Below are 502,316 nucleotides of genomic sequence, written 5' to 3' on the forward strand. Positions count from 1 at the left end.
AAGGTTATGCCCAGACGTGGGTCCTGTGCTCACTACACCACTGGATTCAAGTTAGCCTGGCTGATGAAGGATGATGCCCTGAAACTGGTCCCAGGATGCTTGTTCCTGGTCCAGGAGGACCTGGCTTTGCAGTTCGGGCTGGACTGTTCCCATAAGGAACAGGGTCAAGAATGATTTGCATATGGCTGGGTCTAAACTGGGGCGGTGTGGTGAGCAAAAGAATGATGGATTCATTCCAGATCCTTGTGACTGGGGTGAATGTTTGCATTGTCCAGCATTCTGTCCATCACTTGTTTCTTTTGCACCTTTAGAAATATGGCATTTGTTGCCTTAGCCATTTAGTGCCTAGAGCCTGTGTCTGGTCACATGATTGGGTGTCCCGTGCTCACTACACCACTGGATTCAAGCTAGCCTCGCTGATGAAGTGTGATGCCCTGAAACCGGTCCCAGGATGCTTGTTTCCGGTCCAGGGAGGACCTGGCTTGGCAGTTCGGGCTGGACTGTTCCCATAAGGAACAGGATCACAACTGATTTGCATATGGGTGGGTCCAAACTGGGGTGGTGTGGTGAGCAAAAGAATGATGGCTTAAACCCAGATCCTTGTGACTGGGGTGAATGTTGGCATTGTCCAGCATTCCGTCCATCAATTGTTTCTTTTGCACCTTTATAATTATGGCATTTTTTGTCTTGGCCATTTAGTGCCTAGAGCTTGTGTCTGGTCACATGATTGGGTATAGCTGGCAGCTGAGCTTTGTGTATACCTCCTAGATAGCCACACACAATTGGGACCTTAGGTGTGTCTGGATGGCCCATCACTTGCAGGATGGTAGGGAGGAGCTGGACACAGCCCCATTGACCCCTGAATAAGCTGCACAGAAAGGGCTGCATACCCCATGTAATTAGTCTCAAGCCAGAGTAGGGAAGGCAGGATGCCCGGAGACTTCAAAAAGAAACCTCCAGGAGCTTCTTCCCCACTTCTAAGGCACATCTGGGCATAAATACTGGACCTCAGACATCAACTCTCCAGTATACTTCGGGAACTGTGTTTATTCTGCAGTCCAAAAGAAATATTCTGCTGCTGAAGGACTACCACTCTACTGGACTCCTGGTTTTCTGTACTGATCTGCTGCCCCCTTGCCTGAATGAGAAGGACTGGACCTGCATCTTTTACCTAGAGTGATTCCAAGGGCTAGCTGGTTGGCCTCCTGATCTGAAACTTCAGGGGCACAACAGGCTTCCAACAAGCTTGCATCGTACCTGGACACTGCCATCTGTGACTGTATCCTGCCAAGTGGTGATACTCCAGTCCTCTGTGGATCCAGTGGAATCGATGCATCTCCTCTGCTATGCGGGGCAACCCCGAGCAGAGGAATGCACCTCCGCTGCTGCGTAGATTGGACCTGTCACACAGATTCGCATCATAACCGGCGCTCGTATCACATTCGGAAACACCATATGCGATGCATCCTCAGCGCAGGCTCTCACATCTCTCATGGATGGCATCCTCAACGATGATGCTGGACTCTGCGTTGCAGCTTCACAGCTCCTTCGAACTAATGCATTTGCCAGACTGCACGATGCATCCCAGACTCCAGACTTCACATTGCAAGCCCCGTCAATGGAATACTTGACATTGACACCACAGAACCTCGCACGCAGCCTCATCGCATCTTGGAACCGACTCATTGCTTTGGCTGCGGGACACTCTTTGACACGAATTTTCGCAACGCTCTGCAAACCAAGATTGAAGGTACTGTGCACAATTACGTAAACGTCATGTCAGCTCTTCTTCAGGATAAGCAGACAGCGGAATAGAAAGACACACCTTGAACGTTGTAATCTTGGATGATTAATTCAAAAACCGGAGACCCAGAACCTTGGGTTTGGGGCTTTTCCTTTAATGTCGCCCTTCGCAAGTATCAAGAGATGTGAAGTCTTTGTGAGATTTCTTTTGATTTCAGTGTGCGGCGGTCTTCTATCTTTCCCAAAATTGTTTCAGGAAAGATAGGAACCCGTCGCACACTGAAATAAAAAGAAATCTCATGAATACTTCACATCTCTTGATACTAGCGAAGGGCGACATTACATGAAAAGCATTACAACCTTCAAGGTGTTTTCTCTCTTGACTGTGAGCATGACTAGTCCATGCGCCACATTTTCCATGCCTCTGGCCAATTCAATCCGCTACTAGAGGCACCTTCGAAAATACTGAAGGTTTGGAATCAATCAACCTCCCCAAATTAGGATTCTCGTTTGAAAGTGGCTGTCTCTTCTGCTGTTCGCTTGTCCTGAAGAAGACCCACCATGACGATTACCTAATTGGGCACAAGTCTGGGTCGAAACGTCGACCCACCTACTAGTTCATGTCCACTACATCTTCAGGTCCCAAGACTTATTAAGCTTTCCTTGCTTGTACCTGAAACACTTGAGGCATAACAGAACTGGATAGACCCCATTATTACCATTTGAATATTTTTGTACATATTTGTGTTTTTTTGTTGCATCACTTGTGTATAAATGACACTCATCAACTTATGTCACTTTGTCAATTTATTCACTCCATTTTATGTCACTCATGTCATTCGATGATTTTTTTAAACTCTGACAGCCATATAAGAATATATGATTCATGGAGAAAGAGTAAAAAATTGACTTTGCTGTCAAAATCTTTTGTTGTCTGTGTTCCAATTCTAAATTTGCAAAGAAATGTATGTTATTTATTCAGATTGTTTTTACATGATTAAGATGTCATGACCTTAACAGCAATTGCCCTTCCAGATAGAACCATTTGTAGCTTGTTTTACAAATACCCAGGTTCCGAGGGACACAGGGTCATCCCATTGATTTTTTCAAATCATATCACAAGCAGAAATGGAAACATGCATATAAGGGGATGTTACTGTTCCTGCTACTGTGTAGCTGCAAGATGTGAGCTGAAGAGAGATCCAGTTGCTGCCCCTGCGCTGTGCCATGGCTCAAAGGATTGTGAACAATATGGTTGAAGGAGCCGAGTTTCAGTGTCACTATCTTCTAGCTCGGTTATTTCCACCCCCAATTTTTTATATATGTTAAGGCAAAAAACACCTAGGAAAATAAAAATGCCATTGAAAAATAAAAATGTGCAGTTGACTTGGAACTACGAAAAATTTTGGTCTGACCATGATGGAGGAAGTCAGGTACACCAAGTAGGTCATCCAGGTCAAAGATATTTTCTTTGGACTTTGGGCCTTATTTAGAGTTTGGAAGAGAGGCGACTCCATCACAAACTTGATGGATATCCCTTCTATCGTATTACAAGTGCATTATATCTTATAGCACTTGTTGAGGCAGACGGGATATCCGTCATGTTTGTCATAAAGTAACCACCCCCAAACTCTAAATATGCCCCCTAGTCTCCTATTGCTGGAAATGTTCCTTCTTGTCAGTCCTGCAAGACCTAGCTCATCAGGGCAAACTTCTCGTCATCAGGTCATCTGTATTGTTATGTCCTCTGTGATCAGTTGTGCCCTCTTGGATTCGGAAGTCCTTCTGCTTTTTTGTACCCATGAAGCAGGCAAACAGGAGTCACTTGATTTTTGTAGAGCAGTTCCAGTCTTGGGTGCCATCAGTGGTCAGGATTCCATGAGTCAATGAGTGAGTTCTCTTCGTCCAGCAGGAATAAGGAGTCCAGCCTTTTTCATGCAGGGATTTGTTCTTCAGGTGAAATCTTCCCAGGTACACAAATATTCTCCAGAGGTTGTGGTTGTAGAGGTTTTTGTGCATTTGTAAAATTGTGTATTATTACTAATGTGTAGAATATGGATTTGCATTTGATTCACATGTATGCACTTATCCAAAGTTATTTGAAACAATTTTAAAATGACCTGATAAAGTGGCTTTTATTGGTAATGTGCCAAGGAGGCTCAGCAAGGCCTCAATACCATCTTGTTCGAAATGGATGCGTCGCCCTCCACATTCAGGGCCCGATTCACAGAATGAACTGAAGACTAAATCCTAAACTTACTACTTTGTGGTATTCACAGAATGCACTTACTACTTTTGGTATTCACAGACTGCACTTACTACTTTTGGTATTCACAGAATGGATTTACGACTACTAACTTTACGTCCGCACTCGGGCCGGAAATTCCGGCCCGGAGGCGGAGCTTCCGGGCCGGAGGCGGGGCTTCCGGGCCAGAGGCGGGGCTTCCGGGCCGGAGGCGGGGCTTCCGGGCCGGAGGCGGAGCTTCCAGCCCAGAGGTGGGGATTCCGGCCGGTGGCGGAGATTTAGCCATGCCCGAAATCTCCACCTCCGGGCCGGAAGCTCCGCCTCCGCACATCCCAGGACTGATAGGAATGTACAGGTGCTGGACCAGCCACCAAGATGTTGTCTCTCATGGAAGGAATAGGGTGGAGTCCCCACTGATACAATGCCCACAATTGTGAGTCCGGTGCCCAAATACCCTGCAGAACAAGTACCATATGTGTGCTGGGCTGGGATTACACACATGCATAGTGCTGAAAAGGGCGAATTTCTCCATGAAGGCATTTCAACATACTCAATACACAAGTACAGTGACTAGCAAGGATGGCACAGACGATGCAGCCGGAGACATTGCTGAGCAGGCATGGCCATAGTTGAAGGGATCTGTCACCAACAAAGGAAATGTAGACACAGGTCAGCACAACAACTGTGCAACCCTTTGCAGGGAAGATGTCAGGTGCCACAGAGGAAGGAACACTCCTTGGGACAATGTCTCTAAACCATAATAACACACACTACCAATGATTCTTGGCAGAGAACTTGTGATGGCACGCAGATACCATGGTCAACCTCATCACCATCAGACTCGAACATTTCTCAGAACAATAACACATTACCACAACACCAACTCCTGGAGCCTCAGCATCAACATCAATACCTGAAATGCAATAGTGTTCAAATGAAAAATAAAATGCTTTATTCAGCATTAAACAAAAATAATAAAGAACACTATATACAAAGGCCAATGGCCAGTACAGTATCAAAGTCCTTGGGGGGACACATGGGCACATGTCCCCCCTAGCTTGCCTGCACACTGGAACCCTCAGGTTCGTCAACCGGGGGGGGGCATCATGTGGGGAAGGACCAGGTGTCGCAGGGACAGGAGGGGGAAGGGTAGGTGGGGTGGGTGCAGGGGTGGACGTGTCCACCACAGGGGGTGGGGCAGCGCCAAAGGTGGTGATGAGCTTGGCGCTGCACACTTCTGCAAGGGCGTCCAGAGGAACCCCTCCACCAGAAGGAAACCCAGGGACAATGGAGGGGGGGCGGAAGGATGGGGTGCAGGGCTCCTGGGGGAGGGGGTGGACATCGGGGTGGACTCAACTCCCCTGCCCGGGGACTTCCATGACCGCTTGTGGGGCAGTGTCACAGTGGGGGCAGGGGAACCAAGGGGAGTGCTGGTGGAGGGACTGGATTGTGAGGCATGCGGACTCAGACTGTGGCTGCGTGTATGGCCTTTAGCCCCAGACCCAGTGGGTGTGCCTATATCCCCCTGAGTGTGCGTGCCAGGATGTGTGCGCTTGCCCTTTCTTGGTGGTGTGCTGGCTGTGTCTGGTGTGGTGCGTGCTTGGGAAGGTCTGTGTGTGCATGGGACAGGTATGGGAGAGGGAAGTGTGGATGGGGCTGGGGTAGGGGGGGGACAAAGCGGTGCAGGAGAGACACTGCTGCCGTCAGTGAAGAGTCCATGGACTGCAGATACCGGCGTTGGTCAGACATCGTTGCTGACATTCCCTCCGTGAACGACACCATCTGGGTCAGCAGTGTGGTGTGGCCATGGAGGACATGCAGCATCGATGCCTGCCCAACCTGCAACTGCCGCTGTATGTCCACAGACTCAACACTGAGGGCAGCAGGGGTGACAGGGGCAGGGGGTGCGGTGCCTGGCACGAAGGAGACATGGTGGTGGTCTGCACGGACAGAAGGGACCGGAGCAACTGGGAGGGCGGTGATGGGAATGGAGGAGGCGGGGCCAGATGTTGGGCTGCTGCAAGGTGTTGTAGCAGGCTCCGCCCCCTCGATGAGGTCAGCCTCAGACCCGTCTGCGTCGTAGTTGGTGTCACCACCAGACAGGTCCTCTGACTGACTACCCTCGCCCTGCCTGCCACTGCCTCCCGCAGATTCGCCAGCACTGGTGACACTGGTGCTGGGTCCCTCCTCCAGGTCCGTGCAGGTGTCTCCCTCGGTTTCCAATGATGATGCTGTGGGCAAGGTGAAGATACAGAAAAACATCAGTCGCCTGTATACATCTTACACATGAGTACAAAAACAACAGGTCACAGTGCATATCAGGCAATGCTTCATGAGCAACAGCTAGATTACTCCGCACATATGTAAGCCCTGTACTCCCCAGTTGATAGACCCACCATGCCACTTGGACACAAGGAAAAATAGGACACACCAGCCCAAAAATTGACTTAGAAATATGCAGAGAAGCTAGTGATTGGTAAGAGCACAGCAATACAATGAAGTCATGCCACCTCTTGTTTACCCTGAAAGAAACAGGAGTGGTGCACCCAAGGCAAACTAACAGACCTCAATACTAAAGGTGTCCCCACACTCAGAGCCCTGTAAGTACCTTGGAACACTAACCCAAAAAACTCTAGTCCCTTGGGAATAACAATACTTCACACAATCGACATGTTTAGAATGTGGGAATGTGCCATTTTGTGAACAGAACACACATGTGCCTGTATAAAAGATGTCTCCCAAGGAGGTGGTGCACACCAAACTACATTTACCCAGTCATTGAAGAAGCTGGCAGCCTTATCTACAGGAGCCACTGTCCAAAAGAAATGGTGTTGCAGAAAGTACATATACATGGGCCCACCGAGGTCTTGATGACTTGACACTCGTAAGTTGGTATCACCAACAATCAAGGACTTACCCAAATTCAACAACACTCTGGGAACATGTATATGTATAATCTGCAAAACAGTCTTATAAGAACAGTGGCTTCTTCTAAAAAGTGCCAGCGTGTTCCCTGAAAGTGTAAAGGTGGTTTGTTGTGCACTTCCTTGTGAGACATCTGTCATGCAGGCACATCATTGTTATTCACACCAAAACATCAAACTAAAGCTTTTAAAAAAGGAAGACAAGTTGACAAGTGTAGTGAGTGCCAAGGTACAAGACTTTTTGACTAACAACTTTAATAATGCAAGTTGCCACATGGCCACCTGTTCCCTGATGACACAGTTGGCAACACATCTGACCCACTGCCTGTCATGTGGAGTGGCACACATGTCCAAACACAGGACACTGCATAAGCTGATGGGCATGCAATTGTGTCGTAAAAAGGCATAGCTGCACTGAGGAGACACCCTCATGGCAAGCCAGAATGTCCACACAGATGTCAGCACACAAAGACAAAACTACGTAGCATCTGGACCACACTCTGGTGCCAAAAATGTATGAGCAGGAATCATGTATTTAAACTATTGACACATGCTGCAACGCACAAACATTAAACCCTGCACAACATGACTGGGTCACTGCACGTTGAGTCTCTGTCAAGCCAATTATTGCACACAGGTCAGAACTGGCAAGGAGACATAAGGTTTGGCCATGTAGGCCTCGCATGCACAAACACTCCATACCTGAGAAAATTTGATTGAGACAGATCAAGAAGTAACACCTCTTAATCCGGGTTTACAAAAATGTGCTGCAAGAATTCCCCAATGTACTCCACATCACCTCGTTAGGCTGGCAACACATATTTGTGACAAACAACCATCAACAGATAGTTGTGAATAGACACACAGGCACTGCCCAGTGTGAGTATGCACAAGCCAAATTGGGTCTCCCTGTCCAGTGGACACATGTAGCACACTTTGGATAAATACTAATGAGGCCAGGGAACAATGCCACAGAGGCAAACCAATGCTGAACACACAGAGAATGGGCACAGTGTTGGATGACACACATGATAGCGAGGCAAGGGTGTCTCAGGGGACTGTGGTGGGCACACTGCTCCTTGTTCCTGGAATGATCTGACTGTAGCATGAGCAACCGTCCTGGCACCATGCATATCTCCCACTCATGCACATCATGTCTGAGGCCACAACATTGGTCATGCATGCTGCAAGTGTGTTCACTTGAAACCTCACACTCCTATGGTGAGACTCATCATCAGTGCCAACAAATATGGACATCCAACTGAGTGAAGAGGACAGGGCACAGGCAAGATACCAACACATGTCACAGACCACCCTCACACATGATGCAGAAAGCAATGTGCACTTGGATTAACTGGCAGCCTAGATGAACATGTGCAATAGTGATTACACACAGACCAGGGGACACATGTCAAGGAGTGGAAGGGATGATAAGAGCACCGTTTGACTTTGGGGAACAGAATATGCACTGCACATATAAACCCTGGCAGTGTATCCAGGCGTCAGAGCACTTCGAGAAGCTGGTGACACACAACACAACAAACACATATGTACCTACCCCCTCCTTGCTGCTGTCTCTCCTGTAACTGCCTATCCAGGTCAGGGAAGACCACCGCTAGGACATGCGTCATCTGGGGGGTCAGGCGTCGGCGCCCGCCGTGGGTGCGTGGTGGTGAGAGGCCCAGCTGGGCCCTCCGAGCGTGTGTATGGTCCGTCTGACTATAGTAGTGGTGCTGTAGGAGTACGCGTGTGTGTACGGTTCGTACACACACGCGTACTCCAACGGCACCCCTATTATAGTGATACGGACCGCACACACGACGTGTGTACGGTCCGTACACACACGCGTACTCCTACGGAACCACTACTATAGTGATACGGACCGTACACACGACGTGTGTATGGTCCGTACACACATGCGTACTCCTACGGCACCACTACTATAGTGATACGGACCGTACACATGACGTGTGTACGTCCTTACCACGCGTACTCCTACAGCACCACTACTATAGTGATACGGACTGTACACACGTCGTGTGTACGGTCCATATCACTATAGTAGTGGTTCCGTAGGAGTACGCGTGTGTGTACGGACCATACACACGTCGTGTGTATGGTCGGTCTGACTATAGTAGTGTTGCCGTAGGAGTACGCGTGTGTGTACGGATCGTACATACGTCGTGTGTACGGTCCGTCTGACTATAGGAGTGTTGCCGTAGGAGTACGCATGTGTGTACGGACCGTACACACACGCGTACTCCTACGGCACCGCTACTATAGTCAGACAGACCGTACATACGACGTGTGTACGGTCCGTACACACACGCGTACTCCTACGGCAACACTACTATAGTCAGACGGACCATACACATGACGTGTGTATGGTCCGTACACACACGCGTACTCCTACAGAACCACTGCTATAGTGAACAATGCCACAGAGGCAAACCAATGCTGAACACACAGAGAATGGGCACAGTGTTGGATGACACACATGATAGCGAGGCAAGGCTGCCTCAGGGGACTGTGGTGGGCACACTGCTCCTTGTTCCTGGAATGATCTGACTGTAGCATGAGCAACCGTCCTGGCACCATGCATATCTCCCACTCATGCACATCATGTCTGAGGCCACAACATTGGTCATGCATGCTGCAAGTGTGTTCACTTGAAACCTCACACTCCTATGGTGAGACTCATCATCAGTGCCAACAAATATGGACCCCCAACTGAGTGAAGAGGACAAGGCACAGGCAAGATACCAACACATGTCACAGACCACCCTCACACATGATGCAGAAAGCAATGTGCACTTGGATTAACTGGCAGCCTAGATGACCATGTGCAATAGTGATTACACACAGACCAGGGGACACATGTCAAGGAGTGCAAGGGATGATAAGAGCACCGTTAGACTTTGGGGAACAGAATATGCACTGCACATATAAACCCTGGCAGTGTATCCAGGCGACAGAGCACTTCGAAAAGCTGGTGACACACAACACAACAAACACACATGTACCTACCCCCTCCATGCTGCTGTCTCTCCTGTAACTGCCTATCCAGGTCAGGGAAGACCACCGCTATGACACGCGTCATGTGGGGGGTCAGGCATCGGCGCCCGCTGTGGGTGTGTGGTGGTGAGAGGCCCAGCTGGGCCCTCCGAGCGTGTGTACGGTGCGTCTGACTATAGTAGTGGTGCCGTAGGAGTACGCGTACGCGTACTCCAACGGCACCACTACTATAGTGATACGGACCGCACACACGACGTGTGTACGGTCCGTACACACACGCGTACTCCTACGGAACCACTACTATAGTTATACGGACCGTACACACGACGTGTGTATGGTCCGTACACACACGCGTACTCCTACGGCACCACTACTATAGTGATACAGACCGTACACATGACGTGTGTACGGTCCATACCACGCGTACTCCTACGGCACCACTACTATAGTGATACAGACATAACACACGACGTGTGTATGGTCCGTACACACACGCGTACTCCTACGGCACCACTACTATAGTGATACGGACCGTACACACGTCGTGTGTACGGTCCGTATCACTATAGTAGTGGTTCCGTAGGAGTACGCGTGTGTGTACGGACCATACACACGTCGTGTGTATGGTCCGTCTGACTATAGTAGTGTTGCCGTAGGAGTACGCGTGTGTGTACGGACCGTACACACGTCGTGTGTACGGTCCGTCTGACTATAGGAGTGTTGCCGTAGGAGTACGCATGTGTGTACGGACCGTACACACACGCGTACTCCTACAGCACAGCTACTATAATCAGACGGACGTACACATGCTCGGAGGGCGTGTGTACGGTCCGTATCACTATAGTAGTGGTTCCGTAGGAGTACGTGTGTGTGAACAGACCGTACACACATGCGTACTCCTACGGCACCACTACTATAGTCAGACGGACCGTACACACGATCTCAGTGCGTGTGTACGGTGTATTTCACAAGCTTTCACTGGTGATAGGAGGTGCAGACAAAAGGAATGGAGGTCTCCGGTTCGCACAAAGCTGTACATCAAGTCATTGTCATTGCAGACTTTCATGTGCAGGGCTTAGGTGTGTCAGGCAGTGAAATAGCACATGTCTCCTCATGTAGTTGACCAATTGATGTGTGATGACCTGTGTACACATGTCATGTGTGATGGGGCACTATGTGGCACACTTCCCCTTCACACTTTGCACATGTGTGCCTGTAGTACAAACGTGTCAAGCACAGCATCACTACCATGGCACAGTCACCACCACCCGCAACTGTCCCCTGATGCCAGGGACAGGGACACTACCAACTGTCATTTGCTGATCAGTGTGCCCCGATGTGACTATGTCATGTGTGTGTCATGTGTTCCCATGATCTTGCTGTTAGTGTTCCTTCAACTACATCTGCTTTTGCTGCATCTGACATGTGTCTGTGTGGGGATGGGCATGGCACACATCTGCGCACGCCATGCCACATGTGGATTCAAACGTAAGCAGGGTCAGTATGCATCGGACATGACATTTTCACATGAGGACATATCTGCGTTGTCTCAATGTCTGTCTTTTCTGTTTTCACGTGTACCCCTTTATTGCAATGTGTGTGATCTCTACATTTGACATTCCATGTGACCTGTGTGTCTAGCTTTCCGTCAGCTGTCTGTATGAGATGATATCCTTTAAATGCAGCTATGTGGATGTATGTCACTCCTGTGATGTCTCTGGCTGTTCACTCAGACTGGCCCCCAGGTCGTTTCAGGGCATGTCATGTAGACTTGACAATCAACGGGTGTATCTTGCTTTTTGTAGGAGTATCACCAAGCTGGCATACGTGTCCTGGATGTATTGCACAGACCAGATTCTCTATTTATCTTATGTGTAGTAGCAGTTTAGCATGTGCTCTGTTAATTGACATTGATGATGTCATGCTCTAAATCTTCGTTATTCAATACCATTTCCTGCAGGGCACCGCCTGTCCCCGACCAATGCCAGACTTGGGTGCCATGAGGGAACGTGCCTGCATCCGACGTTACAGATTCACTCCACTGTTGATTGAGGACTTGACGGCCAAGCTGGCACCACACCTCCAACCGTGACACAGGTATCCTACTGTGCTGACCCCCAAGATGAAGGTGATGGCAGCCTTACATTTTTTTGCCACTGGTACGTTTCAATTCACCATAGCTGAATTTGGTGGCATGTCCCAGACAATGTTCAGCCGTGTCCTGCATGATGTTTTGGCAGCCATGTTGGAGCACCTTGATGAATTCATTCATTTCCCTACTCGTGAGGAGAAGAGAGGTGTCAAGGGTGAATTCTATGCCCTGGGAGGGAGGCCCCATGTCATTGGGTCCATTGATGGGACACATGTAGCTTTGGTACTACCACAGGCACAGGAGGTAGCCTATCGCAACTGTAAACATTACCACCCTATAAATGCCCTTGTGGTGTGTCTTGCTAACATGCTGATTTCACATGTCTGTGCACATTTTCCAGGGTCAGCACATGATGCCTACATCATGAGGCATAGCAGGCTGCCACAAATGATACTGCGGCTGCACAACGAATGAGCATGTCTTGTTGGTGGGTATACTCTGTTTGTTTCCATGTAGGGGACTCTGGCTATCCCAACATGCCATGGCTGATGACACCTCTCCGCAACCCAAGATCAGCTGCAGATCACCGGTACAACAATGCATACGGGCAGGCGAGTGATTGAGAGGACGTTTGGCCTCCTGAAGAGGCGATTCTGGTGCCTTCACAAGACAGGTGGGTCCCTCCCATATGCACCGGTGAAGGTCTGCAAAATCTTCCTCGTGTGCTGCATGCTGCACAACATGGCAGTGGAGAAGGCAGTGCCACTCATCCTGGATCCGGATGAGCAGGAACATTCACCCGTGGAGGATGAAGGGCTTGGTCACGAGGCAAGTGAGGAGGAGGAGGATATCCGGAGTCAGCTCATACGCAACTTCTTCTCATAATGGTGAGTCACTGGGTCTGAGGGTGCACGCTTGTATCCTTGGGTGGCATGTGTTGCAATGTGTGTGTCCAGCTGACTGTATGCTAAGTGACTTAGATGTGTGTTCTGATGTGTCACTTGAGGGAGGATGTAATTCCACACATTTTCGCAGAGATACTTTCTTTTCAATTAGGATGGGGACAACATTGGTCATGCTTAGGAAATGACCATGTATGCATAGGAAAATCTCTGCACTGACTTCTTGTGTGTCCGTCATTTCCAGGTTGTTGTGCATGTTGTCTGCTCATGTCATCGTTGTCCTCCTGCTATTCCTCACGAGTATTGCAACGTGTGGTGAATCAGCGTTCCGTGCACGGACATGGGGAAATGTCATTTTGGGTAAGGATTGCAGCAAGGATTTTTGTGGGTGGTACGTGTTTGGAATTTGTGGGGACTGCTCCTGTGCATGTCGACTCACCATGGGGCACATGACATGTTGCATGACTCACATGAATTGATATGATAGTCACCCTTCGTGACAATCATCTGTAATGGGTTTTGGATTCAGGTGAAGGCATCAATGTGTGTAAAACTTCCCTCTGAAACATACGGGATGCTACGGGTGGACATAGTGTGGAACATCCCCATGACAGGCTCAATGGGGAATTGCAGCCGCTCCGTGTGCAGCAGGAGGGGTTTGGCTCATGTGTGCCAGTTCATTTGGATTTACAACATCCGTGTTGTGAAGGGGGTGTCCAGCGTAGGTCCCACATGTTCATTCAATTGACCTGTGAGTCTGTTCACATTGATGCATTTCCCTTAGTGTAAGTTGGAGTAATAAAGGTGTTCCTCACCCTCCAAAGTGCCTCATCTCTGTCAATGCAGGTCTCTTGCCACTTTGCATGCGTCAGCTTTGGCATAGTTGTCAAAGATTGTATATAGGAGTGTATGTGTAGTTCATAAACATGCATGCAGTTCTTCATGGATAATGATCTCTATTGTGCCTGAAGTCCATGGGTGTGTATGTTTTTGGACAGGTTGCTCCCCCCAACGGGCCGTCCACACCTGCTGAGGGTGTGTCTCCGGTGCGCTGCTCGGCCTTTTGTTTCCTGATCCTGTGTCAGTCATCTTTGGTGATTGTACATCCATTTTCTCTGGGTGAGCCATGACTAACCTGAGACTCCTTCCTTTACGTACGCCTGTTGCAGTTGTCCTTTCTGAGCTCCTTGTCTTTGTGTGCTACTTTTGGCCTAGTTTCCAGTACATGCTGCCTGCTGCTGCGGCCCCTGCGGCAAGGGCCCACCAAGTTCCCGGATTCTGCAACCCACACGCCTCCAAGATGCTCCTCCCTTCCTCCCTCCACCCATTCATAAGGCTGTCATCAGCTTGTCTGTGCCACTGTTGCGGCCACGCGGTGGCAAAGGCAGGACCGTCAGCGCATGCAACGTGCACATAGCACGACCCTCATGTCCTTGCATGACCCACATCACACAACAGTCTCCTGTTGCAGCCATCCTCCAAGCAATGTTCAACCGAAAATCAACCGCATGCTCTCAGGCATACCCTAAGCGCACACACAACACCTTCGCATGCTGAGTGTGCAACTCCAACTGCCTACACAGCGCTGCCCTACCTTCCAGGCCCTGTCACACCAACCAGGTCATGTCCCTCCTACTCCACACCGGCTCCGTCCAATAGCACGCCATTGGACTCTGTTACCTCATTGTTGGACTTGGCCCTTCTGGCAGGTTCACCCCTGAACTTTTTGCTTTTATTGGTGACCTGCTGGTAGTGATTTTTGGTTTCTGCGCACTTTACCGCTGTGTCCCAGGGTAAAGTGCGTGCGTGTAGTGAGATAGGCCTGCCCTCCCATAGGAATGCATGGGGAATGTATGTGTCCCTGGTAGTTCCTGATGCGTGGGGTGTGCAGGCTCGAGTTTGGTATGTGCGGACTCGTATGATTGAATGCTGCGCAATGATGTGTGCGGCGTGCATGTACCTAGTGTGGAAGTGCCACTTCTAGAAGTGGGCACTTCTGTGTGCAGTGTGAAATGTGTGCCTTGTCTGACGATTGGCTGGTTGAGATCATGTGACGGGTAAGGGAATCCCCAGAGTCAGGATGAGTCACCCAGTGGTGAATGGGGAGATCAGCAGCTAGATGGGTGGGAGGAGTACACCTGGGTCCTGAATAGGGCTGGGTTTCCCCACACAATGCTGGCTCCGCCCCCTGTGGTGCGACTGATGACCCTGGCTTGCACTCTGAATAGGGAGAGGGGCTGAGCAAAACAAAGTGCTCTGGAACCAGTTGTAACTGGTTCGACCCTTCCCTGCACCCTGAGACAAAGGGTTTTACTGTATAAAAATGGGGCTGTGTCCCCACAGAATCTGTTCTCTTCCAGGAACCTGAGGGGGGCTGCTGCTGCTGGAGGCCAGGAGGAACCGCCACTTGGGACTGCCTTCCTGCCTGGAGGGCCCAGTGAGCTGGCACCTGGCCCAGCCTTGCCCCCTGCCTACCTTCCTCAAGACTTTGGTTCTGGACCTTGTTGTACTCCCTGAGCGCCTGGGAGCGCTTTTTGGCTTTATAGCGCTAGGAGCGCTTTGATTCTGACAGCGGGTGCCCACCCCGCGATTCTGCCGGTTTATGCCAAGTTCGGCGGGTGCCCACCCCGCCGTTGTGCTCGTTCCCGAGGGAGCTCACCCCTCTCATTGCCGAGAAAATCACCGCAGCAGCCGGGCTTCAGCCGGAAGTCAGGCAGGCCGAGGGCGGGCCTCCAGGACAACCGGAACTTAGAATAGGAGGGCGGCAGCCTACCCCGCCTCCTACCGAAGCGTCGCGGCTGCTCAGAGCCACGGAGCAGGCAGGAGCCTACCCTGTGCCCCGGGGCACTCTGCCCGAGAGAGAAGCGGACGGGAGCCCACCCCGTGCTTCGCTGCAGCCAAGAGAGGGGAGCCCCGCAGCCACAGAGGAGGTGGGAGCGCTGCGTGTTCCTTGAAGCTGTCCCCATCACCTGACCGGAGCAGTCCGTGGAAGTCCGGGTGAGTGGGGGCTGAAGGGGGAACCGGGTTAGCCCTCCCCCATTCACGGTACGAGCCTGCGAGGCTCAAGAGTCCCCCGAGCGGGACTCCAACGTCAGGCCTCAGTGATCTTGCTGAGTCCAGAGGGACTCAAACTGCGGGGGCAGTCTGTGAACAATCAGAGCGGCCCCGGAAGGCAGTGGGCCGCTCCAACGTTGAGCGCATTGTTCGTTTGGAGCCCACGAGGCTCCACCATTGCCCCAGGGCACAGTTGTTCGTCCCGAGCCCACGAGGTTCCCACGCCGTTTTGGGGGCATGGTTCTGTTAGGACCCACAGAGGCTCCCACGGGTGACACGTTGGGTGTTGGAGGCACGCCGGTGCCAAGTTCCTTTCTACAGCTGCCCAGCACTTAGTGGGCAGCTGCACCGTTTAGGTTGTGCCCCTCCACGCTTGGGCTGCGCAGCCTGCGCCACCTTGCCCTGACATTGAGACACAGGGCGTCCTAGCCCCGACAAGGCCAGTTGGCCTAGGGACTGCCACAGAGGGTGGCTAATGTGAGTTTTGTGCTATGGTTCCTTTCCTGCACCTCTGAATGTGTGTTTATGCATCATGTGCCTTGTTCTACACCGCTGAATGTGTTTTTATGCATCATGTGTTTTCCTTCCCTACACCTCTGAATGTGATGCATCATGTGTAACGTGCTATTACCCCTACAGGTATTGTGATACTTAGGTGGTTGTTTGTTTTCTCCTAGTGCAGGTGGTGCTAGTGAGGTCCTAGTTCCCTGCGTGACATTCTCCTAAGGTGGTTAGGGTTGCGTAGGTGCTACTTACCTGATACCAGTAGTTACTTGTTGTGTGCTATATATGTTATTTTGTGCTACAGTAATTTTATTCCTATGTTCTAAGTGCTATTTCTAAAAAGTGCTAATTCCTGACAGTGGTCCATGTGGCCCTGTCCCCTGTACATATAATCCCTTGTAAATTCTGCCCGTGCCTGTTGGCACATTGTAAAGTGTGTGTTTTATCTAATGTGTTTTGGTAATACAAAGGTTATTTTTATACAATACCTTGTGTGGAGTTTCTTTTGTGGTGGGCCTTGGGTGTTGTTGCTGGGTGCGCGCGCAAACGCTTTACACATCGCCTCAGAGACAAGCCTGACTGCTCGTACCAAGCTACCAAGGGGGTGAGCAGGGGTTATCTTTGGCGTGTAACTCCCCAGCCCTGACTAGAGTGGTGGTTTCTGCCTGGCTTTGGCGCAAGCCCTAGCCAACCAGGAATCGCCATTTCTAACACTCATCAACACAACAGGCCCACACATCACCTTCATGACAGTGACGTGGATAAAAGCATCCGCAGCACACAACTTCTTCACTGCCATCTCAGACGGATACAAGAGCCCCCGCAGGGACCGCACTAACAATCCCGGAGGTTGAATTAATATCTATTCCCAAGTACGCACTCAGGGTCACAAATCCGGGTTGGCACAAACCCCCTGCAAACCCTCAGAGCAACACTCATCTACAGATCTCCAGGCCTACATCCACAATTCTGCAAAGCCATCAACACGTCCATCTTCACGCACGCCCTCACATCCACAGGGTACATGTGGCTGTGTGCCAGGAAATTCTGGCTGGATGAGAACCACACCAGCATCCATCATTGGTCCATCCACATTAGCATCCACGTCTCCGACAAGCAACACACTGCCACACACCCCGCTACCAATCCCCCAAAGATGCTTGATGTAAGTCAACACAGACATGCTGTGTGGGACACTGGAACCAACCCCACACCCTGCAACCTCACACAATGGATCAGCAACTGATCCAACAATCTAGCCACGTTGACGGACTTTCCTGTGACGCACATCAACAATTAAGCCACCTTGGACAAGGCAGACCTACTGGACTCATACACGTCTAGCAGGACTCTTGTGCACAGCTTGCAACACAAATAACCATCAGTGGCCTTACAAGCCTTGAAAACGGCACAAACAGCCATCACCATGTCATCATCCAGGACAATTGGAGATCCTTCAAAGGTGCAGAGGCCAAAAAAGCACACGACATCAAGGAGCTCATCAGCCTTGTGAGTGCACTGACATCAGCTGTCCATCCAAAAGACAGCCAACCCTTGCAAGGCTGAGCCAATCCATTGCAAATTTCTACCACTGCAAGCTCATGGACATACACGCAAGCCTTGGCACACAGAGGCAGAACGCACTATTATACGCGGGACCAAGCCCACTCAGGTTTAGTACTTCCATCATCAGGAGATACAACACCCGGCATGCCGGTAGATGGAGGCATGCAGTGACCCAGGCCCTTCTTAGGCAACGGACAGCAGGAACGCAGGCTCTCAAGGAACATCACCGTGCTTCCCTAGCCAGCAAATGTCATCAGGTAGACAGGCAGCGAGCAACTGACACACTTCCTCCACGCAAAGAGCTCCAGGCAAGCTGCACAAGAGCATCTTCCACAGTAATTACCCCACTGCAACCGTCATCATTGCCACCAACACCGACAACTTTGGCCTGCTCAACAATGGTGAGGCCACCCCCCTTGACCTCTCCCCAGCATTATACATGATGTGCTCACACACTGTCAGCTCACACATCTCCAACACTGGCATCCAGGGGATGGACCAGGATGAAATTACCTACTAGCTCACCAGCAAGGCCATGGGAGTGGGACTCAAGCCTTAAGCATGTAGTACAGTGGCGTCATCTGGCACATGGCCCAGGGCTCATCTCTCAGCGTGTCACTCTTCAATGTGTACGTGACCCCCCTCTCCACCATCACATGCGCACACAACCTCATCATCATCTCGTATGCCATTGACAGCCAGCTGCTCCTCACCCTCAGCAAAGACACGGCCATTACCAGTTCCAACCTTCAAGAAGGCATGAGGTTCGTTGATGTAAGGCTGGACATCAGCCACCTGAGGCTGGACTTGGCCAGGACTGATGTAATCATCTGAGTATTGTCCCCTTGCAGCTGGGTCAACTCCTTGTGTCCCACCCGCCAGGGCACTGCACCAGCACCCAGTGGCCACGCACACATGATGGTGTGCATCCTGGACTCGTCGCTCACAATTGCCATGCAACTCACCAGCATCTGTACCTCATGCTGCAACACCCTCCGCATGATGCACATGATCCACAGATAGATCCACTCCAAGGCACGACAGACCGTCCCCCAGGTCCACGACACCAGCCGTGTCAACTACAGCCACGCCCCCTACAGAGCAAGTACAGCCAAACTCCCGGCAAACTTGTCCACATCCAGGGTGCATCTGCACACCTCAGCTTCAACATCCCGTGCCCCAGCCATATCAAAGTCCACCTGAGATAGCTGCAATGGATCACTGTCTGCTGCAGGATGACCTTCACACTCCTCACCCACACTCAGGAGACAGTCCACAAGCCCAGACCCCAAACCAACCTTGGACGTCTGTCATCCAAGACCCTGTTGGCCCAACTCCGTGCATCCAACCTTGCCCTGGCCACCATTCTTCACATCCACCGGACTCCAGCATGCAGGAGACTTTTCTCCCACCTGGCCAAACATACCTGGGACTCCCTCCCCAGGAACCTCCACATGAGCCATGTCCTGTATGCCTTAATGATCCTCTTCAAAATTGGTCTGTCTGCACAGTATTGCAAGCCCCCCCTCAGCAGCTTGAGGCCATCACGGGTGAGTATTGTGCTCCATGTCTGTATTGGATGATACATTGTGACCCATGTGTGTCCTGTACCGGACTCAGATCTCAGGGTATGGATGGCTGGAGTTAGTTCAACACTCAGGCATAGTTTGACATTTCCCTACGCGTATGTTGTGGACTCATGCAAAATGAGTGCAACATCTATTTAAAGAAATTTAGTTTTATTCTCGGTGGGGGGCGTGTTTTGTGGGAACAAATAGGTGCTACACAGTGTCCCTGGAATCCAAAGTTCACAGGGGGAGATGGGATCCTTGTCATTTGAAGTCATCAGAGTCCAGAACACAGTGTTTGTCGTCATTGGTCAGACCGTGACCAGCAAGTCCATGTGGCAGAGAATGTCAGTGAATGAGGTGATGCTGTTGCGCATGAAGGCCAGGTGCCAGGCCAGGTGACCTGGGAGATGTGGATGGTCCGCGGCCTCTCACGATCTTTTCCGTGGACAACCCACCTTCCTCGGGGGACCCTCAGATGCAGGCCTTGACGATGCTTGGGACGCTCCGTCGGACGAATCCTCCTCCTCTTCCCTCCCTGTGACTGGTCTTCGCCTGGTGGCACAGGGAGGGTTGCCCATGTTGTCGGCGATCCGACGGAGTGAACGGCTTATGTCCGTTTGCACTGCCAGGAGCTCAGCCAGTCTTGCCTCCATCCGTCCTTGGTGTTCTTGTTGACTGGCGTGTTGCTCGGCCTGCTGGTTCTTAATCTCTGTGAGGGTCTCCACTACCTGGCTGATGGCCCTGGTGTCACGCCGGTATGCGTCCATGATGTTGCGTATGTGTGACAGCCCTTCAGCTGGCTGGTCAGGTTCTCGCCTCCACCTGCCTCCACTCCCACCACCCCTGCCCACACGAGCCTGGCCTGCCGTTGTGGGCACATCGGGTCTACGGGACCCCTGAGGGATGGCATTTGCGGTGTTTTCTGCCTCCTCCTGGGTGCCCGGTGAACCTTGTCCCTCCAGGTCAGACTTGCTCAGTTGTTCAGTGCGGGCAGGGCTCCTGGGTGTCTCCTGGGATGTGGCAGGAATGGGGGTGGTGGTTGTCACAGATGTTCCTGAAGCAGGTGCTGCAGGGGATTGGACACCAGAGGGTCCAGGTGGGTTGGGGTCATCCGCGGAGTGTTGAGAGGCGTCGCTGCCGGTGGGCTCAGGTTCCTCCCGATCCTGGGACTGTGATTCTTCCCCCCCATTGTTGGGGGGAGATCCATGAGGTTGCCCTGTGTGTGAGAGAGAGACAATGTTAATGCTGTTTCATGCGACATCCATGTTTCATACACATTCAAGTTGGCACAGTTCCTCTAGGTAGTTGTATGTGCCTAGCATTCCCCTCAATGTTCACTTGTGGATGGGTATGTTGCAGGGGACAGATTGATATGTTCTCCAGAGTCTTTGACATGTTGAATTTTGTCTTGGATGCTTGTTTGGCTATGGATTGATCTTGTTGTGTCACATGTCCATTGTGAGAGTGGGTGAATCCATTGGCTGCCCCGGGGGTGTGTGCTTGTGTAAGAGGTGTGTGTGACAGGGCCTGCTGGTGGGTGTAGTGTGATTTGGCAGTGGGTCTCCCAGGTGATGTATCTGTCCCCATGGAGCATGCTGCCATGACAGTGAGTGTGCGTTCCTGTCCTAGATATCTGAGCTTGTGGTGTTGGTGTTTGAGTTTGCAGTGGTCCCAGGAGGGCCTTGTGCTGCCTACAGCAGGGCCAAGTGTCAGCTACCTTGTCAGTACTTAGCCAGTCCCTGTGCATTGGGCATGGTGCATGGGTATGTACCTGGGCCATATGGGCTGAGGGCAATGGTGTCTGATTCAATGTGTTTTGTGAGCCCAACCCTCCCAGAAGCCTGGGACATGACATGGCCTTGCTTTGTGAATGGGGTATACACATGTTAGTGGCATGAGCGTTGTTTTTGAGTGTGGTTGTGTCTGGTGAGTGCTTGGGGGTAGTTGCGTGCATTTGGTGTAGTTGGGGTGTGGATGCCATTCCCCCCATGTTACGTAAGTTGTTTGTGTACTCACCAGGCTCTGGAAGTCCTTCGACTCCATGTACTCCCACCGGCGGAAGCAGGGCCATCACCTTCTCCTCCCAGGGATGGTAATGTACCGGTCTGCGGGGCAGCCCACCTCCAGTGATGTTGCTCTGGGCGTAGTCCTCGTTCATTTTGCGCTTGACTGCCCTCCACAGATCGTACCACCTGGCTTGGCATTCATTCCTGGTCCTTCTGATGGGCGCAACAGCATTAACCCTATCGACGATCCTCTGCCACAGGCGTGTTTTTTCGGCTATGCTGGTCTGTCTGACCAATGTTCCAAAGAGCTGTGGCTCGACTCTGATGACTTCGTTGACAAGGATGTCCAGCTCCTCCCTTGTGAACTTTGGATTCTTGTCTGTGGGCATGGTGTGGGGTGAGGGTGTGGATGGTTGTGGGTGTGTGGGTGTGAATGTGAATGTTCGTGTTGGAAGGTGAAGAGGGGGTATGTGTGAAGGAGTGTGTGTGAAGGTGTATATGTTAAGGTGTATGGGTGCAGTAGTTGGTGTGTGGTCTGTAGCTGCAGTGAGTCTGTTGCAAAGGCTCATGGTTTGTGTGTGAGGGCAATGTTGGTGGGTGTGTTATAAGAGGTGGTTGTGAGTTTGGGCCTCTGTTTGCCTGTTTGGATGTGCCAGGTCAGTCATTTTGATGTTTTTTCTACTGTAGACGTGTTGTGTGGTGTTATGCGATTCAAATTGACCCTCCTTGTACTGTTTTACAGTGTCCTGGTTCTGTACGAGTTGTTTTCGCATATGTAAGGTGCGTACATACGCGATGTCGTTGTACCGTGCTCGCATACGCAATGTTGTTGTAAGGTCCGTACATACGCGATGCTGGGGGACGGGGACGGGGCTGGGGTACGGTGCGTACAAGTAGAGGGATAGGGTATGGTGCTGGGGTACGGTGCCTACAAGTATGGTGCTGGGGTACGATGCGTACAAGTACGGGGCTGGGGTACAGTGCTGGGGTATGGTGCGTACAAGTACGGTGCTGGGGATGGGGCTGGGGTACGGTGCGTACAAGTATGGGGATGGGGTACGGTGCTGGGGTACGGTGCGTCCAAGTACGGGGCTGGGGTACGGTGCTGGGGTACAGTGCGTACAAGTACGGGGCTGGGGTACAGTGCGTACAATTACGGGGCTGGGGTACGGTGCGTCCAAGTACGGGGCAGGTGTACGGTGCTGGGGTACGGTGCGTCCAAGTATGGGGCTGGTGTACGGTGCTGGGGTACAGTGCATACACGTACGGGGCTGGGGTACGGTGCGTCCAAGTACGGGGCTGGTGTACGGTGCTGGGGTGCGGTGCGTCCAAGTACTGGGCTGGTGTACGGTGCTGGGGTACAGTGCGTCCAAGTACGAAGCTGGGGTACGGGGGGGTACGGTGCTGACATACGGGCGGTATGGAGCTGACATACAGGGGTACGTGCGGACATACGCGGGGTGGAGGGGGAGCTGCACGACTCGTATCCCGGGCACAGGTTTACCCGGGACATAAGTGGTACAGAGTTCGCTCCGTACGGGACGTTTTACATACGCTTGTGTTTTCGGTAGGGCGGTACGGATCGTACTTGTTCGCTCGGACTTCAGTTTTACGATTTGTACGTAAAACTGTGCAGGTACGTCTCGTAGACCTTTTCCCGATACGATTCGTATGTATTTTTCACGTACGAATCGTACTTCATCGGTGGGACGGGACTTGTACGATTCGTAGGTAAAAATATACGGATACGAGTCGTACGGGAATTTTTTTTACCTGATCGGAATCGACACCATAATGTTCAAATAAATTAAACCTATACATATTAAAAAAATGATATCTACTTACTACACAGAGTGCAACAGTAGGGAAAGTGTTGCATAGCGTAGACCTTAAAATTACTATTCCCACTTCAGAGAGTGCAACAGTAGGGAAAGTGTTGGATAGCGTAGGGGTTAAAATTACTATTCCCACTCCAGTTAGTGAAACAGTAGGGAAAGTGTTGGAAAGCGTAGGGGTAAAAATTACTATTCCCACTCCAGTGAGTGCAACAGTAGGGAAAGTGTTGGATAGCATAGAGGTAAAAATTACTATTCCCACTCCAGAGAGTGCAACAGTAGGGAAAGTGTTGGATAGGGTAGGGGTTATGATTGCTATTACAATTCCAGAAAGTGCAACAGTAGGGAAAGTGTTGGATAGAGTAGGGGTAAAAATTACTATTCCAACTCCAGATAGTGCAACAGTAGGGAAAGAGTTGGATAGCGTAGGGGTGAAAATTACTATTCCCACTCCAGTGAGTGCAACAGTAGGGAAAGTGTTGGATAGCGTAGAGGTAAACATTACTATTCCCACTCCAGAGAGTGTAACAGTAGGGAAAGTCTTGGATAGCGTAGGGGTAAAAATTACCATTCCCACTCCAGTGAGTGCAACAGTAGGGAAGGTGATGGATTGCGTAGGGGTAAAAATTACTATTCCCACTGCAAAGAGTGCAACACTAGGGAAAGTGTTGGATAGCGTAGAGGTAAAAATTACTATTCCCACTCCAGAGAGTGCAACAGTAGGGAAAGTGTTGGATAGGGTAGGGGTTATAATTGCCATTGCATCCAGAAAGTGCAACAGTAGGGGAAGTGTTGGATAGAGTAGGGGTAAAAATTACTATTCCAACTCCAGAGAGTGCAACAGTAGGGAAAGTGTTGGATAGGGTAGGGGTTATAATTGCTCTTACAATTCCAGAAAGTGCAACAGTAGGGAAAGTGTTGGATAGAGTAGGGGTAAAAATTACTATTCCAACTCCAGATAGTGCAACAGTAGGGAAAGAGCTGGATAGCGTAGGGGTAAAAATTATTATTCCCACTCCAGTGAGTGCAACAGTGGAGAAAGTGTTGGATAGCGTAGAGGGAAAAATTACTATTCCCACTCCAGAGAGTGCAACAGTAGGGAAAATGTTGGATAGCGTAGGGGTGAAAATTACTATTCCCACTCCAGTGAGTGCATCAGTAGGGAAAGTGTGGGATAGCATAGAGGTAAACATTACTATTCCCACTCCAGAGAGTGAAACAGTAGGGAAAGTCTTGGATAGCGTAGGGGTAAAAATTACCATTCCCACTCCAGTGAGTGCAACAGTAGGGAAGGTGATGGATTGCGTAGGGGTAAAAATTACTATTCCCACTGCAAAGAGTGCAACAGTAGGGAAAGTGTTGGATAGCGTAGAGGTAAAAATTACTATTCCCACTCCAGAGAGAGCAACAGTAGGGAAAGTGTTGGATAGGGTAGGGGTTATAATTGCCATTGCATCCAGAAAGTGCAACTGTAGGGAAAGTGTTGGATAGAGTAGGGGTAAAAATTACTATTCCAACTCCAGAGAGTGCAACAGTAGGGAAAGTGTTGGATAGGGTAGGGGTTATAATTGCTATTACAATTCCAGAAAGTGCAACAGTAGGGAAAGTGTTGGATAGAGTAGGGGTAAAAATTACTATTCCAACTCCAGATAGTGCAACAGTAGGGAAACAGTTGGATAGCGTAGGGGTAAAAATTATTATTCCCACTCCAGTGAGTGCAACAGTGGAGAAAGTGTTGGATAGCGTAGAGGTAAAAATTACTATTCCCACTCCAGAGAGTGCAACAGTAGCGAAAATGTTGGATAGCGTAGGGGTGAAAATTTCTATTCCCACTCCAGTGAGTGCAACAGTAGGGAAAGTGTTGGATAGCGTGGAGGTAAACATTACTATTCCCAGTCCAGAGAGTGAAACAGTAGGGATAGTCTTGGATAGCGTAGGGGTAAAAATTACCATTCCCACTCCAGTGAGTGCAACAGTAGGGAAGGTGATGGATTGCGTAGGGGTAAAAATTACTATTCCCACTGCAAAGAGTGCAACAGTAGGGAAAGAGTTGGATAGCGTAAGGGTAAAAATTATTATTCCCACTCCAGTGAGTGCAACAGTGGAGAAAGTGTTGGATAGCGTAGAGGTAAAAATTACTATTCCCACTCCAGAGAGTGCAACAGTAGGGAAAATGTTGGATAGTGTAGGGGTGAAAATTACTATTCCCACTCCAGAGAGTGCAACAGTAGGGAAAATGTTGGATAGCGTAGGGGTGAAAATTACTATTCCCACTCCAGAGAGTGCAACAGTAGGGAAAGTGTTGGATAGGGTAGGGGTTATTATTGCCATTGCATCCAGAAAGTGCAACAGTAGGGAAAGTGTTGGATAGAGTAGGGGTAAAAATTACTATTCCAACTCCAGAGAGTGAAACAGTAGGGAAAGTCTTGGGTAGCGTAGGGGTAAAAATTACTATTCCCACTGCAAAGAGTGCAACAGTAGGGAAAGTGTTGGATAGCATAGGGGTAAAAATTACCATTCCTACTCCAGTGAGTGCAACAGTAGGGAAAGTCTTGGATAGCGTAGGGGTAAAAATTACTATTCCCACTGCAAAGAGTACAACAGTAGGGAAAGTGTTGGATAGCGTAGGTGTAAAAATTAATATTCCCAGTCCAGAGAGTGCAACAGTAGGGAAAGTGTTGGATAGCGTAGGGGTAAAAATTACTATTCCCACTCCAGTGAGTGCAACAGTAGGGAAAGTGTTGGATAGAATAGGGGTAAAAATTACTATTCCTACTCCAGTGAGTGCAACAGTAGGGAAAGTGTTGGATTGCGTAGGGGTAAAAATTACTTTTACCACTCCAAAGAGTGTGAAGTAGGGAAAGCGTTGGATAGCGTAGGGGTTGAAAATAACATACTTATAAATTAAATCATTTTTGTAAAGTGGTGGATAGAGTAGGGGTAAAAATTACTATTCCAACTCCAGAGAGTGCAACAGTAGGTAAATTGTTGGATAGCGTAGCGGTACAAATTACTATTCCAACTCCAGAGAGCGAAACAGTAGGGAAAGTCTTGGATAGCATAGGGGTAAAAATTACATTCCCACTCCAGTGAGTGCAACAGTAGGGAAGGTGTTGGATTGCGTAGGGGTAAAAAATATTATTCCCACTGCAAAGAGTGCAACAGTAGGGAAAGTGTTGGATAGCATAGGGGTAAAAATTACCATTCCTACTCCAGTGAGTGCAACAGTAGGGAAAGTATTGGATTGCGTAGTGGTAAAAAATTACTATTCCCACTGCAAAGAGTGCAACAGTAGGGAAAGTGTTGGATAGCGTAGGGGTAAAAATTACTATTCCCAGTCCAGACAGTGCAACAGTAGGGAAAGTGTTGGATAGCGTAGGGGTAAAAATTACTATTTCCATTCCAGAGAGTCCAACAGTAGGGAAAGTGCTGGATAGGGTAGGGGTTATAATTACTATTACAACTCCAGAAAGTGCAACAGTAGGGAAAGTGGTGGATAGAGATGGGGTAAAAATTACTATTCCAACTCCAGAGAGTGCAAAAGTAGGGAAAGTGTTGGATAGCGTAGGGGTACAAATTATTATTCCCACTCCAGTGAGTGCAACAGTGGAGAAAGTGTTGGATAGCGTAGAGGTAAAAATTACTATTCCTACTCCAGAGAGTGCAACAGTAGGGAAAATGTTGGATAGCGTAGGGGTGAAAATTACTATTCCCACTCCAGTGAGTGCAACAGTAGGGAAAGTGTTGGATAGCGTAGAGGTAAACATCCACAGAATGCAACAGTAGGGAAAGTCTTGGATAGCGTATGGGTAAAAATAACTATTCCAACTCCAGTGAGTGCAACAGTAGGGAAAGTGTTGGATAGCGTAGGGATAAAAATTACTATTCCCATTGGAAAGAGTGCAACAGTAGGGAAAGTTTTGGATAGCATAGGGGTAAAAATTACTTTTCCCACTACAAAGAGTGCAACAGTAGGGAAAGTGTTGGATAGCGTAGGGGTAAAGATTACTATTCCCACTCCAGAGAGTGCAACAGTAGGAAAAGTCTTGGTTAGCGTAGGGGTAAAAATTGCTATTCCCACTCCAGTGAGTGCAACAGTAGAGAAAGTGTTGGATAGCGTAGGGGTAAAAATTACTTTTACCACTCCAAAGAGTGTGAAGTAGGGAAAGCGTTGGATAGCGTAGGGGTTGAAAATAACATACTTATAAATTAAATCATTTTTGTAATTAAATAATGATTTAATAATAAATTAAGAATAAACTAATTATAAATAATAAATACATTAATAAATATAAATCATCAATAAATAAATATTATAAGAATCAATTATCAATTAATAATTAATCAACAAAAAAAATGATCAATACCAATACATACTAATTAATACACAATTAATCACTAATTAATAATTAATTAACAATAAATTAATTACCAATACCCAAATATTAAAATTAATAAGTACTTAATTGCAATTAAATTAATTCCCACACTATTCCCCTATAAACCCACAACCCGCTCTAATTATACATTAATACAATTAATATAATTATCAATTATTCAATTAATAAAAATTAATTACCAATTAATAATTAATTAGCAATAAATTAATTATCAATACCAACAAATAAAAATAATAATTGCTTATTTACAAATAAATTATTTCCCACCCTATTCCCCTATAAACCTACAACCCGCTACAGAACTAAAACGCAAAAATTAATTAAAAATAATTAATAATTTCTAAAAATTATTATTTAATTCACTATAATTAAATTACTTCCCACCCTATTCCCCTATAAACCTACAACCCGCTACGGCACTAAAACCCATAATTTACTTTAAAAAATATTCATAACTTCTAAAAAAATGTATACATATATTTAAAATAACAGTACAATACTTAAAAAAAATATAGAACACATACATATAAAATACATTCTACAATACATAACACTAATATATACATCGATATTATTAACATCAATATTTTTGTTATCGATATTAATAACTTCGATATTAACACAATCGATATTTCTTACCTTCAGTCGATATTCTTGTTGTCGATACTCTTGATGTTGATATTCTGTCCCTACGATATTTAAAACTCAATATTAATGTAGGTCGATATTAAAAACTCAATATAATGTCTGTGCACCGTCCCCTCTGCTTGCAGGTACCCTTCAGCTTGAATCCATCTTTGGATTCTACTGGACATTTTCTCCTTCTCCAGCAGTGGCATTTTCCTGAAGTCCTCCATTGGGCTTGACGGCGGTTTCCGAAACTACTTCACACCTATGCACCCTGGTGTAGGTAATGTGGGTACTAGGGTATCCACTGATGGGGTGGCTCTCCAACCTTCTGTCTTCCAGAGGGTTTCTCTAAAGTCCACTGGGAAGGGTCCTTAATCTTTCAATTTGCAACTGCCACTCACACGTTGATTTGTACGGAGAACGCAGTTGTGTTCTCACACTGCACACGATCTCTGTGGGGTTCCTAGTCATTCACCTTGTGTGGTTCCTTGGGTCAGTGGCACTTCTGCGTCTTGTGGACCTTGTATTTACTCGAGTTGTGGTTCTTATGCCACTTTCTGTGTGCATTGTACATATCTCCAGGTAGGAGATGTCTGTATGTGTTAGTGAGTAATATATATTTTTCATAAATACATTGTGTGGTTCTTTTTCACTTAATCCGGTCTAGGTGTCATGCGTTGGTTGGTGGTCTGATCTATGGTTAGCGCTGGGATGCTCAAGGGTAACCGTGCACGATATAAAACTTCAAATAATAATAATAATAATATTAATCTATACCTATAAGATTGCGTTCTGGTAAAACAAGCTGCTTTAAACTCCTTCTGGACTAAGCCTGAAGGCTGCTTTCCACAGCTATCACTTAGAGAGCTTTCTAAGGTTTTCTAAGACCTCCTAAATCACCATAAGGGTTGTCTGGACTGGTGCAGGGTGTCCACTTACAAAAGTGTACATCAGATACCAGGCCAGCCTCTCACAGAAACCTAGACAAGGAGGTTACAAGCAAAGCTCATTTGATTTTAACCAATGGGGAGTCTTGCTCAAAAACGAAAGTCACCTAGAGACCAAAAAAATCTTTCAGCCCAGCTGGCTTGAAATGTCTCTTGGACACTAACGTCACAAAGAGGTTTGAGGGCCTGCTGATAGCATTCATGTACTGCAAGAGAGACCCAGAATGTCTTTTACTTCACCCTTGATTTGAGGAAAGTATATGGTTGGTTGAGGTTAATCACTCCGATTCTGAAATGTTTTTTATCATCCTTCAAGCCTGTATATACCTTAAAATATTTTAATTTGAAGCAGTAGTTGGAACCTACCTCTAAAAGCCAGTCTCTCAATCCTTATGGCCATCTGAGGGTTCCAGTGATTGTATCAAGTCCAGTCCTCATGCCAATTAAAAATCCTAGGGCCCAATTCACAAAAGTAGTCTGAGACAAAATCCTAACTTTACGACTTTTGGTATTCACAAAAGGCATTTAGGAGTAGTAAAGTTAGGATTATATAGCTGTGCACTATCTTTAAAGCACAATATAAACATTTCACACACCTACACACTGTTCTCAGGAAAGCTATCCAATCAGAATAAAACAAGATGATACAATTGCATAGTCGACAGATGCTCAAGACGTTCTCCACAGCAAACGTGTTAGGCAGCACTGGAACTTCAGCTTGCCTAGAAATAAACATGTACGTGTCATTAAGCAAGATGGCAGCCAACATTAGCCTTTTTAAAGTTCAGGCCAACATTGACTATAATGCCAGTGTAGCACGAATAAACAGGATTAAATTCTTCATATAACATTTGCGTGTTTATGTGTTAATATTATGTAAATTCAAAACATTTATTATATAAAAATACATATCAAACTCACCAGAACTTAGAGCCCCATTACGAAAGTCCACCCGCCACCGTATCTGAAAACGGGACTGACCGGCAGAGGTGCGGCGGTCCCGCGAGGCCAATTAGGAAGCGACCGCCACAATGGAGGTCGCATCTAGCAACTTTATCATTGCGGCGGGTGGTGCTATAAGCAGCACCCGCCACAATGATAAAGTGGCATGTTGTGCATAGGTACCCCCCAAGTGCAGCCACCCACCCCTCCACCCCCCCCGGGGGCTTGCAACGGGCCCCCAAAGTGATTTACCGTATGCCTTTCCATGGTGGAGTCTCTGACATGGAAAGGCATACCCATTGCCAGCATCGTAATATGGATGGCGGTGCCTGCAAGGCACCGCCACCATATTGTGGGCCTTTTCCACCCAGCCGGCAATCGTGCGGATTGCCGACCGGTGGAAAAGCGGCAGGCGGACTTTCCATCTGCCGTAGTACCCTGCCATGGTTATGTGGCGGGGGTGAATGTAGTTGTGATGGCGGTGGATCGCGACTGCCGGCCAGGCTGTGGCAATCCACCTGCCATCATAATAGGCCCCTGAGTGTTTTTCCTAAGTCATTCAAGGTGAAGAAGAAATGAATCCAGAAAACTTGAAGACTCTTCCATCATTTCTTCAGTTCATTATGGATAAATGCCTCTGAAGAATCTTAACAGCATCCTTGTTATAAAAGGTCAGAGGCGAAAGCCTTTAAACTTTTACAATGGATGAAACTTTCAGTACTTTTGAGTGGGAATAATTTGGACATGTTTCATATTATTAGCCAACCTTTTTTTCCTCACCCATTGGAAATGTTCTAAAAATTTAATTTGGTTAGGTGTTTAATTCTTTGATCAAATAGGTTAATTTAAATCCTATTGCCTTGTCAAATCTCTAGTTGCCTGTTATTATGTTAGTCATGTCCAAGTTATTTAGGGAAGTAATGTAGTCCAACTTGTTAACTTGACTTATGTTCTCCGTTCTTCAGCACGTTGTTGTCAGATTTTTGATGTTCCGTGACACAATGTGTGTGTGCTGTTATAGGACCAAGTAGTCTGGAGTGATTGTCAACTAACAGCTTTATGGCTTCTTGACTAGTCTGCAGTTCTTGGCAACCTTGACACAATCGACTAGAATGTCTGATTGTTGGTGTGGGCCACGAATTATGCATCTGAATGTTTACGGTGCATCTGAAATTAATATAAAATGGGGTTAATAGAGAGGAGTTTTCTTCATGGTGGAATCATTCAGTGAGAAGGCCCTCAAAGGTTTACTTTTTTAACAGGCTCGAGTGTCATTGTATGTTAACTCAGCTAATCACATCAACTGTAAGATGTGCATTTGTATGTGAACAACACAACAACCAGAGACATACACAATTGTTAGAGATGTTCGCTATATTTCACAACTTAAAGTCCTGTTTAATATTGTGGTCTTCTGAACAGCATCCAATAGTTAAGATGAACATCAGATCAGCAGGTCTTAGTGTCTTCTTGGTTTCATGCTGCCGTTCACACCTACTTTATTGTACCCTCATAATTTATAAGACAAAAATAAAAGTGTTTACAAAATTCTATTACTTGATGATAATACTTTCATGTTCCCTCCCTCCACCTCAACCACCTTCACCAAAGAGCATGGTAGAACAACTGTGTCCTCTGCTGTTGTCATCTGAAGTCTGACTTGCCCTCACATAATTTCTTTAAAGATGCAAGACAAAATGACAAATACATTTAAAAAAATCTGAATTGTCTTTTTAGCCCCTGATCTGAATTGAAAACCTTGAAAATTGAACAAAACAGTGACTTCCATCCTTTTATCCAGCCATTCACCTGTTTGTTAACCAATTAATCCATCCATGTATCCACTCACATTTTTTTTTCTAGCCTCGTAAAGACTGTAATTTGACAAAAAATGATCTCCTCAGAAATCCACTTCACTTATATGTGCCATAATCTACTCATTCAACAACATGTAGTAGAGATGGTGCTCTCTAGTCCATAAAGGAAAAGTTCCTATTCTCGATAAGTTCAAATGTCCTCTACTACCACTTCCTCTGTAAGAGTCTCATCTTCTTCGATGTTCTTCTTGGCTGTTTTACCCTCTAGTTGGGAAATCTGCTCTGGATGCAATCCATGTGGTTCAGCCACTTTCACTGTCAACATGTCAAGAGTCATCACAGTGCCCGCAGGGATGCGAACCTTCGCCACCACTGACTTGCCCAGCTGTAGAAAACCAAAACAGAAACAACTTACATTCAAAAAGAGGCATGCATTTTTGACAAAATGGTGAAAATGTTACTATTGTCAGTTTACTGCATAGTAAGGAACGGATTTTTTTTTATCGGAATCTGCATATGATGCACAAGGGTTGTTCCCTTCACTCTATGACAATCTAACATAGTACGTGGGAACTTGTTTGGATGAGTGGATGTATGGGGGAGTGAGTGAGTGGAGAAATGGAAAGATGAGTTGGTGAACGGATCAATGAGTGGGTGGGTAAATGGATAAATGGCAAAGTGGGTGAATGCATAGCAATGTTAAATTCACGTTCATAATTAACGAAGGTGGTGAAAAAGTGTGTGGAAGAGTAGGGAAATGCATGGATGGATAAGTGAGTGAATGGGCAAGCGTCTGGATGAGTGAGTAGGGGCATGACTGAATGGAATGATTATGAATGTGGAGATGCATTGATTACTTGCTGAGTAAATTGTTGAAAAGAAGAATATCTACTAGTGAACCATGCTACTGTTTTGTTCCCCACATTGACAGTCTTAAGGTTGGATGGTGGTAATTTTGAACATGATGTGCTCTGGCTTAATTCTTTTGTGGGTTACTCCATCGGTTGACTGACCCTACCTGCATAATATGGGTAAGATGAAGTAAAAATACGATCTCTATTAGGGGCACTGGGATATTGGAAAAATTCTTATCAGGAGCCATGGGGACTATGAATAAAGAGATCAGTAATGCCGATGCCAAAATTGAGGCAAGCATCAAAACAGCTTAATCGTTGGTTGAGCTCCAGAGTGAATTCCCCTTTACTTAGGTTTTATGAGTAAAAATTGCAGACTCTCTCAATGTTCTTGGAGGGGAAAATACAACTGGCTGAGTAAAGGCCTGCATGGATTCTATGATTCCCAGTTCCCCACAGTAGGTCCTTGTCCCACCTCCTAAAATGAGATTGAAACCACGGGTGGTACGAGCCCAATTTACGAAGCTGCCTATCACATCTGACACTGCTAGCTTGGAGACTTTGCCTAACCCGGACCTTTAGTCCCTCCAAAATACTGTGGTTAATCAATGTAGGGCCCTCATTGCAGCAGTGGAGCAGCGCATTACATCTCATTTGACCTCCATATTTGCAAGACTGTCCTCAGTGGAATCTCTTTTAGATAGTAACCCACAGTTGCTGGGACTTTCTGGTAAGGGGCAGCCCCTTCATTTCAGCCAATGCTTGGTTTCAACTTGATTTGACCTGTGCAGGGGTCATTAATCAAGTTCAGAAGATAAATCAACAGGAACCTTCACAACTTAGAGCACAGAATGGTACTGGACGGTCTAAAGATCAGACAACCTGCAATATAGGGCAAGTACCTCCTCTGACCCTCCCTGACAAACCTATCAAGCTGTCACTAACTATTTTGGATCTGCCTCCTGAGTCAGCACCTTATGTACTGGTGATGGTAGGGGGTTCCTCTACCTCCTGAGAACTCACAAGAAACGAGGAGGAAACTTAGAAACAAATGCATACAATGGATAAGATGTAGGGTGGGTCTAACAAATGATATGCTTCAAAATATGATTATGATTAGAAGGGCCCATTGGGTAAGCAGTGGAGTGAAGGCAAACACAAGAAATTGTATTGCAATAGATTTTCGTCAGCCTGCCTTGGCCAAGAAGATCCTTCACGTCTGCTTTGATACCCACATATTGTCTAAGACCATCATGGTCGTACCTTTAGGATATTTTTTAAGACCTTGTACAATGGCTACATCTATGGAGATCCAAAACTCCTCACAGTTTAATGATATATCTTGCCCACAATATGATAATGACTGGAGGAGGGGGTAATAGTTTTGATTGTCTGAGCGATCTTAAAGGCAAGATTGACTCCCTTCAAATAAGTTGCAGCGTAAATATGAATCCCTCGGGACTTATCTTGTAAAGTGTGACCTGTCTTCGCTACCCCTACTTAATGTGCCCATCATAACCAATGAGATCTTATCCCCTAGTCTAATCAAATTCAAATTCAAATAATCTTTATTCGAATATTAAAAATAACCATAAAAGATACATATTATATTTGGACCTTCTTCCATTAAAAAAATTCAACCCAGTTTACATATTTCACATAAAAACAATAAAGATAAAAACCAGCAATATGAGCATTAAAAACCGGGACAAATCTGTTCAGTGCTCTATTCATTAGGCCATATAGTCTAATCAACACTGAGACATTCCATAGTATTATGTTTGATGCAAATGGCATGGGACTTTCATCATGGAGCATAGCAGCGTTAAAAAAAAGCTGAATATGGCTGATTGGAGAGAACACATTTAAACATATCTTTTGTTTCCAAGAATCATGAGTGCTGCAGGGAAGGTACATTGAAAGTTACGTGCTGTATTTCAGACCAGCCCAGCCTTCTCATTCTGGAAGCGCCAAGGGAGGTCTCGCAAAATATATATCTAAAATACTTTCCCTGTGAAGCTCATAAAGTTTTGAAACAATTCCACATTTTTTCATTTACTTGTTTTTGAGCTGAGGAGAGTGGTATTTGATTATGGTAAAATTTTTAACCCCTTCGCCGCGGCACGAATTTTGCCGCGGCGCTGGGGGGGTTTGGGGGCAGCACGGCGCCCCCATGCTTGTAACAGAACCACTCCGTCATGAGTCACGGGCGCGCTGTGCTCATGACAGAGTGGTTCCGTCACGACTCCGCCCACTGAGATAATCGCCCGCACAGGCGGGGAATTAGCACCACGTGGGCGGAGCGGCCGCCAACGGCCGTAGCATGACGGAACCACTCCGTCATGAGCACACGGCGCCCGTGGCTCATGGCGGAGTGGTTCCGTCATGAGCAGGGAAGGGGTTAAATAACTTTTCATTGTCAAAGGAGTCAGGTGGTTTTCAGTTTGGATGAGTCTCTTCAAGGGATTATCAGTGCACAACCTAAGCCTCTTTGAGTATTCTGTGTAGGTGATTTTAATGTCCACCACTGTGTGGCTTCCTTGATTCAAATGATGAGGACTTGATGCATTACATTTATAACTCCTATGGAAACAACTGAATAACCTTTTAGTTAAGTATAATCTGACCAATGAAATGGGCAGAGTTTCCCCAAATGTAGCACCTATCTTTTCAAGCAAGCAGTGAACATCTATTATTGATTTTATCATGGTCTCTAAAACCTTGAGTTACAGTGTCAGTGACTTTCAATCAGTGTTCATGCGGCTCAAAGTTTAAGGGTGGGGCTTGGGGTTTTGTATAAAACACAGCCGTAAACGTTAGTTATTATCCCATCTTCACATATAAAAATGGTTTTACCTTAAAGTGGGCCATGGTTAGCACAAATAATTTCCTAACCTCCATTATCCAAAAGAACTGTGTAGAGGTAGATACCTGCCTTGATACAGAAGTGGAGGCCAATCTGGTTAGGTCTGCATTTATTGAAATTTCGGCAAATATAAGGCAGTCCTCAATATGCTCTAGAAAACCTCTTCCACACAAGCCTTATGGGTGGTTTGATAATGTATGCGCCAAAGCCCACACAGCCCTTCACACTGCTCTACACATTAGACCCGAGATGTGGAGATAATTAGGAATGCACGAGCCCTTTACAAATCAGCTTTGGCAGCTAAGAAAAAGCAGATAAAGTAGGATGCCTGGAATGCCCTGCATTTAACTAGTATGCATAAAGATAGTGCCACTTTTTGGCAGGTGGCTAATGCCTCTACTTTTTCTGACCCATGGGTCCCTCTACTGAAGTCCATATTCCCCAACAACAGTGGGCAGTTTGTTTTTCTAACATCTATACCACCAAGGACTCCATGGAGGGTCAAGTAGAGGACAGGCTAAGAAACTCTATAGAATCCATATACCCTCCCCCGTTATTGAGTTGACTGAGTTCCGTAGGGCATTGGATGAAAGTAAGAAGGGAAAGGCCCATGGCCTGGATGAGGACCCACTAGATGTCTTTTCTGATAGGTTGGATCAGTGTGGCCCGCTATGCAGACCAACTTGTTTAACGTAATAGTTAAGGTAGGCCCCCCTGTGTCATGGAATAGCTCAGTAATCATATCCATTAATAAAAAAGGGGGTAAAGCTCAGTCAAAGTATTACAAGCCCATATCTTTACTAGATCCTACTGTAAAAAGTATGGGCAGTATTTTACTACAGAGGCTCGAGGACTGGGTAGCCGAGTATGACATTTTGACTGACACCCAATGTGGTTTCAAAAAAGACCTGGGCATTGCAGATCAATGCCCAGAACCTGAGCTTAGTCACAGGCAAGTATGCATCAGTTAAGAAGGTATCTATATATTTGGCCTTCATGTACCTAACAGCAGCTTTGGACTGCCTTTCTCACTCCAAATTATAGGCCATTATGACTGAGTTAGGTGTGTAGCAAGGCATAATTACTTCTTCGATGGCATGCGTGGCAGTAAACACACATGCTCTGCATACTCCTGACATCTAGTGTTGGGTCCGGAGTTGTGCAAGTTGTCTTTCTTTGAAGAAGTCTTTCGAGTCACGAGGTTGAGCACTTGATGGTAATGCGCATGGGCATCGACTCTATTGTTAGATTTTCTTTTCTCTGCCATAGGGTTCGGGCGTGTGTGCCTCCGCTCGTGTTTTGACTCCATTTTGGTTAAATTCTCCAGTTCTTTTTCTCTGCCTTCGACGGTATTGTTGTCACTTGTGCTTTTCCTTCTGCAACTTCCATTAAAAACTCTGCTGGTTCGACTCTGTTTGACCAAAACCCCTTTGGGACGGTGCCCTTTGGGGCCTACCTTCTCCAATGTTACCAATCTTCCCAAAAATGCTAAACTGGTAAATGGAGCGCACGACCTTTCAGTTCTCTCCGCATTGCCATGCGAAGTACCCTCACACAGACCTCTTCGGGATTGGACAGCTAGTCGCCTCTAGATGTCCTACAGAGCCACCAGTGACATTCCCAACATCTTTGGTGAGGAGCATGCTCAGGAGCAGTCATTGGTCGACAAGGATTAAACACTCTCTGTAGATGAAACTTTGGGCTCTGTACTTAAAGAGGACTTTGAGGTAGAGGACATTACTCCAGCTCTGCTTGCCCCAGCTCCTATCCACCAGCATAATCCTACCAAAAACATTTGGCACTTCTGGTCTCACAATCTCCGGTTCCCGGGCCACCACTGTTATCTAGCCATGGCTAGCACCGAAAACACGCTTCAGATGCCCCGCCTTTGAGCTTGGTACCGAAAGCACATAAGAAGTCAAAGTTATCTACTGCAGCATCCTCGGACTGAGACCACCAACCGCCGTTGAGTTGATGTTCGGTACAAAGTTGACAGCCATTATCTTTCTCTTCGGCACCGAGTGCACAGTCTACCTCTAAGCCGAAAGCTTAGGAGCCAAAGCAGTTCCAGCCGACCTACAAGCTCGTTCCGAAACACAGGTGGAACCAATCCTGCACAAGTTACAGGAGAAATTGGACATGCACTAGAAGAAGATTCATATCCAGGTGCATACTGGACGTATACTGGCTACATCTTCCTCTCCTCCACCACCTAAAAGGAAGCTTACTTTTGGAGAAGCTTTAGACATACCAGTTCCTCCTGAAAGAACGAACCATGGACAAAGCTACCAGCCCTCCACCTCTTCCACCTCCCATGCCAACTCCACCTCCACCATCTCCCCCCCAAATCTTCCACACTCTCCTGCATTACCTTCTCCTCCAGGAGAGCCACTGGATGACTCACCACAATAGTCTTCACAGTGACAGTGGGTATGGTGGGCCACAGGGAAATGACCCTATGACACGGACCCTGAAATTTATCCTGCACGCCCTTCTCCTTCTGAAGATGCTACCTCTTACCAGGAGGTTATAGCGAGGGCTGCTGCTTTTCACAATGTAGAGCTTCATAAAGAGCCTTTAGAGAATAACTTCCTCTTTGGCACACTTTCCACCACACATAGGGCTACCCAATACTTGCCCATGTTAAAAGGTATGTTTAGGCATACTGAGGACATATTTAAAGGTCCTATTAGGGCTAGGGTTGTCACGGCTAGGGTGGATAAGAAATACAACCCCACGCCATCTGACCCTATTCGCATTAGAAGACAGTTACCACCAGACTCCCTAGCTACTACTGCAGCACACAAGCGCGCCAACTCTCAGGCCATTGGAGACACGCAGCCTCCTGAAAAAGAGAGCAAAAGGATAAAGGTTCCGAGGAAAAGAGCTGCAGCTCAGGCTGCCAAGCATTGGCATATTGCCAACTCGCAAGCTCTCCTAGCACGCTATGACCGTGTCCCCTGGAACTAAATGGAAAATCTACTTCAATATCGCCCAGAGGAACACAAAAAATGAGGTCAATAGTTAGTTTCTGAAGGTAAAATTATCACTAACACTTCCATGTGGTGTGCATTAGATGCTGCAGACACTGCAGCCAGAGGAGTAAATACTAGTATTTTACTTTGGTGACACGCTTGGCTTGGTTTAAGCCTGAGGTTCAACAAGCTTTCTTAAACATGCCTTTTGATAAGGAATATCTGTTTGGTCCTCAGGTCGATTTCAAATTAGAAAAAATAAAAAAGATACCGAGATGGCCAAAGCTATGGTGTACTTCAAGCACCTGCTACTTGTGTTTTTTTTTATCGCACAGGATACCGTGGAGCCTCAAGATCCACCTCTTCTGAAACTTACACCTCCCAAAATAAGCAGCAAGGTCAAGGCTTATACTCTAAGGGCTACTACTGTGGCTCCTAAGAGGAAACCATACTAGAAATAGAGGTTTGGTTGCCTCCCCCACGTTGAGCAACACCCTCTACAAAACAGTGACTATCCTATCTTCTCCCGATCACATAACACCTGTCTGGGACAGAGTACAGAGTTGTCTGGAGTTCATTACCACTCCTCCCAACATTCCACCTCGTGTTCACAGGATGACACAAGCATTAAAACATTAGGCAAACAGGAAGATCAAGCTCTTCTCCTCAAAGATGCTATAGTGCCCGTTCTTCAAAATCAGGGCTCAGTGGCATACTCTCTGTACTTCCTAATCACCAAAAAGGACAGGTCTTTAAGGCCAATTTTAGATCTCAGGCCCTCAAACAAATACATCATAACAGAACACTTCTACATGGTTATCTTACAGGGTGTCATTCCACTTCTTCAACAAGGCAACATTCTGGTAACATTAGACTTAAAAGACGCCTACTTCACATACCAATACACGCAGCTCTTCGAAAATATTTAAGATTTGTCATATTAGGAAAACATTACCAGTTCCAGGTTTTGCCATTCGGGGTAACCACTGCAACTCGAGTGTTCACCAAAGGTCTAGCAGTGGTCGCAGTATATCTGAGAAAACAAACTGTCCACGTATTCCTTTCCCTGGATGACTGGCTTATTAAAGACAACAGGACACTAAGATGACAATAGATCTTCTCCATATTTTGGAGTTTACTCTCAACATACCCTAATCTCACTTAGAACCATTACAGATTCAACCATACTTAGGAGCAATCCTCAACACACAATCAAGATTAGTTTACCCAAATCCCATAAGAATTCAAAACTATCAGACAATACTTTCCCTGTTTCAAACCAACCAACAGCTCACATTAAGGGTGGTCATGCGTATCCCAGGGATGTTGGCTTCTTGCGTTGCCATAGTTCCCCACGCAAGATTACATATGCGTCCATTACAACAATGTCTAGCTCGTCAGTGGTCACAGTCACTGGGTAGGTTGACAGATCTAGTGTTGTTAGACTGCCACACTCACCGTTCTCTGCAATAGTGGAACACCACCAACCATCGTCTCTGTCTGAGCCAAGGCGATTGCCCTCCATGGAATCTATCCAACCCTACCCAATCAACCTCTCCTCGTCCACCTCCTATCCGCCACTCACCTGTCCCTCCACCCTCCCTCCATCCCTGGCTCCCCTCTCCAGGCAAACAGGATCTACAAAAGTCATCACTGACTCATTCGCGCCCCTGGACTATTTAATTGGCGCCTCTGACCATCCAGTTATCCCTCAAGGCCCCGGCTCTCCACTGGAACTCTCCACACAACTCTTATCCTATAACCAACACTTAGACCTGGCTGCGGGTCTCGACGAGATCTCTCTCCACCTGAGCCATCTCTCCGATGAGCTTCATGAACTGAAAGCCTTCTCAATCGAGCATCTACCTCTGCTCATAGTTCTCAATACCCTAGGGAACCTGCCCTTAGTCCCTACTCACGCAGTTCCTGTCCTTGACACACACTCCCCTCACCTTACTTTAAAACCCTTACCCCTCCAACATGCCCCCTCTGCTCCAGAAGAATGAAGGCTGATCTAGCAAACAGTGATGTATATGATCTACTTCTCTCCTATTCCCACCCACTAGACACCGGCAAGACTTCCCTGGGTAAAATTTAAGCCCGTTACGCCAACCCAGATAGGGAACCCTCACACAACCTCAGAGTTTTAAATAGTGACAACCTCAAGAGTGTGAACATCATTCAGACTCCTACCCCCAAGGTGCCTGTACAATTGAAATACGTACTACTCAATTGCCGATCAGCTAGTAAACACGGCTCTGATATCTTAGACCTCATCCTACACAATGATCTCGATATCATCATCCTCAGGGAAACCTGGCTAAATGGCTCTTCCACTCCTTTCCTTGACCTCCTAGTTCCGCCTAGCCATGACATAATTCATCTTGACAAATCTTTGAAACAGGTTGGAGGATTAGTGTGTACACATCGTAATACACTCTCAGTTTCCTGATCAGATACCATCACTCCGACCTCCAGTGAATACCTATGCATCAACATCTCAAGCAACCACTCTCTGTATGCAAACTACACACTTTCTATCACCCCCTGGAGACAATCTTTCCTCCAGTGAACAAATAATGGAAATCATCTCGTCCAATGATGACTCCTCAGTGTCCCAAATCTTGCTGGGAGGTTTCAACTTTCACTGGTCTAGCCCTAATGATCAAGCAGTAAACTGCTGAAAATACATCCTATTGGATCATGAGCTGACTCAATTTTGTGACAGGCCAACCCATAACAATGGAGAAATTCTGGACCTCATCGTATCAAAAGGAAACACCATCACATTGGATTCCAGTAGCCCATGTGATTGGTCTGACCATTACAGCAGCTTCTTCTTTATCAATAGGGAGGTGTCCCAGAGGAGGGATCAACAAGAAAATGAAGCAATGAAAAAGGGACCTCAGGAATATTAACACTGAAGATCTAGCAACCTGCTTTAAAAATGCCTTATCTTCTCAAGCAGACAGTACAGATGTTCATGTCCTCGCAGATTTTTATAATTCCATTATATCTAGTATCCTAGACTCCTTAGCTCCTCTACAACAAAAAAATACTTCTGCCAAAATGCCGCAGCCAGATTGATTACTGGTACAAAAAGGAACGCTCACATGGACACTCTTACCAAGACCCTTAACTCCATATTTACTATTCCATCACACCATTGTAGTTTAACCATAATGTTTGCTTCACATGTCGTGGTGCCCTAGGGCATCTCAACCATACGATGATGGCATGATGTTCATAGTCTGTCAGCCACTCTTCTTATTTGATGCTATTTATTTTTAATCTGCATTTGCACAAGGCAATGCCTCTAGGTGCTATCATTGGCCAACCAATTCAGCAACAGCCTTTGACATCCAATCAGCTTTTCCGGTTCCTCAATCACCACAGGAATTTCAAAGACCTGTTGTTTGAAGTGTAAAGGACCAGCCGCCTCACCCTTTTTGCTGTTACTTGTATGTAAGTATCAATAGTAAGCAGGCCAAATCTGTCAACACATTGTGCATCGCCTGCTAGTTAGCCAGACTATCACTCACCACAGAAGACAGCAAACTACAGATGGCCCCTGTGAGTCATAAGGGAGTCGGGAGGTTGATTGGAAGGGGAGGAGATTGTGGCTGGCACTGATGCCATCACTTTAGCTCCTGAATCTCTGTACTCATTTTGATAAAGCCCCAGTTTTTGTTTGTTATTTATGTGAGACAATGCTCCAAGCAGTATCTCCCGTGGTATGAACTTTTGACTGCTTGCTTTGTTCCAGCCTACCAAAGGAATATGTTAGTGCTAGACCTCTGACATGAGCTTTTTTTAACTCCTGTCTAGTTGGGCCTTGTTTTCCAACAGCACAGACCACCTCCTCTTTCTCCAAACACAATTGTCCCACTTCACCATGCTGGATCATAAGTGACTACAACATCAACTACTCAAGTTGACAGAGTTTTTTATCTCCCTGAAGAACGAATGCCAAATCAAACTTCCTGGAAACGTCTTCTGCATTAACATTGATTCTCCGAGCAACAGGGAGCAAGTTAATGGGGGCAATAGTGACTAATCATAGTTGCATCTGCTAAGTCCAAAAATTTGATAGACCCTGGGATTTCAAATCTACTGCAGACAAAGTATTTATGATATAGGAAAGCCTAAATGGATGTTATTAGTGTCATCTCTGTATCATACCATTACAAGCAAGGCAGCAGTAGATATTATATTGTAGGGAGAAGTCAATGGCAAAAAGGTTCTACTAATTTGGCATGGTGAAAGCATATGTCAATTCAATCAAACTCTACGGTTCTGGAGAGCGTTATGAGTTAATAAGAGTATGGGCATAGGGAAATTCTGGGAATTTCAGGCCAGATTAAAGAAGACCACTGCATGGCACATTCTTCCATCACTATATTTACAGTCTGGTCTGTATCTATTTCTAGACTATTGAAGACATTCATTTACAAACAGCCATGGCAATTGTGAAAATGTAACTGAGAAGTTTGAGTGAGATAGGCTCAACTTAACTAAGTCCTGTACATTGTTGGAGTAGCAGTAAAATTGTATGACCTACAAATGAATGCAGGCAATCAGTGACACTGCATGTAGAGTAACCTCACTGATAACATTGAAGGTGCCTGCGTATAATGGAAAACACATATTCAATGTTGATTGTGAGTTTTTGAATGTATGAGTGTGTGTGGGAGGGTGGTATTGTAGAGGGGCAAATGGGTGAATCCAATAGTGTATTAATGGATGGATAAATGAAAGCTTCGATCCATGCACTGAACCACTCCTCATTCAGGCACTCTGTCACTCATTTCTACACTCCAATGGTCATTCTATGGGGCATTCTTCAATTCACCCACTTTCCCATTTACAATACCACAGACAAACTCACCAATCAATGAAAATACATTTTCACTTCCCCAGATCTACTGTTACTCACTGCACCCAATACACAAAACACACACCACACTAAATACATCAAAATGGGGTTATAGCCTAGGTAACCTTGTACAGCAATTGCCAAATTCGGGTCAGCCCCACCAGGCATTGACTCGATGGTTGTTCATTACAGTTTGGATCACTCAAGAGCACTTTGCAGATATATATATCTCCTTCTTCGACTCTGCGTGATGGCAACGTGCAGCCCAAACGCCGGGGGTGCTTGCAAGACACCCGTTCCCAAGCATATTCAAAATTAATTCTCTCTTCCATCATGAATAACAACCGGAACAACACTCCTCGTTCAATCAATCAATCAATCAATCAGTGAATTTGTAAAGCACGCTACTTACCCGTGAGGGTCTCAAGGCGCTGAGGGGGGGGGATGCTGCTACTGCTCGAAGAGGCAGGTCTTGAGGAGCCTTCTGAAGGTGAGCTGTGTCTGCTGTAGATGGGTGGGGAGGGTGTTCCAGGTTTTTGCAGCAAGGAAGGAGAAGGATCTTCCAGCGGAGGTTGTTCGTTGGATGCAAGGGACGGCGGCAAGGGCGAGGTTGGCAGAGCGGAGCTGGCGGGCGGGGGTGTAGAAGTTGAGTCTGTCGTTCAGGTATGCTGATCCGGTGTTGTGGAGTGCTTTGTGTGCGTGGGTGAGGAGTTTGAAGGTGATCCTCTTGTTGATGGGGAGCCAGTGCAGGTCTCTGAGGCGGGGGGAGATGTGGCTGCGGCTGGGGACGTTGAGGATCAGTCGGGCTGAGGCGTTCTGAAGGCGTTGTAGTCGTCGCAGGTGTTTGGCCGGGATTCCTGCATAGAGTGCGTTGCCGTAGTCTAGCCTGCTGCTGACGAGGGCTTGGGTCACTGTTCTTCTTGTTTCGGTCGGGATCCACTTGTAGATCCTGTGAAGCATGCGGAGGGTGTTGTAGCAGGAGGAGGAGATGGCGTTGACCTGCTTCGACATGGAGAGGGAGGAGTCGAGGATGAATCCTAGGTTGCGTGCGTGGTTCGTGGGTGTTGGAGCTGCTCCCAGTGCGGTAGGCAACCAGGAGTCATCCCATGCAGAGGGGGTGGAACCTAGGATGAGGACCTAGGCTGTTCCTCATCCACTCGGCGACAGCCTTCATTCCCTTGTGGAGGTTAGTCTTGGCGGTGTGCGGGTCCTTGGTAAGGGAGAGGATGAGCTGGGTGTCGTCGGCGTAGGAGATGATGTCAATTTGTGCTGGTGGGCCACTTGTGCGAGGGGGGCCATGTAGACATTGAACAGGGTCGGGCTGAGGGATGAGCCCTGGGGTACACCGCAGATGATGTCGGTGGCTTCGGATCGGAAGGGCGGGAGGCGGACTCTCTGGGTTCTGCCGGAGAGGAAGGACGTGGTCCAGTCCAGGGCCTTCTTCTGGATTCCGGCTTTTTGGAGGCGTGTTCTTAGTGTGTGGTGGCAGACCGTGTCGAAAGCGGCAGACAGGTCCAGGAGGATGAGGGCTGAGGTTTCGCCGTTATCTAGCTGGCGCCTGATGTCGTCAGTGGTGGCGATAAGGGCAGTCTCGGTGCTGTGGTTGTCAATGTCAATGTCAATGTCAAATATTTTTATAACGCGCACAAATCACCAAAAGGTCTCAGGGCGCTAGCAGCCAAGACAAAAAAGATGGACAGTGACTAAAATGCTCACATACCTAAATTTATTGAGAATAAAGCCAAGTCTTCAGTTTTCTTCAAAAGTGTAAATGGTCTGTTATGGATGACAACTCCAATGGAAGTTTATTCCAAAGCAAAGGGGCTAAATATGAAAAGGATCGGCCACCATTGCGGACCCTCCGAATGCGTGGTTGAACAAGAAGAAATCTGGAGCTGGACCGCAAAGAACGTCCATGAACATACCATTGGAGTTTTTTTGCCAAATATAGTGGACCAGTTCCATGCATTATCTTATGAGTAAGGTTTAAGTTTTTGAAACACCCTCTTTGGTGGACCGAGAGCCAGTGCAGAGTTTTAAGAGTAGGAGCAGAAGGAGTACGGGAAGGGAGATTGAGAACAAGTCTGGCGCTCGTGTTCTGGAGGATTTGGAGCTTGGAAAGTAAATCTTGATTAAGTGCAGTGAACAGGGCATTACCATAGTCCAGGCGACTAATAATAAGTCCCTGGACCAATGGTTTCCTTGCTTCAATGGGTAACTATTTAAAGATCTTTCGCAGCTTGCGCATAATCCCAAAACAAGTTCCAAGCACTTGATTGATATGAGCATTCAAGGACAAAGAATTGTCAATTGTAATACCCAAATTGCGGACTGCTAGCTTGGGCGAGGGACAAGTACCCAGCTCTGACGGCCACCAGTCACAGGTCCAGAGCTGTTCCGCTTTTCCAAATAGAATAATCTCCGTCTTACCGCCATTCAACTGGAGCATATTTAAGTTCATCCAGTCATTGATCCGAATCATACAGCTCTTAAAACGGGTTTGAACGTCGTCTTGGTCAGAATCACAAGTAACAAGCAGCTGTGTATCATCGGCATAAGACAATGTTTCAAAGCCATAGGACCTGATGATATCCGCTAGAGGTGTTAAATATACGTTGAACAGCATGGGGCTAAGAATAGAACCCTGCGGAACCACGAATGTTACTGGATACGTACAGGAGACAATCTCATCCACCGAAACAGTAGTGAAACGATCTGCCAGGTAACTCTCGAACCAGTCCAGGGCCTTCCCTCTGATGCCCACCTCCCACAGACGGTGTTTGAGAATTCTGTGGGAGATGGTGTTGAATGCTGCAGACAGATCCAAAAGGACCAAGATTGCAGATTCTTGATGGTCCAATGCTAGCCTGATATTGTCCACTACTTCAATAACTGCGGTCTCCGTGCTGTGAGCAGCACGGAAGCCTGATTGAGAGGGATCAAGGAGCCTATGGGTCTCAAGATGGGCAGTGAGACGTTTGTTGACTAGGTGCTCCAGTACCTTCCCAAAATAGGGAAACAATGAGATAGGGCGGTAATTTACAGGCGCACTAGGGTCGGCTAAGGGTTTTTTAAGAATGGGCTTAACCTGCGCGAGTTTCCATCTCTGTGGGACCGTGGCTTGGTTCAGTGACAGGTTAAAAATAGTGGTTAGAACATCAGCAAGCAGTGGTAAAATTTTAGCACAGGAGCGAGGGGGGAAGGGGTCGGCTGGAGAACCAGATTTAATCCTTCTTAAACTTTCAATAACTTCAATTTTTGTTATAGGTTCAAACTCTGTTAATAGGAGGGCCTTATCAAATTCTGGCGGAGAGAGGAATTCATTCACATTAGTGATATGACAACCATGATCATCAACCTTAGAGGGGAACGAGGCGTATATTGTTTTGATTTTGTTATAAAAAAAACAGAGAAACAGAGTCAACCCACTATTGTGTAGGCGCAAAGGAAGATTGTTCGACCTGGGAGGCGGTAAATTCCTTCAATATTTTATACAATTCTTTACTCGAATGTGCAGCATTATTAATGCGCTGAGTAAGATAAACCTTTTTTGCTAATTTGATGTTATTTATGTAGGTTGAATGGAGGTTCTTATAATTCCTACGATGTTCATCAGTTTTAGATTTCCTCCACTGACGTTCGGCGGCCCGGCTTTGTTGTGTATCGGTTTTTAATGCAGCAGTAAACCAAGGTGATGCATTATTTTTTACTTGGACCCTCATAAGAGGAACGACTTTATCCAAAGCCTTTGAAATGGAAGATTCCAAATTACTGACAGAGGAATCTACCGTATCGACCTTCATTCCTAATAATAAAGGCTCAAAGTGTGATAGAAAGATATCCGTAGAGAGTTTACGCCATGGCCGGATCCAGATGCTTTTCTTTAAGCTAATTTTCCTATGTATAATTATGGGCATATTAAATTTAAGAATGGAATGGTCCGTCCATAATACCGAGCAGGAAGATTCAATATTTAGTTTAGGGGAATTCGTGAAAATTAAATCTAAAGTGTGACCCGCTAAATGAGTGGGCCCGATCACCTTTTGTGTTAATCCTAATGTGAGCATTGCCCCAATTAGGTAGGCCGAGTCAGAGTCTAGCAGCAGTTCGGCATGATAATTAAAATCTCCAAGTAGGATAAAATAATCTGCGGCTAGTAAATGTGGCGCGATAATTTCTAGCAGCTGGTTGACAAATTGCGTCTTAGAACCCGGAGGTCTATATATCAAGGTTGCGTCTGAATCCAGACTGGGATGGGTCTAGGATGCTGTTGTCCTTGAGGTGGTGGGTCAGCTGCATGTTGGCGATTTTCTCGATGACCTTCGCCGGGAAGGGGAACAGGGAGATGGGCCGGAAATTCTTGAGGTCTTAGGGGTCCGCCTTGGGTTTCTTGAGGAGGGCGTTGATCTCGGCGTGCTTCCAGCTTTCCGCTTTCCAGCTTTCCGGGAAGGTCGCTGTGTCGAAGGAGATGTTGATGATCTTTCGCTGATGAGGTGCGATGGTTGCGTCAGCTTTGTTGAAAACGTGGTGTGGGCAGTGGTCTGATGGAGATCCTGAGTGGAAGGAGTTCATGATCTTGTGTGTCTCTTCATCGTTGATGTGGGACCAGGAGGTCAGCTGGTTGGTGCAGGTGGTGGTCGGGGCGGATGAGGAGTTGAGGCTGTCGTGGATGTCGTCGATCTTGCGATGGAAGAAGGTGGCCAGTGAGTCACACAGATCCTGTGATGGCGGGATGTTGTTGGTGTTGGCGCTGTGGTTGGAGAGTTCCTTCACTATGTTGAAAAGTTCTTTGCTGTTGTCTGCGTTGTTATCCAGTCGGACTTTGAAGGATGATCTCTTGGCTGTTCTGATGAGGTGGTGATGTCTGCAGGGGGCGTCCTTGTGGGCTGCGTGCCTGTCTGGTGCTCGGTCGTGGAGCCATTTCTTCTCCAGCTTCCGGCATGTTCGTTTGGAGATCTGGAGTTCTTCGGTGAACCAGGCGGCTTTCTTGCTGGGGTGGTTTATGGAGGGTTCCTTCATCGGGGCGAGGGTGTTGGCGCAGTCATTGATCCACTGTCTGAAGTTTCGGGCGGCGGAGTCTGTGTAAGTGGGGTCGGAGGGTGGGTTCTGGGTAAGGGTGGAGGTCAGCTGGTCTTCGGTAAGTTTGCTCCAGCAGCGGCGAGGCAGCTGTTGGGTGCGGTGGTGCGTGGTTGGTTTCTTGAAGGTGAAGTGAATGCATCGGTGGTCAGTCCAGTGGAGTTCGGTGGTGTGGTTGAAGGTGACGTGGGTGCTTGTGGAGAAGACGGGGTTGAGCATGTGGCCGACAGCATGGGTGGGTTCGGTGACAAGTTGTCGGAGGCCGAGGTTGGCGAGGTTGTCGATCAGGGCGGTGGAGTTGGCGTCGTCGTTGCTCTCGAGGGGGAAGTTCAGGTCCCCGAGGAGGATGTAGTCCGTGGAGGCAAGTGCGTGGGTGCTGGCGAGGTCGGCGGTGGGCTCGCTGTACTGAGCCCGAAGTCCGGGGGTCTGTATATGAGTGTTCCTCTGAGGGTGGTGTTGGGGTCGGTGTGGATCCGAAAGTGAAGGTGTTCGGTGGAGTTGAGGGAGTCATCTGTGAGGGTGTGGACCTGGAGGGTGGACTTGTGAACGATGGCTATTCTTCCTCCCAGCCCGTTGGTGCGGTCTCGGCGGGAGATCTTGTAGCCGTCCGGGATGGCTATGCCGATGTCGGGTGCCGAGGAGTTGTTCCACCAGGTCTCTGTCAGGAAGGCAACGTCTGGGGCGGTGGTGTTGAGCAGGTCCCAGAGCTCGACGGCATGCTTTCACGTTGAGCGGGTTTTGAGGAGTATGCAACGAAGGTGGTTGGGTCCATTCCTTGGGGTTTTGGTGGTTCTGTCGCAAGTGAAGTTGCAGGGGTGGCAGGAGAGGGTCCGTGGGTGCGTTTCGGGGCGGTCTGGAAGCAGCGGTGGTCTCAGCCGGTGTTGAGAGCATGGAGAGTGTTGGCGTTGTATCGGATTCTGGCATTGTGGCGTGTGTGGGGTCCAGGGGTTCTGGTGCTGGGCGCGGTCCCTGGGCGCAGACAGGCTTGCCTTTGGCACGCCAGCGATGCACCAGCGGCATGCCCGCTGCGTGCCTCCACTGCGCGTCCGGGCAGCAGCCGCCATATAAGGCGTGGAGGGAGGGAGGAGTAGCTGGGAGGCGGGAGCGGGGCGGCGAGGGGGCGTGGCCGTGGGGGACAGCGGCGGGAATCAACGGGTCACAGAGAGCAAAAAGGGGAGGGTGGGGTGGGCAGGTGGACTACAATCGGTAAAATACAGGAGCAGACTGAAAACAAAATGCAAACAGGCAGGAGGGAGAAAAACAGAAAATCAAACCACAGTCAGAACGGTAATCCTGGGCACAGGAGGATCGAACCCACACTAAGAGCGGCAGCAGCGGGGTGGCCGCGCACAGGTGGTGCTGTTCAGCGGCAGGGGAGCGACGCAGCCCTTAAGCAGGGTCAGAGGTCACCTCTACCGTCGGGCAGCGGCCGCCTTATGAGGCGTGGAGGGAGGGAGGAGCAGGTGGGAGCGGGGCAGCGAGGGGGTGTGGCCATGGGGGACAGCGGCGGGAAACAACGGGTCACAGAGAGCAAAAAGGGGGGTGGGGGTGGGCAGGTGTGCTACAATCGGTAAAATACAGGAGCAGACTGAAAACAAAATACAAACAGGCAGGAGGGAGAAAAACAGAAAATCAAACCACAGTCAGAACGGTGATCCTGGGCACAGGAGGATCGAACCCACACTAAGAGCGGCAGCAGCGGGGTGGCCGCGCACAGGTGGTGCTGTTCAGCGGCAGGGGAGCGACCCGGCCCTTAAGCAGGGTCAGAGGTCACCTCTACCGTCGGGCAGCGGCCGCCTTATGAGGAGTGGAGGGCGGGTGGAGCAGGTGGGAGCGGGGCAGCGAGGGGGCGTGGCCGCGGGGGACAGTGGCGGGAAACAACGGGTCTCAGAGAGCAAAAAGGGGGGGTGGGGTGGGGTGGGCAGGTGGGCTACAATCGGTAAAATATAGGAGCAGACTGAAAACAAAATACAAACAGGCAGGAGGGAGAAAAACAGAAAATCAAACCACAGTCAGAACGGTGATCCCGGGCACAGGAGGATCGAACCCACACTAAGAGCGGCAGCAGCGGGGTGGCCGCACACAGGTGGTGCTGTTTGGCGGCAGGGAAGCGACCCAGCCCTTAAGCAGGGTCAGAGGTCACAAGTTCCTCAAAATTCAAGTTTATTTCCTTGGTGGAAACACTCTAAAAGCATCCCACATGTTTCAGCAAAGTTAGCCTGTCTCACAACGCCTGCGCACAGTAAGCATTCTGATTATATCGCAATATGTTAAAACTGAAAAGGGACAATACTTGTTTTTTCTTAGCGGCCATCTTTTTAAATGGAACTGTCAGACTGTCAAAAAGTCAGTGGAAACCATTGCCCGCAGTAACCTGTCTGCAGCTGATATTGATTTAATGAGGGAGCTCACTGAATTAGAACTAGAAAATATCGAGAGGCAAGACATTATCTTTGAGCCTGAACTCATATCTGAACAGGGTTATCATGTGAAGGGACGGTGATAATCCCATTTAAACCAAAGTCACATTTTAATCCTACTATGCTGCATGACAATATAGATGCTTTTAGCGACAGGATCATCCAAGAGTTGAAGAAATTGAAAAAACATCAGCTATAAGAACAAATACAATACCCTGTGGAACTTAAATACAATTGAGTAATGAGAAAATGGTCTGACAGTGATTAATATATTAATCGCAGGTCTGATAAGGGTGGAAACATTGTGATTTGGCCTATAGTAATGTATTTACAAGAGGAATATACTCAACTGAATGATCAGAGATGCTACCGCCGAATTCTGAAAAATGACTATGAGAATCTTAAAGAGAACTATTACACAGATCTGAAAGGGTGGCAAGAAGCTAATCTACTCAGTCTTGAGGAATTCATTTTTTTCTGACTTCTACATCCTAAACTACCTATATTATATCTATTGCTGAAAATTCACAAAATTAAGAAATGTCCTCCACGCATACCGATTATTTCGGCCATTGGCAGTTTATTAGAAAATGTTTCAAAATTTGTAGATCATTTTTTACAACCTTTTGTACTGGACTTGCGTTCCTATATTAGGGATAGCACTGATTTTTTCAGCAGATTTTGATTATTTGATGGCATGCTTAAATCACAGCTCCCTCTACACGAGTATTAAGCACACTGATGGTCTAAATGCAGTACGCCATTTTTTGAAAACTAAACCGATCTATTTCTACAGACACAAGGAAATGTTATTGAGCATGAGTGAGTAGTGTCTGAAAAGTAATGTATTCCTTTTAAACAATGAACTGTTTCAGCAACTACAAGCGACTGTGATGGGCACCTGCTTCAGACTCAGTTATGCAAATTTGCATATGGGCTGGTAGGAGAAGCAAGTGCTCCACAATATTGGATCACCATCCAACATCATAATGTGGCTTAGATATATTGATGACCTTTTTAGGTCTCGCCTGGCGTTGGAGCGCGCATGCACTCATCACCTGCAAAAGCTATGGTAAATAAGTCAGTTTCCAGAAGATGACTCGAACCCTGCCCCTCATTTCCATTGGGTAGCATCAGCGTTTATGGTAAATGCTGGCTTCCCATTGGAAAGGAGGGTTTTTCGTTGCCTCCCTTTGGATTTTTGGTGGACTGCCTCGCCTGATTCACGGCTGTTGTGATGACTTTTCTTATCTGCTTGTTTATTTAACAAGGAGATAAGAAAAGTCTTCACAACAGCTGTGAAGCAGGCACAGAGCTCAGAGGCACACAGGGTCACGGGGAGGACAAGGCAATGGTGAGCGCTTGGTAAAATGGGTCTTTCATCAAGCAAAGCATTTCCCGCCACCTTGGAATTGTGTAAGTCTAACCGTGTGCTTGCTTAATGATTATAATGTCTAAATTAAAGCATGGGTTCCTATTATAACTCAGATATTTTTCAACATATTATACTAAACGTTATTTTGAAAAACATGTACTCGTTTTTACCTGAACAGTGTTTTATTATTTGTATCTGTAAATTAGGCATGGACGTACTCGTTTCATCTCTATTTTTTGAGTCAAACGTATAATTTGGAGGTTTTGAGACCTTTTAGTTCTAACAAAATGCAACTTTTCTAGCTAACTTTTATTATATCCAAATTATTTGAAGATGTCCGCTTTGTTTGCTTACAGTTGACGAAAGAGCGCTCGCTCCCACGCTCATCCTTCTTTTGTTTCTGTGCTCTGAATGGCCAGGCACCTTAGGCTGGTACACAGCCTAGTAACATCTCATCCAATCAAAGGTGAATCCCCAAAACATGGGCCAATAAAGTATTGTTAAAGCTTAGGGCTGTGTACACGGTGGGGGTAACCACCTGTCAGCAACCCTGAGCTGCAAACATGTTTACGAGAGCGAACTTATAAACAAATAGTGGGGTGGGCTTTCTGTTCAAATGAGGTGACGAAGTAAACTAGGTTAAGTGAGAACTTTTTATGGCGTGAGCTGTTTCTCGTTTAATGGAGAAAGAGGCAATTATTCATTTTATTTCATGCAATGTATTAAACAACGTGATTTGTATTGAGAGTTACAAAATAAACGATGAACACTTCCAAGGTTACGTCTTTGAAATCTGGTCTGTTGACATTTATGAACTTTAAAGTGATTATTCAGCAGAGCCTTTCATTAGACAATTACCCCTTTTAGGACGGCGATAGAAGAATGCGACCTAGAACAAGCATACGTGTCAAAATTGGCTATAAGTGAGTTCAGATGGAAAAATGGAAGACCATATTTGCTATATTTAGAAAGTTTTAAGGCGGCTAAAGCAAAAATAAAATTCATAGGGAAGGAAATTGGGAGCCCCCTACCTAAACTGGAAGTGTTATTCTTAGGACCAGCTGGACTCTTAACTTTATTTAGCTGGACTCTTAACTTTATTTTTGTCATCCTATTTATTCTGTATATTTGTATCGTAGCCCTCTGAAATTACCACAGCTACTTGAGGAGCCAAATGAAAACCGCTAGATAAATAATTTAACTGGTCGTACAATTCAGATATTGTGTCTAAGGCTGCAGAACCCAGTGGCTCTTTTGGCACTTCACAGTTAAACTGTAACTGAAGTAATGTGCATACATGGACATTCACAGTTGCTTTAAAAAAAATCTTTTGATCCAAACTCGTAAGCATCACCACTGTGGACGTTTGTATCTTGGATCTCTGCCAATTTCTAATTTAATTATAAGCCATATCATTTTAGGTAGTAACAAGTCTCTTTATTTTTAGTCCGAGCCCGGGCAGCGCATGCGCTGCAATATGTTGTATTTGAGTATGGAATAGAAGCCCCTCACACTCTCTAGCCATATTTGTCATTGGTTTGTGTCATTGTCCTTGTAAATGCTGGCTTCTGATTCGTTAATAGACTTGTTAGTCCCTCTTTGGTACCCCATCGTCTTCATTTGTAACCTTCCATGAGGAATGGCAAATTTTTTACATCGGTTGTTACACAGTATGGCTTTTTAAGTCTGTAAGCACTATTTTCTTTATTGAGTTTCTCCTACTGCAGACACAACATGCTTTCCTGCAGCATTCAGCGCGCCATGTGCACCTTCACTTTCCGTGCAGCCCCGGACAATGGCGACTGCTTGTTTGAATATGTCTCGCATTTACAAGAGTTTGAGGTATTGACATTGTCAATGACAATGCCTTTTATTTATGTGTTAATTAGCAAAACAGAGAAATTAAAGGCGTTGTCATTTACAATGTCAATAGCTCAAACTCTTGCAAATGCGAGACCTATTGCATTGCAAATGCTTGTTGTATTATGGAAAGGTGATCAGAAATCTGTAAAAGAATTTGTCACACAGATAAACAACAATGACATGAACCTATCTTTTACCAGTCGTATAAGTGACAGCAGTATTACATTTTTGGATGCCAGACTTAAGGTAATAGATTCCACTATCACATCTAAAGTATTTAGGAAAGAAACCTCAGGTAATGCTACACTACATGGCACAAGCTCACATCCATCTGCTAATAAGAAGAGCATACCATATGGGTAGCTAATAAGGGCTAAGAGGATATGCAGTACACATACTTCTTTTAGACAGACAGAAAAAGAGATGACCAACAAACTGCGTGAAAGAGGGTACAATGAACTAGATCTCAGACAAGCCAGAGTAAAGGCGTCCACAAAAACTAGAGCGGATCTGCTTTAAAAAAAAAACTGAATTAGGAACTGAAAAACAAAAGAGTACAGATTTATCACGACATACAATAAATTGCACAATAAAGTGAGACAAGCTTTTCAGAAACATTGGTATCTGATTCAACATGATCCTGTTGTTGGGAAAGAAATCGATGAAAAATCACCAATTAAATATAGGAAATCAATATCGATCAGAGATACTTTGGCCAAGAAACAGATCTATCCAAAGCAGCTGGATGAAACTCAAGTATGGGTTCAGAAAATGCAGTAAGTGCAAAGCTTGTCAACATCACAGAAACATACACAGGTCTGGGAGAAAAAAATAGTAATCAAAAAATCACTTAATTGCAAATCTAATTTTGCAGTATACATGTTAACATGCCAATGTAACAAAAAATATATTGGCAGCACCATATTACTGGTGCATAGGCGCATTTTACAACACATACAGACCATAAAGAACATGGATGAAACGTATCCCGTAGCAAGACATTTTAAAGAACACCATGGTTGCAATTTGAAACTTCTGACTTACAGTGTGATTGATCAGGTAGAGAAATCTCTTCGGGGAGGGGACAGAGAGAAAACATTAAGAAAGTTGTAATGTAGATACATCTTATGATTAAATACACAGGAACCAACATGATTTAATGTGGATGAAGAGGTCTACACATACCTATAGTAAAAGTTAAACAGACCAGTCTTGGACCTTATATCAATTGAAATTGTTGTTTAACTTTGCACAATAGTGGCACTAATTAGGTTATGTGATGAATGTAACAGAGTTTACTTTTTCAGTTATGCATATGTAATCTGAATGTTTGTTTCTTTACAGGGACACTGTTTTCGACATCGACGTTTTGGAATGCTGAATACTTGGAGTGCAAAAGAGCAGTGTCACAGGAATGCAAAAGATTATTTTGTTTATTTTTGATAACATACGTTTGCTTTTATCTGTTTGTTGGATTTAATAGACTAATCCCAATGGGGTGTGGTACAGTGGACAATACATTGCCAACTATTCAGTGTTTGATATCCAATAGCCTTTGATCCAGAATGAATTTGGGATAATATTTTTAGAAGATTTGTTTGCAGGTTATTTGTACACAATAGTGGTCTAATAGAAATCATATGTATATGAAACAATCAGACAGACACCAATAGGTGTATAATGTAGATGCAAATTAACATGTGAGATATTTTGATTCTAATTTGTTTTGTTTTATTTTCTTTCATTCTTTCATGACTAAATACATATATTTTCAGAAAATTGTGTCAGTATAATTCGACACTGTCTCTATCTGGACAACCATATGTGAATATGAATTTGTCTTGAATATGCAATTCATGGTATGTGCCCAATGGGACAGAATTGGAGTTTGCGTATTAATGTCCCAATACAAAAACATGTTTAAAGATGGCCGCTGTGAAAAAACAACATATATTGTCCCTTTTCAGTTTTGACACATGACGATATAATCAGAATGCTGACTGTCCACTGGCCTTGTGAGAAAGGCTAAGTTTGCCAAAATGCATCTTACTTTTTTTTAGAGTGTTTCTTCCAAGGAAATAAACTAGAATTCTGAGCTACGAAGAGTTATTCACGAAGGAAGAGTGAATTCATATCTATATATAACTTTTGCTATCTATCTATCTATCTATCTATCTATCTATCTATCTATCTATCTATCTATCTATCTATCTATCTATCTATCTATCTATCTATCTATCTATCTATCTATCTATCTATCTATCTATCTATCTATCTATCTATCTATCTATCTATCTATCTATCTATCTATCTATCTATCTATCTATCTATCTATCTATCTATCTATCTATCTATCTATCTATCTATCTATCTATCTATCTCTATCTCTATCTCTATCTCTCTCTCTCTCTCTCTCTCTATATATATATATATATATATATATATATATATACATGCCCAAATCTTCGAATAAAAGTCGTTGAAGCCCCGCTGTGTCCCTTTTCTGCTTGATGGGAGGAGAATTATTTGGATATTTTGTGTGTTGCCAGTGACATGCTTCAAGGGACCCTTTCCACAAGAGGTCACGACAGACATTTTCAAAAAGGTGAAGGATTTTCTGTGGTAGCGGATTGCCGTGACCCACCATATGACCCCTTGAACCGAGGATGTGCTGGCATTTGCAGGTCCATGACTTCATGGAATGGCGCAGTCACTGTACAGGTGCCATCTATCTTTCGTGCCCAGCGGGGTAAGCGAGCTGGAAAGTAGGGGACAAATTACTTTCATTCCAATTCTTACCTAGTCCTCTCCCTGAACCGTGGCTGAAAATTCTTACCTGCCAGGACACTCTGTTAACAACATGCGGCATTGTGGGACCGGTAGTTTATCAACTTGAACTACCGTTGGCAGCCAGCAGGTAAACGCGGTTCAGCTGCGCGCTTCTCCATTGGGGAAGGAGGCGCCTACAAAAGACACTACTCTGAGAGGCAGCGCAAAGATGGAGGCATTGGAGGAAGGCAGTTCGTCGAAACGCGTCATTCCTAAATCTTCGAATAAAAGTCTTTGAAGCCCCGCTGTGTCCCTTTTGTGCTTGATGGGAGGAGAATTGTTTTGGATGCTTTACCTGTTGCCAGTGACATTCTTCAACGGACCCTTTCCACAAGAGGTCATGACAGACATTGGCAAAAAGGTGAAGGATTTTCTGTGGTAGCGGATTGCCGTGACCCACCATTTGACCCCTGGAACCGAGGATGTGCCAGCATTTGCAGGTCCATGACTTCATGGAATGGCGCAGTCACTGTACAGGCGCCATCTATCTTTTGAGCCCAGCGGGATGAGTGAGCAGGAAAGTAGGGGACAAATGACTTTCATTCCAACTCTTGCCTAGTCCTCTCCCTGAACCGTGGATGAAAATTCTTACCTGCCAGGAAACTCTGTTAACAACATGCGGCATTGTGGGTCCAGTAGTTTTTCAACTCGAACTACCGTTGTCAGCCGGCAGGTAAACGCGGTTCAAGTGCGCGCTTCACCATTGGGGACGGAGGCGCCTACAAAAGAAACTACTCTGAGAGGCTGCGCAAAGATGGAGGCATCTGAGGAAGGCAGTTCGCCGAAACGCGTCATGCCCAAATCTTCGAATAAAAGTCTTTGAAGCCCCGTTGTGTCCCTTTTCCGCTTAATGGGAGGAGAATTATTTTGGATATTTTGCTTGTTGCCAGTGACATGCTTCAAGGGACCCTTTCCACAAGAGGTCACGACAGACATTGGCAGAAAGGTGAAGGATTTTCCGTGGTAGCGGATTGCCGTGACGCGCCATTTGACCCCTGGAACCGAGGATGGGCCGGCATTTGCAGGTCCATGACTTCATGGAATGGCGCAGTCACTGCACAGGTGCCATCTATCTTTCGAGCCCAGCGGGATAAGTGAGCTGGAAAGTAGGGGACAAATGACTTTCATTCCAATTCTTGCCTAGTCCTCTCCCTGAACCGTGGATGAAAATTCTTACCTGCCAGGACACTCTGTTAACAACATGTGGCATTGTGGGACCGGTAGTTTTTCAACTCGAACTACCATTGTCAGCCGGCAGGTAAACGCGGTTCAGGTGCACGCTTCACCATTGGGGAAGGAGGCGCCCACAAAAGACACTACTCTGAGAGGCTGCGCAAAGATGGAGGCATCTGAGGAAGGCAGTTCGCCGAAACGCGACATGCCAAAATCATCGAATAAAAGTCTTTGAAGCCCCTTTTCTGCTTGATGGGATATAGGTATATAAAGACATTGGATCAACCACATGGGTTAATTAAAAATTCAGAGACTGCCTCCCGTGATCAAGGCTCTTGCGCCCACAAACGTTGGGACAAGGAAGCCTATGGAAACACATATCACGCGGCAGTCCGGCCGCGGAGCAATGGAACCGCCTCGTGCACTATGAGAGGTCCGCGGGAGTTTGGAATCAGACCAAGTTCCTAAATGCGGGGTAGCAGGTATAAATTGCCAACCAACGTGCATCTCTGCAACCCACTGGAGGGCACGAACATCATACTACTCTTGAAGAGACATTTCTTTATCGAAGGAACAGTATGCTGAACTGCAAGACCCAACATGCAGCAGTATCTTTTGCTGGCGAGAAAGCCCATTGGAGGGCAGTAAACCAATGAAAACCCTGGCAATACTTTGTCCTTTGATGAACAGCCTATGAATAAGGGGCAGGCGCCCTGAAACGCGTAAGGCAATGATTTTAAACGGAATGCAAATTGGTTCGCATTAAAGACTTTGGAAGAAGTTACCTCTCTACCGAGTGCCGGCTCAAGCTCAGGACAAAATTTGGAAACACATATCACGCGGCAGTCCGGCCGCGGAGCAATGGAACCGCCTCGTGCACTATGAGAGGTCCGCGGGAGTTTGGAATCAGACCAAGTTCCTAAATGCGGGGTAGCAGGTATAAATTGCCAACCAACGTGCATCTCTGCAACCCACTGGAGGGCACGAACATCATACTACTCTTGAAGAGACATTTCTTTATCGAAGGAACAGTATGCTGAACTGCAAGACCCAACATGCAGCAGTATCTTTTGCTTGCGAGAAAGCCCATTGGAGGGCAGTAAACCAATGAAAACCCTGGCAATACTTTGTCCTTTGATGAACAGCCTATGAATAAGGGGCAGGCGCCCTGAAACACGTAAGGCAATGATTTTAAACGGAATGCAAATTGGTTCGCATTAAAGACTTTGGAAGAAGTTACCTTTCTACCGAGTGCCGGCTCAAGCTCAGGACAAAATTTGGAAACATATATCACGCGGCAGTCCGGCCGCGGAGCAATGGAACCGCCTCGTGCACTATGAGAGGTCCGCGGGAGTTTGGAATCAGACCAAGTTCCTAAATGCGGGGTAGCAGGTAAAAATTGCCAACCAACGTGCATCTCTGCAACCCACTGGAGGGCACGAACATCATACTACTCTTGAAGAGACATTTCTTTATCGAAGGAACAGTATGCTGAACTGCAAGACCCAACATGCAGCAGTATCTTTTGCTTGCGAGAAAGCCCATTGGAGGGCAGTAAACCAATGAAAACCCTGGCAATACTTTGTCCTTTGATGAACAGCCTATGAATAAGGGGCAGGCGCCCTGAAACACGTAAGGCAATGATTTTAAACGGAATGCAAATTGGTTCGCATTAAAGACTTTGGAAGAAGTTACCTTTCTACCGAGTGCCGGCTCAAGCTCAGGACAAAATTTGGAAACATATATATATATATATATATATATATACATATATCAGCAAACACTCTCCTCATTCGAATAGTACCACACCACCCGAGTAAAGGTAGCACGGACCACGGGATTTTTGTCGAATATCTACTTTATTCACCGATTTCAGACAGACAAGACGGCCATTACGCGTTTCATCCCTCCTGGGGGACTTGATCATGTATATAGCAAAAGTCACAGATGTGGCCATGTTATCTACATGTAAGGACCACCTACTACAATCTGAAGCACTCTTGGGCGACTGCCCCACACCCTGAGAATGACTAGGGCAGCACCATTTGCTCAGGAGTGCTTACAACCAACCATTCTGAATTTTCATGGTGGCCTTCATTGGATGGTGCACTTCCCCACTGGAAGATTACAATGAGTTAGTTGGAAGAATAATCATGGGTGTCCACTAATGTAAACTTTACACATCCCACAGTCTGCACAGCAGAGCTTTAAGATTCCACACACGTACTGGGACAGCACACTTTAAGACTGGTAACAGCAACAATCTCAGTTTGTTGTATATCATTTTCTTTTGCATTTGAATATGCCTATATTGATGGAATGTGAACATGCCTTAACTTCAATTATGAATTGCTTTAATTGCTAACTGCCATGGCTGGTTAAGCAATGGTGCCCACAATTGATATACTACTGACACTCACATACTGTATGTAATTGATTATATATTATGGTTGATAGAAAATGGGTCACTAGTTGGCAGAGGTATGCACCCTGTCCAAGTAGGGACCACAATCCTAGTCAGGGTAAGTCAGATACCCACCCTAAATTAACCTGTGCTCACCTTCTTGTAGCTTGGAACAGATCAGTCAGTCTTAATTTAAGAGGCAATGTGTAGAGTATTTGTGCAACAGTAAAACAGCGAAAACACCCCACAAAAAGATACCACACTTAGATAGAAAAAGAGGACCCGATTCGTAATAATAATATGGGACAAAACCTTCACTTTACGAGACAAAATCCTAACTTTATGACTTTCGGTATTCACAAAGGGCATTTAGGAGTAGTAAAGTTAGGATTCCTAACTTTACTACTCCCTAAATGCCCTTTGTGAATACCGAAAGTTGTAAAGTTAGGATTTTGTCTCAGATTACTTTTTTGAATCCGGCCCCCTGAGTCTAATTTATTGAGAAAAACATGACCAAAATGACAAACAACCTTAAGTAGAAATGAAGGTATGAATTTTTAAAGAATATCTGCAAATATAGTGCTTAAAAGCAACTGGGGACATCCGGTCAAGTTTGCCCGGGGTAAATCCATAAAGTTCAGGGTGATCACGATGGAGGACGGGTCAGGTACAGGGACCAACCTTGTCTCACTGAAAAAATTGATCTTTGCATGGAGGATGCATCGTCGTCGAAGACCCGATGCGATAAGCAGAGAAGGCGATGCATCATTGTCGATCCAGCTGGGTGTAGGAGATGCATTGGTTTTTATCTGCATAGTCGGAGATGCATCCTCGGAGAACCTTTCACGATGAAGTTGATGCATCTTCATCAAGCCACACAGCCGGCGATACAATATCTTTGTCCTCAGTGGCGATCCGTCATCTTCGAGGGGAGATGTGTCGGTTCTGACTTGCGCAGTGACTATGATGCATGGTTTTTGCAGCAAAGAGCCAGAAAACCGACTTCCAAGGGCACCTTTTGGCAGGACGGGACTCACAGTAGACCAGAGGCTGTAGAGGGGTTGTTGGAAGTATTTGATGTCCCTGAGACTTCAGAACAAGAGGCAGGCAAGGGAGCCCTTGCAGTCACTTTGATTCTGGGGATGTAGAGGTGCAGGTCCAGGCAAGGAGGGCAGCAGGCAGCAGGGTGGGCACAGTAAAGCAGGAGTCCAGCAAAGCCCAGCAGCATCCAGCAGAGTGTCAGTCCTTTCCACAGCACAGCAGTACTTCTTCCTGGCTAAATGTCTCCAGGCCCAGAAGTGTACTGAGTTGGTGGTGTCAGGGGTTCAGTACTTTTACACCCAGTCGTGCCTTTGAAGTTTGAGGAGACTTCAAAAAGAGGCCTGCCCTGGCTCCAGACTCAATACAGGTGGGTATGCATCTCTTTGTGTAGGGACAGGCATAGCCCTATTCAGGTGCAAGTCTCAGCTCATTCCTTCCATCCTGCCCAGGATGTCCCATCATGCTGGTGATGGCCCGTCAGGATGTAAATAGCTCATAAATCACACCTAAGCTCTCTTCAAGTGTAGTTGTCCAGAGGGAGGGCACAAAGCCCAGCTGACACCTACCCCACACATGTATTGAGAAACAGGCAGGGGCACAGAATGGTTGAAGTAAGAAAATGATAACTTTTTAAAAGTGGCATTTTCATACATGCACCTTAAAATCCAACTTTACCACAAGTTGTGATTTTCATTGTGAGTCCAGAGACACCAAACTCAAACTGACTTTCTTTTCCCAATTGGGAATTTCACTTATAAAATATATTAAGGTAATCCCAATGTTAACCAATGGGATGGATTGGCCTTGCAGTAGTGAAAAACTAATTTGAGAGTTTTTCATTACCTGTGCATGTAAAATGTAAAAATACATGTCCACATTTTTTAAATACACTGCATCCCGCTCATGGTATTCCAGGGCCTACCTTAGGGGTGACTTATATGTATGAAGAAGAATGGCTTGGGCATGGCAAGAAGGTTAACGTGTCAGGTCCAAATGGCAGTTTAAAACTGCATACACATGCTCTGCAATGGCAGGTCTGAGACATGTTGAAAGGGCTTGAGTGGGAGGCACAATCAGTGCTGCTGGCCCACTAGTAGCATTTAATGTACAGGCCCTGGTACATGCACTTAAGCACTGGTTATCAGTGTTATAGTGCCTAGCCTCCTAAAGCCAACAAAAACTAATTCAGCAAAAAGGTAAGGAGGTAGTCAAAAGTTGTGGGGGTGACCCTGAAGAAAGGGGCAGGTACAAAAGTGATCCGACTTTAAAAAAAAGCAAGATCTGTTGGCATTGTCAATGCTTGTTTATACCAGGTATGTGAAAGACTGCATATCTTTCAGAATAAAAGCCATCTTAACTTCATTGCAGCGGTTTGGCTTTAGGGCATACCAATTCCATAACAAAAGTAAACAAGCAGCAGTGGTGGCCGCTAGCAGGGGAAATCGGTCGAGCAGTGCAGGGGAAAAAAATAAAGAATAACAGAACTTACCTGCAGCCTGACGTCTGTTGCCTTGTCACCTCTTCAGCTCTTATGATGTTCACACCGGCTCCCAGAGTTCCCTGTGCCAATCCAGATGCTACTCATGCTTATATAAACCAGCATGAGAGAAGCATGTGGATTGGACAGACCCAGCTGGTTCCATGCTTCTGCAGGGACTGGGAGCCTGGGCTCCTGAGGCCTGCTGATATCTCCAAGAAACATGCTGGAGATATTCAAGAGTGCATGTCGGTTTGTCCGTCCCTAAACAGCCGGCCAAACCAACATGTGCACTGGCAGTGCCCTGAGCCCATCACTCCTCCTGCTGGCCGCACCTTCAAGACTCCGCTGTGGCTCAGCTCCGGAGTAAAGGAAAATAATAATAGAGCAGTTATATTAACTGCTTTATTATAATTGTATTTTACATGCGTCTGCTGGTACAAGCAGTGGGGCGACGCTCCTCCGCCATAACAGAGGAGCCACCCCTGACTAGCAGGTACGCACCCTGTTCCATAATGTACATTCAGTATAAGCAGCGTTCTTACATATCCATGCTTTAGCCAGTGCTTTTTAACGTACAGTATGATTAGTAAGCATTTGTTTATTGTTGTAATTTTGCTTATCTATAGCTCCTTCAAATGATATATTTATCCACTTTTGGATTTTTTACTCTTTCAAATTGATAACAGCTCTTTACACTCCGTTGAGTGCATCCTTCAAACTTTTTAAAGGCTCCCCTTGTAAAGTGGTCCCATGTGCCACTTTGTAGCGGTGCACAGAGCACTAACCAGCCCATTATATCTTACCGGAAATGCTCAACCTGGTGTGCATCTGTAGCAGGGAAAGCACTTTCCTTGTTCTCTATATTGCTTGCATAACAATGGAAGCTTTGCAAGAAGAACAAGTGCACTCTATACTGACATTCATCACTGCCAAATCTAGGACTATACAGTCATCTCTGCTATCATGCTTTGTTTTCCCTGCTCTATTTAGATTGATTCACATTCAATTCATTGTGTATATTGCCAAAACCAAAGTCATCACTATGGTCAAGTCAAACCCTACTCATCTTGAGAGTAGTCAGGGGCGGCTCCTCTGTTGGAGCATCGCCCCTCTTATAGTCACCCCCAAATCCCTAGAGATGAAAAATAAAATGGTAGGTCCACCGTTTTATTTTCCATCCCCCATCCTAAGCCAAGTATCAGGACGGGGGCGGCGCCGCTGCTGACTGAGAGCAGCAGTGAGGAGGGTGGCCGGTATAATGCACTGTTTAAAGTGCACATGTCTTTTTGGCCGTCCATCTTGTAATGGCCAGCCACACATGTTATGTTATGTTATCACTGATTTGTAGCACACACAGCTACTCAGAAGAGTGTCTCGGCACGAGCACAAGAGAAAACGGAACAAGGAAAAGAGACGGTGGCACCAGAGAAAAAACAACTCAGTTGAATAGGAAGGTTTTGAGTTTTTTTCTTAAACTGAGTGGGATTCTGAAGGCTACGCAGATCAAGTGGAAGAGAATTCCAGGACTTTGCAGCCAAATAGGCCAAGGAGCTTTTCAGACGAATTCTGGGGATGGCAGCCAGGTGCGTGTTCGAGGAGTGCAAGAGTCTTCCAGGGATATAAAACGAGAAGCGTTTCCTAAGATAGACGGGGCCATACTCATAGAGCGCGGCATGGGCCGTAACCAAAGCCTTGAAGATGACCCTAGCTTTTACCGGCAGCCAGTGCAAGTTGCGCAGTTGCTGCTTAACACTAGTATGCTTAAGTAGGTACAACAGCAGCTGAGCAGCGGCATTCTGGACTACCTGCAGCTTATCGATAAGGTAGCCAGGAAGTCCAACATACAATGCAGTTGCGTAATCAATGCGGGAGGTGACCAAAGCCCGAACGATCGTTTCTTTGGCAGAGAGTTTCAACAGAGGCAAGAATTTCCTGAGAAGTTTCAGGATGCCAAAGCAGGTGCCAGTCAGTTTGCTAATCTGGTTGCCAAAGCTAAGTTTTTCGTCAAACCAGATTCCAAGATTTTTTACTGGGAGGCTCGATGGAGAGGGCTGAGGGGAATCATTAGGCCAGAAATTGTGCCAAAACAGAGGAGGGAACTCCCTGAAAAAAAGGATATCGGTTTTGTCTTCATTATATTTCAGCTGTGTAGACATGAGCCAATTGAACACGGCAGACAAGCAGGTTTTGACATGGGTGGTAGCGGTCTCATGCTTCTTCCAGGTAAACAAGAGCTGAGTATCGTTAGCGTAAGCGACCACTTTTGCACCCAGGTCCTCTGCCAGCTGAACTAGAGGGGTCATATAAATATTGAACAACATGGGGCTCAAAATAGACCCCTGCAGGACCCCTGTCTGGAGGGCTTGGGTGTTTGACACGAAAGGGGGAATCCATACTTGTTGGGTTCTACCTTCAAGAAAGGATTTTAACCACTCCCAAGCAGCACCAATGATACCCAACCTCTGCAAACGGGCCAGAAGGAATGCATGGGGGATAGTATCGAAAGTGGCAGATAGGTCCAACAGGACCAAAACTACCATGCCCCCAGCATCTAAGGTCTCCCGGATGGCCTCCGTGATTTCCACCAGGGCTGACTGTGCTGTATGAAGCTCTAAACCCTGATTGAGCCGGATGCAGCAGACCCTGCTGTTCGATGAAAGAGGTCAGCTGCTTGTTAACCAATTTCTCACATACATTGGCAATAGCCGGAAGAAGAGAGAGAATGATAGCTGGACGGAAGGTGGGGATCCAGAGTCGGCTTTTTGATAAGAGGGACCAACAGAGCCTGCTTCCAGGCAGAAGGAACAGAGGCATGAGCCAGCGAAGCGTTGATTAAGTGGTTCAAAAGTGGATTGATAGCAACAGCTGCGCTAGTCATGAGTTTGGCAGGACATGGATCGTGAGGGGAGCCAGATTTGAGAGAGGACAAAGCAGCCAGGGAGTCCGTTAGCAATATGATTTCAAACGAGGAGTAAGTGACTTTGGTGGAGGAAGCAGTATGTTGGTCAGAAAGCACCAGCATGGGCTGGGCTTCCAGGTTATTAGAAAGTAATTGTAGCGCCCTAACCTTATTCATAAAAAAGTTAGAAAGCTCTTCGCACCAGGAGAGAGAAGGGGTGTGGGCATTGCTCATTGCTTTGGGGGTCACATAACTTTTAACAATGTTAAACAATTCTTTGACATTATTGCCTGATAGGGCGATATGATCCGCATAATAGGAGCGTTTAGCTGATACAATAGCCACATAATAGGATTTTGGGGCTTTTTTCAATCCTGTCTTGGCCTCTACGCTATAGTTCTGTCTCTATTTTCTTTCCAGCCTTTTACAATGCTGTTTCTGTGATTTAAGCTGGGGAGAGAAATTAGAACCATGGTTTAGACAGAGGTGCATTGTGGCGTCTAAGTTTAACTTGCGGAGTGAGGTCGACGACCACCTTCTCAATCCATCTATTAAAATGTAAAAGAGCCATGCCAAGATCCGCCGGGAGCTAAGGCCAAAGCTAGGCAAAATGATCCGGATCAATTTTCTGAGGAGAACTGCGCATGACAGCACAACGAGGCCTAAAAGAGGAAAGACCCTTGGTAATACTCCAAGAAAAATAGATCAAATAGTGGTCAGACCTGGTGACTGGCTGGGGAGGGTCACCACCAGTGGCAAACTGGAACAGATGACATCTAACGTGTGACCTCCACTATGTGTCGAGGAGGATAAATATTGCTGGAGTTGGGTCGCCTGCGACATGGATAAAAAATCACTCATATCACTCCCATCCATATTATCAACATGTAGATTACAATCCCTGAGAAGCAGAAAGTGCATATAACACAAAGCTCCGGGCACGATCCAAGTATCAAGCAACTTGGGGAAGGGGCCTGAAGGGCCAGGGGGATGGTAAAGCACGGTTCCCCCCAGACAGTAGTGAAGAGAAATTTTAATGCAGGAATCGAGGGCCTCAACGCCGGGAGAATCCGTTAGTTCATTGAATTGACACTCACATTCTTCCTTCACCACCACAGCCACGCCCCCGTCACCCAGCTTTACGATCGGCTTGAAATATTTTAAAACCGTTGGGTATGGCCATTTCGATAACTGGACTAGAGGATGGAGTGAGCCATGTTTCAGTTAAAAATAAGTAAATCAAGGGACGCATCAGAGAGTAGCTCAAAGATACCTTGACAATGTTTAGCAACTGAACAGGCGTTAATAAGTGCAGCCATAATAGTGAGCGGCACCTTCCCACCCCTGAGCTTTTCAACACAGGAAAGAGGGGACTGGGAAAGTTCTTACTTACACTTGTCACACGTGTACGCACTTTAAACCGCACAACTTAGCTGTCTTAAGATATCTGGGTTGAGAGTAAGTGCATGCCTCTAAGGCGCTGAGTAGTACTGGGTGAGGCCCACTCCCTTCAATCAGGGCACTGCTCACATGCCAGAGCCAGCACCAGGATTGGACAAGGGAGTTCCAGCATCTGGTTCCAGTTCCTGGATGAAGAAGAGGTCCGGAGCAAGGACATCATGTTAGGGAAGTTTTTTATTTTTTTTAGAATATTTTGCGCACACGTGCCCCCGCATCCTCCTCCCCGTAGATGCCAGCTGCCACTAAGAGCAATCTTTTTATGAGCCAGTGGCAAATGGTGGCAATGTTGTATGTAGTTACATAGCAGGTTGCAGACATAACACATTTTCTGAAGTGAAGCATGTGAAGTATGGATGTGACAGAGTAGATCATCCAAAAGATCTCTTCTGGCACGCCACAATTTCTGTTTGCAGCATGCATCATGAAAGCTGTCTCGTGATTTGTGCGATAGGGTGGCAGATGTCACACTACTCACTGCCCCTTGCCAGAAAGAGAGTGCATTAAGTGTTTGCAATATGAAAGCATCGGGCATTTCTCTAAGCCTTAAATATTTTTGCTCTTTTGTTCCTAAAGTTATATGAGGCTCTGAAATCTCTGTATTACCCATGCACCCATTACGGCAACCATTAGTCAGATACAGAGGTATATCGATCATATTGGCCCTAATTACTAGTGGCTGGGAAACTGGGCTGGGGGTTTACCATCCCAGAGTCACTGATACCTTTGGTACTGGTAAGCATGGGGAAAATCAATGGCATCATAAGTTGAACTATAACCGTCTACAAGTAGATGGGGGGTAACCAGAGGTATAAGTGAATCTAGGCTACATTCCCCAAATAATTCCTAATGTTTCTACAGACTTTAAGTTAGCAATTTCGGGTGCTGAAAGGAATGCCTTCAGAATGAGTCTGCCCTGTTTACACCCCAAACTCTCTGCTACTTGCAACTGAAATACTTTATTTATCATGTTAAGGTGCGTTGCTTGAGTTGAACTCCAACTATTGCCTTGTTGGTTGTGAGGAATCCGCCGCAACAGAAAATTATCTATGCAGACAAGATAAGTGGCTGTGATGGTGTCTACTTAATCTCATGTGATTTATTAACTTCAGTTCATGTTGTAAATACACCAGTATGTCTTTGTATATTGACATGGTGGATGGATATTCTGTTGCCATGTACACCATTCGGCCTCCCCTTGGGACTACAGTCCAGATGTATGAAACGTTTTTGGTCGAGCATCAGCGAGTATGCGCAGTCTGCAGGACCTGTTGTATTTACTAAAAGGACGGTGATCCTGCCTCCTACTTACCATAGGTTGACTGCAGCGTCGCTCCTCTTTGCTGCTTCCTAATTGGTTCGGGCACCCAATATGTAATTTCCGTTTCTAGCAACACCGCTCAAGTTCAGATTAATTTAACTTGATTAGTGCCCCTCCGCTGATGCAGGTACTATTTATTGCACCCCCGATTGCCTTTTACCCATCTGCCCATTCTGCCCCATCGCCTGTTTCCTCCCATCAGTTTCAGCTATTGCTTTTTCCGTGCATTTTTACATTTTTTTATTATATTTGTTTGCGTGTGCATCCTCACTTCAATATAATTAATGGCACACACTACACAAAGGCACAGTTCGCACAATGTTGTTTTAATGATTATTTTCATTGAGTGCCTGCTCCTTTAAATCATGGCTTCCATGTAGCTGCTGAACTTTCACCCCTCCCACTTTCCCATGCTAGATTTGTCCAGGCCCCCTGAAGCACCAGCTCCTTGTCCTCCCTGCACCCGATGAACATTGGGGACTCTTGTGACCCTCAGCACCCTTTAGAGCAAGTATTTGTACCTAACCCTCCACAGTTTAAAAAACAGAACACGCTGTGTTCCTGGCAATCCTTACTATGTGTGCGTGTGTGTTTTTGTAGGATGGGGTATCATGCAGCATAATCGTGAGACACCGCGTCCCACAAAATGTGTTTAAGGCGCACTTTGAACTAAGAAAACAAACCTTTGGATGTTCAACTTACCATAGTGAACATTCTATTGCTTATTCGGATTGGATGACTAGTAAACATAATCTGTGAATTAACTTCATCCATTTTAATTATCACAGACTTCTTCACCATCCACGTACTTTCGGGAATATACTACCAAGTACAGAACAGTTTATTATTGCCCTGAGGAAGCCCTATTCAGGGTGAAACGCGTTGGCTGCATCTGCACTGCACTGCACTTTGCTTTTTGAGATTCAAGCAACTATTAAAAAACTTGTCAATTGTCATTGAAGAGTCCGGATAGATCTTTTTGTGCTTAGCATTTGTGCTTTCTCACTTTTGTGTTGCCTCTCTGTGCTTTCCTTTTGCATTATAGTGGTGAGGTTCATTGGCAGTGGACCTTGGAGGCGGGCAACTGCGACTTCGTGTTCTTATACATAGTGTACAGTTGGTTAGTGCAGCTTTAATTATCCCTTGCTGCCATTTTTCCCTTTTGTCTACTATATTTGCCTTACAAAGGATTTATTCTGTACCAATTGAAAATGTATACCATTTTGCAATTCCTTGTCATCACATTTGGAGTACTATTTATTTGCCCTTGCAATAAGTAACATTGCAGTGTTATTTTTTATGTCTGGTATTGAAAAATGTCAAAACTAGAGTGCCTTCTTTTAGGTCTGGGCTTAGCTAAGACATTTTGCTTTTACTAAAACTATATATAAAATTCTTACTTACAGAGGTTTTTAGCAAGTCATCTTCATTCTCTAGTCTCTTATTGTGCCATTCACATTTGTTTTCTGCCCACTACAGCAAATAGCAAGGGGTAGTGGGTCGGGCCACTTCAGCCATTGACATTCTGCTCCCCATCAATTAGTGCTCATTAGTACCACGGACTGCTATGGCAAAGAGTATTTTGTGAGATTAAACTTTTTTTTCATTTTAACCATTGCAAGAGCTCAGCAGCTCTTCAAAAATAAGTTTTTACCAAAACCATGACAAAACAAAACAACCTTTGACAAAGCCAGAAGGCTGGTAGTCAACGCTAGACCTTTTGGCTTTGTCAGTGCTTGTTACATTTTGGGATCGCGTGTATTTACGAAGCACAGATGCCTTTGAACAAGGTGTTATTTACATGCAGTGTTGAAAGAAAAGACTCCTGGAAACACACATTATTCTCCTATATCTCACTTTTAAAAAAAGCTTTGCCTGCTGATGTTCGTGTATTAGCAGTCACACTGATCTTTTATGTAGATTTACAAACTTAGGGGCAGATTTACAAGAAACAGACGCATCTGTATAGATGAGTCAGTTTCCCTGACCCTACGTGGAAAACCCTCGCGCCACCATAGATGTGCCGTAAAATTCTGATGCATCTGTTTGAGGAAAAGTCACGCATTGCTGGACTCGTGTTACAAGCATGACGCAACTCCAGCAATGTGTGTTGCGGTCTATTCTCAATACACAGCGTCGCTCCTTATGCATTCTTCAAGCAGGCGTAATGTTTTGACACAGTGGGGCCCTAAAAGCCACTCAGTGAAATTGTGTAAATTTTATTGCGTCACTTTTACGAGGCTTTCATGCGTGGGAACGCCTACTCAGCATACATTATACCAGATGCAGGTATAATGTCACGCAGGGCTTTACAACATGACGCATCTCCCTAGATGCGTCACGTTGTAAATTTGCCGCGTTTATTACGCCACCGTTGAGTCACAAAAGTGATGCAACTGCACCGCAAAAGGGTCACAAGAGGCTTGTAAATCTGCCCCTTAAAGTAAAATGAATTGCAGAACATATGTGCAAAGCATTGGGCTAACTGCTCAACAGATTTCTCACAGGGCACTTACTTGGAAATAAGATACAGTTACGAGAAAAATGCTCAACAAAGATTTTGTAGCAATTAAAAAATACTTTCTACGCATTTCATATTTACGTGTATATGCCAAATTAATACTCTATTTTTGAATTTTTTAGGACTGAGGTAAAAGTTAAAATTTTGAAGTGCTAAGGATGAAGGTGAAAAATACCTTGTCGTGACATCCTTTCTCACATGGCAAAAACTGTTTAATTGGAGATCCCATGGCCATTTCCACAGTGCGGATTGATCGTACAAGCTCAGCCAACTCGCTTGGCTCTAGAGATGCCAAGTGGTCACTTCCTCTCCAAGTTTTGTCCAAAGTTACATGGCGTTCCACCACCTTGGCCCCCAATGCTACAGCTGCAATGGAAATGGCGATGCCACCTTCATGGCCAGAGTATCCAATTGGGATGTCGGGAAACTCCTGTTGAAGCGCCTTGAAATACAAATGTGAGAGAGTGGGTTATTAGTTAGGGTGAATGGTAGTCTGCCACAGGTAATAATTTCACTATTCTTGTGAGGCCCAGTAAAAGCTTGAGTAATTTAGACTTAAGTTCAAACCCTGGTCGTTATGCACAGAACAAACAGGCTTAATTTAGGAAAATGTGTAAAGCATTTAAAGATACTAAAACAGTTAAAAAGTTGAAAACCACAACAAAATAAAAATGTATAAAAATATTGAATATTTTAATGAACCAAATGACACTGAAACAACAGAAATCCAATATGGGAAACAAAGATATGAATTTTTAAAATTTGAAACAAAAATCACAACAAAAGTGCGACACACCAACCACTGGCAACTGGATGTGTTAGGCTCGTACAAGGGTAAGGTTTAAGACTGACTGTGATGGACGGCAGGGTAGATACACTGCATGGATTCACCTCAATTGGAAAGTTTCCTTCACACATAGAACATTTTCAAGATGGTAGAGTTCTCAGATGGGCAAGGCTGCAAGCTGGATCAAAAAATGGGCTTATCAACAACACTTTGATGAATGATGAGGTCTCCGTGAGGCTGTAGATGAAGGCCTGAAAATCTCTGTGATAGAAAAGTCCAGAGTTCGCGCTCAGGAGGTCATCAACACCAATTGGATGGTGCTCGGTGTAGGGCCCAGTGAACATTTTCGGTAAGTGAGATTTCCTTAGTAAGACAAGGCTGCAGACTTTGCATCGTCCTCACCAGGCTTGCTTTACACAGCCTGGTGAGGAACATGCACAGCCTTCCAGTCCCTGTCTGAGCACAATGGTTCGGCGCTCAGACCAATCACAATGTTGCATTGCAGCGTTGTGATTGGCTATGGTGAGCCTGGGAGCTTCCTGCTCCTTCCTGCAGCTGGCGGAGACAGAAAGAAGAGGACGCAGAAGAGGCGGCGGCCGGCCCACCCAGTTAAGTGTTTTTTTTAAATTTTATTTTGTTCCGTCCCTCTCCCCGTCCACCTACCCCCACTACACCACTCCTGATCCGTAGCAGCCACTACTGGACACTAATCAAAAAGAATCAATCAGTTCTTGGCCGAAGCTCCACGAAAAGGAGAAACGAACAAAGAGAAAGTGAAACCAGCACATGATGGCCAATAAGGAGTCGGCAAATGAGATTTACAACGAAACCAATGAAGGATAAGCAATGGACAAGTTCCAAGTCCTTTTTAGGCAAAAAAAACCCATTACAAGTGGTAGCTCATGCGCTGTCTCAAGCAAAACCTAAAAATTGGGGGTGAACATGCACAACGGGGCAATCCCTGACAAAAAAAATAAACATATTTAAAGTGCTTTAACTGAATGAATTGCCTCAATTAATTGACGTTTTGCACAGACACAGATGGGCCCACATAGCTGAGCCACACTAATGTTGGCATTTACAGATGACTATGAGATGCCGAGACATGTTTTAGTTAATTGACTTCCCCTTTTGTGCTGAACACATAGGATAAAACAACTTGCTTCTTTTGGAAGACATTTTTAGGGGAAAAAAGCTTGAAAAGCTGGCATTTATTCATAAAAACATATTTAAGGGATCCCTAATTCAAGAGGCTTACAATGGTTATCTGGATATTTTCACGGGGTAAATTTGCAGATCAATCAAGATCTGTTTCTCTAGCTTCAAACACTCACAACTGCGGCCCAACAACTAGCCAACATTATGAGACACAACCCTAGGTACAATTCTTCTTATGCCTGCTAAATAAACCTTGCTTTCTTGAGTCTCCATATCTCAAAGTCCTCAAAGTCATGGTAATCAGTCCTCATCCAGACTCCTTGCCTTCTGATCTTGTTTTGTTTTTTGTCAGCAAAATCTTAAGGAAAGAAAGATTGAGTGCAATTGTAGTGCTGCTGAAATATGGAAGGGGAAGGGGTAGCGGGGAGTCTGATGTAAAGTACCAGTGGGTTGCCATTGGCTAGTTATAGTTAGGACAATGTTTCCATAGAATACAGATTTTTTGTTTGTTAATAACTTTGGCGCCTTTTTTTCAATCTTCACAAAACTTTTTTTTAATTGTCTCATCCACATCAGCTCCTTACTTGAAAGGTTAGTGATAATCGGTGAAGCAGTGGGTGAGAATAAAGGGGGTCCCAAAACATGTGTTCCTGATGCAATTTTTCATAGGAAAATTAGACACAGCTACCGCCAAAACAGCTGAACGGAATGACACTATTAGGACTACAGTCCGCCCACCACCCTAGCGGTGCTGGGACCAACCGCCGGTGGTGCGGCGGTCCTGTACCGGCAATTAGGGTGCGACCGACACCGTGGCATACATTGTTATAGAGTACAATGGCACAAAGTGGCATAGAATGGAGAAGTGGGGCACAGTGGAGTACTGTGTCATAGAGTAGAGTAGAGTAAGGTGGGGTGCAGTGGCAAACTAAGAGTTGCACACAGTGTCGAATAGTGCACTAGAGTGGAGTAGAGTGTTGTACAGTGGCCTACAGTGATTGGAGGGGTATAGAATGGGCTAAAGTTTTGGAGAGTGGCATGCAGCGTCATAGAGTGTTGTAGAGTAGAATTGCACAGAGTACAGTAGTGTATCAAAGAGTGGAACTGAGTAGAGTGGATTTTTGTACAGTAACATAGAGTGAGGTGAATGTCTACTACAGTGCAGTAGAGTTGAGTGGAGTGCATAATGTAGTGTGGAGTACAGTATAATAGCGTGTATTGGTGTGTCGTAGAATAGAGTGGCATGGAGGGGATTGTAGTTAGGCCTGGGCGGTAAATTCCGTTCCGTTCGCGGAATTTGCGGAATTTGGGTAATTTCGCGTTCCGCGGAGAACGCGAAATTACCCAAAAATCTGCGCTCCGCGACTTCGCGAAATTTTTTGCTTGTTCGCGTTCTCAATATGCGTGTTCGCAAGATATTTCACCCCGAGCACGCAAACAGGGATCGCGAACAGGAAAAAAGTATCGCGAACAAGCAATTCCGCGTGTTCGCGGAATTTCTGCGTGTTCGCGGAGATTTTTTACCGTTTCGCGAAGATTTGCGTAACGCGATTACGCAAATTCCGCCCACCCCTAATTGTAGTGGTGTAGTGTAGGTAGTAAACTGTTATTTATGTGAGTGCGGTCTTATACAGTAGAGTGGAGTGATGTGTCATAGAGTATGGAAAAGTGTTGTATAGTTCAATGGAGTATTTTACAATGAAGTGTATCGGCACAGGTTGGAGTATAGAGTTGGACAGTGGAGTGTATGGGGATAGAGTAGAGTAGAGCTTTGTCCAGTGACATAAAGTGTCATGAAGTGTATCGGCACAGATTGGAGTATAGAGATGGACAGTGGAGTGTATGGGGATAGAGTAGAGTAGAGCTTTGCCCAGTGACATAAAGTGTTGTAGACATTTATAGAGTGGAGATATATGGAATGAAGGTGAGTTTTGTACATTGGAACCACGTTGACTGTAGTGGCATACACTGTAGTGGCTTAGAGTGGATTAGTGTACAGTGGAGTAGCATACAGTGGACTAGCTTACAGTGAAATAGAGTACAGTGGTGTGTAGAAGAGTAGAGTGGCATATAGTAGATTAGAGTAGAGTGGAGTGGTGTACATTGAAGTGGAATAGCATAGAGTCAAGCAAACTTTTATAAATTAGAGTGGCCTCTTATACAGTAGAGTGGAATGCTGTGTTGCACAGTGATGAAAACTATTGCAGAGTTTACAATAGAGTGTATGGGCATAGAGTTGAGTACAAATGTGAACAGTGGAGTGTAGGAGGATAGAGTGCAGTAGAGTCTAGAAGAGTGGCATACAGTGTAGTAGAGATTTGTAGAGTAGAGTTATATGGAGTGGAGGACAGTACACTACATTGATGTAGAGTGGAGTAGCATACCGTGAAGAGGCATACAGTGAGATAACATACAGTTCGTGTTGTAGAATGGAGTGGCATATAGTGGAATAGGTAGAGTGGAGTGGCGTAAAGTGAAATAGCGTGTAGTGCAGTAGTGTAATGCAGTAGAGTGATGTAGAGTGGAGTAGAGTAGTGTGGAGTATTGTACAGTGGAGTGACATACGGTAGGGTGGGGTAGAGTGTGATAGTGTGCAGTCAAGTGGCATACAGTGGAATAACATAGAGTGGAATAGCATATGGTGAAGTGAAGTACAGTGGAGTGTTGTAGACTGAAGCGCGTACCGTAGAGTAAAGTGGCTTAGAGTGGAGTGGCATAGAGTGGAGTGCCGTCCAATGGACTGGCGCAGAGCGAAGTAGGGTGGAGTTGAAGTAGCATATAGCACAGTGGCATACAGTGGAATAGTGTAGAGTGGAGTGATGTACAGTGGAGTGGCATAAAGTGAAATAGCGTATTGTGGAGTAGCATGCAGTGCGGTGCCGTACAGTGAAGTGGTGTCAACTGGAGTGGGGTAGAGTGTAATAGCATACAGTGGAGTGGCTACCACTGGAATAGTGTAGGATAGAGAATCTAGCATAGAGTGGAGTGTTCTATATTGTCTTGGTATACAGTGTAATAGCATACAGTGGAGTGGTGTAGAGTGGAATGGCTTATAGTTGAGTAGCGTACAGTGGAGTGGCATATAGTGGAGTGGTGTAATTTGTAGTGGAATACTATGGAGTGGATCGCAGTGGACTGGTGTCCAATGGAGTAGCATACTTGTAGAATGGAGAATGGAGTGACTCAGAGTGGAGTAGCATACACTGTAGTGGCATACAGTGGAATAGCCTACTGTGGATTGTTGTGCAGTGGAGTGACCTAGAGTGGAATAGCATATAATGGAGTAGCGTATAGTGGGGTGGCATTCAGTGGAATGGCATATACTAAAATAGCATAGAATGGAGTTGCATACCATGTAATAGCATAGAGTGGACTAACATAGAGTGGAGTTGTGTACAGTGTAATAGCGTAGTGTGGAGTGGCGTACAGTGAAGTGTTATCCAGTGGAGTGGTGTATAGCGGAGTAGTGTACATTGGAGTGGAGTACAGTGGAGTTGTGTAGACTGAAGTGGCATATAGTGGAGTGGGGTAGAGTGTAATAGCATTCTGTGGAGTGGAGTACATTGGAGTGGTCACAGACTAATTCCAAATTCCTTGTGACTTAAAAAATACCTACCCTGCAGTACCCAAATAGGATTATCTGCACACCATAATATATAATGCTGCCAAATGTCATGTAAATCTTTTCAGCCGTTTTCGTGCTACATTGATTACAATAGTCTATGGAAAATGCTTTGGTGGAAAAATGCATTTTGGGATGCCCTTTTATCTTTGCACCCCCTTAACGAATCACCACAAAAAATTACATCCCAAAAAGTAGAAAATGCTATAGGTGTGGAAAGCTTTGTGGTGATTCGTCACATTGGTGGAAAGTTATTAGGGAGCAGAAATCTGAAAAATTCCTATCCCTGGGAATTCTAGCTGTAACTAGAGTGGCAATCAGGTTTAATGTGACTTCTTTCTTTTTATCTACTGTATTTGTAATCATGAGAACATAAATATGTCTTTTAGTTGTTCATGTAGTAATTTTGAAAATCTACATATTCAGTCTAGTTATTTTTTGGGTTTCCTTGCTACTTAAAGTAGTATAATGCTACATATGAATTCCAAAATTAATGAAAGCCGATAGTTGGTATAAAAATTGAGTATATTCATTTTTTCCCTAGTGGTCAATTATCATGTCCTCCATACAATAGTTGTGTAGCTCATGGCTAGGTCACTTTTATTATTTTGTTGCACATGAGTGCATAAGGAACATGGTTTCTGATTGGCTTGTTGAGCACAGTTTTACTTAGTGAACCAGAGATCATGCAAAGAAAAACTATGTAGATTATGATGTATTCTATTTGTTATGTCTTTGGTTATTGGCTTCCATTAGCATGTAACCTTAAATGGGTCTTTCAGTTGTCAAAGTAGTAAATCCGAAACTTTACATATGCAGTTTAGTAATTTGGGCTTCCTTGCTACTTTTAGTAGTATTGTGCTACAGCTATCACTAAGCTTTGGCCCCTATTACTTCATAACCATTCATAACATCACTTGCAATAGCAAAAAGCAGTCTAATGTACATTGCTGTGAAATGTCATTACAATCTGTTCCACTGTTTTGTCCCTACGTCCAAAACAAATAGTCTATATAAAATGCATTGGGGTCAAAACCTGTTTTGGGACCCCCTTTTTCTTTGCTCCCCCTCGACCAATCACGGTGAAACCTTTTATCATCCATCTATGTAAAAGGAAAAAAAGGTCTGGAAAGCTTTGTGGAGAATTGTGAAATGGGCGCAAAATTATTAAGGGTCAATCATCCGAGGAATTTCTATCTCTGGTAACCCTAACTATAACTATAGAGTGGCTACTGCCACTCCGTAATATACATACATATTACCTACCGGTGGTCACCTTTAGGTAGTTGTAGTTAGGATGTAGTTTCCATAGGAAGAGTGTTTTTTCATTTGCCAATAACTTTGGCATCGTTTGACGAATCCTAGCAAAGTTTTCAAAACTAGTTTGCTGCTCACTTCAGCTGCTGTCTTGAAAGTTTCAGGGTGATCCGTCAAACAGGGTTCGAGAAAAAGGGGTGGTCCCAAACTGCGTATTCTCCATGTCAATTCCTATAGGAACTTTAGGCACCACTATAACCCGAACTGATCAATGGAATTACACCAAATTGAGCTGAAAAGTAAATGTTGGTTAAGGGAAGTGCCTTTTTGTGATTAGGTGTAAATTAGTTCAGCAGTTGTGGAGGTATTTAAAGAAATTTCCAATTGTATATATAGGTACGTGGAGGATCCACAACCCCCCCCCCCCCGATATTATGCTGAGATCTAATTGGGAGCCAACATTAAAAACCAGGACGTGTTGGCAGCCATCTTGGGACTCAGCTTGAGCTGAGACCCAGAAAAAAAGTTTAAAAAAAGAAAGGAAAGGGGGTAGGGTAGAAATACCATGACTCCTGTCTATTGTGGAGGGTCCCACATGGACCATGCAGGGCATAAAATGCTTTTTAAAAAAGAATTCAGCAGGAAATGTGATGAGTCTGCAGCCCCCACTGAAAATTAAGAAAAAAAATAAGGTGCGGGCTCCCACTCTTCATTAGTAATCGGCACCCATGTGTACCAGGTTCTAGGGCCATTTTCATAATAAAGGAGGGGGCGCATGTGCCCTTACTCCTGGGGCTTATTAATCCCAGGGATCACCATTTCCTCAGGTCTTATTTATTTTAAAATGGGGGCCTCTTGGAACCCCAGGCCCACTTCTCTGGGGCTACATGCAAAACAAATCGTGGGGGCCTCTTTGACCCTTCCATGTGCCGTGGACCACCCCCTTCACTGGCTAATGCATTGTTTTGAGGGGATGTCTTGGGCACCCCCTGGCCCCGGGAACCACCACCTCCTCGGGGCCATGATCGAATTTTAGTCGGGGGCCTCAGAGGCTTCCCCGGGCCCTGGGCACTACCACCTCCCAGGATCATCTTGTTTTGAAAAAATTGGGAGGGTGCTGCACGGCCCACCCTCCCAGTACGTTCTCTGCCCTGGGGATACCACCTCCCTGGGGCAGGCCCTACAAATAACAAAGGAGGGGGGCACAATGCCCCCCTCCTGGAACCATAGATGGCCCTGGGGACCACCACCCTCAAGGCCAGCTCTTGTTATGTCCCAGGGTGTCCACCCCCGGGACATAGCTGTTTGCAGTAGCTTGAAGGGAGATTAACCACTCCCACCAAGCCTCATCAAACACTCCTCCTCCAGAAAATGACAGCATTATAAATGCTCTCCTTTGCTGGAAGCTGAGCAGAATTGCTTTCACACCCAAGTAGCTGCATTTCCAGCAGTTGCCTGAGTGTGAAAGCAATGTCGGCTCCTGCAACAGGAGGGGAGCCGTCTGCGACCGCGGGGGCCTTTGTTGAAATGGAAATAACAAGTACTATGACACTCCTGCATGGTTCCCGAGTTCGGGTTAATTATGTGTATAAACGATCAAATGTTTCATTTAAACAAGTACTGTATTTGCTTTTGAAGTATTGCATCTGCAATATGGCGGTTACTTTGGACTGAGTATTCATACCAGAATGAAAGTCCTTTGACTCTTTTCCACAGAATGATTCCACCAATGAGTATAATTTTTACTTTTTTAAATTATTTTCATGTGGGGCTGCTTTTTATATATATGAGCATTGAGGAAGGCATTAGCCGAAACTCGTCTGCTCTATTGATTTTATTGATTAAAAAGGTAGATGTAGTTACGCAGATTGTGCTTTTTTTATTTGTTGCAAATCCGTTCAGTAATTTTTGTGAAATCAAATCCAAACAGTATAGTGATATCTCTGTCCATGGATATTTCGCTATGATTTCGCAGTGAAATCGCAATGTTTTCGTGGGAACTTGAGAATGCGCGTGCCAGTGGTAATGCACTGATTGGCTAGCCACAACCTGAACAGAAAGTTGCAGCTGCCATTTTATGTATCGGGGACGATTCCTGGTGCTGAAATGTATTTTTCATAGTGACATAAGGGGTCAGGGTAGAGGTACTCTGACCCCATGTTTGACAAATAGAGGTAGTAGTGACAAAAATCATATATATCTCAATCAAATCAAAATATTTTTATTCGGTCAATATTGACTATAAAAGCACATGTAAAAACAATACGTGGATATTCATATATATAAATTTAAGATATAAAGTGCAAAAGGTAGCTATATATGGACAAATAGGTACTCTCAGCATATCCCTGACAACAAAAGCCTCAAAATGTTTGCTATGTTAACCGGAATGAAGCGGAGTTACCATAAACATCTTAAAACTGTCAATCCGCCTGGGCCAATATTTGGTCATACCATAATTATCAAATCTTCGTTCAGATGATTAATTAACCATAAAAACAGTATACATATACTCTGTTTAAAAACTTCACATAAATACCTTATGAAAAGTAATACATTAAGCAGGATAATCTACCCAATTATACAATCATAGTCTTGATCTGATTTACATCCTGTAGTAATCTAAACATAAATATATAATCTAAAATCCTAAAATACCATTAAAGTCCATTTCATAGATATTATTCAAAAAGTTCAGTCAAATATGTCCTCCACGAACCAAAGTAGCATAAGGTCTATTTTTCATAATTCAAATCATTCAGTTCTGTTAGTAGATTTTTGCTAACAATAACGTATGTGATATACATTGAGGGGTATATTCTCAAGAACGTGTGTTAACTACTGCAAGAGTAGCGTTAAGCAACTTTCAATATTGCAGCCTATCACGGGAAAATAACCCTGTGTCAACGTGGAATTCACAACAAGGTGGTAGCATGCTATAGTCGTCAAAAGTCTGCGTGAAAATCAACGCCACGCCACATAAATGCGATACGCGAATGCAAAAAAAATGCGATGAGGCCAACCACGGTACAAAAACTAGCAAAAACGATCCACAGGCCTGCAAATCCCATGCGTCTCGCGGAACAGTGCACCATAAAAACCACAGAAAAAATACACCAAACACTATCTAAAGTGCGTAGCAACATGGATGCACCCTGACACAGCACAGGGGCCAACTCGTACCCCACAATCCCCACAGACTACCAGCAAGGAACAACAGGGTCGAGGAAGGCCAAGGAAAAGAGGGAGGGTAAGACGGGGTGCAGAACGCAGGAAAACAAGACCAGCGTCACGGAGGTGACAGAACACTACCAACAACTGACCCACTAGCAGACCACCTGGATTGCAGTCGGAGTGCAGAGGAGGCCAATCCAGGAGGCCAAGAGGCGCCGGCATGACATGACTACCTAAACCAGGCACAAACCCGCTGCCAACAGGAAGGCGGCAACGGCGACAGGAGGTGGCAGTCCAGCACCACCGGAGGAGCTGAAGGAAACCCAGGCCACAGTCATCAGTGTGGAGACGGTGCAAGGAATAGGGAGTACGGACACAGCTCGAGAGGACCTGACACAACATCAACAGGGAGTGCAATGAACAGGGACTGGTGGGACGGGGGAAGTGGGCACAATGGCATACATGCACAATGAGGTGTAGCACACTGCACACCCACAATCACCCAGGTCCATGGCCCCGATCCCCTTGGCACACTGCAGCACACACACATAGCATGAACAGCACACCCACATTAACGACAACGAGGAACAACACGCATAGCAGACACTGCAGAACAGAGGACACAATTGGCTCCGCACATGAACAGAAACATGCCTACTACATCTGACAGAGCCGGAAACTGTGAAATGGAAATGTACGCGTACGACCTCACATCCGTCATGTAGACCATATGTACCCTGTCCCGCAGAGGAATCCAGCACCCCCAAACAGTCACAATGTACATTGACATACAGTCTGCATGCAAACCTGCACAATGCGCCAACATATATGTCAACACAAAGTCAATACGCACCTCCCCTTTACATCGCAGAGGGGCACACAACATCTTCAGCAGAGCACCGAATACAACACATCAGTGATGCCGGAGAGGACCACCACACCTTCGACACCGATGCCCTACAACAGCACATGGATATCCCATGCAACTCCCCACCAGGACCCGGACAGCCAAGCTACTCAGAGGAGAACCCCGAGCCTGCTACAGACCACACAGCAGGAAGCACCCGCAAGCACAGCTGGCTCACGACACTTCACCCACCCACACATCGCACCCCAATGCGATGTTCCTGCACACCAAAAGGAGGTGGCCCAACAGGTGTGGGTGGCAGCCAAACCCATGGAATGCGAACCAGGACACATACGTAGGTGTCTATCACCCTTCAGGGGCCACCAACACCCCACTAAGGAGACCGACACTGCCATAGAGAAACATGCACATGCAGATGCACATTCACAATACAAAACCACAGGCTCAAATAGCAGTCACACACACATGTTGGCTCTGCGTATGACGGCCCTGGCCACTCCCCTTACAAATTGAGTGGGTGAAGACAAAGCTACATGTCCAAGCTCCAACCCGCTGCTTGCGGTGACATGTCTGCATCCAATGTACACAGCACAATGTAATGGCATAGGGCCCAGGGCCCTCATGCATACAATAAGACCACAGGGACACATGCAGATATCATGTTGGACTGGCTACATGAACATGTGCCCAGCCCCTTTATTGGCAGGGCCACATGTACAGTGACGTCTGTGCTGGATGTATGTGGGGTGAGTGTAAGCCTTTCCGCATGGAATGTCTGGTGCTGGCAACCACTTGAACATTAGGCACCAGTGCAACAGAAACAGAAAACACATGCATAAAAGAGTCAACTGCTGAGCAACATGGAGGGAGCCAGAGAAAGTCCAGAGGACAGCCAACATGCAAACAGAAGTGTCCGTGAGTTGCAGTGCACTGGAGATGGGACACTAGAGATGAGCGCGCCTATGTGAAGAAAAAGTCTTGGATTGTGTCCCTTCGATAGATACCTGATGCAGATGCAGTTGGGTGTGTCATACCTGCATCATCTTCCCCATAAACGTCTGAGGGCCCCCACACTGTTTGAGGTGACATAGCTGCTCAACCTCTCTGCAGCTCAAAACTCAATCACTAACGGACAATGGCTTGAGGTGCACTGAGTCACTGGCACCTGGAGTGCTGGGCAGGATATCAGGCCGATGATGGCATCCACGACAGGTCTGAGCAACGCCGTAAGTCTGTCAGGACCACCGTGTCGACTGTGGCAGATGGCTGTTGGAGGCGGTCCTTGCGGTGGTGGCATGTGCCTCCTGCGGTGATGCCACGTCCAGGCCGGTCAGGACTTGATTTTGTGTGTGAGCCCTGGTGGGACGCTGTTGGGCCTGGAGGCCACAGAGAAATGGCGTTGATGACCCCAAGGCCAACGCTTCAGGGGCCATCCAATATCTCTGAAGAAGGATTCCCGAACCTGACAAGTACAGAGTTAGTGGCCCCGGATGCACAGTGGCCAGCACTGGCACCCAGCCACGGGACGGTGACTTGCGGTGCAGTCAGATGGGCCATGCGACCTGAGGGGGTCACCATCAATGTCCGAGGTGTATGTTGTGGAGGGTTTCGGGGGACAGTGGAAGGTGTCCTCCAGGGCATGACGCCGAAAGGGTTGATTTTGTCCGGAAGCAGCAAATGGAGGAGTGGAATGCGACAGCCTCATTGCCACCAGCAATTCGGTATCAGCTACATGAGGATGAAAACTGCCCCCTTGTCCATAGACTCAGACGCCACCTAATTCTGACCAGAGAGTGTCCATGATTGTCAGAGAACAGACTTAGTGGCACCGAGGCTGAGGGGATGCTGTCTGCGATGATGCCGGTACGTTGATATGAACTCAGCCATTGCATAATAAAGAGTCTGTGATCTACTGAACCACAGTGTAGGCCGGAGGCAGCGGAGAGCAGTGACCCACAGCCACGTGTAATTGGCTGACGAGGCACAGAGTTAGTGACGCAAGGGCAGTTGCCGGTAGTGTTCGATCACATCTGTAACGATGATCTTGTTCCCTCCAGACTGCAACGCGTCATCCTCTTACACCTCTCCATGCATGCGATGACATGTATTCTGCCTTTTAAATAACCGATGTTCAGTTCCAAATCTGTGACCCACTCGTGCGCAGCGTAGGCCGAGGGCAGTAGTCTGCGTAGGCCCACAGACACGTGTGGTTGTGATGCCATGCACAGACTTGTTGGCACCACATCGAAATGAGTATATTGACTTGTCCTATGCCTTAAATGGTGTTCACTGCCATGGTGTTATCAAGACTCAGTTCTAAATGTGTGTCCTATCTGACCGTGGTGTAGGCCTGAGGCAGCGGTTAGCACGGGCCATTCACCGAGTATCGTCGGCATAGGTTGGATGGCCCCACCAGCCTGCGTAGTTCAGGATCAGTGGCACCACGTGTTTTGACACCTATGTGTATGTGACACAGGTTTTGTCCGGATTGAGCCACATCCTCCTCTTACTCCTCTCCATGCGACCACTGGTGTTGACTGTGCCATTCGTGATTTGCGCCTAGGTGCTGGATGTGGGACCTACTGTTCCACAGGGTAGTCCTGGTCCCTCGTATCGCCAGCTGGCGCTGAACAGGGTTAGTGGCACCACGTGTCGCAGGCTGGCGTTGAACAGGGTTAGTGGCACCACGTGTCACAAGTAGCCCATATGGAACTATGCCTCACTGATTGGGTGGGGCCTGGTGCTGTTGCCGCTGTCCCGGATTTGGGGTCACTGCCTTTCATGACTCAGCACACAGTTTTACATATGGGACCTACTGGGCCAAAGAGTAGGCCTGAGGTGCAGTAGAGTGTGTCAACGAAAAAGTAGTAAAGCGGGCCTGTGTCATGGAGGCCGTGATGGTCTGAGGAGGCTGCCAAGGTCACGGGACTGGGCCTGGAGCTTGCCCTGGCATGTGGTGGGCCCTCCTTGACACATGCCGGTGTTGGCAGGTGATCAGTGAGGCCTGGCTGTGCAGGGGCGGCCCTGACGGGTTTGTGGTTTAATGTGCTGGGGTCCGGCAGGCGCACAGCGTCGCAGGCAACTCCGCTCAAGAGGACGGCGTCAGCCTCGTGGCGGGGTGGGAGGCGCTGCCCTGGCAGAGACATTGGGCTGTCCGGAAGAGGACCACACACAGAGCTGAGGTGAGTGGGGTGTTCTTTTGAACTTGCCCTGGGGCTATGCATTTCCCTTGTTGCCATCCTGGGTGCGCTGGTTGATGATGGACGGTCGCAGGATGAAGGAATCATGCACACTGGCTGTGTACTTGAAGGCGACATTGTTGGAGGTTCCACGGTGTTCTGTTGTTGCCTGCACATTGGGGTGGGACATGTGCTTTCTGTTGTGGTGATTGTGTGCTGTGTCACCAGGGGGCACAGGTAGGACATGGGTGCTGTGGTTTGCCCACAACACGTGCGTGCATCCTGCTAGGGTGTATGGCCCTTGCTTGGTCTCTATTGTGACCTGCACATTGTGTTGGACTTATGGGGACTGGGGTACCAGGGTGATGGTGATGTCCAGGACAGGTGTGGGGGACTTGGATGTGGCTGGCTGTGACACTCTTCCGACTCTGGCGGGTGTTGGTTGGGGGTTGCCAGGGGCCAACAGGTGCAGCCAAGCCAGCAGCTTGGTGCGGGGTGGGATGTTGGTTGTCCGCTGTGTTGGTGCCATAGGACTGTTAGGCGATGATGGTCGGGATGCATAGGATGGTTGTCCCTTTCAGCCTGTGGTGGATCGTGACATTGTCAGATGTTGGGTCTGTGTGGCTGGCACGTTTCCTGGGGTCCACTGTCTTTGTCTGCGCTGCATCTGTGGTGGTCCGGGGGGGAGAGTGTTCCGGGTGTGGGTTGGGGTCCTGGAGTGGTGTCGGTGGGTGTTGTGGCCCTCTTGGGTGTCCGGGCCGCATGATGAGTGGCTCCATGGCATCTGTTGCCCTTCCGATGTGGCCCTGGGCTGGTCTCCCTTTTGTGGTGCAGGCTGCCGTCCGACTTTTCACTAAGTCAGAGCAGGTGTAGATTTCCTGGTGCTAACGCGCCTTATCGCATGTTTTGTGTTTTTATCGCCGATGTGGCTGGTCATTGAGAATGTTGTGTTGTGATTTTTTCGCGGCTTTTGGCACGGTAATTCCCACTCTATATCTTATTAGTGGGCTGTTTACACCAGCTTGTGAATGGGGAGGTAAATTTATCACAACTTTGGCTGCGATAATGTGCCGTTAATTCAGTGATAGCTCCTTGTGAATATGGCCCTGAGACTTTATAACAGACAAATTTATTCTCTAGTTTGCATAGCCATTTCAAAGCATCCTGGTGCAAGAAGATTTTTATGGCAAGCCTTTAATTGATGTAATACACCCAATAGAAAGTGTGTCAGGTAAAATCTCTGCTGAGTGTTTTTCACTAAAGATAGGTACTTAGGTAAACCTGGCTGAGACTAAGTATACATATATCTTGTCACAGAAGATTTGCCATTCTCACTATTCTCCCTCAAGCTCCTCCTATGATTTATGAGAACCAGTTATATCTCCCTCTAAGAAGCCGCAAAATGCTTTCATTGGCAATAGTTACTGCCTCGAATAACTCAGTAGGCAATCTATTTACATAGCTTAAACAAGGGATCTTATGGTGATTATCAAGATTTAGACATTTGAGTATAACATCTTTTGTAAATTTCGAGTCTGCCTTGCTCCATATGTAGTACCAACATATAACAGAGCTCTGATTGATCGAATCTTTTGTGAATGGCATATCATACTCTTTATGTACTATGTACAATGAAGTGGTGCAGGGTACAGCAAGTGTATAAGAATATATATATATTCACTGAAAAAACCATAGGTTTCAGGCTGATATAGTTAGGAATTAGCATTTAAAAAACCTTAGAAATTCACTGAAAAAACCATAGGTTTTAGGGGTGTTATAGTTAGCAGGATATTTCGCTCGAAAAAAACAATTGAAATTCCTCCAATATAGTTAGCTGTACTAACTACATCTCGCGCGCCCGCAATCCACTGCTGATGATGTCACATATTACATCATTCATGACATGGTCAGTGACATCACTGATGACATCTCAAATGACATCACTGATGACATCACTGATGACATCATCCAGTGAATGTGGTTTGGTTCGTTATTGAAATATGTATTATATATATATAGAAATTTGCATTGAAGAATGAGTGGATATATAAATATAACTATCTGGATGGGGGATTTAGTAGCAGTGTGATTGACTGTTTACTTGACTAATTTATAGTGTCTCACTAAATATATTGGATAGTGACTAAACTGTGTGAATATCTGTATCACTTTGTCAGTTGTTGTGTAAACTGCTGCACCAGTTGGTTACTAGCTACGTGAAAGTCTTTATTAGTTATTGATAAGTTAACTGAGTATTTGTATGGGAGAGTGAATGTGTGTGTGGTTTAGTGGGGGGTGTGTGACAGCCCAAAGATGTGTGAATAGATGATTCAGCAGGTATATGAAGTTAAAACTACATGTTATAACAGTTGTTTGGGTGAGTGAATATCTTTATGGGTGTGGTGATGAGCAAATATACGTCTCAATGGTACATATCCAACAAACTAGAAAAATGAAAGACAGTGTATGTTTTAGTTGTATATAAATAAGTATACATAAGACTCAGTGATTGTAAGAGTGACTGTATGGATAACTGTATACTTGTAATAGTGATTTTATAACACACTAAGTATCAGTTACTATCTATATGAATAGATGAAGTGGTGTTTGTATAAGTGTGTAGCTAAGTAAAAGTAAGTATGATCCATTGTTTGCATAAGTGAGTAGGATGACTTCATAAGTGATTAGGATGTGTGCTGGTGTGTAATGTCGATATAGGTGTATAAGTATATTTGATAGTGTTCTATTGATCATTGACAGCATGTATGAGTGAATCTATAGGTAACTGATTAGATGTGTGTATAGATCTAGGAATCACTGAGTGGGTGTTTAGAAACTTGTATTGGTGTGTCAATGGTTTTAAATCTGGCACTCTGTATTTTACAGTGAGTGATGAAAGGTTATACTAGTGTATGATGAGGTGTATCTGATTGTCACGTGGATGATGTCATCCGTGATGTCATTTGAGATGTCATCAGTGATGTCACTGACCATGTCATGAATGATGTAATATGTGACATCATCAGCAGTGGATTGCGGGCGCGCGAGATTTAGTTAGTACAATTAACTATATCGGAGGAATTTCAATGGTTTTGCTCGAGTGAAATGTCCAGCTAACTATAACACACCTAAAACCTATGATTTTTTCAGTGAATTTCTAAGGTTTTTTAAATGCTAATTCCTAACTATATCAGGCCTGAAACCTATGGTTTTTTCAGTGGATTTAAAAGGTTTTTTAAATGCTAATTCCTAACTATATCAGGCCTGAAACCTATGTTTTTTTCAGTGAATTTCAAAGGTTTTGTAAATGACAATTTTTAATGTATTAATTGTTATACTGATTTTTTTGATACTGATTTACTACATTTGTTAAACTATTTATCTTTAGATATTTTATTTTTTTAATTACATTATACATTACATTATACATTACAATACAAAATATACTTTCTCAGAATGAATTACTTTAGTATAAATACTTTGCAAATAGGCAATAGACGTTTAAGTACAGTAGTTACAGTTGTTGCAATGGGCAACACAATTTCAAACACAATGCAACATTGAGCTCAATGTGAATTTCTAGTCAAATGCAATTAGTTACTTTATGGATTACTTTTCTAACCACAGGACTGGATCCTAGATTTAGTCCATGGACATCTCCTGTAAACAGTTAAGTAAAAGCATTTTGGTTACAGTAGTGATTTTTAAGGAATATTATTGTATTTTAAAAGTTGACACTTGGAAATGTTTTCACATAGAATCACCAATGTTATCCTATGGCAGAAAATTCACTTAGCAGGTAAGTAGTGTTATTGTTACTTTTTCTTACTCAGTGTTGGATCCTGGATCCAGCACTGGTGAATCTCCTGTAAACAGTTGAAAGAATGTGTTTAAGTCATACAGACAATTTTTTTGGAATATTTTTAGTTTGTGAAACTAGACAGAAACTTTTCTGCTGAAAATCACACAATGGATTCCTATGGAAGGAAATACAAGTTACTGGTAAGTACGCTTAGAATTACTTTTCAGGGTCAGTGCTGGGCTGAAAGATGCAGCACTGGGTTCTCTCCTGATAATAAATGAGTAAATCGGAATTCGTAGTTCGGCTGATTTTAGGGGAATATTTGTACGTTTCAAAAATTGACACTTAGAAACTTTTCTGCTGAAAACCACACAATGGATTCCTATGGAAGGAAATACAAGTTACTGGTAAGTACGCTTAGAATCACTTTCAGGGTCAGTGCTGGGCTAAAAGATGCAGCACTGGGTTCTCTCCAGATAACAGGTGAGTAAATCGGAATTCGTAGTTCGGCTGATTTTACAGGAATATTTGTACGTTTCAAAAATGGACACTTAGAAACTTTTCTGGTGAAAACCACACAATGGATTCCTATGGAAGGAAATACAAGTTACTGGTAAGTACGCTTAGAATTACTTTTCAGGGTCAGTGCTGAGCTGAAAGATGCAGCACTGGGTTCTCTCCTGATAACAGGTGAGTAAATTGGAATTTGTAGTTCTGCTGATTTTAGAGGAATATTTGCACAATGGTGAAGGAAGGGGGCGGGTCCTGAGGTGACATGTGTGCAAACACGCCCTGTGGCACGTTTTAAGTTGGGGAATTAATTCCTCTTCAATCCTGAGGTCCCCTGGGGGCCAACTAGTCCACCAGGTACCTCCAGTATGCGCCAGGGAGCTGCATTGCAGAGAGGTGTTCAGAGGCCACGCCCCTTTTTACAACACTCTGCAACGCAGCTCTGTGGCATTTACTGGAGGTACCTGGTGAGCTAGTTGGCCCCCAGGGGACCTCAGGATTGAAGAGGAATTAATTCCCCAACTTAAAACGCGCCACAGGGCGTGTTTGCAGAATGTGCTTGTGAGGGGGCGGTGCTTTGGGACGATCGCGTCTTTTTTATTTTTTTTATTTTTTGAAAGGTGTGCTGTGTGGTCCCCCTTCCTTTTACTTTTTTGTGGCCCTGGGGACCCCATCCCCCAGGGCCTCACCCCCAAATTTAAATTTAAAAAAAAAATTACGGGAAGGGGGCCGCGTGGCACCCCTCCCATGGCCAATTCCGGGCCCGGGGACCACATCCCCCGGGCCATGGCCAACTTTTAAAATCATTTTATGGAGGGGGGGTTGCGTAGCCCCCCTCCTCTGGCCACTTAAGACCCCGGGGACCCCATCCCTTAGTCCTTAGTTCAGACTCAGTCCTTAGTTCAGACTCATGCCTTTTGCTTAAATGGTGTAAATCTGTTCAGTAGTTCCTGAGAAAATGACATTTAAAAGTACATATATATCTATGGCCTCGGAAGATCCGCGCACCCTATGCGCACCCAACGCGCACCCTGCCGTGCATGAGCTGTATTCTAATTGGCTGTCAACACTCAACCGAGGCACAAGAAACCTAAGAAACAAATGCGCAAAACGCGAAAATGGGGCAGGGTAGAAAGACCCTGACCTCAGGATCTCCAGGGCCAAACAAAGCATTTAAAAAAAAAACAAATCGGCAAGATTCGCACACCCAGCGCAAATTTCGGGCGAAAATTAAAACAAAATGAAGCGCAGGCTTCCACGCATCTTTTGTAATTGGCCCCCGGGGGGGCCAAATTTCGGCGGCATTTTAAAAAAATAGTGTGGGGGTCCCAATCCCCCCACACTGCCCTAGGGACCACCACCCCCGGGGCTTATTATTATTGGGTGGGTGGGCTCTCAAGGCCCCCCAGCCCCGGGGACCGCCCCCCCTGGGGCTTATTATTATTGGGTGAGGGGCTCTTAGGCCCTCCCAGCCCCGGGGACCGCCACCCCCGGGGCTTATTAAAATTGGGTGGGGGGCTCTCAGGCCCCCCCAGCCCGGGGACCGCCACCCGCCGGGGCTTCTTCAAAATGTGGGACGTGGGCCGCGTTGCCCCCCTCCAGTAGCCTTGTCTAGGCCCTGGGGACCACCACCCCCCAGGGCCGGCTCCTGCAGTGTCCCGGGGTGCCCACCCCTGGGACACTGTAGTTTGCAATGACAGGGCGGGAGCCTCGCGGCTCCCACCCTGCAATTGCAAACTGCTTTGCTTCATTGAAGCGAGAGCAGTGAAACCTGCTCTCGCTTCAATGAAGCAAAGCAGATTGCTTTTCCATATGGGGAGCAGCATGTTAGCTGCTCCACATGTGGAAAAGCAATGCCGGCTTCCACAGGAGGCGAGGAGCCGGCTGGGTCCTTGGGGGGATTGGGGACCCCCCACGGTCCCCAGCGAGAGCCAGGCCCTGGGGGATGGGGTCCCCGGGGTCTTAAGTGGCCAGAGGAGGGGGGGCTACGCAACCCCCCTCCATAAAATGATTTTAAAAGTTGGCCATGCCCCGGGGGATGTGGTCCCCAGGGCCGGAATTGGCCATGGTAAGGGTGCCACGCGGCCCCCTTCCCGTAATTATTTTTTATTTATTTAAATTTGAGGGTGAGGCCCTGGGGGATGGGGTCCCCAGGGCCACAAAAAAACGTAAAAGGAAGGGGGACCACACAGCACCCCTTTAAAAAAATAAAAAAAATAAAAAAGACGCGACCGTCCCAAGGCACCGCCCCCTCACAAGCACATTCTGCAAACACACCCTGTGGCAGTTGCCAGTAGGTAGTTATAGTTAGGACCTATTTTCCAAAGGAAATCCGCAACATTCTATTTGGAATAACGTTGGCGTCGATTGATGAATCTTCGCTAAATTTTCCAAACTTTTGGCCAGCTCCGGTCCGCTCCTATCCTAAAAATTTCACGGTGATTCGTCAAGCGGGGGCCGAGAAAAAAGGGGGTCCCAAAATACGTTTTCCCCATGCATTTTCCCATAGGACCTGTTGACGCAGCTACAGCCCGAAGTGCTGAACGGAATTACACCAAATTTGGCAAAGAGGTAGTCCTCAGTTCAGACTCGTGCCTTTTGCTTAAATGGTGTAAATCCGTTCAGTAGTTCCTGAGAAAATCAAAAGTAAAATCACATATATATCTGGGCGGAGCCTAACCACACATCTCATCGTGAGATCTGATTGTCTGTCAGCACTTCATCCAAGAAGTGTTGGCAGCCATCTTGGGACCAATATACATGATAGCACCTTATTAAAAAGCATTGCAGTTAATAGAAGGTTTTAAGACTTTAGTTACATTATAAATCATTTGTTGATGGTACCATACTCATTTTAGGAATTGTGATGTGTTCTAAGGTGATTTTACCATGTGAAAAAGCCTTCTGCTGTGATATCATGAATCATGTTTGAGAGAAAACTATTTTCTCATGCTTTTCCCACAGAGGTTTGGAAGGTGATCTATAAGCTATACTGAGAGCATATTTTCTGTAAATTCACATTATCTTTCTCAGTCATGTGAGAATGAAGTCTGACATTCTCAGTAAAACATGTACATCCAACAAGGGCAGAGACTGTCAGTTGATTCCTTTGTGTTCTACTGCAGCTTCCCAGAGTGTTCTAAAGAACAACTAGAGCGCTAACAGTCCTACTTATGACAAACGTATGGCACACCTGAAGCCATCTTGGTTGGAATAAAGTGGTATCTCTTAAAACATTTAATTTAAAAAGGAACAAGATGAGGGGGTTCATTTTGCCATGGAAAGCATGGTTAGTGCTGCAGAAAGAAAAAGTAGGGCACATTTTGAGTGACTTCTCAAATTCTCTTCTATTTAATTAAAAAAATCTGACATGCAGACTGAAACATGCACTTTCAATACCAGCAGCAGACTTCCCTGGTGAGCAGTAGCTTTACTACAGTGATCTAATAAGCAACTAGAGTGCTAACATTCTGAATTTATGGCAAAAGTGTGACACATCTGAATGCCTTCTTGATGGAATCAAAGTAAAAAACTGAAAGTATTCTCTACTGAGGAGACTGTAGTAAATGAGGATATTAGGAAACATCATAACAAATAAGTCTCCCACAATGGCCACCAGAGACAAAAGAGCCCAAATGTAACCCAAATATCACCCAGATGTAGCCCAAGTATAGCCCAATGACAGAATGTCCCAGAGTGTTCTAACGAACAACTAGAGCGCTAACAGTCTTACTTATGACAAAAGTATGGCACACCTGAAGCCATCTTGATTGGAATAAAGTGGTAACACTTAAAACATTTAATTTATGAAGGAACGAAATTAGGGGTTTCATTTTGCCATAGAAATTATGATTAGTTCTGCAGAATGAAAAATTAGGGCACATTTTGACTTCTCAAATCCTCTTCTATTTCATAAAAAAATTCTGACATGCAGACTGAAACATGCACTTTGAATACCAGCAGCAGACTTTCCTGGTGAGCAGTAGCTTTACTAGAGTGATCTAATGAGCAACTAGAGTGCTAACATTCAGAATTTATGGCAAATGTGTGACACATCTGAATGCCTTCTTGATGGAACCAAAATAAAAAACTGAAAGTATTCCCACTGAGGAGACTGCAGTAAATGAGGAAATTAGGAAACTTCATAACAAATAAATCGCCCAAGATGGCCACCAGAGACAAAAGAGCCCAAATGTAGCCCAAATATCACCAGATGTAGCCCAAATATAGCCCAATGACAGAATGTCCCAGAGTGTTCTTAAGAACAACTAGAGCGCTTACTGTCTTACTTATGACAAAAGTATGGCACACCTGAAGCCATCTTGATTGGAATAAACTGGTAACACTTAAAACATTTAATTTAAAAAGGAACACAATGAGGGGGTTCATTTTGCCCTAGAAATTATGATTAGTGCTGAAGAAAGAAAAATTAGGGCACATTTTGAGTGACTTCTCAAATCCTCTTTTATTTCATTAAACAATTCTGATATGCAGACTGAAACATGCACTTTTAATACCAGCAGCAGACTTCCGTGGTGAGCAGTAGCTTTACTACAGTGATCTAATGAGCAACTAGAGTGCTAACATTCAGAATTTATGGCAAATGTGTGACATATCTGAATGCCTTCTTGATGGAATCAAAGTAAAAAACTGAAAGCATTTCATACTGAGGAGACTGCAGTAAATGAGGAAATTAGGAAACTTCATAACAAATAAATCTCCCAAGATGGCCACCAGAGACAAAAGAGCCCAAATGCAGCACAAATATCACCCAGATGTAGCCCAATGACAGAAGTGTGCAAAACACTTATGTTTTGTGAATTTGCAGTTTTATATAGTGCAGACTTGTCAGGTATTGGAGTGCTTTACATGAGCATTGGTTACATCACACAAGATCAAATTCATTTTGGTTGTAGACATGGGGAGATTAAGTGATTTGACCAGAATCACAGAATGTTGAGCTGAAGCAGAAACTCCAACCTGGTTCCCCAGTTGCAAAGTCTGCAGCTCTGGAAGTAACACCACATCCTCTCCCCTAGGTGCAACATTTAATCAAGTGGTCAACTGGATAAAAAAACATAAAGATTACGAATAATTTATAAGTTCTTTGTCACTGTTTGAAAACTCAGAAAATATGTCCTCATTTTAGTTTTTTAGAGCACTAACCATAATTTTGATGCAAATAAGACCCTCTCATATATGTAATTTCTAAAGAAAATACTCTAGGAATTACAGTTTTGATTACATCAAGATGACGTTAGGCGTTCCACACTTTTGCAATAAATATAGGATGTTAGCAATCTAGTTGTTCATTGGGATACTGTTGAGAGGCAGAGGCCAGGGGCACGGACTCTGAAAATTGAAGGCAGGTAGGAGAGTGCAGATGCAACAATTTGACCACACTGGGCAGGCAGGAAGGGCAGTGGCAGCACAACAGACTATGGAGGGCAGTGGAAAGGGGGGCAGGGGCAACAAACCAACAATACAGGACTGGCAAGAGAGGCTGTGGCAATATAATAGACCATTGTGGGCAGAAGGAAGAGGCAGTGGTAGTACAACCATACATGCCAACAGGCCTGTTTCAGCCAGGAAACGTCCAATGTTTTTAAGCTCAAATGGGCTTTATTTGATCTGTCTCCCATCTACAATCTCCTCTTTATCAATGTAACTCAAAGGGGAAAATCAATACCCCAGTTTTTTTTCAAAATATCCCTCTTACCAAGTTCAAAATGTTCGCAAGTATGGTATATTGGATCATGGTAGGCAGGAGGAATTGGGGTAGGAACATGGACTCGGATAACAGAAGACAGGAGGGACATGGAGAGGTGCAGCAAACTGACCCTACAGGGCAGGCATCAGGGATTGCAGCAGCACAATACACTACACAGCACATGCGGGACGGGAGTGCAGCACAACAATCCATAGAAAGCAATAGGGAGGGGACAGGGCTATGCACATGGACAACAGAGAACAGAGGGGAAAGAGGCAACGGTAGCTATCTGACCACAATGGACAGACAGGAGAGAAAGCTGCAGCATAACAGACCATAAAGGGCACGAGGGGCGGATCAGGGGCATTACAATGGAACAGACAAGCCAGGAGGGAGGGAGTAGGGGTCTGCACATGTAAACAGAGGGCTGGGGGCAAGGGGGCAGGGCAGGAGCAGCAAGATAGCCATAGAGGTCAGGCAGGATGGGCACTAGAAGCAAGACACACCATGAAGAGCAACAGTGAGACTGTGATGGCATACACACAGACCATGGAGGGCAGGTGGGAGGGGGTCAGGGGCAGCTAGCTGACCACACAAGGAAGGTGGGAGGGGCCATGGCAGCACAGAAGACCATGCATGGAAAGAGGGAGGGTTAGTGGCAGCACAATGGTTATGATGGGCAAGAAGGAGGGTGCAGGGGCATGCACAAAGGACCATGGAGGATAGAGGGGAGGGTCAGGACCTGGGCACAGATAAGAGAGTTCAGGGGAAGGGGCCTCACAACAGACCGCGCGGGGCAGGCAGGAGGAGCAGTTGTAGCACAACAGACCAGGGAGGGCAGAAGGGTGTGGCAGTAAAATTGACCATGGAGGACAGGAGGAAGGGGATAGGGGCATGGCAGGTGGACAGGCAGGGTGGATGTGGCAGGGACAGGTTACAGTCATCTGACAATGCTATGCAGGTGGGAGGGGAGTGGCAGCTCAACAGAACACTCAGAGTAGATAGGAGTGGCAGGTCCATGGAACATGGTGGGCAAAAAGGATGGAGCAGGGGCATGCACAAAGACATCGGAGGGCAGGGGGAAGGAGAATAGGGGCAGCAAGCTAAGCACAGAGGCTAAGCAGGAGGTCAATGATGGGCCATACAATTGGTCAATGGAGGGCAGGAGGAGTGGACTGGTACATCATGCTAAATGGAGGGCAGTGGCAGCACATCAGACCATGCATGGCAGGAGGGAGGTGGCTAGTCCTTGGATTCAGACAACAGAGGATAGGGAGGAGGTGCATGGGGCAGCAAGCTAACTGTTCAGAGAAGGTGGGTATTAGGAACTTTATTGTTTTTAAAATGTGTGTCTGTGCGAACTACTTAAAATATGAACAAGTAAGCAGCATAATCTCACTTTTATTCAGGAAGAAGAGAACGTTTGTGACTGTGACTCCGGGCTCACTTGGCAGAAACACCCCCTGACCCTCCACCCCCATCGCAAAATGTAATGCCCGTGAAAAGGATAGGTGGACACAGTGTTATATAGAACATAGTCCTGAGAGCACGATTTAAAATGAAAACTAGATATAGTATATGGTATAAACTATGCACCAAAAAGTGTGATATAAGATGAACCGTGGCGTGAAATATAATATGCAATACATTGTGCGCAAAGACAGATTCATTGGAGAGCGTGAGACAGCACAGGCACTAGCGCGTACTATACGATATGCGCCTTGCAGTGTAATGTGCACAGGGCAGTGTTGTGTAACCTAACTAGTCTCTAAAGTTGTAATATAAAATATGTGCTGGGAGTGAAACGTTGCATATGCACTGTGACAAAGATATGGATCCCAGATTGTAATATGTATGGCATAGTGCTGTGCGTTATAACATAGGCATCGAGGAAGGCACGTTAGATGGGGCAATATAGCTCGTGCGAAGGCAAATGTGGCATGACATATTCACGGGGTGGTGTTACAGTGCACATGGGCTAGAGAGTGTCATAGCATACGCACTAGCTGGTGGAATACAACACAGAGATGTGAGGCACTCGGCGGGCACTGGTGGGTGTAACACAGCATTGGGCTCAGCCAGGAGCACGCTGTGACTCTTAAGTGAGGTTCGTCTCCTTTCCAGAGAGTAAAATAAAAAGTGTTAGACATCCGGCAGTGGATGTGTGTTTTATTAACCGTGAGGGGGGTTTCTTGCATAGTTTGGTCGAATTTTTGTTGAATCCCCTTTGAATGGCTTGCTGTGCGTGCATATTAAATGTGCCCATCAATAGCTACCCATGTTTGTATAAATAAACGACAAGGGTGTCTACTTGGAGAGTACCTACCGGCGGGGGTGCCGGGATTAGGCACGGAAGGGCGTCAGTCATGTCAGAGCTTCACTAGCGGTGTAAATACATTTCATGTGGATTCATTCTATGCAAAGTCGCCTTTTAATGAATAGCACGCAAATTGTCATGGTGATAGGTACATACGGTTTGTGCAGCATGTCCTAGGTTTTTCTATCAATATATTTTTTTTAAATACTAAAAAACAAAGGCCGGCCCCGGGGGATGGGGTCCCCGGGGCCATAAGTGACCTGAGGTGGCGGACAACGCAGCCCCCTCCTACAGAATAAAAAAAAAAAAAGGCCATGACCCGGGGGCTGGGGTCCCCGGGGCCGATTAAGGCCTTGGGAGGGCCAAATTAATTTTTTTCAACAAAACAAATTAGGGTGCAGGCCCTGGAGGATGGGGTCTCCAGGGCCAGTAAATTAGAAAAAGAAGGGTGGCCACACAGCTCTCCTTCTTAAAAAAATAAAATAAATAAAAGACCGGCATCGTGCCGGAGGTCATGCACCCTCCTTGCAGCACTCTGCAAACGCGCCCCCTGGCCAGTTGTAAGTTGGGGAATTAATTCCCCTTCAATACTGAGGGTCCCTGAGGGCCAACTAGCCCAACAGGTATTTCCAGTATGCGCCAGGGAGATGCGTTGCAGACAGGTGTTCTGAGGCCACGACCCTTTTTACACCTTTATGCAACGCAGCTCTGTGGCGCTTACTGGAGGTACCTAGTGGGCTAGTTTGACCCTGGGGATCCTTAGGATTCAAGGGGACTTAATCTCCCAACTTAGAACGGCCACAGGGTGCGTGTACACAGTGGTGAAGGGAGGGAACGGGGCCTGAGGTGACGTGTGCAAACACGCCCTGTGGCGCGTTTTAAGCTGGGGAAATAATTTCCTTTCAATCCTGAGGGACCGTGGGGGCCAACTAGCCCACCAGGTGATTCCAGTAAACGCCACTGCTCTGCTTTGCAGAGAGGTGGTGCAGGCCGTGCCCCTTTTTACACCTCTCTGCAATGGCGCTTACTGGACGTACCTAGTGGGCTATTTTGCCCCTAGGGATCCTCAGGATTCAAGGGGACTTAATCTCCCAACTTAAAAAACGGCCACAGGGCGTGTTTACACAGTGGGGAAGGGAGGGGACGGGGACTGAGGTGACGTGTGCAAACATGCCCTATGGTGCGTTTTAAGTTGGGGAAATAATTCCCCTACAATCCTGAGGGCCCCTGGGGGCTAACTAGCCCACCAGGTGCTTCCAGTAAGCGCCACTGAGCTGCGTTGCAGAGAGGTGGTCCAGGCCGTCCCACTTTTTACACCTCTCTGCAACGCAGCTCTGTGGCACTTACTGGAGGTACCTAGTGGGCTAGTTGGACCCTAGGGACCCTCAGGATTCAAATGAACTTAATCTCCCAACTAAAAACGGCCACAGGGCGTGTTTACACAGTGGTGAAGGGAGGGGACGGGGCCTGAGTTAACGTGTGCAAACAAGCCCTGTGGCGCATTTTAAGTTGGGGAAATAATTCCCCTTCAATCCTGAGGGACCCTGGGGGCCAACTAGCCCACCAGGTGCTTCCAGTAAGCGCCACTGCGCTGCGTTGCAGAGAGATGGTGTAGGCCGTGCCCCTTTTTACATCTCTCTGCAACGCAGCTCTGTGGCGCTTACTGGAGGTACCTAGTGGTCTAGTTGGACCCTAGGGACCCTCAGGATTCAAGGGGACTTAATCTCCCAACTTAAAACGGCCACAGGGCATGTTTACACAGTGGGGAAGTGAGGGGACGGGGCCTGAGTTGACGTGTGCAAACACGCCCTGTGGTGCGTTTTAAGAGGTAGTTTTAATCCCCTGCCCTATTATATACTAGGGGCTTACAGAGGAAGTCATGCTGATCACAGGGGGACCCCAACGCATTGTTGTTTCCTAGTGTATGTAGGTGTTTTCACTGTATTTTGAGTGTCTTTTAACATAGCACTGGCTCTAGGACTGGTTAGTCAGACTCAGTTACCACCAGTATCCGTCTGAAAAAGTTGAGGGTACAGGATGATTTTGCAACAAGGCTTCTTTCTGCTCTTCTGTTTGTTCTTTCTGCACGTTATCCTTCTTCCTGCACTTTTCTTCGTCTTTGAGGACTTCTGTTGCTTCTTTCTGCATTTCTTTTTTTTCTTTCTGTGCGTTTTTTCTTCTTTCTTCACATGTCCTATCTCTGTAGGCATAGTTAGAAATTAGCATTTAAAAAACCTTTGAAATTCACTGAAAAAACCATAGATTTCAGGCACGTTATAGTTAGGAATTAGCATTTAAAAAACCTTAGAAATTCACTGAAAAAAACATAGGTTTTAGGGGCGTTATAGTTAGCTGGACTTTTCACTCGTACAAAACCATTGAAATTCCCCTGTTATAGTCAGTTCAGCTAACTATAACTTGCGCGCCCGCAATGCACTGCTGATGACGTCACATATTACATCACTCATGACATGGTCAGTGACATCACTCATGACATCACTCATGACATCTCAAATGACATCACTCATGACATCATCCTTATGATAGAGTGGCAGACCTCCTCTCCCCCTAATATAACCTTTGATACACACATTCAAAAATAGAAACTAAAATTTTCAAAACAATGGACATACCAATATCAGTTACAACAACCTATTCAGTAATTCAAAGATCCACATACACATCCACTCATTCACTAACAGTCCTATACAGTCACTCATACATGTACTCACTCATCATATGTACTCAGACACCTATACATCCTGTTACACAACACCACTCATCCATAGAGTTACTCACACACATAGTCACTCATGCTAATAAAGAATCAAACATCCATTTACTTGCATATACAGTTATACACACACCACCAGACTTACTTCTACAGAAACTTACACATACTTAGTCTTTTAAACAATCACTTATAGAAACACATACTTATTCATACAGGAACTCTTTCAATCTCTCACTCTCACATATACTCACTTATCTACACCAATAGTCACATATACTAGTTTAAAACATATGTAGTTACTCATAAAGATACTATTGAGACAGTCATTCACTCACTAACACACCCATGAACACACTCATCCACCCATACAGTCCTGCACACATGCTGTCTTCAACACATACAAACAGTGAGTCACTCATTCATGCACCTATGCACTACGTAATACCCCCCACCGAACCATACAGACACTCAGACACTCATACTGATACTCAAAAACCAACTAATAACCTATATAGACACTCATGTAGCTACTCACCAACCCATGCAGCCACTTATACACAAAGTGAGAGCCTGATACAGATATTTTCATATTTAAACATTACTCACTAAGCCATGTATTCACTAAGATACACTTAATCAGTCAGTTATACAATCAATTTTTCAAAAACAAATCATCCATTTAGACACTTATATACCCATTTATTCTTCCATCGACCTTGAGATATACATATATAAAACATATGTAATTTTCAGAAAAACACACATTCACTGGATGATGTCATCAGTGATGTCATCAGTGATGTCATTTGAGATGTCATCGGTGATGTCATGAGTGATGTCACTGACCATGTCATTGCGGGCACGCGAGTTATAGTTAGCTGAACTAACTATAACGGGGGAATTTCAATGGTTTTGTACGAGTGAAAAGTCCAGCTAACTATAACGCCCCTGAAACCTATGGTTTTTTCAGTCGATATATATATATTCTTTTTTTTTTTAAACCATGTGCCCTGAAGCTTAAGAAAGCACTCGACAGTGTTCCGTGAGGTGCAGCTTGTCTTCCTGTTCCAACTTGAATTATTTGTGCCAATGCGTTTCAAGGCTCCAAGCCTCTTCTTCTTGGGCTACTGGACCATACTAATAGCGGCTCACTTTATACAATTGCCGGCATTGCTCATTTCCTATCTGGCCCCAAGTGGGCGTGTCGTTCAGTACGATCTTATTTGGTGCATGATGGGACATAAAGTCCATAATGTGAGCTTGCTGTTCACTTTGGTAAGTCTAATGTACGTTCCTAATTAAAAAGCAATTTTTTGCCCTGATATATATATATATATATATATATATATATATATATATATATATATATATATAAATATATATATATTATATCTTACTTACTATCGTTCACCAGTAAGTAGTTATGGTTAGGATGTAGTTTCCATAGGAAATGCATTTTTTGCCTTACCCATATCTGTGGCGCCATTTGACAACAAAAAAGTGTGCCGGTTATTCTAGTTGTGCATTTAACGTTTCGGGGTGATCTGCCAAGAGGAGGCCGAGAAAAAGGGGGTCAAATAAAGTGCATTTCCCATGTTAATACCCATAGAGATTTTAGACATGCCTACAGTCCGAACTGCTGTATGGAATTACACCAAATTTGGCCTTGCGACCCTCCTCCTGGGCCATATACTGCCCCAGGGAACACCACCTAAGGTCTAAGGAGGTGGTGGTACACGGGCCACCTGCTAGTTATACAATTTAGGCCCAGGGAGGAGGTGGTCCCCAGGGCCTGGGAAAGCCCCCCTCCATTGATAAAATAAAGCCCCATGGAGGTGGTGGCCCCACAAGCTCAATAAGCCAATGGAGGGGGTCAGGCCGCCCCAGCAATATCTCATAAAACGGCCCTGGGAGGTGGTGGTTCCTGGGGCTAAAATACCCAAGGAAGGGGGCACCTTTGCCCCCTATTAATCTTTTTTTTTATGCCCACATGCCCCCAGGACCTGGCCCACCCAGTGGCTGTAGCATAAAAAAGCACGGGAGACTGCGGTTGGTTTTATTTTTCCAATTTTGCTGTGAATTTGCAGATCCGCCTACGATTTTTGGGCAACAGTGAAATAATGTTTTTTTTCCTGTGGGACCCTACCACCAGACCTATGGGGGTAGGGTATTCCTACCCTGCCCTTTTATGGGTTTTAAAAAAAAAAAATTGAGGAGCTCTAGGAGGCAGGCTTCCTGTGCACCCTCCTTTAGCATGCAACCTCTCATACACTCATGCATCCACTCCTAGACCCACTCATGTACCCACTGACAGATCCCACTCAGAGACTCTTGCACCCACTGACAGACCTACTCAGACACTCATGCACCCACTCACACATCCATTCAGATGCTCATGCACCCACTCACAGAACCACTCAGAGACTCACACACCCTCTCAAAGACCCACTCAGAGACTCACGTACCCACTCACAGACCCACTCACAGACTCACCCACACTCTCACAGACCCACTCAGACACTCATGCATTAACTCACAGACCCTTTCAGAGACTTGTGCCCTAACATTACTTTGTGACACGAGTTATATTTTTTTCAAATAAGTATACCTATAGGTGCTCAGATAAGTACAACTGCTGAATTTCTATGGCTTTGTGTGTGTGAAATGTGAACCTAACTATAACGTCCCTGTAACTGTTAATATCTATCTATCTATCTATCTATCTATCTATCTATCTATCTATCTATCTATCTATCTATCTATCTATCTATCTATCTATCTATCTATCTATCTATCTATCTATCTATCTATCTATCTATCTATCTATCTATCTATCTATCTATCTATCTATCTATCTCTCTATCTATCCATCCATCTATCTATCTATAGATTGATTGATCTATCTATATATATAACCTACTGGCGGTCACAGGGCCGGCTCTTGGGTGGTGCGACTGGTGCCACCGCACCGGGTGCTGGCTTCCAGGAGGCGCCGTATTTTCAAGTTTATTGTTATTTTAAAGCCCCTGCTGCTGCCGCGCTTGTTTCCTCCAGCAATTTCCGGGCAACAAAACTATGTCAGGATAAATCCTGTGATTAATGTTCTTCCTGAAGAGAGATCCGAGTTTTGTTTAATTGGGGTTTTAACCCACTATAAAGTAGTGCAGAGGGTTAATATGCCTGTTGCAGAAAACAAGCACCGAGCAGATTACAAAAGTGCATAGAATGTAAATAGGGCAGTGGGTTACTCGTTTTAAAAGAGACATCATTTTGTTACTTCCAATTTATAGGTTAAAAACCTAATATAGGAAATGAATTTATAAATTGCAAGAAACAAAATGATGTCTCTTTTAAAATCAGTAACCCATTGACCTATTTACATTCTATGCACTTTTTAATTGTACTGAACTATTAACTTTTATCAAAGAACTGCATGCATCCTGCAAAGTATAGATTTGAGCAACGATTAGTGTTGCAAAAAGGATTCATTTAGGCAGAAATCTATTCTCCTTATTAAAGAGAACCCCCAACTATGGTGTTCCTTTTTAAATTCTGAGTTTGTGCTTCTCCAGACCAAGTGCTATTAAACTATTCTGCCTACCAGTATGGATGACATGTGGTTCCTACACCTTGTAGTACTCTGTCTTATGTAACATTTCCTATTTGCTGGGTTACACATGTATGATTGATTGTCTTTGTGTAATGTGTGTGTGATGCAAAGTGCTTTGACACCCTATACTGGTATGAGTGGCGCTATATATGTATCTGAGTGAGTGTGCTATATACACATCTGAGAGAGAGTGGTTTTAGAGACTTTAGCACTGTTAAAGGGTGGTGCTGAGGGAATCAGTGGTGGAGGTGGTCATTGGGGGGCACCAACAAACATTGTCGTATTGGGCGCCACCAGCTCTAAAGCCTGCCCTGGGCGTTCACCAGTAGGTAGTTATAGCTAAGACCTAGTTTCTGTAGGAAAAGCATTTTTTGATTTGCCTTTAACTTTGGCGCCGTTTGAAGAATCTTTGCAAAATTTTCAAAACTGAAGAGGCGGTTCCACGAGCTGCTTTCTTGAAACTTTCAGAGTGATCTGTCAAGTGGGGCTGAGAAGAAGTGGGGTCGCAAAACGCCTTTTCTCCACGTTAATTTCTTTTGGAATCTGATGACGCAGCTACAGCCCAAACTGCTGAACGAATATACACCAAATTTGGCAGAAAGGTAGCTCTTGGCCTAGAGAACACTCTTTTTGTTAAATGATGTAATTCCATTCAGTAGTTTTTGAGAAATTGAAAGATTTCTCAGATATACAACTGTGGCTGCTGTGGATCCACGAACCCTCCCGATCTCATGCCTGAGATCGGATAGGCTGCCAAGACTTTAAACCAGGAAGTGTTGGCAGCCATCTTGTGACTCGGTTGAATCGAGTCACAAAACAAATCATGAAAAAATAAGAAAAGGGGTCATGGTAGAAACATCCTGACACCCTAGGCCCAGGCCCGAAAAAAGCATTTTTGTTTACATTTTCGGTGGGATTTGCTGTGGATTTGCATCTGTATTCCTCTAGACACTGACATCATTTGGCACGACCCTTCACAAACTACACAGACACCTTTGATCTCATACAGGTTCTGATTACCTTTTCTACCATCTCAAGAATGGATAACTCATATCTTAATTGCTTGCCACATTACTGTAGATCAACAGGCAAACAGTGATTTGAAATGATTCCTCCAGGATACACAATCATTTGCCACAACTGTGAGGGGAAACCAGGTGGTGGAGTTGCTTTTATCCACAATTCTTCATTATCTTCTAAAATCATAAGTATAGCTCAACCTTCCTCCTTTGAATTTCTTTCAGTTTAAATTAACACATTAGATTTGAAGACCACCAATGTTCACATCATTTACTGCATGACTGGAGGTAATTTTATCTTTGTTGAAGAGCTCATGGAACTAATATCAGGAGGATCTAACTCTAATAACATCTTCCTGGGAATCTTCAATAGTCACTGAAGAGACATGAGCAACACAGTTGCATCACAGATGTTTTTTCTGATCATTAATATTGTAAGGCATTCTATTCTTCACCCACACACAAGAAGGGCTATATCCTTGGCTCTCTAGTCCCACAAAATTGCCTTTTAGCGAACCAGTCCCCCATACCTTTGAATTGGTCTGCCCATATCCTCATACCTTTTTCTCTATTCTCACTGAAACTTACACTTGGAGACTAATAAAAAAGACAAGTTTTGGGAAATGGACTACAGAGACATTGATCATTTGCTAATAAAAGCTAAAATCAATACAAAACTAACACTTTGTTTGGCAGATTCTAATCTAAACTTCTTAGCAGAAAAATACAACTTACTCTCTGACAGAGGTGACAAATTACCTTGCCCCATTAAAACTAAAAACGCACAATACCAATTAGTCCACACAATGAAAAACTCTCAGAACGAAAGAATGCACATAGTGCCAAAACCCATCAAAGCAGAGTTTTAAAAGTTACAAACCAAATCCAGAGAGTACAACACAGCTACATGGCCAAAGCAATTTTTTCCATAAAGAATTAAAGGGCTACAAATCAACCCAGAAAGCTTTTAACCACATCAGGAAATCCTCCAACCCTGCAAGATCTCTGGATATCCTAAACACAGGAGAACACTGGAAATTGTCCCACATTTTTCGAATAGGAAATATAAATGATTACACAGCCTTCTTTGCCTAGCTAAAGTTCTTGAAAACTGTGACGCTAACAACTAAAAAAAACACATGAATAAAAAATAACCTTTCCGATGACCACCAGTCAGGCTTTAGGGCCGACTGCAGTACAAAAAAAAATGGTCACCTGTAGTGGATGATACAATCCATATCCTGGACAATGACAAATCCTTCTTTGTCATTCTTCTTGACTTATCCTCTACATTTGAAACATAGTCAATCACTCTCCCTTTCAAAAATGCTTGAAGAACAGATGGGCTTCAATAGATTGGTTTGAGTCCTATCTCATAAATCACTCACAGCAAGTAAAAATTCCAGACTCTCTCTCCTTTGCTTTCCCTCTTCACCATAGAGTACCCCAAGTTTCCATTTTCTCTCCAACAGTTTTAAATCTGTACATGGAACCTCTCAGCTCTCTCATGAGAAACTCAAACATCTCTTTTTATCTTCATACAGACGAGATACAATTATACCCCAAAGTCTCAGCAACAAATGAACTCAAATTGAACTCCCCGAAAAAAATGGAATTTCTTCCGTTCTCTTCACTGCACTGCCCCATCAAAGAACAAGCCTGGCTGCATATGTATATCTTGCATGAGTGGAACCGTACATTACTGAATTTGCTAAATCGTTAGGATATACTCTTGATAAAAGACAAGTGTAATGCCTGCATTAATGCAGAAGAACAAGGTTGTTCAATACCAAATCAGACTCCTCAGAGGGCTAAAGTCTCTTACCCCAGCAGATAACTTCAAAACAATGCTTGAATCACTAGTTCTCTCAATATTTGATAATGCCAACTACATATTGATTGGAATTTCCAGTGATGACCTGACTCCATTGAATGCCACCCTACACTCTACAGCCTGACTCGTCTCCAGATCCAGAAGATCAGAGCATAGCACCTCAATCCTGATTTCAGTACAATGGCTATCTATTAAGGCAAGCATTGTCATTAAGTTTGCCTGCCCATTCACAAGGCAATCCTTGTTAGTCCTGCTAACTATGTGACACACAAACTAGTCATTCAGTTCCAGTGAAGGGCAGACTGTGTATGACATGAAATCCCCTCAATCGAAAAAGCAAAAACGCTGAAGCAAGCCTTCTACGGTAATGCTCCCAGAATCTGGAACACCATCCCTCTTGTCATTTGGATGAATATCCCATATAAGACCTTCAAGCGAGAACTTAAAGCCCTACTTTTTCAGCAAATTCTCCCACTGTGATTGGGATTACCCCTCCTTAAAATTTCTCTTGATCCAGTAAAACAGGAAGAGACTTTTAAACTAGGACTAATACTGTTGAAGTCATAGATATTTCACTTTAGTTCACCTTATATATTTTTGTGTTGCCGCTATACTGTGATTAGATTGTCCCTCTTAGTCCTGTGTAAACAGTTTTGACGCTGTGATTGTCTAGTTCATGCTATATAAAATTGCAAATATATAAGTAAATAAATATCTGGAAATGAGTGAACATTTGAACATTACCATTCTTGTTGTAATATGTGTGCCATTTGCTTTACCATAAGGAAGGGCACATACTCAGAAATGGTGGATTTCTAAGTTGATTCAACCAGTGCCCCTATCCACTGCACAAAATGTTCATGATATCAGCAAGGGGCATGCAAATATGTAATTCTGAAAGACAAGATGGGCAAAGTACATAACATTTGCATTTGTCCAAGTTGCAAAGTTTGTGTATACTTCCCACATTTGCTGGAGACAACATTTTAACAATAAAAAAAATTCGAACACAATTTTTTGGGGCAAAAGCATTTTTTTGGGGGGGGGGGTTGGGGCAGAGTGGGGTTCCATCAAAAATACTCTCAACAAAATGATATTTTACCGCCTTTTTCACACACAATTACTTTCTTACATTCAACAGTTAGTTTTTTGACTGCCTTGGTAACGTCATATATTCACAATTTTTACAATAATGAAACAAAAGTTCAAAATATTTGACGTACCCCTATTGCTTAGACTGAGATGAAGAATATTGGCTAAAACCATTCATACCTATAGTACCTCTGCATATGCATCTATTATTGCTTTATTATGCAGCATCGTCAGTGCACTGACCTTTATCACTCGGAGGTTGACATGCGCGGGATCTAATGGGTATGCGCTGGTGCACTGAAGGATGCAAAAGTTTGGATTGATCGGTTTCACAATCTGGTAAACTCGACGCATGGTGTCCATCGACTGCATGCCACTGGAAATAACCATTGGACGTCCTGAGCAAAAAAAAGATGCATGCCCTGAGTAATAATGATTCCATATGCACAAACAAATTACAACAGTATTTTTAACACTCAATTGAAAAAAATGCCTATTATATGTTGCACATATTAACCTTGCATTAAAAGCCCGTAGCTATAGGCCAATACTTACTCCAAAAAAGGTATGTTTTCAGCTTTCCCGGAGTAAAACAAATTATGATGTTTTACTTTGCTATTTTTTAGACATTCTAAAATGTTTATCCTGGGGCGTAACACAGGCCCTCCGCATCCCCCGTGGTGCGGGGGAGCCCCCAAGCTCCAGGGGGCCCCCTCAGAACAATGCTCCGGCCCGGGAGCTTCTGATTGAGCCCCGAGGGGGCCCCTCCACATACCTTGCCGGGGGGGCCCCCTCTAGTTTCGTTACGCCACTGTGTTGATCGGATTTTAAAGCTGAAAGAGGTGTGAAAAAGAGGATGCACTTGAGGCATTTCTGCACTTGTTTTCTTCACTTTAAAACATGTACGCTGATTCGTAGAGTGTAGAAATCTATTGCATATGCAAATTAGAGGTAGGAAACAGTTGCTTTCTGATTTCTCTGTTTAGTCTGAGTAACAAACTGGAAAGGAGGATTGCTATGTTATGCTACTGAGAAAAAGATGAACATAGGGTAAGTTTAACTTCTGAAATTCTTAAAATAATTCTCCTTCTTTCCATAAAATAGTAGCTACTTGTTAAATTCACCAGAACTATAAAGAGGATTCCTTCTTTGAATGGCTAAGCAAACGGTTACGTTTGAACGTGCGTGGTGTGTTTTGGTCGCACCCAAACCTAACCAGAAAGCGTTGCCGCCCATTTATGCTTTGGCTGTTGCCTACGCTCTGTTGTGTTTTTAACAGAGCGCAATTATGCTTTGTGGGTGTGCCTACGTTGCCATAGTGAAATGAGTGCCGCTTTAAATAACGAGAGGCTCACTCAAAGAATATAAAATGCTATTTCTAGCTACTCACTTCCTTAACTGTCCATTGAACGGTTGAAACCTAATTATTAGAGCTGAATTGACTCAGACCTCTCAAATTCGAAAGCTTTTTGGCATTTGGCCAGACATGCAAGCTACATTGTAAACTCTTACTGTCATTACACTGCAGTTTATCGGTTTAATGCACATTTGTGCTGTATTTTCATGTTTCTAGCAGCTCTGACCACAGTACCTGGTATTCGTCAGTAACTGGGACAAATATTGCAGCATTTGGGGGCATGTCAGCAACACCCGGCGATAATTATCGCTCAGCGCTCTTAGCGTGAGGATAATTAACGCCGGGTAATGTGGATTTTTATCGCTGAGATAGCGTGCTATTAGCAACGCTTATCTCCTCAGCGATAAAAATCCTCACGCTAACTGCCTAACGTGAGATTATCGATGGAAACCCAGCGATAATTTCACGCAGTGTGGCGTTAGCTTGATGATAGGGACTCACAAACTTAGCCATGATATCCACCTTCCATAGGATATCATGGCTAAGTCAGTCCTGAAGCAGGCGTAAGGAAAGTAGCGATAACAGGGGTTATCGCTACCTTTCCTGATGCTATGCTTCATAGCGTGGGGCTTGATGATAGGAGAAATGTCGCTTAGCGACATTTTTCCTGTCATGTTAGGTCAGGAACGCCCCCTTTGCATCTCATTAGAGATGCAAAGCTGGGCGTTAGGAATCCTGACGCTAAAGCAAGGTTTCACGCGTAAGCGTGGCCTTGCTAATTAGGCGATAAAACTATCGCCGCTTTTCGGCCAGATAAGTTTTTTATCGCCTGCTTGTAAATATGCCCCTTGGAGTGGTTGCTTTGACACGTCAGAAGTATTTTCTCTTGTCCCAACTACCACCAAGGCCAGACTGGCCCTGCCGGGCCTCGGGCGATTCCCCGGGAGGTTGGAAGAGTGAGGGCGGTTTTGGAGTAGTGCAGCAGTTTCAAAAACACTGCATAAGTTCCTTGTATATTGAGCAGTTTTCGGAGAAACAATAACGTGTCAGTTTAACTCTGGTGATTAATGTACCGGCTGGAGAGAGATGGGAGTTTTTTGTTGTGGCAGTTTTGACTCCTTAAAGGTAGCGCAGAGGGTTAATATACCTGCTGCAAAGAACGTGTACCATGCACATCAAAGAACAATATTTTTTATGTGCATAGATCAGTGGGTTACTGATTTTGTCACAGAGATTCTTTTGTAACTGTGCAATTCATAAGTTACAATCATAATCTAGCACAGTGAGCTATGAGCTGCCACCATAGAGCTGCATGGTGCAGGTTAGAAAGTTATGTTTTTCCCAGTCTTTCATTGTCCTTATGTTGCTAAAAAAGGTTTGGGTATAAATACATTCTCATTATTAAAGTCAACCCTAACCATTGTGTCATGTTCTGAATCCTGAGTTTGTGCTTCTCCAGACCAAGCACTATTAAAGAGGGCCCACCTATATGGATGGCATGTGAATCCTACACCTTGTAGTCCCCTGTTCCTTTGTATATACTGATTTATTTGAGGCCATGATCTAAAGCCCATAGAATCAGTTATGAAAGCCAAATTGTTGCCAACCCTTGCATATGGATCAGAGATCATGCTGGGGTCGATGCTCTTCAGTTAGATAAATTGATTATAAGAGCTTATAAACATACATTTAGGCTCCCTAGGTCAGCCTCTCATGCACAGATCCAGCTAGAATTACTGCTTACAAAACAGACACCTGCTAGTCCGGCGGTGTTCGTAAAGCTTTGTCATACCCTGTGAGCAGCAGCTGAAAACACTCTGGCCAGTCTAGACTGGATCGAAATTAATCTACAATGGGGCAATGGTGCTCACAAGAAATATCTAGAAAACAGCATTAGGACACTTGAACTGGGTGACCATTGGACCTCTAATACTTCTGGGCAAACCTTTAAGAAACTAGTAAATAAATTAACTAAACTACAAAGTTGGGTGACAGACAAAGAAAGCTTGTCTAGACGTCGCCATGGGTAGCTGGTATTGAAATTATATTCCATTCTAAGAGAATCAGCCCTGTTGGCCGCACCTTTCCGCCGGAAGATTAAACAGTCCTTTCTGGTCTTGAGGTTCGGAGGAATACCCACACTGGACCTCATGCCAAAATGGAGAATGACCGGTCTAAGTGAAGATCGGTCATGCTGTCTATGACACCAGGGGAATGAAATATTGCTTCACATTGTATGCATTTGTCCTGTATTGATGGTTCAACGAAGATCTCTATTAAGACTGAAGTTCCTTGAACCAGGAATTAGGTCATGCAGGCCTTCTCTGGTGGAGTCCATGGACACATGCAACACAATGCTGAACATTAGACTGACTCAGTTATTGAATATTTTTAAAAGGATGATCAGCGAACAGGTTATGCGATGAGTAATCTGGAGGGGGCTCCTGAATCCAATTTTAGAACGTGATAAACCAGAAATATCTTAGGCAAATTTAACATGCACAGATAATCGGCAAGGACGGGCTGCTAGGCACTTCAGTTTTTAGCTGCTCCTTATCCCTCTCGCTCAGATACCTACTTCATCTATTCTGGTGTTTTTAATTATGTAAAGTTTCCCACATTTGCACTTTTACAATGGGACTCATGAGACGTCAGTATGGGAACTTTGCATTTTAGCTCTTAGGAAAATGGTCAGCCCCTGTCTAGCCACTTTTATCCAATGTAGCTGTGTATTTGGCATCTCGGCAAAAATATCTAGGATGGAATGTTGAAGAAAGTGAAGGGCTGGTGGCGCGATGCCAGTGTCCGTATTAGCTGTATTATAAATCTCCTTTTAATTCATTTTTTAATGTATTTTTAAACCTTATGAAGTGTATGATCTTGTTGATGGTTTTAATTGACTAATAAACTAAATGTGATAATGAAAATACACTGATTTACACATGTGTGATTCATTCTCTCGGAATGTGTGTGTGTGTGTAAAATTCTCCGACACCCTACACTGGTATGAGAGGTGCTATAAAACAAATAAAATACATGTTAGAGAAGAGCAATGGAGAGATGAGATGCACTGTTAGAGGGTGATAGTGAAGGGATCATTGAAGAGTCCCAGCAAAGATTGTTGTAACCTGGTGCACAGTAAGGTCATCATTTACTATGCTTTAAATTTAATACAATTGAATATATCATGACAAACGTGTTGTAGAATACACCATTTTTTCCAAACTTTTGTTGGGTGCAGAACCCTCCCAAAACTCCCCTTTGTAGTAGCTAGGCTCGCTTGCTGCACTAGCTATGCATCGTACAGGGGCTGGTTTGACAAATTTGGCAAGGGCTGTTTGGGTTCCCAGGCCGGCCCTGCAGACCTGCCAACTTCTAAATGTTTTTCATGATGTGAGACGAGGGGATGGGGACTCCTTGGAAGGTCAGCACTTTGTGCCTAGCTCTGCTTGTGAGTCTTTTCACCCCTACCCCACAAAAAAGGCTTCTTCTCAATCTGCCACCAATGTCCTCGGGTCTTTCCACATCTATTCCTACATCAGCTCTGCAGAAGGTACTGGAACACTGCATGCTATGGCATTGAGCTGCTCTCTCTCACATGACTAAGTGTGGGTTCTAGTTTGTTCAGACATTGTGCATTTAGTCTCCCGCACAAAGACAGGATGGCAGTCATTTTGGTTGCATCAAAAATGAGAAAACTGAAATAGAAAAATGGTTGTGCAAGATGTCTGTAAGCCATATTGGAGTGTCGCTTCTCCACATACAGGTGCACTGTGCAGGCACTTTGCAGGAACACTAAATCTATGAGATGGTGTTTAGGTGGTGGGGCAGGGATATGCGTGTCCAGCCTTGTGAGGAGTTAAAGTTGAGACTAAAAAAGAGTAAATAATTTCTTTTGTTGTCCACTTTCAAATATTCTTCTCCAACTTGTCCAACGGTATGCAATACAATTTTAGCATAATTATGAATTTGGCAGTATATATGGTTCATCTGGTACCACAAAGCACAACTTGTCAATGGATTTAGATTGCATATTGCTTTTAGCTTAAATGAAGTTGCCTCTCAAGTATTGTAGTCAAATTTCAGGGCACCAGGAAGCTGTTGAATCATGAGATGGTCCAGATTGTGAGAGATTCTGTGGGCCCCTGGACAATATTAAGAATTACATTAGCATACAATGCAGGCAGTGCTAATTAAAAGTAGGATTGAGAGAATGCTCCATGCACAGAAGAGTTGGGCACCCATTAAAATAGGTTTTGCAGAGATGTATTTGGGTTCTGAGGAGCAAATGATAGTGGGGTGGAGGAACAGTATAAGGTAGAGGAGTAAACTGTCCATACTTACAAGGAATGAAAAGTTCTGAAACTTGCTGATGACATACTACTTGATGATGCAATGGAAACATTGGTCCCGGTTCACAAAGGAAAACTTATTTTTTTGTGCAAGTTTACAATTTCTTTTTATAATCACAAACTACAAGTTTCATTTTACTGAAACACCACAGTCAGTGCGGAGAGCCCCAAACACAAAAAGATAGGCCTGTAGTTTGTAAATATAAAACAAATAGTAAACTTACACAAAAGTGCAAGTATACCTTTGTGAATCCGGCCCTCTGTCTATAAAATCTCTCTACTTAAGCGATAATGACCAAGATTTCAGTAAAAAAATAAAGACAGGCAGTACAAACAGTTTTGAATGTTATATTATGTTATGTGGATTTGTAAAGCACAGCTAACCACATGTGAGGGTATTTAGGCAGCGAATAATAAAGAGAGGATGAATGTGGAGAATTAAGATGGTCAAAAATAAAATATCACATTGCTAGAAAGATTTCCAGAAACTGTCAAGACAAACAATATTTAGCTGTTGAGATCAACAGAAAGTGCTGAAAAGGGGCACATTTCCACCTTTCATAGATCTTCATATCTCCTCTCTTGCCTAATCTTAAATTACTTAAACACACAATGTTCAATAGGACATATTGAACTCATTATGAGATGGTAAGCATAAGCATCCTCCATCCATAGGGCAATAAATATTTAAATGATTTGCTGTCTGAACAAGATCAAGATCTTCCCTGTTGTGGTAAACCAGAGAACTATAATGTAAGTGAACTAAAACCACGGTTCTATCTAGATTATATGGTTGATACACACAAAAAGAGACATTTCACTGTGTGGAGCACAAAACCATTGACAGTGGCCTACTGGAAGTCTTCTTCTATGTCTTCTGGGTAGATGTCCTTATGAAGATACTGCTATTACTCGAACCCTGAGCCTACAAAGTAGAGTTCATGACTGAAAAGCCTTATTAATGCTGTGAGCTAGAGTTAATAGTGGTAAATATATTTATGTTGTATAAGCAGTGCAGCCCTTTTATTTCCTGTAATCACGTGTGCTTGCCACTAGTTGCGTTGTTGGCAACATAATTTGCACTAAGAAGTAAAAATATGGGGGCATATCATCAAGGCCATGCGATAATTATCGCTCAGCGCTCTTAGCGCGAGGATAATTATCGCCGGCCAACTCTGAATTTTATCGCGGAGATAGGGTGCTATCAGCAACGCTTATCTCCAAAGCGATAAAATTCAGAGCGCAAGCTGCCAATTGTGCGATTATTGCTGGAAATACAGCGATAATTGCACAAGCTTTGGCGAAAGCTTGCTGATAGGGCAAGGCATACTTAGCCATGATATCCACCTTACATAGGATATCATGGCTAAGTCAGTCTTGAAGCAGGCGTAAGGAAAGTAGCGAAAACAGAGGTCATCGCTACTTTGCTTGTCGCTCTACATTGATAATTGGAGAAATGTCGCTTAAATGTCGCTTAGCGACATTTCTCCAGTTATGTCAGGGCAGGAACGCCCACTTTGCATCTCATTAGAGATGCAAAGATGGGCGTTGGGGGAAAGGGCAATAATGCAAGGATTCATGCAATAGCGTGACCTTGCTGATTAGGTGATAAAAGAATCGCCGCTTTCCGTCCGAAAAGGGACGCTAAAGCGGTGATAATTTTATCTCCGGGGCTTGATGATATGCCCGTGGCTTTTTTGCCTAGCTCTAGATAAGTTGTTACTAGCTGTAAACCACTGCCTCTTTGGGTACTGTGGTGCAGATGGGCTACCATTGCCCTGGATGGTATCTGGTCATTTACTCTATCACTGCTTAACCGATATACATCCTCCTGCCTTCAAAAATACTCATGCCCAGCAGCAATCTTTCTCAAGCCCTGCCTCACTTCAGTGGATCTCACTCCCATCGGACTTAAGAGTAAGAGTTACTCTGACGTCTTTTACCAAACATCTGAAAAAACATCTTTTCAGACTGTATCTGCCAGGCTGAATCAACCTATCTGTGCAGGCATATCTGACCGCCCCCACAAAAATCTGCTATGATCACTCCTCAATAAATAGCAATTGCTGTGTTACTATCGTATTCTATTCTTGTTATAGTGATGCTCTCTACAGACCTTACATCTTGTTCTTCTTATAAGTGATGTTCTTTGTAGACTTCTCACTCTGTTGTTATATGCAAATTGCTTTCATACCTGTCAGTGGTGCATGCTATCTACAACTGTTAAATAATTTAACAAATATTGCTATACCCTAGTGGGTGTGATTTACAGCCGGCTGATTCTAAGGTACAGAAATGATTTGGCATTTATGGAATTTTAAAGATACTGATTTATTAGTTTCACCTATCACTGTGATCATGTTGGCTTGAATTATACTCAAGGGATGAATAATGTATGGAGCGGCAACTTAACTGCGTTCTAAAATCCTGAAAGACAGCCCTGGAACAAACGTTAGACAGATGGGCATATGTTTTTTTAGAATTACTCATCCCACATTGGGGGGTTAGGTCAAGTTGTGGATGGCAATACAAATTCATATTTTTCTAGCATGAATGGTCGAGATACTTTTGTAACTATTGTGTATTAGATTATCGAGAGGGGATCAAATAATATTGCTCAACTGACAGACATGGTTGCATTTCAAACAATGGTATCTCATACACTAAAAACCATTGTCATAGTTAGGACAAAGGTTTATTGGACACATTTGTGATAGAGGGGCCTAGAATAGCATATACCCAACAGAGTATATAGAGTCAGTGAAAGCATGTGAGGGAGGTAAAGTAAAGGAAAAATGAATGTGCATGTGTGAATACCCTCACCAGGCATAAAGGAAGGTTCAGTAGTATTCCAGTCCAGGAATTAGAATGTACGATGGGCAAAAGGTGAGTTTCAGGATTCACTTGACAAACTGAAGCTCAACCTTTTAATGATGAAGAAATGAGGCATTAGTTTATAGTGTATTATAGCATAATGTATGACCCAGAGGAGGAGATTCTAAAGAAATTATATGGAAGGGGTGAGCTTTGCTGTTCTCTGGAGTCATCAGAAATATATGACTTGGTGCCAAATGTGGTTAAACACTGTCAGTTGGGCCATAACTATATTTGACTGTCTCACAAGCTGCATTGCTCTACATGGCTGTCAACCATTTCTCATAAGGGTTATGTTCTAAATTAGATATCTTACACAGCAACAACAAAAATCTCATAGGATTGTAGATTCAGAGCTATCCCTCTCTGATTATTCCAGACCAAAGGATATAATAAGTTTATAGCCACTGGGGCCAATGGTCCTGAAGTAGAGAATGTTGACTTCTGTGCACCAGGGTTTGCCATTTACTGTTCATTTTACTTAGACTAGAATGAAAATCTGTGACACAGACAAGTCCATGAGCAGCACATGTGAAAGATTTATCATGCGGGTTATGGAATATTGTATGTCAACTACTTGGGACGTCAGGAAATCATTGGTAAACAAATAACAAATAACAATAAAGGCGTCGTGTAGTTCCTAGGAGTCCCCCAGGACCTGCGCGTTTTGGATGACCTAAACTGAGGGCTTGGTGTACAAACCGACTCTGGACACCCCCACAGGATATGTCAGCCATTAGACCAGCTAGCTCTACAGTGCCACTACCACCCCCTGTATTCTACAGTGGTGAGGTTAGTTTCTGGCAACCACTGAACATGACCTCCCTGATTCCTCAGGGATCGTGGAAAACAGTACAGTACTTTTCGCTCAGACACTCATGCTTGTTTTCTCTCAGAGAATACACAGGATGGCAATTGGGACGTTTCAATAAGTATTTATTGTTACAGCGACAGCCTTGTGTGAAACATATGTGCGACAATCAGGAGACTGAAGCATACGAAAGAGATGCTACTACCAATATACTAAATAGTTGATACATTTCTACCATAGTGCTAATAAGATGAACATAAGCAGTTCAGATAAAAACAGTAGCACTCAGTATTTTTAGAATGCGCGCCCTAAGTACTTTGCCTAAATGTACCTAGCCTAGATCTGTAGGTATATCATGGATATGTGCATATGTTTTGGTAGCCAAGAAACCCCAAGGGTAGCTCCAGCCCCTTCACCTGATGGTTGAGAATGAAGGACCCCATCTCTGCTTCGAGGATGACACCCGCAAGGGATGTCAGACCACTGTGTGTCAAAAATTCCGCATGCAGGACCCCGTTTCAGCTTGGAAGGAATTCTCCTCTTCTTTGTAGGTGGGAGTGAGGGTCTTTTATACTAAAGTAGTCACTCCAGGGTTTTTTCTAGAAGAGATGACAACATGGCTTTCAGTCTGCTCAGTGAATCAAACCTTATACTGGAAACATTCAATGAAGGCCACAGTGGTGCCTCCGTAACTGTGCGAGCTGGGAGAAACAATACTTGCTTACAGCAAACAAACCTTAGGTTTACTGTGACTAGTTATGCGATGCCTGGCACCATTCCACAACAGCCTTGATCATTCAGCACTAAATAACTTCCATTCAAAAGCAATTAAAAAAAACGGATGAATCACGGCAGCAGGGGAGCCTTTCATTTAACAGGATAAGTTTGCTTTTGATGCATTACACTTTCCATGAAGCGACATTTCTCTGCACACTAAAGACCCACTTAAAGCCTTCCCGCAGCCAGTACCACTTAAGAAAACGTCAGTTTCCTTTTTTCTGCACCTATATCTCTACGGTAACTCCCAAGTTTCCTGTATGTACCCTTCACCTAACGCTTCATACCTGCATGCTTGGATGTATCTAAGGCAGTATTAAAACTGAAATGTTGTGATTGGCAGTGTGATATAGCCATGAATTACCAATTCAGTAGACTGTGACTCAGCCACTGTGAAAGGTCACTTCTCTAATTTTTCAAAGAGCAACATGATGTACTTTGCATCGCTGCGTGCCATAGTCAACTGGTTGTCGGTCAGATTGTAAGCCGAGAGCAGACTTGTGCTGTTAATGTATCGCCATGGCATATGGCCAGCACGCAATGATTGTAGCATCTAGCTTAAAAGCATAATGGAGCACAATTGAGATTGCCCATGTTGTGGTATGGACAAATCTTGTACCACTCTGTCAATTACCAAGGACACAATGTTGCCCAGTGAATAATAAATAAATGAAGAAAGTGTGGTCATACCATTGTCTACTATAGCCAGGGTTTTTTCTAGGTTAATCCTATTAATTTCTCATAATCTGTCAGCAGCATCCTGTTGGAAGTCTTTCCATAGTTCATTGTAGATGGCATATAAAGCATTTCTTACGTGGTTTCTTGGGACCTAGCAAGAATTCCCATGTTGTCAGCTAGAAGGGACAAGTGTTGTTTCACCTGTTGTAGTGTTGAGGTTTTTAGCCATTATAGGCACAACTTCTCAACACTATAAGAAGTCACTACCCCTGGGTCGTCTGTGTGTACATAGCATGGGTCGGGCCTATGGATACTAAACCCTTTGGTGGTACCCTTGAATCTTGATTGACACCTATTTGTGTCGATGACCGGGCGGAAGACTGCCTCCGTTCCAAATACGAGTTGAACGGGACACAACATGCTTATTGCCATAGGTTCTTAACCCCTTGCGTGCGCATGACGGAACCACGCCGTCATGAGCCACGGGCGGCGTGTGTTCATGATGGCGTGGTTCCGTCATGCTGCGGCCGCTCTGCCCACGCGTCGCTGATTCCCCGCCTGTGCGGGCAAAATAAAGAGTGGGCGGAGTCGTGACAAACCACGCCGTCATGAGCACAGCTTGCCCGTGACTCATGATGGCGTGGTTCCGTCACGAGCATGGCGGCGCCGCGCTCACCCCGCAACCCCCCAGCGACGCGGCGGAATTTGCGCCACGGCGAAGGGGTTAATGGAACCCTTTGGCCCCATGTCTCTTTAGGTCTATGGTTATCAAGCCAACCTTACTTTTTGGGCATAACTGTGCGGAGATAGATGGTGATTCGACGTCTGCCTACTCTATTCCGTTTGGATGTGAAAAAGATTTTGAAAAACTTATTTAGAAACCTTTGTTAATAATAAATTGACGTAGAAAGCAGGTCCGGTTATATGGATAATAACATACAGTGATTCAACTGTGGCTGGTGTGCTGCAACTTTGCCCTGAAGAAGTCCTAAGTCAACAGGACGAAAAGCATCGGCAGATGGAGAATCTGATTAAAAGAGATAATAAAAGAGAAGAACGAAACGAGAAGACTTTGTATTAGCAGTGATTTGCTCTTACTGCCACTGGTCCTGTATAATTACGTATCTATTTACTCTTTGCATTGACGGACTCTGGTGCTGAACCATACTTGTGGTGGTTTTTCCTATTTGTGTCAATAGGCCAAGCCAACCATTCCCTTCCAATTGGGAACTGAGGTATTGTACGTACCATTCGGTATCAATGAACCCAGCATTGGTGTTTACTTCCAATGGAAGGTTGAACAGAACCATCAGTGTAAATGATGTATTTATATTTTTTTAGAAGCAAGATTTCATTCGGTAGAGGGTATTCGTGTTCGTACTGCAGGAATGCTTGTGTTTTCAGTGTAGGATCAAATTTATAATCTACATTTGTTGAAGAAAGAGAAGTAGCCCATTGTATCCCTCGTGGAGGCAGTGCCTTCGCATCGGGGTTACAACGATAATGCTTTCCCCCTGTTCTAGTGCTCTTTCTGTCACTACAGCAGTCTGTACTGCTGTCAGTACTTTTTCTGTTGCTGCAAATCGCATTTCAGCATTTGTGTACATATGTGATTTGTATGCAATTGGGACTGTCTCACCTTCATTGAGAGTGCTGAGGGTATATCCTGCTAAACCCGGGACCACCAGCATCACCAAGCTGGTAGTATTCACATGTGTGTGCAAATGTTTTGATGCTATTATGTCAGCCTGAACTGAACAGAGAGTATCTGTGTGCTGCTGTGTCCACTGATGTGAGTTGATATCAGGTCTGATTATGTCATAAAAAAGTTTTACTCTTTTTCCGTAAAATAGAATGTATGTTCTGCCAAAATTTAGAAATCCTAATATGGATTGCACACTTTTGAGAGTCTTTGGAGGTTGGAGCAGCGCACGCTTTTCTTCAAAGTTGGCTGCCAGGCTCTTGCCTTCACTTGACAGCTCACATCCCAAGAATAGGACATTGAGATGGTCAATTTTAGATTTCTGAAAATTAAATTTGTAGTCCAAATTGGCGAAACCCACAATTATGTTGTTCATCCTGCACAAGTGCTCAATGAAATCAATGTCTGCCAGATAGATGTCATCTACATAGGATACGGCCTCCTCATCATATGTTTGTAATAATTCTGACACTCTTGCCGATAGTAGCCCCGGGATATTCCTATACCCTGTAGGCAAATTACAAAAAATTTGCTGAGTGCAAAGCACAGAAAATGCTGTCAAATATTTCCTTTCTGGAGCTTTATTCTGGGAGAAGAATCCATTCGAGATATGTAATGTCCTTGTAAATTTCTTCCGCACAATGTTATTCAATAATGTGGCACAGTGTGCGTTTTGAGCTGCAAATGTTCGCCTGCATGTGCTCAAATGTCAATAATACAAAATTAGACAATATGAATTGTCAGGTTTCATTACGGGAAACAAAGGATTGTTCATGGGGGAGGTCTAAGTCTCAATCACACCTTGGCATTCCAAATGGTCTAGGATTTCTTTGACCTGTCTTTTTGCATTGTTTTTTATAGGGTACTGTTTCTATAGATTTGGAGATTTTTTAATCGGATGTTGTTGTGCGTAGACTCCATGTCCCAGCCTACATGGTTACGGTATAATGCCGGAGCTAGTGCTCGTGCCCACTCCTGCGCATATGAGTGTTTTAAAGATACTGGAACGAGGTCGGAGAAAGCAGGCAAAATTATGTTTTCCCCTTTTGGGCAATCCATCACAAACTCAGGCGGCCAATCTTTTTCTGCCAGCAGTATGTCATATCCAAATGTCAAATTCTCCCAAAAGAGACCTTTAACCTTTCTTGAGATGACCCTCTTTATTAGTAGTGTAATTTCCTACAGTCTATGTGGAAAAATAACTCTGGTATCAGGTGTTTCCACCGTGATATGTTCATTCAATACTGCTGTCACCAGAAAATCCTTCAGGTTCTGGCGAGCTATTGTTACTTCTGCTGCGCTGTCTAACATTGTCAGAGCCCATTTCCCATTCAGAAGCTGAGTCATCAGTAACCTGGGCATGTCTTATTTTTAATGCAGCTTCTTTCTTCTTTTGAATTGAGGTTTCACTTTAGGTTGATCTTCCTGTTTGATAATGTAATCTGAATTACGATGTGTTTCCCTTTTCTCTCTTTGTTGATCTTCTGTTTTTTGATTGGATCGCCCGTCCCCTTTTTGATGAACACTGAAAGGAACGAAAGGAATGTGTATCAGTGTCCTGAATTGAGACCTATCAGGTTTCCTAATCTGTTCATGATTCAAAGGTTATACTTCTTCTCAGAGGACTCCTTTTGGGTATACACATCCTTTGATCGTGAATTATTTTCTGTATTATTATTTTTAGGTTGTTTGTTATCCCATTTCTTTTGAGAAGAAAATGGTGCTTGCTTCGAGTGGTCCTTGTCAGGACTACCCGCTATTAGTGGCCTCCGTGGTTTGGCTCCCAAACTATCTCTACCTAATGTAGCATAGGTTTCTTCGATAATTTTCGTTAACTCTCACTTCCTATTTATAGAAGCTACTTTCCTCAGGTCGTGCTGTATGGTCACTGCTGCTGCTCCCCATTTATGTTGCGCAGTATAATTGCAGAGACTTGGTCAAAATTTCCCATTAGTTTCATTCCTAAGTCTGTATCAAAAATTCAGCATGCAGGACCACGTCTCAGCTTGGAAGGAATTCTCCTCTTCTTTGTAGGGGGAGTGAGGGTCTTTTATACTGAAGTGGTTCTTCCAGGGTTTTGTTCTAGAAGCAATATGTTTTCAAAACACACATAAATGTTTTGAAAACATTCAACGATGCTTTTCCAAACAAATGTGATCATGCACAGCTGGCTGTTGGCCAAGGATGAAAAATGTGGGGACCCTTATACAGAATAATTCTGCTGTGCCTGGGGACATGTTTCTGTACGTCAGGTACAGGGATTATGATAGAATACTAAAAGCCTGGTGTCGAATAGACAGGGGAAAGCTGCTAAGTAAGAGGTCACTTGTTTAGAATCGTTATTGTCGTGTGGATGGGACAATGTATTTAAAGGGGTATACATGACGGGACTATGCTAAGAGATATGACAAAGGAGCTAAAAAGTAGAGAAATAGGGCTTCTGAGAAGGATTCATATTAGAAAGGAAGTCACATTTGGATAGCATTGAGGGGGGCCTCTTAATAGGTTAGAAATCTTTAATAACAAAAAATCTGTGCAATAGCTACACTGTGAAGGTAGTAATTGAGGCAGAATCATACAAAGTGACTTAATTGGGATATGAACTGAAAGTGAACACTGTTTGAGTATGTAAGGTTTTCTTCCTGGCAGAGAAAAGAGATCTTACCCCAGTCCGTCAGTGGGTAGCACCAACTGTAGAATTCTCTTGCCTTACACTTTTGAACACTGCACTAATCATTTGCGAAGAAATTCAAGACCTGCCTATTCCTCATGTAGTCATTTGGTGGTTTATCAGACTAAGACTTACTGCATCATTTAGAGTTTGGCAGGGTGCGGTTACTGCTCTAAATTGGAGGTGCTCCTTCCCCACCACATTAGCGGTTCCTCCTCCACATTTAGATATGGGGGAACTGATCATATAATTTCTTCTGTTTCAGCCTTTCGAAACCCCTGACCTGATGGCATCTGCCGCTGGGACCTCAGGTGATATTGATGATCTACCCACTGTGACTGAACGACTTTCACTAGATTTTCCACTTCCAGAGTTGGCTTTCTGAAAGCATCACCCGCACACTAAAGTTCAGGGCCTTCAAGGGAGTCACAATACCAGTGGTTCCTCTGAAGGTCCACAGATTTCTGCCTTCCTGGAGGGAATTGCTCTTAAAATCTGAATGGTACCACAGGGAGCGAAGGCTGTGGACTCCGCTGACCTGACAGGCTGTCAGGTAACCCACCAGAGTCTAAATGACCCCACAATTAATGGCACAAAGCCTTTGAATATGTGTTCGCTTATCAAATTACATAAATAAATAGCAGCTGCTACACATAAGTCTCTCCTCTTGTCTTAATACGGGAATCAACAGTCAATAGGTGACTAGTTAAATTTCCAGCAGTGGATAGCGTGATATTTCAAGCGATGTGCAGCATTTTTATTTAATTTTGATCTGTTGGAGCAACTATCAACACTTATTTGTTAATATCTTCAAATTATGTGACAAATGGTGAATTACATGACAAATCCATATTGATGAGGGAAATCCAGTGCTTGCAGAATCACATAATTCTAGCAGCCCTTCTCACTTGGTTACCCAAACACATATTGCAAGAGGTGCTGCGGAAAGTAAAAACCACAGAGACAAACCAATGCACAACAGGTAATAAATAAATAAGTTAGCAGTCTCGACAAATAAAAGTATAGGAAATATAACATTGTATCAGTAAGAAGCCACTGAGATCTTAAGGGAGCAAAAGGAATACACATAGAACTAGAAGGATAATAGGCTTACCCAGGAAATAGGCTATTACGCAGAAGGTTGAAATTTTAAAAGTCTGCTAAAAGACTTGGGAGTGAAGAAATTGAGATCTAGCAATTTCAATATATGCCATTATGTGGTCATTTAGTGGGACAGTAAAGGATCAAACCATAGAGGAGTGTTTTGGCTTTCTGAATATAGGTACCTGTTTACTTAGAAATATCCATGGCACTCAGTTAACTTGGAAGCCATTTGCAAGTTGTACCTGAAAATTCATCATGTGGTTGCATCATTTTAATGGACACTCATGTAACAAGTATTAAAACAAGACAATTGCTTTGGTCGAAACTGGAAGGGGGCCTTAGATTTTCACTGTAGTTTTTCTTGGTCCTTTTCTCTCAAGATGGGGGCATGATGTAAAGGACACTTAAAAGGAAGCGGTATACAGTTGACGTCCAATTAAGTATTGACACCATTATTTTCAATTTATTAAGGTTTCCTTTAAAGCTTCTTTAGGGTTATGAAATCTCTATTATCAGAACCTGGTGACTCTGAAGAGTTGCTGTATTTGTGCTGGTAGAGAGCACACTGACAAAGGTGCAATGCTTCTTGATGATCTTTATGAGCTGCCCTGGGTTAGCCCATGCAACACAATTGATCTACAGACTTTATTTTTGAGGGCTATGGACAAAAATCCCAAATGTAATATTCATGAGCATGAGTTTTGCTGTTTTTCTCAAAGATCGGTGCCATCTTGCAACTAGCCTAATGTCTTCATTGAAATTTGGTATAGTGTTTTTGACAACTGATCCATCCTGTGGGCTTGAGGGATCTTCACACACTGATCATACAGGAATTAGATACTGGAGAAAATAAACTCATATAAAGCAAGACATCAATCACAATTAGGCCTCCCGGTTTTGTGGTATTTATTCTTAGGACATTTCCGTCTGTATTTATCCATATTTATTTTTTGTCAACTTTATCTGTATTTATACATATTTATTATGGGTTTTGTGAAAAAATAAATCTGAAACTGGTATATTTCCACATTTATTTAACAAAAAAAGGTGCAGTCATACTTAAATGCCTGCCAGGTTTCAGTGATATGAACACCCGCAGGAGATAAATCAATTCACTTATATGACGATGTGTACATTTCGGTATCTGCCTTGTGAATATCTACTGCTGTTTAAGCCTCTTTACTAAAATTTCTTTTTTTTTTACTCCCTTACCTATAAATCCACACAGTTATTGGCCTGTCATTCATGGCAAGGTGTATTTAGAATCACTCAAAAACAAAAAGTACCTAATTTCCATTTTAATCCACATTTAAAAATAAATACAGACAAGAAAATAAATGGCTTTCTGTCTGTATCTATCTGTAAAAATCTGTAACAATGGAAAACAGGGAGCCTTAATCACAATATAAGAATCAAGCATGCAATGAAGCTGAAGCTTTTAAAGAATTTCGATCTTTATTTACAACAGAACATTATTGAAGAGTTTAAATTAAGCTTGACACGTACACAGTATTTCAGAAGGCCTTACAACCTTCTATAACCAAGATATGATTGTGAACATCATTCTACATTTTACGCAATCACGTATAAGAAAGTGAATTATTAATTGGAGTAGATGGTGGTCCACCACAAAGAAGAAGAAAGAAGAAAGACATTCTTTATTGTATGGTTACTTAAAACCCACACAATATTCCAGTACATAAGATATATTGCAGCAACATGATACGCTTGCGAGTATCTCAGTTTAAAAAAATAAGAGTTAGTTTAAAAATCAAAAATACCACAGTTTTTGTTCAATACATTAAAATCTAATTCATTATTACTATTTACAGTGTTTTGTTAAAAGACAGGGAGAGACCATTAAACAGCATTGTGACCGGAATCACTGTGTCGTTAATTTCATATAACAAATTAAAAATGTTTTCAGTTGGCCGATTAATTGTGGGTCCTTTGAGTCCAGACTTTTTAGTATGGCAGATCTGCAAGTGCGGATGCCTTTTTCATTAAAATGTCTCCTCAACAAATGACGGCGATAGTGTCCTAAGGCTGGGCAAATACATATTAAATGTATAAAGTCCTGTGTTGGTGCCCCACATAGGCTACATGCTTTTGAGCCTTGGAACTTCCAGCTAGGAAGGTCGGCGTTGGAGGGCAACTTACCCATACGCAGTTCTAGGAACTTGTTTTTAAGATGAGGGGAAAGGGCAAGGCTCAGGTAAGCTGCTGGCTCTGGCTTAGTGTAAGAATGTAATACCATCCATGCGTAAGCTCGTCGGCTTGGCGTTACTTTGTCGTCTTGTAGCGAATGCATTTTTGCCGCCTTTTTCATGATTAGTTGGAATGATGCCAAGGGTAATTTTCGATGCCAGAGGTCAGCCGTCCTGATTATCTGTAGTGAGGTGTCTAGATACTTAGCGTGGTGAGACTTAGCGTCATCTTGAAGGGCGTCCCAGAGCGCTTTATTAATTATGGTCCACCACAAGTAATAAAGTCGCTAACCTTTTAAGTCCAGTCAAAGGCTTCAATAATTTACCCTGATCTCAACCCTTAGAAGTTATGCTGCAGAGCAAATAGGCTTAGTTAGAGACAATGTGGAAAGCAATGTATTAAAACAGGTAAAAAGTCAAAAACAAAACATAATAAAAATTGCACGCCAATTTATAAAAATAGGGAAATTTAACAAGCCAAACAACAACAATCCCCATAAGGGGATCCAGTGATATGAATTCTTTAAGATTTCGGTGGAAATAGTACCGAAACGCACTAAGCCAATGATGCTCTCTGGAACTGGAACCTAGGCACAATTTAAGGCCACCACGATGGAGCCATGGTCGGGTACACCAAATGGATTGGTCGCATTGAATATTATGGAAGTCAAAAAGTTCAAAAAGTTTCTAAGGTCCACTACAGGAAATAACTTTGTCACTTTTTGAAGAAAAGCATTTAAATTTCTTCCAAGTACCAATTCAGAAATTAACTTTGTCACTTATTTAGAAGAAAAGTTCTCCCTGCTTAAATTGTGGCCACCACCATTGACCCTAAGGCCAATACTTGAAGCAGCTTGGTTCCGCTGTGACTCTGGAGCTTTGGAGATTTCTAATTGAAAATTAGCTACTTTCCAAACCAGAATGGGGCATAGTCGTTTTTCATAGATGCTGGGAACCTTCAGTGGGAGACCACTGAAATTTAATCCAATGCCGTGGAACAGCTAGTCAGGTGCTTTTTCCCATGGATTCAGTTGGAAATCTGGAGGATAAGACCAAACAACCACAGGACCCTTGTAGCCCACTTTTTTTACATCGATACAGAACAGAGCAGGTCATAAACAGCAAGTCCGTTCCTCTTCTGGAACATGTTCTGAGGAGGTGCCTTGGAGTTTGACGTTTGTTTTTGCCAGGCACCAGCTAATGGTTAGGAATGACTTATGGAGAAGTGCCTAACCAATGGACAAAAGGTTGACAGGGCATCCCTCTCTACTTTTTCAGCAGTTCCTGTTTGCCCCACTGCAAAAAATCTCACAATGTCCCTCACACTCGAAATTCAAAATGGGGAGGCTCTTCTCTCCTTGTACAGAGCCTCTGTGTCCCCCCAGATGTGTGGCAAGGGCAATGAGCATCAGTCCTGTGCTGTGGTCCCTGAAAGTCGTTTCTGAGACTGGCTTTCCTCCCAGTAGGTTTAGTGCCAGCCCGATTAGGGGGACCATGGCTGGCACTTTCAAATGTCACCTAGCATTTGCTTGTGACGGGGCCCTTTGAAGTTAATTAAGTTCCTGTGCCCACCCCAACTGGTCTTCCTGCCAGAGGAAGAAACCACCTTCGCACATTCAGACCAATATCTCCACTCTAGACACAGTTTTCACACATCTTTCACACTTAATTCAGGCTTAGTACCGGCTGTCCAGTTGCTGGGGAGCTAATGCAAATTAGCCCCCAGCAGCTTCAGACAGAGTAAAGGTAATGTTCCACGAGTTACATATCCAATATATTTAATAAAAATCCAACTTTAATTTAGGCTGTATTTTTATTAAATATAAATACAAGTCTTTGAATGGAGTCTGTAACTGGTAAACGTCAAAAGTTATAGATTTAAATATAAAATCTATTTTTTTACTATTTAAGAGTTACAGCCTGACTAGTGATAATGTTCTTTTGGGTCTAGATATTTCTAATGGTATACATGTTCCACTCTTAAATATTATGTACACTACCTAAAAGAAGAAGATAGTGTGCTTACAGGTGATATTTAATATTTAAAATCAGGGTTTTCTCCCTATCAAAAAAGTGATTTTGACATGTTTAAGCTGCTGCTGTTAGGCTACATACGGTAGGCCTGCAGTCATGTTTTCACACTTAATGTAGAGGATGGCGCAATAGGTGCTGCAGTCCACAAGTGGCATTTAACTTTCCATGTCATTGGTGTAATTCTGCACCATATAGTTTAGCCTTATAGGAAAGTCAAATGTGCCAATCAGGTTTTTAGCCAATTTCCACATGTTAGTGGCCCGATAAAGGTCCGATGTATGGCCCAAGCACACTGGGCTTTGGAAAGCAGTGAATCAATGTTAAAGTTCAAGATTCCAGCAGGTCAGTCCCATAAAAAATATGAAAACTGGGGGTAACCACCCAAACTTTGCAACAAGTCACCATCCCACAGAATAAAAGTGAGGAGCAACCAGCTGACCCCCTGGTAATTATCATCCACTATGAAGTTCATACCGTAGAAATGGACCTGCTCACAAACATTGGGCCTATCCTCTGCAGGCCTATCCTTCTAGACCCCACTTGGTACAGAGCTAACCCTAGCCTACGTTCGGTGTCCCCCCTGCAAGTAAATAGTAGGGGAGGGCTACACTCATGGAGTTTCACTCTGTGGAATACTGCAGAGTTACCTAAAAATACTGCGAGAATCCATGGAGCTCAGCAAACGGTGGAATTTCAGCATGTCACACTGCTCACACTGATTTTTAGCACCAGGAGCTTGTTTTGCCCTAATTATAGCACGAACGGCACCACGCTGCGCACTGGAGGGCACTGCTTTTTCTGCGTCCTGAGTAGATTTTCTACTTGAGCAGCAGCTTTCTTAACATGAATGGTAGCGACCGGCTGCAACTGCCCGCTTTGAAAAATCTCGCTGGAAGTTGTTCTAGTGTTTGAAAATCACGCTAAGGGTCACAAATTCTTGCCCGCCAACTTAAAGTTGGCAAGCCGTGCACAAGAAAAAAAACTCAGCCTCTCTGCATTGGAGTGCGGAGTGGGCAAAACTCTGTCAACTCCGTCGGCGGAGCAGCATTTTTAGCCCACCCCTAGTGAATAGGACTAGCATGGCCAACAAGGTGGTTTGGCTGGATCTCTGACATATTATCGACAGACACATTATCGAACTACACAAATATCGCATCAAATATATCGACATCAAAAATATCGACATTGTATACTTATTTAAAAAACAACACTAATATCGACACTACAATATCGAAATACAATTATATCGATCACACAAAAGTCGCACACATAAATATCGCAATACTAAATATCGACATGAGTAAATAAATATGACACGTCACAAATATCGATAACCAAAATATAGACATCAATAATATCGTTTTTTTAAATATATCGACAATTCTAACACTAATAAAACCAATATTTTAAACAACATAAAGACAATATTTTCCCAAAACATACTTTTTTCAAATGAGATTCTACTTAAACATAAACATAACATTTATAGCGATCTCAATATTTAACAACATAATAAAAAAACACTGAAATAATTATCACATTGGCATTTCGAACACATTTAAAAAACATTCACTACACATTATAAACAATCTTTTTATATATAATGATTTAAAAATCTCCTCCTTTAAAACTAAATATACTCTTACTTAGCATTTTCCATAAAAGGAAACCAATTAACTAAAAAAAATTCAAACCATCCAATAGAAAGGCCACATACAGAAAACAACCAATAACATTCAAGAAACAATTTAAAACCACTATATAAACCAATTAAAACAAGTCTTCTACTGTGCCTTAAACCAAAGCATTGAACGAAGAAGAAACTCTGCTAAACAGAAGAAACCTACATCCTACTACTATTCTAAAAACGTAAGTAAATATTCTTTTCTAACTAAACTGCCAAATTAAACTAAAACACTAATTTATCTTTACTCAAATAAATAACTAACGTATATATTCCATCTCTTTATGTTTCCACTACAGATTTTACTCCAAACACCGAAAGAAAATATTGTACCTAATGTATTTCATGTTTCTATGGGTGATGTGGTTAAGCAAAACATACGTTCTAATGATTGGGATGTTCACGCCATTGAAGCACTATTTTCAGATTTGAAATATTATGCCGCTTTTGATGCTGAAGATTTATATGAAAATGCGGCTAATTATGCGGAACAATATTGTTTTCAACATTATGGCAATCACTTTCTGCATAAAGCAAACACTTTTCGTAATTTTGTAAATTTTACCCAATGGGAACACTGTCCCACTCCCTCTTTCGGCAGTTCACCTACATTAGTTGATAAGTATACTTATTTTACTGATTTCATTGTTTCCAACCCGGCTTCCTTTTATTTTAAGGTTATGCCTGAGTCTGCCACAAAGGTTAGACTCACACACACCAAAGTACTTTATTCTAAGTCCTTTATGGACGAGTTGTCAATCAAAGGTTATGATCTATGGAAGGCTACTATTGATCTTAAATCGGTTTGGGGTTCCAAACCATGGCAGGTTCAGGGAACTGAAGCTTTGCATCGTGCCTATCTTGTACCAAATCATATGTGGTTTTTAAATTCAACCATCTTCCGAACCACCTGTTTCGGATTGGACACTTCTAAACAACTAAAGTCACCTTCTGTGCCGGATCTGGGTGCTTACCCCAATTGGGATAACCACACAGATCTGTCCCTTCCTGCTTTGCAGTCATTGATTTCTAATACATCTTTCAATATTTCGAAATTTAGTAGTGATGGATGGTTAGTTTGGCAAAGCAGTTCAGATACATGTCAACGTCGTTTTCTAGGTCTGAAACCGGGGTATACTCAGCAACGAGTGGACCCTCGGTTTGAGTCGTCACATACCATAACTACATACTCTGTAGGAAAGTTATGTCAATCCTGGCTGCGACATTCCACCTTGGCATCTGTCAAAGTTCATTTATCAAGATTACATGACAAAATAGATTTGAATGATTTTGTTAAAAGTCCTGTGGGTGGCAGATCCAAAAGGTGGGCATATGCTATTTACAACGAAGTATGGAAACTGTCACAAATAGAGGCAGCGTCACGATTGAGAGCTATTGATCAGGCTAATATGGAAAAGGTATTAGCAGTTATTGATAACAGCATTAGCATTCTTTCTTCCCGTATTTATACATTGGACAATATTGTTTCTTCAATTGTTGATATTGTGCATGATGATGTGTCTGTATTGTATCATGGTCAAAACCAGTTGCGTTCTGTTATGCAGTTTGCATGGACATTACAAACGTTAAAGGCAGGGAAGGTCCCCTGGGACTATTTGAATACAACATCTTTATTTCTTCCCTTTAACCTTACTGAAAAACAGCAGTTCATGTCCATGAAAGATGCTACATATTCATTGTTACATATTGAAAAATTAGAACCTTTACCTTTCTCTGTAGCGGAATTGGATACAGGCGTGTGGTTATTACATGGGTTGATCACTCTACCGTTCGCGCTTTTCAAATTTACGTCCTGTATGAAACACTATGCTCTGGGTAGATATGAACAGCTGGGCACCGCTTTCATACATGAGGTTTGGTCCCTCCCTTTTATGTATAGATGTACAAGGGACGGTACTGAGGTTTATCTGACGGGTGAGGAATGTACAACGACACCTGATCACTCTGTAGTATGTAGGCACATTCAGTTACACGGTGCATGCAATGTACAATCTCCAAATTTGGCCTGCGTCCTGAAAGGTATCCCAGTGCCAGTGATTACGCCATCTTTCACGCTGCTTGCAAACGGTAGTTATTTAATTTTGAACAATGAAGCTTGCTGCGGGATGTTAGTGGGAATCCCTTACATAGTGACTGTATCGCAGAGAGTTGTCTGCTGCAATAATGTTCAATTTCCACCCCCGCATGGACGGCTGGATGTTTCCATCTGGCCTTCGATTCCGACCTTGAAGGCAGAGTTCAACAAGATGAGCAGAATAAGGGCGCTATTGTCCCAAAAGGAGGTGCCATTGACTTCCTCCCGCGAAACATTTGTCCTTCACGTTGCAAATACGCGTACTGAGGTACAGACACTTTAGAATACTGACCTCCCCCTACATTTCGGTGCTTTGATCCAAACAATTTTCAATGCCTCATCCACGACCGGCCTGGCTAATTTTTTTAAGCTTGTGGGCTCGGGCCTCGTGACCTCTTTCCAAACTATTTTTGGTGTGATTCCGGCATTTTTTCATTCTATTTTCTCGAGCATCTTTGGAGGTGTCCCGCTGATTCTGGCGCTTGTGGCAGGAGTGCTGCTTTTACTTTTCATACTGCGAAATGGCTGCTCTTTCTGTGCCACACGACAACCTGTCCCGTCTGCATCTTCTCCGTGACAGGATGCTTGAATATTATGGTACGCTGCCATTGTCGACTTTGAGCCTGGCGTATGGATTATCCTTCCGGTATTCCTACTTCACCTGCGTACAGCCAGTCTTTCACTGCCTAGATTGTCCCTTTGAATGGCCTTTGGATTTCTGCTTAACCAACACGGTGCCTCCGGTGCCGGATTATGATCGACTGATGAGGCCCTTAGTGTCTCCCGAGTTTGCCTGTTCTGGTGTTCGGATTATGGCCTGTGGTGCGGCGCATGGTATCCTGGGTAATTGGGACATCGCAAGAGCAGCCTATGATTTCTTGAATATGAGCTATCTGGAGGAACAATTCGGTTGCCCTCTGATTGTGCTAGAGGCTCTGCTCATTGAAGAACATGTATGTTCCTTTTCTTTGATTAATTGGATGGCTGAAACTTTTCGTGACTCTGCAAACGATTTCTTGTTGGAAGCAGTGGCCACGTATGCTGCATATACGTTCATGGATTGAGTGAACTGTGGTCCTCTAGGTTTTTTCTCCCGTGCCTTTAGACTGCTGTCCACAGCAACATTTTTTAATTTTTCCCATCACACGTTTGTGGTTTTTTGTTTTTTTCTCCCCTTTTCGGTTTTCATGTTTTCGGCTTTTGCCTGAACTATAAATTGTTTATTAATTGAATACGCCTTGTTCTGCTGTGTCGAAACTGAACTTTGCATTCTCTTTTTTCTTGCCTACTGTATAGTGCTTCGATCAAGGGGGCATGTAGTGAGGACTCCCTTAATACGTACATACATTGTTAAGTTAGCATAACCACGTTAGATGTTAGAAAGCCATCTTGCCGCTTTTGCGCACGACACTGCGTTTACATGTTATTGCTTAAACAAACAGCTGACTCGAGCTTTGCCTCACACGGAAGCAATCTGTTGTTACCATCCCGAGCTCTGCGCAGCGACCTTGGCCTGTACATGGTGTGATAAAACAGTCTGGTTTGTTAGACAATGCATGTTTTCTACTCTAGGTTGATCGACCCACTATTTAGACATAACACACAGGCAGCTGTGAATACCTGAAAGTTGGTGCTTTTAATAACACAGACATCATGTTTATTATTCAGACCGAAGACGAGCCTTCCTGCGAGAAGACTCCTGATGCTCCTGTGATGTGATTTCACTAAGCTGATCTTTGAGGTATGGAGTCCCCTATTCAAGCCTAAGAGACCTTCTATTAGCATAATAATAATATTAGCCTCTTAGTAAAGGGAAGGTGGTATTATCCACTGTCATTATAATATGATCACCCCTTTTATATTCTATGGTATTGTAACGATGCTGATGGTTTTGATTTTAATCATTTGTCTGCTTGTATTAGCCGAAGTACTGCATCTTAGGACACGTGGTCTATAAAAATAAACTATTTTTATTTTCACCGTGTCTCTGTGATTCTTGTTGTGGACTGATGTGAGAATAATATACGAACAGGTATTTCCGATTCCCACCATTCCTGAGAGTATACTGAGTCGCTTGTTCTGGGTTGTCTTTTCATTGGGATCTCTGAGCCTAATCTCGGATAACGAATGGGACACTAATACTAGCCGGATACTGGGTTCTGGGTTCTGAGGTGAGTTTCTGGTACACCACAATTCACTGAGTTGGTAGTATGTGCTGGACACAGAACTTAATTAATTTACTATTCCCACTCCAATCTATATTTAATTAAGATAAATGCTGGACACTGAACTTAATTAATTTACTATTCTCACTCCAACCTATATTTTCTTAGAGTATGTGCTGGACACAGAACTTAATTAATTTACTATTCCCACTCCAATCTATATTTAATTAAGATAAGTGCTGGACACTGAACTTAATTAATTTACTATTCTCACTCCAATCTATATTTAATTAGGGTAGATGCTGGACACTGAACTTAATTAATTTACTATTCCCACTCTACTCTATATTTAATTAAGATAAGTGCTGGACACTGAACATAATTAATTTACTATTCTCACTCCAACCTATATTAAATTAGAGTAGGTGCTGGACACTGAACTTAATTAATTTACTATTCCCACTCCAGTCTATATTAAATGAAGATAAGTGCTGGACACTGAACTTAATAAATTTACTATTCTCACTCCAACCTATATTTAAGTACAGTATGTGCTGGACACTGAACTGAATTAATTTACTATTCCCACTCCAATCTATATTTAATTAAGATAAATGCTGTACACAGAACTTAATTTATTTACTATTCCCACTCCAATCTGTATTAAATGAAGATAAGTGCTGGACACTGAACTTAATAAATTTACTATTCTCACTCCAACCTATATTTAATTAGAGTATGTGCTGGACAATGAACTGAATTAATTTACTATTCCCACTCCAGTCTATATTTAATTAAGATAAGTGCTGGACACTCAACTTAATTAATTTACTATTCTCACTCCAACCTATATTACATTAGAGTAGGTGCTGGACACTGAACGTAATTAATTAACTATTCCCACTCCAGTCTATATTACATTAGAGTAGGTGCTGGACACTGAACTTAATTAATTAACTATTCCCACTCCAGTCTATATTTAATTAAGATAAGTGCTGGACACTGAACTTAATTAATTTACTATTCTCACTCCAACCTATATTTTCTTAGAGTATGTGCTGGACACAGAACTTAATTAATTTACTATTCCCACTCCAATCTATATTTAATTAAGATAAGTGCTGGACACTGAACTTAATTAATTTACTATTCTCACTCCAATCTATATTTAATTAGGGTAGATGCTGGACACTGAACTTAATTAATTTACTATTCCCACTCTAGTCTATATTTAATTAAGATAAGTGCTGGACACTGAACATAATTAATTTACTATTCTCACTCCAACCTATATTAAATTAGAGTAGGTGCTGGACACTGAACTTAATTAATTTACTATTCCCACTCCAGTCTATATTTAATTAAGATAAGTGCTGGACACTGAACTTAATTAATTTACTATTCTCACTCCAACCTATATTTTCTTAGAGTATGTGCTGGACACATAACTTAATTAATTTACTATTCCCACTCCAATCTATATTTAATTAAGCTAAGTGCTGGACACTGAAATTAATTAATTTACTATTCTACCTCCAATCTATATTTAATTAGGGTAGATGCTGGACACTGAACTTAATTAATTTACTATTCCCACTCTAGTCTATATTTAATTAAGATAAGTGCTGGACACTGAACATAATTAATTTACTATTCTCACTCCAACCTATATTAAATTAGAGTAGGTGCTGGACACTGAACTTAATTAATTTACTATTCCCACTCCAGTCTATATTAAATGAAGATAAGTGCTGGACACTGAACTTAATAAATGTACTATTCTCACTCCAACCTATATTTAATTACATTATGTGCTGGACACTGAACTGAATTAATTCACTATTCTCACTCCAGTCTATATTTAATTAAGATAAGTGCTGGACACTGAACTTAATTAATTTACTATTCTCACTCCAACCTATATTACATTAGAGTAGGTGCTGGACACTGAACTTAATTAATTAACTATTCCCACTCCAGTCTATATTTAATTAAGATAAGTGCTGGACACTGAACTTAATTAATTTACTATTCTCACTGCAACCTATATTTTATTAGAGTATGTGCTGGACACAGAACTTAATTAATTTACTATTCCCACTCCAATCTATATTTAATTAAGATAAGTGCTGGACACTGAACTTAATTAATTTACTATTCTCACTCCAATCTATATTTAATTAGGGTAGATGCTGGACACTGAAGTTAATTAATTTACCATTCTCACTCCAACCTATATTAAATTAGAGTAGGTGCTGGACACTGAACTTAATGAATTTACTATTCCCACTCCACTCTATATTTAATTAAGATAAGTGCTGGACACTGAACTTAATTAATTTACTAGTCGGACTGAAATCTATATTTAATTATGGGATTAGTAAAATTCTAAATTATATTTAAATTTTCTAAATAATGTTTTTTTTAAATTTAAAAATATATAAACATTTTAAATTAACTTCCCAACCTTATCCCCTATAACCCAACATTCCGCTCCTAAAATAATTTGTAAAATTCTAAATGTAATTTACAATTTCAAAATAATTTTTATTAAAAATTAACAAATATATAAAAAAAATTTAAACACTTCCCACCCTTATCCCCTATCAACCAACATCCAGCTCCTAAAATTATTTGTAATTTTCGAAATATAATTTACAATTTCTAAATAAATTTATAAAAAAATTAAACAATATATAAACATTTTTAAAACACTTCCCACCCTTATCCCCTATAAACCAACATCCCGCTCCTAAAAATATTTGTAAAATTCGCAATTTAATTTTCAATTTCTAAATTATTTTAATACAAAATTAACAAATATATAAACATTTTTAAAACACTTCCCACCCTTATCCCCTCTAAACCAACATACCGCTCCTAAAATTATTTGTAAAATTCGAAATTTAATTTACAATTTATAAATAAATTTAATAAATAATTAAACAATATATAAACATTTTTAAAACACTTCCCACCCTTATCCCCTATAAACCAACATCCCGCTCCTAAAAATATTTGTAAAATTCGAAATGTAATTTACAATTTCTAAATATTTTTAAAACAAAATTAACAAATATATAAACATTTTTTAAACACTTCCCACCCTTATCCCCTATAAACCAACATCCCGCTCCTAAAATTATTTCTAAAATTCTAAATTTCATTTCCAATTTCTAAAAATGTTTTTAAAATTTTTAAAAATATATAAACATTTTTAAAACACTTCCCACCCTTATCCCCTATGAACCAACATCCCGCTGCTAAAAAATTTTTTACAATTCTAAATTGAATTTACAATTTCTAAATTTTTTTTTTTTAAATTAACAAATATATAAAAAAAATTAAAACACTTCCCACCCTTATCCCCTATAAACCAACATCCCGCTCCTAAAATTATTTTTAAAATTCTAAATTTAATTTACAATTTCTAAATTATTTTTATTTTAAATTAAACAATATATAAACATTTTTAAAACACTTCCCACCCTTATCCCCTATAAACCAACATCCCGCTCCTAAAATTAAATATACATTTCACATTTTAAATAAAATTTTCGAATTAAATTTTACAATATTTTAAAAAAATTAATTAACTTTTTTAAAACACTCCCCACCCTCATCCCCTATAACCCAACATCCCGCCCCTAAAACAATATAAATATTTCTCATATTATATACATTTTAACTATTTCTACAAACAACTTCAAAATATTTACTAAACATACAATGACGATATTTTCACATGTCGATATTATTACTAACGATATTACTTACATCGACATATAAGTAAAAAAAAAAAACAATATTTTTCACATCGATATTATCTATTACGATATTTTGTACATTCGATATTTTTGACTCGATATTTCTGTCCCTCGATATTAAAAAGTCGATATATAGACTGCTCACCGGTTTGGCTCATACTGCCACCTATGTTAGGCTTGTGTCCCCAAGTGAGAGTCAACTCTTCCAAAAAACAAGCTGAGGGATAAAAAAGTAGATTTCCCGTATATAAGGAGTATCGGACCTATATTATGTTAGCATGATGCATCTATACGTACACTCCCTTTTTGATATATATGCCTTTGCTTGGAGGAAACTTGTTTATTTCCTCCCTGTATATCTATTGCTAAAAGAGTAGGCCAAGAACCATACAGACGCCATCTTCTGAACATATGCTCGAGCACGGGCCGTGATCACGCGTTGATCACGTGCAGTTGTCAGGCCCCAGTTCATCTGAGTTACTGGTAGCAGCTGAAGGTAGGCTGTTTACTTGACTGTTCTAAGACTCAAGGTCGCATCTGGCTTTGGGGGCGATAAGCGCATTCCTGGAGGAACCGTGTCTACACTCCCAGGCACCAAGACGAAAGGGAGTCACCCCTCCTAACCGCATCAGTAATAGATAGTCAAGCCTTTGTACTGGTCTGATGTGTGCCATATATGGTCCTTTCCTGGAGCTCGAGGGCCAACTGGTGTTTTTCCTTTTACAGTGATTGTATGTGTTGAACCGAAAAGTATATAACCTCATGTTTGAATACGAGCCAACAGTCTTCTCGGCGCACCTGATGGATGAGGTTCGGAGAGGCTCCTCTATAGAGTATTTTGTTTAATAAACAATTGAACCTTCTTCACTGTCAACTGACTGATTATTTGGTAATGGTATTGGGACTATTGGGAGGTATAGTCCTTTAGTTTATTTTTATGGTACATCAAAGCAACAAACACAGACCACTGACAGTGGCAGTGGTAGGAAAAAAGGTCCCTAGTAATCCACTGTTAGGTGGATTCTCTAATTTGGTGCTTGAAGAAGGCCTTACTTGCAGCCACTGGGCTGGCAAGGAGTCACCCACTTGGTCCTGAGGTTCTTTGACCTCTTAGGTTTTTCATAGTGGGGGGCTACAACCTTAAGTAGAAGACACCCTCCTTCCACTCTCATGTCTGCAATCTTAGGGTCTGTACTCTGAGATTGACTATGTATCTCTCAGTCCAGGACTACTAGGTTGGACACACAGTCTCCTTTAAGAATGACACACTGTATTTTGTAGGAGTTTGTCTGGAGCAGGTCCCCGGTCTCCTGTCTCTGCGAGTGTGCAGGTACTACCTTTAAAACAGAAGTGGCCTGGCCAGTGCCAGTCTTGAGGCCCTCTCCTGTTAAAGAATGTATCAATTGGCCATCAGGTCTCACCACTCTGGATGGCAGCCACCTTGTGCCCCTTACTATTCTCCTGGGCCTCTCTACCTTATGCTTAGGGAGAGCGCCCCTAGAAATCTTCGATTTTGGGGTTGCTGGGGGTCCGCCCCTCCTGGCTCTTTCCTTGCTTAGGATGCAGTCTTTGGTTGTATGGGGACTGACAATTACCCTTCTCTAGGCCTGTACCCCCTCCCATTCTAAGGATAATATGGCCATGGGGCAGACAGATTACATAGAAGTACCAAAACAGTTAAAAAATCAACAACAAAAAACACAATAAAACCCACTCCAATTTCTAAAATAGATAAACATATAGGTGCCAATTCCGATCCGGTAAAAAAATTCCCCGTCCGACTCGTATCCGGATTTTTTTCCGTCCGAATCGTCAAAGTAGCGTACAAACTGCCAAGTACGATTCGAACGGAAAAAAGTCCATACGAATCGCATTGGGAAAATTTCCCCACACGTCCTCGGGTCGGGAAAAGTCACCGACACGTCCCCGGTCGAAAAACCCACCGTGCGGAAAAATAAAGTCCGACTGCGCAAGTACGATCCCTCCCGTCCTCCCCATTTCACAACCGTACGCAAAAAACACCGTCCGAACCGAACTCCCATAGCAACCATGGAGACATGTGCCCGCATACGCGCCGAACACCCCACCACCCCCCCCCGCCCGTGTATGTACGCACCGAACCCCCACCCGTGTATTTACGCCCCCGAACCCCCACCCGTGTATGTACGCACCGAACCCCCACCTGTGTATGTACGCCCCCGAACCCCCCCCAGCCGTGTATGTACGCACCGAACCACCACCCGTGTATGTACGCACCAAACCCCCCCCAGCCGTGTATGTACGCACCGAACCCCCACCCGTGTATGTACGCCCCCGAACCCCCCCCAGCCGTGTATGTACGCACCGAACCACCACCCGTGTATGTACGCACCAAACCCCCCCCAGCCGTGTATGTACGCACCGAACCCCCACCCGTGTATGTACGCCCCCGAACCCCCACCCGTGTATGTACGCACCAAACCCCCCCCCAGCCGTGTATGTACGCACCAAACCCCCCCCCAGCCGTGTATGTACGCACCAAACCCCCACCCGTGCATGTATGCCCCCGAACCCCCACCCGTGTATGTACGCCCCCGAACCCCCACCCGTGTATGTACGCACCAAACCCCCACCCGTGTATGAACGGACCGAACCCCCCCCAGCCGTGTATGTACGCACCGAACCACCACCCGTGTATGTACGCCCCCGAACGGCCCCAAACCCCCCCCCAGCCGTGTATGTACGCACCGAACCACCACCCGTGTATGTACGCCCCCGAACCCCCACCCGTGTATGTACGCACCAAACCCCCCCCAGCCGTGTATGTACGCACCAAACCCCCCCAGCCGTGTATGTACGCACCGAACCACCACCCGTGCATGTACGCACCAAACCCCCCCCAGCCGTGTATGTACGCACCGAACCCCCACCCGTGTATGTACGCCCCCGAACCCCCCCCAGCCGTGTATGTACGCACCGAACCACCACCCGTGTATGTACGCACCAAACCCCCCCCAGCCGTGTATGTACGCACCGAACCCCCACCCGTGTATGTACGCCCCCGAACCCCCACCCGTGTATGTACGCACCAAACCCTCCCCCAGCCGTGTATGTACGCACCAAACCCCCCCCCAGCCGTGTATGTACGCACCAAACCCCCACCCGTGCATGTACGCCCCCGAACCCCCACCCGTGTATGTACGCACCAAACCCCCACCCGTGTATGAACGGACCGAACCCCCCCCAGCCGTGTATGTACGCACCGAACCACCACCCGTGTATGTACGCCCCCGAACCCCCCCCCAGCCGTGTATGTACGCACCGAACCACCACCCGTGTATGTACGCCCCCGAACCCCCACCCGTGTATGTACGCACCAAACCCCCCCCAGCCGTGTATGTACGCACCAAACCCCCACCCCAGCCGTGTATGTACGCACCGAACCCCCCCCAGCCGTGTATGTACGCACCGAACCCCCACCCATGTATGTACGCCCCCGAACCCCCCCCAGCCGTGTATGTACGCACCGAACCACCACCCGTGTATGTACGCCCCCGAACGCCCACGAACCCCCCCCCCAGCCGTGTATGTACGCACCGAACCACCACCCATGTATGTACGCCCCCGAACCCCCACCCCAGCCGTGTATGTACGCACCGCACCCCCACCAGTGCATGTACGGACCGTACTGACGCCAAAAAAACACGTACTGAACCAGGACAAACCATACTTACACAGGGAGAGTCAAGTAGAGTTTCCCCACACCACCAAACATGCCCAACAACCCCACAAACATCACATACACTCACCTGCAACTGCCAAACTGCCAAACAGAGGCCCAAAACTCAATCACTCCTCATAACACACCCACACAAATTTCAAACACAGCCACACCCACAAATGGACCAATAAAAATGGACCACACACACAAACCATGAGCCTTTGCAACAGACCCACTGCTGCCAGAGCCCACAGACGACCCACACCACCATACTTGAACCTCACACTTGCATACCTTCACACAACCACCTACACAAACACCCCCTCATCACATTCACACACACACCTCCACTACCACACCCACACACCCACAACCATCCACACCCACACCCCCACAACCATCCACACCCACACCCCCACAACCATCCACACCCACACCCCACGCCATGTCCACCACCAAGAATCCAAAGTTCACAAAGGAGGAGCTGGAGATCCTTGTCGACGAAATCCTCAGAGTCGAGCCACAGCTCTTTGGGACATTGGTCAGACAGACCAGCATATCCGAAAAAACGGCCATGTGGCAGAGGATCGTCGATTCTGTGAATGCTGTTGGGACCACCAGAAGGACCAGGCACGAGTGCCAATCCAGGTGGTACGATCTGCGGAGGACGGTCAAGAGGAAGATGACTGACAATCACAACCAGGGGAACATCACTGGAGGAGGGCCGCCCCCCAGACCGGTACAATACCATCCCTGGGAGGAGAAGGTGATGTCCACGCTGGCGGTGGAGGGACTACACGGACTGCCAGGACTCCCAGACCCTGGTGAGTACACAAACAACTCACCGCACATGGGGGGGATGCCATACACAATCAATCATGCATGCCACCCCCCCCAAGCCACCACCGGACACAACAACACTCCACAAACACACACATGCCACTAGCGCCTCCATGCCCCATGCATCAATCAGGGCCATGCCAAGTCACAGGCCACACAAAACACCAACACAACACAGGATGTGGTCGATGCTGGGAGTGGGGGCATCAAAACTAACATTGAGCAACTCACAAGCACACAACAATGCCCTCAGCCCATATGGCCCAGGGCACAGCCATACAAACTGTGTGTACCCACACAGTACTGTCTTGCCTGCAAATGGTGGCTGCCATGCAGGATGACATGGGTCTGAAGGCACAATTTGCACATAACAGCAGACAATGAAGATGCATCGCTCTGATAGAGTCTCAGCACACACCGCCACAGCAGCAGCCTACACTCAGACACACTGCCCAATGGGTGCCCGGAGAACAGGGACTAACTCACATGAACAAGCCAATGGCCATTCAAAGACCGGCTAACTGTGTGTGCCCAGGAAGCTGGCCTGAGGTGACAGAGAGTGACAAAGAGAGGGAGGGAGAGGGGAAATGAGAGGGAAGGAGACAGAGGGGGAGACAGGGAGACAGACAGAGGGAGGGAGTAGGGTGACAGAGGGAGACCGACAGAGGGAGGGAGGAGGGTGACAGAGGGAGGGAGGAAGGGAGACACAGGGAGACTAAATCACCCTTGGGTGGTGTGGCCATGTCCACTCGTCAGCCGGTGGACTGTGTGCATGCAGACCAGGTCTGGCAGTGCCTCAACCCCCCCTTCCGTAGATGAAGACCGGTCCATGTGTCAATCTGTGCACGAGTCCATCCGTGCTTCAGGCACAGACCTAACCACACACCCAGTATACCCACCCACTGTGTCGGTAAGAACCCTGTCACAAATGCTTCAGTCCCCTACCTGCAACATCAAATTGCCTTGGCAAAACACCATTTGGCCACGTACAGTGCAACACGTAAGGCACCTCTGCATGGCTCGCTACGCCCGCACACCACACTGCTGACTGTGTACCCAAATAGATGCATCAACTAAGATTGTGTCTCACACATGCGTAAAGCCCTGACAGCTGTGGCCAAGGGACATAGCCATGCACAAGTGCACTGTGAGAGGAATGCAGGACAGATCCAACTACCCAGAGGAAGAGTGCCAAATCAGAAATGCATGCAACATGGATGCCACATCTGACACTGTTAACATTGTCTCTCTCACACACAGGTCAACGTCGACGAACACCCCCCAACACTGGGGGGGAAGTCTCACAGGACCAGGCTCCGCGGGATGAGGACCCCACCGCCAGTGATGACTCTCACCACTCCGTGGATGACCCAGACCAACCTGGCCCCTCTGGTGTCCAACCACCTGCAGCACCTGCGTCAGGTACAACTGTGCCAACCACCACCCCCATTCCTGCCACATCCCAGGAGACGTCCAGGAGCCCTGCCCGCACACGACCACCCAGCCAGTCTGCCCAGGAGGGACACGGTCCTCCGGGCACCCAGGAGGAGGCAGGCGGCAACGCAGATGCCATCCCTCAGGGGTCCCGGAGACCCGATGCACCCACAACGGCAGGCCAGGTGCACGTGGGCAGGGGTGGCGGGAGTGGAGGACGGCGGAGGCGCGAACCTGACCAGGCAGCTCAGGACCCGGTAGTGTCCCAGGTCAGCAACATCCTGGATACATACCGGCGTGACACCAGGGGCATGGACCAGATTGCGTCCACCCTCAATGACATCAAGGGGACCCTCCAGGAGATGAAGACCCTGCAGTCCCAGCAACATGCCTGTCAACTGCAACACCAAGGAAGGATGGAGGATAGACAGGCTGAGCTCGTGGCGGTGCAAACCCAAATGACCGGTGTACTCCGTCGGATTGCCGACAACATGGGCAACCCTCCCTGTGGCACCAGGCGAAGGCCATTACCAGACACAGGGAGGGATCAGGAGGAGGAGGATTCATCCGACGGAGCGTCACAGACATCGTCACGGACTGCTTCCGAGGGTCCCCGCAGGAAGGTGGGTCGTCCACGAAAAAGACTGTGAGAGTCAGCAGAACATCACCATCTCCCAGGTCACCTGGCCTGGCACCTGGCCCTCTGGCCCAATAGCAGCACATGACATTCTCTGCCACATGGACTTGCTGGTCACTGTCTGACCTATGTTGACGAAGACTGTGGCATGGACTCTGACATTTTGCTACGGCAAACATACCAACTCCCCCAGTGAACTTTGGATTCTACACTCCCGCTGTGCACCTCTTGTCATCCCCACAAACCCGTACCCCACCACAAATAAATTAATCACACTTACAAGATGATGCCGTGATTCTGCATTATTACAATACATGTGTGTGTCGTGAAGTCAAAGCATGCCTGATCTCAGAATTAACTCCAACCATCCAAACCGTGGGGTCGCAGTCTTGCCCAGGACACACATGGGTCCCAATGTATCATCTGATACAGACATGGAGTACCATACTCACCTGTGCTGGGCCCAACCAGCTGAGTGGTTCCCGCACAACTGTGGCTACAGACACATTCAGGGGAGCAACAGTCATGCGCAGAGGTCAGGGATCATGTGGAGTGACCTGGCTTGCCGCTCCCAGGTATGTCTAGACATGTGTCCCTACAATGTGCAGCATGCTTGCGTCAGGCGGATGTTGAGAATGGTGGCTAGGCCAAGGTTGGATGCATGGAGATGCCAGAATGCAGTTTAGGATCACAGTGCCACATGGTTGTGTTGGGGTTGTGGGCTGCATCATGAGTGTGGGCGTGGATCGAGAAGGTCATCCTGCAGCTGGCTGTGAAACATTCCCCCCATCCCGTTTGGACGTTGATGTGGCCTGGTTGCCCGACGCAGTAGCAGAGCTGTGCAGATGCACTCCGGATATGGACAAGTACCATGGGAGTCGTAAGGCACATGTCCGTAGACTGCAGGGTAGGATTCGACACGGATGTTGTAGTTGCCCTGGGGGATGGTCTCTCTTGCCTTGAGGTGGATGGAACTGTGCATCTTGTGCATAATACAGTTCCCACTCCCTGACAAACCCCTAGCATCTTGTCACTCTACACATAGACACATATGCACCACCTATGAAAACTATGCCAGACATGCCGCACGCACAGTGGCAACAGGCCACCATTGACAGGGAAGAGGCACCTTGGAGACAGAGGGACAAATTTATTAGTCATGTGTGTTGGAATGACAATGATACTCTGTCAACACATACACAGGTCATGTGGATGAACATGTGGGAGCAACACTGGCACCCCCCATTGCAACACAGATGCTGGTATCCCATTGACCTGGCACACAAGTGACGGATAACAGCTGAACACCCCCTGCTGCCACGGAGAGGCCGCTATACACCATTGAGGCCCTGATGGGGCAATCACACACCATGTCAACCCGGTGCAACCTGTATGTTTCCGAGGCCAGTGTTACACACAATGATGGCCTCATCACAATCCCCAATCCCCTGCCACATGACAGTCACCAAGTCTGACCATGGCTCCAGGTGAAGCCTGCCCCATGTCATGTTCCCCATGTAGGATCACCATGTATGCAAATGGAACACACATGAACCGGAGAAGTGCACACAGACTACAAACAATTCACACACCAAAAACGACGTGAGGCATCCCTTACCCTAAGGAGATTTCAACACTTGCCCGTGCATGTGACGCTGAATCAGCACATGTTGCTGTGTTCATGAGGAGTAGCAGGAGCACAACAATGCCACCAGCAGACAGCATGCACATGGACCTGTGGAAGAGAGACACACAAGGAGTCAGCACAAAGGAGCACATCCGCAAGCATGTACTCAACACGTATCATGTTGTCAACATGACAGGTGACAATGATGACCCTCAGACAACACCTTCCATTGCGCCATCACTTGAGTGACACTTCAATACACACCACTGACTCACTTGGCAGACATGCAGATGGACACACACATTGCAACACATGCCACACACGGCCCAATGCGTGCACACTCAGACACTGGAACTCACCACTAAGCAAAGAAGTTGCGTATGAGCCGACTCCGCATGTCCTCCACAGCCTCCTCCTCCTCCACATCACTTGCCCCGTCACCAAGGCCTTCATCCTCCACGGGTGGATGGTCCTGGTCATCTTGATCCAGTATGAGTGGAACAGCTTCCTCCACTGCCATGTTGTGCAGCATGCAGCAGACGATGATGATCTTGCACACCTTCACCGGGGCATATGGGAGTGCTCCGCCGGTCTTGTGGAGGCACCGGAATCGGCTCTTCAGAAGGCCAAACGTCCTCTCAATGACTCTCCTGGTCCGCCCATGTGCGTTGTTGTAGCGGTGCTCGGCAGCCGTGCTGGGGTTGCGGACAGGCGTCATCAGCCATGGCATGTTGGGATAGCCAGCGTCCCCTACAAGGAAACATCATGGACAGAAGTGTGTCAGCACAGGCAGTGAGATTGGAAGATGACGCCAAACACTGAACTGCCAGAGTCTACCCACCAACAATACATGCTCGCTCGTTCCGCAGCTGCAGCATCATTTCAGGCAGCCTGCTACGCCTCATGATGAAGGCATCGTGTGCTGATCCTGGAAAGCGAACACAGACATGTGAAATCACCATGTTGGACAGACACACCACAAGGGCATTAATGGAGTGATAATGTTTGCGATTCCTATACACCGCCTCCTGTGCCTGTGGTGGTACCAACGCAACATGTGTCCCATCTATGAACCCAATGACATGGGGCATCCCTCCCAGGGCATAGAACTCACGCTTGACATCTGTCAACTGCTCACGAATTGGGAATTTTATGTACTCATCCAGGTGAACCAACATGGCCTCTAAGAAATCATGCAGAACATGGCTGAACATCGTCTGGGACATGCCCCCGACATCAGCAATGGTATGTTGGAACGTACCCGTGGCAAGGAAATGTAGGGCTGCCATCACCTTCAACTTGGGTGTCAGTGCACTGGGATACCTGTGGCGCGGGAGGAGTTGTGCTTCCAGCCGGCCAGTCAACTCATCAATCAACCGTTGGCTGAATCTGTAGCGGCGTATACAGTCCCGTTCATGCAGGGCAGCCATGTCTGGCATACGTCGAGGGAGAGGCGGAGCCCTGCAGTGAAATGGAAGGAACACCGAAGAGTGAGCACTGTACAACGACATCGTCAATGCACTGAGCACATGTTACACAGCCAATACACATATGCCACGTTGTGAGTCAGGTCTGTGCCACATTTCCTGGACACGTACGCCAGTCAGGTGACACTCCTACCAAGGGACAGCCACTAACGGAGGGGGGCAAGATCACGATGACATGGCATGAGACTAGCTGTGGGCCAGTGTGAGTGAACATGCACACGCATCACAGGATTCACAGACATCCACACATGTGCAGAAGTAGTATGCGTATGGTACAGACAGGTAGTTGGATGCGATATGCACTGGTCACATGTCATAGGAATAGGACAGGCCACACACATTGCCTTTGAGGAGTACATGTCGAGACAGAACATACATAGGGAGCATGTGGATATGTACTTGTGTTGATACTCCGTGTAGTTGCATACATACACACCTCATGGCAAATCACATATGTGGGCTGGTGTGCGGAACAGTGTGCCATGCCCATCGACACACAGACACATGTTGGCAGCAGCAACTGCTGATGCATTGAACCACACACCTACAGCAAAATCATGGAAAGACATGCCACACACATGACATGGTTGCAGCGTGCAACGCAGCCATACACATGTCATGTGTAATATTCCGTGTACCTGGCATCAGGGGACAGGTGCGGGTGTCCGTGACTGGGACATGCAAGTGACTCATGGCTCCACTAGTGTGTACGACATGCACACATGTCAAAGGAGTGCAGGGGATGTGTTGTACAATGCGCACCATCACACCCGACATGTGTACACAGCTCATCGTACATGTGCTTTGCCCACACCTCAGGGGTAAAGTGCCACATCACATCCTGACACACCTGTGTCACACACATGTGGTATTGCACAGACAATGCATTGGTGTCCACCCTTGGCAATACCTGTCCGCTCCATTCCTGTCTGTGTGCCGCCTGTCACCACTGACAGTTGTGAAACGCACCGTACATACGCTCGGAGTGCGTGTATAGGGTCCCTGGGCCAACATTGCCGCTGGCGTATGCGTACGCCACAGTAGTACGGCCCGTACAAGCGCTTGTGCGGTCCGGATCACAATATGGGCGCTGGCGTATGCGTACGCCACAGTAGTACGGACTGTACAAGCGCTTGTACGGTCCGGATCACAATATGGGCGCTGGCGTATGCGTACGCCACAGTAGTACGGACCGTACAAGCGCTTGTACGGTCCGGATCACAATATGGGCGCTGGCGTATGCGTACGCCACAGTAGTACGGACTGTACACGCGCTTGTACGGTCCGGATCACAATATGGGCGCTGGCATATGCGTACGCCACAGTAGTACGGACTGTACAAGCGCTTGTACGGTCCGGATCACAATATGGGCGCTGGCGTATGCGTACGCCACAGTAGTACGGACCGTACAAGCGCTTGTACGGTCCGGATCACAATATGGGCGCTGGCGTATGCGTACGCCACAGTAGTACGGACTGTACACGCGCTTGTACGGTCCGTACTACTGTGGCGTACGCATACGCCAGCGCCCATATTGTGATCCGGACCGTACAAGCGCTTGTACAGTCCGTACTACTGTGGCGTACGCATACGCCAGCGCCCATATTGTGATCCGGACCGTACAAGCGCTTGTACGGTCGGTATCACTGCTTGTGGGGTGCCCTAGGGCGTGGAACGCACCGTACCTGTGTGTAAATGTATGAAAACACATAGGGGACACATGAGGGACAAGTATAAGGGCCTAAATGCATGATGGTTGCCATGGAGTTAAATTTTTGAATTTGAGCACCAGGTGCACAGCAGAAGTCAGTTTGAAAGAATCTACATTGTTGCAATGTGGATGTTGACTTGACATCATTATCAAAACTGAAACCATGCAAAGCCACACACTGGGGTAGGTTTGAAGGGATTGGATGAAACGTAGGATGCTAATGTGACTGACCAATCAATCTGTACTCCTATACATGAACAGGCCAGCCAGGCATATATAAGGCAGCCAGGTCCCATGAGAGAGCACTTGCCTGCACATCCATTCATCCATGACCACTGCTGCTGATAGTGATTCCTCTGGCACCATGTCCAGGACTGTGGAGAGGTCACAGCCATTCACCCAGGAGGAGAACCTTGCCCTGATAGATGTGATCCTCCCACAGTTCCAGAGCCTGTATGGTCGACCAGGGGTTCAGGTGAGTGCAGACTCCACTAGCTTAGACTGTGCCCCTTTTGTGTGACAGTGACTTCTGGCATTGTGTCCATGTGTGACAGACATGCACTGTTGTTTGGAGTGGGTCCCAGGGTGTGGAAGGCCTCATGTCACCCATGCAGAGCATGCTGTGTTTCCTGTGTGCACTCCTCACTTGCATAGTGCCTACTGTGACAATGAATGCAAGGTGCATGCCACATTCTGCCTGCATACTCCTCCTGGGGATGTTGTTTCCACAGTCCTGATGTGATCCTGTGTTCCCCCCAGTGTGACAGGTGTCAGTACCCATGGATGTGTGTTTGTTCAGTGTACCTGTGCTGTGAGTGTCCAAAGGCCGTGTTCGTCCCCTGCACATTGGTGTGTGTTAGTCCCCTGTCATGTGGGTGAGTGCATATGGGGAGTGTTGCACACAAGCAGCATGAGGGATGGATATGGCCTGGCCATCCGATGTGAGCAGGGAGCAGTGCTGTGTGCATGCCGTGCTGAGCCAGCCCCACACCTGTGACACCCCCGTCTACTGGCACATGGGCAGAGTGAGGTGTGTACCCGCAGTTGGCAATGCCATGTGATTGTCCTGTACCTGTGTGTGTCTGTGTACTCTGCTGAGGTAGCATCAGTGTGCTGGGGCAGGTGACTGCTGTGAGGTGCTGTACATAATCCTGGTGTAGCCTGTGAGGCACAGTGTGATCCCTGGTCATTGAGTGTGTGGTACCCCTCATGCCACCCGTGTGCTTTCACTGGCACGTAGTGCATTTGGCCTTCCACAGTGGATAATGTCCCTATGACAAAGGTGCAATTAGTTGCATGCATACCATGGCCTGTTCATAATGAGGATTGTTCTATATGTGTGTCTCTGTGTCTTTGCTCATGTGGATTAATGTATTCTCTCTTTTGCATCCTCACAGGTAGGCGCCATTGCCAAGGGGGAGATCTGGAGGGAAGCCGTCAGTGCCGTGAGGGGTACAGAGGGTCGGAGGCGGAGCCTGTCTCAGGTGAGGAAACGCTGGCAGGACATCCGGTGCTGGACGAGGAGGATTGCACGGCTCCTGCTGGGGGACTCACCTGTGAGCCGTAAGAACCGTGGGCGCCGTCGTCTGACCCACATCCAGAAGCGTGTGCTGGCGGTGGTCTTCCCCGATATGGACAGGCGCCTACAGGAGAGGCAGCAGCAGGAAGGGGGTAGGTACATGTGTGTCAGTTGTGTGTCCCCAGCCAATGTAAGTGTGCAGTTGCATGGATACACTGCCAGGGTTTGATTGTGCAGTGCGTCAACTTCTCCACAAAGTAGCACAGTGCTGTTCTCACTCCCTCCCTTCCCCTCCTTGCAATGTGTTCCCTGGTCTGTCTGTAGCCACTCTTGCACAAGGTTATTTAGGCAGGCAGTTCATGCAGGTGCCCTATGCTATCAGCATCATATGTGGGGGTGATGTGCCACAGGTATGGGGACCTTGCGTGTGCCATGGCCAATTTCAGTCATTGTGGTGTCCATGTCACTTGGCACTGATTGTGAATCACGACATAGGGGTGTGTCTCCAAAATGTACAGCCTTCCAGCATGCATGTCCAATTGTGTGCCCTCTGACATGATGTGCCTGAGTGGGAGGCCTGCTAAGTGCAGGGACGGTTGCTTAATTTGCAGTCATGTCCATCCTGGACCATGGAGGAGTGTGGGCACTACTGTGCCCTGGGGCACCTCTTCCTAGGTATCATGTGCGTCATCCAACAATATGGCCATTCACTGTGTCTTCACCATGGGTTGGGTAGGGTGGCATTGTACCCTGGGCTCAACTGTTAGGACCTACAGGTTGCTACATGTGTCCACTGTACAGGGGGACCCATTTTGCTTGTGCATACTCACAGTGGGCATTACCTGTGTGTGTTGTTGAGACAATCTGATGATGTTTGCCTGTCAATGATGTGTGGACATGGCCACCAGGGGCTGTGTGTGTACAGTCATGAATTAGTGGAGGCCATGTGTTTCCATCCCAGAGTAAGAGGTGTACATACTTTCTCCGTCTCAATGAGATTGTCTCAGGTGTGGGTGGTTTGTGCGTACAAGGCCTACATGTCAGAAGCTTCATCCTCCTTGCTGGGTTTAGCCTGTGTGTGATGTTTGACTGGACATACGCTCAAGGTGCAGTGACCCTGTCATGTGTGGCCTGGTTTCATGTATTGCCTTTGCAGCATGCGGCAAGAGTAAATGGATATGATTCATGCTCATCCCTTTTTGACGACGCAGTGTGGTGCAGGTGCTGTGCACATTTGTCCCCAGAGGCTGGCTCCTCTCTAAAATTTCAGGTGCAGTGATTTGCTGTTGTGTCATGATCTCCATTGTGTCTCAGTGGCATGGTGGGTCGAAAAACTGTGTGTTCCATGGCCTACATGTGTACATTGTTTTGTAGGTGTTACTCCTGTTGCTTTTCAGGCTATGCAATGTGACCTATGTATATTTGACTCATGTGACATATGTGTACAGGTGTCTGATTTTCTCCTGTCTCTTCACCTTGCCCACAGCATCGCCGGGGGACACGGAAGGAGACACTAGCACGGACCGGGAGGAGGGATTGAGCACCAGTGCCAGCAGTGCTGTCCTGTCTGGCACATGGAGTGGCACGGAGGCCGAAGGGAGTGAGGCAGAGGACCTGTTGACTGCCAACACAGACTATGACGCAGACGGGTCCGAGGCTGAGCTCCCAGAGGTGGCGGAGTCTGCCCCCCCAGCTGATGGCAGCCCTCCACATCCCCCCGCCACCTCAGTTTCCATCACCGGCCTCCCACATGCTCGTGGCCCTTCCCTCCGTGCTCGGTCCCCACATGTCTCCTTCCTGCCAGGCACCGCACCCCCTGCCCCTGTCACCACTGCTGCGGTGAGTGCGGAGTCTGTGGACATCCTGAGGCAGTTGCAGGTTGGTCAGACTGCGATGCTAAATGTCCTCCATGCCCACACCCAGGTGCTGACCCAGATGGAGGCATACATGGAGGGCATGTCGGCTGCGCAGTCTGACCAACGGCAGTTGCTGAGGTCCATAGACTCCACACTGACTGCAGCACTGGATCTCCTGCAGCGCTGCGTAACACCCCCTACCCCTGCCCCATCCACAATTCCCACTCCCGTGCCTGTCCCACGCACATCCAGACGTCAGCGTGCACGCACCCCAACAGACACAGGCACCACACCACCAGGGAAGTCGAAGCGCACACCTCCTGTCACGCACACACAGGGTGAGGAAGGCACACCCACTGGGTCGGGGGGGAAACGTAGAACACGCAGCCACAGTGGGAGTCCGCATTCCACACAACCCACTCCCTCCAAATCCACTCCCCTTAGCTCTCCTGGCCAACAGTCAGTGACAGCATCATCCACTGCGAGTGTGCCCCCCAGCCCCAGGATGACACCACCCCGCAAGCGGTGGAGGCGGGACCCGGCCAGGGGAGTTGAGTCCCCCACCCTGTCCACACCCTCCCCCAGTGGCGCTGTGACCCATCCCTTTGCCCCCCCCCTCCTTGGGGCCTGTGGTTGGATTGGGTGCGGGGGAGTCGCTGGGGGAACTTGCCGACGTGTGCAGCGCCATTCTGTCCTCCACCTTTGGCGCTGGCACCCCCCCTGTGGCAGAATCATCCCTCCCTGCACCCACAACACCTACCCTTTCCCCTCCTGTCCCTGCGGTGCCTGTTTCCACCCTCCCCCCTGATGCCCCCTCTTCTGTGGATGAAATGGACTTGTGAACTGTGCAGGCAAGCTAGGGGACACACGTCCCGATGTGTACCCCCCCCCCCGGACTTTGCTGCTGGGCTGGCCCATGGCCCTTGTACATAGTGGACATTTTCTCAGATATATTTTCCTGCTGAATAAAGCCTTTTATTTTGGTTTTGCACACTGATGCTTTCCTGGACTTGCTGTTGGTGCTGGTGCTCCCTGCGTTGGGGTGGTGATAATGTGTTAGGGGTCTGTGAAATGTTGGAGTGTGCTGCTCATGGGGTGTACCCTGCCATCTGCGTGCCATCACAAAGGTCTCTGACAATGGTATTTGGTCATGTTTGCTCTCACTGTATGGTGACATTGTCCCAAGGTGTGTTCCATCCTCTGTGGAGCAGGCCATTTTCCCTGCAGGGTGTCTCCCAAATGCTGTGCTGTGCTGTGTCTACATTTCCTGGATGTGTGAGGGTTGCCGTTCAATATAGCCATGCTGGCTCAGCGATGGCTCCGCCTGCATCTGGGGTATCACCCTTGTAGGTCACTGAACTTGTTGATGGGGTATATTGTCCTATGTCTGGGCACTGCTGGGAGGACTCTGCACACACCCCTCCTGTGTCTGGGCACTGCTGGGAGGACCCTGCACCCACCCCTCCTGTGTCTGGGCACTGCTGGGGGACTCTGCACCCACCCCTCCTGTGTCTGGGCACTGCTGGGAGGACTCTGCACCCACCCCTCCTGTGTCTGGGCACTGCTGGGAGGACCCTGCACCCACCCCTCCTGTGTCTGGGCACTGCTGGGGGTGTTTGGCACACCCCATTCTTATTGCAGGTTCGGTGCGTACATACACGGGTGGGGGTTTGGTGCGTACATACACGGGTGGGGGTTCGGTGCGTACATACACGGGTGAGGTTTCGTTGCGTACATACACGGGTGGCCGGGTGGCGCTTGGGTGCGTACATACACGGGTGAGGTTTCGTTGCGTACATACACGGGTGGCCGGGTGGCGCTTGGGTGCGTACATACACGGGTGAAGTTTCGGTGCGTACATACACGGGTGGCGCTTGGGTGCGTACATACACGGGTGGGGGTTCGGTGCGTACATACACGGGTGGGGGTTCGATGCGTACATACACGGGTGGGGGTTCGGGGCGTACATACACGGGTGGGGGTTCGGTGCGTACATACACGGGTGAGGTTTTGGTGCGTACATACACGGGTGGGGGTTCGGGGCGTACATACACGGGTGGGGGTTCGGGGCGTACATACACGGGTGAGGTTTCGGTGCGTACATACACGGGTGGGGGTTCGGGGCGTACATACACGGGTGAGGTTTCGGTGCGTACATACACGGGTGAGGTTTCGGTGCGTACATACACGGGTGGCGCTTGGGTGCGTACATACACGGGTGAGGTTTCGGTGCGTACATACACGGGTGGGGGTTCGGGGCGTACATACACGGCTGGGGGTTCGGTGCGTACATACACGGCTGGGGGTTCGGGGCGTACATACACGGGTGGGGGTTCGGTGCGTACATACACGGGTGAGGTTTTGGTGCGTACATACACGGGTGAGGTTTCGGGGCGTACATACACGGGTGGGGGTTCGGGGCGTACATACACGGGTGAGGTTTCGGTGCGTACATACACGGGTGAGGTTTCGGTGCGTACATACACGGGTGGCGCTTGGGTGCGTACATACACGGGTGGGGGTTCGGTGCGTACATACACGGGTGAGGTTTCGGTGCGTACATACACGGGTGGGGGTTCGGGGCGTACATACACGGCTGGGGGTTCGGTGCGTACATACACGGCTGGGGGTTTGGTGCGTACATACACGGGTGAGGTTTCGGTGCGTACATACACGGGTGGGGGTTCGGGGCGTACATACACGGCTGGGGGTTCGGTGCGTACATACACGGCTGGGGGTTTGGTGCGTACATACACGGGTGGGAGTTCGGTGCGTACATACACGGGTGGGGGTTCGGGGCGTACATACACGGGTGGGGGTTCGGTGCGTACATACACGGGTGAGGTTTTGGTGCGTACATACACGGGTGGGGGTTCGGGGCGTACATACACGGGTGGGGGTTCGGGGCGTATATACACGGGTGGTGCTTGGGTGCGTACATACACGGGTGGGGGTTTGGGGCGTACATGCATGGGTGGGGGTACGGGCCGTACTTCTACGGGTGGGGGTACGGTCCGTACATACCCCTGCCCACGCTCTGCGTGCCTGGGTACGGGCCGTACCCATGCCTTTGGTGGGTGGGTACGGTGCGTCCCCCCATTGTTGCGGTGCCGTGGGGTCCGCACCGTACACAGGCCTTGGGGGCGTGGCTACGGGTCATACCACGCGTACCCCTACATGACCCCAGCAATGCTGGTACGAGCTGTACCAAGGCCTTTCTGACGTGGGTACGGGCCGTACCGCCATTGTTGGAGTGACGTAGGGGGACGCGTGGTACGTTCCGTACCCACGCTCTTGCGGCCTGGGTAGGGTACGTACCGGTTCGCGTGACCATCCACTTCCGTTGTGGCGGACGCTTGCGTTGCTGGCCTCGCCCCCACACCCTGGCAGTGTCCAGGCCCTGATGGTCAGGTATGTCCAGGCCATGTGTGATTTGGTACCATGTGTTGGTGTTGTGTGTCCTGCCCCTGCCCCCCCCTTTGCCCCTGGTTGTTGTGCTGACCTTCTGCGGCGTCTGCGTCGGTTCCTGTACGCCAGGTGGACTGCTAGGAGGGCAGGGATGGCACGTAGGTTCGGGTCCATGTCTGTTCGTCGCGTCCAGCTGCTCCTTGCGTGTCTCGTCCTGATTTCCCGGCAGTTTTTGGCAGCCGGTAAATATTTACCGTGCGGGATGACGTCGGTTCGATTCGTACTTCCTGGTTCGTGAAACGTAGGCTGGATGCGTACCGACGTCACGTCGGCGCCTTTCAGGATCGGAATTGTGTTTAGTTTCTGTTCGGTCGGTGTTTTGTTCGATTCGTACGGAAATGGTGTTTCCGTATGAATCGTACTTGCATTTTCGGATGGATTTCGCACCGGGTACGAGTCGGACGGAGAAAAGGCTCCGTCCGACGGTTCGTACCCGGTTTTTACCGGATCGGAATTGGCACCATAATAAGCAAAATGATATAAAAAGCACCAAAACACACTAGGCGCACTGATAGCAATTGAAAGTGGTATATTGGGACTTAGACACGATTTGAGGCCAACCGTGATAAAGCTCTCGTCAGATAAACACTAGTGGTTAGCGGTAAACTCCATTCCGCAGGTGGAGTTTTCCCATTCGGCGTTCCACTTGGCGCAAGGAGTTAGGCAAAAACTCTGCTTCTTACAGGCGCCCACCTATTTACGAAGTCTATTATTCTATTGAAACAAATTGGTTTGCAGGTCTCAATACTTCCGAGCAACGCATGACTCTTGATTTTTTAATAGAGTTTTGTTTCTCATAGCATTGTGTGCTCTGCTAATGGATTTCGGTTTAGAAGCTGGGCATTTATTCACATCCCTAGTAACAAGCTGGAGAATGTGTTGCCAGCAATCGAGGCCTGTGTGGGGTGGGGGAGCAACTGCCTGACACCTGTCAGTGGTTCTGAGTTTTATATACCCACTGCCCCAGGAAAATCAACGGGGAAGCCTCGAATGACCCATCTGTTCCGAAGATTGGGAAAGTGGTGGCACTGGGTGGATTCATATACCCCTGGTAATTCCCCTCTTAAACAAATTATGAGATGTTAAGAATATATCAAGGTCTTTAGCATTCCTATCTAGGCAAACCTCTGTACTAGAAACACTATTGTGTCCCTGCTGGGAACTGCTGGTTCTCTTATTTGGTACCGGACAGTACTAGCCCATGTAAAGCACTTGTTATGTGTGACTGACGATGTGTTTCCTTTTCACACATATCTGCCTGTAGTGCTGTATGTCTGTGCTTGCACTACAGGAAATCTAGACCGGTTTGCTAATAGTTGTTTTCCGTGTCACTTTGAGGGTACGGACCTGTATGCGTCACTTGTGAAACCTTTCACACAAGCTGTTAGAAATGGGGGTCTCTAGTTGGCAGAGTTTGACACCTTTTTCCAAATAGTGATCCTTGCTTCTAGTCAGGGTAAGGGGGTTACACACTTTAGATAACCCCTGCTCACCCCCTTGGTAGCTTGGCATGAGCAGACAGGATTATCCCAAAGGCAATGTGTAAAGTATTTGTACCTACACTCACAATAATACAGTGATAACACCACAAATGAACACCACACCGGTTTAGAAAATAAAGTATCTTTATCTAAACTTAACAAGACCAAAATGACAACAATCCAACATACAAGTATTAAGAAAAATGACTTTCAAAAGGTTTTAGCTACTGAGTCCATAGAAAACTATGGATGCGTGATTTGTTGCAAAGTACCTATTGTTGCCACAAAATTCACCAAGCCAAACAGCAGCAGCGATGGGAAGCATTGAAAAACAAAGAGAATCGTAGGTTTCTGAGACCCTTGTGGATGCGATGCGACTGTTCGGCTGTACACAGGGGAGCGATGCGTTGGGTCCGGACTGTAGGGGGCAGCGATGCGTCGATACTGAGACGACTCCGATCCTTGGGTGCTGCGTCGGGGAAAAGTTGCCGCACAGGGATGATGCGTGGAACTCCAGGATGCGTCAGCGAACGATGCGGTGATGGCGAGCAGCGCTGCGTTGACCTGTTCAACTGCGATCCCTCGATGCATCGATTTTTGCAGCAGCGACAGGCGCTGCATCGGTTTCAGCAGCAGCGCAGCGGTGTGGGAAGATTCTTCTTGCATCACGGCGTTGCATCGGAAAACTGTTGCAAGAAGAGCAATGCATCGATTTCCTTGGTGTTGCGTTGCTTTCCAGCTCCCAGCAGCAAAACCAACCTTCAGAGGCCCCACACAGTCACAGGCACTCCTGGCATGTCAGAACTCCCAGCAAGGAACTTCAGGGAAGCTGGGGGTGAAGTATTTGTGTTCCTGAGGCTTTAAAACAGGAGGCAAGCTGTTCTCAAGCCCTTGGAGACTTTCCTCAAGCAGGGGACACAGCACACAGCAAAGTCCTTCGCCTTTTTTGGCCGAAACAACAACTGCAGGCTGACCCCAGATACACAGCAAGGGCGGTACTTCTCCTTAGTTTCTCTAGCTCTTCTCCTCAGCAAAGGTTCCTCTTGATTCCAGAAGTAGTCTAAAGTTCAGGGGTTTTAGGTCTAATACTTCTACCCCAAAATGTCTATGTTCTCCTTGTGCAAGGGTCTCTGAGCCCAGTCCAAACCAGTTCTGTCCTCTCTTGTTCAGCTGCCCGGCAGGAGATGGAGACAGCATTTTATAAGGCAGACAGGCCCTATTCAGGTGCTAGGTAAATCTCCTCCCACCATCCTACATGCAGACCGGGCCTATTCAGGTGCTAGTGAGAACTCCTCTCCCTACTCTGAAAGCAGCCCAGGTCTATTCTGCCCAGTCAAGACACATATCAACCCCCCCACCCCCCCAGTGGCTGTCTGAGAGAATGCACCTCCCCAGCCCCTGTCACTCCACAACCAGACAGTCAATACACAAACAGGCAGAGGCACACAGAATGGTAAAACAAGAACATGCCTACTTTCAAAAAGTGGCATTTTCAAACACACAATTTCAAAACCATCTTTAGTAAGAGATGTGTTATTAAATTCTGAGTTCAGAGAGTCTAAACTTTATTTTTCCATCTTATCCCTAGGGGAAGATATGCTTGTAAAATGTTAGAAAGCATTCCCCATTCTGTCCTCTAGGGTAAGATAGCCTTTCAATAGTGAAAAACTAAATTGGCAATATTTCACTATCAGGACATGTTACACACAACAGTACGTGTCCTACCTTTCACATACACTATACCCTGCCAAGGGGGGGGGGGTACCTTGGGCCTACCATAGGGGTGTCCTATATGTAAGAAAAGGGAAGGTTGGGGCCTGGCAAGTGGGTGCACTTGTCAAGTCGACATGGCAGTTAGCAAACTGCACACAGCACTGCAGTGGCAGGCCTGAGGCTTCTTTTCAGGGATACTCATGTGGGTGGCACAATCAGTGCTGCAGGCCCACTAGTAGTATTTGATTAACCAGCCCCGTGCACACCCATTGCACTTTACTAGGTGCTCACCAGTAAATCAAAATATGCCAATCAGGGAGAACCAATCATAATCACAATTTACACAGAGAGCATATGCACTTTAGCACTGGTAAGCAGTGGTAAAGTGCCCAGAGTCCTAAAACCAACGAACACAGGTCAGGAAAATTAGAAGGAAGAAGCAAAAAGTTTGGGGATAACCCTGCAAAAAGACCAAGTGCAACAAGAGCACATTGTGGTGGTTTCACACCCAATGTAACCAAGAAATATTGCATTGCATGGCAGTTCTGTCCTTTTTTGAGATGTGCTCCAATTTCTATGAAACATTCGTAGTATCTGAACTGTAACCGGGAGCCAGGGCTGCTGTCGTATGCTAATATGACCATAGTTTTTTTTATTCATGGAATCTAAATATTAAGGAGGGGAGTGTCACTGTCAACTCAACAACACAGAGACGCAATGGAACAATGCGCTGATGATTAATTAAATATACCCATTGCATCTGTTTTTATAATTTACCACGAGAAATACCAATAGTGAAACAGCCTTTTCCCCTGCTTTACAATAACATTTTGTTATGCCATCTTTTACACAAATAGGAAACGGATTGCTCTTCAAGAACAATGAAGCTGCGGCCAGTATATCTGTAGAAGCATGTTAAAGGATATAACACGCAAGTCCTCTGACGTAGCATCATGAAAGCTGATATGCTAAAGTTGCATTGTGCCTACCTTAAGTTACAATTAGCCCTATGCCAAGTGTGAATGGCAGTCTGTGGCAAATAAAGGAGTTAAAAAGTAAATAGACACGATTTGCCAAGGATCACACCATTTATTCAAAGGGGGAGTCCGAGATTAGACTATAGGTTTTTAACCTGTTTTTAATGTCCGTCGGTTCAGATCTAATGTAAATATACTGTACACTGTATATTGTATTTTTATTATGTACTTTTTATGTTGATTTTTAATCAGCGAAATAAAGATTTACTGACTGACTATAGGTCTTATAATTCCATGTTGGCACATCTCTTTATATCAGACACAAGTCAATTCCACTGTCTACTGTAGCGAGAAAAAGAAGCGAAAGAAAAGGTTGGATGAAACCAATTGCAGAGGCCGCGCTTGTGGAAAAAAAGCAGTGAAAGAGGGACTAATTAGTAATTTGTTACCCCCTCACTCCTCGTCACCCTACTAGAGAGAAAGAGCCTGCACCCATTCACAAAATGAAAGTAGATAGATTAGCCTTGGTTGACGAAGGCACTATCCAAATAGGTGATCTTCTTGTTGAAGACAGGTTGGGACAGCAGGCGCTGAACCCAAACAGATTCCATTCTTTTTTTAAGGAGGCCAGGAAATGGTTGCATTCATCACAGCACATCATGACTCCAGTCACCCGACACACCTTCCTATTTCAGACTGTGCCCTGCAGTTTGCTTCACAATTTTCCAGACGCAGAAAGATGGTAAAAACTAACAAGCATTGGTAAATGCATTAGGTTTCGCATATGTGATTAATAATAAGTTGTTTTTGTTTTAAGTTGTAGCTTACTGAATAGTTGTACAATATAAGTTACTGAAAGTCTATTAAAGTCTAATGACTTGTTTATGTACCAAAAGGCAATATGTTGTTCTGTTGCTAGTGGTACAGTGTGGGTAAGTAATAGCAAAGTTTTGAAAAATAAAATGAAACAGGGAAATAATAAAATTAAATGATGTAATAGCAATGTTATGTGTTTAGAGGCGTTCTGACAACTTTTGGGCCCAGTGCCACTGCACCTGCTGCACCATTACAATCGTGCCCCTAGTGCCTGCAAGATAACCGCATTCGTGACTGCCTGTTTAGCAGTAAAATACAGTAATATTTAGGGGAAGATTTACAAGCCCCTTGTGCCACTTTTGCGTCACTTTTCCCATGTTAAAAGTGACGCAAAAGTGGCGTAAGGGGCTTGTAAATATGCCCCATTGTGTTTAGAGGAGTTATGACAACTTTTGGCCCCGGTGCCGCTGCAACTGCTGCTTCATTCAAATTATGACCCTATTGCCTGTAGTAAAATATTGCAATATTTGGTGTTTATAGGGGTTCCTAGAGCTGTGGACCCTGGTGTCGCTGCACCTGCTTCACCATTCAAATATAGCCCCTTTTAACTGCAAGAAAACTGCAATTGTGTCTGCCTGTATGGTACTAAAATATAGCAATATTTGGTGTTTAGAGGAGGTCTGGCAACTTTCGACCTCCGTGCCACTGCACCTGCAGCACCATGGAAACCATGGCCCTAGTGCCTGCTAGGCAACTGCACTTGTGACTACCTGTTTAGTGGTAACATTTAGCAATATTCTGCATTTATTGGGGTCCCTAAAGTGTTTGCCCCGGTGCCACTACAACTGCAATTGTGTCTGTCTGCATAGAACTAAAATATAGCAATAGTTGATGTTTACAGGAGTTTTGACAACTTTTGGGCCCGATGCCATTGCACTTGCTACACCATTCAAATCATGACCCTGGTGTCTGCCAGGTAACTCCACTTGTGACTACCTGTTTAGCAATAAGATATAGCAATATTAGGTACTTAGGGGAGTGCCTAGAGCTTTTGGTCATGGTGTTACTGCACCTGCTTCAACATTGAAATCATGACCCCATTGCCTGCTAGATAAATGCACTTGTGACTGTCCAGTAAAATTTATCAATAATTGGGGATTAGGGGGTCAAATATAGCAATATTATGTGTTTATATGAGTTTTGACAACTTTTGGGCCCTGTCCTACTGCACCTGCTGCACCATTCAAATCATGACCCTGTTGTCTGCAAGGAAACTGCACTTGTGGTTGTCTGTTTAGGAATAAACACTAGCAATATTAAGTGTTTTGTGGAGTGCCTTGAGCTTTTGGTCATGGTGCAACTGCACCTGCAGCACTATTGAAATCAAGACCCTAGTGCTTGCTAGATAACTGCACTTATAACTGCCTGTTTAGTTGTAAAATATAGCAATATTGGGTGTTAAGAGGAATTCTGACAACGTTTGGACCCGGTGCCACTTCACCTGCTGCACTATTTACATAATGACCCTGTTGCCTACAAGATAACTGCACATGTGACTGCCTGTTTAGTAGTTAAATATAGCGATATATGGAGTTTAATGAAGTTATGACACCTTTTGGCCCAGGTGCCAGTGCACCTGCTACATCATTTAAATCAAGCCCCCTTTAACTGCAAGGTAACCACAATTGTGACTGCCTGTTTACCAGTAAAATATAGTAATATTAGGTCTTTAGAGGCGTTATGACAACTTTTTGACCCGGTGCCACTGCACTTGCTGCACCAGACAAATCATGACCCTAGTGCCTGAAAGATAACTGCACTTGTGATTGCTTGTTTAGTTGTAAAATATAGCAATTACTGGTGTTTTGTGGGGTGCCTGGAGCTTTTGGTCCCGGTGCCACGGTACCTGTTGCACTATTCAAATCATGACCCTAGTGCTTGCTAGATGACTGCACTGCCTGTTTAGTTGTAAAATATATCAATATTAGGTATTTAGAGAAGCTTTTATAACGTTTGGGCCTGATGCCACTGCACCTTCTGCACCATTCAAATAATGAACCTGATGCCTGCAAGATAACTGCACTTGTTTCTTGGTAGAACATAGCAATATTTAATGTTTAGTTGAGTTCTGACAACTTTTGGCCCCAATACCACTGCACCTATGGTGCAATTTAAATCAAGCCCCTTTTAACTGCAAGGTAATTGCAATTATGACTGCCTGCTTTGATGTAAAATGTAGCAATATTAGGTGTTTAGAGGAGTTCTGACAACTTTTGGGCCTGATACCACTGTACCTGCTGCACCATTCAAACCATGACCCTGTTGTCTGCACAGTAACTGCACTTGTGACTGCCTGTTTAGTAGTAAAATACAGCAATTTTAGGACTTTAACGGGGGGCCTAGAGCTTTTGGTTTTGGTGGCACTTGCTGCACCATTGAAATCATGGCCCTGTTGTCTGCAAGGATAACTATACTTGTGACAGCCTGTTTAGTTGTATAATATAACAATATTAGGTGTTTAGAGGAATTCTGACAACTTTTAGATCCGATGCCACTGCTCCTGCTGCACCATTCAAATAATGACCTTGTTGCCTGCAAGATAACTGCACCTATGACTGCTTTTTAGTTGTAAAATATAGCAATGTTTGATGTTTAGAAGAGTTATGAAAACCTTTTGGCCTGGTGCCACTGCACCTGCTGCACTCCTCAAATCATGACCCTGGTAGTGCCTGAAAGATAACTGCACTTGTGACTGTCTGTTCAGTTGTAAAATATAGCAATAATTCGAGTTTTGTTGGGTGCATGGAGCTTTTGGTCCCGGTGCCAATGCACCTGCTGTACTATTCAAATGATGACCCTGTTGACTGCAAGATAACTGCGCTTGTGACTGCCTGTTAAGTTTAGTGTAGCATAGTATAGTATATTTGGTGTTTAGTGGGGTTATGACAACTATTTGCGCCACTGCACCTGCTGCACCATTCAAATAATTACCTTGTTGCCTGCAAGGTAACTGCACTTGTGACTGCCTTTTTATTACTAAAATATAGCAATGCTAGATGTTTAGATGAGTTATTACAACTTTAAGGCCCATTGCCCCTGCACCTGCTGCACCACTCATATCATGACCCTGGTGATTGTTAGATAACTACACTTGTGACTGCCTGTTTAGATGAAAAATCTTACAATATTATGTGTTTAGAGGAGTTCTGAGTTCTGATAAATGTTAGGCCTGGTGTCACTGCACCTGCTGAAGAATTCAAATAATGAACCTGTTGACTGCAAGATAACTGCACTTGTGAATGCCTGTTTAGTAATACAATATAGCAATATTTGGTGTTTAGTGGAGTTATGACAACTTTTGGCCCAGGTGCCACTGCACCTATTGCACAATTTAAATCAAGCCCCTTTGTACTGCAAGGTAACTGCATTTGTGACTGCATGTATAGTAGTAATATATTGCAATATTAGGTGTTTAGAGGAGTTCTGACAACTTTTGGGCCTGATAACACTGTACCTGCTGCACCATTCAAATCATGACCCTGTTGTCTGCAAGGTAACTGCACTTGTGACTGCCTGTTTAGTAGTAAAATATAGCAATTTTAGGACTTTACTGGGGGGCCTAGAGCTTTTGGTTTTGGTGGCACTTGCTGCACCATTGAAATCATAGCCCTGTTGTCTGCAAGGAGAACTATACTTGTGACAGCCTGTTTAGTTGTAAAATATAACAATATTAGGTGTTTAGAGGAATTCTGACAACTTTTAGATCCGGTGCCACTGCTCCTGCTGCACCATTCAAATAATGACCCTGTTGCCTGCAAGATAACTGCACCTATGACTGCTTTTTAGTTGTAAAATATAGCAATATTTGATGTTTAGAAGAGTTATGAAAACCTTTTGGCCTGGTGCCACTGCACCTGCCGCACTCCTCAAATCATGACCCTGGTAGTGCCTGAAAGATAACTGCACTTGTGACTGTCTGTTCAGTTGTAAAATATAGCAATAATTCGAGTTTTGTTGGGTGCATGGAGCTTTTGGTCCCAGTGCCACTGCACCTGCTGCACTATTCAAATGATGACCCTGTTGACTGCAAGATAACTGCGCTTGTGACTGCCTGTTAAGTTTAGTGTAGTATCGTATAGTATATTTGGTGTTTAGTGGGGTTATGACAACTTATTGCGCCACTGCACCTGCTGCACCATTCAAATAATTACCTTGTTGCCTGCAAGGTAACTGCACTTGTGACTGCCTTTTTATTACTAAAATATAGCAATGCTAGATGTTTAGATGAGTTATTACAACTTTAAGGCCCATTGCCCCTGCACCTGCTGCACCACTCATATCATGACCCTGGTGATTGTTAGATAACTACACTTGTGACTGCCTGTTTAGATGTAAAATCTTACAATATTATGTGTTTAGAGGAGTTCTGAGTTCTGATAAATGTTAGGCCTGGTGTCACTGCACCTGCTGAAGAATTCAAATAATGAACCTGTTAACTGCAAGATAACTGCACTTGTGAATGCCTGTTTAGTAATACAATATAGCAATATTTGGTGTTTAGTGGAGTTATGACAACTTTTGGCCCAGGTGCCACTGCACCTAATGCACAATTTAAATCAAACCCCTTTGAACTGCAAGGTAACTGCATTTGTGACTGCATGTATAGTAGTAATATATTGCAATAGTAGGTGTTTAGAGGAGTTCTGACAACTTTTGGGCCTGATAACACTGTACCTGCTGCACCATTCAAATCATGACCCTGTTGTCTGCAAGGTAACTGCACTTGTGACTGCCTGTTTAGTAGTAAAAAATTGCAATTTTAGGTGTTTAGTGGGTTGCCTAAAGCTTTTGCTCCTGATGTCACTGCACCTGCTGCACCATTGAAATCACAACCCTGTTGTCTTCCAGGTAACTGCTTTTGTGACTGTCTGTTTAGTTTACAATTTTAGCAATAATCTGGGTTTAGTGAGGTCCCAAGAGCTTTTAGCCCCAGTGCCACTGCACCTGCTACACCATTTAAATCAAGTCCCTCTAAACTGAAAGGTAACTGCAATTGTGACTGCCTTTTTACTAGTCAAATATAGCAATATTATGTGTTTAGAGGAGTTCTGACAACTTTTGAGCCCAGTGCCACTGCACCTGCTGCACTATTTAAATAATGACCCTATTACTACAAGATAACTACCCTTGTGACTGCCAGTTAAGTAGTACAATATAGCAATATTTGGTGTTTAGAGGAGCTATGACAACTTTTTGGCCCAGTGCCCCTGCATCTGCTGCACCACTCATATCATGACTCTAGTGTTTGATAGATAACTGCACTTGTGACTGCCTGTTTAGTTCTGACAACTTTTGTGCCAAGTCCCACTGCATCTGCTGCACCATTCAAATCATGACCCTGTTGTCTGCAAGTAACTGCACTTGTGACTGCCTGTTTAGTAGTAAAATATAGCAATTTTAGGACTTTAATGGGGGGCCTAGAGCTTTTGGTTTTGGTGGCACTTGCTGCACCATTGAAATCACGGCCCTGTTGTCTGCAAGGATAACTATACTTGTGACAGCCTGTTTAGTTGTAAAATATAACAATATTAGGTGTTTAGAGGAATTCTGACAACTTTTAGATCCGGTGCCAGTGCTCCTGCTGCAGTGTAAAATATAGCAATTTTTGATGTTTAGAAGAGTTATGAAAACCTTTTGGCCTGGTGCCACTGCACCTGCTGCACTATTCAAATGATGACCCTGTTGACTGCAAGATAACTGCGCTTGTGAATGCCTGATAAGTTTAGTTTAGTATAGTATAGTATATTTGGTGTTTAGTGGGGTTATGACAACTTATTGCGCCACTGCACCTGCTGCACCATTCAAATAATTACCTTGTTGCCTGCAAGGTAACTGCACTTGTGACTGCCTTTTTATTTCTAAAATATAGCAATGCTAGATGTTTAGATGAGTTATTACAACTTTAAGGCCCATTGCCCCTGCACCTGCTGCACCACTCATATCATGACCCTGGTGATTGTTAGATAACTACACTTGTGACTGCCTGTTTAGATGAAAAATCTTACAATATTATGTGTTTAGTGGAGTTCTGAGTTCTGATAAATGTTAGGCCTGGTGTCACTGCACCTGCTGAAGAATTCAAATAATGAACCTGTTGACTGCAAGATAACTGCACTTGTGAATGCCTGTTTAGTAATAAAATATAGCAATATTTGGTGTTTAGTGGAGTTATGACAACTTTTGGCCCAGGTGCCACTGCACCTATTGCACAATTTAAATCAAGCCCCTTTGTACTGCAAGGTAACTGCATTTGTGACTGCATGTATAGTAGTAATATATTGCAATAGTAGGTGTTTAGAGGCGTTCTGACAACTTTTGTGCTTGGTGCTACCACGCCTGCTGCACCATTCAAATCATGACCCTGTTGTCTGCAAGGTAACTGCATTTGTGACTGCCTGTTTAGTAGTAAAAAATTGCAATTTTAGGTGTTTAGTGGGTTGCCGAAAGCTTTTGCTCCTGATGTCACTGCACCTGCTGCACCATTGAAATCATAACCTTGTTGTCTTCCAGGTAACTGCATTTGTGACTGTCTGTTTAGTCTACAATTTTAGCAATAATCTGGGTTTAGTGAGGTTCCAAGAGCTTTTAGCCCCGGTGCCACTGCACCTGCTACACCATTCAAATCAAGTCCCTCTAAACTGAAAGGTAACTGCAATTGTGACTGCCTTTTTACTAGTCAAATATAGCAATATTATGTGTTTAGAGGAGTTCTGACAACTTTTGAGCCCAGTGCCACTGCACCTGCTGCACTATTTAAATAATGACCCTATTACTACAAGATAACTACCCTTGTGACTGCCAGTTAAGTAGTACAATATAGCAATATTTGGTGTTTAGAGGAGCTATGACAACTTTTTGGCCCAGTGCCCCTGCATCTGCTGCACCACTCATATCATGACTCTAGTGTTTGATAGATAACTGCACTTGTGACTGCCTGTTTAGTTCTGACAACTTTTGTGCCAAGTCCCACTGCATCTGCTGCACCATTCAAATCATGACCCTGTTGTCTGCAAGTAACTGCACTTGTGACTGCCTGTTTAGTAGTAAACAATAGCAATTTTAAGTGTTTAGTGTGTTGGCTCGAGCTTTTGGTCCTGGTGTCACTGCACCTGCTGCACCATTGAAATCATGACCCTTTTGTCTTTAAGGTAACTGCATTTGTGACTGTGTTTAGTTTTAAATCTTATAAATAATCTTGGTTTAGTGAGGTCCCTAGAGCTTTTGGCACCAGTGCCACTGCACCTGCTGCACCACTCAAATCAAGTCCATTTGAACTGCAAGTTAACTGCAATTGTGACTGCCTTTTTAGTAGTCAAACATAGCAATATTATGTGTTTAGAGGAGTTCTGACAATTTTCAGCCCAGTTCTGCTGCACCTGCTGCACCATTCAAATCATGACCCTGTTGTCTGTAAGGTAACTGCACTTGTGGCTACCTGTTTAGCAGTACAATATAGCATAGCTATGTATATTACCTTTATTTTTAATGCCCAATGATTATTACAACCCTTAGAATTTGATCATAATGACCAAATAGATCACCTTGACAAAATCAATCCGATAATACCTACAAAGTGCAAAGAAAGGTTCTAAGCCATGAATAGGGAATGTCACAAACTTTCCAAGGCTAAAGCATCCACTTTACACAAGTAAGCATTCCAGCATAGTGTTTGAAGCTGTCTACCTTTTCCGTGGGAAGAGATTTTACCTTGACAGTGAATGGGGCTTAAACAGTGTGAACAGTTTAAGTTTAAGTATCATAAATGCATGTAGTCAAGGGAAGTTAACAAAGAAAAGTTCCACACAAAAGCGAATGAACATAGTAATTCGGCTAATGGAACTGATAAGAAACCCCTTTTAAGATATATTAAATAGAAGAGACTTCACGCAGGCATAACCTAAAAAGAACAATAAGTTTTGAGAACATTTTGGCCACATTTCCAGTCCATATGTCTGAAAATCCCAGGCCAGCTGCATTTTGGCACAAGAGTTGTTTTGTTCTCTAAAGATTCAGGGCCCCTGACATGGGAAGAGGTTAGCCCAACTGGCAAGACTGGTCCTTTTGAAGAGCAGAAACACATTCCTCTCCTGCCGTGTGTACACCCTGAGTGGTGTTTGTCAGCAAAGACCCGCATCCTGGTGTCATTGTCAGATAAAGGGAGACCTCCGCAGGTTCCTTGAATTGAAACTTGACGCCAGTGGCGTCACTACGGGGGCGCGGGGGGTGCGGACCGCACCGGGTGACACCATCACATGGGGTGACACCGTGACATCAAAATGCAAAATATTACTGTCTGTCTATGATTCTATGTCACTCTATGAAATTATTCTTATGCATTGTTTCAGACCAGCGACAGAAATTTATAAAAATATCTCTGTTCTGTTAGTTATAAACACAAAAACGTGTTATAGTTTGTTTTGGGTCAACCCTAGTGATGCCACTGCTGAGCCTCTGCTTTAAATCGCTACATAAATCGGGAGGAACCCGTTACCCGGCCGCCGGCCAAGATTATTGTCCAATTAGCTATACGACGTCGGCATCACGTGGCTACCGGACCCGCCGTTTTCATCAGCCCATGGCCCACGTAGGGTCCCGTTATTTGGCACTGGCGGACTCGGAGTAGGTCCATCATGGGGTAGGTTGTGAGGGGGTGACACCATGAGTTACCGCACTGGGTGACGGTTCAGTGACTAAATATCGAGGGACATAATATAGAATGCCCAAAATATCGACGCCAAAATATAGAATGACAGAATATCGACTCCCTATCTACAAACAGGTTAGTACTAAAATATTGATTCCAAAATATAGAATGTTAAAATATAGTTAACTAAAATATCGAATTTTTTAAATGTATTAAAAATAATATAAAAGTAATTAAATATTAAAAACAATTAAATAAAACATACATAATATAATATAAAAAAGCTTAAAATGTAAACATAATGAAAGTAATGTAAAAAAAAGTAGAGCTTTTGTTGGATAGTGAGAGCATAAAAATTACTATTCCCACTCCAGTGAGTGCAACAGTAGGGAAAACGTTGGATAGCATAGGGGTAAAAATTACTATTCCCTCTCCAGTGAGTGCAACAGTAGGGAAAGCGTTGGATAGCGTAGGGGTAAAAAGTACTATTCCCACTCCAGAGAGTGCAACAGTAGGGAAAGCGTTGGATAGCGGGAGGGTAAACATTACTATTCCCACTCCAGAGAGTGCAACAGTAGGGAAAGCGTTGGATAGCGGGAATGGAAAAATTGCTATTCCCACTCCAGTGAGTGCAACAGTAGGGAAAGCGTTGGATAGCGTAGGGGTAAAAATTACTATTCCCACTCAAGTGAGTGCAACAGTAGGGAAAACGTTGGATAGCGTAGGGGTAAAAATTGCTATTCCCACTCCAAAGAGTGCAACAGTAGGGAAAGAGTTGGATAGCGGAGGGTAAAAAATACTATTCCTACTCCTGAGAGTGCAAAAGTAGGGAAAGTAATGATTTAAATTTATAATAAGATTACATTAATTATCAATACCAATAAAAAGTTAAATAAAAATAATTACCAATTAATAACAATTAATTACCGTTGAAAAATGTTAATTATCAATTAATAAAACTTAATTACCAATTAATACAAATTAATTACCAATTAATAATTAATTATCAATTATCAATACACATAAATAAAAAAAATTATATTTACTTTATTACAATTAATTTACTTCCCACCCAATTCCCCTATAAACCCACAACCCACTACCAATAATAACAAATTCCATCAACATTATTATCAATTAATCAATTAATAAAAATAATTTTGCAATTAAGAAAAATTTATTAGCAATTCATACAAATTATTTACCCATTAATACAAATTAATTACCAATCAATAATTATCAATTATTTATCAATACACATAAATAAAAAAATAATTATTTACTTTATTACAATTAAATTTCTTCCCACCCAATTCCACTACAAACCCACAACCGGCTCCTAATAATGAAAAATACAATTAGCATGATTATCAATTAATCAATTAATATAAATTAATTACGAATTAATAAAAATTAATTACCAATTAATAATTAATTATCAATCAATTAATTATTAAAACATATAAATATAATTAATATTTAATTAACCATAATTAAATTACTTCCCACCCTATTCCCCTATAAACCCACAACCCGCTACGTAATTAAATTACGCAAAAATTAAATTACATAACATTCATTACTTTAAATAAATTAAACATACATTACAAACATAATACATAATTTTAACACATATACTACCATACATAACACTAAAATAAAATTCGATATTATGGTAATCTATATTTTTAAATTCGATATTATGGAATTCTATATTTTTAAATTCTATATTATGGAAATCGATATTTTGTACCCCAGTTTCGATATTCTGACCTATCTATATTTTGATAATTCGATATTCTGTCCACTCTATATTTTAACTTCGATATTCTGGGCAGTCGATATTTTGGAATCGATATTTAGGGTGTTCACCCTGGGGGACACCAACACTAGTGACGCCGCTGCTTGACACTCAGTCAGGAAGTACTGCTAAGAAATGAGAGACAACACAAAGACTTAAGTAGACCACTTCATCTCCCTCGGGGCCCTGACAACATGTAAAACTTTCGGGGCCTCATCCGTGGTGTTTCCATTTCCTGTGGTCCAGATGGAAATGTGCTCTCTGGCGGGTCCAGGGGCACTGGCGGGCAGGGCCTGGCACAGGGGATAGCAATGCCCTCGCTGGGGTGATGAATGCCCATCCGGGCCGAGGTGCGGCGCCATGAGGGGCTCAAGGCGCACCTCAACAAGCTATCCAGACTGGTGGAGAGGGTGGGGACGCTGCAGCTCAAGGTGTCCACGAAGAACTCACAGCTCAGAGTATGAGGTGAGTACAGCTGCTGCTGGTCTGGCAGTGGCAGGTTTCACAGTGAGAGCTGCTTAGTTGCATCATATGGTACACTGTGCTTGTAATCCTGTCCTAGTTCCCACACAGCTGTGGATGAACAGTACACCAATCAGAATGGATGGCAAAGTAGCAAAGTGAGTTAAAGTGCAGCTTAGACTCATCATCCCACACCCCTCACTTGTACCTACACCCACCACTTGCTAGGGGCAGCAGAATGGCATTACATTTTGCTGGTTTTTTATGTAACTCTGCGGAAATCTAAGTGAGTTCCGCCCAACCCTAAAAAACACCGAGTCAATAGGTCCTGGTGAAAATTCTTGAAGTCAACAAGTTAAAAAAAGTTCTAAATTCCACTACAGAAAGGAACTGTTTCACTTTGTTCAATACAAGTAGTAAAATATCTTCTAATCCCAACAATGAAAGTGATTTGTCAGTTTTTGAGAAGAACAATCCGCCCATAATGGGCTGCTATTAAAATTGTAGTTCCTACCATGGAACCCAACGCTGGATACTCCTTCAGAGCTCCTCTCAGGTCACAGACAGCAGGTCCAGGACTCTTTTGATCTTCCAGTTTGCTTTGTGGAGGTGGGGTCTTGAGATTCAGGGGTTCTGTCCTAATTATTTGGAATGGTAGAAATGGGTGTGCATGGCCAACCCCTTGGAGGAATGCCACCCTCCCCACTATTAACAATGGAATGTTATGGACATGAAAGGAAATGCTTGCACTATAGGAGTTAGATGTGGGAATAAAGCCTGTTTAACTGTAGTAACAGTAACATTAAACATTGTATACAATAGAAAAGAATAGCAATAGTACTGCAGATTTGTTGATTGAGTTATTTTAATCTTGTTCTTTTCGTATCAAAAGGTCACAGACAAAAATGTTTCAAATTTTTGGTGCGCAGGCCTGGAGCTTTTTATAGACTACAGAATAACTATGGAACTTATAAGTAATTATGAAACTTAGCAATGTTCTATGAACAATGCACACACATTTTTATAAAATAAGTGGAAGGCCATGCTCCTCTTAAAGGCACATGCTGTAATGTGATTCTAGTTGGACTGCTAGGACTGGTCAGAGGCACAGCAAACTGTGAGATACTGCAATTGTGAAATGTAGGTCTCGTACAAAAAGTGAAGGCACATGTGAGAGCAAACCAGTTGATGAAGGGAAGGGTAGGCGGAAATGCACACTTGATCTCACATTAGATAGAGTACAAGTAGTGTCCCTATGGTCAAATTGAGACAATATTAACTCAAATGCAAGATGTTCAATAATAACCTTTCAAGTAAAAGTAGAAAGATAATGGTTAAGGAAATTCAGTCTGGTCATTATCAAGTCAATCTGTGAGAGAGTTAAAGGAAATGTTTGGTCTTTAGTAAGACTATATTACCAATGTATTTATTGGAGGAATGGTCAAGCATGGGTAAAATGACAGAGTGGTGGGGTATTGGAAGAAAACGTTAGGACCCCGTGGTAGTGGTTGGAATTTTCAGGATCTATTTTGTAGGAATTCTATTGTGGCCTGTGATACATGGGAACTATTGGGTAGGAATATACTAGTCAAGGCAAAGAATTCATAAAAAGTGCCCAATCATTTGGTTGGTGGTGTTCTATAGTTCTAGGGTAAGCTACTTTTCAGAGGAGAGTGGATAGTCTAATTGGTAAATATCTATTAGTGGACAGTAGGGTAGCCAAATTCATTTGTAAGGGATCATAAAGTATTAGTTGAGGTTTTCTGTGTTTGATGAAATTCTAGGAGTCAGAGAAAGTAAACAGTGTAAGCTGGTAGGTACTAGATAAGTGGGTGGCAGGTTGAAAAAAAGATTTTTCGGCCCTACTAGGTGCAATTGTGAAGAAAGTCCTAACATGGAAGAATGTACATGCAAAATATTTGCATGCAATACGTGGTACCTTTCAGAAATGTAGCATTAAGGCTACGAGGACATGGATAAAATTAGGGATAACTATAGGGAATGCCAAGGTCATAGTGAGTATAACCACCAATCAAGTGCCAAAGCCCGAAAAGGTAAGGGAGACCATACTGCAAAAAATAAGCTAGTGATGTCCTTTTTCTGTCAGTGATTGTGGTGATGACCGAAAACTTCCTATTTGGCCTGTAAAGTTGGTCTGGGGGATGTCAGGTAATGTAGCTTTTACGTTTCCGGTCCAGTCAGTGACCCCGAAGTGAAGTTTCAATGGGCTGTCCAGATGGTAGATAGTAGACAGCCATTTTGTAGTGTAGTTGTCTCAAGGGAAGTCAATTAAAGATTAGTAAGTTAGAGAGTGAGTTGATTTCCATATGAATATGTCCCTTGCGGGTGAGTTGGGGCATATGGTTCAATAATGTGCTTGAAGGTCGACTGAGGGATAGTATTACCTGTGGCCATGTTGAAGTGGGATAGAGCTATAGGCAAACTATCAAGACAATCCTCCTTTTTTTAACAATCTTGCTTATTCCTGGTTGAGACCTATTACCCACCCTCCTACCCATATGAGTATAGTCTTTGCTTGACTTCCATTGAGACAGCACACTACCTACAAATGGCCACTGACCATCTACTGTCTGGACGGCCCATTGCAAGTTCACTTCTGGGTTACTGACTGGACCGGGAACTTAAAAACAGCAATAACCACCATTCCCCACACTGACCAGACCAACTTTACAGACCACATAGAAACGTTTGGATCTTCACCAAGACTGCGGTCAAAAATTAGACAGCACTAGCCTAATCTTTAGGGTACAGTCTCCCTGGCTTCACCACTTAATTATTGGCTAGGCTCAGTACGAACTTTGTATTCCCCATATTTATTTATAATTATTTTCCTTTCCTCGTAACCTTAATTCTATATTACAGAGAGGTAACACCTATTGCATGCAAACGTTTTGTATTTCTATTCTTCCACATTAGGACTTTCTTCCCAAGTTGCTCTTAGTAGGGCAGACAATACGTTCTTCCAATCTGCCACCCACTTACCTAGGAAAACAATCATTACAATACAGTTATTACAACGCACTACCTTTACAACGCAGTCATTACAACACAACATCCTTTACATCGCATGGCATTACAGTGCAGACATTGCAATGCATGTCACTACAACGCATGGCATTACAACGCATGCCACTACAACGCATGCCATTACATCGCATTATAAGGTAAGTAATGGGAAACAGTAATTTTTACCCCTACACTATCCAACACTTACCCTACTATTGCACTCACTGGAGTGGGAATAGTAATTTTTACCCCTACACTATCCATCGCCTACCCTGCTGTTGCACTCGCTGGAGTGGGAATAGTGATTTGTACCCCTACACTATCCAACACTTACACTACTGTTGCCCTAAAAGTATTATGCTTTGTAATGGTATGCATTGTAATGGAATGCGTTGTAATGGTATGCATTGTAATGGAATGCGTTGTAAGGGTAGTTTCTAAAAATGCGTTGTGATGCATGCGTTGAAAAATCATGCATTGTGATGGATGCTGCGATGTAAAAACAGTGTTGTAAAGGCATGCATTTTAAATGTTTGCGGTGTAACGTGTCCTATTCACTTACATAGTAACCACTGGCTTACATTATTTACTTCCTCTGACTCTTAGAATTTTGTGCAACACAGGAAACCTCAAAAAATACTTTGTGATCCCTCACAATGTATCAGGCTACGCAGCTCTCTACAAATTGATAATTACTAATTAGACTAGGCGCTCTCCTATGAAAAGATGATCACTCTAGCTCTGAAATCACAGAACACCTCCAGCCATAAGCTTAAGGCTCTGTTTCTGAATTCCTCACCTTAACTGTAACTGCCTACCCAATAGATCCCATGAATCTCAGGCTGCAATATAATTCCTACAAAATAGATCATAGATACATTTCAAGCCACTGCCATGGAGTCCCTAATATTCCTTCCCACCACTCTTTCCACTCCATCATTGTGCCCATGTTTGACCACGCTCCTCTAAGAATTAGCTTGCTAATAAATACCTCTCACAGACTGACTTGTTAATGACCAGACCAGATATCCTTAACCATTGTTAATCTACCTTTACATGAAAGGTTGTTATTACACAGCTTGTATTTGAGTTAATATTGGCTCCATATGACCACAGGGCCCTAGAATACAAGGTGTTACCCTATCTAGGGTTTACTTACATGTGCATCTTCATCTTCACTTCCCTTCCTCATCTGGTTTACCCTCACAATGTGCCTTCACTTTTTGCTCTCAACTTATCTTCCACGTTTTTGATGTCGCACAGTTTGCTGTGCCTCGGACCAGTCCTACCAGTCAAACGGGAACCACATCATTGCACATACCCTCATGAACAGTATGATGCTTCACTTAGTTGGTAGCAATGTGTGAGTATTGTCCAAAGAATGTTGCTATGTTTCATAATTACTTAAATAATGTTGCTATGCTTCATAATTACTCATACGTTTAATGCTCATTTTGCAGCCTTGAGAAAGCCCCAGGCCTGCACGCCATGAGGGAATGAAACAGGTGTTGTCTGTGACCTTTAGTTATGGAAAGAACAAGATTAAAAGAACTCAATCACCAAATCTGCAGTAAAATTGTTATTCTTTTCTATCGTATACATTGTTTAATGTTACTAGCTTTAACTGGGCTTTATTTCAACATGTAACTTCTATAGTGCCAGCATCCCCTTTCTCTTCTGATCTTCCATAGGTCTAGAAAGGATTCTGTAGAGGTGCAATAGGGTGCAACATCAATGCCTGGCACCAGCTAGTAGGTGGGGGTTACTTGTGGCAACTTAAGCCACCTTTTCAGCAGTTTCTTTTTGCCCTGCTGCAACCAATCCCACAGTGATCATCACTCTTAAAATCCAAGGTGGGGAAACCCTTCACCCCTAGTGCAGAACCTGTGTGCCCCCCAAAGGTGTGGCCAGGATAATGAGAAGTTCCTTACTCTGGGGTCACTCAAAACCAGTTCCGGGGATAGCTTTCCTCCCACTGGGTTGTCGCCAGGCTCATTATGGAGAATAAGGCTGGCATTTCCAAGTGTCTCCTAACATTTACTTGTGACATGGCAGCCTCTTTAAATTAATTAAGTTCCTTGGCCCACCCCAACTGGTATTCCTGCCTGGGAACATCGTGTCTGCATTGGGGGCAGTTTTCACACCATTTTCATACTTAAATCAGGCCAAGTACAGACTGGGTCATTGCTGGAGAGCCAATGTAAACTAGCCTCTAGCAGCTTGAGATATGGTAAAAGTAACTTTCTACAAGTTACATTTCCAATATATTTGATAAAAATCCAATTTTTATTTAATATACAAATAATTCTGTGAATAGAGTCTGTAGCTGGTGTAGGTCAAAATCTTTAGTTTTAAGTATATAGACTATACTTTGACTTTTCCTATGTACCAGTTATTGCCCAACCAGGGACAGTGCCATTTTGGGATAAGTCACTGGGGTAACATGCCATTTCTAATGTTATATATGTTCCACTCTTAAATATTAGTCGCTCTACCTCGTGATCAGAAATGTGCTCTTAGGTGTGACTTATTTAATATTCAAAATCAGGTTTTCCTACTTGTCAAAAGGTTATGTTGACAGGTTTTTATGATAGGGTTCAAGCTGCTGCTGTTAGGCTACACAGGGTAAGCCTGAAGCCAGGTGTTCACTGCCTTTGTATTAGATGGCACAATAGGGGATGCCGTCCAAAGTGGATTTTGCCTTTTTAATGCCATGAGTGCATTTCAGTGGCCTTAAAGGAAAGATGAATATGTCAATCGGGTTTTAAGACCATTTTGACATATTTTAGGGGTCAGAGCATGTATACTATGCACAGGATAGCAGTGTCCCAGTGTTAGAGATGAGTCCTAAACAAATGGCAATTTTGTGGTGACCACCCAAAAGGGGTCACCCTGCAACACTAAGGGCCCGATTCCGATGTCGCTAAGAATGCCTTCCCAATGCTATTCGTAGGCTTACCTTACGACCGGCTCGTATCCAGAGCTTTTTCTACAAACGAGCAAGTATGATGCGTATTACAGGCAAATTTCCGACCGAATCATCTGCTCCGATTCGTGCTCTATTTCACGACCGAACAGGCTCAGGAAACACGGAAATCGAGTCGTACAGAGGCTTTTCCCAACCAGTTTCCAGACATGCAAGTACGATGCGTTTTTACTATGGTTCATACAGGGCACCGCTTCCAGCACATCACAGCATTCGGACGAGGCGTAGTTAAGCTCCGATTCGTGCCAGAACACGATCAACGGGGACGAGAAGGAGCAGCCATTTATCCAATCGCGCATGTCTTCCCTATACTGGAACGCCTACCATTACCGATGCACACGACACAGAAGGTAATTCAGACACCTACCACACACCAAAATATCACGAAAGCAAACCCCACCATAGGGGGGTGGATGTCTATCACTCCCAGCATGGTCCACCCCATAGGGGGGTGGATGCCTATCATTACTAGCATATCCTAACTATAGGGGGGTGGATGGCTATCACTACTAGCATATCCTAACTATAGGGGGGTGGATGGCTATCACTACTAGCATATCCTAACTATAAGGGGGTGGATGCCTATCACTGCTGGCATATCCTAACCATAGGGGGGTGAATGCCTATCACTACAAGCATTCTCTGACCATAGGGTGTGGAGTCAGAACACTCCCCCACTGCTGTAATGTCAAAATTGTGTATTTGTGTGTAAACAGGCTGAAAATTGACACATAAAGAAAAATATTTGTCAAAGCACCATCACTGTAATGACAAAGATGTGAGTGTGTGGTTCAATCCCCAGCATTGTCAAGCACATAGGTGTTATGGGATATAACCCCCATCACAGTAGTGACAAAAAGTTGAGTGTGGGGTTCAATACTCCAGCATTGTCAAGCACATAGGCGTTATAGGGCATAAGACCCCCCTCACTATATTGAAAAACATGGGAATGTGTGTTACACCCCCCAGCATGTTCAACAAATATGTATGTTTCTGGGCCTAAACACACAAGCTATGTATTGATAAAGTAGTAATTGTGTGCCAAACAAACACAGAACTGTTGAGGCAAAGATTGTTGTGTGTGCAAAAATACCCTCCGCTATGTGCAGCCAATCAGTGCTTTTGGGGGCCAATACTGCCACACATTTTCAATTGGACAATGTAAGATGTGACCATCAAAATGCCTAGGCACACATATTGTTCCACAAACATATGCAAATACAAAGGATTCCGTCTGAAACTACAGCTGTGCTGAGATCCAGTTACACACTGTGGCACCAATGGCAATTTCGAAACAGAAGGAAGGTTCAGACTGAAGATGTAGGAGTCCCAGGGCCAGTAGAGAAAACAACTCAACAAAACGTCCACTACATGCCCTCCAAAGAAAGTTGAAATACATGGGTGAAAATGCACAAAGACAAACAACCAGCCACACACTGCAGAACAAACACAACATGTGTGTGTGTAAGTATCTCTAGGCTGGGCCAACACACACGATGGGGGGCAGAACTCCACTGAGACATATGCGTGTTGAGTACATGGAGTCGTTCGCGTACATGTCTGTTGCGTCGTGTATGTGCTTGGCTGTGTAGAATCATTCGCGTACGTGTCTATTGGGTTGTGTTGATGCTGGACTATGTGGCATCGTTCGCGTCCGAGTCTGTCGTGTCGTGTTAATGCTTGGCAACATGGAATCGTTCGAGTACGTGTCTGCCGCGTCGTGTATGTGCTTGGCTGTGTAGAATTGTTCGCGTACGTGTCAATTGGGTTGTGTTGATGCTGGACTATGTGGCATCGTTCGTGTCCGAGTCTGTTGTGTCCTGTTAATGCTTGGCTACATGGAGTCATTCGCGTACGTGTCTGTTGCATCGGGTTGATGCTTGGCTATCTCAAATCTTGCGCGTACGAGTCTTTCGCATCAGGCTTCTTTCCTGCCGACTCGACCGTAAATATTTTTTTCCGGCCGAGTCGGTTGTAAATTTCAAGCATCGCATCGTACTCAGCCATTTGGAAGGTGTGTGTACGGTTCGGTCGGAAAATATGACAGGTCTGTGTCGGGAAAAACCTTTTCCAGCCGAAATCGGAATCAACCCCTTACTATTATATTACTTATGTTAACATGCAAAGGCAATGCTAATTCATGGAAAGGGCCTACAAACAATTGGTAACCCTCAGATTTCTATAGGTGTAATTGGTTTAGCATACCTAGACTCACATTCTCACTTGGATCTATGTTACAGACATAATCTAGCAAAGTATAAATATTAGTCTTCTGGGGGCATATGTATCAACATCTCCATTTGCGATTCTCAAATAGCGATTTTTTGAGAATCGCTATTTGAGAATTGCAAAACGGGATGTATTGAAAAAATCGCACACATTTTGCGATTTCTTAAAATTCCTTTATTGCGATTAGCAAATTGGAAATCGCAATTAAGGAATACCTTCCCCTTCATTCCTATGGGCCAGGAGGCCCATAGCAATGAATGGGAAGTCCTTCTCAATTTGCGAATCGCTATTTGCTAATTGCAAATTGAGAATATTTTCTAAGGTGCAAGGGTGTCATGATGACACCCTGATGCACCCCTGAAATCAGCATGTGTGCACATATGTCGCACATACATGCCCTCAGGGCATGTATGTGCACCACATGGCACTGTGAAATATGCAAAAAAGTGCATATTTCAAAGAATTCGCAATTTACCACCAACTTGAAGTTGGTGGTAATTTGCGATTTCTTAAGGAGAAATCGCACAACTTGTGTGCGTGTTACATTGCATTTAAGAAATCGCAATTTGCGATTTCTTAAATGCTTACGCAAACTTAAGAAATCGCAAATTTAGCGATTCCTTAAGATTGCGAGGCTGAAATGCCTCATACATCTCCTTTTGCGATTTTGTATTCGCAAACGCTGTTTTTTTGCGATTCGCAGCGTTTGCGAATACAAAATCGTTTGATACATATGCCCCTTAGTCACATCTCTACATAACTCTGAGTTCAAGCAAGATAGCTCAGTGGGAATGTGCCAATGCTTCCGTGATCAACCAACACCAAAGATTTCATCAGCCAAAGGTGAACAAGGTTTGACCAAAAAGACAAGAATGGGTTCTAGTTTAATTGCAGGAAACTGGGCAGTCTACCTAGTAAACATTGTGGAAAAGGCGTCCTATGTTAGTTTAGGGTACTGCTGGACATTGAAACAGTGAAGATGTGAGAGTGGTGAATTTTATAAGGATAATACTAATTCCTAGTGAAAAAATTATAACCCAGAGGTCTTGTGTTGGAAACGTGAAAGACTTACATTTTATCCCAGGCTCAAGCATGGGCGATACAGGTTGACACCAAGACAAAAGGAAGCTCCTGTGACCTTTGTGCTTTACTTGCTGTGACTCATTGTGTGATATGCCCAGGTGTTCATGTACATGGGAACCAATATGGTAAGTCAAAGGGGCAGTGAAATCTTGGCAGCAGGCACAGTCCTTGTCTCTACATTACATTTTAAACACTCTTATGAATCCTGAGAAAGGAACCAGACAAGGGTAAATATATAATATAACACACAGGACCCAATCTGACCGCACAGTACTTCATTAATATTACTTTGTGAGCAGGAATGAGAGATACTACTTTCTTCTTCGCCAATCTCCCTTAGTTAAACATGGGAGAATAGTCCCAACTCACAATGACCGTGTACTTAAAACCACACCATACCTAAAGTCAACAGTCACTGGGTTCCCAAACAAGATTTTCAAAATACCCCATGAAATCACAGGTGTATAGACCTATAACCCTGTGTCACAAAGTGAAAAAAAGTGAAAAAAGTGCAGAAATGTGTTTTCTGCACTTTTTTCACTTTTTTTTCACTTTGTGACACAGGGTCATAGGTCTATACACCTGTAATTTCATGGGGTATTTTGAAAATCTTGTTTGGGAACCCAGTGACTGTTGACTTTGGGTATGGTTCTGGTTTTAAGTACACGGTCATTGTGAGTTGGGACTATTCTCCCATGTTTAACTAAGGGAGATTGGCAAAGAAGAAAGTAGTATCTTTCATTCCTGCTCACAAAGTAAGATTAATGAAGTACCGTGCGGTCAGATTGAGTCCTGTGTGTTATATTATGATTTGAGTGGGGGGCGCCCCAATCTGTTTCCTTTCCCCCTGGAGCTCCTTGTTGTTTGACAAGGGTAGATATATATATCAATATATCAGAGTTGCAGGCCTTAATGGTAGCTCGAAGGACTGTGAATCTAAATTGCCTTATTATTGATGCTTGGAATAACCATCTTGTACACCATGCACTGTATCCTTGTAGAGGACACTGCTCATACTACCTATTGTTGAATGGAAAATACACGTAGGCACAATGACACCACAAAGACTTTGGGGGAGCATGTGAGAAAGTGCCCTTTCTCTGCATGGTTGCCCCCACTTTTTGCTGAACTGCTGATGTACTTTGACTGAGCGTGCCCTGGGCACCTGCTAATCAGGTACCCAGGGCCTATCTTCTTTCCCTAAAACTGCATTGAAGCCTAATCCCAATTGGCACTCTCAGGCCACATGTCAGTCCCTGGTAAATGGTACCACAGGTACCCAGGGTTCTGTGACTAGGAAAGGCTTCTAAGGGCTGCAGCACTTATTGTGCCACCATATGAGGTCCTGTACCTTTACACTCACACACCGCCTGCGTGTTTTGGTGCAGAACAAAGTGAAGAGTCGACATGCCACACATTCCTGTGTGCCATTCCTACAACCCACTGCCTTGGCATAGATGGGTGCACTATACCAGTGGTGAGGGTACAGGTGCAAGAGCCCTGTACCCCTATAGTGTCTGAGTCCATTCTTAGACATTGTAAGTGCAGTACAAACTCCACAGCACCATAATAGCTACACTGAAAACTGAGAAGTTTGGTATCAAACGTCTCAGCACATTAAACCCGCACTGATGCCAGTATGGGATTTAATCAAAAATGCACACAGAGGGCATCTTAGAGATGCCCACTGAAAAATAACCAACACTAGTGTCTGCACTGAGGGGCTGCTCCCCAGCTGCCACCACCAGACATGTTTCTAGACCCCAGGGTTGAGAGCCTGTCTCTCTCGGTGCCTGAAACAATGAACATCCTGGGACAAGGTGCCAAGCCTCCTCCCCCAGGATGGGCAGGGTCTACGAAGGGCTTGCCACCTTTGTGAGCTTTCCCAAGCCACTTACTGCTTTCAGCAACTGGTCCCCACTGGTTCTGCCCCCCACTTTGGGCAGGAGCACTGGAGCAAAAAACAAGCGAGGAAGAGAGGTGTGCCCACCTCTGCCAACTCCACCCCTCAGGTGGGGGAGGCGAGGTGAAGCACTATTCTCAGTCCCCGCCATCTCGCAGATGGGGGACCCTGCCAACCAGGGAGAGGCATATGCCCTCCTCCCACTGGAGGGTGGCATAATAAGGGGGGTGCCCACCCCAGGGAAGGGACCTATTGGTCCCAACCTTTTTACCTACCAGTAACGCCCCTAAATCTAGTTTTTAGGGGCACCCCTGAACCTTGTTTCCTCAGACCAGAAGAAACTACAAGAAAAGAAGAAGGACCAAACAGCCATGCCAAAGCTCAAAAGAGGAGGACACCCACTGACTTGGCCCCAGCCCTACTGGCCTGTCTCCACATCGAGCCTGCCCCTGCAAAATCCCAGTGTGTCCTGCAGCCAGCAACCTCCAAAACCCTGGAGGACCTGCCTGCCTTCAACCACAAAGACTGTGTCTCCTGTGAACACCGGATTTGTTCATCTCCAACCTCTGTCTCCTGCCGTACACAGCAAATCTGCACCACTCTGCACCCAGGGTCACCGGCCCGAGTTCGAGGGGGCAAAAACCACGAGAAGGGTTCGCTGGCGATCCTTACCAGAGATCTGGCAACCCCTGACCTGCCTCAAGCCTCCAGCCGACGCCTGCAGCTTAAATCCGGAAGGTCCCCCAAACTGCGACCAGGAGCTGGTAAGAAGATCCGACTGTGAAAGGCACCCATGCACCCGATGCCCCACGGCCTTGGGTGGCCCAACCGACAGTGCCTAACCAACTCCCAGCATCCCAACTTACCTCTTGAAGTGGTAGTCGCACCCAGAAGAACTTCGTACCTGAGACTGCAGTGCCTTTGCAAACCGGAGGTTCCCCTTTCCAAACAACAGGGTGCCCAACGTCGAAACAGAACCTTGCACCCGGCCACCCTAGTGGCGCTGAGTGTGCACCTCTGGTGCTACTTTGTTTCCCCATTTGCCCTAAGCTAAATTCCAGGAGCTTTGCTCCCACAACCAAGTGCCCTGCTTGTCAGGAGCAACCAACCGGAGGCCCCCTTTCCCCTATTGGATAACATTGGGCCTGAGCCCTCTGCACCCGGATGCCCTAGTGCCGCTGAGGGTGTAACAAGAATGCATCCTTGACCCACCCTGGGGGACCCCTGAGTCTACCCCCAGAACCTCAACTTCCACTACCAAACACTTACCCTAAAATCGATAACACTATTTTCCTCCATAGGATAACATTGACTGTTTTTCTTAGAAAAGGTTTCTGTGTGGAGTTTGAAAAACCAAAGAAATTCTTTAAAATTGCACTAACTAACAAAAACACGTTTACTTACCTATTTACAGAAAATGTCCCAGTGCAGTATGCAGGCATACTGCACTGTGTAAGAAAAGTAATCTCAAAAGTAACTTACCTGTAATGTTACTAAAAATCCTATACAAAGTATATGTACTGTATTTACAAAGCATTGCATATTCTCAGTAACAATACTGTAAGTCAAAATAAAGTGCATATACAATTACAATCCAAACTGCATTACAAAGGTATATTTACTGCAAAGTATTTGTCATTTACCTGTGCCAGGCTTGCTTGGTTCTAGAAAATAAAATAACTAGAAGCGTATTTTTATACAAAAACAATTGGTCTGAAGTTCAGTCTTTGAGTGTGTGAATTCATTTGCTGACTGAGGGTGTAAAACAAATGCTTAAACGTGCTCGTCCACACTACCACAAATAGAGAGTAAGGTGCTTTCTAACATTACCTCTGCCTACCTTTGGTGTTCGCCTGGGCTCTGTGCACACTATACCTCAATTTGGTATGGTATATACAGAGCCAGCTTCCTACAGAGCACAATGTTCACATTAACCCCTTCAGTGCCCATGACGAGCTGGACTCGTCATGGGCCGCGGTGGCGCTGTGCCCATGACGAGTCCAGCTCGTCATAGACCCCGCCCGCTAATGCAACGGCCGGCACAGGGCGGGGAAAGGGGCGGGCACTGAAGGGGTTAATGGAAGACTGCACATACAATTCCATGAGTGTTGATAAATAACAAAAAGCTTGAAATATACATCTTCGGGAAAAACGTGAAAAGAAGCCCTCCGCTGTAAATCGCCTATATCCAAATTATAATCTCTTCATATCCAGGAAATGAGACACTAGTCAACCTCCACCATGGGTGGGTATGTGTGTTTATTGAACCTGTGATTTAGTAGCTTCAATCTCTCTGTTGTGGAAGCGACTACATCTAATGTGAAGCATTTCCCAGTGGCTTTGAGATGTTTGGCCTCTAGAAAAAAAGAAACACTCGCTAGTCCTGAGTGCAAATAATAGAGGGAAAAGTGACCCCATCAATAACATTCATCAAACAACCAATCTATGAAGTTGTATCAGTTAAGCGGCACCAGTTTTGCACTGTGAAATTTCAAGAATAAAACCAACAGTGGACACAAATCTTCCTGAGTGCCTTGTCTTCCAGGAAAGCCTGAATCTAATAAATACAACAACTTGGATCTGCTGGCATTTTATTTGGTGCAGCCATCCTCAAATTGATTCTATGCTAATGGTCTGCTGTCAAGTCTAAAAAATCTGAATGAGGACAGTGGAGTGTTTTTTGATTTTAGGAAAGACAGACTCCCTTTCTTGTGAACTCAATCATAGTGCTAGGCAACTCTGTGGGGAGATACCAAGACTGGAATTAATATTTCCTGGAGGTACCTCACTTTGAGTTTATGCCAATCGCAAGTTTCATTCCCTGAATTTGGCATTAACTGGATGCAACATGCATGTTTTCCTGATGCCAAGTGACTTCTGAGTCCATATTTACCATCTGCTCTGAGAAGGTAGTGAATAAAAGTGGGTGGGGGGTGGGCGAGGGTAACAGTGGGTCACTCTAACAGTGTCATAGAGTAGGGAGAGTCTGAAGGGGTAAGCTCTAGGGATACTGGAGGGAAACTTCCATGCTCTTCTCATTGTGTTGATACGCGCTGGACTGTTTCTCGGCTCTCTTGGTCTACCTCGATGTCCCTGTGACTTTACCAGATGTATTTCCACACCCAGTAAATCTGGGCCTGGTATTCTTGCATCTGATAATTTTGAGAGATTAAACATGGGGCCACTATAGTTGGTGGAACGGTGTCTCTAGGATGGGATATTGTTCCATCTGTCTCATGATCAGACCATCAATGATTTAGCATACATTAAATTATCCATATGCTGAATGAGGTAGTGGGGTCAGTGTATATTTTATCATCATATACTCCTTGGTATTTATATCCTTTCCCATTTTATTGCTCAAATGTTTAAGAAACCACCACAAGTCTCCCTTGTTTAATGTAATCAGGCTTTCATAGATGCCATCTGGGCAATACAATTATGTTGGCCTGGTGCTTCTTCCCCAAGAACAGAGTATAATTTGTGTGAAATATGATCGTAGTAACAACCCATTTTTACTAGTGCCTCCCTATTCACAATATTAAAAGCTTACAAACGCCAAATTACAGGGCCCCTTAGTGTTTCTGTTTGACATGTATTGACATGTTTCAGCACACAATGATTGCTCAGCTGAAGGCTGCATCCATGAAGGAGCTAGACCTTCTGGCTTTCTTTGTAAATAATTTTTCTATGTCTAGTACTTTCCTTATGTATATTACAATATTTTTCTTTCATAAAATAAATTAGTCGCTGAATTGGCAAAGTTATTGATTGAGATTATTGTGTTATCTGTGTTCTGAATGTCTAACCAACATCCCTTCTATGAGTTAGCCTTACACTATGCTGCCTCACTATTCTGTGTTGCAGGGTTGTACTTGAGTATCCTGTTGCTGGTCCATGATTACAGTGACCTCAGGACACCAGTGGTAAACAGTTTCAATGTTCAGAATTGACAGATTGATTAAAAAACAAGATTGGGAGACCAGGTTGTAGGTGTATGCGATGTCAGTGACCAATTGTAATGTGCTGGTAGTGAGCTTCTTGACTCACCATCTCTGAGGATTTCAGACCGAAGTTAGAGGAGTTTTAAAATCTGTAGGCTTTATAGAACTGTTTTGGTAAAATAGAGCGTGAAGTTAAACTGTATGTCTAACACATCACAGGCACAAATGCGTGCATCTACAAATGTTTTAGAAAATTTAAGAATGCTGAATTTCAACGCCGATACAGGTTATTGATACCTAAATCACTAAATGAAATTAAGCTTTCTCTCACATTTGCAGGTATCACACTGCTGCTCTAAAGGGTATGATGAGGAGAAAAATGTTACAACCAGTGGAGAAGCGTAGATAGGTTAGATACCATTCTTTTCCTTCCAGCATCCGTACATCTGTTGGCTGGATGCTATGGTGCTGATAACAGATTCAATGGACTATTAACATAAGACTGGGCTCACTAAAATTCTTAATCTAGCTAAGTGACATTAAACTGTTACTCTCAAATATACTCATCCTCCAATCACAGAGGCCAGGGCTTAAGTTATTAGGAGGCTCCTTGACTTGCAATCACTTTAATACTTTGCAAATTATCAGAAATTATTTTGTTTTTCTCTGGATGATCAGGGGACCCTATTTACAAAACACTTTAACTATTAAACAACTGTTACACAAATCAACACTGAGAAAGCAGAATACATTGGAAACATTCCTCTCAGAAGATCATATCTTCGAATTCGCTCAACAACCAAGCTTTGGGAGAGACCTGGTTAGCTGTGGATGTTGACATCCCAGAAATCTAATTTATTCCAATTCCACATGAGGACAGCAAAACATCACAAAAGGGGATGGAGTCAATGTTTGCAAGAAGTCTAACCAGTAGCAATGTCTCTGGGTAGCATTTCACCCAAATGCTTTTTCACCCACCTTCCCACCCCAGATTACACCCAGACATATGCAAATAATTTTGGATCCTGCTCCAATAGGTACAGTCCAGCTCGAACTCCATTGGTCTTGTGTTGCTTGTGCTCCGGTTCAGAGAGGACATGGCTTTGCAGTTTGGCGGGACTGTTCCTATTGGGGGTGGATCAAGCCTGATTTGCATATGGCTGGGTCTATTCTGAATTTGCATGGTGGGCAAAAAACAATGAGTTGGAATGCTATCCTGAGCAATTGCTAGTTGTTAAAAATGTTGCAAGCATTCCTTCCATCACCGACCTGCTTGGCGACCCGTGCTGGTTCTGATACCCCCCGCTGGACTTTGGCACTAGCGAGAAAGTGGGGCGATTCTCCCTGCAGCCTGAGATGCTTCGCTGTGTGGGTGGCTGACCCCCCCCCCCCCCGTGCCTCAAGGATACTTCGGACTACGCCGGACCACCCTGCGGCGAGAGGTACCGGGTCAGGGGAAGTGCCTCTGTGTGGGTGGTCGGTCCGGGTGAACTCCTACTGACTCCCCAGTGCTGGGTCTGCCATTTTGTCCTCTCCGGCGGCCTAGGCCTTCCCGGCCGCTGCGTTAGTGCTCCTACCTCACCCCTGCAGCCCCGGCTTCAAGAGACGCTTCAGGCGGGGGCATTCATTGAAGGATTCCTCCCATGATCGCCTGGCTCCTCCTGCTCTATGGGCCCTGCTCTACCACGATCTTGATTCGTGTAGCCCCTGGGGCCCCCCCTCCTGGTCTATTCTGACTGCCCTTGGGCCGGGAGCCTCATTGCTGCTGCAAGGCTGAAGTACCGACCTGTGGGGGTCCTCTGCTGCACTGGTTCTGTTTGGCAGCTGACTGACCACCCCTCCTACGCCTGCAGAAGTGCTCCTGCCTGTGCCTCCCTAAATCTCGCTGGCCCTACGCACTTGGGAGCTGCTGATCTCTGTCTTTGTTCTGGATGGTCAGAGACAACCCATTCTTGCGCTGTGTGGTCTTCTGCTGACTTGCTGACTTGCCTCCATCCCTCCCGGGCCCTGCCTTTGCCTGGTGTGCTCCTGACTTTCTTGCACTTGGTCCCCGACGTCTCTGCTCCTCGCAGGCATGCCTCCTAAGCATAGAGGCGCTAAGGAGCCTGAAGCTGCAGCCTCCTGTGAGAATCCAGTGACCTCCTTGTGGTCCAAAACGCTCCCTCACATGCAGAAGGACCCTACTGCCTCGTTAGCGGCCTCCGGGATGCCTGCCTCTGGAGTGCCCATCACCCAGGCCTATATGTCGTTCTTCCTGCAGGAAATCAAGACTGAAATTGGCTCCCTTCGACAGGACTTCAAGGCTGGATTACAAGACATCCGCAGGGAGGTCAATTGAAATAGGCGATAGGGTTGATGGTCTTAAACGGACAATGGACGCCAGGATGGAAGATATCGACGGACTCTGGAAAAAGGTGGCCGAACTGCAAGATCAACATATCACCCTGCAGTTGAAACAGGAAGACCTGGAGAACCGCAGTAGGTGGAACAACCTCCGCATCCGAGGTGTCCCATTAGAAACAGAGGGGAAAGACATCCTGGCGTACACGGCGGACCTTCTTCATGCCATCCGTGAAGGTGAAGGCACCTCTCCGCCCATACTCGATAGAGCACACTGGAAACCTGGCCCCCGCAACCGCCCTAACTTTGTCCTGGAAATTATAACGAGGGTCCACTTTTTTGTGGACAAAGAAGCTATCCTCTGCAAGGTACAGGGATTTCCAGCGGTTTCCTACAACGGACTCTCTATCCAAATCTTTCAAGACCTTGCGCCTTCTATGTTCCGATGGAGGAGAGCTTTTAGACCAGTGACAGACAAACTGATAGACCTTGAGGTCAAATATCAATGGGGCCACCCTTTTGCTTTGATGTTTACCTGGGAAGGTAGACTGCGGGTTGTCCGGTCACTGCAGGAGGCGCAGCGTCTCCTACATCTTCCTGTTGAGTCTATCAATGATGACCTTCCCTAATCTCGCACACATCCTATGGGCCCACTTCGGCCGAAATGGTCCAGTGTTCTTCCTCCTCGTTCCAGATGCCTCTCCAGGGATCCTGAATCATCTCTCGGGCTAAGCAAGACGACATCAACTAAGTTCGCTCCTTGAGTGCCTCCCCGTCTCTTACAAACTAGTTTCCTTCTACACTGCGATGTGCCTAGCTGTGTTTCCACTTTGTTTCCAGTCCTGGGGGTCTCCCAGCCCAGACCTGGTGGCTGGATCTAGTTATGCTCCTTCTACATCTATGCAAGGGACACTGCCGATGGGGGCTCTTCGGCTAGTGTGTGCCCACCGCCCCCCCTTCCCGGATCCTTTAGGAGAGTGACTTCTCCGCAATGGTCCGCCTTCTGGAGCCCGGACTTTTCAGATTAGACTCTACATTGACCTGGCCCAGTTGGCCTGTTTTTTCTTTACTCTTTCTCTTCTCTTCCTTCTGCTCCCCCTTCTATAGGTTCTTTTCGGATGCGCCTTTCTCAGAAGCTGGGTTGTGGTGTTATTTTTGGAATATATGGAGGGACTATTGGTCACTGTATGGGATTGGCTGGCCCTTTACCCCTGTGCTCTCCTCATTCTCTTTGCTGCTGTCCTCGTTGACTGGTCTCTACTCCTTTCCTGCGCAATTCGGGAGGGTTGTTGGCTTTCCAATCCTGGGGTCTGTCTCCTTTAGCTTCCTTGGTATCTATCTGGTTGGGTCTGGGATCTGCTATGCTCTGCGATTTGCTGTTGTGAGGGTGTGCTGCCCCCCTTCCCCCACACCATGACACACAATGTCACACTCCTCTCCCTTAATGTAAAGGGACTCAACTCTCCTAATAAGCGTCAACAGGTTTGGTGCTATCTACAGGCTTGCTTGGTTCTAGAAAATAAAATAACTAGAAGCGTATTTTTATACAAAAACAATTGGTCTGAAGTTCAGTCTTTGAGTGTGTGAATTCATTTGCTGACCGAGGGTGTAAAACAAATGCTTAAACGTGCTCGTCCACACTACCACAAATAGAGAGTAAGGTGCTTTCTGACTTTACCTCTGCCTACCTTTGGTGTTCGCCTGGGCTCTGTGCACACTATACCTCAATTTGGTATGGTATATACAGAGCCAGCTTCCTACAGAGCACAATGTTCACATTAATGGAAGACTGCACATACAATTCCATGAGTGTAGATAAATACCAAAAAGCTTGAAAAATACATCTTTGGGAAAAACGTGAAAAGAAGCCCTCCGCTGTAAATCTCCTATATCCAAATAATAATCTCTTCATATCCAGGAAATGAGACACTAGTCAACCTCCACCATGGGTGGGTATGTGTGTTTATTGAACCTGTGATTTAGTAGCTTCAATATCTCTTTTGTGGAAGCGACTACATCTAATGTGAAGCATTTCCCAGGGGCTTTGAGATGTCTGGCCTCTAGAAAAAAAGAAACACTCGCTAGTCCTGAGTGCAAATAATAGAGGGAAAAGTGACCCCATCAATAACATTCATCACACAACCAATCTATGAAGTTGTATCAGTTAAGCGGCACCAGTTTTGCACTGTGAAATTTCAAGAATCAAACCAACAGTGGACACAAATCTTCCTGAGTGCCTTGTCTTGCAGGAAAGCCTGAATCTAATAAATACAACAACTTGGATCTGCTGGCATTTTATTTGGTGCAGCCATCCTCAAATTGATTCTATGCTAATGGTCTGCAGTCAAGTCTAAAAAATCTGAATGAGGACAGTGGAGTGTTTTTTTGATTTTAGGAAAGACAGACTCCCTTTCTTGTGAACTCAATCATAGTGCTAGGCAACTCTGTGGGGAGATACCAAGACTGGAATTAATATTTCCTGGAGGTACCTCACTTTGAGTTTATGCCAATCGCAAGTTTCATTCCCTGAATTTGGCATTAACTGGATGTAACATGCATGTTTTCCTGATGCCAAGTGACTTCTGAGTCCATATTTACCATCTGCTCTGAGAAGGTAGTGAATAAAAGCGGGTGGGGGGTGGGCGAGGGTAACAGTGGGTCACTCTAACAGTGTCATAGAGTAGGGAGAGTCTGAAGGGGTAAGCTCTAGGGATACTGGAGGGAAACTTCCATGCTCTTCTCATTGTGTTGATACGCGCTGGACTGTTTCTCGGCTCTCTTGGTCTACCTCGATGTCCCTGTGACTTTACCAGATGTATTTCCACACCCAGTAAATCTGGGCCTGGTATTCTTGCATCTGATAATTTTGAGAGATTAAACATGGGGCCACTATAGTTGGTGGAACGGTGTCTCTAGGATGGGATATTGTTCCATCTGTCTCATGATCAGACCATCAATGATTTAGCATACATTAAATTATCCATATGCTGAATGAGGTAGTGGGGTCAGTGTATATTTTATCATCATATACTCCTTGGTATTTATATCCTTTCCCATTTTATTGCTCAAATGTTTAAGAAACCACCACAAGTCTCCCTTGTTTAATGCAATCAGGCTTTCATAGATGCCATCTTGGCAATACAATTATGTTGGCCTGGTGCTTCTTCCCCAAGAACAGAGTATAATTTGTGTGAAATATGATCGTAGTAACAACCCATTTTTACTAGTGCCTCCCTATTCACAATATTAAAAGCTTACAAACGCCAAATTACAGGGCCCCTTAGTGTTTCTGTTTGACATGTATTGACATGTTTCAGCACACAATGATTGCTCAGCTGAAGGCTGCATCCATGAAGGAGCTAGACCTTCTGGCTTTCTTTGTAAATAATGCTTCTATGTCTAGTACTTTCCTTATGTATATTACAATATTCTTCTTTCATAAAATAAATTAGTCGCTGAATTGGCAAAGTTATTGATTGAGATTATTGTGTTATCTGTGTTCTGAATGTCTAACCAACATCCCTTCTATGAGTTAGCCTTACACTATGCTGCCTCACTATTCTGTGTTGCAGGGTTGTACTTGAGTATCCTGTTGCTGGTCCATGATTACAGTGACCTCAGGACACCAGTGGTAAACAGTTTCAATGTTCAGAATTGACAGATTGATTAAAAAATCAAGATTGGGAGACCAGGTTGTAGGTGTATGCGATATCATTGACCAATTGTAATGTTATGGTAGTGAGCTTCTTGACTCACCATCTCTGAGGATTTCAGACCGAAGTTAGTGGAGTTTTAAAATCTGTAGGCTTTATAGAACTGTTTTGGTAAAATAGAGCGTGAAGTTAAACTGTATGTCTAACACATCACAGGCACAAATGCGTGCATCTACAAATGTTTTAGAAAATTTAAGAATGCTGAATTTCAACACCGATACAGGTTATTGATACCTAAATCACTAAATGAAATTAAGCTTTCTCTCACATTTGCAGGTATCACACTGCTGCTCTAAAGGGTATGATGAGGAGAAAAATGTTACAACCAGTGGAGAAGCGTAGATAGGTTAGATACCATTCTTTTCCTTCCAGCATCCGTACATCTGTTGGCTGGATGCTATGGTGCTGATAACAGATTCAATGGACTATTAACATAAGACTGGGCTCACTAAAATTCTTAATCTAGCTAAGTGACATTAAACTGTTACTCTCAAATATACTCATCCTCCAATCACAGAGGCCAGGGCTTAAGTTATTAGGAGGCTCCTTGACTTGCAATCACTTTAATACTTTGCAAATTATCAGAAATTATTTTGTTTTTCTCTGGATGATCAGGGGACCCTATTTACAAAACACTTTAACTATTAAACAACTGTTACACAAATCAACACTGAGAAAGCAGAATACATTGGAAACATTCCTCTCAGAAGATCATATCTTCTAATTCGCTCAACAACCAAGCTTTGGGAGAGACCTGGTTAGCTGTGGATGTTGACATCCCAGAAATCTAATTTATTCCAATTCCACATGAGGACAGCAAAACATCACAAAAGGGGATGGAGTCAATGTTTGCAAGAAGTCTAACCAGTAGCAATGTCTCTGGGTAGCATTTCACCCAAATGCTTTTTCACCCACCTTCCCACCCCAGATTACACCCAGCCATATGCAAATAATTTTGGATCCTGCTCCAATAGGTACAGTCCAGCTCGAACCGCATTGGTCTTGTGTTGCTTGTGCTCCGGTTCAGAGAGGACATGGCTTTGCAGTTTGGCGGGACTGTTCCTATTGGGGGTGGATCAAGCCTGATTTGCATATGGCTGGGTCTATTCTGAATTTGCATGGTGGGCAAAAAACAATGAGTTGGAATGCTATCCTGAGCAATTGCTAGTTGTTAAAAATGTTGCAAGCATTCCTTCCATCACCGACCTGCTTGGCGACCCGTGCTGGTTCTGATACCCCCGCTGGACTTTGGCACTAGCGAGAAAGTGGGGCGATTCTCCCTGCGGCCTGAGATGCTTCGCTGTGTGGGTGGCTGACCCCCCCCCCGTGCCTCAAGGATACTTCGGACTACGCCGGACCACCCTGCGGCGAGAGGTACCGGGTCAGGGGAAGTGCCTCTGTGTGGGTGGTCGGTCCGGGTGAACTCCTACTGACTCCCCAGTGCTGGGTCTGCCATTTTGTCCTCTCCGGCGGCCTAGGCCTTCCCGGCCGCTGCGTTAGTGCTCCTACCTCACCCCTGCAGCCCCGGCTTCAAGAGACGCTTCAGGCGGGGGCATGCATTGAAGGATTCCTCCCATGATCGCCTGGCTCCTCCTGCTCTATGGGCCCTGCTCTACCACGATCTTGATTCGTGTAGCCCCTGGGGCCCCCCCTCCTGGCCTATTCTGACTGTCCTTGGGCCGGGAGCCTCATTGCTGCTGCAAGGCTGAAGTACCGACCTGTGGGGGTCCTCTGCTGCACTGGTTCTGTTTGGCAGCTGACTGACCACCCCTCCTACGCCTGCAGAAGTGCTCCTGCCTGTGCCTCCCTAAATCTCGCTGGCCCTACGCACTTGGGAGCTGCTGATCTCTGTCTTTGTTCTGGATGGTCAGAGACAACCCATTCTTGTGCTGTGTGGTCTTCTGCTGACTTGCTGACTTGCCTCCATCCCTCCCGGGCCCTGCCTTTGCCTGGTGTGCTCCTGACTTTCTTGCACTTGGTCCCCGACGTCTCTGCTCCTCGCATGCATGCCTCCTAAGCATAGAGGCGCTAAGGAGCCCGAAGCTGCAGCCTCCTGTGAGAATCCAGTGACCTCCTTGTGGTCCAAAACGCTCCCTCACATGCAGAAGGACCCTACTGCCTCGTTAGCGGCCTCCGGGATGCCTGCCTCTGGAGTGCCCATCACCCAGGCCTATATGTCGTTCTTCCTGCAGGAAATCAAGACTGAAATTGGCTCCCTTCGACAGGACTTCAAGGCTGGATTACAAGACATCCGCAGGGAGGTCAATTGAAATAGGCGATAGGGTTGATGGTCTTAAACGGACAATGGACGCCAGGATGGAAGATATCGACGGACTCTGGAAAAAGGTGGCCGAACTGCAAGATCAACATATCACCGTGCAGTTGAAACAGGAAGACCTGGAGAACCGCAGTAGGTGGAACAACCTCCGCATCCGAGGTGTCCCATTAGAAACAGAGGGGAAAGACATCCTGGCGTACACGGCGGACCTTCTTCATGCCATCCGTGAAGGTGAAGGCACCTCTCCGCCCATACTCGATAGAGCACACTGGAAACCTGGCCCCCGCAACCGCCCTAACTTTGTGCTGGAAATTATAACGAGGGTCCACTTTTTTGTGGACAAAGAAGCTATCCTCTGCAAGGTACAGGGATTTCCAGCGGTTTCCTACAACGGACTCTCTATCCAAATCTTTCAAGACCTTGCGCCTTCTATGTTCCGATGGAGGAGAGCTTTTAGACCAGTGACAGACAAACTGATAGACCTTGAGGTCAAATATCAATGGGGCCACCCTTTTGCTTTGATGTTTACCTGGGAAGGTAGACTGCGGGTTGTCCGGTCACTGCAGGAGGCGCAGCGTCTCCTACATCTTCCTGTTGAGTCTATCAATGATGACCTTCCCTAATCTCGCACACATCCTATGGGCCCACTTCGGCCGAAATGGTCCAGTGTTCTTTCTCCTCGTTCCAGATGCCTCTCCAGGGATCCTGAATCATCTCTCGGGCTAAGCAAGACGCCATCAACTAAGTTCGCTCCTTGAGTGCCTCCCCGTCTCTTACAAACTAGTTTCCTTCTACACTGCGATGTGCCTAGCTGTGTTTCCACTTTGTTTCCAGTCCTGGGGGTCTCCCAGCCCAGACATGGTGGCTGGATCTAGTTATGCTCCTTCTACATCTATGCAAGGGACACTGCCGATGGGGGCTCTTCGGCTAGTGTGTGCCCACCGCCCCCCCTTCCCGGATCCTTTAGGAGAGTGACTTCTCCGCAATGGTCTGCCTTCTGGAGCCCGGACTATTCAGATTAGACTCTACATTGACCTGGCCCAGTTGGCCTGTTTTTTCTTTACTCTTTCTCTTCTCTTCCTTCTGCTCCCCCTTCTATAGGTTCTTTTCGGATGCGCCTTTATCAGAAGCTGGGTTGTGGTGTTATTTTTGGAATATATGGAGGGACTATTGGTCACTGTATGGGATTGGCTGGCCCTTTACCCCTGTGCTCTCCTCATTCTCTTTGCTGCTGTCCTCGTTGACTGGTCTCTACTCCTTTCCTGCGCAATTCGGGAGGGTTGTTGGCTTTCCAATCCTGGGGTCTGTCTCCTTTAGCTTCCTTGGTATCTATCTGGTTGGGTCTGGGATCTGCTATGTTCTGCGATTTGCTGTTGTGAGGGTGTGCTGCCCCCCTTCCCCCACACCATGACACACAATGTCACACTCCTCTCCCTTAATGTAAAGGGACTCAACTCTCCTAATAAGCGTCAACAGGTTTGGCGCTATCTACAGGCTTGCTTGGTTCTAGAAAATAAAATAACTAGAAGCGTATTTTTATACAAAAACAATTGGTCTGAAGTTCAGTCTTTGAGTGTGTGAATTCATTTGCTGACCGAGGGTGTAAAACAAATGCTTAAACGTGCTCATCCACACTACCACAAATAGAGAGTAAGGTGCTTTCTGACTTTACCTCTGCCTACCTTTGGTGTTCGCCTGGGCTCTGTGCACACTATACCTCAATTTGGTATGGTATATACAGAGCCAGCTTCCTACAGAGCACAATGTTCACATTAATGGAAGACTGCACATACAATTCCATGAGTGTTGATAAATACCAAAAAGCTTGAAAAATACATCTTTGGGAAAAACGTGAAAAGAAGCCCTCCGCTGTAAATCTCCTATATCCAAATAATAATCTCTTCATATCCAGGAAATGAGACACTAGTCAACCTCCACCATGGGTGGGTATGTGTGTTTATTGAACCTGTGATTTAGTAGCTTCAATATCTCTTTTGTGGAAGCGACTACATCTAATGTGAAGCATTTCCCAGGGGCTTTGAGATGTCTGGCCTCTAGAAAAAAAGAAACACTCGCTAGTCCTGAGTGCAAATAATAGAGGGAAAAGTGACCCCATCAATAACATTCATCACACAACCAATCTATGAAGTTGTATCAGTTAAGCGGCACCAGTTTTGCACTGTGAAATTTCAAGAATCAAACCAACAGTGGACACAAATCTTCCTGAGTGCCTTGTCTTGCAGGAAAGCCTGAATCTAATAAATAAAACAACTTGGATCTGCTGGCATTTTATTTGGTGCAGCCATCCTCAAATTGATTCTATGCTAATGGTCTGCAGTCAAGTCTAAAAGATCCGAATGAGGACAGTGGAGTGTTTTTTTGATTTTAGGAAAGACAGACTCCCTTTCTTGTGAACTCAATCATAGTGCTAGGCAACTCTGTGGGGAGATACCAAGACTGGAATTAATATTTCCTGGAGGTACCTCACTTTGAGTTTATGCCAATCGCAAGTTTCATTCCCTGAATTTGGCATTAACTGGATGTAACATGCATGTTTTCCTGATGCCAAGTGACTTCTGAGTCCATATTTACCATCTGCTCTGAGAAGGTAGTGAATAAAAGCGGGTGGGGGGTGGGCGAGGGTAACAGTGGGTCACTCTAACAGTGTCATAGAGTAGGGAGAGTCTGAAGGGGTAAGCTCTAGGGATACTGGAGGGAAACTTCCATGCTCTTCTCATTGTGTTGATACGCGCTGGACTGTTTCTCGGCTCTCTTGGTCTACCTCGATGTCCCTGTGACTTTACCAGATGTATTTCCACACCCAGTAAATCTGGGCCTGGTATTCTTGCATCTGATAATTTTGAGAGATTAAACATGGGGCCACTATAGTTGGTTGAACGGTGTCTCTAGGATGGGATATTGTTCCATCTGTCTCATGATCAGACCATCAATGATTTAGCATACATTAAATTATCCATATGCTGAATGAGGTGGTGGGGTCAGTGTATATTTTATCATCATATACTCCTTGGTATTTATATCCTTTCCCATTTTATTGCTCAAATGTTTAAGAAACCACCACAAGTCTATCTTGTTTAATGTAATCAGGCTTTCATAGATGCCATCTTGGCAATACAATTATGTTGGCCTGGTGCTTCTTCCCCAAGAACAGAGTATAATTTGTGTGAAATAGGATCGTATTAACAACCCATTTTTACTAGTGCCTCCCTATTCACAATATTAAAAGCTTACAAACGCCAAATTACAGGGCCCCTTAGTGTTTCTATTTGACATGTATTGACATGTTTCAGCACACAATGATTGCTCAGCTGAAGGCTGCATCCATGAAGGAGCTAGACCTTCTGGCTTCCTTTGTAAATCATTTTTCTATGTCTAGTACTTTCCTTATGTATATTACAATATTTTTCTTTCATAAAATAAATTAGTCGCTGAATTGGCAAAGTTATTGATTGTGATTATTGTGTTATCTGTGTTCTGAATGTCTAACCAACATCCCTTCTATGAGTTAGCCTTACACTATGCTGCCTCACTATTCTGTGTTGCAGGGTTGTACTTGAGTATCCTGTGGCTGGTCCATGATTACAGTGACCTCAGGACACCAGTGGTAAACAGTTTCAATGTTCATAATTGACAGATTGATTAAAAAACAAGATTAGGAGACCAGGTTGTAGGTGTATGCGATGTCAGTGACCAATTGTAATGTGCTGGTAGTGAGCTTCTTGACTCACCATCTCTGAGGATTTCAGACCGAAGTTAGAGGAGTTTTAAAATCTGTAGGCTTTATAGAACTGTTTTGGTAAAATAGAGCGTGAAGTTAAACTGTATGTCTAACACATCACAGGCACAAATGCGTGCATCTACAAATTTTTTAGAAAATTTAAGAATGCTGAATTTCAACGCCGATATAGTTTATTGATACCTAAATCACTAAATGAAATTAAGCTTTCTCTCACATTTGCAGGTATCACACTGTTGCTCTAAAGGGTATGATGAGGAGAAAAATGTTACAACCAGTGGAGAAGCGTAGAGAGGTTAGATACCATTCTTTTCCTTCCAGCATCCGTACATCTGTTGGCTGGATGCTATGGTGCTGATAACAGATTCAATGGACTATTAACATAAGACTGGGCTCACTAACATTCTTAATCTAGCTAAGTGACATTAAACTGTTACTCTCAAATATACTCATCCGCCAATCACAGAGGCCAGGGCTTAAGTTATTAGGAGGCTCCTTGACTTGCAATCACTTTAATACTTTGCAAATTATCAGAAATGATTTTGTTTTTCTCTGGATGATCAGAGGACCCTATTTACAAAACACTTTAACTATTAAACAACTGTTACACAAATCAACACTGAGAAAGCAGAATACATTGGAAACATTCCTCTTAGAAGATCATATCTTCTAATTCGCTCAACAACCAAGCTTTGGGAGAGACCTGGTTAGCTGTGGATGTTGACATCCCAGAAATCTAATTTTGAGACTTTAGTTGATGGTTCATCCAAGATGAAGAACAGGAATAGCTGATATATGATTGTAAATGCTTATACTACATTAATTCCAATTCCACATGAGGACAGCAAAACATCACAAAAGGGGATGGAGTCAATCAAAAGGGGATGGAGTCAATGTTTGTAAGAAGTCTAACCAGTAGCAATGTCTCTGGGTAGCATTTCACCCAAATGCTTTTTCACCCACCTTCCCACCCCAGATTACACCCAGCCATATGCAAATAATTTTGGATCCTGCTCCAATAGGTACAGTCCAGCTCGAACTCCATTGGTCTTGTGTTGCTTGTGCTCCGGTTCAGAGAGGACATGGCTTTGCAGTTTGGCGGGACTGTTCCTATTGGGGGTGGATCAAGCCTGATTTGCATATGGCTGGGTCTATTCTGAATTTGCATGGTGGGCAAAAAACAATGAGTTGGAATGCTATCCTGAGCAATTGCTAGTTGTTAAAAATGTTGCAAGCATTCCTTCCATCACCGACCTGCTTGGCGACCCGTGCTGGTTCTGATACCCCCCGCTGGACCTTGGCACTAGCGAGAAAGTGGGGCGAATCTCCCTGCGGCCTGAGATGCTTTGCTGTGTGGGTGGCTGACCCCCCCCCCGCGCCTCAAGGATACTTCGGACTACGCCGGACCACCCTGCGGCGAGAGGTACCGGGTCAGGGGAAGTGCCTCTGTGTGGGTGGTCGGTCCGGGTGAACTCCTACTGACTCCCCAGTGCTGGGTCTGCCATTTTGTCCTCTCCGGCGGCCTAGGCCTTCCCGGCCGCTGCGTTAGTGCTCCTACCTCACCCCTGCAGCCCCGTCTTCAAGAGACGCTTCAGGCGGGGGCATGCATTGAAGGATTCCTCCCATGATCGCCTGGCTCCTCCTGCTCTATGGGCCCTGCTCTACCATGATCTTGATTCATGTAGCCCCTGAGGCCCCCCCTCCTGGCCTATTCTGACTGCCCTTGGGCCGGGAGCCTCATTGCTGCTGCAAGGCTGAAGTACCGACCTGTGGGGGTCCTCTGCTGCACTGGTTCTGTTTGGCAGCTGACTGACCACCCCTCCTACGCCTGCAGAAGTGCTCCTGCCTGTGCCTCCCTAAATCTCGCTGGCCCTACGCACTTGGGAGCTGCTGATCTCTGTCTTTGTTCTGGATGGTCAGAGAAAACCCTTTCTTGCGCTGTGTGGTCTTCTGCTGACTTGCTGACTTGCCTCCATCCCTCCCGGGCCCTGCCTTTGCCTGGTGTGCTCCTGACTTTCTTGCACTTGGTCCCCGACGTCTCTGCTCCTCGCAGGCATGCCTCCTAAGCATAGAGGCGCTAAGGAGCCCGAAGCTGCAGCCTCCTGTGAGAATCCAGTGACCTCCTTGTGGTCCAAAACGCTCCCTCACATGCAGAAGGACCCTACTGCCTCGTTAGCGGCCTCCGGGATGCCTGCCTCTGGAGTGCCCATCCCCCAGGCCTATATGTCGTTCTTCCTGCAGGAAATCAAGACTGAAATTGGCTCCCTTCGACAGGACTTCAAGGCTGGATTACAAGACATCCGCAGGGAGGTCAATTAAAATAGGCGATAGGGTTGATGGTCTTAAACGGACAATGGACGCCAGGATGGAAGATATCGACGGACTCTGGAAAAAGGTGGCCGAACTGCAAGATCAACATATCACCCTGCAGTTGAAACAGGAAGACCTGGAGAACCGCAGTAGGTGGAACAACCTCCGCATCCGAGGTGTCCCATTAGAAACAGAGGGGAAAGACATCCTGGCGTACACGGCGGACCTTCTTCATGCCATCCGTGAAGGTGAAGGCACCTCTCCGCCCATACTCGATGGAGCACACTGGAATCCTGGCCCCCGCAACCGCCCTAACATTGTCCTGTAATTTAAAACGAGGGTCCACTTTTTTGTGGACAAAGAAGCTATTCTCTGCAAGGTACAGGGAGTTCCAGCGGTTTCCTACAACGGACTCTCTATCCAAATCTTTCAAGACGTTGCGCCTTCTATGTTCCGATGGAGGAGAGCTTTTAGACCAGTGACAGACAAACTGATAGACCTTGAGGTCAAATATCAATGGGGCCACCCTTTTGCTTTGATGTTTACCTGGGAAGGTAGACTGCGGGTTGTCCGGTCACTGCAGGAGGCGCAGCGTCTCCTACATCTTCCTGTTGAGTCTATCAATGATGACCTTCCCTAATCTCGCACACATCCTATAGGCCCACTTCGGCCGGAATGGTCCAGTGTTCTTCCTCCTCGTTCCAGATGCCTCTCCAGGGATCCTGAATCATCTCTCGGGCTAAGCAAGACGCCATCAACTAAGTTCGCTCCTTGAGTGCCTCCCCGTCTCTTACAAACTAGTTTCCTTCTACACTGCGATGTGCCTAGCTGTGTTTCCACTTTGTTTCCAGTCCTGGGGGTCTCCCAGCCCAGACCTGGTGGCTGGATCTAGTTATGCTCCTTCTACATCTATGCAAGGGACACTGCCGATGGGGGCTCTTCGGCTAGTGTGTGCCCACCGCCCCCCCTACCCGGATCCTATAGGAGAGTGACTTCTCCGCAATGGTCCGCCTTCTGGAGCCCGGACTATTCAGATTAGACTCTACATTGACCTGGCCCAGTTGGCCTGTTTTTTCTTTACTCTTTCTCTTCTCTTCCTTCTGCTCCCCCTTCTATAGGTTCTTTTCGGATGCGCCTTTCTCAGAAGCTGGGTTGTGGTGTTATTTTTGGAATATATGGAGGGACTATTGGTCACTGTGTGGGATTGGCTGGCCCTTTACCCCTGTGCTCTACTCATTCTCTTTGCTGCTGTCCTCGTTGACTGGTCTCTACTCCTTTCCTGCGCAATTCGGGAGGGTTGTTGGCTTTCCAATCCTGGGGTCTGTCTCCTTTAGCTTCCTTGGTATCTATCTGGTTGGGTCTGGGATCTGCTATGTTCTGCGATTTGCTGTTGTGAGGGTGTGCTGCCCCCCTTCCCCCACACCATGACACACAATGTCACACTCCTCTCCCTTAATGTAAAGGGACTCAACTCTCCTAATAAGCGTCAACAGGTTTGGCGCTATCTACTCCAACATGACCAAGACGTGGTTTTCCTACAGGAGACCCGTTTGCTTTCCTCTGACACTCACCTTATGTCTCACCGCAAATGCCCCACCCAATTTTGGGCAAGCTCCTCGTCTAAGTGTGGTGGTGTGGCAATCCTCTTCATGCCTGGCTGGCGCGCGGCGTCCTGCCAATGCATTGCTGACGAAGGCAGGAGGTTTCTTAAGATTGATATGGTTTGGGGCCCGGGGCTCCTGCACTTTCGTTAATATATACGCCCCCAACCAGAAACAGGACATGTTCTTACGCCAGCACCTTGGGACACTACTGCTCTCTCTCTCTACTCCTATTGTCCTTGGAGGCGATTTTAATTTGGTTTGGGATCCCGAGGGGGACCGCACTGCACAGGCGCACCAAGTGGCTGGGGCGATGTCGGCACAGTTGAAGAATGCCATTACTGACCTTGATTTGGTCGATGCCTGGAGATACCTACACCCGGACTCTCGGGACTACTCCTTCTACTCTCATGTTCACCGCTCTTATTCGTGAACTGATTATTTCTTCCTTTCGCTCTCTCTGGCCCATGTCTCCTGCACGGCGGACATTTTGGACATTTCTATTTCTGACCATGGACTTATTTGGCTTAAACTTCAACCCCCCATTCCTCGAGGTGCTCTATTCCAAGGTGGCGACAGCCCCCTCAAGCCCTCCGAGACCCGGTAAATGTGGCGGACATCCGTAGGGAGATTGAGTCCTTCTTTACTGCTAACTCACTTACTGACACGCCCGAGGATGTCCATTGGGACGCCTTCAAGGCTACTGTACAGGGGTTTATTATCAACTCCATCTCTTTTGCCCAGACCCGCGAGGCCCGTTTGGTGGAATCTGCCCTCTCCCGTGACATTAAAAATCTGGAGCACAAAGATCACGCTTGTCCTTCTCTTGCTAACAAGCGTCGTCTCGCTATCCTGCGTGGTCAACTACGCGTACATCGCACTAATAGGGCTGAACCGTTGCTTGTTAACCTTAAGCAAAAATTCTACGTTGGTAAAGACAATGCTGGTGAATGTTTTAGTGCGCCACCTGCGGGCCCAAGTTGCCAGATCTCACATTGCGAAGCTCAAGTGGTCCGATGGCTCTTGGGTTATCTTGGAAATGGACAAGAGTCGTACCTTGATGGCCTTTTATATGGACCTCTATGCCGACGACCCTTGCCCCTTGGAGGCAGTCGAGACATTCCTCGATGCATGTCCTTGGGACCCTATCGATTGGTACTTCAAGGAATTGCCTGACGAGCCTATTACCCATGGGGAAATTGCTAAGACGCTGAAGCAGCAAAACACCGGGTCCTGACGGTCTACTGATTGCTTTTTATCGGGTCTTCTACCCGCAATTGCAAGATCATCTACTCCATCTCTTTAATAGCTTTACTGACCATATTGGCCTCTCTCCTATGATGAATGAAGTGGAAATTGTGCGTGTCCCCAAACCTGGCAAGGATACGACCCTGGCGGCTTCCTTTCGCCCCATTGCCTTGCTAAATACTGACGCCAAGATATTCACCAAAATCCTAGCGAACTGGTTGGAACCCCATCTTCCGGGCCTTATCGACCCTGATCAGGAGGGTTTCGTCCATCACCGGCAGGACGCTGACAATATTCGGCGCATTGCTCACTTGGTGGAAAAGTCACGTATCAGAGATATCCCTGCCTGTCTGGTTTCTCTTGATGCCGAGAAGGCATTTGATCACGTGGACTGGGGTTTCCGTCAGGCAGTCCTTCGGAAGATTGGCCTGGGACCTGGATTTATCACTAAATTGATGGCCCCCTATGCGAAACCCACCACTCGTATTCATTTTAACGGCTCTACCACCTCCCCTATCTCTATCCACCGCAGCACTCGTCAGGGCTACTCTACACTTTGCACTTGTCGTCCAGCCCTTAGCTATTGCTATACGCCACAATCTGGATATTCAGGGTATCCGTATGGGGGCACGGACCATAAGGCTTCTCTCTTCGCCGATGATCTGCTGCTGTCCCTGTCCTCTCCATCGACTTCTCTCCCCGCAGTGGCTGAACTCTTGGGCCACCTCGGGCAATCGAATTAATCTGGCAAAGGCTCATGCTCTCAATCTCACGCTTTCAGCGTTGGAGGTCCAGAGCTTGCGGGACCTGCTCCCGGTACAATGGACTGACGAGTCAATTCGCTACTTGGGCTTAGACTTAACTCCGACACTCTCTTCTTGGTCCTCATCTAATTGGCCTCGCTTCCGAAACACTGTCCGTGCAGAAATTCGTAGATGGGAAGGTCTTTCCCTGGCATGGTTGGGACGCCTTCACGCTGTTAAGATGTCCCTCCTCCCTAAAATCCTTAATTTGTTTTAGTCTCTTCCTACTCCTATTCCGCATGTGGACATCCAGGCCCTGCAACAAGACTTTACCGAGTTCATATGGGGGAAGTCGCATCCCCGCTTCTCTCATAAAATACTTATGCTTCCTAGATCTCGGGCGGCCTGGCCTGTCTCAATTTGTTGGAATACAATTGGGCTTGCCACCTCCGTTTTATATCAGAATGGATCGTCCCTGAAAGTGAGAAACACTGGTTCCACATGGTCCGGGCGGTGGCTTGAAGACCACTGGGGGACCTCGCTTGGCTCCTTCGTGGCACACATCCTCGTAGTGCCTACTTAGCGACTCCAACGAGAACAGTCTTGGAGATATGAGAAAGACTGGCATTTTTCCACAGCCTTATGACCTTCCCTTCCCCCAACACCCCGCTCACACGCAACTCTGCGTTCCCCCTTCTTTTCAGCCTCAGGCCTTTGAGGCATGGACCATAGAGGGTCGATGCATTCTCCAGGACTTCTTTCAGGGTTCTAACCTCCGCTCCTTTGATCAGTGCAAGCAATTCTTCTATCTTACTGACAGTGCGCGCCTGCAGTATTACCAATTGCGTCACTAGCTGTCTTCTGCCGCATACTCCCAGGAAATGACTCGGCAACTCACCCCCTTTGAGTCCCTGGTCCGTAAGTTCAAAGAGTCTAGGGGCCTTATTTCCAAAACCTATTCTGTCCTTCAACACTCTGGGCATCTCCCGCTCCATGGCTATCAAGTGCGTAGGGCATCTAATCTGGCTGCTGACATCTCCCCAGAGGAATGTGACCATCTGTGGAAAGACATCCCTACGGTGTACCGTAGAATTCCTCAGTGTGAATCTGCTTACAAATTGATGGCACAGTGGTATTATACACCTACTCGTCTCCACCAGATATTCCCGAATACTCCTTCGATCTGCTGGAGATGCCGGACTGATAGAGGGGACTTCTTGCACATTTGGAGGTCTTGTTCTGAACTCACTGTGTTCTGGAAGGAGGTCCTCAGCCACATTAAAGAGATGGTAGATTTCCCGATCCCTGCTACCCCGTCCATGGTGCTTCTGGGCATTCGGCCCGACACGCTAAAGGCCATGATCTTGGCACATTGGCATCTCATCCTTCACTTGCTAGGAGCAGCGCAGCAGTCTATTGCCTCTTGCTGGAGGTGGCCAAACCCCCTGCCTATTGCTGCGTGGTTTCTCCGGCTGTGGGATGTTGTTTCCCTGGAACTGCTTACTGCCCGTCTCACTCATACTGACACATGCTTTGATCGCATCCGACATCCACTTATACACCATCTTACTAAAACCGAACATTCTCGCTTGATGCCCCCAAGATTGCGGGCTCTGCAGCTGTTTGACGATCCCTTAGAACCTTCCTTTACAGGCAAGAGACCCTACCCCTGGGAGTAGCATGCTTTGCCTGTTGGATGGACTCTCCGAGCCTCATGGCTGCCGGCCTCCACTCAGGGTCTTGGCCTTTTCCCCTCCTCCTCACTTCCTTGGCGCATCCGCTTCTCTCTTCCTTTTCTTTTCTGTCCTCACCTTCTTTTGATCCCCCCCCCCTCTTTCTCTTCTTCTTTTTTCTCTGCTTCCTTTTTTCTCTTTCGTTATATGATGGTTCTTATGTTATTTGCGGCAAAGTGTATTAATGCAGTACGACATGTGACTTCCACTTGGGCGGGGGGTCTTGCTTGGACTAGACTTTGTTAGCTTTGACCCACTGTTTGATTCCCAGGTTGCAGCTGTGTTCTTTCATTATCAGACAATTACACCTTAGCGGGGCCTTTGCATCTTGGGCCCCTATGTGGCCTCTCCCTGAGGGATGGTGAGGGCTTTCTTTCTGGTGTTGCCTTCTAAGTCTTGGACAGTTGCTATGCCCCCATCACATATGTGTTGGGACAATTCAAACGCTGTGTCTACTCCCTCTTTGCTGGGTCTTAAGACTGCTGACTTATTCTGCTGCTGCTTTTTTGTTACCCCCCCACCCTTGCCCTTCAACCTTTGCGGCATGTTTAATTCTTTATTTGTTTGTACTCAATAAACAGATATCAAAATAAAAAAGAGCAAGAAAATCAATTTATTGTTTCTGTTAGAGTAACCTCAGCAAAAATAGATCACTTACCTTTCCTTGCAGTCTTTTCTAAATATGCAAAGTTGCTTGCATCCGCTGATGCTACTTTAATAAATGGGACTCCCAATTCATGCAGAAACTCAACTGCCATCTTCAAAGAAAGGAGGAGAAACGTGTTATAATAACATAACATAACATAACATTAAAGGCAATTTTAAAATGATCCTCATTTCAACCTTGCAGTAATTGGTGCTTGGAAAGAAATTAGTTATTTTGTACAACAATGTTTGGGTGGCCTGCATCTGTGTGAAGTAGTGAAGAAGGTTCCTTTGGTCAGGGCAGAGAGTCATCCTCATTGAGTGACATCAGATTGGGTATTAATGAAACCTGTTATATGTAGCATTTAGAAATAACAAACTTGTAGTATTAAGCACTATAAAAAAAAGGGTATGATAAATTGAACATTAGAAGTCACCTTTACTCAATTCATAAAGAGCTCTGTGGATGAAGAATAAGAGTAATACAAAAGTACCCATTGCTTCACTATGCAATGGATGCCTTTGTATTACTGTTATTCCTCACTACAGAGTCCCTTTATGCCCAGGGTACTGGAGAAATGATAGTTATCAATTCATCATTTCTTGTTATACTGCAGTGCTAAAGGCATATCTAAATAAAGGTTTTTTATATGTAAAACAGAATTCACTTATACTCTGCACACCATTTCTTCATATCACAGTACAGATTAAATTTGCTTCATTTAGCATGTGGTATTCACTAAATACTTAATCTCTTTTTTCAATTTCCCCTTAAAGGATAGTGACTTCTCATGAGAACTGACCCAAGTCTTAGCCAAATCAGCCAGCATCCTACTCCAAGGAAAACTGCATTCCCCTGTATTGATTACCCTAGGACATTTGGAATCCATTAGGCATTGTAAAACAGAATGCCATTCAAAATCAATCTCAGAATGCCTGCACTTTGGATAAGGTCAGGCTATATCTATGCTGCTTGCTGTTTTCCAGAAATCCTCAATCGCTGATAAGAAAAAGGAAAGCACCATTGAAAATCAACAGTTCATGGTTGACCAAGCCCTAAGTGTGAATTCAGGCCCACTATTGTATTGTATTCTCATTGCATTTGTATAGCGCTTACTAACCCTGACGAGGCGTCAAAGCGCTTTTTTTTTTTAGAGTAGCACGCTACTCTGGGACCCATAGAGGATTAGTGTTGAATTAGTATAGTGAAACATGCAAGTACATTTTAAGTGGTGGATAGGTTAGTCAGTTATTTGGACTCAGAAGGATAGAAGAGGAAAAAAGGTTTGTATTTATATAGCGCTTGTTACCCCTGATGGGGTGATTGATGCACGCTACTCCGGAAACCCATAAAGGATTAGTCGTGAATTAGTATGGTGAAATATGAAACTAATTTGAGTGGTGGATATTAGTCAGTTATTTGGAGTGAGAAGGATAGGGGAGGGATAGAAGGGGAAGAAAGGTTTGCATTCATATAGCACCTGTTACCCCGAAGGGTGTTGAAGCGCTTTTCTGGTGAGGAGCACGCCACTCTGGAATCCATAAAAGATTAGTGTTGAAAATTAGTATAGTGAAATATGAAGTAATTTCAGTGGTGGATATGTCATTAAGTTATTTGGATAGAGAAGGGTAGGTGGCGGGATAGAAGAGGGAAAGAGGTTTGTATTTATAAAGCACTTGATACCCCTGATGGGGTTTTGAAGCACTTTTCTGGCAAGTAGCACGCTACTCCGGAACCCATAAGGATTAGTGTTGAATTAGTACGGTGAAACATGAAATTAATTTGAGTGGTGGATAAGTCAGTTATTTGGATTGGGAAGGGTTGGGGAGGGGTAGAAAAGGGCAAAAAGGTTTGCATTTATATAGCACTTGTAACCCTGGTGGGGTGTTGAAACGCTTTATTGGCAAGTAGCACGCTACTCTGGAACCCATAAAGGATTAGTGGTGAGTTAGTATTGTGGAATATCGAATTTGAGAAGTGAACATGTGTTAGAAATGGGATCTCTGGTTGTTTAAGGCTTGAGCCAAAGCCAGGCAGAGACCACCACACTAGTCATGGCGAGGGAGTTACACGCCAAAGATAACCCCTGCTCACCCCCTTGGAAGCTTGGCATGAGCAGTCAGGCTTATCCCGGAGGCAATGTGTAAAGCGTTTGCGCAACACACACACAGCAACAACACACTAGGCACACCACAAAAGGAACTCCACGCGAGGTTATATAAAAAAATAGCCTTTGTATTATCAGAAAACACATTAGAATAGTAATCACACAATATACACTGTGCCATCTGGCACTAGGCAATATTTACAAGGGATTATATATACATGACAGGGCCAATTGGGCCACTGTCAGAACCATCACTTAGTAAAGATGTAATAAACATAGTACACAACCAGTAATTACTGGCAACACTGTACTCAGGATTATCTCCTGCAACATAAACCATATTATCCACAGTATCACATTAGGCGCAAAATACATTATACACCAACCTCATAAGCCTAAACATATTAGAACATGACCTCCTAGGCAACACTCACATTAGGGGCATAAACCACAGTGGAGACTAACCTCACAAGCATAACACAGTACGCAAATAATCTCATAGATTTAAACCACATTAGAGGCATAAATCAGGGTGCATAAATCTCAGTACATGAATCACATTTCCTAGCACCACATAAATTACATTAGGGCCTGTCGCCCTATCCATCCAACAGTCCCCCTGGCCAACTGGCCTTCTCAGAGGGCTCAAATGCCCTATGTCCAAAAGTGTCAGGGCGGCTGCCAAAGCAGCAGAATCCACAAGTGCACAATTGCGCTGGGGCACAGAAGTGTATCTCACTCCTATCTCATTAAAAAATGCCCCCAAAGAACTGATGGCCTAAACGATGCAGCTGATGCTAATTGCCGTGCAGCTGGGAAGGTAAAAATGTGGGCATGGGCACTTATGGTGCCCTCCGGGTGGGTCCCCACTGGGACTCTGTAAACCAATGTTGCAGCTTCCTGCGCTCTCGCAGTGCAGCTGGAATCTGCCGTGAAAAACACGGGCACCGCTCTGCCTCCGGACCCCCACTGGGGCCCTAAGATTAATTTATGGCCAATAGATGTGCCCATCATTGCAGCTGCCCTCCCTAAGGTGGGGCAGCTGTGAAAAATAAATCAAGAGGTGCTGGCACGCTGGGGCCCCGTTCTGGGGCTCTCTAAATCGATACTGTCCTCTTCGGTGCAGTTGCCCACTGTCACGCGGGGCAACTGTGGACATAGCCAATTTGGTGGAAAACACAGGCCCCTCTGAGCCCTTAGACAACAACCAGGCCCCCTTGTTGGAGCGGCCCGGTCTGAATAACCCCAAACACCGGTAATGTGCCTTGAAAGGCACCGTCAGCAGTTAGGAGGCAGCCCCCACTTACCGGGTATACAGGCTCTTCATCGGCCTGCTCCTGGGACTCGGTGATGACCGCAGCAGCATACGGGGCCGGCACCACTTCTCCCGGTCTCCTCTCTGGCTGGGGAGGCCTCGTCTGCTTCGCCTCGCCCGCTCCTCTCCTCACTTCACCTGGGCACCCTCCTGGGACCAGGGACTTCTCCCTTCGGACGTGCGTGGCTCTCCCAGGCTTACGAGAGCCCCGCACAGATTTCCGGCCACCCGTAGGAGGCCCCCCCACAACCAGGCAAGATCGCCTGGCTTCCGGGTCGTACTCATCATCGGCCCGGAGAGGATTTCTTCTGCGGCTTGGGACCCGGCGGTGATCTCCCCAAAAATGTGGGGTGGGCACCCGCAAATAAAAAAAAAGCAAAAGCGGGGTGGGCACCTGCTATTTTAAGAAAACATAAAGTGGGGTGGGCTCCCGCTCAGAAACACGCAATTGCGGGGTCGGCACCCACTCGGGACAGCATTACAGGGGGAATCCCTACGCCGGGGATTCCCTCCACCACAGGCATCTTTGTACTGCAAAACCCACGCATTCCTCTTCTGGGGAAAATCAAGATAAAGTGCTCACAGGGCACAAAATGCAGCAAGAAGGTCCTGAAGGTCCTGGACTATCAATGAAAGTAACAGGGTCCAAGCAACAAGTTCTTTCAGGTCCAAAGGGCATAGCTGGACCCAGGGAGGTAGCCCCTAGTGCGGTTTCTCCTGGGCCCCAGCAGCAGCCAGCCTCCAAGTCAGGAACAGCACGCCAAAATAACAACAATTTCATGGGGTCATAGCCCCTATACTTATACTACTTCCCTCCTTTGTCTGCAGTGTAGGGCTTTGGGAACCAGCTGCATCTGGTTCAGGGGAGATTTGGAGCACTTTGTTTTCCAAGCTCCTCTTCCCCTTTGTCAGATGGGGGCTAGGTGATCAGACACACCACAGGGGGCGGAGCCAGCATTGTACAGGCTGGGCACAGTCCTATTCAGGGTCAGGGGATTACTCCTCCCACTACTCCCAGCACAGATGTCCCATTCAGCCAAGTGCTGACTCACCCTGCCCCTCTTGGACCTGCACACACCTCCCAGCCCCTGTCACTCACAAGCCAGATATGCAATTCACATCAGGCAGGCAGACACATAGCACACAGAAATGCCAGCTTCTAAAAGTGGCCTTTCTCCCATAGTCATGATAAATCCACGCACACCATTGCGCAGTATTTATTCTCAAGATTTCATACATACTAAACTCGACCACGCTGCTCCTCCTACTCCAGGGATTACCACTGACACACTTAATCAGGGAATCCTCAATGCATTCCTATGTGAGGGCAGGCCAACCTTACTAATGTAACACAGTGCTAAAGTGCCCAGAGGCCTAAAACCACCAACACCATGTCAGAGAAAAGGCAAAAGGTTTAGGGGTGAACCTGCCAAAAAGAGCCAAGTCCAACAACATGTTAGTCTGTTATTTTGATTGAAAAGGATAGTGGAGGGATAGAAGAGTGAAGGACTTTTTTATTATTTCTTTTTTTAGGTCATAGCAGTAGGAGGAGGCTTTTGGATGAGCAAAAAGGGTTTTTTGAGGGGAAGAGTCAGAGGCAAGAGTTTAGAGAGGTTTGTTTTGGGGGATTGGTATAGTAAAAGAGGTGTCAGATGATGCAAGGAGGGGTAGAGTAGGAGAGAGTCTAGAAAGCATTATTTTGGGGATCATAGTAGTGGTATGGGGATTGGGATAAATGAGAGAGTGGATGTAGAGGACATATTGATAGATGTATAGGGTGAGAGATAGGGTAGTGCTTTGGAAAGAGTAGTAGAAAGAAGTTTGAGATGAGTCAGAAAGTTGGGTTAGAAGATATATTGAGAGAAGCATAGGGGGAGAAATAGGGTAGTGCATTGGAAATGCCAAATTAGAAGAAAGTGATAAATATATAGATCCATAAGTACATTGAAAGTATATAGATGCATAAAGGAGGTAAGTATATGTACATTAAAGATATTGATAGAGATACAGGATGTGAAATAGGGTAGTGCATTGGATATGCTTTTTCAGGAGAAAAGTAACAGACACACAGATCCAAGTACATGGAGGTACATAGATGCACAATGGAAGCAAGTACATGTAGACCAAAGATGATGTTGTTTTTTAAACAACATAATTATTCTACATGTTTATACAAAGCAATACACAAAGATGGATACATATCTATAGTGAGAATAAATTGTTGGTGTGTATTACTGAATTGGAACATTGGCAGCATTTCTGGCCTTAGTCCCGACCAGTCTCGAACAGGCTCAAATAGGCAACTGCCCTTGTCCTCTCTGCCCTTTGCCTCGATGCCCGGGCTGAGATGCCCTAACCCCGGCCTTTTATTGTCCTAGTAATCAGGTAACCCCTCCAGCCAATGGCAACCCTAGCCGTAACACTAGCCAATCACAACACTACCCCAAAAATCTGGAACCAGTATGAGACCAGGACCTTACAGCCAATCTTAGCCATAGTCCAAGCAACCAATCAGTTAAAAAATACCCTGATCTCTACGTCCAATAGTGGCCCTAGCCCTACCAGGAGTCCCAACCCTAGTCCAAGCAACCAATGGCACAGGAAGCCCTAGTCCCCACTTCCAATAGAAAGCCTAAACCTACTCTTAGTCCCACACCTAGTCCAGCAACTAATCACACCAGAAGCCCTAATCGCTACTTACAATTACAGGCCTAGCCCTAGTCCCACCCTAGTCCCAACAACCAATAACACAGGAAGCCCTAGTCCCTACTTCCAATAGAAACCCTCAAATACCCAACCAATGAGGACACTAACCCTAATCCTATAGAAACACCAGATTCAACCACCAATCAGTGTACACATTTATTAAACAATAGGAGACTATATAAGGTCCCAGCTACCTCAGACAAGGTTTTCTGGCCAGGGAGTTGGAAGCTGTTGTTCTTATCAGAAATCTCCAAGGAGACAGACAGGCTCAATCCACACTTTGGATTTCTGCAGGTAAGGGCCTAACAAACTTGTGCTTTAACAATTACAGTTTGAATAAAACATTACACCCTCTCCTGGCAAAAAAATCGAAGTCAACGGTCCCTCTTAAATACAGTTTAAACAGCACACAGCAGATTACTGCTGTCTCAGAGCACCCTCTGATGTAGAATATCCCAGTTGCTAGGGGGGAAGGGGGGCTGGTTTCACTGACTTGTTAACACAAAATGGTGGCTGGGGGTGCACTGCTTAACATACAGGTCTTAGCACAGAGCAAAGGAGAAATTTGAAGGCAAAACTGTTAGTCACGGGAAATGAGTTGGAAAAACTACAGAGTTTTGACTGCAAATCGCACAATTCAACAGGTTAAATGTCTAGTTTCAGTACTGCAAGCTGCTCCTAGAGGTCCCTAGTGAGCAAGGCACCAGCACTGCTCGTCTAATTGCAGTACCGCAAGCTGCTCCTAGAGGTCCCCAATGAGCAAGGCACCAGCACTGCATGCCTAGTTACAGTACCGCAAGCTTCTCCTAGAGGCCCCTTGTGAGCAATGCACCAGCACTGCTCATCTACTTGCAGTACTGCAAGCTGTTCCTAGCGGTCCCTAGTGAGCAAGGCATCAGCACTGCATGTCTAGGTGCAGTACCACAAGCTGCTCCTAGAGGTCCCTAGTGAGCATCATAAACGTTTGGTCCCATATGGTACTGCACCCTGCAGAAGATATGGTAAATCCACCCTACTCATAGTGCATTGCATCCAAGACAGTACTACAAGTACATTCAAATAGCTATGTCCATATATACAATTAGTAGCTTTGAAATGTGACAAAGAATTATTATATTAATTCCGGAATAGGTTGTACTCTATGTGGAGCTGATGAAGGGAAATTTCTAGAAAGTATAATATGAAAGTGAGATGTGCTAGAAAGTGAAGTAACCACTGCCAACCCAGTTTAGGACTAGGATAATGGCAGCCACAACATTTTTTCTCATGTTGCAGCCAGTCAAACAGAATTACAGAAGATTTCTGGAACCAGATATGGATGGCACGAAAATAATTCCCTCATCCACCAGGATTAAGTTATTCTTTTAAACTGTGCGTCTGCGGAAGTCCACCAACACAGATTTGCAAATCTCAGTGTGTTAAAAGTTTAAATAATTCAATTTGTTAACCATTTCAAACCCAACATAAATGTTTTTAAAACACATTTCTCGAAAGCTACTGAATCGATTTAAACCAATCCAAGAAAAGACAGTTCCTTGAGTAAAGTTCTACATTCATGCCATGTGTTGTGTAAATCCTTCGGAGGTTTGTGTCTGTATAGAGCAAAGGTTCCTGTGGGAATTGAAATAGGAAAGACCACTTGTGTCCCCCACTTGGATGGTCCTCACAAAACTTGCAATGCAGAACTCAAATTGGATGAACTTTTCTAGGAAAGTTTTGAGCATATCCGTTGAAGGAATTACTCTACACTTGGGGTTCTACACTGGCATCCATTAGGAAGATGTATGTGATTTGGAGCATTTCAAATGGAACCTTTCGTGGGATAGACCAATGTTCTTACGATCTAAACTCAACCTTTGCACTCAAAGGAGAACCCTCATTTCAAGAACGGCTGCGCTCCAGGTAATTCCCTCTTTTCAAAAACTTTACATTGGTGGGAGGTCTTTCCCAGTACAAACACAAATCATGGAGCAAAAGTCCAAAAAGAATACAGACCATCAATATTGATCTAGAATTCAGAAAAGCAATAAAGACCTGACTGTTCCAAAAATCATGGCAAGAAACCACAAATCTCTCTCAGGAGTGCATCTTCATGTGGGGTGTGTGGGGTGTCCCGGCCCCATATAACATTATCCTGTGGATAATAGTGGGGATTGTGAGTCCTAGTCGGGTATGTCAATGTCTTTGTAACGTTTCAGCAACATCACACCACACAGCAGGCCTCATGGGAAACAAGCATGGCATTTTTTATTTTTTTTAAAGTAGGCTTTAAATGGGTATTAGATTTTTATTAGAAGTGTGCTCCTGCAGCTCAGAAAGGCCTAAAATGTTGGTTAAATTGTTATTACAGTTTTACAATAAGGCCTGCTACCTTAAAGAGTACAGGGTGCAGAGCAAACTATTCTAGCAGTACTGGGACAGTTAATTCAGATTCTTTCTGAAGTCACGCATCTCAACTGGCCCTTGACCGTGTACTGTGTTTGAATGGTTTATGAATCTAAGCTATATTCACAGTGGGTCTAGGCGCTATGGAAAGTAGAGCGACACCCAAGGAGGGCTGGTGTAGGTGATATCTTAAGCACTGTGGGTCTTGGCGCTATCTCTTACAGAGCGACAAAGGGAATATCCAGAGCACAGCAAGTTACTACCCCGTGCAGAGCAGGCGAGGGTCCTATGCAGAGCAAAGTGGATCTAGGCGCTATCTATCGCAGAGAGAGAACAGGATTATTAAGGGAACAATAAGGTAGGACCCAGAGCAGGTGTACATGCTATCCAGAGCAGTAGCTCTAGGCGCTAATCTATAGCACAGCAAGTGGATGATGGAGTAGATGTTGGATACACCAAGTGGGTTGTCCCAGTTAAAGTTTTTACTTTGGAACTTTGTTTCTGAAATGAAAGTCGAAATCGTTCAGTGGGACAAGTTTCAAGGATGTAGGAGATGAGGGTCCTTCGAGATCTGATATTTCTTTATCATTGAACTCCTGGAACTGTTGGTTTGGTGCCAAAAGTTCGGAACGGGACAAAGCTGAATTTTGTGGCTCCCGATGGTGTTTTTCTGGTCAGATAGATTTGCTGCCTCTCCCCAGCACAAGACTTCGGCCAGAATTTTTCCAGCTCCTAAAATGGAAGTCAGAACCAATACTGATTCCGTATCTGGAAGGCGAATGTTGTAGATGTCTCTTCTATATACTAAATCTTTGGTGTCAATGTTTTGTGACCAAAATCAAGTTGCAGACCGATGAAAATTTTCTTACACCTCAAAGCAATTAATAAACCTTTCACAAAAGGTTATGAATGTAAAATGAAACCCTTTGTAAATGTTAAATAAAGTGTGTTGAAGAGTAGACAGTGGCCCAGAGAACCACAGCCAATTAAAAAACCTAAAAAAAGCTAAATGTTTTTTAATACATGCCCATTTCCTTTAAGGAAAATGATCTGCATTTTAAAAAAGTTTACTTTATTGAAAATCAATCATAGATTTGATGGCCTGCTGACCCTTACAGGTCACCATTCCTGTGACTGTGGTCAATCAGAATGAGTCACAATTTGAGACCTACCTTTTAAATATTAGTTAAGAGGATCAAATTGTGACTCTGTTTTTATGAACCGATCTAATGGTACGTAGGTAGGTTTGTAAAAATGTTTATTGGTTAGAATTTTTTTATTGCAATTAGTATTTTGCAAGCTGTAATAGTGCACCTGTCCCATAGTCACTTGTATGGAAGTCAAAATCCTCCAGCAGGGCAAGGATGGAAACTCTAGCCAGGCAGGGCTGCACAAGGCAGGATGCCTTTACTACGAGGTCCCACTGTACCTGTCTTCAGTGCAACAAAAAGCTTACAGTGGGAAACCTTGGTTTTCTTGTCTGCCTAGGGTGTCACCTTTCTGGCAAGCCTCAGCACCATGTTCCGGTTCCCCAAAGATGGAAAACAATTACTATGTCCAGCTTTTCTCCAACTGCTGGAAAAGTTCTTTCTGATCAGTCATGTAGCCCCTATCTCTTTGGGGCAGCATTCTAGGCACCTCGCCTCTTTTCAGCAAGGTCTCATGCAGGGCACAGTCCTCTTTACTCAGACTGAAACTTTAAGAATCAGGAGTCTTTCTGCTTTTTGTGTCCCTGAAGCAGGAAAATAGGAGGGTAGTTCTAGTCACTGGGTGCCAGTAGGAGTCAAATGTCCTTGAGTCTTGACTGACTTCTCTTCTTCCAACAAAAGTCATCAGTATTCTTTCTTCGTGTAGGGCTTTTTTTTAAGGTAGAGCCTTCCCGGCTTCAGGAATGTTCTGAGGAGGTGGTGAATCGGACTTCAGTGCACTAGTTTGTGACTAGAGAAATTCCTCGACCCAATCCTAGCTATTTTCTCAAAGTCACCGCCTCCACTTTACCTTACTGTAAAAATACCCAGACCTCTTTTTCAGGGTGGCTGAACCCTTCTGCCACCAGGTAGGCCTGACTTCAACTCCTTAGCCACTCCCATGTTTAGATGAGAGTTCCTCTCACCTCACAGGGTCCATACTGGTTCTTTCCCCTTTGGGGAATGAAGGCAAACTATCTAGGAGGGTGCTAAAATGAATAGGAGGTCTTTTTTCAAAATGCCAGAACCCTTCTGCCATCAGGGAGGCATTTCTTCAGCTCCTTAGCCACTTCCCTATTTATATGGGTTCTCTTACCATCTCAAAGGGCTCACACTGGTTCTCTCCCCTTTGGTGAATTGAGCCTAGCTATCTAGGATGTCTAGGATGTCCTAAGAATGAATAAGAGAAGCCCTTGCTGGCAACCCCAATGAAAAGAGATAGTGCTACAGGTGTCCTTTTTTACTGCCACCTCTTCTAGTCCACTCTCATATAGCTTATAGTGGGCAGCGGTTAACATTATCCTGTCCTTACTAGGCTGAGAGACAGCTATTGCCTGCCATGCCTGCAGGCAGGCCATTTTTGAGCAAGGGCTCTTAACTCTCCTAGTCAAAGATTTGTATTCCAGTTCTGGAAAATGTGATGCAAAGTTTAACTGGTTGTGAGCCTGTTCTGGCCCGGGCACCCTAAAATACATTTTTCTAAAGTTATTCTGCCACCCAAGATATCAAAATCTGCCTTCACTAATAAATCTGATTTTCAAAATTAATTAGGAAATATCTTTTAAATGATTTCACTAGCACTTTCATCACTCCTCCTTGTGGAGGAGATGTAAAATGAAATATTTTAATCAAACCTAGGCCTGTCTTATGGAAAATGTAGCAGAACCTATCCGGTAAAATAGCTTTGAGTCATTCGGTCATAAGCACACACTTTATAAATATATAGTTAACCACTGTGTTCAATACAATAGTCACCCAGTGTTGTGGGTTTACCAGGCAGACTTTAGGTGCAACTTATAAATATATAAACCTAAGGCCTGATTATGAGTTTGGCCAGTTGCACCAGCTCCAAACCCGCGCAAGACTGTCCGTTGTATTATAATTTGAACTTGTGTACAGTAGACGGTCCTTCGCCTTTCCTATGGCGGTACTTGTAAAACAGGCACCACAATGGGAATGGAAAAAAGGTTCCAGCACGGCATGGACGGTGACGTCCGTGCCGTGCTGGAACTTTGGGGGTATACAGACAGGAAGCACACATTGTGCCCCCTTGAATGTATCCCCATTGCGGGGGGGGGCCTTTGTTCCTCCACCGCCAGCCTTTTCATGGCGGGGCTCCCTCCATTAAATTGCTGGCGCACCTCTGCCATAGCCAGGGAATGACTGTTCCCTGGAGCTGCCGGCGGTCCTCCGCCGCAGCGACTCTGCAAGTCATAATGTGGCAGACAGACCACCATCATTGCGAGTCTGGTGGTTGCAAGGCCATACACATAGATCTTTCTACTTGCTATGTATTACTGCAGTGTCTGTAAACTGCTGTAAAACAGTGCAAAGTTAGTGCTCTCTGACAGTCTTTTATAGGAGTACCTGCAAAAAGCACAGCACCCATCCTTGTTGTAATCACCTAAGCCCAAAATCGAGAGAAACCCTGCAAGCATTTTTTGAGCCTCTGAAAATAGAGACTCTTTCCTATGTAGATAAGATACAGGAATACCTAATGCAAATAGCAACTTGGACAACATGTACCTGTGGCAAACATCAGCTCTCTACTATATCAATGAGGTATATATAGCATACACTGCAACTAGATTTCCTTCATTTTTCCAAAGACAATAACCGTCAACAGGCTATAGAGCATCACAATTGGGCACAGGTGTATCAATGCGTGGCTCTCCTTCAACAAAAGTAGGCAACAATGAAGCTGGATTCAACACAGAGCATTTGACCGAACTAATATGAGAAGCAGAAAGCAACAATATGGACATTGAAAGGTGTTGTGTTTAGGCCTGGGCGAAAATTTCGTTCCGTTCGCGGAAATTGCGATAATTTGACATTTTCGCGTTCCGCGGAGAGCGTGAAAATGTCAAAATTTCCGCTTTCCGCAGCTTGGCGATAATTTGTTTCTTGCTCGCGCTGTAAAATAATACATTCTCGCGCGCGCGATCGCCTTACCTGAATCCCTGCGTTCGCCACAAGTTTTCCATGAGATGTTGGATTGTTTTTAGCCATTTGCGCTGTCTCGCGACAGTTCGCGCCCGCTGTGACGTCATGCGTCGCGCGATCACGTCTTTCTTCTCGCGATCATGCACCGCGAGACAACTCAAAACAAGAAGGCCGCGCCCGCGAGCAACCACATGGGTAAGTTGGCGACCCGCAACCATGGAGAAAATCTCGCGAACATGCGGGAAAAAAAATTCCGCATCTTCGCGATATTTCCGCTTGTTTGCGATAATTTTAAACATTTTCGCGATAATTTGCGAAAGTGGATTTCGCAAATTCCACCCGCCCCTAGTTGTGTTAACACCTTTCATTAAGAGTGCAACCACAGCATAGGGAACAGCAATAATGAGAGGCAATTGCAGGCCACTTTAAGGAGTTGTGGGAATGTGACTTGTGTGTATAGAAAGACAGGTTTACTTACATGGCATCAGCACTTATCCCCTCATGTGTTATTACAGTGCTTCGCAACGGCAGGTCAGCCGGAGTACCGTGGAGCTTCTGGCAGTTACATACTTTTGTTAAATATGCGGATTGTGTAAATACATGTTGTAGCCCACAGAGGCTAAATGACTCCCATGCATTGGTACATTTTCTGTTCCATCTGCCACAGTTTCACAGGAAAGATAATAGACCAATTGGGTGAAACCAATTTTACCAATACCATTTCAGGACTGGAGCATATGCACTGTGACACTGACTAGCACTGCCAGGGTACAAACAGCCCAAATACCAGCAAAAATATGTTCCAGACAAAGGAATAAAGTCTGGGGGACACCTTCTACAGATACCAGGCTGTGTCTTTATCTTAGGTATCCACACATTGTGTGGGAGGGTAATATGGATAAAGCTATTCGATATCTGCGCTCACAGATAGCATTCTCAACCACCCTGCCAATATTCTTGTCGGACTGCTTAGTGGTCGCTAAGATAATGATCCTACCACAGCTCCTTTATCACTTCCTCGCCATTCCTCTCCTTCTTCCTTCTAAGATATTTCATGAGTTGGATGCCCTCCTTACCATTTTACACCAGGGATAGGAGGCACAGACACGCTGCACTCTCCAAGGTTATACTAACGACTGGAGAGTGGGGACTAAGGGCCATTTTATCAAGGAACGGCGATAATGGGCTTGATAGTATGCCCTTGTGAATTCCCATAGAAGCCCAGGTTCACACCAGAACCTTGGCTTCTATGGGTATTCACAATTGCGTATTATCAAGCCCATTATCGCCGCTTTAGCGGCAGTTTCCTGCCGCTAAAGCGGCGATAATGTTATCGCCGTTCCATGATAATATGGCCCTAAGCACTCTTCATTTTCTAGCTTACAGTGTATCCAGACAGTTCCAGTGGCTTCCTAGTTTGCTAGATGGGTACCATCTATATGAGACCGTCCTCTCGAGAGCTCAAAGTTCGGTAGGGGGCTCTCCACAGATTGATTTTTCCTGCACCCTGGACTCTGAAACAGCTTCCTTCTGCTCCTTACTACTGCCTTGAGCTGCTTCAAATTCAGTATCACCCAGGTGAAGGCATCACATCCTTTTGCTCCTGCCATACCACTTAGAGGTTTGCCAACTCGAAGAGGTGTGCTCACATCCCTTAACTTGATGGTATGGGGGTTGGTGAGTCTGAAGAGGGTCAGAGAAACCTTTCACGAGCTGATGACCCAATATTCTCTACAATGAGATACCTTCCGATTATATGGCAATGTGCTGTGGACACTCAAAACACATTAGAATTTCCAATACACTTAGTCAGAAATAAACACATTACTTCAAACCTATACACTATTGAACACAGCAGGAGGCTAATCACCTGGCTCTACAGAGCCCTTCACCTGTACACCGGAGTGAGTCTCCTCCTATTGACAGAGAAAAGGGAACAAGATTTAGACAGCCCTCTCAGACAGAGACTGGCAGAGAATTCTGGAACCCACTCATAACACTTCCCAGAATGCCAAGTTCAAGTGTATACAATTTCACATCCTACACAGGGCTTACCTTACACCACCCAGGCTTCAACTCATATACCCCACAATAATTGATGCCTGCCTGAGAGCTTGCGACACACCAGCTGACATAATGCACATGTTCCGGGCTTGTCATTTGGTGAACTCTTTCTGAGCAGAGGTGCTGAGGGATAGCCCTCAAATTACTGACCACACAGATATTAATGGTCTACAGGCCATCCTCTTCAGACTTTTCCACGGGCCTAAAATGAGAATGGTCACTACGAGATTTGTCAATCTGACCCTGGTGATTACTAAGAGTGCCATTGAAATGGAACTAAGTCATAAGAAACTAGGGGCCTCATTGATGAAAAGTGACGCATCGCCGAGTGAAAACAGCGAGGCATCACTTTTCATTGCCCCCTCCTTGCGACATGCTGGATGCGTCATATTTACAGTATGACGCATCATGTCGCAAGGAGTTATGGATTCGTCAGTATTTCTGACATATCTGTAAGTGCAAAAATTACGCATTGCAGGAGTGTGTCACGAAAGTGGCACAGCTCCATCAATGGGTCATTTCACATTGGCAAGTCCCATTTCAAATGCGCCTGCGTCAGTCTTACGCCTGCTGTGAGGCAGGCGTAAGTTATTGACACATTTGCGTCCTTGAAGTGACACAGTGAAATTTCATAGATTTCATTGCGTCGCTTTCTGAAACACTGTGGGGCAGATCTACAAGGAAGTGCCGCAGCGTGACAACGCAAGCCCTTTGGCTGTGCCACGCTGGGGCACTTCCGAAGCACAGGAATGCAACATATTTACAATAATATGTCGCATTCCTGTGCTCTCCCCTATGCTGGCGCACAAACTGCAGCCATGCGCCGGAGCAAGCACCCTTGCACCATGGTGCAAGGATGCCTTCGTCATGGGAAGATTGTTTGTGTGCCGGAAGGGGCACCTTCCTGCAAAAAACAACCACTACAGGCATTTTCCTCTTTCAATGGGTGCTGTAGAATGCAGCACGCTTTGAAAGATGAAAAAACGAGGAGAAATGAAAACATTTCTCCTCGTTGCACCTCGCTACGCCTCCCCGGGGAGGCGTAGCATTGACACGCATTTCCAGATTTAAGATTACTTGCCATATTTGCAAGGAGAGGAAAATTCATGCAGGGTGGCTTTTCCTTTCCTTGGAAATATGGAGAAGTGAAATGCACCTCCAGTACTGGTGGCGCAGGGGGCTCGCAAATCTACCCCTCTATCTTTTGGGTAGGCGCATTGCCGTCAGACCAGTCATTAAGCTATATTTTTCCGAAGTGGCCAACTTTATTGATTTTAGACGCAGCAAATTTGATTCTTTTCTCCTCCCGTTGATCACCTCAGCACGGCTTATCATCTTGTATCCATTGTTTGCTACAAGGAATTGTTTACACGGCACTGCTTTCCGTGTGGGGCGTTTCCAAACCAGCATACTTGCCCGCCAAACGTTTTAATAGATGTCACATTGTTGTTTTATGACACAGCACGTTTACGCACTTTGGGGCATATTAACAAGCCAGGCGATAAAATTATCGCCGCTTTAGTGGCAGAAAACTGCCGCTAAAACGGCGATAATGGGCTTGATAATACGCTCTATGGAATTCCAATTGAAGCCCATGTTAAATGTGAACGACATCTAACCTGAGCTTCAATTGGAATTTCATAGAGTATATTATCAAGCCCATTATCGCCGTTTTAGCGGCAGTTTTCTGCCGCTAAAGCAGCGATAATTTTATCGCCTGGCTTGTTAATATGCCCCCACGATACTTTTGTATCTCTCAGCTCCTTTGAGGGCTTTCAAATGAAGTCCTGCTCCTGGATTTTTCCAGTCCAGCACATCAGACAAAATTACTATGTATCCTCATTGGTTACAGAGAACGTTTCCTCAACTATACCGCTAATCTCTGTGCGGCCATTGGCCATTTTAAGATAAACTCGTAGATGGGCTTGGCATGCATACTCACACATCGGCCGCCAGTTCATTCCTGCCTTTATTAATCAGTTTGTCTCTTCTGCATTCGCTTTCAGAAACACGGAGGGAAGACAACACTGGAGCTAGCCATCCTGGAGGTGAGCTACTTGGGTTGCTTGGACTTTTGGCATTTTTGCTTTGCCCTACAAAATACTTTTTCTAAAACAAACATATATATTTTTTTCATTCCTTAGTGAATCCGTTGGAGATCGTGATGAACTTTTCACTCACCGCAGGCTTCATTTCTAAACAAGGCACATTGGCAGAGGCATGTCAAGGAGAGCAAAATGTCTGATTTCCTTGTATGTGACTTGTATTCCACATCTGGATCACAGAATGTGTACATTTTTTAGTTATCTAATCTCTTAACAGGTAATTCCTTTGGGTTTCATTTTGGAACTTTGCACTCTTGGCAATCTCCATGCATCTATTTTCTTATGACTTACATTCAAGCAGTCCTGGATAGGTAAGAGCACTTTCCAATAGAACTTTTTATTTTCCTCATCAAGTCCTACATGCCTCACACTAAACTGTTTGCATAGGATTTCCTATGCAGGATTGTCGATACATTTGATCCATTTTCCCGACTCCATCCAGTCCAGTTTTGCTCTCCTTTGATTCTCACATATAGTGAACACTACACACAGTCTGACTGACTATTCTCTATTACACAGGCTGTTCACATACTTATAGTCCTGAGGAAGACTCTGTGTGATGATTTTACAGAAACACATACCTACAGGGTCAAAACGTTAAGGATATTAACATTAAGGATCCATACTCTTGGCCAACAAGCCCGAAGAAAGTGCTGTTATTTAAATAGGCTCTATCTTGTTGAGCTGATTAGTTTGAAAAACAGACATTTTTCCAGAACATCTTTATTATTTTTACACTATGTTTATGTCATCTGTTGATTTTTGTTGCTAGATTTATTTGTTCACGTTGTGTCACCTTGTCACAAAGTCACTTCTTTAGTTATGTGTGCATAATAGCCACATATGACACTACAATTCTCTATCTTGTGTGTAACTTGGTTATATGATTAAGAATATACTGAGTAATCGCAGACTTTTGTGTGTTTTGTCAAATCATTAACTGCTCTCTTTCAAAGTGAATTGGCACAATCCCTGACACGTACATCTTGTATTGATAATTTGTTGGTCTATAAGTAGGTGAATGACATGATCACCATAATTACGCAAATACATTGGGTTTCCCAACTTAACACACTCTATGAAATTGTATACCCAGGTTCTGCGGAACACAGGACAAATCCATTATTGTTAATAGCGGAGAAGAAAATATCAGTGAAAGCCGCAAAGTCAATCTGACTGGCGATGAACTTCAGGCAGATAGGCAAGCAGGTTTGTCCCAGTCTCTTCATAGTTGTCAAAGCACTTTCTGGCCAAATGTTAAGTCCCAAGTTTTGGAAATTTACCATCTGGGCACCTTTAGCACCAGACCCAAGGTTTCAAGACTGGTGGGACACCTCTTGAGGGTTTAAGACTCACTCAGGCTGGGTCCAGGTGTGGGTTTAAGATGGTTGGAGCCTTTTACGTCCTGTAGCCCTGAACAGGAGGCCAGCAAACTAGCCCTTGGAGGTACTTCTGATAGTCCTGGATGAGGGTTTTAATGCAGGGCTCAACAGCAGGGCTGGCCTCTGAGGGTTCAAGGCAGAATCCAGGCAGCAAAGCAGTCCTTCCAGGTTCCTCTGCAGTATGGCTAGAGCACACAGCAAGTCACAGCAGCAAGCGTTCCTCTGAGAGTCCTTCTACTGGTCCAGTAGTGAACTGAAGAGGGAGTCTGAAGGTCGTATTTTTAATACCCAGGTTTCCTTCTTCTGGAAGGTAGGAGAAGCTGCTGGAAAGGTTCTTCGAAGTGCAAGGAATTTCGTTACTCCCCTGCCCTAGCTTCAAGCTAGCTGTACTGACAAAACAGGGTTGTTAGGCCCTCTGTGTGAAGGCAAACACAGGCTATTCAGCTGTAAGCTGGGCTGTGCTGACCTCCACTCCCTAATATTATCCTATTGGAAGGGTAGGCCTCACAATAGTGAAAAACTAATTTGGAAGTTTTTAATACCAGGACATGTAAAACCTAAAAGTACATGTCCAACCTTTTAATTACATAGAACCCTGCCCTTTGGGCTACCTACAGCCTACCTCAGGAGTGACTTATATGTAATAAAAGCGGAGTTTAAGGTTTGGCAAGGGGGTTTAAGTGCCAAGTCGATATGGCAGTGTAACACTGCATTCAGGCTGCAATGGTAGGCCTGGGACATATTTTAAAGTGCTACTTAAGTGGGTGGCACAATAGGTGTTGCAGGCTCACTTGTAGCATTTAATCTAGAGGCCCTGGGTATATGGTATACCATTCTACAAGGGACTTATAAGTAAATTAAATATGCCAATTAGTTATATGCAAATAAAACCATGTTTGACGGAGTGAGCACAAGCACTTGAGTACTGGTTACCAGTGGTAAAGTGCACAGAGTCCTAAGGCCAACAAAAACGAAACCCAGCAAAAATTGGAGGTAAGTAGGCTAAAGGTTTGGGGGAAGACCACCCAAAGGCTGACAGGTCTAACAAGCTTACTGGAACTTCAGTCAGGGAAAGGTCACCTTTCCTGTATTTTTCACAAAAATCTAACTTCACCGTAAGGAATACTTTGAAAGGTCTGACTGCAGATGATTTAAAAGTTGCAGCAGCCTGAAGCCATGTTTTTCTTGTTAGCCCAGTAGATGACACAACATGGGATGCAATCCACAGGCCAATTGCCAGCCTATTCTTTTTCATAAGTTCATTTTGCTATGGCTTGATTCTGATTTTTATGAGGAGACTGGGTCACACTGTGGTTTCATGGGGATGTTGCTTGGTTGATACCATGATACGAAGTCCTATGCCTTGTAGTGTGTGCGCCCTTTTACAGGCTTGCCTAAGTAGTTCAGTTGTAAGGCCTTTTCAAGAGAACAGAGTGTGTTCTGCCCCAAAAGTTGATTTGTGTGCATTGTAGAGCCTAGGGCCTTGTACTTGAGGCATATGTCCGTATGATGTTGCTGCTTAAGATGTTTGGAACTTTGTATGGAAGTTGTCAAGTGGAGGTCCTTAGTGAGTGCAGAGAATGCAGCCAGATTCTATCCACAGGCAGGACCCTTAATCCAGTAAGCCTTTTCAGAAAGATTGTCAAGCAGAATTCCATAATAGCATGTAAAAAAAATCTAAATAACTCACCTCATCCATTCCAGAAGCTGTGAAGTAGATCCCAATCTCATTCGCATATTTCTGCAACTCCCTGTATTGATCATGGCTGAACTCTAGGTGGCGCTTGTGGTCTCCATATGTCTTTCCCCAAGAGTGTTTGGATGTGTATGGTCTCTCCAAGGCCTTTTTTATGAACCTGTGTTCAAGCTCACTCTTCTGGAACTTGGCACAGTCTGCACCACAATCCTGGAAAAAATGCAATACTCCAATTACATAAGGTTTCATTCAAAATAATTAATACACATCTGCAAAGGTTCTCTGGGTAGAGGTTCCTGTCACTGACATTACCACATATATGTTCCTTCACGTCTCTAACCTTTGGATTTAAAGAGCTGCTGGCATACTCCTATGAAAGAAGCTGAATTATTTTCTGTGCGCCAGTAGACAGGAAAGTCATAATTATATTAAAGACACAGAGGCAAATTTGCTTTCCAACCGTACTACTTTTTCATGCCAGCCATGGTTAGATACACCACTACAGAGTCCAGCAGTCCTTAGGTTAGGACTGCAAGACAAGGGAAGTGGATGAACCAGCACCCTTAAACATTGTCTTTCCTTGCCCGTTCAGCAACGTGTGGAATTCAATGCCTGGTTCATAAAGCATTTTACAGGGGAGGAGCCAAGGACATCCAAAAAATGTTCATCCCTATACCCCCGCTCGCGCTTTGAGATCCAGTAATTGGACCTTCTTCAGATTGACAGGATTAGGAGAGTGAGATGGGGTGGAAGAGCTTTCTCAAACTGTGCAGCAAAGTTGTGGAATAAAATGCCAACAGCCATGAGATTTCTGTCAAATCAACAAGCTTTTAGGAAAGATCTGAAAACCTGGCTGTTTGCCTCAATCTAGCTCCTGTAATGTAAGCGGCACCACTTCCATATACACCAGCGTCAAGACGCCACGGCATTCTAGCACTTTACAAACACATATCCTATCCTATCCTTGCTGATCTAGATAAAATTAGAAGTTGTTTAGAATGCAAAATAAAATCATCAACCAGAAGAAAACAGTGGAGATGATTGGAGATGAAAATAGAAAACATACACACATGTAGTAATAGGGCAACAATGCATCTTTTATAAGAGAGTCTGTGGTGGAATAACATTCGCCTCTGTGTCTTTAATAACATAAATTGTTACCCTCAATGATCTAATTAACAAAATCTGAGTTTATGAATAAATCTGAGGTACATATTATGCCTTTTTAAAGAAGGCTGACAACTACCAAAGATGCTTGTGACACCAGTTTGTAATAAAATGTGTTGAACGCTGAAAGTCTTTACAAATCAACCAATGTCCTCCATTCAAGCACCAGCCAAAAAGTCTCCACAGGCCATGGTGCATCTGACTAAATGGGCCACAAATTATTGCATGGTTGATACCAGGAGAAGCCATGATTCATTTAATCCTAAGGGACAAAGTCAGGAAGGGCAACCCTCATGCGATTATTTCAAAGCTATGAGCAAATGTAGAAAAGATGTTATTAAAACAGTAGGTTGCAATTCACAATACTTTATACATCATACGACTCAAAGCTTATTATCTTCAGTGAAATACTGATATTCAACACTGATTGAAGCATTTTTAAATTGAGCCTAGGCGGCGCGCATGCGTTATCTGCAAGACCTGCTGTAATCCCGATATCACGTATAATTCCTCCTGCTGCTTGCCTTTGGTAAACTCCAGCATTGCTCTGCTTTCCTGGCTCATTATTGGTGGGCGATACCGCAACGTCACTTCCGTTTTATGGGAAGGGGCACCAGCCAACTACAATATACTTAAGCTGTAGGTCTGCATCTGTTTCGTTTAGGGATTACTTCGTTTTTTTTTTTTATCCCCATGGCGCCCGCTTCATGGACTGCCATGCACATAGGTTTAATATGCACGGGCGCCATGCTTCATGTTGTAGCATGGCGCCCGCTCTCATCATTAATTATTATCATGGGGGCCAATTCACGGGCCACCATGTGCCTGAAGTTTATGTGCATGGGCCCCGCGATTTGTTTAAGCACGGCACCCGCTTTCATATTTTTCCTTTGCTGTTTCTCTCCTTGTGACTGACCTGCCTGTTCCTCTCCACACTTTGATGGCCCCTGATGTGATCGGGAAGAAACCTCGTTAACCAGGCACTGCGCATTAAAAGTGAAATAAAATATTTAGGGCCTCATTTATGAAAAGTGACGCATCACTGCGTGAAAACAGTGATGCGTCACTTTTCACTGCGCCCTCCCTGCGACTCCAATGATGCGTCATATTTACAGTATGACGCATCATGTCGCAAGGAGTCACAGATACGTCAGTATTTCTGACATATCGGTAGGCGCAAAAGTGACGCATTGCTGGAGTGTGTCACAAAAGTGACGCAACTCCAGCAATGTGTCCTTTCACATGGGGCAAGCCCCATGTGAAATGGCCTGCGTCAGTCTTACGCCTTCTGTGAGGCAGGCGTAAGATATTGACGCATTTGCACCCTAGAAGTGGCACAGTGAAATCTCGTAGATTTCACTGCGTCACTTCTACGATGCTTACTTACGTTGGAACGCCCACCCTGCATACATTATACCTGACGCAGGTATAATGTAGCGCAGGGGTTTACAAAGTGACGCATCTACCTAGATGCGTCACTTTGTAAATATGGTGCAACAAGGTACAGTTTTTACGCCGCTTATGCGTCACAAAAAGTGACGCACCGGCGGCGCAAAAGTGACACAAGGACTCATAAATGAGCCCCTAAGTTGTTTCAGCATCTCTTGCTTATCGTGCTCCTGACTATTCCAGGTACGATGCTCCATAACTCTGTGCTTCAAGAAAGTCCACGCAGTCTTGTCATTTAAGCTTTCTTTACAACTTATTTCAAGGAAAATTACCTCCCCGTTGTATGTTCTAAAAATTTGACCCACCTGGTGAAATCACTATTTTGGATGTATGACGTTACAACGCATGCTGTTACAACGCATGCTGTTACAACGAAAGTTTTACAACGCGAGTGCATTGACAACGCAGGACATTACAACGCAAGTCTTTACATCGACTTGCACTAGATGGCGTGCTAACATTAAAAAAGTGTAATTTACTATTCCAACTCCAGTCCACGTAACAGTAGGGAAGGTGTTGGGATAGTAAACTACACTATTTTTAATGTTAGCACGCCATCTAGTGCAAGTCGATGTAAAGACTTGCGTTGTAATGTCTTGCGTTGTCAATGCACTCGCATTGTAACAGTTTCGTTGTAATGGTAGTGCGTTGTAAAAGTTGCGTTGTAAAGGTTGTTCCCCCACTATTTTGGTTAAATGAGGAACTAACACGTGCCATCCTATAAAGCAATGATTTAGGGTGCTTTTAGTGGTGTTTGGGCGTAATTTAGTTTGTCTCACAAGTAAACATGGCATTGAAATGTTAATTCTGTTGTTGGTCTTTCCCCTAGTATTAGGCAGTCTTCTGAACATTGGTCAAATTGTAGTGTATCTGAAACTGAGTTTCACTTAACCGTTTGTTTTTGTTAAAAAAATAAATAATTTGTACCCATTAGTCATCGAATCTCCCTACCATAGATTCTCCTGCTGACATAAGTAATGCTTTGCTCACAGGGCTCTTCGAAGTGCGACTGTGGCATGGGGAGAAACTTTCTAACTCAGTTCATCTTTTTTCTACCACTGACTGTCTCTGCTGTTTTCTAGTTGGCCCCTATTTCGTCTTTGGGCCCCCTCAGTCCCTAACAGTACTTTGTTGTGGAACTGCCTCTGGGGCTTGATTATAAAGTCATCAAGTGGTGGTGGATGAAGTGCCCCATCTGGGCTGCCTTTCATTGACCTAGTCACTGTTAAAAACATGAAGCCAGTAGGCTGTGGTTTATTCATTCAACCAGTGTGTTTGTTGGTTTAGGTTACAGCATAAGGTTTAGTAAGTTATCTTTACTTTAAAGATCTTATATTTAGCACCCCACCAGCATTTATGTTTGTTTAAAAATTAACATGGCGCCAAGCGCATAAAGTTTATGTACATGGGCGCCGTACTTTGTTTCAGAACAGCGTCCGCTTTCATGTTTCTGCACACGCTTGTGTTCTCAGCCGATCCTCATTAGATGGCAAGCGCTTGTGTTTTCAGCTGATCCTCGTTTAGTTTTGCAATCGTACTTGAACTAAGTATCATTGCCCCCCATTATTCCATGGTATTTGGAACACGGTCCTCAGACACTTGTTACTGCAGGCATGTGCTATGTGTTGTGACAGAGGAAATGTAGGTTGTGCGTATACTCTGTGTCATGCTTTCCGTCTGGGCATTTTTAGCCCATATGCCGGGTCAGGTTTGTACTTGTGCTGGATCCTGAGTTTGTATGTGTGCCTGATAAGTACCCAGTGTTGCAAATAAATAATATGCTACTTTCTGCTTGCTGCCCTATGTATACTGTGAGTTGGGCAAGAATTTGTTGGGAACCCTGAACTCAATGCTGGGCAGTCAGCCTGCAGCAGGTCTCCACTTTGTGCCATGAATGCACATGGTTGTCCAGATCTGTACTCACCACGGAATATACATTCAGGGATACACATGTATTCAGTGCTGCTCTTCGTTTCAGTGCTGTATGCCCCTGTCACAGTGCCACTCTTCGCTGCATCCGTCCCAGTCCCTTTTTCACTGTTTTCTCATAGGGGCCCCTCCCCCACCTTCACAGTTTTGCTCTGACTTTTGCTACTCATTCTATCACCCTCATCTCTCAGGGTCTCTCTCGCCACCTCCTGCACCACTCATTCTTCCACCCACCCCAGCTTTACGATCCACTCTCTCACCACTAACTCTACCCCTCTCTTCCTTACCTTGCTCTCCCCTATCGTTCCTTCTCATTCACATTCATCAGTGACATACTCCGCGCACAGACAACAGGGACGATAAATCGCCCATAAAAACTAAACAGGTGACCTCCACTGCTTGCTCTCACTTCCGCTCTGGCTATTACCCCTCTTTCCCAGTTTCCCTCTGCTCCACATTTATTCCCTGATTCTCTCCCACCTCCACTCTTCTTCTGTTGCCTCATATTTTCCAGATTTCCTCATGCTCCCACTTGGGTCTCTGCCTTCTACATCTCCACATTTCTTAGCTGTTTCTCTGTCTCCCAGTTCTATGGTCCTTTCTTCCTCCTCTGGTCGCTCTCCCACATCCACGTCCTGCAGGGTCTCTCCCGCATTTCCCAACTTTCTCTCTTACCTTAGTCTCTCCCATTCCCTCCCCATTAGCTCCACCAGTCTGCTTACAGTTTCAGTCTTTCTTCTATTTTTGTTGCCCCTCTTCCGCAATCTGCATCATTTCTACTTCTCACCTCGCCACGATCAGCCTTTCATTTTCCCTTTCATCTCCAGCACTTATTCCCTCACCTCTACATGCTCCATCCCCCTTCTCTTCCCCATACTGTCAACATAATTTCACTCAATGCGACACACTTCCACACCACACAATTCAACTCTTCACATTTCAATTCCACACCACTTAATTCGACAACAAACCACATAATTCAAATCAACAACACAATTACACAACACACCACATATATCCAACACATGCCATAGAATTCCACATCAGGCAACAAAATTCAACGGCACATCACATAATTAAACTCCACTACATACCACTCCATAACACAAAATACCATTCCACGTAATTACACTCCATAACACACAATCCCACACCACATAATTCCAGTACACTCGACACAACATCATTACTATCTACCAAAATCCACTGCACACCATGCCACGTAAACCCACTACACATATCCACTCCATACCACACAATTCCACCACACACAATTGCACAACTAACAATACCAATTCAACCCACATAATTCCACTCCATACAACATACATCCACTACTCTCCAAACCAAAACACATGGGTAAAAGACATTGGGTCACATGTATCAAGCTTTTTTACGGTCGCCAACAGCCGTTTGTGACCAGAAAAAGTCCTTTTCTGATGCATGAACCCATTTCCATTCCCAAATTAGGTAATTGCAATTGTTTGCGATTACCTAAATTGCAAATGCATTTAGGGAATCGCAAATTGTGATTCCCTAAAGGCGAGGCATCAAGCCTTTCCTAAATGCAAACTGTGCATTTAAGAAACGCTAATTACCATCAACTGCAAGTTTATGGTAATTTGCTATTTCTTTAAAAAATGCACAAAAGTGCATAATTCAAAGTGACACGTGGCACACACACAGGCCTTGGATTAGCATTGGCAATTTGCCATTACCAATTTGGTGATCACAATTTGCGAATGCATTCCCATTCATTCCTATTGGCCTATAGGACCATAGGAATGAATTGAGTGACATTACCTAATTGTGATTCACAATTTGCGAATCACTATTAGGAAATGTTTAGGAATCGCAATTTAATTTGTGATTTCTACATGCATAAGGAATTATGACTCTTAAATAACGATTCCTTAAAAATCGCTATTTAGGAATCTTACAGGCACATGCATCAAAGCTATTTGCGATCGCAAACGGCGCGAATCGCAAAAATCGGCCGTTTGCGATCGCAAAAATAGCTTTTGCGATGCATGAAACAACTTGCCACTCGCAATTTAAGAAATCGCTAATTATTGTGATTTCTTAAATAGCGATTGCATTTAAGGAATCCCTAATTGAGATTCCTTAAATGCAATGCATTACAGTTTAAAAAATAGCGATTACGCTATTAGCGTGCGCAAATTACCATGAGGCTGGACCTCATGGTAATTTGCGAAAACTTAGAAAAATGCACTTATTTGCATTTTTCTAAGTTTCATGTTGCCCACACACATGCCCTTAGAGCATGTGTGTATGCAACATTGGTGCAGAGTGAACATACATGGGTGCAATAGGGTGTCCTTTGGACACCCTTGCACCATCGAAATTGCGGGAGCAATTTGCGAGTGCCTACTGGTACTCGCAAATTGCTCCCGCAATCTCTAATTCATTCCTATGGGCCTGGAGGACATTCCTTAATTGCGACTCGCAATTTGCTAGTCGCAATTAAGGAATTTGTGGGAATCGCTATTTCTTTAGCGATTCCTACATGCATAGGGTTTTGCTATTCCTCTTTGCGATTCCTTAATAATCGCTATTAAGGAATCGCAAAACCCTATGATGATGCATGTGCCTATTAATTCTTTATGTTGATGCATGTGGCCCATTGTCTTTTACAAGACCAATAGCTCTAACTCTTACAAATGAGAGACCTATTGCATTGAAAATTCTTGTTTACTCAGCCTTTCCTGAAGTGCAAAGGTTTTGCAAATCGCAAAGATATTTCAAAATGGTCTGCAACCTTTAAAATTACCTAATGATGTGCCTTGTGTGTTCTGAAAAACTGCCCACATACTGAGTATCTACCAATTTCTTCATTTGCAATTTGCTTTTGTTTCCGAAATAGAAATTTACAATTAACGGTTTGCAATTTGTGTATTTTAAACAATTGTAAATTCCTGTAAAACAGCACATAGCACATGCAATTTAGCATCAGATTGAAGCAGTCGGTAAACAGGTGCAAAGTATAAAACATCAGTCAAAATGCAAATTCCTGCAAATATTCACAGGGGCACCACACTATGCTAAGGTGAGAAAATGCTCCTTTTAGGAGCACGTTAAACAACAATGGGGTGACCCTGTGTCTACGTTTAATTCCAAAAGCAATTACATCAAAAAGATAGTGAAAATGTACTGGAACTTGGTTGCCACTGACCTGAACACTACAGAAGATCCTGTTTTTGCTTTTAAAAGAGGCAAGAATATCAAGGACAATGTTGTTAAAGCTTACCTGGAGCCACCCAAGCCAACTGACCTCAGAGGACATTGGGGCCTACCACCCATAACTGGCCACCTCAAATGTGGCCAGTGTAAGGCTTGTCCCCTAACTATTGAAGGATCCACGTTCACCCACAACAACAGGACGCATCAGCTGCCATTATTCACTAATTGCAACAGTACCGATGTGGTGTACGCCATTTGCTGCCCGTGTAATATGCTATATGTGGGGCAGACCACCCAGAAAGTAAAAGCTAGAATATTGCAACATATGAGCAGAGTTAGGTGCAAGGTACATGGAGCCCCTATGGTTGAACATTTCATGACACATAACCACCTCCCGGATAGCATTTGCTGGTGGGTACTAGAGAAAATCAGCCCCCACCCCAGTGGGGGCTCTCTAACTAATTCCCTGAACTTCAAAGAATGTAGGTGGATCCACTCTTTAAACACAGTGGTAGATGGTCTCAGCGAACAGGAGGAAACATCTAGGCAGATGGGGAAGTTATAGTATACATTTGCTCATAGATGCATAGCCAACTAATTTTGTTCCTGTACTTTTACATGACATGATAAGACTAGTGCTACTTGGCCCAGCACAGGTAACAGTATTTTTCCATCATACTGTCTGTACGCTTAGTATGTATCCTATGTATATAACACAGAGATGAAACTGTATGATTAGTATATAACTGTATGCCTGGTACGTATCCTTTGTGTTACTCATATACTGTCTACAATGTTTCGATATTTTCTGTAACTCTGAATATAACACAGACAGGAGACTACATGATTTGTATATAACTTTATTGTAATTGCTCTGTGAGAAGTTGGCCTGGCATATGCTGGTCACTAGTTATAGTGGCCACCTTGCATCAGTCCAAATCGACTCTTATGGTAGATAGGTTTAAGACAACCTTTTAAAGAAAACTACCCTAGTGGTAGCTGTGGAGAGCAGCCTTCAGGCTAAGTCTCTGAGGAATGTAAAGCAGCTTGTTTTACCTTATAATCTCTTGAATTACAAAATGAAAGGACACCACACAGGTATATATATCAAATATATATGTATTTATTTCTAGACACACTCTACTAATCTCTTTATGAGATTAGAAGCCAGGAACACATTCAAATATCAACGTTTCACAATAAGTTAAACACAAATATGGCTGGGGCCCTAGGGGCGTACCAGACCATATACTAAAAAAGAGGTTTAGGAAAGTCGACTTGCAGAATGACAAGTCCTAGGGCCTGTAGAATTGCTGGGGCTTCACTACTGCAGTGAAAGCAGGTAAGTAACAGACCCACGGGAGACACATGCAGTGTGTGAACACAGCCGCGGTTCCCTATTGATTACAATGGAGCAAGTCGCGGTTTGATTTTTAAAGTTTTAGGGTACTTTGAGGAAGTCTACAAGCAAGCCACTTACAAGGTAAGTAATTTGAGGGCCAACACACACTAGGGCACCGGAGTGCACGAGTTACCTCACCCAGGGAAGCCGTGTGCATAGGTGTCTTTTGGTGTCGGGTCGCTGTTTTCTATGGAGACCAAAGAAGATTTGCTGCTTGCGAAGACTGAAGAAGTATCCGGTGGAATCCAAGGCTGGATTCATGATGTAGAAGACCTGAAAATTGAAGGGACAGTGTTCACAGTCACTTGTCAGTGACCCGGGGCCAGGAAGATGCCCACGGATGTCGGTTGATTTCAGGTGATCAAAGGTGTTCTTCGCTCATGAGGTCCAGGAGAGATCGACGATGACCAGCAGCTGGATTCAGAGTGTCCCACAACGTCTGCAGCTGATGGAGGTGTTGGCAACCGGATTGGAGCCAACAAGCCTTGGCAACAGCAAGTCTTGTGTAGAGTGAAGAAAGTCGATGATGCAGACCAGCAAAGTCTGAGGGACTCACCCAGCAAAGGTGAGTGAGGGCAGGCCTGGAGCAACCAGGGGAGCCCTTTTAGTTGATAAGAAAGCCTTCGGGGGACCCACAAGCCATGGGCAAGGGATCGCAAAGACGCCTCTTGAGGAAATGCTTCACAGGAGCCCACGGTAACTCGGGATGGGGTAGGCCTCTGATTTTCGCTGCAAAACCTGATGGAGGCTTGGGCCAAAAGTGGTCCAAAGCACAAGTTCGTAGAATGTCGTGAAGGGGTTGCTCTCGACAATAGTGCACGGTTCACAGGTATTGCGGTTCCTTGTCACTCGTGGGGTCCACTCGCCTCAGCTCTGCTGGGGAGACGCACAATGGCCGTCGAGAAGTCATGAAATCTACTTCCAGGGTTGCAGGGACTTTGGACTCTGCCAGGAGCGGGAAAGTTTGCGACTGTTGATTCAAGTTTTGTTGCCTGCCAAGCAGGGGAGTCACTCCTTGACTCCAAGGGAGATTCTTCTGTCTTCCAAAGATAGTGGAACGTCGAAGGGCCAGGATTATTCTTTGTAGAGCATCGCCCAGGGTTATCTACTTTGCAATGGCAAGGTTTCCTATCTTATACTAAAGATAGGGGTGGGACTAGGTCTATGACCACTCCTCTGGGAGGGTGAGGGTAGGGGGTGGTTACACCCACTTCCCTTTGTCCAGTTTCGCGCCAGAGCAGGGACAGGTAGCCCATGAACCAGTTTGAGCTGGCATATGCACAGAGGAGCCTACTGCTCCCCCAGTGCAGGACTTCAAAGCACTCTAGGAGTGCACCCACCCAGCCCCAATACACTAAATCCTGTCTGGAAGGTGGTGACACCTCCCTGTGAGAGGATGCCTATTGTTGGGCCTCCTCCACTGCGAGTTTCAGTCAGCAGCAGGAGGGCAGCCCAGTGTCTGTGCTGCTGGCATCCATTTGTGATGCCAGGGCTCTTTCAGATTTCTACCGTTTCACCACAGTAGGTACATGTCGTCCCCTCTAGAAGGGTGATATCATACTCCCACACCAGTTACTGGTGTGGGGGTATGATTCCAAGTTGTTTGACACAAAACACGACATGTTTTGATGCAGTCATTCCAAAGTTAGCATTAACCGGGAGGTTATAATGCGCTTAAGAGTATATGGTTTAACCGCATCCACAAACAGCAGCAGAGAATAGACACTGCCAGCTGCAGAGGGGCCCTGCTCAGGCAGAGGCACCCCTCACATTGTAAACCAAGCACTCTGCCCACAGGATTGATAGGGCCTGCCTTAGGGGTGACTGATAGGTTTAAATGTGTGTGTATGGTGAGATATAGGAACCTATACCTCCGTGAGGAGTGCTAACACTACCTCACCTAGGCTGCAGTAGCAGGCCTGTTGTGTCAGATTTAGTCTGCTTCCCAGGGGTGGCATAATACATGCTTCAGCCCCTGGTAGGCCTGTGAAGGGCCTATGCCCTTGGTACCTAGGGTACCATATACTAGGGGCTCATAAGGTACCACAGTATCCAATCACTAGTTCATCTAGTATGCACTCAAAGTTGTTTAGAGAGAACAGAGAGACTGGGGCCCTGATTAGCAGGGACCCAGCCAGACTATAGCCAGAAACCAGTGTATACATCAGAAAAAAAGTGGGGGCAACATAAGTGCAGATCCTACTCTCCTACATGCTCTATTCATATTATCCACAGATGTATCTGCTTTGTTTGATTCTTGTGCAAGGTGACGAATGTCATGTCTATAAGTGTATCTATCTGGACAAACACGCAATAGATCCCTGCAATTGTATTTGAATATCCTTTGACACTTGATGCGGGCCACTTTCGCTGGTTACACCACATACGATCCACATACCGGCACATGAATTCCCTTCGTCCTAAAATGACGCCTGGCATATTGCCTGTTCATGCCGTATACTATTCACATATCGGTATTCAGCGGGTGTTAGCATGACGAGGGACGCATTCCACGTTACCTAGCTACGCTGCTGAATCACGGCATACGCGCTGACACGCATGCGCAACATTTCCTTTATCCGTAGAATGACTTTCATGCCGGCGCTTGTTATTAGTTAGCGCTCGCCTCCAGGACGCTTGCCTGGCTCTGCAGTCCGCACCGTCACAACTGAGATTTTTGAAGATATCACCACATCTCTTGAGGTAAGCCCTTAAGTGGGTATCAGCGGGAGCCCTAAGTGGTTCTTAGCGGAAGACTCTACACGACAATTCGCTATTCTTGCCCGCATGGAGCGTGACTTCTTTATCCGCTTCTTTTAGATCACACCAACAACAGGATATCGGCTGATGAGCCTATACAGGACAATCAATGATTGTTGCCCATAAATAGCGTGATCTCATCATCCGCCCTTTTTAAGATCGTACACACAAGCAACAAGATATCAGCTGGTGAGTTGGCCTTTCTTGCTTGTTCATTTGAGTTGTCCTGATATGTACATGAATAGCTATAGGTGGGATTAGGGAGGGCACTGCACTATAATCCCTATGTTCATCCCACAGAATGCAGTTAATTGAATGGATTCCGATGACCGACTTTTTGCCCGTCTGACTTAATTATTTCTCTGGGTGAGTTTCTACACCTTCACCTGGTTTCACAGATATTAGAACTGTGGTCCAGCCACTAGAAGCAGGACTAGGGGGTACAATTAATTTAAACCTCTATGTTCACCCCACTGATTGTTCCTACTGGTTGGTTGCTCCTTGACTTCCTTCCAACAACGATTGATTTGCTTAGAGTGAGTGATTTCACCTCTGCCTTAGCATTGACTTATGTGCCTTGACTGACTTGCACACGGAACACATACTGATTTACACTTTCCTTATCCGTAGGCTGTCATCCCCCTTCCCCCTCCTCTTTTGTTCTGATGAAGACCCGACTTGACTTCTTAACTAAGCCTTGTTTGGGTTGAAACGTCGACGCTCTCTTATGGACCAGATATATCAAGTCTCTGGGTGTAAATGAGTGATCAATTTAATTGATACAAGCTCCAGAGTCATTGTATCTGTGATATTAGTCTGGCCGCTAACATCGCCTTTCCTTGTATATACTGTATTTGTAATCACCTTGTACATATTACATGCACTATCTCTAACCACTGAGCACAAATGTCACTTTTAGTACACATCACCTTATAATTCACCTTCTGTTGACAGCCTTGTTCAAAGACCAGCGAGTATATATAAATGCATTAATTTATATAAAAGGCCATAATACGCCATAATCAGTGTCTTTGTTGCTTATTATGTGTTCCATTGTTTCTTTGCAAATAGTAATTATGAAGTATGCATAACAATATTTAAAGTTATAGTTCCTCCTATAAGAAATGTTTCTAACACCCGACAGAACCATTGTTTTTGTTTATATATCCTTCCAGGAGCACAGCAGATGAAGAGTAGGCAGAGGGTGACCTTGTTTAACTAAGCAGAAGAGGACATTTATCATCACAAGGTGATTTTTAACTTGACTGCAGAGTTGCAGCATGTTTTAACAGAGGTACACTCAGTGTAGTTTAGATGTCCCTACATGCACTGAAATTCTGTGTAGTCCTCATAAATTTGCATCTGCTGCTTACCAGCGCACAATAGCAGTTGCTGGGGGGATCTCTTGGAGTGCTCTGTCTAGAAATTACAGCAATTTTTGTAAATGTTGTGTTGGAAAGCTAAAATGCACATATTTTTTATAGCACCCCTGATGGTTTGAATTCTTTAAATGTAGATTTTTATACTATTTATCATTATCCAAATGTTACTGGATGCGTGGATGGAGCAAACATCCTAATTTGCCAATCCTCAAACATATATAGACATTATAAAAGTCACCACTCACTACACATACAGGCAGCATGTAATGCCTCATACTTCTTCACTGACATAGCAGCACATTTTAAGCACACGTTACATTTTTCGTCACTGTGCATTATATAACCAGAGAGTTAGAAAGGGTAGATGTTTAATTGTAGTATGTAGGTATTTGATTTATATTATGTAATTACAGATTTGTAAATATATAATTACTACTAAAGTGCATATTCCTTATGTCCGTGGATGGTGACATCATTATTTAATCCAGGAACATCAAGCAAGAGGAGATACAATCATGTTCACAAGCAAGCATGCTCTTTGATAGAATGAACATTTGGTTTGTACAAAGGGAAGTATTGGAAATTGATCTTTCTGCAGGGTCACTCCCAATCTATTTGCCTTCTTCCTTCTCTTTTTCTGATCTAGTTTTTGTTGGCTTAAAGACTCCGGGGACTTTACCACTGCTAACCAGTGCCAAAGTGCTTGTGCTCTCTCCCTCAAACATGGTTTGATTGACTCATCCACAATTGGCATATTTAATTTACACATACATCCCTAATAAAGTGCACTCCATGTGACCAAGGCTTGTTAATTAAATGCTACTAGTGGGCCTGCAGCACTGATTGTGCCACCCACTTTAGTAGCGCTTAAAACATATCTCAGGCTTGCCACTGCGTAGCCTGTGTGTGCAGTTTAGCCTGCCATGTCGACTTGGCATTTAAAACCTCTTGCCAAGCCTTAAACTACCCTTTTCTTACATATACTTCCCCCCCTAAGGTAGGCCCTAGGTAGCCCATAGGGCAGGGTGCTAAGTAATTACAAAGTAGGACATGTACTTTTAAGTTTTACATGTCCTGATAGCGAAAATCTCCCAAATTAGTTTTTCACTACTATGAGGCCTAGCCCTCCCATAGGTTAGCATTGTGGATTCTTTGTTAAATCTAATACGTTGCAATTCCCAAATGGAAGAAGGTAGAGCTGTCATGTTTAGTACCTATGGAATTGTAATGATAAATCCTTTTTAATGGTAAAGTTGAATTTATCACTACAATTTAAAAAATGCCACTTTAAGAAAGATGCAAAAAGAACAAAGATGGCATTTTTCTGCTCTTAGCCCTGTGTGCCTGCAGCCTGTTTCCAATACACGTCTGGTGTGGGAGAGAGCTGGAGTTTGAGCATTTCCTCTAGACAGCCACACACAATTGGAGCTTCAGTGTGACTTGATGGGCCATCCACATCCTGATGGGCCATCCTGGGCAAGATAGAAGGGAGGAGCTGGGTGCAGTAATACACTTACATCTAAATAGGCCATGTCCTGTCCCCACACAAAGGACTGCTTAACCCTTGTAAAGATTCTGGAGCCAGGGCAGGAAGAGAAGAATCAGGCTAACCGGCCTGTAATTGGAGGGACATTGCCCCTTCCTTTCCTATAGATGGGCACTAAATTGTTGCCACGCCAGAATGGTGGAATACCTGCCCCTCTTCCTCTCGGGATAGCATTACTCAAAGTGTTTAAATAGGGAACCTAGATTTGCTGGTTGGGATATGAGCAGGTCTTCTGGGATGCCATTGGTGCTGGGTGCTTCCTCACTACTCTTTTGCTGCAGAGCCTGTTTTGTTTCTGCCATCTCAAATTCCACAAAGGTACCAACAGCCTCATCCTTCAATGGTGGTGTAGCACTTTGAGGACACCAATGTGGGAGGAGGAATCATTGGACCACTTACTGTATAATTCAGAGAATTGGTCAACCCATGCGTCTTGCTATAACACCACTTCTAGATCGTTATCAATGGTGCGATTCCCATTAGCTATGAGTTTCTAGAAGGCCTTCATTTTTCTATTGGCAAGGGATTGTGTGAGGTCATCCCTCTGGGCTGCCTTCCAACTCTTTTTGCATTTGAACAAGGTTGCCTTTTACCGTTTTTTTGTCATGATGATTTCACTCCACCCACCTTTTTTAACAGCATCAAGTATTGCTGCCTTTGCGGAATACATTCGCTCATATACCATCCAGAGTAACAACCCTGCGGATTTTTCCTCTTTCCCTCCCGTGTGAAATGATGTTTCAACTGGTCCATCAGTTCACAGTGGAGGGTTACAAAGTCTATCAGACTTTTATCGGTGAATTCGCAAGACCCAGTGTTTTCACGAATAGATGCCAAATTTGAGATGGAGTTTTAATGTTTCCTAAAATTGATGCCCATTTAATGTTTCTTCTGTTATTAGTTGTAACAACTGCACAAAGGAGAATGTCACACCATCGGCATACATTTTTTAGGGGTCAAGCCTGGAGTTGGCCATAGAGTGCATCGTGGTCACTATCCATTCTAGGGCTCACCTTCATGTCAATCAAGTGGGCCAGAGCTATTATCTAGGAAGATATAGTCTATATGACTTCTACACAGGCCTCTTCTAAAGGTCGAGCGGGGTGGGGGGAGTCAGCTGGCATGTTGCCATTGAATGGTCTCTGCCCATGTTTGACCATTAGGTCTGTAATCTGTTCCGCAACCTTGGTTTGCCTATGACCTGCTGTGTCTACAACAGAATCAGACATCACCCGAGATTTGTGAGCTTCTCTTATCATTCCCGTGTCCATGATCTCTACCTGCATTGGGGTATGATAGTCCTCTGCAATTATCTTAGACCAATCGTGGTGCAATTGATCAACTGAATGTGAAAGTTGATCAACCAGTGGCTGATTGTGATTGGTTGGGGAGTGAGCATATGTATAAAATAAGAATGTCAAGGGAACCGGTAGTGATGACTCTACCCAATAGGTCCCTACCATCAATTGGGATTCTTTTGATTTTATTAAACAACTCCATCTTTATCCATATAACCAACACGCCAGAGGTCCTGCCACTGCTGGAGGTTTAGCATTTAAGGAAAAAAAGATAAACCCTGACCTGAATGCCGGCTCTGTCGCCCACATCTCCTGAAATACTACACTATGGTATAGGTCTATGAAAGAACTACATTCAGGGTCACTTAGCTTTGCCATCAACCCTGCTATGTTCCAGAATAGTAGTTTTATGATGTTAGCTGAACCAGATCTCGCCTGCGTTCTTTACTCTGACCAGAAAGGCATTCAATGGGTGGAGAGTGGGTGTTCCTGTTGCATCCACCCATGGGTTTTCACACATTCACAGATTTACCAATACTGGTAGACCTGAAAATGCTTAAAAATGCTACACATCACCAGGGGAGGTGTAATGAGGAGAAATAGCTATATTTCTAACAATTTTTTCCCTCTTTGTATGTTTGCTGCATTTTGCAGCTAACATAGAAAAAGGAAAATACCTCAGAGGATTGTTTTTGTGTAGAAGTTGGCCCTTCCTGCACAAAAACAATCCTGTCTTCAACGGAGGGCACCCTTGCACCACGATGCAAGGGTGCCTGCATTGGAGCTAAGCGATAACAAAGGGGATGATGGACGGAGAGCTTGAGCAAATCAAACACTGACCCCCAGTCAACTGATCTGGGTTTAATTCATCATCATACTTTAGCTCACTCCACCACCCCAGTTCAGACATAGCCATATGCAAATCAGTCTGACCCTGTGCCTCATGGGAACAGTCCAGCCCGAACTGCCAAGCCATGTTTTCCCTGGACCGGAAACAAGCATCCTGGGACCGGTTTGAGGTTCAGAACCCTCATCAGCCAGGCTATCTTGAATCCAGTGACAAAGTGAGCAAGGGACCCACGTCTGGGCATACCCTGCCAACTTAGGGCGGACAAAGCGATACCAAAGTTCAGTTCAGTTCGGTACAAATCAAAACATTCACCCCCAGTCAAGAGATCTGGGTTAAATCCATCATTCTTTTGCTCACCATGCCACCCCAGTTCAGACATGGCCATATGCACATCAGTCCGACTCTGTGCCTCATTAGCTCACTTCACCACCCCAGCTCAGACATGGCCATATGAAAATCAGTCTGACCAAAGGTGAAACCACGAAACCGGTCCTAGGATGCTTGTTTCTGGCCAGGGAGGAACTGGCTTGGCAGTTTGGGCTGGACTACTCCCATGAGGCACAGGGTCAAGACTGATTTGCATATGGCCAGGTCTAAACTGGGGTGGCATGGTGAGCAAAAATATGATGGATTTAACCCAGATCTCTTGACTGGGGGTGAATGTTTTGATTTGTTCTGCATTCTGTCCATCAATTGTGTGTCTTTTGCTTTCTCGCCCTAAGTGCGGCAGGTATGCCCAGACGTGGGTCCTGGGCTCACTGTGCAACTGGAGTCAAGCTATCTTGGCTGAAGAGGGATGAAACCCTGAAACCTGTCCTAGGATGCTTGTTTCCAGTCCAGGGAGGACCTGGCTTGGCAGTTTGGGCTGGACTGTTCCCACGAGGCACAGGGTTAAGACTGATTTGCACATGGCCAGGTCTAAACTGGGGTAGCATGGTGAACAAAAGAATGATGGATTTAACCCAGATCTCTTGACTGGGGGTGAATGTTTTGATTTGTTCTGCATTCCGTCCATCAATTGTGTGTCTTTTACTTTCTCGCCCTAAGTGCGGCAGGTATGCCCAGACGTGGGTCCTGGGCTCACTGTGCAACTGGAGTCAAGCTATCTTGGCTGAAGAGGGATGAAACCCTGAAACCTGTCCTAGGATGCTTGTTTCCGGTCCAGGGAGGACCTGGCTTGGCAGTTCGGGCTGGTCTGTTCCCATGAGGCACAGGGTCAAGACTGATTTGCATATGGCCAGGTCTAAGCTGGGGTGGCATGGTGAGCAAAAGAATGATGGATTTAACCCAGATCTCTTGACTGGGGTGAATGTTTTGATTTGTTCTGCATTCCGTCCATCAAATTTGTGTCTTTTGCATTGGAGCTAGGCAGCAATTTGTGCGCCAGTGCAAGGAAATGGCAAGAAAGTTCAGTATAATGTTAAATTTTGCTTTCATGCAGCACAGCGAGGTGGCTTGCTGAGCTGTGCAAAAGTTTGATAAATTTGCCACTCAGCTCTTTAGAGAACTAAGGGCCAGATGAACGTAGGTAATAATTTGTAATTACCAAATAGTGAATGTTTGTGATTCGCTATTTGGTAATCCCAAACACCAATGTACGAAAGTGTACTTTACACTTACTGCAATTCCCGTTCGGTTGCAAATAGACCTACCGCATGAATATTAATCAGGTTGGTCTCTGTTTGCCACCCATTTAGAATCGCAAAAAACAAAGTGTTGGTCCCTGCTGGGGCAGCAGACCACCATGTCAGTGATTGGTTTTAAATAAAGTAATCATTTTTTTTTTTTTTTAAATGCAGGCCATTTTTCTTAAAGAAAAACAGGATGCGTTTCAAAAAGAAAATGAAAAGTTTCACTTTTTTGAGAGCAGGCAGTGGTCTGGTGGATCACTGCCTGCCCTCAAAAATGTTTTTACAAACATTCTCAAAGGGGAAGTGGTCCCTTGCGGACCCTATCCCATTTGCAAATGGTTTACCGCCTACTTGATGTAGGCGGTGCAATGCAAATATTTTGCGACCGCATTTTGGTCACAAAACATTCACACACGCTACTACGATTCGGGATTAGGAAGGGAGGCCCGAAACACTTCCCTTCCTAATACCGAATCGCAAATTGGGTTTGCGATTCGGTAATAGGTTACTGAATCGCAATTAAGGCTTTGTACATTAAAGGATGTTTTTTGGGGGGTTGCAAAAGGCCTGATTTGCGACCTCAAAAAAGCTTTGTCCATCTGGCCCTACATGCCCTATTGCTATCATTAGTCTGGCAAGGCAACAGACACAGGGCTGGATTCACAAAGGTAAGGTTAGACCTGAAGTCTAAGTTTATACCTGAAGGATAACTTTAGACCTGGGACCAAATTCACAAACGTAAAGTTGGATCTGAAGTCTAAGTTTATACCTGAAGTCTCAGTTTAGACCTGAAGTCCAAGTTTATTCTTAAGGTCTAAGTTTAAACCTGAATGCCCCATCAAATCTCCTGGAATTGAGTTGTCCCTGAGGTGAAGTATCATTCTCATTTTCAAGTGGTATAGAGAATAAATACACTGAAAAAGTTTATCATAGGTCAGTTTATTTTGCTTTACCTTTCGGCTGTAAATATCATACTGGCATTAAAAACCATGGATGAAGAAAAGATTCCTCTGTGGCACAGTTTAATAGGAAATCAGCTAGAGCTCCTCTGAAGAAAATTGAATTAATTTGGGTATATACTCAAAGAAATTCTGATCAAATATTTATTTGAAACCCTTGAAATGTTGGGAGAATCCAAAAACCTACAGCAATCAGTTGCCAATTTAGTAGAAGGAGAGGTATTCTGTCCCCTTTTTTTGGAGATAAAGGAATTGGAGTTCCCAACTTGTGGTCATCTGCGCCTCTTTTCTTGATAAAGCGACCACCCCGTTGCCTCTGCGGAAACATGGGGATCTGGGAGTCCTTGTAAAAGGTACCTCAGTTGAGGTGTTTATACCATCCACTTGTAGTTGTCAGCAGAATGGTCCCTAAATATGCTTACCCCTTCAAAAGCACATCTACCAAAGACTCTCCTAAAATACTGTAGTCCATAGAAAAGAAAGCAGCTACCTTCCTGTCTGTATCTTTTATCCAGTGATTCCCAAACTGAAGACCCCGAACATCTAGACCATCCCCTTTACGTTGTGCCAATGAAATTGCCATGTTGGTGAGCTCAGTTAGAAATCACGTTCAATTACGCAGCTTGTGCAAGTAGGCCTAAAATCCTAGTGAGAGGTCCCACTACATCAAACAATTTATCTTAGCAGGATATCCAGGGTGCTTGTCTGCCTTTCTTTAGATCTCCCAAACACTTTGATTAGCATGAACGAGAAAAAGAAAATATTTTTATCTCTTTAAAATTTTACACTTATACTGACCAACAACGAAACATTTTAAAATAACATAACATAATGTGTATTTGTAAAGTGTATGTTCACCCGCAGTTATCTTGGCGCTGAACAACCTATGTTTATTGTTACCCAACTCAATGGTACTCCATTTATCGACCTCAGATGGATGAAAGGATGAGTGGACCTGCCAAGATTTGAACCTGTCACTTTGAGGGCGAATTTAGGCCCCTGCATTGGATGCATTAGTCCACTGAGCCACCCGATACGGCTGCTCATTTTACTGTGCAGAAACTGTCCATTGGGTACAGATGCAGCAGATCGGACCTACCCTGACCTCTCTGATCCGTTTTGACTTATCTAGCCAAACCTTTAGACCCGCCTCGCATCAGTGTACCTCCTCCCAAAGGACTCCCCCGACTATTATACAGCGACCCCTGCCAATGCCTGACACATCGGGATGCCTCTGCTCACAAGGATCGAGCCAGAAGGTCAAGATGCTCCGCCTTCCCCAACAGTCGCATCGCTTGAGTGATGTTATCGTCAGCAGAGATTCTGCACAATTAGGCAATGCTACGTGCAACTAGACAGCAACGAGCACTAAGCAACTCTATCTATGATGCACACCAAAAAGCAATTCGGGACCTAATACCAGCCACTATGTCACCACTATAAAATGGTGGCTGGTGTCTCAAAATGTCGACTTTTATACGCCTGGGTGACATTATAGCCCAACAAGAGCCCAAGCCAGAGCAGTCACTGTATTGCTCCATTCCCCAAATTCTTCCTACGGGCAGACTTCCATTTGGTTGGTGTTGTATCTTGACTCCAATGTTATTCTTGCTCTCTCTGTGGAACCTTGCTATGATGTCATCCTACAGAATGTTAGGAGTCAAATCTTCACAGTTGACTGGGCTGAACAGCATGCTGGCTGCTCCTGGTGGGGTCTATTGTACCATCTTGAATAAAGCTACCTCTAACTTCATAAAGAGGTTAGTTGAGAGTGTTTACAAATAAATACATATATTGTATATATATACCTTGTGTGGTTCTCCTTTCATTTAGTTATTCAAGAGGTTATAATCTGGTAAACCACGCTACTTTACACTCCTTCAAGACTTAGCCTGAAGGCTGCTCTCCATAGCTACCACTAGGATGGCTTTCAATAAAGGTTGTCTTAAACCTAATCATCAATAAGGGTTGTGTGGACTGGTACAAGGTGACACTATAACTAGTGGACAGCATATACCAGGCCAAGTTCTCACACTGCTTAACAGTCAGTTAATGATACATACAACAGAAAAAAACATACAGGAGAATGCATGGGAGACTTTACCATTGATTTATTTTTGACAACAGCCAAAGCCACTGAAAGTCAGAGACTGGTTTAGATTTGACAAGACAACCCACCGGGCCACTGGTTCAGCTTGCCAATGCCAGAGGCCCACCCACACTACTTGGGTGCTCCACCAGTGCAGCAAAGCATTTTGCCCAAAAGCGCTCCTGCCAACAAAGCGGGATCACTTTTGGTGAAAGGTCATTGCTTAGCCGGCGGCCCACTTAGCAACTATGTTTCCCTACAAAAACCTTATAGCTGGGGTTTATTTCTGAGACAGAAATGGCTGTTATACGGAGGGGATTTTCTCCCTTTATCTTGTTGACATTTCTGCTGTTTCCTGCTTGAGCCCGCCATGCCTTGCACACCGGTCCCGCAATGGTAAAAAAAAACATTAGTAGGCAAAAATTAAGTAGGGTAGGGCTGACACAAACTACCAGCCATGTGGCTGATGGCCATTGGTAGTGTTTCTGTTTGACAAACACAAAATGACCTTTCAGTGTCTTGGGTAACAAGTCAATGAACAGAAAGTGAGAAATGTGTAAACAAGGGTGGCCTGGTGAATACATTTAATATGCATGCACGGCTGAAAGAATAAAAGAATAGCAAACAATTGATATGTTGCAAGCATGTACATAGCAGTCTTTTTGCCTGGTTCTGGGAAAGGTTGCAAATCTTGTAGCCATTTGGGGCATTTTGCTAAAGTTTGTCAGGAAGAGAAGAAGAATGTAAAATGTTGTGGAAGAGGTCAGTGAGTGTGCTGATAAAAGTATGGGACAAAATGTAGAGAAAGAGCAGATGTGCTTGGAGATGTCCCCTTTAAGTTGTTTAACTAAAACTCTGCATTAAAATGTGGTTTCTTTGTTTTTGCCATACAATTTTATTTTACAATCCTACAGAACTGTTGCTTGAGTATAGCACTATGTTCCCCACTATGACACCACCTTGTAGAGAACTGGCTATAATGGTTTTTGAAGAACTCCCTAAAAACTTGCCATTATGACATTTATCTATTGTCAATGAGAAATTTGATAGATCTCTGTTTATGTTTTTATGTATCAGCCCGGCTCCTTAAAAACCTCTCTAGTGAGACGAGGCACCCAACTACAGGGGTAAGGTATTTAGGGCCCAGTTTATAGCTTGACGGTGTGTATACTCCATTGTAATGGCAACAGAGTATAATTACCGCCAAGATAAAGGTCCGCCCACCAAATTTAAAAGCAGACGGGCCTTCGATTTAATCAAGGTGGAGAAACATCCTTCAACGGTGGATAAACCCCTCCAACAGCCCTATGGAGTAGGGGCCATCAGAAGCAGCCCTTAAAATTCCACTCCCCTGGATATGATGGGCAGAATCAGAGATCAGTTTTCACTGCAAGTTACCGCCAGTAAAAACTGCTAAATGTTCCCCTCGCCATGGGAGTGGACTTCACTGGCGAGGGGAGCATCTTATTTTTTATTTTAAAAAATAAAAGGAAACAGTTAGATAGTGGGCTCTGTTATGTTGATGGAGTCCTCCACTAAACTGTAAACAGAATTGACAGGAACCGCCATGGCAGTGGTTCCTGCCAATGCTTTATAAATTACCGCCAGCTTGGTGGCCATTTCTAAATTAGGTGGGCGGTAGCTCCGTCAGGGCGACAGAGTAATACATTACATCTCCCTGACGGAGAAACTGGCCGCCGGTCTATATACATTTTAAGTCCTTTATCTCAACATACATCTGGTTTACAGTGATTGTTACTCTCACAAGATAATTTTTGATGCACTCTGAATGTGAAACTGCTTCACAACTAGGCTTTAAGCACGCAATCTGTTTCATCGCAAGCTAAACAGCGCTTGCCATAACCACGCATATGCCTGAACCACTCACGTGCGTGGTTAAGGCAGTTGGAGTTCTAGCTTACTAAGCGGGCGGGTAGAAGAACCGGAATGAAGGACTTGCATGAAGGACAGGGACGTGGCGAGGTAAGTTGGGCTGGGTCTGGCGGGGTAGGTTTTAAGGGAGGAGCGGAGTTTTAGGACTCAGGGCAGGGGTGGTAGGGACAGTATTCAGGGCAGGGGGCAGTTTTTAGGGTTCAGGGCAGGGGGTCAGGGTAGGGTTCAAGGTAGGGGCAGAGTTGTAGGGCCAGGACGGGGGAAGGGGCAGTTTTCATGGCAGTGAGAAAGTTTCTAGGTCTCAGGGCAGGGGGAGCTGGGATAATTTAAGGTTTTATGGGTGGGCCATTTTTAGAGCTCGGGTCAGGTTATAGGACAGAGGCAAGGATTTTAGGACCCAGGCCAGAGCGGCTGGGGTGTGAACTTTACCACACATCCCTTTACCAAACATGCCTTTACCACGAAATTGCGGTGTAAAGGAATGCGTTGTTTAGATGCATTCATTGTTGGGGTTGTGTGGTAGAGGCACACGTGGTTCAGCCATACGTACCTCTGTCATACACCCACTCTGAATGCACTTTAGTTCTGCACTTTGCTCTCTAAGAACCCTGTAAAGCTACTCAATAATATGATACGCTAACCATGATGTTCTCTGTTTTATAGAATCTGAGCTGATTTACCAACTGAAGGAAGCAGTAGACGGATTGACACATTGACAGGTTGTTTATTGTTAATTTTCTTTTGGGATTTTTGACAGTAGAGAGGGTCACTGATTCTGATGAAAGGGTCAACACCTTATTAGAGAGTGGTCTAAGGACAGAAACATGTTGACCTCTCAACATGGGTTGAATTAACCCCAATTACTTTTAATACTTCTTTTTGGGGACAAAATAAAAACTGTCTATGTCAACCAAGAGATAGTTTTGCATTACCTTCCTTTATCTCCTCTGCTTATCTAGCTCCACACCACCACACTTGGCTTCTCTCATTTGTCTAAGGGCACCCACCTAGACCCTCGCATCACAAAAAACACCTTTGGAGCTCCCTAATATAGGTTGTAGCTTGCACCTGGATCCACAAGATCGGTGTCAGGTAGGGCCCATTGATGAAACATGCGACCTCCTAGGTGAGTGAGGTCTTTCTGTCCTGCTGACAGGAAATCCTATGGAGAACATACCTGATTTGAATATAGGGATGCTAACGCTCTAGGACAGGGATATTAGGTGTGTGTTTTATTGGTAATTTTGTACAGAATTAGGACAGCTTTCTTATTGTTTTCTGCTTTTACATTTTGTCCTTTGCACTAGTATTTTGTTTGCTTCCCAATAAACGGCTATAACTGGGGCACAAGATGTGACCCATTCTCAGCTAGAGGCAAATGATCAATGCAAGAGCTATCCCTGCATATATATTGTTTGGAGATATTTGCTGGTTCCTTTCTTATCTAGAATTTCACAAAAGACAATGTGAGTTGTGTGGTGTTACATTGAATGGAGAACCTGACAGCCATAAAATTGATCATTCTGGAGATAGAAAATTCAAACCCCTTGCAGAATTGGCAAATACCAGCCATCGATGCCCAACACCACCCACGGCCATTTCTCCTGCCAACACGGTCACCGCACCTTTACCCACCTCCAGACCCCCTTGGCCATCGCCCACCTACCGGACGCCCGCAAACCCAAACCCCTGAGCTGCACCCTCCTCAATGTACGCTCCCTGCACAGACACGCAGTCAAAATCTGGGACCTCCTCCACACCCTGTCGCCAGATGTCACCTTCCTCACTAAAACCTGGACCAACGCCACCTCCGCCACCAACATCGCTACGCCATCCCAGAAGGATACAAGATCCAGAGGAAGAATCTCCCCAACCACCCAAGAGGAGGACTCGCCATTGCGCACAAGAACTCCCTCCTACTTACCACTTCCAGCATGAACAACTCCTCGTACCTCACGGAGCAACTCCATTTCCAGATCCAAACCAACCCCAGAACCACCCTACGCGGCACCCTCACCTAAAGACCTCCAGGACCACAAACTGCATTCGCCATACCCATTACAGGCCTCATTGCGTCCCACGCCATTGCCTCCATGGACTACATACTGCTCGGAGCACTTAACTTCCACCTCAACAACCTCAGCGACCCGAACTCCACCGCCCTCCTGGACAACCTCACCAACATCAGACTGAAACTGCTCATCACCACCCCCACCCACAAGGGAGGACTCACACTCGACCCCATCTTCGCAGGAGGAAACAACATCCACTTCAGTCACACCATGCAACCCCTCTGGACAGAGCAGCACTGCGTACACTTCTCCTTCGATAAAACCACCGCTTACAAACCTACACCATGCCCTCCGCAAAGGAATTGGAACAAGGTCACTGAGGAGCACCTCAACTCCACCCTCAACCACGATCCCCCTCCCCCCACGACCAACGTTAACTCTGCAACCAACAAACTACACAGATGGATCACCAACTGCTCAGACAAGCTTGCCCCCCCTTCTTAACTCTGACAGACAGCGCCCCAGTAAAGCCACCTGGTTCACCACAGAACTCCAAGAATCCAGACGCACCAGCAGAAGTCTCGAGAAAGTATGGAGAAACAGCAAAACCCCTGAAGCTCGGACCACCTACAGGAGCGCCATGACAGAATACCACTACTGTATCAGATCCACCAAAAGGACCTTCATACAGGACAAAATCCTCCCCAACTCCAACAACTCAAAGGAACTCTTCAGCATCATACTGGAATTCACCAAATCCCCCAGCAAAGCCTCAGATGTCACACCTTCCCAGGACCTCTGCAACAAACTTGGCTCCTACTTCCATCTCAAGATCAAGTCCCTCTAAGATCACTTCAATGAACAGACTCCAGACACCGAAACCTCACCAACCTCCAACAACGCCAACCAGCCTACCATCTCCGCCTGGACCCCGGCAGAAGTCAAGCCCCTCCTCAAGAAGCCCTCTTTAGACTTGATGGACCTCAAAAACTACAGACCCATATCTCTCCTCCCCTTCGCAGCCAAAGTCACCAAGAAGATTGTCAACATCCAGCTTACTAACTTCATAGAAGACAACTCCATCCTCGACGCTTTTCAATCTGGATTCCGCAGCAACCAGAGCACCCAGACACCCTTCCTCGCCGCCACAGACGACATCCGCACCCTCCTCGACAAGGGCCACACTGTGGCCCTCATCTTGCTAGACCTCTCTGCAGCCTTCAACACTTCTCCCACCGCACTCTCACTGCCAGACTCCATGATGCCAGCATACAGGGAACCACCCTCGACTGGATCTGTGTCTTCCTCACCGGCTGAACCCAAAGAATTAGACTCTCGCCTTTCCTCTCCGAACCCACCGAGATCTGCTGCGGAGAACCCCAAGGATCATAGCTCATCCACACGCTTTTCAACATCTACATGGCCTCCCTCGCCACCATCATCAGACAGCATGGACTCAGCATAGTATCCTATGACGAAGACACCCAGCTCATCCTCTCCCTCACGAAGGAACCCGACACCACCAGAATCAGCTTCCAGGAAGGAATGAAACATGTTGCATCCTGGATGAGCAGCAGCTGTCTGAAGTCATCGGACCCACATCCTCCGCATGGGACAACACCTGGTGGCCCACTGCCCTCAGCAACCCCCCCATATCCATGGACCTCCCCCGCAACCCCAGCATCATACTCAACTCCTCCCTCAGCATTTCCTGACAGATCAATGCTGTCTCCTCCACATGCTTCATTACCCTCTGCATCCTCCGCAAGACCTTCAAATAGATCCCCCCAAAGCCAGAAAGACCGTCACCCATGCACTCATAACCAGCAAACTGGACTACGGAAATGCCCTCTATGCCAGAATCAACAAATCCCTGCTCCCAAAACTCCAGACCATCCAGAATACCGCTGCCAGACTCATCCTCGGCATCCCTCGACACAACCACATCACCCAGCACCTACGAGACCCCCACTGGCTCCCTGTCGAGAAGAGAGTAACCTTCAAGTTACTCACTCACGCCTACAAATCCCTCCACAACACCGGAACCCAATACCTCAACAAGAGAGTCTCCTTCCACGTACCCAAGAGAAACCTCCGCTCTGCCGACCTCGCCCTCGCTGAAACCCCACACATCCGCAGAGCCAGACCAGGTGGAAGAGCTTACTCCTACATCATGGCAAAGACCTGGAAAGAGCTCCCGCTCCACATCAGGTGTTCCCTTACTCTGCACACCTTCAGGAAGAGCCTCAAGACCTGGCTCTTTGGCTGAATCAGAGTTGCACGACCCTCCTCCCAGCACCTTGAAACCCTCATGGGTGTGTAGTACGCTTCACAAATCCCTGATTGATTGAAAGCGATTTTTGGAGTTTTGTCACCTGCACATAATTTCATTCCAAGTAGAATATTTCCCCGGTGCTCTCAATATTGCTGCAGATTGGGCTTCCAGACACCTTTGGGATTTCAGTGATCGGGGTCTTCTTACTTCCATTTTGAAAATACTTTCTTTCAAGTGGGGTCTCTTTTCTGTAAATCTCTTAGCCTCTCAACTGAATTCCTAACTCCAATCTTTTCTCATTTGGCTCTGTATCCTCTGACTTCTTCAACATATGCCTTTTTTAATGATTGGTCTTTCTTTCCTTCATAATGTCAGCCAGAGTTTTGTCCCAGATGTCAAATGTCAGTTTTGGTTTTGATAATACCTGCCCGGCTAACCCAGGTTTGGCTCACACCATCTGCTCCAGAATTTTCAATACAACCTCTACAATCTCCTCCTCAACCATTCCTTGACTTTCACAGCTTGAAACATTTTGGAGCAACCTGGAAAACCCCAGGCGTTTCATCACATGCTGCTCAATTTATTCAAAATCCTGAGTTCCTTGTACTTCAAAAATCTTTTGATCAGCGTGACAATTCTGAGTTTCCGGTATGTGGGAATATCTGCCAATTCCTATTCAACAGATGCAACTCTAATTAGGAACGTTCTACCTTGTTTAGCTAGTCAGGGGAAAAACCTATAGAACAGTCAATACATATCATACTGTATCATACTCTAATTTTACCAGAGCATACTTGAGTGGATGGAAAACCTGTTGGAAAACATCCTTCTATTTCTTGACTTTTAAATGAAGTACGTTTTTGTAATTGTGCTGTAGCTAAAGATAATTGTTCGTGGGGAGTAAATGGAGTTTTTATTGTGTTTATTTCATATGACAACCCTCTCTTTATCACTGAAGATGTCATCTGGGAAATGTTTTATGTTTTATATCTTGGTTTCTATTCACCCTCTTTCAAATATTAAAGCTTTTGATATTTTTTCTGGCACAACGGGGAATGTTGAAGGCTTAAAAGCCTGCTGTTACAGGCAATTAAGGCCAAGATGTAGTCCAAATTCTTATTTGCAGGAAAACTTTCACAAGCTATCTGGGTATTTCTAAAAGGTCTTCGGATGAACAGAGGTAGCAGGACCTCAAAGATGCCTCCTCAACAAAAGATTCCAATACATTTTGGGCACTTGTATTGAAGTGCGGCAATCCTTCCGCCCTGGAACCAAATAAACATGTTTTCCACTCGAGTGGTTTGACCACTTCAAGAACCTTTATTAATATGGCACCTTGAGAACTGTCAAGGACACAGCTATGGCTCCCCTTTTATCTAGTAGTGCTGAACCTTTGTTCAAAACCTCAGACTAGGGTGACCAACTGACATGGGTGCAAATTCAGGACAGTGAGTGTAAAAATTCAGGACAAAGGGTCAAAATTCAGGACAAAAATTCAGGACAGGAGCTCAAAATTCAGGACAAAAGGTACGTTTTACAGACACATCAGAGAAGGTTGCGCAATAGTATATAAGTAAGTAAATAGACAACTACTAAAGTACAAGAGAAAGTAAGTTTATATTAGGTTGAGACAATTGTGCACTTAATGGTTTGTCAGTGTGCGCGCAGCTGTAAGCAAATGTGCAGGTCTTTTTGTGATAACGAAACCGCCCCCACCTTTCCAGCTCCCAGAGAAAACGCCCAATGCCCGGTTCGGCCAGTCCGGCCTTGATACCACCCTCCAATGGCGCCCCTCATCTTCACATAGACCCTCTCTCACGTGTATTTAATTTCTTCTATAGTGCTACTCATCCCAAGTATGTGGGGCAGAGTGTTGGAGTGCGTTACAACACACACATATTTTATAGAGACAATCACTCATATAAATGTGAGTGTCAATGTATAGGAAATGTTGCTTAAGATAATGGGGCTTACAATGTGTAATCATACTTTCATCCATCATTCAGTCTTTCACCATTCATTCTGTCCTTCCATCTATGTGCCCATCCATGTCCATATTCATCCATTTACAAGCCTATCCATCACGTATCCTTCCATCCATCATTTCACTCATCCATCCCTCAATCCACCCTTTTACTCATCCATTCATCCACCCTTTCACCCTATCCATCCGTACACTCATCCATCCACTCTCCCACCCATCCATCCATCCATTCACTCATCCATCCAGCCATTTACCTATCCAGCCATCCTTTCACTTACTTATTCATCCATCCAGTCACTCAACCTTCTACCCATTCACCCATTCAGTCATTCATTTATCCATCCCCCTTTCTCTTTCAAATCCCCTTTCACTTAGCCATCAATCCTTCCATCCACCCACCCATCCATCTACTCATCCACTCATGAATCCATCCATTGAACCTATCATTCATCCATCCTTTCACTCATCCATCCATCCTTTCTCATCCATCCACCATTTCACTCCTTCACTCATCTATCCATCCTTTTGTCCATCTACCCGCCCTTTCACTCACTCATCCAGCCTTACATCCACCCTTTCACTCATCCGTCCAGCCATTCACCCTTTCACTTGTCAATTCATCAATCCATCCACCATTTCACTCATCCATCCACCCATTCTCTCACCCGTCATCCATCCTTTCACTCATCCATCAATCCATCATTTCACTCATCTATCCACCCATCCCTCCACCCATCCCTTCATTTAGTTATTCACTCACCTTTTCACATTAATTATGAGACCCATCAAGAACTCCACCCTCGCTGTAGTTCCTAAAGCAAGGGGTGGGGTGGGGCAGGGTTCACTATGCCCCTGCACTTAGGCAATCTGAAAAAGTGGAAGGCATGAGTCATGCATGATGCACAGTGCCTGGACGTGGGGCGACTTTGACATGGTGTTGTTTCCAGAGCTTTAAGTGGGATGTAAAAACTATGGGGGTCTCTCCAAAAGGGTGTTTAATGTGTGTTTGAGTTTGAGTTTGAGTTTAAAAGCACTTTTAAAGCGCACGTATACCGGCGGTTTCTTGGCGCTGTAGCTAGTGGGGACTGAGGTTTAAAAAACAGGGGGAAAGGACTGGGCATTCATTCGAAGGATTTTGTGAAAAGGTAGGTTTTAAGATTTTTACGGAATTGGGGATAGAGGGTGCTGGCACGAAGGTGAAGGGGGAGGGAGTTCCAAAGGGTTGGTGCTAGAAAGGCAAATTTGGAGCCGCCCCACTTTTTTCTCCGGAAGCGAGGGATGGTGAGGAGGGACTGAGAGGAAGAACGTAGGTCCCTGGAGGGGACATAGGGGACAATCTCAGAGGAGATGAAGGCAGGTGCCAGGTCCGATCGGGCCAGAAAAGTGATAGATGCGAGTTTAAATTGAATTCTGGCCCATACTGGGAGCCAGTGAAGAGATTTTAGAAGTGGGGTGGAGTGATGGAATTTGGGAAGGTTGAAGGCTAGGCGGGCCGCCTGGTTTTGAATCTGTTGTAGGCGGCGCAAACTGTATGCAGGGATGCCGGCATACAGGGCGTTCCCGTAGTCCAGGCGGGACACCACCATGGCCAGGATAATAAGTTTAAGAGCGGAAAAAGTAAAGAAACGGGACACCTTGCGGATAGTACGTAGTGAAAGAAAAGAGGAAGATACCACAGAGCTAACCTGGGAGTGAAGGGTAAGTTGAGAATTGAGCTTAATGCCTAGAGTTTTGACAGAGGAGGAGGGGACAGGAGGGGGACCAAGAGAGGGAGGCCAGCAAAGGGGGGACCAGGGGCTGGAAGAACCGCCCGTCAATACCAGCTCGGTTTTGTCCGGGTTAAGTTTGAGGTGATTATGGCTCATCCAGTCCCTGATGTGAAACATGACAGTGTGGAAGTTGAGGACAGAAGAAGGAGAGGAAAGATCAAAGACCAGCTGGAGGTCATCCGCGTAATTAAATACGGCGACCTCCATCTGTTGGAGAGAAAAAATAAGTGGGGCGATATATAGATTGAACAAAAGAGGGGAAAGAGATGAGCCTTGAGGAACCCCGCACTGGACTTTCTGGAAGTCCGCTGTGAAGTCACCCAGGCGAACAGCCTGGGTGCGGTCGCTCAGGAAGGAGGACAACCAGACCAGGGCAGTCCCATCGATCCCCGCCGCCCTGATACGGGAGAGTAAGATGTTGTGGTCCACCGTGTCAAAGGCGGCTGAGAGGTCGAGGAGCACAAGGGCCTGGTGATGATTAGTGTCCATGCCCTCCCTGAGGGTGTCGAGGACCGACATGACCACAGACTCCGTGGAGTGTGCGGGGCGGAAACCAGCTTGGCGGGGGGCAAGGGCTCCATGTTTCTCCACAAAGGAGCTCAGAGCGCAGGTGACGTGGCGCTCGAGCACCTTAGCTAGAAATGGCAGAAGGGAGATGGGGCGGAAATTGGCAGGGACAGAGGGGTCTGCCCCAGGTTTTTTCAGGATGGGCACAATTACCGCAGACTTCATGGAACTAGGAACTATGCCTTGCGCGAGGGAGCTGTTGAGGAGGTGAATGGGGGGATCTGGACAGGAGACAAAGATGTGGCGGAGGATATGGGCAGGACAAGGATCTAGAGGGGAGCCAGATTTGATCAGAGGCACCAGTGAAGTCAAGTTTTCCCGAGTGATAGGGGGAAAGGTGGTTAGTTTGCCTTTGGGAGGGGGACATTGGGGATCAACAAAAGAGGGGGGGGGTGGGGGGATGTTGGCCTTGATGGTGATAATTTTCTGGGTGAAATAATTATTAAGAGAGAGACAGAGGTCATCTGACGGGGCAGGTTTAAGCGTAGTTCTGTCCGAGAATGCCAGATTGTGAACGATGGAAAAGATCTCCTTGGACTGGTTCTCCGCTGCTAAGATTTTGGAGGAAAAATAAGCTGTTTTGGCCTCCAGGATGTTTTGTTTGTACTGGTTAAGAATGTTGATATATTCCAGTTTCAAAGTGGGGCAGTAATTTCTTCTCCACGCCCGCTCTGCGCGGCGAACAATAAGTTTGGTGGCTTTAAGTTCTTGGGTAAACCACCGGTTGGCGTCTTTGTCGCGTTTAGAGGTAATGCGTTTGAGCGGGGCAACGGAGTCGCAGCTGCGGGAGAGCCACTGGTCTATAGCATCAGCCTGGGAGACGGTGGTGAGGCCCTGAAGAGGCGGGAGAGAGCCAGCAAGGAGAGAGGAGAGATTCTCAAGGTTGACTCGGCCCCATGATCGGACCCAGATGTTTTTGGGTCGGGGGGGCATAGCAGGGGGGAGGATAGGAAGGAGAAATGAAATCAAATGATGGTCGGACCAAGTGCAAGGGGAGATAGATAAGGATTCCACAGGACAGTTTAGGGACCAGATTTGGTCAAGCTGGTGACCCTTGATGTGAGTGGGGGTGTGAACGTGGGGAGTGAAATTGAGGGAGTGGAGGGTTTCAGAGAAATCCTTAGATGACAGACATTCGGCAGGATCGGAAGGCCAAAAATTAAAGTCGCCAAGGAGCAGGATGGAGGAGTTGTTGATTGCAATGGTAGTCAGGACCTCCAAAAAATCTGGGAGAAACTGCACGGGGGACTGGGGAGGACGATAGGTAAGGAAACAGGTAAGAGGAGGGGAGGTGGACACCGTGCGGATCACCAAGAAATCGGTGGTGGCAATGTTAGGTAGAGGGAGAATTTGGAAAGGGAAGTCGGTGCGTGCGATGACTGCCACGCCGCCCCCGGCTCTGCCCGAAGGGCGGTCAGCCCTGAGGGCGTAGTAGGAGGCAGGAAGAGTGGATAGGAGTGCGGGGAGGGAGTCATCGCAGAACCAGGTCTCAGTTAGGAAAAGGAGATCAGGGGCCTGTAAGTCCAATAGGACCGAGAGTTCGTGCGAGTGGGCAACAGCAGAACGGGTGTTGAGGTAGAGGGCTGTGATGGTTTTAGGGTTTGGCAAAGGAGCAGCCCTACAGGTCGTAGGCGGGGTGTCCAGAATAGGAGGGGGGTGAGAGGAAGAGAGGGAGGCAATACCGAGAGCAGAAATGCGAGAGCTGGTACTGGTCGTGATAGGCCAGGGGCCCTGGTAGCTGCGAAGTAGGTCCGGGCTATAGGTGATGGGTGGGGCAGAGTGTAAGGCCCCTAGTCCCGGCCGGTCGCGGACGGGCGCAGACGGGCTTGCCTTAGGCGCGCCTTCGGCGCGCAATCGTCGCGCCCGCTGCGCTCGTCCGCTGCGCTTCCTACCAAGACATATATTTATGGTCGTGAGGCGGGGAGTAGAAAGGGGCGTGGCCAACAGAGTGGGCGTGTCTGTGGCGCGCCTCGCGCTCGAGAATGGCGTCTGGAGGTGAGGGGTCGTTGCAGCGAAGAGCGCTGTGAACGAGAAGCCAAGAAGTGCAGGTAGGGGGGGTGGGGGTGATAGGAACACGAAATTTACAGTATTTTAAAAGTTTTTGTTGAATTAAAAAACAGGGTTATGCATTCTCCCGGCTTCCGCCTCAGGAGTCCAAAAGCTAGTGAAGCGGCTGGTTCAGCGCTCGCTTATATATACCAGGGGTCGAGGGGGCGTGGCCAACAGAGTGGGCGTGTCTGTGGCGCGCCTCGCGCTCGAGAATGGGGTCTGGAGGTGAGGGGTCGTTGCAGCGAGGAGCGCTGTGAACGAGAAGCCAAGAAGTGCAGGTAGGGGGGGTGGGGGTGATAGGAACACGAAATTTACAGTATTTTAAAAGTTTTTGTTGAATTAAAAAACAGGGTTATGCATTCTCCCGGCTTCCGCCTCAGGAGTCCAATAGCTAGTGAAGCGGCTGGTTCAGCGCTCGCTTATATATACCAGGGGTCGAGGGGGCGTGGCCAACAGAGTGGGCGTGTCTGTGGCGCGCCTCGCGCTCGAGAATGGCGTCTGGAGGTGAGGGGTCGTTGCAGCGAGGAGCGCTGTGAACGAGAAGCCAAGAAGTGCAGGTAGGGGGGGTGGGGGTGATAGGAACACGAAATTTACAGTATTTTAAAAGTTTTTGTTGAATTAAAAAACAGGGTTATGCATTCTCCCGGCTTCCGCCTCAGGAGTCCAAAAGCAGCAACCATGGCTGCTATACTATAACTATAATCCTTTCCTTTGATCTTCTTTCACTGCCTTCCTTCATTAACTGGATTCTCAGGTAGCAGCAGCATGGGCGTTTTTGCACTTCCAGGTGACAGAATGCCCTGCCCTGGACCGAGGCTGGAGGAGGCCACCACATGCTGTGCCAGCCCAGACTGCCCCATTGTCATTCTGTATGTGGCAATCAGCCCCACACAGAATGACAATGGGCGGTGTGGGGCTGCTCTTGTACTCGGAGGAGTGCGAGGCGGCCCCATCAGGGGGCTGAGGCCTCGCAGGGGAACAGATCTGTTTCCTGGAATGCCTAAAATTACGGACAAAAGGCGTCCGTAAAAAGGATCCTCACGGACAACGGACGTGAGGTCCTATTTACGGACTGTCCGTGAAATTTACGGACGGTTGGTCACCCTACCTCAGACGTACTAAGGGGCATATTATCAAGGTGCGGCGTTAAAATTATCACCGCTTTATCGGCAGAAAACTGCCGGTAAAGCGGCGATAATGGGCTTGATAATATGCTGATATGAATTCCCATAGAAGCCCATGTTGACACCAGAACCTGGGCTTCTATGGGAATTCTCAAGGGCATATTATCAAGCCCATTATCGCCGCTTTAGCGGCAGTTTTCTGCCGATAAAGCGGCGATAATTTTAACGCCGGACCTTGATAATATGCCCTTAAATTCCTTTAAAGCAATCACACGAGGCAGGGCTGCTGGCCCAGATAGCATCCCAGCTGATATCTTCCTTCACGAAATTGAAGCATGATCTAAATATATCTTCTTTTTAGCCAATGGTATTGCAAGGAGAGCACAGATACCAGACTCCTGCAAGCGGGCTATAATGTTATGAATTTTCAAAAAGAGTGATAAATCTCAGCTTGGAAACTACAGGCCGATCAGCCTAATAGATTACATCCAAATGGTTTTTAGCTGTTAAGTATTAGCTAAGATTCAATAATGGGTAGACACAAATAACATTCTAAGGGGCATATTATCAAGAAACATCGTTAAAATTATCGCCGCTTTAGCGGCAGAAAACTGCCGCTAATGCGGCGATAATGGGCTTGATAATATGCCCTTGAGAATTCCAATAGAAGCCCATGTTCTGGTGTCAACCTGGGCTTCTATTGGAATTCTCTGCGGCATATTTTCAAGCCCATTATCGCCGCTTTAGCGGCAGTTTTCTGGCGCTAAAGCGGCGATAATTTTAACGCCATGCTTGATAATATGCCCCCACGTGCCTTAAAGCTGGGTTACAGAAAAGGGTGTCCACTATTGACCAAGTTTTTTATTTCTTGTTAATCTACTGGAAAATGGTAGTAAGTGGCAAGGGAAATCTCTATGTCAGCCTTATCGACTTGAAATCGGGTCACTACTTAGACATATGGGTGTGCTCCCTGAAGTTTTGTCTATCATAGTCCGCTTGCATGATACAAACTATGCTAGAATTCGCTGGGACACGCAGAGCAAGGTGACAGAAAGAATATCCAGTATCTAGAGGCATTCGTCAGGGCTGTGTGCTGGCCCTTACCCTGTTTTCTTTGCTTTTAAATGATTTAGTACACTGCTTAACTCTGCCCCACAGTAATGCTCTTTCACTGGCCAACATGTAAGCCTCTATTTTATTGTTTGCAGAAGATACTGAGCTTCAAAAGCTCTTGAACCACTTTGGTGAGTTCTGTCACTCCCGGGGATTGGAAATGAGCACTGCAAAGACATAACTAATGTTTTTTAACCCATACAAAGGAAGATTGGTATTTCATGGTGAACCCCTGGAGAGGGTAGGCACCTTTGCTTTCTTGGGGGTTACTCTGGCTGATACTATGTGTCGGACGTCTTTTGTTAGTAAGGAGGTTATTTAGCATAAACAAATAGTGGGGGCTTTTTTAAAAGCCCATTGGGCCTCCCTTAGTAAAGTGACAGCACTGGCCCTTCAGATTTATGAGGCGAAAGCACTGGACTCTGCCCTACATGGGGCAGAATTGTGGAGCTTTGTAAAAATTGATGAGCTTATTAGATCCAAGAAGAAATTGCTGAGAAATATTGCTCATTTACCTACTAGAACCCCCTTACATTGGATATGGGTGTAAAAAGGGTCGAGGATACATGTAGATTGCGCCTGTTGTTGTTCTGGAGTCGCTTCTGGTCTACCCTGAGTTAGTCCACTACACTACTGCCCTTCAGGAAGTTATTAAATCTGACCGCTTTCATAAAATAAACTAGCTTCACAATATCCAGCGGCTACTTAGTTCCATAGAGTTGGGCGACCTGTGGGAAAATACTTCTGTAGATCCCATCCCTTCCAAGGAACACTTGAAAAAGCTTTACTGGGCAAAAACAATGTGTGACGAAGTCCACAAAGCTGCAAGAGCTTCTTTGACAAGTGACTTTCTTGATTTTAAATCACTCTGTGCATACAAACAGTTCTGGGGCACCATTACATTGCCACTGGTGGAACCCCCATGGAAAGGCTGGCAGGGATTGGGTTTAGAGGCCTGTTGCGGGCCCCCCTTGTGTTGGGGGAGGCAAGAGTGCACTTGGGGGGGTACCTTGTACCCACCTACATTTCACAGCACTATGTGGCAGGCACTGTGTGGTGCCTGCCATGTAGTGCTGTGAAATGCAAAACATGGCATTTTAGCATCGCGGCGGTTTCTGCTGTCACCAGCAACCGCTACAGTGTTAAAATGCAGGATCCGACCGCCACGGTGGCGGTCTCATCCTGATCCGGTGTGCGAGACCACCGCATGCATGGCGGATAGTCCCGGTTTACACCAGGATGGCGGACGGACTCCAGTCTGTCCGCCATCCTAATGAGCCCCTTAGAACGGATTGCCGGCTACGCTACGCTTGTGCCGTAGCCAGATTTTTCGGTCCTATATAGTTGGTCCAGAGGCAGGCTCTTTCTTTGCACATGTGACTACTTGCCTCATATTTGTTTATGTAACATGTATTTTATGTGCTGCTTGTTTTCATGTGCGTTTAGCACTTTTATGGCAATTTTATAGATTGTTGAATTTGAGTTTTTAACTATCATTCATACCTATTATTTATATTTGTACTATATTGTATTTTGTATACACTTTCATGGCATTGACAGCTGAAATAAAGTTTTTGACGATGATGAAGATTTTTTTTCAAGATATTATACTCCAATAGTTGTTTTAACTTTAGCAGAAGAACTGAGAAACATTTGATGAAGATATTTTACTCATATTTTCCGAATCAGTTTTTTTCTTCTTTTTTTTTATTAGCCATACGTATAATACAGTACATTACAGGCAAGCACTTAAGTAAGTACCATTTAACCAAATCCATAAAAGAACACCAAATACCAGAGGAGAGAGCTTGCATTGTACAATTGAAAATAGATATTAGAATACCTTGGTAAGTATAATTAAATGGCAATAATGCCTGGTAGTGGTCCCCCTTGTGAGAAGGGTTCTCGCCGGAGGCTGTTCCTTTTGGAATAGAGCTACCATCCTCTGAAACTCTTTGCCAGCCCATATCCGGAAGACTTACCAACTACCTCCAATTCATAAAAGCCATTAAAACTTTTCTCTTCCCTCTTCTGTAGGCCTTCCTGTTTCCCTTCTGTGCGTGGTCATTTCTCTGCTATTCAGCGCCAGAACGCCTCTCTGCTGGGGCAGCTGTCGCGCTTTACAAACCCATAACATAACATAATAACTAATACAAACAAAATTCATGCATAACACAAGTTCTAGTCCCACTGAACCCTAGACCACACCCGTTTAAATTTTAGCCAGGAGCGTGGGCCTCTAACTTTAGAAAGTACCAACTCCATTTCATAAATTTCTCTAAAGAGGACCCAAATTTCTTTAATACTTAGACTTGTCTTTTGGATCCAAGCTCGAGCAATGCAAAGATGGACACACACAATTGCAGTAGAGACAAATAATCTCGTAAGACAACCCTGTTCTGGTATTGCCCCCAAGACTATATCCTTCTCCGTCATTCGAATATCATATCTAGCCAGTACTGAGAGGGCAAAATTTACATCAGACCAAAATAAGCTCAGCCTTGGACACAAATTAAGCATGTGTCTTAAATGGGCAGCGTGATCTTGACATTTTGGACAGTATGATCTAGATGAGGGTGGTTGATTCACAGCCCATTTAGAAATGAGCTCAGGAGTATAGTACAGCATAAATATGACCCTGTGCTGCTGCAGTTTCAAGTTCACAGATGCTACCGCTGAATCTATAGTTTCCAAGGATCCCTGTAATTCTTCTTTAGTTATAACTGTATTAAAAGTTCGGCTTGATTTTACTGCCATCTGTACGCCATCGTCACTAGCAGTAGCTAAGAGCTGCTGATATACTTTACCTATTAACCCTCGACATGAACTCTGGAAAAATACAGATAGCACCACTGATGGACTAGGCATCTGTAGTAAACTCAAACCACAAGTAAAATAGTCCCTAATTTACAAATATTTAAAGAATGAGTTCTGCAACAACTGATATTCTTCTTTTAAAGCTGCAAATGGCCGGAACCCTTGTCCATCATACAGCTGGCCAAGCTGTACTATCCCCTTACCTAGCCACCCTCTCCCTACAGAGTCATGAAATATGTCAGGTAATGTGGGGTTTTCCGCATAACGTAGTATATACATGTACTTTTGGCAGAACATATGCCTTACAAATACTGTGCCATATCCTTACAATGTCTCTAACTAAATTAAATCGAACCCTCTTGTAGTAATTCGGATCAGCAGTTTTGTATAACAAAAACCCTGTTTCGGGGCCACAGGCTAGTTGGCATGAAAACCAGACTGTTTCAGTATCGGGTCCTTTAAGCAGGCTTTGAATTCAACCAGCAAATGCAGCCCAGAAGTATAATTTTAAATCTGGAAGCTAAAAGCCACCTTGATTATATGGCAACTTAATACCGAAGGGCTCTCCTGGCACGCTGATAACTCCATATAAAGCTACCTATAGCACTGTCTAGGTGCTGAAAAAACTCCAGCAGTACCCTTAGTGGATTTGTACAATATAGGTACAAAAACTTTGGGAGGACATTCATTTTTACAATATTACACCTCCCAACTATACTATGAGGGAGCAGGTGCCAGCTCCGAAAGTTTGCCACTACCCTCTTAAGCAAAGGTTCATAGTTTAATGTAATCACCTCCTCTATTTGACTACTAATACAGACTCCTAAGTGCGTTGCGGTTCGTGTAATCCCCAATACAGCCGGAGCCGTGTCAGATCGATAATATAATATTGTCTGCGTCTTGTCTAAATTGAGTTTATACCCGGAAAAAGACCCAAAGCGCTGAGCTTCAATTGTGATTTCAGTTATAGCATCTGGTGGAAAAGACTGCTATATCGTCTGCGTATGCAGTTAATTTAAATTCTAGGCCATTGAGACATACCGGTAGGATCCTAACATTATGCAACAAATGTTTTATGTAGGGCTCAATGTATAGCGCGAACAGTAGCGGGGACAAAGGTCGTCCCTGTCGCGTACCCCTTTGAACAGGAAAATAAGGTCAGGAGAGGCCGTTAAGCTTAACAGACGCTATCGGATTTATTGTACAGTTTCTGGACTGCCGATAGAAACCTACGACTGAACCCAAGTGCAGTCATTGTTGACCATAAAGATCCCCAAACCACCCGATCGAAGGCCTTCTCGGCGTCCAGCATCAGCATCCCAATGCGTTGATTTAGTTGGCCGGAAACATCAAATGCGGCAATTGCTGTATTTATGTGTGCAACTGTGTCTCTCCCTCAGGGACAAAACCATGCTGTTGCTCAGAAACTAAAACATGAATAACTGAAGCCAAGCGGGAGGTGAGGATTTTAGAGAAACTTTAAGCATCGGCATTAATCAGTGATATTGGCTGATATGAACCAATTTCCTCTATCAACTTTCCCTTTTTTGGAAACACTACAATACTGGTAATATTCCAGGAGGGCAGGGCATTATCCCCCTACATATATTTTGCTACAAAGTACGTGAAAGACCGTCGCTAGTAATTCTTTAATGATCTTGTAAAATTCCAATGGGATTGTATCTTCTCCAACAGCTTTGCCTATAGGCAAAGCATTAATCGCCTCCTCAATTTCCCTGATATCAACGTCTCTTTGAAGAGGCTCCGAAAGACGTGTATTCAGAACAGGCATTGAACTCTCCTGAATGTAATCCATAGAAGCTTGCTGATTAAAAGAAGTTATATTGCCATACAGATTGGCATAAAATAACTTAAATTAATCCACTATATCTTCAGATCTGGTATACGCTAAACCACCTGCCCCTTTAATTAATTTAACACTAGATCTAGCCCGTAGATCAGCAATCTGGTTAGCCAACAGTCGCCCAACCCCTTCCCCACACTCATACTGTTTTGATTTAAACTTGTGATAATTATTGGCTACCTTGTCCCTTAGCCTTCTCTTAAGTTTGGCTCTTACTTCAATGACCTTCTGATAAACCTGATGTTCACAGGGGTCCTTTGTAACAATGGCTCTAGCGGGCTTTTGCTCCAAATCTAGATAAAGATTATGTTCATGTTCCATCAAATGTACGCCCTGCCGGTTCTGTTTAACGATATATTGTAGTGTGGCCCCTCTTACAAAAGCCTTCAAACAATCCTAAACAATTGCAGCAGAGTCCGTGCCCCTACTTTTCTCAATATACTTTCCCAAAGTTCCTTGCATAGATTTCACATAATCTGGGTTGCTAAGCAGGTGTCTAGGAAAAGAAAATTGCCTCCCTGACCGCATGTCCCCTGGCTGAGGCCGTACTGTCAGCATCACAGGATTGTGATCGGAGGTAATTTTAGGACATACCTCAATAAATGCATTCTCTAAAATTGCATTATGAGTAAAAATCATATCTATTCTAGAGTATGTTTTATGCAGATGCGAAAAGAAAGTGTATCCAGGCATCGTAGGATTTTGTCTATTCCAAACATCCTCCAATTGATGTATGTGGAGAAATTCTGAAATAGCTGCCCTGGCCCTGCCCATTCTGGCACGAGCTGAGGTATTAGTAGTATCTATCTTGCTATCTAGAATACAATTAAAATCTCCCATGACAATCAGCTCCCCTGCCCATTCCAATAGTTCAGAGCATAGAAATAAAAAAAACATCTGGACAATCAGTATTAGGACCATATACCGTACAAACCGTAACCTTGTGCCCGTGAATCAATAACTGAACAATTGTCCACCTCCTTTTAGAATCGGCCAGTGTACGAAGCACGGTACCCTGGCAATTCCTAGATTTCAAAATAGCCACCCCTCGAACAGAAATTGATTGCATGTGTTCACAAGCGTATTGTATCCAAGCTGCTTTAAGTATGCTCTATCTTTAAAAGCCAAATGTGTTTCAGAGAGCCCAAGTATGTGAGGTTTGAATGCCCGTCGACATTCCAACACATATTCTTAAGGTCCTACATTTAATCCACATTTGTACAGCCAATCCAGTAACTCCCCCCTCATTACATGTCTCTTTCCCTTGTGCTTTACCAGTGCTGCTTCAACTAAACTATGGCTACTTAAACCCTCCCTCCCTGACCCCCCCCAACTGCCGCTCAGTGCGTTTGACCAATGATGGCCAGCTCCTGTTGTTTTTTCCTCCCCCGCCCCCGTGCATATGGAAAGGAATCCCCCCTTCTCTGCTGTCCCAGAAGGACAGCATAAAGAAAACGCTCCATCCACTCCCTCCACAGACCCCGGGCCTCCGCCCTGGCCCACCTGCTCCTCCCAAAGTGCCCATACAATATCAACCAAAAAATCAAAAAGCCGTGAAAGAACTGTGAAGCAAATTACATAAGCCATAACAAATTATTCCTCGCTGTCAGCCCAGGAAACAAAAAAAAATTATTGAAAAAAAAGGTTACTGCCTTCAAGTGTTTGGTCCTTTCTTGGCGGCAGATTGCCATTCTGATAGAGCTTGTTGAGCATCATGTTCGTTAGAAAAGAAGTGTAGCCGGCCATCCTTCATAACCTTTAAACGCGCAGGCTCTTTCAAAAATACTTGTGAGCACATATCTTTAAGCGGATCCATCAGTTAACACATCCTCCATCGTTTATTCATTGTCTGTTTGCACAGATCAGAAGGCACAAATATAGACATAGCATCCACCTTCACAGGGGCCGATGGAAGCGCCTTCAGATAGATTGCCTTTCGCAGCAGAAAGTTACCCAAAAACACCAGAATTGGCAGTGCAAAGTTAGACCTGCCTTGATTGGCCTGCGATATAAACAAAGATAGCCTATGCGCACACTGGACCTGAGTGTTCATATCCCAGTATGCCAGGTCAGGAAAGGCTTTCTGAAAGAGACTCACAATAAAGGCCCGAGGATCTGAGCCTTCCCTCCCTTTCGGGATATCAAAAACCCTTAGATTCTGACGGCGTTGCCGGTTCTCAAGGTGCTCGATCTTTGCTTGTATAACCCCAATTAGAGAATCTTGTGATTTTGCCAGGTTAACTGTATAAGGCTTAGCCTCCTTCACGGCTGCAACTCGCTCCTGTAGATCCAAGACCTCAGAGGAGAGCTGAGTGACCTTAGACGTAACATCAAGCAGAGCTTGCTTTATCTCCTTACTATCAGCTCTGGCCTGCTGATAGTACTCTTGGGCCTTTGCTCTCTGAATTGCTCATGCTTCCATTATTCTGAACAGTGATGGCTCCTCACCCATTGACAGCTGCTGGCCCTTTTGGAGAAGTTTCTTTCTCCAGTGCTGCCGTTGATGAAGATGCTAAACCAGGGGAATGTCGAAAGACCGGGAAGCACAAGGAGCACAGTTTCCATCCTCTGTACTACTGGTTCAATTAGAAATGCTGGAGAGTCTAAAAGGTTATGATTTAGTCCATTGGGTACCACGCCCTGGTTGTCAGAGCCATCCAGGATAGTTTCTTTAGTCCCCGGCATTGCTGCTAGTGTTGATCGCTCAATACCAGCATCAACTCCTGCTCCAACACCTGTCCCTGAAACGACCGCTACCATGTTGCCAGAGTTGGATAGCCTTGAAACAATGGCCTTAACTTCCCTCCCTGTGGCAACCCATTTATGTATAGGGCTGTCCCCAGGGCCTGCCTTTACTGTACAAACCGCTGCCTCCTTAAGCCGTCCCACTGTTGTAGCTACTTGAGGCTTTATACCACCACCCCGACCTTTGCCTCCTTTACAAACCCTAGTAACTTTAGGGCCTTTTGCTTTAGCATTTTTTGCCCCCTCTAAGATATTAGCTTATGGGTTGCAAGCAGCCCCTACATCATGAGTATGACTTCTCAAGGTATAGTTCAGAGTATCCTGCTGTTTCAGAGGTTCTATCGGGGGGCTGAACTGCCCTTGCCCCAAGTCTTGAATGAGGTTAGGTGGCACAACATCTACAGCCCGGTGGCCACTTATTGCTTCAGCAGTCTCAGTACCTGAGAAGGAACTACAGGTGGAATGCTCAAGCAGATCTGCTATTCCATTACCGGCACTGCTCCCGTTCTCTTTCTCTGTGACTTCATTGGGCAATTTTTCAAGTGTCTGACTCAACTGACTGTTTAAGGCTACAGCATCTTCTTCAAGTAATAGACTGCTCAAATCTAGAACAGCCTCTGCCTTAATTGTTGAGTTTGAAATTAGATCTGTCTCCACACAATCAAGCAGTATGGCACTGGCTGACCCATCTTTCACGCTGATTTCATTGCTGTCACCATCCAGTAGTGTTTGAAACTGACCTGGTCTCTCTGCTGAAGCATCCTCACAGCCAAACCCCTCCTGAACTGCTGTATTCAGTAAATCAGCCATGGCAAAACCAGAACTGGAGGGCTCTCTTCCACAGGATAGGAGCAGTTCCGTAGCCTTTCCTGACTGCAAAAGCCTCAATATCAGTTTCTCCAGCCTCGAACCAGTGCCATTGTCAAAGCCGACGGTAGGGGTGCCATCCAGCACAACTTTCCCTACCGTCAAGACACCCCCTGTGGCGGCATCGTTGCAGCGCATATTGTTGCCCTGGCCCCCCACAGCTACTCCTGCCGCTGCATCGCCATTCTTGTAGCTGAAGTCGCCTTTAAGGGTGCCGCCAACCTCCGCCTGCTGTCACGAATCCCTGAAATGCCTCAAATGAGGGTGTCCGCGGTAACTGCTGTGTTAGCCACCGCACCACCCGACCAGCTAACACAGCACTCTGCAGCTGAGTATTCCAGCACATCACAAAAGAAAAACAAGAGAGAAAGGAAATGTAACTGGTACTTGTCCCTTTCCCTGAGTAATATACAAAAACAACGTGGACAAGTCCTTAACAGGTGGAGGTCATGGTTGTCGACCTGCACCTTGGTAGAGCAACGCAGACAATAAGTGGTTGTCTTAGGAAACCCCTCACCCATCTACCTAGTAGGTGGCATGCTTCATCATCAGGGTCCAGCTGGATTGCTGAGTGCAATCCAGCTGTGCTTCAACGCCTGATTTACAGCGGAGCAGGATATTTTGTAGAAAGTGAAGTGCTATGTGAAGTGAAAGTAAATGATAAAAATGTCTCTAGGAAATGCCCTTATAAAAGTTTTAATTGAAGGGTTCTAGGACATGATTAAAAACATAGTCGGGATATGTATGAGGTAGGAATGTGCCTCAATATCCCTTAAAAGGTGTAGGTCTACTAGTTTCAGCCTTCTGCGATATTCGTGAGGCTTTCTTCTGGACCAGTGGAGTGAGTGAGGCCAAAAGGTTTTTAGTGGCCACTGTGGTGTGTATATCAGTGCACACCCTAAAGTGCGCTGTGATTGTGGTGGGATCTTGTTACTTACAGATCCTGCGCGATGAGTAACTGAAAAGAAAAAGTACATTGCGACATGTATATATATATACAGCCATTCCGCAGCATGCATGTCTTACGTATCTGCGCTCCTCGATGCGTAGGGTAGTGGAGACATGGCTATAAGATTGGAATGAAGGCACCATGCATGTGACATCGTGATTGTATGCATGATTGCTATCTGAAAAATAACCATGCGTGGCTACAATGTGCCGTGGGAGCACATAATTATATGCGTGTCGTGGTTTTGCACAAACTACTTCTTGTATATTTATGTGTGTTTATCAATACATTCCGACTATTTTACGTCAAACCTATCGCGTTAAGGCACATTAAGTGATGTTTAAAACTTTTTATCCAGTGATTTAGGTTGCGCGTGGTTTAAAAAGAGAACACATTGAACATGAATGAGTACACAGACAGGACAAACTGACAAACAACACATATGCAGGCTCACATTAACTCAGCGTGTGTATGGATTCATGGATCCTGTCACACAGTGGAACTTCCTGTTATGGGGTCCCTGCGGGGATGGAAATATCTCTGATAAAGGATGCGGTAAAGAATATTACATGCACCGCCACTCTGGCGCTGTGGCAAAGGGCGTATTTACTCACATGTGTCTCAGGATAGTAACCGCTGGAACCTACGGTGTGGACCGGATCCCGCCGATGTGGCGTGTATCACGGCTCTCCATGCTTGTAGTTGCAGTGGGGGGGTGTGGTCACGCCCTAGAGCGGTAGGTGATGTGGCCCCCTTATCGTGCATGAAAGACTAGAGCGCTGACTTCGGAGCGTCGTGTCCCTGAAGAGCACAGTGTGGGGATGCGCACATCACAAATGCTCAACACATCACGATGTGCTGCAAATTTGTTTTCAAATAACAAATCTGCAGACAGACATCAAATTCGGAAATGAAATGGGTCGCGAGGCTTACCCATCTAGCAAACATGGTTGAGCAGCCAAAATAGCCAAACAAGTAAGCAGGATATTAAGTCTGGTTCAACAGCCAAAGGCTAAGGTCACAATTAAGATCCTAAAGGGATGGATGATCAAGGCAGTAAAAGAGTCCCCTATATGTTATGCCACAGCTACCAAGTATGGTATTAAAGTAGTAGATTATGACGGTCGTGCTAGGCTAATCATTGTGTGTCATAGGGATTTGGTCAGTATACTCGGAGTGGCCAGTGGGCCAATTTGGTGATCTAATAGTAGGCAAATGTACTGAGAATGTCTAGTGGGAACCTGATATGTCTGTCATAAATAAGTTTGTGTGTGAGTGGAACTGTCTATGCTCTCTGTATTGTATTCCATGGAACATTGTCATTGAGACCTGTGATATGGGTTGAGAGTCTGTAAACCTAACGTTGCTCTTTTTCTAGGAGTAGGTTCTGCAGATTATTGGTATGCATGTCTAATTGTTCAATGACCACCCAGGCCATATCATTGGTCGTGTGTCCAGCAGTAAGAAAGTGATCGGTCATTTGAGTGGTATTATGTTTGCACCGGATGTTGCTCCTGTGTTCACATATCCTGGTCTTTATTTTTCGGCTGGTCATACCCACATATCTGAGGTTACATGGGCACGTGATGAGATAAACCACATTGGGTGAATTGCAGTTAGTGTGTCTTTTGATGTGCCATATTTTTCCTTGTTCAAGGTTTAAGGTTTTTGTAGTTTTAGTAAGATGGCACATGCTGCAATTGCCACAGGGAAAGTGGCCAGTGATATTTGGTAGACCCCATGCGTTTAAAACCGTGTTGTTTGTAGGGATTTGTTTCTTGGGGCGTGTAGATACCAAACTGTCTCGTAGATTTTGTGATCTTTTGTAAGAGAATAGTGGCTTTTCCCATAGCAGTTTGTCTGATGCCACTATTCGCCAGTTACTTTGGTAACTTTGTTTGAGATAGAGTTATACGTAGTCACACAGGTAAGTGGGATGGTAGATTTATTCTTTCCTGCATTCTCCAGTAGGCTCTCCCGGTTCTGGTTTCTGGCTCTTTTTTGGGCTTTATTGATGACTCTGTCAGGATAGCCCCCGCTCTTCAGTTTTTTGGTGAATGAATCTCACTGGGATTTGAAATCCTTGACTTCACTGAAATTGCGTCTTAATCTGAGATATTGGCCATAGGGCAAGTTTTCCCTTAATGGTCTAGGATGAAAACTCTCAAAGCGCAGAAGTGAGTTTTTTGCTGTAGGTTTGAAATGTGTCTTAGTGGTAAGAATGCCTCTGCGTGCCTCTATGTCCAGGTCAAGGAAGGTGATACCCTCCCGACTTGTTGAGTGGGTGAACTTTCTGTTGGGGTCAAGGGTGCTAACCCAGGCAAGAAATTTCACTAATCTGGTCTCAGTACTTTTCCATATTAGAATGATGTCATCTATATATCTCTTATAGAATGATATCTCCTTACAGAATGGTGAGACGGAATTCAGAATGTTTAGTTTTTCAAAATTGGACACATAGAGTACGTCCACACTCGACGCGAACGTACTGCCCATTGAAGTGCCTTATTGTTGTAAAAAGTGGGTGCCCTTATATTCAAAAAAGTTGTCTTTTAATGCTAGTTCCGCGCATTGTAGGACAAACGATTTGGGTGTCCTATAGTTCCATTCTGTACTGTCCAGTGAGGTGCGGAGGACCTCAAGTGTGTCATCTTGGGGTAGAATGGTGTAGAAGCTTTTGATATCCATACTCACTAGGATTGAGGTTGCAGGGTTGAATTGGAGATTGTTTAAGTGACTTGGGGGCATATCAGCAAGGGCTGGCGATAATTATCGCTCAGCGCTCTTAGCGTGAGGATAATTATCGCCGGCCAACTCTGAATTTTATCGCGGAGATAGCGTGCTATTAGCAACGCTTATCTCCAAAGTGATAAAATTCAGAGCGCTAACAGCCAAATGTGCGATTATCGCTGGAAATCCAGCGATAATCACACAATTTTTGGCGATAGCTTGCTGATAGGGCCTCACATACTTAGCCATGATATCCACCTTACTTAGGATATCATGGCTAAGTCAGTTTCAAAGCAGGCATAAGGAAAGTAGCGCTAACAGAGGTTATCGCTACTTTTCTTGTCGCTATGCTGCTTTGAGTGAGGCTTGATAATAGGAGAAATGTCGCTTAGCGACATTTCTCCCGTTATCCTGGGGAGGAACGCCCACTTTGCTAACCCAGGCAAGAAATTTCGCTAATCTGGTCTAAGTACTTTTCCATATTAGAATGATGTCATCTATATATCTCTTATAGAATGATATCTCTTTACAGAATGGTGAGGCGGGATTCAGAATGTGTAGTTTTTCAAAATTGGACACATAGAGTCCGTCCACAATCGACGCGAACGTACTGCCCATTGAAGTGCCTTATTGTTGTAAAAAGTGGGTGCCCTTATATTCAAAAAAGTTGTCTTTTAATGCTAGTTCCGCGCATTGTAGGACAAACGATGTGGGTGTCCTATAGTTCAATTCTGTACTGTCCATTGAGGTGCGGAGGACCTCAAGTGTGTCATCTTGGGGTAGGCTGTTGTAGAAGCTTTTGATATCCATACTCACTAGGATTGAGGTTGCAGGGTTGAATTGGAGATTGTTTAAGTGACTTGGGGGCATATCAGCAAGGGCCGGCGATAATTATCGCTCAGCGCTCTTAGTGTGAGGATAATTATCGACGGGCAACTCTGAATTTTATCGCTGAGATAGCGTGCTATTAGCAACGCTTATCTCCAAAGTGATAAAATTCAGAGCGCTAACAGCCAAATGTGCGATTATCGCTGGAAATCCAGCGATAATCACACAATTTTGGGCGATAGCTTGCTGATAGGGCCTCACATACTTAGCCATGATATCCACCTTACATAGGATATCATGGCTAAGTCAGTTTCAAAGCAGGCATAAGGAAAGTAGTGATAACAGAGGTTATCGCTAATTTTCTTGTCGCTATGCTGCTTTGAGTGAGGCGTGATAATAGGAGAAATGTCGCTTAGCGACATTTCTCCCGTTATCCTGGGGAGGAACGCCCACTTTGCATCTCATTAGAGATGCAAAGATGGGCATTAAGGGAAATGGTGATCAGGCAAGGTTTCACGCGATAGCGTGACCTTCCTGATAAGGCGATAAAATTATCGCCGCTTTTCGTCCGAAAACGGACGCAGAAGCGTCCATAATTTTTTATCGCCTGCTTGTTGATATGCCCCATAGTAGGTCTTTTGTGTCTTTTAGATAAGTAGAGGTTGCCTGTACCAGAGGTTGCAAAAAGAAATCGCAAAAGCGGGAAAGAGGTTCCAAAAGTGAACCTATACCGGACACAATAGGTCTGCCTGGCGGGGGTGTTTTGTTTTTATGAATCTTTGGGATTGTATAAAAATATGGGATCTTCGTGCCGCCAGATGTGAGGAAGAATGCTTCTTGTCTACTAATGTCTCCGTTTGATTCTGCCTCATGTACCAGTATGTCTATTTTGGTTTTGAGGGTGTTACTTGGATCCTGTTCGAGTTTGCGATAATTTTTGGTGTCATCAAGGAGGCGGAGGCATTCTGTGTGGTATGCATCTTTGTTTTGCAGGACTATGACACCTGTTTTGTCCGCTGGTTTTATAATGATAGTCTCATTACTTTTCAGACTTTTGATAGCAGCAAATTGACTCGCACTTGTGTTTTTGTTTATAGGATCCTCTACGGTGTTTTCAATTTCTTTGTAAATCGCTTGTTCAAAGGCTATTAGTTCCACAGGTATAGTATGTGGTGGTGGGTTAACCCCTTTGTTGCGCCCGTCGGCCAAAGGCCGTCGCAAGCACTACCACGGTAGTGCTGCGCATATCCGTTGGGCGACGCTGCCCCACCCACTTAATGGAATGCCCCCCACCGCAGCGGAATTATCGTTGCGGTAAACGGGTTAAAGGTTGATTTGAGTTTCAGGTTAGTGTCTCCTTTATCCTCATTCTGGGTTTTTTGAGGAGGCGGATTCTCAAAGAAGGCTTTTAGTTTTAGCTTCTGAAAGAACTCGGAGAATTTGCAGTAGAGTTTGAATTTATCGAGTTTGGCGGTTGGTGAGAAGCCTAGTCCTTTATTAAGTACTTCTTCCTCAGCGTCTGTGAGGATGTGATCAGATAAATTTGTGACGAGTGCCTGGTTCCGCTCGGTCCTGCCTGTTGGTCCTTCGCTTTGCTGCATGTATTGGCACTCAGGTTCAAGTCTTCCTCCCAATGTACTTGGTTTCTCTGCGGTCTTCTCCCTCATCCTCTTCGGCCTGTCCCTAGAAAATGAAACCTTTGATTTGGGTTCATAAATTGTATTGGTGGCTGGGTGAATGGAGGGTTCCAGTCGTACATCATTTGTGGGGCCATTTGTGGTAGCATAGGTGGGTATGGGCCATGGTAATTCATTCGGCCTCCTTGGTGTGTATTTGGCCAGGGTTGTTGCCAGTTGGTGTTTTGGCCTCTGCCTCTCGGCCTGTTTCTGTAGCTTCCATTGCTTGATCCGAAGCTTCCATTGCTTGATCCGCTACTTATAGATGATCCGTCATCAGAGGAGACTGACTGTGGTGTCCTAATCGGGGCTTTATAGTCTGCATCTGAGTAGGTTTTCACAAAGGAGAACTTTTTTAGATCCTTCTGAAATTGATGGATTTTGGACTGGGTAAGTTCATCTTTATATTCGGCCATTTTCTTATTTACTTCGTCCAGCCTCTTTTTATATGATGCTAGAGTGGTCTTAAAATGGCTATCTGTGGCTTGTATGTCTATCAAGATGGCATCTGATAGTCTTTTGGCTGTCTGGATTATTAAAATAATCCAGTCCCTGGTACAGTGCCAGGCGATCTGGGCCCAATCTCTTCGAAAAGCTGCTTCGCCTAGGACTATGCGGGGGGCATTTGTCACTATCAGTCCTTTAGGAGCTGTATTGGAGCGTAAATATTCTGTTAATATTACTCCATGTTGTATGGTTCTGATACGGTTTTTCTTTTTTTCAGTCAGATTTTCCCAGTCTGCACTTTGTGAAATTGTTTGTGCCACATTGAAGTCTGCCATGAGTGGATTATTTTACCCCTGCTAACCATGAGCATAGTACCTGCCCTCTCCTTTTAGGCATGGTTGCTTTGGCTTATTCAAAATTGGCATATTTAACTTGCCTGCAAATCCCTAGTATATGGCATCAAAAGTGCACCCAAGGATTGGAAATTAAATGCCACTTATGGACTGCAGCACCTATTGTGCCATCCACTATAGTGGTGGTAAAAGCATGGCTTCAAGCCTACTCTGCGCAGCCTGACTGCTATAATGTAAAATCTACAGTGCGACCTGTTAAAATAACCCATTTCAACAGGTACAAACACCCCTTTTAAATACTAGTAAGTCACCCCATGTAAGCCCTCTAACCCACGAGGAAGAATACATGGTATTTAAAAGTGGGGCATGTAAAAAATTAATGTTGCCATCTCCCTACAGTGACAAGGCTTAAACACCTGTTTTCATTGTGGCACATCTAGCTGTCCTCTGTAGAAAAAAATAGTGCAAATTAAAACACAAATGCTGCTAGCTCAGGGAAGGGGCCAGCTAGAAAAATAATGAAAGCACTATTTTTAATATTTATCAATAATCCAATTCAATGGTGTATTTGGATTATTTATAAATATTAAGGAAAAATAACTTTTAGAAAGTTACCCTCTCCTTCACTGGAGTTCTTGGAAGCTAATCTGCATAACATTTTCTGCAATTCTCAAACTGTACGTAGTCTGGGAATTGGTGTGAAAGAGATGTCTGACAGGAGCAAACAATACACCAATCTGAATGGGCGGCGATAACTCTTCTGAACTCCACAGAATATTCAGAGTGGGGGCTATAGGTATCGTATGACATCACACTGTCAAATTTTGCTTGACAGGTCTTTTGCACCATGTGTAACACTTAGGGCCCGCTTGAAAGGGGAAGAACCAGATGATTAAACAATTCTTGTGTATCCCCTATCTGGTTGCTGAAGGGGCATCCTTCTATCCTAACAGAGGTTTGTCTCTGGGTTTGCTGAGATACAGTGCTTGCTTCAAACTGGATTTTAGTGTCAGATGTGGGAGGACACTATGATTACCATGGCACACACACAACCTCAGCCCTCAGAGCCCATATTAAATGTGGCCAAAGACTTTCAGAATCTTGAAAATGCCCTGACACCCAGACTTTTGGGCCTGTTTGCAATAAGGCACACAAAGACTACTGGAAAAGTTGGTAGGATCGGCCCCATAAATTGTACTGCATTGGTTAAGGAGTTTCCAAGAGTTCCCCCACCCACAAGCCAGTGGCACATGCATAAATGTGGGACCTCATTGTAACTTCTTCAGAACACTTTCTGGGCCTGTGGTACAACAGAAGAGAACTAGACTTGCTCTCTGTGACCTGAGATAAGTCAATGGACTAAGACCTGCTGTCTCTTGTACCCAGGATAAAGAAGTGAACTTCAAGGGTCAGTTGGCTGATCTCATGTGTATCTACAGGGACACAGCAAGCTGCAAGAGGCCTTTTCACTGAATTGCCAACCTGACCTGTAGCAGCTGGACCTGGACTATACCTTACTGGTGGCTTCTGCTGGAGTCAGTCCTGCCTCTAACTGGTTCGCCAGAGGTGTTGAGAGCCACAGAAGTGACCCAGAGGGAAGGCTCCATAAACTCTGAAAAGTTGGGACTAAAAAGACTATGTCAGAAGGTAAAATCTTTGACAAGGCCAAACCTGGTTAAGGTATCAGGCCCATGCTTCATAGCGGGCAGCCTGAAATTACGCCTGGATCCCGATCTACTGCGACCAGAGGCTAACATTAGCACTTCGCGCTTTTTGGTTCTATTTGTTCTTAAAACTTTACAAATTCATATCTCTGGTTCTCCTTAGGATTTTGGTCATTTTGTTTGTTACATTTGACTCTATTTTTATAAATTGGTTTCACAAATCAGCACTTTTTATGGGGTTTCTAGTTATACTCTTGTGATAGTGAAATCCTCTACTAATTTTCACATGTCAAAGCTTCACACCAAATAGACCTCAAGGACCTCTGTTCCTGGACAGGTCCTGAAACCCATGTGACTAGGGTAAAGATTTAATCCTTTTGAATCTCTGATCCACTATGTTATGCAGATGAACATGATGTGGACTCTCCTCAGCCCCAGAATAAATGGGGAACTGGATCAAGTCCTACAGCTTGTGGTGCATATCCACTTTGGCACAAATTTGATGTGACTACTAGCAAAGCCCCAGAACTCTGTTGTGTTGTCCATCCAAGAGTTTTAGTGTGTCTCATTGACACCATACAATGTCATTCACATTGAGAAGTTATTAGATAGTTGACTTCATCTATGGTTTATATCATTGTGACTTCATCTATGGTTTATATCATTGTGGGGCATATCAGCAATGAGGCGATAAAAAATTATCGCCGCTTTTGCGTCCGTTTTCGGGCGAAAAGCGGTGATAATTTTATCGCCTAATCAGCAAGGTCACGCTATCGCGTGAAACCTTGCATTAGCGCCTGAATTCTGAACGCCCAGCTTTGCATCTCTAATGAGATGCAAAGTGGGCGTTCCTGCCCTGACATGGCTGGAGAAATGTCGCTAAGCGACATTTCTCCTATCATCAAGCCCCACGCTATGAAGCATAGTGGCAAGAGAAGTAGCGATAACCCCTGTTATCGCTACTTTCCTTACTCCTGCGTCAGGGCTGACTTAGCCATGATATCCTATGGAAGGTGGATATCATGGCTAAGTTTGCCTTGCCCTATCATCAAGCTAACGTCAAACTTTGTGAGATTATCGCTGGGTTTCCAGCGATAATCTCACGTTTGGCAGTTAGCGCTAGGATTTTTATCGCTTTTGAGATAAGCGTTGCTAATAGCACGCTATCTCAGCGATAAAAATCCACGTTAGCTGGCGATAATTATTCTAGAGCTAAGTGCTCTCAGCGATAATTATCGCCGGTCCTTGATGATATGCCCCTCTGAGAGTATGGAATTGTGAACCATATCAAGACTTAGGGTCAAACAATAAAATCACGTTGAAATCTCTAACATTAAACATAATAATGAACCCACTAGTCAGAAGATATCCAGGAGTTAAGCAGCATTAACACTGAAACAATGCAATTATTATGGTACATTAGCAATTCCAGTGACTAAAAGTGTGAAAGAGCTTGACTGGGCCAGCTTTCTGACAGAGCTATATCCTTCAATACTCCTGACATTAGCGACCATAACTTTCGGTCAGGGGTACATTCATGAGGGCTAGATCCATGTCAATGTTCCAGAATATCCACATAAATTGAATGCCCATACCAATAATCTCAATACAACTCATCTACCTGGGTGTTACCATGAAAATCTGGATGGGATTTGACCATCCCTGGCCTACATTAGACACACTCGATTTATAGAGATCTACTGTCTTTGGTGCCCCGCCTACCTCTGCTGCCAGTGTCAGACCCTTTAGTGAACAAAGTATTTTCTATGAAAGGATATTAAAAGTAGTAACTATGCCCATGGAGTGTAGAAATGTAGGTATCAGGCTTTATGATTCTATGGGGAGAGAATTGCCTCTGCTAAATATGTCTATTTGCGAAGGAGACAGAACGCAGTGGGGACTGTTTGTCACATCCTGAGAAATATGCTGTCTAATTTGCCTCTAACAAGAGAAATTACAATAGTCATGCACTCATGATTATAATAAAGATAGATTTGGGCAGCTAGTGGGTAGGAATCTGTAGCTAATAAAGAGGAGGCACCATTGGCTGGGGTTGGGCAGAGAGGAGATCATAATGGATGCTCCTGCTCTGTCACAATGTAAGGAGGGTGAGAATATCCGGAACTTTACCAAGTGCTGGGATGACAATGTTTCCTGCAAGGTACACAAGCGTGTTCCCCTACCCTGATTGCCTGACTGCATGCATATTTGGTTTCCTTACTTTTATTGTGTGCCTTGAGTCACGTTAACCTAAGCATGTGCTCAGAGGAGGTCTGTGTCTGCCCAGTACTATGTGAGGTCCTGGACCTGTGCAGTGGTCTGGAGGGGCACAGCAAATGTATATTCACATACAAGATGGACCCAAACCTCCCCACTTTGTTCTAGGACCAAGTCCTTGAGGACCAAAGAAGAAAGTGCTCCACAAAGTACTTGAGGGGCCGCTGTATGACCAGGGCTGGTGTAGTACTGGAAGTCAGTCTCCAACAGGTGAGGGGACATCACCTGATATCTGCAGGTTTTCTGCCTATGTACCCAGAGGTTTGCCTTCCTGTAGGGGTTCACCTGGCCCTGCAGGACAAGAGACAGTCCAGGAGGAGAAAAAGTGCTAATCCCAGGGTGGTGGAACATCCAAAGTATGTTGATTGCTGCATGTGAGTTAGGAGCGACCCGTGCGGAGCAGTGTTCCTCTTGTCTCAAATACTCAATTCCTGGTGGGATCTAATTGCCTGTTCAAACCAAGCGGAGCTGCAACTGCCGTATAATTACCTCAGCCATATCATCGCTGAAAATGCCTAAGTGGCCTAGTCAGGGCTGCAAGTGCATTACAATGACATTAGGGCTGCAGCTACCTGCTTGTCCCAGGCAAAGCTGCTACTGCTGTAAGATAATATTTGCCTGCTATGAGCTGAATCGGCTTGTGGGAAAACATTGGCTCGCACAAGACTATCTTTGCCGTTTTAACACTTAGGCAACTGTACTTCAAAGACTGGTCTGAGCAACTATGGCTCAGAGATTATGCCATGCAGGATCAAGTGGCAGCCGCTGAGGTTGCACTTACCCAACATAGCTGGCCCAAGTGAAGGACTCTCAAGTGCCATATATTCTTGAGAAAAAGCACCATTGTTACACCTGACAGCCTTAGGGTGGTCTTCCCCAAATTTTTTGCCTTCCTCCTCCACTTTTCTGACCTCGTTTTTGCTGGTATTAGGGCTCTGCAAACTTTTCCACAGTTGACCAGTGCTAGAGTTCTTGTGCTCGCTCCCCTAAACATGGTAATTTTGGTTCCTCTCCATTTGGCATGTTTAATTTCTTTGTACGTCCCCAGTAGAGTGGTAATATGTATACTCAGAGCCGGTAAATTAAATGCGACTAATGGGCCTGCAGCACTGATTGTGCCTCCACTTAAGTAGCCCTTTAACCCCTTCGCCGCGGCAGGAATTCCGCCGCGGCGCTGGGGGGGTTTGGGGGCAGGTGCGGTGGCGCTGTGCTCGTGACGGAACCACTCTGTCACGAGCCACGGGTGAGCTGTGCTCATGACGGAGTGGTTCCGTCACGTCTCCGCCCACTGCGCTAATCGCCCGCACAGGCGGGGAATTAGCGCCGCGTGGGCGGAGCGGCCGCCAACGGCCGCAGCATGACGGAACCACTCCGTCATGAGCACACGGCACCCATGGCTCATGACGGAGTGGTTCCGTCATGAGCAGGGAAGGGGTTAACCATATCTCAGGCCTGTCATTACAGAGCCTGTGTGCAGTTTACACTGCATGCTGACCTGGAAAAATAAACCTTTTGCCAGGCCCAAACCTTCCGTTTTTATACATATAAGTCAACGCTAAGGTTGGCCCCGGACAACCCAGAGGGCAGTGTGTAATGTATTTAAAAGGCAGGACATGTACTTTTAAGTTTTACATGTCCTAGTAGTGAAAAGCTCTTACACTTGTTTTTTTACTACTGCAAGGCCAATCTCTCCCTTAGGATAACATTGGGATTACCTTATTACATTTTATAAGTGTCCTTTCCAATTGTGAAATGATGAACCCTTTAAGTCTTGTGTCTCTGAAATCACAATTTAAAATCCAAACTTATGGTGAAGTCGGATCTTAAATTGGAATTCAGAAAATGCCACTTTTAGAAAGTTTACAAAGGAAAGATGGGTTGGGCTAATAATACTGCCAGGGAGGCTAAGCCACTATACACTGTCCAATTTAAATATGCCAAGTACTGACTTTACTTGTACAAACTCTGTGTCTACCTTTGTGATCACAGAAAAAAATTACTGTGATCACCATTTAATTTCATCATAGTCAACAAAACATGTATCAATCTTCTGAAAATATTAGAAGATAATGGAACTACAAACATGCATAACATACAGTAAGTAAATCAACCTTTTTAGTTGTTGATCATCCGCATGACATTTAACAAAGTAAAACATATCACATGAGAGTCACAAATGACAACAACCTATAGTTATGCATCAACAAAAAGGACAGGTGTTCCCCAGTTCTGAAATTGGACGTCCAGCGGGAGCTAACTTCACTAAACTACTATTTTCTGAAGATTGATAAATGTTTTGTTGACTATCACAAAATTAAATGGTACTGCAGCAACCTAGTGATCATCCTCAAGATCCTAGGGGGACAACATATACTAACACTAGAACCCAGGATAGTGACCAAAGGTTTGTGATCCATTTGTAATCAGAACTGCCTACCCCAAATGTATGGGTGAAATTTCTCTATGGCCTACACACATGCTAGGAGTTCCTTCTCAATGGCAGAGTACTGGATCTCAGCATCTCTCCAAACGAAGATTCAGTGGGCTTTCAGTGACATTGTACCTTGGTCATGAAGGTCGTGACCAAGGTGCCATGCCACAGAAATGGGTGGATGCTCCCTCTAAATAAAGCCTAATTGTATTTGGTAGCTTTGGAGTGCTGTGTTTTCTCTTGATCCGAGTGGGAACTGAAAACTGATATATAGATATAGATATGCATGTCCTGCAATTAGAGCAGTAGATTAGCCAAAACAATATTTAAGCATATACAGTACTTAATATAAAGTTTCTACAAGCTTCATTATTATTAATATAAAGTAACAAAACCAATTGTGTGCTTAGATAGAACACTTGAGCAATGACTTTGCAAAAATTGCTAGTAGATAAATGTCACAAATAGAAACATATTGTACAGAACCTATTAAATGGGTGTATTTGGATGTGCGAGTCAGTGCAATCCGCTGTACCCTGGGGTGCTGCTGAGGGTGATAGTGAGATATGTAGAAGAAATAGATAATAAGGTGTGCGAATCACCGGGATTTACAATACTCATGCCCAGGAGGAGGCAGAGACTGAGTTGAAGGTGCAGCGTCAGAAAACAGAGGATCATGTAGAGGCGGCATCACAGCAGCTGTGGGAAGCATGCCGCATGCTGCGGGAAGCACGTCACATACTGCGGGATGCCGTCAAGAGATCGAAGAGGAAAGGCAGTCCTGTGCAGAAGTAGCTGGGCAAACGCAGCTGCGCACAACACGCATAGGTTACCGTGCATGTCTCCTTGCGCTTACACCACACGCAGACTCTCGTGGATGTTTCCTCTGCGTGAGGGCACGAGAAGGGTCAGTGGCTGCATTCAAGGCCCCAATCCAGCCACCCGGTGTGATAGAGGTCAAGATGAGGACTGCAGGCCCAGAGGAAACAGAATACACTTATGATGCTTGAAGGCTGGCAATAAAACAGACAAAGCCAAAGAAGAGTAGGACTGCTCACGGGGTGCCGGCTGTCACAAGAGGCAATTCATCAATAGCAAAACAACAGTAGACAGCAACCACCATTCTTCATCAATAGGAGGTCGGCAGGAACAGCTATCCACATGTTCTGATGTGGAACTTTCAGAAGGTCAGCACACAGAAGGTTCGACCATGTAGCCAGATCGTCGCCAACAATTTATAGTGAAGACACTGGAGCCAGGGTAAGTTGAGTAGATTTATTGATAGGCTACACGGTTGTGAAGTCATGAAGCCTAGACTCCACCGGTCTCAACCACAGCTCTAAAAGATACATCCAGTTGAACAATAACATTCTAAGAACACAACAATAGTTAATTGTAGCAACCTTAGAACAATAACAGAGAATGCTTCTTCCTGCTACCACAAACAAAGGGCATCACGGAGCAGCATACCCTGCTAATACTACAGAATACCACACATTGCCTCTACTGCATGACGGGGGTCCATGCAAACGCCCCACAGCCAGGATTTAAGGTACTCTGTTCAGCTGGCCTAACTGAGTCCCTGTAGCCAGCCCGTGCTCCATCGTGGTCGGCCTGAACTTGTGACTTTGTCCCATTCTGGTGTGACCAAATATCCTCAATAGCACTTTGTGCTTTTTGATGCTATTTTTCACTATAAACTTTAAACATCAATATCTCTGGTTCTACTAATTGGATTTTTGTTGTTTTGGTCTTGTTTTATTTATGAAAAATCAGAGCTATTTTTCTAATCTGGTTTGGAATAATTTTGTGTGGTGTTTTCACTGTTGTACTGTTTGAAGTGTTGCACAAATACTTTACACACAGCCTTTAAGTTAAGCCGGATTGCTCTGTACCAAGCTACCAGAGGGTGAGCACGGGTTAATTTTGGTTTGCCTACCTCTTACCTTGACTAGAATTATGGTTGCTGCTTGACCAGGGCTCCTACCCCAGTCAACCAATAACCTAGTTTCATACAAACACAAACTGTTGCATACCAATTAGACTTCCATAGGTGATGAGTTTGAAAACAAAGGCAATTGACCATGCATATGACTTTGGGGGGGCATTAGAGACTGCACTTCCTGATTCATGCCTTTGCCACAGAGGTGTCATGAACCCCCGCATTAGCAGCTACAGTGAGGGTGGAGTATTGTATGGACCTTTTCTATCTGCATCTTGGCAGGAAAAAGGTCATATTTAACAAAATAAGGATGAAAAAAGATGAGTTAATTGAAAAAGCAAAGAAGTATGCATGGAAGAGTGGATTTATGAGGGGGTGAAAGGATGGGTGGGTGAAAGAATGGATGGATGGGGAAAGGATGTTTGTGTGAAAGGATGGATGAGTGGGTGAAAGGATGGCTGGGTGGATGAAAGGATGGACGGGCTAAAGGATGGATGGATGGATGAGTGGGTGACAGGAAGTGTGGATGAGTGAGTGAAAGGATGGGTGAATGAGTGGGCTGAAAGGCTGGGTGAGTGAAAGAATGAATGGGTGCGTGAAAGGATGGGTTGGTGAAAAGATGGGTCAGTGAAAGGATGATTGGATGAGTGGATGAAGGCATGAGTAAGTGAAAGGAGGGATGGATTGATGGAAAAGTGGATTTATGAGTGGGTGAAAGGATGGGTGGGTGAAAAGATGGGTCAGTAAAAGGATGATTGGATGAGTGGATGAAGGCATGAGTAAGTGAAAGGAGGGATGGATTGATGGAAGAGTGGATTTATGAGTGGGTGAAAGGATGGGTGGGTGAAAGAATGGATGGATGGGGAAAGGATGTTTGTGTGAAAGGATGGATGAGTGGGTGAAAGGATGACTTGGTGGATGAGAGGATGGACGGCTAAAGGATGGATGAATGGATGGATGGATGGATGCGTGGGTGACAGGAAGTGTGGATGAGTGAGTGAAAGGATGGGTGAATGAGTGGGCTGAAAGGCTGGGTGGGTGAAAGGATGAATGGGTGGGTAAAAGGATGGGTTGGTGAAAAGATGGGTCGGTGAAAGGATGATTGGATGAGTGGGTGACGGCATGAGTAAGTGAAAGGAGGGATGGCTTGGTGACAGGTTGATAGATGAGGGGTGAAAGGATGGGTGAATGAGTGGGTGAAGGGATTAGTGTGTTGAAGAGAAGGGTGAGTGAGATAAGTGGGTAAAATGAAGGATGGGTGGGTATAAAGATGGGTGTGTGAAAGGATGGATGGAAAAGTGCTTGGATGAAAGAGACAAGAGAGCTCTTCTATGGAGGGTAGGTCTCTCTTGTCTACTTTTGCTTGCTTGGTGCCATCAGAGCTTTGGTTTAAAGTGGGAGTATTTTAATTTTCTGGCTACTGCCATGCTTTGCTATCACTACTAGAGGGGACCAGCATGGAGTTCACCCAGATCAACAGATGAAGCGCCACAAAGTAAAGGTATCACCAAGATCACTTACTTGTACCTTATTGAATTAAGTGCTGCTGTGTGATTAAAATTCTGTCTTTTTTTTAAAGATAGGCATATGGTTGGGCAGTGAAGCTACTGTATCTGTTAATATATTGTTGACTACCTCCACACTACCTCTCTTAGAAGCTTGTGACTGCTTGCCCTCACTACCCTGAGAGTTAAGTGCAGGAAGGGTTGAGCTTGGCCCAGTTTAAAGAGCTGTAGTAGGTCGGACCCCAGGACACTAGTGGCAAACAACCTCACAGCCACAACAATTGGGGCTCAGTAACACCTGCATGCTCTCTGACCCCCCCCCCCAAACGGTGTCTGACACCATGTAATATATTTTAAGAATTGCTAATAAGTAGGAAGTTAACCTATATCTGCTCAAGGTTATGTTTTGATTCACCACAATCCCATTGTGAATACTTTGAGCTCCTGCAAGGGGTAAGAAAGTGCTATACAAATGCTAGTAAAATACCGTACACCAGGTGTCTGTAGAATGAGACATAGTACTGCTTAAGGTTACCAGTATGGCAGTTGGATCTGGAGGCTGCTATTCCCTGCAAAATCAATGACAGCACAGTCTAGATCCTCACGATGTCCTACCTAGAGCTAAGTAATTAGGATATTTGAAGCACTTACTGGTTTATTTTTAGCCTTAAAACTCACACGCTGTGGCAGGTTTGTCATTAGACCACCCTGTGCCCTTTCCATATATTCGATTATAACAAGCTACAACTGCAGCCTAGAAAAAGAGAGGTTGATAATGGTTACTTTGGAATAGTAACCTCCCTGTCAAGAAAATTCAAAACAAATTACTTGTCTATAAATAGACAGACCAGGAACAAGCTTGATTTTCTATGCACGAACCAATTATTAAAGCAAGAATTGTATCCATTTCAAAACATTTGTAATTGGTCAGCTTGAAGTTTGAGGATAGCAGTTGTTTCAGCAATTTAATATGAAAATAGATCCTGATTGTGACAAAACATCGCATGTACTTCTTACAATTTAAATCATGAATCAAATATCAAATAGAATAAGCATATCTATGTTTAGGTCTCGTCTCGCAAAGACAGTGGATGCCCTGTCTCTTCGAGACATTTTGTTTGCAGTTTAGTGGGTAACAGACCACCCATAGCTTGCAATTGGTTACAATTGGCTAGCTGCAGTTTACGCTCGGTTGCTTCTTTTCTATTTGTAAGGACATGCGAGCCTCATGCCGTCTCTTGAGTTTATAACTCCCCTGGAGCAAGGGGCATATTATCAAGACAGGCGATACAATTATCGCCGCTTTAGCGGCCGAAAACTGCCGCTAAAATGGCGATAATGGGCTTAAGAATATGCTCTATGGAATTCCAATTGAAGTCCATGTTAGATGTAAAGGACATCTAACATGGGCTTCAATATGAATTCCATAGAGCATATTTTCAAGCCCATTATCGCCGTTTGCGGCGATAATAGTATCGCCTGTCTTGTTAATATGCCCCTAAATACTTGTGTCCCTCCACTGCTCCAGTTTTTGGAGCTACTTTTTGTTTTTGTTCCAAGGCCCTTTATATGATTTTTTGTGTTTTCAGGCCCATCTGTTACTTGCCTCAAATAGCCCCATCTATGGGGCATATTAACAAGCACGGCAATAACATTATCGCCGCTTTAGCGGCAGAAAACTGCCGCTAAAATGGCGATAATGGGCTTCATAATATGCTCTATGGAATTCCAATTGAAGCCCATGTTAGATGCCCTTCACGTCTAACATGGGCTTCAATTGGAATTCCATAGAGCATATTATCAAGCTCATTATCGCCGTTTTAGCGGCAGTTTTCTGCCGCTAAAGCGGCGATAATTTTATCGCCTTGCTTGATAATATGCCCCTTAGTTTTATCTCCTCCCAGCCGCACCCTGTTTGATCTTTCTCCAACCCACCCTTGTGTCTGTTTCTTCTCCCCTATCTTCTTCTTCAACCGGGCATGTACCTCCCTTTCCCTGGCAGGTTGTACACATTTCAGGGCCAGAATAATTGGCTGGCTTTCTTCCCTTCCCCCAGCTGTGGCACCCTCACAGGCAGGAACGGGCAGGGCTCGATTTACAGTTACTAGCTGGCACATCTGTACAAGTGTGGTCACACCTCAACCTTCCGCCGGCCTTGCATCCTGTGCTGGCTGTCCTGACATTGGACAATTATCACCTCTCTCGGAAACCCAGCAGCCCTGCAAAGGCAGTTCAGTGAGGTGGTGACCTTTGTGTGGTGGAAGCTGCAAATGTACTTAACTGTGGTAAACTGTACAAATATTGTGAAGCAGAATTCCGGGTATGTTTCTAATCTCACACCATTACTTTGCCTTTCCAATTCTAATAAACGGCCTGAAAAATAGACTTTTATAAATTTATATTCCTTTTATTTTGAGACTTCTTTCTGTATGTGCCAAGTCATGGTGAATTAACTGTGTACAGGTGGTAGACGTTGCAGTGTCCCCTGTAGCCTCTCTGAGTCACGTGTTCTTTCCCAGTAAGCTTTTAAACCTAATGCTAAAAACATGTTATTGCCCAGTCAGTTGTGCATTTGAAACTCACGAACATTATGAAGGAGGCACATAAATCTACATTGGAGCATCTTTGCAGTTTTTAGTGGATGATTTTGTTTACCTTTTGAGCAATAAAGTGTGTATATTTTGAATTTGTATGTTATAACTCAAATTAACACATTTAAAATGTGTCCATGTCACAGAAAGATCCCATGTTACCTCGTGTCAGTCAAAGCAGCTCATCCATTCAAAGCGTTTTGTTTCCAATATCGGTGCATGTAGCATGAACACACATGACCGCTTGGGTTGCTGCCCCCTCGAGTCTTTGAATTGTGGTCCCATGTCGACGTGAAGACTGGGACAGCACAGAGAACTTTGACATACTTGCACAACACGTTTAGGGGCAGATTTACAAGCTCCTTGCGACACATGTACGCCGCTGTTGCGTCACTTCTGTGACGCAGCGGCGGAGTAAACCATGCGCCATGTTGCGCCTTATTTACAACGTGACGCATCTAGGGAGATGCATCACGTTGTAAAGCCCTGCGCTACATTAAACCTGCGTCAGGTTTAATGTATGCAGGGTGGGCGTTCCGTCGGAAAAAGCCTTGGAAAAGTGACGCAGTGAAATCTACATGATTTCACTGAGTCACTTTTCCGACGCCGGTGCGTCAAAATCCTGCGCCTGCTTGAAGCAGGCGTAAGGCGTGACGCAGCATGTTAGGTATGGGCAGCCCCCAGAGTATTGCTGGAGTTGTGTCGCGCTTGCGACATGACTTCAGCAATGCGCCGCTCTTACGTCATCAGATGCGTCACGCATCTGTTCATCCTTGCGCCACGATGCGGCGCATTGTAAATGCGGCGCATCTGTGGTGGCGCAAGGGTAAACTTGCGTGACGCATCTTACCTGGCGCATCCCTGCCGATATGAAGGGATGCGCCAGTCCTTGTAAATCTGCCCCAAAGTCTCTAGTTTATCCAGTCTGGAAACATGAAACACTGAATTGTGCCATCTAATTCCCTTTACCCTATCTTCTCCTCCTGGCACAAGAAAGCTGAACTGCAAAAGGATGCTTTGCAGAAATACTTGCACCAAGCATGTGCCCCCCTCCCTGGCAAGTGGAGGACATTTCAGGGTCAGCATATCACCATGAACACACAAAACGGACTAGAGCTGCTGCCCCCTCAGGTAGATTAAGCGATTTGCAGTATCCTGCCGGCGTGAAGACTTGGACAGCATTAGAACTTTAACATACTTGCACAACATGTTAGGCCCTCATTTACGAAGAATTGTCATAGGGCTGCGACGCAGGCTTCTTGCTGCGCTGCCCTTCGCCAATGTGAAAGGGCAGGAATGCACCGTATTTATGAAATATGGTGCATTCCTGTCCTTTCCCCCTGCGCTGGTGCACAAATTGCTCCCTAGCGCCAAACCAGACACCTTTGCACCATGGTGCCAGGGTGTCTGCATTGCATGCAGGGTTCCTCTTTCTATGTATACTGCAGAATGCAGCACACATGGAAAGTGGAAAAAAAAGAGGAAAAATACAAAATATTTCTCCTCATTATGCCTGCTCTGGGAGACGTACGTTTTTAGTGCTGCTCCAGGTTTAAGTGATTAAGTAAATCTGGGGAAGCATCAAAATCCATGAGTGTTGCGTGGGAAAACCCACTGCAACACCCATGGAATGCCTCCCTTGCGCAGAGTAGGGCAACTTAGCGACTTCCGCTGCTTTGTCTCACTTCATATCTATGAGGCCATGCAAAGCCACGCAAAGTGGCTCCGTGGAGCCTCATAGATATGATTGAAAAGCTTGTGCTGCCAGAGCATTAGAAAAAACTGACGCTCCAGCGGTGCACTCAAGAAAGCCCTAAGGGGCATATCATCAAGGACCGGGTATAATTATCGCTAAGCGCACTTAGCGCTAGGATAATTGTCGCCGGGTAACGTGAAATTTTATCGCTGAGATAGCGTGCTATTAGTAACGCGTATCTCAAAAGCATTAAAATTCCAAGCGCTAACTGCCAAACGTGAGATGATCGCTGGAAATCCAGCGATAATCTCACAAAGTTTGGCGATAGCTTGCTGATAGGGCAAGGCATACTTAGCCATGATATCCACTTTCCATAGGATATCATGGCTAAGTCAGTCCTGACGCAGGCGTAAGGAAAGTAACAATAACAGAGTTTATCGCTACTTTTCTTGCCGCTATGCTTCTTAGCGTGAGGCTTGATAATAGGAGAAATGTCCCTTAGCGACATTTCTCCCGTTATTCTGGGGAGGAACGCTCACTTTGCATCTCATTAGAGATGCAAAGCTGGGCGTTAAGGGAAAGGGCGAAGAAGCATGGATTCACGCGTTAGCGTGTCCTTGCTAATAGGGCGTTAAAATTATCGCCACTTTTCGTCCGAAAACGGACGCAAAAGGGGCGATAATTTTTTAGCGCCTCGTTGATGCTATGCCCCTAAGTCTCTGGTTTGTCCTGGCTGGCTGGAATTATTTTTCCCGACACCGTTAAATAGAGCTTTTTTAACGTCTCGGTTTTCCTGGTTTATGAGGGCCTTATGCTCCTATGCATGGATTAATGCACACTGCATAGCCTTCTTTACACTACCATAACTACCAGGAAGCTGAATTCACTTCCGGTTTGCCAAACACACTGCTCTTCCAGGATTAATGAAGGCCCATTCAGACTCCATTTTTCCAGTCACTGCTGCATTTTATCCCTCCACAGGCATGTTCATCTGTAGTTCTATCTTGGCCTTCTCCAGCAAAATGTTTGTGTGTCATAGCCTGAGTCTTTAGGAGCAATAAAGTACATTCTGTGGCTCAACAGCCTATTCAACATCATTAGACTACAGTTTCTAGTTGCCCACCCCCATAAGGTGTTGCCAATGTGCCGAGAAGGGCCTCTTACGGCTTTGCATCTGACTGCTACCCCTCCTACATTCCACCACCCCATCTGGATCCCAATTGCCTTTTTAGGTCGAGCCTAGGCAGCGCGCATGCGCTGTCTGAAAGACCTATTGGAGTCTACAAAACGACTTTATTTCCATCTACTACTTACCATTGGTTCACCCCTACATCGCTCTTCTTTGCTGCCCCCCAGGTCGCCCACGTAGCCAAAACCTCACTTCCGGTCAAGGCTAAGGCGCACCGGTTAAGCACAGTCTCCTTATGCTTAATCTCTTTATCTATGGTTTTACTGAACTTTTTTTTAAAAAAAGGCTATTTTACACCCGTCCTTATTCCGTCCTCCCACCACCCTTCAACATAAAAGCGGCGTTTCCCTTAATGATACGGCATGCCCGTTGCTGCTTCCCCACCCTCTGACACAAATGCAGTAAGTGCAAACATCGTACGTGCACCCATCGCTGCTTCTCACCCTCTGACACAAATGCAGTAAGTGCAAACATCATACGTGCACCCATCGCTGCTTCTCACCCTCTGACACAAATGCAGTAAGTGCAAACATCATACGTGCACCCATCGCTGCTTCTCACCCTGTGACACAAATGCAGTAAGTGCAAACATCATACGTGCACCCATCGCTGCTTCTCACCCTGTGACACAAATGCAGTAAGTGCAAACATCGTACGTGCACCCATCGCTGCTTCTCACCCTCTGACACAAATGCAGTAAGTGCAAACATCATACGTGCACCCATCGCTGCTTCTCACCCTCTGACACAAATGCAGTAAGTGCAAACATCGTACGTGCACCCATCGCTGCTTCTCACCCTCTGACACAAATGCAGTAAGTGCAAACATCATACGTGCACCCATCGCTGCTTCTCACCCTCTGACACAAATGCAGTAAGTGCAAACATCGTACGTGCACCCATCGCTGCTTCTCACCCTCTGACACAAATGCAGTAAGTGCAAACATCATACGTGCACCCATCGCTGCTTCTCACCCTGTGACACAAATGCAGTAAGTGCAAACATCGTACGTGCACCCATCGCTGCTTCTCACCCTCTGACACAAATGCAGTAAGTGCAAACATCATACGTGCACCCATCGCTGCTTCTCACCCTGTGACACAAATGCAGTAAGTGCAAACATCGTACGTGCACCCATCGCTGCTTCTCACCCTCTGACACAAATGCAGTAAGTGCAAACATCATACGTGCACCCATCGCTGCTTCTCACCCTGTGACACAAATGCAGTAAGTGCAAAATCATACGTGCACCCATCGCTGCTTCTCACCCTCCGACACAAAAGCAGCGAAGTGCATACATCAAGGTATGCCCAGAGTCACCAAAGGCATACTGCACACCCCTTCCCCCCTCCCCAATGACATGAGATATCACCATTAAACATCTGCTGTGAGTTACGGTGGCAGTTCTACGGTAGAACTTCTACCTTATTCTATTCCCTCCCTTCCCACGAGCAAGTACCGGTGTTAGAACCAAAATCTTCAGCCCCTCCCCCCCCTCCCCCCCCACACACTTCTAGTGTCAGGCGGAACATGCTGCACCCCACGACTGTGCAATAACACGTCTCTAACGTTCCTCGGTGAAGCACACATTCAGCTGCAGATACTCTCTCTCCTGACCTGCAAGGTGCACCGATTCAGGCCCCCTCTTCCCCTTGAAGATGCCCACTGTGCACGCATCATGCCCTAGTACCGGCCTCTACCTACCATAAGAAAGTAAACAAAAAAAGTTTAAAGTGAAACCACTGGCAAGATTTAAATAAACAAAGAGCAACTGCTATTATTGTCACGTCAATGTGCTCGCTCCAGTTTTCGCCAATATAGTAAAATAAACATGCATTTACATAGTTGGCATTGCTAAAAAAATATTAATTTCAAATATTGGTGACTAACAAAGCAGTGAATTCTATTTAATATGTAAATGGGTTAACTTCATCATACATGCCAACATTTCAGAAGAGCAAAGTGGGAGATTTAAAAAAATAAATTGTGAGAATGGGGCCTTGAATCGGGTGACTGTCATGTATGGATTTTGGAAGTGTGCAGCTACTGGACTGGACATTTGAAACGCAAATGCACGTTTTTTTCTTACATTTCAGAAGCATGGAGCGCAATGGCAGGAAGTGAGAGGGTGATGCAAGTGTTGTGCACTGGACTGGCAGGTTTCTGGCACTGCATACACCGCCCCCCCCCTGCCCCCCCCCTCTGGCAGCCGGGGCTGAAACAGCTTCCTGGGCACACACACAGCTGCCCCCGAGTACTTCACAGGTCTTTAAAAGACAATTCGCTTGTTAATGGGGCTTTGTTGGTTTTTCACCCCTTCTAGAACCCCTGCATCCCCACTCAGACTATTCCTGGAAGAATTGGCACGTTACACAATACCAAGCCCTGTCAGCTGAAACCCCCGAGCAATCGGGTTTTTGCTTGCAGGAATCGGGAGGCGGGAGGCAGGAGACTAGCCTTAAAATCGGGGGTCCCCCGTCTGAATCGGGAGGGCTGGCATATCTGCTTCATACCTAGCCGGGTACTGCTTCATTTATTATATCGATGCCTCCTGGCTTAGTGACTGCGGCCGCAACCAATGGCTGAGCGTGCTTCCACTCAAACCAGTGCTTCCCCTATAAATGTAACGTATAATTTGAAGTCTGTTCAACATACGTCGGGCCCGCCATGTGCAACCATTGGGGCAGAAGGGATTAAAAATTAATTGGCCAACGGAGTACGAATGAAGTAACAGGACAGTTGTCAGCTGTTGAGAGCACATGCCACAGCCATCTTGCTCTGGTGTATTCAGCCACTGAGCACAATGAAAGTTGAAAGGGTGGAATCGTCTGGGGGTCGAAATAATTGACCCTGTACAATGTGTTCTGGCTGCTATGAAACCTTTCAAAAGCATGGTTGCAAAACAGTGCCAAGACATAATATTGAGTTGCAAATATAGACATACAACAATATCGAGTTGCAAATATCGTGATGACAGAATATCGACTGCCAGAATATCGTGGACCAGAATATCGACTTCAAGGTAAGAAGTCTCGTTTTTGCTAATATCGAAGATAGTAATATCGATTGTAAAAATATCGTTGTTAATAATATCGAGTTGTGTTATGTATTTTAGTATGTATTTTAAATGTATGTGTTCTATTGTTTTTGTTTAAGTATTGAATTTGTTTTTTAATAGATGTATTACATTTTTAGGAGTTATTAATTTTATTTTAAGTACATTTTGTGTTTTATTTCTGTAGCGGGTTGTGGGTTTATAGGGGAATAGGGTGGGAAGTAATGTAATGATAAGTAAATAATTAATTAATATTCTTTATTAATTAATAATTATGTATTTTATATTTTATACTGTTAATGTGGTAAACAATGTATTATTAATGATTTATTAATTGGTTGTTAATTATTATTAATTAATTGGTAATTATGGTAATTGTGTCCTTTTTTAGGAGCGAGTTGTGGGTTGATGGGGAGCAGGGTGGGAAGTAATTTCATTACAATTAATTAATTAATTATTTAATATTATTTATTAATTAGTATTTATTTATTTATTATTTATTTTTAACTGTGGTAATTAATTTATTATTACTTATTTATTAATTGTTTGTTAATTAATATAAAATTAATTGGTAATTATGTAAATTGGGTCTTTTAGGAGCGAGTTGTGGGTTGATAGGGGAGCAGGGTGGGAAGTAATTTAATCATAATTAATTAATTAATATTTTTTAATAATCATTAGTTACGTATTTAATATTTTTGTATTCTGAATTTTTGATAATGTATTTATATTATTAATCTTTTAATAATTGGGTAATTATTAATAATTATTTGGTAATTATTTTAATTGTGTCATTTTTTTAGGAGCGGGTTGTGTGTTGATAGGGGCGTATGGTGTAGTAATTTAATATTAATATATTTTAAAATATTTTTAAAATAATATTTATTTAAAGTTATTTTATAGTGTTAATTGTGTGAATTAATTATTATTAATTGTTTTTATTTTTCTTGTTAAGTGTTATCAATTAACTAATTAATTATATTAATTGTGTCATGTTTTACAACATTGTTGGTGTGATTTATAATGGAATATGGTGGGAGATCAATTACTTCTAATTATTTAAATATTTGTAAATTGATGATAATTAAGTAATAAAATATTAAATATGCTAATTGTGGAATAATCTTCATGTGGGGATTTTAGTTGTAAATGTTGGGAAGATTTTTTTTTTAATAATTAATTATTTGTTGTTAATTGTTAATAATTTATTAATGTTAAATTAGTTATGGAAATTGAATAAATATTTGTATGTGCGTGTTTTGGTGAATTTTTGGAGTAGAGGGTGGAAAGTAATGTGGTTTAAATACGTTAATCATTAGTTGATAATTTATATTCATTTATTAATTGATCAATATTTTTGGTAATTGTTTTGTTTTTATTTTGTTTGGGATCTAGGTTCAATAGCTGTAATCATAAATGTTATCCCCTCCGCTATCCAGCACTTTCCCTACTCTTGCACTCATTGGAGTGGGAATAGTAATGCATTCCTCTGCTATCCAACACCTTCCCTACTGCTGCACTCTCTGGAGTGGGAATAGTAATTTGTACCCCTGCGCTATACAACACTTTCCCTACTGTTGCACTTGCTGGAGTGGAATAGTAATTTCATCCCCTTCGCTATCCAACACTTTCTCTACTGTTGCATTAATTGGAGTTGAAATAGTAAAGTATTCCCCTCTGCTATCCAATACTTTCCCTACTGTTGTATTAATTGGAGTGGGAATAGTAAATTATTCACCTGCGCTATCCAACACTTTCCCTGCTGTTGCACTCCCTGGAGTGGGAATAGTAATTTTTACCCCTGGGCTATCCAACACTTTTCCTACTGTTACACTTGCTGGAGTGAGAATAGTAAATTAGCCCCCTTTGCTATCCAACACGTTGCCTACTGTTGCACTCTCTGGAGTAGGAATTGCAATTTTTACCCCTGCGCTATCCAACATTTTCCCATCTGTTGCACTTGCTGCAGTGGGAATAGTAATTTTTCTTCTTCGCTATCCAACACTTTCTCTACTGTTGCAGTAATTGGAGTGGGAATAGTACATTTTTCTTCTCCGCTATCTAACACTTTCCCTCTTGTTGAACTCATTGGAGTGGGAATAGTAATTTAGTCCCCTCTGCTATTCAATACTTTCCCTACTATTGCACTCTCTGGAGTGGGAATAGAAATGTTTAACCCTGCGCTAGCCAACACTTTCCCTACTGTTGCACTTGCTGGAGTGGGAATAGTAATTTTATCCCCTCCGCTTTCCAACACTTTACCTACTGTTGCATTAATTGGAGTGGGAATAGTAAATTATTCCCCTCCGCTCTCCAACACTTTCCCTACTGTTGCTTTCATTGGAGGGGTAATAGTAATTCTTACCCCGGCGCTATCCAACATTTTACCTACTGTTGCAGTCTCTGGAGTGGGAATAGTAATTTTTACCCCTGCGCTATCCAACAATTTCCCTACTGTTGCAATCTATGGAGTGGGAATAGTTATTTTTTCCTTTTCGCTATCCAACAATTTCCCTACTGTTGCAGTCATTGGAGTGGGAATAGTAAATTATTCCTCTCCGCTATCCAGCATTTTTCCTACTCTTGCATTCATTGGAGTGGGAATAGTAAATTATTCTTTTTCGCTATCCAACACTTTCCCTTCTGTCGCAGTCATTGGAGTGGGAATAGTAAATTATTCCTCTCCGCTATCCAACACTTTCCCTACTCTTGCATTCATTGCAGTGGGAATAGTAAATTATTCCATTTCGCTATCCAACACTTTCCCTTCTGTCGCAGTCATTGGAGTGGGAATAGTAAATTATTCCTCTCCGCTAGCCAACACTTTCCCTACTCTTGCATTTATTGGAGTGGGAATAGTAAATTATTCCAGTCCGCTATCCAACACTTTCCCTACTGTTGCACTCACTGGGGTAGGAAGAGTAATTTTTTTCCCCTTCGCTATCCAACACTTTCCCTACTGTTGCATTAGTTGGAGTGGGAACAGTAAATTAATTCTGTCCGCTATCCAACACTTCCCCTACTGTTGTACTCGCTGGAGTGGGACTAGTAAATTATTCTCCTCCGCTATCCAACACTTTCACTACTGTTGCACTTGATGGAGTGGGAACAGTAATTTATTCACCTCTGCTATCCAACACTTTCCCTACTGTTGCATTAATTGGAGTGGGAATAGTAAATTATTCCCGTCCGCTATCCAACACTTTCCCTACTGTTGCACTCGCTGGAGAAGGAAAAGTAATTATTTTCCCCATCGCTATCCAACACTTTCCCTACTGTTGCATTAGTTCGAGTGGGAATAGTAAAATAATTCAGTCCACTATCCAACACTTTCCCTACTGTTGCACTCGCTGGAGTGGGATTAGTAAATTATTCCCCTCCGCTATACAACACTTTCACTACTGTTGCACTTGATGAAGTGGGAATAGTAATTTCTTCACCTCTGCTATCTAACACTTTCCTTACAGTTGCAATTAATGTAGTGTAAAATGTAGTTTTGAAAATTAATTAATATTTTAATTTATAACATATATATATTTTTTTATTGTTATGTTACAGGTGTATATATCTATATATATATATATATATATTCACTTAAAAAACCATAGGTTTCACACATGTTATAGTTAGCTGGACATTTCACTCGTGAAAAACCATTGAAATTCCCCCGTTATAGTTAGTGCAGGCTACTATAACTCACGCGACCGCAATCCTCTGCTGATGACGTCAGATATTACATCACTGTATTTAGACACTTATTTACCCATGTCTTCTTCCATTAATTTTTAGCTATACATATATTACAAATATTTTTTTTTCAGAAAGACACATATGTCATCAGTGATGTAATATCTGACGTCATCAGCAGAGGATTGCGGTCGCGTGAGTTATAGTTGCCTGCACTAACTATAACGGGGGAATTTCAATGGTTTTTCACGAGTGAAATGCCCAGCTAACTATAACATGTGTGAAACCTATGGTTTTTTGAGTGAATTTGCAAGGTTTTTTAAATGCTAATTATAACGTGTGTGAAACCTATGGTTTTTTCAGTGAATTTGTACGGTTTTTTAAATGCTAAGTTATGTATTTTTTTTAAGGTTTTTTACCGTGCACGTACCGTACGCGCACGGTGCGCTTCGAGCTCCGTGCACGCGCTGTGGGCGCTTGGTGCGCTTCGTGCACCGCGCACCCTCGTTACGCAGTTCGCGGAATTTTTCCGTTTCTACTGTACGCGCACGCTACGCGTGCTCTGCGATTTTTCGCAAAAAAATCAAGAACATTTTGGCTCTTGGGGGTCCTTCTGGGACCCCCTGACAAAGGCTAGGGGGTCAGGAACTGTCCACCCTGCCCCCTTTTCACGTTCTCCACCTGTGTTTTTCACCCCCTCAGACTGCGAGAGACAAAATGGCGGCCGACACTTCCTGGTTTCGACCGATTCGAATGTTTACTAAGAACTAACAACCAATCAGAATCGCGCTCGCGCACGGCAGCGTGCGCGTACAGTAAGTTTTACCGTACGCGCACGGTGCGCGCTTATAGATATATATATGCTTTTAAATGCTATTTTCTCAGGAAATACTGAACAGATTTACACCAGACCTGCAAAAGGCACATCCCTGACCTGAGGACTACCTCTCTGCCAAATTTCAAGTAATTCTGTTCAGCCGTTCGGGCTGTAGCTTGGACTAAAGGTCCTATGGAAAAAACGCGTTTTGGGACCCCCCCTTTTTCTCAGCCCCCGCTTGACGAATCCCCCCGAGACTTTCAGGGAAGGAGCGGAGCGGAGCGCCCCACCTATTTTGAAAATTTCGCGAGGATTCGTCAATCGGCGCCAAAGTTACTCCAAATAGAATATTGCGGATTTTCTATGGAAACACAATCCTAACTATAACTATCTACTGGCGACCGCCAGTAGATTATATATATATATATATATATATTCACTGAAAAAACCATGGGTTTCACACACGTTATAGTTAGGAATTAGCATTTAAAAAACCTTGCAAATTCACTGAAAAAACCATGGGTTTCACACACGTTATAGTTAGGAATTAGCATTTAAAAAACCTTAGAAATTCAATGAAAAAACCAAAGGTTTCACACATGTTATAGTTAGCTGGACATTTCACTCGTAAAAAACCAATGAAATTCCCCCGTTATAGTTAGTTCAGCTAACTATAACTCGCGCGCCCGCAATGCACTGCTGATGACGTCACATATTACATCACTCATGACATGGTCAGTGACATCACTCATGACATCACTGATGACATCTCAAATGACATCACTGATGACATCACTGATGACATCATCCAGTGAATGTGTGTGTTTCTGAAAATTAAATATGTTTTATATATGTATATCTCAAGGTCGATGGAAGAATAAATGGGTATATAAGTGTCTAAAAGGATGATTTGTTTTTGAAAAATTGATTGTGTAACTGACTGATTAAGTGTATCATAGTGAATACATGGCTTAGTGAGTAATGTTTAAATATGTAAATATCTGTATCAGTCTCTCACTTTGTGTATAAGTGGCTGCATGGGTTGGTGAGTAGCTACATGGGTGTCTATATAGGTTATTAGTTGGTTTTATGAGTATCAGTCTAAGTGTCTGCATGGTTCGGTGGGGGTATTACGTAGTGCATAGGTGCATGAATGAATGACTCACTCTTTGTATGTGTTGAAGACAGCATGTGTGCAGGACTCTATGGGTGGATGAGTGAGTGTATGGGTGTGTTAGTGAGTGAATGACTGTCTCAATAGTGTCTTTATGAGTAACTACATATGTTTTAAACTAGTATATGTGACTATTGGTGTATATAAGCGAGTATATGTGAGAGTGAGAGATTGAAAGAGTTCCTGTATGAATAAGTATGTGTTTCTATAAGTGATTGTTTAAAAGACTAAGTATGTGTAAGTTTCCGTAGAAGTAAGTGTGGTGGTGTGTGTATAACTGTATATGCAAGTAAATGTATGTTTGATTCTTTTTTAGCATGAGTGACTATGTGTGTGAGTACCTCTATGGATGAGTGGCATTGTGTAACAGGATGTATAGGTGTATGAGTACATATGATGAGTGAGTACATGTATGAGTGACTGTATAGGACTGTTGGTGAATGAGTGGATGTGTATGTGGATCTTAGAATTACTGTATAGGTTGTTGTAACTGGTATTGGTATGTCCATTGTTTTTAAAATTTTAATTTCTATTTTTGAATGTGTGTATCAAAGGTTATATTAGGGGAAGAGGAGGTCTGCCACTCTATCACAAGGATGATGTCATCAGTGATGTCATCAGTGATGTCATTTGAGATGTCATCAGTGATGTCATGAGTGATGTCACTGACCATGTCATGAGTGATGTAATATGTGACGTCATCAGCAGTGCATTGCGGGCGCGCGAGTTATAGTTAGCTGAACTAACTATAACGGGGGAATTTCAGTGGTTTTTTACGAGTGAAATGTCCAGCTAACTATAACATGTGTGAAACCTTTGGTTTTTTCAGTGAATTTGCAAGGTTTTTTAAATGCTAATTCCTAACTATAATGTGTGTGAAACCCATGGTTTTTTCAGTGAATTTGCAAGGTTTTTTAAATGCTAATTTTTTTTTTTCTTCTATTTTTTTAAACATATTTTTATTTTAATTTTCTATCCTTTTTTAAAGACTATGGTTAAATTTTTAAAATTCTATAATATGTTTTTTTTAATATATTTTATAAAATAAACATGTAAAATTTATTTGCAATACATTTTTTCCTTTTTTTTATTTTTTTTTTAGTACGCGTGCCGTAAGCTTACGGTAAGCGTACGGTTTACGCAACGTCCGTAATTTATCTACGCTGTTTGCGTATATTTACACAATTTGCGTAGCCGCGCGTACTCTGCGTGGGACGTGTACGCGTGTACGCTACACGCGCACGTTACGCGGAAGTGTCGGGGAGTGACTGTTATGCGCATGCGCGCAAGCGCGTGTCTTTTTTACGCGCATGCGTACTTTTGCCGTAAGCGTACGGTAGGTCATGTGATCATGAAACACAACTTTTGATTGGTTGAAACTACTTTCAGTTCTAGAACTCTCCTACACCACACCCATTCCCCTCATTTCTGCTTGTGATCCCTTAGGAGAAGGAGCTGACTTGTCTTTGTGATACGATGGCAGAACAGCAGAGCCCTTCTGAGAGTGAGGCTAGCACTAGCAGCACTACCTTGAGGCAGAGAGCGAGGAAACAAAAGACCTCTTATGTATGGGATTATTTTACTTTTCCTGAAGGCCAGCAAAAGGTAAATGCACCCTTAGTAACTTGTAAGCTGTGTAAGCGTGTACTTTCAAGAGGTAATCCTGACAGGAAGTATTCCTTTGGGAATCATACTATGATGAGACACCTCAAGGATGTACACAGAAGGACACATGCTCGACTTACTGAAGGTAACCCTTCAGTAAGTCAACCAAGCACATCCACAGCAGCTCAGCCTGGACCATCATCTGCAGGGCCGAGTCCTTCTTCTGCAGGTCAGGTGAGCCCTTCATCTGTGGGGGGAGCATCTCCTTTTGTTGGCCCTCTGGAAATTAACCCTCGATTTCTGAGGGTTGATATTCGATGCGCCTCTTGTCATGATCTAATTTGTCATAGGGAGACCAGTGTTTCCCTATTGAACAACAAAATAGATCAGCACACTTGTCGCAGAGACTAATTTTCCCAATCTTTCTTTCCTCTGTCCCTGCATGAACACAATGGCTCTTTTAAGAGCCAACCTTATCTTTCATCTTTTTTTGATATATGTTTTTAAAAACTTTTTTTTTTTTTTTTTACCGTACGCGTACGGTGCGCGTAATTTTTTTTTTTTTTTAAAAAACACTAAAAATCAATTATCACATTACAAGGTCCTTGAGAGACTACAATTAAAAACTGAAAATGTGATTGTAGAGAAGTAGAAAAAAAGGAACCATGATACTATTGACTTACCATACCCACTCAAAAAAATATTAATTCATTTGTTTTTTTTAAAAATTGCTTTAAAAATGGTTCTAGGTTTTGAAAATTTTCTATATCAATCTGAAAAAAAGAAAAAAGTATTAATATTTTTTAAAACATTTTATAATACAGTACACATATTTACATATTTATCAAAAAATAATTTTTGCCTTATTTTTGCTGTTTTCAGAATATATTGCATTTCACTTTTCAGATTTTTTCAGACCAGCACCATTTGTATCCTGGGTGACTGGCTACACTCCAGCAAGGGCAACCAGCCTTAGTGATGCTGAATGTATTTGCATTACAGACTGAAACCTCAAACCCCACTCGCTTGTAAATACTGTGCATGATTCTACATGGAAAGCAGCTGGCTGTGTGCTAAGAGTCTGCTTCTGCACCAAAAAATGGCTCCCCCTTTTTCCTACTAATGCAACTGTGAAATCACCAGAGCAAAACGCAATAAATCTCTGCCTGTAATTCCTATTTGCACACAGAGTCATGTTTTCACATTAGTCACAAAACGAAATTTCTTTGCCAATTTGAAAGCACACTTACTGCTCTTTTTTTTTGGCAAGTGATAATCACTTTTACAGACTGACACATTATGAATCCACTTTTCAGATTTTTTAAAAAGCCCATGTCCAGACTGCTTTTTCAGACCACCACCATGTGTATCCTGGGTGACTGCCTACACTCCAGCAAGGGCAACCAGCCTTAGTGATGCTGAATGTATTTGCATTACAGACTGAAACCTCAAACCCCACTCGCTTGTAAATACTGTGCATGATTCTACATGGAAAGCAGCTGGGTGTCTGCTAAGAGTCTGCTTCTGCACCAAAAAATCGCTCCCCCTTTTTCCTACTAATGCAAATATAAAATTACCAGAGTTGTACACAATAAATCTCTGCCTATATTTCCCAACATGTGTAACCTGGGTGACTGCCTACATTCCAGCAAGGGCAACCAGCCTTAGTGATGCTGAATGTATTTGCATTACTGAGTCCAACCTCAAACCCTTAAACTATTCTTTTTTTATACCAATACACCTTAATTTATCGTGAAAACATAGTCCATATTATTTTACATGTTCCTCACATTTAAATGTCTCCCAAAACAGAAAATAATAAACACAACTTCAACAAAAAGAATTACATTTCTATTATTCATTTCTTAATTTACCATATACATCTCCTCTCAAACTCTAAACTCACCTTTAAAATTAGTTAGTTGTGAAAGAAATGTGGCACTCAAACAGCAGATTATCAGAGCCAGGATCTCTGTTCTCTACACCTCTCTCCTCTCAGCAGAACCAGATAATGGCAAAGTTTCCCTCTATTTTTCCACACATATACATGTAAGTTTCAAATCTCAGTGCTTCCCCCTTTTTTTCAAATGTAATCACACATTTCTATTGGTTGAAAACCAACCCTTTTCCAAAAGTACCCTTCCCCCAACTTGACTTCTGCCTAGTACCCTTCCCCCAACTTGACTTCTGCCTGCTACCATAGCAACAGCTCATGGAACACTGCTGTGTGGAGTTAGGTCAGAAGTTCGCCAAACAATGTTTCAATTCCACAGAGCAAGAGTGCTTGACTTTTCAAACCTTACAGCAAATCCATAGTACTGTTCTTTGGTAAAACATTTTTCTGTACCAATACAAAACATGCTTCTATAAATTTACACATACAGCCTAGTTTTTAGTGTAGAATGGTATGAAACAGCCAATCAGTTCTTTTTTTTATAAAAAAATATGTATGCCTCCATTTCCAAACTGTCTTTCATTTCTTTTTACCATTCTACTGAATTACACCTCCTGAGTGCATCCAGATCTCCTTTGAAGATGTTCACAGTGTGGATTGTAGGACACAGCTATGTCTTCTGGAGTGAAAAGTTTGCAGAGAAAACAGGTATTGTGAGAGACCTTGCTTTGCCAAATGTAGACATTAAATGGATTGGTCAGAGAGGGTTAAAGTGGCACCAATTGATGCCATTGGTGAAATCCTTCATGCAAATCCAACACCCTGACCTCATAATAGTGCACTTTGGTGGCAATGACCTAGGCACTTTGACTGGGGTAGGTCTGGAAATGCTTATGAAGGACACCTTTGCACAACTGTTTTCACTTTTCCCTAAAACTGCCTTTGTGTTTTCCAACATATGCCAAAGGCAAAAATGGAACTGGTCCAATCATTTCTGTCCGCAGATTGACAAAGCAAGAAAGCACGTCACAGATCTGTTTCTGCTTTCCTCCGTGACTATGGTATGGGTTCCATTTACCACAACAACTTGCGTTACGACATGCAAGACATTTATAGAGGAGATGGTGTGCACTTCAATGATGAAGGGAACAGAGTCTTCCTCTTGAACCTTAGACTCTGCATCGGTACTTACTTGTAGGTACCACTAAAAAATAACTTCATAAACACAACGGCTCTTTTTAGAGCCCCCTAATATCTAAACTCTTAAATCTGCATTTCATTTCTTTTATTTATTTTTTTTGTTACCGTACGCTTACCGTACGCGTACCCCGTGATTTTTTTTAAAATCAATAAATGTTTTCTTTGTACTTTTCTGTCCTTCTTTGACCCCCTCACAAATGTAAGGGGGTCTGTAACTCTCCTCCTTGCCCCCTTTTCTTGTTATCACTCGAAATGGCGGCCGCCGCTTCCTGGTTTCGGCCGATTCGAATGTTTACTAAGATATAAGAGCCAATCAGAATCGCGCTCGCGCACGCCACCGTAAGCGTACGGTAAGCGTACCGTAAGCGTACCGTAAGCTGGCTCAGATATATATATTGATTTAAAGGCTATTTTCTCAGAATCTACTGAACAGATTTACACCAAACCTACAAAAGGCACTTCCTTGACCTGAGGACTACCTCTCTGCCAAATTTCTAGTAATTCTGTTCAGCCGTTCGGGCTGTAGCCCTGTCTAAAGGTCCTATGGAAAAATGCATGGGAAAAACGCGTTTTGGGACCCCCCTTTTATCTCAGCCCCCGCTTGACGAGTCCCCCCGAGACTTTCAGGGTAAGAGCGGAGCGTAGCGCCCCACCTATTTTGAGAAATTCGCGAGGATTCGTCGACCGGCGCCAAAGTTATTCAAAATAGAATGTTGCGGATTTCCTATGGAAACGTGGTCCTAACTATAACTACCTACTGGCGACCGCCAGTAGGTAATATATATATATATATATATATATATATATATATATTCACAGAAAAAAACATAGGTTTCAGGGGTGATATTGTTAGCTGGCCATTTCAATCGTACAAAACCATAGAAATTCCTCCGTTGTAGTTAGTTCTGCTAACTATAACTTGCGCGCCCGCAATGCACTGCTGATGATGTCACATATTGCATCATTCATGACACGGTCAGAGACATCACTGATGACATCACTGACGACATCTCAAATGACATCACTGATGACATCACTGATGACATCATCCAGTGAATGTGGTTTAGTTTGAAATTTAAATATGTATTATATATATACCAATCTGTATTGAAGAGTGGATATATAACTGTCTGGATGGAGGATTTAGTAGCTGTCTGTTTAAGTGAGTAATTAAAAGTGTCTCCCTTAATACATGGATTAGTAACTAAACTATGTGAATGTGTGCATCACTGTCTCTGTTGTTGTAACATACTGCATCAGTTGGTCACTAACTACATGAGTGTGTATTTAGTTATTGATTAGTTGGGTGAGTATTTGTATGGGACACTGAGTGTATGTGTGATTGGATGGTGTGTGTGTAACTCTATGCAGAGATGTGTGAATGGTTGATTGACTATGTGTATAGGTTTAAGAGTGCATGTGGAAACAGTTGTTTGGATGAATGAGTGTATTTATTTGTGTGTTGGTGAGCGAATATATGTTTTAGTTGTGCATCTTCAACAAAGTAAAAAAATAAAAGGCATTGTATGTGAGAGTTGGTGTATATAAATAAGTATGTGTAAGAGTCAGTGATTGTGAGAGTAACTATATGAATGAGTGTATAATTGTAATGGTGATTTTTTAACATATTAACTATGAGTTACTATGTGTTTGAAAAATGAGGTGTTGTTGGATAATTGTGTAAGTGAGTAAATGTAAGTGTGATTAATTTTTTTCATGAGTATGTAGGATGACTGCATAACCGACTAAGATGACTGCTGATGTGTCAATGTCTATATATGTGTATAAGTGCATTTGATAGTGTTCTATTAATTAGTGACTGCATGTATAAATGATTCTGTTGTTGAATGGGTAGTTGTGTGTGTAGACCTAGGAATCAGTGAGTGGGTATGTAGTAACTGGTATTGGTGTGTCAAAGGTTTCAAATATGGTACAATGTATTTTACAGTGAGTGATGAAAGGTTATACTAGTGTATGATGAGGTGTATCAGATTGTCACGTGGATGATGTCATCAGTGATGTCATTTGAGATGTCATCAGTGATGTCACTGACCATGTCATGAATGATGCAATATGTGACATCATCAGCAGTGCAATGCGGGCGCATGAGTTATAGTTAGCAGAACTAACTATAACGGAGGAATTTCTATGGTTTTGTACGACTGAAATGGACAGCTAACTATAACACCACTGAAACCTATGGTTTTTCTGTGAAATTCTAAGGTTTTTTAAATGCTAATTTCCAACTATAATGTCTCTGAAACCTATGTTTTTTTCAGTGAATTTCAAAGGTTTTTTAAATGCTAATTTTTAAGTGTGACAGTAGATATACCTATTTTTTTGTACTGATTTTCTACAGTTTTTAACTGTTTATTTATAAATGTTTTATTCATTAAATAACATCATATATTTTTCTGAAAATTGCAAAAAAATTTACAAAGCAATTCAAACTGAAATATTGAAAAATTCCAATTTTTTTTTCGGAATTGCGCACTCAAAGCGTACACATCACGGTGGGTGTACGCATTCTAGCCACCATTTTAGAAAAGTCGTGAAGGATCCGCGTACGGTGTGCGACGGCTGTGTGTTTTCCAGTTACATCATATACATTTAATATTACGTGATGTGCGCGATTGGTATGCGACCAGTCTGCAACTCCTGCTCCCGCGCATTCGCAACACATGTGCATTACAGTACGAGATGCTTGAGCGGTTGTGGGTCCCGCGTGATGTCCTATACGTGCTGGGACGAGCTGGGTGCGCGACTCCAGCAAAACAAATGTATGGTCCAAAATTATATGTATGTGTCTTTAATATACATATTAGGGCAAGAGATTATCTAAGATATTTATAAAAATAATATATTTGTACTTATAATAAACTTATATTATTTTTAAATATATTTTCGCAAAGTCGGGTGCGTGCATCGTGAGTGCAGAGAACCAGGTCAGCAGAGTTGCTGTAGAGCCAGAGAAACCAGGTCAGCAGAGCCGTTGTAGAGCCAGAGAACCAGGTCAGCAGAGCTGCTCTAGAGCCTAAGAAGCAGGTCAGCAGAGCTGCTCTAGAACCAGAGACCCAGGTCAGCAGAGCTGCTCTAGAGCCAGAGACCCAGGTCAGCAGAGCTGCTGTAGAGCCAGAGAAACCAGGTCAGCAGAGCTACTTTAGAGGGAGAGAACCAGGTCAGCTGAACTGCTTTAGAGCCAGAGAACCAGGTCAGTAGAGCTGCTCTAGAGCCAGAAAACCAGGTCAGCAGAGCTGATTTAGAACCATAGAACCAGGTCAGCAGAGCTGCTCTAGAGGCAGAGAACCAGGTCAGCAGAACTGCTTTAGAGCCAGAGAACCAGGTCAGCAGAGCTCTTTAGAGGGAGAGAACCAGGTCAGCAGAGCTGCTCTAGAGCCAGAGAAGCAGGTCAGCAGAGCTGTTTTAGAGCCAGAGAACCAGGTCAGCAGAGCGGCTTTAGAGCCATAGAACCAGGTCAGCAGAGCTGCTTTAGAGCCAGAGAACCAGGTCAGCAGAGCTGCTTTAGAGTCATAGAACCGGGTCAGCAGAGCTCCTTTAGAGCCAGAGAACCAGAGCAGCAGTGCTGCTCTGTAGCCTAAGAACTAGGTCAGTAGAGCTGCCCTAGAGCCAGAGAACCAGGTCAGCGACCTGCTGTAGAGCCAGAGAAACCAGGTCAGGAGAGCTGCTTTAGAGGGAGAGAACCAGGTCAGCAGAGTTGCTTTAGAGCCAGAGAACCAGGTCAGCAGAGCTGCTCTTGCTAACACTGACTGACTGACACTGACTGACTGACACTGATTGATTGACACTGACTGGCACTAATTGACTGACACTGACAGACACTGAAACTGACTGACACTGACACTGACACTGATTGACTGAAACTGACTGACTGACAATAACTGACACTGACTGACTGACTGACACTGACTGACACTGATTGACTGACACTGACTGACTGACGGACACTGATTGACTGACACTGATTGACACTGATTGACTGACACTGACTGACTGACACTGACTGACTCTGACTGACTGACACTGACTGACTACTCTCTACTACTCTACTACTCACTCTCTACTACTCTCTACTATTCTCTCTCTACTACTCACTCTCAACTACTCTCTACTACTCACTCTCTACTACTCTTTACTACTCACTCTCTACTACTCACTCTCTACTACTCTCTACTACTCACTCTCTACTACTCTTTCTCTACTACTCTCTACTACTGACTCTCTACTATTCACTCTCTACTACTCGCTACTACTCACTCTACTACTCTCTACCACTCACTCTCTACTACTCTACTACTCACTCTCTACTACTCTCTACTACTCTCTCTCTACTACTCACTCTCTACTACTCTACTACTCTCTACTACTCACTATCTACTACTCACTCGCTACTACTCTCTACTACTTACTCTCTATTACTCTGTACTACTCTCTCTCTACTACTCTCTACTATTCACACTCTACTACTCACTCTCAACTACCCTCTACTACTCACTCTACTACTCTCTACTACTCTCCACCACTCACTCTCTACTACTCTACTACTCACTCTCTACTATGCTCTACTACTCACTCTCTACTACTCGCTTTCTACTATTCTCTACTACTCACTCTCCACTACTCGCTCTCTACTACTCACTCTCCACTATACTACTCACTCTATTACTCTCTACTACTCTCTACCACTCACTCTCTACTACTCTACTACTCACTCTCTACTACTCTCTCTCTACTAATCACTCTCTACTATGAACTCTACTACTCACTCTACTACTCTGTACTACTCACTCTCTACTACTCACTCTCTACTACTCTCTACTGCTCACTCTCCACTACTCACTCTCTACTACTCACTCTCAACTACCCTCTACTACTTACTCTACTACTCTCTACTACTCTCCACCACTCACTCTCTACTACTCTACTATTCACTCTCTTCTACGCTCTACTACTCGTTCTCTACTGCTCTCTCTCTACTACTCACTCTCTACTATTCACTCTACTACTCGCTGTCTACTACTCTCTACTACTCACTCTCCACTACTCGCTCTCTACTACTCACTCTCCGCTATACTACTCACTCTATTACTCTCTACTACTCTCTACCACTCACTCTCTACTACTCTACTACTCACTCTCTACTACTCTCTCTCTACTAATCACTCTCTACTATGAACTCTACTACTCACTCTACTACTCACTCTACTACTCTGTACTACTCACTCTCTACTACTCACTCTCTACTACTCACTCTCTACTGCTCACTCTCCACTACTCACTCTCTACTAATAGCTCTCAACTACTCTCTACTACTAACTCTACTACTCTACTGCTCTCTCAAATTCTCACTCTCTACTACTCTCTCTACTACTCACTAACTACTACTCTCTACTACTCACTCTCCACTACACACTCTCTACTACTTGCTCTCTACTACTCTCTAATACTCACTCTACTACTCACTCTCTACTACTCACTCTCTACTACTCTCTACTACTCACTCTCTACTACTCCACTTCTCTCTATTACTCACTCTCTACTACTCACTCCCTACTACTCTACTACTCTCTACCACTCACTCTCTACTACTCCCTCTCTACTACTCATTCTCTACTACTCTCTCCACTACTCTCTCTCTACTACTCTCTACTACTCACTCTACTACTCACTCTACTACTCACTCTCTACTACTCTCTACTACTCTACTACTCTCTGCTACTCACTCTCTACACTCTCTCTACTACTCTCTACTACTCACTCTACTACTCACTCTCGACTACTCTCTCTCTGAGACTCACTCTCTACTACTCTCTACTATTCACTCTCTACTAAATGTAAATGTGAATGTAATGTAAATGTACAGATATTTATATAGCGCAAATCACCAACCGGTCTCTAAGCGCTTGCTTAGGGAACCCGTCCTGGTATTCCCCTGTGAGATAACCCAGCAGGGTATCCACAAGGTGAAAGCCAGGCATCCCGCCGCGAGGGGCCATTGTGGAGATTAAGCAAGCTATTGCCCAGAGTCGCAGAGTGTGAACCCATGAATCGAGTATGCACTGGAGCGAGAATTATCGAGTCCATGGACAATTTATGGACTCAAGACCCAGCCGAGCCGGGAATTGAACCCTCGTCCCGGGCTGACCTCTGCTTCCAGGTCTGCCTACTCTAACCAGTGAGCCACACTTCTCACTTCTCAGTAGAGAGTGAGAAGCTGAGAGATAGTAGTAGAGAGTAGTAGAGAGTGAGTAGTAGAGTGAGTAGTAGAGAGTAGTAGAGAGAGAGTAGTAGAGAGTGAGTATTAGAGAGTGAGTAGTAGAGTGAGTAGTAGAGAGTGAGTAGTAGGGAGAGAGTAGTAGAGAGTGAGTAGTAGAAGGTAGTAGAGAGTGAGTAGGAGAGAGTTGTAGAGAGTGAGTTGTAGAGAGTGAGTAGTAGAGAGAGGGTAGTAGGGAGTAAGTAGTAGAGAGTAGTAGAGAGTGGGTAGTAGAGAGTAGTAGACAGTGAGTAGTAGAGAGTGAGTAGTAGAGAGAGAGTAGTAGAGAGTAGTAGATTAGTAGAGAGTGAGTAGTAGAGAGTGAGTAGTAGAGAGTGTGTAGTAGAGAGTAGTAGAGAGAGAGTAGTAGAGTGAGTAGTAGAGAGTAGTAGAGAGTGAGTAGCAGAGTGAGTAGTAGAGAGTAGTAGAGAGTGAGTAGTAGAGAGCAAGTAGTAGAGTGTGTAGTAGAGAGTAGTAGAGAGTAGTAGAGAGTGAAAGTAGAGAGTCAGAAGTAGAGAGAGTAGTAGAGAGTAGTAGAGAGTAGTAGAGAATGAGTAGTGGAGAGTGAGTAGTAGAGAGTAGCAGAGAGTGAGTAGTAGAGAGAAGTAGAGAGAGAGTAGTAGAGAGTGAGTAGTAGAGAGTAGTAAAGGGAGTAGCAGAGAGTGAGTAGTAGAGAGAGTAGTAGAGTAGTAGAGAGTGAGTGGTAGAGAAAAGTAGAGAGTAGTAGAGTGAGTAGTAGAGAGAGTAGTAGAGTAGTAGAGAGTGAGTAGTAGAGAGTGAGTAGTAGAGAGAGTAGTAGAGAGTGAGTAGTAGAGAGTGAGTAGTAGAGAGTAGTAGAAAGTGAGTAGTAGAGAGTGAGTAGTGGAGAGTGAGTAGTAGAGAGTAGTAGAGAGCGAGTAGTAGAGAGTGAGTAGTAGAGAGTGATTAGTAGAGAGTGAGTAGTAGAAAGAGAGTAGTAGAGTGTGAGTAGTAGAGAGTAGTAGAGTGAATAGTAAAGAGCGAGTAGTAGAGAGAGAGTAGTAGAGAGTAAGTAGTAGAGAGTGAGTGGTAGAGAGTAGTAGAGTGAGTAGTAGAGAGTGAGTAGTAGAGAGTGAGTAGTAGAGAGTAGCAGTAGAGTAGTAGAGAGTGAGTAGTAGAGAGTAGTAGCAAGTGAGTAGTAGAAAGTGAGTAGTAGAGAGTGAATAGTACAGAGTAGTAGAGAGTGAGTAGTATAGAGTAGTAGAGAGTGAGTAGTAGAGAGTGAGTAGTAGAGAGTAGTAGAGAGTGAGTAGTAGAACGTAGTAGAGAGTGAGTAGTAGAGAGTGAGTAGTAGAGAGTGAGTAGTAGAGAGTAGTAGAAAGTGAGTAGTATAGAGAGAGTAGTAGAGAGTAGTAGAGAGTGAGTAGTAGAGTAGTAGAGAGTAGTCAGTAAGTGTCAGTCTGTGTCAGTCTGTGTCAGTCAGTGTCAGCCAGTGTCAGTCAGTGTCAGTCAGTCAGTGTCAGTCAGTCAGTCAGTCAGTCAGAGTGAGTCAATCAGTGTCAGTCAGTTTCATTCAATCAGTGTCAGTCAGTGTCAGTCAGTCAGTGTCAGTCAATCAGTGTCAGTCAGTGTCAGTCAGTGTCAGTCAGTCAATGTCATTCAATCAGTGTCAGTCAGTGTCAGTAAGTCAGTCAGTGTCAGTCAGTGTCAGTCAGTCAGTGTCAGTCAGTGTCAATCAGTCAGTGTCAGTCAGTCAGTGTCAGTCAGTCAGTGTCAGCTAGAGCAGCTCTGCTGACCTGGTTCTCTTGCTCTAGAGCAGCTCTGCTGACCTGGTTCTCTGGCTCTAAAGCAGCTCTGCTGACTTGGTTCTCTCCCTCTAAAGCAGCTCTGCTGACCTGGCTTCTCTGGCTCTACAGCAGGCCTGCTGACCTGTTTCTCTGCCTCTAGAGCTGCTCTGCTGACCTAGTTCTTAGGCTACAGAGTAGCTCTGCTGATCTGGTTCTCTGGCTCTACAACAGCTCTGCTGACCTGGTTCACTGGCTCTAAAGCAGCTCTGCTGACCCAGTTCTATGGCTCTAAAGCAGTTCTGCTGACATGGCTCTCTGGCTCTTGAGCAGCTCTGCTGACCTGGTTCTCTCCCTCTAGAGCAGCTCTGCTGACCTGGTTCTTTCCCTCTGAAGTAGCTCTACTGACCTAGTTTCTCTGGCTCTACAGCAGCTCTGCTGACCTGATTCTCTGGCTCTAGAGCAGCTCTGCCGACCTGGTTCTCTGGCTCTAGAGCAGCTCTGCTGACCTGGTTCTCTGGCTCTAAAGCAGCTCTGCTGACCTGGTTTTTGTCCCTCTAAATCATCTCTGCTGACCTGGTTCTCTGCCTCTAGAGCAGGTTCTGACCTGGTTCTATGACTCTAAAGCAGCTCTGCTGACCTGGTTCTCTGGCTCTAGAGCAGCTCTGCTGACCTGGTTCTCTGGCTGTAAAGAAGCTCTGCTGACCTGGTTCTCTCCCTCTAAAGCAGCTCTGCTGACCTGGTTTCTCTGGCTCTAGAGAAGCTCTGCTGACCTGGTTCTCTGGCTCTAAAGCAGCTCTACTGACCTGGTTATCTCCCTCTAAAGCAACTCTGCTGACCTGGTTCTCTGCCTCTAGAGCAGCTCTGCTGACTTCGTTCTCTACCTCTAAATAGCTCTGCTGACCTGGTTCTCTGGCTCTATAGCAGTTGTGCTGACCTGGTTCTCTGCCTCTAGAGCAGCTCTGCTGACCTGGTTCTCTGGTTCTACAACGGCTCTACTGACCTGGTTTCTCTGGCTCTACAGCAGCTCTGCTGACCTGGTTCTCTGCGCTCACGATGCACGCACCCGACTTATAAGTACAAATATATTATTTTTATGAATATCTTAGATAATCTCTTGCCCTAATATGTATATTAAAGACACATACATCTCATTTTGTGACATATTTTTTTTGGTGGGAGTCGCGCACCCAGCACGCCCCAGCATGTATATGACGTCACATGGGACCTGACACCGCGCAAGCGTCTCGAACCATAATGCGCATGTGTCACGAATGCACTGGAGCAGGAGTCGCGGACTGGTCGCATACCAATCGCGCACATCACGTAATATTAAATGTATATGATGTAACTGAAAAACACGCAGCCGTCACACACCATACGCGGATCCTTCACAACTTTTCTAAAATTGCGGCTGGAATCTGCGCACCCACCGTGATGTGTACGCTTTGAGTGCGTGACTCCGAAAAATATTTGGAAAGATTTTTTTTTTTTAAAGAAAATAATATAAATATATTAAAATAAAAAATTAAAATAAAATGTTTTATCAATATTTCAGTTTGAATGTTTTTTGCAATTTTCAGAAAAATATATAATGTTATTTAATGAATAAAATATGTATAAGTAAACAGTTAAACAACTGTAGAAGATCAGTACAAAAAAATAGGTATAACTACTATCACACTTAAAAATTACCATTTAAAAATCCTTTGAAATTCACTGAAAAAACCATAGGTTTCAGGGGTGTTATAGTTAGCTGGCCATTTCACTCGTACAAAACCATAGAAATTCCTCCTTTATAGTTAGTTCTGCTAACTATAACTTGTGCGCCCGCAATGCACTGCTGATGATGTCACATATTGCATCATTCATGACATGGTCAGTGACATCACTGATGACATCACTGATGACATCTCAAATGACATCACTGATGACATCATCCACGTGACAATCTGATACACCTCATCTTACACTAGTACAAACTTTCATCACTCACTGTAAAATACAGAGTACCATATTTGAAACCATTGACACACCAATACCAGTTACTACATACCCACTCACTGATTCCTAAGTCTACACACACAACTCCCCATTCAACAACAGAATCATTTATACATGCAGTCACTAATTAATAGAACACTATCAAATGCACTTATACGCATATATAGACATTGACACATCAGCAGTCATCTTAGTCGGTCATGCAGTCATCCTACTCACTCATGAAAAAAATTAATCACACTTACATTTACTGACTTACACAATTATCCAACAACACCTCATTTATTCAAACACCTAGTAACTCATAGTTAATATGTTAAAGCATCACCATTACAATTATACACTCATTCATATAGTTACTCTCACAATCACTGACTCTCACACATACTTATTTATATTAACCCCGGGCGTAGCACTCCGCTTTGCCCACGGAGTGTACGTAGCGCTGCCTGCTTCGCAGTTTTCGAAGTAGGCGTAGCAGGCAGCGCTACGCACACGCCAGGGCGAAGTAGAGCTGCCTGCCGCCCACCACCCGCCCGCCCTCCTTTTAAAATAATATCAAGTATAATAAAAACATTAAATAGAATCACTTACCTGCAGCGCGGCGTCTCCGGGGCTCCCTCTTCCTCGTTCCCAACTTCTTTACACAAATGCGCATGCGCGGCTGCCCGCGCATGCGCATTTCTCGTGAGAAATGCGCATGCGCGGGCGTCCGTGCATGCACATTTGTGTAAAGAAGTTGGGAACGAGGAAGAGGGAGCCCCGGAGACGCCGTGCTGCAGGTAAGTGATTCTATTTAATGTTTTTATTATACTTGATATTATTTTAAAAAGAGGGCAGGTGGGAGGCGGGCGGCGCGTAGTGGGGCTACGCGGAGCGCGCGAGTGTGCGTAGATTTGGGCACACTACGTGCTGCTTCACGTAGCCCCACTACGCCCACAACGCCCAGGCCTGATTTATATACACCAACTCTCACATACAATGCCTTTTATTTTTTTACTTTGTTGAAGATGTACAACTAAAACATATATTCGCTCACCAACACACAAATAAATACACTCAGTCACCCACACAACTGTTTCCACATGCACTCTTAAACCTATACACCTAGTCAATCAACCATTCACACATCTATGCATAGAGTTACACACATCCCATCCAACCACACACAAACTCAGTGTCCCATACAAATACTCACCCAACTAATCAATAACTAATATACACAGTCATGTAGTTAGTGACCAACTGATGCAGCATGTTATACAACAACAGAGACAGTGATGCACACATTCACATAGTTTAGTTACTAATCCACGTATTAAGAGAGACACTTTTAATTACTCACTTAAACGGACAGTCAGACAGTTACTAAATCCTCCATCCAGACAGTTATATATCCACTCAATCTTCAATACAGATTGGTATATATATAATACATATTTAAATTTCAAACTAAACCACATTCACTGGATGATGTCATCAGTGATGTCATCAGTTATGTCATCAGTGATGTCATCAGTGATGTCACTGCCCATGTCATGAATGATGCAATATGTGACATCATCAACAGTGCATTACGGGCGCGCAAGTTATAGTTAGCAGAACTAACTATAACGGAGGAATTTCTATGGTTTTGTACGAGTGAAATGGCCAGCTAACTATAACACCCCTGAAACCTATGGTTTTTTCTCTGATATATATTCATAATTTCTAATATATTTCTAACATTTTATAATTTATTTAAATATTTATTTATTAATTATTATTAAGTAAATATATATTATATTTTGTATATGTATGTTTAATTTATTTTTACATTACATTTATTACTTACAATTGTTAGCATTTTCTAAGAATTATAAATATTTATTTTTAAGTTATATGTATTATTTAATTTATTTTACATTATTTTCTATATATAAAAAAAAACACTATTTTTACATCGATATTTTTAACAACTATATTTTAGTTTTGATATTTTTGTACTTACCATGATGTAGATAGGATGTCGATATTCTTGACATCGATATTTAGGTCCTAATATTTTGGGACCTCGATATTGTGGTTGTCGATATTCTGTCAGTGATTCTTGCAAAACATTGGCCAAACACTTTAATCTGCTTGCCTAAACATAAAAATTGCAAGTGCACATATGTTCTTTATTTATAAACTAATCAGCTGTTTAAATGCGTGCTATACAGTAGCGGCTCCTGGAGGGAGTGCCATGGGGCTGTGGGCGGGGTGGGGGAGGGGCAGGGTGAAGGGGGGTAGTAAACTCCGGCTCACGGCCGACCGGAGTAATGTAAATAAATAAAATGAATTTCATTGCGCGTTTTCTATATTTATTTATTTACATTACTCCGGTCAGCTGTGAGCCGGAGTTTACTACCCCCCACCCTGCCCCTACCCCACCCCGCCCCACCGCCCGCAGAACTCCCTCCAGGAGCCGCTACTGGTGCTATAACAGTCAATCCAAAGCACAGGCATGACTCACCCAAACTTTACTAGATACACCCCTTCGCCACATGGTAACGTAATCATAGAAAAGTGGATTGTCAAAACCGAAATTTGAAACGCCAATGAGGAAGGAGCAGACAGCCGGAAAAAGAGACAAATAAAAGAGTTGTTATCCACGATCAAAACGCAGAATACAGAAAGACTATGAAGGAAGATACCAGAATCTTTCTCAGAGTTTAGAGCTTGTTCAAGTTAGCTTGTACCTTACGAAAAAGCCTTCTTTTTCTTATAGTTCGAGGATGATGGGTGCACAGACTGTGTGGTCTTCAGCTATTTGTTTCAGACAAAAGTCAAAGTCATATGCTTGTGGATGTGTCTCAAACCTTTTGTTTTTCTTTTACTGATTAAACTACGACAGAAGGTTGGTCTGTGTATTGAACAGCAGCACCATTTGTGTTAAACTCTCCAGGGTTACTCCCAGGACTCTGGCCCTCCCACCTTCCCCAAGGGGTCTTATCTGAATACCCTCTCTGCATGTCCGTTCTGCAGCGGTCACCTTCTCTGCAGGTCGTATCACTGTCGCAATTCACCGTCAAATTCAGCGTTAAAGCATGACTGTTTCTTGCTTTCTAAACAATAGGTATGTCTATGCAAACCAAAAATTACCACATGCGCGCATGCTCGTATTAAAGCTCTTCTTTAACAGATTAGCATGTTCATTTTTTACACTAACACAGGAGGGGACCACCCTCACTTTGTGGTTCGTGTATTTGAATATTGTGTGACAGGTTGGCCGTAAGCACCCACCTTTCATCTGCTGCTGGCATCCAATGGCGGTGCACGGTGTGTGATATAGTCTACAACATCACTGTGCCCCATTACGCACACTTCTCTCTCATCCCTCTTTCACTCTCTCTGTCTCTCACGCACATATTTTATTCCAGTATGACGCTGTTGCCTGTCATACCTTATCCCTGACCCTTTACAGTAACTCCTTCCCATCTTTTAAAATTCCTTTTTCCATTGATGTCATTTATTTTTCACCTCCCCTACCTCGTAACCTATTTCCTATTTCTGGTTCTCCGGTGCTGCGAGGTCATACCAATGGCAAGAGCGTAATGCAAATATAATCACTCCACTGCAAACAAAAATGGAAAGTAAAACCCATTGCCATTTACAATGCCAAAAGCTCTAACTTTCACAAATGCAAGACCTATTGCATTGCTAGTGCTTGTTTTCTGTTAGACAACTACAGAGGCATTCAAAACAAACAGCAGGGAAGCAGAGGACTGAGGGGGATGTCTACAAGGAAGTGGGGGAGAGAGGCGTTAGCCTTCCTGGCTTAACGCCTCTCTCCTCCACTTCTGAAACGCAAGGCTGCGCCATATTTACAACGATATGGTGCAGCCTTGTGTTACCCCCTGCGAAGGCGCTACACTTAGCAGTATGGCGCCAATGCAGGCACCCTTGCACCATGGTGCAAGGGTGTCTGCATTCGGGGGAGGACTGTTTATTTGTAGGGAAGAGTCCCTTCCTGCACATAACCAATCCAGAAATGCCAATTTCTCACTTTCATGTGTGCTGCTTAATGAAGCACGCATGAAAGTCACAAAATGATTTTTTTTTCAGATTATTTATGTACCTTCCTGTACATAAACAATCCATGGCATTTTGCTTTTTCCATGTGTGCTACACAAGGCAGCGCACATGGAAATAGCAAAAATGAGGAGAAATTATGCATTTCTCCTCGTTTCGCCAACATAAGACCAGGTTTTCCCTGGTCTTAAATATGGTGCTGCCTCATAAGTACTCTGCCATTGTACATAGGGGACAGCGTCAAAATCAGTGGGTGTTAAAAGTGGAACGCCCATCGCAACACCCACTGCCCACCCCTTTCACGTTAAGCATAGCATGAAAGGGGGCCTTATTTACAAGATAGTGTCAAGCCACATTAAGAGGCTTAACGCTGCCTTGTAAATAAGGCGAAGCCCCCATCACCACCACAACATCGGTAAAAGTAACGTAGTGGTGGGGATAGGGGCTTGTAGATATGCCCTCGAGTTATTTATTGAAATAAGGAAATACACTTGCAGCGGGTTGACACGGCAGCAGAACTGCAGATGAAGCCAGGAATATATTCAATGATTATTAAATGATTTTCTTTTTATCCTCACTGAATCGTTCATATTTCACCATACGATGAAACCACCACATGGGAAAAAAGATCCCTTTTCAAGGCCCCCGAGCCAATGCGTTGATTTACAAGCCAGGAACCCATCGCTCATACACAGTAACACATTTCACTTTTAGTGGGTTTTACAAACAGGCTTGCCTGTGGTGTTTGTGGGTGCTACAGGAGGCTGTTGATGGCTGTCATTCTGCAATTTCTATTTGCATGTTTGAGGTGATGCTGTGTTAATCATTTGAAAACAACGGTCCCAGGGTGATTTTAGATACTTTGGGGCAGATTTACAACTTCTGGCGAATCTCTGCAAATCAGCAGGGATGCGCCAGAACAGATACGTCACGTAATCCTCCCCTTGCGCCACCACAGATGCGTCTCATTTACAATGCGGCGCACCATGGTGCAAGGAGGGGAAGATGCGTGACGCATCTTGTGGCGTACGGGTGGCGCTTTGCTGGAGTCGCGTCGCAAGCACGACGCAACTCCTGCAATGCACAGGGGCCGCCCATACTTCACTTGGTGCATGACTACTTACGCCTGCTTCAAGCAGGCGTAAGGATTTGACGCAGCAGCGTCGTAAAACTGACTAAGTGAAATCTTGTTGATTTCACTGCGTCAGTTTTACGGGGCTTTCCTGTGAGGGAACGCCCACCCTGCGACAGAACGCCGACATGAAACCTGACGCAGGTTTCATGTGGCGCAGGGCTTTACAACGTGACACATCTGCCTAGATGCGTCATGTTGTAAATAAGTCACAACGTGGCGTATGGTTTACGCCGCCGCTGCGTCACAAAAGTGATGCAACGACAGCGTAAAAGTGTTGCAAGGGGCTTGTAAATCTGCCCCAAAAGAGGGTTAACACAGCCTGCAGAGTGCCCTGCGTGGTACGTGGTAGGATGATTGAGAAGTTACCCAGTTGAGAAATGAATTTTCAAACTGAAAACAAGCATTGACAAAGCCAATAGGTCTCACCTATTCGGTTTGTCAACGTCTTTTAGCCATGTTGTAGAGCAGTATGACTAAAAGTTTTCTTTTTTAACCACCTTTTGCACTCTTTCTGTTTACCTTTCCGCTTCATAGAGGTTTCTATAAATAACGTTCATAGCATTTTTTTTAAATAACGTTAAGTCATGCTGCACAGCAGTCACGCTGCTCTACAACATGGCTAAAACACATTGGCAAAAGCCAACAGCTCTCGCATAGGCGAGGTTGCTTTGCCAATGCTTGTTTTCCGTGTGCAGTGACGCTGCAGCACACCCCATCCTCCAAATCGCTTCAGGCTTGTTTTGTCTTTAGTTCTGCTGAGCGAAAAGAGAATCATCCTGCTGAACCAGTCCATTTAAATTCTGAGGTATGCTGCTGGAGGGACCTCTGGGTGCAGACGTCATCCATAGAATCAGTTAATCGTGCATCTTCTAACAGTCAGTTCCTTCAGGCGCTGTTCTGCCTCACAGACAATCGTCTACAGAAAAAGTCCAGACACACCCAGGCATTGTTTTGATCCATTTTAAGAATTTAGCCGAGTAAGATTATGGGCGTGGTGGCGGTCGGTGGTTGCAAACCACGCACGCGCCCATCACTTCAATGTGGATGGATATCTGGAAAATGGTCAACTAGCTTGAATTGAGTACACTGGACTGGCTCGGCTGTGGCGCGTGTAAGAACTCACGGGTCTGAGAGCAAAGGCGCAGCTCATCAGGGAATAGCTCAAAATCAAGGGGGATGTTTTATACACCAAAGAAAAATGTCAAAGTGGAGGTTGCGATGGCCTGGCGCCCGTGTCGTGTCCGGTGGTGAGTTCCTTATGCAGCTTTAGGAAATGCTTTCAGTGTTCGCCTCTAGGTGGAAGTTGCTGGTGCTGTGGGGGTAGAAACTAAAGTCTATTAAGCTATAAAGATGTGCCTCCTCCCACAGACCCGTTGATTAGACAGCGTCTGATTTCTATACCATGTAACATGGCTGCACGAATTGGTGAGATTGCCTAGGTGAGGTGGCAACATAATTTAATAGCAACTATTTATGGAAAGCTCTTCTGCATGGTTGGGCGCGCGCACTCTTCGTTTTGTGGCGAGGGTGGGCGAAACTCTTAACGAGGGCCTGATTTAGGTTGGGCGGACAGGTTACTCTGTCACAAAGGTGACAGATAGGGGCATATGTACAAGCCACTATCGCCATGGGAACATCACTTTTCGTGACGTTTCTATGGCGATAGGGGCTTTGCCTTATTTACAAGGCAGCGTTAAGCCACGTTAAGTGGCATAACACTGCCTTGTACATAATGCCCCTTTCACGCTATGCTTAGAGTAAAAGGGGCGTGCAGTGGGTGTTGGGGTGAGCGTTCCACAGCAACACCTAATGATTTTGGCGCTGCCCCTTATTTACAAGGGCAGCGTAAATAGGAGGCAGCGCCAAAATTAACACCAGGGAAAACTTGGTCTTAAGTTTTCGAAATGAGGAGAAATGCATTATTTCTCCTGGTTTTTGCTTTTTCCACGTGTGCTGCTTTGTGCAGCATACATGAAAAAAGCAAAAAGCCATTTATAGTTTATGTACCTTCCTGTACATAAATAATCTTTTTTTTAAATGACATTTTGTGACTTCCAGGTGTGCTGCATTAAGCAGCGCACATAGAAGTGACAAAATGGCATTTCAAGATCGTTTATGTACAGGAAGTGGAACGTTCCTGAACATCAACAATGTTTCCACTGCACACAGACAACCTTGCACTATGGTGCAAGGATGCCTGCATTGGCGTTGCACTGCTAAGTGGAGCGCCAGCGCAGGGTGAAATGCAAGGCAGCGCCATATTGTTTTAAATATGGTGCAACCAGGGCTTTAAGTGGGCTGAACACCAGCAGTTTTTGAAAGGGGGCCTTGGAACGGGTCTTGATCGGGCTCTGTTTTGTGCCCGGGCACAGCCGGTCTGTTTTTTTCTGGACTGCAGGGACAGCAGGCACATCGATGTGCACGTGCTCACACTGCTCACTGCTCACTTCTCACTAGTGGAGAAGTTAGAGCATGACGTCATGCCAGGTGAGCGTTGTAGGAGAAGGGAAATCCTTTAAAGAGAGTCATTTTCTCTCTGGATTTCCCTTCTCTTTTTGAAACTCAGGAGCAGCAATATTGTCGTGGTGTCACCAGGCTTCATGGGGAAGCGTTTTCAATATTATATACAAGCCATAGTTGCTGCTTATTTATCTTAAGCAACTAACAACCATTGACAAAGCCAATAGTCCTGACTTGTTGTAGGTATGTTACTTGTAACATATATTTTGATGCAATGACAGGAACAGCAAAATACAAGTCGAGCAGCACACTATGCTAAGCACAGATTTATGGCTTACAGTGCAGTTAAGGGTGTGGCTTAAAACACTTAAGCCACACCCTTAACGGCACTGGCCCTGCCCCTTTAAAAGACCCCCCAGTTTTTCATCCCACTTAAAGCACTGGGTGCAACTTTGCATTTTTGAAGTGGTGGAGTAAGGCGTTAAACCATGACGGCTAACACCTCTCAACACCATGTCTGTTGTACATGTCCCCCATAGTCTCTACACCACATTGCAAATCTTACATGTTATGACACGTGCATTAAGGTGGATATCCATCACATTCGTAACAGAGAAACCTTTCAGAAAGAACTTTAAATCAGGCTCTTGGCAAAAGTGGTTGAAAATTGCACATCGACTTTTTTTGCCAACAGACTCTGACAGAGCGACTTACCTAATTAATAATAATAAGTAGTTTGAAATTTGCTATTTCCTGTGGGTGGCTTTACACACAGGGGGGTGATGAGCTGCGATGAACAGCAGACCACCACCCCCGTATTTGCATTTCCAAAACAGAAAACTTTTGTTTTTCAAGCAGCCTGTTTCCCTCAAAGGAGTTGCTTCTGCTTTTTTTAAAAAAAAAAATAAAAAATTGTGGACTACAAATAGAAGGAAAACCTCTGGTAATGGCACCAAGGAAAAGAACTACAATTTGCAGTTCTTTTCCTTGGTGCCATTACCTTAGGTTTTCCTTATTTCACCATCCTCGAAATAGCCCAAGGATCCCAAAAAGCGGTAAAGCGGGGTTAGGGTTTTGAAATAAGGAAACACTTTCTAATTGTGGAGGGAGAGCGACACTTGGTGGACAATTTGCAGGCGGAATTTCCATCGCCAATATTATTCACTCGGTGAAGGAAATTCATTCCACCGACACGGGGATTCAGGCACTTTATTTAAAAGTTGTCAGATTTTCCGTCATGCATTCTATCATGAATTTTATACCCGCTCATTACCTTCGCCATCCGGATCATTTTCTTGGCTATCTCCAGGTCCCCCTGGTGATTCTGCCCGATTTCAGCGATGACGAAGCAGGGGTGGTCGCCGCCAATGGCGCGACCAGGGCACAGCTCAAATTCCAGAGGCATGTCTTTCACCAAAGAAAAATGTCCTAGTCACAGTGCCTCGTTAAAATATGGGTGCAGTAGCGGCCGGTGTCAGATTCTATCTTGGTGATGGCGAGCGGACGGGGAAAGAGGAGGTGCAGGCTGAGAAAAACTGCTATTTAAAGAGGCGCAGGATTGTAAGGTGTAATTTGACAAACCAATCAGAAACTCTGGAGGTGAGAGGGCCGGCTCTAGGGCGGTGAGACCAGTGCGACCGCACCGGGCGCCAGGGCCGGACTGGGAAGCAAAACCGGCCCTGGCAAAGTGCTCCGCTGCCCCCCCCCCCACCCCCCTCCCCTTGGGGGAGCCGCCGAACTCTTTGCCAGGGGCGCTTTTCGGCCGATTTTGTTACAGGGCCGATTTTGCAGCTATGCTGCAAAAATGGCCCTGTAACAAAGACGGCCCCCAGGGGCCCGAAACCGGCCCCTCCCCGTGCGGCGCCCCGGGGGATTGCCCGGTGCCCGTTAATGCCAGTCCGGCCCTGCCGAGCGCGCACTTCGAGCGAGGGCGTCATTTTTGCTAGTATATTATGGTTCGAACAGCACCTGCTGCCGCTGCCCTTGAGCCATTTGTAGGCAACAATAAACATTTCAAGATAACTCCGGAGAGTAATGTTCTTCTTCCTCGAGAGAGATCGGAGGTTTGTCTACTGGAGGTTTTGAATCATGGCAAAGCAGCCTAGTGGGTTAATGTGCCTGCTGCAAAGAATGTGTACCATGCAGATCACAAAGTGCATATAATGTAAATAGGTCAGTGGGTTACTGCTTTTGTCTGAGAGATCCTTTTGTTACTTGCAATTTATAAGTAAAAATCCTAACATAGAACAGTGAGCTATTAACCATCAACAAAGAGCTGCATGCAAAGTACAAGGTACCGATTAGAGCATTGTGATTTTTTTCCCCATTCTTTCATTACGCTAATGTTGGAAAAAGGGTTAATTTGGATAGAAATCTATTCTGATTATTAAAAAGAACCCCCCAACCATGATGTTATGTTTTCAATTCTGAGTTTGTGCTTTTCCAGACCACGCACTATTAAACTTTACTGTCTACTAGTATGGATGACTTGTGACTCCTACACATTGTAGTCCACTGTCTAATGTAACATTTCCTATACACTGATTTACAATCCCATGATTGATTGTCTCTGTGTAGTGTGTGTGTTACAAAGTGCTCTGACACCCTACACTGCAATGAGTGGTACTATGAAACTAATTAAATGCATCTGAGAGAGAGTGGTTATGGAGACTTGAGGGGCACTGCTTAACAGTGACAGTGAGAGAATCCCTGGTGGAGGTGGTCATTAGGGGGGCGCCAAAAAATATTGCTGCACTGGGCGTCACCAGAGCTAAAGTCAGCCCTGGAAGAGAAATTACAAAGGACAAAGAAAACTAAGCATTTGCAATGCAATAGGTTTCGCTTTCGTTGGAGTTTGAGCCATAGGCATTGTAGATGGCAATGGTTTTTTTTGGATTCAATACAAATAAATAAATCGAGCAAACAATTTCTCTAGTCATGAGATGTTTGCTTGACGTAGAGCTAAAAGCCTCAGTTGGAAAAACACCGCAAAGAACCTCTCTGTCACACATGCACCAGGTACAATTAACACCCTTTGTCAGTTCCATACAGAAAGCCTCTCCCTCACACCAGTGTCTCACACACGAACACACGCACACACACACACACACACACATCCTACCTCTAAAACACACAATGTACACCTATGAGTAGTAATTCCTAATGTTCTCATACATGCGCACACAACCTCTCTCTCACACATGCCCAGTCTCTTTAACACTCAAGAGGTATACCTATAAGTACCAACTATCCCACATCCACAAGCATACAGCCTCTCTCTGATATATGCAAGACACACCAATGAGTAAGACTCTCTCACATTGCCACACTCGTCATAATCTTTCTCACACATGAACAGCCTCTCACACATGAGGTATATGTAAGTAGCCCTGCCTCGCAGTCTTAAAATGGTCTCTCACACACATTCTCTCACCCACAAACGTAGCAGCAGTCTTCCGTGAGCGGTGTAGCTAGCATTGATGCGACTGAGGGAGAACCATCGTAGCAGCCTGCAGAAGATGGATTTGCATTGAATGCCGTTGGGGGCCCACGACGGTCATGAGAGGCACCCACAGGAACCACTAATTCATTTCAACGGAGCAGGTAGAATGTGAAGATGAAAAACTGCTTCCCCGCATCAACACAGCAAAAAAAACCAAGCATTGGCATAACCATTAGGTCTCGCCTTTGGGACCTTATAAGTGTTTAGCCATGCAACAGTTGCATAACTAAATACTTATAAGGTCCCAAAAGCGAGACCTATTGGCTCTGCAGAGCGGCAAGTGAAAGTGATAGCGATCACGATCAAACATTAAAGTGAAAGTAATCGCAGTAAAGCACGGCGCGCGCGCCCGCGCACATGCACTGTAGCTCTAGGCTGGCCTGGTAGCACTTTTTGGAGCCCTCTCAATAAGTCTCGCCAGACCAGCGCATGCGCTGGGTTAGGCGAGACCTAAAAATCATAACAGAAAAGCGTGTTTGTTTACCGGCTCTGCAATATTTCCTTTTGTAAGACTATTTTTTTGTTTTTTAAATGCCCTGCCTTTGCCCCTGTGTTTCTGTGTTTTTTTTTGCTTTGTTATAATTGACTTGGATCTGAAAAAGTGTCAATTAACATGTATTAAACAGCTTTATGTGCACGGCATGTGTTAAACACATCATACTTTTGTCTTCTACTAAAGATTCGCCCATCGTGATGACATTTTATGTTTTGTATTTTGTAAGTCTGGAGTTAATTGGCACTGGGAAATGAGTGTTAAAGCCATAGGCCCACGAAATGCAATTACTTATTGAAGATTGAATTTATTTTACATATGAAATGTTGTGTCTTTGTGCTTGCGCGCATACCTGTGCTACATATTGATGGGAATTGATGGACTCAAATAAAAAGTATAAAAGAGTAAACATGCAGGGGACGTGGCCAGCACCTGAGCATGGCAGACGCTTAGCCGTAGGGCTCCTGCACCCGGGCCCAGTAATCGGGCTCTAATTTGACTGTCCAGCCACCATTGACCCGAAGCGTAGACACCTGGACACTTGCACCTGGATAATAAAAACCTGCGAGGTGTGCAGTAACCCAAGACGGGCCGTCAGCGGCCACACTGCACTACCAAGATGGCGAGCGGTGGCTGTTCCCGTGAGCCTGTGGCAGCCGGCACTCCCAAAGTGAATGTTGCAGCTGCCGAAGTTCCCGCAGCTGGCAGCTGGCCGCGGCCAGCAGAAAAGGTGAGGGAGACTGAGCGACTGGCGGCTTGTGTGCAGTAGAGTCTATTTATTGCTGCACTGGCCACCACACAGTGAGAGCAAGATGACGGGCAGAGTTCCCTGATGGGCGGCTGGCCCCAGAATAAAACCTAAATGGCAGGCTCCCAATCGCATGAGAGGCCAAGCCTGTCTGACAGAGCGGCCTGGGAGGGCACTCCCGGCAAGCCGCCACAACTGGACATGCTGCTTGGGCCTTCAAGCGAAGAGAAACTCAAACAAGCAGCGCATGCGCTGCAATGAAAAACGAGCGCTAATTCACCCACCAATCACACAACAAACAAGTATTTAAAATGCAATAGGACTCGTATTTACGCAAGACCTATTGCATTTTAAACAGAAGTACATGTGTTAAAAAAGGCATGAACGGGAGGGGGTGGAGGGGTGGTCCGAGAAGTCACTGAGTGCGGGAGGGAACAGGGGGAGGCAGGGGAACAAAACAGTTTTAAAAGTAAAGGGGCCGATAGCCGTGGAAGGACAACAATGACGACATGTCCGTCAGGAGGTGGGATTAAGTTGCCCAAAAACAATCAGATTGCAGCATTTAGGATTTCGGCCAATGAAAAAGATAGGCAGAAAGTGGGCGGAGCTGCCCCCGCTATACTGTATACAGCATCTCTCGACGAGACAGCGCATGCGCTGCCTAGGTGAGACCTAAAAAGAGGCTGTTGAAATAAGTGGACTGCAAACTTATGTGAAAAATCTTGATCAAAAGTTTTTGCAGTTCTAAAGATTCCCAATCATTAGTTTAATTCCAGAGTATACATTAACTGGTTAGGATATTGGTTAAGGCAGTTTATCGCAGGCTCCTTTTCTCAGTAATTAGACTAAGATTTTTCAATATTCAGAAAACACATCTGTTTTGCCTAATCGGTTAAAGAAATAGCAAAGAACAGTGGGCCACATGCATCATTCAAAATACCGGTTGCAAAGGGGCAGATTCGCAGAATCTGCCCCTTTGCAACCGTTTTTTTTTGTTGCATTTAGGATGCATCATCCCAAATGCAAAAATCACAATTTAAGTAATCACTAAATTTGCGATTATTTAAATTGCAATTGCATTTAGGGAATCTCAAATTGCGATTCTCTAAATGCAATGCATTAACCTAAAAATGTTTGCTATTTCGCAATTAAGAAATGCAAATTACCATTAATTCAAAGTAGATGGTAATTTGCGAGAACTTCGAAAAATGCACAAAAGTGCATTTTTTAAAAAGGTCCATGTTGCACAAATTGGTACTTGCAAATTGCGCATACAATTCCTATTCATTCCTATGGCCAGTACGCCTATAGGAATGAATGGGGAGCAATTTCCTAATTGCGATTCGCAATTTGCCAGTTGCAATTAAGGAATGTGTAGGAATCGCATTTTTGTGCGTGATTCCTACAAGCATAAGCAATTGCAATTCCTAAATTGCGATTTCTTAAAAATCGCAATTCAGGAATCGCAATTACAAAGTTAGATGCATGAGGCCCATTAACTCAGAATTGAAGTTTTGAGTGCATTACAAGGGATAAGATATGAAAGGGAAGAGGAAAGGTTGGATATGCATTTTAATGTATTTTAATTAACTGAAAATAAATTACATGATTTAGTGATTTACATGCTGAAGTCTCATTGAAGTTCCCTCTGGAGTGCTTCAAGAAAATGAACACTACAAACGATTTTTGGCCTTTATCAATAAAGAGTGGAGAACTCACACACACCCCAGAACTCTCTCTCTCTGTCTCTGTCTCTGTCTCGCTTGCCTCCTCTTCCTCAGCTGCTCTCATTGCCTATCTCCCTTTCTCAAAAACGGAAACACAGAAGTGACCATACGCCCTCAGTTTCCTAAACCATGCTCAATCACTGATGAATGTTGAAGATTTTTGGGACCAGACAGACATGTTTTTGAGCTAAATTTGGATTTAAAATCCATAAAGATGCTGCTCATTCAATATAACACAAAATGTCAATTTATTGTCGTTTTTTAAAATGTAAAAATGCTTTCTTGAAAAATATTCGAAGAAAATGCAGCAATGTGTATACAGGATAAAATATGCACAAAATACTATTATAACAATGATATAAAATAAGAAAGATCCCGTAAGAAAAATATAAGATCAATGCTGCAATATAACACAAATAGTAATTGATAAATTGTGTATATATTTTATAGGATGGTAATGAAATGAAAGTAATATGAGAGCAAAAGATATACAAAAGCCGATAGAATGGGACAAGAAGCGAACTAAGAGAAAAAGCAAAAATCATAGAATTCATGGAGGTTTGGTTACTTCAACATTTTCAACACTAGGAAAGAAAGGGTGAGAAATGTATGAAGTCAAAGGAAGCCAAAGAAAATCTCTCTTGATGGTCATGTGTATTGAAGAAGAATGAGAGGTATCCAATCTATGAATATAATATATCAAGTTCCACCAGGCCATATGGGAAACCTTGTCAAAATATTTCCAATTGGAAGTAATAACCCAAAAGGCACCTGCCTGAAGAAGAGCAATCAACCTGCCCCGTCACCCAACTATATATCCGAGCAACTACCAAGAAAAGATTAACTATGCGAAAGGAAAAAGAGACTGAAAATTATTGAGAAATGCCATGCCATACTTGCTGCCAAAAAGTGGACAGTTTAGGACTAGGAATGAACATATGAAGAAAATCACTAGTTGAGGAACCACAATACCAACAATTGTTATCAAGTAAGAGTTCCATCTTAAATAACATAGAGTGAGTTAGGAACAGTCTATTATAGAAAAAACCCACAGTCTGAGTAGTACTAGATAGCGAGAAGTATAATGTATTTTCTTCCACAACTTGTTCCATAAATTAATTGGAAAAGAAGACTGGAAGTCATGTTCCCAAGCATATCCAGTTTTGGTTTTGGCTCTGTCTGGATCTTGAATGGAGAGTTGTTTATATATGAAGCCTTCTCTAACTTCTGCAGAAAAGTTGTGAGGAAGTATAGGTTCCCCAGAGGATGTATCAGGAACAGGAGAAGGGTCAATAATATTTTGACAGAGACTATCTTGAAGCAATGAATTTTTATCTCTATGAGAGTGAGGAATATGAAAACGTCTCCGTAATTCCTCAAAGGAAATACATTCATTGTTAGAGATGAGTTGGAAAATGAATGTAATGCCAGAAGTCAACCACGAGAACCATTTAAGGACTTTACTTGACTTGGTAATTGCAGGATTTTACCAAATGGGTGAAAATGACAAGCGTTGGGAGGGAGAGTTTATCTGGGAAATGTACTTCTTGGCAAATTTACTAGAAAGATTAAATATAGGGGGCAACTGATGCTGGGGTTTTTGAGGAATAAGGACGCATTGAAAAAAATAAAAAATAAACAAAAGTTCGAGGGACCGCCAAAGGGAGGAGGGGGAGAAGGAAAGCTAACAGAACCTAAAGAGGACCAAATCTGTTTCAGAACAAAAACTGAATGATATTGTCAGATATCTGGAAAGTTGACACTGCTGTTTGTTTTAGGGTGTTTGAGTTTGGATAGGGACATTCGGGCCAGACGTTTGTTCCATTAAAATTTGAACAGCAAACTGTCAAGGGAACGAAAAAAGATTACCAGGATGCCCTGTATGAAGATAGCAATACCCATCTGCCACCAGGCAGGCATGTCTTTAACTCCTTTGCTACATCTCATTTAGATGAGCTCTCCTGCCACCCGACAGGTACAACATTGGTTCTCTCCCCCAATTTGACTGGAGCCGGGCTGTGTAGGAGGGTCTGTGGAATAATTAGGAAATGCCCTCCCTGGCATCCTGCCATTTTATCTGCCAAATGTTACTGTCCAACCTCAGACGGCTAATTCCTGCTAAATAGTCAGCAGTTAACATCCATCTGCTGTTTCTGAGCTCATGGGCAGGTTATTGTCTTCTGACCCAGAGTTGTTAGCTTTCCCAGCCAAGAATATATATTACAGCTTGAGAGATGTAATGAGTAACAGAGCTAATTTTAAGCCAGTTGTAGCCTGCACTGCCGAAATTACATTTGTTTTAAAGTTACTCTTCAACTCAAATGATCAAAACTCCTATTTCACCATTAAATAAGATTTAGAAATTAAGTAGGAAATAATTTTGAAACATTTTTCAAGCATTTCCCAGGCAGAGATAGAAAATATAGATGTTAATACAAACTAAGCCTGGCCTGTTCAGGAAGGTCTAGCTACTTCGGCAGCAATGTTACAGATTAGAGAACTGATACCCGCAAAAGTAGGATTCAGATAAAAAAGTGAAAAATCTGTGGTGACTATGCAGAAAAAGAAAAATGTTCTCCTAAGTCAGAATAAATACCGTTTCCCTTGAGTCATTCACTCATACTCATCTGGAGCTTAAGAAGAAGATGTATGTACCAGCTTAGAGAGACTTTCCAGGAATAGCACTATGCATGTCACTGTTTTCACGCAAGGTCAGTTGAGAAAAAAACCCTAGGCAAATCAGAGTAAAGACAGGTTAATAAGCCATAGAATTTACATGTGTGATACACATATAGGACTCAGGGTACAGGAAAAATATTTAAAAAATGCATTTCTTTAATGTAAATTTCATTTAAAAACATTATAAAACACAATTTATCCATCTATTGGTTACATATATGAATTGGTATTTTCAATATCAATTTTCAGAGCGATACAGTGAAATCGACAAACATACATGTTTGATTAGACATACAACATACAATCGATAGAAAGACGAAAAATGCAACACAAATTATATATAGGGTATATATAATATTTTTTGCATTTTTTGTCTTTGATGCTTCACAGGCCTTGGAAGGTTCCTGAAGGATGCACAGGCTCAGATGATGCAGTAGACTGGAAGGGAGATGAAGTCAGGTCCAAACGAAGACCAGCGAAGTTCAGAGTGCCCAGACTGTCAAGGGTCCTACAGCCAGGTAAGCCCTTAAGTACCCACGGGAAAGGGTTGGAAAGATTCAGGGGACCCTCCCAGGGGGGAGATTACTCCCATGTCCTTTTTCCAGTTTCGCACCAGAGTGGGAGACAAAGGCTACCAGTACTGGTTTGACCTGGACTATGCACAGGGACACCAAATGTGCCCCTCATGCAGACTCACAGGCGCTGGCAAGGGCACCCGCGAGTTGTAATACACTAAATCCTGTCTGAGAGGTGGTCACACATCCCTGTGATGGGATGCCTATTGTCCTGCCTTCCCTTGCTCGAGCTGGGCTCAGCAGCAGAAGGGCAGAAATGTGTCTCTGGTCGGCAGCAACCATTTTATGCTGTCCGGAGCTAGAAGGCTGGTACCGGGAACACCGAGAGCCCCACGAAGAGCCTTCCTGGTGAGTAGAATCATACCTCTCACACCACTTATCAGTGTGGAGGTATGATTCCAACATGTTTGACAACAAACACGATAGGGTTTGTTGCAGCCGTTTTCAAGATGGTCATCAGGCGGTCGCGTAATGCTCCTCTATAGAGAATGGACTCAGTAGGCTGCAGGGGTGTCCTGCTCACTTAGAGCCAAGCATCCTGCCTTCAGGCTTGTAAAGGCTTGCTATAGGGTGACTTATAGGTTTTAAGTCCAGTGACCCTTATATATAGTGAACCTATATCTTAAGTAAGTGGTGCATACACCGACTTACACAGGCTGCAATGGCAGGCCTGTAGTTCCATTTTGAATGGTCTCTCATTGGTGGCATAATACATGCTGCAGCCCATGGGAGACCTCTGGGGTACCTATGCCCAGGGTACATGGGTACCATATACAAGGGACTGACAAGGGTACCCCAGAATCCAATCTGGGGTGTACCTAAGTACATAACATAACAGTTTAGGAAGAAAGCAGATAGACTGGGGTGCCGATTAACAGGATCCCTGTCAGACTAGTCAAAAACAGCATTACAGCAAGCAAAAAGTGGGGGTAACCATAAGTAGCAGATCTGACTTTCCTACACAACCCCCCCCCCCCCACCCAAACATAAGGAGATGAGACTAACCTTACCCAGTTGAGTCTTCATTTTCTAAGTGAAAATATCTGGAGAGTCCATCTGCATTGGCATGGTTGGTCCCTGGTCTATGTTCAACAGCATAAAGTCCATCCCCTGTAGGGAAATGGACCACCTCAAAAGTTTGGGGTTTTCACCCTTAATCTGTTTTAGCCATAAGAGGGGCTTATAATCTGTCTGAACTATGAAGTGAGTGCCAAACAGGTATGGCCTCAATTTCTTCAGGGCTCAGGCCACAGCAAAGGCTTCCCTCTCTATAGCAGACAAACGTTTCTCTCTAGGGGTCAACCTTCTGCTAATAGAAGCTACTGGTTGATCCACCCTCTCCTATTATCTGGGCAGACCACTTCCTAGTTACTTTCAGATCATGCAAAGAATCAGCTCAGCCTCAATCTCAATGCAAACCATGTGCCACCATTTTCAGGCCATTCAATCAGCTGACTTCGGAGGCGTTAGCTAAAGCACTCAAGAAACATCCTATCTCTTTTAGTGGCCACTTAGAGAGCGACGTACACTCACTAGAAAATTGGCTAGAGATACGTACGAATGAACTCGCCCCCTCTAAGACCCGAGCGGCAAATGGCTGTAGAGCCTCTGCCCCATGGTTTACTGAGGTCCTCAGGAAAAGCAGAAGTACCTGCAAACGTCTTGAGAGAGTTTGGAGGAAGAATTTTAACCCCACTTATTAAAACAGCGTATAAATTGGCATTAAAAGCCCATTACGCCAAATTTCGCGAGGCTAAAAAGATATTTCTGTTCTCTAAAATCGATCAAGCAGGGAATAGTAGAAAGGAACTGTTCAAAATTGTTATAGACTTCTCCTCCCCCTACAGCACTAACAGCCTTTTCACCCCTAAAAACGAATGGACGAATCTGATTGCACATTATTTTTATTAAAAAATTACAACCATTCAAGCCTCTCTTGGAAATCGCCCCCTGCTACGGGAGGCAACACAGGCTGGTCCCTCCCTGTTTCATCCAACGCTGGAGGGACCCTCCTGCAATTCCCTCCCATCCTGTTGGCTGATTTCCTGAAGATAATGAAATCGCTGAAATCAGGCTCCCCCCTCAGACCCCTGCCCCGCAAAAATACTGGCATCTATTGCAGAGGTGATCAACCCAGCCGTTAACCGCGTCTTGAACCTCTCCTTGTCAGAGGGTTTGATGCCTGACAGCTGGAAACACGAGAAAATCCTACCGCTTTTAAAGAAATCTTCAGCCGACCCTTCTGTAGCCAGCAACTATAGGCCAAATTTGTTGCTGCGTTTCTTCTCCAAGGTTTTGGAGAAATATGTAAATAGGGTCATCGCGGATTTTGTTGAGGCTAATCACGTACTACATCCTAGCCAGTCAGGGTTCAGAGCCAATTTCAGTACGGAAACAGCCCTACTGGAAGTCTCGGAATCTATTAAAACCACACTTTACAGAGGAGGCAAGGCCGTATTAATATTGCTGGACCACTCCTCGGCTTTCGATACCGTGCCCCATGCTCTTCTTCTGCACAGACTCCAGGGCTGTGGCATTGGTGGCACGGTCCTCCGGTGGTTCAATTCTTACCTGGAAAGCCGCCAGCAAACAGTTTGGTCTCCCCCTTTTTCGGCCCCTATCTCCCCGCTGAATGTAGGTGTTCCACAGGGATCTATCCTAAGCCCCACTTTGTTCAATGTGTTTATGGCCCCTATGGCGCTTCTGGCAGAACAATACGGCGCTAAACCAATATCTTACGCCAACGATACGCAGCTACTGTTCACCTGTGAAAAGGATATGGCCCTGAATGGGAACGAGATAAACATCTGCCTGTCAAAGGTGTTCGCTTGGTTCAACAGAACCAATTGTTGTGCAATTCTGAAAAGTCAGAAATTACTTTTTTTGGACACAACCCGGGTGGTGAATGGCGCAAATGGTGGCCAAAGAACATATCTTCCCCTGCAAATCTAGCTACCACCGTCAAAAACCTTGAGGTGAAAATGGATGCGGACATGTCCATGAAGTCCCAGGTCCAAGCAGTGGCCGTCACATGCTTTGGCCTACTGAAAATGTTGAAGAACTTCCTTCCACTACTCCCAGTTCCACATAGGAAAACAGTAGTTCAATCATTGATTATTTCCTGCCTCAATTATGTTAATGTCCTGTACGTAGGCCTCCCTGATTATCTTCTTGGCCGATTACGGTGCTGCAAAACGCGGCAGCAAGAGCCATACTCATGGTAAGGTTCAGGACACACATGACCCCTCAATTGAAGTCCTTACACTGGCTTCCAGTGCGCAAGAGAACACATTTCAAAGCCTTGGTATTGGCTTGTAAGGCCTTCCACAATATAGGGGCCTCATGCTTGAGGAACAGAATCCAGCGCAATGCTCCATTCAAAATTTGAGGTCTTCCATCCAGCAGTTCTCGAATGTTCCAAGGTTCTCTCGTTCCCGCCTGGGGTGTCGTTCCTTTTAGGTGGTAGCCTCTCAGCTTTGGAACAGCCTGCCACCATCATTAAGTCCGGCTCAGGATCTCCTCAGCTTTAGGCAAGGTTTAAAAACCTGGCCTTTCTCGCAGTAAAGCAGCTGTCATGCGCATGCCTGTATTGCTCTGTTACTGGATCTCTTTCTCAGCGCTGGGACACTCCAGGGAGTAGCCGTGCGCTTTACCGGTGCCCAGTAACATTAACATTAACATCCTGACCCTCTGCATTAAGTTGTGACAACACAGCCCCTAGCCCCAACTCAGATGCATCTGTTTTGACAATAAATTGCTTGGATTAGTCAGGACTCTGCAGAATGCGAGCAGTGAACATGGCCTGCTTGTGATCATCATATGCCTTCTGACAGCTAACTGTCCACTGAACCTTCTTGGGCATTTTCTTGGAGGTGAGATCATTCAAGGGAGTCACTATTGAACCATATCCTTTTACAAATCTCCTTTAATACCCAGTCAGGCCCAAGAAAGCTCTGACCTGAGTCTGGGTAGTTGGAGCAACCCAGTCCATTATGGTCTGGATTTTGCTCTATAGTGGTTGAACCTGGCCTCCGCCCACAAGGTGGCCCAAGTAAACAACCTTGCTCTGCCCTATCTGGCACTTAATAGCCTTGATAGTGAGTCCTGCTTTCTACAGAGCCTCCAAAACATTCTTCAGGTGGACCAGGTGATCCTCCCAGGTGGAGCTAAAGACAGCTATATCATCAAGATATGCTGCACTATTGGCTTCCAGACCTGTGAAAACTTTATGCACCAGCCTTTGGAATGTGGCAGGTGCATTCTTCAAACAAAGGGCATCACAATAAATTGAAAATGCCCACTGGGGATTGAAAATGCTGTTTTTGGTTTGGCATCCTCAGCTAGTCTGATTTACCAATAACCAGCAGTAAGGTCAAATGTGCTTAAGAACTTGTAAGAGGCCAAGGTATCAATACGCTCATCTGCCCTTGGAATTGGATGAGCATCAGTCCTACTGCCTACATTGAGTCCCCTGTAGTCCACACAAAACCTCATCTCTCTTTTACCACCCTGGGTGTGAGGCTTTGGTACCAAGACCACTGGACTAGCCCAAGGGCTATGCGAGGGCTCAATTACTCCCAACTCAAGCTTCTTTTGGACCTCTGTCCTGATGCAATCTCTGGCATGGTCAGGCTGCCTGTAAATCTTATTTTCAACAAATAGACTCTCACCTGTGTCCACTTCATGGGTACACCAGGTGGTTTGACTGGGTGTCAGAGAGAACATGTGCCTGTATTGATTGAGGACCTTCCTGCAATCAACCTGCTTTTGGTCAGTGAGGCTGCCTGTCAAGGCTACACTGATGCAGCGTGGAACATCAAATTCCCCCTTCGTCACAGACCAACTACCTCAACATCAAATTGACTCATATACATTCATTGGTGGGGCCCATAACACCAATACTTACACTCGGTTGATCTGTTTTTCTAGGGAAATAAGCTTCCAAACGCTGACATGAAAGGAATACCTTTACCTTACCCTAAACACATTGACTTCAAACCTAAGATATCCCTCTCATAAGGAGATGGATCATTTAGTTGTTGTCTATGATTTAGTGACTAAACTCATCTATCTACACATTACCTCTCTTATCTTAATGCTCTTCTTCAAATAATCGACACAACACATTTGTCAATTAATCAAATATTCTTTATCTAAGAAATGTTGCAAGAAACGTTAGAAATCATCATCAGCATTTCAGAGCATCATATTTACCTATTCTGGCTAAAGTCGTCCTCTAAGTCAGTCAGTCAAGGAAGAATTTTATTCAGCAAAGTTAGGCCGCAATTCAGTCTCTCAAAGATTCAGGATAACAGCTGTCCAGCAGTGTCACTGTCCTCTCCGTCAGCATAACGTCAGGAAATCAAGTTCGTCAAAGAAGAGCGAGTCATAATAGTTCAATTCCCTACTTACTTTTATAATGAAAATGATGTCAAAAAGTATCAAGATCGGGGTTTAGAAAGTCCTGATTGGTCGACTTGGGGTCGTGAGGTACAGTTCTCAGGGTGTCAAACGATGAACTCATCGGACTTGCTGGTTCCGGTTTTTAAATCAAGCATTGTCTTTGGTATTGGCTAGGTTCCCGGAGCGTCCTTGAAGGGTACATGTTCTCCCGGGGTCAGGTCCAGGCCACAGCTGCTGGCGGTGACGTCTGCGCACTTTACCCAGAACCTCGTGTTGTCAGGGCAGTCACGTTTAACGTCTCGTTCAGCCATCTTGTATAGGCCGAAATGGTCAACTTAAGCAAAAGAAACACAAAAACGTAATTAAAACATAGAAATGGCTAATAAAATGTTATCCCCTTGCTAATACCCATATGTGTGTGTATTTATCTAGCAGAAGCAAAACTCAGAGCGGTTTATACTTACGAAATAAAGCACAAATCACAAATACATCACCAAAGCAACATATAACATGCAATATTCTAATGTTCTACTATTAATATGCGTACTCAAGTTAGTTTACAATTAATATAGCCATGCAAGTTGCAATTCCCACGTGTAATTCTTGTGTTAATATAATTGGTGAGTTAGCACTTCAAACGGATTAATAATATTACAATTAATAGATTATTCGGATTAATATAAACATGCAGAATGGGGGGGGGTATACAAAATTTTGTACTACCCGCTCCAGCAATGCTCCCTTTGGTGATTATATCACCAATATTTTGTATCCCTTTTATGGAAATTTAAATTGATTTCTTGTTTCGTTCATATTTCAGTTTCCCCTGTTTCTTCTCTTTTTGCTGTTTTATACATGCTATCCTTTAACTCTTCTAGTTCTATTTCTTCAAATTCTCTTTCTTGTTTCTTATTCCTACTCCTTCAGTTTTCTCTTTTGAGTCTTTTCTGATTTTTATTCTTTCTACAACAAATACAAATAAGAAAATTACACAAGTTAATGGAAATAATATCTTACCTATAAATGTACTACCTAATTTTACTACAAAGTCTTTAGTAGCTGATATTTTCTTACCAATCTTCTCCCAGACACCTTCAACCTCCAGTGGTACAATTTCATCATGCAATTCTGTAATGTTCTTAATATAATTTTCAAATCTCTACTTTCGCCAGGAATGTAAGTACAATAATGCTGAACTTTCAGCATTCCACAGACTCCACCCTCTTTTGCCAATAATATATCAAGGGCAAGTCGATTTTGCATCACCATAGCACACATGGCAACCATTTCAGTATTCACCAATAAGAATCCTCCAGCAGTGCTTGTTGACAAGCGATCCACTACTGTTGAAAGTTTTCTAATTTTATTTGCATTCAGAGATATTCCCACTGCGGGTATCAGTGCTCCAAAAATGTCACCCACAATTTCAGTCCACGATTCTCTCTTACTACGTGCTAAATAACTACCTAAACTATGTACACAATCTTCGCCTCTTTCCATGTGAAAAATCTTTGGAAAAACCAGGCCAACATAACCTGTGCCATACCAATGGTCTGGCAAACGATAATATGCCCTGTTCCCACAAATGAAATACAGTCCTGGAAAAACTGGATCTTTTCCACCTTTAAATCCCCAACCTCCCATGATCCGATATGTATCATGGCACTCACTATTCCCCAGAAAGTAACTGTCATACGCCGTCTGATTCCTTCTTATCACAATTTCCCTTTCTGAGGCCAATCTAAAGCCATAGTTGGAGTTGTTTCCCCTCTTAAGTGTTTCTCCGTTTCTACATCCCAAACTGTTTTCTCCACATTCCCTTCTGAAGCCTTTCTTTGCATTTTCAATCTCCTTTCTTCAACCATATCCAAAAATGTCTTCTCTTCTTTCTTTAAACTGCAAGTCAAGTTATTTCTAAATACATATTCTAAGGTTAGTTCTTTAGTCTCTAAGAAAAATTCACCTAATACCTTTGCAGGTTTTACCTTGTTTAGTTTGTTAATTGCTGGTACTTGTGAAAATATAGTATCTACATCTGAAAAATAATACTCTAATTTACCTGTTTGATAAAATAAACAAGCTATTACACTACATGTTATTCCATATGTTACAGGAAGGTGATGATAAGTCACTCCTTCAGATACTGAGGCAGGTAATTGCATACATACGTAGCAATCCCTTACGTCCATTGTTTTTACATATTTATACAACAACTTTGAAAACACATTGTTAGAAAAATCTGTTATTGACCTGTCTTTATGTAAATAATTTTTATCTATTCTAGTTGGAACTACTTTTTGTACTTTCCCTATATTAGTTATGTTATCACCATGTCCTTCTAATGTGTCTACAGTAACTTTAAATGAAATTAATAGAGCAAGAATACTCCAAAGAAGCATTAATAATCCTGTACAACAACAACACATTTTGCACCATCTTCTAAGGAAGGTACATCTACTTTTGCTACTGTCTATGTTTGCCATCTTTTCTAAAATGAGCCGTGTCTTTTGACTTCTAAGCACCTACGTGGTTCTACCAGATTTTGTCTTTTTCAGTATTTGATTGTTTTTCCATCAGTAACTTCCTTGTCTCATTCAGTTTGGCATCTCATCATCTTTCACTTTCCTTTCGTTTTCAACATACAGGTTGTCCTGAACATCCGCTTCTTCTCCAATATCGGACAGGATAACTCTCAGGATTTCCGATTCTTCGTCTTCCTCAACCACTTCCGGTACAACCACCTCTGGATTTCCCTGGCTATCTGCCTCTTCATTCACTTCAGGCAGGGCCACATATGTCCATTCCGGTGATTTATACTTCTGGTTAGGTCTCCTTATTCGTTTGTTTTCTTTGACTACTGTCTGTTCTTTCGATTTTTCCTGACTCGTTACTTCATTCACCTGTTCAGCTCTTGGCGAATTTACAAGTGTCAGTCGATATCTCAGTCTTTTTATTTTGTTTGGCCACACCTCGTCTTTTGCCGTTCTTTTCAATTTACTCCCTTTATCATTCTTTTCAGTTCTCCAAGCTCTCTTTCTCAGAACTCGGCCTTCTGGTATTTCATCTTCACTTTCCTCAGACTCTGTTTCAACTTGCATTTTACTTTCAACGAGTTATTTTTTCACCTCTTCTTTTGTTTTCCCTACTTCTGTCCCTCCTCAAATCTCCGTCACGCAATCTTCCTGCTGACTACTTGTCGCTGCTTCTAACTGGATGTTGGAGTTCCCTACACCTCCTCGGGGGTCTTCCGCAATAATCTTTCCCTCTCTCTCTGTAACTGGCACATGTCCATCTAAAAGTGTTGTTTCAGGTGGAATTTCTCTTAATCTTTCATCTGGCACTTCCTTTTCACGGATTTCTTTTATTGTCTCTCCATTGTCCTTTTCTTTGTTCTTCCTTTGTTCTTTCTTGGAAGAGTGTGCTCTTTGTTCTGTCTCTGAGTCTGAACTGGCATCACAAATCTGTAGCCTTCTCCTCAGGGAATTACTTCTGGGGACCAAAGTTAAACTTGGCTCTGTCTCCCCCCTTTCAGAGTTTTCTCCTTCTTTGTCTTTTGGCTCTCTGTCATCTGACTCAGTAATGGATTCTGACTCATCAAAATACTCCTTTTCTTTACAGTCAACTGAATTTGGAATTCTCAAATTATGACTTGCATGGATCCAGTTCTTCAATCCAGCACACTTCACAGCTGTTTTTGTAGTCAAGATGACTTGCCTTGGTTTTCCCCACCTGGGAACCAAACAGTTTCTTCTTCTGTGCACTTTTATCCTTACCCAGTCCCCAGGGTTCTTTTCAAGAGTGGTGGCATCCGCTCCAACCTGATGAAACACAGAATGAACTGCGTCAGCCAGGCTTTTACAGTATTCCAATACCATGTCATCAGTTATTGTCATCAGCTTGTTGACTGGTATAAATACATGTGTCATTGCGCGTCCCATGAGGATCTCATGCGGACTCAAACCAGTAGTTCTGTCTGGTATTGATCTAATAGTCATGAGTACTAGAGGCAAGACATCGGGCCATTTCATACCTGTGGCTAAACACATTTTCCCTATTCTGTTTTTGATAGTACCATTCATTTGTTCTACTACACCAGAAGCCTCTGGTCGGTAGGCACAATGCAGTTTTTGTCGTACATTCAATGCTTCACAAATCAGTTTTATAATCTCATTATGAAAATGTCCTCCTCTGTCTGATTCAATTGTTACTGGGAACCCAAACCTAGGTATAAATTCCCTCAACAATAATTTTGCCACCGTCATTCCATCATTTCTTCTTGTTGGGAACGCCTCTACCCACCTGGAGAATAGGCATACCATCACCAGGACATACCTCAACCTGTTACAAGGAGGCATTTCAATGACATCTACTTGCATTCTGGTGAAAGGCCCTCCCCCTCAACCTATTGTTCCTAGACTCACCACTGTCTTTCTTCCTGGATTGTATTGCTGACAAATAAGACATCTTTGACAAATACTTTCCACCACAAGCCTGAACTTGGCATTATACCAAGTTTGTTTAAAAGACCTAATCATGGCGTCTCTCCCTATATGTCCCTGTCCATGATACATCCATGCAATGGCAGACATCATGCTATCAGGCATAACTGGTCTTCCATCTCGATAGACCCACACATGATCTTTCTCTCTTGGTGCACATCCTGCTTTTACCCACTGTTTTACTTCTTCCTCTCCTGCCTCTTCCTGCAATTGTCTTACCTCTTCCCATGTTCCCACAGTGTTATTAAACATTGGAAAACAAGAAATCAACTCTCTTTCCTTTGCCCGATTGATTGAATTCTGATTTTGTGCACAATATTGTGCCATGTCATTGGCAAACTTGTTCCCAGTGGCAATGTAATCACCACTACGACTATGGGCAGCACATTTCACCACAGCCAATTGCCTAGGCAGCTGTATTGCCTCAAGCAACTTTCCAACCACTTCAGCATTCTTAATGGGAGTTCCACTTGAGGTCAGGAAACCTCTTTGCAGCCAAATTTGGCCAAAATCATGGACCACCCCGTACCCATACTGGCTATCAGTTATCACAGTCACTCTCACACTTTTCCCAATCTTGCATGCTCTGGTCAGGGCAATAAGTTCAGCTACTTGGGCCGACCTTACTCCTTTTAAATAGGATGCTTCCATCACTGCTGCAACTGTACATACCGCATATGCTGCACTCAGCATTCCATCATCTGTTCTCAAACAGGATCCATCAAAAAACATGACATAATCACTTTCTGGCAAAGGTCCATCTTTTATGTCAGGTCTTGGTTTTGTACAGAAATCAAGTACATCCAAACAATCATGATCTGCTTCATCTCTTACCTCCACATGCTCTACATCAGGCAACAATGTTGAAGGATTCACATTCACACATCTCACAAGACTCACATTTGTTGCACCCAAAATGATCTTTTCATACTTAGTCACTCGGCTGTGCGTCATATACTGAGTACGACTCCTTGTTAAAAGAATCGCCACATCATGAGGTACAAATACTTTCACAGGGTATCCCATCACAATTCCTTCACTCTGTTCCAAACTTCGACATGTAGCAGCTACTGCTTTCAGACACCCAGGAAGGGCTACAGCTACTGGGTCCAACATGGATGAAAAATATGCAATTGGTTTACTCAGTTTTCCATCCTTCTGTACTAGAATAGAGAGCGCACATCCATTTCTCTCACTGCAATACAACTCGAATTCTTTATCATAATCAGGCAGACCTAATGCAGGCACTTCACACAATCCTACTCTCAACTTCTTGAATGCTGCCAACTCCTCTTTGTTCAAATCAATTGGATCTCTCACATCACTTCTTGTCAATCGTACCAAAGGTTTTGCAATCAATGAAAAGTTTCCCATCCACTGACGACAATATCCAACCATTCCCAAAAACATTCTCACTTCTCTTTGGGTCATTGGTGGACTCATTCATTTTATGTTCCTGATTCTGTTTATGGTTATTTTCCTGTGTCCTTTCTCAATGCTGTGTCCCAAATATTGGACTTCTTTCTTACAAAATTGTAATTTCGATGGTGACACTTTTAATCCTCCATCTGCCAAATGATTCAGCAAAGCTACCGTGTCTACCTCACAAGCTTCACGAGCTGCCACAAGTAGGTCATCGATATACTGGACTAGTACAGAATTTTCAGGCATTTCTAGACTCTCCAAAGACCTTTTCAATAGCTGATTAAATATTGAGGGGCTTTCCGTATACCCCTGTGGAATTCGGCACCACGCCAAAATACGCTCGCCGAAACAAAATGCAAAAATTTGCTGACTGTCATGGTGCAATGGGATGGAAAAGAAAGCATGGCACAAATCAATCACTGTGTACCATTCTGCGTCATGAGGGATCTGATATAAAATCACAGATGGATTCGGTAGAATGGGACAATATGGTACAACAATTTTGTTTATCTTTCTCAGATCTTGCACTATTCTGAACTTCCCACTAGGCTTTTTAAGTCCTATTATTGGTGAATTACATGGGCTACTCATTATTTCTCTCAAAATTCCTTGTTTTATCATTTTCTCAATCACAGGAGTAACTTCTTCGATTATTTCAGGGGTCAATTTATATTGTTTGACATTTGGGTAACATACTCCTTCTTTTACAGTTATTTTTACTGGATCTACATTTCTCATCAATCCTACGTCTTCTCCTGTGAAGTCCCAAACTTCTGCTTTTACTGATTGTTTTAATTCTTTTGGTAATTCGTCAGGGTTGAATACAACATAGGTTCCAGTAACCTCTTTCTCTCTGTTTGCCATTGTCATTTTATACAACACATCATCATCTGGTGTTTCAAAGGCTATTCCATCTGCAGTACAAAATATAGTGCAATTCATCTTGCACAATAAATCTCTACCTAACAAATTCACAGGACTGGTGTCACACACTACAAATCTGTGCATTTCAGAAAATTTCCCTATACTAACTTTCACTGGTTCTGTAAGGTAAGTTTTAATCTGTCTGTTGGACACACCAACTACTTGGATCGTTTCATCCGAGAGAGGAAGATTCTTGACATCAGCTGATCTAACTGTTGATCGAGTAGCACCAGTATCAACTAGGAAAGTATTATTTTCATTATTAACTTTTCCATCTACAAATGGGCCTGTCTGGTCTACTTCTAGAGTTGCGCCAAGTACGCACTCTTCTTCCTCCCTTTGGCACCGTCAATAACCCTCTTCTGAATCTCTTTCATCGCGTTGCAGCCAATACTGCGAAGCAGCGCTAGCGCGTTGCGGCTTATTTACCTGTTCTTCGTTGTAGAATCCATTCTCCTTACTATACTTCTGGCAATTTTTGTTCTGTGGGAAAGGTGGTTTTGGCACCTGATTCTGTTGTGTTACACCCTGCTGTTGTCGTTGCTGCTGACCACTCACCTCATTCTGCACCTGTGGATTCAAAGATGTATTTTCATCGTTAGTACTTGGAGGAAATTTACACTCGGATTTCCAATGCCCTATCCTACCGCAAGTATGACACGGAAATTTCTTTTTAGCTTCCTCAATATTCCCTTTATTTTTCCCAGGATTAAATCTTTGTTTTGACCCAGCTTTTTCTTCTATTTGTGCTTCCTGTCTCTCTGCTACTTTTACTTGTGCCCACATAGCCTTTTCTTTCAGTTTTCCCCGTTTTGCTTCAATTTCATCACTGACAGATTTAGCATGTCTCAATACTTTGTCTATTTTCTTATTTTGCCAATCTACCGTATGCTGTTTTATCTTTTCACTAATTTCTGGACGAAGACCATATACAAACCTGTATACGAAATGACTCAAATCCTTGTCACTCAAATTTTCATCTCCACTGAATTGTTTAAAGGCTAAAATTAACCTCTCATAATAGGCATGTACTGATTCTTTGCTTTCCTGATGTATTCTGTCAATTTTTACCCAATCTGTCTCTTTAGGGGGTATCCTGTTCTTCAAAAATGCCATAACCTGTTCATATTTCTTCATTACTTCGGGGTCTGGAGCTCCTGTTTTTGGATCCCTTGGGTATTCCTGTGTCGGCCAATCTATTACTATTTTGCATTCTGTCCATAGATCTGCTGGTACTATTATGTCAAACAAGCTATTCAGATCAATCCACAATATTTTGGATAGCTTCACAAATCTGTCCACCTGTCTATACCACTCGACGGGTTTTTCACGCAGTCGAGGGAAGTCATTCGTAAATGATAAAATATCCTGTCTGGTCCATGGGACATGTACATATCCTCCTCCTGGAATCTCTCTCATAGGGCATTCTGTCACAACCTTCTCCTTTTCTCTCATAGGAAAGGCTGAAAACGTTTTGTCTGAAACTTCGTCTCGCTTACGATACCATCTGCTCTTCCATTTGTCCACATCTCCCCACTTTCTCAACAAAATAATTATTTCCTTAATCTGACCTATTCGTCCTGTCAGTATTCATGTTTTCAATGTCTTTTTCGGTGAAATCTACTCGATAGGGTTTCTGTAGGGCTTTTACTTTTTCAATATCAATACCCATCTCATTTGCCACTTCTTCTAATCTTTCATGAAGACTCTTCGCTCTCCATGTTACGCTTTTGCACAGAAATAACAACTCCTCATCTTGGTAAGTTTTTAACTTCTCTGTCGGTATAGTTCCTACTATTAATTCTTCCAGTAACATTCGTAATTTTGCCACACCTATTGACTGCGATTCCTTGTCTTTCTTTTGCATGCTTCTCAACCATTCATTCAACTCCTCTGTAGATGGTCCTACTGGCTTCTCTACATTACCTTGTCCAAAATCTTTTTGAGTTTCTGACATTGTCTCTATCATTGTCATACATTTTTATGCACAGTTTTGACCTATAAACGGGTTATTTGAAAAATTTGGTTCAATCATACTCATAGTCTGTCTCCATGGATTCTCAGTTTGACTCATTCTTGGTTGTTCAACCGGTTTATTACTTTTATAAGGGACTGTCAAACAATGTTCGCTGTATTTCTGGTTGTCAAAAATAGGCATTACTGGACCTATCGTTACTGGTACAGTTACCGCTTCCAAATTCTTAGTCAATTCTCTTATTTTTTCGGTTAATTCTAGGGTCGTTTTTGCTAATTCTACAGAATTTTCTCCATCCAATTTTCCTCCAGACTTTTTTTCTACCTCTCTAATGAAATTGTCAAATCTTGGAACTCTGGTTCCGTTTTTATGATTCGTACTGTTTCTTTCATTGGGGCACTTGAAGTTAATATTTCTGATTCTGGTCGATATGGTGGTGGATTTTTATAGAACATATCATCAAGTACATCATCTTCTGATTCATTCATTCCATACCCTCTCGATTCCACATTATGCCTCTTTTCCACACACTTTCTTCCTTCATTCTCTCCTATAGTTCTTACGGGAAACAAACCCTCAGTCATACTCGCATTTTGCCACCTTCTCATTCGATCATCATGCGACTCATGTCCGTAGGATCTGCCAAACAGGTATCTATATCCTCTACCATTTCTCTGTCTTTCTCGGTCATGCATATCGTCTTCCCACTCCGTCAAAGCCTCGAATTGAGTCGGTCTAGGTCTTGGTTCTAAATTCATCATTCTCTCTCTCAAATTCCTCAAAACAGCCAAATTAAATGAACCATGCTCTGGAAAAGCCAATATTCCGTCTTTCTCAGTGTATTTGACCCAATTATCTAACCAAATGCAGGTGTGATATCCATATTTCGCAACCATGAAGGATGCAGGGGTTTTCGGTGGAGGAAGTAACTGTCCTTCCCTAGTTATGATCGGTTTGTCCTTCTTAAACCACTTCTTAATTCTACCAAACCATGACTTTTTCTCTTTTTCTGGTGGATCGTAATACATTTTCTTTTCTTTCGTGTCTCACTAGTTCCTCCTTACGACTGTACCGCTTTTCTGTCCAATCGCAGCGCGACTCACACTAACGCACCAATCCGGAGCGTCTACGTCATTGTCACAATCCTCAAATCCCAGCGTGACTCACACTAACGCACCAATAGGGAGCGTTTACGTCACCCTGTATTTCTCCACTCCTAGCGCGGCGCACACTAACGCACCAATCCGGAGCGTTTTACGTTTCTGACCGTCTGTCCAATCCCAGCGCGGTCGTTCTGACGTCAGCAGCCGCTGCGGCAGCTCCTGCTCCTGTCTACCCCTTCTTTACAAATCTGCTCAGTAAGTTTTTGTTTCAATTTCTACAATTCTGTTAGTAACAACATAAAAACGTCTCCATTGTCCGCTTCGCTAACCAAGGAATAGCAATAGACCTTTCTCACGAGAATTCCATCTTTCCCGAGAGCAGCGCTTACCTCTGCCCTACTACGGAATCGTTACTTCCGTCGATAAAGTAGCACATCCCTCTACTTCACCCTGCTAACAAGCATTAGCTAACCGTTTCACCAGAATTAAGACATATAGTTGGAGACCCAATGCTCCTGAGAAATAAAACTAGAGTTTCACAATTAACCCAAATGCCTTTTCATTCACGCACTTTCACACAAGAAAAAGTAGTACATTCATACAGAATCCTGTCTTTCCCGAGAACAGCGAACAGTCTGTCCTACTACAGAATTATGACATACGCTAACAAAGCAGCGCTTACCTCTCCTTTGTCCTTCTAACAAGCTCAGAGAGTACCTATTACCTTTCCAGTGATAAGCGTTATCGGAATGCCAGTTAGATCCCTGGCACCTAAGACCAGAATTTCACAGGTAACCTTCGCTATCATATACACTTCTCTCACACAGAAAATGTCTCTAATGGCAACACACGGTGATGTCACTGAATCAAACCCAGACAATGCGTCGTGAAACTTCAATCGTTACAAGTTTTCTCCTGTGTACCTACAGGATAACAACAATTCCGTCTTTCCCGAGAACAGCGCTTACCTCTGTTCTACTACGGAACCGTTACAAACTTCCGACTTCCTACATCCCAGAAGCCGTGCAAACAACATAAAACTCAACACGACTCACCATAGAGTGTTAGTACATAAACCAATATCAATAACCAATAATCAATAAGCTATTTACAAGCAAATCCCCAAACCAAAACAATAAAAACCATCCTCTTGCTACCAGAAAAACTGATGCAGCATGGAACATCAAATTCCCCCTTCGTCACAGACCAACTACCTCAACATCAAATTCACTCATATACATTCATTGGTGGGGCCCATAACATCAATACGTACACTTGGTTGATCTGTTTTCCTAGGGAAATAAGCTTCCAAACACTGACATGAAAGGAATACCTTTACCTTACCCTAAACACATTGACTTCAAACCTAAGATATCCCTCTCATAAGGAGATGGATCATTTAATTGTTGTCTATGATTTTAGTGACTAAACTCATCTATCTACACATTACCTCTCTTATCTTAATGCTCTTCTTCAAATAATCGACACAACACATTTGTCAATTAATCAAGTATTCTTTATCTAAGAAATATTGCAAGAAACGTTAGAAATCATCATCAGCATTTCAGAGCATCATATTGACCTATTCTGGCTAAAGTCATCCTCTAAGTCAGTCAGTCAAGGAAGAATTTTAATCAGCAAAGTTAGGCTGCAATTCAGTCTCTCAAAGATTCAGGATAAAAGCTGTCCAGCAGTGTCACCGTCCTCTCCGTCAGCATAACGTCAGCAAATCAAGTTCGCCAAAGAAGAGCGAGTCATAATAGTTCAATTCCCTACCTACTTTTATAATGAAAATTATGTCAAAAAGTATCAAGATCGGGGTTTAGAAAGTCCTGATTGGTCGACTTGGGGTCGTGAGGTACAGTTCTCAGGGTGTCAAACGATGAACTCATTGGACTTGCTGGTTCCGTTTTTTAAATCAAGCATTGTCTTTGGTATTGGCTAGGTTCCCGGAGCGTCCATGAAGGGTACATGTTCTCCCGGGGTCAGGTCCAGGCCACTGCTGCTGGCGGTGACGCCTGCGCACTTCACCCAGAACCTCGTGTTGTCAGGGCAGTCACGTTTAACGTCTCGCTCAGCCATCTTGTATAGGCCGAAATGGTCAACTTAAGCAAAAGAAACACAAAAACTTAATTAAAACATAGAAATGGCTAATAAGATGTTATCCCCTTGCTAATACCCATATGTGTGTGTATTTATCTAGCAGAAGCAACACTCAGAGCGGTTTATACTTACGAAATAAAGCACAAATCACAAATACATCACCAAAGCAACATATAACATGCAATATTCTAATTTTCTACTATTAATATGCGTACTCAAGTTAGTTTACAATTAATATAGCCATGCAAGTTGCAATTCCCACGTGTAATTCTTTTGTTAATATAATTGGTGAGTTATCACTTCAAACGGATTAATAATATTACAATTAATAGATTATTCGGATTAATATAAACATGCAGAATGGGGGGTATACAAAATGTTGTACTACCCGCTCCAGCAACACCACCAACTTACCCATCATCAGGGTTCTGTGAGAAGAGATCATGGAGTGGATCACGCTCTTCCTACTGTTCCTCATCAGTTGTCATGAGCAAGCCCATGTCAGCCCTGTCCACAAAAGGTTTGAGCCTGTTCACATGGAGTACCCTGTGGGGGCCCCTGGGAGTGCCAAGGTCCACCAGATAGGTGACCTCACCTTTTTGCTCGATAATAGTGTAGGTTCCACTCCATTTGTCTCGGAGAGCTGCTGGGGCCACAGGCTCCAACACCCACACCTTCTGGCATGGCTGGTGAACAGTCAGGACAGCCTTTTGGTCTTGCCAAGCTTTCTGTATTTCTTGACTTGCCTCCAGATTTTTGCTTGCCTTCTTCTTCTACTCAGCCATCCAGTAGCGGACATAGTCCACCATGTCTTGTTTGGGTGGTTTGAGAGGTAACTCATATCCCTCTTCCACAACACAAGGGACCCCTAACTGGATTCCCAAACAGAAGTTAAAAATGGCTGTAGCCAGCCCCCTTCTGAGGGACCTCTCTGCAGGCAAAGAGAAGGCAGGGCAAAAGAACATCCCTATTTCGCCTAAGCTTTTCTGGGAGGCTCATGATCATGTCCTTAAGGGTTTCGATGAATATCTCAACTAACCCATTGCATTGTGGGTGATAGGGTGTGGTGAACTTGTAGTTCACTCCACACTCCTTCCTCATTACAGTTATGTAACTTGACATGAAGTTTGTACCTCTGTCATTTAAGATCTCCTTAGGGAATCCCACCCTGTAAGAAATTCCCAGGACGGCCCTTACCACCACAGGCGCTGTAGTGGTCCTAAGGGGAATTGCCTCTGGATACCTAGTGGCATGGTCCACCACCACTAGAATATAACTGTGTCCAGATGCTGTAGGAGGGTTCATGGGACCAATTATGTCAATCCCAATCCTCTCAAAGGGAACCCCCACCACTGGTTGTGGTGTGAGGGGGGCCTTTTTGGTTCCATCTGACATACCACTTGCTTGGCAGGTGGTACAGGAGCGACACAACTCCTTGGTGTCCTCAGACACATGATGGCCAGTGAAAGTGAGGGACAAGCCTGTCCCAAGTCTTACTTTGGCCTAGGTGTCCTGCCAGGGGAATGCCATGTGCAAGGGTGAGTAGGAAGCCCCTAAACCTCAGAGGTATAACCAACCTCCTTGTAGCACCAGGCTTGGTGTCTCTACCTTCTGAATAAAGGAGTCCCTCATCCCAGTAGATCCTGTGGGACCGACTGATATTCCCAGCAGCCTCAGCAGCAGCTTGCTGTCTGAGGGGCTTAAGAGAGGGCAGGTTTGCTGCTCCAGACTCAAGTCTGTCCTGGAAGGCCCCCCTGTCCCCAAGAACTCAACCTGATGAGGCTCAAGTTAATCTGAGATAGTTCCTTCACATGGACTAAGATCATCTCCCTCAAGAGACTGCTCCTCACTCTGAGTCTGGGGGAAGACACAGCCTTACCCCTCCTGCACCTTCTCTTGGAAGGCACCTGGTCCATTGTTCCATGATCCAGGACCTGTTCAGTGTATTTCAGTTTGGCTTGTGATATAGTCACAGCAAACACATCTGCAGAGATGCCCAACATCGCAGCATGAGTCCTAAATTCCACATCAGCCCAAGCTGCAGTCTCCAAAGCATTGCCAAACAAACCATATACTGGTAGGTCTGAACTTATAACAAGCTTTTTAGGGCCAGTTCCCCCTTCCCCAGCTGAAATTATCAACTGCCAGGGAATGGTCAGTCCTGACATTGTTTGCATTGGTCACTTGGTACATCTCACCAACTATGATCTGTCCAGATAACACAATTTTTCTGTCACCATTGTGACACTAGCCCCTGTGTCCCTGTAGGCCATTGCCTCTGTTCCATTGATCAAATGCTGCTGTCTGTAGATGCCCACATTCCTGGGACTGACAAGTAAGGTGGCAATATCCATGCCAACAACACAGATTACAATAACAGCCTGAGCTGGAGTTATGACTAAGCCAGAACCCACCTCAGATCCCAAGGTTAACCTCACTAATCCCTTGTTTCCTGTACCACCACTTGTACTTGTGCTAGGGGGAGCAGTTGCCTTAGGGGCAGTGGTAGAAGGAGTAGTCTCCTTGGCTTTTGGACAATCAGTATCCTTTGTCCAATGGGCTTTTATCTTACACAAGTAACACCAAGGTTTCTTTTTGCCTTTTCCATTGTTGGATTGTGACTCCCTGTCCCAGATGCAGATTTTTGGTGCCCTGATGAAGACTCTTTGTCTTTCCCTTGTCCCCACCCTTATCTTGAGATTCTGAGGAATCGTACTTCTTCTGGTCACCACCACGGTTCTAATTGTTCTGCTTCACCCTAGTTCTGCCACATTTATCTGCCTTCTTTCTCAATTCTTGGGGAGAAGTCAGATCTGAGTCCACCAGGTACTGATGCAATAGCGGATTCTGGCAATTATTAAGGATCTGCTACCTCATAATCAAATTGTACTATCTATAAAAATCATGCACTTTGCTGCCAAGCAGCCAACCTTCCAGAGCCTTGATAGGACTATCCACAAAGTCTACCCAGTCCTGATTCTGTATCTTCTAGGTATCTCTTAACTTAATCCTGTACTATTCAGTGGTTAAGCCAAACCCATCAATGAGAGCACTCTTTAGAACTGAGTAATTGTCAGCATCCTCTTCTCTAACAGTGAGGAGCTTATCTCTACCTTTGTCAGCAAAGGAGAGCCAGAAGATAGCTGCCCACTGCTCTTGAGGGACCCTCTGAAATTTACAGGCCCTCTCTAAAGCAGTTTTCCATTTATGGATGTTATCCCCAACATGGTAGGGAGGGACAATCTTGTTCAGTTCCTATTATCAAAGGAATGTTCCTTAACTCTAGGGACACTGTTGCTGCCACCATGGGACCCTAGCCCCAACTTTTTACTAGCCCTCTGGATGTCTAGGGACTTCTTGTCAAGGGCCAACTGCTCTTGCTGAAGCCTAAACCTAACTTTCTCAAAGTCAAGAAGTAGGTACTACCCATCAAAAGAGTGGTCCCTCTTGCTAGGTACAGAGCTCCCTACAGACTGTCCTGAGTGATTAGATTTTGCAGAGGGAGATCTAGATCTCCTTGGTAAATTCTGCATTCTTCCAGGAGGAATGAAGAGGGGGCCCTTAGGGCCTTCTGCATTTTCTTCCAGAAGATCTGAGATGTCCAGGTGGGAGCAATCAGGTTCCCCCTGTTCAGGGTTAGAATCTAGGTCAACGAGGGATTCCCCTCCAGCCCTATCTTCTTACCCTGGCCCACCCACTCTGTCCTATTCATCTGACCTAGGGGTTTTCCTTAAGTCATCTAAAAGTAACACCTCTACCAGGCTTTGAGTGTTGGCAATCCTCCCTGTCTTCAGCTTCCTAGAGGGACACAGTGCTTTCAGTTCTTGGAATGAACGATCACTGTATATAGAAGGCAGAGAGCCAGTGGCATCTCCTTTAGTAGACATACTAGGTGTAGTGTGGTATTGCACCTACCTAACCTAGTGGGAGCTAAACTCTCTTAGGTTGGAGAAAGAATATGCTATACCCTTGACTTACCCAACCCCAAGTGAAGTAGAACGTACTATTCTCTAAGCTTGTATTATATATGCCTAGTGCTAGTGGTTTTCAGTTAATCAATGCAAAAGATGTATCTGGTAAAACAATGCAGCATTGAATCCCAACAGCTGCACACTAATGTGAGAAGCTGGCCTGGTATATGATGTCCACTAATGTAAGTGGGCACCTTGCACCAGTCCAGACAACCCTTATGGTGAATTAAGAGGTCTCAGACAACCTTAGAAAGCTAACCAAGTGGTAGCTGTGGAGATCAGCCTTCAGCCTTAGTCTTGAAGGAGTGTAAAGCAGCTTGTTTTTACCAGAATGCAATCTTATAGTATAGATTAAATGAAAAGAGAACCACACAGTAGTTATAAAAGTAGGTATTTATTATATAACACTAACTAGTATGTTACAGTATCTCCTACATGGTGGTAGACACAATGCACACAATACTTTAGCAAATAAATCACAGTAAATAGAACTATTAAACAGCGAGCACCAGGGGGGACAAAACCATATACTAAGAAAGAGGTATAAGAACCACTAATCGAGTCAGGACAATGTCGAGAGAACGTAGAATTGCTGGGACCCCAAGGAGCCATCCAAGGTGAGTAGCTAGGGACCCCACGGAGTGCGTGTGCAGTGTGTGAACACAACCGCGTGCTCCATTCAAGTCTATGGGCAAGTCACGGTTGGAATTTTTAAGATTAAGGATCCTTCCCAGTGGACCCTGAAGAACTCTCATAGAAGACAGAAGGTTGGAGAGTCACCCCACCCGTGGATACCGTGGTACCCAAGTTACCTATCCCAGGGAAGTGCATAGGTGTGAAGTGGCATCGGAAACTGCAGTCAAACCCAATGGAGGACTTCAGGAAAGTGCCGCTGCTGGAAGAGGAGAAAGTGTCCTGAGGAATCCAAATGTGGATTCTTGATGGAGAGTACCTTTAAGCAAAGGGGACAGAATCTGGGTCTCTTGGGAGTGACCAGGGCTACGGTAGAGGAATGCCCACCGATGTCGGGTGCTGCAGGATGGATGTCGATGACCTTTACTCTGCAGCTGTGGGGACCAGGCGATGCTGAGGATGACCAGGAGCGGGATACAAGCTGTCCCACAAAGGACGACGACAGCTGAGGGGTCAGTGTCCGACAGGAGCAGTAACAAGCCTTGGCAAAAGCAACCCATGCAGGAAGTCAAAAAAGTGTACAGTTCGTACTAGCAAGGCCCAGGAAACTCACCACAAGTAGGGAGTCAGGGCAGGCCCTGAGCAATCAGAGGAGCCAAAGAAAATCAAAGGTGACCCTCAACTGGACCCACGGGCCAATGGCACAGGAGTCACGAGAGGACCTCGAGCAGCTCACCAAAAGAGGCACACCACGATTAACACGATGCAGTGTGGCCAAAGATTCTGGTCACATGAGGTGCTCAGGGTTGTGGCTACTTGGAGCCCTGAGATCTTCTTGCAAAGATGTCAACAAGCCTTTGCAACTGCAAAGGAGATGCAGTACCCAGGGGTTCAGTTATTGCAACCCCCGCTCGAGCTGCTGCCCTTAAACTTGGTCAGAATGGAGAGCAGGCCTCACGGGCTGCAGAAAACTACTACGTGTGATGCAGAGACCACAGGGTTGGGAGGAGCTTGGGATCTTCAGACCGGTCATCTTCTTTGGGGTGCCTGCAGATGCAGGGAAGTTACTCCTCCACTCCAAGGGAGATTACTTCAGTTGTCCTTGATGCTTCTCAGGCCTTGGAAGGTTCCTGGAGGATGCACAGACCCAGAGGATGCAGCAGACTGGAAGGGAGATGAAGTCAGGCCCAAAGTCCAGCGCAGTCCAGAGTGCCCAGACGGTCGAAGTGTAGTGGTTTCAATTCTGAATCTTGTCCATGACGAATCTAGGGGTCTACAGCCAGATAAACCCTTAAGTGCCCACGGGAGTGGGTTGGAAAGATTCAGGGGATCCTCCCAGGGGAGGGTCTGGACGGACGGAGGTTACCCCTATGTCTTTTGTCCAGTTTCACACCAGAGCGGGAGCCAATGGCTCCCAGGACTGGTTTGAGCTAGACTATGCATAGGGACACTAAATGTGCATCTCATACAGACTCACAGGCGCTGGCAAGCGCACCCACCCAGTCCTAATACACTAAATAATGTCTGGGAGGTGGTCACACCTCCCTGTGACAGGATGCCTATTGTCCTGCCTTCCCTTGCTCGAGCTGGTCTCAGCAGCAGGAGGGCAGAAATGTGTCTTTGGCTGGCAGCAACCATTTTGTGCTGTCCTGAGCTAGAAGGCTGGTACCAGGAACACGGAGGGCCCTACAAAAGGCCTTCCTGGTGGGTGGAGGTATGATTCCAGCATGTTTGACACCAAACACGATAGGGTTTGTTGCAGCCATTTTTTAGATGGTCATCACGCGGTCGCGTAATGCTCCTCTATGCTAGTATATGGCTGCTTCATTAACAATCCAGGAGAATGGACTCCGTAAGCTGCAGGGATGTCCTGCTCATGCAGGGGCATCTCTCACTTAGAACAGAGCACCCTGCCTTCAGGATTGTAAAGGCCTGCTATAGGGGTGACTTAAAGGTTTTAAGTGCAGTGACCCTTAGATATAGTGAACCTATATCTTAAGTAATTGGTGCATGTACTGACTTACATAGGCTGCAATGGCAGGTCTGTAGTTCCATTTTGAATGGTCTCTCATGGGTGGCATAATACATGCTGCAGCTCATGGGAGACCTCTGTGGTACCTATGTCCTGGGTACATGGGTACCATATACTAGGGACTGACAAGGTCACCCCAGAATTCAATCTGGGGTGTACCAAAGTACATAACATAACAATTTAGGGAGAAAGCAGATAGACTGGGGTCCTGATTAGAAGTATCCCAGTTAGACTTGTCAAAAACAGCATTACATCCAGCAAAAAGTGGGGGTAACCATAAGTAGCAGATCCTGCTTTCCTTCAGACATCAATATCACAAAGAAGTTTGAGGGCCCGCTGATAGTATTCCTGTACTGCAACTATTGTGAGCCAGCATTATTCTTGACCTATCCCAATCATTGCCAAACCAGTTGTAGAGCAGAATGTGCCTCTTTTCTACATAAGAGAGAATCAGAATTTCCTCTATTTCACCCTCGGCTTGAGAGAAGTGCAGGATTGGTTGAGGTCACTGTTATGTTATGTTATGTTATCTGGATTTGTAGAGCGCACAGCTGCCCCAGCAAAGGGGCGTCCTGGCGCTATAATGGACAAAAGAAACCGGACAATAAGCAGTATCAGAGAACACGGCCATAACAGCTCTTACAAGTCCAAAGGAAAGAGGAAGGTTTTGATGGCCTTCCTGAAGACTATCAGTTCATCACTCACTCTGATATCTTTTGAATCATTGAAGATATAGTTGGAACCTAACTCTAAAGCCCAGTCTTTCAATCCTTATTTGCCATCTGTGAGGTCCTGTGAATGTATCAAACCCAGTCCTCATGCGCAATTAAAAATCCTAGCTAAGGAGGTCCTTGGTTTGTGAGGCATAACCTTTTTTAGAAAGAAAGCCAATAATGAAATCCCGAGCAGCTGCTTTAAATGCATCCCAAACAACATAGAAAGGTAGAATATCCATTTGATTCGAAGAAAAATATTGATTAAATAAGGAGACAAAGGAGGAGGTAAACTTCAGGTCTAGAAGAAGTGCATTGTTAAAATGTCATCTTCTGGTGCACTTGATTTTTATAAAATATCCAATTGGATAGAGATGGGAGCATGATCGGATATTAGAATGGAGCCAATATCTGCAGCTCTAAAGGGCTGGAAAGCAATATGAGATATGAAAAATAATCTATTAATGATTGTGTCTGGTGAGCTGGAGAATAGTAAGCATCAATAAGCTTATATTGTTAAATAGTTTGAACAAAAAGTTTATGTGCTTTATGTGAGGTAAAGGAGACCAACGAGCTGCGATCTATGAACGGATTGACAACTTGGTTGCAATCACCTGCAAGGATAAAATTATCATCAATGCAATGTGCAATTTGTTGAGCAAGGGACGTCCAAAAAGAGGGGTCTCCAACAGTGGAAGCGTAAATATTAAGGAAAGAAATCAGAGCATTCCCAATCAATAATTTAGTACATAACCATCTTGCCTCATCATTGGAGATCTGAGAAAGCATTTTGATAGAAAGTGATTTATGACAAAGGGTCAAGACCACATTTCGCTTGGCATCCACTGGTGTGAAAAAGACCTCCCCTACATAACCCCTTTTCAATTTTAAGGATTAATTTGTCGTAAGATGAGACTCCTTTAAAAGAGCTATAACAGCCTCCAGCTTAGACAAAAGTGCTCAAATCCGTTGGGAGAATTCAAAACGCTGACATTACAAGAGACAATCTTCATAAACATGACGATAACACAGATAAGAAAAGAAAACCGTGAACCAGACAAATCATCGAGAAACAAAAGACAAACCATATATCAACCCAACCATCCAAAAAAATAAGAAAACAGTACCTAAGAAATAAGAAAAGTGAATACAAATACAAACATGCACCATTAAATATAGAAAACAGAAAGAAGTAGAACAAAAGAATGGGGGAAAAGGTAATAGAGAAAGAAAGAAAAAAGAGAAGAAACAGATCAAGGGTAAGAAAGGCAAAACATATCAAAAAGTACCATATAAGGGTAGGTAGTGAAAACACATGGAACAGATGACACACCCAAACTCAAAGGAATGGAGGGCAAGGGGGCACTGCATCACATAGGACTAGGATACCGGGTGGGCACAGACATCGACAATCCAGCAAAAAAGGAGAAAATGAAATTGTTATAAAAAAGAATCGCAATAAGATGTTAGGATAAAATATAACAGACAGAAATAGAGATATAACATGAGAAAAAGAAGGGAAACTACTGCAGAAATTTGTTTACATTATATGGTCTGAGATGTCCGAGATGTCAAGGCTCTAGAGAAGTCCATGGGTTCTGATTTGCAAGAATTGTTGAAACTCTGCTACTTGACTGAAACTTCATACATTGTGGTTTTGTTCTTATAAGTGACCTTAAAGAGGCAAGGATGAAAAAGTCCATAGTGGGCCTCTAAAGAATGTAGGTCTGGTCTCATGTTGAGAAATTCCTTGCATCTGTTTGCTGTGGCTTTGGCGTAATCTTGGGCGAAGTACAAAGTGGAGCCTGACCACAGGACACCCTAAATTGACTTGACCGCTGCAAGGACTTTAAGTAGATTGTGTACTCAAGAAAGTGAAAGATGACACCCCTTGGTGAATTAGACTCACCAGCCAGCTGATTTCCTAATCTGTGAGCATGCTGGATATTGATCAATGTTGCCTCCCGTAAATGCAGTAGCTTAGGAAGGAATGATTTGAAGAAAGAGAGGGGCTCAGAACCTTCTGGGCCTTCTGGCAGACCATAAATATGGAGTTTATTCCTTCTGTTCCGCTTTTCAAGGTCTTCGACTTGTCTTTGAAGTGAGGAGACCTGAGATTGAAGTAAGTTAACTTTAGCATCAGTGAGCCCACATGAGGATACATTATGTTCGACTGATGTAAGCCGTTCGTCCATCTGAGACCAGTTGTCAGTGAGAAACTGCAGCTTGTTTCTTTCATGAAGGGACAAAGAGCACAAATCTCCTCCAGCACCAAATCTAAGTAGACAGGAGAAGAGGACTTTGGCCGCGAAGGTGGATCTTTCCTCAGGCGTTTTGCAGTAGCTTTCCCTGTAGCCAAAGGAATAGGACTCGAGGAAGAAGAGCCTTTAGACAAAGATACCAAAGATTCCTCCATTTTGGAAAATTCCGTAAAATTCTTAGAATTTTTAATGAAGGACTGCGTAGAGCGTGATACAGGAGAACCCAATGCTTTCAATCTTCCCATAGGAGAAAGCCGGAAGTGAGCACTTAGAACTCAGCTATGCCAAGAATTATGGATATGCGCCAACAAAAAGAAAAGCCACAATGGATACAGGGCCATCTGACTGACAGCAAAATATGAGCCCTTCCCCAGAGAGAAAAATATCCCATCAGTTCACAGAAGCAGCCAACATGTCAACAGAGTGTGATGATGAAAATGCCACTTAGCAGAGACGTGGACGACTAGTTTGTCTGGGTCATTCGACTCCCTCTAAGTAAACATTTACCAGAGCGGCGTCAGCACGCAAATGTCTTCGTGTCAGGGTCGGACCCAACAGTGTGATGTTGCTTAAGTTTTACATTCCAGCCTCTGTCTGTGGGGAAGCCTCGTCCTCGCCCTCTCGTCTGTGGTCACGACCGTCGTCTTCTTCTCTGAGCCGCTGTCGAAATCTCTCCATCCGGTATGAACCCCTCCACACGTCTCCAGCCCTCGAGCCAATCCTGGGCCTCCTATGGTGTGTCAAAAAAACACGTTTTCCCGTCTGCCACCACACGTAGTTTAGCTGGAAACAGCATGGAGTATGGTAACTCCCTGCTTTTAAGTTCTTTTTTAATCTCGAGGAAGCTTCGCCATCGCTTTGTAACTGCTGCCGTGTAATCCAGAAAGAACGAAACCACCGAATTCTGAATGCGTAGTGCGGGGGCCACCTGCGCCGTTTGCAGTAGAGCGTCTCTATCTCGGAAATTAAAGATGCGGACCAGGATGGGAATGGGGGGGGCTCCGGGCTTAGGCCTGCCCCCGGGCACCCTATGCGCTCTTTCCACCGAGAAAAAGGTCGAAAGCCCCCTGGGTTGAAGCCCAGATTTTATGAAGTCTTCAATGTAAAGATCCATTGCCGGGCCACCCTCGCTCTCCGGAACACTAGTAATTCTCACGTTATTGCGCCGGGAGCGCCACTCCTGATCATCGAGCTTGGCCGCCATGAGCTTGTTTTCGGCCTCCAATTGACTGACCTTCTTTAGCAGGGTGGTAGTATCTTTAGTGAGGGATGTCGTCACCTGCTCAACCTCCGTGACCCTGGTGGCCATTTTTTGAAAGTCTGCCCTCAGGAAGGAAACATCAGAAGAAATTGACCCCACCGTTGTTTGGACCTTATTAAGGGCAGACATGATATCCTCCAGTGTGATCTTGGCCGGTCCCTCTAGCAGTGTTTTTTTTTTCAGATGAGGCTTGTCGTTCTGGCATGGCTGGGAAGTCTTTAGAGTATGCATATTTGTCGAGTTTGACCTGGGCGGGTCGTGCGTGGACCTCTGCCCCCCATTTGTAGCTAATGGTCGGGTCACTAGCCGGTACTCACCGCCGCCTGCCGCGTGTCTTCGTTCCACGTGCGGCCTGTCGGTTTTCTCGCCGTGTCGTATGTTCATGGTGGGTGGCAGAAGAGGAGGCCAGCCGCGTTGAGAGCAGGTAGGTCAGTTGTAGGGAGACACGGGTGCTGCTGTCGCCGACACTCTTCCCCGATATCGTTTGTGAGTCTATGGGACTCCCATCTCCTCACTCCCTAACGTGTGGGCATCAGAATGCACCGCAGCTGCAGGCACCTTGGATGGGCTCACAGGACAATAATAGCGCTGCACCTTATCTGCCCCCGATTTTGCAGGTGAGGTATTGTGTCGCCGTTCCTACAGCCGCCGCCCACCCCATCTGCCACCAGTGGTTCTCCAAGACGTTAGACCCTCACGAGGCCCCCCCAATGTCCTCCTGCTATAGTAGCCCTTCACTACCGCTTGCTGGGGTTGCCTGGTCGGGGCGATCTCTGCCTCTGCACAGTATTTTATGCTCCAGCCTTGCCGCCTCACTGCCGCCGAGTGCCACACAGTCCAGTAGGGCCTCCTCATTAATCAAGGCCCCGGCTTCAGCTGTATGTCTGGACCGCCGTCGCCCTCGCGGCCGCCGCGTCTTGGGGAGCGCAGTGTGGAGCCAGTACCAGGATCAGAGGGTTCCTCTTGCGTTCCGATCCAGGTATGGGGCATCCAGGCAACACCAACGGGTCTGGCGCTGCCGAGCTGCTCACGTCCCCGTCCGGCCTTCACATCAAGCGAGGCCCCGGCTTCAATCACCCGTCTAGGCCGCCACCGCCACCTCAGCCCAGAAGTCACTGGGAGCGTTATTTAAAGATGAAAACAGGATCGGAGAGAGCCTTGTGTGCTCCGATTCCTGTGCATGCCTTCAAGTGAGGATTAATGGGCGGATTAGTTGCCGAATTAATAGGGGAACTCGCGACTTCTCCGGAGCTTCTCTAAGCCGCGGCCATTGAGATCGGCTGCAAGCCACACCCCCCAACTTTCTGGATTCTTGATGTTTAAAAACTGGGCAGGATATAGAGGATTCTCATCCTCCCAAGCTGCTCATCGCGGCACAGCTATCTTTTTGTCAAAGCAGATAGGTGAAGTGGTTAACAGCGCCAGCGGTACAGAGAGTCACTGGTGCTGGGTTAGCAGCCTGATCGGGAGAAAACTTTTAACATTTGCTAGCTTCTATGCTCCGGTGGTAGATAACATTACTCTGTATGTGAACTTATTCCAATCACTTATGCAAAACCCAGGGGGGGGGGGGGGGTTAGTGGCGGAGATTTTAATGTGCTTCAGGATCCAAGGGTAGATTCCTCAGTCAAAACAAAAGAACAGGCTAAACCAAATTCTTTGAGAATCATTAGGAACTTTAAGGATATCCTTACTTTGATTGACCCCTGGAGGGCAGCATGCCCCACAGACATTGAATATACTTGCTTCTTGGGGGGGTTTCGTACCTCCTCCTGCATATTTTTTTTTTTAATCCCGAACCCTTACATATAAAATTAAAACCACTATCCCTAATGGGTTCTCCGATCATGCAATGCTCAGTCTTGAACTTGAAGTGAGTAAATCTCTGCTGGGCCCTAAACGATGGGTGTTAAATAAACAATATCTGCAAGAGAAAGTGTGTGTACAAATCCTCAAAGAAGCCGTCAGGGAATTTTTTTGTAAATAATGATAAGACCGCATTCGGTGAGGGTGCTAGAGAGTGCAATGCAAGATGGCCGCACCTCTGCCAGCCAAGCAATCAAGATACGTGAAATATCTGTCCATCTAACACCTTTACGAACAAAAACTGTGCCAACTTCACGCCACAGAGTTCTGAACATGCTGCGCTGCCCTGAAGAAACTACGGCCGCTGCTGTGTGGAGCTGGGCGCATGACGTTCTGTGTCTGGCTGCAGCAGGCCTATACTGATGCGCCTGCGGTGGATCCGAGCATTGTGAAAATAGCGCAATATACACAAATGGAATCCGCTGGAGCCTTCTGCAGGAGCAGCTGTCCGGCGAGCGGTTGGATGATGGCTGCCCGCCCCCCGTGTGCACACCAAGGACCGAGGTTAGTGGGTGGGGCCTGTGGCGCCGCGTTGCTGTGTGCTGCCCTAGGGGGCTGGGACTCGCGGGGCCGCTGCCTAACAACATGGTGAAAGTGTGGCTAGAGCGGGCATGGCAGGGACACGCGCCGCATGGCCACTGGGGACAAGCGAATGCGGAGGCGCCAGATAACACCACAGCTGTCCCAAAATAAGCGCTCCATACCAGCAGCTCGGGGTAGGCCTCGGCTCGCCGTGGCAGACGCGAACAGGAGAATTCGCTGCACGTTCCCCTCTTCCCCCTCCCACAGGGAAGTCAGTGAGCAATACGGGGTCCTACCCATGCTATGACCTGTGTCTGAGGAGGTAGCACCGTCAGTTTAGTGGATTGAGTGTGTGGCAAGAGCTGAGCCTGCCATGTGTGCCACGTGCCCCCAGCCTGGAGCGCAACCTTACAGCCCAGCATCTACTTCTTCTCTGCCCTAATCTCTAGGCATCCCATACAGCATAATTGGGGCGCGGGGCCTGCTACTTAACACGCCCATCCATCGGGCCCTGTACAGGAGACAATCACTGCCAACTCCAGTTGCCCAGGTGCTGCATTGGACACGATGGGAAAGCCGGACAAAGGGCAGCATAGGCTCACTTTGAAGTCCAAAAAAACACTGCGTTCAGCACAAAGCGACCAGGGAGAATCCGAGCAAGATCCTAAGGACCAGGGAACCCCATAGCTGGCGGCGACCTTGCAATCTATGCAACAGAGTTTGCTATCCATTGACGACAAGATTGACATTCTAAATCAGCGTATGGACTTCATGTCAGCCAAACTAGACGAGCAAGCCTCCAGAATCTCGGAAGTGGAACAAAGATTGTCCACGGTCGAGGATGACATGCAGACCACCATGGGAAGATGTTCAGAAATGAAGAAGCTCCTCAGTGTGATCCAAGTATAGAATGAAGATTTGGAGGTGCATACTCGTCGCGGCAAATTGTGTATAGTGGGCATACTGAGGTGAACAAAGACAGGCAAGATGGAGCTCTATGTGGAGCAAATGCTCACTGAGATGTTTGGCTGGGAAAGCTTCTCATTCGTCCTGGTGGGTGAGTGCGCTCTCAGGACACTGGTGGTGAAACCCCCCCAGGCCCTCCTCCACCCGGTTACCACCAAACTTCTGAACTAGCATGACCGAGATATGATACTCCGGATGGCCTGTGAGAAGGTGGATCTACAACATCAAGGCTTCCAAGTAGCAATCTACACAGACTTCACGGCCACAGTGTAAACAGTGAGAAGAGAGTATCAGGCGGTGAAAAAACAATTAAGGAAGGCAAACATAACCTTTGCGATGCTATACTGGGCCAGGCTGAGGATTGAACACGACGGACTGCACAAGATATACACGTCCCCTGAAGCGGTGCAGTAATTCTTGAATAAAGTTACGAAAACAAAATGCAATCAACGATCACAGGCAGCAGAAGACTCTGACTAACAACATGCAAGTGTGCTGGGGTGCCCTCGGGGGCCTTGGCAGATGGGGCTTAAGTGCAGGTGAAGGGCCCGCACCGCTGGCACACAACTGAAGCAGCTGAGGTTGTTTGGGGGTTTCCTTGTATGGCCATCACCTGTTGAGGAGGGTGATAGTGCTCCTAACTGCCCTCCAGTGGGTGATCCCCAAATGAACTGATAAGTACTGTTAACTGTTTGGGGTTCGGGGTAGTTGGGGATTCTGTCTTCAGCATAATTGGGATGCTGCCGTGGGAGGGATGGGTAGGGGGTGGAGGGGGACTATGGGCATGTTTAATGTGGCCTGCTGGAACTCATGTGCTCAATTGTTGTTCTGCATCTTGCCCTTACTCAGGGATGTAATACGTGTCTCACCAGATAGCTGGCAAGAAAATGAGGGATGGAGAATCGATTTCCTGTATGGCATAGAATGTCCGTGGGCTGAACTCCCCCCAAAAAATTAGACAAGTATTGGCCTACTTGGACAGACACAACATTAAGGGTGCTCTCTTCCAAGAAATGCACCTGATGAGACAAACAGAAACCAGGGTGGGCTTGAATTGGGCTGGGTACCGTTTAGCTTCACCGTACTCATCGTACACAAGGGGGGTAATTATATTCATAAAGCAAGGTCCTGTTCACAATGATTAAATCCATCACAGATGATGGCAGCAGATACGCCATAGTTCATGATAAACTAGCGGGGTCACTTGTAAAATTGATGAATGTCTACGGGCCAAATACCGACGAACCAGGTTTTTTTTTAGCAGGTATCCTCAATGTGCTACGTGACTGGCCAGAAGCTGAAATTGCATGGAGAGGTGACCTGAACAGTGAACACACACTTAGACCCTAGGAAAGATAAATCAAGTAAGCAAGGTGATCACTCACCCAAGGCAGCTCATATTATCAAAGGTCGGATGGCTGAGCTGGGACTGGTAGACGCGTGGAGGCTTAGCAACACTGACAAATTGGAGGGCACACACACATCCACCGCACACGGAAGCTAGTCGAGGTTGGATTACTGGTTGCTGAGTGAAGGTGCGAATGCATGGGTATCTGCCGTAGATAAGTTACCCAGAACCTTATCGGATCACAACCCTGTCTGACTCATTTTTCACATCCCGGTGTGCGTTTCTCGCCAATTCACATGGAGGGTTAGGTCAGAGGCACTGCTAGACCCGCTGTACACAGCCACGATTAGGGATGCCATAGCTCAATACCTCAGTATAAACAAGGGGTCTGTGAGCAAGGCCGCTACACTCTGGGAAGCCTTTAAGGTCACTATTAGCGGCACATGCAACAGCACAATGGTGGGCAAACTCAAAGACATTCGGGCCAGCTCACTAGTGTCGAGACGGCGCTAAAGATGCTTGAGCGGGACTATGAGGACTCTACATGCGCGAACTTCCTGGCCCAAATCAAAGGCCTAATCCTAGTATACAATGAGCTGGCGGCGGGAGAGGTGCACTACCTGTCCAAGAGACATGTGGCCTGTGCATACGGTGAAGCGGGCAGACCAGGGCACAACCTAGCTTCCAAGATTAAGTTCAGAACTGATAATCAAGCTACAGCAAACGACTCTAGTAAGGACCACTACTCTCCGCAGGCAATAGTAGCGCAATTTCAGAATTGTTATGCTGACCTGTATATTTCAAAAGGTGGAACAGACCCCAGTGAATTAGATGACTATCTGGCAGACAATGCAATCGCCTGGCTGTCTAACAGGCAATGGGAATATCTATGTCAGCAGATTGAATTGGAATAAATCGCTCGTAGTGTCCCTGACCGAGAGCACTGCTCCCTACATTTTGGAGTTCCCCATGTGTGGTCCACTGACCCTGTTAAGTACTTAGGTATATGGGTTCACCGTGACCCAGAGATAGTTGTGAGGGAAAACTAATGTAGTGGTTTCACCCCTTGTTATTGTATTTGCATGAAATGCTCACGTCATTGCTGTTCCTGAGGTGAGCATTCCACATCAGAACTTGGAGTTCTAGTGTTTGAATACCGGTTCAGTTGCTGTTTGATGCCTCTTCTGTGCCTGCTGCTGCGTGGTCCTTGTCGTCAATCAAGTTCCTGTGAAACTCCTCCTCGAGTGGCGTCTGTACATTTTTGATGGCGATGATCATCGACAGGTGACTACAGAACCCACAAGCAACATCGGGAGCACTGTTCCTGCTGTGCCGAGCTCCTGAAGGCCCATGGAAACCTCATCAGGTTAAGGAAGAAAAACAAGCTGAAATCCAGGCTATTGGACAAAGACTTAAGGTATTACAAGCGATATGCGCGTTATTGGCAGCAGTGGCACAAGAGAAGATTGAAAGGCATAAACTACGCAGTTCTACGTCATCAGGAAACCATTCCGTGGCCAGGCACATACTCCTAATGTCACGCACGCACGTGCGCAGTGTTACGCTATGTGGCGCCATTTTGAGTAAGGTAGACGTCGGCATTTAACATAGTGTGTTGCGTACTTGACGTCACAACAAGCGGCCATTTTAGAGCAGTTTTTTTTTCATAAAAGACCAGGCACAGTTGTATAAAGTTGCTGGCAGTTTGAATGCTAGTTTCAAGACACGCGTCGAAACTCACACGTGTTAGACAAAACGGTGACACCAGAAGAGAGAGCCAAAGAAAGTACATATACCACAACACTGAAAACACGCTCATTTCCCTAACGGTGGCAGGCACACCAAGCATGTCAACGAGTTTGAAAAAGAGTTCTACAACACTGTAAACACGTGCATTTCCTTAATGGTGGCACGCACATCAAGTGTGTCAACGAGTTTGAAAATGAGTTAATTCATCAATGAACAATAAAACACATGTAAAGTACAACGGTGACACACACACCTTGCGTGTCAATGAGACAACTTTTTTTTATCACATCTTCCTTTCAACAGTATGCTTTGAGGATACGGTGACACACCTACCTGGTGTGTCAATCTTGCGCAAACCAAGATCACTGTAACCTTTGTTAAGTTGCAGTATTTAGAACACTGCTTTTCCTTTGTGTTGATGCATGTACTGGCATTGGGAAATTTGTCGAATTGTACTAGGGGAAGCATATTCTGTTTTTCTTTTTGTTTAGAAACAGACACATTCAAAATTGCATCTAACTCTAGTTAAGAACTCAAAAGTAATATGCAGTCTGTAACACCACCACCACCTTTTCTGGAACTTCCAGGCAACCCACCCATTTCGTGGAAGAATTGGTATGATGCATTTGTCACCTATCTAGGTGCCATTGGTGCTTCTCGTAATAGAGCTGAAAGGAAGAAATGCCTCCTCTTACATTCATTGGGCTTCGAGGGGAGGTCTGTTTTCAAACATTTACCACAGTTGGTGCCAAGCCAAAATGAAGATGACATCGATAAATTTGTGGAGGGTGTTAGGAAATTGGAGTTACGTTTTGATGTCCAACCTAGCCTCGTAGTTATCAGACGCAAATGTTTCAAACGGGAACAGAGACCGGGAGAAGATGTTGATGTGTTCATCCCAGCTCTGAGGAAATTGAATGCAGACTGCCAATTTGAGGCTTTCACAGAGCAGTTAATTAGAGACCAATACATTTGTAAATGTTCGAACAAGAATAAACAGCAAAAGTTACTGTCAATGGGTAATCCTTCACTAGAAGAAACCATGCACACTGCTAAGAGCATTGAACTGTCAAAAGTATCTGTGAAGGCACTGGAGGACAAATCTAATGATTCGGTGGGAGTTGTTAGATCTAAAGATGTAAAAAATATTGTAACCTCACGTACTGATAATAGGTTCTTCAAACAGGCCAATATTTGTTTTCGTTGTGGGTACCTCTCTCACAACAAGTCCGGAAGAGGGTGTCCAGCTAAAATCATTACTTGCAGGATGTGCAGAAAACTAGGCCACTTTGCCAAAGATTGACAAAGTGGGAAACGGGGTGCTGCATCCACGCAAGAGGGCAAACAAGTCTCTTCTTCCCCGGTTGCTAATGTGTCTGTGGCAGAGCATTTCGAAGACAACTTCAACAATATCCAGGAAGAGCTGAGAGATATGGTGGTGGTAGTAGGAGATGCAAATGTCACTGAAGGTGACATTTCAGAATGTGTAGACCCGTATGTTGACATCAGCATCGGAGATAAGAGCATATGTTTGTTGGTTGACTCAGGTGCAAGAATAACAATAATCACCCAAGAGTTGTTTAGTGAGGTTTGGGGGTCACAACCTTTAGAACCTCAAGACAGGTCTCCTGTCTCATATGAAGGGAGGAGAATTGAACTTGCAGGTTTCATTGAAGACACCCAAGAATTCAGGGGTAGAAGAATTCATGGAAAAGTGTATGTGGCAAGCAAAGGGTTGTCCATTCTTGGATGGTGTCATCAAGGTCTCTTCAAAATGGTGCTCAGACCTGGGACCAGGGACCAAGTCTCTATCATCTGTTCAGATGATTTTAACGCAAATCTTTTTGAACATTACCCTTTAGTTTTTGTTGGGGGTTTTGGTCAGATTAAGGGATTTACCCATCGAATTAGGGTGAAGGATGACACCGTTCCTGTCAAGCACAGGCTCAGGAATGTACCTTTTAGTGTTAGGGATCAGTTAGAACAAGAATTCAACGGTTTGTGTCAGAAGGGCATTATCGAGCCAATTGAGTCTTCTCCACAGGTTTCTCCATTGGTGTGGCTAAAAAGAAGAAGCGTGAACTTCACATTTGTGTTGACTTAAGCAGCCTCAACAAAAACATCTGGGTGCAGTCTCACCCTCTCCCTAAGATTTCTGACATATTGTCAATGATTAAGGGCTCAAAATGGTTTAGTAAGTTAGACTTAACATCAGCTTATCACCAAGTGGTCTTGGACCCTTCTTTACAGTCTTTGTATCGCCCATTGGCTTGTTTCAATACTGCAGAATGCCCTTTGGACTTGCCTCTGTGGTGGCTATATTTCAGAGAATCATGTATTCTATGCTCAAGGGGATCGAGGGCGTTGCAGTGTTTCAGGATGATGTCCTGATTTACGGTGAGTCTTGTGAGTTCCACGATGATTCTCTGTATCATGTCCTTGACATCATGCAAGAGAAAGGAGTTGTCTTGAAGAAGGAAATGTGCATATTTTAGGTGCAGAAGGTCGAGTCCTTAGGGCATGTGTTATCTGAACATGGCATAGAAACCAGACCGGGTCTCATCAAGGCCATAGTTGGCAGTCCTGCCCCTATGGACAGGGCTGGTCTTAAATCCTTTATTGGACTCTGCGAGGTTTACACGCGGTTTGTGCCAGATTACGTTACAAGGGTCCAAACATTAACGAACATGTTAAAAAAGAGTATTACGTTTGTTTGGGATGATTACTGTCAAAGAGTGTTTTAATGGGTCAGTACCCAATTGGTTAGTCCTAGGGTTCTGAAGCCTTTTGATCCTATTGCTATGTGCACCATCACTGTGGATGCAAGTGGTGTTTTTTGGGATGCTGTCCTCAGGGTATTACGCGGACCTGAGTTGAACTTTGCTGTGATTGAAAGAGAGCTTTTGACGTGCTGGTGGGCTATCGGAAAGTTCCATCCCTACATTTGGGGTAATCATTTCCAGCTGCGGACAGATCACAGTCCACTTGTTTCTATCCTCTTGTGGGACAAGATCAAATAACATACACCTAGAATTAGGTGTTTGTCTACCAAGTTGTTTCAGTACGATTTTAAAATATGTACCTTCCTGGCAACAAGAATGCCACAGCAGACTATTGCTCGAGGTTTCTCATTGTGGAAGTTGGTCCACCCATTTGTGATGATGATGACCAAGATGAGGACAACTGTTTCATTGCCTCCTTGGTTTTGAATGACATGTGTGCCGTCAGCAAAAACGAATGGAGGGATGAATTGGCAAAGGACGCTTTACTCTGCCAAGTTGTTAAGTGTGTCAAGCAAGGTTGGCCAAAGGAGAAAAACGCACCATTCACCGTACAAACCTTTGTAAAAGTCTCCATGGAGCTTTCTATGGAAGATGGTTTATTGGTGCAAGGGGATAGATTGGTTCCTCTGGAAAAGGTGAGGTCAAGATTGGTCAGTGGAGCGCATGAAGGGCATTTGGGTAAAACATTTACCAAACATAGGTTGCGTGAATGCTTTTGGCGCCCCTGATGGACAAGGATGTCGATGTATTTGTTGGTGAGTGTGTTGTGTGTTCGAGTGCAGAAATGAATTTTAAGATAAGAACATCTCCTCTTCAACCCATTGATTTTCCAGGTAGGCCTTGGGAGAAGGTTGGCATCGACCTTGTTGGTCTGTTCAATCTGCTTCCCACTTCCTCAAGGTTTGCTGTTGTTGCAATTGACTAATATTCCAAATGGCCTGAGGTGCATTTCATGGCTGAGCCAAACTCCCAGAATGTAATTGATTTCCTAAAGGATATTTTCCTGCGTGAAGATTTCCCTTCCAATATTGTGTCCGACAATGGTGTACAGTTAGTCATTCAAGAGTTTGAAAACATTTTACGACAAGGGGGAATAACTCATTCCAAGAGCTCACTATATCATCCACAAACTAATGGACTTGTGGAATGCACGAAGCGAGTGTTGAACAACTGTGTGAAATGGAGTTGGCTGCAAGGTGCAATGTACAGAATGCTGTTCGATCCATGTTGTGGTTTTATCGCACACTCCTCACTCGCCCACTAAAGTGTCCTCTTTTGAATTTTAGCGTGGAAGAAAGCCGTGTTCCAAAGTGTGTCCTGGGTGGACGTTGAAGTGGGTGAAAAAAGATACTGTGGTTGATGTGGATGACCGTGTGAGGTGTAACATCTCTCAAGCTCAGTTACAACAAAAATCTTACTTTGATGCTAGAAAAAGATCTGTTCATCATACGTTTGTTGTTGGTGACATTGTTCGTGTAAAAATCCCTGTACATAGCAAGAAGGGAGATTTGAAATTCTCCGATCCCCTGGTTGTGGATAAGATTTGTGGTAATGCTGTCAGGGTGAACAACAAACATTGGTGGAATGTGTCCACAGTTTTCAAGTTGTCTGGGGATATTAGCAATGAAGACTTACATGGCAGACCTTCTGATGTTGCTGACGGTTCTCTCTCCAATGCTCCTTCACCTGTATATTTGTGCAGGAGCGAGAGACAATGTTTTGATCCTAGAAGATTTTGCTAATTTTCATCTTCTTTCTTCCCCTTTTTGTATCTCACTTTTCCCCTCTTTTTCTTTCCCTCTAGTTTCTCTCCTCTTCTTTCCTGCTCTTGTTTTCTTTTTCATTTGTTTAAGAGGGGAAGGATAATGTAGTGGTTTCACCCCTTGTCATTGTATTTGCATGAAATGCTCACGTCATGGCTGTTCCTGAGGTGAGCATTCCACATCAGAACTTGGAGTTCTCGTGTTTGAATACCTGTTCACTTGCTGTTTGATGCCTCTTTGTGCCGGCTGCTGCACAGTCCCTGTCATCAATCACGTTCCTGTGAAACTCCTCCTCAAGTGGCGTCCATAATTGCAACACTATGGCAAAGCATATACCACTCTGGAACATCAGGTAGCTAGATGGATGAGGATGCCATTATCACTGGTTGACCGAATAGCCCTCATTAAGATGATCGTCCTGCCACAATTCTTGTACTTGTTTAGCAACATACCTTTATATTGACCTGTCGATTTTTTTTATATACTTTCGTTATTGGTGAAATTGGTATGGGAAGGGAAGCAATCCTGTGTGGGCTGGGATACACTCATCCTTGATTATGATAAAGGTGGTTTTAACGTACCATATATGCATATATATTACCTGTGTGCGCAAGCGCAATATGCACATTATTGGTACAGCCCCCATGAGTTCATTCCTCATTTGGTGGTGGAGGATGGCGATACTCTGAAGTAATCTAAATAGTAATCCCAAGGGCCACACTTACCAGTGGCCCGCAATATCAAGTCAATAATAAGCAGTTGGCAACGTAGAAGGTTCAAGCGTTTATTGGCCACAACAGAACTCTACATAGAGGAGCCTCATCGAACCTCACCCATCAGGTGCGCCGAGGAAGACTGCTGGCTCCTTGACAGAACCACACTTATATACATTACAGGTTCAGCATAAAAAGCATTGCAAGTGGAAAAGTACCAGTTAGCCCTAGAGCTCCTGGATGAGCTCATACCGTCTGCACACATAAGGTTGCTATCTCTTCAGAGAAGGTCGGCAGGGTGACTCCCTTTCGTCTCGGGCGTAGAGGAATGTCTCTTGATACTCCCTACTGCAGATGTGACCTTGGGCCTCAGTTGTAAATACAATTCACCCTGTCTTTAGGCTGGTACAAGCTAATTTACACAGATGGTGTTCAAAGAGAACCACGTGACCTAAGCATAGCTAGTCATAATCCAATATGGCCGAAATGTGGCTTTCCGGCCCTTTCTATCATGCGGGACACTTTAAGGAATAGGCCATCTTAGGGAGCAGTTCTAGTGTATATAGTGGGAGACACAACTCAAGATACGTTATGCTATCTTTATATACTGGCCCGAATCCCACAGAACGGCCCTTTTTAGCATAATGTAGCTATCCAATGAACTATTCTTCGAAAATTCCCTCGTCTATTTGCATTATGTCGTGTATCTCTTTCTGAACTAATTGAGCGTTTACCTTACCAGGATTTGCTTTAGGAGTAGGTAAGGCAAGGCGGACTTGGGTGGCACAATAGGAACAGCAAGTGGGCCCACATTGGATGCAGACACAACAAGTGAAAAGGAAACCTCCTATTCCTAAAAGGACCATGAAGATTTTCCAACCCCAAGTGGTAAGGAGATCCCAGAACCAGCCTGTAATGGACCAGGTTCCGGTCTCCGTATGAATCTCGGATGCCAATCGGTGTAACTTCTGTATGGCCAAATGGACTGAGGGGGTGGAATCAGGTATATATACACAGCAGGAGCTGCCAATCACTCTACATGCTCCCCCGCGATCAGCTAGGATAACGTCTAAAACAAGACGGTTCTGAAGCGTCACAAGTCTAGTCGCTTGAAGCTCAACTGTGATATTGGTCAGTATCCCAGCGGTGGTATTTACTACTCCCTCCACTACCCTGGACAGTCTTCTAATCTCTTTACTGGTCAGAATGGGTCCCCACATAGGCAGAACTCCCTTTATAATATCGACAAAATGTTGGGCAGGAGTATCAGTCTGGCCAGTGGCATCTCCATCAGTGTTTACTGAGTCTAAGCTTCGTCGATTCAGCGAGTGGGATCTGTGATAATCAGAAGGCGCTATGTAAACAGGAGGGTATAAGAAGGATAAGTAGCATTTACCTGACCATCCTCTGGGAAGCCAAGTGTAAGCATTTTCTCCGCACACAAAATATACATTCGGGGGAGTGAGTATAGGGGGGCTGCTAAAGGTTTGCAATCTATAAGTATAGTTGCACTTACTATAACCAACAAATAAACGGCCAGTACCATGTATGCAAAAGGAGGATGAGCTATTCAACACGGGGACCGGGATGATTCTTTCATTTGACACATTTCGTTCCTGGAAATATCTAAAATACTCGGTAAAGTTGAAGGACACAAAATCTGATACTTTATCCCTCAACCAAGTGTCGTTCTCATGTTCCGTATACACATTCATACAAGCGGTAGGATCCAGAGTCCCATCCGTACCCTCGGCGTTGGGAGTGAATCCCTGATGGTTTTCTATATAGGCCAGGATCAGATCATAATCCTTTTCTGAAAATCGGTGCCCATCGACAGCATAATGTTCATACATCATTGACAATAATCTAAACCAGGCTTCACAACTGCCTAAATATGACAACGGCATTGAGTTGAACAGATCATGTTTGTGCATTACTGAAGGGAGGAGCCCACACACCCAGCAGTTCATGGTATTCGTTGAACTGTGGTTTTGATGTAACATTTCAATGAAAGCATTATTCACATAGGTCTGGCGGTGCCTTTCTTTATGCGGGGCAAAAGTCTGAAAATTGTGCTCCTCGGGGATGGGGGTGGTAGCTATCAGGGTATGCACAGGATAGCGGAATTCTAGATAAATGAACATTCCTAAGCATAACATTAAGGAAACAACTATTATGACAATAAAAACAATCTTGGCACGCAAGCTCCAAGTAGAAAACATTGGCAAATGTGGATACAAAGGGCGGGGTACTATGGGACGCTCCTCTTCAGGGACAAAACGAGCAAAAGGGTACATTCTCACTAAAAGTCCAGATATAAGCTCAGGGAAATAGAAAATCTATAAGCAGTCCAACCTGCCGGAGGGTGTTTCTTTCCTGTGTCCGTTATAGAGCCTCACAGGCAGACTCCTATTGTTCCATGTAATTCTCAAAAGAAAAATGAACACAAAAACTTCTCGCGTCGGAGTTGTACTTGACGCAACTCTTGTAGAAAGGAAAACTCCACCTGGGCCCCCACTAATCAACCAATGTCTCTATCTTCTTTCTGAACAGAGCAATATCAAAACTTCCAGGCTCTCAACGGGTTCAGTCCAGTGTTTTTTTACTTATTCCCAGAGACCAGAGACTACTGAGATCTCTCACTTACATTTTCTAGCCCGAGCCTGGGATCTTTGCTTTCGGCCGGGGCCGCAGGTTATAGCGAACACGACCCGGTGTTTCAGGATTAATGAAAAGAACAGGCACAGTAGGGTCAGGTAAAGGATTGAGTGTGTGACTTTCCCTGTCACCCGTTCCAACCCCAGGTGCCTGATTACCTTTTGCAGATGTCGCCGAACTTACGACACCCTCCACTCGCCCATCCGTTTCTCCTTGGGCTTCCGGGGAAGGTGACTCTTCGGTCGGTTTATCTCTTTCGAGTCTCAACACCTTGCTCTGGTCCCGTTGATCATCCGGCAAAGGAAGCGGGACCTTCTTTAGGTGGGACACATGGATCCAATGCCGCTTCCCTTCGACCTTCACAGCCGTCCTCGTGGCCAGAAGCACCTGGAAAGGCTTGGTCCAGCGGGGGTCTAGACTCGATTTCCATTGGTAGTTCAGAACCAGGACCCACTGTCCAGGCTCCACGCCGTGTCCGGGACCCTCCGGCAGAGGCTGCAGCACTGATGATATCTGTTGGTGAATGGAACGAAGATATTTAGTTAGTGCATAAAGGTAGTCTGCCAACATAGGGTACTCGATGTCTCTAAGGGATTTTGGTCGCGGCACGCCCCATACATTAGCGGGCCAACCAAATATCACCTCATACGGCGATATTCCACTGCGGGAGTGGGGAGTGGTTCTTACAGACAGTAAAGCCAGGGGTAAGAGGTCGGGCCATTTTAGACCGGTGGTGTCCTGCAGCTTAGCCAATTTCAATTTCAGGATCCCATTATATTTTTCCACCAATCCAGCTGACTGGGGATGGCGAGCCGCATGAAACTTCTGTGTTGCCAGACCCTTGCAAACATGTTCAACAAGGTCAGCATTGAAATGTTTTCCATTGTCACTCCAAATCACCCGGGGTACCCCATAGCGAGGAAAGAACTCTTTTACTAGGGCCTTTGCGGTAGCTAGGGCAGTATTTTCCTTGGTAGGGTACGCCTCCACCCACTTGCTAAATGTACAAACCACCACCAAAACGTATTTAAGGTTGTTAACCCGTTCAAACTGAATGAAGTCCATTTGTAGCACCTCAAAAGGTAGGGTGGGTGGCGTAAAGATACCGGTCAAAACAGGGATGCTACCCCCTGGGTTATGTTGTAGACAAATCATGCAATTCTGAACTAGTTGCTTCGCAGTCCTGTGGATGTTGGTATTATACCATACAGGATCCAGTATTGCGCAAATACCATGAATCCCCACGTGTGCGGGACCGTGTGCCATGGACACGACCGCATTCACAAATGCATTTGGCAGCAGCCATCTACACCTTTCTGATAGATCAATCCAGCATCCATTGTCATCGAGCTTTCCTATCTGCTCTTGACAATATTTTAGTTCTTCAGGGGTTGCTTCTAATTGCAATTCTCTTACGCTGTCTATAGTGTTACTGAATGCCTCTGCTTCTATCATCCCTTTACGTGAACTCGTTACGAACATGGAGGTGGTATTGGATTGGGCAGTCTCTTTAGCAATTCTATCCGCAAAGGAATTACCCTTGCCTACACCATCAATTATTGCTTTATGAGCACTGCATTTGACAACAGCTATGGCTTGGGGCAGGGTCAGGGCAGCTAACAACCTCAAAACCAACTGACCATTCTGTATCTTCTGACCATGGGATGTAAAGAAACCTCTCTCCGTCCACAATCTCCCAAAACGATGTGCTACGCCGAAAGCATACTGGCTATCGGTGTAGACATTTATCCTCAACCCTTCACCCAACTCACAAGCCCTTAGTAATGCGACTAACTCAGCAGCCTGGGCCGATCGATAAGGTACCTTGGCCGTCTCGACTACTGTTTGCAATGTGGTGATCACATAAGCAGCGGTTGTAGTGCCATTGGGTAACCGAAAACATGAGCCATCAACATACAATTCCCCTTGAGGGTCAGATAAGGGAATATCTGTCAAATCTATCCACCCCTTAGTTTCTTCTTCTGTCCGAAATATGCAATCATGTATATCTTGACTGTGATCCTCCGGAGGGAGGGGTAGTAACGTAGCAGGGTTCAAGGTGACACATCGTTTGATAGTGATGTGTGGTGCAAACAGGGTCAATTCGTACCCCGTAAGACGCGCACTAGTTAAGTGCTGAGTCTGTGTCCTGTTCAACAATACGTCCACAGTGTGGGGCACCATCACTGTCAGGTCCGTATTCAGGATGAGCCCTTCCGATTGTCGGATCGCCACCGCAACCGCAGCTGTGGCTCTCAGACAACTGGGAAGTGCCCTGGCGACATTATCCAATACCGCCGAAAAGTATGCACAAGGTCTTTGCTTACCACCAAATCCTTATGTCAACACTGAAAGCGAGCAACCGTCCACCTCATGCACGTAGAGTACAAAAGGCTTCCGGTAGTCAGGGGTGCCAAGCACAGGAGCAGAGCAAAGAGCAGATTTGAGAGAAACAAAAGCATTCTGACATTCAGCCGTCCAAGGTAAAGGCTCATGCACATCTTTGGTTGTTAAATGCAGAAAAGGTTTAGTCAGTAAGGAATAGTTAGGAATCCATTGGTGACAGTAAGAAGTTATGCCAAGCAAAGCGCGGACATCACGTTGCGTGCAAGGAACAGGCATGTTAGATATGGTTAGAATACGATCAGGGGTTAGCCGTCATCCCTCCTTCGACAGGAGATGACCGAGATAGGTCACCTCCGGTCCACAATATTGAAATTTTGACAATGAAACTTTATTACCGTGCGCTGCCAAGTGCTGTACCAACGCAGTCGTCGCCATGTGGCAACCATGCTCCGTATCAGAGGCCACAAGAAGATCGTCCACATACTGCACTAAAACGTTACCGGGTGGCAAGGTTAATGTGTCCAACAGCGTTTTAAGCGCTTGGCTGTAAATACTAGGACTCTCTGTATAGCCCTGTGGGGCGCGCCAAAATCTGAAGCTGCGACCACCTAGGGAGAAGCCAAAAAGATAACGGCTATCTTGATGTATGGGAATACTGAAAAAGGCGTTTTTCAAATCAATGACAGAGAAAAATCTAGCCGTCGGGGGAATCATTGTCAAAATAGTAGTGATGTCCGGCACTACGGGATATTGGGGTACGACAATCTTGTTTATCTCCCGCAGGTCAATCACAAAACGATAAGTATCAGCATAATCAGGACTCTGATCTACCGGGGCCCGTTTAAGGATAGGAAGAATAGGGCTGTTGCATGTGTTAGAGGCCGTCTCTTCCACCACCCCTGTGCGGATTAAGTCGTGAACAATGGATAGTAATGCCCGCTCCCCAGCGGGGGCAATCTTATACTGCGGAACTCTGGGTAATCGAGCATTTTGTTTCAGAGTGATTGAAATGGGTGGTATGCTCAACAACCCTACATCAGTGTCTCCAGTAGCCCAGAGACTCTGTGGAATCTTTGCAAGCTCAGGGGGCAGAGGGTCCGTTTTAGAGAAACATTGTGCGGAGGGAGGGAAGGGTTTCCTAATAGTCAAATAAATACCGTCTGGAGAGCAATAGATGCGGGCATATAGCCTCTTCAGTATATCCATTCCCAACAGATTCTCACCACATTGTGAAGTCAGAAGTAGAGGTGAGTCAATTGAAATCGACCCCAAGTTAAGAGAAAGAGGTTGGGAGATGGGGCTTACCACTGGAGTTCCGGAGAAACCGACAGACACGTTATTCTGGCCAGACAGAGCAGCCCCAGGGACAAGAGCGTGTGAAACAGAACTATTCATTGCCCCCGTGTCAACTAAAAACTTACCCGATGTATCCATTAGACGAGCATGTACGTAAGGTCCGTTTTGATCGATCGGAATTGACACGCGTCCCCCACTCTGTCCTCGGCTCTCCTATGCCTCAGAGTAGCCTGCCGAGTCGTTACTTACACAACCTTCATTATAATACTGCTTTCCTTGACCATGGTCGAAATAATTCTGGCTATTCTCACCTTGCCCAACTCCTTCCTGTCTGGTATATCCACCTCGACGACCACCGGCACGGCCTCTCCCTTGACCCCTCGGAACGCCGGTCTGTGTCTGCAGCAATGGACACTGAGCTCGCCAGTGCCCCTCCTGCTTACAGAATGCACACTGATTTATTCCTAAATCTGTTCGTCCTACACCCTGTCCGGGCCCCGCCCCTCACGGGGCGAAGTTCTGTGTTCCCCGACCCCTACCGCGTCCTCTCTCAACTTGCTGTAACAAGACCCTTGTTTTCAAGTCCTTAGATCTCTTTTCTGTCTTTTCCTTACTCTCGTTCTCCCGATGTTCATAGTATTGAGCCATACTTAGAATAGTCGAGGGGGTCGATGTAGTCCAAGTACTCTCCGCAGCCTGAAGTCGGGCTGATATCTCGGGCAACAGGTTAGTTACAAACCTATTAACAAACAGACGTATGCCACCCTCCTTAGACAGATCTTGCCCGCTGAAATCAATAAAAACTCCTTCGAACCTCGTGAAGAAGTCGGACACGTTCTCATCCTTCTTCTGCTTGCACGCAGTCAGTTTGTCCCAATCTACCTTCCTAGGAGGGATTAGGGAATGCATGTAGGTTATTATTTTCTCCGGCAAAGTCAATATCTCAGTTCTGGGTTTATCTCCTGGTTTACGATCCCTATCCCAGTCTCTCAATTGGTCCCACATTCCCCCAAACTCAGTCATGTGATCCTGGTCATGTACCTGCCGCCATATGTCCACCGGCACCAATAGAGCAAAAAATAGCTCGATGTCAGTCAGTGTCATCACCGCCGAGGAGGCGGCTTCCGTAAGTTCCTTATAGTATGCGGTAGGATTCTTTCTGGGGTCAGGCAACTTGGTTTTCAGTGAAAGTACCTCACTACGTTGCCATGGGGTATATACCCATTGTTCCTGAAAACGGGCATCTACTCTTGGGCGGGTGACCACCCCTTGTGCGTCTACTATCTCTGTTACTTCGGGGTGATAAATCGGGTGCACCTCACGCATTGGGAACTGTTGTACCCCTGCAGGGCTAGCTGCATGCAGGTGCATTCTGTAACTGACTAGAGTTTTCACATTCCCGTACACTGCTTCTGGACTTAGCTGAGATGTGAATGTCATACAGTATGGTCGGGGCTCTTTCCCCTTTATAGGCTTGTTCCCATAATGAAATGAGGCGTTGGGCCATATGGGCCAGCGCGTGCTGCTGCATTACTGGTTCATACTCTCGCATGGTGTTCCATATGTCAGTCAGGGTATAAATAGGTTGCCGCATCCACTGGGATGCCTGGACTGCAATGACCTCCTTCTCCTCGGTTCCTAAGGCTGATCGAGTGAACAACTTCCTGCCATCTAATGAACCGGTCGGATGTACTGGAGTTGAGACAGCTGTGAAAGGAGTTGCACTCGCGGAAGAGGAGGTCAGGGCGGAAGGGGACTGCATGCCCCCCGGTGACAGCTGCGGAGCTTCAGCTGTCGAGGCCGACAGCAAATTGGGCAATAGGGCCATAATTTCCGAGACAGAGGAGGACAGCCGAGAATGATCCATGGCAGGCACGAGGGAGGGAGGCTGAGGCGCTGATGCGACTGAAGTTGCTGCAGTGGCTGCCGGCGCCAGAATGGGGCCAACGGTCCCTGCTCTAGTCGATACAATAGCAGCAGCTGTTACCTCCGGGTATAACCATTGCGGGACATACGGGGGCGGTGGTCGCATGTCCAGTAGGTCTTCTATTTCATCCTCTGCATTGGGTCGGGCCACATAACTTTTATCAACTTTTAATCTAAACGCCCGATTCATACAATCAATTCCTTTCTCTACCCTTGCTCTATCATAGGCTACAGCTTTCTGAGGTACGGTCTGTCCCGCCTTGGCTCTCGCCAGCTTCTCCCCCTTCATCCGTCTCTGCTTGGCCTCTTTCTGCCAGGTGTTTAAGGCATCAAACATAGATTGCCTACTGCGCCTGGAGAATAGCTGCTCCTGTAGAAAGGCAACTTTCTTCTCGTCAAATGAACCAGTTTTCGGCCACTGTAACTCTTCATTACCTTTAGTATACTTATACCACAAGGTGTTGAACAATATGGGGGCAATTCCATGCTTCACATACATGAAATGGCTAGGGCTGCCCTCCGGTGGGGCAGGCTGGCTCTCAGCCAAACAAGAGTCGCTAGTTCGGCAACAGCAACCAAAACAATTCAATTTACTAAAACACGACATGTTGGTTAGTAAACGAACACAAACAACGTATAACAAACTTTATATCACAGATAACATATATGTCGACATTATTCCCTGCAGTTCAACCTATCCATGATGCATCCATGCAAACGAACCGAGCCCGTCGACTCTTGTCCGTGGAGAATTATTCAAACGGGATCAACAAAATCACAACAGGCCGTCGTTCAATAGACTGGCAGGAGATGATCAGACAGGGGTGACCATGGACTGGACTGCGGACCATCCCATGACCTCCCTGGTTCACCACTGAGACTGTTCTGATGCAGACCAAGCCGTACCTCAGATATGTCTCATGGCTACCCAGTTATGGCCACAGGTTTTCCGAGTGCGATCCGGCCGTGTATTACTCACAAGTAACAACTAGGCATCTGATCTGTATCTCAAAACATCACCAAGGATCCGCGGAGTCTCTACAGTCAGTCCCTACCGGACCACCCCGTAAGACCTCCGTAATTCTCCTGGGGTACTCACGACCCCTCAAATCAAATACAGTTAACTGTTCCAAATGCACCGCCTACAGCGCGTGCTTCAAACAAATGCGCCGCTCTACAGCGCGTGCTTCAAACAAATGAATTACTCACCGGGTGCACCCAGGTACGAATGTTCGTTCTTCGCTGCCAACGTCTTACCACCAAAACGGTCAGCTCCTGGGTCAAGCCCGTAAGACCCCGGTGAAGGGTCACTAGCAGCAGAGGGTACCCCGATCGGGAGCGCGGAGCGGACGCAGACTCCCCTCCGCCCACCCGGCCAAGACACCCCCGATCCTCTCACCCGTTTACGGGGAGGGAGAAGACCCTTGCACGGGGTCCCTTCGTGGTCGCCAACTGAAGTAATTACCAGTGGCCCGCAATATCAAGTCAATAATAAGCAGTTGGCAACGTAGAAGGTTCAAGCGTTTATTGGCCACAACAGAACTCTACATAGAGGAGCCTCATCGAACCACACCCATCAAGTGCGCCGAGGAAGACTGCTGGCTCCTTGACAGAACCACACTTATATACATTACAGGTTCAGCATACAAAGCATTGCAAGTGGAAAAGTACCAGTTAGCCCTAGAGCTCCTGGATGAGCTCATACCGTCTGCACACATAAGGTTGCTATCTCTTCAGAGAAGGTCGGCAGGGTGACTCCCTTTCGTCTCGGGCGTAGAGGAATGTCTCTTGATACTCCCTACTGCAGATGTGACCTTGGGCCTCAGTCGTAAATACAATTCACCCTGTCTTTAGGCTGGTACAAGCTAATTTACACAGATGGTGTTCAAAGAGAACCACGTGACCTAAGCATAGCTAGTCATAATCCTATATGGCCGAAATGTGGCTTTCCGGCCCTTTCTATCATGCGGGACACTTTAAGGAATAGGCCATCTTAGGGAGCAGTTCCAGTGTATATAGTGGGAGACACAACTCAAGATACGTTATGCTAACTTTACATACTGGCCCGAATCCCACAGCTCATCCAATTCTTTTACACTGTATACTGTCGCACTACCAACAGGGGATTCCCAAAGCGGAAATTAACACCATAGATACCACAATTGCAGCTTGGTAGGCTATGGGTCGCTCTGCAGCGAAGTTTCCACTATACGCCCTTCTGCTCCCTGTGGCGCACCATGCAGCACTGTCTGTAACGTGCGAGGTGGGGGCTATTCAAACCCTGAGACTAGCAGGTATAGAAAAAATGCAGGATGTGTTCCCAATGGCAGATTTCTCACGACAGAGGAGTTACAATACATACGTAACAAGTCGCCGCTATTCCTATTCACATTTCACAGGCTTAAAATGGTGGTGCAAGTGCACTACCACACCTTTCCTGATGAGCCACCGACACGACAAACACTGCAGATGCTTTTAGTCAGTCCTAAACAGCATAAATTAGTCACCAAACTATATAGAGCAGCCAGGGACAAAAGGGTTGTGGTCGAGTCTAGAAGTCTTGCCCGCTGGAATATACAGGCTTTAACTCAAAATCAGGCAGAAGGAATAGGAGTACTGCTGTCAACTCACTGGCATTCTTACCTCAAAAGGCAACCTGCGCATTATTCACTTCAAATTTCTCCACCAAGTATACCATACACCAGTCAGACTTTATAATTATGGCCTTAGGGAGAACGATGCATGCAAGAGATGTGGGACTCAGGGAGCGGACTTCATGCACTTGGCCTGGGAATGTGGGCGGGTGTCCAAGTTCTTGGGGGAGGTGGTACACCGGCTTCAGATTAGGTCTGCCGCTACCCTACAATGTAGCCCACAAGTTTGTCTTCTGTGTCTTACAAAGCATCATGGAGACACAATTGGGAAATTCACAAATATTACATTGCTGTTAGCAAAAAGAAGGATGGCAATGAACTGGGAGAGCAGGACAGCCCCTCTGCCCGAACAATGGATAAAAGACTAAGGTGTTGATTCCGATCCGGTAAAACCCGGGTACGAATCGTCGTACAGAGCGTTTTCTCCGTACGATTCGTACCCGGTAAATAACCCGTACAAACTAGCAAGTACGATTCGTACGGAAACCTGTTTCCGTACAAATCATAGAAAAGACCGTACGGCTAAAAAAACACGTACAAATGTGATCCGGGACAGCGCAAATGCGACATTCGCATGGAGTCAGGCAGCGTTTTACGGACCAGCAAGTACGAATCGAACCCACAGCACTCCGCACGGCAATATTTTTACGGGAACCAAAAAGTGCCGGAAAAGCTAAGTACGTCGCGATGCGTGAGAAAAAGGGGGCCCGGTACGCACCGTACCCCAGCGCTACTTGTACGCACCGTACCCCCAGCCCCCCCACCGCATGTACGCACTGTACCCACAGCCCTACAAGTACGCACCGTACCCCCTGCCCCCCACCACATGTACGCACCGTACCCACAGCCCTACAAGTACGCACCGTACCCCCTGCCCCCCCACCGCATGTACGCACCGTACCCACAGCCCTACTTGTACGCACCGTACCCCCTGCCCCCCCACCGCATGTACACACCATACCCCCAGCCCCCCACCGCATGTACGCACCGTACACCCCCACCGCATGTACGCACCGTACACCCCCACCGCATGTATGCACCCTACCCCAGCACCGCATGTACGCACCGTACACCCCCACCGCATGTACACACCGTACACCCCCACCGCATGTACGCACCATACCCCAGCACTGCATGTATGCACCGTACCCCCAGCGCGTTCGGTGCATACATGCGGTGCTGGGGTACGGTGCGTACATGCAGTGGGGGTGCTGGGGGTACGGTGTGGACGTACGCGGGAAGGGTGGGAGGCTGGGGGCGGCCGTACAACTCGTACCCCTCGCCCTGGTGTACCCGGGGTAGGTGTGGTACACAGTTCGCTCCGTACGGGACGTTTTACATACGAATGTGTCTTCGGAACGACGATACGGATCGTACTTGTGCGCTCGGACTTCAGTTTTACGAATCGTACGTAAAACTGTCCGGGGACGTGTCGTAGACTTTTCCCGAGGTCATTCGTATGTATTTTTACGGTACGAATTGTACTTGGCCATTCGTACGGGACTTGTACGATTCGTACATAAAAATATACGGATAGGAGTCGTACGGGAAATTTTTTTAACGGATCGGAATCGGCACCTAACTGTACTGTAAGGAGAACCAGGAACTTTATGCAGAGAAGCTGCCGGCCCCTTCTAGACAAAGACATTTGGGAACCAGTCATGAACTATCTGAGAACAAGGGAGCATGCTATTCCAGCTGGAGATGATAACGAATAATGCACTATACATACAAATGTAACTAAAAAATGTAATGATCAATGTGTTTGCCACTATGGGTGTATGTGCATTAGTAACGGCAGGCTAAATGTTGTTCGTATTATTTGTTCTTGATGCTACTTTTACAATGAGCAAATACCAATAAATAAATGAATAAATAAGACCGCGACCGAGGGTATTGTGTGGGACCCCATGACGTCATTCATTAGAGGGAGGATAATAAGTAAGGATGCAGAAAATAGCCTCAAAGTCAAAAAACAAAAGCAGATTTTAGAACAAAAGGTACAACAAAGTTATGATAGGTTTTTGAAGGACTCATATGGAGCTAATAAAAAAGCATTCGACGCTGCCAGACTGGCCATGAGTGAAGCATACTATGCTAAATGTGCCTCATTGAGTCCGATGCACTCTCAAAACGTGGACGAAGAAAGCAACTTTACTGGCAAATTTTTAGCATGTCTGGCATGGTAACAAGCGGCCAAGAATCAAATGGATGTCCTGAAATGCCCGATCACTGGAAAAGTAATCAGGGATTCAGAGAAAGTGGGAAAAATCATGTTATACCATTATGGACAGATTTGTTCACAAAATCAGTCAGTTGATAGTGCCTCTTTAGAAAGATTTTTAACAGATTTTGATATCCCAGCCTTAACTACAGTAGAGGGAGCTGATATGACTCAACCCTTCTCTAAAGAGGAACTGTTGGAAGTCATTACAAACCTACCAAATGGAAAAGCCTGTGGCCTGGACGGATTCCCTGGAGAATTTTCTTAACTTTTTTCAGATGTCTTTGTTAAACCTCTTTTATCTTTAGCTAATAGAATGCTGCAGGGAGATGAGATATCACCTTCTTTCTTTAAACAAAATGTAAGTTTCCTTAAGAAAGAAAAGGATGGTGAGGATCCCAATTCATACAGCCCTATCACACCATTAAACACAGATTATAAAATAGTGACAAAGCTGCTAACAAATAGATTTAGTTCAATAGCCATGGGTCTAATTCATTTAGACCACAACAGCTTTTTAGCAGGTAGACAGTTTGGGACAAAAAGTCACTATTTGGCAGAAGCTTTGGATTACTTTGCGGTGAATAATTTACCGGCCTTGGTGTTTCTGCTAGACGCTGAAAAGGCTATTGAAGTCGTTGTCTGAGAAACCTTATTTAAAATTCTGACTAGATTCGGTATTCCATCCCAGATCACTGGACTCATATATATTTTATGTATTGTAAAGCAAAAACTGGTGTTATCATCAAAGCAGTAGAAGTGGGGAAGATAAAGGTACTGCATGGCACAAGGCAGGGGTGCCCACTGTCCCCTATCCTTTTCACCTTTTTTATCAAGCCACTAGCTAGAGCAATCCGAGCAAATAAAAGTATCCAACCACGAATGGATAAATTAAAATTATATGCTGATGACATCATGCTAATTCTGGATAGTCAGAGGGAGACTCAAGAAAAGCTTTTTGAGATCTTTGCAAATATGAGGCACTGGGAGGGTATAACCTTAATAATAGGAAGACAGAAATAATACTCTGTGGATGCACTCCCGGGGTTGTACTCCCAGATTTGGCTGTTTGTGGTAATTCTCAACCTAAACGATATCTAGGTATAAGGTTCTCTTCAAAAAATGAGGATTTGTATGGCCTTAATTTCTCTCCTCTTCTCTTAAAGGTACAACACTTATTCTCCCGGTGGATCATTCTCCCTTTGACTATTCTAGGTAGAGTTTCCCTAATTAAAATGTCGATCCTTATTTAATTTTTTATTCTCTGCTATTCCGTGTGTCTTAACTACCTCTTTTTTTAAAACTGCTGAGTCCAAGTTCTCATCCTTTATTTTGCAAAAAAATCACCTAGAATTGCACTTAGCACTTTATATGAATCACGAGAGAATGGAGGGTTGATGATCCCCAATCTTAGAGATTATTACTCTGCCCGTTTTTCACAATTTCTGTCTAGATTCAATACAAAGGTACTCAAGGTTCTTTTTGTAAATAACTTTATGCAGTTGATTTTTAATATTCGTGACGTACTAAAGAAAACTAAACTACCTAAAAGAGTATGTTATAGGAGCCTGAAGTGGCTCTTCCGGAAGCGTGGGGATCTCTATAGGAGATATTCCATTCCCCAGATCAATGTGGCGACATCCCCGGCTGCAGTTGGTATGGAACCAGGAGGGAAGCTTGTGCCCAAAATTGTTCAAAGGCGGGGTAAATTAGGATATTGGAAAATATCGGACTTCCTCAGGGGAGATAGAATACTTAATAAGGTTCTATTGGATTTGAATCTAGTCCAGATCCTTAGCAGCAGAGAGGTGGTAACTATTTCAAGTGGTGAGGGGTTTTAAAAAGGCCTGGGGAATGGAAAAGAATGCTTTTGGTGTGTAAAGGCCCCGAATTCACCCAAAAAGTGATTAAAATGGGATAAATATGAAAGCCTTTAAATAACACACAAAACGTGGAAAGAAGTAAATATAATAAATGTTAGTGTATAATGAGGAGCCAGTTGGCGATGGATGATCTTCTTTTCAAAATGGCTTTTATATAGAACCCTAGCCTTTCTAAAACATATTAACCCCACTATCCCAAGTAAACTGAACGCATGTGATTAGCCACTGTTCATCCATACAGGGATTCTGGACTGAAATATTTCAGTATCTTGCAGGTGTGGGAAAGGTCAACTTGGTTCCAACCACAGTGCTGCTTTTTTTTTGCGGTACAAAAGGGGGTGGTGATGGACGGAGCATCAGAACCAATAAAACACTCACACCCATTCAACAGATCTGGGGTTGACCAGATTCTGCCATTTCTGCCATTTCAGCCGTCTTCAGCCGGCTGCAGCCAGGCTTGCTTGAGTCCAGTGGCAAAGTGAGCAAGGGACTCACGTCTGAGCATATCCTGCCAACTTATGGGAAACAAAGCGGTACAAAAGTGGGTGGTGATGGACAGAGCATCAGAACCAATCAAACACTCACACCCAGTCAACAGATCTGGGTTGGATCCATCACCGTTCTCTAGCCCACTCTGCCTCCCCAGTTTAGATATGGCCATATGCAAATCAGTCTGACCCTGTGCTTCATGGGAACAGTCCAGCCCGAACTGCCAATTCATGCCTTCTCTGGACCGGAAACAAGCTTCCTAGTACCCGTTTCTGGCATTTCAGCCGTCTTCAACCAGGCTTGCTTGAATCCAGTGGCAAAGTGAGCAAGGGACTCACGTCTGAGCATACCCTGCCAACTTATGGCGAACAAAGCGGTACAAAAGGGGGTGGTGATGGACGGAGCATTAGAACCAATCAAACACTCACACCCAGTAACAGATCTGGGGTTGATCCATCACCGTTCTTTAGCCCACTCTGCCATCCCAGTTCAGACATGGCCATATGCAAATCAGTCTGACCCTGTGCCTCATGGGAACAGTCCAGCCCGAACTGCCAAGCCATGCCTTCCCTGGACCGGAAACAAGCTTCCTAGGACCGGTTTCTGGCATTTCAGCCGTCTTCTTCCAGGCTTGCTTGAATCCAGTGGCAAAGTGAGCAAGGGACTCACGTCTGAGCATACCCTGCCAACTTATGGCGAACAAAGCGGTACAAAATGGGGTGGTGATGGACGGAGCATCAGAACCAATCAAACACTCACACCCAGTCAACAGATCTGGGGTTGATCCATCACCATTCTTTACCGCTTTGTTCGCCATAAGTTGGCAGGGTATGCTCAGACGTGAGTCCCTTGCTCACTTTGCCACTGGATTCAAGCAAGCCTGGCTGAAGACGGCTGAAATGCCAGAAACCGGTCCAAGGAAGCTTGTTTCTGGTCCAGGGAAGGCATGGCTTGGCAGTTTGTGCTGGACTGTTCCCTTGAGGCACAGGGCCAAGACTGATTTGCATATGGCCATGTCTGAACTGGGGTGGCGTAGTGGGCAAAAGAACGATGGATTTAACCCAGATCTCTTGACTGGGGGAGAATGTCTGCATTGTCAGCATTCCGTCCATCATTTGTTTGTTGTAACGCTTTTCGCCCTAAGTGGGATGGGTATGCCCAGACGTGGGTCCCGTGCTCACTACGCCACTGGAGTCAAGCTATCCTGGCTGATGACGGCTGATAGCCAGAAACCGGTCCTAGGATGCTTGATTCCGGTCCAGGGAAGACATGGCTTGGCAGTTCGGGCTGGACTGTTCCCATGAGGCACAGGGTCAAGACTGATTTGCATATGGCCATGTCTGAACTGGGGTGGCGTAGTGGGCAAAATAACGATGGATTTAACCCAGATCTCTTGACTGGGGGAGAATGTCTGCATTGTCAGCATTCCGTCCATCATTTGTTTGTTGGACTGTTCCCTTGAGGCACAGGGTCAGACTGATTTGCATATGGCCATGTCTGAACTGGTGTGGCAGAGTGGGCTAAAGAACGGTGATGGATCAAACCCAGATCTGTTGACTGGGTGTGAGTGTTTGATTGGTTCTGATGCTCCGTCCATCACCACCCCCTTTTGTACCGCTTTGTTCGCCATAAGTTGGCAGGGTATGCTCAGACGTGAGTCCCTTGCTCACTTTGCCACTATATTCAAGCAAGCCTGGCTGAACACGGCTAAAATGCCAGAAACCGGTCTTAGGAAGCTTGTCTCCGGTCCAGGGTAGGCATGGCTTGGCATTTCGGGCAGGACTGTTCCCATGAGGTACGTGGTCAGACTGATTTGCATATGGCCATGTCTGGTGTGGGGTGGCAGAGTGGGCTAAAGAACAGTGATGGATCAAACCCAGATGTGTTGACTGGGTGTGAGTATTTGATTGGTTCTGATGCTCCGTCCATCACCACCCCCTTTTGTACTGCTTTGTTCGCCATAAGTTGGCAGGGTATGCTCAGACGTGAGTCCCTTGCTCATTTTGCCACTGGATTCAAGCAAGCCTGGCTGAAGACGGCTGAAATGCCAGAAACCGGACCTAGGAAGCTTGTTTCCGGTCCAGGGAAGGCATGGCTTGGCAGTTCGGGCTGGACTGTTCCCATGAGGCACAGGGTCAGACTGATTTGCATATGGCCATGTCTCAACTGGGGTGGCAGAGTGGGCTAAAGAACGGTGATGGATCAACCCCAGATCTGTTGACTGGGTGTGAGTGTTTGATTGGTTCTGATGCTCCGTCCATCACCACCCCCTTTTATACCGCTTTGTTCGCCATAAGTTGGCAGGGTATGCTCAGATGTGAGTCCCTTGCTCACTTTGCCACTGGATTTAAGCAAGCCTGGCTGAAGACAGCTGAAATGCCAGAAACCGGTTCTTGGAAGCTTGTTTCTTGTCCAGGGAAAGCATGGCTTGGCAGTTCGGGCTGGACTGTTCCCATGAGGCACAGGCTCAGACTGATTTGCATATGGCCATGTCTGAACTGGGGTGACAGAGTGGGCTAAAGAACGGTGATGGATCCAACCCAGATCTGTTGACTGGGTGTGAGTGTTTGATTGGTTCTGATGCTCCGTCCATCACCACCCCCTTTTGTACTGCTTTGTTCGCCATAAGTTGGCAGGGTATGCTCAGACGTGAGTCCCTTGCTCATTTTGCCACTGGATTCAAGCAAGCCTGGCTGAAGACGGCTGAAATGCCAGAAACCGGTCCTAGGAAGCTTGTTTCCGGTCCAGGGAAGGCATGGCTTGGCAGTTCGGGCTGGACTGTTCCTATGAGGCACAGGATCAAACTGTTTTGCATATGGCCATGTCTGAACTGGGGTGGCAGAGTGGGCTAAACAACGGTGATGGATCAACCCCAGACCTGTTGGCTGGGTGTGAGTGTTTGATTGGTTCTGATACTCCGTCCATCACCACCCCCTTTTGTACCGCTTTGTTTGCCATAAGTTGGCAGGGTATTCTCAGACGTGAGTCCCTTGCTCACTCTGCCACTGGATTCCAACAAGCCTGGCTGAAGACGGCTGAAATGCCAGAAACCGGTCCTAGGAAGCTTGTTTCCGGTCCAGGAAATGCATGGCTTGGCAGTTCGGGCTGGACTGTTCCCATGAGAAACAGGGTCAGACTGATTTGCATATGGCTATTTCTGAACTAGGGTGGCAGAGTGGGCTAAAGAACGGTGGTGGATCAACCCCAGATCTGTTGACTGGGTGTGAGTGTTTGATTGGTTCTGATGCTCCGTCCATCACCACCCCCTTTTGTACCACTTTGTTCGCCATAAGTTGGCAGGGTATGCTCAGACGTGAGTCCCTTGCTCACTTTGCCATTGGATTCAAGCAAGCCTGGCTGAAGATGGCTGAAATGCCAGAAACCGGTCCTAGGAAGCTTGTTTTCGGTCCAGGCAAGGCATGGCTTGGCAGTTCGGGCTGGACTGTTCCCTTGAGGCACAGGGTCAGACTGATTTGCATATGGCCATGTCTGAACTGGGGTGGCAGAGTGGGCTAAAGAACGGTGATGTATCAACCCCAGATCTGTTGACTGGGTGTGAGTGTTTGATTGGTTCTGATGCTCCGTCCATCACCACCCCTTTTTGTACCGCTTTGTTCGCCATAAGTTGGCAGGGTATGCTCAGACGTGAGTCCCTTGCTCACTTTGCCACTGGATTCAAGCAAGCCTTTCTGAAGACGGCTGAAATGCCTGAAACCGGTCCTAGGAAGCTTGTTTACGGTCCACGGAAGGCATGGCTTGGCAGTTCTGGCTGGACTGTTCCCATGAGACAGAGGGTGAGACTGATTTGCATATGGCCATGTCTGAACTTGGGTGGCAGAGTGGGCTAAAGAACGGTGATGGATCAACCCCAGATCTGCTGACTGGGTGTGAGTGTTTGATTGGTTCTGATGCTCCGTCCATCACCACCCCCTTTTGTACCGCTTTGTTTGCCATAAGTTGGCAGGGTATGCTCAGACGTCAGTCCCTTGCTCACTTTGCCACTGGATTCAAGCAAGCTTGGCTGAAGTTGGCTGAAATGCCAGAAACCAGTCCTAGGAAGCTTGTTTCCGGTCCAGGGAAGGCATGGCTTGGCAGTTCGGGCTGGACTGCTCCCATGAGGTTAAAGGTCAGACTGATTTGCATATTGCCATGTCTGAACTGGGGTGGCAGAGTGGGCTAAAGAACGGTGATGGATCAACCCCAGACCTGTTGACTGGGTGTGAGTGTTTGATTGGTTGTGATGCTCCGTCCATCACCACCCCCTTTTGTACCGCTTTGTTCGCCATAAGTCAGCAGGGTATGCTCAGACGTGAGTCCCTTGCTCACTTTGCCACTGGATTCAAGCAAGCCTGGCAGAAGACGGCTGAAATGCCAGAAACCGGCTCTAGGAAGCTTGTTTTCGGTCCAGGGAAGGCATGGCCTGGTAGTTCGGGCTAGACTGTTCCCATGAGGCACAGGGTCAGACTGATTTGCATATGGCCATATCTGAACTGGGGTGGCAGAGTGGGCTAAAGAACGGTGATGGATCTTCCCCAGATCTGTTGACTGGGTGTGAGTGTTTGATTGGTTGTGATGCTCCGTCCATCACCACCCTCTTTTGTACTGCTTTGTTCGCCATAAGTTGGCAGGGTATTCTCAGACGTGAGTCCCTTGCTCACTTTGCCACTGGATTCAAGCAAGCCTGGCTGAAGACGGCTGAAATGCAAGAAACCGGCCCTTGGAAGCTTGTTTCTGGTCCAGGGAAGGCATGGCTTGGCAGTTCGGGCTGGACTGTTACCATGAGTCACAGGGTCAGACTGATTTGCATATGGCTATTTCTGAACTAGGGTGGCAGAGTGGGCTAAAGAATGGTGATGGATCAACCCCAGATCTGTTGACTGGGTGTGAGTGTTTGATTGGTTCTGATGCTTCGTCCATCACCACCCCCTTTTGTACTGCTTTGTTCGCCATAAGTTGGCAGCGTATTCTCAGACGTGAGTCCCTTGCTCACTTTGCCACTGGATTCAAGGAAGCCTGGCTGAGGACGGCTGAAATGCCAGAAACCGGTCCAAAGAAGCTTGTTTCCGGTCCAGGGAAGGCATGGTTTGGCAGTTCGGGCTGGACTGTTCCCATGAGACAGAGGGTGAGACTGATTTACATATGGCCATATCTGAACTTGGGTGGCAGAGTGGGCTAAAGAACGGTGATGCATCAACCCCAGATCTACTGACTGGGTGTGAGTGTTTGATTGGTTCTGATGCTCTGTCCATCACCACCGCCTTTTGTACCGCTTTGTTTGCCATAAGTAGGCAGGGTATGCTCAGACGTGAGTCCCTTGCTCACTTTGCCACTGGATTCAAGCAAGCTTGGCTGAAGTTGGCTGAAATGCCAGAAACCAGTCCTAGGAAGCTTGTTTCCGGTCCAGGGAAGGCATGGCTTGGCAGTTCGGGCTGGACTGTTCCCATGAGGTAAAAAGGTCAGACTGATTTGCATATGGCCATGTCTGAACTGGGGAGGCAGAGTGGGCTAAAGAACGGTGATGGATCAACCCCAGACCTGTTGACTGGGTGTGAGTGTTTGATTGGTTTTGATGCTCCATCCATCACCACCCCATTTTGTACCGCTTTGTTCGCCATAAGTTAGCAGGGTATGCTCAGACGTGAGTCCCAGGCTCACTTTGCCACTGGATTCAAGCAAGCCTGGCAGAAGATGGCTGAAATGCCAGAAACCGGGTCTAGGAAGCTTGTTTTCGGTGAAGGGAAGGCATGGCTTGGTAGTTCAGGCTGGACTGTTACCATGAGGCACAGGGTCAGACTGATTTGCATATGGCCATGTCTGAACTGGGATGGCAGAGTGGGCTAAAGAACAGTGATGGATCAACCCCTGATCTGTTGACTGGGTGTGAGTGTTTGATTGGTTCTGATGCTCCGTCCATCACCACCCCCTTTTGTACCACTTTGTTCGCCATAAGTTGGCAGGGTATGCTCAGACGTGAGTCCCTTGCTCACTTTGCCATTGGATTCAAGCAAGCCTGGCTGAAGATGGCTAAAATGCCAGAAACCGGTCCTAGGAAGCTTGTTTCTGGTCCAGGGAAGGCATGGCTTGGTAGTTCGGGCTGGACTGTTACCATGAGTCACAGGGTCAAACTGATTTGCATATGGCCATGTCTGAACTGGGGTGGCAGAGTGGGCTAAAGAACGGTGGTGGATCAACCCCAGCTCTGTTGACTGGGTGTACGTGTTTGATTGGTTCTGATGCTCCGTCCATCACCACCCCCTTTTGAACTGCTTTGTTCGCCATAAGTTGGCAGGGTATGCTCAGACGTGAGTCCCTTGCTCACTTTGCCAGTGGATTCAAGCAAGCCTGGCTGAAGACAGCTGAAATGCCAGAAAATGGTCCTAGGAAGCTTGTTTCCTGTCCAGGGAAGGCATGGCTTGGCAGTTCGGGCTGGACTGCTCCCATGAGGCACAGGGTCAGACTGATTTGCATGTGGCCATGTCTGAACTGGGGTGGCAGAGTGGGCTAAAGAACGGTGATGGATCTTCCCCAGATCTGTCGACTGGGTGTGAGTGTTTGATTGGTTCTGATGCTCCATCCATCACCACCCTCTTTTGTACCGCTTTGTTCGCCATAAGTTGGCTGGGTATGCTCAGACGTGAGTCCCTTGCTCACTTTGCCACTGGATTCAAGCAAGCCTGGCTGGAAACGGCTGAAATGCCAAAAACCGGTCCTAGAAAGCTTGTTTCCGGTCCAGGGAAGGCATGGCTTGGCAGTTCGGGCTGGACTGCTCCCATGAGGCACAGGGTCAGACTGATTTGCATATGGCCATGTCTGAACTGGGGTGGCAGAGTGGGTTAAAGAATGGTGATGGATCAACCCCAGATCTGTTGACTGGGTGTGAGTGTTTGATTGGTTCTGATGCTTCGTCCATCACCACCCCCTTTTGTACTGCTTTGTTCGCCATAAGTTGGCAGGGTATTCTCAGACGTGAGTCCCTTGCTCACTTTGCCACTGGATTCAAGCAAGCCTGGCTGAAGACGGATGAAATGCCAGAAACCGGTCCTAGGAAGATTGTTTCCGGTCCAGGGAAGGCATGGTTTGGCAGTTCGGGCTGGACTGCTCCCATGAGGCACAGGGTCAGACTGATTTGCATATGGCCATGTCTGAACTGGGATGGCAGAGTGGGCTAAAGAACAGTGATGGATCAACCCCAGATCTGTTGACTGGGTGTGAGTGTTTGATTAGTTCTGATGCTCCGTCCATCACCACCCCCTTTTGTACCACTTTGTTCGCCATAAGTTGGCAGGGTATGCTCAGACGTGAGTCCCTTGCTCACTTTGCCATTGGATTCAAGCAAGCCTGGCTGAAGATGGCTGAAATGCCAGAAACTGGTCCTAGGAAGCTTGTTTCTGGTCCAGGGAAGGCATGGCTTGGCAGTTCGGGCTGGACTGTTACCATGAGTCACAGGGTCAAACTGATTTGCATATGGCCATGTCTGAACTGGGGTGGCAGAGTGGGCTAAAGAACGGTGGTGCATCAACCCCAGCTCTGTTGATTGGGTGTGAGTGTTTGATTGGTTCTGATGCTCCGTCCATCACCACCCCCTTTTGAACTGCTTTGTTCGCCATAAGTTGGCAGGGTATGCTCAGACGTGAGTCCCTTGCTCACTTTACCACTGGATTCAAGCAAGCCTGGCTGAAGACAGCTGAAATGCCAGAAAATGGTCCTAGGAAGCTTGTTTCCGGTCCAGGGAAGGCATGGCTTGGCAGTTCGGGCTGGACTGCTCCCATGAGGCACAGGCTCAGACTGATTTGCATATGGCCATGTCTGAACTGGGGTGGCAGAGTGGGCTAAAGAACGGTGATGGATCTTCCCCAGATCTGTTGACTGGGTGTGAGTGTTTGATTGGTTCTGATGCTCCGTCCATCACCACCCTCTTTTGTACCGCTTTGTTCGCCATAAGTTGGCTGGGTATACTCAGACGTGAGTCCCTTGCTCACTTTGCTACTGGATTCAAGCAAGCCTGGCTGGAAACGGCTGAAATGCCAGAAACCGGTCCTAGAAAGCTTGTTTCCGGTCCAGGGAAGGCATGGTTTGGCAGTTCGGGCTGGACTGTTACCATGAGTCACAGGGTCAAACTGATTTGCATATGGCCATGTCTGAACTGGGGTTGCAGAGTGGGCTAAAGAACGGTGGTGGATCAACCCCAGCTCTGTTGACAGGATGTGAGTGTTTGATTGGTTCTGATGCTCCGTCCATCACCACCCCCTTTTGAACTGCTTTGTTCGCCATAAGTTGGCAGGGTATGCTCAGACGTGAGTCCCTTGCTCACTTTGCCACTGGATTCAAGCAAGCCTGGCTGAAGACAGCTGAAATGCCAGAAAATGGTCCTAGGAAGCTTGTTTCCGGTCCAGGGAAGGCATGGCTTGGCAGTTCGGGCTGGACTGCTCCCATGAGGCACAGGGTCAGACTGATTTGCATATGGCCATGTCTGAACTGGGGTGACAGAGTGGGCTAAAGAACGGTGAAGGATCAACCCTAGAGCTGTTGACTGGGTGTGAGTGTTTGATTGGTTCTGATACTCCGTCCATCACCACCCCCTTTTGTACCGCTTTGTTTGCCATAAGTTGGCAGGGTATGCTCAGACGTGAGTCCCTTGCTCACTTTGCCACTGGATTCAAGCAAGCCTGGCTGAAGACGGCTGAAATGCCAGAAACCGGTCCTAGGAAGCTTGTTCCCGGTCCAGGGAAGGCATGGCTTGGCAGTTCGGGCTGGACTCCTCCCGTGAGGCACAGGGTCAGATTGATTTGCATGTGGCCATGTCTGAACTGGGATGGCAGAGTGGGCTAAAGAACAGTGATGGATCAACCCCAGATCTGTTGACTGGGTGTGAGTGTTTGATTGGTTCTGATGCTCCGTCCATCACCACCCCCTTTTGTACCACTTTGTTTGCCATAAGTTGGCAGGGTATGCTCAGACGTGAGTCCCTTGCTCACTTTGCCATTGGATTCAAGCAAGCCTGGCTGAAGATGGCTGAAATGCCAGAAACCGGTCCTAGGAAGCTTGTTTCTGGTCCAGGGAAGGCATGGCTTGGCAGTTCGGGCTGGACTGTTACCATGAGTCACACGGTCAAACTGATTTGCATATGGCCATGTCTGAACTGGGGTGGCAGAGTGGGCTATAGAACGGTGGTGGATCAACCCCAGCTCTGTTTACTGGGTGTGAGTGTTTGATTGGTTCTGATGCTCCGTCCATCACCACCCCCTTTTGTACCGCTTTTTTTTTTTTGGCAGCACTATTAAAGGAGATGAAGCCATAAGTACAGGCACGTGTCATCACGGCCTCTTTGTCCTCATAAAAATGCACCCTTGTTGGTACATCCAGTGGGCTTCCTCGGGGAGAACATTGTTGAAAGACCCTGAGCGTCCTATCAAGTCGAATGGGGGGTCCCCTGTGGATTACAGAACAGCCTCAAAGAGTGTTGTAGATGTGTTGGGAAGTCTGCTTGCGTTATCTCTTCCGAGACACCACAAATACAAATGTTTTTTCTGGTGGACCTATTCTCAAGTACTTCCCATTTCTCCTATAGAGGATGTGCTGCTCATCCATCAATAATAGTCGTTATTGTAGTTGTTCACAATTGTCCATATGCTCTTGAAGGTGTGTCTGCATGTCGTTCACCCTTAAACCTAAGTCTGATTCCTCTCGTTTTATCAACTGTCGGTCCCTTCTAAAGTCAGTATTTTACGCTTGGATCTCCTAATTTTATGTCTTGGAAGGCTCGTAGAAAAAAACTTCTGTGTGATACTAGGCTCTGTGAGGGTTCTGCTCCCGGAGCCTGATGAGGGGATCCCTCACTCCCTCATCCTCGAGACTGGCCCAGGAAGTCCTTGATCAATAGGTCTTTTTTATGCCACCTAGCACGCCCGCTAAGGGCATTACACCTTGAGCGTCTGTAAGCCTTAATGCTCCAAGGCTGGAAGGGAGTGAGAGGTCTTGTCAATCAGTTTCTGCAGGAGGATTTTCAGGTGGCTTAACAGACTTACTGTTGATAGGGTGTGTTATGAGGTAATCAGTCTTCTATCGCTTGGCACATAAGGTGGCTTAACAGACAAGCTGTTGATATGGTGTGTTGATTGATTGATTGATTGATTGATGTACTTATAGAGCGCAGCTATCACCCTACGGGCATCTTGGCGCTTGCATTGGGAACCCGTCCTGGTTTTTCCCTGTAAGATAACCCGTACTGGGCATCCCCAAGGTGAAAGCCAGGCATCCCGCCGCGGGGGGCCGTTGTGGAGATTAAGCAGGCTTGTTGCCCAGAGCTGCATAGTGTGAACTTGTGCTTAGAGTGGGCACCGAAGCGAGAATTATCGAGTCCCGTGGACGATTGGGCTCTGTACCCTGCCGCGTCGGGAATCGAACCCAGGTCCCGGGTCTGATCTCTGTTTCAGGGTATGCCTCCTCTAACCAGTGAGCTACACTTCTCCACAGAAGTCTGTTGTCTTCTATCGCTTGGCACAGAGAGGAGTGTCTCCCCCCACACCAATACAGCGCCTCTCCAAGGGCCCTGCCCAGCTACCACTGGAACCCGACAGGCTTCACCAAGGACAGATATTTCCTCCACGTCCTATCTTCCAGTCCCATTCCTTAACAGTGAGCAGCTAGTCTGCTCCACAGAAACCTATTACCTAGCCGAGCTTTTCGCACTTCTCCCAACATGCGCCACCATCAGGTGACAATAAAGGGGGAAGTGCGTCATAGAAACATCCTGTTCTTTTTTTTCTGCGTTTGCGGTTTCCTTCGTGTGCCTAGCAGAGCTGTGGGGTAAGTTTTCCCTTCTTTTCTTTTATGTTTGGTCGGCCTGCTTTAGCGGCCGCCTTCTTGATTATGTATGTGTGTCCTTGACCCTCTGCTTGTGCTGCCTGCTGTGCCTGACTTGGTCGTGGTCTGCTCTAGTGGCCGTTTGTGCCGGTTGTGCTCACCTGATGGGGGATGTCTCCGCGGCCTGCATTAGCGGCCGTGGTCCTTCCTGCCGGTCCCACTGAGCCCTGCGTTAGCGGGCGGGGTTGCGGCGGTGTTTCATGTGGAGTGAGTGGTCCACGCGGTTGCTGGATTCTCTGCGGCAAACCTTTGGGCGGCCAGCTGCTTTTTTAAGCGCTGGCCCCTTTTCCTGGTCCTGCGTGAGTTGGGGACCTCGGTTTATTTTAAATGGGGTCCTTTTCCTCATGCACCCGTCCTCTGTGAGTGCCTGTTCTGGTGGCATTTTGCTGTGTTTTTGGGCGTTGCTGATCCCTGATGTTGCTGTCATGGACTCGAGTGCACTCGAGTGCCTCTTCATCCGCTCCTCCTCTTGCGCCTGTTGATTAATGAGGTGGTGGCTGCTGCCTTCCGGGCTTGGGAGGCTGCTGGACCTCCTGCCAAGGTGCCTCATGTGTCTGTAGATCCGCTGGACACTCCTGATTGCGAGTTGGGTCCTGATGAGGAGGAATGTGTCCAGGGACGCTTTGTTCAGGGTGCGGAGCTCTCTGACTTGTCCACCCATGTGCAGGATAATTTGGGGTTCACTCCTCCTGTGTCCGATGTCCTGGAGGATGACTTCTTTACGCAATTTCACCAGCCGACTCCTGAGTCCTTCCCCTTGCATGGTGCTATGTGCAAGGTGCTGGATCATGAGTGGAAGGAGGTGGATAAATCCGCCTTTCCTCGCTTTCTGTCTAAGCGTTATCGTTTGGAGGGTTTTGCTGCTGAATTTCCACAGGCCGTCAAGGTTGACAATTTGATGGCTGGTCTTTCCTCTCAAGGTTTGGTCCTGTCGGATGACGCCCTTCCTGCGGACACAGTGTATAGGCGTGTTGATGGGGCCGTGAAGCATTCCTATGCTGTTTCCAATTTTTCTGTCAGGGCGACTGCCTATTCTAGTTACATGGTCCAGTCCCTCCTCAAGGATTTTCAGGCCCTGTCTCTTCTTTTGCAGAATGTGGAGGAGGCTCTTCTCTCTTGGCCCTCATGGAGTTGCAGGTGCAATACTTGTCGTATATTTCCTTTGACAATTTGAGTGCCGCTGCAGGTGCTTCTGGTGCTTCGTTTGCTGCGAAGCATCATATCTGGATGCGTTCCTGGAAAGCTGATTCTCCTCAGAAGTCGGTCCTGCTTAAGTTGCCCTTTGTGGGTTCCAGGGTGTTCAGGCCTCAACTTGAAGAGATGGTGAAACAGTCGCCGGAGAACCGCAAGTTTGTGGATCCGGTCCGCCCTCATTCCTGCGGGCACGGTTTTGGCTAATGGCGTGCCTTTGGGCCTTCTGCTCGGGGTGCTTCGCAGCCCTTTCATGGCAGGGGTCATGGCCGGGGGGCCCCTGGAGGTCCCAAGCCCCGGGCCCCTGCCAGTGTTGCTGCCGCCGCTTCTTCCTCTTCACAATGACTGTCTGCCTTTGCCAGTTGGGGGTCGCCTTCAATCTTTCCTGCCACAGTGGTTGTCGGTTCTGGATGCCTGGGCGGTTCAGACCGCGTCGGAGGGTTATCCGAACGAGTTCTCCTCTCCTCCCCCTCTGGTCTTCCTTGTGACTCCCCTGCCCCATCTTCCTCTGTGACGGGAGGCCTTGCTGGAAGGTGTGCGCCTTCTGTTGGAGAAGGCGGCTAGCGTGGAGGTTCCTCCTCTGGAAAGGGGCGAGGGTTGTTATTCGATCCTCTTTCTGGTCTCCAAGAAGGATACTTCGGATCTGCGTCCTGTTTTGAATCTGAGAAGGGTCAAACGCTTTATCCCCCATCGTACATTCAAGATGGTGACTTTGTTGTCCATCCTGCATCTGGTGCTTCCTGGGGGCTTCCTGGCATCCCTGGATCTGATGGATGCTTACCTGCACATCCCGATCCATCCGGCGGATCAGAAGTTTCTCCGGTTTGCTGTGGGTTCCTGGCACTTCCAATTCCCGGTGCTTCCCTTCGGCCTTTCATCGGCGCCAAGAGTTTTCATGAAGCTCTTGGCCCCTCTGGTGGGTATTCTTCATTCCAGAGGGATGCTGGTTTTTCCCTATCTCGATGATTGGTTGATTGTTTCTCCTTCTTTTTCTCAAGCTCTGTCGGATGTGGACCAGGTGTGTCATCTCCTGGGGTCCTTTGGGTTCCTCATCAATCACCGGAAGTACTCCCTGGTGCCCTCCCAGTCCCTCAAGTTCCTGGGGGCTCTCTTCCGCATGGATCTCGGGATGGGGTTCCTCTCCCCAGAGTGCCAGTTGACTTTGTTTCGTCATCTTTCTTGGCTTCTGTCCCAGTCCCAGGTGTCTGTCCGTCTCTGGTTGAGGAGTCAGGGAGAGATGGCGTCCACTTTGCATCTCCTTCCTTGGGCCAGGCTGCATTTGTATCCCATCTTGCATCATGTCATGTCGCACTGGGATCCTGCCTCCCTGGACTACCAGGCCCTGATTCCCGTCTATCCTGGGATTCGGGTGGATCTCCAATGTTGGTTGTCCCCTCATTCTCTTTCCCAGGGGTTCGATCTTCTTCCTCCTCGGGATGTGGTTGTGTTGTCCACGGATGCCAGTGCCGTGGGTTGGGGTGCTGTGATGGGTGCCTCCAATGTTCAGGGTCGGTGGTCCCGTTTCCAGTCTCTCCAGTCCTCGAACTGGAAGGAGTTGAGGGCGGTTTGGTTGGCTCTTCGGTGGTTCGCGCCTGTCCTTCTGGGCCGTGCTGTTTCGGTGCAGACCGACAACCAGGTTGTTCAGGCTTATGTCAATCGTCAAGGGGCCATGTGTCGGTCTCTGTTTCTCCTCTCCAGGAAGATCGGGCTTTGGGCTGTGAGGAATCTCTTGTCTCTGACAGTGGTCTATCTTCAGGGGAAGAAGAATGGGCCTGCGGACTCTTTGAGCAGGGTGTTCCCCTCCTCGGTGACTATGTGTCTGTCCTCGGATCTGTTCAATCTGATTGTCCTCCGGTTCCGCCTTCCTTGGCTGGATCTTTTTGCTTCGGAGGATTCTGCCATTCATCCTTGGTTTTCAGCCTTGTTCCCTCCCGGATGGCGTGGGCGATCGGCACTTTCTCTGTTCCATGTTCGCTGGGGCTCCTGTTTGCCTTCCCTCCGTTTGCTTTGACTTCGAGGGTCCTCCGGAAGATTCGGTTGGAACGGGTGGAAGTTCTTCTGGTGGTGCCGGAGTGGTCTCATCAGTCTTGGTTTCCCCTGCTTCTGACCTTATCTGTGTGCCCCCAGTGGAGGTTTCCCCTGTGTCCCTCCCCTCTGTGGGCTCCTCTTATCAGGGTTGCCTCCCTGCACGGCCTCCGGCTGGGGGTTTGGCACTTGAGAGGTTGAGTTTGTTGGGTCAGGGTTGCTCTGTTGAGGTTGCCCGGTGCCTCCATGTGTCTCGGTGCCCTTCCACTTTGAAGTCCTATGACCGTTATTGGAAGAACTTCTCCTCCTAGTGTCTTGGGAAGGGTCTCTCTTCTTCCTCCTGTGAGGCTGTGAGGGTGTTGGACTTCTTGCAGGATGGTTTCGTCTTGGGGCTCGCTGTCTCTTTCCTGCGTGCACAGATGGCTGCCATTCTTGCCTTTCGGGGTTCCTCTGTGTCCTCTGTCTCCCCGTTGGTGGCTTGCCTTTGGCGGAGCTTTTTGCTTCAGCGCCCTGTCTCTCATTCTCCTGTGCGAGCCTGGGATCTTCCGCTGGTTCTCCAGGCCTTGACGTTTCCCCCTTTCGAGCCTTTAGTCTCAGTGGACCTTAAGTTCCTTTCTGCTAAGGTTCTTTTCCTGGTGGACATTACTTCTGGGTGGATGGTTGTTGAGATTAGGGCTTTGATGGCTTGGCCCCCCCCTTTTTGCGCTTTTGCGCTGACAAAGTCATTCTCCGTCCCAGTCAGTTTTTTCTGCCAAAAGTGTTGTCATCTTTCCACTGTCAGGAGGATATTGTTCTCCCAGGTTTTTTTTCCGGATCCTGCCTCTCCGGAGGAGTTGGTCCTCCATTCTTTGGATGTGCTGAGGGCTCTCCGCATCTACTTGGATCAGACCTCTGGTTTCCGTAAGATTTATTCCTTATTTCTCACCTATGGCTTCTCTGGGCGGGGTCTTCGTCCTTCCTTGTCCACCTTGACTCGTTGGGTCAAGGGTGCTGTGGTTTCAGCCTACGGTTCTGCCCACTGTCCTCTCCCCTGTGCTGTTCAGGGTAGGTTGACCAGGGGCGTCTCCTCCTCCTGGGCCAAGTTCAAAGGGGCCTCCTTGAGAGACATTTGTAATGCTGCCACATGGGCTTCTCCCCATACGTTTGTTTCCCATTATCGTCTTCAGTTGGGGATGGCGGCCTCGGCTGCCTTTGGCTCTCGTGTTTTGTCTGCTGTACATGGTTTATGATTTGTGCTGCTTTCTGTTGATTAAATGGACCTGTTTTCTCGCATTTTCTGGTCTGTTTTATTACAATCACCGTGTGCTTGGGTATGGGCTCACTGTTAAGGAATGGGACGGGAAGACAGGATGAGGAGGTAATGCCCGGTTTCTCATCGGTAATATTCATTACTCCGAGTCCTGGTCTTCCCGTCCCATTCCTGAGCCCTTCCCTCCCTCCCTGGTTTTGGGTTTTTTGGGTGATTGTTTTAATTTCTGGGTTTTTTCTTTGGTATTCTCAGGATGTTTCTATGACGCACTTCCCCCTTTATTGTCACCTGAAGGTGGCGCCATGTTGGGGGAAGTGCGAAAAGCTCGGCTAGGTAATAGGTTTCTGTGGAGCAGACTAGCTGCTCACTGTTAAGGAATGGGACGGGAAGACCAGGACTCTGAGTAATAAATATTACCGGTGAGTAACCGGGCATTCCCGCGAGCTCACGGCATTGCACTGAAGATCGGCACACTAACCTTACATCTCACAGGCAGATGCGTTGGCCGCTCTGCCTGACTCACAGCTGACCCGCAGTTCAGAGGGGTGCCCGAACCAGAAGAGCAGTCACAGCCTCACTCTCCAAACGCCAATTGCTCGCAAACCCGCAGACCTGCCCCACCCATGACCCACCCAAGGTAGCTCCAGGTGAAGCATTCGTCACCATTTCTCCGGACGGGTTGCTTTGTGAGGGGCGGATGCTGCTCCCTCCCTTATTCCTTCCGTGGGTGAAACTGGATCAGGCTGGACTGTGGTGGGGATCGTGGCCAAAGCCACCTGCCTAGTCAATGCTGAGATCTACGGCTGTGCCCTGCGATGCGGCTGCTCTTATGCAGTGACGGCTGCGAGCTGCTGGCAGGCTGCGCAGTGCCACCCCATGCCACGACCTCCGGCATGCTGTGAAGCTCTGCGAAAATAATCCTTCAGCTTTTTTCCCTTCAACGCTTCTGTGATGGCTGGTGACACAGGGCACTGGAGTGGACTTGAGCTCCCTAGCAAGCATCCACCATCTTCAGCGTCTCTCCACGAGCCCAAAGATCATGTTAGAATATGAAAACGTGTCTTCACATTAGTACATCAGATTATTTAAAAAGTATTTATTAAGAAAAAGAGAGTTTTGGAACATGAACAGAGAAACATCCTTGCCACTGTCCTCATGATAAAGCTATTAGTGAACTAAGAGGCAAGAGAGAGGTCATGTACACCCTATACGTGACTTAAATTTTTTTTTTAGATGGAGCGGCATTATAGGCTATTACATCTAACACAAGAGAGGTTTTTGTACAGCACACATGGCAGACTCAAATATGAAGGTGCTAATGAACAAACAGGAGACTCAAAGAATTAGAATATTTGCCTAGGATCACACATGTTGGTCAAACGTAGAAGCCAAGATTGAGCTCGGATTATTTTGTTGTATACTCTGCCATTCAGCCACTGGATGGGCATCTCTTTCTGGCATCAAAGGTTAATGCTTTGCCCTTAGTTCTTGGAGGATGAGACTAGAGCGTATGTAACAAGCAAAATCCACAATTTATCTTTGGTGGTTTTAGAAAGCGCAAACTCTACCCAAGGACTTGCCTGGATTCACAGAATACTGAGTCCAGTCTGGGATTCAAACCTTGCTCCCATGTAAGATGGTTGGCAGCCCCTAGCCACTGAGCAACATCACCTCTGCGAAAATGCGGCATGTTTTGGGCTTGAAATTCCAAGAGCTTGGCTCAAGCTTTCAGTGGATCACCCACCTCAAGGGGACAACCTTTTGCGGAGAAGCACAATGAAAACCAGCGTGAGAGTGAAAATAACTGTAGGTGAGCAATGGAGGTCCTCAGGAACAACGTCATAATAGCAGGACGTAGACATCTGAGGCACAGGGAATGGAACTTCCATCTGTCTAACCAGGTATAGATGGTCAGGGACGGCATTAATGCTGGTGGCACCCAGTGCGACAATCTTTATTTGTCACCTCCCTCACCCCAATGATATCCTGCTTCACAGAATCCCTCACTACCAAAACCCAACAGTGACCCCATATCTTCATAACCCCTCTCTCACATGCGTTTCATTTGTTGTATAGTTCTACTCATACCAGTGTGGCGTGACAGAGCACTTTACATAACACACATATTATACAGAGATAATGAATTACACGGGTGTAAATCAGTCTATTGGAAATGTTTCATAAAACAATGAGGATTACAAAGTGTCGGAATCACGTCATCTATACTACCAGGTAGTATATTTTAAGAGTGTTTGGTTTGGAGAAGCACAAACGCAGGAGTTAAAATGTACGACAGTGGCTGGGGTTGGCTTTACTAATAAGAAAGTATTTCTAGCCAAATGAACCCTTTTTAGCCACATCAGAAGAATGTAAAAAAGGGAAGAGAACATAATGTTATAACCTGTACCAAACAGTTTGGGTACATCTCTTTGATGAGAGTTTATAGGTCACTGTGCGATATCAGGATTGTAATTTATGAACTGCAAGTAACAAAAGGATCTCTGTGACAAAAGCAGTAATCACTGAGCTACCCACATGAAATACAGGTCTGTGAGTTGCATGGTATGCTCCATTGCTGCAGACATATTAACCCTCTTGGCTACATAATGAGAGGTTGAAAATGCCACTAGACAAAACTTTGATCTCTATCTCAGGTGGAAACATTAATCACTAGTTTAATCTAGACATTTTAATTGTTGCTTTAACACACAAGAAACTTTTCAGCAGATGCTTTAAAATCCCATCAATTACTGCTAAACATAGCGCCCCAACTCAGCTAAGTGCCAGATTTGACTGCAACAGTCGCACCTCCCTAAAGCCGGCCCTGCTGATGGTAACCATATTATTTGGCTATGCCTAAGAAAGGGGTCCCTCCTGAGAAACCTGAGCTGCTGTTCCTACCTCTATAGCCTCCAGAGTGACAACTTGTTGGGCTAAGGCCAACGAAACAGCATTTACAACGCTGTCTCCACAACGCAGTTCCTTTACAACTCGGTTGTTACAAATACCGCGTTGTTACCACGCGTACCATTACATCTCAAGAATATTCTCACAAGTTGCAGTAGGTGGCGTGCTGGTGTTGGATTCACAATCCAACACCTTCCCTGCTGTTGCACAAACTGGAGTAGGAATGGTAAATAATACTATTCCTAAGTCCAGAGCTCCCCCTTCAGCAAGTCATTGAAACGACTTGCGATGTAATGGTTTGCGTTGAAACAACACGGTCATTGTAGCAACCGCGTTGTAATGGAATGTGTGAACAACACATTTGTTGTGAAGAGGCATATTTCTAAGGCCCCCCCTACCAAGCCAGAAGCGTATGGCCACGGGGTGGTGTGGCATTTTGTCTGCTGTAATACCCTTGTGCCTCACAAAGCTCCTGACCGCTGGTTTAGAGTTGTTAGGGTAGCCTCTGCATGTAAATAGTTGCTTATGGTGATTCACTGTTTCACTTTGTCTGGTGTGCTGAGGGGCACGTTCTGAAGCTGCTCACCTGCTGGTTTACGGTACCTTCACTAGTGGTGCAAACATTTCTTTATCAGACCAGTGCTAACACACATATTATTGCATCTCTCTGATGTCTAGTGTCAGACATGTTCACAAAGAAAAACAATCATTGAAAATGCAATCAGGCTTGCATTTGTTTGAGTTAGACTTATTGGCATTGTAAATGACAATGTCTTTTACCTATATGTTATGGGAGGTATGTATGTGGTGTGTAGTGGAATTATGTGTGTTGAATTGGATTAGTTAGTTGTGTAGGAAAGGCAACCAATGATAAGCTATGGGTTGGCTGTAAGCCTTGTAAGTTCTTGGTAAGCCCACAATAAGTATTTTACAATCAGTCAACTTGTGCTATTTGGTTGGCTTGACTTAATACCTGAAAGCGATATAGCTGGTCGCTGGTATTAAATGACAGCAAAGGAGAACCATGGAAGGAGATAGAGGCCCTTCAGTAAAGACAACATTACGTCAGGAATAAAACGAAGAGGACATGGTAGTAATTACATCTATTTTGAGTTGTATTTGTTTATTTTTGGCATTTGTACAAGAAAACAAATGGACATTCGAAAAAAACTATTGATGGGTTCAATATAAGTTACAAAATAATTTGTTAAACAAGGACTGGCAAAGTCAATTTCTCAGTCATTAGTTGTCAGCCTTTAGGGTTTGCAATAGTTCTTTAGTTTTGCCATGACTCTTATAAAACATTGTTGTGGGAGTTCCAATAATAATACAAATTAAAATTGGAGAAAAAAACAATTTTGGGGGCTTAAAAAACATTGCCATTGTAGCCCCTGGCAATGGAAGGAACTACTTTGTGTGCGGACGTGCTCCTTGTGAAAGAGTAGAATGTCCTCACTGACAGTGGATCTAGGAAATGACTAGAATGTGCAGACCCATTAACCCTTGCTGTACACCCTAGTCAGCTGAAGAAAAAAATATAGGGGCCGAAAGCCCCTATAAGTAAATATATTCATAATTTTACTAAAATAAAAAGGTTTGGCTAATGCCAGACTTAAAATTGCACACAGCCCATTATTTGGGACAAAGGTTGTGAAGTCACTTAATGTGATGTCACTTAATGCGAGGACAAAAATGAATGTGTTCTTGCATAATGTAACTGGTGCTCATGTATAGCCCTCCAATATCTTCAGGTCAAGTTTGCGTTATATAAAGATTGCACTAAAAAAAACTAGTCAAACATTTCCATGGAATGCCTTCCAGGATTTGCCTCTGTTAGAAATGGGGGTCTCTAGTTGGCAAGGGCTTGCACCTTTGTCCAAGTAGGGACCCTTCTTCCAAGTCAGGATAAGGGAGTTACACTCCTAAAATAACCCCTGCTCACCCCCTTGGTAGCTTGGCACGAGCAGTCAGGCTTATTCTAGAGGCAGTGTGTGAAGCATTTGCACATAACCAACAGTAATACAGTGTAAGCACTACAAAAGGACACCACACCAGTTTAGAAAAATAGCCAATATTTTCATATACTTAAAACAAGATCAAAATGATAAAAATCCACAATACAGTACTTAAAAATCTTCAGTTATCAAAGTATCCTTGAAAAGATGTTCCTTGATGTCGATAGCTCCGTCCGGGGCTATCGCGGGGTCGTGAACAAACAAATCCAAACAGTTCTGGCTGATCGCGGCGTGGCGGGTCAGCTGGTGTCTGGAAGACCTACAAAAAGTACCTTTCAGAAATGCAGGTCGTTGTCACACGCGTTGCAGGTCGATCTCCTCTCTGATGGAGTCAGGAGCTCTGGCGTGCTGTGGTGCGAAGTGCAGCGGTGCAGCGTGCAGTGCCTTCAGATCTCTGTGCGAGCAGCGGCTCGGTGGCGGCATCAGATGGCGTTGTGAGTGAGATCAGGGTCACGGTGTGAGATGAGAGCGGTGCTCGTCACGGTGCTGGCAGGTCACTGTGCAGCAGCGTCGTCGTTGTTGCTGAAGTGCTGTCATCAGCTGATGAACTGGAGTCGATGGCACCGGCGTCGGTAGGCCAAGGCTGTGGTGCGGGATGAGGGCGGTGCATCCTGTAACGGCGTGAAGTGGCGTCGTCGGGAATACCAAGGCGTTGTCGTGAAGCGAGTCGGTGCGGACTGCGGTGCCCACATGTCGCGGTGGGAGCAGCAGCTCAGTGGTGGCATCAGCAGGCGTTGTCGGTGAGACTAGGGTCGTGGTGGGGCATTGTGGCAGTGCTCTCTGAGGTGCCAAAGCTTCGGCGTGAAGTGAGGCGGTGCAGAGTGCGGTGCCCAGAAGTCGTGGTGCAAGCAACGGCTCGGTGGCATCGTCCACAGGCGTCATCGGTGGGACCAAGGTTGCAGTGCGGCGTTGTGGCGGTGCCCTCTACGATGCCTTCAGGACATGGAGTCGGCAGCGGTGTCGTAGACGGCGTTGTGCTTGAAGTCTTTGCTGTTCCTGAGACTTCTTGAACAGGGGGCAAGCTCTACCTCAAGCCCTTGGAGAAACTCACAAAAGTAGATTGCAGAAAGTTCAGTCCAGTCCTTTCACTGCCCAAGACAGAAGCAGCCACTGCAGGCAAACACAGCAAAGCACACAGCAAAGTGGTAGTTCCTCCTCACAGCTTCTCCAGCTCTTCTTCTTGGCAGTCTTCTTGATCCAAAAGAGTTATTTGAAGTCTTTTCTATCCCCGAGACTTCCAACAGGAGGCAAACTCTACTTCAAGCCCTTGGAGAAAACTCTAACAGCAGGATGATGAAAGTACAGTCCAGTCCTTTCCCTAACCAAGACAGAAGCAACCACTGCAGGCCAACCCCACAACACGCAGCATAGGGGCAGTACTCCTCCAGCTTTCTTGGTCCTTCTTCCTGGCAGGTTCCTTAGTTCAGAAGTAATCTAAAGTTCTGGGGTCTGGGCCCCAATATTTATACCACCAAATCCTTTGTCCTCTGAAGGCAGAGGATCCTGTACCTAGTACAAACCAGTTCTGGGTGCATTCTGCCAGTGTGCACCTTCTTCCTTTGTCAGTGTAGGCCAGGGTCATCAGACGCACCACAGGAGGTGGCACCAGCATTGTGGAAGGCAGGCACAGCCCTATTCAGACCCAGGTGCAACTCCTCCCACCCATCTATGTGCAGATAGGTGTATTCAGCCTTGTGCTGACTCCTGTCACTCACAAACCAGACAGACAATACACAAGCTAGCAGAGGCAGGCTGGATGGCTAGGTAAGAAAATACCTACTTTCTAAAAGTTGTATTTTCAAGCACAGAATGTTAAAACCATCTTCACTAAATGATGTGTTTTATCATTCTGAGTTCAGGCATACTAAACTCAAATTTCTACCATGTTCCCTGGGTCAGTTAGGATTATAGGATGTTATAATCAAACTCCCCATTCTGGCCTATGGGGAACAGATAGCCTTGCAATAGTGAACAACGAAGTAGGCTGTAATTCACTATCAGGACATGCCACACACACCAGGGCATGTCTTACCTTTCACATGCAATGCACCCTGCCCACAGGGGTACCTTGGGCCTACCTTAGGGGTGACTAACATGTAGGGAAGGTTTAGGGACTGGCAAGTGTGTGCACTTGCCAAGTCGACATGGCATCCCCAGGCTGCACATAGGCTCTGCAATGGCAGGCCAGAGTTACACTTTACGGGCTGTTTGCATGGGTGGCACAATCCAGTGCTGCAACCCACCAACAGCATTTGATTTATGGGCCCTGGCACACGCAGTGCACTTTACTAGGGACTGACACATAAATCAAATCGGCCAATCATGGAAACACCAATCCATAACACAGTTTACCCAGGGAGGATATGCACTTTAGCACTGATTAGCAGTGGTAAAGTGCCCAGAGTCCTAAAACCAACACAAACAGGTCAGGAAAAAATAGGAGGAAAAAGCAAAAAGTTTAGGGATGACCCTGCAAAAAGTAGGGGTGGGCGGAATTTGCGAAATTAACTTCCGCAAATTATCGCGAAAATGCAGAAAATCTCCGCAAACACGCCATCTTGTTTTCACTTGTCCCGCCCTCTCGCGATGCTTACTTCCTGTTCCAGGTCGCGCAATGCATGTTCGCGCCTGTTCGCGGTCGATATTTCCTGTTCGCGACCGCTTTTACTTGATCGTGTTGCTTTTTGCTTGCTCGGGGAGAAAATATCACGCGAACTTGCGCACGTGGTCGCAATGGGCACGGCCATCTTGTTTTTCACTCTATTGCATGGTTCTGGGGCCTGATTTTCAATCCTCCCTAAATCTTTTAAATCCTTTGTTTATAGCCACTTTTTTTGGATCTTTATTACTTATTATTTCTCTAACTATTTTCCTGCTTCTATATTTTTGGTTTTTGTCTACTTTTTTTTTGTTTTTTAGCTACTTTTTCACTCTTTCTATTGCCTATTTATTTCCTTTACTTACTTTTTTAATTTTATTACCTTTTCTTTCCCACCCCGTCTCTCATCCCCAGAACCATGTCAAAAGGTAGGGCTCGCCGCAGCCAGAGCCGCGACCGCCTTCCATGTGGAAGGCGGCGCCCACAAGGGGTGCAGGCACGGGCCTTATTTGGGGAGGTGGAGTTGGCTGCACTCATTTTCTTTGTGCAGCGCCACCTCCCCTCAACCCTGGCAGCAGGTGGCAGGCCTGGGTCCGGGTACGGCCTCCGGGAGCGTCGGCAGCGGTGGGGGAAGGTGCGCCGGGCAGTGTCGCGCATCTCTGGGGTCCGGTGCACCCAGGCACAGCTGACGCACCGGTGGTCCGACATCCTGGACCGTGAGCAGGACCTGCTGGACCTGCTAGGAGTGGAGGTCCCGGGGCTTGGTGAGTACCTATTTAATTATTACAACTTTGTGTCTGTTCTTCTGCTCTATGTTATATATTGCGAATATCTTTTTTTCCTTCCAACCAGCTAGAATGTTGCTGCTTACAATACATTCCAGGCTAAAAACGTTTAAAAGTCTTCTGTGATTATGACACAGGTGCTCTTCTGCGCTACTACTAATCTTACTTGTTTGCAGCTTTGCGTTTGCGCTTGCTTAGCGTGATTCTTTACGAGTTTATTTTAGAGAAATTAAGTTACGTAATGCTACAGTGACTCACGTCCACTCCTTACTTTTTCCTGTCACTAATAGATAGGGGCGGATTGATACTTAGGTTTTGGTACTTTGTAAGGACTTTCTAATTGGTTAGTGGTATGCGTGATGCCCCCCCTCACTCAGTTAAGTGACGTGCTGCTAGTACGGCAGTCTTTAGAACCTTTTCTAGTTTGTTCAATGAGTGGAGGTAGGCTTAGCAGTTACTTCGCAGTAGCAGATCAGCATCAATCAAACCAAAATTTGGTGTATACAAAAAATGTAGTCATGTTCATGTGTCCTCCATGATTGGACCATACGCATTGTTGAGGAATACAGTGGAAATGCATACTTAATGTACAATTGGCATGCCTGGAATAGGTGGGCTAGGTTGGGTGGTACGTTGTACTACTACTTAGGCTTAGTTGTAACTTAGTTTTATGTAATCAGAATGGAAGACTGGATTACTGTTGATAAATAGTAACTTAAGTAGTCGAACTGCGAATCCCCCGATATTACATGTTGACCAGATGAGATCGGTCAATGTAGTTATTGCAATTGTTGTTTACATAAGTGTTTTTTGACCGTTATTGAAAAATATTGTATTTGTTTGACACCATCCATCAATGTTTGTCTCTTTCTTATATCTTTCCTGTCCATCAGCACCCAGGGGCAGACCGACAGGGACTGGGCAGTCGGCGGGACAGGAACACCACCAGGAGGACACCGCTGAGGGCTCCTCTGCTGGCCCCAGTAAGTCTTCTTGTTTTTAATAATATTTCTTATTCCATAACTTTTACTGCCCCATTTCTCCCGAACTATAGTGTGTTTCCAAATGCTATTTTTTTACCACCAATTATCCTTCGATCTGTACGGTTTCAAAAATCTTATCCCTGCCTCCGCTATGATGACTCTGAGTACTACTACATCCTATCAATCTGTCTGTACTGTAGTAGCTAGTCTTGGTGAATTGGCCAGTGCCACTCTTTGTGAAAGGTTGTAATATAAAACTCATATTCACCAGTAGCTCGTACAATCCGTTGGGTCGTTGTCTTGTACTACTTTTACTCTTATTGATGTTGAGGCTTTGAAAATTCACAGCAACAGCCCTACCAGATTTCTTAATATTTTGATATGATACCCTATAGGACATACCACTGTTGTAGGGATCTTGCACATACATTTGCACCAGAAAATAGGATGTTGGTGATGGTAGGTTGGACCTTCCTTGCACACCTCAATCAGAAATTCCGCACCCACCACAATTCCACTGCTTGACTATAGTACTGTCTTGTCATACCTATTAGGTCTCGGAAACCTCCCCCCAAGATACCCAACAAGTAGACAACCCAGAACATAACACACCCAACCTCTGTCGTGGAAGCAATTCACATGCACACCCTTACTTTAATTTGCTCACTCGTGTAACTTAGTCCACTCCACACCAAATACCACGAAGTCTATGTAAGTTTAAAATGTTTATTTCAATTTGAGAAGGTCTGTACACTGTTTTCTTAGCAGCACCAACCGGCAAATCAATAACATTAAAACAATATACATTGTTACACTTATACAGTTGGGAATTAAATCATGATAACTGAACAGTGGTGGAAGGCAGCACCACCATCCCATAGCAATTTAGTTTATATACATTTATAAATGAAGATGTGAGTGAATGGACCCCTCACCTCAGAAGAACCTAGTACTGGTAGTTGGTGCATCGTTCAGAAGCTCTGGTTCGTAGAAGGGAATCTTGCGTCTGTAATGCGAAAAAAGAAATGGTGTGCGTTAGTATATTGCAACTTGCAAGCATTTCTCAGCCGTGCCAAAAAGTGTAGCATCTATGGATAAGCAATATGGACTAACAATAACAGTAGTACACCAGTTCTTCCTAAAAAAGTGGCTTGTTAATGTTTGTTGACCGCTTGTACGCAGCGCGTAGACTAGACAGTAGCAGTGTGAGGCAGGTCATGTGGGCTCAAAGGTGTCTTAAGAAGCTGTAAGGTAAAGGTAACATCACATGTGCATGGCTAGGGCTAATCAAGCAAAGGCTACAATGATCATATAACTATTAGTGTCTACTCTACTACTACCTGATTTGTACTAGTGATGTATGTTAGTATTAACCCATTTTTCAACCTTGCTACTGATCAATAGGGGGGAGGTGTATATGACGCCTAATAAATGTGTAATGTTTTCTAGGCGCACTACCGACCACCATTGCTGGGGCCAGCGAAGGCGACGCCGAGGGCGAGGATGCGGCAGTTGCAGATAGCAACGGAGCGGTAGGGGGAGTGGCAGCACCAGTGGCAGGCGGTGGTAAGTTAGATTCATAATCTTTAACTATTGTTGAACTTGACAGCACACTCACTGCAAGGGTGTACTGTATGTATATGTATACTGTACAGTTGTGACTTAGGCCCCCATTAGGATGGTGGGCGTATTGCCCCCGCCGGGCCGGCTGGAATTCACTGCCGTCACCGCAGGGGTGAACCTCCCGCCATCCCTGTAGAAAATATTCAGACATGTCCAGGTGGAAAAGGGTTCAATATGGCGGTGGTGTCTCTCTCACCACACCGCCAGCCATATAATCTGCATTTTGGAATGCCTTTGCGTGGCGGCATTGCCGTCCGCCACGGAAAGGCATGCACACATTGCAGAGTATGCTTGGGGGCCCCCATGGAGGGTACCTACCGATGCTATGGTACCCCCCCGACTTTCAAAGCAAAACGTGACAGGCTCGGTGCGGGGCCCGTCATGTTGTGCTTGGAAAAGCAGCACAACATTTTAGCATTGCTTTCAGCAAAGCCAACCAGAATTTAAATTTAAAAAAACAGGGTGCGCCCGCCACTGTGCCGGGCGCATCATCCTAATTAATTGTCCCCACGGGACCCCCACTCTTTTTAGCAGTCGGATGGCGGGTGGACAAAGTCCGCCCGCTATCCGATGTCGTAAGTAAGTATGAGTTCTTGGGGACGTTTGAAGAGTGAACTAGAAGACTAGAATTCCCTTTAATTGGTATAGGACTAGGAGCTGGAGTATTGAGTAACCAATGGCCTCATCTATCTGATTTGAACTCCGCTTTGAAAGTTTTATGGAGAAGAGCACCTGGTGCACTGTTCAACTAAAAAGTGTAAGACAGGTGGAAGGAAGAAGGACGGGCGCCATTTAAAATGTTATGTACTACTGTGCTTTATTTTATAGTGCTACTCTACCATGCCACTATGTGTATAAATAATTACCTTGTCCTACTGTTTTATTAAGACTATATTTTACAATTGTCTTGTTTTTTTCTTTTTGATACACAGCAACTCCGAAACTCACCCGGAAGGAGTTGGCCGCCAAGGCACGGCGCCGGAAGCTGGAGGCAATCCAGCATGAATACCGGCGGCTGGTGGTCCTAGCCGAGGAGGAGGAGGAGACTGCAGCAGCTATTGAAGCCTCCTCCAGTGCCCCGGGCCCCAGCCACCGCCCTCCAGCGTTACGGCGCCACCGCCTGGCGGCTGCCCGCCGCCACCGTGTCATCTCCGGTGCCCCCCCCCCACTGTGGCTGCAACTGCCGCGGCCTTAGACGCCGCGTCACCCATTTAGAGGACGAGATGCGCCAGATGCGTGTCCTCCTCCAGCCCCGCCCCACCAGTTAGTCCCTGTCACTGCCCCTTTTTTAATTCCTGTTCTTTACTCATTTGGCGTTTGACTTTTTTCTACTGTGGACAGTGGTTGGGGTTAGGGAGGTGGGTGGGTCACCTTTTGTTGGTTTAGTTTATTTGTTAGGGTAAATTAAATATATTTTTCTATGTTACATGCAATGTTGTTAATGTTTTGTAGGTGGGGTAACTGTTTTACATCACACTGTTTCCTTGCTGGTGCATGGCCGCCCATAGCCTGTGTTTGATTTCAATAATTTGCTGACTGTATAAGACACAAACAGATAGGTGCGACACACCTCACTCATTGACTGGTCCTTCTAGTACTTTCAGTCTGTCCTCTAGTCTATGCATTCTTTGGAGTGGTGTTTGAAAATGAAATCATTGACAACATGTCCATTATTAATTCTGCCTCCCCCAAACTTCTCTCTTACCGGTGTTTGATGTTTATGTCCAACTGTGGCACAGCACTGGCTGCATGGTGAAGATGGTTTCCTTTTTCATACATGCCATGATTGGGGTGGTGGTAGTATAGAAGTAGTAGTATACACTGGCAGGGTGGCAGCATTTCCAAAAAAAGAAAAGGAGATAGTCAATCGCCTTTGAGAGACTGTTAGAGGAGTAGTTGAATGAAGTACATCACAGAATTTACCGAGCAACAATTATATGCTCAAATATTTGACAAAAAAACTGAATGGGGGTTATTATGAGGATAGCCTACTAGACAGAGTTACAAATTATAGTTTTGTCGACTCGAGTCACTTGACTATGCCTACAGTCTAACAGTTAGTGCTGTATATGAGGAATGACAACAAACAAATCCAATCAATGCCGGCAATTCATGCTGAGGTATATGTTCCTTTGTTAAATAAAATAACCTCTGAAATATCCTACTCATGGGTGGGCAAGCAGAAGAAGATCATCGCTCTGCATTGAAATTGAAGTAGTGTTGCTTTCACCACATCCGCCCCAGCAAGTGTGTGATTAAGTATTGGTGTACATTTAATTTAGTTACACCTCGACAATAAGTCACACAGCCCGGGGGAAGAGGGTTAGGGTTTGTTGAATGGATGGGAAGGGGGATTTTGGGAAAGGTTTGACATAGAAAAACAGTATGCATACATAGACAAACAAACGACAATCATTGAAGACTACCATACCATATCCATTCCATATGTTAAGGGAGAAAAAGGCAATGCATGCATGATGATGAGACCCGGATTACATACACTTCTATTTCTTGTTCTGTTCCGGCCTTAATACTTTAACAGATAGCAAATAGAAATTTTAAATATTGGTAGTGAAGAATCGTAAACACAGAGCAAACGTAATGATGATTGATAATAACAACTCCAAGAACACACTGTTGTAAAGATTGTATACAAGATATTAATCAAATTATTTAAAAGAAGTTAAAAGTGGATACTGTTACTGTCTTATCCTGGTAAAAAATGTGGACTGGTTTTTTGCATCTCGGCATTACTCTTGCTCCTCTCGTCCAGCAATCTTGGGTGTGTCGCCTCGCCACTCACCACTGCCCGGCTGGAAAAAAAAGGTGATTGATTGGTAAGGTAATTAATATGCATTGTAATGTTTTACAAAGTTTTGGCCAAGGCCCGGCCTGTAATTTTAGATTGAAAACCAAAGGGGATATTGAGAAAGAAAGTGAAAACAAATGCACAAGTGATGGTGTAGTGCAACAAGAACACTTTCCGAGGTGGCATGTATGCATATGCATCATCTCTACTCTAGTCTGTTTCCAGCATTGACCTTCAACAGTAACAGGAGAGATCAGGCCCACAGTGCTTACCGTTAGCACATCCTACGTTAACACTTTAGAGTCCTTTTTTTTTCTCTCAAAGAGTTGGACAAACGCAAAGCACATTATCCATTCCAAACATAGCATTTTACAGTTAAAGTTAGTAAAATCAATGCACTGCAGTCATCCCACCGCTACACTCTATTCAACTTCTACACAGATATTTGGGTCTGCTGTGGTTGTTGTTGACGTGTTTACCTTTAGGCTTTTCCGTTTTATGCCACTCCTGAAACATCCTCCTCCTGACTTCATCATCATCTCTGATACTTTTACTGACTGAAGATCGGCCTGCAGTATAAGTATAATTTTTATGAATCACCCAGAGTAGAAATATAAATATTACTGACTTGAGTCATTCTTTATTGTGTACAGAAAGATAGATTACTACTAGTACACTTTGACATCACTTTGTGCACAACAAACAACGCAAATACAAAGACCAATAGCTCAGAGTCAGGTGTCCAATGCATGCCATTAATTGTCATCATTCATTACCTGTTCCTTCTCATCTTAAGTTAACGGGCCGTCTCTTTCGCCATCATCATGATGGACGGTGCTGTTAAGTCACAGTCATTTGCATTGCGCAGATTGAGTGAGTCCCCTTCCTGTATTGAATTAAAAGCAATGTATCACCAAGATGCAGGAGAAGTACACATTTCTTGTTTGCAAGAAGGGGAAAATTAGTGTGTTCTGTAGAAAGTTGATTAGTGGCAGTGCACAATTACATCAATTCATGCGCAACACACACAACAAAATCTACATCATTCAGTCTGCCATTCTGCGGCCAATGCATGGCATCAATCATTACCTGTTGCATCTCATCTCGTTAACGCTGCAGGCCGTCTCTTTCGCCATCATCATGATGGACGGTGCTGTTAAGTCACAGTCATTTGCATTGCGCAGATTGAGTGAGTCCCCTTCCTGTATTGAATTAAAAGCAATGTATCACCAAGATGCAGGAGAAGTACACATTTCTTGTTTGCAAGAAGGGGAAAATTAGTGTGTTCTGTAGAAAGTTGATTAGTGGCAGTGCACAATTACATCAATTCATGCGCAACACACACAACAAAATCTACATCGTTCAGTCTGCCATTCTGCGGCCAATGCATGGCATCAATCATTACCTGTTGCATCTTATTTTCAGTTAATGGCCCGTCTCTCTCGGCTCTGAAGGAGGATAGCTATAGAAGTCATCAGATTCATGGTCCACTTGTTTTGGAAGGACGAGGAAAGTTTGAATTTGTTGTTACCATCATCCAATCATCATTCATGAGGGAAATGGAATTGACCAGGAGATGCAGTATGATCGAGCGGAGGAGCTGGATTCTGAGGACTGTAGTGTCAAATGGCAGACACCTGAAACTTGTATCTTAAATTAGAAGAGTAGAAGACGGTGATAATGCATTTGTTGTGATTCACAAGTTTATAACCGGAAAGACAGACACAAACAAAGGGGGAAAAAAGGGAGGAACACAGTAAGTGCGAGCCTAATTGTCAGGGAAGTATAGCTCGTCCTCAAACTCTGGGGGATCTTCCAGTAGTAGGTAATCATCTGACACAATACTTCCGTCACCTGAGCCGCTGTCCTCATCTTCCTCTGTTGATTCATGCATTGTGTAATTCGGTGGTATGAAGGGCTGATTCATTTTGATCATTGTTAACCTCTCCACGTTTTTGGGAGATAGACTGGTCCTTCTCAAGGTTACAATGGAACCAGCAGCACTGAAAACACGTTCGGAAGAGACACTTGGGACAGGGCAAGCCAGATAGCTTATCGCCAGCCTGCTGAGCTGTGGCCAATCAGACCTTTTCCTATACCAATACTGCACTGGGTTTTGATCAACGTACACCTCTGTTGGGTCGTCCAGATAGGCCTGGACCATCCGCTCAATGTTCAGGGTTGCTGCTGGTAAGCTTTTGTGCTGTTTTTTCTGTGCATCAGCACTGTGCTTAAGGCCCATCTTTACATACTAATCTGATAATGATTGTACTCGGCCGAATGATCCAGTTATTGTTTTTGTAGTCGATGGTGATGGTGAGTGTTGCGATTGTGAGCCAACCGCACTGCCCTCAGCCGACGAAGTTGCACTTGATTCTGCATGGCCTGCTTCAGTATCAGTACTTGTTGTGGGTTGATGTGGCGGGCTTTTAATTAGCAGCCCTTCGTTTTCAAACTTGATGGCTGCTTCAGCTATACAACTTTTGTAGCGGGCAACATCATTGTCGGAAAAAGAAAGGAATAGTCCTAATTTTGCACGTGGATCCAGAATTGTGGCACAAATGTAATGTTCTTGTGACAAAATTTTATTTTGTATCCTTACATTGTCTGATAAGCGCCTGGATAAGCTCTCCACCAAGTCATGGGCTTGCCTTCTGTCCTCTACACCTTTGTAGTTTTCAGACACATTATTCAGCTCATGCTCTAGAATTTGCAACAATGGGATAGCTTGGCCCATTGTACAGTCCTCCTTGCTGACTTCACGTGTGAAGACCTCAAAAGGAGACAGCATCTCAGTCAGGCATTGAATTAGGGTCCATTGCTCCCTCTGAAGGGTCATGCCTTTAACACTAGCATCACTGCTCCTGAACCAGACATATTCATTGAGTGACCTGTGCTGTTCGTACAGACGATCAAGCATGTAATACGTTGAGTTCCAACGTGTTGCCACCTCCTGGATGAGTGCCTTGACTGGCATCCTAAGTTCACGTTGGATGATCCTCAGCTGCTTCCGAGCTTTAAAAGAATGGCTGAAATGAGTGCATATTCTTCGGCAGATGGCCAGTAAATTGCTTACTATGGGTTCTTTTTTCAGAAAGTCTTGCACTATAATGTTTATGCAGTGTGCCAAACACGGAACCCTGAAATAGGAACCAAGTTCCATGGCCTTCAGTACATTACTGCCATTGTCTGTGGCAACAAAGCCAATACCAAGCCCTCTGGGCCGCAGCCATTCCAAAACCTTGGTGCGAAACTCTTCTAAAATGTTTTCAGCCGTATGAGATTTCTCCATGGCGAACATGGCTACAGTTGCATGTTTCCGAGTACCTTCAAAAATCGCAGCTGTGTCAACAACACCTCGTGCAGATAGTTGATCTCTAACCCCCACAAAAGAGATCCAGTGTGCAGTGATGCACATGTAATCTGTGGCTTGGCAACTGCTCCACATGTCTGTTGTCAGGTGGATATTGTGCACAGCACTCTGCCGCAAACCATGACCAACCAATTCCAGCACATCATGATGTAGTGCCGGAACAGCAATTCTTGCGAAATAGGACCGGCTGGGAACTTTCCATTTCGGGCAGATGGCAGACACAAATTCAAGGAAACCCACCCCTTCCACAAATGAAAAAGGAAGAAGGTCCAGCGCTAACATTTTAGCCAGCTTCGCATTGTACAATCGTGCCGTTGGGTGGTTGTGTTGGAACTGCCCCTCCAACCTAAACATGCTGTCAATGGTAGGCTGGCTTACTTTCCTTAGTGGTGCTGTTTTCATTAACCCACTAAGGCTCAACGACACAGATTGTCTCATTGAGGTACTCGCCGGTCGCCTTGGTGTCTCACCCACACTCTGAGTATGGCTCTTACTGCGGTGCCACTCTGATGTTACTGAGGAGGATGTGGGCGTTACCACTGCAGTGACTGCACTACTGGAGACAGGGCTAGAAATGCCTCCCTGTTCTTCACCTGCCACCACAATAATATCGCTCCCTGATTCCTGACCAACTTCAAAGGGTTTAGTTTTTCTACTTTCTTTTAACTTACGTAGGTGATCCTCCCACACGATATTGTGGTGTATTTTTAGATGACTTGCTTGTCCTCCGGTACCATAGTTTGTACCAAGCTTACCACGCCGAACACCTTGCCGACAAATTGAGCATATAGCAACGTTCTCCTCCTTGGCGCTAACAGAAAAGAAGTCCCAAACTGGGGAGGAGAACTTTCTGGCACTGCTGGATGTGCCACTTTCAACACCAGATGAACTTGAGGGGGTGCTTGAAAATATGTGACCCTGTCCACCTACACTGTGACTTTTACTACCACTTCCTACTGAGATGGTTGAGCTGGATGTAGGTCCCTGCCGGGCCTTGGAAAATATGGCAGCTGGAGGTAGTGGTGGTGTAACCTGTGTTGGTGAGATCCGTGCTACATCCCGCTCAGTAGCAGCCTTTCTGGATAGGGTGAGAATGTCGGTCTCCAATCCCTTTGGGGCGGGAGTAATGTGCGTGATGACTGGCTCGTCTTCATCAACATCATCACCCCCCTCTTCTACATCTACCTCCATAACTCTAAGTTTTTCTGGGACCTTCCTTTTCAGAAGCAATGTCTTGTGGCGTACTTCACTCTCAGACCGAGCTGGTGGGACCCAAGTGTCATCACGATCATCAGAAGCGGGGCTTGAAGAAGAAGATGATGGACTAAGCCTCCTTTTCCTTGCTGGTGGTCTGGAAGACAATTGATCTTCTGAAACAGTGGTTTGACTTCGCTCCACTTTGTCTGCAGGAAGCTCGATTTCCTGAAATGCCCCTACGTCAGGAGCAACAACTACTATGGTGGGCTGTTGCGGCGGCTGCTGCTGTTCTGGTTGCGGCGGCTGCTGCTGTTCTGGTTGCGGCGGCTGCTGCTGTTCTGGTTGCGGCGGCTGCTGCTGTTCTGGTTGCGGCGGCTTGACACTGATCTGCTGAGTTTGCGCCTGCGTTGAACTTGATTGTGTACTACTTTGTGGTAATGACATTTCTTCAACATCGCTGCTCGTTAGTAGACTGGCTACCTCTGCGACACTAAAGCCCTTGGGCCTAGGTTGGTGGGGTTGGACCGCTGTGCTGCTCCCAGCTTGGTTCCCAGACAACGCTTTGGTGCCAAAAAAAACATTGGCCGGCACACCACCAGTCGTGGTTAATGGCACTTCCTTTTTCTGTTCCTTCTTCTCACCGGCAACTTTCTTGGTACTGGACCTGGTACCTTTCTTTGGGGCCATCTTCTTCAGATGTCAGGCAGGAGGCAGATGCACAACAAGTTCTGGTCACACGTGGGCGTGATGCGCAGCAGGACTTCTGTCTGGCTTGCAGTACAACGGGTAGCCAGGTGATGCCGATGACACCTCCTACTCTGTCTTTTGTGCACCTAAAAGCAAAGAAGACAGGAGAAGAACATCAGTGAAATGTTGCATTTGTTTTTGTGGTTCAGATACTTAGTACTGTACTAGTGCAAACAAAAGATAGTCTAGCCATTTATGACTATTTTTTTTAACTAGAGCTATGTTATACTACTAGTACTGTGTACAGCCACACACTACACTCTCAGGAAGGATAGGAAAGTTAATAATAAACAACAAAATAAAAAACTAATGGAAGTGGGGTGGACCATTGCATTATTTGAGCATCTCAGCATCCATGGAGCTGCTGCTGGCAAAGGGGGTGGATGGATGGAAGCAGTAAGCCAATAGGAAAACCATGCAGGCCTATATGGCAAAAGCAGGACACTAATAACTCCCAACACAAAAAAAGGCCACCAGCCACATGGACACTCACAAATCACTAACAAGCAGGGGGCCTGGGAAACACCAGGAGCTGACAAAAGGCCTATGAAAGTCAGGTAAAGGATGCATGCTGAAGCACACTGCTCTGCCTTTTTAATGCAACAAAATACAAATACGAACATTCACAGGCCCCAAAAAGGTCTGCAGGGAGCATGCATCGCACACCAACACTCACCAGACACACACAACAAAAGCATGTCTTTAAGACAACCAACATCAGAAAGCCCACCCCAAAAAAACACATGTCCCCAACTCAATCCAATGCCATCCATGCCCTAAATGATGTCTAAATTCAACAGAGCACACAGAAAACAGTAGATTACTAAAGCTGTGGCTACCTGCTCTGGTCCTAGTGGATGAAAGCAGGCCTGTTGGCAGACAAGGCCAGGCAAGCTTGCAGGCCTAGGCCTCAAAATGGCCACCAGCCACATGGCCAGGCCCAACAACATCAGCAAGGCCACCCCAAAAAACACACTTCCCCAACTCAATCCAATGCCATCCATGCCCTAAATGATGTCTAAATTCAACAGAGCACACAGAAAACAGTAGATTACTAAAGCTGTGGCTACCTGCTCTGGTCCTAGTGGATGAAAGCAGGCCTGTTGGCAGACAAGGCCAGGCAAGCTTGCAGGCCTAGGCCTCAAAATGGCCACCAGCCACATGGCCAGGCCCAACAACATCAGCAAGGCCACCCCAAAAAACACACTTCCCCAACTCAATCCAATGCCATCCATGCCCTAAATGATGTCTAAATTCAACAGAGCACACAGAAAACAGTAGATTAATAAAGCTGTGGCTACCTGCTCTGGTCCTAGTGGATGAAAGCAGGCCTGTTGGCAGACAAGGCCTGGCAAGCTTGCAGGCCTAGGCCTCAAAATGGCCACCAGCCACATGGCCAGGCCCAACAACATCACAAAGGCCACCCCAAAAAACACACTTCCCCAACTCAATCCAATGCCATCCATGCCCTAAATGATGTCTAAATTCAACAGAGCACACAGAAAACAGTAGATTAATAAAGCTGTGGCTACCTGCTCTGGTCCTAGTGGATGAAAGTAGGCCTGTTGGCAGACAAGGCCAGGCAAGCTTGCAGGCCTAGGCCTCAAAATGGCCACCAGCCACATGGCCAGGCCCAACAACATCAGCAAGGCCACCCCAAAAAACACACTTCCCCAACTCAATCCAATGCCATCCATGCCCTAAATGATGTCTAAATTCAACAGAGCACACAGCAAACAGTAGATTACTAAAGCTGTGGCTACCTGCTCTGGTCCTAGTGGATGAAAGCAGGCCTGTTGGCAGACAAGGCCAGGCAAGCTAGCAGGCCTAGGCCTCAAAATGGCCACCAGCCACATGGCCAGGCCCAACAACATCACAAAGGCCACCCCAAAAAACACACTTCCCCAACTCAATCCAATGCCATCCATGCCCTAAATGTGCTTGAAAATGAAATATATTAAAAAAACAAAAGGAACAGTTGCTTCATCATGCACACACACACCCATGAGGCCATGCCCATGGCTAGCTCGGGCCTACTACTACAACCCACAAAATAAAAAAATAAAAAAAAAGGAATGATGATAATTAATTAATTATCAAAAATAAATTGTAGTTACACAACAACTGCAATGCCCACAATCAAACACAACAACCACTTACTTGTAAAATATCCTATTCCAAAAATCCTGAAATCCAATTGCAATGATGCAGCAGACAAAAAGAGTGATCTTTCCAGCTCCAAATCCAAAGGCAGAATGAGCAGGAGATGGACAAAGCACTGGGAGGAGCCTGCTGGACAGGAACAGGAAGTTGGAGATTCTGTGTCACTTCCTCCCTCTCTACACCTTGTAAAAAAATGACTCCTTGCACAAAAAAGAAAAGCCAAATGTCAATGTAAGGAGTTCTTTTCATCCAAAATCAGTATTTGCAGATGGTTTCATGCTGCTAGAGCCGATATTCCTCTCCAAATTGTAAATTTTACGTTGTTGAGTTCTCGAGCTTCACATTACTTCCGCCGGCGTGTCGAAAACGATATGATCGTGTTCACTTCTTTGTCCCTGTCGCGTTGGATATGACGTGTTCGCGGTCTCTTTCTCCTGTTCGCGTTCGATTTCACGTGCCCGCGTCCTCATCCTCTGGCTCGCGATGTAGAATGACATGTTCGAGATCTCAATCTTCTCATACTCGCGCGGTGCATGATCGCGAGAAGAAAGATGTGATCGCGCGACAAATGACGTGATCGCGTGGAAAATGACGTTAATGCGGCCGCGAACTCTCGCGAGACAGCGGAAAATGGCTACCAAAATCCAACATCTCGTGGAGAACGCGACCGGGTCAAGAAAACTTGTCGGAGAACGCAGGGATTCAGGTAAGGCGATCGCGCGAGAATGTATTATTTTACAGCGCGAGCAAGAAAGAAATTATCGCTAAGCTGCGGAATGCGGAAATTTTGACATTTTCGCGCTTTCCGCGGAACGCGAAAATGCCAAAATATCGCAATTTCCGCGAACAGAACGGAATTTTGGCCCAGGCCTAGCAAAAAGGACCATTTCCAACAGCCTCCCTCTAAATTCGTCCATTCGTAAGGTGTTATGTCACATCTACAGCAGGTTCAAATGAAGCATGAATCGCTGTCTTTTATGCTTGTCAGCACTTTCCTGGCACCAGGATAATATTTTCAGGAATTGGATTTGTCATCAGCTACAAAAGGATTTTAAAGCTTTTAATGTAAATGTTAAGAGGTTTTAGTGAACATGCTATGACCCCCATTTCTTATATATTTCACACATTTCAGATTATTTAGTTGTGAAGCAGATAGGCATGGGCATGACTAGGCAGTAGATTATCTGAATCTCATTCCATGCTGCGCCACCAGTTACTTGCTCTTCATTGTTCTAATTGACAGCAGGTAGGAAAGGCGTGACAAGGGCTATCAGGACAGTCAGTGTGCGTTCTACAGACCTCTTCTGGAATGAGAAATGCCAAACACATCACAATCTGCAGGGTTCTGGGGAGTGAAACATCTTTACCGACCAGGGTACTGGCCACCTGAGCGAGTGGTAGTCCCACTGTTAAACTTGACACTGGTCTGTGTGTGAGACTACAGTGTCTTGATATGGACTACAGCATCACTTTAAATCAGTTTGCTCGTGGCGTGTTGGTTTAGTGTGTGACTTGTTGTCTTGGAGATGTAGGTTTCCTGAACAGTGGAATACTGTTCTGAGCTTCGTGTGGTTCAACCATATGGTGACTCAGAACTGTGCTGAATGTGTGTACGTTGTTGTAACTGCTTTGATCTTGCTTATGTTTGATCATATAGAATACCTGAGCTGGTGTTGGGTGGGCGTTGATTTACATCTAAGCTGGTGTTGGGAGGGTGGTAGGTGATATCTGAGCTGGTGTTGGGTGGATGTTGAGTAATATCTTAGATGGTGTTGGGTGGGTGGTAGGTGATATCTGAGCTGGTGTTGGGTGGGTGTTGAGTAATACCTGATCTGGGGTTGGGTGGTTGCTGAGTAATATCTGACCTGGTGTTGGGTGGGTGGTAATTGATATCTGAGATGGTGTTGGGTGGGTGCTGAGTAATACCTGAGCTGGTGTTGGATGGGTGTTGTAGGATATATGAGCTGGTGTTGGGTGGTTGTCGAGTAATATCTGACCTGGTATTGGGTGGGTGTTAGGTGATATCTGAGCAGGTGTTGGTTAGGTGTTGAGTAATATCTGAGCTGGTGTTGGGTGAGTGTACAGTTATATTTAAGCTGGTGTTGGGTGGGTGCTCAGTAATAGCTGAGCTGGTGTTGGGTGGGTGTTGAGTAATAACTGAGATAGTGTTTGATGGGTGTCGAGTAATATCTGAGCTGGTGATGGGTGGATGTTGAGTAATATCAAACCTGGTGTTGGGTGGGTGATATCTAAGCTGGTGTTGGGTGGGTGTTGAGTAATAACTGAGCTGGTGTTGGTCGGGTGTCGAGAAATAACTGAGCTGGTGCTGGATGGGTGTCGAGTAATATCTGAGCTGGTGTTGGGTGGGTGTGGAGTAATATCGGACCTGGTGTTGGGTGGGTGTTAGGTGATAACTAAGCTGGTTTTGGGTGAGTGTTGAGTAATAGCTGAGCTGGTATTAGTTGGGTGTTGAGTAATAACTGAGCTGGTTTTGGATGGGTGTCGAGTAATAGCTGAGCTGGTGTTGGGTAGGTATTGAGTGCTGCTTTGAGGTATTTAGGTCATGATGGTATGATTAGCGCAGTATATCTAATGACGGTATGCTTAGCCACGGTGCATTGGAAGGATCGAAATCCCCGTTACGTTTAGCATGACAAAAGGGCCGAGAACCAAACTGCCTCCATCTTGGATTGCGGCTCTTGCTCTTAGGAGTCACGTGGTCCTCTTACACACCATCTGCCTTCCCTTTTCACGGTAATAATTAGGAGACAGACAGAGTTGCTGAGAAGCAAGGTCACATCTGCTAAAAGGGAGTATCAAGCCAATTCCTCCAGACCTGGGACGAGAAGGGAGTCACCCTTCCAACCTTCTCTGTAAAGATAGTAACCCTTTGTATGTGTAACCGAAACTAGAAATAGGCATGAGCTCATTAGGGGCGCCAGGACTAACTGGTACTTTTCCACATATAAGGTTTTGTATGCTGTGCTGATAAATGTATAAAAGTGTGTTACTGTCAAGGAGCCAGCAGTCTTCCTCGGCGCACCTGATGGGTGAGGATCGACGAGGCTCCTCTATATAGAGATCTATGATGATAATAAACGTTTGAACCTTCCACGTTGCCAACTGCTCCTTATTTAATGGATATTGCGGGTCAATGGTAAGTGTGGCCCTTGGAATAATTATTTGAACACAACAGTTGGTGACCACGAAGGGACCCCGTGACAGGGTCAACCCCCCCCGTATTCGGGTGGTGGGATTGGGGGCGTCCTGACCGGTCGACGGGAGTAGGAGCCTGAGGATTTCTCCCACCCTGCGCGACTTTTCGGTACGTCCCCTGCTGCTAGTCACCCTTCACCGGGGTCCTACGGGCTTAACCCAGAAAATGGACTAAGTTGGTCAGGAGGAGTTGGCAGCGGAGAATGAACATTCGTATCTGGGTGCACCCGGTGAGTATAGATTGATTTGATTTGATTTGACGCACGCGTTGTAACGGTGCATTATGTTTTGTTGAAGCACGCGTCGAGGACGGCGTGCTGTTTGATCGATTTTAAGAGCATTCGTTGAGAACGATGCATTTTTCTTGACTTGAGCACTGGTTGCATTTGTTTGAAGCTCGCGCTGGACAGCGGTTCGTTGATTCGAAGACACGCACCGGAGAGTGGTGTCTTGTTTGATTAGGTTCGCATTACAGTGATCTGACTCGAAGTACGTACAGATGATATTGGATTGATTAGAAATAGCGCGCCGGAGGAATATAGACGGATTGCACGTGGAAGGACCTGTGACCTGGACTGGGTAGCCACAGGCCATACTCCCGACGAGGCAAGTCCTTGTTGGAGAGGGGTCGGTCTTAGTGGTGAGCCAGGAGGGTGACCGGAATCCCCGCGTGCAGTTTGAAACCTGGATCGTGAACCAGAGTCGACGGGCTTGGTTCTTGGATATTGATTGTATGTTGTGTCTGATTGTTGTTTTATGTGTACATGTATAAAAACTAACCAAAATGTCCTGTTTCAGTAAATTGAATTGTTTTGGCTGCTGCTGCCGCACAAGTGACTCCAGGTTAGCTGAGAGCCAACCCGCCCCACCGGAAGGCAGTCCGAGCCATTTTATGTATGTCAAGCATGGAATCTCTCCTTTATTGTTTTGCACTCTGTGGCATAAGTATACTAAGGGTAATGAAGAATTACGGTGGCCCAAGACTGGTTCATTTGATGAAAAGAAAATTGCGTTCCTACAGGAACAATTGTTTTCTAGCGGAGCAGGCAAGCCATGTTCGATGCTCTAATTGCATGGCAGAAGGAGGCTAAACAGCGGCGAATAAGGGAAGAGAAAGTAGCTAGAGCCAAGGCAGGACAGAATGTTACTCAGAAGGCTATGGCCTATGACCGAGAAAGAGTAGAGAAAGGATTGGATTGCATGAATCGCGATTTCAGACTAAAAATTGATAAAAGTTATGTGACCCGCCCGAATGCGGAAGATGAAATAGAGGATCTGTTGGACACCAGGCCACCGCCCCCTTATGTGCCCCAGAGACTATACCCCGAGGTGTCAAGAGCCTCGGCCCCGACCCCAGATACGACCCTGGGGACCTCGGCTTCGGCTCCCCCGGCCAATACTACCTCTCCCTCCCTGCCAAACCTCTCCCAGTTGTCGGCATCTGTGTCCGACGTTATAGCCCTGTTACCTAATTTATTTTCGACAGCTGCAGCCGGGACCCCTCAGCTGCCGACGGGGTCAATGTCTTCCCCTTCTGTTCTACCCTCCTCCTCCGCTAGCACAACACCAGTAGCAGCTGTGACTACTCCGGTACATCCGACCAGTCTAGCGGAGGGGAGGAGGTTGTTCACTCGTTCTGCTTTAGGAACAGAAGAAAGGGCAGCTATTGCCACACAAGCATCCCAGTGGATGCGACATTCTATTTATACCCTTGCTGATATCTGGAGTACCATGAGAGACTACGAACCGGTAAAGCAACAGCATGCCCTGGAACATATGGCTAACCGTCTCATCTCTGTATGGGAACAGGTGCACCAGGAAGGGAAAGCTCCGGCCATATTGTATGATATCCTTGATCAGATTCACAAATCCCGACTGACACCTGAAGACGTGTATGGGAAGGTGCAGACTTTGGTTTCTTATAGAACTCGTCTGCAGTCTGCCCTTCCCGCCGGATCCTCCCAATTCCTTTGTGGGAGGTACACCCTATCTTCCATCCAGAAGTGGCCGCAGTGGTGGATGACCACGGTGTCATTACCCGTCCGGGAATAGATGCCCGGTTCCAGGAACAATGGGTCTATACCCCTTGGAAGCGGAGTGAGGTATTATCCTTGAAAAGCCAGTTGCCTGATCCTAGGAAAAACCCCACTGCCTATTATAAAGAACTGACCGAAGCCGCCTCGTCAGCAGTGATGACGTTGGCGGATATTGAATTATTCTTCGCCCTACTAGTACCGGTGGATATTTGGCGCCAGGTACATGACCAGGACCATGTCACGGAGTTTGGTGGGACATGGGACCAACTGAGAAACTGGGATAGAGATCGCAAGCCGGGGAATAAGCCCCGACCTGAGATATTGGCTCTACCTGAAAGAATAATAACATATATGCATTCCTTGATCCCGCCCAGAAAGGTAGATTGGGACAAGCTGACGGCCTGTAAACAAAAGAAGGATGAGAGTGTATCTGATTTCTTCACAAGGTTTGAGGGAATATTCATTGATTTCAGCAGGCAGGACCTGGCTACGGAGGGGGGTGTACGTTTATTTGTTAATAGATTTGTAACAAATTTGCTACCCGAGGTATCGGCTAGGCTACAGGCAGCCGAGAGTACCTGGACGACCACCACGCCTTCCACGATATTAAGCATGGCTCAGTATTATGAACATCGGGAAAATGAGAGCAAGGATAAGACAGAAAGAAAGTCAAAGGATCTGAAAACACGAGTATTGTTACAGCAGGTGGAGAGGGGTAGAGGAAGGGGGAGAGGGGTACAGAATTTCGTTCCGAGAGGGGCGGGGCCCGTGCACCCGACTGGGCGAACGGATCTCGGCATAAATCAATGTGCTTTCTGCAAGGAGGAGGGGCATTGGAGAGCTCAATGCCCGTTATTGCATGAACAGAACGCTGCTTCTAGGGGACGTGGAAGGGGTAGAGTAAGTGGACATCGAGGTGGATACACGAGACAAGAACAGGCGGTACGAGGTGAGAACAGTCAGAATTATTTCGATCAGAGTCAGGGTAAACAATACTACCATGACGGACGTGTGACGGAGGGAGACATTGGGTACACTCAAGCATAGGATAGCCAAGGGCAGAGTAAGGGGCATGTGTCAATCCCGATAGATCAGGCTGGACCTTATGTCCATGCCCAATTGCTGGAGGCATCAGGTAAGTTTTTGGTTGACACAGGGGCTATGAACAGTTCTGTTTCACGTGCCTTGGTCCCGGGGGCTGCTCTGTCTGGGCAGACTAATGTGTCCGTGGGGTTCTCTGGAACTCCAGTGGTAAGCCCCATTTCAAAACCACTTTCCCTTACTGTGGGACCAGTAACGATTGAATCAACTTTCCTCCTCACCTCCCAGTGTGGGGAAAATCTCCTGGGTATGGATATACTAAAAAGATTACATGCACGCATCTTTTGCTCCCCCGATGGAGTTTACCTAACCATTAGGAATCCCTCTGTCCCCTCCATTCAATGTTTTGCAAAAACTGACTCCTTACCCCCTGAGCTTGCGACACTCCCGAGGGACCTTTGGGCCCTGGGGGACACTGATGTGGGGTACTTACCAATTCCACCGGTGTCCATCACTTTAAAACAGAATGCTCAATTGCCAAGGATTCCGCAATACAAAATAGCCCCCGAAGGTGAACGTGCCTTACTGGCCATTATTTCCGACCTGATTAAAACAGGGGTGGTGGAAGAAACGGCGTCCAATACCTGCAACAGTCCGATTCTCCCGATTCTTAAACGAGCCCCTGTACCCCAGTCCCCTGATTATGCTAATACCTATCGATTTGTGATTGACCTACGAGAAATCAATAAAATTGTGGTACCCCAGTATGCTGTGGTGCCGGACATTAATTCCATCTTAACGATGATTCCTCCCACTGCCACGTTTTTCTCGGTGATTGATTTAAAGAATGCGTTCTTTAGTATTCCCATTCATCCAGATAGTAGACATTTGTTCGGTTTCTCATTAGGAGGCCGCAGCTTTAGATTCTGTCGCGCCCCCCAGGGGTACACCGAAAGTCCTAGCATATATAGCCAAGCCCTGAAAAAGGTATTGGACTCTTTGCAATTGCCGCCAGGTAATGTCTTATTGCAGTATGTTGACGACCTCCTTGTGGCCTCTGATACAGAACAGGGTTGTCGCGACGCCACGGTAACCCTGCTGCGACATCTGGCCACCCACGGTAACAAGGTGTCACTTTCTAAATTTCAATATTGTCGACCGGAGGTGACCTATCTCGGTCATCTCCTGTCGAAGGAGGGAAGACGGTTGACTTCTGAGCGTATCGCAACCATAACTAACATGCCTGTCCCTCGCACGCAACGTGATGTCCGCGCTTTGCTTGGCATAACCTCCTACTGTCGCCAATGGATTGCTAACTATTCTCTCTTGACTAAACCTTTCCTGTATCTAACTACGAAAGATGTGCATGAACCTTTACCGTCGACTGACGAATGCCAGAATGCTTTTTCCGCTCTGAAAACTGCTCTTTGCTCTGCTCCTGTGCTTGGCACCCCTGACTACCGGAAGCCTTTTGTGCTCTACGTGCATGAGGTGGACGGTTGTTCTCTTTCAGTGTTGACACAAGACTTTGGTGGTAAGCAAAGGCCTTGTGCATACTTCTCGGCGGTTTTGGACAATGTCGCCAGAGCACTTCCCAGTTGTCTGAGGGCTGTAGCGGCAGTTGCCATAGCAATCAGACAATCGGAAGGGCTAGTCCTGAATACGGACCTGACAGTGATGGTGCCTCATGCTGTGGACGTATTATTAAACAGGACGCAGACGCAGCACTTAACTAGTGCACGTCTTACAGGGTACGAATTGACCCTGCTTGCACCTCACATAACGATCAAACGATGTGTTAATTTGAATCCTGCCACGTTGTTACCCCTCCCTTCGGAAGGCGGTGGACAAGACACACATGATTGTATCTTTCGAACTGAAGAAGAAACCAAGGGTCGGATAGACCTGACTGACACCCCACTATCTGATGCCCAAGGGGAGTTGTATGTAGATGGGTCATGCTTCAGATTACCGGATGGTAAGACAGCTGCGGCTTATGCGATCACTACTCTACAAACGGTAGTTGAGGCGGCGAAGATACCATACCGGTCGGCCCAGGCAGCCGAATTGGTTGCATTATTCAGGGCTTGCAAACTAGGAAAAGGCATCAGGCTGAACGTCTACACCGACAGTCAGTACGCGTTCGGTGTAGCACACAGCTTTGGGAGGTTGTGGGCGGAAAGAGGATTCCTGACATCCCATGGTGAGAGAATAAAGAATGGGCCACTATTTGAACGGTTACTAGCCGCATTAACATTGCCCAAGACCCTGGCTATAGTCAAATGCAGTGCACACAAAGTTATCACTGATGACGTGGGGAGGGGAAATTTCTTTGCAGACCAGATCGCGAAGGAAACGGCCCGGTCTGACACCACGTCCATGCTTGTAGTGACAAGAATGATAGAAACAGAGGTTTTTAATAACACCATAGATAGCGTGAAAGAGCTGCAGAAAGAGGTGACCCCAGAAGAACTGACATACTGGCAGGAGCAAGTGGGGAGGCTTGATGAGAATGGGTGTTGGACCGATCTGTCAGAGAGGTGTAGATGGTTGCTGCCGAACGCTTTTGTAAATGCGGTGGTAACTATGGCACACGGACCTTCGCATGTAGGAGTTCAGGCCATCTGTGCCATATTGGATTCTGTTTGGTATAATGTCAATATCCCCAAGACAGCTAGGAACTTGGTCCAGCATTGTACAATTTGTCTCCAGCATAATCCTGGGGTTAGTATCCCCGTCCTAGCAGGTAGTTTTGCACCGCCCACCTTGCCTTTCGAAGTACTCCAAATGGATTACATACAGCTAGAGCGAGTTAACAATCTGAAATACGTGCTGGTGGTGATTTGTACCTTTAGCAAATGGGTAGAGGCGTACCCCACGAAGGAGAACACTGCCTTGGCAACTGCGAAAGCTCTGGTAAAAGAGTTCTTTCCTCGATATGGATTGCCACGGGTAATTTGGAGTGACAATGGGACCCATTTTAATGCTAACTTAGTTAAGTATGTATGCAAGGGCCTGTCCATCCGGCAGAAGTTTCATGCCGCTCGACATCCCCAGTCAGCGGGTCTAGTTGAAAAATATAATGGAATTTTAAAACTGCGATTGGCTAAGCTTCAGGACACGACGGGATTAAAATGGCCCGATCTCCTCCCCCTGGCCCTGTTGTCTGTAAGAACTACTCCCCATTCACGGAGCGGTATCTCCCCTTACGAAGTCATTTTCGGCAGACCTGCCAACGTATGGGGAGTACCCCGGCCCAAATCTTTCAGGGACATTGAATATCCTATGTTGACTGATTACTTGTATGCTCTGACTAAAGATCTTCGTTCCATTCATCAACAGATATCTGCCACACTGCAGCCCCTGCCGGAGGGTCCTGGACACGGCGTAGAACCAGGACAGTGGGTCCTGGTCCGAAACTACCAACGGAAATCGAGTTTGGATCCGCGCTGGTCCCGGCCATACAAGGTGCTCCTGGCCACGCGAACAGCAGTGAAAGTCGAAGGGAAGCAGCACTGGATCCATATCTCCCATCTTAAGCGAGTTCCTCTCCCATTGCCAAGGGAGCAACCGGACCAGGAGGAAGGTCAGCCGACTCAAGGTGAGCCCAGCACAGAAGAGTCACTTTCCCCGGACACCCGCAGAGAGGTTGACGGGCGAGGGGAGAGTGCTGTGGGCGTTGAAACCCCTTTCTGTCGCCACCCAATCGTCCAAAGTGAAGCATCTGGTTGGGAGCCCAGCTCCTCATCTGACCCCACTGTGCCCACCTTGTTCGCAAATCCTGAAACCCCTGGTCGGGATCGATATCACCTGCGGCCCCGGAAATAGACGAATCCCAGGTCTAGCCCCGGCAAGTGCAGCCGGAGGCCGCCGCAGAGACCTGAGGATTGTCGGAACACTGGACTGAACTCGTTGAGAGCATGGAACTTTAAGTAAAGCTCTGTTCAGAACGAAGATAGAGACATTGATTAGACGAACAGGGGCCCAGGTGGAGGTCTCTTTTCAGCACGAGTTGCGTCAAGTGTGACTCCAACGCGAGAAGTTTTTACCCTTTTTCCTTTTTGTGTTTTTTCTGAACAATAGGAGTCTGCCTGTGAGGCTCTAAACGGACACAGGAAAGAAGCACCCTCCGGCAGGACGGACTGCTTGTAGACCTCTTTTTTGCCCGAGATTATATTGGACTTTTAGTGAGGAAAATGTACCCTTTTGCTCGTTTTGTCCCTGAAGACGGGCGTCCCATAGTACCCCGTGCTGTTCCCCCGCATTTGCCAATGTTCTCTTCATGGAGCTTGCGTGTTAAAATTGTTTTCATTTTTATACTGATGGTATCATTTGTACTATGCTTAGGTTTGTTCATATATTTAGAGTTTCGTCATCCTGTGCACACCCTGATAATGTCTACTCCTGCCCCTAAGGAACATCATTTCCAGACTTTTGCTCCTCATAAAGAAAGACACCGACAGACATATGTACATAATTCTTTTATCGAAATGCTGCACCAGACTCATAGCTCCACAAACGTTACTGATTGTTGGGTCTGTGGGCTTCTCCCGTCAGTGATGCATAAGCAAGATTTGTTTATATCAGTGCCTTTGTCTTACTTAGGTAGTTGTGAAGCTTGGTTTAAAATGTTATCCATGTTGTACGAACACTACACTATAGATGAACGTCGATTCTCAGAGAAGGATTACGCCTTGATTTTAGCATATATAGAGACACACCAAGGTTTTACCCCTAATGCTGAGGGAACGGATGGTACCCTTGACCCCACCGCCTGCATGAATGTATATACCGATCATGAAAATGATACCTGGCTGAGGGATGAAGTATTGGATTTCATGACCTTCAACTTTACTGAATATTTCAAATACTTCCAAGAGCGAAATGTCTCAAATGAAAAAATCATTCCGGTCCCGGTATTGAATACATCCTCCTCTTTCTGTGTGCAGGGGATGGGGCATTTGTTCGTAGGATATAGCAGATGTAATTACACTTATAGGTTGCAGACATACAGTAGCCCCCCTACACTCACCCCTCCCAATGTTTATTTTGTGTGCGGTAAAAACGCCTACACCTGGTTACCCAGAGGGTGGATGGGTAGGTGTTACTTGTCTTTCCTTTACCCACCGGTGTACATAGCTCCTTCTGATTATCATAAGTCTCATTCCTTAAATCGGCGGAGCCTAACAGCTGAAGTCGCCCGTAATGATGCCACTGATCAAACTGACACTCCAGCACAACATTTTGTTGATATTATAAAAGGGGCGTTGCCCATATGGGGACCCATCCTCAATAGTAAGGAAGTTAGGAGGTTATCCAGAGTGGTGGAAGGGGTGGTTAATACTACTGCAGGGATATTAACTAATATCACAGTAGAGCTCCAGGCGACCCGGCTCGTGACCCTTCAAAATCGTCTTGTTTTAGACGTTATCCTAGCAGATCGTGGTGGAGCCTGTAGGGTCATCGGCAGTTCCTGTTGTGTATATATACCTGACTCCGCCCCTTCCGTCCATCTAGCTATCCAGAAACTGCATCGACTAGCCTCTGAAATTCACACTGACACTGGTACTTGGTCCTTGTCCGGGTGGTTCTGGGGTTTGGTGACCGCCTGGGGATGGAAGTTATTTATGATTCTCTTGGGGGTGGTAGGATTCCTTTTCACTTGTTGCATTTGTCTACAATGCGGGCCGGCCTGTTGTGCATATTGTGCTACTCAGGTTCGCCGATCCATCCCTAAGCCCCCGTCCAACCAAACCAGGATCGATGCTCAGCGGACTCAGAAGGAGACGCATGATTTAATGCAGATTGATGAGGGTATTTTTGAAGACTGACTTCGTTATTAGTTATACTGCACTAAAAGGGCCGTTCTGAGGTATTTAGGTCATTATGGTATGATTAGCGCAGTATATCTAATGACGGTATGCTTAGCCACGGTGCATTGGAAGGATCCAAATCCCCGTTACGTTTAGCATGACAAAAGGGCCGAGAACCAAACTGCCTCCATCTTGGATTGCGGCTCTTGCTCTTAGGAGTCACGTGGTCCTCTTACACACCATCTGCCTTCCCTTTTCACGGTAATAATTAGGAGACAGACAGAGTTGCTGAGAAGCAAGGTCACATCTGCTAAAAGGGAGTATCAAGCGAATTCCTCCAGACCTGGGACGAGAAGGGAGTCACCCTTCCGACCTTCTCTGTAAAGATAGTAACCCTTTGTATGTGTAACCGAAACTAGAAATAGGCATGAGCTCATTAGGGGCGCCAGGACTAACTGGTACTTTTCCACATATAAGGTTTTGTATGCTGTGCTGATAAATGTATAAAAGTGTGTTACTGTCAAGGAGCCAGCAGTCTTCCGCGGCGCACCTGATGGGTGAGGATCGACGAGGCTCCTCTATATAGAGATCTATGATGATAATAAACGTTTGAACCTTCCACGTTGCCAACTGCTCCTTATTTAATGGATATTGCGGGTCAATGGTAAGTGTGGCCCTTGGAATAATTATTTGAACACAACAGCTTGATGTGGTCTGTTCAGTGTTTGGTGTTAGTAGGAGAGGTGTGCTATTGGAATAGCAGTCACACTCACATATTTGGTGTATCTACACTTTTTTGGATGAGTGATAGGCGTTCTCTTTAATGTTTCATGTTGGATAGAAGGCAGACACACTAAGCGTTAAACGTGTTAAGAAGTTGGTTGCTGGTCAGGAACACCTCACTCGCAATGAACAGTTGACAGACCAGCAATTGTTTTTTCAACCACTCCCTGTCTCCACACCAAGATCATAACCTGACTAATTCAAGGTATTCACATGAAAAAAAGGAAAACAATTAGCTGTGGTTTGTGAGATGGGAGATAACAGGTGGCTTGTAGCTACTGGCAGACTGTGTCAGGTAAATAGGGCCTCTAATGGCCTGCTATGGATGGAGGAGCTTATTGTTACAAAAAGGGGACAGTAACTGGATCTGGTAGTTAACACAGTGCTAACAAAGGAGCCTGACATCCCCGGTCTCAGTGACATCTGCACAACAGGGTCACAGAGCTCAAGAGGCTACCGCAAGGCGCAGCTTGTAGCTATCAAAATATACAGTAGCCATTTGTTAACTCTGCATTTTGGTTCTAGGTCGAGGTGTGAGCAGGACTTAGATTGGGAGTTGAGGGGGCGGCAGGGTGTAAAAAAAACAAAGAAAGCACAGGTTTCTAAAAAGCAATATTTTAGCAAAGACTAAGGGCTGTTTTACCCATGGAGGTATCGGGGAGGTGAGAAAGGATATGGCTTTAAAAAGCTTGAACAACAACTTCAGCCTGAACTAAAAAGCAAGGGCTAGCGCCCATCCAAGCTGGTTCTGGTTGAGTGTCTCTTGTGCCTGGGGCTCATCCCTCTGAAGTCCTCCTGACTCAATGAATTAGACCAAGCGCTGTGAAGAGTGTGGGCATGCCGGGTGAGGAAGACTGTGCAGTTCAGGCTTCCAAAGAAGACAAGAAAGTCACCTGGAGGAACTGAGGCCAATCTAGCATAAATGCAAAAAGAACAATTAATGGACAGAATGCAGAACAATGTCATACATTCACCCCAGTACAGCGATCTGGGACAAAATCCATATTTGTTTTGCTCACCATGTCATTCCAGTTTGGACCGAGCCATATGCAAATCAGTCTTCACCCTGCGCCCAAAGGGAACATTCCAGCCCGAACTGCCAGGCCAGGTCCTCCCTGGACTGGAAACAAGCATCCTAGGACCAGTTTTGGGCTTTCAGCCCTCTTCAGCCAGGATAGCTTGACTCCAGTGGCATGGAGATCATGGGACCAACGTCTTGGCATACCCGTCCCACTCGGGGTGACAAATGCAAAAAGAACAATTGATGGACAGAATGTAGAACAATGTCATACACTCACCCCAGTTTAGAGACCTGGGCCTAAATCCATTGTTTTTTGCTCACCATGCTGTTCTAGTTTGGACCCAGCCATATGCAAATCAATCTTCACCCTGCACCCACGGGAAACAATCCAGCCCGAACTGCCAGGCCAGGTCCTCCCTGGACTGGAAACAAACATCCTAGGACCGGTTTCGGGCTTACAGCCCTCTTCAGCCAGGATAGCTTGACTCCAGTGGCATGGAGAGTACGGGACCCAAGACTGAGCATACCCGTGCCACTCGGGGTGACAAATACAAAAAGAACAATTGATGGACAGAATGCAGAACAATGTCATACATTCACCCCAGTATAGAGATCTGGGCCTAAATCCATTGTTTTTTTGCTCACCATGCCATTCCAGTTTGGACCCAGCCATATACAAATCAGTCTTGACCCTGCGCCCAAGGGGAACAGTCCAGCCCAAACTGCCAGGCCAGGTCCTCCCTGGACTGAAAACAAGCATCCTAGGACAAGTTTCGGGCTTTCAGCCCTCTTCAGCCAGGATAGCTTGACTCCAGTGGCAAAGAGAGCACGGGACCCACGTCTGGCATACCCGTCCCACTCGAGGTGACTAATGCAAAAAGAACAATTGATTGACAGAATGCAGAACAATGTCATACATTCACCCCAGTACCGAGATCTGGGACTAAATCCATTGTTTTTTTGCTCACCATGCCATTCCAGTTTGGACCCAGCCATATACAAATCAGTCTTGACCCTGCGCCCAAGGGGAACAGTCCAGCCCAAACTGCCAGGCCAGGTCCTCCCTGGACTTAAAACAAGCATCCTAGGACAAGTTTCGGGCTTTCAGCCCTCTTCAGCGAGGATAGCTTGACTCCAGTGGCAAAGAGAGCACGGGACCCACGTCTGGGCATACCCGTCCCACTCGAGGTGACAAATGCAAAAAGAACAATTGATGGACAGAATGCAGAATAATGTCATACATTCACCCCAGTACCGAGATCTGGGACTAAATCCATTGTTTTTTTTGCTCACCATGCCATTCCAGTGGGGTGGCATGGTGAGCAAAGGAATGATGGATTTAACCCAGATCTCTTGACTGGGGGTGAATGTTTTGATTTGTTCTGCATTCCGTCCATTAAGTGTGTCTTTAGCTTCCTTGCCCTAAGTGCGCCGGGTATGCCCAGACGTGGGTCCCGGGCTCACTGTGCCACTGGAATCAAGCTATCCTGGCTGAAGAGGGGTCAAACCCCGAAACCGGTCCTAGGATGCTTGTTTCAGGTCCACGGAGGACCTGGCTTAGCAGTTCAGGCTGGACTGTTCCCATGAGGCACAGGGTCAAGACTGCTTTGCATATGGCCAGGTATAAACTGGGGTGGCATGGTGAGCAAAAGAATGATAGATTTAACCCAGATCTCTTGATTGGGGATGAATGTTGTGATTTGTTCTGCATTCCATCCATCAATTGTGTGTCTTTTGCCAATCTAGCATAGCCACGCTGCCCATCATAAACGTGTACAGATATGCTTCATTGCATACAGAGCTGACTACGTCAAGGCGCTGTGGTAGTAAAAGGTTATGGATTGAAGGTGTTGAAGGCTAAAAGCACCCGATGGTTGTCTGTCTTTTCTCCAAGCTCTTCATACTCGCTGCTCAGTAAAACACAAGGGGGCAGATTTACAATAAGGTGCCTCAGCGTGTCACCGCAAGCCCTTTGGCTGCGCCACGCTGCAGCACTTTCAGATCACAGGAATGCAACATATTTGCAATGATATGTTGCATTCCTTTGCTTTACCCTGCGCTGGAGCACAAACAGCTGCCATGCGCCGGCACAGGGACCCTTGCACCATGATGCAAGGATGCCTGCATTATGGGGAGATTGTTTTTGTGCAGGAAGGGGCACCATCCTGCAAAAAAACGATCACTACAGGCATTTTCCTCATAAAATGCGTGCTGTAGAATGCAGCACACATTGAAAGAGGAAAAAAACGAGGAGAAATTAAAATATTTAACCCCGTTGCACCTTGCTATGCCACCCCTAGGGTGACGTAGCATACTGATGCATTTTCAGATTTACCAATCTTCGTAAATCTGGAAATGTGTCTGGTTCCATTTGTGTTGCGTGGGAACGCCCACAGCAACACCCATGGAACGCCCCTTTCAAGCAAAGTGCTGCGTGTAAAGGGGCCGTATTTACAAGGACAGGAAAAGCCACAAAGGTTGGCTTTTCCTGTCCTTTGTAAATATGGGGCAGAGAAATGCGCTGTTAGTGCGTCACAAAAAGTGACGTACTGGTGGGGTAGGGGGCTTGTAAATCTGTCGCATGGACTTGAACCATTCTCTTCTTTGCAACCAAGATCCTCCAGCATTGAGCCCATGGATCCTAACCTCGTCACACGGTCTGTCCTTTGATATAACCCCCTCACGTATTTTGTACAGGTGCCCAATGCTTCCTCAAGTCTCTCCACGTCCCCGATGCTTCCCTCTTTACACAAGCTCTTCAGCTACACACACGGCCTGTCTTTGTGCAGTTGAACAAAATGTACCTTCATTGAACTATTGTGAGAAGGGGGTTTTGTAGTGTAGGACTGACAACAACCATGATACGGTAGTGCATGCAACCTTTCTGTACAATATGTGTTGCTCTCCTATTTATTTCCTGACCTATAAGCCCTACAGTAGCTTCAGATGTCCGGGCTAACATTAAAAATGACTATTACCTGCCGCCCAAGCCATTCTTATAGCGTTGTGGGCCTGGAATTTTCTAAAATATCACACTTTTAGTTGTGTGATGGTTAGTAGTTGACTCGCTATCAATGGCGGCGCTGGCAAGGGCAATGTGTGGTGCAAACTGCAGTGGCCTCCTGATTAGAGCCCTGGCCATTATTTAAGGGCTTTAAGTGGGCCGGGTCTGTCCGGGTCTGAGCACCGGCAGTTTTTTTTTGGGGCCCTCGAAACGGGTCTCTATCGGGCTCTATTTTCGTGGCTACTAAAGGTAGTCCGTTCTTTATTTTTTATTTTTTCGGACCCATTTTGAGGGCCCAAAAAAAAACTGCCGGTGCTCAGACTCTGCCCACTGTTGCTGCACTGTTAGGCAGTGCTTTAAATGGGAAAAGAGAAGTGCCGGTATTTACCAAATTGATAGGGGTGAGCCTGGGAGGTGCGTGTCTGGGGGCGTGGCTTCAAGGCAGCCTTGTACACTATCAGCATTTTCTTCTTCACTGTTCAAAGTGCCTTTGGCCAAGTTCTGCCCATAGCTGCAGGGTGTAATTAGCATTTGTTGTAACTATATATAGCGTGAACTTAGCCCGAGGGCATTAACATGAGAAGCAGAAGTTTTGCGCGAAAGCAGACTTTTTTTTTTTCTAAGGCACTCTGACAGACAACGGATCTGCAAACTTTCCATATAACTCACAGCGCGACAGTTCCAATGTCGAGACCTCTAGCTTAGAAAAACACAGGTGTCTTCCTGTCCTGTTGCGCTGTCAGGGTGTGAGCAGGGCCGGCCTGTTTTAACACCTCATTGTCCCTTTCTTCGCGCTCCTTTCACCGTCTCACCCCTGCTGATACACACACCAACAGACCCATCACCGTGAGGCAGCTAAACTATCGGTGATTTAGGTGAGCTGGGGAGGTCCCGAGGCGTTTGGGTTCAGGGGGCAGTCACTGCTTAGCTCAACTCAAAAAGGACCCCCTGCTGCCGCATTTCAGTCTCTATTAGCAAGGGCGCCAAATTTCTCTCTGCCTAAGGCGCTATCTTATCAAATGCCGGCTCGGAGTGTAGGGCTGCAGCCGCAACCTAGCGCCGGAATCCACTCGACATTAACTGTCAAGCACCCATAACCTAGAGACTGACCACAGCATGCCACTAGGAGTACCGGTACTCTCTTAACACAAGGAGAAGTCCCGGTACTCAATGGGAGAACACGGAGAAGTGCCGGTACTCATGATTTTCTTAAGCACACAGTGCTAGTTATTTTGATTTAGACCACGCCCCTACCTGGATAGGCCACGCCCCTTCAAGACATTAACCACGCCCCTTTTAGAGCACCCCCAGTTTTTTTTTCCCACTTAAAGCACTGCCTTATTTGTTACAAATTAAGCACTAGCACACCTTTCTTGAGCCTGCAGATATCAATGCTGGCACACCCTACCCCACCCTGAGCAGGCAGCTGATACAGTGCAGCTGGAATGCACCAGGTGACGTCAGTGCATTGGCCGCTGGCAGGCTAGATCTGGTCCTTGGAATGGAAGGAAGCAGTCTGGCAACACCTCTAAATGTGCCTGAATGTTTTGGGCGGCCAATACAAGTGTGCCCACTTCTCAGAGTGAACCAGGGAATCACAAATATGCAAACACCATATACATACAACCACTCCCTAGCAATGTTGTCACCCCTCCTTCCGTAAGGTACCGGTGTACCTCCGGGATTGACATACTTCTTTCCACAATAAATCCCCCTTTGTAAAAATAAACATAAACTCGTACCCAGGAGGACTCCTCAGCGGGGTTCCGTCACTTAGAAACTGACTGGATGATTCGGTGGCCACGGCCCGTGTCCGCATGCTGGTTGCACTGGTGCCTCAGGCTGCATCATGTTGTGGGAGATCCAAAGTTCAGAACAACGGGCTGTAAAAGGTTAATCTCAGTATCCTGCACCCCACCCCTAGCAAGCACAGAAGGCAGTAGGACATCAGAGTGGGTGGGCCTCAAATGGGGTCACATCTCACTCCATCTCTGTGCCAGGGTTACTGTGGTGACCATCGCAGAATCCCTGGCCTGCATGATACGCTTGAGGGACTACTCTGAGAACGAGCAGGCCGCAGCATAGGAGTCTAAGGCAGGGAATGACGAAGGCACTATGCGAGGCCTTGGCTGGTTGTGGGCTCCCTCCTCCCCACTCCACAGCACCTGCAAAATCTACCAGCAGCTACCGGGCCCCAGGGCATAAGGCCACTTCTGATGCGAGTCTCTGCGAAAACTCAGCACTGGGCAGGGCTTCCTGCAAACTCTTGACCTGGTTGGCGCAGTAGCCGTAATTCCTTTCACTTTCCAATAAAGTGGATTCTTCATTCCTGAACTCCTTTGGCTGTCAACAGGTTTACCTCCCAGCCCTACTAACAGAAGGATGAGCCAGCCTCTTAAGAATAAAAAATCTGGTTTGCAAGCATAATTCCTATTAAATTTACAAACAAACAAGGCTATGTAAACCCGATTAGTGTTTCGCTGATATGACAATAAAAGGGAAAAGGGAGGAGGGGCCATCATACACTGTACAGTGTGATGGCCAAACAAAATGTTCTCTGAGTGAAATCTCCAGAAACAGAGCTAAGCACACAAATGAGGGACAATTACAGAAATGCACCAATAACAAGCCAACATTTCTGAATGCCACAGACAACAACCAATAGCAATTGGTAGGTGTGCCACAGGTCATAGAATAGGATACAACAGGTCTTGCAGACAGTGCAAGCGCTGTCAAAGGCTATACCTAATTAGAAAAGCTGCCCATCCTATTTTTTGTTAATTTTCTTTGTATTTGTGGGAAACGCCAGCTGATATGAGCATTACTTCACAACCCCTCCTGTAATAAGCATGCTCTGTGAGATTCTTGTTGAAGTAGAATGCCTTGTGACCAGGCGAACATCATGTTCCACTCTGAAATGCTGTGATAAGCACATGTGCACTGACCGCTTGGGTTTACACAAAAGCCCTGTAAGAAGAAGAATCTGTGTGACCCCTATATATATGTATATGTATATTCACTGAAAAAAACGAAGGTTAAAGTAACGTTATAGTTAGGTGAATATGTCAGTGACAACATTAACGTTTTGAACTAAAAAGAACACAGAAATTCACCACTTATAGTTAGCAGAGGTAACTATAACTTGTGCCCCCGCCTTGCATTGCTTATGACCTCACATATTACACCACTCATGACATGTTCTATGACAATATGTGGCATCACTGATGACAGCCATGCCCTGCATCCAGCTCCCTGCAGGCAGCCACCCGGAGGCAGACATTCCCATGCCGCACATGGCCTTTGGTTTTGTGTGGCTTCGGGTAAGCCGCAGGGCCTGTCGTGCAGCCAGGCCCTGCTTCCAACTCACTGCAGGCAACCTACCCCAAGGTTCACACAGCCTTTGACCACGTGGCCCCCCTCGTCAAGCCTTTATAGGCCCTGGGGACTCCAACCCCTGGAGCCAAATACAATTAAACAGGGGAGGAGGGCATTCAGCCCCCCTCCCGAGCCTTCTTATGACCCAGGGACCCCATCCTCTGGGGACAAAATCTAAGGGACGTGGGGCATGCAGCCCTCCACCCTAGCTTAATAAGCCCTGCAGACGCCACCCCCTGGGGAAAAATATATTTAAAAAGGGGAGGGGCTGTACTCCCCTCTTCCCGAGCCTTCTCAGGCCCTGGAGACCCCATCCCCTCTGGCTGTGCTTTTTTTAATAGGAGAAGGGGCAGTGCATACCTCCTGCCTCAGGTTTAATGCACTTAAAAACGGGAGGGGTAACATGGCCCCCTGCCCGTGCCTTATTTGGCCCAGGGGAAACCATACCCAAGGGCAGTATTTATTTTAAAAGGGGAAAGGGGCTGTGAAGCCTCTCCAGACCTTATCAGGCACCATGGACCCCATTTCCCAGGGCTTTCTATTTTAAATAGGTAGGTACCCTGGTGCCCACCCTAGGCACTCACCAAGCACACTTTGGATGCGGCAGGGGCAGCCCCAGGCCACCTGTAGCCCCAACAGGCTCCCCACAAGGTGCGGGAACAATAGCTTGTTCTGTTTCTCTGCCCACATCAGTGAGGGCAGGAAAACAGATCTCAAGCCTGCTCCCAGCTAGCAGGAGCATTTTCAAAGCACCCGTCAGCTGGGAGCAGACTTTGGACTTTATTATGATGTCGGGCGGAAAACCACCCGACAGCTCATCGGAGGCTTTCTGACAGACATCAGAGGTTTGCATCCAACCTCCGAATTAGGATACTGTCGACTGAAGGAAAAGCCATGGGGGAATACCCCTTCACTTCCGAGAGGCTCACAGAGCCCATCGGTGGGCGCGGTCAGACATGCAATCCTCAAATGGCAGCAGAACCAGCCTCTGCTACACCGTCGGGATTACAATTTCGCTTTCTGCCTGCCGTTTCATGGTGGACCGTCTGCCATGAAAAGCCAGACAGAAGTTAACTTTGGGGGCCCCTAGCAGGGTGCCCTCCACCCTGTCCCTCTGTTATGGGGCCTGGGGGGCACCACTAAACAACCCTGCACAGTGTGGCAGGCACCGCATGGTGTCTGCCACACGGTGCAGGGATGTTTAAACTCTGCCGTTTTTCCATTGCAGCTTGTGCTGCGAGCAGCAGCACAAGCCGCATTGGAAAGAATACAGGATCCGACCGCCAACACAGTGGTCCTGCTTCTGCTATGATGCCGGTCGGACGCACTGCATTATAATCAGCCCCCTAGTGTTTGCTCCCATTTGGAAGGAGATTTGAAAAGTCTCCACCAGACGGGAGCAAACACATGTGTTCCTACCCATGCCAGTATGGGCAGGGAAACAACTGTGTCCTGGGGATGGGCTCCCCCGGACAATGCAAGTGAGCTGGACTCAGGGGATGGGGTCCCTGGGGCCATTAAAGACTCAGCCCCCTTCCCTTTTAAATAAAAAACGGCCCTGTAGGATGGGGTCCCCATGGCCTTTCTAAGGCTCTGGGAGGGGGAGTGTATCTCCACTCTCCTTATTAAATGCATTGGGCCCCGGGGAATGGGATCCCCAGGGCCAATACAGCTCAGGGAGGGGAGCCATGTGTCCCCCTCCCCTTAATAAATGAATTGGGTCCTGGGCAGTTGGTGTCCCCAGGGCTGAAACTGGCTTGGAGAGGGTGCCGGGTGCTCCCTTCCCTTAAATATATAGGGCCCAGGGGTATGGTGTTCCTGGGGCCATAAATTGGTTGGGGAGGGGGGTCCTACTGACACCCTCTCCCCATATATATATATATATATATATTTGCAGCGATTCCATGGGAATACTGTGGGATTGCTGAAAAAAGACTTTTTTTATTTTTTTATGTTAACTCACAGGGTCGCTCTGAGTCCCCCAATGGGGCCTAGGGGTGCAGCGTATCCGAATCCCCCTTATATATTTTTCTTGTATACTTCAGAACAGGGGACTGAGTCTCCAAGTCCTGTAATGGCTTCCAGCAAATTTTTTCTCATGTTGCTGGCAGCCAATCAGAGTGCTCGCTCCCGCGGGAGTCTGACTCCCGCAGGGGCAAGATGGTGCAAGGGGAAAAAAGCTCCCAGGGCCAATCAGAATGCTCTGTTTTCAAATTGCCACTACCGCAAGATTCACCGATGGTCCAGATATACACATTTTTTTGTGCCTTTATTTCTCAAAAACTACTGAAGAGATGTACACAAAATAACAAAAAGAATGTTCTGCGGACCAAATTTTAGCTTCCTGCCAAAATTTTGTGTAATTCCGTTGAGCAGTTTTTGTGGGAGCGCTTCTTAAAAAAATCTATGGAAAATGCATGGGGATTTTGCATTGTGGGACCCTCCTTTTTTCTCAGTACCCGCTTAATGGATCACCCCAAAACTAGGCAAAAGAAAGCACTGTTTAGGAAATTTTTGTGACGATTCATCAAACAGTGCCATACCTATCAGCAACACAAAAAACATATTTCTTATGGAAATGCTCACATAACTATAACAACGCAGTGGCACTGGGTAATCTATATGTATATGTACATGTATATGTATATGGATAGCCACTCTTTGTGTCAGAAACGAGGAAAGAAGCGAAGCCTACCTGGAACTTGTCGCACCTCTGAGGGACCACAAGCCCCATCAGCCCCATCAGCCTCTGCACTGCCTCCCATGTGCTCATAAGCACGAAGCTGTTTCACAGCATATTGTAGACACTGTTTGTGCTAGAAACAAGGGGAGAAGTTGTGCCTACCTGGAGCTTGCTGAACCCTGGGGAACTGATGCCCCATTAGCCCCTGCACTGCTGCCCACATGCTCATAAGCACAACTCTGCTCTGAGGCATATTAGCCAGAGCCAGAATCCTGGGGCCAAGCTATGCCTACCTGCACTGCTGGGGGACCACAAGCCCCATCAGTCCATCCACTGCTGCCTACACGCTCATAAGCGGCCAGGCAGCACCCGAGTGTAGCCTGGTCCAAGGGCAAGCCTGCCCATGCCAGTCAGTGCCTGGTAGAGGCCAGACTGGGCCTCCCCCTAACTTCTGGGAACTTGTGGATAACAAATAGTTATTTTGGGAATTACCACCTTGTGTAAAGAAAGGGCTCAGGATAAAACCCATCCTGGGAACATCACCTCTCAGCCCACAAAATATGTGTGCAGGGGTGCAAGAAACCACTGAAAAAACTAAGCATACAATACTCACACACACATATGGCTATATTTAGAAACGTACTCTCACGGAAGCAGTACACACGCACTGTATGCAGCAACAGATGTTCAAACACACAAATATGTAATCACACACATACAATAAATACACGTGCTCTCGCACAAAAGTGATAATTTCTTGAAATTTACACACGCAGTTGCATACCCATATTTTTAAGCACACACGCACGCACACAAAGTAAATGAGATTTCGCAAGCTCCGGTAATTTTAAGTCCGATGGTTTTGCAACCTCAAACCATGTTTCGTGCAGCCAAAGTGAGCGTAGCCTCGGCTTCGTCCCTCGGCTGCACCACTCCCGCGTTGAAGCTCTTGTTAGGAATGGAAACGTGAGACGTGGCAGTTATATTAAGAGTGAACAAAAAGTGGGTTCATGGATGTCACAGGCTGTGTGGGAGTTCAGAGACGGGCAAGGTCCCGGAAGTGGTGTGCGGCGGCCTCCATTGTGAAACAACAATGGAAGTGAAAGCGCGCACGGTGCGCAGAAAATAGCAAGACAGGGAAGAAAATAGTGCGGGAGTAAAGGGGCCGATAGCTGTGGAAGGCTACAAATGACGACATTCTCGCAGGAGGAGGGACTAACAATGCCCAAAACCAAACGGAAGGCAGCATTTAGGGCCTAAGCCAATGAAAAAGATGGACTGGAGAGTGGGCAGAGCTTTCACAAAGCTTCCACACTATAGTGTATACTGCATGCCTCGCAAAGCGATGGCAGCGCATTTGCGCTGCAACGCTAGCGAGACCTAAAAATGGTTACTGCAAAGGGTGGGCCGAAATGCAGTGGAGGTAAGAAGCTGTCTGAATTGAGTGGGAGAAAAAGGAAATGTGCTGAGATCGAGCTGGAAGAGTTGCAGAGCAACATATTTGATGAGCTGAGACATCTAGACATAAGCTGCTAAAGTTGACAACTGTTGTGTAAAGGGAGGTTTAAGAAATAAATTTGGATGCAATGTTTGGCGAGGAGGGACTTGAAGGTGATTTTTCATAATTAAATATATTACCTTAACATCGACATTAACATGTGCACACCCAAATGTATTCAGAGTGTGTTATTTAGGGTTGAATTAACTGTAGCAAATGTAGGCCTTGTTTTAAGATGGCTAACATCTGTCTGCCATCTTGTTTCTTGTCATGTATCTCTTTATTTCAGGAGAAGACGAACTAGCAGTTTCGAATTTTGTATCTATCAGTTTTTGTTCTTGTGTGAATGCATATTCCTATGCAAGCGCTGCAGCACGCTGTAAGAAGCATCCGTAGTGAATAGCTTGGACTACGTCTATATCTTAATGTTGCAGATAACTGACTGATTGAAGACCGTCCAGAGAGACTTCATTATGCTTTAGCTTCAGAAGGTAATGAATTTGTGTATCTTGCTTCTACCTTGACCTGATGGTGTAATCCGGTAACCACACCCTCCGACATCTCCAGCAGGGACACTGGGTGGGTACCAGACTGTCATGATGGACACAGTCCAGTAGTGCTTACTGATGTCATCACGTTGCTCAGCCAACTGGATGTATCAGCATGCGAGGAGGAAGTTCAAAAATGACTGCCTGGAACTTTGTAGGAGAAAGGAAGAATCGGGAGGAGCACGAGAAAGCCAACGCCAGAAGAGACGCCACGTACACATGGGAATGGAGAGATCCAGTGGACCGGGAACCCGAAAGTAGAGGAGGACCCAGGCGAGAGCGTAGCAAGGCAAACCCCCGGTTGTTCAGGCCCACAACCGCCTGAAGGACTAACGGGGCGCCGACGTAGTTGTTCCAGGACCCTCCACACGAGGTTCCTGTGATTTGGCTCTGGCACCTCCATTGTGCTCTTGCAGAGGTACCCTTCTGTACCCATATGCTTTCAGATCGCCCTGTAACTCCGCCTGCAATGACAAAGAAAACATTACAACGTTCTATATACTTCGCCTGCCAACCCCACGCCGGGTGCGCGGTAGGGTGGGAGACGGCGTGTCCGGCGCAAAGAGGACGACAAGATGGACGGGGGAGGCATAAAACCTCCCCACCTCCTCTGCGTGCCAGAAGTGACATATCTGGTAAGGGGAAGTGCCCAAATGGCACTAAAAGGGGCTGCCCTTTTAGGGTGGCCCCCTACGGGGGCCGCGGGCAGCCGCATAGTCCCATTATGGCAACACACCCCACCCATACCACAACAGAGTATGCATGCATAAATAAATACACAACACAACTTTTGTTTGGGAAAAATATTGCTGCAGGTTTATTCCATACAAAAGTATGCAATATGGTGGGTTATCTTACGGGCGATCCAAGGGCAGGCAACTGTACCAACCTCTGCTGCCCTGCCCGCATGATGAGCCAAGCACTGTGGAGAAACCAATCAGCGCTACCCTTATGGGGGTGAGCCCCTTACTGGATCACGGGTGATCCCCTTAATGGATCACATGACACATTGGTCCCTTATTACTCACGCCACTTTCAGGGCGGAGCGTAGCAAGACAAACCCCCGGTTGTTCAGGTCCACAACCGCCCGAAGGACTAACGGGGCGCCGATGTAGTTGTTCCAGGACCCTCCACACGAGGTTCCTGTGATTTGGCTCTGGCACCCCTATTCTGCTCTTGCAGAGGTACCCTTCTGTACTCATATGCTTCCAGATCGCCCTGTAACTCCGCCACAGCTCTGGAGATGCCCACCGTTGACTAAAGAGCCCCCCACCAAAACAGTTCCTTTCTCACTGTAACCTGCAATTTCCCAGGCCTCCTTCATGTCCAGTAGGAACAGATCAAAGCCCACCTGTGCCAAGTGCACCAACTTTGTCAAAATAACCTTTGGTGTTCGCCCGGCATGGCTCATGCCTGATGAAGCCAAAGCCCCTTGCTCTGCGAACTAGCACATGGAGCGGTTTATGCTTCTCTGGGGATGTACCAGTGCCTCGGATGCCCTGCAAGGATGTGATGGTCTCCCAGGAGGGAGCTCTACTCTTAACCATCGCTATATTACCCTACGAGCTGATGTGGCTCACACCTCCTGCAACTTGTAGTTGCAGTCCTTCTAGCATTTCGTGCTCCCTAACACCTGTTTTCCCAATTATTGGAACAGCAGCGCACTTGCTTTGAAGAATGCTTCCACAACCAGGCTATATACTCTGGCTATGCGGGTGGGGCATTTCATGCTCACTGAAGCCCCATAACCTGCCCTGGGAGCAGAGTGCACCCTCTTTGTTGAAGTTGATCAGACATGTGCACCACTCATTGTGATTAATAAACCATGGCGAACCGGACTGTTCGCATAGCGCACACTATTGCAATCGCAGCAACCATTAGGAGTGACAACGTACGCCACCTATCAGGCTTGCTTAACTAAGGCTTGATGACAGATACACACATACCTGCTAACCAGCTGTGACCCTTGATGCTCAAACCAGCTAATGACCTAGTACTTTGTTATTCTAGGGAATTTTGCCCTCCACAAGATCAAGACGCACATGAGCACCACTCTATTTATGCTGATACCTGCAATGTACCCTTCTGCCCCTGTATGGGCGGGAAAATACCCGTAACATTGCGAATCCTACCGCACCGACATTCTCGGGCAGTCCAGTGGGGGAGAGAGGTCTTTAGGATTGGTTCTGCTATCTTGCCTGGCCTCCTAGCCCGCAAGCACCCCCGTCTTGCAGCACACTATCTGCTGTGTCGCCCGTGCAATATCTGCACCCTGGCGCAGGACGTCCCATTATATACCTCTACTAACAAACTACCTTCAGTGAATCTGGAGTGAATGGTTGTCTGTTGAGCATCTGACCATAAGGACCTGGGTTTGCTTTGGGAGGGATCAATTTGTTGCATCTGTCACACTCAAAATAGTGGCAATGTGCAGTTCTTTTGCATTCTACACTTCAGGGTGGGACTACATACCCCACGAGACCACGGAGTCGTGTGTATATTACCAGTGATATTATTAGGATCTAAGGTTCCCAGTGTCAATTGGTGACTATCCTGCCATGGAATATGTGACATTACGCAAGGGAGCCTTCGTGTACTTGCCATTATCCCTCCTGTCGTACAGTAATTTTGCCTTTACAGTTAAATCTGTGGTTTTCGCCCCCAGACTTCCCAGGCTGCGTACTGCTGGCCATGTGCACGGCTGCTGGCGTAATAAGGGAAATCTCCCCTTGCAACTTGCAATGAAACAACGCCCGCTTGAATGTGCTATGTTGTAAGCGATCAAGGGCCTAACATATCTCTTCCCCTTGAAAAGATACCACAAACCGCACTGGTCATTAGAACCTTAGCAGCACACAATTTTCACCTGGGCATACCTCTAACTGAGAATGGCTCTACACTGCCATAAGGCCAGAGACACACATTTCTTAAACATATTTGCTGGGTTTGCCACTTGGCACCCTTCTGGTTGGTGATACGGAACCTCCCACCCACCAAAGCTGACAGTCTCGCGTTGCCGTCACACCACCTGTGTATCTTGAATCACCCTCCTGTGTCACCTAACCTCGGTTCTAGAGTGCACTTAATCTGCGCCTTTGACCAGACAATATCACAGACCTCTTTGATTGCTAGACCCTGTTGACCACATTAATGATGTCAAATCTGGTTTGAAACAATATATGCATTGTGCCCTCTATTGGAGCCAACTTACCCCTTTGAGGAGTGCCAACTACACAGGTGCCTATACAAGTCACCCAACAGACAAGTTGGCCCTGGCTAGCTTGTGTTCTGGTGTCAGATTTGGAAAGAGCCTTACCTTCGCTTGCTGCTCCCAGGGAAACACACAATGCCCGTGCTCTGGCCGCAATGCGGTGATGCCCTCGTGTAGCATCGAACCCCTGGTCAAATAAGAGTGGCAACTCCCACTACTTCAAACTACACCTTGGGCATGGGTGGATTCTAGCTCTCCCCAAACTTCTGCTATTGTAACCCACGGTCACGCCTCCTGTTCAGTTCAATTTAGTAATTCCTGGCACTGACCAACAAGGGCCTAATACTGGGCTGTGTAAATGCAGCCCAGGGTGACCTGAACCATCGGCTTAGTGTGGATGGGTGCTAACAGTACCTGGCTGAGGTGCCATCCCCTTGCCAATCTCTCCTGAAAAGATGTGCCAATACAGGTAGAAGAAAGTTATCCATCCCACCTTCCTTCCTGTCCCAGTTATCTGAGAAAATTGGTGAAAGATGAACGTTTGAACTGGCAGCTGATACTGTTACTTACGCCTGCAAATGTTCTGCTCAGAGCAGCCCGCTAGACAATGGCTCCCCTTGAAAGGCGGTGCCAACAGACCTCCAAGCACTTAAGGCAGCACCTCAGAGTAGGGCTCTAATCTAACAGATGCCATTTGCATCGGAAACCGCATCTGGCTGTTAGCCGCTCGGTGCTACTGATGCCTCGGCGCTTCCTGACCCACAGCCAGCTCACCCTAATACAATCTGCTCGTGGCTGGGACTCAACCGTGCGGCGAAAGCGCAAGACATCCGAGCCTGACCTTAGCTTCTCAACAGACTCCCACGCAAGAGCCCTCCACAGACCTTGTGGCCTAAAACATTCGCCCTGTGGGGCAGTTGCGAATGGACTGCAAACAAATCCTAGGCATTCTCTACCAATGTTGTAAATGGAGTTCCTGGTTGGCTAATGTATGCAACTAAGCCTGGCCGAACCCACCTCTCTAGTAAGGAGAAGGGAGTACACACTTAAGCTGACACCAGCCCACCCCCTAGGTGGGTAGGCAGAGACTTTGGCTTAGCCCAGAGGCAGTGTAACTATAAAGCGCCAACCGCACTCCCATCATGGCACACTAGGTACACTACAGAGAGACTCCACACCAGGTTATTTTAATTACCCACGATTACATAACTCACTAGGTCAATCGGGCCACCATCCTACAGTCCAGTTAGCACAACCCTGTAGCTGCTGGTAGGAACTGTACTTAGCATAACATCTTATGCATCCACTAAATCAGCAGTGTACCCTACTAACACTTGTAGCAGGGTGCATATAATATGTACTTCATGCCCAACTGAGGCATCACATGATTAGTCAGTCTGCTATGATTGGGATTAGAGGTGTGTCTCTCTATAGTTGCCGAACATCTTAAACGGCAGGTGAAGAATGGTTTGGCATTGCGTGCCGCATGTTTCCGCATATTTTGCCCTAGTGTCCAACTATTTAATAAACCCGCCACATTGGACATATCGCCAGCTCGGGCCAATGCCTTATCCATGGTTGATCGCTGCATGATTTGACTAAGCAACAACTCTGGCTTCCTTGAAGAATGTTAAAATTCTTCTGTTCTGCAATGAAGGAACTGTAAGATGTATGATGAGTTTCTGGTAAGGTACAACCTAGTTCAACACTCCACAAAATTACAACTTTATCGTCGTGTTGCATGAGTAAGGGCAACCTGTCAAAGTATCCAAACGCAACTAAGAGTTCGAACCTTACCCTGAAAAGTAGCCATCACTGGCCCCGAAACGAGCAAACAATGCCGGGCAACTCGGCAGCCTCCTTCAAACCTTCCTGCTGGTTATTTGCTCAAAAGACTGGCAGCTAATAGCTCGATACCCCGTGTGACCCCTGCTTGACATCCTTGCAAGGGGTGGACCTTAAGGGCTACTTCTCATGCACCATTTTGTACCTGTGCCTTTAAAAGACCTTTGTCGTGCTGCAGTCGCCTAATGATTCTGGCCCTGCACTAGAAGCTCTTACATCGGCGTTGGACCAAAACAATTCACCAGGAACTTCCTCAGTCATCGCATCCAATTATGTAATCAACAAGCATTATTCCACCTGCCGCAAGCAGGACTATGGACTCAAAAATTAAAATCAGTAGTCACAGCCCCTACGCAGGAAACGGGCGGGCTCAACCCAAACCTACTGATGCTCAACTGCTTGCTAAACGTTCACTTTTTAATCAAATAAAAACTCTCCGAAAACTTTGGCTGCAATCCCATAGGTCGCTACTCTTATTATTGAATGAAGGCATTATTCATTCATGTTCCGCCAAAGTGAGAAACACTGCCCCCCAGTGGCCTTCCCACTTTATGGCACCCAGGCAGTACAAATTAGCTTAACCACCAATATTCAACCCCAAGCTGATATACCGTTTTGCCCCACCCAGGGCACCGTGTCTGGTTACAGCCAAGACAGACGCACCGCAACACCAACTGAAGGCAGAGTGAAACACAAGTTCTGACCTAGAGCTGGTCATGGCGACACATACCTAGAGACGCCCAATATTGTGCAACACTAGAAACCGCATTTGCCCGCGCTACATTACAGCAAGGCAGTTCTACTGAAAACATGACAATTGTGCGACTATATGCCAGGACTCACGTCAGGCGGCCACTTCCTTTTGCAGCACACCTTGTTCCTGCTGTGCTGCCAATCATAGGAACGGTACTGGACCTAGCCTTTTTTCTGAACTGCTCCCATCCCCCAATCTTTGGTGTCGCAATCCTAGTAACACCACAACTACAAATCTTGACACTCATGCAATCCTTGCCAGGGGGTGGGCCTAAAGGACTACGTAGCGTGCACCATCTTTTTCCAATGCCTTAAAAAGACCTTTGTCGTGCTGCAGTCGCCTAATGATTCTATCCCTGCACAAGAGGCTCTCACTTCGGCGTTGGATCAAAACAATTCACCAGGAAACTTCCGCCATTTTGAACCGATCAGACTGAGCCAAGGAAGTAGTACCTTCATGGATTTACAAATACGCTACCATCTGTGTTTCTACCCTCCCCAACAAAAGGTCTAATCAGGGTTGTGTCCTTGTCCACAACTTTCAATCTCTATGTGGCTGACATGGCCCCCAACCTTTACAACAGACAGCGCCCCTCCAAACTCAGAGGATATTTGATCAAATTGGAATTGGCCTGCAACACACACTGCACCAGCTGGACTCCCTATCGCGCAGCCAATAATGTAAGAATGAATCCTGAAAGGCCAGCCAGCTGCACCACACTGGCAAAAGGATCAACTGGAGGGGTGGTTGGCTCACTAACCAGACCATCAAAGATGCTGACTAGTACCTGGGCCTATTGATTAACATCAACGGTTTCCTCTCGAGACAATTGGAGGAAATCAAATCAAGCGAGAGCGGCTTGATTTGTGCTTCCTTGCCCCCCGGTGACCCCTACAGTGTGAATGTCCCTGGTGTCCCTCCAGAGATTATCGGAGCCATGCCCTGGTGACACAGGGAATAGAGGGAACTGCACCCAAGTTCCCCTGCCCTAGAGCACCTTCACATTCTATATGTGGTATAACAAGTGGCTTACACTGACGTGTATCTTGACATCTCTGGGGACCTATGACTCAAGTAACGGCACCTGAGCCCCAACTCTGATGGCCAACTGCCTTAGCAAATAGAACCAATTTCCTGTGGCCAGATAGCGATCACACGCTGCTTCAAACAGCAAGCCAAACGATGCAAATGGCAGCCACGCCAGAACCCTCCCACACTTCCAATATTTGTGCGTGATATAACTCATGGCAGTAATAATTATGAACGAGTCGCAATGGATGCAAGATCAATGCTCTGGCAGAGACATGGATCCTTCTTAAAACTTAAAAACTCCAACATCCCCTATTATCATCAGTGCACTGTCTTTGGTTACCCCCACATTAGAGGTCGAATTTTACTAATAACCACATTGTCAAATGCCGTTTTTCTGCAATATAAAGTTTGCACAAAACACATCAGTCTATTCACTATCCACATAGAAGCTTAGCTCCCAAACTGTTTTCCACATTATGATACTAACGTATACAAGCGGTATTAATGCGTATTCTTGCCGCATTAAGCTTCTAGCGTATAACAGTTGACACAGAAAGCCGCATGTAGAAACACCTATTTTTATCACTTATTTTATTAAGTAATCATGCCCTTTGCCCAACCGGAAAATACACATCAGCAGCTCACTACTATTACTGCAATAAGATGTGGCCCCATCCATCTCATTTATGAGGTTGCTCTTTTACTGTAAAAATTACTTTTAATGGATGTTACAAGGCCAACCCAAATTCCTGGAAGATAACTAATGTTTTCACACATTGCCCCCGTAAAATTGCATTCCGAGGCAAAATGGCAGATAAAACAATCTGCAACGAACTATCTAGGCATTCAGGACCAGATTCTGCAGCACAAAGTTGGTTCTAACAGGGGGGAGGCCCTACGAAGGGTAGTCCATGCCAAAATTCTGACCCTCTGCTTGCTGGGGCGCTGGAGCAAGGATCCCAGCAGACGAGGGCCCAACCCTATGGGCCCACTTTTTGGGTCAACGGGCACAATTAGAAAGGCTTCACATACAAAAATAACCTGTTCGCACCATGTGCAAGTCTATGCCAGCAACCTTCTGCTCCAATTCCCCCGCCCCCCGTAGCGCTGGGGGCGAGGGGGAGGGGTCATCCTTAGGATGGAGAGGCAAATGCAATTTAACCGCTATTCCAGCGAACTAAGCCTAAAGAACTCAAGCTTGCCTCCCCAGTGACTCCAAGGCCACTATCATGAAACGTGTCAATGCCTGGATGGCCCGCGTGCGGCAATGTCGCGAGTTCGTCCCAAGTGGCCTGCCCTGGCACCCCTGGCAATCCCAACCAACCTCCTACTGCCCATGACCATGGTGACACCACAGCAAGGTGGGCCTGGCCAATGCCAAAGTCAAAGCATAGATGAGACCGATGCGGACCCCGTAGCCCTCATACTACTGGTACCCTGCGCGAGGCCCGTGTTAAGCATGTGTGGTCAACAGCCTACCCAGTACCGCCAAGGTTTTTTTAAAAATGTTTTATTTATTGGCCGCGACTCGCCCGACGGTATTGGAGCTCTAGCTTGCGCACCGCATTACCTTGCACAAAGGCAAGGGAGATAAGTGATTTGCCCAGAAGCACAGAATGGTGTTGGCGTGCCAGGGTGCGCACTGCATTATATTGCACATTCATGCACGGAAAATAAGTGATTTGCCCAGCAGCACAGCACGGCACTGGAGCGCCAGATGCACCCTGCTCCACACTGCACACTCAGGCATGGGAGACACGTGACTTGCCCAGAATCACAGAACGGTATTGGTGCGCTAGCATGCGCACCGCCTCACATTGAACATTCAGGCACGGGAGACAAGCGCGTTGCCCAGGAGCACAGCACAGCACAGCACCCATCACCACTGCAACACACGCACTAGAACCACGACAAAATAGCAACACAATACAAACACAACCGACCGGCATGTGCAGAAAGCAACAAAACGCGACAGTGCCCCCCAGCGGCCAAACACCGCTAGCCCCAATCCCACAAGTCGGGACCATCAACGCAGTCAATGGTTGTCAACTGCATACGACAAACAAGCAGCAACTAGGCCCATGCACACTAGGCCATGAGCACAGCCACAGAGACACCCGCGACAGTGGTCCCCGAAAACATGCTGTCCGGGGACCAGCGTCAAAGCCATGCTGCAGCCCCACTGAGGGAACGCCCGGGCCCATCCCCGCGCAACACAAATGAGGGCATGACAAACCAATGTGTCCAGGCTCTGGCCCAGGCCGCCACGCCGCCCGACCTGTGGACAGCTGCCTCCCACACTGCATCCACTCACAGGTGATCGCAGCATCCTCCCAACCGCAAGCCAGGTTAGCTGGCACACAAACAATGCCCGCCACCTCCGCTCGGGCCAAAGCCCCTACACTGCCGTCGGCTGCTCCGCCACGGAGAGGGAACCACACGGAGCCCATGCACTCCCCCCCATGCGCAACACCCAGTCCCCAAGGGCCGCGGCCCCAGAACCGGCAGTCCGATAGGTAAGGGGGAGAGGGGGATGGGGTGCCCTGCCTCGGGAAAAACACTTTCAAGCGGCCAATTTGGAGCCCATGATGCATTTTAATGCTTGGTTCCTAATTTCACGCCTCCCAAAGCACTCTGTTGACAAGGCACTCCCACACCAGCACATCCACTCGGGGGAAGGGCTCTGCACGCTGTGCCCACCAACCCCCAACAGACCGGCAGGGGGCCACAACAGCGACACCACTGGACTCACTGTCCAACACCACCACCCCGGATCCGCAACCACCGCGCAACCGGCAAAGTCGGGCCTCCGATATAAAAATAGTCGCAAGCTAGCTCGAGCGTCATGCCCTGCCACACCGGACCCCGACTACTGCCTATGAGCATGAGGGTTGCTCGCCCGCAACAGCAGCAGCATCCCCCATGCACTCACCTCGAAAACTGACGAGGCCGGCCACCAACACAAACCTCCTGTCAAAGCCTGCCCGTGAGACCCCTGTGACCGCATTGGCCCAAAGCCCCGACGACGAAGGCGTGAGTCACCTGCGATACCCCACTCCCAACGGACACCAGACGGGGGGGTCCAGACAATTTGTCCTGCAGTTGCAGGCACGCAGCCTGCGAACACAAAACTCACCACAACCAAACGGGCGAAACAAGGGACAATCCCGGAGCGACCAAACAGCGAGACGGGCAGCAGTCAAGAGACGGTGTGTCCGGCGCAAAGAGGACACCAAGATGGCCGGGGGAGGCATAAATACCTCCCCACCTCCTCTGCGTGCAGGAAGTGACGCGTCTGGTAAGGGGACTCCTCCTCGAGTCCCCCATTATTGTTGGGGGTGGGGAAGTGCCTAAATGAAACTAAAAGGGGCCCGCCGTTTAGGGTGGCCCCCTGCGGGGGCACGGGCATCCGCAGTTATATTAAGAGTGAACAAAAAGTGGATTCATGGATGTCACAGACTGTGCGGGAGCTCAGAGACGGGCAAGATCCCGCAAGTGGTGTGTGCAGCGGCCTCCATTGTGAAACAACAATGTATGTGAAAGCGCGCACGGTGTGCAGAAAATAGCAAGCATTGGCAAAGGTGCAACTTAGCGAGAACTTGAAAGAGTCATCTACGGCTCTGGGCACCACGATGTATTTCAGAAAGCTAGCCAGTCTCCCGATGCGAGCTGCCCTGATTGATTTTTCTTGTCCACAGGCAGGCTGCTCCCAGTGCATCTGGGAGGCCCGCCCAGTTTTGCTTTCCTACTTGCACTTCGAGTGACAGCTACAAGTTTTTTCTGCCACTGCTCCTGGGCACCTCTCTCCCTAGAGTATCGGTGACGAGTGGGCAGGAAGGGGGGCAGGGAACCGAGAAGTTACGACTGCGGGACAGGGGGGGCGAGACAGGGAAGAAAATAGTGCAGGAGTAAAGGGGCCGATAGCTGTGGAAGGCTACAAATGACGACATGCTCGTCAGGAGGAGGGACTAACAATGCCCAAAACCAATTGGAAGGCAGCATTTAGGACCTAAGCCAATGAAAAAGATGGGTCGGAGAGTGGGCAGAGCTTCCACGAAGCTTCCACACTATAGTGTTTACTGCATGCCTCGCAAAACGATGGCAGCGCATTTGCGCAGCAACGCTAGCGAGACCTAAAATGGTTACTGCAAAGGTTGGGCCGAAATGCAGTGGAGGTAAGAAGCTGTCTGAATTGAGTGGGAGAAAAAGGAAATGGGCCGAGATCGAGCTGGAAGACTTGCAGAGCAACATATTTGATGAGCTGAGACATCTAGGCATAAGCTGCTAAAGTTGACAACTGTTGTGTAAAGGGAGGTTTTAGAAAGAAATTTGGATGCAATGTTTGGTGAGGAGGGACTTGAAGGTGGTTTGTCATAATTAAATATTTTACCTTGACATCGACATTAACATGTGCACACCCAAATGTATTCAGAGTGTGTTATTTAGGGTTGAATTAACTGTAGCAAATGTAGGCCTTGTTTTAAGATGGCTAACATCTGCATGCCATCCAGGCCCGGTCCTAGCGGGTGGGCTACGTAAAGATGAGGAGCACTGTTGGAGGGTGGCAGTGAGGGAATCCGAGGAGGAGGTAGTGGGAGGGGCTATGGAGCGATGAAGGGCACTGTTGGAGGGTGGCAGTGAGGGAATCCGAGGAAGAGGTCATGGGGTGGAGGGGGAGCTAGGGAGAGATGAGGTGCACTGGTGGAGGGTGGTAGTGAGGGAGTCTGAGGAGAAGGTCATGAGGGGGAGGGGCTACAGAGAGATGAGGGGCACTTGTGGCGTGTGGCAGTGAGGGAATCCGAGGAGGAGGTCAATAGGGGGGCCATGGAGGGATGAGGGGCACTGTTGGAAGGTGGTAGTAAAGGTATTTACGGAGAAAGAGGTTATTGGTGACGCGCCAAAAAAGACTTTCGCATCAGCGCTGAAGCCAGCCCTGTCATGGCCTTTCTGTTTTTGTTTATTTAATTGGCAGTCGGGTCTTTAGGGCTACTGTGGAACATACTTTAAAGTACGTACTAATTATATTTACTGCTATATTCAATGTTTTAAGTTTGAAGGTGATTTTACTAATGTTTTTACCGGGAAAAATGAAAGTGGAGCCCGATGATGCCTGATATGGGGCTGGGGCCCAAGGTCAGCTGTGAGATAAGGTGCACTGGAGAGGAATAGTGGATAATCAAGTCTGTAAGGGAGTGCGTTGCAGAGTCCGTAGTCAGGTGGAGGTATTAATGAAGAGGGATTCTCCCTGAAGGCTCGCAGAAAGGTAGCCCGAGAAGTGTCACTTGCCTGATACTCCCACCTCAGAAACCTCCTCTTCCCATCAAAGGAACATTTCATGGAAAAAACACTTTTTGAGAGTGATAATATTTAAAAAGAGATTTGGAAAAGAGTGTGTTTTACTAGGCCTTGTAAGACTAAGAAGAGATAAAGGAGGGCCCTGAAGCAGGCCTGCCTAGACATATATGCAACAAATCGAGCCCACAGTGGCCCACCCAAATGCACCCTCGGCCCACCCAAATAAAAATTCCTGGAACCGGGCCTGCTGCCATCTTCTTTCTTGTCATGTATCTCTTTATTTCAGGAGAACTAGCAGTTTCGACTTTTGTATCTATCAGTTTTTGTTCTTGTGTGAATGCATATTCCTATGCAAGCGCTGCAGCACGCTGTAAGAAGCATCTGTAGTGAATAGCTTGGACTACGTCTATATCTTTATGTTGCAGATGACTGATTGAAGGCCGTTCAGAGAGACTTCATTATGTGTTAGCTTTAGAAGGTAATGAATTTGCGTATCTTGTTTCTACCTTGACCTGATGGTGTAATCCGGTAACCACCCCCTCCGACATCTCCAGCAGGGACACTGGGTGGGTACCAGACTGTCGTGATGGACACAGTCCAGTAGTGCTGACTGATGTCATCGCGCTGCTCAGCCACCTGGATGTATCAGCATGCGAGGAGGAAGTTCAACAAGCATTGGCATAGCCAATAGGTCTCGCCTTTGGGGCCTTATAAGTGTTTAGCCATGCAACAGTTGCATAACTAAACACTTATAAGGTCCCAAAAGCGAGACCTATTGGCTATGCCAATGCTTCTTGTAACTGCTGCAATTTATTGAAGCCTCACAGAGAACATCAAAGTGGCCCTGCGGCCGTGAAAGTGATCGCTATCGCGATCAAACATCAAAGCGGCTGCGAAAGTGAAAGTAATCGTGGTAAAGCGCGATGCGCGCGCCTGCACACATGCACTGTAGCTCTAGGCTGGCCTGGTAGCACTTATTAGAGCCCTCACAAAATGTCTTGCCAGACCAGCGTATGCGCTGGGTCAGGCGAGACCTAAAAATACATTCACGTGTCTTTAACGTGAAAAAATGTCCGAATCATTTAAACATCTCCAGGCATATGTTCTGTGCGGTGACCCTTATGACGCCTGTTATTTCTTAAAACCCTAAGTATGTCTTATCGGTATGGCAACGAAGCTTAGCAGCAGGTAGGGCTGTCCTAGGTATGACCCTGTCCTCTGCCTGTGCTTACATCTCCTATAGTTTCCAATTAATAACAAAAATAACATTACATATCACCATGTAAACCAAGGATTCTCAGATCTTCCACTGGTCAGATTACATTTTCCATTAGTAACCCGAGTTCCACAATATTTGACTGAGAAGCCTACATTTTCAATATGACATTGATGTTAATGACTAAAAATGTAGTCTCATTCTTCTGCTGACCCTCACTAGAGTCCTGACCCATAGCTTGAGACACCTTGATCCTGCTACAGTCATTAATGGTGGTATTTCACCATAAAATCCAAAGGAAAGCTAAATATTTACGAAAATTCCTCATTGCGTATTGCATACGTTTTAGCTTCCACAAGTCTTAAAAACTGACCAGAGTCCTGTCAAAATCTCAGGCAGGGCAGTCCAGAACCAGAAAACCATCTGTGAGAGAAGAGACGCTGCTTGTCAGGCTGCAATGAAAGGGATTGTAGGTCGCTTTACATCATGCACCTTTCATAATGGAGTTTTAAAGTCATAGGTTTCTTGTAATTTAAGTCACATAAACAATATAGATTTCAAAATATTTTTGCTAATTGTAAATGCTGTGTTGAGGGTTTATCTTTCTAAACATAATGCACTTATATAAAACTTTTTGTGGCGCCACGCCATCGAAATTCAACATACCCTATTGGAATGTGTAACAAGCAATAACAAACCACTTGCTTGATGGAGAGGGTGAGCAGGAGGGATTGTGAGAGGGGCAGAGACAGAGGGAGTGAGAGAGATGTGGGGAGTTAAAGGAAGAGAGAGAGACAGAGAGAGACACGAAATTCTGTGCCAATGGCATGTGAGGGCACTGTGACAAGCACAGATTTTGCCTGCGTGTCCCAAAGATAAGGTCTCTCCCCTCCCTTGTTTGCCCCTTTGTGACTGGCTGTTTGTTTGTGCATCTCCTCATGGGTCTGTGTGTGTAATACCTTGTTTAGATCCGCCTGGAGTTGGGCAATAGCCTCGCTATGTGCCAGATACGAGCATTCCTAAACGAATGCTGAAATGCCCACAGTAAAAAGTTACTGAAACAGACATTGAAAAACAATGTATTTGAATAAAAGTACATAGCACAGCAGCAGTAGGGATTTGAAACTGTCTTGTGTAGCACGAAATTTGAAAAAGATTAACAGATTACATAAAGTAACAGAGAGATTTTCATGAGACCGCCACAAAAAGCAGAGCAGGAGGTGCTGGAAACGAGGCAAGAATACAAAACAGAATGCAGTACAGGAAGTTCCTAAACTGGATGAGAGGCGGTAGAAGCTGCCTGTGTGGGTACAGAATACAGGGAGTAGGAGTCAAGGAAGGACGGAGGGGTGAGTGGAGGGTCGGTGAAGAGAGGAGAACCAAAGATTCAACAAGCGTTGGCCGCGCGCGAGCGGCTGGTAGACACAATATGTGGTGGGGGAGGGGGAGAAGCGGGAGTTGTGTGTGCGCGTGCGTCATCGTGATCGCGATCGCCCTGAAAGCGAAAGTGATCGCGATGACGCACGAGTTTTCAAAGTGCTGCTGGCGGCCGGCTGCGCGCATGCACGATCGCGTGAACGCAAGCGTTAGGCCAGCCAGCAGCACTTTGAAATCCCCACATACAAAATGTCTCTTCGAGCCAGCGCATGTGCTGGGCTCAGCGAGACCTAAAAAACGGCTGCCTGGAACTTTGTCTGAGAAAAGAAGAATCTTGGAGGAGCACGAGAAAGCCAACGTCAGAAGAGACGCCACGTACAGATGGGAATGGAGAGATCCAGTGGACCGGAACCGGAAAGTAGAGGAGGACCCAGGCGAGACGGGAGCGGAGAAACACCTGGACCTTACACACACGCCTAGCAGTCCAGGGGAGCAGACAGACTCTACGGCCCCAACTGCTGTGACCTCCGAGGGTCGCAGCCTCAGGCAAGTCCTGTGGGCTGGGTTGCATACCCTACAGAGGTAGTTGGACATCTTGTCACTGCAGCAGGACCATGTCGATTTTGTATGCGTAATCCTGTCAAAAAACTGTATATTCTTCTCCACATTTTCTGCTTGTTTCTGTTAGCCTGTACCTTTATTTGTGTACATTTCTCATCTCCTGTACCTTTAAATCAAAATCGCCTCCGCCGTGCACAGTGCTCTGGTGCTGTGTGTTGAATAAACGGAGCCACTTGAATTAAGAGGGAGTGAAGCTCTAAATTATGCAGCAGGGCTGACTAAATTATGCGGCGACAAAACGAAAATTATGAGGCATAGTGCTTGATATTTGTTTTGAGTTTTACTTCATTATTTTAACATCTGTATGCAGGTTTACAGTGCGCAAATGGTTTGCCTCATTATTTTCAGATTAACACCCAAATACAGCAATAACCAATGTAAAGTGAGCAGTCAATATTTGTGATGGGATTTCCACAGTGCAGCAACACGTGTTGCTTCCCTTTTAGTAACGTGTTATCCATTTGAGCTAGAATCAACAATTTATTTTGCTAAACTCTGCAGTTTATGCAGCAGATGGTGGATTATGTGGAAAATGCTGCAGCTGTACGATCTCACAATTGGAGTAGCTCTGTAGATGTCACATACGACACAGCACCAGTCAACAATGCCTAGACAATATGTCATTTGAAGAGAGAACTTCATTAGGGGTGAGGAGTTGGCCTAACGGCTAGGGCGCTCAACCTCGGACCGGGAGAACTTGGGGGCATATCAACAAGAGCTTTATCTCTGCTTTTTTGGCTTTAAAAGCCAAAAAAGCAGAGATAAAACTAGCACCCTATCAACAACAGGGTGATAACATGCAAATTTGCATGTTAGCACCCTTTTACTCTACGCTTCCCCTTGCATCTCTAATGAGATGCAAAGGGGGCGTTCCAGAGCAAAATAATAGGAGAAATGATGCTAAGCGACATTTCTCCTCTTATCAAGAATATCGCTAACCCTGTTAGAGACAAAAAAAGCAGCGCTAACCGCGGTTAACGCTGCTTTTTTACGTCTGGTATTTTTCTGACTTAGCCATGATATCCTATGGAAGGAGGATATCATGGCTAAGTTTGCCTGTCCCTATCAACAAGGTAACGTGAGATTATCGCTGGGTTTCCAGCGATAATCTCACGTTAGCCTGTTAGTGTGAGGATTTTTATCGCTATTGAGATAAGCGTTGCTAATAGCACGCTATCTCAGCGATAAAAATTCACGCTAGCCGGCGATAATTATCCTCTCGCTAAGAGCGCTGAGCGATAATTATCCCCGGGTGTTGTTGATATGCCCCTGAGTTCGAGTCTCGACGCTGAACATCCTGTGATTCTGGGCAAATCACATTAGGGCATATTTACAACGAGGCGATAATAAATTATCGCCACTTTAGCGGCCGTTTTCGGCCGAAAAGCGGCGATAATGTTATCGCTATATTAGCAAGGCCACGCTAACGTGTGAAACCTTGCTTTAGCGTGGGGATTTCTAACGCCCAGCTTTGCATCTCTAATGAGATGCAAAGTGGGCGTTCCTGACCTGACATGATAGGAGAAAAGTCGCTAAGCGACATTTCTCCTATCATCAAGCCCCACGCTATGAAGCATAGCGTCAGGAAAAGTAGCGATAACACCTGTTATCGCTACTTTCCTAACACCTGCTTCAGGACTGACTTAGCCATGATATCCTATGGAAGGTGGATATCATGGCTAAGTTTGTGAGTCCATATCAACAAGGTAACATGAGATTATCGCTGGGTTTCCAGCGATAATCTCACGTTAGCCAGTGAGCGTGAGGATTTTTATCGCTATTGACATAAGCGTTGCTAATAGCATGCTATCTCAGCGATAAAAATCCGTGCTAGCCGGCGATAATTATGCTAGCGCTAAATGCGCTTTGCGATAATTATCGCCGGTTGTTGTAAATATGCCCCTTAATTTCCCTGTGCCTAACAAAAAATGAACGTCTGTCCTCATGTAACGTAACTGGTGCTATTTAAAGCCCTCTGATACCTGTTGTGGTCTTAACAACTCACAGGACCATTAGGAGGCAGGGGAGAAACAAATTCTATTTTGGATTGGAGTCCATCATCTGGTGCACAATCTGCAAAATCTAACAAAAACGTGTTTTCTGCTCAAACAGATCAAACTACTAAAAACGTGGCAACATTTTTGTTGTGCAGTGGAAAGTACTTGGCAAAGGTGGGCTAGTCCTTTTTCTATTGCTTATTGCTGTATTTAGTGTTTAAACTTGTACTAAAGAGGAAACATGTTTGCCCAGACAGTATTCGCATGTGTAAAAAATTATAAAAGAATAAAGCAATATGATCAGAAAACGTGCAGTATTCCGCTGCATAATTTGCCTTTTCTTTCCGCATACTTGATTGGAATGACAATGATCAAAATAAAAGAATACGGGTGAGGCAAAATTAAAAGAAGTGCAATAATATTATTAGCGGCTCGCTGCTTAATGCAATAGCTTACCACACCAGTGTTATTACGTTGCAGTAGTAAGTGGCAATAATAGGAAACTCGTAAAGAAGTAATAGTGGAATTATTTTGGAGTGGCATGAACATATCCTGAAGCACTTGCCGGAAGGGCTGGGTGCATTTTATGTGGCAAGCTGAAGTAATTTCCAAGCCAGTTGCCCCTTTTCCGGTTCCCTCTTCTGTTTTTTTGTGCACACATTAACCCCTTCGATGCGTCTGTCGGCCAAAGGCCGTCGCGAGCACTACCTCCGTAGTGCTGCGTACGTCCGTTGGCTGACGCAGCCCCGCCCACTAAATGAACCTGCCACACCGCGGCGGAATTTGCGCCGCCGTTAAGCGGTTAAATAGTGAGAGGTTTACATGTGTTTAGACAAGGAATCCACTCCTTTTGGTAGACTACCCCTGAAGTAATTATTGGTGGTTTTCAGGTTTCGCTTGCTCTTTGCTTGTGAAATCTTTTATATTTAATATATCTTAAAAGGGGGCTCTTACCAGTTCTCATGGCCGAATTAGTGTTCCTTTGCTTTTGTGTGGAACTTTTTTTGTTCACTTCCCCTGACACCATGCATTTAAGGTACTTCTACAATAGCTGTTCACACTGTGTACGCCAGATCCACTTTCAAGATAAAATCTCTTCTAGCTGTTCACATTCACTGTCAATATAAGATCACTTCCCACAGAAAAAGCAGACAGCTTCTAACAGTATGCTGGAATGCTCTCTTTTTATTATTTAGTAGTGTAAACCAGATGCTTTAGCCTTAGAACGTTTGTGACATTTCCTATTCATGCCTCCAGTACTTTTCTTTGCACTTCGTAGGCATTATGTGATTGATTTTTTTCAACTTAAGCTATTTGGTCATTATGATCATATTCTAAATGTTGTAATAAACACTGGATGTTAAAAATAAAGTTAATACATAAGAACTATGCTATATTTTACTACTAAACAGGCAGCCACAATTGCAGTTACCTTGCAGTTAAAAGGGACTTGATTTGAATGGTGCAGCAGGTGCAGTGGCAACGGTGCCAAAAGCTCCAGGGACTCCACTAAACCCAGAGCATTGCTAACATGTAAAACTAAACAGGCAGTCACAATTGCAGTTACCTTGCATTTGAAAGGGGCTTGATTTAAATAGTGCAGCAGGTGCAGTGGCACCAGGGCCAAAAGTTGTCATAACTCCACTAAACAACACATATTGCTATATTGTATTACAAAACAGGCAGTCACACGTGCAGTTATCTAGCAAGCACTAGGGCCATGATTTCAATAGTGCAGCAGGTGCAATGGCATCAGGACCAAAAGCTCCAGGCACCCTATTAAACACCAAGTAATGCTATATGTTATTCCTAAACAGGCAACCACAAGTGCAGTTAGCTTGCAGGCAATAGGGTCATCATTTCAGTGGTACAGCAGGTGCAGTGACACCGGGTTCCAAAGCTCTAGAAACCCCTCTAAACACCAAATATTGTAATATTTTACTACTAAACAGCCAGTCACAAGTGCAGCTACCTTACCGGCAAAAGGGTCATGATTTGAATGGTGTAGCAGGTTCAGTGGCACCGGGGCTAAAAGTTGTCAGAACTCATCTAACATCAAATATTGCTATGTTTAACTACTAAATAAGCAGTCACAAGTGCTGTTACCTTGCAGGCGTTATGGGCATGAATTGAATGGTGCAGCAGGTGCAGTTGCACCGGGCCCAAAAGTTGTCAGAACTCTACTAAACACATAATATTGCTATTACATCAATTAATTCTATTATTTCCCTCTTTCATTTTTCAAAATTTAGCTTTGCTTACCCACACTAAACCACTAGTAACAGCACAATATTTTGCCTTTTTGTACATAAATGAGTCATAACACTTTAACAGACTTTCTGTAACTTATATTGTACAATTACACGGCAACCTACAACTGACAACAAAAACAGCTTATTATTAATCACATAGGTGAAACCTAATGCCTTTACCAATGCTTGTTTTTGTTGGAGTAATCTGCTCTGAAAACAAACTAAAAAAACTGCTGATTTCCTAACTTCCTGTGTATGGCAAAGGTTTACACATTACTATTCCAGATATATGAATAATACATCCGCATATTGAAATAGTCATGCTGTTAGTAATACAGCCAGAACCCATCCTAAGGTAATACATCATGAAGTCATCATCGATTAGTAGTCCCATTCTAAATATATTTTGGGATCATCCTTGAGTAATACTGACCCATTCTGAAGTCATCACAAGATCATTCTGTAATAATACAGCCCCACCCTGAAATATTCATAAGGTCATCCTGGAGTAATCCAGACTAATCTTGAAATCATTCTGGGATCATCCTGCAGTGGTAAGGCATCATCACATATATTCCAATTAAATAATCAGGAACCCATCATGGAGTAATCCACCCTAATCCTGAAAACATCATGGGATCATCCTGCAGTAGTAGAGGATCATCAAATGTTTTCCACTGAAGTAATCAGGACGCAATCCTGGAGTAGTTTCTCTGATGACTCCAGGAGTCATCTCATTTGAATATTCCACCCTATAGGCATACTTCAGGATGGCCTGGGATGAGTTCCCCAGATAATTGCAGGAATAGCCTGGCTGAAGTCATCGGATGACTTCAGAAAGACTCCAGGATGATCTTCCTTTTTGACTTGGTATAGCACGTAAAGCTCAAAAGTTCATGAATACTACCTGCAGGGTCGGAATGCCTAACCGACCACAAAGAGATAAAAGGGGGACACCGAGGATTGCATGTGGGCAAGCGCAGGGATGGTGGTCACTAAAGCAGGCTTGTACTTGTCCACACGACTACCACATAAGGATAACAGGGAACTTTGGGGTAAGGGGAAAACGTACAGCGTATTTAGCCCTACTGATACATTGTCCATCCTTTACTTTGAGGCTCTGTTATGTCTGTGTACCCTGCGGAGACAGCAGGGAGTGGAGTCTAAAAGAAGAAGCAATGGGGAAAACACCTAGAGAGAACTGGTGAATGGAACCCTAAAGAGAAAGTTGGCCAAGACAGAATCAGCTGTCCCAACAGATTTTATAAATAAATAAAATAGCCGCAAATGCGTATTCAGTGAGTCAAGGATCCTTGAGTTTCATCGCCCATATGACAAAGGTATCAGAAGTGGGATTTCTTGGCGCTGATATAATATCCTGACCCACAACAATGGAGGATGTTGTGGCCCAATTAGCGGAGGGCCAACGCCACTTACAGTTATTGCTGGAACTGCAAGCTAAGAAGGTTTAAGAAGAACGTGAGGTCTTTCACTCAGCACTCAGAGAACAAGCCACCTTATTAACCACTAATCAATGAGTGCAAGATACGACCATATTAAGACTCACCAACACCATTCCCAGCGCTCGGGTACCCCCTAATGTGCCGAAGTCAGTATTACAAAGGTACCAGAAGGGAGACAACCTAGACTTTTTTGCGTGAATTTTGAACTGGAGCAGCAACAGATGCCTGGCCAAGGGAAAGATGGGGGCAGTATATTGCCCCATTGCTGTCAGGGGATCTGCAGGCAGCTTACCAGGCGGCCAACCCAGCAGGGGACACTGCATATGAAGATATTAGGAAAGCCATTCTAGAGAGGGTAGGATGCCACCACGAATACTGTAGGGCATGGTTCAGAAAGGAAAAATGGACTGTGGGTGAGAACCCCAGGGCTTTGCATAATCAAATCAGGGATCTTGGCAATAGATGGTTACAACCCTAAGTGAGCACAGTGGAGGAAGTTACCGGACTGATATATTTGGAGCAATTTCTCGAAGGTTTACCCCTGAATACATGGGCCTGGGTAAAACAGCATCCTCATTTGATGACTCAAACAGCTGTTGACTTAGCAGGCGCTTATTATCATTCTCTGGACTTTAGAGCTCATCCACCCAAAACTCCAATACCTTCTTTAAAGACCTTACCCTGTCCCAATCTAAACCATGAGGAGTCCCGCCCTCTATCCTACTCAAAACAGAAGGTGAAACTGCCTGTAGGGACAGGGCCATGACAACTGAAAGGGCCCCAACATTATACCTGTGTTGAATGGGGCACATAGCCCGCAAGACCTTACCCTGTCCCAATCTAAACCATGAGGAGTCCCGCCCTCTATCCTACTCAAAACAGAAGGTGAAACTGCCTGTAGGGACAGGGCCATGACAACTGAAAGGGCCCCAACATTATACCTGTGTTGAATGGGGCCACATAGCCCGCAATTACCCTCCGAAACCTAGTACAGTAGAGCCCATGGAGGTGGGGTATACCCGAGGAGGAGTCCTTATAGGGGGAAATAGCCATACTCTGTCCGAGAAAAACATACACCTTAATGGAAAACCCATAAAAGCCTTCCTAGATACCGGGTGTCAAAAGACTAGTTAGGGCATAACTGGAACCCAACTCACAAATTAAGTCTGGTGAATTTGTTCACATCACCTGTATACATGAAGAGAAAAGGACATATCCCCTGGCGGAGGTGTTGCTTGAAGTTGAGCCTTATCCCAGGACTAGATGACAACATTCTTTTGGGTTGAGACTTACCATGCCTTGAGGAATATCTTAGACACCTGACAACATCATTAAATTTGGTGACTGGGGCAAAGATGCTCCCTTTAGGGAAACTGAGCTTGAAACCCCCACCAACGAAGTAGTAAAAACCAGAAGGGAGAAGCGAAGATGTAGGGAGAAGTACCGGACTAATACTCAACCACACACTACCTCTATTCTTTCTTCCTCAGAAGTTTCCCAAACTCCACTCTGAAATTTCCGGACTGCACAGAAGGATGACAGTTCATTAACCCACATGTGGGAACAAGTGGTAGAAGACAAACCTGACCAGGTAGGCCAGTTTTTCTGTGTTAAACTAGGTCTTTTGTATAGGGTAACATGGGCTAGTGGTTATACCATAAAACAGTTACTTGTACCAAGAGCATTTTGTGATCAGATATTACACTTAGCACACAGTCAAGCAGGTGGAGTTCACTATGGCCAGAAACACAGTCTAACGTTACTCTTAGAATGATTCTTTTGGCCTGGAGTGAATAAAGAATTGGCCCGTTTTTATGCAGCATGTCCGATATGTCAATTAATGAATCCTCTGGGGGTATCACGGGCTGCGCTATGACCCCTTCCAATCATAGAAATCCCTTTTCAGCGGGTGGGGATGGATTTGGTGGGACCCTTGACTGCCGGGGGAGCACCAGTATATCATGGTGCTTGTAGATTATGCAACCAGGTATCCCGAAGCCATCCCCTTAACTAGTATGCCCACGAATGCTGTAGCTCATGCCACTGTTTCTTTTTTCTCACGAGTGGGATTTCCTTTAGAGTTAATAACTGATCAAGTGACCCCTTTTATGTCTCGGTTAATGGCGCAAATATGTGATCTTTTGGGCATCCATCAAATTCGAACTGCAGTCGATCACCCCCAAACAGATGGGCTAGTGGAGCGGTATAACCATACTATTAAACCATGGTTAGGAAGGTGGTAAGTGACACTGGTTGAGACTGGGATAGAAAGTTGCCCTTGGTATTATTCGCTATTCGCACTTATGAGCAAAAACTCTTATTTGGCAAGAAACCTAGCACTCTTCTAGATATGGCTGACAAACAATGGATCAAAGAGGAGGAGGAAGGAAAACCCCTGTTAGCGTATAGCCAAGATTTGAAAGAAACCCTTAGTAAGTTGTGGGAAGAAGTACATGAGCATATGGAACAGGCTTGAAGACGACAAAGTCCTGATTCTATTACTTACTTCTGAGAAAAAGTTACTCACCACCTGGCAAGGCCCTCCTCCGGATTCAGAGAAAATATCCCCAGTAACTTACAATATGCTTGTGCATATTCTAATGTCATTTTAATGTGACCACTGACAGTGGCCTTTTCAATATTTTTATTAGGACTTCAAGGCATTGAGCCATTTAAAGTTGTGCACATTCCAATATTGTTATCCTGATAATGTTTCAGTCTGACTTTTGACTGTGGGCTTTACTTCGTTTTTACTAAGACCTTGAGGTTCTAAGTTATTAAACGTTACTTGAGACATTAAAGTCCCCTCCTGCTCTATGGCATCATATTTCACCTTACTTTTTTTTCATGTGTACGACACTACCACCTCTCATCAGCTTTTGCCTCCCTGCATGATTGAAGAAGAAATAATTGCTCTGAAAAGCGGAGCGCGGGAAAGTTTTTCAAGGGGTAGGGAAGCAACTCTTGTTTATTCAGCAGAACATCGGGGCTGTGACCTCATTCAGAGGCCGCCCGTTACTCCGCCTTCGTTTCATCAAACAGCCATATTGAAACACAGGCGTAATGAAATTGCATTCAAATAAATCTAGTCTTAGCCACACACTGAATCAAAACCCAGGGACCTCAAATACATTCAATTTCTACGCTGTGAAACTAGCATTGCAGTCACTAGACATAACCGGGGCCCAAACTAATATGTATAAGTCATATGGTGATATCGCTGTAGAGCTGGATCATGAGGATTTGTTTATGGCCACACAACCTGTAAAGCCCAACATAAGGCAATAATTGATCCATGCATGCCTGAAGAAGTCTGGCAAAATACCAAGCAACTGACTGAGCCTCAAGCTTCACCCAGGGATACAACTGACAGCACTGAGGGAACCAAATCACAATACTGCTAGGTCACCGGAAACTCACAGGTAATGACTACGCTTGCAGAAATAGCCATAATTCCATATGCGTGAATGTCCCTGATGGAGAGCAATTTATCTCAGAGCTCCTCGCAAACGAAGAGAACTTGGAAACAGATTCTATCTATGGACACGATGATTCAAATGCTGTTGAGATGATGGACTCCAAGCATGAACATGATCATTTTGAAGTTAGGACCAACTAATTTGGGAACTTAATAACACTGGATCAATTGCAGGGCTTGGACAATCTGAGGGATCGAGATCATTCCACTCAATTCTCAGCAAATGCCGCAGTAAACAATAAGATCCAGGCCACTGAGACATTAAGCAAGAAACTCAAAGAATTAGAAGAGGAGAATATGCCCCCGACATACCCGGTGCTTGCAGCAATGAGGGCAATCAGCAACACTCTGATGCAAATGTCTGACATACTAACTAACCAATCTTCGCTACTGTTGGAGCAAGTAATCTTATTAAGACATAAATAGGGAGCTGATACTAATGAAAGACAATCTGCAGCTAAACAAAGTCTGAGAGTATTTGTAATCACTTCAAATAATCTACAACGTGTAGATGACATTGTTGATTTATTACAATTACTACCTCGCAACAAGTACTGATCAGCCTGCACAGCCCACAACTATTTCAAATCCTGAAACAATTATCTACAACGATACTGGTAACCAGGCTTGTAACACCATTATAGTTGGAAGATTGAACATCAAAACTAGCAAAAATAAACACTCCAGTTGGAGAAGTCTCTCACCATGTCCAAACTTTCAATTCATCAACAAGTTGAAGCAATTCACTCAGATGAGACAAAAGAAAACTTACAAGTTACCCAAGAAACTACGGAGACTTTGTTCCATATTTAAGCAAAATGACGGCTGAAGAAATTAAAAAGGCGTAGAAAAAAACTCACTCATAAATCAGGCAAAGACTAATCAAAACTCTCAAGCCTAGAAAACCTTTCCATTTTTAACACACTACCCTGAAAGTTGGCTTCCGACTCTATAAGTAAGACCAACGCTTTAACACTTGCCTTAGAAGCACCAAGCATGAGGGACATGAGCCTGTCTGCTACTTCATTAACATCTAATCAGTATAAAAGAGTTATAAATGTGGTCTCCTTTCCCCCTAGTGAAAGCAATCCAACAACGCCTGCTATAAACCCGGCAGTCCATAATGAGACGGTTACACCAACTTCCATCACCTCACCATCACAAGCAAATGTTGCTTCAACACTAAATTCTCGTACAACTTACAGTAAAATCGTGAAATTAGGTCAGACTATTGTTTGAAAATGTCCCTCTCTGAAGGTTCACCCCAAACTTTTCACCTTCCTCCTATTTATCTGACCTTCTTTTTATTGTCTTTAGGACTCTGAGCACTTTACCACTGCTGACCACTGCTAAAGTGCATGCACTCTCTCTTCTAAATGTGGTATAATTGGTTTACACCTTTATTGCATATTTCGTTTACTTGTAAGTGCCTTGTAAAGTGGTATAAGACAGAGCCAGTGCCTGTAAATTAAATGCTACTCGTAGGCCTGCAGCGCTAACGGTGCTCCCAAAACCTGTCTCAGGCTTGCCACAGCAGGAAATGGCTGTGTAGTTTACTGCCACTTCGACTTGGCATTTAAAACCCTTGCCAAAACTTAAACTCCCTTTTTATTACAAATGAGTCAACCCAAAGGTAGGCCCTAAGTAGCCCTAAGGGCAGGGTGCTGTGTATGTAAAAGGTAGGACATGTACTGTTAAGTTTCACATGTCCTGGTAGTGACAAACAGCTAAATAGTTTTTCACTACTATGAGGCCTACCACTCTCATAGGCTAGCATTGGGAAACCATTAATACACATTTAAACTGTAATTCCTGATTAAAAAGGAGTAGTTGCATCATGATTTATATCTTTGGAATAGTAATGACTAATCCTTTTTGATGACAAAGATAGATTTAACATTACTATTTTAGAAATACCACTTTTAGAAAGGGGACATTTCTCTGTCCTTAACTAAGCTCTATGTACCTGAAGCCTGTATCCAAGACACATCTGGGGTGGGTAGCAGCTATACTTTGTGCATTCCCCATAGACAGCCACAAACACAGGAAGGGTGACCGATCACACATCTGTATTCTGATAGCTTTTCCTGGGCAGGAAGAGAGAGGGGGAACTGACTCTTACACCTGAATAGGCAGTATCCTGTTTCCACACAGAGGGCTGATTACCCCAACAGATAGCCTGGCAGACCGGTCTGGGATGAAAGGGGACCTGTGCACTTCAAGGTCTGCTTTGAAGTCACCCCACTTCAAAGGCACATTTGGGTGTAAGTACAGGGTTCTGACCATACAAAGACAGTACACTACTGGGTCTGTGAAAAACTTTGCCAGGAGTAAGGTTTGCCGTGCTACAAGGATTGCCACTCTGTATGACCGCTGCTCTGAAAAAAATGCTTTCTGCTTTGCTGAGTTACCCTGCTGCCTGCTAATCTCTGCCCTTCTGAAGAAAAGGACTGGACACATCTCACTTGAAGCCAGGGTGACTCCAAGGCTTGCTGGCTTGCCCCCAGTTCTGAATTCTCAGGGCCATTAAAGACTACCTTCAACTTTGCAACAGCACCTGAACTCCGCCATTTGTGACTCCTGCCCTGCCAAGTGGTGCTAATCCAGTCCTGGTCCCTAGGAAGGTGATTTCTGCTGCCCAGAACAATCAAAATCGAAGCAGTGACAAATTTGCGCAGATTGGAAATGACACATTACCCTTCGATGCTGACTTAGGAGCCAATCAATGACATTGCCTTGATGCACTGTGAGGCTCAACAATGATTGACAGCTCAGCTTGACGACACATCGCCTGCATCTCAAAGGGGTCGTCGATGAAGCACCTTCTCGACTCCTCGCATCAAGTCTTCGACAACAACGCTTGCTCCATCCAAGCTACTTTTTCACCAGGCCCTGTGTGAGTCCTGTAGCCGGCCTAACCTCCATTGCGGTCAGCCTGAACTTTGGATTTTCTGCAGTCCAGTGTAACCTCAAGTAACCCCTAAGCGCTATTTGACTCTTAGCACTACTTGTTGGTTTATTCTTTAAAATTTCATTACACCGGTTCTACTTATTGGATTTTTATCTTTTGGTCTTGTTTTATGCATAAAAGTGTAATCTCTATGACTAACCCTGTTGTATTTTTGAAGTGTTTTCATTGTGTTACTATGGGCCCGATTCACAGAACTAACTTAAGACAAAATCCTAAACTTACTACTTTTGATATTCACAGAAGGCATTTAGTAGTAAGGGTGGGCGTAGTTCGCGAAGTAGCACTTCGTGAAGCTACGCAAAGTGATGTTCGCACTACGCGAGCTACGCGTAGCACTTCGCAAACTGCGTAGTAACATGTTCGCACTGTGCAAGATGTTGTTTTCAATGATTGCACAGTGCGGACAAGCAACCGGCACTGTGCAATCATTGAAAATGGCATCTTGCACAGTGCGAGCTGTAGTTTTCTGCTGCTCGAGTAGATTTTTACTCGAGCGGCAGCTTTCTCAACGTGAACTGGTAGTTTCTCATCGCGAGCGGTCGCGAGCATACGCGACCCCTCGCAATGAGAAACCTGACCTCCTCGCATTGGGAATCTCGCCGGGAGGTTTATTTTCCATGCTCGCGATCGCCAACTTGATGTTGCTGATCGCGAACAAGGAAAAAGTCTCGCCGGGATGTCATTTTGCTTGCTCGCGGTCGCCAACTTGACGTTGAGGACCGCGAGCAAGCAAAAAATGACCGCAGCACTACGCAACACTACGCTACGCGTGTTCGCACTGTGCTACGCGCAGTTCGCGTAGTGCGAAGTAGCGCGAACTTCGCAAACTACGCGAGCGTAGCCTAGTGCTTCGCCCAGGCTTATTTAGTAGTAGTAAAGTTAGGATTTTGTCTTAAGTCTGTCTTGAGTCTGTCTTAAGTCTGTCTTAAGTCTGTCCTAAGTCTGTCCTAAGCCTGTCCTAAGTCTGTTTTAAGTCTGTCTTAAGTCTGTCTTAAGTCTGTCCTACTACTTTTGGTATTCACAGAAGGCATTTAGTAGTAGTAAAGTTTGGATTTTATCTTGTTTGACTTAAGACAGACTTAAAACAGACTTAATACAGACATAAGACAGACTTGGGACAAACTTAGGACAGACTTAAGACAGACTTAAGACAGACTTAAGACAGACTTAAGGCAAACTTGAGACAGACTTAAGACAAAATCCTAACTTTACTACTACTAAAAGCCTTCTGTGAATACCAAAAGTAGTAAGTTTAGGATTTTGTCTTAAGTTAGTTCTGTGAATCGGGCCCTATGTGTGTTGCACAAATACTTTACACATTGCCTCTGTAGATAAGTCTGACTCCTCTGTTCCAAGCCACCAGAGGGGGAGCACAGCTTATCTTTTAGTGTGTATCTACCTTACCCTGACTCGGATTGTGGTCCCTACTTAGACAGGGTGCATGCCTCTACCAACTAGGGACCCGATTTATAACACCTATAATAAGGGCTCAAGATATGAAGGGAGAGCCAATCTTGACCCCAAACCAAACAAACGACTCAATGATATTTGAACACATAATAGATGATGTAGCAATGATAGCCAAGTCACTAGCTATTGCATACACTGACACTTTTATGTCAACTAACGCAAACCTTGCCCATGGTGATGTAGAACAAACAGTCCACCGATGTCCAAACATTGCTCTGGGAGGCAGTTCCATTCAGTTGCAAAAACTAAACAGAGATCGTGCTGTTGAACCTTAAGCTTGCATAATTCCAACAAGTGAACCAAGTAGAGTAAATAGTACAAACAGTCAAGTTGCTCAATAAGCCACCTGTGAGATGTGCAAAATAGACTTCACACCATTGCGTAAATCAGAAGGTCATCGTGACATATCAAAGCATCAAAATATATTGAAATTATTAAATTCTTTTGAAGAGCTAAAAGATGTTAATGCAAAATCTTTGCTAAATGTGTGCTTCCTTCAAAATCAGACCTCCATTACTGGCAGAGAAACCACCAGAACAACTAGGTCAAAACAATCTATGGCTCAAAAAAATTGGACACAGAAAGAAAACCTTGCAGGCTGGGGGATTATGGTTACACAAGTGGAAAGGCCATAATATCCATACTTGCTTAGGCATGGTCAACCTCATCCAACCCGGTTAATCCATACTTCGCAGATCACCTCTAACTGCAAAGGCCCTGATTCTACCATGCCGTTCGTAAATTTAAAGATGACAACCAATAGACTTTCAGCAAGCAAACAAGCAATTTTATGTCCAGAGGAATCTCACACAAAGTAAATTGCCAACCGATACCAATAATCACTATACCTATAGTTCCCAGTAGTGTTAAAGGCCCTCCCAGTGAATTACCAATAATCTCCTGAACGTCACAGGTTTAGACAGACATTTAAATTTAACAGTGGGGAATCTGTCAGCCTTTTTTTAATGACTACTGTATAGTGTGTATACAAGAAACATGGAAGTCCTCAAACTTTTCGACACCTAATTTCTTTACTCACAAAAGTTTGGCAAAAGAGATTGCCCCAAGGAGACCTATCAGGGCTGTTGAATTTGGCCAGTGGGAAACTTGACATGAACTCTATTAAACGTAATTCATCCAGAGACAACATATTAGCAGTCCTGTTAAAGCATCAGAACAGTGCAAACTTCCTGATCATAAATGTCTATTACCCATGTCCCTTCTAAAAAATAAACATAAATATCCTGCAGTCATAGCTGAATTTGATTGCATTAAGGGAAATATGATCCCCGATTTATCATCATAACCGGGTACTTCAATAAAAATCTCTTTCCATCAACATCATATGCTTTAAATCCTGAGGATCCAGACCTAAGCTACAACATCTCTCATCCCAACTTAACTGGTGGGGGAAGAATAGGCCTGTAACACCACTAAACCGAGATACTTATAATCTTCTATTTGACTTAGGACATAGGTCACATAAAGGCTGGCTAGCAGATTATCAGCTAGCTAAATCTACATTTCCGACTGCACATATTATAATTGATTATACCTTTATTCATTACTCCAATGTTCACACTTGTAAAAACTTTGAAATAATACCGGAGATTGAATGCGATCATGATCCACAGAAGATAGTTTTTTAACATCGAATTTGATAAGTTGGTATCTGTGAAAACTGCATACAATAATCAAATGACAGTAGTAAACTTAAAAAAGCTAAAGTGGAATACTGATCTCAAGAACAATGCTTCTAATTTGAGTAAATATCTCCACCACCTATGGCCACGCTAAGGGCCTGATCACGATGTCGGGCAGAGCGCAACTGACAGGTCGAAGGTGGCGTTCCGCCCAACTGACAGCCATTCAGTCTGACTGCTGCATTCTGATACATGTGGTTGGACCGTCAGTGGTCAGGAGGAAGACCGCTCAAACCCTGATGGGCGGTGGTCGAAATTGTAGTCCCGACAAGAGGCAGTGCCAAGGCAGGCACTGCCAATGGGATTATGAGTTCCTTTCAAGCAGCCTTTTCATGGCAGGAAGACCACCATGGAAAGGCTGTCGAAAATGGACTTGGGGCCCCCTTAACTCATGTGCCACTGTAAAGTCACAGTGTAAATGAGCACTTTCTGACCGCTAACCAGGCAGTTGCATCGCAATTGGATGGTCAGACTGCTGATAGCATATCGGGCTGTCTCCTTTCCACTGCAATAGTGGACGGCCATCTGACTGCCCAATATTGCAATTAGGCCCTCAGAGTTTGGACTGATTTATAGTGAGCAGTGCAAAGATTGGATTAAAAGCTGAAAATACATCATAGAGAGTATTCTGAATCTTTTAATGACACACAATGCATGGCAAACTAACCTGTATACAACTATTACCCAGGAAATAGGTAATGGAAAAATGATTTATCGCAAGTGGCTGCAACACACACTAAAACAATCCCATTTTAAGGAGCGCAATAAGAATAGAATAGTGGACAACCAAGACAAAGTTTGGGCTAAACTAACTCGAGCGATTCCAGCTCACAACAAGAAGTTGTTCTGGACCCTGGTCAGAGGGGGTTTGGGGACATATCTAATACCCAATGACTTGCACATCTCAAATGATAAATGGGAATCTCACATGAAGATGTATTACAAACTAGCTGTCAGAACTCCACCTGCATGTAAAGCAGACTTTACATAGTTTCCAGATTTTCTAAGGAAGTGATAAAAAATACATTTAAAACTCTAAACCCTCAAAAGCAGCAGGCCCAAATGGCCCCTGATAGATATGGTTAAACTTGATGTCCCATTTTGGAGCTCATTACTAGTCAACCTATTTTTTAAAGTAACCTCTTCTGGACTGATCCCTACATCAAGGAAAGGTGCAGTTGTTCACCCCAATATATAAAAGGGGTTCCAAGCTATCTGGCAAACTACTGTTTAATTGCCCTTCTGGATTTTGAAGGGAAACTTTTTGTAAAATCTTTATTAAACACTCTGGAACAATGGGCAACCAGTCAATGTCTAATATCGGTAACACAAACTGGCTTGTGCACCGGCTGCTCCACAGCTATAACATTGTGCACTGTCTCTTCTTGAGAAAAATTCACTGAAAAACAAAACAGCTCTATATGTTTGCTATGTGGGTTATTCCACAGCTTTTGATAAAGTGGATCGCCATGGATTGTGGATGAAAGTCAAAAACTGGAGCATAAACCCATGACTACTGCACTTTCTAGCTACATTGCACACATATGCATGGCTAGAAGTAAGGCTTTCAACTGATAAATGTTGGAAATGGCCCTTTCTGCAGGGTGACCCCCAAACTATTTGCCTTCCTCCTCCCCATTTTCTGACCTCGTTTTTTGTTGGCTTTAGGACTCTGGGCACTTTAAAACTGCTAACCAATGCTAAAGTGCATGTCCTCTCTACTTAAAACATGGTAACATTGGTGGGTACACAATTGGTATATTTAATTTAATTTTTAGTCTCCTGTAACGTGGTATACCATATACCCAGTGCCTGTAAATTAAATGCTACTAATGGGCATGCAGCATTGATTGTGCCACTCACAAGAGTAGCCCTTTTAAACATGTCTCAGGACTTCCAATGCCAGTGTGTACAGTTTTACTGCTGCTTTGATTTGGCATTTAAAACCCTGTTGACAAACTTTAAAATCCTCTTTTATTGCACAATAATCACCCCTAAGGTGAGCCCTAGGTAGGCTATAGGGCAAGGTACTGTGTAAGTAAAAGGTAGGACATGTAGTTTTAAGGTCTGCATGTCCTGGTAGTGAACAATACCTAAATTTGTTTTCACTACTGTGAGGCCTACTCCGATCATAGGTTAAAATTGGGAATTCTTTAATACACTTTTAAACTGTGATTCCTGATCAGAAAGGAGTAGCTGTATCATGTTTTATATCTTTGGAATGGTAATGTTAAATCCTCTTCACTGGTAAAGGTGGACTTAACATTACTATTTTAGAAGTGCCACTTTTAGAAAGTGAACATTGTTCTGCTCTTAAAACTCTGTGTGCCTGCAGCTTGTCTCCAATACACATCTAGGGTAGGTGACAGCTATACCTTTTGCATTCCTCTAGACAGCCACAAACACGGGAAGGTTAGGTATGTCTGAGTACTTATCTGCATTCTGATGGCTTTTCCAGGCCAGGAAAGGAAGGAGGGGCTGACACACACCTGAATAGGCAATGCCAGTTTCCCACATAATTGGCTGACTAACCCCTATCAATAGTCTGGAACCCGGGCTGGAAAAAAGGACGTTTTTGCATTTTAAAGACCATTCTTTTAAGTCACCCCCACTTCAAAGGCACAATTAGGTATAAGTACTGGTTCTTTGACCCCACCAAATCAGACAATTCTAAACCTGGGACTACTCTGCCAGAAAGAAGAACTGCTGTGCTGCTGAAAGGACTGCCACTCGGCTGGACTCTTGCTTTGCTGGACTCTGCCTTGGTGCACTCTTGTCGTGCTGACCTGCTGCCTGCAGCTCCCTTGCTTGGGTGAGAAGGTTTGGCCTTGCATCACTTTAACCCAGAGTGACCCAAGGGCTTGCTGGCTTGCCTCCCGTTGCCTAAGTTTCCCTGACTTAGAACCCTCCTGTTCCAACCCTTGGGCTCACCCGCTTGTGAAGCTGTCCTGTCCAGTGGTGCCACCCACAGTCCTGGACCTTTGGAAGGGGACCTACAGGTTTGCTCCAGTGGAACTGGTGCATCTTCTGCTGCTAGAGGAGAATTAATGCAACACTGTTGTTGCGGGAAATGGATCGGCCCATTGTTTTCAGAACCACCGCATCGTATCTGAAACCACTGCTTAGGAGCCAACACATTGCCGCCACTGCATGAAGAAGATCAATGCATCACCCCTCCAGAGTGAATAAACTCGGTGTACCACATTCCCAACCACCAGACTTCAAACCTGCGCTTCGCACAACAGACTCGATACATCACCGAAGTTGGGCAGAGAAATCTGGCACAGCACTCCAACTGCATGAGGATCATCGACACATCTCTTGTTGTAACAAGGTTTAAGGTAGTATTGTAGTTCAGCAGGCACTGCGTGGGTCCTGTAGCCAGCCTGCACTCCATCGCGGACAGTCTGAACTCTTGAAGTTGTCCCGTTTCAGTGTAACCAATTAACTGGTATTTGCTTTTAAGTGCTATTTTTACATTTAATCTTTGAAAATTCATATCTTGACTTCTGCTCATTAGATATTTGTTGTTTTGGTCTTATTTTGTTCAATAAATTAAGCTCTGTTTTACTACACAGGCGTGGTATATTTTTGTGTGGCGTTTCATTGGTTTACTGTATTAAGTGTTGCTCAACTATTTTACACATTGCATCTTAACTTAAGCCTGACTGTGTGAGAAGTTGGCCTGATATGTAGTGCTCACTATTCTAGTGATCACTGTGTATCATTCCAAACAACCCTTATTGATGATTGGTTGTAAGTCAACCTTATAGACCAGCTATCCTAGTAGCGTGGATACGAGCAGTCTTAGGCTAAACTCTAGGGGGCGTGTTAAGCCAGCTGTTTACCATCACATATACCCCTTGAACACCAAGTGAAAGGACACCACACAAGTTGTTATGAAAATAAAGGATATTTATTTATAACAAGACTACCCTGGCTCTTTATGAGTCAGGGAGCTAAGCACAATACAAAACTCTTAGGAAAATACTTCTGGTTGCACAATTTACACAAATGCCCGAGGGCACGAAACCATTACACTGCAAGTGGTAAGGGGAGAAGTTAGAAAGTCTAAAGTGACTGATTCCGGAGTGATCCGATCAGTGGGACTAAACGTAAAAGGAACTGGACACTTGTAAAGCGAACCTGCGATGGAGCACCGAAATGCTCGAGTTACCTAGCCCAGAGGCTGCGGCTGTGGAAGGTTCGGCAAGATGTCGGAAGTCCTCGTTGTAGTCTCAGGAGCCTGAAAGAAGAGTTGCTGGCAGGCGACCAGTGTCGATGTTCAGCGAGATCCAAACCTGGATCGGTGATGAAGGAAACCTGAAAGCAGAGGGGACTCAGTTCTCAACCGCTAGCCAGCGATCGTGTGGGCACCAGGAGGGTACCGGCTGAAGTCACCTCGACCAGGTGAGTGGATGACGTCGGACTCGGCCGTTCCTCGGACCAGGAGGCGCGGCGGCGACCAGGATGGAGGGCGAGCTGTCCCACGCAGGTGTCTGCTGTCGATGATGCTGGGCCCAGGAATGGGGCAGCGGATCTTGGCAGTGGCAAGCCCACGCGGTGGAGTCAAGATGGCGTCTGGAGTGGACCAGGAGGGTCCGTGGTACTCCTCTGTTGAAGGGGAGCAAGAGCCAGTCTGGAGCAACCAGACTAGTGATGAAACAAACGTGGTGCGTCGTGAAGAGGGCCACAAGCCGGTCGGCAAGTGGTCGAACAACGCGGTGAACAGCAAGGAGCGGAAGGGCCCCCACGCAGATCTCGGGGATGCTGGGGAGGCAGACTTCGGTGCTGGAGCTGCTCAGGGTTAGGGCTTCTCAAACCCTAGGTGCACTCACTCGAGGGTCCCTCGGTGGGCGTGCTAGATAAGCGTCGTGCAGGTTCTGAAGATGGCCGGTCCCGCAGGTCTCGTCACACCTACGACTCTCAGCTGGGCTGATGAGGTAGGTAAAAGGTCAGAGATGGCAGGAACTCGGGCTTCGTCGAGCTGGGCAGTCTTGATCCGTAGGAGAGACTTACAGCAAACCGCAAGCGCTTAGGTGGTGCCTGCTGGTGCAGGGTGGCTACTCCTTAGCCACAAGGGAGAGTCTTCAGAAATAGTCAAGAGTTCCTTTCGTGGAAAGTAGTTCAAGATTCAGAATTATCCAATTTGGGAAGGGGACTCGCTCCTACCTTTATTCTAAGAAAAAGGGGCTGGCCCGTGACTAGGTTCTACCTATGGGTGGAGCCAGGAGGGGGTGGTTACACCCCTTTCCTTTGTCCGGCTTCGCCCCAGCTCAGGGGCTGGTGTGCCCCCGAAACTGGTTTGAGCCGGGCTATGCACAGTGAGCACCGGGGTGCCACTGGCAATCACCTTCCTTTCAGCCCTGCCTACCTGGGATACACAAACCCTGTCTGGGATGGTGCTAACACCGCCCTCGACAGGAAACCCTTTGTCCAAGCTCCCCTCGCTGGAAGGTCTCCCAGCAGCAGGAGGTCAGACTTGTGTCTGGTGGCAGCATCCATTTTGTGATGCTGAGGCTTGAGTCAACTTTAACCGGGGTTCAAGGTTACTTCCATGTCGTGCCCCTCTAAAAGGGGGGAATGCTAACCCCGTCGCCAGAACTGGCGAGGGGTTCGTATTCCAATTCGTATGACACCTTACTCGACATGTGTAGGTGATGCGATGCCAAAGTTAGCAAATAACCGCGAGGATTATAATGCATTTAAAAGTAGTTGGCCCGCGTCACCATGGAACGGCTATTAGGACTTGGTTCCGCAAGCCGTCGACGGGCTCAGCTCGTGCCAGAGCACCGTCCCACATGATTCCCTGCACTCTGCCTTCAGGATTGATAAGGCCTGCCATAGGAGTGACTGATAGGAATCCATGTGTCCATTTTAGGGTTAGGTGTAGGAATACTACACCTACAGCAACGGGTGATTACACCACGTTGCCCCAGCTGTCGTGCAGCCAGTTGTGTCAGATTTGGGCGGCCATTCCAGGGGTGGCATAATACATGCTGCAGCCCCTGGTATGCCTTGGGTACACCGATGCCCTGGATACCTGTGGTATGCTGAGACAGGGACTGACAAGGCGGCCCAGTTCCAATTGGTGGATGCACCTAATGTACATGTGTTTAATTTCGAGAGAGAACAGCTAGGCTGTGGGTCTGATTGGCAGGCCCACAGCCAGGGAAAGTAATAAACCAATGAAGCAAAAGCAAAAAATCTGGCTGATCATAGGATTGCAGACCCTACTCTCCTACATGACCCTTCCCCCAAACTTTGGGACAATAAGCTAACCTTGACCAGGTGAGTCTTCTTGCTCTAAGTGGAAATACCTGGAGAGCCCATCTGCATTGCCATGATCAGTGCCAGGTCTATGCTCCACTGTGAAGTCCATCCCCTGTAGGGAAATGGACCACCTAAGTAGTTTGGGGTTTTCACCCTTCATTTGATTTAGCCACAAGAGGGGCTTATGGTCGGTCTGAATCTTGAAGTGAGTGCCAAACAAGTATGGCCTCAACTTCTTCAGGGCCCAAACCACAGCAAAGGCCTCCCTCTCAATAGCTGACCAATTCTTCTCTCTGGGGGTCAGCCTCCTGCTAATAAAAGCTATGGGCTGGTCATGACCATCAAAATTCAGTTGAGATAGAACAGCTCCCACACCCAGCTCCGAAGCGTCTGTTTGGACAATGAATGGTCTGGAGTAGTCTGGACTCTTTAGGATAGGTGCTGTGCACATGGCCTGCTTTAGGTCATCGAATGCCTTCTGACAGCTTGCTGTCCACTGAACTTTTTTTGGCATCTTTTTACTTGTCAGGTCGTTTAGCAGGGTCACAATGGATCCATAATTTCTGACAAACTTCCGGTAATAACCAGTCAGGCCCAAGAAAGCTCGAACCTGAGTCTGGGTGGTTGGAGGAGCCCAGTCCTGGATGGCCTGTATTTTGCTCTCCAATGGTTGAACCTGGCCTCCACCTACAAGGTGGCCCAGGTATACAACCTGTGTCTGCCCTATCTGGCACTTAGTGGCCTTGATAGTGAGGCCTGCCTTTTGCAGGGCCTCTAACACTTTCCTCAGGTGGACCAGGTGATCCTCCAAGGTGGAGCTAAAGACAGCGATATCGTCCAGATACGCCGCGCAGAAGTCGTCCAACCCAGTGAGAACTCGATTCACCAGCCTTTGGAAGGTGGCAGGTGCATTTTTCAAACCAAAGGGCATTACCACGAACTGATAATGCCCACCCGGGGTAGAAAATGCTGTTTTGGGCTTGGCCTCCTCAGCTAGCCTGATTTGCCAATACCCAGCTGTCAGGTCAAACGTACTTAAGTAGCTGGCCGAAGCCAACCGGTCGATAAGTTCGTCTGCTCTTGGTATTGGGTGGGCGTCAGTCTTAGTGACTGCATTGAGACCTCTGTAGTCCACGCAAAACCGCATCTCTTTCTTACCGCCCTGGGTGTGAGGTTTCGGCACGAGAACTACGGGACTAGCCCAGGGGCTGTCCGAGGGTTCAATGACTCCCAGCTCCAACATTTTCTGCACCTCCGTCTTGATGCAGTCTCTGACATGATCAGGTTGCCGATAGATTTTACTCTTTACGGGCAGACTGTCCCCAGTGTCGACCTCATGGGTACACCAATTGGTCTGACTGGGCGTCAGAGAGAACATATGTCGAAAGGATTGAAGAACCTGTTTACAATCCTTTTGTTGATGTCCAGAGAGGCTGCCACAAAAGACAACACCATCTACTGACCCATCGTCAGGGTTCTGAGAGAGCAGGTCCGGGAGAGGGTCACTCTCCTCCTCCTGTCCCTCGTCTGTGGCCATGAGCAAGCCCATGCCCTCCCTGTCGACATATGCCTTGAGCCTGTTTACATGGAGCACCCTGTGGGGGCTCCGGGGAGTTCCCAGGTCTACCAAGTAGGTGACCTCTCCCTTTTGCTCAATGATCGTGTGGGGCCCAGACCATTTGTCTTTGAGTGCTGCTGGGGCCACTGGCTCCAGCACCCACACCTTCTGTCCAGGCTGGTACACAGTCAGGACAGCCTTTTGGTCGTGCCAAGCTTTCTGTAATTCTTGGCTCGCCTCAAGGTTTTTAGACGACTTTTCCATGTACTCCGCCATCCGCGAGCGGAGACCGAGTACATAGTCCACAATGTTCGATGCCGGCTTTCTGAGAGGTCTCTCCCATCCTTCCTTTACCAAACAAAGGGGTCCCCTTACAGGATGTCCGAACAGAAGCTCAAAAGGGCTGTAGCCAACCCCCTTCTGCGGGACCTCTCTGTAGGCGAACAAGAGGCAGGGTATCAGGACATCCCATCTCCGCCGAAGCTTTTCAGGTAGTCCGTGAATCATCCCTTTTAGGGTCCTGTTGAATCTCTCAACAAGCCCATTGCATTGTGGGTGATAGGGTGTGGTGAACTTGTAGTTGACACCACACTCCTTCCACATTGCAGTCAGATATCCCGACATGGAGTTTGCACCTCTGTCTGAGACGACCTCCTTAGGGAAGCCCACTCTGGAGAACACTCCAAGTAGGGCCCGTGCCACCACAGGTGCTGTAGTGGTCCTAAGTGGAATAGCTTCAGGATACCTAGTGGCGTGGTCCACCACCACCAGTATAAACTTGTGCCCTGATGCTGTCTGGGGTTCCATTGGTCCGACAATGTCGATCCCCACTCGTTCAAAGGGTACCCCCACCACCGGTAGTGGTATGAGGGGGGCCTTTGTCGTGCCACCTGACTTACCGCTGGCTTGGCAAGTGACACAGGAGCGGCAAAACTCCTTCGTATCTTCGGACATGTGGGGCCAGTGAAAGTGTGGAACAATTCTGTCCCAAGTCTTATTCTGGCCTAAGTGACCTGCAAGGGGAATCTCGTGGGCCAAGGTAAGAAGGAAACCTCTCAGAGACAAGGGGATGACCAGCCTCCTGGTCGCACCAGGTTTGGGGTCTCTTGCCTCGGAGTACAGGAGTCCATCGTCCCAGTACACTTTGTGGGTACCTGTGGCGTTCCCTGCAGCCTCAGCAGCAGCCTGCTGTCTGAGGGGTTCAAGGGAGGGGCAGTCTAACTGTGCCTTCCCCAGGTCTTCCCTGGAGGGTCCCCCTGAGCCCAGAAACTCAACCTGACCAGGTTCAAGCTCTTTCGGCTCAGTTTCCCTCAGTTCTTTAAGGTCAGCCTCCTCAGAGACTTGATCCACGACCTGGGGCAAGGGGGAAGGCGAAGCCTTACCCTTACTGCTCCTCTTCTTGGAAGGTGTCTGGTCCGTTCTTCCAGGATCCAGCACCTGTTCAGTGGGGCACCTTTTGGCCCGTGACCTGGTCACAGCAAGGACATGTGCTGGCAAGCCTAACATTTCCATGTGAGTCCTCTGCTCCACTTCTGACCATTGTGACGTTTCCAAATCATTGCCCAACAGACATTCTACGAGGAGGTCTGAACTAACCACAACCTTTTTCGGGCCACTTACCCCTACCCAGGAGAAATCAACAACTGCCATACTGTGATTGGTAGTGACGTTGCTGGCATTGGTCACTAGGTAACTGGTACCTAGCATGATCTGTCCAGGGTCCACAAAGTTAGGCGTCACCATGGTGACACTGGCACAAGTGTCCCTGTAGGCCTGAGCCACTTTTCCATTAATCAAAGGTGTCTGTCTGTATTTGCCCAAAGTATTGGGACTGGCATCAGGGGACATATCCATATCCCCTGTACAGACAAGGACGGCCTGAGTGAGTGTGCCGACTAAGTCGTCACTCCCCTCGGTTCCCAAGGTTAACCCAACTAATGCCTTGGGAGGCGCACTACCACTGCTGACTGTACTAGGGGGTGCAGGTGCCTTAGGGGCTGCAGTGGCAGGAGTTTGCCCTCCTTTCTTGGTGCACTCACTAAACCAGTGAGTCTTACTTTTACAGTATTGGCACCACCTTTTTGACTGGCCTTCTTGAGTCTTCTTCTGTGAAGCCTGACCCCCACCCTCTTTGGTTTGTTGGGGACCTGTCGAAGACTTCTGGTCATTTTGTTCGTTTTTGTTACTACCCTTCTGGTCTGCTTTCTTCTGACCACCCTGGTTCTGGTTCTGGTTCTGCTTGACCCTTGTTCTGACCCATCTGTCTGCCTTCTTTCCCAATTCTTGGGGAGAGGTCAGATCCGAGTCGACAAGGTGCTGATGCAACAATTGGTTCTGACAGTTGTTTAAAATCTGTTCTCGCATGATAAGATTGTACAATCCTGTGTAATCAGTAACCTTGCTACCCAGCAACCAGCCTTCCAAAGCCTTTGTGGCACAATCGACAAAGTCAGTCCAATCCTGAGACTGAATCTTCTGGGTGTCCCGGAACAGCACCCGGTACTGTTCCGTGGTTAAGCCGAACCCATCAATCAGTGTGTTCTTCAGGACTTGGTAGTTGTTAGCATCCTCAGCTCTAGTAGTGAGGAGCTTGTCTCTTCCTTTACCTTCAAAGGAAAGCCACAGTATAGCTGCCCACTGACTTGGGGGGACGCACTGGACAGTGCATGCCCTCTCCAAGGCAGTTATCCACTTGTGGATGTCGTCCCCTTGTTTAAAGGGGGGCACTATTTTACTCAGGTGTCTAGTGTCTATACCCCTGTCTTTCTCTCTATTGAGAATGCTGCCACCAGTGGGATCTAACCCACTTAATTTCTGCTCTCGGGCCAGGGCAAGTCTTTCTTTGGCGAGGGCAAGTTCTTCCCGCTCGATCCTCAGATTGACTTCCCTCATCTTCGCTTCATGCTCCCTTCTCTGAGGGGACGTCATTCCTCTCTGAGAAGATGCCTGAGAGACATGTGTGTGAACCGATCTGCCAGAGCCTCTGGAGAGAGACCTAGCTCGTCCGTTCCCAAGGTTAGGCCTGCTTGAGCGTGGGCCCGGGGCTCCCCCAGTTCCATTCTCATGCCTGCTTAAGTTGGTCCTTGTAAGCCTGCCGACTACCACTGGACCTTTGTCTGCCTCGTCTCCTGATAACTCCTCCTCGTCCTCCTCCTCTGTGTGGAGGTCGAAGTCTGGGTCACCGAGGGTTCCCTCTAAGGGAGGCATGTTCCCATCAGCATCCGGGGGACCTGTGTTGGAGGACCTCCTTGCATCGTACGTCTCTAAGAGACCTATCAGAAATGCGATGGTAGGGTTAGAACCCTGGTTTAGCTTCCTGGAGGCACACAGTTGTCTCATCTCCTTGAAGCTAAGAGCTGCATATCGTGACACGACCTGTGGAGGGTCACTGACCACTAAGGGAGTCTGCGAAGAATCTCCGTGGACCGACATGCTTTTCTAGTGAGGTGTAAGTGATGCACCTACCTACACTATGTGTTTACCTACTGATCCCTTGCTAAGAGTTGTAGTCAGGGTGTGCTAAGCCCTGTTACACTACAACAGCCGGTTCAGTAGAACTCGGAGTATTCTAAGTTAAGTTATATGTACCTGGGTACTTATGTGATCTTTCACTGCGATATTCTTAGGATACGTGTGTGGTAAAACAACAGCAAGCTCAAATCCCAACCGCTGCTCACCAATGTGAGAAGTTGGCCTGATATGTAGTGCTCACTATTCTAGTGATCACTGTGTATCATTCCAAACAACCCTTATTGATGATTGGTTGTAAGTCAACCTTATAGACCAGCTATCCTAGTAGCGTGGATACGAGCAGTCTTAGGCTAAACTCTAGGGGGCGTGTTAAGCCAGCTGTTTACCATCACATATACCCCTTGAACACCAAGTGAAAGGACACCACACAAGTTGTTATGAAAATAAAGGATATTTATTTATAACAAGACTACCCTGGCTCTTTATGAGTCAGGGAGCTAAGCACAATACAAAACTCTTAGGAAAATACTTCTGGTTGCACAATTTACACAAATGCCCGAGGGCACGAAACCATTACACTGCAAGTGGAAGGGGAGAAGTTAGAAAGTCTAAAGTGACTGATTCCGGAGTGATCCGATCAGTGGGACTAAACGTAAAAGGAACTGGACACTTGTAAAGCGAACCTGCGATGGAGCACCGAAATGCTCGAGTTACCTAGCCCAGAGGCTGCGGCTGTGGAAGGTTCGGCAAGATGTCGGAAGTCCTCGTTGTAGTCTCAGGAGCCTGAAAGAAGAGTTGCTGGCAGGCGACCAGTGTCGATGTTCAGCGAGATCCAAACCTGGATCGGTGATGAAGGAAACCTGAAAGCAGAGGGGACTCAGTTCTCAACCGCTAGCCAGCGATCGTGTGGGCACCAGGAGGGTACCGGCTGAAGTCACCTCGACCAGGTGAGTGGATGACGTCGGACTCGGCCGTTCCTCGGACCAGGAGGCGCGGCGGCGACCAGGATGGAGGGCGAGCTGTCCCACGCAGGTGTCTGCTGTCGATGATGCTGGGCCCAGGAATGGGGCAGCGGATCTTGGCAGTGGCAAGCCCACGCGGTGGAGTCAAGATGGCGTCTGGAGTGGACCAGGAGGGTCTGTGGTACTCCTCTGTTGAAGGGGAGCAAGAGCCAGTCTGGAGCAACCAGACTAGTGATGAAACAAACGTGGTGCATCGTGAAGAGGGCCACAAGCCGGTCGGCAAGTGGTCGAACAACGCGGTGAACAGCAAGGAGCGGAAGGGCCCCCACGCAGATCTCGGGGATGCTGGGGAGGCAGACTTCGGTGCTGGAGTTGCTCAGGGTTAGGGCTTCTCAAACCCTAGGTGCACTCACTCGAGGGTCCCTCGGTGGGCGTGCTAGATAAGCATCGTGCAGGTTCTGAAGATGGCCGGTCCCGCAGGTCTCGTCACACCTACGACTCTCAGCTGGGCTGATGAGGTAGGTAAAAGGTCAGAGATGGCAGGAACTCGGGCTTCGTCGGGCTGGGCAGTCTTGATCCGTAGGAGAGACTTACAGCAAACCGCAAGCGCTTAGGTGGTGCCTGCTGGTGCAGGGTGGCTACTCCTTAGCCACAAGGGAGAGTCTTCAGAAATAGTCAAGAGTTCCTTTCGTGGAAAGTAGTTCAAGATTCAGAATTATCCAATTTGGGAAGGGGACTCGCTCCTACCTTTATTCTAAGAAAAAGGGGCTGGCCCATGACTAGGTTCTACCTATGGGTGGAGCCAGGAGGGGGTGGTTACACCCCTTTCCTTTGTCCGGCTTCGCCCCAGCTCAGGGGCTGGTGTGCCCCCGAAACTTGTTTGAGCCGGGCTATGCACAGTGAGCACCGGGGTGCCACTGGCAATCACCTTCCTTTCAGCCCTGCCTACCTGGGATACACAAACCCTGTCTGGGATGGTGCTAACACCGCCCTCGACAGGAAACCCTTTGTCCAAGCTCCCCTCGCTGGAAGGTCTCCCAGCAGCAGGAGGTCAGACTTGTGTCTGGTGGCAGCATCCATTTTGTGATGCTGAGGCTTGAGTCAACTTTAACCGGGGTTCAAGGTTACTTCCATGTCGTGCCCCTCTAAAAGGGGGGAATGCTAACCCCGTCGCCAGAACTGGCGAGGGGTTCGTATTCCAATTCGTATGACACCTTACTCGACATGTGTAGGTGATGCGATGCCAAAGTTAGCAAATAACCGCGAGGATTATAATGCATTTAAAAGTAGTTGGCCCGCGTCACCATGGAACGGCTATTAGGACTTGGTTCCGCAAGCCGTCGACGGGCTCAGCTCGCGCCAGAGCACCGTCCCACATGATTCCCTGCACTCTGCCTTCAGGATTGATAAGGCCTGCCATAGGAGTGACTGATAGGAATCCATGTGTCCATTTTAGGGTTAGGTGTAGGAATACTACACCTACAGCAACGGGTGATTACACCACGTTGCCCCAGCTGTCGTGCAGCCAGTTGTGTCAGATTTGGGCGGCCATTCCAGGGGTGGCATAATACATGCTGCAGCCCCTGGTAGGCCCTGGGTACACCGATGCCCTGGATACCTGTGGTATGCTGAGACAGGGACTGACAAGGCGGCCCAGTTCCAATTGGTGGATGCACCTAATGTACATGTGTTTAATTTCGAGAGAGAACAGCTAGGCTGTGGGTCTGATTGGCAGGCCCACAGCCGGGGAAAGTCATAAACCAATTAAGCAAAAGCAAAAAATCTGGGTGATCATAGGATTGCAGACCCTACTCTCCTACAGACTGTACTATGCCAAGTTATCAGGGGGTGAACATGGGTTAATTTAGGGTGTGTATCTGACTTACTTTACTAGGATTGTGGTCCCAACGTGAACAGGGTGCATACCTCTGCCAACTAGAGACCCAATTTCTAACAATAACGTTTTGGTAAAAACATTTTACACTGAGAATGGATTAAAACAAGGTTGTATTCTGGCTCCCTTAATATTTTTGTTATATATTGCAGAAATGTGGTACTTTAGAATTTGGGACCGCGTAGGAGGCAGGGCCCTACCCTGCCTATTCCGGTATTAGCGAACCGCGAATGGCCAATGCGGTATGTACAGTGCCTTGTATAACGTTATATCGATAAATGCACTGTGTATACGATATTTTACATTGACTTCGTGGGTTCCATCTTGGAGCGGTGGCCATCTTGTGGTTGCCCTCACATAGGCTACACATTACGAACAAGTACGGGCCTTTAGAACACATGTGCCTTCTGTTTGACTTCTCTGTGACCTGTGCAGCTTGGCTCCGCTGCCCCAGGTCAGTCCGGTCTCACGAGCTCCCCGTCCTACGGCCACCTGTGATTAGCATCAGAGTTTGACACACCATAAAGCCCTTTCATCCCACACAAGCCTACGGCTAATCTCTTTCACACCTGACTCTTCCTGCTTTATGGCTTGTTTTACAAACAGGAGATGTTCGTGTTTTATTGGGGTCTGTGGATATCTGATGTGGGATCTGAGCCTCGCTGGGTAAATAATTGTGGGCTGGCCTAACTGGAATGTGGGATGGTCATCATGACTCTGCCTTTTCGTTTGTAATGAATACATGTAAATGACCATATCGTAAAACAAGGAATGTGTGCCTGAAGCATGATAGTTTGTATATAAGGAGAAGGCCGTTTCTGTAGTTTGAGCAGTCTCCTGAGAACATACATTGTGCTGTACTTCTCGGACACCTGTAATTGGTCTGCAGCCAATAAATCGATCTTTGACTTCACCTAGAAGACTCTGTGTTTCTGTGGGTCTGAAACAGGAAGAACTCGAAGTCTTAGGGTGTGTCCTCCTGCACCGCTGGGTTTTAAATACCCGGTACTTCAGAAATGCTTGAATTTCTAAACCAGGAACATGGAGTATCCCCAAAGTTGAGAACACTAAGGTTGACAGATTTCGCATACGCTGATGACCAGGTAATATTGTCACAAACTCCTAGAGGCCTACAGTACCTATTAAACCGATTAAATGATTTTAACTAAAAAGAAAAGATTAATGGCTAACCTATCAAAAACCAAGATTGTGGTATTTGGAAAAAAAACTTATATTAACATTTTGGGCTTTAGGAGATATCAACATTGAAACAGTCAACAATATGAGTTTCTTGGAGTTATGATCAACTCCAGGCTATCATGGACCAATCATCTGTTGACCAGAAAGCTGAAATCAATCATTGACACCAAATCTACAATGGGATTTTCTAAACTAAAAGGAGGCAGAGTAATTAGCTCATCATTAAAGATTCTAAACATGAAATTAATTCTGGTTCTACTTTATGTGTCTCCCATTCTAAACAACAAGGCTATACTAAGGGGGTCATTATGATGGCGGAAGGACCGCCACCGCTAGCTGTGCGGTGGCTATCTGTCCACCATCAAACGTGGATTGACCGCCCCCCAGATCAGGATGGCAGGCGGATCCACCCTGTGACCGTGGTGGGCGCAAAGATGGTCCACCACGGAACTGCCACAGGCAATCGGACCGATTGCCTGGCTGACGGTCCGGATAGGGTAAAATGGTGGGAGAGCCTAGAAGGCACCGTCCACCATATTACGATACGGGCATCTGCCAGCTTTTCCATGGCGGTGGAACCGCCATGAAAAAGCTGGCGGGATTGGAGGTCCGTTGCGGGCCCCTCTTGTGTTGGGGGAGGTGTTGTTGTACTGGGGGGTAACCATGGTACCCCCCTGCATCTCCCGGCACTGAGTGACAGGCACCGTGGGGTGCCTGCCACACAGTGCACGGAAATGGGAAACAAGAATGTTTACTATTGCAGCGGGTGCTGCAGTCAGCAGCACATGCTGCAATGGTAAACAAGCACGATGGCGGTCACATCGTAATTGCACGTGGGGGACCACCGCCATACAGGCAGACAGTCCCACTACCGCAACAATGGCGGTCTGATGAAAGTCCGATCGCCATCGTAATCGGTCCCTTAATCTTTATAAAACTTGAAAGCAGAGTGTAAGAAAACTATTACAACTTCGTACAGCCACTCCTCACTTAGGGCCTCATGTAGGTAGCATACCAGTTACCACTTCTAAAATACCGAACGATACCGAATCGGTATTTTAGAAGTGGTAACTGGTATGTAGGTAATGAGTCGGTATTTTTTACCGAATCGTTACTAGTCGGTAATTACCGAATCGGTATTTACCGATTCGGTAATGAGGCATACCTTCCCATTGATGGGAAGGTATGCCTCATTACCGAATCGGTAAATACCGATTCGGTAATGGGGGGAACACATACAAGGGTGGCAGGGTGTCACATTGACACCCTGTTGCACCCCTGATTCGGCCATGTGTGCACATGTGGCACACATACATGCCCTAAGGGCATGTATGTATGCCACATTGCACACTGCTACGCGCGTAAAAATGCATTTACACATACATTCATTATTTACCACCAACTATAAGTTGGTGGTAAATACCGACTCTTAAACACACACACACACTCCCCCTACATCTCGATTTTGCTTTCGGAATTTCCCGAATCGGTAAAATTACCGATTCGGAAAAGTTACCGATTCGGTAACATTACCGATTCGGTATTATTACCGAATCGGTAATTTTACCGATTCGGTAAATTCCGAAAGCAAAGTTTGTCCCCCTACATACCAATGGCCAAAATACCGGTCGGTAACGGTATAATTACCGAAAATCGGCCGTTACCGACCGGTATTTGGCTTCCTACATGAGGCCCTTAGTCATCAGGCTGGAGTTGAACTTCAACCCTTTAGCATCACTCCTTAAAGGGGCTACTCAGAATAACCTTTGTGATTGCGCTGGGGCTGAGCCTTCAACTTTAACAGCCTTAATCTATTCGGAACTTATAAAATTAACCCAGGATATAACAAGACGTAATCTACCTGACTTGGAGTCTCTGGCAAAAATAAATAGAGTGGCCCAAAAAATCACCCTACGTAGGGTTTTAGTTATCAGAATGAAAATGACCTGACTGTTGAAAAATACAAACATATGGACCTAACAGCAGCTCCTTATTTGGCAACACATCAGGTTTCTATCAGGTCTATTCTGCGTAGTCTAATTTCAGATTGCTCCACAGACCTATGCATGAGTTTGAGGGGCTCATGGAATCGAGTTTTGTAAAGAAAGTCTGCCTGTCGACTTTGCGGATAAAAAGTGGAAAAACCTCATGCAAATATTATGTATTTGCCTGACACTTTTGAATTTAAGAAGATTTTATTTGGGGCTGATTTTTAATGATGCAAAAATAAGGTCTACCTCAGAGGCTGTTACATACAGTTGTTTTAATATTAAAGACAATACCTCTATTACAAGATTAACAACATTTTTAGACCAAGCCTGTAAAATGTTAGAATCTTGCACTTAGCTTATTCTAATTATCTTTTATACATTATTTTTATGCTGAATGTGAAATGATAATTTTATTGTACTCTGTGAAATTAATGCAATAAATGTGATTACTACTACAGAGTTACTGTGTATTTATTAATCAGATCAGAAAAAATTGGCTTGTTTGAAAAATACTTTTAAAAACTCATACTATCCAATTTCGTAATTCTATCATAATACTCCTCATATTTTCTCGGTCGCTATTGGCAATCTCATCTAGTCTTCTCATTCTCCTCAACAGTGGGTCTTGCCTCAGCTTCCAATTCCCTCTTAATATCATGGTGTGTGGCTTGGTACAGTAAGTAGCCCACTAAGATGTAAGAGAAAGCTCCTCCTAGAACCACTGTGTGTACAAAGAAATCAATCCCAAAATTAAACTAGTCTCTCATTTCTTCAGAGCTCATATATCACACTGTGTTCTCCCCATCTGCACAGATTTTAACATCTCTAACAATGAGAAAAGTATTTATTAGATTAGCTACTCTCTGCTTGTCCTTATCTTACCAAGCCTTTTTAGATTTGAGGAACTGCACCAGTTGTTGCCACAGTCTCACACTTTTGATCACTCAGGGATTGTTCTTCATAGCCCCTTGCTACAAGAAGTCTATTGTGTCTTTAAATAGAGAGACTTTTACAATTAGTAGATGTTGGATTGCCAGACATTTGGGGCAGGTGGCTCTCCATTTATTTCAGAGTATCCTGGAGTTTTTCTATCCACTCCTTCTCTTTCCATATCCCAGCCTGATCTTGCCTTACCTGGAGATTTACCTTCTTTGTTAATAATGTC

General features: G+C 45.5%; 1 protein-coding gene and 1 long non-coding RNA gene across 3 annotated transcripts; one reads left to right on the plus strand and one right to left on the minus strand.

The window, feature by feature from the left end:
• Positions 1–31,749: 31,749 nt before the first annotated feature.
• On the minus strand, positions 31,750–327,881 carry LOC146861954 (N-acetylneuraminate-9-phosphate synthase-like). The gene is made up of 6 exons (XM_085641117.1): positions 327,631–327,881; positions 228,235–228,450; positions 208,363–208,462; positions 108,541–108,695; positions 71,800–72,066; positions 31,750–32,578 (listed from the first exon to the last, which is right to left on the minus strand). The coding sequence occupies exons 1-6, from the start codon at positions 327,760–327,762 to the stop codon at positions 32,384–32,386; spliced, it is 1,065 nt and encodes a 354-aa protein (XP_085497243.1). The 5' UTR covers positions 327,763–327,881; the 3' UTR covers positions 31,750–32,383.
• On the plus strand, positions 324,866–438,836 carry LOC146861955 (uncharacterized). 2 transcript variants are annotated; one of them, XR_014978074.1, is made up of 4 exons: positions 324,866–325,144; positions 335,897–336,024; positions 344,130–344,215; positions 345,103–345,505. It is a non-coding gene; the product is annotated as an uncharacterized LOC146861955 (long non-coding RNA). The 2 variants fall into 2 exon arrangements; XR_014978075.1 differs by lacking the exons at positions 344,130–344,215; positions 345,103–345,505 and adding an exon at positions 437,735–438,836.
• The last annotated feature ends 63,480 nt before the right edge of the window (positions 438,837–502,316 follow it).

This window comes from Triturus cristatus, chromosome 2_2 (genome assembly GCF_964204655.1).
Source record: "Triturus cristatus chromosome 2_2, aTriCri1.1, whole genome shotgun sequence".
In the NCBI taxonomy this organism is placed as follows: domain Eukaryota; kingdom Metazoa; phylum Chordata; class Amphibia; order Caudata; family Salamandridae; genus Triturus; species Triturus cristatus.

Bases quoted from the DNA above. Each gene is read 5' to 3' on its own strand.
- LOC146861954 (XM_085641117.1), bottom strand. From the start codon at position 327,762: ATGCCTCTGGAATTTGAGCTGTGCCCTGGTCGCGCCATTGGCGGCGAC. The intron at 228,451-327,630 runs GTAATGAGCGGG...CATTTTTTCCAG, and splicing joins AAATGATCCGGATGGCGAAG to GATTGTGGTGCAGACTGTGC. The intron at 72,067-108,540 runs GTCAGTGCACTG...TTGTATTTCAAG, and splicing joins TCAACCTCCGAGTGATAAAG to GCGCTTCAACAGGAGTTTCC.